Raw genomic sequence first — 576,716 nt, 5'->3', positions numbered from 1 at the left:
GCGGGGAGCGCCGGCAGGGAAGGCTCGGCGTGGGCTCTGCCCCTCGGCCGGGCGCTCCCTGCGCCCAGCACCGGCCGAGCCGGCCCGCACGGCCCGGGGCAGGGAGCGGCCTGGGGGGGCGCAGGCCGGCGGGCCCGGCTGCGGCGCCGGGCAGGGCCACAGCTGCCAGCGCCCCGCACCGAGCACCGGGGCCAGGGCTCGGGCTCCCGGGCTGTCCTTACCAGGCTCTCGGCGAACTTCATCCGCTGCTTCTTCGTCAGCAGGTCCTCGAGGTCCCCCCTCCTCAGGAAGCGTGCCGCACAAAGCAGGGCTTCGCCAGAGGCCTGGAGAGCGGCAGAGAGCCGCAGGTGGCACCAGACCCGCGTCCCTGCGCCACGGCCAGGGAAGCCTGGAGCCCGCCAGGCGCCAGGGCAGGAGGCGGCCGAGCCCCCTGGCAGGGATGCGGCAGCATCGCACAAAACCTCACCTCGGCCACCTGCAGGTTCTCATCGTGCCAGCGCAAGAAGAGAGGGAGCAGGCTCTGGTTCACGATTGTCGTGAGACACTCCTCTTCCCCTTTCGCTATCAGCTCCATCACCTTGAGGAAGAGCTGAATGGAGAGCAGCTGCACGTGGCTGTTGTCCTGGAAGGAAAGGAAAAGTCCTAAGCACCAACTGCTCCAGGCCCATTGGGGCAAAGGCCCAAAACTGCACAGAGTTTCCAGGCAGCGTCCAGTGCCCTTGGCTGGGGGCACAGAGCCCTACATTCTCAAAGTGTGGCAGGAGGGGCTCAGCCATCTTCAGGGCGGGGACGCTGCGTAGCACGACGGCTTTGTCCTGGAGCGTACTCGTGAACACAGAGAGGCTCATCTCGACCATCTCTGGGTCTGGATCAGCCAGCAGCTGCACCAGGTCTTGATACAGGCGGCGTATTCCTCGTCCCTGCGTGCAAGACCGGACTGTGCTGTGAAGCCGTGAAGGGCCGCAGCACCAACGTCTGCTTGGGGCACTGGGGCAGCTGAAGCGGGAGGCAGGAGAGCTGGGAGCAGCTGCCTCTGCTGCCAAGGACCAGCCAAGGCCAGAGGTCTGCGTTGCCCAGCCCCACGATGCTGCCAGCGGGGCTTCAGCCACTGCCCCCTTCTCACCAGCGAGGGCTCCTTGCTGAGCACCACGAGGCCTCGGAGCGCCAGGCGCTCGCTCTCCGTGCACACGTGGGGCAGGTACCTGGACAGCAGCAACAGGGCACTGGGACCGTGTTTGCTCAAGTCCAGGCACTCCAGGAGCTGAAAGGCACAGGAGGGCAGTGCCAGGGGAGCCGGCCGCCAGGAGCCCGGAGCCGCACAGGGCCGGGCCCCGGCAGCAGCAGCGGGCGCGGGCGGCGTCCCAGGCGGCCGCAGCCTCGAGAGGCCCGAGAGCCGGGAGGCAGCTCAGCCAGGCAGCGCTGGCCATCAGGCTCACCTCCACAAAGAAGGCCAGGGCAGGCAGACGCCAGCAGAGCTGCTTCTCCATGAGCAGGCTGAGCAGCTGCAAGGCCATGAAGGGACACAAGGGCCTCAAGCCACGGCACACCTCCCTGGCAGGGGAAAAAGGCACCAAGGCCCTGAGCCTCCCAGGGCGGGCAAACCTCTCCCAGGAGTGACTCACAGAGGTCTGATCTTTCCCCAGCACTCTGCCAGGGCACATGGGCCCCTTGGGAGGCGGCTGCTCCTGGGCATCCTCCTCTCCCAGCCTTTTCCAGTCTGCTCGGCCCTCCCTCGCCAACAAGGCCCTCTCGCTTACAACCCCGGCGACTGTGTGGGGCACTGCGGGCACAGGGCACAAATGCTGGCAGTGGTGACAGGAGTAGGGGATCTCACCTGGCCAGCAGACCCGCTCCATAGTGCTGGATCTCGACATTGAGCAGCTTCTCCCAGACCCGCTTGTGCTCCAGAGCCATCAGCTTCTTCCAGTCAAAGCCCAGGCGGGAGAGCAGAGCCTTCATGGTCTGCACTACAAACCTGTGTGCCAAGCAAAGGCCAGGTCACTCTGGGAGCGCTGGCCCTGGCCACGGGGGCATGGGAGGGACAGGGCGACTGGCACCTGTTGGGCTCGCTGGGAAGGCCGTGTTCCTCCTGGCACGCTCTCCAGAAGCTCTGGGTCTCAACGTCCCCTGGCATCTGCTCTGTGGTGATGACAATTTGCCGGAGCAGAGCCAGGAGGAGCTGGGGAGAATGCAGGAGAATGGCGTAGTGCCACTCGGACATGGGGACAATCCTCCAGAGCACCAGAGTTGCCTGCAAGAGACAAAGCAGCCCGAGGCAGCGCTCAGTGCCAGGGAGTCCATGAGGCAGGGCCCGAGGGGAGACGCAGGGGGAGCACCCAGCCTGCTGCCCCTAGGCCAGCTTTCAGCCCAGGCAGGGAGCTGAAGGCTGGGGAGAGCTGCTGGAGAGGCCACCTGGAGGGCGAGCAAAGGCCAGCTCTAGAAACTCACAGCCAGGGCAGAGATGGCTTCGTTGTCCCCGCTGCAGAAGAAGCCGCTGTAGGGTGGCTGCTCCTCCATGGCAGAGAGCAGCCATGGAAGCACCACCTGGGCGGCCACTTCTGACGTGCCGATGGCTCTCCACATCAGCGTGGCGGCTCTGTGGGAGCAGAGCTGTGCATCAGCACCGTGCCCCGTGCGGCCGCGTGGGGCCGGGTGACAGAGCCCCGGTGCCCTGAGGGGCAGGGAGGGAGCATGGCAGAGGCTCAGCAAACAGAGGGGCCCGAGGCTCCCGCAGCTCTCCGCCTGTCTGGCAGAGCCCGTGTGACAGGCTGGACAGGGCCAGGGGCCCTAGGGGCCGGCGAGCACCGAGCTCTCGAGGCAGTTGTGCCCGGTACCTGTCACACGTCGGGGCACAGCATAGGAGGCTCATCACCACTGGAGCAGGGTGTTCCTCCGTCAGGCTCAGAATCTCCATTTGCAGCCCGGCGTCCACGGTGACACAGGACGCCAGCCTCTGGAGAATGTCCCTGACTGTGGCTAGCACCTGGAGGAGGCGGCATGGGGAAGACTTGGAGCGCTGTCCAAGGCAGCAACTTCCCCAGCTTCCCCCAAGAAGTGCTCGCCTTCCCAGCCCACTGTGATGGCCTCAAAGGCTGAGGGGGCCCAGCAGCTGTAGCTCGAGGGGCCACGTGATCCTGGGAGGCCTTCAGCCCTGGCCCCAGGCTGCTTACCTGCTGTGGAGAAGCGCCACGCTTCTGGAAAAGCTCCAGAGAGGGTGGAGGAGTCAGGGTCAGTGTGGGCATGGCGTCACTCGCTGGCATGCCCTGAGCCTGGGTGTCGGTGGTGGCCGTGCCCTCAGTCAGGGCCACGTCAGCCTCCGCCCTGCCCTCGGCCGTGTCCTGCTCAGAGGCTGCTGCGAGCTCAGAGGACGCTGAGCCGGCAGCAGCCTGTGCCCGCAGCTGGCCGGGCCTGCAGTCGGGCTGGGCCGTGCCCTCGGTGCCGGTGCCGCCGCTCCTTCTGCGGCCCAGGCGCAGGAGCCTCCGCAGTGTCTGCAGCAGAAGGAAGGGCAGGAAGAAGAGAGGGACGTTCCATGGCCTGCTCCAACGCGGGGCTCGGCCGGGCAGTGCCAGCAGGCCCGGCCCAGGTGGGGACGGCCGCAGGTACCTGGGCTGCTCTGCGGAAGCGGCCACGGGTGGGCTCCTGCTCTTGAGTCCGGTCCTTGGCCGCATCTGGCAAAGAGCGAGTGCAGCCAGAGCTGAGGGGCCGCGGGAGAGGCTGGAGAACACAGCCCAGCCCTGCGCTCCCCTGGCAGGGACAGCCCCCCGGGTGCCCAGGGGACGGAGCACGGCCATTGCGGGGGCAGCCCTGGCCCCTGTCCCATCCCGTCCGTGGGCACGTCCAAGGGATGGGATGGGGCCAGGCCGGCTGCAAGCACCTGCCCTGCGGCCCAGCTCCACCACTCACCATCCTGCAGCGGCGGCAACTGCTCTGGCTCTGCAGGCTGCGGCGCTGGGGCAGCTGCAGGGCCATTGTTTTTCTTCCCCCGAAGCCCCTTGAACAGGCCGAGCAGTCTGCCCGCCATCTCGCTGTCTGACCTCGAGGGCACCTTCGACACAGATGCCCCGTCAAGGGTCCGAGTCAGCGAGTGCTGCAGTCCTGCCTTGCAGGTGCCTGCGACAGGGGAGCCTCAGGAAGACTGCAGGACAGCAAGTCCTGCACTCTGCTCTCGAGGGCTCCTGCCACAAGGACAGGAGACTCCTCGTGAACGATGGGGGTCACCAAGCCCCACGGCCTGGCCACGAGGGCACGGGCCGCAGGGATGGGAGATGCCTCGGAAAAGCTCCGAGTCACCGAGTCCCGAGGTCTGGCCGCGAGGCCAGCCGCAGGAGGAACGCTTCGGAAAAGCTCCGGGTCAGCAAGGAACGAGCCGGCTGTGCGGGGACTCCTCACAGCACTGCTCTTTCCCGTCCTTTCCCGTCGCATGCACCGAGCACTGTGGCGTGGCCACGGCGCCGCCAGAACCTATGTCAGCGTGTGTCACAAAGGGCTGCTCACGCACCCCATCCCACTCGGTCCCTCGGTGACCCTTCCGCACCGTGTCACAAAGGGCCCTTGGACACGCTGCCACGTGCCCGGGGCCGCCCCCTCCCCACCCAAGGTGCCCCCAGCTGGAAGGAATCCCTTGCCCCGAGTGTCTGACGCAGGCCTGGACACACCAAGCCTGGCCAAGTGCTCAGGAAAGGACTCTCCACGGTGCCCAGCCCGCACAGCCCAGCTCGGTGCCGGCCCTGGAGCAGAGCAGCTTCCAGCAAGAGGCAAACGCGTCTTGCCAAGAGTTAAAACACACCAGAGAGGGAAGATGGCATCAATGTGTGCATAAAGGCCTTTGAAATCACAGCTCTCTGAGAGGCATTTGGGGCTCTCGGCTGGACAGAGATGATCCGGTTCTGTCCTGTGCTCAGAGGGGGGAACACACCCTGCCGCTGGTGCTCAGCTTGGTCTCCGCAGGCCCAGGCAGATGCCAAAGCTTCTCTTCACAGCCTTCTCCCTTCCCACGCCCCTCTGCCAAGTGCAAGGGGCCTCAAGGACGGAAAGGAGCTCAGGGAGCCAAAGGGAGACAGCTGCACCTACCTCACTGGGGGCTCCTGGGGAAGCACTTTGCTTGAGAAGCAAGCCCCTCTCTTCCAAAGGCATTTTCCCAAATGCCCACATTTCCCAGGGAACACCAACACACACTTAAGCAACCCTGGCAAGGCTGAATTACTTCTGCTCCTTGCAGCACAGGCACTCCAGCTGCAGCTCATCCTCCTTTCCCCAAGTCTGTTTCCACGTGTCCCTTGTGGCACGCAGCCCCGGGCCCCCTATAAACGAGAGCTGCCCGCTGCCTCCTCACGGGCCTGAGCTCCTGCCCGCGCTCAGGGCACCAAAACCAGGCTGTTCCCAGGCAGGGAACGCAGCCCTGCTCCCGCAGGAGGCTCTCGTGAGCCCCTTCCCCACTGTGCACAGCCCTTCTCCTGCCCGCCCAGAACCCTCTTGGCACAGCAGAGCACAAGCTGGCCGGCTCTGGGCTCAGCACGGCCCAAACACAGGCGCAGGAGGACGCAGCGGCTGTTTTGCAGCCATGGCCCAGAGAGATGGGAAGGGTCCCCTGCCTCTGGTCTCGTTTGCTTGGGTTTCTGACCGGCTCTGAGGCAGGGGCTGCGATTCCTCGCTCGTGGGGAGAGCAGAGCCGCCGGAGCCGCACCCAGCGTGCAGGCACCGCCTGACAGCGCTGCGGCCGCTGGGACGGTCGCGCCTCCGAGTCTCGGCCACTCCTTGCTGCTGCTGCTGCTCCATTTGCTTTTAGGCACACCCAAAGCTCACAGCTAGGCCACGGTGGTGTCTGGTTCTGCCCTCTTCCTGTCCCTGTGTAGGGATGGAGCTTTCAGGAAGCTCTTTGCAAACCTTCTGGCATTGCAAGCTCCTTTGCCCTCGGTGGATCCTTGCCATGGACTCCCTCACGGCTGGCTTCACAGCACACACTCAAGTGTGCTCTTCTAAAACCCAGGGTCCTTGTCCCCTTCAGCGTGCTCAGCACGACCTTTAACTCCACAGTGCTGTGCAGCTGGAGCAGCAGGACAGGGACCTTTGCAGCCAGAGCTGCCCTTGTTCCTCTCTCTCTGTGCCCAGAACGCAGCACGGAGGAGAACGGCAGCAGGGCCCTGCATGTCTCCGGGCTCAGATTTTGCGCTGCTTCAGCACCACGGAGACGTGGGTCAAGTGAAAAACTCAAACTGTTTATTAAGGGAAAGCCAAGGGAAGGGGTGAGCTGGTGAAGAGGGGAGGTGAAGAGGGGATGGGCAGGGCCTGAGGGCTGCAGGGAAGGGGGCTGCCAACAGGGAAAGAGATGGCAGGAGCTGCTAGCGCTTCCACAGGCTCAGCCCTGAGCAGCAAGAGCTGTGCCTGGAGCTCCAGCTGGTCCATCCTGCTCCGCAGGTGCTCCCATCTTCAGTGGGCACTGGAAATCGCCAATGGACACCGGTACATCTGATCCAGCTGATGAACAAAGTTCTGCAGATCTTCTTTCGAAGGTCAGCTGAAGCAGGATGCTGGTGCAGGACGGCCTCTCTTCTTCCTTCAGGGCTTGAAGAGCTGGAAGAGAGAGGAACAGAGCCACGGTCAGAGGCCAGATGGAGGCAATGCAAGGAAAGCCTCCTGCCAGGGCCATCCCAGCCGGCTCTTGCCATGGCCAGGAGGGAGCGGGAGACAAGGCCTTGGGCCGGAAGGTGCTGGCCACGGATCGCCCAGGTGTCCCTGGCAGCTCTCCGGGCTCTGCCCCCGCCGCCGCTCGTCCGCACAGGGAGCAGAGCCCTCCGCAGCCCGGGCACGGATTGTAGCTGCGGGGCCGGGAGGTGCAGCTGCCCCCGGCTGTCCGGAGGCAGGGCTCAGTGCCGTGGTGCCCATGTGGCAGGGACTGAGGGGAGAAGCAGGTGGAGCACCCCGCCTGCTGCTCCTGAGTCTTTAAAAGTTGGAGAACTGAGGGGAAAATTTTTTCACTGGTTGTAGTTGGTGGTATTTTTTTACATCTTCTTGCCAGACTCTATTGTTGTGTTAGGTACAATGACACTGCTCTGCAACACTGTAACTCTCACGTACTGCAATTTATGTAGGACTGATTAGGTTTAAGAAAGATAACTTTTTGAAGCTTCTGCAGCCAGAAACATGTCCCGATTTCTAGTTCGTGTAAAGAAACATTGACTCAACTTTTTTTAACTTTTTGTTTCCCAAATATTTTTTAAAAAATTCAATATTTTTCTGAATAAGTTCTCATATTATATTGGTTTGGTCCTACTATTATATTGTGCATTTTAATTCAAGTTACACAAAGCCATCAGTGCAATTACATTTGGTAATATGAAAAAATGATATTAATAAGGCATTGATACTTATTTTTCTGCTGATATTGAAACAATTTAGTCAGTATGCAAAGAATATCAGACTATCAAGTTATTGCTAGATATTTTCTATGGCAAGAAAGTGCACAAGTGAGGGACGTACTCTGGAGAGCTTTCTTTGCACCGAGGGACTCTATAAATCTAAATGGCCTTGTGGACCATAAGAATTTGGCACAAGACCAGCATCTTCAATAGAACCTTTTTACTCCTAGCTATTCCTCCTATCCGACAGAGCTGGAAGATAAAGACCATATTTCCATCAAGTGATTATCAAATAATAGGTATTTTCAGAGGCCCCACAGGCTCCAGTCCTAGTGATAGAGACTGATCCTTGAGGTCCCAGTTGCTACTGGAGAACTTCTATCCTGGGTTCTTTGCTGCACTTGTTTACAAACAAATCACAAGCTTGATGATTTGTTTTAACACACATTTAAACACACATTTTAACCAGTTAAGCTTTCTTCATTTTAACAGCCATCAGGCTGCTTCAATCTAATTGCTGAAGTCTGTTTGTAGAATTATTTGCAATTCTAATCCTAGCATTGCTTGCAGCTTGGAGAAGCTGTGCGCTGATAAACTGGTTTGATCCCTGTGAAACAGAAGTTAATCCTGTGTAGAATAATGGAGTGAGAATTTTTCCTACAAATCTTACAAACTGACCTATAAAATTTCATCTTTACATAGGATAACTCCCTGAGCAGCTTCCTATTGAAATACCAACACCTTTACACATCAAGGAGATTATACCCTTGTCCTCACTGTTCTGTCTTTTGTGAGGCTCCTGTCAGCATCTGTAAAGCCAGTGCAGAGGGATTACATGGAATGGTGTTCCTGTTCTGTCTACAGGCTCGTAGTGGAACTGGGCCTTCATGAAACGAGTCCTTTGTGGAATTTAATCACATCTAATTTGGCTTGATCAATTTCTACAAGTCTTTCACAGCAGGACATTTACAGAGATATCTTGGTGGCACCTCTACTCATTTTGACTCCGAGACAAATGAACTTCAATGACTTTACTGAGCGAACTCTGTAACTTTTTTCAAAGCACACCTCTCACCACTTTGACTTCTCATTGTGCTGTAAGTTGAAAGAGTGCATAGAAACACTATGCAAGCCATAGCACCTCCTGAGTTGTTTCACAAATTGCATGGTCAGCAGCTCCAAGATCCCACTTTGTGCATAATTAACATCAGTAGAGGTTAATTACAGCTACCCATACAGCAATCAAGCAGAGGGTAAAACTGAGTGGTTTAATTATTAATAAAATTATGTTATAGAGTCAGCGTGATAATCACCATGTAATAGAGGTTATATCTTTCTAAAAACACATTCTGAAATTTCTCCTATTCTGCAAGATCTTTGCAGGGAATTTTATAAAAGCTGTTGTACAATCAGGTAGATAGGCTGTAAATACTCTAACCACTAATAGGAACACAAGCAGCTGCACAAATAATGCAACAGAAGAACAGGTCAATGATGAACCTTTATCATCTGAAAAGAAAATTCCTCTAAATTTGGTTGTGATGATGCAGGGGTTTTCACTTGACAATTACTGATCTCCAAAGTGCAGTTGCAGTGCTTTCTCTGTTAACCCCCTTCTTCCCACATTCTTCAGCCCAAGCTACAAGACTTTCAAGATTTTACTGTTTTTCACCTGTCCCAAAACTTGGCTCTAAATTTTCCAATGGAGAAAAATAGATTGAGCTGTGTTCCTTTTTAAATGCTCTTGAAACCCTCTGTACATGGAGCAGGTAAATGTTACTGTGGTAAGCCATTAGAGTATCTTCAAAATTAATTTGATACTTTATCTCTTCACAAAGAATGAAAAAAAGAACAAGTTTGAGAAAAATGAGAGGAAGGAATCTGTCTTGCAAGTCCTTGAAAGCTGATAAGACTAGATTAGCTTCCTAGTGCATGTAATTTTTACATGGTTTTAATTGTCATCTGGAATTTCCAGTCAGTCCATAAAATTAGCTGGCTCATCTAGATACAGGCATTCAAGGTGCTATGGCCCAGAGATTTATCACCAAATGGAGTAATTCTGTACTGCTGTTTAAAGATTTCTCACACTAAAAAGGTGAAGTTATTACTGTGCTGCAAGATCCTTCCTATGGCCCTTCCAATTTGCTGTTGTATCTGTCTTGTCACTAACGTCAAACGCTACATTTTGTGCATGCTACTGGATATAGAAAAAATGAGCTTGAAATTCTCAGAGAAAAAGGAGATAACCCTTCAGATGTGCTCAATCAGATAACCTACTCAAACATTTACATGTACCCCTTGAATTTTGGCTTCTGAAGCAATTGAACCAGAGAACAAAAAACTTCAGAAATAGCTTTGTGAAATACTCAAACAGATTTCTCTGCAGCATACTGAAGTGGAAGCACAAAATAGGAACATTCAGTCCATATTTACATAGGTTTTCTTAAACAGTACATAATTTACGCATCTAAAAGCAGGATATGATGGCTCCATGGCTGCTGGAGGGTGTGTGCAGTGCCCTTGTATTGACCACACATGGTAAAACTTCACAGAAATGACCACATGGGGGAAGGCTCTTAAAGAAGTGACTCATAGAAATCCTAAGGAAACACTATTGATTGATTTGGCTCAGTCCAATAGACTACTACTTTTATATATATATATATATATATAAATTTCTAGCAGGAAAATTTTTCTGAGAGTGCAGAATTTACTTTGCTGGCATGCTTCTGCTTATTTCAGTATTTTTAAAGTGATGGTTAGTGGCATATTTGAGAAATACTCCCTCCCTCACCTGGACTGATTTCTAAGCTTAGTGAATATATGTATAGAAAAAGAATTTAGCTTTTTTTCTTCCCTTTATAAAGGCCAGTAGCTGCCTTGAGTATGAATGAGCAGGTCAGATGTAGGTACTGCCAGGAGAACAGGGAGTGCTGCTGCCTCCAGCTTTATGGCTACCTGTTGCTCATGGAAAAAGGTCTGCATTTATCCTCCCATACAGTCACTATATCATAGAATTAAAAGGAATTATACTTGCATGAAAAAGCAGATTTATTCCACAGAATTCAGAATTTAAGATGTAATTAACTGAGAAAATTACCACATAGTATAGGGCGCAGAAGCAACTTACAAAACTCTTAAAATTGCTTAGAAAATTTCTAGCACAAACAAAGCATACTCCTAAGTTCCTTTTTGTGCCATCAAGATAAAGGAGGATGTGATTTACAATATTCCATTTGTTATTTTGGTTTCTGTATTTTACTTACTAGTTGTATTTAATTCAGATGACAGATCTGCTTCCCTGTCTTACTGCTTGTTATGTTCTTTCCTTGGAAAAGACTGAGAAACCTTACTTCAAAGGATAACTTTCCACTGTGAGTAATGCTTTTTGCTGCCACTTTCCAATTTAATTATCACTTACTAATAAAAAAGTAAACCAGTAAAAAGTAAAACAACAAAACAGTAAAAACCTGTACTCCAGAGAAAGTTTTTACAGCAAAAGACAAGAGAAGTAACAGAGCTATATTACATTTGCTGCCCCCCTTTAATATTGCTTCTGGCTAAGTGGAAGGAATCTGGATAACAAGGTAAACTGAGGCAACCTGAAATCTTAAAGCAAATAAGGGAACATGGGGTTAGAAGGCTGCAAATAATTTCTAATAACAATGAAGAATGAACTGAAGTGACGATTCTTTTTGCAAAGATGTGGAGATCTATGTGCATTTTTAAAATGAAGAAAAATAGTGTGTCAAATTGTCTTCAAATACACTTTAACTCTGACTTCCCATTTGTTGCCTGAGGTTTTCAAGCATGGAAAAGAACATGTTGTGGGTTTAGGCTTGGATAGTTCCAGCCCTTTCACAATTGGTCTTAAAGGCAAGGTTGGCTTAGATATCTGCTTGGCTTAGGGCCCTAATGAGTTAATTAAGCAATTCATGGTGGCTGCACTTCAGAAAAGGACAAAAGCAGGCATTAAACCTTAGCTCATTTTAAATGCTCTAAGTAAATTAAGGTCAAGTGCAGTAGTTAAAATCTTCAGTGAAGAACCACAGGGAACACAAGGTCAATGAGTTCCCTGGCTGTGCTCACATTTCCTTGAGGGTCACCCCGAGCTGTGCAGCCCAGGGCTTGGAGAGGCAGCTCCTGCCAAGGCCCTGCAGCTGGGGGTGAGCTGGCCAGGACAGCCCAAAGCCATTGCTCAGGTACATGGTGCTGCCCAGGGATGCAGGCATTTAGGTGGGGAAGAGGCAGAGCATGGAGCGTGACACTCCCCAGGGCGCTGGAGGCACGTTCACCAGAGCAGATTTATAATAAGCCAGATGGACACATGATATAGAGAACATGGCATGGAATTCATGCTCAGCTCTCATCAGTTCATAGCTTACCTAATTTTGGGGCAAGCAAACAGCTATCACTTAATTTTAGCATCTCTAGCAACTGATATTTATGAATTTCTCTCCTCCACCTCCCCATCCATGCACCTTTTATTGTTTTCTACTATGTATTTTTTATGATATTTTATTTTAAAAAGTAGTTTTCTCTTACCAAACACACAGACAGAAGGCAAGCCCTATGGGCAAAGTGGTAATAAAATTAAAATGAATCCAAATAGAACTTAATTCTCTGAAATCAGTTTTGTTCCACTGCATTTAGCAGTCTGAAATAAAAGAAAGCATGGTTTATAATTAAAAAGGAGATCTAATGGAAATTGAAAAACAACCTCAATTTCCATCAAAAGGGAGGAAATCCAGTTGCAGATATGAAAATTTGTCTTCTATTTGTATCATTAAACAGCAAATACTTAATAGGATGTATTGTGGAATGATCAAAGTTATTTGGGACACAAGTAAGGCATAAAAGTCTTACATGACTTGCCATGAAGAATATAACCTGCTTTTCTGTGCTTATCAGGATGTAGCTGTCTAAATGAGCAATACTTTAAAACACTGTGATGGACCATGGCATTTGGAAGAAAAGTGAGCCTACACAACTAAAAACTTCAGGAGTTTTACAAGAAAGAGTGTTTGGAGACCAAAAGGCATTTCTAGGATTGCAGGATGCAGCCAGGATGCAAAGCTGGAGGTCCGGAAACGCCACAGATTATAAATATGTGAACTGACAGCAAAGTCCCAGAAATGGACACGAGCTATTTTAGCACTCGTGCTGTTTGGGATTCCTCAAGAACTCCTTCTACCTGTGTTTCAGGGACTCTGCCAAAAAGCTTTTCATTCTTCTTTCTCCTAGGGGCCCCAGCCTTGGTGCATGCTCTGAATAGATGTATTGGATACAACCAACCAACAAATCTCCAGGCAATAGGATGGGGTGCAAGGGGAGCAGGGTGGCCAGAGAGAGATGAGATTTCAGGAAAGAAAAGGAGAAAGCTATACTGAAAAAAACTCTGTCAAAACATAGCATGTGTTTTCACCAGGGCTGCAGAAACACATGGATTTTCTCATGGCACAGTGACAAGATCCCATCCAGAGAGAGTGGAGCACCTCAGCGCTCAGAGAACAAATTCTGTGAGGAGGACTGAAATGGTTCATTTCAGTTTAAACTGTGCTAAACTCTCTTTTCCCATCATAATGACAATACTTGCTGCTTCACCTGTCTTAGACAAACTGGTAAGATTCCCTCCCTGCTAGAAGACTCATATGAGACATCCCATTACTGGAGGCTGGACACTGTAAAACTACCCAAATTTTGTGAACTATAATAATGACCATGACCTTGGACCCTTGAATGGATTCTACATAGCTAATCAAAAATCTTCATTTTTTTCTATGCAAATTTTTCATGGTCGTGCACCACAATTTTGTGTTTTTCTGGTTCTCTTTCCTGTTCAAAAATCCCTGTAAAGAAAACCCCCAAACAAACCAAGCAAAACAACAAACTAGGTACTTTACTCCTCTTGAGAGCAGTATTGACCTTTGGGTTTTTACCCAAAACACCATTCCTTTATGCAGTCATGATAGATGAAGAGCTATTAATCTCCAGATGGGATGCAGGACACCTTTTGCAGATGAGCCTGACTCCATGGCAGAAGAAGCCCTAAGTTTTAGATAAACTAATATATTTCAGTCACATGGTTTAAAATCTAACTCTTATGTTTTTTTACTTCTTTTTGTTGACAGCCACAGTGATCTGTTACTGACTTGGCTATGATATTTGATAGCTTCCATTCACAGGGTTCACAACAAACAAAAATTTTTTGTCTTTAACAACACGAAATGAAAATGTTTATTTCAAGTTTAAGAGCTGCTTCTCTCCCTGCCCCTCGCAAATGTCCTATATGCCCTCCAGAGTAGGAGTAAAGTGACTTATGAATGTCTAATTCCTGCAAATTATGCTTTTAGGATTCAGCAAAAGAAATCTTAGAACAAAAATCATGAAACAGCAAGACTATACAGCTCATTTCTGTGCCTTTTCACAGCCCCACAGGAGGTCACTGAGATCACACCCCACAGCTTCAGAATCATCGCCCTTCATTTGCATTTTATCTCATTTTCTTTCCTCTGTCTTGGTGCTTACCATAATTACCTTGCAATGATTTTTTTGACAACTACTGTGAATACAGGGAATATGGGCAGTACAGTGGCTTTTACAGACCTAAAATCTCAGAGGCTGCCACCATGAAATATTGTGCAAAATAAGAGAGGAAACCCTCCGGTGTGCAGCAGAGAACCTCAAGCTAGCAGGTGGTTTATCTATCAGCAATTTTTTTTGTTTTACCCCAGGGTTTCTGGATGTGCTCATTTGTCACCACTCATTATTTATAGGCATGCAGTTTGATGCACAGTACAGAATTACAGTTCAGATTTGCCTGCTGGAAAAACTTAAAGCCTGTGGTCCATGACATCTTCTTGAGGAAACAGCAGAATTAAATCGGTGAAAAGTGATGCAATGTTTTTAATAACATTTAATTGGTAATTGGATGTTCTAGGAGTAAACAACTGTTAAATAACATTGATGAAAGGTCTGTCAAAAGGAGAATACATTGTCTGATAAGCAACTGTGTGGGCAAATATTTCAATTGCTCCAGTCTAGTCAGACATGCTGTGTCTGAGTAATTCCTGAACCTGGTCTTTTAAATTGAGCTGGGCTGGCTTCCAGACAAGAGCAAATCTATCCTCTGGGTTGCACAGCTAAAGACCTCAGTGCAGAGCTGTGATCCTTGTTCCCTATGTCATTTCCCATTCTTTCAATTCCTGACATTTTATGTTACAGCACTGTTTTTGTTGCTGTTGCTTTAATCCCCCAGACATGGCTATATTTAGAAAAGCAGTGGAATAACTAAACTACTGTACAGGGCTTTGCTTCTTCATTACAGATTAGGATTTCAGTTCTCCAAAGCTTCATATGTGGGATACATCTTTGCAGGATTTCAGAGTTACTCTTTAAATGCTTGTAGGATTTAGTCACAGATAAACTTGAACTGAAATTTTCTTAGTCTGCTGGCAAGATTAAATTCTCACTATGATCTGTGCCTTTAATGGAGAAGAAAAGAGTGAAAAGTTTCCATAGATTTTTATGATGATCACTGTCACTTTATTTGAACAGTTCACACTCATGTTTACAGTTATAGCATCTTTTCAGTACTAAGACAAAACCTTCAATTTCCCCCTCAGGGTTATTAATCACTAGGAAGCACATAAACAGAACTCTCCAATCTCACTTGTTACTGGTTTTATACAGAGAAGGTCACATACAATTTTTGTTCACCTAATGATATGTGAAAGTTAAAGTAGCTGTGCTTTTACATTTGTAATTGCTGCAGAAACTCTGTTTTGAAAATCTGATGTTGTAAGACATAAACCAGTAAGAATGGAATAATACCCATATGGGTTTTTTCACCTAATCTATTATGTGAGTAAACACACACACATATATATAACATTTAAAAATACTTCATATTGCTGGTAGCATTTTTGGCATTTTTTTAATAAAAAAGTATTAGCATACTCTAAATGTAGTCATTTCAAGACACATTTCTCTTGATAAAATTACTTCAACTAGCAAGTAAAGAACAAAAATCTGGACTAAATACGTTCTTATGCTTAAGGGCATGTACCCTTCAAAACTTTTGCAGGATCCAAGTGGCTTGGGTGTGACTATTAGAAGTGACTCAGATGTTGAATGATTTGTACGTTTGGACTTCCAGGAAGAGTTAATGTACTACCCAAAGATACATGCAATTTTAATATTTCCTTTATCACAGAGATGGAACTCCTTTCATTGTATTAACATGCCAGTAAGACAGCATCCAGCTGGGATGCAAAATAATCTTTTCTTCTCTTTATTTCCAAGATTGGAATTAATCCCTGCATTAGATACTGACAGAATTTATTTTGGGGATTAAATTTGCTCAAAGCCTTTGTTCATAGGAAATGCAGCTTGTGATACAGAGATGACACTAAGCATTATCATAAGCTAATAAAAAGAGAGATAATAAGGACCAAATCAGTAGAAACAAATTTCAAAAGGTAAAATTCCCTCTGCCTGCAAATTTTCTTTTTTTCTCCCCTTTGCCCTTGCACCCTTCCTGCTCTACTTTTAGATTCCAACTAATTTCTCCACCATATTATTTTAAGTAGTAGATGAAAACCTGATAACTCCCCTTTGCTGAGGCAGAAGAACTAATTGCTTTTTGTTCACTATCTTGGCTGATGGGTGAGAAACTAAAACCCAATTCATCCAGTAATTGCTACGTTCATGAAAAACAGCATCAAAGCCTTGATGCATTTTACTTTTGTGTCTTGGGAAGGCTCATGTCTAATTCTTTTGCTGATATAGCTCATAATATAGTCCTCTGACTCTTCCATTTGCTCTTGCAATTACAAGGGTTCTTATTCCATTGTGCATATTCCTCTGAACTAAGATTAGCTTAACTGAACTTCCTTTGAAAACCTGGCTACCCATCAAATGCATCAGGCCTAATGCATTCTGCAGCCACGCAAAATCAATGAACAGCACAATTTTCTGCTTCCTGCAATGATCAATAGGATTCACATAATGGGTGGAAAATTTTTAATCATGACAGCCCAGCATCTAGCTGGCATAAATCTTCCCTGCATTATAACCTCTCCATTTCCCACCAGTGCAAATTTGCAGGTATTGAATAATATTTATGTAGCAGATTCATTATGAAAAGCAATACAATTAGAACTTCACACTTCAGTGATGATAGGTTGAGATCCCAGAGGCCCATTTCCTAGACAATGTACTGGCTTCCACGTTCCAAATGCAAAATCCTTTTTTCTCCTGCAACTACGACTTTTGCTGAAACTATACTTCCCTGGATCAAATCTGACATGGCTCAGGAAAATGTTAATTCAGGTTGACCATCTCTAAGAATAAGTACATTTGAATGAGAAAATAATCTGCCACCAAAGAAGCAGTTCCTGTCTCTGTCATAATTTGCTTTTCCTCCTCTGTCCTGGCTCAACTTAGGGAGCTGCAAAAATCACTTCCTCTGAAAAGCCATGAGGGAAAAGGAAAATCAGCTGGTACTGTCCCCACTGGCAGTGTGTCCTGAGGCACACGTGATTTTTACAGGCTACAAGTCAGCTACCACAGGTACAGAAATAAAGGGAAAGGAGCTAACTCTCCTCTTTTTTAATAACAGTCTACAAATCAATACATAACTGCAATGTTAAGGGTTCTGGAAAAATTGTCTCTAAGTCACATGCATATTTCTAATTTACTGTTTTCTCAGGAAAAGTACAAAGGAAACTTTATCAAAAACCAAAGAAAACTTAGGTGCCTAGAAAAAGTTTCTTTACTTTAAATGTCAGGACCACCCCTATGTTAGGGTATGCCAGTGCCTTTTACTGCTCTTTGAGTCTACAGATCTCAGGCTTTGCTCTGAAAAACAGAGGAGCATCTGTGGCACAAAGGCTTAAAAGGTGAAACAGCAGCTGAACTCTTCTGCAAGTCCCTCTGAGACATAACCCCCCCTTCTGCCTGGTTCTGCACCCCTGGGTCCTGCTGCCAAACCAGAGCCAGCAAATCACCTCTCACACAATATAGTTAGATAAATCTTTACAGTCATGTTCTAGGAATGGATTTCATTTTCATCATCTGCCATTATGTTATAATCACAGCCCTATACATGGTTTAGTGCCAAGCTATTTTTTTTGTCCTTGCCAGAGTGTTATAAGAATATCTTTATGACTCCTTATGCTCAGTGAGTCAGAATGATGATTCCTTTTGATCTTAGCTCAGAGCAGGTTTCACTGGGTACAAACAGAAGTGCCCGCCAAATGTGAACTGCTCAAAACTTACACTGGTAAACAATATTCAAAGAAGTCAAAACATTGTCACTGCTCAACTCTGACATTTGCTTCTGTCATAAAAATGAGAAATTGGCAGGAGACAGCACAGTTTTAGACCATTCTTATAATAATCACAAAAATACAACTGAGAAAAGCAAAGAGTATGTGATAAGCACTACATTATCACAGTATCACAACTGGAAATGGGTACATATTTGCAGAGGTTTAGAAGGAAAGATTCTCTCCTTCTCCCTAATTTTTGCAAGATTTTTTTGAAGGACAAAGTATTAACTTGCAGCTTACAGTGAAGACACATGAATATAATTACTCAATATAGACACAGGATTATAAAGTCAGTCCACCAAATATCTACAGATAGCAAAAGGCTTTTTTAATATTAATATGGAGGGAAAAAGAGAGGCAGAAACTCAGTGAATGTTTGGCAATGTGTTCTGCTGTTACTTCTAAATTCTCATGTGTAATTTGGAATGAGAAATCAAAAGCCTCAGGCCCTCTTTAAGCAGAAATTTGAATTAAAACAGTACAACCTCAAAGTGTCTCCTGTAAGTGGATGCACTTCTTGGCCAACAGTCTGTATTTGAAACTGGCACTGTTCTCTTCAGCATTGCCCTCTGTTGGGATATGGCATGGGAAGCAGAACCTGCCTGAGCCATGTCTGAACTGGGAACAGAGAAAGGCTACATGGCACAGGAGTCCACATCAAATGAAACCTGCAGTTTAAAGCAAATTTAACAACAGAGTGTTGGATTTCTGCACTCTGTATTGACTATTGTCAGTAGATATCATTTATACTGTGGCTTATATATATGGTATTTAGTCACTCTTCCATTATCTGTTTTTCTCCAAAAGCTCTTTTCTGCATGTCAGGCTAACTTTTAGCGTGAAAAATGAAATATCCACAGTACTAACCAAAAGAAATACATCTGACTGCCAATGCAAAGATTCTCCTGACCGCTCCCTGCAGACATTCAGACTAGTCTACCAGTCAGGCATTTTCTGATGTCATTAAATGACTGCCTCTTCTTGATCTTAAACTTGACAAATTAATGACTCTAGACAGGCCCAAGATGATAAAATCTACACATCTGTTGACAGTGACAAAAATTTTCTATAATATTAACTAATAAGGTACACAAGAAATGGGCAAGTTAAGCACCATTTAAATTAAAGGTGTTAAGTTCTGCCTGTTGTCAATTTTGATACATAGACATAGCTTCAAGTACTGATAGCACTTAGAAACGTCCCTTGTAACAATGTCCAATTTTAGCTTCAATCCTGTTATTATTTAGCTGACTACATTATTCATGTGTGCATGAACACTCACAAATACACACAGACATACAGTAGTTCAGTAGTAGTAGGGCTACAAACACACTAAACACAATATATGTCTGTCTTCTTCCTGTTTAATTTGATGTATAAGCTTTGCAAGGCACTAATTTCCTCTTAACATTAAGAAAAAACTAATTGCAATGTTATTTTTAAAAAGGGCAAGATTAATATGCTAAAATACATTGCTAGCATCATTTCTTCTCTCCACACTCCAAGTAATCAAAATGTTTCACCCTCCTTTATGTTCCACATTAATTGAGGCTCCATCAGAGCTGGAAAGCTACAGTGCTACAGTCTAGACAATATAAAACACCACCCAGAAATGACAGTGCCTGCTGGAAAGGCTTTCTGTTCTGCTAGTCCTTTTTGTCATTATAACTAATTATGTAGGACCAAATAAGCCTGCAATATTAGCTCAGCACTCTGGGGTTCCTAGAAATGGATGCTCCCTGTGATGCTGTGGATATTAGAAAACGCAGTTTCACAGTTTTGTTGTCAGCAGGGTCAGGTGGTCTATTAAATACTGTCAAGGAGGAGAAAGGACAGGAAAAGAAGAGCAAGTTTTGGTGATACAGCTTGGCTCTCACTGGCACTTTCTACTGCTCTTTCATTTTTATTATAGTTTATTCCTAGGTAATGGTATATGAACAGAAAGAAATTTCAGTCTACAACCAGCTAGCTCAGTGAGATATTTACAGCCAGTCTCAATATGCTGGGGACAGAGGGAAGTTTTTTCAGGGAGGAGAAAATTTCCAGTGAATGCTATTCTATAGTAACCTCAAAAAAAAATAGTAGTTAAAAAAAAGTATCTTTAGGGGAAAAAAAAAGAAAATGAAACCTTTTATATTTCTATTTTTCAGATTTCAGTGTCTTTGAATCCAAATTCAATTGTTTTTCAGGAATTCTAATATTTTTTAAAATACCAGGTTGTTTTCCAGAAACCTTATTTTCTTTATTGAAAATGTTTTTTGAAGGCAAACTCATTCTTGTCAATAACACAAAAACATATGAGACTATGCTGAGTACTGAGAAACATATAATGGCTTTCTCTTTCTTGGATGTTTTGCCTTTGATAGAAGCTAACCTGCACTTTTAGTAGTTTGCTGGAAAATAATGGGGTTTTGTGCTATTGGTATTGCCAGGAGTGCTGTGTTGTTAGTGGTGATACTGTCTATGAAATGTTAAAAACTATGTTTGTTCATATTAAGGATAAAGTTCATTAATAATCTGCAAAAAACCACATTCTCCTGATGGCACATCTAAGGTAACGGCAACTGTACTGGGTGTTAAATCCCCACATTTCCTTGATTAGAGTGTTGCCAGTTGCCTAGATTTGTTTCCCTGTAGATGAAGCTGGGCTTTCACTGGCTTCATGAACTCCTGAAAAGGCAGAAGCTATGAAACAGGTCCACAGCTACATCCAAGTTCCATTTAGTGCAAAATGCAAAGATATTTGCATCTGTAAAACCACATCTGTGTGCTGTACGACTTACTAGCAGTAGAGACTCTGGGCACCTGTGGAGAGGAAGAGATGGTTGCTGCCATGAGTGAGAAATCCTGTAAATCTGCAGAGATCATCTGAAATCATCTAACCCTGGAGACAGGGTGGGTCATACTCTGTGTGACCAGTGGTACACACTGGTTCAGGGTATTTTGAATCAAGCAGGCAAACAAACCTGCTCCACCTTGAAGAATACGTGCACCACACTTCTGACAAGAATATGGCAACCTGTCTCCATTGCTCCTTTCTCTGCAGATTTGTGGCAGAATTACCATTTATTCAATTTCAGTCTGGTTTTGTCCCTCTGGGACTTACATCCACACACATCTTCTCCCTTGTAAATCCACACGCATCTTCTCCCTTGTAAATCTGCAAGGCCACCAAGCTGTGTTCTCCTTGCTGAGCACACCCTTTCCCTGGCACCTGCCTTGGCTCCAGACAAGCCACTCATCCCTGTTTCCAGGAATGCCAGAAATGCTGAAAGGAGCCCTGTTCATGTGTCTTGCCTGACCACTGGAATAAACAAGCCGAGGCACAGCCTGGCAAGCACAGCCAGGAGATGATTGTTCAGCTCTGGTTTTTTACATTTTCATACACTAGGAAAGCATCTATAAATAGCCTTTGAGAAACATAAACGTTTTAGTATAATGGGATTCATGTTTAATATGGGCAATGACTTCCCTTCCCTTAGGATTGCAATTAAAATGTTTAGACAAAATTAAACAGCTTCTTGGGAAGATACAATGATGCAGAGCACAATATTTAAACAAGCTCCCAGTGCCTGACAGAAAATGGCTCTTTGCAATCAAGCTCCAAAAGGGGAGACAACATAGCTGTTTATTATTGCTCCATATGCTGATGAAATATGGGTACTGGAGCACCAGTATCACAGAAGCTTATAGAAAAGAGGGATTTCTAGAGAAAAATGGCATTATTTGTTCCTGAAAAACAAATTGGTAGTTGTCTGAGGCAAGTTTGGGACATGTTCTCATTATTAACTAGCATCATGTGATTAGTCAACTCCAGCTTTGGCAAGACAGATTTTCACATACAGAGCAGTTTGATAGAAGTTGCTGCCTGCCTGTTATTTGAAAAAAAAACAAAACAAAAACAAAAGAAAAAAAAAAGACAACAAAAAAAACCCAATCCCACAAGGTTTTAATCACAGCATTTTCTATCCTTGTAAGATCCTTGGCTCTGGCTGTAAAGCTCTTGTGCAGAGCTCAAGCAGGGAGAATAGATAATTGTGCAATGCTTTTATGAAGCTCCAGTTAATCCAGGAGCTAATCAGGGATTGTTTAGCTCTTGGCACAAACTGGGATAATCTCTGTGCAGCTCTCACCTGTGCCCTTTTCCAATCCTTAACAATAATTTGTTACAGCCTATCAAAATTCAGGTAATATTTTAGGAGGACAACTTGGAGTTTTTTCCTCTTTGCTACGCCTGCATTTAGGAAGGTTGGGAAAGGTTGTTACAACATGGATTTCTTCAGAACCCTTTTATTCCATGATATTATGGTGACTAAGACCAAGCATAAAGCCTCCAATTCCATCAGATATTCAAGAAAAAAATTGATCTATGTTGGACCATCTTAAAAGGGTAAGTTCAGAGCTTCCAAGTCTGATCTGGAAGTATTTGCAACAGTCACAAAAGATATCCACTATTTAACTCTTACCATTTAGTTACTTTAAGGCTTGCTATTCTGGTCACTCTAAACTACAGTTTTACTTTTCTGCTAGAAGGATTAAATCTTTTACATTTCCTTAAAATTATAGGCCTAGGTGGGTGAGAATATGTATGATTGCTGAGAACATAATCATGCTAAGGATTTAACTTTCAGAGAAATTCTGAATTTTGTCTATACTTCTGCCAAGACCTAATGAGAAGAGGAAACAGACACAGCAATGAGAAAGATCTCTGGTTAACCAGAGCTTTTTAATCTAAGCACCACATTCAAAAACCATAGTCTTTGTATTGCAAATAAAGGATTTCAGGACCTGTTGACTTCTCTTCGCATTGCCATGATGTCAAAGTCTATACTACCCTGGACATACATACTAAACACCCAAGTTAAATCTGTGATTCTATAATGCTTTTCTGTTTCCACTTCCTTTGCTAATTTTGATTTCACTCATTTCATGCTGTGTGTGCAACCTGTCATTATGTATCTGTGGTTTCTGTCATTACATATCCTTCTTTAATTAGTGCCTATGGCCATGGTGAGATACATTCCCAGTGCCAGCTTCTGTCTGACTGCCATGTGCATTGACCTTGTTGACCTCACCTACATTTCCTTTCTGGCTCTTAAATGCCAGAACCCTCATAACAGACTGGAGCCTTGGAAGTACAGAGACATCTGTTTGCACAATTTGAGCTGTCTTGGTTCTGCCCTGCCACCCAAGTTCTCAATCTGGCACATCCAACCTCTCCATGGTCTGCCACTAAATCCTCAAAAGGGCAGCACTTTGAACTGAGATATTATGGAGACACTTTCTTTTATAAGCCTTAGCTAAATTTCTTGTTTGAACTGGCCTTTAAAATACTTGCTGGAATATAGCACAACTTAATAGTTACTAAAAACCCCCCAAAACCTGCACAAAGATTTAACTACCCAAGTTCTATGGCTTTTAAGTGACTCAAGAAATCCTAGAAATATTCCTAGTACATAAAAATGAAAATTTCATTGTATCCATGTAGGTAAAAGGCAGGAAAAAATTATTAAAACTAACATGACAAGAAATCACTAACTCAAAGTACTGAAGAATCATTAAAAATTAAAACCTCCATTTTGAAATAAGGAAATGTCTGCAGAATACATTCACTTTCTCTAGTATTTTAGGCTTTGTCCACATACACAATGAATGTTTCTTCCTCAGTATTTTCCTGAAAATATTTAAAAACTTCATAGTCCAGACAAGCGTTTAAAAAATTCTGATAACAAATGCAGATTGTATCACAAATACTCTTGTAAACTCCATAATGAAACGCCTTGTATTTTCCATTAATAAATGCAATGAATTTTGAGGACAGAAACTATTAAAACTCCATATATGCTCTCACTTTCAAACAAAGTATTTAAAACATTACACAATTTCAATTATTCTCCAGTCCTCACTGAAAGAATTGTGCATGCATAATAGCCACAACCTAAACTGTGGTTTACAAAATGAAGTCACACAAGCAAAGGAAGCCTGCAGCTTGCTTGTAACACAATGCAGGTTGTCAATGGGTACCCAACTTCTGCAGTTCTGCTGAATACCCCTGAAGTTCTGCAGCCATCCAAGTTTTATGGGCTGAGATTGAGGGATTCTGAAACCAAGATGTGGGTAGGAGGAACAGAGGTAAATTTATGAGCAGAATCATTCTGAGCTGTGGCTGTAACCTGCCTGACCTGAACAGCAATATGAATTTTATTGGAATTACACAAGCACAGGAGCAGACATGCTGCCAGTCCCTTCCAGAGCGATCTCTGACACGAACACACCCTGACACATCAATCCCAGGCTGTTTGGTGAGGTACAAAGTAAATACAGCTGTCACTGGAAAGACAGCATTTTCTTGTGCTACCAGCAATTCTCTCTGGAAATTCTTCATGTAAACCTAGTGGTAAGAATCTGCTATTTACTAAACTCCAAAACATGCTATGAAAACAACAGCCTGTTTTATGATAAAAAATAAAAACCTCAAAATGCAAAACTGTGAGGAAATCTCCAGAAAGAAGAACTTTATTTTCCATTTTTTATGATGCTTTAACAAGTTCTTCAACAAGTCCTTATGAAGTGACAGTAATGATTTTGCAAAGCTATTGCAAGACAGGTTGGATATGTCCCTGTTTAATGATGTTACTCTGGAAATCATTTGAGTTATAAACGTCTATACTGTATATATAATTTCACTTATTTTAAAATGTAATGTATGTTAAATAAGACATATAAGCTAAATATGCTAAATAGTCTAACAAGGAATTTGCATGCATGTAAAATTAAATGTATTACTGCAGTGTAATTTTTAATTTTACAAGCAGTGTCTACAAAAAAGAGTGACATCTATTGACAAGTTCCATGTTACTGTAGAGACAGCATCTGTCTGGGCATCTATACTGATCTAATAAGGCACATTAGTCTTTTACAGTATACACTCTTCAACAAAAACTAGACATTTCTACTTTTAGACAGCTTGGATCCTTTATAAACACAGAACAATGTATTACTAAAATCTGAACAAAAAAAGTCACATACTGTAAAGACAATTTTTCCATACTGCAGGAAATTTTCCTATATTACTTTCAGAGGAATGGAAGATTTGGTGAAGGTCAGGTTAAGGCTATGACTGATCACAGCATTCCAAGTCAAATTTGGGGTGGGAGTCTGCTATCATTGTCTGTCCAACCAGTGCATGGATTGCATTTGACTCATCACAGCATCCACCTTGTTTTCAACAGAAACAGATGGCAGAAGGGAAGAAATGAAAAGCAGGGCACAATGAAAGTAAGGTGGTTTTCCAAAAGGAGCAAACTGTCAAAGGTATTAATATTTCCTAACTTTGCCTCTCCAAATTAGCAGCTATGTTTGGCTGCTATAGGGACAGTGTGCAAGCAGGAGCCCAGGAGAAGGTGACAGTGTGGTCCCCAAGAGCCCAGAGGTGCCACAGTCCTGTAGGAGAACGGAATGGAGGCACAAAATGCCTTGACCAAGACGTGTGCAGTGCTGTGTCAGTGCTGGCAAGGAGCTGTGTTAGAACACTTCTCACAAGCTGGGGGTTACACACCTCACTGTGCCAGGGCCAGAGCACTCAGTGTTTGGGAGACACCTCACAGGGATGTGTAATGCCACTTAATTCCTGTCAAACCTACACCTATGATGTTAAAATAACAAGGGCTTCAGAAAGGACTATTGCTAAAATAACTTTTAAGAAATGCTACAAAGTTGTTACAGAAAATACTGGACTAAGTTTTGAATGAGTCATGACAGTCTGCTGAGGAACTAAAATACATTTTGTTTTCACAACAGCACCTAGATACCATCCTGATTGTTAATCACTCAGGGCACATATTTAGATGGAGAGCAATCATAGCTACATAGGGTATATTGGTGTTTTCTGAGAAAGTAGAAATACCATTTTTTTTTTCCTTCAATCATATGTTCTTCAGGAGTGACTCTCCTTCCAATAGCTTGATTTCAACAGAAATTTTCTTTGGCATGTTGGGCTCCCCCAGCCTCCCCAGAAGGAAGGTAAGTCTACCTCTTTTTGAGTCATTAAATCTTTGTTTGAAATTTTTCTAATGGCCATGCCACAGCTAAAAATTGATTAGGTTATTTACTCCTTATTTGCAAAAATTTAGGCTGCAATTGTCCTTACCCCTAAAAACTGTTGTGCTAATCTACATCCCATAACTATATTATCTATTACCCTGAACATAGGTAAGGAACTGAAAACTATCTTCAGATGGTCAGCAAAAATATCTCTTCTTGGAGAGGAATAAAGAATTAAAGATGGTGAAACTCTGTGCCCTTGCTTCAGCAAACAGCAGCAGTGGTGGAACCAATCTATTCCTGTAGCCATGAATCATTTCAAAATTCAAACTGCTTTTGCTAGGTAAGAGCAAAGAAAGAATTCTGATTCTAGGGAAAGGTCTGAGCTGAGAGTCAGGAGTCTCTTCTGCTTCCTCCACACTTGTCCAGAGTCAAACTCTGACATAAGGTACAGTCTGAACCTGTCCCAACCTCCTTATGCAGAAGGATGAAATAACGCAGATAAAATGTAACATGGGTCATAAACACAGTCCTCTCATAAAACTTTAACAAGTTCAGAATTATACCACCAGAGGAGACTGAAGACAAAAAATTAAACTATGTAACAATGTAGGAGAGACAACAGACTATAGGAGGAAAAAGCCCCAAACCCCTGAAACTGTACTACATAAAAAAGTTTGACATATGTACATATTTTGCTTCCAGAAGTCAGAGGTGTTAAAAATCAGACAGAAGAACCCTTCCAATATCTGAATGTTATGACATTTAATTATTATTTCTTAAAGGCAGAAATTATTTCATTTTATTGTTAAAGCATTACTAGTGCTGTTTACTCAATGCATAAACATTGGTCTGCTTGCACTAGCATAGCAATCTTATGCAAAAAAGCTTTGATGTCTCAGTAATTGCACTTAATATTACATCTACTCAACTGCAAAGGCAGCCTGCCCAGAGCTTTCTTAGCTGTCTGCATTCAGAGAATATTTTGGGCCAAACTGAGTAATGCAGATTTAGAAGACTGGAATTTTAGTTCACAAAAAAAATGCTTGACGCTACAAAACGTAGTAAGTGCAATTTTCAGGCAAGTGGTGACCATGTGCTTTCTTCATGTTCTTCAGAGAAAAATGTCTGGCTTTTAAAATCAGCCTGAATTTATTATTTGGGCATTACTCTGACCACTGCATTTCCCCATCACACCTGAAGGTGATAACCTGACTGGCCCTTTCTTACAGCTGATGAACTTTAAGCAGTGCTTCACTTCTTAAGGTTTTCTCTAGCACAAATAAAAATTGGGAAGATTAATATACTTTACACAGGAGCAGGGGGATGTAGATGAGAAAGCCATCACTGAAATATGCAGGAAGAACATGCTTGCTTATTTTATTGTTTCCTGAGGGTTGTTCCTCTCCTCCCTTCCACTCCATCAGTTCATAAATTATGTTTGTGCTTCCTTACACCCATTGAATACCAAACCTCCCACCACCTTCCCTCTTATGAAGATCATGAGTTAGAGGAGCAATAATAGCCACATTCTTAGGCTACAATAGCAACATTTAGAGGTATTTGTCTTATCCCTTTTCTGACAGATCCATTACCAGTTCATTAGCCTTTAGTGGGTAGAGACACTCAGTAAACAAATGAAAGTAACTCCATTTAAGAGCTAGAGAGCTAAATTCAGCTCTCCTGCTCAGCCTGCTAATTACACGGAGTGTTGCAAGTGCACACAGAAACAGAGCCATCCTTTGCTGCGATTTTACAACATCTCATCTTAGAATTCCTGAAGGCCAAGACACACAATTAGCTTCCTTTGTCAGTGGCTACAAAGATGCGAAATGGAAAACCAGTCCAGCAGCATTTGTGCTACTCCATCTTGCTGTAGTCCAGAAAATACAGAGAATATGTATTCTAAATTCAAAAGATAATTATCTTCCCCTCTCTTCCCTTGTTGAGGTGACAGACTGCTCCAAGTACTACAAAAGCACAGTAGTTGAAAGGCCAATCTTTTCTTAATTTTAAGCCTAAAAACATTTTAAAAATACTTGCATGAAGAGTGGCACAGGAAAGCCCAGTGTTGATATGCATGACACAAGTTATTATGGAATTAAATAGCCCAGTATAAAAGCCACCATATCAGGATACAGCATTACTTGTCCTTCTCTACATGCTTTTGTCTACCCTACATTCAGGCTTTACAGAAACCAGGGACCCAATCACCTTCTAATACTTGGACAGTAACCTCCTAAAGATAATTACATTAAATTAATTTAAGTTCATCAACACAATGGGACTTGACCTTGGCTAGAATAGGGGTAAAAATGACCTTTATGTTTTCCACCTAGTGCACAAGTCAGGAGAAACACAATTTCTATAGTAGAAATCCAATGCCAAGCCCTTATTGCTAATAGTAATATACTTTTTTTTTTTTAAGTAGTTTTCTTATCAGTACTAAGTTTCTGTGCCACATTGGGGCAGTAAGCAGGATACTTCTCAAAGTTTTAACAAGGATGCAGGTTCACAGCCTGTTTCCCCCTAAGAAGGCATTGAGAGTAAGGTAGTTACAATCCAGAGCTAATCTAAACCTGACTCAAAATTAAATAAATAGTAAGAAATTGCAATCACTTTTTGAACTTAAGTGTTTTTACTTGGGGTGAAATTGGAGGCAAAAATGATGATTCAACATGAGGAACCTTTGGTTTTCACTTCTTTCAGAAGACTGAATAACATCCTTGGTGCAGATGCTGGCTGCACTTTGACAAAGTATGATGTAAATGTCAGAGAGGCACATTTTGGGAAGATATGTTATTGCAAGGTCCTGTTGTAAAGATGCTTTTAAGAAGCTGTTGTCTCTTTTCCTAATTGATCACAGGAAGTGCATCTCTTGGAGAAGCAGTGAGAGCTGGGATCAATGACAGGCTAGTTTAATGCAGCTCTTAACAACAACCTGCAGAGATTAGGAGGCTGTCAGAAAGATAACACCAGAGATTTATAGATTGTTTTCTGAAGCCATTCTCGGCTCTCATGGGTGCTCTGTTATGTTTCTCTGTGCTTGGATATGTAATATGTACTCCCACATACAGATTAGAGATCCAAGCTGTAGTTCTCATTTCTGGAGAAAACAGCCTTGCACCTTTCTGTGCTGCTCGACTCCAAGGCCCTGGGAGAGCAGGAAAACACGTGTCTGGAAGCCAAGGCAGTTAAGTAGCTGGAATGGCTCAGGGAAATCTGAGTTATAGCTGCAGTTTCTTCTGTCACTTGAGTAAGGCATAATGGGCCTCATTCAGCTCCTGTAACACCACTGAATCGATGGGGCAGCATTATCAACAAATGAGCCCCCTGGGTGCTGAGGCTGGGCTCAGGTGCTGCGGTGTTTGGGTTTGAAGGTCCAGCTCCTGAAAGACACTTGAGCCCTCAGGGAAGGGCTCCACTCCATCAGGGCAAGGAGAGTGTCTCTTTTCTCACATCCATAGCCTGGGAAGAAGTCCGACTGAAGTGCATCAAGCAGAAGGGGAAATAAAAGGTGCTTGGGTAACACAAGAAGGGAGCAGCACTATTGATTTTGATGGAATTAGGCTGCCCTGAACTAGCTGAGGATATGCTCCCCTTCCCACCGACAGAATAGAGCAATGGCTGCATTGCTCTGCCTTTCCCAGCCCCTTTGACTTCTATATAGCAGCCTTTCAGAGACCTTTATATATTTATGGGATTTGCCTATTGCAGCTTTAAAGACATGGCATGTTTTACCTAATTTGAGCAAGACAGGACTATTTGTTGTAATTATTCCTGAAGATCATTTCACTTATCAGTAGCCAGAAGAGTGGAAAGTAAAAATGAATTACTTGAACAGTCACTATTTGAACAAAGGGCACGATGGTGCAGGCAGAGGAGAAATTCTGGATGTGCAGGGAAAGGTTACTTCCTCAACAGCATATAAATCATAAAGATAAAACCAGTTAACCACTCCTTTATGGAATATTAGGAAGATTTTCCTGTGACTTTTGGTTTGTTTTATCATTGTAAATCAGGAGTAGAGAGAACTTAAAGACAGAACTATAATGTATTGGGCAGTCTCAGCCCACAGATTAATCTACACTTTTCCAGCTCCTCAGAGGACCTGCCATCATTTTCATAAATAGATGACAAGGACAAAGATGGACAAAGCTAATTAATTTTGTTTCTCATGAGCTGAGCGCAGCGCACAAGGTGATGACTTAAAACCTCAGGAGCTAAAGATATATAGCAGCTAAAGTAGGCTGACGTGATTTCTTAAAAACCTGAGGAAATGCCACCAACTTCTACATGAAATTTGGATTCTCTTTCAATTAGAGAGTGCAGGAAAATATACTTGAGCATTATTTTTCTTTTTTATAAAAATTTAAATCAGAAGTGTAAAGCTAAGTTGGGGCACCAAACCAAAGTGCATCTTTAGTGAAACTAGCACTGAAAAACAACTGGAAGAAAGAGGTCAGTAATACTCCTAACTTACAGTAAATAAGGAACTTCATTATGGACTAAATGCACAAGACAGTTGTTTCATCGTCCTGACAACTGGATTCATTTTAAGGCATGCACCTTTACAGGCAGCATTTTGACCTGTGACATTAACACTACAAAGTACTGAAGGATCTAGATCCATGAAGCTAGCTATAGCTTAAAATACAAATTGTGTGTACCATAATGCACTTTAGAGAAAATTTAGTGGTTGCTGGGAAGATGGTCATCCCTCCAGCATCCTCCAGCTCCAAGGGCTGAGCTGTTACCACCCAGTATGGAAAATCCCTTTGGTCAGCTGTCCCAGCTGTGTGTGTATCTTGTGCAGCCTCCTCAGTGGCCAGCAGGGGGGAAAGCAGGAAAGGCTTTGACTCTGCAAACCTTGCACAGCAATAACCAAAACATCCCTGTGTTACCCACTCTATTCCCTGCACAAATCCAAATCACAGCCCCATGGCAGCTACTGCAGAGAAAAGGAGCTCAGACCAAAACCAGCATGGTGCACAACCACACAAAGATGTCCAAACACAGAAATGTCTAACAGATGTTCAATACAAGTCCTTCACAGCTTGGACACTAGCTGAAAACAACTAGGAGATCAGATGCTACAATAGCAGATATAAAACTAAGAGTACAAATGCATTAGGTAACATCAAACATTGGGCAGATGCCCACTTCTTTCAGTCTGGTAAGAGGGTGGAATAGAATATGGAACACAGCAATTACAAAGAAACCCTAAACCCCCAACCAAACAAAACCAGCAAAACAAAAAACCAAAGGCAAACAAAAAAACACAACAACAACAACAACAAAAAAAAACTAAGCCTGTTTCCTGGGCATAAAGAGTTGCATTTAAAAAGATGGGAGTACTCAGTTTAGCTGAATATGAACCATTAGGTCTTTGATAAAATCCATAAGGCAGACAGATCTGGAACAGGTGGGTTTTTTTCTCTCAGCCTTATCGAAAGTAAAGACCAGGAAAGACTTCTCTAAAGCAGCTGGAGAAACGCAGTGAAGAAAGTCTATATCTGCACCATATTCATATGAATTTTGTGTGAAAGAATTCTCCAAGGCTAGATAAAAAAGGAATTGTGATTGTGAGAGCATCTGCCCAGGAAGAGGCCCTTCAGAACTGAGTTAAAGCAGCAAGAAATACTGTGTTTGAAATTTAAGTGGGGAATTTCAATATTAAATACAATTTTAGTTGAAGACTATAAGATCGTTATAAATGTTACAGAGGATGGAGAATGCATGAGATCAAATGATCAAATCATGCACAAGAAGTTCAAAGACTGCTTTTTACAGTGAATTTGAATTAACAACAATATTGAGGGGTTGTTAAGGCTCATTGTATGCAATAAAAGAAATATATAGACCTGCATAAACCGAAGGAGTTCATGTTAATTCCACATGACTTACAGAAGTAAAAAGACCAAAGAAAGATGTACTTCTAATGCATTAGTTTATTGAAACCTCTTCCCAAGTGAATACTATCAATCAGAAGCTTGATCACAGCCATCAAGCAGGTTTCCCCTGGCCTGTGAGGTCTGTCAGAGATGACTCTCCCTCCCCCAGTGTTCATAGCCCAGTGTAAGAGTACTTCTGTGAAAGTACCTCCTAAGGCTGGACCCTCCCACCAAAGCAGGCTGCAGAGGCAGGCCTATATTCCATCACAACATGAAAACAGAAAGCCACTGTTGTTTTCCTTTAAGTTTGTGTGACTCAGCTGGGCTGTTTGGAGTAAGAAGTGCTTATAAGAGGCAGCTCAAGTGCCACTGCAGAACAAGAAATATATTTGGCCATTTGATGGCAGTGTTAAATTGTGCATTGCAGCATCTTTCTTAGGTTCAGGTTTTGTTGTTAGGACCATACCCATCTCCTGCACCTCTCCTTCTAGGGCTTTGGATTCATAGCTCAAACTGCCTTTTTTAATATATAGATGTCACGAAAGAAAAAACCCTAAAGGCAAAAAACCTGTGAAGATTAGGCACAGTGTGGATTAATTTATCTGCAAGAATGTGTTAGAAATATTGCTACTTAATATTTGAAGATCTCTTGATGTTTTGGATGACTTGAAGTCCCTACTACAACATTCTGGATCATTCTATCAAATAAAAAACCAACACCAAAGTAATTTGTAGTCAGAGAAGTCCTTATAAGAAATCCCAGCAATATAAAAGGAAGCTTTTTTTCTCCACATCTCCAACATTACACATATCAACCTGTAGGGATAAGTCTAGAAAGACAAGGAAGATTTGCATTTCACTCTTGTACAGCTCCAAGATACCAACATCCAGGACTCAGGACCAGTTGCTATCTCTGAACACATCATGGCACATGAAATATCATTCATTCCCTTCTAGACAGTCTCTAACTACATTTACAGCTCTAACTCCTGTCAGCACATCATTCACTCGAGGCCATTATTAAATAGCATGTTCCAATTTTTGTTTGGTTGGTTTACATACAGCCTACAACATCTAAGAGAGAAGTTATCACATTCACTTGGATCTCACTCTGCATGAGAGCTTTTCCCAGCATGCAGGTGAATGCAGCAGGGACAAGTTTTATCCCATGCTTTTCTTCAGTCATAACTGGTCCAAGCAACAAAAATTATCCTACAAACATCCTGAAGGTTAGAGGGGACTCACTTTGTGAAACTTCCTCCAACATTCTCACTTGTCTTTAGCTAAGTGGCATTAAATCCATTGGTTCTTATCTACAGAAACCAGGAATAGCAAACATAGGCCTCTCTGACTTTTCAGTCTGGACAATGAATGCAATGAACAAGAGCCAAAGAATGCAAAGGTATCTCTGAAGCACAGAGTTTTGAATTGACTGATTTCTGTCTGGGGCTGGTTGACCTTGGCTGGCTGCCAGACCCCCCTGCAGCCTATCTCTCACTCCTCCTTCCCCAGGAACAACAGGATTAACAAAAGCTCATGAGAATAATAGTAAGTTTGGCTATTAGCTACCATCAGGGGTAAACACATTCAATTTAAAGAAAATTAGTTTCACTTATTGACAATTAAGATAGAGTTGGACAGCAGAAAAATGAAACAGAAGATATACAACACTTCCCCCCATTCCTGTCTTTCCAAGCTCCATTCCACTCCCTCATTTCTGTCTCCTCTCCCTCCCCAAGTGGTGCAGTGGTTCGGGATGAGGATAAGAACACAGCAGTACCTCTCTGCAGCCACTTGCTCTTCATTTTCTCTTGCTTTGGTTGGGCTTCTCTCTGTGGGACACAGCTCCCTGCTGTGTTACAGAGCCCTCCACAGCCTATGAGGAAAGAAAAGAAAGGGAGGAAACCTGTATTACAGATTCTTCTCAAGCCTTAGTCATCACAGTACATTTTAAAATTATTATTATTATTTTAATTTTTTTAGCATCCCCCTCTCACATTAGAGCTCAAGGCTTTTTACCCCATTTTAAACAGGTCCCAGCACCCCCTCACAACCAGATTTCTACCCCAGAAACCCACCAGAGATGCAGCATAGGCACCAGCCAGAACTGGGGCTCCAAAAACTACCGTGTGCCCAGAAACCTCTGAAATAACCCAGGCCAGGGTTAGCAGTGATTGCACTCACCTGCTGATAATTAGAGCCCTCATTAAAGGACAGCAACAAAGCACAGGTGGTGTGATTTTTTTCATTTTAAACTCTCTTTGAAGGAGGAAAAGACCTGAAAGGTCCTAGTTCAGCCTATCCCTGGCTGCACAGTGCTAATTTGTTAGTGAGGAGAAGCTGGCTTTCTAACTCAGTGTACCTCATGTTCTTTATTGTCTTAAGCAACAGTTCATTGTCCGCTAACATGAAACATGGGAAGGAGCAGTATAATAATCAGTTTTCTCATTTTGAGTTTTTGCTGAAATAAACCTCTGAATCTATCATGTTTCTGAATATCACTTGAGTATTTGTTGCTTCCTGCTGTCCACCTTAAGTGACCTACAAAATCCAGCTGGAATCTTTCTAGTTGATAAGCTGCCTTCAGTTTTAGAGCTTCCTCTTTTTCCTGGAGCATCAAATATAACCAGACAGGACACTGACCTCAAGCAGTTGTGATGAACATGGGAAGACACTGCAATCATATTAGCAGCCCTAAATTATTCAGAACACTTTCTGGTAAAATGGTGCTGCAGGACAAGGAAAGCACAGAACAATTCCCAGCAGATTAGAATTTTTTCCCTGTTGCTGTCTGTAATTATTTCTATCGGATCAGTTATTTGCTATGCAAGCTTACCTTCAAAAGCATGTTTGTTTAAAAGAGAAAGAGGAAGAAATCCTTTGTAGGGCCTGCACATGATTAAATGGCTCTAACAAAGCATAATGAATAATAATGACAAAGACCTGTCAATTGGAATTTTAAGTGTTTTGGCTCATGAATTGGAAGAGCCAATGATATCAAGATGACTGCATGTAGCAAATAAGTGGGTATTTGCCAGTGAATATTACAGATGAGTGTTCCTAGTTTGCATATTTCTGCAAATAACATTTCTCCTGTCATTTTACCGTAATCACAGTACAGGGGAAAATGGTATGGAACTATTGCCTTCATCAATATATTCTTATATTTGAGAGCAGATCTCTGAGAGCTTGTACAACCCAAGAGAATGATTGGGGTTTCTTGGCTTATCTTTTTTAAAAGGGACCTTGGTCAAAAGTAGCCAGACAGACGTACAGCGAGTCCCAGCACTGCTACAAGAAGGGTGACTCAGGGAAGGGCTAGCTGGGTTTCTTTGAGTGATGGATGGTGATTTTTGTCATGTTCTGTTCTCAAAGCTCTATGCAGGAAGGCAAATATTTGCATAAAAGTGCACAGAATAAAACACTTTTTAATTTCCCCATTGTATTATTATCAGTTATCTCATAGCCAGGATTTGATATAAGGTGTGCGTTAAGATAATGACTTCTTTAAACTACTCCATGGTAAACACTGCTTTCTGGAAACATCTTTTTGCATGAAAACTTTGTTTCCTTCCAGAAAGGAAGGAACTGGGGGGGAACTGATTTTTTTTTTAATCTCTATTTTATTTTTCTATATGCAGTTGCCTTAGGTAATACAGCCCTCCTAAATATGTGGTTTAATTTTTCTCATTTCACTGACAGAGACAGGGCAATATAGGTGAAATGAATTTGAGAAGGAGCTTTCCAAGGTGTGCTTCTACCTTTCATCACTATCACCTTCAAAATTAAACAAAATATGAAGTTATACAAATATTTAGATATTCTACTATAGCAGTCAGGAGCTGAGGAAAGGACAATAAATGTCATAAAACCTTAGTTTTCCATCCAGTTTTCCTTGACAAATCCTTTTCTTTCATACAGCCTCTGTTGAGGAAGGCCCATGGAGAGGAATGGCCAGGCATCTATCACTTTATCACTCTGACAACATTCGTTAACAATGTCACCTTTCCTTTAAACCCAGAGTTTGCTCTAAGAAATCTATTTTTTTAACAATATACTGTGTGGCCAAGGCAATTTTTAACATCTATTACTCTTGTGTATTGTGTTTGAAATTGATAGTGCTGAATGTGTTACATTTCTACTATCAGATACTCATTGTGGGAGATAGAAATGCTGTGAAGGCCACTAACATCTCATTGAAGAGGAAGAACAGAAATCTGATGGCTTTCCATTGAGGGACAGCTGCTCAAAGGGAGGTTAAGTAAGCACAATATGTTGGATACAGCTTTTTCCCCACTGGAGAAATGTGTACCAAAGCACTTCAGAGCTCTCCATCAGATCAGTGTTCTGGTGTCAGTGCTGTAAACAATTTCAATAGTATGCTGGCTGGGAGAAGTGGAGAGAAAACAGAAAAGAAAAGGAGAAAAACAAAAGGTGTGGGTGTTTTAAGGAAAGTGACAATTTTTTTTTTTTTCACAATAATGAACAAGCATACATATTCCTTTTGAATACAAATATTTAGCTCTGTATAGACAGATTTCCATCAATAACAAAGAGCAGTGAAGGAACCGAATAGGTGCCAAGATTCTGCCCTGTATTTTAATAAATTGCAGCAAATTCCCTGAACTTAAGCAATAATCCTGTACTGACTTAGTTTATTTTCTGGTGTGGAAAATCAGCCCTACTTCAGCATGTACATCAGTTGTCACAGGAGCCAAATCTATCAGACAGTCAAGGTGGATCTGCCTAGCTCTCTATCTGAAAGCGAGCTGCCCAGAGCAGCCTGAAGTCATTGCCTCCACAGCCTGGTGTCATTAACAAAGAACTAGGGCTCCTCTCTCTGTAATCAGGGCACACTTGGCTGCCTGAGGACACACTGTCCTCCTGTGACTCCCTCATCTCCTGCCCCAGCCCAAAGCCTTTGGCAGGACCCCCCTGTGCTGAACTGCTCTGCACAGAAACAGCCATCTCCCGTTCTCCCAGTCATTCCCTTTTCACAGGGAAAACCTGCAGACTGAGAACTAACCAAGTGGGAACACCCTTCACACAGCCTGATTAATGTTTCTACAGGCTTCTTAGGAGATAAGTACTATTTTATTAAATTCTCACTCTACTAATATCAGAAGATTTTCTAAGTTAAGCACTGGTCTATGCAGCTGAGTATATTTTCTACACACCTCCGAATTTTCTTCTTTTCCAAAATTTTTTTTTCAATTCTTAGGCTTTTTTAATGGGAAAATTTTTTAAGACAGAAAAAGGGAGGGAAAAAAAGACTAAACCTCCTGAAATATCACCTTAAATACCAGTTTAACTCCATATTCTACCTTTGGGTTTCAGGTCCCTCAGTATATAATGAGGTACCACTATGTTATATATCATGCAAACCTATGAGACAGGAAAAATAAAAATAGTACTCAAGTGTTGATTTTCATTTTCTCTTATCAACAGCTTTGTTCCAAGGTAAAAGTAAATGCCTTCTGAAATCTTGCTACTTGATTCTTTTTTCCATTTGTGTTTCTAAGATATAAATAAAGCAACTGAAAATAGATCTGAAATGCATACACACTCTGAGAATGAGTGGTGATGAGCATCCTGTGGTACAAAGTGAAATCTTGTTTCTTCTGAGTTGATAGGGTGTCACAGACTTCCCCTGGATCACAGAGTGCAATGGATCTTTTCTTAAGACAGCTCTGACAGCTTCATGTAACTGAACTAATTCCAAGTGATGTTGATTTAATTCATTGAGATGAGAGTCTGATAACTGCCTTCAGTCTCCTGTAGAAAACAACGTGCATTCCTGCTGCTCTACACAAATGCTAACAACAACATGTTGGAACACAAGCTCAACAAATCATTTCAGCATTTACTTTAGCCTGCCCCACTGCAGCAAAACACTTAAGCACATGCCTAAAGGTATAGACATGCTCAAGTGCCTTTCTGATTAATGATGAACTGGAGCCCAAGTGTCTAATTTCAAGGCTAACATTGTGTCTTATTGCTAGATTGGAAGAATTACTCATTCTGGAAGTATCCAGGGAGATTAACATCACATTTTACTTCCCTTTCTCCATGAATGCTGCTGGTACACAGTGCATGAGCTGAGCCCATGGGCTGGAGGAGCTCTGAAATATTGACACACAATCAGACTTGCCAGCGAGTGAGGCCCTGAGTTCTTCAACAAGCAATCAGGATGACTCCCCCCCCAAAATGAAGTTTTACAAACTGTTACTTCGTCATTTGAATTAATGAATCCCGAAAATCAGTTTTCAGGAAATGGTGGGGAGGAAATTGTTAAAGTGCTTTAACATCCTGTCAAAATGTCACCTATATGCAAGAACAGCACGTGTTCATTTTAAAAAGAGAGAAATGCAGAAAAACACATGACAATCAGATCTGAGCTGAGGAAAAAACCCAACCAAACAACCCACCCAGGGAAAAAACCAAAAACCAACCAACAAACCAAATAAAAAAACAAACCCCAAAATGACAAGGGAATAAAATGAAGGATAAGAGCATTGTCTTTACTGTAAACCCTCATTTCAGTCTCCAGACAGTGAAAACAGCAAGGTCAATGTCTCAGTTTAAAGAATGCAGCCCCCCCATTGCCAAGGTACCAGAGACAATGTCAGACTTAATTGACAGATTACTGTCTAATCAATGATTTCTCTGATTAGTGACCCACTGACAATACAACCAAATCAATGTGTTTATTCCAGGCATTGGACCTGATGCTCTAAAAGAGTGAAAACCAGGAAAAAATTACAACATTAAGTAACCTGAATCCCCTGCATACCAATTACACCTGTCATTCAGCTTGCTTATTTACAGGGTTTGAAAGGTTTAGTTGACAACAGAAGGGCTAATAAACAGAATCCAAGTCATGTTTAATTATATCGGTTTTATTATCTTAATTAATCAGTCCACTGCTCTGCACTCTAATATCATAATGTTGTCTTTTTTTATAACAGGCTACAAAAGATTTCTTTATTTCTCTTTACTTATTTTTTGGCCCACATCTATTGTGGCATTCTTTTTGTTGAATTCACACTCATAGACATTAGGCCAGTGTATTAAATCTTTGAAAACTGCTGTTTAGCTGGAGAACAAAAACACCCTGAAAGCTGAATGGAATACCAAAAAGACAAGAGAGTCTGTACTCTAATTAATTTTAGATGAAAAGAGAAAATTAGAAAAGACAATAAGGGATTTAAAGCCCAGAGGTATCTGGACAGGAACTTGGAAAAGACAGTGTAACTGTGCTACTGATGATAAAAGTCCATATACCAGTGCTTGATTACAACCAGAGATTATATGAAAAAAAAAAAAATTATGACTTAATCTATGCCAAGAGTAGATAGATAATGCAATATCCTCCTGATAGCTGAGATGAATGTGCAAGGGGGAAACTGGATAATACTGATTTCAATTTTAATTCACGTTTCAAATGCAAACTGTTTTAATTATGTCTAATTGAAATGATTTATTGCCTTAAGTAGTGAGGAAAAAGACCTGAACAGAAATTCAACTTCTTAATCTTTGTGCCACACGTTGTTCCTGTTCTCCATTTGTTTGTTGTGTTGAATGAGAAATGGGAGACATGTCTGTGTCATGCCTTTGCATTTTTAGCTTTTTGAGCTGAGTTGAATCATGATGTAAAGTGAGGATATAGTTTCCATAGGGGAGACCCAATGATGTGAAAAGGTGAACCATTTAAAGATTCACTGACAGCTTTCTTTAAAATAAACACAGCTGAAGTTCCAAAGCTAGCATAGGTACGAAGCCTGAAAATACCTCAAAAAAAAGATCAAAACATATTCTGTAAATAAAGTTTCCTTTTTTTAACTGATAAAACTTCATTTTGGAGTGGATTATTTTTCTGGCTGAAGGAAGTTCTGTTGCCACCAACCAAGGATTCTTCTTATATTTCATAATTTCATCCCTGAAGACGGGACTGATGGATCCACCATCGCAGAGCAGTGAACTGGCTACAGACCTGCCCCAGTTACCAGCGTCTTCTCATTTCTCTGGGCAAGCAAAACTCTGCATTTTTGTGACAGCCTCAATGGGCATGTAGAGTTGGATACTGTGGGTAAGGCAGCCTCTGGGTCAGTGGCTCGGGCTGGCTGAGATCATGGCTACAGCACGAAGACAGGCAAACAAAATCCCTGTTTCCCCTTGCCCTGGAGGAGTCTTTGTGCAATTGTGCAGTTGCAGAGCTTTTGGGGAATGCAGAAATTCTTCCAGAGTACTCAGCATTCTGAAGTCACAGAAGGAACCTCTGGAGGTCAACTGGGCCAACCATCAGCTCAAAGCTGGGCCTCATAAGATTACTGCTGTGAGTGGCAAATAATCACTTTACTGAACAGCTCTCTCAGCCTCTGGCTGCCCATTGCCACAGCATCAAGGCTTTGTGTCTAAGCCAAGCGGTGCTGCAGCTCCAAAAGAGCATTCCCAGTTCTCCAAAGGCAAGCACATCTGCCCTCCCCTAACATATCCTGGCTGGCTTGAGGAAGGTGACAGCCAGGCTTCCAGGGCTTGGAGGGATTTTTTCCTGGTCTTCAAAGGGAAAAGTTGGCTAAATATATTGAGAATTTAACTTTATTCTATTTGCCTCTGTGCTGTATATCTGCCTATAAAGCAAAAAATATGGATTATTTCTGTAAAAATATCCATTGACTTTAGTATTGATAAATTTGCTGATTGGAGTGTGCTTCAGGAGAGGTACTAAAAATATATTGAAACTCCATTGAAATATGTAGCTTTTCTGTGCATTTTTAATTTTCCTTAAGAGGCATAATTCCTTGTTCAATTGATTCTAAAAAAAACTAACGAGGAATTATTTTCTAGTACAATCTCTAAGACTTTTTAAAGGAACGGAGGTGAAAAAGCAGTTGTGGTAGTTTTTGTACATGGTACACAACTGACCTGAGGGAAAGCAGCCTGCCAGGAACCTCTCATGAGGACTAACTATCCATAGAAATTCCCATGTTTGAGTTGATGCTTGCAGACAAGCAAAGGCTGATGTCAAAGTTCTGAAGGCCAAATTAAGACAAAGTTTTTCTTGGTTTCTTTGAAGAGCAAAGCATTTTGGACTATCTTTCAGTTCCTGTAACTCAAGTCTCCTTGACAGCCCATTATTTGTTTAGTCATTATGTTCTCTTGATTCCTTCTGACAAAGTTATCAAACACCCCACTGGGATCACAGCCAAAAAAGCATTCACCTTTATACAAAGGGCCAAATCCTGATAAAGAACGCACAGCTGGAGTAAAAGCACTGTTTGGTCAGAAAATAGAGCTAAATGGAGATTTCTGCTGCACCTTGTCACTGCTGGTGCAAATCCAAGCTGTGGGAACTACAGGATATAGGGAGAAATAAAATATACAGCTCAGCAGTGCAGGTTTCTCCCCACACTGACACTCTGGCACAAATAGCCACAGTAGAGCTTAGATTCATTATACAGAGGTGTACTTTTATTTTCCTTTTATTGGCTCTCTATTGTCTATTCCTCCATCCATAAGGAAGGTGGTGTTTCATTTTTATCTTGTTCACAGCTGCAATGGGATTAATCCTTGTTCAACAGCAGATGCAGTATAGTCAGTCATAGCACCTTTTTTTAATGCTTTCAACTCGCTACTTTTTGATACGCTTATTGCTTTTAATTTTATTGTAATTGGTGCTGAATTTTTCACAGTTTTTTATTTTAATGATCTAGGGTATTTTTCTTTTTTGCATGTCCAGAGTGCTGAGTTCCCAGCCACCCTTCATTCTGCGCTATATTCAGAGCTGATGTATCAAAATAGATATCACCAGTGTGCATTCTCTTATCAATCTCTGAAGAACTCAGAGTGACTCCTGGAGACAAATGTGGTGACCTTTTCTATCCATCCCACAGCTAGAATTAATGATTATAAGTGCCATGCCATTCCACTGGTGTCAACAATGGGTACATGAACACATTAAGTACTACCCTAAACACAGCATAACTTGTGCAGTGAGTCCATCTTATTTTAGGCAGAAAGAATCTTCTGCAGTCTCGTCCTGCGGCCACTGGAGCTGACAGGTGCTGGCTAGCCGCTCCCGGAGTGACCGCTGGAGACCACGAATCCCACCACTCCTAGGTCCTCTGAGAGAACCCCTGAGTAGTGGCTCCATCTGTGGCATGGTGACACAGGCGAGAGCAGGACTGCGTAGCACTGAGGCGAAGGAAGGAACGAAGGAAGGAGTGGACACATGTATGGGTACCAAGGCGCTTTATTGAGCCAGGCGGGGCCAGTAACGGTGTCAGGGGAAAACCGTTAGGGAGGCACTGATAAAGGGGAGGGTGTAACGGGAGGAGACACGAGGGACCAATGAACGAAGCCCAGGGGGGGAGCCAGGGACACAACTGAGCCAATAGGAATGGCCCAGGGGAGGGAAAAGGCTCAGGGGACAAATCATATGTTAGGTAAGGGAAGATTGATGTAGAAATTTCTAGAAATGAAAGGGGGTTGGTTACAATGATGGACAGGTAACGGGTGGAAGGAACAAACCATTATGAGGGAGAACATGGGGGGAACCGAGGGTCAAACCAAATTCTTAACTTATAAAAAATAATCAACTTTCCAATAAACCCATACAGGACACACAATGCTACAATCTTCTTCTTTGCTGCAGCATACTTGTACTTAATCTTGCAGTCCAGTCATTCCATAGCCAGTCTATAACTGGTTTATTTATCTATATGCATCTATAATTGCATATATATGTACATACATGCAAACATACATCTCACAGACCAAAGAGCAACTGAACATGGTGAGTCCCTCAAGAGGCAACTGCTGAGAGTGAAGGAGGTGAGAGAAGAAAGAAAATGAATTTATTTAATTTTACTGGAACATTTGGATTCTCATTTTACAAGATCCTATAATAACATGGAAACATTTCCTATTAATCACACTAAAATTATAGTTTTGGTCAGTGCAACTTCTAAGCTTTCCAGCACTGATACAGAACTCTAAACCTGTCTCTTCCCTTTTCACAGGGTAAAATTCCTCTGCTGTGTGTTTTAAGAAATATGATTCACCTTGTAAAAGGCAACAATCTGTCAGCTCTGGGTTCAGGTACCTGCTTATCTCCACTGCTAGTGATTTTCTCCAAGTACAGGAGTGCAGGCAGATAAGGAGTGGTGTCAGTGTAGTGCAAACACACCATCATCTTCTGCTGAGACAGACAAACTAGGAACACGTGCTCTTTTAACCTGAAGCCAGCACTACATCGGCCATTAGGAAGATGGGCTTTTAAATTGCAGGATGGCTGTTGGTTACTGATTACTTTGTGAACAAGACTATTTAATGGACTCTAATTTCCTGTAACTAATTCATTCTTTGCGCTCTGGAAGTAATTTTGGAACAATGTAACAGGTGATGATAATAATTATCTCTCTCTATAAAATCTAAATCTCTAAATCAAGATATATATTTTTCTCTTTTTGTCTTTCCTGACACTTAATCCCTAAAGTGCTTTACAAAATAACGTAGCACAGTTACAGAAATAAAATAGCAGGAGATGGAGACAAATTGAAATGAAAAATAAATAATTGATGAAATGTGTGTTTTTCTTCCTGTGCACCAGAACAGACTGCCCAGGGAAGTGGTGGAGTCACCATCCCTGAAGGTATTTAAAAGATGTGTAGATGTGGCCCTTAGGGACAGGTTTAGTGGTGGGCTTGGCAGTAAACACTTGGACTCAATAATCATGGAGGTCTCTTCTAGCCCAAATAAATTCTCTGATTCCATGTTCCAAGGTGCTGTCGAATACTGCAGCTCTGTTAATGAAGTTGCCTTGTCCATGTTTAAGACAAAGGGGGTGCAGTCCAGCTCAGAGCACAAGCATTCACTGCTGTTTTGACAGCTTTTGCTTCTTTGCACATCAGGTGGGGTTCCCCATTGTAAGGAACAACAGAACCGAGATGTGGGTGTTGTAGCTAAAGGAAAATGCAGCCCACAGGGCTTTGTACAGCCAGCACACAGAGCAGCCAGGAAGGCCACCCCTCTTTACCTGCATCACTGTAAAACTGCATGTGTCGCACAGTGCAGGTCCATATACAAAGCTTTTCCTGCACCTGCAACTTGGTATTTGCATCTGATGCAGAAACCTTGCCTTGCATCCAATAAATTCCTGCTCCTTTGCAGCTGTTTGTCAGCTGAACCCTGGTGGGAATCTGTGCAGAGGTGAAATGATAAGTTCAGGCTAGTGCAAGGTTCTGGCTGCTGCTGGTAAATCTCACCTTGAGTCAAACAAAGCCATTTCTCAAGGCCCTTTCTTTGCCTTTTCACAAGTGAAGAGTTTCAGCCAAGAGTTCAGTAGTAAGTAAGAACAAGAAACCACCAAAAAAACCACCAGGGGTGAAAAAAACCCATTGGCTGTTTATGATTCCTGTTTCCAAGTCTCCTTTTCTGGCACTCTGTTGTGTTTATGTGCTGGGCAGCAAAATGCTCTGCTCTTCTCTGTGTAAAATCAGCTCTTTCATGTTTTCTAGGCCAATTCATATATCTTTATTGATTATGTCTTTGACTCTTTAATGACACTATTTGCAGAAATCAAAGTGGAACATGTGGAAATAGTAGTAATCTTTTTAAGTAAAGTAACTCCAAAGAAAAAGGTATATGCTGTTCCATTTATTTACAATTTACTTTTAATACAGCTCATTGGTATTTATTTTAACTAGAGTGATATGGCAAAAATCTAGAAAAATATGAAATATGATAACTATTATAGTCCTTATTAATATTTAATATATTAATGTGTAGCTACAGTCACAAATAAAAATATTATTCTCTCATTCTGCCCTCACAGCTTGTATTATTTCTATGAAAACTAGATTCTCATTACATTTGCTGGCTTTAATCAGTAATGTGATTTCCCTCTCTGTGCCAGGCAGTTTGTGAAAAATGAGGCATTTCCTGAAAAACTCTCAGTTATAATGTTTTAGAATCAAAACCCCTTACCTTAATTTCATAGAGAATGATTACTCAAACTTATTCCCAGAAACAGTCTGGCAAGAATCTGTCTTTTTTTGATCTTGGATGTGTATTGTCCCAACCAAAAACTGTTGGATTTGTGCAGTTCAAAGCAGAAGCAAAGGAAAAACACTTTTTTATGGATTTTGAAAGGATTTAATGCAAGGTAAGACAGTTGTTTTGTTTTGGTATTTTTCTTTTTTTTTATAAATTATTTTCCCTTTCCTACACTACTTTCCAAATCAGAAAGACTTGAAGCCAGCTAAAAGAACTTACCCTGTGAAGGAGAGGAGCCTCCACAAAGGACATTTGTCAACAGTGCCAGCAGAAGGAGGATGTGTGTGAATGGCACACAATTTTTACTGGATATGGAAGCAAATATTTCTGTGTGCAGAAACCACAAATAAAAGGAATCAGATGCAGCTTGGGTAACAGCCAAGGACTCAGCATTGTGAAGACCACAGGTTATAAACAGCTCAGACACCATTGCCACCTTCACAAATAGTACATGATATGTTCAGATGACAACATTTTCTGCAAAGCAGTACTTTCAATAACTACTCCACAGTAATTTAAGATGATCATATTACTGGATGGAATACAAACAGGTAAAATAATCACTCTGAAGATTAAACAAGTGAAGGACTGTGCAAGTTCAAGTTAGTTTTTCCTCTTCACTGGATATTGCTACTCCTGTTATGTTTGTTTCTGTCAGATGTAAAGTAGCTCACTTGAAAAACCACTGTATTTCCAAGAGAGCTCTGGATGCACCAAGTACTCTTGAAAATCTAGGCTTAATTGGGAATTTCATGCATTCAGAAATTTAGTGGTGACCAGCTCGGAGACAGTACCTTCTGCCCGTAATGAAGAGAATAACACAGATTGTATTTATAAGTGGGAAATAATGTGCATCTGCAACTTTCCCAAAGTAAAGGATCAGTATTTGCCAGCTGCTTTGTTTCAGATGTTGGATATTTCCTAGGGACAATATAAAAACTTGGTAATAGATGATCACTTTAGTGACTACTGGGAAATGAAAGCATTTTATGGCAACTGCTCTAGCTGCTGCAATACACTTTAATCTCTGACCTGAAGTACAGCTGCTACTTCAGAGCAAACAAAAGAGGCTTACAGAGGACCAAGGATCAAATTTCTTGCTGTTCTGCATCTTGTATCATCATTTACCATTGTGAAAAGAGGAATAAATCATCTGCTTTTCAGACCTGATTGTACTGTGTACCCACTTTACAAAAGGATGAAGGATGACACAGGTAGGAAGACAATAGGGAATAAGCCCACAGGGATTTATGTCTGCACTGTAAGGCACTTTGGGTTTTGAGCTCTCATGTTTTTCCCCTTGGACAGAATAATATTTAGGGAAGACATTTTATGCACATGCAAGAGAAACCAATACATTATTGAACAAACCTGTGTTGCCATGTGCTGATTGCTGTTTGCAAAAATATGCCATATACTGAGAAACTAAATAATTCAGGATGGCTATCCTGTTCCCATATACACATATCATAAACAAAATAGGAAAACTCTGTTTGCTGCCCTTGTCAGTAAAAATCAGCAAATTTTCAGTGATGTATGGAGGCAATGTTGCAGAAAACTAAGAGTTATGAACACTGAAGAAACAAAGTTTTGCAATGTATATTCTATGACAGACAGTAGATTAATAGATAAGTAATACTACTGACACTACTGGACTCTTATCCTGGATTTTTTTAAGTGCTATATGTGAATACATACCTTAAGTGTTTATGGGAGAAGAAAAATCTCTACTAGGTATACCATTTTGGGTTTTTATAACAAATATCAGAATATTTAAACTCCCAATATTTCCTATATGTTAGCTTCTAGAAACCCAGACTACCATTTCAGATGCAGCAAATTTAAGTTAAATGTTATCCCTGCACTGGTACAAACAACACAAAATATGAAACAAAACTAACAAAAATAAGACATGACAGACATGTAAGTGTCAACCCATATTTGTGCAGTCTATTGGTAGTCTGGTTTGAGGTGTAGATTGCAAGACACCAGCATTTAAATCTGTTCTACATCTCAGGGTGTTTTTGTGGTTCACAATATTTATGTTTCAATATATTCACTGCCTTTGTACTCCAAGGGAACTTCTAGTTCCTGTGAGAGGAGCCAGATTTCCAAAATGCTGCTCAGAGATCCATAACTCCTGTTGACCATGCCTTGTGTTCAGGTGCTGCAAAGAGCTCCTCCACAGGACCAGCTTTAAAGGTCAGTGCCATTGCAGGGGCAGATCACTGGCATTGCTTTTTCTCATGTCCTCCTGAATGTTTAATACAGTCATTCCTAGACTTAAAATTTCCAAGCTAATGGCAGAACTGGTTGGCCCTCATGCTCTAGGAGAAGTGGAAATTTTTAACCAGAATTTTTAACCAATTTTCATTGTGGATGAAGAGGTGATGTTTCCAGTGCTTCCAAGGGAAGAGCAGAAGCAGAGCAGGCAAAATCCATAACACCAGGAGAGATGTATGCTGATGCTATTGCATCACATTTTTCTGGAAGCTGTATTTTGGTATGGAGAATTTAAAGGCTTTTAAATTGAGATAAATATTGCTAAATATGTTAAAGAATTAAAACATATGCTTGCCATAAAAGATAAGCCTGCATAATTTTAAATGAAAGAATGTGAATCGGTCCCTGATTTTTAAAAATCTTTTCTTTGTAAAATTTTCTCTTCACTCAGATTTTAAAAATACTCAATTCTTTCTCCCTACAAATTAAGGCAATGTAGACCTTTGAGAGGTCTCATACAGCTTTCCTCCCCATAGCCAGTATTTCCATTCTGTACTGCATGGGGATTTCTAAATTGAATAAGAAGCAAACTTCAAGGGAAGATGCAAATGTAGTTAATATTGTCATTCTCAAGACACTGAGGAAGCATTCAAACTGTAGTTTGCTTAAATGAAACTATTTGGTCAGAATGTTTGAACTACATCACCTCTTCATTAGGCTCAGTGGCTAGAATATTCATGGGGAATATCTCCTTAATAATTTGCTTTAAGATAACAAGTATTCCACTTGGCAGTGCAAAACAGAAATAAAATAATCCCTGAAATAGGTGATTTTGAGGTCACCATTGTCAAACTGAAAAATGTCTGGCATATTTGTTGGGTAACAGGAATGAGGGAGAGAGGGTACAGATCTCTTGCAAGGCAGAGAAGATAATGAATAGTGAAGGATTGTGATGATTGTCACTCAAATAGTTTTCAGTAATGAGATTCAGCCTGTGTGTTCCTAGCAACAGATGCTCTCAAAGCCCCTGTCAGGAATGACCTTTAAGCACAGTATTTGTTGCAAAGAACCACAATATTAACTGCCTCTTCTCACATTCACATATCCCACATAATGCTTATGTTCTGCAGAACAATGAGATTTCAGGTTTTATTTCTTCAAATCTTCCCCTCTCCTTTCCCCCTCCAAGGACTGGAAGAAAACAAACAGGCTGGAGCATGAGAAAAGGTTTGCTGTTATGGTGGAATACAAGCACTAATATTTGTTTGTCCCATTATCTGGGAAAAAAGGTGTGCAAAACATGGGCAGCTCTGCAGCAGATGGAAAGATTTTTTTGCCATTAGCATCATTCAGCTATTTAAGCAGGAGTGAAAAGGGTTCCTCTTTAACCCTTCAAGCTGAAAATTCTTCCCTGCTGCAACAATGGGTGAAAAATATAATAAATATACTAGAAAACTTATTTTTTCTCTGCCAGACAACCTGCTAGAAAATCAAGATAATTAAAGCAGCAACAAAGAAAAGCTCTTTCATCTCATCCTTTCCCTACCCACCCACTCTCTTCCTTCTTAAAGAGAGTAATGTGTTAGAAAAATAATAAGTCACATCAAATTCAAAGCCTGGTCCTGAGTTTCTGGCCCCCACGAACACTAATACAGGATAGAACGGGGCCCAAATATTCTTAATTTTCTGATTTAATATCATTTTATATATATCTGACTTGATATTTTTGAACATAGCTATAATATAGTATAAACGATATAATTTTCTTTCCTTTTTTCATCTAAGAAAACTTCCCCATGAAGTACAACCAAATTTTAGAATTCTTTCCACCCTCTTTCCAATACTTTTTCTCCTTCCTTCATGTACCTTGAAGAGTACCAGGACCTCCTGTGGATTTGTCTGGAATTAACTGCATATATCCTATCACAGACACAATTTCTGCCCTGGATGAAGCCCTCCAGCTGGGAGTATTACCATTTCTAACTGCATTTGTTTATCCTGAGGAGTCACTGTCACATGTGTAGTTGGGCTCTATTTCCAGAGCTAGTACTCCATAAATGACACAACTATAACTGGACTAATGTGTTGTGTATCAAAATGAAAATAGCAGCACTGTCAGGGAAACAATGAAAGGACAGGTAACTGAATGAAAAGGAAACTTCCCAGCCACCTATTTTAATGTCTCTACCTGCTTTTGTCTGGGTGGGAGCCAAAAGGAAAAATAGAACAAGCTTTGATTTATTAGTTTGGGTTCTCATACAGGGGCTGTAGAAGTAACAAAAATATTTATTAATGTTTGCAAAGAGTGTAATTTAATATTGATTCTTTTTTCTCAACCTTGTTTAGATACTGGCATGTGGAGACTATGAAAATGTAAGAAATATTTATAATATTTATTACTTCAACATCCACAACTGCAGCACTCTTCTGGTGTATATAACCTACTGAATTAATTCTTTCTTCTCTTTGGTTGATAATTAGAATTTATGTTCTTGTTGTGAAACCTCACATATTCTCATTTTATCAGCAGTAACTCAGATTAATGCTACAAAACCTCGGATACTCTGTGCAAAGATCCCTGCTTGACAAATTAATCAAGAAAAGAGTTTCCTATTATTAGTGTTCTGTACTTTGAACAGGTGTTAGCTAAACTCTTTTGCTTTTTTTTTTCTTTTCCCCTCTGATTTTTGCCCTGAAGCCCTGAGCCTATAGTAGAGCCCTTCTTTGCACCTCCTGGATTCATGTTCTTGAGTTTCCCCTTTACATGTCATTAATCAGCTTATTGCTTTGTCTGAACTTTTGCGTGTTAATAAATTGAAGGGAGTTTTGTAGCTATGGGAACAGTGGAAGAAATAGAAAAGGTATTTATCAGAAGGAATCCAGGTACTCAAGCAGTTTTGTTAATCAAAGAGCCTGTTACAGAATTATGGTCATGACAGTGAGGATAACTAACCAGAATGTGATTTATCATAGACAGGATTGGATTTTCCCTCAATGTGCATTTTAAAAATTGTTTTTCATAGAAGTCTTGAAAGAAAGAAAACATAGTTTGGGGCAGTTCTATGTCCTGTGTGATAGAGGATGACCACAACTGGTTTACATTCTCTGCCTTCTATACATTATGAATCACCATAATGCTTGAATATTTTATTTTCCTTATGGTCTGGGAATTGACAGGATGTGCACATTTGCCCTTGGGTTTGTTATTTCATCCTCTTGCCTACCATTTGCATGTGTATTTTCATTTCATTGGCTCCCCTCAGTTCCTTGCACAGGAAACCAGTCTGTTTGAAGGAATGCAAAATGGTGGCCTGGCCAATTGCAGAGTGAACTGTGTCGTGATAGCAGTTTAATAATGCATGACTGAATCCCCACAAGCCATAACTCACTGCTAGCACTATTTCTTCCTTTATCATGTGTCAGTTCCCTTTCCTGTCAGGATATCAAATGGCTGCAAAGTGCAGCATGCTGTTTTCCTTATCTTTGAGCTAAATGTTCCATTATATCACATTTTAGGCTTTTAGGATTGCATAATGAAGCACACATAAAATCTAAAGTGATCCTGAGTGGTGAATCCACGATGGAATATGCTACAGTACTGGGGATGAATGTTGCACTGTGCTAGGTGGGAAGACACACAACTTAAATCATTCAGTCATTAGAATAGCAGATACCCTGCTCTTGGTTTACTATAGGATTTTAGGGAGATTTATATACATCCACAGACAGCCAGAGTTCAAGGAACTTAATTGGGCAGAAATAGAGTCTTTGCAACTCTGGGATTCACCATGAGAAAATGTTTTTTGGATTAAGCCACCGTGTGTGTGCTTGCTCTAAAAGCTTTGGGCTTAACCTTTGAATTTTGTACAGCATTAGAAGGTTAATCTCTTTCTTTTACAGTATTCCTCCTTAAATGGGAGATGCCACACTGAAGATGTAGCATATTTTAATTTTACTGTTCTTTTGGATGTCAGCATCAGATCTGAAACACTAAATTTTTTAATCAGAATGGCTCACGTGGCATTAGTGTAGCTATAAAAAAACCCTACTTTTCTTCTTTATGAAGCAACTGGAGTAAAGAATGGATTCACTAAGATGCCTCCCAGAAAGATGTATTTGAGCTGCCAGGTTCTTATGCTATTTTTTGATATTTTGTTTTTCCACTAACAATGGCATATCTGTTATATCATTATTTTAAAAATAAACAATCTAATAATAAGTGTTCCTCCACAGTATGCCACCAAACAGATGCTCGAAAGAACAGCAGCAATTCAAATAAAAACAAAACAGAAAGCCTAAAAGGTCAAATCACTTTTACATATTGTAGGTGTCAAAATTCAACTGAGCATAAATATTAAAACTTAAATGTGTCAGTTGTTAAAAAAACTTCCAGAACATGCAAAAATATCTGAGTCACCTAAACATTTCTGACTGTATTATGAACTTGAAAAAGTATACTGAAAGTTATTATTACATTTAAATTGAATTTCATCTAAGGTATACAGGTTCATTATGACAAAAAAAAATCCAACAGTGATTAAAAATAAAATTTCATTTTAAAAGCAAATTTTAAAGTATATAGTTATTTAGAAATCCCAAAGCTACAACTGTGCACCATCCAGGTACCCACCGGCACTGCAGCGATCGTGGGGCTACAGCTGCAGTTTGGGAATCATTCACTCTAATTTCCTATGGAACATTTACCTCTCCTGCCCTCTCCCCTCTGTACCCACAAATCTGCTATTGCCTTATGATCTGCCCTGAACCAATGCCTCCTCCTCTTGTGGCTGGGCTGACCCTCAGAAGGATTAATTAGCTGAGGAGCAGCTGCAGAGCAGAGCAGGGCAGTGATCTCAGTGCCTCAGGTAGGATCACCCCCTTGGATGCTGGCTTTATGATCTAGTTAATAAAATATTTAAACACCTCATTTTTATGCCCACAGGGAGCACGATTGTAGCCACAGGCATAAAGTGTTACTTGGACAGCACAAAGCAAAGCCAGATGAGTGGGTCCACATGCAGGCTGTCTTTCCCAGATGTGCTCCAGGGGCAGAGAAGGGTACTGATGCCTCAGGCTGAGCATCTGGTCAGTGCTGAAGGTGTGAACAACCCAAGGATCTGCACCCCAAACAAGACCCGTGCTGCTGGGGACACTGCACTGAGTTCTTGATTCTGTTTTTTTTTCACACACACAAAAATACCCTGATTGTTTCCCCCCATTAGTCCTAACATTGAAATCCATCTATATCACAGTAGAATTAGTCTTCATTCACCTTTTTAGGTGTTTATTTCCTGTTTGGGAGTATAACCTCTTAGTCTCAAGTTAGCAGAGGCTTGCAGCATCCTGATAAAGTGAACCTCAGAAAATACAAAGCACAGGGGCCAGTTGGGATATCACACTTGCTGGGTTTGCACTTGGAAAAACCACAGTCACAGGTTTCTGGAGAGGGGGCAAATATAAATGACAGCAGACTCTCTCAAGACACCAAGCTCATTTTCAACTTCTTTCCTGTCTGGAAGATTGCACAGCCACAGGATCACAAAGTAAACGCAGTGATCAGAGGCAGGAGCAGCTGGATCTCCCACTGCACGGAGTGGGAATTTGCTGCAGCCTCTGCTCTGAGATGTGCAAGGTGGGAGCTCAGAGCACCGAAATTGTCACTTTAATGTACACAGATATAATCACACACCTTTTACATGAGTACCATCTGAGCTAAGCCATTAGCCTTGCCTAAATTAGCCTGGCTGTTTAGAAGGTATTAAATGCACTACAAAGCCTAACATGTTTGTTATGCTCTATAATCAGAGCACCTGTTTAAAAGCCCAGTGCAGCTGTACTTCCAGCAGATTACAGGCCATTAGGCAAGTTAGCAGCACCTTATTTTTATAACCTAATCTCTCTTCCTCTTTCACATTTGAATTTTAGAACCATAAAAATGAAATTCTTCCCCCTCCACACACTTTCCCCAAGTCCTTCAGTGATTGAGATGAGGACAGTTATATTAATATTTATACAATGCTCAGATCTAACTTTCTGTTGCTATGGTAAAATATTGTCATAAAAAATTTCATTAACTTTTAATCCTATTTAACACTGCTTTCCCCTCTAGAGACTATACTGAAACTGGATACTTGTGGGACACAATTTTGATGAGAGATAGAATCACAGAATCATAGAATTGTTAGGTTGAAAAAGACCTTTAAAGTGATCAAGTCCAGCCATTGACCCAGCACTGCCAAACTCACCTCTAAACCATGGCCCAAAGGCCACATTTTTGCATTTATCCCCAAAATTAGTGACACCACATCTGCCCTGCATAGTCTCTTTCAAGGCTTTATCATCCTTTCACTGAAGAATTTTTTCGTAATATCCAACCTAAACCTCCCCTGGCACAAAATGGCAAAATCTCCCCTGCAAAAACTCTCTAGGTAAGTGCCCACAGCTGCAGGCAGAAACCAACTCTATAATGCATCAAAACTAAACACCTTTAAGTCAGTGGTTCTTTTTAAAAGTATATGTCTACACTTTAATTCTCGCTGAAAGTCTGAAGAACCAACCAAATCAGTGGTTCATCTGTGGTTCATCATTCAGACATGTGTGTGTTCATCTCTGCTGCTTTGATTAGGAGTTATGTATAATTATTTCCCAACAACTGAGCCCAAAGACAATCTCTAAATTGCCAGAAGACTCTTTCTTTGGGAAATCTGGAGATTTGGGTCAAGGTTTATGACCAATTACATCATCACTAACATTTTTAGTTTGTTTCATTATCTTCCATTCTGGTTTTGAAAGACAAAAACCCCAAACTAGAGTCAACATTTTGTTTTCTTTAAAGGCCTGAAAGTATTACAGTGGTATCTTGAAGCCTTTCTCAGGTGCAGGTGAAACCCTGCACATTTATTGCAGGGTTCATCTTTGAAACCAGACATCCAGAGAAGAAAAAATGGTATCAGAAATCACACTTTAGGTTACAGACCATGAGCATTTGGAGGCCCAAAGACCAATCCCTCTTTGGCATGTGCCAGGATGACAAGTGAATAGACTTCTCTGGTTTAGTTCAGTGATTATCTGCATGAACACCGATGTCTATTGATCTGTTGATACATGTCTATCCACCACAATAAGTTTCAGTCCTTGCTGCTGGGATTGGGTGCATTATCCTTTCCATGCAAGTGATGGAGGTTTAAATGTAGGGTTTGATAGAAAAGAGTAGTTATGAGAGTCATCAATCCTTTAACCTTGTGGCAATCTCCCCTGAAAACTAAAGAGAGAGTATACTTTCCTTCTTGACTGTGTTCAGGAAGATACAAGTAAACAAACCCCTTAATTAGCTCTGCTGCTTATTTTCAGTATTTGCAGCAATCTTTCTGAGTGTTATGCAAATTTCTGCTGAGACAGCCTACAAATAATCCAATTACAATACATTATCTATTTATTATGTCAGAACTTCGATTTATTATGTTCTGCTTGGCAACTGCTTTTTACTGTGTAAATAGAAACAAAACCAGACAAACCCAAACTCAATCACCAGGGTTTTTTCAGGCAACAGAAAGATCATTAAGTGATAGTCAAAGATAGTTATAATATAAATGCACAACACAATATTCATTAAGGTAATTATTTTTCTATGTAAGAGTGAAAACAACATCACTGATTCATTCCTGTTTCATGGAAGCCATGGGAAGCCCTGGGGTTCATGAGGAGAATTCATTTTCCCTGTCCCTGTTCCATTTGATCATTTTGGTGGCTGTGTGCTGCCTTTCCTGGGTCAGGGTATGGAAGGAGGGATGGAGGGAGCAAAGCAGAGCTTGCATGGTGCAGGATGGCTTTGGATGTTATATGACTTCATTTTTCTCTTGTTTTATAAGAGTTACTAGCACATATCACTGAATGCAGTGTAGCAGGACTGACCTTAAATCCCCCCTCAGAAAGAACATGGTATTCCTTTCCTCACTCATCACTGTCATACAATGAAATTCACTGCAATTCACCTATTCAGACAAGAAATCTCTGACAAATGGCCAATTTAGCATTTCCTGGAACACATCTAGTGGCTGTATTTTACCTGGACATGGCCTGCTCTGAGTCCCAGTACATTCCCTGCCCTGGAGAGAGGCTGCCTGGCTCTGCTCTTCCCAGGAAAGGGAGGGGTCCCCCAGGAGCTGCTGAGGAGGGGCTGGCCCAGCCCTGCTACGGGAGCATTGTCACCTTCTTCATTTCTCATCGTTGTCCCACCATGATTTGCGAGCTGAAGTGTGGGTTCACCTTCTGTGGAGCTGTTCCACCAAAGTCCCAGTGAGGGAGGGTCTGGTTTTCTAAATGTTTTGTGAGCTTGTTGTCCTTGGCAATGCTACCGTTTACATCAAGCTTGCTGTAATCCTTCTAATCTCGTGTTTCATATCTTATACACCATGAAACTAGCAATTAGAAGAGCTCAGTTTGTCATTCTTTTCCTGATGGTTGTGTTGCTCATTAAAAGGTTATCTCAGCGCTCCTCTGCCAGCCCTCTGAACCCATGTCAGGATGGAGCATGTGTAAACCATGTAATTTTATGGAAAATGGCAATAAACTGCAGTGCCAGCTTTCAGTCAGATCCCTAGCATGGGCAGTGCACACAGCATTGCCTGGATCCTGTTCCACAGCACCCATCACCTGCCCTGAGCTCATATTCCTTTTGGTTTTCTTGTCCTCTTTAGAGGTTAGGTCATTGCAGTGTTTACTGGGGAGCCTTTCCTGACTGGAAAGGTCAGCCTGGCATTACATTATGTGGCCATCATTATAATTCCTGTGTGGAGCCAAGTCACAAGAAATGTAAGTCAAAAAGTGAAATCTTGACAAGCTTAATGGTCATCTGAAGCTACTGTGATTTATTAGTTTGTCCCCTGAAATAAACGTTTGGAGTTGATTGTGCTCTTCAATAACAGAGCAAGTGACATAATCTGTCTCAAATTTACTGGAGTGGCAGCCAGAGCAGGACCTGGCTGAGCCCCTGCATACGTGCTGTCTCCTGAGTGCTGCTGCAGGAGAGCTTTGGGCCAGTGTTTCCTGGGCTCAGAAATGCCAGGCAACACCTGGTCTGCATGGCTTTCCCCGGAGGTAGTCAGCCTCAGGAAATGCTAAGGAGATTTGACACAAAGAAAAAGGAGGGGTATTTTTGCCAGTAAAGAAAAAAAAAAAGCAAACAATTTTTTTTGAAATCGTCAATCTATCAAATTCCAAAGTTATCTGTAAAGGGATCTTAATTTGGTGTTACTTTTCTTTGAATTATTTTATTTTAGCCTACAGAAGGAGTGCAGGGATTATTCCATATTGTGATCGTGATTTGCAGTTTGGGATCACATAACTAAGTGGTGTTTCTGTCCTTTGATTGGATGAGTACCTAATTAAAAGTTTTCAGGGAATACTTGTGAACACTTCATGTGTTTTGCATATTCATCAGAGTATTTGCCACTCTATATTTGCATGCATATTCATTAACTTATATTTACCTACAAATTGTTCAGAAATAATTGATCCTTGACTATTCACTTAAAGATAAAATTCATTAAATGGGATATAGATTCACTTGTTCACCAGATAGTTCCATATAGCTCTCAAAATAGATTCAGTAATGTACTGGAAACACCACTGACACGTGTATATTTCACATTTAAGTCCCAGTTGATGGGCTGATTTCAATGTGCCCTTTGCAGCATTGCTAAGCTTTCTAGTAAACTCACTTTCAGAGTTGTTTCCTAAAATTCAGCCTTCCCTGATGGCTGATTCTGGTTTTATTTCATTAATTTTTGTGTAACACAGAAAATAATTATTATTCCTTGCATTAGCCTTCTTTGACTTTTTTGTGGGTTGTTGCTGTGCTTTTACTTCGTAATTGCTTTCTTTAGTCTTTTTTGGTGAATCCCTTGCTGTGGTTCTTTCAGTATTTTTTTATGCAAACACTTTTCTTTGAAACTGTTTTTTAACTTTGGAAAACAGGATTTCATCATGGCATTTCCACATAATTGTTTTGCCTCTTTTGCACCTTAAAAGGTGTATCAAGCACCTTTTGGGTTTTTTTCCTAGCTACATCATTAATTAATGTCTGCATATATTATTCCTTTCTATCTTTCAATATCACATCTTGGATTTTCATCTTTCAGTTTCTTTCCTCTTATGGTTTGTTTGCATTCTTTGATGTTCTTCCTTTAATTATTTTCTGAAAATTTTAATCTTGGGTACTCTGTTGTGCTGTCTCTAACCTCCCAGTGTTTAGAATTTTTAATTTAGTACCACCTGTGAATTACATTGGTGCACTGAGAGGTTTATGTTTGTTATATAATGCTGTTATGAGAGGTTTGTACTTTAGGTGAGCAGTGGATTTAAGTTTTTGCTTGAAACTGTATTTCAGAGGAGCCACCGTAGCTGGGCTCTGGCAGCTGTAATATAACACCCTATCCTGACTGCAAAAATCTAGTGCTGAAGCCAGCTAGGAGTTTCAGCTTGGGAGTTTACTCTTTTGCATGGATGTAAAGAATGGGATGAGTCACTTATCCCAGGCACATTGAGGAATACAGATGAATGACTATATGGATTTTAATGGGAAGCCTCTGAGATTGGCAATTGCACCTGAACTGGTTGTTGTTCCCTTTAGCTGATCTCATTACATCTCTCAGAGGTCCCTGATTTCATCATGGGAACTGAAATGCTGAGGGAAAAGAAAGATTTTGGGCCACTCCTGAAATCAGGCTGATCTACAAATGTAGTTATTCCAGGTCTGTGGCCATAGTGGTAACATCATATTCTCAGGATAATGATTTTATGGCTGTTACTCAGAAATTGGTAACACTTGCAGGAGAATTTATTGCCATATGCATTATGTCCTCCTCTCTGGCAGAGGGCTACTGCAACAGCAGTGCAAAGAAAATTATCTCTAAACACCAGTGTCCATTGGCTCAGAGCTAATTGGATTCCTCTCTGATTGATAATGATGATAGGAACCTTGATTATCATATGGGATTTGGGTCCTGAATGAAAAGTAGAAGTTTGGAATTTGGAAATCTGTGTTTTTGCTTGATGAAGTCTGTTTTGTTTGGGAAAAGTGCTAAAGATTGGCCATTAAAGATTTTGTCATACAATACAGTGTTAGTCATGAGTAACTCAAAAGCTGAATGTCAGATAGCAGTTTTCAGGATTTTTAGTATAATTTTTTCAGTCAGTCCATTGCATTTTAAAAATCCTTAAAAAAACTGTTCTGACAGTGAAAGCAGAATGGTGAAGATTAAGATGGTTTAAGGCTTTAACTGGAAAAAGCAAAACCAGTGAAAACATGGCTCAACATACTGCTCTCCATGAGAACAGAGAAATAAAGCAACACAAATTGGTCCTCATTAAAAATTCTCACCACTGTGTTTAAGTAAATTCCATTTGATACCATATAGTTGAGAAAGCATTTTTGAGACTTGAAGATGTGAGCGAAGTTATTCTGACAGTGATGTGAAATTTCTACTCTGGCATTTCGAATTTGATTAAAGGTTTGAGCTTTTAAAGCTAAAGTGCATGCTTTATATAACACAGTAGGGGCCCTATTGTCAATTGGTCTGAGGAACTGTGAATCGACAGCTATCATCAAAATAGCACAAATCCACCAGCAAGATCTCCTGAAAGACTATAGGGTGTTATTATAGCACCTAGTGGAGTATAAAATGTTATTTATTCTGCAGGCTTTTTCCCTACAGCTGTCACTCCTTTTCTAACAAAGGCTCTGTCTGAAAGAAGAGCACACAGTTTCTCTAGGGCATGTAAGTCCTGGTTAAAGAAAGTTCTTCAGTATTTCTTGTGCAAAGTAACAGCAGAGACAAATTTATATTGTCATTGTACCTCAGTAGCTGGAACATGGTATTTTTTATTACATGTGATCCCAAGTGCTGTGGTCCTTACTTCTGTTTAATTTGGTGGTATAATAAATGTATAATTCTGTAGAAATCTGTGATTCTGAAGAACTAGCAGAACAGTAGACAAAAGTAAGGTACAGGAATACAGGAATTCAGTCCCTATGAGGGGACTGCTGTTACAGTTTTGGGTATCATTTGCTCTTTTGGTATTGATGAGGGGGCACAGGTTTCAATAAAGGAGGTATTAGGGAAGGGGAAAAAAGGTGTCTAAATGCCCCACACATCCACATGGTCTGGTAAGACAGGCTGAAGGCTGGAAAGCATAATCCAGTTCTAGCTATGGTCAGTTATTTTTCTAGCAATTCAAAAAGAGGAGTGAAGCATAGAGCAGTGTCATAAAGCAGTGTTTTCTCAGTCTATTCTTTGGCCAATACAAGAAAGCAGAAAATGGGTGAGAATTGGACCAAATTTCCTTCTGTTTCAAATGGGGCCAAAGCAAACACCCTGACACTGGGCAAACAGAGCTCACTTTTCTCAAGTGCAGTGAATGGGCACTAGGCTACCTCCCCTTTGGTGGCACCCCTGTCTCCTTTTCCTTGTCTTCTGGAGAAAGTTGATAACTGAACATGACATGACAGGCATATCTCATGCCTAGCAAACAAAATGATTCACAAAGTAATCCTTTTGTGGGTTTCTTTGTCTCTGTTTTCTAGCTCTCTTCAGCAGTCTAAATAATTAGGAAATATTTCCTGCTTTGTCAGTTCAGATTTATTTGTTCTCTGCTAGTGTCCCCCACATGGCTGGAATACAAATCATTGGCTGGAAAAAATGAGAAGTGATGAAGAAGGTGATTAATGACCTAACATTCTATTTTACCAGATAGAACAAGAGGGGTTTCACTCAGTTTGCCTCTAGATAACATTCTGTATTCATTTTGCAAACACAGTTAGAACTCAATTGTATGAAAAGTGAAAATTCATAAACCTACAGCAGTTTGTGAAATGTGAATGATTGCATACAGCCAGAAAACTCTTGAAAAGATAAACTAATTCTGTGATGAACGACGCATTTCATACTCAATTAATTATACAGTACATTTTGTTTCAAAATATTAAATGCCTAGAACAGTCTTCTGCCTGAAAGCGTCTGGGCTTTGTAATGAGACAAAAGTCTTGGGTTCAATCAGCTTTCTGTGTGAGAGTTTAGAATGACTTATGTCTGAATTAGAGAGGTTTAGGGCAGTGATTTCCTGGCAGGAAATTAATAATGAGCTAAATTAGAACATGCCTAGAGATGATTTAAACAACTTCGCTAGCATTGTCTGTGACAGGCTGTCAGGTTTTCCCCCAGTTCTAGTAAATAATCAAAATTATTAAAAAGTTGGAAGTGTACTGTGACTCTTCTCACAAAAGCAGACTCATTCATAACAATTTTCTGCCAATTTTTAATGGAAAAACAAAAGAAAAAAAAATCCAAAAGGAAACAGACTGTCATTTGTGAACACAGGATGGGAGATCTGGAGAGTGTGTTCCTGCAGTGCACAGGGTGTTGTGGTGCTGCTTTGGAGTTTGTCCAATAAGTCCAAACATCAGAGCAGATCCAAGTCCTCTCCACACTGCAAAAGGATGAGAAGACTGAAGCAGAGGGAAATAGCCAATGTCTCTGCCTCTGTCAAAAATAGTGTTGTGCTCAGTCACCTTTTACTCCCTCTAAATCAGTGCACACCTAAGAGAATTTAAAAAGAAGCAGAGCTGATGAGAGAGCTTCAAGGGTCAACATCAGGTGTTTCAGCTTGGAGGCAATGAGAGTTTTTCCTAAGCAAATTGCCAGGGTGTTCTGTTTGCCTGGTCAGATTCTGTCATGCCAAGATAAATTATTTCTGATCTTTTTCTTATTTCAAGGTAAAACAAAACCAAAATCTTTTATCTTACTGTCCAGTTCTTAAAAGTTAATATCAATTCTACAACTTCGGGGAATGAATCAAAGAGGGCATGAGTACTTAAATGATGGCCAGTGACATTAATCTCCCTGCTGTGTGCTGAGAGATCCTGTTCAATAAAAATGACAAAACAATACAAGCTCTTATTATTCAAGTGGCTCCTGAATCACAGGGCTAATGATTGACAGTCTTTTCTGAATAAAACAAACAAAAAAACAGACCAGAGAACAAACCAACCAACTGACCAAATAATAATTAAATAATTAACAATCCCTCAAACAAAATTAAAAATAACAAAACAAATCCCTAGCTTAAAACCAAAGCTCTCACTAGGAGCAATTTCACCATGGAGGCAGAAAGAAAAGGCAGATTATTCATTTGAACTTGAACATGGAACAAGAACTGTCTAGCCCTGTCTTGGAAGTTCCTAAGACACTAAAATGTCTTATTTTCTGTTCCCAAAGAGAGAACTTGAGAGAACTTTCAACTGGAAGAATTTCACAGAACATATGATCTTGAGAAGCACTGCAGCATTCTTTAGCCCTGCTGTGTCCTTGCAGGTGTTGGAGTAGAAATAACTCCTGAGGGAAAACCAGAATTGTGGCAGGAGCATGCCCAAAGGAGAAAGTCTCCATACAGCCTCTGCTTGGCAGGTTGTGCTCGCCACCCAATTATATTAGACTTAAATTTAAAGCCCCTGCTGCTTACTTTTTTGTACATGAATGGATCCCTTAGGACCTAAAAGGAAAAACTTTGGTGTCCCTGGGGAATACACAGAATAATGTAATAATAGTCACTTCACTTCAAGAAAAATAGATTGGCTGAATATATCAACACTAATACCTTGCAAAAAAAAAGTAGTTTTGCTTTCAGGATATCTGGTGAAACATTTTTCATTGAAATACCCTAACAAGCATAATTCCATTAACTTCAATGGGGCTTGATCAAAATAGATCATGACCAGTGTGGATTTTTCAATCTTGTTCATAGCAGTTTAGATTGTAGGAGCTAATTTTCCAAGCATCAGCATCTTTCAAAGGACAAGGAAGACAAATATTTATTTGGGAGAAAGTTACAGGAAGAAGACAAAAAGTATTTCAGTATTGCTACTCCTTTCTTTGTGGTTCTGACTTCTCTTTAATTCAGTGGTATAATATCTGTATAGTTCTGTAGAAATCTGTAGTTCTGAAGAACTAGCAGAACAGTAGATACAAGTAAGGGATGCAAAAACATTAAAATTCTCCTATTTGAAAATTGGGGTGGAAATTGTCATGGAGATTTGGAGATAGAACCAAAGTTTTGGACTGTTTACTTTGTTTCATTTACTGCTGTACAGTTGTATTTTAATGGGCTTGTGGAATTTAAGGAGCTACTTACAGGCACTGTACATTTATGTTAAGTGAGGTGACTTATACTGACTAGTCTGCATGATGTATAAAAATACAAATAAAATTAAGTAAATGCCACTTGTTTGTTTTCTGTCTTCTCATGTTAATGTGGAGTTGATTTGATATTCTTTCTGAAAAACATTTGCTTTATCTTAGCAGATAATTAAAAGTATATCTACTCAGTTTTCTTTTTCTGTGTGGGAGAAAACAACAATTAGAATCTTTTATAAAGTGCTTCTAATCAGGAAATTGCACAGCAGTTTTTGTGGAGATTCCAACAACAATTACAAGATCCAAAGCTCCAAAACTAATTGCTGTTATGTTCCTGCCTTTTTTTAAAGCATAAAGAGACTGCACACACATTGGAACAAAGGAATGCAGAGAGAGAGATTTTTCTACGTGAGGTGGGCCCAGTGCATTTGGATGTTATCTTTGTTTGCAGGCTGAATCCCTTGGTACTGAAAACAAACCATTGCTCAGTTTGGTTTTCAGAAACACACCAAACTTGGTGGGTTCAACAAGACAAGGTTTCAGATAACAGAGGTCTAAGAGGAGGTGAAATGTGACTATAGAAATTGCACAGTCCTCCAGAAATTACACATTACAATTTACAACAGTCCCAGTTTCCATGTACATTTGGTATGGATTTGAAAGTCATGCTAGAAACGAATTACCTCACCAGATTCTTATTTTTAAAAATCTACTATAAAAAGAAAATTTTAAGGATTTCCAGGGAACAAAAGAATGACACAGGAAGAGTACAGGAATTTTTTAAAAAAAGTAGTTTGATAAGGTAAAGCTTGAAAGAAATATGCTGGGTTCTTTTAGAGTCTTGTTTGCAGGTAGGTTTGCCTCATCTCCTTAGCTCTGTCTTTCAGTTTTGACCCAAGTGAAATTTGGAAGAGCGTGGTATTTTTCTAAATTTCTATCCACTTCTCAGTTCTCTGCTAAATAACTTCTTTTTCTGAACATTGTCTATTTAGTTGCTTTATCTTGATAAAAGGCTTTATGTTGCCTGTTTGCTCACAACATTTGTTCAGTGCTAGTTAGTGCATCTTAAGGTGTTCTCTGTACCATGCTATTTCTAAGAGCCATGCGTTATTCATCCTGTCCCAGGAGCAGAATATTGACTGGACTTTAAATTAAAAAGAAAAAATTTTAAAAATGCAAACCAAACAAAAAACCCAAACAAAAAACCCATACAGCATCCCCCCACACACAACCAGGAATCTCATCTGCCTGCTCTTACACAGCTTAATTATATAGGCAAAGTAAAGGAGGCATTTAAGTGTTGAAACTCCAATAACACTTAGATCATGATAGAAATCTTCCAATTACTAACACTGAACAGGATAAATACTAATTCAAATGAGAACAAATATTTGGTGTGGGGGGATTTTTGTTCCCATATTGACCAGGTGTATATTTTCAGTTCAAGGTGTGTGGGCATTAATCTGGTGTGCACACACCCACATCTCGGTGACCGCTCAGACACCAGTCGTGCCCCAGTCCTGCAGTTGCCATTTGCAGCTGTTTTTGTTCTCTTTCCTGAGTACTGGGATCTCTTCTACTTAGGGCAGTCGCCACATTTATTAGAAAACTGGTTTTCAATTACATTCCAAACACTGCCATAGATTGAGAACATGGATTAGCTAGACAAATGATTCAAAGCTAATTAGTTAAAAATAGATTCTCTTTTCCCAAATACTATTTTAGTCCCCTTCAGCTATTTAGCACTTTATAATGAGTAGAATTACAACAGTGGGCCACCTTTTAAATACATTTTCTCCTTAAAAATCAATAAAGACCTTTTAAAAAAATTCGATAGTCAACACCCATGACTTATACAGGTGACTAATTCAATACAATCAACATATCAAGTGATTTAATTCTACAAGCGAACACAAATTGTCGCTGTTTACCAGAGCACTTCTATTAAAAGTTCATCCATGAAAATTACAGACTGTCATTATAATTTTTATTTTTGCTTATGTAAACCTCTTGGAGAATGATTTCAGCTTCTACTAGAACAGGCCCTCTTAGAATACAAATTAACCTTGAAAACAAAATAAATCACTCCCAAAGTAAATCTTAAGCAGAGCCATAAATTTCAGTTGATACAGCAGCATGGTTACAAGACCATCAGCTGTGTAACAAGATACACAACTGGTTTGCAATGCAAGCAATGCTATATCAAGTAGGCAAGCAATGATCCATTAAATGAGCCCTCCTCTACATGATTTCAAGCCTGGGTTAGAAGCAATGCTATGACCCACACTTGATTCAATTATCCAGACTCTAAGAAAACAATACAATTAAAACAGAAAATAATGTTGGCATAATGGGGAATAAGAGGAAGGATACCTTGGAGAAGCATTTCTTAGCCTTAATTTCAGATTTTTGGGGGTGGCTTGGGGTAGTTTAGACCAGCTGGGTTGTGTGAGTGTCATCAGTGGTAGACAGAGGGGATGACAGAGACCAAGAGCAAGCAATGCTAATGTCCTGGTCCCAGCAGGGTCACTGTCTCATTTTTGTTAGGGCCTGCTGTGGAGCCAATATTTCATTCAGAGCATTGAAATCAGATGGTAGCATGCCTGAGAGAGGGAGGGCTTACATTTTTAATAGCTTGGCATAAGCAAATATTGTGGTTCCTGGTTCCAGTGAAGCTGTGGGGACAGAAATTATTGCTTTTGAAGTTTCAGTGCGTGCACTGCTGTATCTTTCACTACAGTATTGTTTTCTCCCTGCCAAGAAAATGGCTCTGAAATCTGTGAGGTAACTAAGCTTTATGTAGAGTTTGATTTTCCTATACACTCAGGTTTATTAAATGCAATGCATCAGTGTGTCCTATTATATTACATACAGAAATCCGATTATTATTGGAATAACTCAAGGTTTTTCAATTCTTTTCTTTATCCTTTGTTAATGCATGATTTAGGGTTGATGACCTTTAAGATTCTGTTAATAAAGTTATAACATACTGTGCTGAAATAAAAGGAAAATCAAAGTTTCCATGTAATTAAAGGAAGGGGTTTTTTTGTGTAAGTTTTACACAGATCACACACCTTTCCAAGAAATATGGGTTTAACGTATGCAGGAAAGACAATATTTTTTTGCCTCTTTATCATATTTATTTTTCTTCCAGAAAGTGTCTGAAGAATACCCCAGGATGGCAATCAGATTACAGTTCTTAAATTGTCATGAAGATGGATTAGATTTGTTGTACCATTCACTATTCTCATTACAATTATCATCACAAGAATGAATTCATAATATGTCATTTCCTATTCATTACAGACATTGTCACTGTAGAATGTGAAATGAGCTCTGAAATGCCTCATGCATCCTGCACAACATGACAGTACTGTAAATCAGACTGCTTTGACCTTTTCAGTGCTCAGTTATTCCTTGCACTGGTCAGCCCTGTTCTCCTTCCTTGCAATTAATACAAAAAATTGGTTGTGCTGTTGGGAACCCCTTGCCTCCTTCTGAGGTACTGAGCTTGCAACAGGTGAAGGTGGAATTAGGATGTTGGGTTGGGAGACCAAGTACTAAAGTATTTATCAAGTTATGGAATGCCAGGCTGGAAAGGCTTGAGACTCAGAAGTAAATCTCCAGGAATAACTTTGGAATATAGCAAATTCTATGTTGTGATATAATAACTGAATAAATGCTTAAGATTCTCTACTATTCTCTATTTATAAAGACTTTAGCTAAAGTCTTCATAAATAAGAAGAAATTTGGTGGTTTGCCCTGAAGGAGAGGTTTTCAGGAATTTATTGGTTCAACCTTTCTAAAATTCTCAGTTAGAACATCTAAAGCATTTTACCTTTTCTGCGCCCTTGTGATCTATATTAAATCTTGGGTCTGTTGTAGCTATTTCAATATTTTTTTATTTCAAAAGATGAAAATAAAGTATCTAAAGAATAAAAATAGAGTTGGAAGAAAGGTACTTTTGCTATTGGTGATGCTTGAAAAATTGAAGAATGAAAGAGGCTAAAAGAAAAGATATAGTTGAATGAAATTCATGTTGGTGAGAATATTGGTAGATTTTGGCCTTTTAGAGAAGTTCTCTCAGCAGATCATTTCTCATTCACTTAATCTGGATTAAGAAAAATATCAGTAGATTTGTGCAATTATAGCATGCACCAAAAGCCCTTGAGGGTGAATATGTAGAAATAGGAGTGATAAAAGGAATTTGAAAATCATTAAAAAGAATTTAATTTAAGATAGTCTTAAGGCTGAAAACATATTGGAAAATCTGGCAGATTAATTGAACATTTTGATTTTGATATTAAAATCCTACCAAATATAAACCATTGGTTTCTTCCCCCAGCCTAAAACCTTTCCCCTGCTTGACTTGGTCCTAAGGTTATAAAAGCTGTTTTAGAAGAACAGTAGTTACATCTGTACCATACCAAATGATCCACTTTTGGAAGACATTTTCTGGAGAGCTCTGCAGTTATTTTGGTTTTTTTCACAAGAAACTCCTTTTGAATCCATGAAGGGTAGATGTGCCTTGTGTTCCTATACTGACAAGTATAATGCTTGCTCATCCAATGTCTATTACTGGGTGCAAAACTTGAAAGTACTGAAGGAAATGAGAGTCTGTGAGCAGCAAAAGATGAAATTTCTGGGTTACTGAATCTTCTCTTACTTTTTGTTTCAACTGTGTTAAAAGCATTTGAAATACAGAACAAAATGTCTCCAGATCAACTTATCTAATATCAAAATATGGAAAATGTCTCATAGCTTTTTTTGATAGCTTTGAAATGAGTCCTAGCAAAGGAAATTTCAGATGCTTTCTGTCATTTTCAGGAACTATGCTGATTTTTTTTAAGATTTTTTCATTTTCAGAATTAATTCATACTGCTGCAGGCTTTATGATGCTTCTGAAATTTTCTCTATACCTTCAGCACAGGAATATTTTGCTCCTGCTTAATTTGACTTAGGACTTTTTTTTACTTTTCTCTTTGTTCTTCAGGAATTCAGGACAACTTGCTGAAATTCATCCTGGCTGCAGGAAACATATGGAAACATAAAGTGCCAACTTTCCATTTGCATTTCTAAAAACATTTTTCTGGCCATAATTTTCTTTTCCTTTGAAGAAATTTTTTTTTTCTTTTTCACTTGAAATTGCTTTTTATGTATTAATACATTAAAACTCTCACACTCAGGTTCATTCTGGCCAAGTCCTATCTGCCAAAGGAATGAATTCAAAGGGAGGATTTTAAGAGTAACACACATCCTGGCTCCTTTATAGGGAAAGTTTAATGCTTTTGAAGTGAGGAAGCTCTTAAAGCTATGCAGTGTTTGAGCACTTAATATACTTGAATATGATGTGAATTAAGTCAACCTGTCATTTTTCATACTTAGATCACATTCATTGCAGCAAGCTTGTAGCACCTGGAAAGCTGGTCTTATTCTGAAAAATAGAAAAACTATTTCCTTTCTAGTTGCCCTCCTCCTCCTGGTAATTTTAATACAAACCTCTGTTTATGTTGTAGTTTCTCCTCCTTTTATTTTGCTGAATTCTGGCCTTTTCTTTTTTTCCAGAAGCTGACTTTGAGAGGGAGGTCTGTGGAAACACAGAGTAAAAACCCCCAAATAAATAACAAACAAACCCAACTTGTTTGGAGTTTTCATTTTGTATGAGTATGGAAACAGTTAGTTTTGGTCTAGATGATGTTGCTCTAGGTTAAACAACTGATTCTTGGTAACTGATTTTGTCCAGCTGTGCAAAAGTCATTGAATTATGTGTTAGTGTTTACAATTGCCCTCACTGTTGGATGGTCTTGTTTTTCAAAGTTAGGGAGCAATAATTCTCTTCAGATGCATTTTCTCCATTTGACTGTTCATTTTATAATGAAAGTGAGAAGCTGATACAAAATATCTCCTGGGTGTACATCTCTCAATTTCTCTGTGCACAGGGCCTTGATCTTGCAGGTTATGGGCCACAGTTTCCACATTTTTTTTTATTTTTATAGTTTCTGTTTAGAGAAGACATCTTGGAAGTTCATTTCTGTTGGGAAGAGGATGGAAGTATGAAGAAGGAGCTTAGGCTGAAAACTGCAGAAGCTGTCATATCTGGATGCTTTTTCTCATCTCGTCAACACTCTCAGTAGTTTTGTCACATCATCACCAGAACTTAGAGTTAAAAGGTTCCTTTGAAGATTATTTAGTCAAACCTCCCAGAGTCACACTCTGAACATCCAAAGCCACTGAGTCTTATCCAAGTGTGTAGTGGAGGGCTGGGGAGGCCCTTCTTGAGGCCAAACACTTCTTATGATGCACTGTATTATAATCAGCTTTTTAATGTGTCATGTAACAATTTATAGATTTATTTTACAGCTGAGGATATTCTATGATTCTATGATTCTATTTTCTTATATGAATTATTCCACTGTTATTGGCATGCATGGCCCAATAATTAATTGTTCTAAAGACATCAGTTTCTCACTGACACGTCATTGTTTTCTGCCTTTGCTTCAGAACAAAGCTGTGTGCTGTAAATCATTCTCAATCTGCATATTGCTTATATCCTTAATTATAGCTATTTGGAGACCAGTATCTTTCTTGCAGAAAAAACAATCCAAACCAAAACAAAAACAAACAAAACACCCAAACAAAACAAAACAAAACAAAGAAACCCTAACAACTTTTACTTAACACATGTATACTTTGGTCTAAAGAGGAAACCACTCATATATTTTAGTTGCAGCCATCTAATTTGTAAATGTTGGTTGTAAATAAATCCTGTTAGATGGTTTTCACTTGAAATTATGCACTAAGTTCATTGTGCAGAAATTGCACACATGGGCTCACTCACTAGGCCATTGATTAAATTGCTGTTCTTAAGGCCTAATCAGGCCTTCAGTTTTTCTGGATGCAGAATATAAATCAATCCTATTGAAGTAATGAGTCTCAGAGATAAAAATGTCTTGCAGATGAATAGTTCAGTTCAGGATATTTCTGAGATCAAAATAAACACATCCTGGATTTGATCAAAGTGAGACCTTGCCTTTCCATTCCAAGAATTATATATATATAGCCTCCATTGCATAATAGTTACTGTTGCAAATTCAAATGAAACCTCTTTGGTTCTTGCGGGCCTGAAGTACAGGAGAACTCAAAAAAAGAACATAACACGTCTTTTGCTCAAGGTGGTTCTCCCTGGAGTTCCAAAAGTCCAGTTCAGGAGTTAGTCTTGGGAGAACAGCTATTGTGTTAGGTACCAAGGGGGGCGGTGCATTATTCTGGCCTATATCCTACAGTCTGTGCAAACATCTTACCTTGGTGTCCCAGTGGAAATACTGTCCTGTTTATCCTGCTTATCACTATGTGCTTAAAGCATTATCCTAAACCAAGTTGGTACTCTTTGTAATCCAATTGGCCCTGATCTTCTGTAGCCTTGAAAGGAAGGAGTGTATATTGACACTTCAGATTATTCTGTGTTCCTGTATTAAAAGTCAAAGGAAGGGATCTTTCACTTTTTGTTGAGCGATTAGATTAGCATCTTGTCCCTGGTTCCAAAGTCATGGTTCAGCAGAAGAAATTCTCTGTGCTTCTCCTACCCTGGTTAACCTTCTGTTACAGTTTTATGAGAAGGATAATTCAAAATCTTGAGCAGTAATGAATTTTCAAGGCTGTGAATCCAAATGTGGTCAATAAAAAAAGTAACTGAAAAGATTGAGCTCTACTTCAAGAAACTTGTGCCTCAGATTGGATGAGGTAAAATTGCTGATGAATGGGACAAACTATTAATTCTAGGTCAAAAATAGGGACACAATGATTGTGTCAGGCACACAAGTGTTGTTCAGCTATAAAGTGTTTGTTACCTAATTGGACATCTACTGACCTACACCTTGTTAGAGTCTGAAAAGGAATTTGGAAGAATACACTTCAGTATAGGAAAGATTGCTAAAATAGAAAAATAGTGTATTTTATAGAATGACAAGTAAAATAAAGAAAGGAAAAAAAAACCCAGGCTGGTTTCACAGCAAACCATGGAAGCCTTAGACTCCTAGATGAGAAAGGCAGAGGAATCTGAAGCATACTAAACACCTCCAAGGAAGAAATTTCACCTTGATTAGCAAAACTACCCTAAATGGTTCTATGAGTAACAAGGTGCAGACAGAGAGGTGATGGAGCCAAAGGAGACTTTTTAAGTGAGGAGTGAGGATATTCAGAAATGAAAGGCTCTGAAACATGGGTTTGTCAGAGTAATTTTCTGTGACTTTTAGGACATCCTCTCCATTCTTCCATGAATGGCTGTAGCACTGAGAGGGCGACATTCTCATCCCAAGCCACAATGAAAGGGCAGAGGATCAAACTGAGGAGGTGACAAGTCACTACCCTTACTCTGGAAGGGAATTAATTCCCAAAGAGGCAGTTTTAGCATACACAAAGATGCAGTCAGATTTTTTTCCCTTCTTAAACAGTGTTTCCTTCTTCGATGGTGACATATTTCTACCATTCCAAGACTAAAGAGATACCTAACTGTGAAAAACAAATCACAGCTGCTGTCAGAGGCTTCTCCCTCAGCTGCCTTCATATCAAGTACATCCAGCACTCCAATGCATGACTTGGCACAAACCTTTGATGTGCACTGAGCTGCAGTGGAGCAGAAAGGCTTTGTTCTGGAGAGGGGACCCAGGGCTGTGCTTCACATCCACCCTCTGGGCCATGCCACTGAGAAAGGACGGCCTCAGAACATACAGTGTACACCTACAGCTTCTATTTACACTATTTAAACAGATATTTTAGCTTTTAATGTCAGATTAACATTTAAATGTCCCTGCTGGAACTGCTAGTAAAGTGTGAAAAAGAAACCCAAAACAGAAGAAACATTCAGTAACCTGGAATGTTTAAAATGGCGAAGACTTGAAGATATCATACTTTGTCCATGTTCTCAGTAACATTTGATGCAACAAAATGCATCATTTTCAATGCCTTACTTGAAGATCTTCTCCTTTGGCTTAATGTGCTTCCCCACACATAGAGAAAATTGGGATTTTCTTTGCCTTCTCTGGGTTCTCTCAGCACTGGTTTAGGCACAGAAGAGGGCATTTTCAAGACTGTCTTGTCTGATGCAAGTATTTTTTCTTCATGCCTTCTTTTCCCCTACCCTTTGTCACTCACAACTTTTCAAGCAAGTAATACAAAAATTACAGCCAAGAATACACTTCCATGACCTGAGATTATACAGGGTCTTGGCGTGAGTGTGCACCAGCATACAAATTGAACCTGCAAACTATGTGGATGATCCATTTAGGAAACCAGGCTAAGTATCCAGCATATGCTTTTATTTTATTTATAACTTAGAAGCCTTCAGCTCAGCTGGGTGAATTATGTAAATGGTACAACAAGCTGATTTTGCTTCTGCTGGTTAATTTTCCTCAATGTTTCAGGTCAGTAAACAATTTGAGGTTTGCTTTTTTAACTTTTAGAGCATTAATATTTTTAATGCAGTTATTGTTTCCTGAGGTCTGACAGATACTTCATAGGGTCTTAACATAATGCATCTGCACTGTGCTTTCTCTCAGCTAAATTGCTGTATTACAGAAAGATGCTAATAAAAAAATTTCTTAATTCTCCTTGTCCAGTCATAAAATCAGTGTTAATTAAAATATTCAGTACAGTACTTATCAAGGTTGTCCTTGCATTATTTAAAACCATTTTCCTAGGCTTAACTTACATTAAAAAAAAAAAAAAACAACAACAAATAAACAAAAAAAAAAAAAAAAGAAAGAAAAAAAAAGTAGCCAAGTTAAGCACCAAGTAAAGTTTTGTGTGTTATTCCTAGAATATTTTTGAGACAATATCTTTGAGATTAATTTTTTCTTGCAGCCTAGCTCCATCACCCCAGGACACGCCCAGCAGGTGAGGCAGCTTTTCTCACTGCCTCCTATCCAGGACAGCAGAGATGCTGTTCCTGCCTGTGGCATACCATGTAGGGAGGTGTGTAACACGAAATAATGCAGCAAGATACAGCAGCAACAACAATTATTCCAGGGAGATCCAGATCTTCCTTCTAGATCATGTTCTGTGTGTGTGATGAGTGACTGTGTACTAACAAACTGCATTTACTCAAAGGTGAGAGGAAGTACAGTAGATACTGAGGAACACCTTCGTTTTTTTCCCCCTTGTTTTTCAAGACACTACATTTCCTTAATTTGGCTTTGCAATTAGGAAAGTGGAAATTGAGGATTGCTGTCTCTGTCAGCTGGAATATTCCAAAGTTTTGATGAAAGCCCATTTAATGCATCTTCCTGAGTTCAGGGTTGCCTGTTCATTTCTCCTCAGAGAGTCCCTACTGCTGTTCAGCAGTGTCACTGCTAAACGGCAGCAGGCTGTGCACTGGCCTGTGAACACTGAGCAAGGCAGCCTGCTTGGAACTGTGAATATGCCTCCACACTCCACAGTGGGGTAAAAAAGTCCCAGTTAACATGGAATGAGTACATTTATTCTCATGGTGGAATGAGCACATTTGTTAATGTGGTGTAATGAAGCTCTGCTCATGTCTTTAAGGTGTGCCTGCTTCACACTATGCCTGCACCAAAAAGCCTTTTTCAAAAAGTGGGGGCAGATGCTTCATTTACAGGGAGGTATATATAAAGACATTTCCATGTGAACATGAATCTATGGCCAAGTTAAATATCAAATAGATACATTTTGAGCTTGCTGAGCACTCCAGGAAGAAGATAAATGGTGATGATGTTCTTGAGGTTACAGGATTGAATTGTGGGCACACAAGCATTGACACAGACATTCCCAATGCTGTTTCAGAGTCAGCTTTGTGACAGTGTGTAGGACAACCTGAGAGTGGGAAAATACTGCATTGAGTATTTAGGATACTTTTCCTTAACTTCTCACCTCAGGCTGCAAGACAAACACACACCCTGGTGCACAAACTGCTGCCATTCCTCAGGCAAACTCTGGATGTCTGTGTGGATGATTACCTACAGAAAAGCTGTATGTCTTGGGGTTTTCTATCTTATTGTGGCTTATCTGGGTAAATCTAACACAAAAGCTGCCTTAGAGCTGGATGCTCAGCAACAGAGCGATTGTGGTATCAGTGTGACCCAGTAGACAGACAGCAATTGGAAGCAGCCAGGGGAAACACCTGTGAGCTGAAGGCCTCAATGAATCTTTGTCCCCTCACAAACTGCTTCTTGTGTCATGGTCAAAAAAAAATTATGAGAATTAGGTAAGAACAATGGATGCTGAGCGCCAGCTAACACCAAATGGAAGTGTTCTTTTAACAGGTGGCGCTCAAAAAAGCTCTGTCCAGAAGGTAAATGACCTAGTGCTCTGAATGGCCTGAAATGCTCTGTTCAAATGGTAATTTCCTGGTGCTGGTGGATAAATGTATTGCTTTTTGCCAAAAAGGTGTCTGGGACAAAAGCAGATCTGGGACCTGGCCTGTGGCAGCCTTCTTGCCAAATGCTCTTTATAATTTCCCAACTTCAAAAGCTGTGTTTGGTAGAAGATTCCTAAAGCTCAGCTGAGAGCTGTCCTGAGAGTGCTGTGATACTGAATCCAGACTGGCAGAGCAGCAAGGATACATGAATTATTAAAATCATACATCTTAATTTGAACCTGAGGAAGTAATTTTTGAACTTTATTGGAAATCTTTTCCTCCTTCCTACCCAAACCATTTTGGGATAGCCCATTACCTAACACCCCACTCAGTTTGCATTGCTGCTGGACCCCCTTTGAGACTTCTGAGGCTGCAGCAGGGACGGGGAGAGCTGCTCTGTTACCTGTTCTAATGAATGTGAAGATTATGGAATGACAGAAGAAATAAAAGTGTAGGGTTCCCTGATTTATAGTGAAGGATCTATTGCTACCAATTGTACAATCTCTTTCAGAACACGAACACTTTACTTTTAAGAATTTGTCTGAGAAATAAAACTAAAAGTTCTGTGGCAACAGTGGTAAGTTTCTACCCATAGTGTGGGTTTTCCTATATTTTTCCCTTAATAAATATCCTGTCAAATCAGATTAATGCTAATTTATTTTATTTCATTGAACCACTTACTTGACAGTTCATTAAACTTAGAATATTTTAAGAACTTTAAGGCATTTTAGAAATTCTCTAGTTTCAAAATAAATGAATTTTTAAGAATCACTGATCAGAACTGAGACTTTCAGACTGTGGATTAGAAGAGTTTTGATCAGCACTTTCTTATCAAAGGTCAACCTTCTAGAGGTTTTCAAGGAACAACATCTGTCTAAATGCCAAAGACAATTAAACCCTCTAGGCTCAAGAAGCTTTGTTAGATGTTACCAACTCATCAGTGAACTGCTGTAGAAATGGAGGCCATGATTTTGTTAATCTGCTATCAAATGGTGTCATTTATTTTTGTCATAGTTGTCTGTGTAAAAAGCTATGTCATAAAACCAAATATTCAGATTGGGCAGCGTTTTTACAGCTTTGTTTAATCTCTTTCTCATGGCCTATTGATGCATCTTAAAACGAATTGCAATGAACAGAATACCAAAGGAAATGCTAAACTAGAATCTTTTAATAACTAAATCTTTAAAACTATTGAATTAAACATGGCAACATTTCTTTCTTAGCTGAGTTAATGTTCATTCATGCAGAAAATTTTGAATGTAACATTATTTAAGCAATTTAAAAGTGAATTAGAGATTCATCCATTGTATCAGGTATCTGACTTCAGGCTAACATTTTAATCTCAATCATTGTTACAGTGTTTGCCATTCAAAAACTCTGAGAGATAACAATGAAGGTTAATTCATGCAGAACAGAGACTCAGGTCCTTGTGGATAAGTATGTTGGCTATCAGGGAACTGCAAAATATGCTAATAAATTATTGTTTACCTTAGCACGTTAGGCAAGTTACACTTGTTTGGGTAATTGTTTTTAGGTTTTGCATTTTGGATTTATTCTTTGTTTTATGTTGTTTTCATAGCTGCTCCACTGACCATAGAAGGACTAAATTTTTTTTCTCAGTTGTAAACAAACCCACAGATTTTATTAGAACTCTTTGTAAATATTCTTACAACAGTAGATTGACAAACTTTTCCAGGGGGATTTGGTTTAAAGAACAAATAGCTGTCACTCTTCAGCATTTTTCAATTTGCTAAGTTATTGTCCTTTTCTGATCTTTTCATCAGCAGACCTGATTTATTTCCAGGTTAAACATGTGTGATGTCTTCATTTAAGCTACTCTTGAATTTTAACTGGGAACAGTGAACTCATAGTCAGATTTATTAGATAATGTTCAGACATACTGAACCACACTGAGAAATACTCTTAATGGGGTTCTGACTTGGTCAAAAATATCTTGCTGCTTGGAACAGACAAACAAAAATTGTCCATGACATGATCAAAGTCTCCACAATACATTAAATATGTGAGGTGTTTGTGATTAGGATATATGTATAAAATGGAATGATAGAATATGCAGTATATAACCCTGCACTTGGAGGAAATCCCTACATCCATGGTGTGTGTTTCAACAGGTTGGAAGCAGAGGGCAAAAAACTGCTTCTGCCACAGGGAGCACTTTCCTTACTTCCTACCACTGAGGCCAGCTGCTCTTTGTAACACACAGGTTCAATCTACATTGGAAACATTCATTCTATAGCTGTGGACACTTTAAAATCAGGCAGTGTAGGTTTTTTTTTTTTTTTTTGTATCTTAGCAATGTAGCATATTTCATAGCAGGTGTTCACTTCTCCCAGGTTTGCACTTATTTTAATACCTGTTCTAAATAAAACAGTGCTTTTTTTTGATGTAGCAAGGAAATAGTGTTGGTATAAACCATACACTTAAATATCACCACATATTTGTGATGATCTTTTCCTTTCCCTTGCCTAATTTGGAAGTGAAATATTCCTTCCCTTATGGAAACACTGGTAAGCCTGTTTCTCTACTGTTTTTCTTAATTCTCAACAAAAACTGGCTCTGCTAAGAACTCAATATAATGACTGGAATTCTGCTTACTCTAATTAGATGACCATGTTAGGAAGACAATTAGTCATCCCCTTTAGTCTAACTACAGGCAAATTTCATTGTATAATTGCATACTAATGCACAGCTAGGTATTTTCACCATGTTTTGCCAGATTCTGAACTTCCACATCCTGTTTATAAAATGTGCAGGTGTAGCAATCAGGACCTTTTTGTTTCCTCATGAGGGAGAAAGAGTAAGGATTGTGTATTAATCCACAATATGGGAAACAAGCTGGATAGATAGCAGTGAAATCAGGAGATATTGCTTAGCAGGAAAACCAGTCTACAACACTGTGAACTTCTTCAATTGATCTAATTAAGTCAGGCTGTATTAAGATGTGCAGTAATAGTAAAAAAACCATGAAACCCAACATTTAATTGTGAAAGGGTTATAAATATGCAAAACCCCTTTCTTTATTTTTTTTATTAATGAAAGGATTATTAGAAACTAGTTGAACGTTAGTGGGTAGGGAATTACACAGATCAGAAGCTACAAGGATGATTGATTGGTACCAGTAATTACATGGTCTGACTAAACACTTTCAGATTCCTGGTGTTACTGTTTCTTGTATCTAAGTGATTTTATTCGAATTTCTGTGAACAAAAAAGGGAACAAAACCAAATAATAAAGAAAAAAAACCTCAAAACCCTCCCACAAAGGCTTAAGATTTAATTTTTTTTAATGTTTGACTCCAGATATAGAACACCTTTAATTACTGATTGCTCATAGTACATAGAACTGGCAGGAAGAAAGGTCACTGAAGTTTTCCTACTCTCTCTTGAGTGTTTCTCTATAATAGTCCTAATTTACAGCAGGGAATGTGAGTGGTTGTTCTTAATGTTTACTGTTCTGACCTTACTCAAAATGAGTTCTGTCTGCTTTTTACATGGCTGGAAGTAGACTTACAAATGAAGATGCTGTGTCCTTTGTTTTCAGCATTGGAGAGGGCAGACAATCTGTTCCAGGAGGTGAGAGGATCAGTGTCACCTTTGTGATTGTGAAACTTGTTCCTTCTCCCACATTGTACTGGATAGGAACATAGGAAGGGGATGTACAACCACTAAAAACAGAATAAGCTCTGTCACTCATTGAGATAGGCAGTATCAGTTCATATCCAGAACATAGGAAAGCTGCTGGGCCAAAGAGGCAGAAACCAGCAGCAGGACTGGGAACACACTTGTCAGTTACTGGCAGCTCCAGTTGTCATTTAATTATGCAGTATAAATAGAAATATTTTAGATCATGTGGTTAGACAATGGCAGCAATAAAACTCATGTGTGTTTGGAGCAGTTACTTAAAACATAAAATATATCTAATATAGAAACTGAATGGAATTTTTTCCTTTGTTAACCTAGGTATTCCAGTAAATTAATAACTTGCATGGGAGTTGGGAATCAGCACATGGACATATAATGTGGATAAACTATGCAAATTGCCAAGTCTGGCCATTGAACTCAAATGTAATTTGAACAAATAAGTCCAAATTGACTCAGAAAGTACTAAATTAAAAAAAAACCTTGGAAAAGAAGGTTTAAAATTAACTGGCTCAGGAGGAAAGGAAAGAAGAAAGGAAAGGGTGAGAGAGAGAGAGAAAGAAAGAAAAAGAAACTAGATTTACTGAATATCTGGAGAAGAAATAGGGCAATGTTGGTCAACACTATCAATTTCGTACCATAAATTACATTTCTTAGATGAACTAGTGGGGAATGCAAATAGTTTCGCGTCTTGTAGTATGTAAAAACAAGTTGTATATTAGGTACTCAGCACTGGCATTGAATTGTATTCTTTTTGAAGCTCTCCACCTCTACTCTGCTGAACAATATTTATTGCTATCATAGGCCTTTAGAAGTTAAGATGTATTTCAAAACAAAATTATTACTTGCTCTTGGATTTTGGATGGAGGTTTTTATTGTTTAAAAAAATAGATGAGTATCTGATATCAGACTTTCCAGGGTTATTGAGAAAGGCTTACTTTCCTATCAATTTGAATCTTAAGCATCTACCATGAATTTAAACTGGTTCTTAAAGAAGATTAAATTCATTTTTATTGCAAATATGGTTCTTTTCCAGCACCTTTGGGAGAAAAAAGGCAGATGAAAAAGAGAACATGATGTGAGCGAAAAGATGAGAGGCACACGAAAAATGTGAACTGCTGAATTTACTGTCAAGCTATAATGAGGTATTGCTTAACAATTAAGTTAAATTATGCAGCTGTTTCCTAGTATATTGTGCTAATGCATCTGAGATTACAATTTTCTGACTGAAGAACGATATATGGAGGAAACTGTAGCATTCCACATTCCTGCAACAATTCATTTCATGATTAAAAAAGGAAGGCAGTATTTTTGCAGCTGTCAGGAATAGGCAATAAAGGATGACAATCCAAGGGGGCCTGTTAGTCAGTGACACAATAAAATAATCCCAAACCAAAGCTGCAGAAAGAAATAAGCTACCCTTGGAAGGGTGGCAAGGACTCGCAGGCACAGCTCCTGGCTGTCTGTGGTGAAGTGGCTGCAGAGCCCAGGCTGGCAGAAACAGCTTGGAATGTTTCAAAGAGAAGTGATGCCACACAGGATACTTCAAAGACAAATGCTCAAAAACTTCAGGGAACTCTTAACTCAATGCTTTAAAGCAAAAATTGCAAATACATCAAGGGTGTGTATCAGCTTTTTTTTTTTAAAGACAAAAAAATCCAACCCAAACTTGACTAATCAGTAAATCTAAATTATCTTTACAAGTTCAAAAATAAATTTACTTGAATGAGGATTAAGTGAAAATTGAAGATTTGTAAAACTAAATAATATTGAAAATGTAAACCCAAGGAAGTACACTGGTGTTCCAAATTTTGCATGTGGGATGGGCTCATGGGGAAAAATAGCCACATAAAGCAGAAAGAAATTAGGTATGTTAATTGGAGCAGGTGGCTTAGATTTTATTACTTCATTTTTGACCAGCTTGAATTCTTGAGACTATTTAAAATTCCAGACTAACTAATTCATAGATAAATCTGTATTACTCATTGTTTAAACTTATTTATGCAAAAAATATCACAAACCCAAAAACTCTAGATGAAAACACATAATAGCATTTGAGTAGAAATGAAAGCTTTTCAGTTAATATCCATACTTCAGATCATTCTTTTATTCTGATCATCTGTTTTGCATGATTCTTTTGTTTTAGTCAGCATTTCCTTTTAAAAAAGGTTGAATTGGGGAAAAATATAATTTTATTTCACATTTTATGAGTCTGAATAACATGAAATGAGGTTGTGCCATGCTTCATGACCATGAATATTTAAACATTTTCTATAAATAAAGTTACTTATTTTTGTTTAATCTTGTGAAAAAGCACTGCCTGGAAATGATAATGAAGAAGCCTAAGAAAATACCATTTGGAATAATTCTTGCCTTTGTTTTTACCAGTTGTTCCACAAAGGCAAAGCAGATTTGGCCTTTTAATTTCCTTGAGTGACCTAATTCTCTAAGCTTCTACTTTACTCACTTTTTATGTTGAGTTACATTATTATACATGAGAAAAAAAAGTTTATGATCAAGTGAATTTCGAAGGGTTTTTTTCAGTCTTTTCCAGTATTTATTTACTTTGTGTTTATGAGGGTGAGACTGATGCCACCTTGCTGAGGCAATGCCTGAACAAGGTACCTTTAATCTGATGGAAACTTTATCCAATTGAGAAAAAATCCTCTAAAATATTCAATGTCCTTCCTTTTTGGAGCCACTGTGAACAACTGACCCCTCTCCAGAGGTTTCCCATGGTCCCTTTCTCCCTGCAAGCTAAGGAGCAACAACGTGATCGGTAGTGGATTGTAGATTTACCTTGACCACCTGAACTATGACACAGTGTAAAGCATTCCTCTTGGATGTCTCTGCTTGCTTGGTACATTTTTGAGCTGTCATTGCTTTTATGCACTTTTTCATGAGCCCACCAGCCAGCTCTGTTCTTTTGTTCATGCCACTTGTGCCTGCTGCAGAGATGGAAGAGGCTTGGGCTTTGTAAGAGCATGCACTTGGCAAAGGGGGAAGAGCTGAGGTGGAATATACTAAAATAAAGCCAAGTATTATTGCTCATAGGGTTGTATGTGGAATTGGAAAAAAAAAATCAGAATGGAAAAATATCAGCTATTACAACAGGAGCAAACCAGGGAAATGTTAAACTAGTCTGCAATTCAACTTCAGAATTGAAGTATCTTTTCTTGTCAAAATATTTTTCTCTCTTCTACTAAACAGGAAATCTGGAGCTCGTTTGGTGAGGATAGCCTAAGTATGGAAATGCCAAACTGGACAAGGAAATAACCACTGCCCTTTCTGCCACAGCTCTTATGCTTCCAGTGACAGTATTTACTTTGTGTTGCATGTTTGTTTCAGAGCAGTGTTTGGACCCTTGGCTCTAAACTCTCACACCTTTTTGCTGCTTGTCTGCTACAGAAATGTCTTTTGTCTGTGAGGGTGTCACCTCCGTGGAGCCAGGTGTTCCTAATGATGGAGTTGAATAAAATGAATTATTTACATGAGATGCACTTGCCTGTAAGAACCATATAGATGTCCCACATAGTGTCTCTTGTATAAATGTACCTTTTTATTTACACACCTGAACAGATAGAAATGGCTGTAGCAGGTTCATGATCAGGTTCCAAACGTAATGCAGTATGTGTGTTGATATAAAAAAGCATAAATAAAGGAAATTTATGTGCTAAATTCAATTCTGAGTCTTATAAATATTGCAATATTTTGCTAATTACTTATGTTGTGGCCATATAATAACAACATAAAATTTATGCTTCTCAAAATGGGAGGTCACCACAAAAGCTGTCACAGACTCCTAACTAGTGTCATAAATATTCCATTGTAATATATACAATAAGAGATCTTTCACTGCTTTTCCCCTGAAGGTATATTATTCAATTTTCAGAGTTATAGCACAGTGATAAATTACAGCTTAATGTTGTTGTGCCGCTGAGCTAGCCAAGACTTTTTATAAACAACTGTCCAAATGTTAAAAATACAGAAAGCAGTCACACTGGTGGGATATTGACTCCATTCTTTCTTGCATTACCTTGGTTGTTTCTCTTTTTTCCAACAGACCAATACAAGTTTTTATACTTATTACAATTTCTCAGAGTAGATCATCTAAGTTTCTCAAGCAGTGCTTGTGAAAATTACCTGTGCCTTAGGCTCAGTTTTACAGTGAGCACAATATTCTAGGGAAACTCACAAAACAAACTGTGCTCTGTGACACAGTGTGGTGTACAAGTGTGCCATAAACCAGGAGACAGAGCCCTGGAAACCGGTCTCATTTTAAATGAAGTAGGCAAAGCATCAACCTGAGAAACACTGATGTCAATAACCAGGATAAAAGTCAACATTAACAAGCAAACTCTAGCAGAAAGGGATGTGTAGACACTTCAGACTTTTAATATTTACCTATATGCATAAAAGTAGACCCAATTCAGCCTTTTTTTTCCTTTTTTTGAGAGACTAATTAATTTTATTAGAGAGTAAGTAAATTCAGCTGCGAATCCTAGAGAATCTAATGACTTCCAGAGATTCAGAATGAATTCAGCAATAAAAGCTAATTAGAAGGGAAATGGATGCCTAAAGTATCCCTGGTGTGCATAAAGAAAGAGTATAAAGACCATTAATTGAAATTAAAATTTAACAGTAGCCTAATGCTGCATGACATAAAATTCCATCTGTTGTGCAGAGCCACTAAACAAAGATACATGGGGAATAGTGCTGGAGTCTCAGCTCTGCAGCCAGTCAATGAACGTATTTTAATGTCAGATCACTCCACACAGTGAGGAGTCTGATGTTAAGAGGAGTCAGTTTAGGGCATGATAATTTCTGTAGCTGCTGAATTAGAGAGAAAAAACTACAAGTGATGCTGCATTAGTGAGATGTTCTATATTTTAATGAAGTAAGTGGGGGTTCTACCTGCTTTTTTTTTTTTTATCCTTACAAGCACAGAGCATGTATCCATGCATTTTAGCACATATAGGCTGTAAAATCTTTGTCCAAACCATCTATTAGAAGCAGGAATAGAGTCAGTGTCCTTTCTCACCTGAAATGTCATGGAAGTTTCTGCAGAGCACATGTAGGGGGAGTAACTGAGAACTTTGAATAGCTTCTCCTGGAATGTCCAACTTCTTGTGCTGACCACAAAATGTCTGGGAAGGTCTTTTTTGTTGTTTGTTTTTTAAAGACTGATAAACAGTGGTTGCTGTAATGACTTTCAGTGCACACATCTCTGGCAGGAATTCCCCTGAAATAGTTTTCAAAACATGGACTGATCTGTTGCTGAAAGGTGGTTACATTGTACTTGCATTTCCATACTATAATAATTCCAATAATTCCATGACTAGACACATGCAGCAACCAAAAGGAGTCTTGTTTCTTAAATGACATATAAATTATAAATCTAGAGGATTTATAATTACTGAGAAATTTCCATCACAATGATTTTACTTTCAAGCTTACGTGTTGGACTGCAAAAGCAGCCTTTCTGCAAGTGAGCCTAAGAAAGTGATTGGATGATTCTTAGCACAACATGACTGTGGACTGTGATTGTTATGTGAATATTGTGCATGCTGAATAGGCCATAATGTCAAATTAAATGCTATCTGAGATTCATAGGGTACATTTTCTGAATGCCCACATGTGCATTTATAATTCAGCACTTCCGTTCTGGGACATCTCTCAGTGCAGAGCTAACAGCTACCACAGAACACAGACAGTGAAAGAAAATAAGAGGTTGCATGGAGAGTCACCATCATCTTGTGTGGATTGAAAGGAAAAAAGGCCCTTTATACAAAATAGTTATCTAAGCAGAGATCAAAACAAAGGTTGTCTGCAGTAGAAAATTCTGTGAGTTAGCAGGAAGGGGAAGAACTACAACCAAAGATAAAACCAAATTCATATTCAGCAGTTTTAGGGGTACTTAGCTGAAGGTAATTAAACACTGGATGAAGCAGCAGCAAAATAAAAGGTGATGACCTCTTTTTTGGTCTGAGACCAACGTCCACTGCTGTTTTGGACAGTCCTTTTAATCATTTAGAATACACAAAATATAAGTGTAAACAGGTTGCTACTTCTAACTTGGATTTGCAAATTTACCCAAAAGAAGAGCAAGAAGGTTTTCAGATTAGGAAAATTACAGATTTAACTATGCATATTTCCTGAGGGAGCCAGCAGTTATTGCAGCAGTAATGACAAACAATGATATTTAAAGGCAAAGAAACAACAGGTGTATTGAGGCTTGGCCAGGTTGGCAGCCACTCTCCATGCCAGGCAAAACCAGGTAATTCAAGTGCAGGATATTCTGTGAGTTACAGAGGAGATCACCTGGCAGATGGGGCAGCCAAGGCAGGGGGTGGGATAGAATTGCCTGCCCTGCCTCTCCCTGCTCCCTCCCTCTCAGACCACTCTGTGCACTTGGCTCTTGCTGGCCCATCAGCCTGTTCCCTTCCTCTCATTGCTCCTGCCCCGTGCATTTGGGAGCTGCTAAGTACTACAATGACTTTACAGTTAATTTGTTAATTAGAAATGGTGCATCTCTTAGCTCACTCTACACACATTTTTCACTAAGCACCCCTGTAAGAACAATTCTCTGAATGAGCAGCTATTTCCAGTATTTCCTAAAGTTCTTGTCATTGCAGCCCTTAGACTTGGCATTTGCTGGAATATTTATCTAATTTTTGCTCTTTTGATATCAATGTTTGGTTCAAAGTACCTGTCACAGTGTTTGTCCTATGCCCAAAACATTAATTTGGGATGAAAGAGCTAAGTGGCTGGCTATGTATTTGCAGCAGCAAAATTAGGTATCCACACAACCTTTCCTGACTTTTCAAATTGTGTTTAGGTAGTTCAGTGCATCTATATGAAGCCTGTCAGACTGTGCTAAACCAACTGTTTTTAATTCTTCTCCCAGTAGTAATCTTCATCTGTAATTAATTGTAAGGTGCATGTATAAATAATATTGCCCATTAGTGAGATATCTGACAGCTTCCATATGCAAATGTCCCTCTCTTTCAGCCTAGGTGTAATCACAATGTACATAGTATTTATAAACATATGGCAGATAATTTTATAGAATTCATTTCAGTATTGCAGGATACTTGGGAAAAATATTGTAAAAGCCATCTGCATGCCAGATAATGAGGGGTGTGACAGGCAGGCTGCTAACTGTGAAAATCCTCATACCTGCTGCATTGTTATTGCACTTGTCCTTTCTTATCGTGCAATGACAAAATATGAAATTGTTACCCTTTCCTAGAGCTTCAGTTTTTGAACCCCAGACATTATCAACATAAAACAGACATGTAGGTAAAGCTAATAAAGTTTCTTTACCCATTTACTTTGCTTTTTAAAAGATATTGATAGATTTAGGTACTTACAAAAGTTAAAGAAAAATGAGATTCTGCTTTAAAATTTGACAGCAAGATAGTTAACATCAGTCTGTCACATTTCTCCACAAGATTAATTTGCATGATGGAAGTATTTTCTGTGCTATTATCCAGAAGCAGAACTGCAAAAAGAATACCAATTCCCATTTTTTCCCAAATATCTTGTATAAAACCACAATGTATTGAGACATAGAAAGCTTAATTGTCCAACTGCAAATAAATCCTTAAGAATGAACATGAGTAACTTTTTTTCACCTCAAAAAAGTTGTAAACATGATCTGCACATGCTTCTTGAGATGTTGTGAAATTGGTGCCTATGGTAACATCAACAAAAAATTTTGTTTATCAAATAATTTTATCTTTAAAATATTTGTTGGATACTTTTAGATATTTGTCCAATTTAAGTGTCACATATAGAATGATGTTTCCAGTTTTGACCTCATGGGTCAAACCCACCATTTTCAAATCAAGTTTTTTTACCTTTTTTGTATACATTGTCCTGGTGAGAGAGCACTATTTTCTGTGGCTGTAGAATGAAAACAAGAGATCTTTCACCAAAAAACTTCAAATATCCAAAGCACCAGGGAGAGTTATTTAACATGTTTTTCCCCCAGAAGATGAAGTCTTTATGAAAAGGCAATCAGCTAGGCTGTTCCAAAGATTTATTCCAAACAAAATCTCCCTTTCTAAATTTATTTTCTCCAGCTAAATCTACGGCTAAATTTGGTATACTCCTAAAGAAATTTAGATTTTATGCCCATGTTTTAAGGCAATTGAGAGACCCATGGTTTAATATTTTTTAATGTTCTTTCCTGAAGCAATTGTGTTTGACTGTTCTTCCAGGAATCAATTTTCAGGGATACACAGTCAACTCACTTTTATTGCAACCCATTTCAGCCATTAAGCAGCATAATTTCAGCTACCATGGAAATGCTGATTAAATCTACTGGTTTTATTTTGACATTTCAGCCGCGCCTCGACAACTAATTGCTAGTTTGGTTAGGCATCAAAGGGGCATTGAATCTTTGGAGTAAAAAATGGAGTGAGACCGTATGTTGGAAAATCATGGATGGCACTCACCTGCCCTTGGGGCTTGGTACATCAACATCCATGGTTTCTTCATCCTCTAAGCATGGTGGTGGCCAGTGAGAGCTGGAGAAACACTCTAAGTTGATGGAAGTGTTAATAACACCAGTTTTTAACCAGTTTGCCAGCAGCTTCTGTCAAATGAGGCTGAGGGGCTGCATTGTTGGTGTGGAGAGAGGGAGGAAGAAGCAACCTCCTGCCTTCCTGTGGGCACCTTGGAAAATGGCTTGTGTAGTGCCCAGTGTGGAATTGCCCAGTACCACTCGCTGAGATGAGTGCAAGGAATAAAAATAAAAGCGTGAATGTTAAAGGTGGGATGGGAGATCCCAGCTTGGCCTAAGCCGCGGCCCTCATGGGGGCTGCTGAGGGAACGCTGCTGGGCCTGCCTGAGGGGGGTCAGCACTGTGGCTGCTCTGGCCACATCCAGACTATTCCAGCTGGTTCCAGCCAGTTCCAGCCGGTTCCAACCAGTTCCAGCCAGTTCCAATCTGTTCCAGCTAGTTTCAACCAGTTGCAGCTGCCCCCAGAGCACAGCCAGCCCTCAGCCATGGTGCCCCAGGTGCACCTGTTTGCGTCCCACAGGCCTGAGGAGAGCAGAGGAGCACCTGGGCGTCCTGGTGGGGATAAATAGGGCAGGGGGCTTCTAACATGGACTCTGCCTGGGAAGGTGGAGCTGTGGCAGGAGCAGTTTTGTCCCCAGGGAGCTGTGCCCTGTGGGGAGAAGGTGATGCTGGAGCAGAGCCCTGAGGAGGAAGGAGCTGCAGGCAGGTACTGCTGGGTGCTGGCCCAGTGCCTCTGTGGCACCTGGGGAGGAGAGGAACTGGGAATGAGCTGGGGAGTAGAGCTTGGTGTAAAGGGGTGAGAAAGGTATTTTAAACTTTGTCTGTGATTCTTTTTATCCAACTTAATCTTAAATGGCAAAAGCAAAAAAAATAGTGGGTTTGCTTAGGAGTCAAAGGGATGTCTTTGCTTTGGCTCTGCCACCACCTTAAGGGGACAAATGCAACTTGGGCATCTCTCACAGGAGGAGCTGACATTCCCACCTGTGTGCAACAAATGCTTTTGAGGGTTCTTTTGTTTTCTGCCATTTCTTGTGAATTTTGAAGCAAGTTTTCTTTTATCCTTAAGAAGAAAAAATTTCTAAGTCTGTCTACTTTCTCTCCCTGGTATTGTTGTGCAACTGTTTTATGCTGCAAAAGTATTATTCCTGTTACTTGAGGGGTTTTGGGTTTTCTTTCATATGTTCCAATTTGTGACTCCATGTAAATGGGATATAAAACTAGATTAGTATTGGTTTCTCTGTTATCATAGTAGAATATCTTTAAAACTACTCAGAAAAAGTTTTGACTTGACTTTATCTTTCACTCTACTTGATGTGAGTGTGTTAGCCATTTTAAGAAAACTGAGAAAAATGCAGCTTTATCAAATATTTCATGTTTCTCTAAGTTTTCATCACTTCAGGACTGGAATATAATGAGGATAATATAATTCTGATATGTCTAACCTATTGCTTCATTGTTACTATAGTAAGGGGTGAGGAGGCTGGAAGCTTGTTTGTTCATTTTGTTTGGTTTTTTTTTTTTAATTTGCTTTAAGCAGGCCTCTTCAGAAGTTTGCTTGCTTGGTCCCAGGCAGTTGCATGTAGTTAAATTGCAGTTTATTGTTTGTTGGCTTCAGATGCTCTAGGTTGCTTTCTAAGAAATCTCTGTTGATCAGTGCTGGAGTACAAAAGTACTTGGGGTTGCATCTATTTATTTTCTTAAGTTAGTAAAATATATTGCTAGACTCTGTCCCACAGTCAGTGTTGAAGTCAAAACAGATGAGTGTCTTGAAAATACATCTATTCTGATACCTGAAGTTTTATTTCATTCCTCTGTTTATTCTTGCCTGTTACTGCAAGTGCTTGACTTCATGTTTAATGCTGGCACCACTTTGTATCCACTCTTTATTGTATTTGTATTGCCTAAGAAATTACTTTGCATTTTTGTCATGTTCCTTACTGATCTGGTCAAATAGTGAATAGTCCCTAGTTCAACCTCAGTCCCATCACAGATTGTAGAATCATTAAGGTTGGAAAATACCTGAAAGATGGAGTCCAACTGTTAACTGTGACATAAATGTTGTGTTGCTTCTCCAAGGCTCTGTAAACTAGAGAAAAATATGAAGAAATAATGTCAAAAAACCTGGCTTCTGGCCATAATTTAATTTTTCAAAGCAAATTGTAAATAATTTATATGTTTAACACAATTATATAGGCATTTTAAAGCATGGAGGTGTTACTGATGGAGTTTATTTCTTTTTACTGTGGGATTCTTTGCAAGCACTCTTGCAGGAGTTTGAGTTGTCTGGATACATGGGACAAAAGGGGTGGTCTCAGCTGAACACAGTAAGTGCAAATAAGTAAAAGCAAATATTTTGGTGGCTTTAGAAATTATCTGATGGAGAGGGCTGCTAAATTAAATCTCTTTCAGCCACACTTTGAACCCTCCTGGCATGGTGCAGTCATGTTATTTGTATCATTAAATAAACTTGAGTGCTGTGTGGTATGCTCTTGTATTTAACACCCACTCATTTTTGAAATGGAACCTGCATATTACAGTTAAGTTGAAAGGCATATAGTCTGTTCTGAAACATGCAAATAATACCCTTTAGTGCTGAGAGGAATTAAGCACATATATCAGGAGGAGAATATGTCCTAAAGTCTAATCTGTCTAGCTGTTTTCTCTACAATAAATTGCATTTTATTTCAATCAGTGTTGTTATTTTTGCCGATAGGTATTCTGAAACTTGATACTGTGAAAATTCAGGGCAACAGGAATGAAAGCTCTTCTGCAGAGTGAAATTTTGAATTTCTAGAAGCCTCACAGATTTCTAAATAACACCATGTGGTAAAACTGTTCCTTGAGCCAATACATTTATGGATTAACTAAGTACTGCTTGCTGTGTTTATACATATAAACTCCCTTCAGAAATTTAATTTACAAAACATTACAGCCTAGCAAATATAATATGAAGATCTGCTGCCTGGCATTATTTTTACTTGAGTTGTAGATATATTTTCATTTTCTTGTCCCATTTGCTGTACGAGGCCTTTGACCACTTTGGGTGGTGATTTTTCTTCTCAAAATATCCCCAGTATGTTTACATCAAGGAATAGAATTTAGATGATGGGAACCATTAGATTCAAAGCAATAACATAGCTGGTTTTGGTGTTTGTTTTTTTAAGAGTGTGATAGCAAATATAGATAGTGCTGCAGCACCACAGACCATATGTGCACAACAATTCCTTGCTGTCTATTTCTGGCTCATAAATACAACTCCAAGCTTCCTTTGATGTTAACTCTCAATGTTTGTTTCTGTTCAACTTCACCTGTCAGTTACCATATTTACCTCTGGTACGATTCCTGCTCTGGCATGAACTTTCCACAAGGCAGAGAAAACCCTCTTCTAGATGGCTTATATACTGTGAGAAAGATCCAGGTGTCAGGATTTTAAGTATTTCCTCATGTTCTGTGTCTTTGTGTTTTTCATTAATTACTTTCAATAGTCCCTAGGAAGCAACAACTTTTCTTGAAAGGTAATGGCACAACTCTACCATTTATTCCCATATTTCACTGTCTTCCACCACCCATGCCGTGTTTCAGCCCTGCATCAGAGTATCTGATTTGTAATTTAATCCTCTGAATTAGGTTTTTACACCCAGTGTGATGGGTGTAAAAAGCTTCGGCAGTACATTGGTTTATATAAAGTAAACCCAAGACATTTCCTTGTTGGTTTAAAAAGCCCCAAATGCACACACACCCATGCATACTCCCCCTAAAAATACCAGCCTCCCAAACAGAAAACTCAGAGAATGTGTTCTTTGTAAAGCATAACTCTTCTGACCCAGGCTCATCCTTTTTTGTTAGATTGGAATAATTGTAGTGTTTTAGCCAGGGCTTTACTTTGTCTCTACTAAGAGAAACATTATTTCTGAAATGACAATGACAGTGTTCTCTTAGTAAAGGAGTACTCCCTTCTTGGGCCTCCAAAGGCACATGACTGCCAAATTCAAAAGCATGCAAATCGCTGTAGTTGAGAATAAAACAGTAGGTAATGGTGAGGATGAGCAATGTTGGGTTATTGCTTTAAATTGGTTGTCAGCTATGGTTTTTCCAGTGGTTTTCTGAAGGTGGAAAACCTGACTGCCAGCCCAAATTGGAGAAGCTAGGCACATGTTCTTCTGTTAATACCAAATAATAGGTAGAAGCTTGAGTTGGTTCTATTCCTCTTTTGTGCTTGTACCGCAGTTAAGGAAAACTGGAGAGGAGTCACAGGAGAAGTGATTTCTCCTTGTGCTTTTATTGACCTTTGTCTCTAGCTCTTAGTTTGGGTATGAATGTGTATATGCAGGTTTTTAACAGAAATAATACTGGGAGGGACTTTCAGAAGTACTTTAGGAGCCTCTGTTATGCCTTGTTTATTTCTAACAGCCATTTCCTTCACCTTTTAAAAATACCAGCTTAGGGATGATGTCCATCTCACTTGTGTTGGAAGGAGGGCTGGAATGGAGGCTAGTTTTGTGGGGAGGAAATGCAATCTTTATTATTGCAACTGCAGTTTTTTTCTTATCTAGTTCACTATGGCTGCAGATGTGTTCATCACTTCTGTCTGACAAAAATCTTTTGCATACTTATAGACTATCATCACATTTCCCATATTCTGTTCTTTCAGCTAAACAGTTCCAAACTCTTCTGTCTTTTGTCATAGGTGATGAACCCTGGCTGTTTGAGTGCCCTGTTTCCCTCTCTCCAGTTAGACAATATTTCCTGGAAATCAAAGTGAGGAGCTGCATGGCATGCTCCAGCTGAAGCTTTATTGGCCCTGCCTAGAGGGAAAAGATTGCCTGATGCATCTTGACTCTCATTTCCAGCTGTCTGATGGGGGTGTTTGTCTTTTACTCAACAGTGTAACACTGTTGACTCATGTTCATCACTGATGCATAACAAACTCATATATTTTCCTGTAAAACTGCTAACTACTTGATCCATGTGCTACATTTGCATAGCTAATTATTCATGCTTAGGTACAGAACCTTGCCTTTGTCCCCACTGAATAAACATCCTTTGTTTTTCAGCTGCTTTCCTACTTGTCAAGATAATTTGAATTCCTAGTTTGTCCTCTAGCTTATTTGTAGTCCCTACAAGGTTTGTTATCTGCAGATTTAGAAACTCATTGAGATTTCACAAATCCGTCCTGAAGACAAAGGTCTTAATATTTGGTACTCATCCAAATCTTGAAATGCAGTGTAATCAGGAAATGCACTTAATCCTTAAACAATGTCTTTCTTACTGTGAAGTTTTAAGATGCCAATTCCCAAGTGATGTGAATATTAGGGGATGATGTTAGTTTAAGAAGATGAAAGAAGAATGTCTGCTCTGTTTCATAATTTACACTAAAAGATATCTCTGTGAAATAATCAGTAGCTTGGATCAGTTTCTTGAAACAGCAAGAAATTTTGAGCGCATTTTTACAAAAATTAGAGGTTCCATTTTAGGCAGACGGGTGAAAAATCTGTTAATTTGCAAAAAACCATGCAATTGATCATTTCAATTTAAGTGCAATTTTAAGATGTTTCTGTAGTTCAAAAAGTTTCAGGTTGGCTTACTATTGCTGTATAATGTATCTGTGCTACTAATGGCAAAGACTGGCCTTTGGGGATAGTTTTCAAAAAGCTATTGAGGGAAGTTTGGGGATAGTTTTGTTTTGGTTTTTTCCATGTGTTTTTGTTTAATTTTTTGTTTGGTTTGGAGATTTTTTTGTTGGTTTTGGCATTTTTTTGCACACTGTCAGCCTATATTTAAGGAAGAACCTCGGTCAGAATTTGAGCTGAATATTGAAATGTTTTCAGAGTTCAGGCCGGAATACAACTGAAAGCCTTAGAAGGGAGTCCTGTCCCTGCAGCTTGAGGCACCTCCAGCCTATTCCTGCAAAGCTTTAGTTTTCTGTGGGTTGCATTTTAACACTTAGCAGAGGTACCTGTGCCATAGGAAAAGGCTCATGCAGGATATCCTCAGCACTGTAACTGTTAAAGATGTTAAAAGATGTCTAAAGCTGTGCCATTGGCCAGAAAAATCTACAGTTCATGTACAGTGAATTAAATTTTTTTCGAAATGTCTCTAAGGTCACCATGGGGACAGTCTGCAGTGCTCCTGAGATGAGAGTTTGAAGATAGTGCACTGAGCAATTCCTCCCAGCACTGCTATGATAGGGAGGGGTTCATCATAAGATTTAGTGGAGTCAAAAGTAATTGCCATTGGCAATAATGGTTTTTAATTATTCTCAGATCCTATGAACAAGGCCATGAACTAGACTGTGCATTGCAGGAATTTTCTATCTTAGTAAATTACTTTGTGGTATTTTTGTTTTGAAAAACATTTGTGTGTGTGATGAGGGGAAGGAATTTATGTTCCAAATTATGTGTTCTGTTCCATTCTAGATTGTCAAGTGCCAGTGCCTTGTCTAGTTCAGGAAAAGCTTGGTTGTAGTTTAGAACCAGAGTGTGTATCCACACCATCTTACAGTACAACTGCTCTTGAGGAACACTGGAAGGAAGGGACCCTTGTTTATTCATCTGAATATTAATACACTGGCAGACTACATCTATTCCAAAATTGTCATGGTTCCCTGAGTCACTGCACTAACTAAACAGTCCTGGAGTGCACAGAAAATGCATCAAAGAGACTCAACACACCCCAGTCCCAAAGCACATGTTGTGTTACCTTTAAGGCAGGGTAAAATCAATACAAGGAGGAAAGTCAGACCTGCCCAGGGAGATGGAAAATCTGCAGTGAGAAACTTTGAAAAAAATTCCCTTCTATTTCCAATCATGTGAAGACCAGTATTTAAGTAATTTTTAATGTTGTGGGCTGTCAGAATGCAGTATAAGGTTGTAATGGCGGAATAAGGAAGGAGTGGGTTCATTTCAACTGCTGAAATGTGAGACAGAAGAATAATCACAGAACTTGCATGGAAAAGGCATTCTGTACCTTCTGTGCACATTGTCATTCCACCAAAAATAAAAACAGAGCAATTGGTTTTATTGGTTTCAGAGTAAAAGTTAAAATGAAATCACTGTAGCAGAAGGAAGTCCTTGCACCTCTAAGTGTGTGGTGGTAAATGTGAGTAATTAAAGAACTCAGGTTAGTCTGACGATTGATGATATACACTGTTCCACAACTGAGTTCTTGTCACAATTTAATTCCTACAGGGAAAAGTCATATATATATAGGGGGAAAAATCCCAAACTTGTCATGAATGCTGCCGTGCTTTCTTTTCCTCTTTTTGTGTATGCCTTAACAAAATGTTACTTATATTTTTTTAGAAGGGTTCTTCAAAGAGTTGTCACTTAGAATGTGTAACAGCTTTCAGCATCTATGAATATAAAGTTACAATAGTACCTGTTTCAAATTGTTAGTAATATCATTAAATGCACTGAGAGATGCTTACAAGACTTAAAACTGTGATGGTGAACAAGATAAATAATTATTAATAATAAGACTCTTTTCACCTTCATTAACAGGGAGGGTTAAAGAGAAGTTATCAGTCTCTTAACTTTTCTTGATAAAATCAGACTGGATGTCTTGGCTTAGCAGGGCAGGGAGGTGGTTTAGGGCTTTTCTAAGGAGGCCAGAGAGCGGACATGCTCTTATGGCTCTTTCTGTATCTTTAGTCTTTTAATTACTTCTGTTGTGTGTGGAAGTGGGAATTGTGAACTGCAGATGCCTTTTCAAGAGAGGAGGATGAAAATAAAAGTTAAGGGAAAGCATTAAAAGAAGATATGAAGGATGATTGGCTTTGCATGAAAAAGGGGAAATGCAGATGCTGTGGTGATGCTAATCATTTACCAGTTATGATTAATTTGTAGAGGAGTTTTCAGGTCTGGGTTCAGTATCTGAAAGCAGGAGATAAACAGTGTGAATCACACTTGGATCAAGAATGATTTAAGTTTACCTTTGTCCTAATCATAAGACATAGACTTTCACTTGGACGTGTCTGTCTCTTTATAAGTAGATGGAAGAAAATTTCTTTTACAAGTATTTACATTCTGTAATCTGGAGCAGTCTGCTGCAAACTGTAACAGTTTTTTACTGCTTGGCCCCTTTGTGAACACTTATTCAGTTACCTAAATAGGATAACCATGGCCTCGGTTGTGAATGACTGTTGGTTGCCCAAGCCATTAGCTAAGGCAAAACACCTGACAATTCAGCTTGACAAACTTAATGAGAATTCCAAGGCTGCTTAATTTATTAACCTTTAACATTAGAATGCTGTGCTCCTGCCAAGCTTCGGTGTTATGAATGTTATGTGCTGAATCTTTTGACAATACATCATGATCCTCATCATTGAGAAACCTCTGCATAGAGTAATCTGGTCAGTTCATTAAGACCAGAAAGGTTTGAACAAAATAATAATTCCATTGTTTACACTCCAAGCAATGAAGCTCAAATGAGTTTCTGGTGTAATTCCATAAACTTTAATACAGCAGCTCCATGAAGACTTTTAACCGAAGAAAAAGAAGTGCTTCTTTGTGAGGAATGCCAAAACTCCACCCTGGCAGTCCTTTTTTTTGTGTGGTTACTCTCTTGACTTAGGTGTGTATTACTGGAGTTACTGAGTAGTGTATGTTATTTTGTGTAAAAGGTGGCTTTTGAATCACTTCAGTACCAATGGGGAAAGTATGTGGCTCATCTCCTCTGAGATGTATGGAGTGATCAGTTTGTCCATGTGACTTTACCTTGGTCATTTCTGGTATGTATTCTAGAACAATATACATGATAGAGCTGTACTAAGTGTAAAGGTATCATGTGAATCCAGAGAACATGACTAAATCTGACTATCACCCTGCTGCTGGAAGTGAAATGGTGAGAGGTACTAAAGTGGGATAGCTGGAAACATCTACCCTGACCTAGAGAGCATGTGCTGCTGTGCAAGGCTGCTCAGAACAGCTGAGTTTGGTTTCTGCTCTGAGTTATTCAACATCTCCTTCTTAAAGACTGTAGAGAAGGTAAACTGCTACTAAGTTAGCTTCAGTCCGTATAATTCTGTCACTTCAGGCTTCATTTCCTACCCTGAGACACAGTTGTGATGTGAGATGCTGGGGCTGGCAGAGACCTACTTGAGGAATGTTAATTGCTTTATGAAGCTTTATTTGTAAATTTGTTTGCAAGCCATCACCTAGATCTCCTGCCAAACTGTGCAGCTGCTTGCAGTAATATCAAATTTCTGTGTTTTTTGGACACCTTGTAGCAATTAGCTACAAGGGATACAATGGGTTAGCTGACTAAGCACATAGTGGTATCCTAGGGAAGTTACCATCCTGATCAAAGTTATTGGAGTAAATATCAAGCACTAAATGAAACATGAGTGATGATGAGATTAGCCTGATTTCAAGATCTTACACCCCTTAATGCAGTATCTGGTTTGTCCACTTTTGTGAGATGCAGGATTTTCTGTATCTTGTTTAAGGGGTTGCGGAGTCTTAAAGGTTCTGTTTAATTTGGAAAAATAGTGGGACTTATTCATATGCTTCAAAGAAATATAGTTCTTTTCTTTAAGGCTGCTTCACAGAAGAGTTTTAGGGACTTTTCCATTCACTGTGTTGAAATTACATTTTTCTACAAACAGAGGTCAGTGGAGCTCTGCTGATTTGTCTGCCAGAAATCAAGTACTGAAGCCTGGTGGCCCTTGGTGGAGGGAATCTCATTTTGGTGCTTCTGCCAGTGACAGCAAGAGTCCTGGACTGTTAACTTCCACACCCATTCAGTTAAAATTGACTTTATGATTACAGAGCTGGAGCCATGGCCATAACTCCTTTCTCTCCTCTGGTAATTGCGTAAAGAGATGCAATTTAGCCCAAGATTTGGAAGCCTTTCATTTTGGAGGAATGAATGATTGTCTGTCTGTTCATGCCTTCATCAATAAGCAACCACCAAATCACTAAATTTCCAGTATAACCAAATTGCTAAACTTTTCCAATAAACTAATATGAAATCTCTCCTATTTCCCAGTGTTGAAATAGATCACAGGCAGACTGCACTTGATTTATAAATGTAGAATAAATAACATAATTTTATGCAAGAATATACAGCAGTGTATTTATGATTATATTGCTGCCTTATGTCATTACTAGCACCTCCAGAAATAACTGACTCGAGCACTTTCTTATCCATAAAGAATCAAAATTGCAGCAACTTCTCTTTAAAATACACTGACTATTGTGCTTCCAGAAATCTTCAGACTTAAGCTGAGGAAAGTGTTGTTTTCACAGCATTTACAATGAAGTTTTATTGTTCCTAGTACTTGTTACAGATTGTGAGTAATCAAAACATGCTGGATTGACTATTACTAGGTTTAAGGATTTCTTCTCTGTGCCAAGTTTTCTATAAAGCATTTGCTAAAGTGAGATATAAGCAACAGATGTGTCAAAATGGGACTTTGCTGAATATCACTGCCATAAGGCATTTCTCATCAACTCATTGCTGACACTGGTAATCCTAATTATTCTTAAATTATTTTATATGTTTGCTTGTACATGAAATGTAGAAATCACATCTTAGCCTAGTGTCTGTATGCACAGGCTTTTTTTTTTTTACTGGTTCCACCTGTTCAGGAGATGTGACGGAACTATGTCAAGCATAGAGCCAGACTATTTGGAGCTAATTATTGGCTCACAAGTATCACTTTCATGAGACAGGGCAATTGGTTTTTTTGATTTTTAAATCATCCTACTTAATCACAATGATAGGTATAATTTGGACTACTACCCAGCAAATCTGAAAATCTAGAGGTTTTTTAGCATTTTTTAATGGACTAAGCACTCTGAATAGTTAGGCTTTTAAGAAGTCTGATTACTGTGTTATAGTGCACTTCCGTGATTAATTCCAGCACAGAAATTCCCTAGCTATTTTCTTAGCACTTCAGCAAACACTTGTCACCACTGTTTTTCTCCATGTTTTACCCAATCAGTTTCTTAAAAGGCCAGAGGTAGTTTTTCTATTCTCTCCAGTTTTTATGAAATAAAGAAATCATGGTTTTATTTTTATCCTGCTTTTATTGAAAAAAAAATTATTAATACTCAAATAAGAAATAAGTTTTATTAAGAGTTCAACAAATCCCCAAAGAGAGACAGGTGTTGATGAAGTTGCTACTGGCATATGGATGTTAATATCCTCATTCTTTTTCTACAGTCATAAGAGAGACAGAGGTTCTGAATATTTGAATTACAGTCTAAATATACCTTCTCACTCCAGGTAGAAACAGCAAGATGTCTCACCTTGACTTATAGCTTGACCTTGTGAATAAAAGCATTTTTTAAAGTACTTTTGAGAAGAGTTAGAGATCTATGGAGAAAAAAAAATCTGATATTGAGAACCTGCCCTGATTCTGGTATGATTAGCTTTAAAAAACACAGTAATTAATTTTGTTCTCATACTCTTTTGAATGTACTAATTTTAGGCAAAAATAAGATGCTCAGCTAAACAGATTAAGATAGCTTTCTCAATGTGGATCACTTGAGACATTTTCCAATTCCTCTTTCGTTACTTTGTGCTGGTGTGAAGATCTCAGCTGGGTTCTCCCAGTCCTGTTAGAGTGTGTGCTCATTCAAAGATTTCGTTCTTGACAGACAGAAATTAAAATGTCCATCTCTGCAGTCCTTTTCCTCTTCCCCCCCCACAAAAATGACAGAGATGGAGTGCTAACCATAATCCAGATGAAATATGTAAGGGACCTTTTAGTGAAACAAAGGGGGGGGGGGAAAAGCTTAGAAGATGAAATTTCTGTAGACATAATGTGAGGTTTAGACCCCTTTTTCTTGCTGGGCTTCTTCCCCTGAGAAATAGTGCTGTAGTAGGCTTTGTCCAGGACAGTATGACCAGCCTCTTTGACCAAAATGTGAATATTAAAACAAAGAAGCTGACATGTTTCTTCATTGCACAAAGATGAAAATAAAAGATAAAGCCTGTTATCTGAAATTGAATCCTTTGCATGAGAAATCTTTAGGTTCATACTATGACCACAATCAAATCATGTATCAAAAGCCAGAGGTTTAATCTTCTCTGTTCTGTATAAATGAGGTTTTTCCTATTTTATTAGCATTTTCATTAAAAGCTACATGTTTTTTCCACTGCTGCAGCAGTCTAATAGTGTATGAACACTTTCATTTCTAATGAATAAAATTAAAAATTTCTGAAAAACTCTAGCCTGTTTTCCCCTACTATGCAGTGTCTGCTTCTTTTCAGCCAAGATTATCTCCCTGGGAAATTTATTTTAGGCATATTGATATGTTAAAGGTTGCCTTTTAAACACACCATATGAGGTTTTGCCAATGCAATATGCTAAATTAATGTGTATTTAGTATATAAAGTCCCTAGAACAGATTACGATAAAATGTTTCATATCAGATGTGATAAAAATGTCACCTATTGCTCACTTGTAATGGCTTTGTCATTGTAGACTACATATTTAGGTCAGATGAAATTGCAAGGAAAATAACAGCTCGAGTTGGACTCAATGATCTTTCTCAGACTATGCTGTGACTCAAATATCAGAAAGTATTGTGTTTGTTCTACACCAAATTAGACTTCTGTTCCTGACTAGGAAAGGTTTGCAATACAGGAAGAATTTGCAAAAGGAAAAAAAAAAAGAGTAAATCTATTGCATTTTGTTCTGATTTAAATTAACTCTTGTGGAGTCACTGAATGAGTCTTTACTCAGCTATTGGACACTAAACTATATGGGATTTTGGTCATGCCATCCTTTAGGCATTTGTAGAATAATATAGTTTGGAAGGGATGTCTATAGGTAATCCAATCCATTTTACACAACTTACCTGTTGGAAACTTAATGTTAGGTCATCTCTTCAACAACCTGCTTTGCTGAAAAAGAGACTCTGCACATCAGGTGGGAGCATGTCTTTATTTCATTCCTGAACTAGTCCTTCTCATTTGTAGCACTTTCAAGATTAACGCTGAGATCATGTGTTACACTAGGGTGGGCAATTAACTAATTATATAACATGTATGAGTTCTGAAGTTTTTTTAATGCTCATCTTCACCAGTGGCATCTCCAGGAGTCATAAAGGATAAATAAATTAGGGCAAATATTTGGCCTCTGGGCTTCATATTTTCCGCAAAGATGAATGTATATTTTTCTTCAATGTAAGTATTGACCTCCTCTTTGTTTTGGTCAATACTTAGTTCTTGACTCAATTAATCTCAATAGATACCCAAACAAAGATCAATATTTATTGAAATTGTGGGAATTATGTATATGTGGGGAGCAAATGGATTTCCACAAGTTTTGTTAAGAGCTTAAATGTCTAAAAAAGCCCAACACCTCTCAGTGGAATATGTAGCATCATGAGCGTTGCCAATGATATGAAAAGCACCAGGAATTTTTCCTATTCTTTCCTTTAAAAGCTACTGGATGCTTGGCCTCTTTGTGTGCTAAGAAATCCATTAGGATTCATCATAGTGTCTTGGCAAGAGAGGATAAGAGGTCTTTGGTTGCCTGCTTTGACATCTGAAATGAATGCTATCCCAGCATAATAATGATTTTTCTTGTGTTCCTTGGCCCCCAAGAGAAGCCCTTGTATCACACGAGAGCTGGAAAAGCCTCCCCTTTCCCATGCAGAAGACCTTCAGGGTACTTGGTGTGGGTGGTGTTTCTCTGCCAGGTTAATCAGAGCCCTTCTGGAAGATCTGCCTGCCTAAGATTGAGTTTTGCCCATACATGTCTCTACCCTTTTTCCCCTTCTAAAAATTGAATGCTCATTTCTATTTTCTTGTGCTTTCAGTAGAAGTGGTGGGAAAGGGAATAAATGAACTGAAATAGTGTCTGCTAATAATGGGATGCATTTATCTCCATTACTTTCGTGTGCATTAAATATGCATGGAATCAGATAAATATATTTTTAAAATGTGAATAATATTGGGGGTTGAATGTTACATTATGAAGCCCCCCTCAGGCTGAAGCCTTGGGGGTTCCTAGGTTTGCAGCCCTTTTCAGTTCAGCATTGCTAAGAATCCTTTTTTATTAGAGGAGAATTACTTGCGCTGTTTTTCAGAATTATTTTTGAGGTAGTTCTTCAGCTGCATATTGATATGTACTTTATCTTCATAGTTTTTTGACCTACCAACAGAGAGGTGGGGAGAAACAAACAAAACCTAAAAAAAACACCACCTTCCCACAAGAGAAAACAGCTGAGGTTGCAGTCATCTGAAGAAACAGGTAGTTAAAATGCATTTACAGGGACCCATCACTTGCTTGAGTTGTGAGTAATAAATAATGAATGAGAGCTGAAAACAAACTGCTGGTGGAAAAGTCCACTAAATAAATTTATTCATCAAAATATGAGCAAATGCCTCAAAAAATATTTTTCCCTCGTTAACAGGCTGAATTCATTGGTTAAATTATTGGTTGCTAAATAAATGTGTTGCTTAATGATCCACAGAGCAATTAACCTGTCACTTTGTACACTAATTTACTAAATCCTTTCCAATCTCTCTTGATATTAAGTCCTTATTGTTAATTTGAAGAGATTAGACAGTTATTTAAATGTATTTAATGTTTCCTTGCAAAATGTTTAAAATCAATCTGCTACTAAACCTCATTGATACCAGAGAAATTAATCTGATATTATGATTGAAAGAGTTAGAGCATAAGGGCCTTGCTGAATTTTTGAGATGTTACAAGCAGGAAATTCAGGGTTGGTCTCTAGTGCTAACTTTCATGGATTTATGGGATGTTGATGTTGGCAGTGGTCTTTGGATGTGGGGTGTAGTCCCCCTACTCTAAGCATATGTTGCCCAGGACTGTGTCCAGATGGATTTTGCGTGTCTCCAAGCATGAGTACCCTATTATTTGACCACAAAGCCAAGAAACTTTTTAAATGAGATTTGAAATGCTTCATTTTGGTCTCCTTTTCCTGTTGTGCTGTTATTTAGGCACACTGAGATGGCCCCAAACCTTCTCAAGGCTGATCAGTCCCATCTTTCTCAGGCTTTGCTTGTTGGTCAGATGTTTCCATCCCTTGGCCATCTTTGCAGCCCTTTGCTGGGCTCAGTCCTTGTCTCTCTTGTAGCTGGGAGCTGGTACCTGGCTGCAGGGGTGTCTGAGCACTGCCCAGGCAGGCAAGGCTCACCTCCCCAGCCTTCTGGCAGTACTCTTCAGAATACAGACCAGAGTATTGCTGGGCATCTTCTCAGCTTCTTAGATTCTAGAATTTTTTATCAAAATGAAGAATAATGGGAAAATAACTATATTTCACTTTGCTGCTTTTACTGTTTGCACGTATCTGTCTGTCTTTATTGGTTCTGTATTAGATCCCTTTTGTATGAGTCTTTGCAACCACAAGCAGCAGTGTAACAATAACTGAGAATTAGGGTTTTCCTCAGCTTTTGAACAGAGCCTGCAACATTGGATAAACATAAAAGAAGGGTTTGCTCACCCAGTGATGTACGTTATCAAACAGGGACTCCCATAATGCTTTTCAGGCAGAACCACATTTCTCTAAAGTGGGTGGTATGCTTGCTTACTGTATCTCAGCCATTAGCTACAGCTTAAGTATTATATTTAAAGAATTTTAATGAAGAAACAAGTTGATAGGAACAAACATGATGTAGCCTTGCTTTATATTTAACATGAAAGGGACTTTCTGAAAGTTCACTATACAGTGATCATGCCTGTTTGAAAAAGAACTCAGACTCAGTTTAAATGATATTCCAAATTAGAAGTAACAGCCTTCTGATGTGATAAAGATCCCTATTCTTTAAATGGAGATATTACTTCTGAAAGCTGAATGATAAGAGGTTTAAGAGAAGGTTCTGTCATTGCTGTTTACCCAAGTAACCAGTCAGGTTTTAGTGCTGCTGCTTCTAAGCCCAGTGCAACACCAGAAGGACATGTCATTTCTGACTTAACAGATGATGGCCCTGCTTTTGGAGCAAACCTCTGCATCACCCATGTTTACTGTTCCCAGGTCCACATTACAGAACATTGAGTGTGACCTGGCTTCCTTTGAGCTGAAACAAAACTGGAACATACACCCTAAGAGAGAATGCCCAATGTGTTCCAGCTCCAAAAGAGGTGGGACCAGATCAGAGGCCACCCAAAGTTCTAAGAAACTGTTAAGGAAACTTTCCTATATGAGCATCCAGGAACAACTAAGTCAGTCACACATTTAATTTATTAAATTACTTACTTTTTATTAATGCACTTTGGGGTTTTTTTTCCCTAAGGATCTGCCATGTAATAGAGATATCCAAATAAAATACAAGAACTTTGCAGTCCCATCTGAATACATGTTAAGCATGTTACCTTTCTTTAGATGGCTGATTTTTGAATTGATCTGTTTAAATTCTCTTCAGACAGCAATTAGTCATAGACTGTCAACAAGTAAAAACAAGATTCTAATTATTAATTCAGAGATATGTTGCTGTTCATAATCAGATATAGATATGATACCCAATTTTATAATTTCATGAAAACGTTCAAGCAAATTACAGTCTCTTAATAACTTGAAGGGAGTTTTATCTTTGATATTATCTCTGTCACTAGTTAATATTGACATAATATCATCTTGTAAAAATGGTTGTCTTTCTAATCAAATGTAGCACATGGTAGGGAAGGGATGTGTGTTAATGAAGAAGCAGAGCATACCGGAAAATGTTTGAACAGCACAGCTTTCAACTAGGAAAAAATAACAACTCAACAAACCAAATCCACCCACTGGAGCCATTATTAGTCTGAAGATATTTGTGGACAAGCATCTGGCCACCTACACACCAGTCATGTTTTGGCATTTATTTCTGATGCTGAATAAGTACACTGTTACAATAGATTTTTTCCCCCGAGTTACTGGTATGGCAGGTACTGAGTGTTCCCATATCCCTGTGGCTGGTAGGCAGATGGTGTGAGTACAGCAAGAGAAAGTGGGATGAAAATCCTGCTCAGAGGTGGGCTGGGATGCTGCTGCAGGCTGATGCCAGATTTGGCATCTTAAAGGACAGCTGGGATCTTTACAAAGGTTTCAAAATTCACTGTGAGTGTTTCCACCTGAGCTCCAATAACCTGGCCTTTCAGGCAGCCTTGCAGAGGAGCTGTCTGCTTGTCCTCAGCTTCTAGAGCTGGGTGAGGCTGGATGTGTCCAGCACAGCTGTACTGGACAATGCCCAGGCCTTTCATCATTACCCAACTGGTGGCAATGGCAAAGGACAGCAGTGCTGCTGTACCCAGCTGTTGATCATTGACAGATCTCTTTAGCTCTCATTAGTGCTGTATCAAAGCCATGATCATCAACATTGGCAGCATGGGTAAGAACAGAAATATGACCAAAAAAATAGTCTTGGAAAAAGCCAGTTGAATTAAATTTTCGGGCCTTATTATATCAGATAATGACTTAGATTTGTATGACCTGTGAGTGACTAAGAGAAGGTAATTACTATTCCTGGCAGGAAAAATAAAATAAGTATTCAGCAATATTTTTCAGCCCCTCACACTGAAAGACCTATTGTATGGCCACCACAAAAAATCTGAATAAATATTGTCCTATTCTGTTAAAAATGAAAGAGGGTAATATGCTGTAATACGTGGAAACAACACAGCATTGAGAGAAGGAAAGAAAGAGACAGCAGATGCTGTTTTCCAGACTAAATCTCCTCTAATGCACTCCAGGGACCTCATTTAATCAAGCATCATTCTCACACTTCATCACGTATATTATTCAGAAATGATGAAGAATTCTGGGAATAAATTAGTCATTTATTTCAGGATAAATGGTTTTTAAAATTTATTGTTATTTAAGCTATTTTGAAAAATTTAGTTTTTCCTTTATTTTTCCCAGAGGCTCCCAGCTCAGTTTAATCAGAAACTTCTATTTGCAGGGTAGATCAGGATCCTGGCTCTCTTTGAAAAAGTCATTTTTCTGGGACATACTTTCTTCTGTTACTGCATTCTTTCTCCCTCTGATTATCAGATTTTAAAATGTTTCTTTCTGTGCACTGTGGCTTAGGGGAATAGGTTTAACAATCCTATCATACAAAAGAATTTCTTTTTTTCCCTGGCTGTGTCCATTCAAGTGACTTAGCATAAAAAAGACTCTCCATCAAAATCCTTTCCTTTTTTTTCCTCGTGTCTTGTTGGCTGCTGGTTTTCCCTGCCCTTTTCCATCATCTGCTGTTTACCTCTAGCACTTCTCTTGTCAATTTTATAATGATGGTGCAGCGCAACCTGACACTGTCCAGGTAAATATATTCAACACTTTCTGGAGGAGCTTATACAAACTGATACTTCTCCAGGAAGGGTTCTGTCATATTTCATCACCCAGAGTGGTGCCTTATCTGCATGTTGGAGGGCACAACCCAGCTTCTCTAAAATATCAGAATGGCTTTCATGGCTAGATCACATATTTGTAAACAGCAGCTCTCTTGTTCAATTATTCTGGATAGAGGGATTTAAATTAGGTTAATATCATTTATGGACCCTCCCTGCTTGGTGCTGTCTGGGTGATAAATTGGACAGCCATATGATGGGCTGTGTTTATCCTGGGCAGGGTCTCTTCATTGCACTCTCTTCCCCTGGGCACTTGAGGCCTTTGGCAGCAGTTGTACAGTCAGGGAAGACAGCACATGTTCTAAGTGCTAAATGGAGATACATTTAGCTTATATGTGAAGGGGAAAGTAATTTTATTACAGAAAGAACCATCCTTGTGTACGTCTATGCATTTTGTACATATGGGCATATATATTTTTACTTTTAGATCTCAATAGTTTTCTGCTAAAATGGTCTAGCTCTTAGCAGAAATAAAGGAGCACTCTCACTAATTTCTTTGTTTTTAATCAAAATTATTGTTTTGAAAGGGAAGAATACTAACTTTTACTGGTAAGGAAATTGTTTTTTAAAATCTATGAATTTCCTGTTGGTGTAAGAAAACTCTCTTCCACAAAATTAGAAAGTATCTAGGTAGTTGTCAATCAAGACATGGAAACTTGATGGGAGTTGAGGTGATGTAATACAAGTGAATCAGGCAAGCAACAGGCATTAAACCTGGGATCTTTCTTCTGGATTGTAGCCTACTTTTTCTAGGCTTTGTCATCCAAGTGTGCAGGTGAATGTTCATCTTTGTGTGTCTGGGAGATCCCATGGGGCCATTCCAGGCTGTCAGCCCCGGTACACTCCTGGCAGAAATGGAGGATCAGGAATGAGGAATTTAGCAGTTATTTGCTGTCAGGTTTTTCCCAGCACCACTGGGGTGAGATGAGGCAACTGACTCTGACAGCAAAGGTTACAAAGGTTGGAGGAAAAGGTTCTTAATATTTTCAATGTCAGGGTAATTTCTGCATATGAATGATAAACAAGTTGTCCTGCCCCCATTACGTTCTTAGGATGCTTGTCCTCCATATAACAAGTGGATGAATTAATGGGCCAACAAGAAATTCAAGAGAGACTACTGAAAAACAACAAAAAATTAGAAAGGAAAAGCCATTATGGAAATTCTTGCAGAACTGTAGAACTATTTGTTTTCAAATGCTCAACCATTGTGTAAACCATGGTGGATTCCTGGAAGGCCCTAGAAGGGTCCAGTTCTATTTCATATAAGTTTTCTTTTTATCTTTTGATGTCTCTTTTCCCATCTTTTTACTGTCTATCCTCTTTTAGGGAAAAGGAAAATCTTAGTAAGTCATACTTCAACCAAATACAGTGTTTTTTGTTAGTTGTTTGCAAGGTTGGATGAACAGGGACTTGAAAGCAGGATGACAGACTTCACATGCCATAGTGCAATGAATCACTTTATGTTCCATTCTTTAAAAATAAAAATGCATCTTTTTTAATGGGTTTTCTCATTATTATTTCAGAGCAGCAGTCTCTGAAAAGCCCTCACTGTGAGAAACCAATGGGGGACTGCACCAGAGAGCTACAGGAAGGCTCAGTCTCACTTTGCAGTTACTCATGTGTGCTGGGCTCTGATTCATTGCAGTGAACTTCACGAGCAAGAGATTTGTGTAGGTGAAACCGTGTTTTAATGAACTAAGTGATCACATTAAAAGATCACAGTTCAAATTCTCATTAAACCTACGTTCTATAAGCTAAATGAGAAAGTATTTAACAACATGGGCTGTGATATTGTAAGAGTTCCTTCCAACTGCAGGTCTAGGATGAGAAAATATTAACACCAATTTGTGTAGGACACGATGGGATATTTAATGCCTCTGTATAGCATAGTTCTCCAGTAAGTATGTAGTATCTAAAGAAAAGCAAAATTTAGGGAGTCTGAAAGCCTTCTAGCTGCTGGATTTTCATGCCTGGAGTCCAAAACAGATGTGTGAGGTGGCTTTAAGCAATATCTTTGTGCTTCTAGGTAGAAAGGGAACCACGTGTATTCTTTTTGGACTCGAGATTCAAATTTCATTTCAAGGAATAAGCCAACTGCTTAGTCATAGTGCATGACTCTAAGGAAGTATTCTCCATTCCTCCTGGGAGACAGTGCCACTACGAAGGGCAGTTCAAGTATCATGGAGTAGGGGAAAAAAATCCAGGAGACAGTTACACTACCTACTGAACAGAGAAAGCATCAAACTGGGAGGCACAGTCTGCTCCACACACTCTGCACATCTGTGTGCATTTTAACCATGTTTGTGATAGACACCTTTTATGTTAGGAGCCCAAACCGAGCAAGCTGTATCTCAGCACAGATCGCCAGTTAGTATCCAACAATATTCCTTTCAGATAAATATTCCCATCAAAGTCAGTAGAAATGTTATGTTAGAAATGTTTCACAGAAATGCGACTTTTCTTCTTGTATATGATTTTCTTCTTCATCTTTCTCTCAACAAAGCACTGATCAGTTATTTTTCTTATTTTCTTGGGTTTGCAGCACTTTTAATTATCAAACTACTTATATTTCCAAACATTTTCCTCTCTAAAAGATGCAAATTAATAAATTAAAAGTGTAAATTCTAAATTTTGTATAATGAATGTTGCATTAAAATGAAAATGGTATTAAATAATAACACTTCAGAAGTATTTATAGCACCATTCTGGTGAATTATGTGATTTCATAAAAATAACACCTTGCTATTGTGTATAACAGCTATAAAAGGACAAGAGTAAGAAAAAACTTTAGCTTTCACGCCTGAGCAGAATTAAACTAAAGTCTTTGCTGTGTAAGGAGGAAAGTCAGACTGCATTTTGTTTTTACTGCGTTTTGCCTGATTTAATTTCCACAAAACACACAGAATGAGACAAGTCCTTTGTTCTTGCCTGTGTAAATTTTGATCTTGTGAAATTATAGCTTGCAGTTAAGATCAAGAGGGTGGGGCTGAAACACTAATTTGTCTTCCAATGAAAAACACAATGCAGCAGGGGCAGGATGGGATGCTGTTTCCACCCTTCAGCTCTGCAAGCACAGAGTAGGGGCTAGAACCACGTGCAGCCTTCCCTCACCCCAGTCTTGCTTCTTTCCTGGCCACATTATTCCCATACCATAACATAATGCTTAAGAATGACTTCATCCCTAATAAAAGAATGCTTCCTGTGAGGATAGCTCTCTCTCTCTCTGTCTGAGAACTCAGGCTCTCCAGCAGTGGGACTCCTCAGGGAAGTGGCTTTGGGGATGGAGTGGGCAAATAAAGAACTGAGAAGGGAATTTGTAAAGTCACAAATCTTCACTGGCATGAAGTAGTTGAGATCCACTGGCTTCAGGAGGTCACAAGGGACTGCAAACGTTTTCCAGGAATGAGTGCCTTAGCCCTGACCTCAGCAAGATATAAATAGTGATTTATGGCTGAAAGTTTCCATTTTCTAATATTTATTCCTGAGTCTTCTATTTGTACTTTTGAGAAGAGAGGGGAATGGGAAAGAAGAATTAAAACTGCCTGCTTAGCTAAGTCTAGGGTGAAAAGTTCACTTCATCTTTAGATATTCTGAGTTTTCCTAAGTTCAGAAGAAATAATTTTCAGAGTGAACCAATTTATTCTGTCATAGAAAGGAAAAATATTAGGTTGCTAAGGTTTTATACTCTACACCTCACCACACAAGTACAATATAGAAACTACTGGACTGATAGAAATAAAGAGCTCCTTTTATTGTAAAACACCTTTGGCTTCCCTAAAGGCTTTTCAAGTTTCCCAGAAATAGAAGACAAAAATATATTGCAACATAGAAGCAAGAAAATAGAGAGGTGATGATGGTTAGTGTTGGGTAAATATGAACTGAATGGTCAGTTTAGCAAGTCACAGCCTAGGTTCTGCCTGGGAAAGTCAAATACCAACTTAAACACACTGACAATTCCAATGCTGAGGTACAACACTTAAATTTATTAGGATTTCTGCTTCTGATTCTCACTAGGATCAGGTCACCGTTTTGCTCCACAAACTAAAGAGTTTACAAATATTTTTGAAGTGTTTCAGGAAATTGAGAATGAAGATAACACACTTTGTTATGGTCAAGGCAGGGGGGGGAGAGCATGTTGTGGCCATGAGGATATTATTTACTCAGTGTTGCTGCCAAAATCAAGGTTGAGGATATCTGATCCAGAATTTATCCACTAGAATTTATAATGGAGTATCATATATGAAAGAAAGCCACAACACATGAATCAGGAATTAAATCCCACTTAGCCTGTGAAAATATTAGTTTTATGCATTATGATTTTCGTCTTTAATTTCTGAGAATCTTGTGACCAGCAGTGAAGATAAAATTAATGCTTGGTATTTGTGAGAAAATACAAGAGGCATGTTCTCAAAGCAGTTCCCTTTCTGTGCAAAGATGCTCTTACTTATCACTGCCCACTCAAACATACCCTCACCTACTATATTTAAATTTGTGAGAGGATTTTGTGGGTATCCAGAAGTACTTTTCTGCTGTTACCAATGATGTGTCATGCTGAGTATAATTATTAAATGTAAGAATTATTAGTATGGAGTACACCTAATGTTCTTTTGCTTAACAGATGGTTTGTCAATATCTGGGACAACTTAGTAGCCCTAAAATGATTCATATCTCAGCTATCTGAACACATGGCTACCTTTCATCACTTGTGCTGAGTCTTCTAAGAGAAGGTTTAATAACCCAGTTTTGAGAAGAATTTCTGTTATTTAAATGTACATGTCACCAGCATATTTTTAACAAGGAATGGAAAACATAAATGCAAACTGTACTTGCAGTTTTCAGTGGCTAGGCTTTCCTTCTTTTAATAGAATTACTTCTAACCTTTGTGTATATTGCTTGTCACATCAGTATCATTCATCTGATGAAGAGTCACATCCTCTCATAAGTCTATGAATCCTGTCAGAATTTCCAAAATGGGAGTCCATCTGTGCCTAGAATTCTCGTGCTCATCTTTTTTTTTGCATGTTCAAAGTGAATTGTTTCCTACTTTCTTCTTCTTGCTTTCTTGCTCATCTTCTCACATTTTCTCACTTTTTTTTTTGTTTTCTCCTGCTCTTCTACCTTTTTCCCGTTCTCCCCCTCTCCTGTTCTCCTGTCCACTTTAATGGTTCATTTGTGCCCTTTGAGTAAGAAAATTTGCTATTAGCACAGACTAATAACCTAGTTTTTTTCCTTTCTTTGAAAAAACCCCCACATGCCATTTCATGGAGATCTCTAATAATATGGATATATCTAACAATCTAATTTTGGTAATCTATTTTTCTCACTTCACACATTAAAGGCCTATCCTGGTATTGGTGCAAGAATAGCAGCCCAAAAGTAAGACACTAAAAGGAAAGTAATTTGGGCTTAGCTGTAGGTATGAAAAAAGAAAAACTGTTGAGGTCTGTATGTTTCTAATAGTGATTGTTGCAGATCTGTTATTACAGTGGGTTCTAATGTTTCTCTGGAGAGATCAATTATTTACTCTACTTACCTATGTTAATGGTGTGTCAATGTAATTTATGCCATCCAAGCACCAAATTGCAGGGAAGTGTGGTAATGCACTGTAAGTTGTCTGAAATTGCCAAGTGATACCGGAGATATTATCCACATCTCAATTGTAATCCCAGTTCCCTTCTGAGGCATGAATACTCCTGGGAAACTCTAGCTTCAGCAGCCAGATGTCTCTGGCTATGATCAAGAGTAGTAAATTAGGCTTCTGCAGTCGGTGCTTTTGAAAGATAAAGGAGCAGATCCTTAGCTGTGCAAATTGTTATACATCCACTGATTTCTACAAACCTGCTGTGCATGACATCGTCCTCCTCAAGGCAAATTGTGACTGAGAGGCAAGGACTCAGGCTAGGAACTGAAAATCTGAATTTAAACACGGGATGAAAGCTTAGACTGGATGTAGCCTGTACCTATCAGACTTCTCTCTATCCAGTTTCACCCCTTGTTTGCATTTAGCACAGTTTTTATTCCAGGATCATTTAGATGATAAGTGGTTAGGAGATAATCTTATTAGAATCTTGTTTGGCTAGAAATTGTTTTTCTCAGATGGGTTGTTTATTGCTCTTGATTTTAGCAGACTGTTCTTTGTATTTTTCCTTCTTGTGGAAATGTCATATGTTGGATTTTGGCCAGGTTAGTGACAGTCAGCAATACTTGTAGTTGGTCATTCCTCATCCTGCACTATGTTTATAAAATCAGTCTGGTTCTGAGTGAACACATACATATCTTGTTAAAATGTTACAGTAAACTTAGCATTTATTGGTGATCACAGTACTGGAGGAGCAAAATAAGTTTCAATAATAACCTTTTCTTTCAGTACAAATATGTTCTTTTTAAGACTTATTCCTGGCAGTAATATTTACATATTTACACTTTTTGTAAATGTAGTGCTTAGGAACTTTTGTCAGGGAGAGAGATGTTTTTTGGCAGCTCTCCCAGACTTTGCCAAGAAAAAATTACTGCAATTATTCATGCAAGTTTTCACAATTTCTTAACATAACTTCTTTTTGATGCATCATATTACAACAATTCATGCAAATTGATCACACAATTCTAATGATTTTGCAAGGAGTTTCTATGAAAATGACATTAAAGTTCCAGGGTTTTCAAAATAAGGGAGAAAAAGAAGTAAAAAATTGCTGGCTCAAAAAAAAGACCAACCAGTACTTGACAGCCAAATTTGAGGAATTTTACCAAAATGTAAATCCATAGGCACTGGTCTTGTTCCCAGAAAACATTTTCTTTCCATTTAAAAATCAGACTTAAAGTAGTATTTCACTGAAAATCCATAACATTTAATTTAAGAATTTAAGACAAGGTCATGGATTTATATAAAAACTTTGTCTTAGTCCCATTTTTTTTTACCATTAGTTTATTAATGAACTTAACTGGTTTACATCTTAAGTGTCCTGAAGTTGAACACCAAAATTGAATTAAACTCGAAAATGAAATCTCTCTTTAATTGATTTGGCAATTTAAAATGTTCCTAATTTCCTGTAGTACAAAATACACTTAGCCAAAGTATTAACACTGAATTTTAAGTATCCAGCAGCTAGAAAACTCAGTTGTCTATGTTTTAGGCAAGATACCCAATGTGCTGCAGTATCATCAGCATGGAACCAGGCAGGTCAAGCAGCTTGAGCAATAAACAATGAGAGGCTCATTGACTCTGGAGAGGTTACAACAATCTTTTCAGGAACAATATTGAACATATTGTCTGCCACTTGACACCTCAACTCCATTACTATATTTATACTATATAAATCATTATTATAAAAATGATTGTTTATAGAACTATGTTTATATACACAAGTCTGCTCTTTACCATCAGTAAAAAGTTTCTTACATTTCTTTAGTATTTCCTTTCTCAAACATCATAATGGATAAATTATAAACTATAGCTCAGTGTCTTCATAAATTTTCATTGCCAAAAGGACAGGAGAAAATTTGGCAACACAAAACAGCTGTCTCATAATTCATAGCTCTTATTATTCACCAATTCCCAGACAAATTTTAACTAATTAGTTTTGCCTGTTTGTTTATCCTTAGCATACATGCTTGACACCCCATTTAATTGCTGCTTTTGCCCATATCTCAGCATGGTGCTTTGGGAGATTTTCTGTTCTGAAAGGACCTGCGTGCTTCATCTGCATCCCATTACAAGCACAAGTGCTAGAAAAGATGCTAAAAGCCCCTGTGTTGTGCCTGTCTCACCCTGTCAGTCTGCATATGTGCAATTCCCAAATGGGAGTTGCATTCCGATTTCCAAGGATCTAATTCTGTTGTGTGCCGTAAGATAGGTAGACAGTAATTAAAAATTTGTGATCAAAAAAAATCACTGACAACATACATTTTTAAATCCATGCAGAATAGATGGTGACATGTCCAGATGAATGAAAAGGATCACAGGTAATTTGACTTGGATGAAAGGGGCGTAAGAAAAGAAATATGATTCACCAAGACGTTGCATGAAAGGAGAAAAAGTAACTATGGCATTCAAATGAAATATCAAAATATTTGGTTCTTAATATATATTATAAGCTACTGGCATCACAGTGAAGCACAGGGTCACGCTTTCTCTTTTTGTGTTTGAGGGAGGAGGGGATTTCAGCCTGTGGGTGCCAGCACAGCCCCTGGGGACAGCCTGGCATGTGCCCAACCTGCTGCCCCCAGCCTGGTGAGCTGGCATGGCCAGAGCCAGGCACTGGCACACTCTGACCCATTTCTCACTCATGGGGACACTTCTGCAGTGCTGTCCCTCCAGCTGCTGTCCCTGGATGGGAACAGGTACAGCAGGATCAGGTTCGGCCACCTCCTCTCTCTCCCCCTTCCCCAGAGGGAAAAATCACATTTGCCTGAAATGGATTGGAGGGCCAGTCCCTTGCTGTCATGTTTCATAGAGTACATAACAAGCCTGGATCTCTTGCCAAGAAAATGAAATGAACTTACTGTGTCTGGGTGACCTTCAGGACAATGAATAACTGCTTTTTAAGCTTTACATGACATATACCTGGTATTGAAGAATAGTGCTTATTCCGTGAATTAAAGAAAAAAATTAGTCTGCTCTAATCCTTTTCATTTTGCTCCAAATTTTGGTTAGCATTTGGATCATTAGAAACACAAGTGCCTGTGTATTCCTCTGTCTTTCTCTTTCAATTTTGCCTTTCATGTTTGTTGTAAAATTGGTGAAATTACAGATTCTGAAGCAGGATTTCTGTTTGTAGCATTTGAACTAAAATGGAATGTCCACAGTTTATTATACAGCAACCATTTATTTTATAGCATGATTTTCTGGAATGTATGTTGTTTTTTTTTTAAATAAGAATGTTATATCATCACTAGTACCTTGTGTTCCCAAGAAATTGCTACAATGTTCCTGATGGTAATACTAAAATTAGATGAATCAGACCTGACAGTGAACTGCAGTAGAGGGAATACTACATTAATTTCATCTACTCCTTTGCTTGTCTTTGTAACACAAAAGAGGAAAAAAAAGCCAAGTACCTCCTCTCCCCCACAAAGGTTTCTCAAAGAGGGGTGGGGGGTGGCAGCAGAAAACAGGAGAACAATGAAACAATAAAAATTCAATACTAACAGAATCTGTCAACCTTAAAACAATTAAAAGAATCAGAGTTCGTTCAGTCATTGTCTGCCATTTGTACATCAGGAAAGAGGGAAATCAATATTTGTTTCTTGGAGAGTTCCAACCCCAGCATGTGGTATTGATATTTTCAACAGTGTAGAAAGACTTTTCACAACAAACCTTTCACTTTTCCACTATTAGAAAAGGTTTGTGAATTGGCTTGAACATTACCTGGTAACACGGCTCTTGTTTAATGTTTTCTTTTGGGGAGTTTAATGCTATTTCTATTGGCATTACTAGTAAAACTTTTTGCACTGCTATTGCTGTTTTAATACAAATGAATGCATAAATAAAAGAACCTGTACCACACAGGTGACAGCCATGAGAAAATTTGCAGCCAAAAAGCCACGGGTGACAGGAGCTGCTCTGTCCCCAACGAATGTCTGAGGCATTTGCAGGCTGCTGCAGTTTCTGGTGGGCCCTTGTTATAATTTTCTGATCTCATTGCTATCCTGCAAACCCTGGAGACACATCTGTGGAGGCATGGCCAGTCATGACTTCTAGTTGTTACTGAACCTTGACACAGCTGGGACCTCTCTACTGGCAGATTGTTTTCTCAGTTCCAGCTCTGAATGGGAGGAACTCATGCGAAAATGAAATTTATCCTGAACTGGTACTATTGAAAAATGCTATCTGTGTTTCTTTGACTCCTGTTTTCAATGTGTCACATCACCTGATTCTTTTATACAGCTTCTGCTTTATCAGTCAGCTAAGTGCTGTGAGGGGGATAATATCTCAGCCCTCAGGAGATGGGGGAGATAAAAGGCTCCTTACTGTGTTTGCAGGAGAAAAAGTAACCAACCTCTGTTAGAGCAGAGGGAATAGGAGAGGGGATGCAAGAATTCAACTCCTACCTGTTAGCACTAAACTCTTCTCTACTTTGCCAGAGTAAACTTATAAAAATTGGCACAAACTTGCATGTGGTGTTCAGGTGGGAGCTCATGTCCTCTCCAGCAGGTCTGAGCCCTGCTAATTGCTCTGTGACTCTCTCATCCTTCCCAAGAGGGCTGTAAATTGGGCTACTGGAACCCACAGCACATTTTGGGAGCTGGTGGCAAGGCAAATCTCCCTGTCCTCCTTCCACAGCTTCAACCATTCGGGTTTTAGACATTATTGGTTTATTGGGTTTGTGCCTCCTAGTGTGCTTCAGGCACACTCTTGAACATCCTCTGATTCAGGATGATTTTTTTTCCATTGCTGCAAGCTTGCAAGATCAAGTGAGAGTTATTTTACCTTTTTTCTAGAGTGCTAGGACTGTTCTAGGTTGGACCAGCAAAACATTCCTGTTTAAAAGTCCAAAGTCTGTATAGCACTTCTTGTCACCATGGTCTGTGACAGGCAACACTGGGTGAATTAGTGGAATTTAAGCATATATCTTGCATGAAAGATACTCAAATAAGCCAGAAATACGCACTCCCTTAGTCTCCTTGTTGACACCAAGTTTGACATGAGATGGTTTTCATTTCAGGGAGAAAAAGATTCACACAGAAGCAGACTTTTATTATAAGTTTTCCAAAGCAGTAATTTTTGCTTCAGCAGAAATAATTTGGTGAATACTAGAATTAAAGAAGAATTCTAACTTCCCCAATACAGAATTATTAATGAAGAAATGTTGGGTTTTTTGGAGGGGGGGGGGGGAATTTATTCCTCCTTCCTGGTCAAAGATTTAGTCTTCTGGGGGCGTTTGGCTGAAGAATGCTTGTCCTAGGATATGATTTCAAATACATCTCAAGCACAGGAACAAAACTGTAAGAATTCAGAGGATGTTAGTAACACTGAAACCAAGACTTTGCACACAGTGTTGAACAAGTGACCTGGAGAAAGTGATTAGATTTGTGTGGATTAAATCTTCAACATAATCACTTGAACTTGACATCCATCTTTAGTACCTGAAGTTCGATTTTCCTGCCAGAGAGACATAAAAATAAATCTCCTAATTGTTAGAGATGATATTGTTAACAATTTCTCCCAAGAAAGGGTGATCATGGTATGAAAAAAAACTCCCATCTGTCTGAAAAAATCATTGACATTTTGAAATTAGAATTAGGTGCCAGAAAGATGCTTCTGACCTAAATTAAACTAAAATAGTAAAAATGATGGAATGTTTTATCCCAGAAATAGAAGAGAAAGTAAAGTCACTTGAAAAATGTGGCATAGCCTTGTAGGGCTAAACATCTGAGCATCCATAGGTCACCCATGTGAAACTTAGGGGAAAAGTCTCAGCAGTCTTGGGATGTTATTTTCAGATTAATATACTATCATATTTTTGGAGTTAACCTGTAGGAGTTTGATTTGTTTTCTTTCTTTTTTTCTATTTTTCTTTTTTTTTTGAAAAACAAATGCCTTAATATCTCTGGAATCTGGCCCTCAAAACTTGAAGGATGCCAAGTCACTAAGAAAAATCCTGGCTGTTACCTTATTGAAGGTTACATCCATCTCTCAAACCCAAATGCTGAATTCCTGTTGTCATTTGCCTTGCTGGAAATATTAGTTTAATTTCCTGATACCGTCTGTCTATCGATTATCTGCAGAACTGATTACATGCACGCTCCATTCCCACCCCTGGGCTTCCCTGTAGGAATACCTGCTATGGGGGAGGGAGAAAAGAAGCACAAGTGCCTTTGTGGGAAATCCATCCGTGTTTGACAATTTCCTTCACAGATCCCCAAAGAAAAATGCCTTAGGAAGTGCTCCCTCATTGTGTCTGATCAAAATGTGTCTGCTGGCAGCCGCTCCTCAAACACTTGGTGCAAACAGGCGCGGGCTGATCGCTGGTTTTGTGCTCCTCCTGGGAGTTGGAGCCACAGGACACCTGCCACTGTCTGCTCCCTCTTCAAAGGACACAAAGCATCGCCACCTGCAGCGCCTTCAGAGGCAAAACCAGCTGGCATGAAAGCACAGCCCTATTTGCATTAATAGCTTCCCAACAACGACTGAAACATGGGCTTTAGGGAAATGGGCAGCTCTTCCAGGTCCTCCTTACTAAAATCCTGAAGGGGGAGGAAATCTTGCTCATGTAACAACAGAGATAACTCCAGTGTCTCTCAGTTTAATCCTCAGATTTCTGTTCTCAATGACTTTGACACTTCATCAGCTTTTTACCCACATCATATAACGAGCACTTTTTTATAGGCTCTGTTTGCACTCTGTGACATGCTGGCTGTGCATTGGGAAATGCTGTCCCAGCTCACAAGTCTGATGGTTATGTGCTCTGTTCCCCTCTCAGCAAAGGAAAAGTGCCTTTTGCCCAAGCTCTCAAAGCAGCAGGCTGGATGGAGCTCCCTGATGGTAAGTTCATGCCTTGATCTGATGACATTTTAAGATTGGAATCAAAACAACAGTTTGTCAGAATGAGTATTCACCTCACAAAGCCTCCAGTTTGTGACCTGGCCAAAAAGGGAGAGTAATTCATGAGTGTAACTCTGGCTTTTGCCCTTGTTGAAGTAACCAGGGTGATTGTTTGTGCCTGCAAGGTCAGAAGAGGATGAGCCTAGGGTTAATGGCAGTCAGGACCTATGGACCAACGTCACCCTGGAAACTTTGCAGGCCATCAGCATGACACACAGTGCTTTTATGCAAAATGCCCTGTTGCTGACAGGGTGCAGCAAGGGTGGCTGCTGTGCAAGGGACAGGGAGCCAGGTGCCAAGTGTGGCTCTGGCAGGTGGCAGCTGTGGCCTCTCTAGCGAGGAGCCAGGTGTGGTGGCAACCCTGGGTCAGGATCACAGACAGGCTGCTGGGGCAGTGTAGCTTAAAAGCAGCTCCTAAGGGAAAATTGGGGCCAGCTCTTGCTTCCAGCTCTCTTCACACTGACTGCCACCAGCAGAGGAGATGACCTTGGGCTTGGCAGCTTAGCAGCCCTGGCTGGCCTGTGCCACACGTGGCTGCCCTGAGCTCCAGCCTGATGCATGCACCTGTGAGCAGGGCAGACACACCCAGACTCCAGGTAACTTCATGCTAAGTGGATGGTTTAAATGTGTGGGGCTTTTTTCCTCTCTCCGGCGTTCTAGAAATGTAGCTGATTGTCTGAAGTGCAATCAGTGCACACTTGACTTTTGAGAATGATACACATAAAAGTGTTATAGAAGGCAATTCACTGAAGTCAAGTGTGCTTGAATCACATTTTAGATAATTGGCTGGATTAAATAAAAACTGTCAGTAATTACAAAAGTATGGTTTGATTTTGATTCTGCTCTGCATTTTGTCCGTTTTTAAGCTTGCTTCTTTTTGTACCTCACTGAAGTATTTTATCTTTGCTTCTTTGTTTTCTACTTAATAGTCACTGTTTCCATTCAACAAGCGTTTTTCTTCAGTTTTCAGTATGGTATTAACAAGTTCTTTCTGTCCTCATCTTACTTTCCCTTAGTAGTCTTCACTTGCCTATTACCTTGGGTTTTATTTATTCTTAATGGCCCCAATTAGAAAACAGTTACCACAGCACTTACTTAAACCCAGCTTAACCATGTGTTGAGTCACTACCTGATTTAGCATGCTTAAACTTGTTAATTTACATGAAGAATTGGGATAACAATGACTCTGTTATGTACTCCAAATTAACTTCATTTCTGTTTGCCATAATTGGTTTATTTCCAACAGTGGAAAAGTTGCCAGGTAAAATTTACACTGAGGGGGAAAGAGAAATATGAATGACAGTACGTTTACATCTAGCACATTGCATGTTAGCAACTTGATGTCACAGAACTCTCTTGGTGAAGGTAAATGCAGGGGGAGCAAAGGCAAAAGGAAAAACAAAACCCATATTTGAGATTCCCAAGGAATATACACAACATGGAGCTTGGATGCGTTTTTGTGGTATGTCCCAGTAGTGTGACAAGATTCTGAATAAGGTCCCAGCAGAGGTGTCATCATTACCTGTTTGGACATCTTACTGTTACATTTGTCTATCTCACATGCTTAAAACCCTGGGGCCTCAGTATCATCATGAAATGCCACTCAAAGTTCTTTCTAAGGCTGAGCATTGGAAATGACCAAGGATCCATTTCATGATTTTATCTTGTGACCAACTGTAGCTCAGCATCTTTACTCTTAATACTTTGGATATAAATAGATAAATATTTATATGTACACTTCTGCCTACAATTGCCCGGGGGATCTGTTACATTTTATTTGTATTCATGATCAGTGTCTCTGTTGCTGAAATAATTTTGGTAGTATGAATTTTTTTCCAGGCTTTTCAGTGGCCTCAAGAATTGTATTCACATCATTCTCACCCAGATTATATGCTTGTCAAAGCAACCTCAAGCAGAGAAAGCTAATGCTAAAACCACATGGAAATGTTAAAAGAATTTAGGACAAACAGGAGTGCTCCTCCTCCAGCAAGCTTCTTGCTTGAGGGAATATGGGTACACAACTTCCCTCATGGCTGGCTTTGGTTAGCAAATCATTTGATGCAGAGTAATTGGAAGGACTGGGTGCTACAAGAAATGCTGTGCTGAAGAAGCATTAACATGTATAATTAAAATTTAGGGCCAGCTCCTCAGTGGAAATTTAAATGAGATGAAGCTTTCCTCCTACATATTGACTTAGGCGTTTTGATTCAAAAAAATTGTTGAGCTACACTTGGGGGGTTTCTGAGTATTTCTTGGTTTTAAATGGTATTTATCAGGATCGTTCTGTCGTTTGACATTTAAGCAAATGGGAGCATAATACGCTTTCTGAAAGATGTAAATTGGAAGTATCTATGAATGGGTACTGAATACTCAGTCACTGACTAGAATTTAGGCTGCAATTAACTAAACTAACATTTATTTATTTTAGGTGCATACCTTCTAATGGAATGCTTCACACATAAGTAATTAACATTATGTCATGGGGACAAATGCAAATATATGTGATTCATTTTTTGCCACGCAGATTTTTCTATTGACAAAAAAATATGGTTTGTCTCTGCCTGTCTCTATTAGAGATTCCATTTTCTATACTCTGTTTACCGTTTGTTGCAAATTAAACCATGTCAAACTGACAAGCTACAGGTTTTTTCTAAAATTACTGGCTTGTTAGGGGTGAAAAAACTTCTTTTGGGAAAAAAATGAATGTGCTTTTTCAGCAACAAGACTTAAATTAAAGCAATTCTCTATGCTGTTGGCACAAATGAATTTGGCTCAAGTGAAAAGCAAATTAAACCTATTGTACGTACGTCTTTCATTAAAGGCAAAATATATATATTTCTGCGAGTTATTGATGGTGTTTCCACATATTTGTGTTTATTTTTCTATCCAACAGATTACAGAGTTCAGTGCCCCAAATCTGACCTGCCTTGAATCATTCATTCAAATCTCCTGGGTCAGGTATCAGCTTACAGTAAAGTGCACAGAAGCTTCTTTCATTAGCCTGAAATCCCAGGGACAGGGAAGCCACTTCCCTTCAGTTCAAGACTTGTGGTTTTGGACCCCAGTGGTATGTTAATGCTGTGTTTTCTGTATGTGCATACACAAATCTACTTTTCCAGCATTTCAACTTGAAAATGAAAATATGCAACTGCTAATGAGAGAGCCTATGTGAGCCATGGGAAGAGAGAGAGGAGGGAAACACTCATTGCCATTGCTCTTGGGACTCTTCATGCTCTAGCACTTGGCTCAGGATATTTGAATGGCTGTGCTGATAAATCTCAAAGCACTTCCTGCCACGATAATCTCACCTGAGGTGGTGATTTGTGTCTGAGGCCTTCAGCCTGACATGCTGCTGTTCTCTGCTGAGCCCCGCAGCCTCTCTCTCCCCAGACACACAGGTGAGTTCACACCTGTGCATTCAGGGCCAGCTCCATTCTGCTCCACTGGGGCTGGTGCTTCCCACTGCGCTGCTGTTAGTGCACGTTGGGGTGTTGGTCATGGAAACACCCAGGAGCAGGTAACTCTCAGGCACAATCCTGCTCCCTGGGATGTGCTGCACAGTCCCTGCCTGTTCCAAACACCAACAGCCATTTGGTTTTGTGCTGAGGGCTTTGTTTTTGTCTCAGAGGCAAATCAGTCTTTGACCAGCTGATTGCCCCTGTTGATTGTTTCCATTCAGCATTTGTGGGTTTCACACGTGTGCAGTTGTGCTGACTGCTCCTTCCAGCTGCACAAGGACAGCCAGTGTGAACCTTCTCCTATGTAAAATGCATTGTGTGGGGACTCTGGGCCCCAGTGTAACCTCACTGTCCACGATGTTATTGTCCCAATTCATTCCAATGAGAAAGATAATTGGATTCAGGCAGTTAAACCATTTTGTAGATGCTGCAAAATCTAATCATTATCAAGTATATGGAGTTGGTGTCAATTCCTTTCTTCCTTCCCAAACTAGGAAGGCCGTTTTTCTAAAATCCTCTAGCAAACGCCTATTCCATACTGGAACTTCTCAGCATTAAAAAATTGTATTGACATCTCCATAAAATATTCCTCTGAATTTTTATTCTCTCCTTTAAGCTCTCATGGCAATCTAGATGGAAACTAATGTTCAAATGGCAGAATTTCTCTGCCAGTCCAAATACAGGGTTTGTCTAAATATAACTAAACTGAAGTTTAGTGCAAAGCTACACAGGCCTATGTAGATAAGAAAAATATGAGCCTGATTATTCCTATGCAGTACTGAGAAAAAATAACTTATGGTTAAATCACATAATGTGATGTATCATGTTTATTAAACTGTAGTGTTAAATCCCGGTTTACTGTTTTCCTATTAAAACATCATTGACGGATATCTGAGAAAAAAATACCTAAAACAATGAGTCAAATTAAGGAAGTTGAATAAAATTTTTGAATATTCTTCTGAGAAGAATTTTCTAAGATTCGGAGGTAAATAACAATCATCTGATACAAGAAGTTGGTGAAACTGCATTTTGCTGTTTAGTTGGAATCTTTGATTAGCTTTATCCAGTGATTTCTAGATCTGGCTGAAATGAAGTAGCTTTTTATAGACAATATATGGAAACACTGAGGGAGAGATAAAAAAAGGCATTGACACATACTGATATCTGATTTATTGGGGTATTTAGCCATGTGCATAAGCACATGAACTGCAATGATCTGTGATAGGATTCATTTGCCTAAAGGATATAGCTTAACTGGGAATGTACAATTTGGAAAGAAGATTCCATGAACACAGATAATGAAGTAAGCTTTAAAAACTTGACAACAGCAGAGGAGAAGTAGTGAAATCCTTTCTCAGAAATGAATAGAGAAATTGCTTTTTCCTAAAATTATAAGAGCATATTTGTTTGTGCCTCACCTCTGCCTAATGCTTTCTGAGGTGCAGCACGGGGAGCCATCCTAGACCAAATCCAGACCCAGATGGATCTCTCAGAAAATCACAGCTCACCCCCTCCACTCCTCTGACTCAGTGAGCTGCTGGAAGGAGTTGTTCCAACCTGACTTGTTTTCCTTTGGGAACTGCTCCAGATTTGGAATCCAATGGCTATGTTTGGCAAAGGACACGTGCTGTGTCTCATGCCATGGTTTCTGTGACAGGGGTCAGCCACACAATCCATCTCCTTTTGCCTCTCTGTTTTGATTTATTCAGCTGTGAAAAAGTAGGTATGTGCATATGTCTGGATGTACAGGCATGTGAGCAAATGATTCATCTTGCTCACTGTGAAGGCAGGTGGGAAAAATTTGAAGAAAAAGACTGCTTTTATAAAAAATTCAATACTAATTTCATAGAAAAATCACTAAAGAGCTGATTAATGAGGAAGATCACTTAATGTTTCCTAATTAGGTTGATGGCATTTACCCAGTGCCCTTAATTCATTGTGCATTAAGGAGAAATGGGTAAGGTTTTCATTTGAAGGTTTTGTTTACTCCCAGCCCTTAATTTCAAGGTTATCATCCATGCAGTGTAATTTCCTTTTGTTTCTTTGCATTAACAGTTCAGAGTAAATAACTCGGCTGGTTAAAACCAAAGTACAAGGAAGGCTCCAGTGTTATTATGGTAAAGATCTATAAGCACAAATGTTATTAAGGAAGCAGGACAAGAGGAAAGCACCATCACATTGCAGTGTTGTTCCAAAAACAAGGGAATGAGGATGATGGCATCCAGAAGTGACCAGAATGGTTTGATGGTTATGTAATTGCTGGAACCAGATATTACAAGAAGTGAAAAAATCTGAAAGACCTCTACAGGAAATGCTCCTGGATCTGAATCCTGATTTCCCCACTGTACAGCTGCTTATGGCCTCTGTTCTAATTCCCATCCATCTACAACAAAAGATGAAATTACCACAATAGCTTTTTTCCAGACTGATTAAATGGAGCAGGAAAATAGACAGCAGAACTGGTAATACATTATAATTAGAGACTTGTTTCAATGCAATAATCTAAGGCATAATTTGTGGCATAAATCCTATTTCAGGAAAGCACTTAAGCATATATTTAAGTCTATCTTTATTGACACAATGCATTTAAACATATGCTTCAGTTGAAATGTGGGCTTAAAGTCAAATTAAATATAATGTTGAAATATATGTGCAAACTTACAATGATTTTTTTAGGAAGGTTTTCCCAAGCGAGGATATCTTTAAGAGCATTTTATTTTGTCTTGAATTAACATTGATTTCCTGCACAAGAAAGTTATCCAAGGTATTTTGTTTCCACCTTTCTGGGAAACCCTTTGGTTAGGTCAGGTGTTTTAACCCCTTGCTTGCAGTGTTACAGCATTTTATTATCCATTTTTTAAAAAGAAGTTTTAGCAAGCTGAAAATAAGAGGAAATAAACTTTGCAGAAGTTCCATATTAGTGTATTTCAGAGCAAGTAACTTACACCTCTGTGTGATTGGTAAATCCTTTGGTTCTCTTTTTCTGCTTCTATTACATCTTTGATTTCTACTTATCTTCACTGTTATTGGTCATGAGTTTTGACTATACCTCTTACTCAAAATTTGTGATTCTAGACAGGCACAGTGAGGTGTCAAGTTCGGGGGAAAAAGTGTTTGCTCTTATTTGTCAGTGTCTTCCTCTGGAAGGGTAGAAGGAAACCTAAGACATGTATGATATTCAGGAATGAGTGCCAAAGACTCTGAGAATGGCTCGTTTGTGGCCATATCCATGGAGGAAATATCCTGTCTCTAGTCTCAGAGCACCACACAAAAATGAACCTCTGCATGGCACACTGCCAGTAGCAAATCAGCAATTTTAACAAGTCCATAGCAATGAGCTCCTCATTGTGCAGGTCCTCTCCATGGCTCCTTATTGCCATGAACAGGGGATGTTACAGTGCTCTCCTCACCCCTCCTTCTCTCAGGCCTTTCTCCTGTAACTCCATTTCCTCAAGTTTTCCTTCCTGTAAAAACATTTTAGAGGACTATTGCTTAAATGAATAAAGCACCTAGTATTAAAAAACATGCCCCCAATCAGAGTTGTTTTTCTTTCAAGAGACTGATAATTTATTTTCTTTTCAAATCACATCACAGAATAAATCACATCAGAGGAAAAGTCATGAAGTATATTCTCTTAGGCCACTATAACTTACAATAATTTGTATATCATTCCCTGGAAGAAGTGATATTTCTGTGTCTTGACAAATTATTCTGTCTAATTCACTCATCTATCTCATAGATTCTCATAGATTCATCCACTCTGATTCCACTTCTGTGATTCTCTAAGTAAAAATGAGAGAGGAGAAACCTCTGAGGAGAAAAAGCCCCTGAAATTAATAGTCAATCTAGCATAAAATAAAATTAATATTATGAATATTGATCACTTTAATGTGCAGTAAATATTCTGCTTGTAAATAGACACTATTTACTGATTAGAAATGTGTGGAAATATTGCTTTTATATAGAAGAGCTAAAAAAACCCCATCGCTCTGTAACTAATAAGGTGCTTTTGATCTTATTTCTTTATATTTACGTTTGCAAGTGTAGAATCTTTTTTGCACATGTCTGACATTATTATTGGTGAATTTCTTTTTCCTTTTTTTTTTTCCTTTCTTGTTTTTTCCTTCTCTTTATTTTATTTTCCCCTTGAAGTTTTGGGAAAACTAACTAAACAGGTAAGAAACTGAACTTCTACTGGTTCCTTTCCAAACAGGTCTAGAGGAGCATGGGTTAAACATCCAAAAATGTTACTTTATAGTGTTTTTTTCAGTAATGTTTTATCCAATGGATTTCAGAGGAAAAGAATGAAAGTCTTGCATATGGTACTCCAGCATTTCCCCACTCATTTTAATTGAGCTCTTGATGACTTTTGTGATGCCTTTTGGAAAATACCTGTTCTCTAACCAAAAGCAGGGCTGTTACTGTACATGTATAAACCCTGCATGCTCACATACCTGTGTGTCTTCAAGAAATGCTTTCTTGTTCTAACTCTAGGTACAGCTTGCTTCCCTCCAGAGCAGAAATACAGGTAAAGAATTTGCGAGCATGAAACAAAATCTTATTTTTATTTATAAATAGTATTCATTCTGCTCTCTAAGAGCAAGCAGTGTGAAGGACACGTTCAGAGAACAAAACATTCCTGTTAGATACTGATCTAAAAGACCTAACAGAATGTGTTTTGTTTTGGTTTTGCAGTCATAAATAATTTAACTTGTTTTAATTATGCTCAGGAAATAATTTCAAAGTCTTTACTATGAAGATAGCACACACAGGCCTTTGTTTTTTTAAATATCAAATAGATTTAAAGTGATACTTCAAAAGTCCTCTATTCAGCAGCAATCAATGTAATGTGGACTGAATAGTTCAACTGTGCTCCTGTGAACATAAAAGCAGAAGGTTTGTAAAGCTGCCTCACAGCAGCAGCTAAACATCAAAACAATATAGAAATTTAAAAATAATTATGAAAAGTGATCGGTTCTTTATCAGATACCAAAAATACTTCAAAGGGTTTTTTTAAAAAAAAAACATTTCCATCCTTACAAACTCATGTGTCTGTGTGTATATAAGGTAAAGAACAGGAACACTGAAAATGCAACCAATGTATGTTTTATGGCTGTTAGAATTTAGCCTTGCTAAATTAGAGCAAGTTCCAGCATTGATTTCAATAGCACCTGGCTTAGGTACTATTGAATTTGAGATTTACGTCTTTCATAAAATTCAGATTTTAATAACTGTAATTCCCTGATGGCTGCAGAGTTGCTAAGGAAGTAGCATTTGACTTTATGATATGAACTGCCTGAGGATCAGCCACTGAACCTGAGGGATTCTGAGTTGGGAATGTGGGAGCTGCCTTCCTGTATGCATTTGTCCTTGTCTTGTGTCACACCACTGACCTCATCTACAGCAAGTCCCACATTTCAGGAGTAAATGGGGGTTTTTTTGCCAGCTTACCAACAAAAAAAGAACTTTCTAAATGCTAATTTTAATAATGAATGCCTTTAACCACTATTGAAATTTCAATTTCTGTTTGGGAGAAAGAGGCTTCCATGCCAAGTGCTTTGTACAGTGCTTGGCATGCATGTATGGAGAAGCTCTAATCTGCTGTCTGGGGGCTGAAGAGTTCATCTTGTCCTTGCACTTGCTCCTGTTGGACTTGTTCAAGTTTCTATAAATAATGTTGCATTCTGAATAAAAGGGAAAGAATTTGAGGGCCCTGTGGTAAGGAATCTTGCCTGACATGTAGGTGGCAGATGAAAGTTCACATCATTGCTCTAATGGGAATGAAATTGCTTATAGAGCCTGGAACAGCTCCAAGATAAATGAGGTGGTCTGTGATTAGAGCAGTTATCTGGAATGTGGAAGGCACAGATTAAGCTGTCAGTGTGAGGGGCTCCTTTCCTCCTCTGAGCAACAGCCACAGGTCTCTGATGCTCTGGGATAGCAATCAACCCCTTGCCCATGCCTCTTCATTTCAAAATGGAAAACAAAGAGGGTTTTTGCTATAACATTTTTTTTAGTTAGTATTTCCCTCCCATGTCTCATAATGATGCCACTGGGAACCTGCTCACTCAGTGTCTTTGTAATCCTTGGTCTGTCTGAAATACATGAGGACTATTTTGGGATCAGATCAGCCATCTCTAATCACACAGCTGTAGGAAAAACTTATTTCAAACCAGAGTGACACTGTAACACTCATGCTCTGCCTGAGATGCTGTATGATGAGTTTTCTTTCTGGACTGTAATCATTTGGCAGACACCTCTAACACTATAATCAGTTCAAAATGTCATGGTGTATTAGCTAAAACTTAGAGCAATCAACCCAAACCAGGGAATGGTCAGACATCAAGAAAATGGAATTAATGAGGTGGTTCTGTGCTTCAAAAAGTAATATTAGAAGTCAAACCAGCAGGCAAGTGCACTGTGGCAAGAGAGTGTTCCCAGGATCTCTCCAGAATTGTTCCCATCCTGTTTCTATTGACTCCTATCACTGAAAGGACCTATTGAGTCCTTTCACCACTTCCCAGAGTTCATGTTTGCAGTTTCAGTTTCTTATATAATCAGAAATGGTCCTAAGAGCCCAAAGTAGAGCTTGTTTGATATCCAAATGTGTCACTGGGCTATTTGGATTCAGAACAAAGCAGAATCCACAGTGTTTCTGGGTCATTTTCCTAACGCAGCTTAAAGCAGAGACTTGAAACACTTCCAAATGCATAACTAAAGTACACACACATTCTTACTGTCAGCACGTATGAAATTGTTCTTTGAAACCAGAAGGTGGCTCTACAACCAAGCTGGGCAAGCTGAAACCATAGAGATGCAGTATTCAAAAATTTTACTTGATCCTTTCAGTTCTCTTCTTCCTCAGTGGAAACACCCCAGTTCCTGTAAGTAATCTAAGTGGTTTTACAATACCTCTTTTTTCTTCTTTTTTTTTTTTTTTCATGGCAAAAACTTCCACCAAAGTCCTTTTTTTAACTAGGATAGGGCACAAAGCATAACTCTGATGGCTTTAACTGGCTTCTGCTGAAGTCAGTTGTTATCTCACTGCTGATTTCAGTGGGAGCTGCTTAAATCTAAATATAACGAGCCTGGAAGATCCTTCCCTTAGCTGCCTGGGGGTGGTGTGAATGGCAGGCTCCTGCACACATCAGTCTGTTGAGAGCTGGTTTTATTTGTAATGTTTGCTATAAAGCTATCAGTGGCTGGTCTTTGACATTACACAGCCCAGAAATGGTGCTGAAGATGACATGGCATGATTTTTTTTGTTTAGAATAGCACACTTGGCTGGTGTTGTTTTAGTATTTTGTAACATTATGAAGAATTTATGTGACAGCATATATTTTGTATCTGTCTCTGCCCTTTTAAGTTACCAGCAATTGTAGCACTGTTTGAAAAGGAGGTGTGGGGTAACTTCTCACATTCCTGACATAAAACTCTGAACAAAGCCTACATTTGGAAAAGCAAACATTTTTTCCTAGACACAGATATTAATTGTCAAGAAATTCAGCAAAGCCAATGAAGTAACTCCATTGCAAGCCTCAGGTTAAATTAAAACAAGATCTACCATATATTTTCTTGGCATTTGATTTGAAATACTACTGTAAAAAATAACAGAAAATTATAGGCATTGTGTACTTTATGGGAATTTTAACATGTGGAAAACACTTGGGTATTGTGTGCATTCTCCTGCTGTGCTAATTGTTTCAAAATTTCAAACTACCAGTTATGGGGAACTGCTGAATGCTTTTGTTTCTGTAGAGCTTGTACATGCAGGAACAAAAACCCTCAGCAATTGCTGGAGTTTACATTAATAATCAACACTGAGCTTGTTTTGTCCATGGCCCATTTTGAAATATTGAGATGTGGGCCTAGTTGAACACTGTTGCTCTAGTTTTGTGCTGCTTGAAATCCGTTTCAGTGTCACTTTGTGGAGTCATAAGGTAATGAAGTAGTGCAGCAGTAAATGAGGTCAATTCACTATTACACATGTGGAGCCTCAGACAAAAAAATAATGCTTGGATTTTATTTTTTCTCTTTTTTTCTCTATTTTTTTACCTTGTGTGCAGTGTAATTAAATGGAATTTATCCTGACATGCTTGTCCTAAAGGACGGGTAGAACTTTCAGGATATCAAAGTGCTTCCTTGTCATTTATTCATTTCATTACAAAACTGCAGCCCTTCAGGGGGTGTGCCATAATATAATAGTGCTCCTGAGTAGTAGATTTTCATTTGGCTCTTTGATTTATCTGACAGACACAGGGGAAAAACCCCCATATGTAACCAGAAAAATCCCCGTAGACAAGGCATACATGACTGCTAAAATGCACAGGTTATTTCTGCTAACAATGGCATCAACTTGTATCAGAAATATTCCCTTCTGATTTGGCTTTCTCTGGTGAAATGAGATGTTTTAGTGTTTCATTTCTGAATTTGTTTCCTGTAACTGTGTTCTCCCCAAACAAACATATCTCAGATCTCAGTATCAACTCCTTTCACAAAAGATGGGTGTGATAATTCTTCCATGAAGCTGTGCATTGCTTTTGCTTTCACAGAAGTTTTGAAAACATAGGCTCTACAAAAGTTATCATTTAATTCTAGAATAGATGGAGATTAATAGGTGCTTTCTACCCCCAAAAATGACACTGAATTTAAGCTTCTGGTACTGTTAGGCCAGTGTTTTTCTAAACCCCTGAAGGTTAAACTCCCTTTCAGTCAGTTATGCTGAGACCATGAGGTTTCTTCATCCCGTGCTTCCTCAAGTGTCACTGAGGAGCTCATATTAATGGAACTAATTATTGTGTCAGTCTCTTACTAGAGGAAAGCAGGAACTGGCTCACTTATCTTCTTTCACTAATATTTACATAGAATAATAATTCACTCATAGATAAAGAGTAATTGCTGTGCATCTCTGTCCATTAAAATGTGCATCAACAAGTCAGCCTCTTGCTTGTTGCATATCTTGGATGGTGTTGCAGGCAAACTGCCCCCTGTAAGATTCTGCTATTGACTTCTACTTAATATCACTGCATTTCATAATATAAAATCAAAATGTGGGGGTTAGATTGGGAGAATTTGTTCTCTGTTTCTCCTTTTTTTCTTTTTTAGGTTGTTTTTTTGGTTTTTTGTGGTTTTTTGTGGCTTTTTTCCTGGTGATAGAAATCACTGTTGATAAAATTAGAAAGGTAAAGGGGGGATCAGTTCCCCACTCATGTCAGAGTTTCTGTTGCACGTGTCTAGCAAATTCAGTGGATTTGGCTGTAATTTGCAATGAAATCACTTATGTCACTTGCTTTGCAAAGATAGAAAATATGGATGAATGGACATAAGCTAATCTTCAGCCAGTCAGAGAAATGCCGTGTTAGCCTCTCAAAAATTCCCTCAAATTATCACTGATTGCAATCAACACTTTCAGTCTGATTCACAGAAGACAACAACCTTACAGAACACATTATTTTCTTCCTCTCAAAGGACCAAGTTAATGTTTGGTCAAAGAGGAACACAACTTACGTAGGGTTTTAAGCCTCATGAGCTGCTAAGTAAGTTTTTAACTTGTACTGCAGGGTAAACAGTTTGTTGTTGGTTCTTTTCATCCTTAATGAAGAGAAGTGCATATGTAGAACAGAGAAAATTGCAAAAACCCCAGATATTATAGGTATTGAGCACCCTAAATTCAAAGCAATGTGGGCTATACTGCTCACTACAAAACCTGGGGCTCTGTAAAAAAAAAATACACCATTGGTATTTGTAAAGAAACTGCTAATACTCGTTTTCTTCTTGAAACACCTGCTCAGAATATCAGGTATCTTGAACTTGTATCTTGTAACTTGTTTCAAGAATAGCAATTGCTGTTTTGCCCCTCCTTTTGCAGCTTTATAGACTATTTGGAAGCACTTAGGTTCTAAAGTTGTTGTCATTACTACGAAATCATTCTGAAACTTTGCCATCTCCATGGCAACTGGCCTACTTATGTTAAGGATTTTGATACCACACTGATGTTCAATGGCATTGTTAATCCGAGATATTAATTTAATATATCAGTGCTTTACATTGGAGTTTACATGCTTAATCTTTTGGTTATAATAGTGAGAAAACTTTGATGCTGAATAATGACTTGCTAAAGCATTAGCTCACCCAGAGAACACCTACCACAGGATGAATTAGCACAGACTAAGGAACACAGAGTCTTGTGTTAACAAACAGGATGTGAAAGCACTGGCAGTACAGGTAAGTTCTTTTAAGAGAAATTAGCAGAATCTTTCCCAGTTATATAAATATGGTGAGCAGAATTTGCCCTGCTCAGGCAGACCCCACTGAAATCAGCAGCTGGGATCACTGAAGCCAGGAGTTCTGTTTTCCTAGCAAAACACTCAGAGAAAGGTTTGAGGCAGGACCAAACCTGCCATGAACACCAAACCCAGGGTGCAATCTGTAGAGCACGTCCTGGTGTGCAGAGGAGCACCTAGTGCTGGCTCTGGTGAGCAGGCAGTGCCCAAATCCTCACGGTGTGACAGAGAGAAGGGCTCAGGTGAACATGCTCCATGTTCCACACCGATCAGTTGTCGTTCTAACAATCCCCAGAGACGGGTCAGGCCTAGTGGGCTGGCACAAAGATGGATGCTGTCCTTCAGAATACACATTTCAACTCTCCACATCTCCCTTCCAAGGATAGGGAGAGCCTGGAAACTACAGCCAGCAGGGTTTTCCTGGAGCAAAACCATGATGCTCTTACACAGCACTGTGAAAAACCTCACTGATCTTGAAATTCCAAATGCTTATTTTATCCATATCTTTCTGAATGAAACTGCAAACAATGTGCAGTGTAGTGGAAATGTGAAATATTACCCTATTTGAAAGTGTATTAATCTTTTTTGAACTTTTTAGTGTATATGTTACTAATGCCAGGGTAGAGCAAAGGCTTTGTGCTGCCATAGGGGTGGAGGCGAGGAGAAAACACAGCAGTATTTACAAATAGATTCTGCAAACTCCAGTTCAAAAGAGATGACATCTCCTGTAATTGCAGATGAGTACTTTCTTATTTGTTTTCTGCCAGAAATATATTAAATTATACTCACTGCCCCTAGCTAGTCCGTAAGCCTTTTCTTCTTACTGGCCAGAGTCCCATTCCCAGCAATCCTTTAAATTTCTCATTTTTCATGCAACTACCTTGATTATCTATGCTGTTAGTGTGCTCAGTAGCTTTTTGTTGGTAGAAGGGATCCCAAGGGTATCATTCTTTTTATTACATTTCACCGCCGTGTGGAGAGAATAGTCCTTCCTCTTTGGAGGTCAGAGAGAAATGATCTATTTACTTCCTTCTAAATGGAGGATAATTCTGTTCTTGCCTGGCACTGAAACTTTTCTATCAGACACCTTCCTGGAGACAATATTATAAAAGCCAGATTTTCAGCAGATTTGAACACTTTCCACAGTTCCCCATTGAAATATTGAATTAGATCTGAAATTATTTTCTTCTGCACTCGTGTCATTTTAAGCGAGCTTTATGCCAGGGCCTTTGATGCCAAATTTCATCTCGGGGTGAATTCTTACACGTAGACTCTCAAAAGCCTCCTTTACAATAGACTTGCTGGCTGGCCCTTGGTTCCAGGGGTGCTGCTGGCAGGCTCAGTTAAAAAGCAGGCTCAATGGGTATGAGACCATAAGCACAAACTCTCTTTAAAATACAAACCTTGGAGCTCCTCTTTAATTCCTACTGCCCCAAAGCTGCATTCTGCTCCTTCCAGACCTGTGCATGAAGAGGATGAGTACACCTCTTATTGGGAAGTGTGAATGGAATCAGGAGTGGATTGGGCTGATGGAGGCACAGGCATACCTTCCTGTATGCTGCAGCTGATAAACTGAATTCCTTGCTGAGCTGGGGATTGGGAATGGATGAATACAATTGCCTAATTGAGACTTTGGTTTTTTAAATCACTTTGAAAATACTTGTGAGTCCCTCCTTTTGCCTCCTCTGAGCCTTGGTGCTTTTAAATGGTAACCAGTTTTGACTCGTTACAATCTCACTGGAATCAGTGGAGAATTTTAATTAAATACAATAAGTGTTTAAAACAGGATCCAAATGCTTAGAATTGGGAAAAGAAATTAGGCAAACTTTGTGTAGATTTCAAATGAGTTTTCATTCCAGAGGCACAAAACCTCTGGAACTGTGTGGGTGTTCTGCTGATAGGTTTATAAATGGCATCAGATGACCTTGGTGACCAACCTCAGGCAAAGAAGAGCTCATTTTGAACAGTGAACAATGAAGGCAATAACTGATCCAATCGATAGTTCCTGAGCTTCCTGTGACCTAAGGCAGATTTGAATAAACCACCTATTCAAGAAATTATCTATTAAAAAAAAAACCAACAAAACATCTGAGTTTCTTTATTAAAATTTATAGTTAATGAAAAAATCTGACTTTTCAAGGTATGCTGTTTGCTTCTTTAATTTTTTTCCTGGTATGAGAAAGCAAAATTCAAAAAGCTTTTACTTTTTCATCAACAACAGACTTTTCAAGTGTTATCTCCCCTCTCCTGTTAGATACATGTAAATAAATTCTACGGGAAAATTTTAGAAATTCAATGGCAATTTTTTAGATCTAGCAAGTAGAAACAAACTAAATAAATAATGTACCAAGAAATTGCAGCACATTTATCACAAGACTGTGAGGCAGGTTAATCTATACTATGAGAGATGGCTCTGTTGCCCAGTTCCAGTAAGGCCAAACCAGCTGGCCCTGCTTACAGGAACTGGTAAAAAGCAGGATATAAATGGTTAGGATTCATCAGGGTGATGTACGGGGGAGCTGTGCAGCAGCTCCTGGGACTGCAGCCTTATCTCTGCTGCATACGGTCTGTGCCTCAAAAATTATGCTCAATGTTAATACTGCTTCCACAGGGAATAGAAATAGAATGTTATAACTAAGTAATAGCAAAAATATTTATGAACTCATTTTCTTTCCAATGTGTCGTGTTAATAATGACCGTTTTTCTTTCATTTAATATTTAAAACCCGCAAGAAAGCATGAATAGAATTTACACCTATTAAAAATGTCTTTGAGCGGTGCCCAAAAATAGTTACCAGCACTACTACACTGGTTTTTTCCCTCTTGAGAAGCTACAAATCTGAAACCTAGCAAGGTAAGTTTTGAAATGTTTTATAGTGATTAGAAAGTCCTAAATGGAGGCGTGGTCACGGAGAGAGGGGGCCGTGTCCACATTTCATGTCAGTATCACAAAATCCTACTGTTTAAGTATAGCTGGTGATTACAATACTGGTCTTAATGTACAATCTAACCCTAAAATTAAAACTAAACGACCCAATGTTGTGAAAACTTTATGTTACAGGAAAGGCCAATATATTTTTGACTTCAGAGAGAGTGCTTTTACAGCATTTTTTTCCACAAGAAGAGTGAAAAAAAAATCTTCCTCTTAGGTGAGTCATTGTTATCTAATCTTTACAGTATGGTTTTGTCACCTTGTAGCTAGAGAAACTAAACAGGAAACTTCACTTTGCAAGCATAGTCACTTCTCAAACTTTGCATTTTCCCTATATGTAGGAACTTTCTGATATTTGACAGTAAGAAGAGAGCAGCCAACAGCTCAGACTTAGGGAGACTCAGAGAGAACTAATGGATTCTGTTACGCCATAATAATTCGTTATCAAATTACAAAAATGTCTTCTTCAATGCAATACTCAAACACAGGGACTGAAATTCTCTGAAAAAAGGAATGAGGACATGACAGTAAGACCTGGTATGAAAATGAAGGGGATAATTATAGATATTTGACACTATGGCTGAAAATATGGGACTTTTAAAATCATTTGAGCCACAGGAAGTCAGATTTAGGTATGTCAACATTAGGAAAATGCACCAAATGCGTATTGTTAGCAGAATGGAGGAAATCTCAGGATCCACAATTAAAAAGCATGGAAAAAAATCTTAATAGAAAAATGTTTAAGAATGTGTAATTTGAACTGATCCATGAAGGTTGTTATGTTAACAGCTGCTATTAAGTATAACAATGCTCAGGGCTAATTTTTGCTGTTGTTGGTACTAAATATTGACATTCATTGTGCATGTTTTTCTGAAGTGTTGAAGGGAACCAAACCCCTGTTTTCCAAGGTACTGAACCAGCATGCAGAGAATTCCCAACCCTGTGGAGACGTCAATAATTATATATATTTTAACAAAGATCCTAACCCCCAAAGCTGAGGTAATGCAGTATTTATAATTACTTGGAAGTGTTTCAGAGCTAGATTTCACCTTCTGTAGGGCTGGGTTGCACCTCTGAGTGGAGAGTTGTCAGCAGCCCTGTATGGTGAAAGGTCTTGTGGAGGTTGCAGAGCTCAGTGCTCATCAAGAGCCCACCCTGTACCTGTTTACTGGAGCATGAGACTGTGTTAGGAAAATACCTAAATGTGTCACTTCAGTGGCACTGCTTGCAAACTAAGGACCAAAATAAGGAAAACTGAGCTTCCCATGGGGAAAATAACTAGGAATATTCAGTGAGGACTACAGAAATAACACTAATTTGCAAGAACAGCCTCTGCAAAAGGACAACAGACGGCTTGGAAGGGAGATTTCTCCATCCCACATTTGATTAATAACTGCAAGGAGCACTGTGATGTTGGTTCCTACCACAACACTTGACAGAAGTTCGCTTCCCTCTTGTTTGAAGTACTGGATGGCTTCTTTCTGCTTGTGGCTTAGGAAATCTTAGGAAACTTGTAAGAGGTTGAAGCCAAAAGCAGTGACTGCAAACCTAAGAATAAATAATAATTCTGAAAGTGAGCTTCCTTCAGAAACTTGCATTTAATTCTATGACTTGTTCCATCAAATGCTGATCTCACTGCAACAGAACTTGACTTTTGCTCTGTGGCAGGATACACTGGAACTTTTTTCATATCGTCAGTAATTAGTGAAAGAGTAGATATGTTGAAATCCCAGTTATCAAACAGTTATACTTTAATTTAAACCAGAGAAATCAGCTCAATTATTTGTCTGAATCTAACAGAGACAGTTGACTTCCTATGTTGGATCTCAAACAATGCTACAACAACTGAGAGAATGCATTCATGCAAACCAAGGGAGCAGTTACTGTGGTTTAATTGTCTTCAAGAGCAGCAATTATCGTCTGAAATTCAAATGTGGTGCTTATGTTTTGGCCTTTTGGGGAAAGGCACGTTTTAGCAGTCACAAAAATAACTGTCTGCTTTTGATGCTGTGTAAAGACTAAAGATTTTTCACTGATAATGTATTCCTGATCTTTGAATGCTGGACTTCAGCCTATAATTGTTGACTGATAATTGTTTTCAATCCCAACAGGTCAAAATGCTTATGTATATTTCAAGAGTAGCTGCAGCCAAAAAAAAAAAAAACCCAACAAAAAAAAGGAAATTGCTTTTATCTTTGAATGAGTTGGTGCATTTTGCAAAGGAAGAACATTACACAGTAACTACTCATTTAAGAAGTAATTAACCTTCTTAAGCTATTTGCATTATTAATGTACTAGTTATCATAATGTCCTAATGTATCTGCATTTCCATTAATGTTTTCTTCACTAAACAAATAAAAGTGGATTGAGTAAAGAGATGACATTTGTTTAATTGTTCATCAGAATTCTCTTCCCCTAATCCAAAGCCCTGATAGTTTGCTAAATAGAAACCCTTAAATGGATACCATTTCATGATAGGTTTTGAAACTAATTATATCAAATGTCATAGTGTTATTTATTTAAAAGGCTTTTCAAGATAACTGTACAAGGGGAAAGATCTGGTTTCTTCCTTTTAAAGTGCTTAAAATATTCTATTAAGTTCTTGTAATTTGTTTAGCTCTTTAACAAATGCCCTCAATCAAGTTTAATTTTAGCATCCTATAAAATGTTTCCTGTAAATGTAGTTTTGTAAAACTGTTTACTGCTACTGCTTCTTGCCTTTATGAAAAGGTCTCCTAAACCAGGATCAGCATAATTCTATGCTTGCTCAGAAAACCTTGGCGTGGTTTGCAAATATTGGAGAGAAGATATATTGCCACAAAAAAAACCCCAAACAAACAAAAAAAACCCCAAACACATGGCCAAAGAAGTCCATGCAATTAAATAAGTTTCTCTCTAATTAAAAGACACAGGCAAATATAAAATTTCAGCTCTGTGCGAAATGCGTTTATACTTTGGTGAGGGAAGAAGCTCAGTGTCTTAGGATAATTAACCTTAACCTGGGTCTTCTACACATTATACCACACATAATGGTGAAAGCTGGATGAAATAATCTATTTTTTTTAATATTTCGAGTCCTTGCTTGCTTTGAAATCTAAGTTCTTGTTTTATTTCTCAAATCAGTTCCTGTGAGCAGCACATTTAACATCATATTTTTCAGCACTCTGAATTTGTTCATAATCTCATATGCAACTATGAAATGGAGCCAGAGGGGTTCCCAACTGTATGAAACCCAACACAGAACTGATTGGGTGTCTGTGGTTTGTTTTGGGTTTTTTTTTAATTAAGTATTCTAACATTGATGATAAGAAACAAGTCAATCTAAATGTATCTGTCAAATTGCTCCAAGTATTTTAACTGTAGTAGGTGCATGCATTAGAATATTTCATTTTTCAAGTTATTAATCTTTTGAGTTTTAGTTGCCATATTGCATAAAAATTTAATTTTTTTTTGTCATTATTCTCTATTCCTGCAAGTTTTGAGCAAATGCCACTCCCCGAAAGATTTGAACTAGAGGCTGATGCTCCAGTTGTCATGTTTGAATGTTACCCTGTGGGGAAAAAGGCAGCAGATCTCTTCAATAACCTTAGCTAGTCTTTACCTCTCAGCTTTAAACAGTTAGATATAAAAGTGTTGAAATCTTCAGCACGGGAAAGATGCTCTTTCCAACTCTGTCTCACGTGAATCTGCTTGTCAACTGATATTAGAAATATGCCAGTACTAAAACACTATTGAAAAGTACATGTTGAGCATGATGGCAGCAATTGTGGGTATCAGTTTTAAATCTCTGTGGCCATGAATGAACAAATCACTTAGGAGAGCATGTTACCTGAACTCCTGCTAATTACTGCTTAACAGGTTCTGCAAAGATTGTTGATTGCTTCCCTGTTTTCTTTCTCAAACTTCTCCAGCTGCCTTTTAGTTTCACACCTTCACCTTTTTTGGATCACGCTGGAATCAAAAGTCTGTTATGCCCTTAGGACATCTGTTCCTGTAGTAATTTTTACCTTGGCTATAACTTTGCAATTATCATCTAAAACTGCCACTAAACTATCCTGCCTAAGTTGCAAATATCAAAAAGGTATTTTAAATTATATTGCTAATTTATAGGCAAGCTTTACTGTCCAGGGTTAAAAATTTATCCTAGTAGCCTGAAAGGATAATAAGTTCCATTTGGTCAGTTAATGGTGCATCCTCTTTTGTAGGTTAGTACTGAGATAATGTAGAGAAGTAACAGCACTTTACAACTTCCCCAGCAATTTGTGAAGAAATCCTACTGCAAAGAGAAAGCAATGGCTGGGGTATTCCAAAGCCTGCTGATATCAAGGGACTAACCAAAAATCTTGCTGGGGGGTAACTCCTGTTTGTTAGAGGGCACAGAAGAACTAGGTGTTCAGCGTAACATGGAATTAAGGATCACTTCTGCCAGAGCTCTGGATCCAGCCCCAAGCTCCCTGTGATGATTTGTCAAATTCTTTGCATGGCTCTGTAATTTAGGTGTCCACAGAGAAATGCAGAGATAGGAACTAAATCCGTGTATCTGAAACCATCTTTCTGACCATGGCATAATTCTCCCAAACCACTGGATCTCAGGCTTGTTAGACTTGCACTGGAGAGAGAGCCATATGGAAAAAGACTCACAAACTTTTTTGCCTCTCATGGTTTTGCCCATCTTCCTTCAAGCCATACTGGCAATCTGTGATGGATTTGATTTTTTAAAAAATTCTTTCTCCAGTCACAACCACACCAAGTGTTTGGCCCTAAATAATTGATTTTGATTTTGGTGGCAGTTGTCATAAAAATGAAAGGCTGGAATATTGCATTAAAAAAAAGACAAGTGAAGAATTGAGAGTGGCCTGAACTTTAAATGCACACCAATATTACACAGTTCCTATGAAAACTATTCAGACCCTTCCAACAACATTGATAAATCCTGGCATCTCAGCTTAACTACACCATAAATGAAACTGCTACTTAACTCACCTTATCACACAATTTCCTCCCCCTGAAATCCAATCATTTCCAGAGCTAATTTCACAATGGCTTTAGATCAACATTTTTAATTCAGAACCTCATCTTCAGATATTCTGTCTTTCAGAATCTCTTACAACAGTAGTAGCAGGGATAATATAACTGCCGACTACCACTGCAGAATACAACCAAACTATCTGTATTTGGTTATTTCTTCCATCAGGTACAATACAAAAATCTCTGGGATCTAAGGCAGCTGTTGCTGATGGAAAAACTGAGGTAGATAATTTTTTAAGTAATTAAATAGAAGGACACCCAGTCAGAACACAACATCTTTTGGTTTTATGTTACCAAGCATGAAAAGTTGAGGACTGTTTCTAGACTGAAGCTTGCCATTATACCAGCAGTATCTAAGCTATACTAGAGAGGTCCTGAAAGTTAAACTAGAAGGGACCTGATTAAAGGTTGATCCTGATTCCTTAGGGGTGAGTGCAGTTGTCAGTAAAGAACTGTCTTATACTTTTTGTGCCCCAAAGTTTCTTCCTTTTTATGTACCTAGAGCAGAAAGAGTTGTTGGAGACACTATGTTATTTCCCACTTTTCTTCCTAATTTTGGTCTGTATTAATTCCATGTCAGAGTTGTCCACTTGCACACATCCAAATAAATTTCATCAAAGATAGTAGCAGGACTAAGAGGAAATAGAAATTCAGTTGAATCTCCAGCTGTGTACATGAAGATTCAAATGAAAAAACATTGCTTTAGGACCATTGCAAATGTTTAGTCAAATTGAGATAAAAGATATGCGTGGTATTATCTATCAATCTAATGTTATTTAATCTAATCCAATTTAGGAATAGATACAATACTAAGGAATGAAAAGGACATCTGCATTGATCCTGACTCTCTAGGAAGCATCGATTCAGAAAAGTATGTAATTTTCTGTCATCGTACTTGGGGATAAAGGTCTGAACTGTTCTCTGTAAATCACTGTAGCTATATTACTTTATGAGTTGCAATTGTTTGCTTAAAAACAGATGCTGCTCTGAGAATTCCAGAAGGTGTAATGTGAATGTAATAAATTTATTTTCTTTGTACAGGTGAACTATGCCAGTTTATCTGAAAGGCACTCTTTGTATTCTGAATTCCAGTTTCATGAGCGAGAGCATCACATCACATATTTGCTATGGGGTTTGTCCTGATGTACTGGTCAGTGACAGGGGTTTTTGGGCTTTACTTGATAATGAGGATAGAAAACTGTAAAATAACAGTCCCTTTTCTCTTTTTTTCTCCAGCAGCTCCATCTTTCTCAAGATCCCTACTTGATACATAGGAAGACTGGTATACTTAGCATGTTAATGTTCCAGGACTTTGAAACTACTATATCCCTGTTCACAGCAAACACTTTTAACCTTCTTTGCTAGCAGCTGTACCAAAGGGGAGAGGATGTAGGAAGGAAAAAGTGTTCTCCAGAGTTTGAAACACTTCAGATTAATTGTTATTAGGTTTTTTTTGGCCATCCTCAGAGGTTTTATTCAGTCCCTGAGGGAAAAAAACCTCAACCATCTCCTCCCCAAACAACCATTATTCTGGTCTATGAATAATATAATGCAATTTTAAAAAAAACACCCCAAAGACAAACCACAACACCTATCTTCTTTATATCTTCTGGACACGAGCTGCATTTGGGAATATATTTTGTACTGGAATTAAAGTTGTCATCTTTGAACTGTTTGCAGATCTTTCAGCATTGATGGATTCCTGTGTGTTTGCATATAATGCATATGAGATTACCAGATAATGCAAAGCATTTCCAATTCTAGGCTGATGTCCCCACACCCAACCTTCACCTTTCTTGTCTCTCCTTCTATGGAGAGTAAAAATGAACAGAGTGTACATAAAAGTATAAAAAAACCCCTCAGATTTCCAGGTGATTATTTGAATGGAAGGGAATATTAACTTCTAAATCTCACTTTTAAAATTAGATCATGACATGCTAAAGCAACTTCATTTGGTAGGTCTTAGTACTTGCCATGCTTTGAAGATGGCAGGGTTTGTAGTAGTGGTCATGCTTCTGTGGGAAAAAAAAGATGGCCAAAACTACCTTGTTTTTTTACAAACCAGGCAGAGTATATTTTAATAAATACTGACAATGTAAGCTACTGGTTTCCTATTTTCTTTTAGACACGAGTTTCTGATCTGTCAGTTGTTTGTGACATTCAGCAGCATCCCAGTGCCAAGAATAGCACCAATGTTTGTTTCTCAGCAATGTTTCTGTTGTTTTATTGCTCCACCATAATTTGCTTCCATATGACAAGAAATACTTTTAGGTCAGATTCAAAGCTGAGTCAGAGTGATCTTGTGCAAATTTGTATCTGATTTATAAATCAACATCTTAGGAAGTGCTGTTCAGAAAACTGTTTTGATGGACAGCATTCCATGATAAGACAGATGGAAGCACATGCATCAGAAGATGAAAAGTAAAGAACTAACTGCTCCTAACATCTTTCTTCTGAATGATCTTTTGCCCTCCACATTAGACTCTGCACATAAGCTGCTTGCAATTACAGCAAGGTTATCTGGCAATTTTGCTTCTTATAAGATAGTGATTTGTTACCACATTACCAACTTAGATCAGTCCCAATGTGCATGTTTCAAGCCCTCAAGTGTGTTGGACATGTTCCTGACATGGTGTAACACAGCTGCCCTCAGTAGCTGTGACCATCAGAACCTTTCCTTCAAACGGCATTTCAGTATCAGCAGTGTTGAAAATCACTCACCCTTGGCAGAGTGTGAGTGTTGTACTAACTGTGTAAACAGGCACAGCATAGGCTCAAACCATTCTGAACAGAGGCAAGGGCTGAATGTTGGAGCCTGAAGTGTATCAGGAGTGAGGCACTTGAGAGAGGGTGGGCAAACAAACTTTCTGCTTGTGTTTGGTTTTCACCAGCTATTGGTCACACGGGTTTTTCAACTAGAAAATATTTTCTCTGCTGAATCATGACTTTTGCCACAATGTGTTATCTTTATTTTGTTAACTTTAATTGTTATCCAAATCTGGAAAACAAATTCCACACTGAGAAGGGCTAGAAATAAATTTATATTCCTTGTATTAGAGGAATTATTTTCATCTATATTACAACACTCACCTTTCAGCCAAACCAGGCTGCCACATAAAGGAAGGAGGTCAAGAGCTTCTCATTTTTCGGCTACTTTTTTTCCTATTCTTTTTGCTTTCTTTTGCCCTGTTGCCTCATCACAAATCAATATGGAATGAGATTGGTTTGCTGGACAGCAAGTTGCTACCTGATGAAAATAAATTGAATGAATTTGGAAAGCAGAAAACAGAGTGAAATTTCTTACATGCTGAAATAATTAAACTGTGTTAACCGTGCTATTAGACCTCTTCAAAGAAAACAGTTGAAAAAGGCACCATGGCTTTCAGAATCCATTGTGATACAGAGCAGAATACATAAGAACAAATAATATAGAAAACCTTTTTTGCTTTGACTACATGAAACAAATGTTAGTGGTGGAGCAGCAGTTACTGCATTCACCTACTGCATGAAGAGAGTTGTCATATCCATGAGATAAATAAAACACCCACCCACTCAGCCTGAAACACCCACAGGCCCACTTTTGAGCAACTGGTGACATGTGCTCTGTATGCATGACTACTCTGCAGTCAGGTTTCTTGTGTGCCATAATGATGCATATTAAAGATGGATGTCATAAAAGGATTAAGGGGGTCTGTGATATGCATTGTTTTGTGCTGTATTTCCTAGCCCGAGGGATTAGTTGCTATAAACTGCTCAGGATCTCCACATTGCCAGATGAGTCAGTGAAAAGAAAACAGTAATGAGAGCATCCAATATGAAACTCAGAAACATGACTGAAGGCTGTGCTGACTTGCAAAATGAATGGTGCTGGTTTGCACTGTTAGAAACTCCTTGCTCTATGGAATCTCTTTTTTTCCTGACAATGAAGTCTGTCACTCCTAAGTAACAACAGGCTCACACTTCCATAGCAAAAAGGTACCATCACAGCACCTAGTTTAATTTCCACTCAATCACAGTCAATTTACATCTCACTAAGCCATTCTGAAAGCTTCCTTAAACATACATATTTCGTCTTATTGCAAATCTATAGTATTTGTTTAAATTATTTAACTTTGAAGACAGGAAGATTTAGAAGTGATCCTCACAGCTGATGTTCTTTAAGTTGCTTGGAGTTGGTTACTGCATAAAGCAAGCTGCTGAGCTGGATGTCAAGTCCCAATATCCCTAAAGATTAAGAGATGATAGGGGTCCCAAGTGCAAAATAAGCATTCAAATGTCATGTATTGTTCAAAGCATCAGATATTTCAAGTATGAAAAGAGATAGTTAGCTGCATCTCTAACAATAAGAGTTTCCTATCTTATGAGCTGAAGATGATTTAAACAATTTAGAAGTGATTTATAAATCACTTGGGGTGATTTAAACAGAACTCTCCACAGCTCTCCCACAGCTTTCTGAAATATATAAATAGTATTTTATCTATGCAGCCATTTGTAAAGAAAAAAAAAATTTCTTATGTTCAATAAACAGAAATTAATTTGTTCATTATTTATAAAAGTGATCCTAATTTTACAGAACAATGAAAGTAAAATCAGAAAAATATGCTGCTATTTACAATGGAATTTTTATACATCTTCTCCCTGCTAACTCATATTTGATGGGATTTTTTAGCTGTTTCACCTGTACTTTCAGAATGCACTTTGCTCGGAATGGTGAATGACTTTCTCCTAATTCAATAAGCTGCTCAACCACAGAGCACTGACAACTGCCTTTGTGAAATCCAGTATGAATTGACTTGTGAAAGTCAATTAGAATTCAGTATTTGGTTAGAGATTCTTATGCACACAACATCCAGACACCTCGCCAGTCAGATTGTCTCAACATGGATGTGTGTATAATTATTTTACCTGCAATTTGTTTATTTACCTTATCACAGAATGACATCCCTACCAACTTAGGGACAAATTAAATCCATTGCCATTCAGCACTAGAGGTAACTTATTCAGCCTTCTGCTGCCATTTTTTAGTAGCCTGCTGATTTCCTGCTTGTAAATAATTTCATTACAATGTGCCATAAACCCAAAGCAGTAGAAGTAGTCTAAACTCATCTCAGTACTTCTATTACCCTTCTCCCTAAGGAATGAAGAACTGATTCCTCCACCCCTCCCTGCAGTCCGTTGACACCGGCTACAGATGCTCCTTGTAAGATCTCATGGGCACATAATAAACCTCCCTACACAGGGAGAGGAACAGGGCAGAACCAGAGACCACCGTGGCCTAGCTGTGAGCTTTGGGTGTGCCTAAAAGCAAATGGAGCAGCAGCAGCAGCAGCAGCAGCAGCAGGGAGTGGCCGAGACTCGGAGGCGCGACCGTCCCAGCGGCCGCAGCGCTGTCAGGCGGTGCCTGCACGCTGGGTGCGGTTCCGGCGGCTCTGCTCTCCCCACGAGCGAGGAATCGCAGCCCCTGCCTCAGAGCCGGTCAGAAACCCAAGCAAACGAGACCAGAGCAGGGGACCCTTCCCATCTCTCTGGGGCATGGCTGCAAAACAGCCGCTGCGTCCTCCTGCGCCTGTGTTTGGGCTGTGCTGAGCCCAGAGCCGGCCAGCTTGTGCTCTGCTGTGCCAAGAGGGTTCTGGGCGGGCAGGAGAAGGGCTGTGCACAGTGGGGAAGGGGCTCACGAGAGCCTCCTGCGGGAGCAGGGCTGCGTTCCCTGGCTGGGAACAGCCTGGTTTTGGTGCCCTGAGCGCGGGCAGGAGCTCAGGCCCGTGAGGAGGCAGCGGGCAGCTCTCGTTTATAGGGGGCCCGGGGCTGCGTGCCACAAGGGACACGTGGAAACAGACTTGGGGAAAGGAGGATGAGCTGCAGCTGGAGTGCCTGTGCTGCAAGGAGCAGAAGTAATTCAGCCTTGCCAGGGTTGCTTAAGTGTGTGTGGGTGTTCCCTGGGAAATGTGGGCATTTGGGGAAATGCCTTTGGAAGAGAGGGGCTTGCTTCTCAAGCAAAGTGCTTCCCCAGGAGCCCCCAGTGAGGTAGGTGCAGCTGTCTCCCTTTGGCTCCCTGAGCTCCGTTCTGTCCTTGAGGCCCCTTGCACTTGGCAGAGGGGCGTTGGATAGGACAAGGATTTGAATAGCTATATTGTCTTGATGTAGAGTGTGGTTTCATACAGTCTCTCTTATGGTGAAGATGCTCTCTGTTTCCACTGTGTTGATTATTCTTGTCAAAATATTTTAATTTGCTCTGGCATTCTCCACATAAAAAAGCTTTCCTTGTGTCTTTCATTTACCTCTGCAAATGTTCATATGTATCTTCAGGTATTTCAATTTATCCCATTTCTTCTCTTTCATGTCAGAAAATGTCAGAATTAGAGATCTACACTCTAAATAATCCAAGATTTCTGTGCAACAGAAAGATGATGAAACCATGGTACAGCCCGATCTATAATACCTGTTGTGGTTACGAAAACCAGTAGGTATTTGAAAAAGCGTGCCTTCATCCAGCGATATTACAAATAGATGGACATATTCCTGGCCTGTATGTTCTTGCTTTGTTGCAGCAATATTTTTTTTTGAACTAACAAAATATTTTTTCACTTAGCTGTTTGAATGTTTAGGGAAATACAAGCATTAAAAGGCTCCCCAGGCCTCGAACATACATGAAACTGATTTTGCAATAAACTATCTTTATAAATATCTCTCCAATCCACCCAGTCTTTCTGCATCCTGAACAAGTGTTGATTTATTACTGCTTTTCAGATCAGAAATGGAAAAATCTAATATAGACAATAAACAAATCCGCATGTATGTACCATGCATGTATCTGTTTGTGTCTCTGATTTCTTTAGCCATATCATCTACAACAAGAGGTTTTAGGTGCATTTTTGATGGTCTTCAATAGTATCTAGCTCATCAGGGACCTTCATGGGGAATTTGCCTTCCTCCCCGATTTAACCTTGGTGTTTGGGAGTTGCTCGGGTGCAGTTCTGTGTCTTGCGGCAAGAAATGGCATTTAAAAGGTGTGGGTAGAGCAGAAGCTGAGCTGGTGCAAGAGAAACATTTACATCTTGAGTGAGCGTCCTGTCCTGTGTGACAAATGCAGAGACTCAAGGGTACACACAGGCTTCAAGCGCTTGGAAGTGTGCTTGGCCAGTCATCCTGCCTAGCTGAGACTGCCTTTTATGAAGCTTCTTGCTCTGTTCGTGGTCATCACCGAAGTGGGCAGGGGGCATGTCTTGGTGGAGGTGAAGATGGGTCAACTTCTCCTGAATTACTTCACAATTTTAGTGAAGAATTTAGAGAGAAATCTCTGTTAGGCACATAAACTTGTAGGAAAACAACCGAACCCAGTCCTATTTGTATGGAAATGTTGTCAATAGAACACGCTAATGAGGGTGCTTCGAACAATAATTCAAGATCTGGCAGGTGTCTGGGCAGGGCAGGATCGCAGGGGTAAGTGGCCTGAGCAGTTTCTGCTATACTGGCAGCGGGGGTAAAAAGCCCTTTTGTTGCTCTCAGACCTCAGACAAACGAACTGCAAAAAACCCCGAGATGCCAGCCCCAGGGTCCCGCTGCGGTGCCAGGTTTCCAGCAGACACATGAGGTGCGCAGCTACCAGAGCTGCCATGCGCTGGGAAAGGCTCCCGGCTGCCCTCCAGCCCCTGCCAGCGCCGGGGCAGCGACTGCCCCACTGCACAAGGACACAAATGGGCCCGGGCAAAGCAGCGAGCTGAGCCACCCCAGCTGTCCCTCCTCAGGTGATTGTAATCATCGTCACTTACCACTGCTGAGACCCGACTGGCTCTCAGGCTGGCAATGGCCCTTTTAAAGGACGCAGGTGTGGCCCCTGGGCCTGATGAAAGGAGAGCGGGGGCGGTTGCGGCTGGCGCTTCAGGACGGATGCTCTGTGGAGTCTGCAGGAGTTGGCTCTTCGAAGCTGGTAAGGGAAAACTTTGCTGAGTACCGGCTTTTGTTGCTGAGGTGGGGCTTGCTTTGCTCCTCGAGGAGGTGAAGAAGTTGTAGAAGAGTGCAGGGCTACCATTACTTGAGGGGAAATGCGCTTTGGTGCCAGGCTCAGGCCCGGGCTGTGCCCCGCGGCCGGTCCTGTGCTCTGCTGTGGGCTCAGGGGAATGGAGCTGGTGTGGAGCTGTGACTGCTGCCACCCTTGGCTGTGTTTGGAAAGCAGAAGGTAGGAACATCAGTCATCTGTTGTGTTTGACTTTATTGTTAGTTGAGATTATAGTAAATACTGAGCATGAGCTGGGGTGCAGATTGTAACTGCATGTCTTTCCAAAGATAGATATGGATACTGTTAACCTGTGCCCTGTTTATTTTTTCCAACTCGCTAATTTACTGCAGTGGTTTTATAGTGCATTTTTATTGTTGTAATGTCTACATGTAGTGAGAGAACATACATGTTGGGTTTTTTTGCTTTTGTTTTTTTCTAATAATAAAACCACTCTCTTCAGCCTGGTGAAGATGGAATCTGCTTCTGTCCTTGTATACCACTATGGGCTTCTTTACATGGCTTCTGCCTCCCTTTTCTACATAGGCTTTCTCACCTGCTACGTTCAGTAGGAAAGCAATGAACATTTGAAAGGCTAGACCTCAACATAACTGGGACCCTCAATCAATATATTCTTCCAGTTTCTTAAAATCTTTTTGTCCTGGGCACTCAGCGTGGCCTTTTCCCTTGAAGCTCTGTGGCTGTCTTGAATGCTTATGGTGTAAAAGACAATGCTTGATCTATTTTCACCTGCTGGAAGGGAGGTAGGACTGGTACTGGAGACCTGGCAGCTTGTCCAGGAAGCAAATCTTATTGAAATAATGGTAACGTGCATAAGGCATGTGAGTCAGCGTGGTGAGCTCAAATATGGAAGTACTTGCAATTTCCCTTCAGCATGTCACAATTAAAGAGTATGGTCTCTTCTTATTTCTGTCTCTTAATCCTCAATCCTTGCCACATTCCTTCAACAGCTTTTGCATTGTAATCTTCTGTATTTTCTTCCTCTCTTCTTATTTCTGTGACTTTCTCTGCAGGATGGATAACCTGTCATACACTGTCAGCTTGCTCAGTCACCCGAGTAGCGATAGTGATCGTGTAGGAATTGTAGGTGCACAGTAGGCAGACGTGTTGTGCTTCTGTGTGCCCTCTGCAGGCAGACCTGCTTCCCAAACCTTCGGTCAGACTTGGAAACAAGGCTTGTCACCAATTCTTCCGTGTGGTTAATGCATTGATGAAGCAACACTTCCATCTCAGCCCCCTTAAGCTACTGCAGAGCTGGAATTGTTGCTTTGGCAGCAGATGTGCTGGCAGGGTTCTTACAGCTCCATAAGATGTGCCTCTTCTAGGACAGATTTCTGTGGTGTTGTGCAGTAAAAACCATGCCTTAAACTGCTCCAGTGCAAGCAAGTCATGCACTCATGTAGCTATGGTCTCAGACATATATATATATATATATATATATATATATATATATGTGCCTAGTGAGTGGCCTCCTGGGGAGCAAGGACAAACGTGGAAGGACACTGCGCTAATAAAAAAAACCCTGTCTTCCCTTCACAGAGAAGGATATAAACATTTCTTGATTGGCCTAAAGGGAATAAACAAGTCTCTCGATGTCCTGATGTATCTTTTACTCGTCTCAAGTTATTTAGCAAAGTTGTAAATTTTTATTTTTTTGGGGGGGGAGGGTCGGGTCTGCACTTCAGACCTGTTCACCCAGCAGTCAGGGACCTGTGCAGCTGCTGTGGGTGGGGCAGGTGCTCAGGTCATTACCAACAGGTGCTTGGTCATTGTCGAGAGCCAGGTGAGAAGTTGGCTGGTGCCTGGCTGAGGGCTTGAGGACTGTGGTGAGAGAAGGGATCGGGAGCAGAGTGGAAAATATTAATTACACGAGTAGCTGGAAGTGGGATTTACCTGGTTTAGGTACTGCAAAACACACTTTTGTACATTTAACTATGAGGTAGGACTTCTTAGTTACAACTCTAAATGCTGCATTTACTGACATTTAATGTGGTTTCTCTGTGTTTTGCTCAGAAGTTGTCTCAAAAATATTCAAGTGCAATTATAATCTTCACATACACAAGTTAATGTATTTTTGTTAAAAACAGAAGCTGAAAGGGCCAATAGCTCTTGCTTTCAGTAATGTGCGCACTGTAAAAGAAGTGGCTCTCTCCTATTCCTAGCTTGTCTCTTCAGGCTAGAAAACATTTCTGGGAACATTTCCTTGCTGCTCCTATATCCCTATCTCCTTGGAATCTGATGCTAATACTATATTTTTCTAGAGTTAGGCTTAATACTTTCTTTAGGCTCTTTCATTTTTTTAATTTGCACCTGTCACTTTGTGGGCGGGCAAGTCTGATAAGGTTTTTTTTCTTGTAGGCCTCTCAAATTGCACTCCATTGTATTTTGCTGCAAAATCCTCAGTCACACTAACAGGATGCCTGAAATGGACACTGGTAGAGAGTAAAAAACATGCCTCATACAGATGCTATCAACTATTTTTAATTCCTGACAGTCTAGTATTGCTCTTACACAAGGACTATTCGTGTTTCTCTTTTTTTTTTTTGCAGTTCTCAGTTCTGTGGTGATTGAGAAACAGAAATACAAAGTAAGGGTATCCTGAGTAGATGGACTTTATGAGAATTAGGGGGCAATTTGACCATGCACTGATCTGTATGATTGCCCTCCTCTGTGGAAGATTGTAGTGGTGTGATTGCAATCATTTCTGCTGGTCAGTGTTTTTAGTGATAACATGGCTACCCAGGGAGCCAGCCAGGTTTTATGACTGTCTTTGGAACTGAAAGAAAAAGAGAGGAAAATGTGTCTGTGGTATTTTACTACGGCAGATCCACATGCTATTGGTGGCATGTAACAACTGGATTTCACACCTCGTTACTACTTGTGATACAGTCTTAAGTGTGCTAGCTGTGAGAGCTGCTTCTGTAGGAAGGTGATTTCTGTTACTGCTATGTTAATTCTTCTCTAAAATGAAAAAAAACCAACAGCTTCCTACTTGCCTCGAGTTGTTGACATAAGTGTTTGTGTTTGTTCTTGGATGTTTTAGATCTGTAGTCAAGATACCCAAAAGGTACAAGAACTGTATACAGGCAAGGGTGTGTTTGGATGGTGGTCTGGGACAGTGTATTCTTCTCTGTAGTTAAAACTGTCCAAGTTTAAGATTTTTAATTGACAGGCGTTTTTAACTGGAAAAATACAGTTTAGAGTTTTAGTCTTGAAATCCCCATGGTACACAATGTAAACATATAGCATATTTTATAAGCTCACTTGGGGAACTGGTTGCAATTAAATGTTGCCTCCTGAGTTGTCTCAAGTCGTGTGTCTTAAAGAAGAAGAGAAATAGGAATTTACAGGCGAGGAAACAGAACTCCAGAACTTTTCACTACACCAGGTCCTGTACTGAAGGGCTGTTGTGAAAAATACAGCCAGGACCATGAACTTAGCAGCCTGGAGAAGCTGCTGTACAGCAACAGCTTAACTTCTGTGTGTTTGAGGCAGTGCTGCTGGCAGCATTATCTCTGGAACACTTCGTGTCCCTCTGCCTTGACACAGCTTTCACAAGGGCCTGGGGAAGGAGTTTGTGTCTATGAACTGGCTGTTGGTGAGAAACAGGTTCATTTTTGTGTGGTGAGGTGATGGTGTGCACGTGTCTCCCTGGCTTAGTGCCCTTTGCGAGCTTTTTAGTTGAGCTAGAATTTGTGGAGTGTTTCAAGAAACTGCCTTTTTTTTGGGTTGGTTTTTTTTTTTTGTCCTATTAAGAGAAATGAGTTGTTGAAGTCCCTGAAATGTTCCGTTTTCATCCTTATGCAAGATAGTGAGGAATACACTCCCTTAGGTAATTATTTGCTTTATTATTGCACTGCAGTGAGATAGGATTAATGTAGGTTACAAGTAGTAACAGAATATGAAATAAGACAACAATAAGCACAAGAGCAAAAGATAAAAATAGTCTCAGGAATTAACCTAGTAGTTTGAGAATTCTATGAATATGTAAAATGCTTGCAACTATGTTTAAATCTATTTTTTTTCTGATAAAGAATGTGCTTTCAAGTATTTTGCATACAGGGTTCACCTAGGATGTAAGAACTTCAAGAATTTCAAGTGTGTAGCTTCAGGAATGAAATAATAAACTTTTGACCTAAGTTGTCAACCTGAATAAACTATTAACTGCCCCACAGCAGTTACAAATTACAGCTAATAACAGTGCAATAAAAACACATCTGCCTTTCCCCCCTCCTTAGCATTTTCTCCCTGGTCCTGTAAAATTGGTTTTTCTGCCTTGTTCCTTAGTTTGCTTTCCAAACCATTCCATGTCCTCAACAGATCTTGAGAACTGTCTCATGAGTAGATCTGAATAATCAATTTTGAATATGGGAAATTAAATGAAGAATCACACTTCATAAGCTTGGGCTTCTGGGTTGAAAGCTTTAGATAATTCAAGTAGACATTGCTGGATGTTCAACCTGGTCTGGCAGGCTCCAGTCTCTGAAAGGTGGGCAAGTGAAACCTCTGTGTTTGAACTGAAACCTTCCTGTGTTTGCACTGGAAGGCAAGTTATGGAACAGGTAGGAATTGGCTCTGGCCAGCTCGTGTCCCAGGTGCCATCTTTAATAGTTGTTTTCCTCTTATATCATTAGTAACCAGGCCAATGGGCCAGTCACCTTTAGTGTTTGGGTTTTTTTGTTGTTGGATTTTTTTTTAATTTTTAGAAATTATCTTAGTGTGTGTTTGTTTGTTTTTGCTTCTGTTAGTTTTAGTTTTGGCCAGCTGCACTGGCAGGTGGCTGTGACTGCATTGTAGTACCCCAAGCTGCTGCCAAGCTCTGCTTTGTGGGACCTTGGCCATACATAAATGCTGCTGTATATTGAAAGAAATGTTAACATGGAAAGAAAATGATCACAAATGCAAGCCAGATGCATTGTCACGTACAAGTGTTTATGTAGCAGTCAAGTATAATAGCGATTTAGCTGCATGTGAGGAGACATTTTCTACTTCTGTGATGTAAAACATTTGGGATTAAAATGATTTGAATAAATTAGGGCAAGTGCAGTCTGGGATGATGTTATATTGAAAGGCCTAGAATGTGTTCTGAAGCAGATACTGTGATGCTGACTGAATTCTAGGGGAATTTTCTTGATTAAGCGCTTCTGTGAATCTTGGTTATATCTGATAAGCAGGGAAATGGTGTCCCGAAATATAACCAAACTGTATTAACAAGAGGATTAGAATGATCTGATGTAGAAACTTTTCTCACTAAACTCTTAAAGAAGATTGTTTGTTTAATCTTATAATTTAAGCACAGTGGAAATTTGGAAGAGCTGAAATTGCCATTCATTTCTTTAAATAGCTTACTTTGGGACAGAATGCATTATCAGAGAGGCTTAATATTGAAACTACTTCTAAAAGTCTGGATTTCATAAGCAGCATGGCCAAAGTATGATTTCTAATGTCTAACTTCTTTGCCAAACACTCTGGATTGATCTGTTGGATTAGATGCATCACTAAATTCTTATCTGTATTTATATGTGCTTCCTTATTGCCAGAAGTTTGGGGTGTGGGCGAAGAGGTCTTCAGTGACTTTGCCCTGCACAGGGGTTGCTTTCCCTGTGCAGGGAAATCCTTGGTGTTAGGATTTTTCTCCCAATGATTAACTTACAAATACGCATGAGCAGTTAGCAGAAACCGAGAACTAGAAAGTTTCACAATTTAGGGCTATCTCTGTCAATATCACTGTTTCAAAGAGGTGACTTCAATCCAAGCATTGGTATGTTTCAGATTTAGTCAAACATCGAGCTCTGTTGCTGTTGCGTTTGTTTTGTAAATAAATGTCATTTTCATTGCTGTAAATGCTCAGTTGTTTGTAGCTGTTACTCCTTTCACTGTTAATTTCAGTTCATGTGTGTCCATTAGAGCTGACTGCTGCACTGAGAACTTCTCCTTGGTTTATTGAAAGGGTGCTTTACAACATCACTCGGGGTTCTCTTAGGGCATGAGGAGTCTCCCTGACCAGAGTACATGGCCAGTTTGGGAAAGAGGGTCACTGTGAAATCCAAACTGAGGGGAGCAAAATGGAGCTTGGACGAAGCTGCCCATCGAGGTCAGGTGAGGTATCTCTTAAATACTTCACTGAGTGGGGATTTGCAGCTGTAGAAACTGGATTGATGGACTGCTCAGACCCACAAACTGAGCAAGTGGGAAACACTCCGACTTAGTTTTGCCATCCTGTCCATTACAGGGAAAATTTACATTTTGTTTTAAATTCTGTTCTCTTGCTGTGGTTGATTGTATCAATCCTGGCATTTTGGGTTTAGGTCTATCCATTATTTAAATCCAGAAAGGGTAAGGCAGTTACATTCCTACTGCTTGTTTCTTTGTCTTACTCTTGTTTTCTTCCTCAAACACATCTTTATGAAATCTAGTAAAAGTAATTCTTTTATGTAATTCAAGAAAAACCCCAATGGTTTATGCCGTACATGCTCCTTCGTGCTCAAGGACCTGTGAGGTAGTATTTGTACAATGATCTAACTTCAATTTTTCTGCCTCTGTTTTCTGGGGAAGAGGGGGACAAGTTAAGAATAAATTGAGGTTCATGTTCACTTAGACATCATAATACACTTCCATACTTGAGCAAGTCAGAGCTGTTGTACTGGTGCTTAGTGTTCCAGTAGCTTGATGAATCTAAGAATATTTTAGGATTCTTCCCTTGAAATTACCTTGCTGTTGTTAGTAGCAAAAAAAAAAAACAACAAAAAAAACAACCCCAAAACCCACACAAATGTCAAAAAACACAACCCCTCCTTAGCATAAGAACTCCCCAAGTTCTTGTTGCAGAGTTGTGTTCACCCTTCTCTTGGGAGAAGCAGGAATTCTTGTTTGAGTACTGTAGGCACAGAATCTGCAATGATGCTCTTGTGCCAATATTCCCTCTTGGAGTTTGACTCCTTTGTACCATTCAAGCCCAGAAGTGAGTGTAGGGGTGGAGATGATAAAAAAAAAAATAAATGAAGCAATTGGATAGGAACAGAGGGAGAAGAGTTTTAAACTTTTTTTTGGTTTAAGATATGAGAGACTCACTGTATTGTCTGTCTGCCCTTCTTCGATCTCTTGAGGCAGTCAGTAAAGGAGGGGGAATGGTGGACTGCTAGGAGGAAGACATGGAGGAGCACCAGAGTCTGCAACAGCTTTCCCACACCTGCCTAGTGTAACTTCTAGCACATGGCCATCATCAGCTAGTAGGGTTTTTATTATTTAGTTTGAAAGTGGCCATGACAAACAACCTCTTCAGCAGAACACTGCTTCTTTGAAACCTTTATGTTAAGAGTCTTTGAAGCAAATTCTGTGTAAACATACTAGCAAACTTGTAAAAATCCCTTTCCTAGAATGTTGTGGGGTTGTTTTCTCTTTTTCTTTTTTTTTTTTTCCCTAGCTGATAACTACTGGAATCTCAAGTGAGCTGAGAAGAATATAAAGAGGCAATGTTTCAAGAGCTCCCTCTCTAGACTGAATGGGTCTCTGAGTAGTGGCAGATTGAGGTTTATTTTCTGTTCCTGGCCATGTCAAGGGTGTGAGCTGCTGCTTTCATCTTCAATAAACCCTGTGAAGAGTTACATCCGTTGGGGGAGTTGTGTTTGGTGAATGTTAGAGTGATGACAAAGACTTTGGAACTGAGCTCATAGGGTTTAAGTTGTCAAGTCTTGATAAACTTTCCTGCTTCGTCTTGTGGGGTTTTTCTTTCTTTCATGATCTTTGTTTAGTTGAGGCTTTTATCATTAAATTATGGGTTTTCAAGTTGTTCAGAATCTACCTCTCGACCACGAACATCCCAGTGATCTCAAGAGCAGTGGCTGGAGATGTAAAATGTCTTGATTTACAAATTCAAAAAATATGTTCTTTAATGTTTTCCACATTTTACTCTAAAATACAAATTTCACTGAATTAAAAAAGCCTGTTTTCACTAAGAATGAAAATAAGCATATCCCTGAACAGTGACAGATTATGAAAGGTTGTAATTAATTTTTTAGCTTGAAACAGTTAAAAATATTCCGAGGCCAGGTATCACAATTGTTGTTTGAGGCAATGGTTAACTACTTGTAGCTTTTGTCCAATTAGCTCTTGTTTGCTCCTTGGTGCCTTCAGGTGGAATGACTTGGCACTACCAGTAGATAGTTTTGACCTGCTGACAAATAATGCTGCTTAAAAATATCTCAGAAGGAAATAGCTTCTTATCCTTGTTGCAGGGCTCATGTTTTCTTGGCTGACAGGAGACAAAAGCAGCTTGGGGTGAGTGAAATCTCTGTGGTTGTGTGTTTTACAGAGAGCTCAGGAGCTCGTCCTGCACAAGTAAGGACATGGGCATCATTGGATTCTGAGGTGTTACACTGTCTTAAGTTGTTGCTGAGTTGTTGTTGTTTGTGGGTTTTTTTTTAAGAACAGCTCTCTCAAGTGAAATTTTTAATGACTTATTAATTTTAGAAGCAAGTGCATCCTGACCTCTTCCTTTCTGTCTCCTCCAGTGTTGCCCTCATACACAGACATCTGAGTGCAAAGCTGTTGGCTGCTTATTAGTAATGACTGTTTTTGCCCAGTGTTGTAAAGTCTGGAAAAACTCCCAGTTGCTCATGTGCCACTTGAGTTTGTTTTCCTTGGAAGCCTTGTTTACATTGGGGTAACCTTTGGTTTTTCCAGGGGCAGATCAATATTGGGTAGGAATGTGAGTCTTTCAATTTTTCCATGTGTACTGTAGGGGTCACACTAATTGCCATCTAAGTTAAAATAGTTTGTTTAAAGTACTTTCTTTCATCCTGACAGCTCATTAGTATATTGTGGTGGCTTGTTTTGTAAGCTGAAGAAAATGTTTCCCATAATATTCTTCCTCTGCCTGCCAGACCATATTTATTTCAAATTTATCCAGAGATACCTTCATCTTTTTATATCTGAAATGTAGTCTCATCTAGGCTTGGAATATGACTAAGATTTAAATAGATGTAGAAATTAAATCATTCAATTGTTAGGTAATGAGATAAGGAGTAATTTACCCAAATGTACAAAAAAAAAAAGTAACAGCAGTGATTTCTCTCAAAATTCCACTTATCAGGCCTAAATGCCTTGATGGGACATGTTCCTGTGTCACCTTATTGGAGCCCCAGATGTAATCACCTGGCAGAGGGTTATAAAGCCTCTATTTAATGTCTGTGACTGGGAAGGTACATGGAATGGATGTTTTGTAAGCACATATATGCTCCATCAAAGGATAAATCACATTTTTGAAGGCCTTCTTTTATATCAAATTGGATACTTCTTTTTTCTCCCAAACTCTCAGAAAGGCAAGTTCTGCATCTCCAGCATGATATTTTTGTGCTTAGATGTGAAAGGTCATTTGTCTCTTTCCTCTCAGTAAGTGAAAATGTATTCACATGTCAAATCTTTCATGTCAGGGAGAATCCAGATTGTGGATTCAAAAGCTTTTCTTGTCATGTTTCTAATTAGGTCTGTGACTCATTCTCATGAATAATATATCAAGCTGCATATTAACATCTAATCCAGCTTCATCATCAATTTACAGCAAGCCTTGGCTGCAGTAACTCCAGTAAAAAAAGTCAGAGGCTGCAATGTTTTTCCAACAGCTGTTGAAAGTTCTGTAGTGTCTCTGGGTACTAAACTTGCAAAGCAAGTGATTAGATTCATGTTGCAGTATGTGGGGGTGAATGAATTTGATTAGAATTATAAAAGTAGATTTCTAAAGAGGACTTTGAGGTTAAGGCCAAAAAAGCCCCTTTATCCTAGATAGAAATTATTTTCCTTTATGATCTGAGGAGGAGAGTATTTGTCAAAGTTCAGACCAAAGTGCTGCATATGGTTAGATTAGATTGCTTTTCTTAGTAAGAAACTGATTTGTTTTCTATCTGAGTGCAACAAAAAAGTACCAGCTAATAAATTATTACAAGGATTTTTAGCCTGAAATGAAATCACTTGTCACTTGACCTCAGTCTTGCAGAATTTTTGAAGGCTTGTCCCAGCTCCCTCATTAATATGCTGGATGGGATTGTTGTGGATGTAGCTGGTGGTTTTTGTTTGTGATCATGCTGACAGTTATTGTCAAACAGCTTCACTCCATCATGTGGTGTTCATCACCAATTAGTCATCTGACAGGTATAATTGCTCAGTGCTGTGGATCACTGTTGTAACTGTAAATTATCTTTGAAAGTGTCCTTAAAATGCCATCTTTTCCTGCTGGTGTCTGTTTTCCATCACCTAGTTCATGATAGTCTGCTGGCACTGCCGTGTGCTTCCTGCCCAGTTTATTTTATAGACACAAAGGGAGTGGCAGGAATTTATCAGTGTGGCTTTCCCTGCTGCTCAACTCCTTTCCCCAAAGAACTGGGCTTACAGGAGGAGGTTCCACGTGGTGACTGCTGTGTGTTTGTGTCAGAGCAGGGAGAGAGCAGTCTCCATGCCTGGCTTCTCAGTCCTTCCAAATGCTGTTCCACTGCCACATCTGCTGACTTTCACTCAGCAAGGGAGCCTTTGAAAAGGGTATGGCTTAGCTGGAGCTCCTGTCAGAGCACATCAGAATAATCAGCTTTGAGAGAGACAGGCACCATGTGCTCCACTCTGGATGCAATGTGTCCTCCTGCTGCATCCATGCAGCTGTGAGACAGGGATCCTGGCTGCTCCAGTGCCTCTCTGGAGGCCTGATACAGGCATCCTGGCTGTGACACAGCCCCATGAAGGAGGAGGATTTGGAGCTTGGTGTGTAGGTCAGGGCTGCTCAAGTTCTTCTGGCCAGGCTGCCAGGTTTGAGAGGAATAGCGGATTTGTCTTTACAAACAAGCTGTGGGTCTGCTGGGAGATAAAACCAGTGCTGGGAGATAAAAGAAGCAATGGGAAGGATTCCACTGATTGATATGAATGGAACAAGATATTTGCTTTTACAAATAAACTTTAGGTTTGCTGATAAATGAAATTAGACATTGCAAGGTGAAAGAAACAATGGGGAAGAAAAACCCCTAAATTCCATAAGAATTAAAAATTAAAAGGGAGGGTTATACATTAGAGGGAAATCTGAACCTCTCAAGTACCTCAGCCAATGGGGAAAGAGAGAAGGGAAATGTGGATGGGGAATTAGGATAAAAAGGAAGCTCTGTCCTCCAAAAATTTGAGAGATCCCAGGGGAATGCCCCATGGCCTGTCCCTTTATTTGAATAAAGTCAAAGGACTCCTTTGTCTCCTTTTTGGACATAAACCTCTGGTGTTTGTAGATTAATTTTCTGAACAGGTTTGATCTGAACAACTGCTCCTAGTGAGGGCTGTGCATGGCAAGGGGGGTGTTAGGCTGAGCCTGTTTTGGATGGAGCAGAGCTGCCTTCCAGATAGCACCTGGCAGTGAAAAAGCAAATGTGCAGCCAGCATGGGCTCAGTTAAAAAGCTTCAATGTCTATGACTTGACAATGGGCTGTTACCAAAAGACAAGGAACATGGTGGAGGATTTTTGGAAAACTAGGCTGCTGTGCATTTCAAAATTCAGAGAATACTCCCCATAGTAATGGGGAAGTAGTAATTGTGATGCCTGTGCCACAGGTGGTTGTATATGAGAGTGTGTATGGTATGAATGAATTAATAGTATTGCTTGGCTGTGCCTGACCAGGACTGCCACTTATAACAACTTTTAGGAGCTTTTAAACATTTTTTTTTTAATGATTACCTTAAATATTCTGAATAGTAGTGAGGATCTCAGGGCATGAGTAAATGGGATAGTCATTCTTCTGTAATTTTCTGAAAGATACCCTTAAAACTGTGCATATATTTCTAATGAAAGGTTAGGAAAAGAAAAGGAGTGCAGTCATGGACAATTCATTTGGAATCAGAGCTTCACCCATGGAACAAGGGTGAGGCTTTGAAATCACTAATGTGCTCTTGTCATAAATATCAAAAATTAAAATATGCGGGTTGCGTATGGGTTTGCCAGTCAGCATTGATGTCTGACCTCCATCACACTGTGCTTCTCCCTGTTCTGTCAATATTATTTAAAAGACTGGATTAATGATGATTTTTTAGCCTAAGAATCAGAGTGTTTTATATACCTGTCCATTACCTCAGCATCACTGGAAGGTTGCAGCTAAGAGCAAGGGCAACCATTTTAAGTTAAGGCTCAAATGTGGATAAGAACAAAATGTACTAACAAAGTTACTTCCTACGTGTGGGGGAACACAGCACAACTTTATGGCTTGTTTGCACACCTGTACAGATGTGATACACCTTGAAAATTTGCCTGTCACAAGCCCCAGGTGTTATGCCTTAGACAGTATGAGTTGAACTAATTAGCAGGCTGAAAGGTTTAGATTGTTCTAGCAATCAAAGACTTTCCCATGGATTTATGCTCCCTTCTACTTGTAGAGCTTGATGCAGTGGCTCTTTAGCAGGTATCATTCTTTGCAGTTGAAGTTTTGCATGAGCAGGAGCTGTTCCTTGAGTGTTTTTATGTACTTATAACTAAAACATTCACATTGCTAGCTTGTTGTACCTTTAAACAAACGGGTGAATCAAGTTCATGAGGCTTAGGAAGAGAAATGACACTTCCAAGGTTGCCAGTAGTTCTGCATAAACAGCTGGTGATTTTAATTGATCAACAGCAAAGAAAAAAGTGCGTCTGTGTTTGACTCCCAGGAAAGGAACAGAGTACACTGCCACATCCACAATTTAAATTAAAAACTGTGTGGCAGTTGTGTTTTCTATTTCAATGACATCTTAAACTGCATCATGTGTTATGTACTACACAGAAACTGGCAAATAAATTAGATTAATGTGGTGCTGAACATGAAGGCTAAGATCAGTTTATTTTGACACAGTGGTGATGACAAAGTACAAATAAGTACTTTCCTTTTATTTAAGTAAAACTGCTTTGAATGTACAGATTGAGAACCACATCTTGCTCTGCCTTGTTGTCATTTTGGTTCTGAAATACATTTTGTTTATTTCTGCTTGGCTCTATAGGCTGAGTTGAAGCTTTATTTTTTTAACATAACAATCTGTTTTCTTTGTACCATTGTTATGTGTGTTGGGCTCTTTTCTTCCTTATTCTGTATCTGTAAGCATTTTAGTCTCTTCACTTTGAGTGGCTGATTTAAGGAAATTGAGAGATTAGGATAGCAGACAACTGAGATGAATTGAAGTAGTTCATCTTTGTCAGAAAGTCTGTCTCTCTCAGCTGTCCCTCTTGCAAGAAAGAGGAGAAACTGGGCAGAGAGCTAAATTTCAGAGGCATACAATAATTAGGAAGAAGCAAAGTGAGACAGTGTCTTGAACAAGGCTGGAATAAAAGGGCTCCCTTTGGAATGAATTTGGTACATAGAAGCTCCTAATTCCACACGGAACTGCAGCAGACTATCAATTTACTGACTCCATTATGACAGCAGATTTTGAGAGAGAAAATTCTTAGGGATATGTCAAACTTTTTTTCAGTTTATAAGAGAAGAATGTTCTTCCCCAATTGAAATTACAAAAACTGGTTTTGGAGAAAAAATGTGCAGAGGAGAGGAAGATAAGTATTGTAGCTTGAATGTTTCTCTTTTTTAAACTGGGATTTAAAAAAAAAAAGGATTGTTTAGGCTCAATTTGAGAGTTATTAAAATTATTGAATATAAATAAACTAATGGAGGAAGCAGGAGAGTGAGGATATCATACTTGGTTTTCTCTCTCCTTATTTCATATATTACCAGGGCTAAAGAGATTTTCATCACTATTGGTGCTACCAGGTAACGTATTTCAAAGAAGTATTGAAGGATCAAAGTCACTGGTACATGCAGAGTTTCCAGCTAAGAAATTATGGGAGGATATGGATCTGATAGAGCCTGAAAAAGGCAGAATAACCTTTACCTGAAAGAGGCAGAATAGCCAGCATTGATCCCACTTCAGCAGAAGGGGAGGGAACCAAGGTCAGAACAAGGTGCATTCACTTGATGTGCTCAAAACCCGAGACTGGAAGAAATGATTGTTAACATAATAGCCAAGAGGCACTTGGTAGCTTGTTCCAGGAAAACAGAAGACCTGTAGGCATTTAAGGATGGGAGAACTTTTATCAGTGTGAGAAAACTTTGAGGCCTTCAGAGGAATTAGGTGAGGTGATGTCCTGGATCTGTACAGCCATGGTGCCTTCCAGCTTGGCTCTCCTCAGGATGGACTCCCACTGTGCCCTCTGCTGAAGCAGCCTCTGGATGGTCTCTGAGTCAGGCAGAGGTACAGTTTTGTAGGCTGGGAAGGAGGAAAGGCACAGGGGAAGATGTTTCAGACATGTGTGTAGGTCTGTCTGACAGCTGCTCTGGGAGAGAGAGGAAAGCAAGCAAGTGATGGAAGTCAGGTGCTGGAACAGGCTTGTGGTCCAGCCTCTCCTTGGATTTACAGTCACAGGTGTGAGCAGCCAGACATCCTCTGATGCAGTTCAGGAACAGACTTCCAGCTGAATGTGGTGCCTGGAGGGGATTTTTCTTTTCCTGGATGAAAGCAGTACCCTGTGGGGCATGTTTAGCTGTGCTCTTCCCAGCAGCACTGTCACTGTGACCAGCAGGACAGGTCCACACCTCCTTGGGCAGTGCACTTACACAAGGGAGCTGAAACTAGGAAATCTAACAAACTAAAATCAATTCATGATGTTTGTTAAATACAGCTGATCAGTTTTGCCAAGCTGTAGAGGCTTGAGTTTTCTTTGGTTTAGAAAAGCACTGAACACCCCATAATTTATGCAATGCAGTGGGCATTGGTAGATGCCTTGCCTGTGGTGGGGAGGGTAGTGGACAATATAGGTGATTCTCAAGGCCCTTTCCAACTCAAACTGCCCAAACTGTGATTTGAAACTTTGTTCATTATCTGTAACTCATTGCTCAGGGATGACTTAGCCACAAAGCCAAACTCAGATCATTTTATTTTGCTATTGTTGCACTGTTTCACTATGCAAGACTTGCAAGTCTGCAGCATATGGCATGGCTGTATTGTCCTATGAAGTAGGAAATAACTGTGTGTGACTTTTATTTGGATGGTGAAAGCTGGAAAAAAAAAATCCCAGGAGCTACTCTTCTCAAACTAAAAGCCAAGGTGTTTGATATGATGTCAAAGGCTGTTGAAATATGTAATTCATTCCATCTGCTGCCTTTGGTGCATGAGAGGAGCACACTGGTGCCAGCTGCACGTGCCTGGAACTGAGAGGAAAGCCTTGGCAATGGTTCTGTTTGCTCTGCTGCTTGGGAGGGTGCAAGTGAGCCACAAGTTTGCTTTTATTTCCAGCCCATGTGCCCTGGTTTGCCTGACAGGCCAAGCTTAGGGGATGTGTGCTGCATGCACTTGAGCTTAGGAGGCTTTCCCTGCATTGCCAATGTTGGAATCCTAAAAATTCATACCCATTCACCAAGTTTCTATTGCCATCTGTCTAGGAATTAGGTAGCTTTGGCTTCCTTATTCTGGGCTAAGGATAAGGAATTTATGCTGCTTTTGTTATTGATAGCTCGTTCAATCAAGCTCAGCTATTGGTTAGTTAAAAGCTGTTTTTAACAGCAAATTCTGTGGCCAAAACAAATATTTATTTTAAAAAATAGTTTTAGCAATAAAATTTGTCTAATGTTTTATTTCTGAATAAAGTACAAGGTTTTCAATCATAACCACCGAATCAAAAAACTTCAGAAGAATAATTTTTAAAAATGTAGTCATTCCCCAGCCTTTAGGGAAACGTTGGTTTGCTGTAGCTCTTTACCATGTGTTACAGTGGCCCAAGAACAGTCAAATGGAAGTGAAACTTGCAATTTTCCTTCAATATTTTATTGATATAAGTAGTAGCACTTTCCTGGGGTTTTTTTTGTAAAACTTTCAGGTTGCTGTTTAATGGAAGGATGAAAAGATTGGATATCAATAAAATGTTCCCTTTTTTCATTTATCAACCAATTATTAAGGAAATAGAAAATTAAACCCATAATAAATTATGTTGAGCCTTCTTCCCCTTTCCTGTTATTTATGCAGAGAGGTGCCTGGAAGCTGTGCTGTCTCTAACCTGTAGCCAAATGGCTTTGTAGATAATACAGTGGAAGATCATGTAGTGAGATCACAACAGAACTGTGAAAAACCCAACAGGATCAAAAACCAAAATGCCCAAATGCTTATGGGTAACAAAATGATTAAGTGTGATGAAGAACAAAGGAAAACAACTGCTGGTTTATTCTATTTTATTTTTCTTTTTTTTTTCCCCTGTAGTGGTCCTCTGCTGAGGAGAAAGAAGAATTAAGATCCTAAACAATATTTGTGCACAAATGTAAGTGTAAAAGTAGTCTCAAATCCATGTCTCAATTACAGGATTCAAACTTGGTGTATCCTTAAACAACTGTAAGAATTGAGGCCAAATCCATGATGTTACTTGAATCTAAAATGGGGAAGAGTTTAATTGAACTTCATTGGTAATTGGGAGTCTTTAATCTGAAGCCTTCAAAGGTATTTTGGGTTTTGTCATTGAGGGGATGGCCTGTAGTTGTCATCTAGTGTTGTGTCATCATGCATCCCAGTGTTGTTCAGGAGTGGCTGACATAGTTCTCTACTACCTATTGTTAATGAAATTATAATTGAGCCAAAAGCACATGTGTGTAAAATTTTAATATTCCACTACATCCTTTGCATGCTATAAACAGTCTGGATGTAGATCCCTGCAAATGTCAACTCCCTGGTGTGATACCTGTACAAAAAAGGAAATTGGTTCCTGCTCTGAAGTGGGTTGTGACTTGGAATAAAGCAATGCTACTGCACATCTAACACTGGGCAGCTGATATGGATATGCCAAGTTGTTTTCCTGATCTTCATTTGGAGGTGTGCTTGGTGTGAGAATGAATAACTTCTCATCTCTAGGTCTGCATGAGAGCCAAAAGCCCTTTTTCCCGAAAGTGGGAAGGAAAGGAAAACTGAACCACTGTTATTTATTTCACTGTTTGAATCTAGAGGCAATATTTGGGCTGCACATACTGTGTTTATAGTGTGGAATCGATTTTAATAAATTAGGAAGCTATTACAGGTGGAGAGGTGAGGTTTTGTATCAGGAAGGAAGAAGAAAGGAATATTGAAGGAACATGCAGATTGGTTTCCTCTAGATTTTTTTCCCGTTTAAACTTTATTTGTCCATTGGCACAGAGCAGAAGACACCTGAAAACACCCCTTCCAAGAACATAACTCTGGAATTATTTGATTCCTATGATTTTAAAGAGACAAATTATTTCATGAAGTAAGGAAATATAGGTTGGCCCACTGAAGACTTAAATAGACTTAGTTTGAACCCATTTGAGAAAACCCACCTTTACTACTTACCTAGATCCATATATATGTTATTCTTATATTTGGCATATATTTACCATGCTTAGTATAGCATATAGTGTTGCAATTATGTGAACTTAATTTCATATTCTAATAAAGGATGGGCTACATTTAAAAATAAAACCAACAAACCACAAGAAACCAGCTCTTTGCACCCGTAGTTTTGGGCTTTATACACTCACAATCTAACAAAATACTGTGATTCTGAAGACAAAAGGTCATCTATTGTTTCCTGTAAACAGTTAAATTTGCTTGGGTATCTTGTTGCAGCATCCTAATATCTTCCAAAAACTAAAACAACCCCACAATCTGCTTCCAGAATGGAAGCAAGTTGTGGAGCGAAGAAGGGTCTGTTTTCTGCTTGATTGGTTAATTAGTGTCAAAGTGCTTACAAATGAAAATATTTTTAAACATGGAATAATGCTTTAATTTTCTTAGCAATTAAATGAAGTGTTTTGGGCTGATTTGGCTGAGCTAAAAGAAAATTAAAGGAGTAAAAAGAACACAACAAGAAACCCCACCAACCTGTCTTGGGGAGGAAATTTCTTAGTTCAGGCCTCTCCCTAGTGGTGTGGCCAGTATGGAGCCATTGGATCTGGCTTTAGAAGAGCTGTGAGAGCCTTTCCTCAGCCTCCTGCCTTCCCTGTGATGGGCCAGACCTTCCCTGGCTGCAGGGCTGCCCAGGGTGTGTGTAAGCAAACAGTGTAAATAATTTCACAGTTGTTTGGGGCAGGGCGTTTCTTTGTCTTTTTTTACCCTTGGGAATGTATCCTTGATTTCAAATTAATACATTGAGTTATGAGCTGCAGATTTTTCTCTTCACTGTTTGGTATAATGCTTACCAAATTATTTTCAGATCTTAGAAATAATCTACGCGAAATGTCAATCTCTTCTAATATTTATCTAGCCTTACCCTTACTAGAACTATTCTTTTGTGAAATAATAGACTTGAAATAGAAATCCCAGATGTGCTATCTGAATCCATAAATTGCTCATTGTGAAGAAAATGCAATTTTTTCTCTAAAAATGATGCATTGCTGGAACATAAATGGCTTGTGCTGCTGTTATAGTTAACTTTTCTTTCAGATTTCTGAATTTCATACTGTTTATAAAGTAGGCACAGCCTCTGTAAGGCTAGACAGACAAGAATAGTGCACATCTACGACTGAAATAGGGCAGCTGTAAAGAATTCTGATGTTACATGGCTCTTGTGTTTACTTTTATTCCTTTTATTTTGAAATGGAGTGGAAAATGCTGAATGCTCCCTTTTGTGGGGTATTAGACATAGACATGATTAACATAAACTTGAGCATTGAAACTCCTTGCAGTTATCTCTTCACATATACCAAGTAAAAAATAACCAAAGTGCAGATGCTCTTTTGTTTACCTCCTACAATAAAGACTCAAAAATAGGATTGAATTGCAGTTATCTTCAATGACACATGTGAGAAAAGGTATTTGTTTTGAGCTAGACACTGAAAAGACTGGTTTTAGAAGAGTGGCAATTGTGACAATTGTAAATTGCAGAGACAATGGCTTCATCCTCTTCACAGGTAACGATGATTTATTCTCCTTTATTAAGAAATTAGATGGTTGCTGAGCTGCTCCTGGCTCTTGCAAAGGAATTACTTGTTAATGGTCAGAGAGATTGCACTGCCAGGCAAATGAGCAGGGTGAAACATTGCATGACAGCTCCCAAGATCTGAGCTCATGCCTAGCGTGTCTGTTGGTAAATGATGCAGTTTTTCACCTTTCTCTCACTGTTCAAGAGGTGTGGAATTTGGATTACTCATTATTATATGATGGTTTAAATAATTTTCATCACAGTTTCTAATTCCCACACTGCCTTGTCCCAGTGCTTTCCAGAATCATTTGTAGGGAGCTCTACATCTACTGCAGCTTCATCTACTTTATTCTTATTAAAAATATCAGTAAAACTCAAGTTGTCTTCATGTCTCTTCTGGGGGACAGTCAGATCTGGAGAGGTTGCAGTAGAGGTAGTGATGATCAGCTCTGGAGGTGTGTTAGGGTGGTGACAATTGGTGTGTGCTCCTGGAGCTCTCAGCCTGTGATGGGTCACCTCGGACAGTGAGGAGTGTTGGAGTGATGAGTGTTCCATCTCAGAGCAAAGCTGGAGGTGTGTGCTGGGCAGGGAAGGGGACTCTGAAACCTCCCCTGGATGTTAACTTTTGCTTCACAACCTGAAAGCCGTGATTTGTTCAGGGTGAGGTTTTTTTGGCCGATGGAGCACATGCTGTGAGGGAGGTCTCCATGCTGTAGCCTGGTTTTACACCACCCTTTTCACCAGTAGAGCTGAAAGCTTCATTTGTGTGAGCCCCACAATACAGTGCAGGAGTGCAGCACCTTGTAGTAACTTCTGAGATGTTAGCACCTATAACCCTTCATCCTTGGGGGCTGAATTATTACAGTGAACTTCAGATTTCAGGTGTGCTTTACCCTAAAATGCAAGATATAGTTATTTCAAAACAGGGCTTTGAGGCTTCAGGCAGAACTTCTAGTTCACTTAGGAAGGACTCAAGTATCTATGGAATAAATTCTAAAACCTCCAAGAACATAATTGAGTTATCAGGGAAATCTGGTAGTAAACACTACAGTTCTTTCTAGTAACGTTTTTTAGTAATGTAATTTTTTATCTCCTTTGTATATGAAAAGAATTGTTCGGGATAGTAGCTATATATATATAAGAAGGTAGGGGAGGAGACAAAAAATTAATTCCAGCTTTTCTTCTGTTTACCCCAGTAAATGTGGGGACTCAGTTTTGTTAATTCTTTATACTGCAGTATAATGAAAACTATTTAGCCTTTTTCTCTGATTTCTATAAGACTGTGAATCTATGGTGACAGTGTCAATTTAACAAAAATTGTTTTACTTGAACATAACCTTTTTCTTAGAATAGCTTTTGTAGGTTACCTGTTACGTACCTATTTATCTAATATAGTTATAATTTTGTGTATGTAGCTTACTTAGTATATGACAAATCAACAGATTTTCCAATGTGTTCTGACAAGGAAAGCACTCAGTATTGAAGAATTTTCTAAGAGGAGCATTTGCTGTTGGACAGTGACAAGCAAAAACCTGAAAATCACTGTTTGGACTTTATCCCTTACTGAGAGTATAATCTTTGGAACATACTGTCAAAAGTAATTAGTGGTTTTTCTAGTTTTGGTGTGTCTTCACAAGAAGTACTGGCATCTTGAGGAAGATAATCTTGATAAATGTAACTTACTGGAGGGAGGAGTAGCTAAGTAAAAGTGCAGTGGTGGGTAACACACAGGAAATCAGATTACATAATGAAATTATCCCATTTCTATGCCCTAAATTTCTGCAGCTCTGAGGCCAAACACTTTTGGCTCAGAAGAAAAAAAAATCATGTTCAAACATGTTTCTCTAAGCCTCTGCCATAATTTTTTCTAATCTATTTCTTTTGTCTTTAGTATTTAAATGCTTGACTTCATACTGCAGTGTTGGTATTTGTGTTTTGGTGGAGTGCAGGTGGCAAATTGCTAAGACACATAGAAACGCATGAGGGTTCCACGCATTCTCCTGCATGGAATCATTTAGGTTGCAAAAGACTGAGCTCAATCATTAACCTATAAGTTCCATCACTAAACTAGATCTCTTAAATACCGTAAATACACGTCTTTTAAACACCTTGGCCCATGAAAAAGCATTCTTAAGGGCTTAGGAGAGTCAGAAAGCATATTACTGTCTGCCGAGCTTTGCCTTGTATTTCAAAGGTCGTTTGGTCTCCTTTCACGTTACAAGTTTGCCCTTTTGCAATCAGAGTTAATTGTTGCACATAGTGGTGTATCTTTATCTTTTACATATGTTCTCATAATACTAAGTTAGTAATTCTGTGGAAATACTATGCAAAATCAGCTGTATGTCCCTTTGGAGTGCTGAAACAATTAAGTAGGTAGGATTAACCATGAAACCATCTTCTTTTTTGACACCATGTTTGTTTGACTCTATACTTGCTTTGTTTCTGTTCAAGTGAAATATCCGGGAGCTGTTTCAGGGCAACTTGTCATTCTTTCTATTGTTTAGTACCTGGCTTTGTGTTTCTTTTAGATTTTAGTGTATCATCCTAGTTCTTTCCTCCCCCTCTGCAGTCTTTCACAAATAATTGAAGCAAACGTGATAGGGTTTTGGCGGACCATCTGTTATGTTTGGTATCCATACCCAACAAAGACAGAGTGGTCTCATGATAAACAAGTAGACAGATTAAGGACTTCATGTTCTTAAACCTTGGAAAAAACAGCTTTTTCCTTTCTTTCCATTCCAAACGTGTTGGCTGGATAACACAATCACTTTTAACATTTCAGTAGTCGTGACAATTATGTCAGAAGTTCTGAGTAAATAAAATGTGTGATGATCAAAATCCCACAACCTCATGATATTAGATACTCATAGTTCAAGTCTTTGTGATTTAGTGACTTTGGTGGCTGAAGCGAAGCACGAGAGTTTTCACAGTAAACAACTCTTCTGCAATCAGCTTTATAGTTTTAGAAATGTTACCAGTTACATGCAAGAGCGGGTGTACTGTCCAATTACTGTCTGAAAAAATATTTTGTTATTAATGCAAGTGATTCTCCTGGGGGTTTTGCATTTCAGTCTTTTGTTATTGCTAAAGAAAGCTTTTAACACTCTAAACAAATACTGCTAAGTCTTCACTTAGTGTTAAAAAAAAAGTTTTCATTTGTCAAAAAGAAAACTTTGTGTACTTTGAAATTGCTGTGGCAAGTTTTTGGGTTTATTTTGAAAGGTTGAGTTTGCATTATTAACCTCATCTTTCTCCTCAAAATCATTACATCACCTACAGGGCAGTTGATCCCATGTCTGATGGGATGATTGCTCAGGTAAGGAAATATTAGATGCATTTCCACAGCATTTGTGGCCAAGCCAGAAATGCAGTTTTAATCCACGTTTCCCTACTTGCACTGGAAATCGGGCGCAGGGCAGGTTGTGCAGCTTTATCTCACCAGGGAGGTGGAAGATAGATTTGAAATTTTAAGTCATTTTTGTACTTTTCATCCTGAGTTTGTTTGTGCTTAACAACTTCATTTTACAGTCTGTAGATAAACGTGACATTCTCTGTAAGTCACTGCCAGAGCCCAGGGGTGACAAATGGGAAAATCCCCATGGGTTTGCACTCTAAATCTTCCAGCTCCCAGTTCTGATTACTCTGCTGCTTCTGAATGCATTTCATGTATCAAGGGAAGGGAAGTGGATGCCTGGAACTGGTGAAAATTACTGAATGTGTTGCATGTTGTATAAAACATATGTTTGATATTATGGCATAAAACACAGATTTGGCAGCCAGCCGCAGATTAGCAAAGCTTAAAAACTTTCATTTGTTAATTAAATATAAAGATCCCATGGTATTTACAATACCCTTTGTAAAAAGATGGGTTGTTAGGAATGTCACTGTAATTTAGCTATTGGAAGAGAAAGCTTTTGAGTGTGACCTGCTGAGCATGTTATCCCCTTTCACCTTACATTTGTGTTGGTGACAATGTAGTATCTACTTCTCTCCTTGTAAAATGAGCTCTATTCCCAAGGTCTGCTCTCCTTGCCATATTCTTAGTGCACACTGTTTTCTGTTCACTTGCCATGAATATTTCGCAAAGGTATTTGGAATGTGCTCATCATTGAGACCATGTGTGGCTTATACTTGGAATTTCTGATTTTTCACATGCACTCCATCTCATTTCTCCAATATTACTGCAACCCTGCCATAGATTCCCTTTGGTAAGAGCATCAGTTGTAGATGAGTTACTCTGTTGGTTTGAATAAGTCTCTAAACACCATATGAGCACTTCTTTTGCTAATCCAAGTTCTCTTAACTTTTTATATGCCCTTGGTAATTGGTCACTTCATAGCTTTTGGTAGGATCCTCAGTTTCTGTCACTTGGCATTTCCATACTTCAAAGCAATTCCTCAACTGATCCATCCATCCACCCAAACCACAATGACTCATTTCAGCACCTCCGATGATCTGCAAATGCAGAACAGACACTTTATAGGGTTGAAGCTTCTCTTGGTCTCTCTGAAAAATCTTTGGGGAGCCTTTTATTGGCTCAGCTGAGTGCTGAGTTATACATTGGTCTGGGACATGTCTTGTCCCAGTGTAGGCTGAGTTTGTCACTGAAGCAACATGTTGTTTTCTGATCCTTGTCATTGCTAAGTACCATAACAGCTCAAGTCTAAATAATTTAACAACAACAGAGCAGGTGTCATAAGGCTTGCTGCATTTTTTCAAGTCCATTTCTAGAACTGACGTGTCACCTTAAAAACATGGTGGGTTTTTCTTTCCCTTAAAACAGTGTTATATCTAAGCTGTACCCTGAGCTTGCCAATCTAATATGCTTCTCTTGTTTTTTCAGGGAATAGGTCAAACCAACACCTGCAGGAAAGTCTCTATAGATTTGTCAGAAAGTATTCAGCAATCAGTTTCACTTTGCAGTTGATTTCTTGTATTGATTGTATTATTTCAGTGTACCATGAATCTACCACTTTGTGCTCCTTTTCAGGGGACTCTCTTATTCTTAGCAGCTCCTTTTATTTTTCCCATGTCTCGTGAACTACAGTATTTCTACAACTTTTGAACACCTGCAAAATCATGCCCAGAGTTATACTGAGAAGGAAGAAGAATTTTTCTTTTGCTACTCAACAGTAAGTCAAAGGGCATTGAAGGGAAGGCTCAGACAGCATCAAAACTCACATGCAACTTATAAATTGGCTTTTGATTTTCAGGTGTGTGAAAAGGCACATTTTTTCCCCCTTTTAGTTTTGGATTATACAGACTCTTATTTTGTAGCATCTGTGATCACGGCAAGTTTTTACAGGAATTTATCTCTAATGGAGACCTGGAGAATTCTTTTCTTCCTTAGTCAAAGTTAATTAGGTTATGGCTAAAGTTGTTTGCTATTGTATGAAATGTGCCTATCATAATCTCCAGACACATGTACATAAATTAATACATAAAATTGACCTCGTTGCAAATAAAGACAACTTGCCAACCTTCCCTTTGCTTCTGCAGCCCTCCCTCAGGCAAAAGCCTGAATAAATAGATAAACCCTGCAGCATGCCCTCAAGGCTTGTAAATGTGGACTCTGCCAGCCTGATGGGGTGAGGGAGTTTGAGAGAACCTTGCCACTGGGCTCTGTGTTTAGGGCTCTTGGTGAGGCAGATCAGCCCACCTTGACTTTAGGAATAGGACAGAGAATGAGTTAATGCTTCAGGGATTCATAACTCCAGGAAGCCCCTTGAAAAAGTTGATGTTTTACACCATTAAAATGTGATGCTTCTGTAGGATTTGTAAATTTTTTTTTTTTTTTTTTTTTTTTTTTTTTTTTTTTTTTTTTTTTTTTTTTTTTTTGCTGCTAATGGTGTGGCTGTCAGAGTACCCAGCTTTTTTCAAACTTTTTTTCCACCTGAAATAGCAACTTATCACTTTGGGGGGAAAAAAGTCATCAGGCCCAAATATAGAGAGGTGATGACTACTTTGCAGAATCAACATAATTTTAAGCTTCAAGCCTGTGTGTGGCATTTATGACTGAGTTATTAGCATAAAAAGGAAACCAAACAAAACCCTTATAGTTAGTTCCCCTGGTAGGCTAGAGTACAGTGCTAAAGTAGCAAAAGGAAATGGAGCTCTTAATAGTTGTAACATGAATAAACAGGCAAGTTTTTTATTTTGGCTTGGTATCTTCTTAGAGAAAAAGTAAAAAAAATAGAGCTCAACTCTTGGAATTAATCATAGTAGCAAAAAAAAAAAAAATCACTATTCTATGCTTACCATAAATGCTTGTGGTCCACATTTTCAGTTTTAATTAGATTTTTTTCATGCTGTTGGCTTGGTATCTAGCAGAAGGCGAGGCAGGAATGTGATATGGGGGACCCTTACTGCACTGATTAAAAACTCAATTAAAATTTTTATTTGAATAAAATATCATATGGCAATATTATGGTACTTATGCTGAATGAGGAAATGAAAATTTAGTAATCACTTATTAGTGTAAATAAGTGCTTAATGAAGGGAGGGAGCAGCAACTAAAGTAAGGTGGAAGGAAAGCAGTCCTGGATTATTTGAAACATGACCTGTTGGACATATCTGCTCTGTGGTAAATAGATTCTTGTGCTTTTGAGACTAGTGGGATGTCCTGTGACAGTTGCCAGAGAAAGCTTGTTAACTGAGCACAATTCTAATGATTTATCCCAGTTATTCTAACAGTTAATACCACTTAGTATCTCTCAAATACATATACAAATATTTATTGCAATGCAGTCTGCTGATGGGGAAAAAAATTGAAATAAGTAGAATAATAACGAGACCTTAAAGGAAATTGAAATCAGGGAGTGCTTTGCATTGAAAGTGATAAGAGATTTACTGATTTCACTTATCTAGGGACAAGCTCTTTGTGGATGGTTTCTGTGCCGTTTGAGCTATTTTTGTGCATAGTGTCTTAAAGGAAATTGGATTTCACTTGATTATTTGGGACCAAATATTTGGTACAAAAGCATAAAAAATTGAGACCTTCAATGATTTCTTGAAATGGTTGACTGTGACCAAGTTGGACTGTGCAGTATTTGGAGCATATGTTTAAGACCAATATTTTTTCCTAGTCTAATACTATTAGAAAACAACTCAATTGTTTAATAAGCAGTTTCCCTTGTGCACCTTGCAGAAAGAGCAGCACTTTGAGAGCACGAGAACGTAACCACAGTAAGACAAGTGCTCCTGGGTTTTGAGAAGCAGCGCTCCTAAGGGGCATGCACAAAAAGCCATTTCTTCCAAAGGCCTAGGAGGAAAACAAGAGTTGAGTGTCCAGATGTAGAAACCATAACTCAAAGCTGAGCCTCATTTTCCAGATGAGGGAAAGAGTAAATCACTGGTAGTAGAAAGAGATAAGCCTTTAGTGCTTCCAAAGTGCACAATGCACTTTTCTCAATTGGTGTAAAATGTAATGTGAAGTGACATGTAGTACTTATTTGGCACAAAGAAATGGCAAAGTACTGTCTTGGTATTTCCAAGCAAGCTGCAAGCTGGAAGGCAGTTTATCCCTAATTAAGCAATGCAGACTTAGTCTGAAGTGCAAATTATTTTAAGGGCTGGCCATATGACTTCTGTGTGGAAGATGAATTTGGATACACCAAATGAGAGAAATATGCTAGAAACACCAGACAAGTCCTGTCACAGATTTTTGTGCCATCTACTTGTCTTGCTTGTGAGCCACAATTCAATACTGAGGGCTTTCTTCCCTAGACTTTGAGGTTTTTTTAAGTCTTGTTGGGTTTTGTTGGAGAAAATGAAACCTATCTGAGGTGAATTAATTTTGTTGCTGCCTTTAAAGTGTCTCCTGCTTTCTCTGCTGAAAGTGTCTGTAGTGTTTCATTGAAGCATGAGTTGTACACACAGATATGACATAGTTGTGTTTGTGGTATATTTTTATTCATAAATCAACAGAGTAGACTTACAATGCTCTTTACAGTACCAAGGGAATTTTTCATTATGCAAAATAGTTCTGTTTCAAAACATGGGCTGTTTCAAATGACCTTAGAAGCTTGAAATGGATTCCATGCTGCATTTCTTACCTTGTAAGTGAAAAAGCTGTTCATTGTTCTCAAAAATGGATGGCAAGATTTGGTATCATGCTATGAAAAATGATAGTGGTACACCAATTCATATATTAATGCCTTTCGTTCTTCCCTGTCAAATAAGAGAGGAAGATGGCATGAATACATGTCTTCAGGTTCAGTTTCAGAATGTAACCATTTTCAGAACAAATTCTGATTTGCGTTCATAAATAGCGTTGAATATGGTGAGCATATGCAGCTTCTCCAGCACAATATTTTGAAATGTATTCAATCTTTATTCTAATATCCTGAACTCAGTGTTCAGTAATCCAAACCATACAATGCTGGCATGGTTTTGCCCAGCTGCCTGTTTTAGAAGTTTATGTTGATTCTATTTTCTTATTTTTCTTTAGAGAGTTGTTTTAAAAATTTTCCCTGAAAGTCTTTGTTTTCATAGGCTAAAACCTCCCTCTTCATACTATGCCTCAAATATACAGGGTTCATGTTACTTTAGTTGCAATAGTTCGGCAGCATGTTGTCGTGCCCAAAGGTATTGGTAATGAGTGTGAGAAAGCAATAGGTGCAATTTGCTTTGTGCTTGCTGTTACTGAACTACTGCACCAAACTTAATCTCACAAGGCTACAGGGTAATGAGTCAGATGGACTTTTCCAGGTTTTGTAGAATGTTTTACCTACAGCATTCACAAGTGGCTCTGACAGCCAAGGAGAAAATTCATTGAAGCCATTTTAACGTGTACTCTTTCTTCCCGTTGCTGCTCTCTCCTTCCTCCCCACCAAAAAAAAAACCAAAAAAACCAAAACCAAACAAATGAAAAATCCAACAAAAACCCAAAGAAACACAACAGCAAACCAAGACCAAACGCCTCAAACAAAAAAACCAAGCCCCAGCCCAAACCCAGAAACCATCACAGCCCAAGAACCCTTGCCCCAGTTATGTGGGGAGGCGTCCTTAAGGTTTTGTTGTCTGCGAACTGAAGTGGCGATAAACAGACTGGAAGGAAGGAGAACAAACAAAGAGTTCATCTTCACAGGGAGAATGCGTCTGTGAGTCAGTAATTTAGTTTATAGTGTGGAAGAAAGAAGTGACTGAACAGTAATTAGTTTACTGTATTGTTTGTAATAATGTTATATGATTAACAGAGCATAAATGGAAGAAGATGAGTGAGGGATTTTGCATTAGCGCTGTGGATTGCCTCAGCTTTGATATAAACATGAGAGGATTAGCTCTTTATTAACATGTCTGTTGGCAAAAGATGAAATATTTCTGGTGTTGCTCTGTCTAACTTCCAATTTTACAAATAAAGCAATGAAATACTCTTTTTCCAAGGGTCAAAGTTAGCAAAGGAAGAACAGAAATCTCCTTTTCTGGCCAATGACACCTGGGCCTATGACAAGAGTGGAATCCTGCTGATGGGGTTTTTTAGGTACTGGCCAGGCTACTGCTCAGCCTAGGAGGAACAGGGTGTTTTCCTGGGAGGAGGAGTGCTGAGAGAGTACAGGGAGGGCAAAATTTTTCCAGGGAGAGTAGAGTGCTGTGGCAAAATGCACTAAGATAAGTAGATTTTAAAAAACTTACTGAGAACTAGAACTACAGTGCCCCTTCCCTTCATGAAACTCTAAAATATGTATGTGTTTTAAGCTCTTTGAAGAGGTTTAAAATTTAAATTTAAAACTGAAAACTCAGACTTTGACACTTTTAGTATTTGATTGTATTTCTTATTTTTCTTTAACGAGTCTTGTTTGTTGCTAACATTTTCTGCAGAAATTTGCCTATTGTCAGAAAGCTAAATAAAAAAAGGAATGTCCAACTGTAATGATACTGTATTTTTCATCTCACAGAGCTCAGTGTTACTGAATAGCAAGGAAACTGTTGACCTGAGATGCTCAAGTGGCTTTGTAAGCTTCTAGCTAAAGGGCCGGCTGAGAGGAGAGTCACAAAGTCATTGGGGCTGGAAGGGACCTGCCAACATCCTGCTCAAAGTAGGTCAGCTCTGAGGGTCATCTGAGCTTTGGCCAGATGGGCTTTGAAAGCTGCCCAGGATGGAGGTTGCACAACCTCTTTGGGCCTCCGCTTCTCTGCTTAATTATCTTTGTAGTGACTCTGTTCCCCTTGTACTGTCTGGGTAATTTTTTTCAATTAGTGCCTGCTGTCTCTCATTTTCCTGTTGTGCATCATGGCAGACTTTGCCATCTTGTCAGCCCCTCAGTACTGGATATTACTGGAGAGCTACTGTTAGGTCCCTCACAAAACTTTATTTATTTATATGTGTGTGCATATATATATAATATACATATATTATATGTATTTGTATATTAAAATATATAAAGGTATATAAAATATATATTTATATAAAATACATATAAATGTATATAAAAATATTTATATAATTTATATATATTTCTATATAAATATATATTGGTTTGCTGGATTTAGAAAATATATTTTCTATATAATTATATATATAAAATATATATAAAATATATATTTTATATATAAATATATAATTTTTTTGTTTTCCAAATCCAGCAAGCCAAGTTGCCTCAGTGTCTTTTCAAAGGACTTGTACACTGACTACTTTCACTTTATTACTACCATTAATTTGCTAGTTCTGGAGGGCACACTAATGGCTGCAGTAGGTACAGTCAGTCTGGCTGGAGCAAAGAAGAACAATTGTTTGCCATGAACAACTGGCTGTGCTTCTGTTGACACAGCCCAGGTTTGCTGCACTTCTCTGCATCAAATGCTTCTCAACCCCTCTCTGGTGGTGGGGTTTTATGGTAGAGTGGATGGTACCAGTGCTCTCTTCCTGGTGATATTCTATCTGCAGAAGATGGTGAAGAACAGATGTTCTTTGCCTCCAAGTGAGATCCATTCCTTCCCTGGAAGAGGAGTAGCTCTGGGATTAGTCTGAGTACTTGTGTGAGATTTCCATGATGCCCCACACCTCTTCCCTTTCCAAAGAAGGAGTAAAGAAAAGGAGTCTGTTAACCGTGAGTTTCATACTGGTCACACAGATAACAAATCTCCCAGATTTAGGAAAAATACTGAGTAGCCAACCCTGAATTTTGAGGGGAAACTTCCCTTTAGGGAAGGCAACACCATATTTTGAGGACAGGAGAGAGTAATGGTCTTGAAAGTGTGTAAGTGAATAGTCTTGTGTAAGGAAAGACAACATGCTAGTTATTTATAGTTCTAACAATAATTTGGTGGTTGTGCCTCTTCCATGCATTTCAACTGTGTGATAAGTAAGAGTTCTATTGCACCAGATGGTCTAAAGTACGTGGTACATGGTGTTAGAGGGGAAAGTCAATGCATGTACTTGCTTTTAACCTCTGACACAGGAGGTGTTGTCCCCTGGAAGGCACCAGGAAGCACCTCTCTCTCCTTCAGTGCTGTGGGAATGGTGAGTCAGCCTACTCTGCAGGGCTTGTTTGTCCTCACCCTCTTCTGGGACTTCTCAACTGGAACTTAGTTCTACAAGGTCTTTTTAGAGTCTTTAAAGCAACTTTGTGGATGGCTGCTGCCAGAGGCACTGCAGAGCTCAGTAAGATGGGTTACATTGCTGAAATCTCCTCTGTTACTACATGGGATACGACTAGTGCAGTACCCCTGCAAACACACAGAACACAGCTCACTTACTGCAGCAATGAACTGTGCTCTCATGCAGGCTGAAGAACATGTCTTCAGAGTTCTTTCACATACTGTTTGTATGGGCTTTCAAGGGTCAAGGGTAGTTTTAGCTGAATGAAAGCATTATGGCATTACACAAAAAAGTCCTTAGTCATTTAAAAGTTCATATCATGGATGATATGAACACCATTAATGGCCAAGATGTAAATATTTGTTCAGGCCCAGATCTCTTGACTTTGCAATGTTCTCACTAAAACTTCTTTTTTCTGTTAGCCATTTTTTTCCTTTAAAACTGAAGAGGTCTTTTGCTGAGCTGTCAAAGCTGTACCATTTTTTTGTTGTCTGTCAAGTGACATTTTTTTTCTGTCTTCTTTGTGTAGAAGGAAGTCCCTGCAGTGATATGTAAAAGATAGCAAAACTTTGGCCTCATATCTTTTTTATTCACTTCATAGTCTTGAAATAAATGAAGATGGAGGTGAAAACCACCAATATCCCTAGTTTAGAGAATATCCTACCTGCCATGGACAGCTAAGATGGCCTAGTGATTGCTCAACTTGCTCAGTCTAAATGTGACTCTTGGCTTAAAATACACTTTGTCCTTGGAGTCCTTTATGAACTTACTCCATGTTTTGCACTCACCTGACTGAATTTCATGAATTGTGAAACAAGACAACTCCCAGATGTTTCAGAGGGAGCTGAAGCATAAATGCTTCTTGTGAAGTTGGTGTAGATTGAGCAGGGAATGAGAACCCAAACTCCAGTGCCATAGTAGTTTAGAGGGAAAAGAAAAACCTCCCATCGGTTTAACACTTCAGATGCAGGTAATTTTAAATAGATTTTGCAGGGATGTAAGGGCTAACTCACTTCTGAAGTAAAACACATGAAGTGGAATAAACAGGATCTGTTGGATGAGGTGGAGATATGTTAATATCTGTTGTGTATGTCCTAATAAGAATGAGGTTTTTTTTCCCATTGGCTACACAGATGTTTATACTCCATGTAATTGCGTGTTATTGTCTTCTTGAGGGCTTCATAAATGCCAGATACTCTTGAAGAAGGAGAAAAAGCTGCAGAAAGTCAATGGGCCTATCCCTCCTGGAGAGGGAAGGTGGTCTCTAGTGAGAAACTTCCTGGGTCTTAGTCTGAGGGAGGTGCATCCTTAGGTAAGAAAGATGTAAATTCTGGCCCTGCCTTGGCATGCCTAACTCCACTGTGTGTGAAAATCCAGTGCTGATGATGCAGCTCTGCCCATAGCTCAAGGCATTGTGTCCCTTAAATTTGGTGCTCACTGCAGCACTCAGAGGTGCCTGGGGAAGTGCTCAGGCACCTCCCCTCACTGCTGTCCCTTGTTCTCCTTGTCCCTCCCTTGTTCTCCCTTGTGTGTGCTCTGAGCCCTCTCAGCCCCCTGTGCTGCCTCCAGTCACACCTCTTGACCTGCAGCACAAAGCCATGACCAAACTTCAGGCTTGCTTCTTACATACCTTTAATGTAATTGTTTATCTGTGCAGCTCTTGTTTAGAGACAGCAAATCTATTAAATTCCCAAGGAAGTAATGAGGGAGCTTGTGCTTAAAGGTAAAGCTGGGTGGCTATGCACAATTAGCTCAGTGCAATACTTGTCTTGTAAGATTCTGAGTAATGATGAGTCCAATTTGAAGGACTCATTTGCTACCAAATGCCTTCAGAGACAGAACTATGAGAAAATGTACGTCCCTCTGTGCCTGTTTAATGATTATTGAACCCAAACTCACTACCTCTGTTTTGAGAAAAAAACCTCCTGGTTTTAACTGCAAGATTTCTGCCTCTCCAAATCCAAGATGATGGACTATTGAATTGTAACAGGAACACTGTTCCAAGTCCTGAGCAGAAATATTTTCATGGGTCTTTTATGCTTGAATGAACGATTCAATATTTCTCTTTTTCCTAGCTGAACCAACATTTTAAAATTCTAACTGGTTTATTGCCTGAATGTGGCTACAGACCAGGTTCCTGGAAGTCATCTCTCATTCATTTGGACTCTGAGAAGGGCCACCATTGGCATGTGTCGAATAACTACTTTAGGCTTGTTGTATTTTATATATATATATGTGTGCGTGTGTGTGTCTCTTAGTAAAATCACCTTTGGAATTTTAATAAGGATATTTTTGGTTTTCTTTACATTTGTGGCACTATATAACTGAGAGGAGAAACAAAAATAAAAGCTTTGTATAAAGTTCTTGATTATATCTCTGTGAGGTGTCTATGCAGAAAAATTTATATGACAAACCAGAACAAATTTTAATGTTTTTTTCTAATGAAATAGTGTTGAAAAAAGTCTACAAAATCAAATATAAAGAGCTTATCAGTCCTGTGTCTGTTGCAAACTCTTCCTTGCTTTTCAAACAATGCACCTCCTTATAGCTATAATTAAATTTTAGTGCAAACTGTTATAGGTAAAGGCTCATTGTCATTGCTAGTGATTTATGGTGTCCAACCCTTAATGACTTTTTTATAGGTACAGTATGGCTTATTTACTGTTGCCATGATCCCTTGTGATGGATCTTTACAGATGTTTAAAATAACTTATGCCCTCAATTATAAGAATGTTACCAGTTCACATTTTTCCTTTGCTATACATCATAAGCTTTGAAATCAATTGCCAGTTTAGTTACAGTTCTAGAGAAAAGTATTTGGGAATTAGCTTGTGATGATATAACATGAAAAGAAAAGCTTTTATTTGATCAGGTAAAAATGCTAGAGAGCTCTGGTTGTGTATCTTAAAAATATGCATTGTTAGAGGTATGCTTTCAGGAGAAAGTGTTCTAATGTAGTGTAATATTAGGGACAAATGCAATTGTGTTTTGTAAGCCTTTCAAATTTTGTGGGTGAAATTGTCATTGTTATAAAACCACTCAGCAGGGAACAATTTCAGGCAGCAGGTATCTCCACTGCAGATGTATGAGTTATCTCTCTTCCTGTGTACCTTCAAACCAAATGTGAGTGTGCTGGTTTCAGCTCCTTCCTTTGTTTTTCTGTGCAAGGAAGGCAGTGCTGGCTAGGGGCTGGGAGCCTGGGGTGTCCCTCCCTGGATGCTGAGGAGGCAGGGACTGCAGAGATGCCTGCCCTGAAGCTCAGAGGCAGGCTAGGCTGTCTGTAAAAATGCTGTCATATCTGCTCTTGATGGGTCCCATCTTGAGCCAACCAGAGCAAGGAGGGGCAGTTACCTGAATCACTTACCAGGAGATGTCTGGGGCTAAAATTTGGCATTTGTCTGTCTTTCATACTTTAGTGACATGCAGAAACACATTTGGCTTCAGCTTTCAGCTGCTGCCCTGGTCCAAACTAGAGCAGTCTGGAGGTTGTTTTAGTTTGATCTACAATCAGAGTATTTCTTCTCACTCCTTCAGAAGTGTTGGCAAATAGAAAACTGTAATGTTAATAAAAATGCGTGTGTCTAGTAGACAATGGAAAAGGAGCAGGGAATGGCGATGTCCTCACGCTATTTTCAACTTCAGTGTCTGTTATAAAAGTGAGATGCATTGGGCACGTGTCTGTAGAAAAGGTGTAAGGAAATGTAAGGAAGATATATTCACCCACATATTTCTATCCTAATGTTAAAAGATGAGGAAATAGAATAATGTGAGGGAAATAGTACAGAATAGCTGTTGCATGGCTGTATAAATGCAAGCAGTCCTTCCTTTGTCTCCTTTTCCTTGTCCATTTTGATATTGGACTATCTGTAGCCCTGTAGGTTCACAGCCAGTCAGTCCTCTGTCTGTAGTGTTGATTGGGTTTTGCTAATTGGTACAAACCATCATAGTTTAGAGGTGTTTCCTGTTTTGTCCTTGTGGTGGGACCAGCACCATATCATCTGATTCAGCTTTCTGTGCTCATGCAGCAGATATCAATCTGGAGCATTTTACTTGTGTCATGGGACAGAATTTTGCAGAGTGGTTAGAATGGAGACATCTTCTCTTGCTTTTTCCCTGTCTCCTGTTTTGAGGGGGGGGAAAAAAAAGGCAAAAAAAGACTTGTTGAGTGATAGTCCACACATTTGGTAGCAAAGTTGGCACATCTCTGATTTGAAGCAAGTCCTGGTTCATGGCTCTGGATTGTCTGTTCTTTGGGTGCAATTTGAAAACCCATGTAGCTTTATGTTTCACACATGGCTTTGTCAGTAAGCAGGTGGCTTCACTTACAGCTTTGTTTGTGGATATGCAATCAGGCCCGAAGGAATGTGGGAAAGCCACAAGAGAAGATTTCTTGTCATCTGTCAAGGCTTGTCAAAGTAAAATTAGCAAGTGGAGAGAAATATGGAATTATATATTTAGCTAAAAGAATGAAATGCAAAAAAAAAAAATGTATTGATATATATAGGAGCACAAATATATAGATGCATGTATTTCTGCAAAGCACTGAGGGAAGGAAGATGTGAAGTGAAGCTTGTAACTGGCTCACAAAGCCATCAGCTAACAGGGAGGACTTTGAGGGCTGACTTTTTTCAAGATTGACTAGTGCCAAGTGATCTTTGTCCTTGAGAATATATCTATATGTTGTCTTCATGGATTCAGAATGAAAGAAAAGCTGTTTGTTTAAAATCACACAAACCGTGATAATAAAGCCTTCAGTGATGCCAGTATTGAAGTGGGAGGTTCTCTACAGGCTTCTGTCAGGGCAAATCCATTAAAATCAGGGTAGAATAAGGCAAGCAGTCTAGGTTATCACTGCTACCTTTTTATATTTAGGAGGTATGATACTCATGGGAATCTAAATTAGGAAGAATAGTAAAGAGAAAAGGAAAAATATGTAAGAAAAGGACACTACCAGGAGTACTGAGGTGTTCTTGAGCTGAATACAAGATAATGTCTTAAATGATTACAGAGATAAGGAAGCAGAATGGGACTTCGATATCCTTGCAGGTTTTTTAACTAAAAATTAATTTTCATGGAATGACGTAATGTGCCCAGATAAAACATGGAAGGTTAGCATATAACCCTGACCCAGACAATGTGTCACTTTTGCTACCCTCTGGAATTGCTGTCATGCTGTAGAGAATTGAGTGAACACTGCCAACTATTGGTAGATAAGTTGAGAGCGTTGCTCCCACAACATGTGTATTAACATACCATATGCCAGCAGCTAACGTGTTAAAGCTTAGAAAATTGCCATGTAGAGCATGAGAGAAAATAGAGTAAGAGGTGTTACCTACTGCATTATTGCTTAAGCTACATAAATCTTACAAGTCAATATTTTATTCAGTGTAATTCCACTTGATGCAATTAAAAGTAACAGGAGGAAGAAAATATTTCTATACATAGGAAGCTTCTGGTTAAGGCTGGTGGCATAGGACACCTGTACTGCAGTTTGGAAATGACAGTGCACTTTAAATGGAATAGCTGCAGGAACAGATGCTCACACATTAAGCTCTCAGCATTACACACAGCTGAAGTTTACTTTCAGGCTTGGGAAGTTTATTTTCAGGCCTGTAGGGAATCTCAATGGGCTGTGTGACAAGTGGTCACCTTGCAGGAAGCAGGATAAATTTACATTTTACTTCTATTAATTCCAGGAGACTTCTTTTTTTTTTTTCCTTTGCTTTTTCCCTTTTGAATGTGAAATGGAAGCTCATGTAATGGTTGTAGAGGATACCAGGTTGACAGCTCTGAAAACAAAACACTTCTGTTTATCAAGTGTCTTAATGTTCCTCACTTGAAAAGTGGAGAAGATCCCATCTGTGGGAATGGATTTTCCTCCACAGGTTTTTTTCTTCTCTGATTTCTGTTTATGCCTAACCAGGAATGCACTATTGATCTGCCTTTCTGTTCTGTTTTGCTATTGGAATTAGAAAATAGTCATATGAACTGATCTCATGGATGCTTCTGTGCATGTAGATGATATTCAGCTGGTTTAGTTTTCAGCCACTGTTTTCAGGCACAGTGTTAGTTCAAATTTTGTGATCTGGTCTTTGAATTGTTCTAGATGAATCTGATGGATTTCACAGTGATTTAGGACTGACATATGCAGCTTTGTTGGTAGCTATGGAAATCATAACTTTTCTCAAATAGCCAGGGCACAAAAAGAGGTCATTGACTTCCACAGTAAGTGAGAAGTGTTTGATTAGAGAGCTAAACATTTTCCTTATTCGAAGTGTTTGGAAACAAGGAGATACAGCAGTACCAAGTATGAGAATTAACCAATACAAAATATCTTGAATTACAGATATATGAAGAGAAGATCATTAGTGGAGTAAACTTCTAAGTGAACATGGGCTGTTAGCAAATGAAAATTTGCTGAAGAAATTAATGACAGTCCTGTAATGATGAATCCTATTGTACTCTGAGCACAAAACAATGCTTTCCTCTAAAATCCTGTCATATATAGGTGGAGGGATTGCAGAAGAGTTGCCTCAAGAGCTGTGTGGCTGTGTCAGGATTTTGGCCCATCTGTGTGGCTCCCCAAAGGACACTGTGGATGGCTCAGGTGTCCATGGATTCCGTGTTTATCTCTCAGGACCTTTTCCATTTGCTGCTGTAGGAATGGTGGCTGCCCCTGCAGGTGGTGTGGTTGTCCTCACCCAGATCCCGTGTCCCCTGTTGTCACAGACATGTTTTATGAAAAATCCTTTCCTTAGGATTTCTTCTCCTGAGAAGCTGAGAGGCCTCAAGAATAAAATGTAAGCAATAATTATCTGCTGCTGTGGAATGCAGCAGGTGCATCTGTGTTTGGTCTCATGTGGTTGTTGCTAATTAATGGCCAATCACAGTCCAGCTGTCCAGACTGTCTTGGTCAGTCACAAGCCTTTGTTATAATTCTTTTTCTATTCTTAGCTTCTGATGAAATACTTTCTTCCATTCTTTTAGTATAGTTTTAATATAATACATATAATAAAATAATAAATCAAGCCTTCTGAAACATGAAGTCAACATTCTTGTCTCTTCCCTCATCCTATGACCCCAGCAAACACCAGCACACCCCGTCACAACGGTGTCCTGAACTCCTGCTGGACACTGGAAAACTAAACAGATGTGATGAAACTTATGCTTTACATGTTTCCAGAATGAAGGCTTGGAGAAGATGATCTTGCTGAAATTTTGCTTGTAGCTAAAGCACTCCTGTCTTTCACAATGTGCTTGGTGTGGATTTGCACTGGACAATAAAACTTCTTTCCCTGTTTCACATTGCCAATATGGAGCTGCATGTTTGTGTTACCTGTCTTGGTACCTCTGATTTTGTCTAAAGTTACAGCAATTAATAATGAAAAAGGGAGAGGTTTCAACTACATGTACACTTGTAGCCCAGCAAAAAAGAATATGAAATTCCTGCCCTCAGGAATAAGAATATGAAATAGCAGGGAAAGTTTCAAGCAAAAGAAATATCTTTCACTGAAGAGAAAAAAAAACTTAGAACAAATCACAAATGCAAGAGACTGCTGCTGAAAGTCAAGCTGCCAAAATTTAATTTGAAAATCTGATATAACCTTATATAAGATATCAGATCTTGTATACCTTGGATATCTTATAACATCTTTACAATTTCTGATATTTTTATAATTACAAATATTAGTACCATTGGGATATGACAGAGGAGCTTGAGGCAGAGTTCAGAGACAGGAATGTGAAATAAAACCAGCCACAATTTCTTGACAGTCTTTTCCAGTGAAATGGTGTGCACTGCTTCAAACTACTGCTGTACCAATTAATGTGTTTTGTAAAACATTCTGACATACTCTGAAAATCTGGAAGTCAGGAGAGTTATAGATATCTCATATTAAAACATTTTGCAGATGTTGCTGACAAAATTAAATATTTTTTCCCATTTCTGAAACGTGTTTGTAGATGCTTTAATTAGATCATATTTTTCCCTGAGAATTTCATTTCCTTTAAGGCTTCTGTTCTATGTAGTTAGAGATATTCTGCAGGCCATTAAAATCTAGCAGTTAAGACAGATTATGAGCTTCTATTCTTAGAATGACTAGAGTAAATGTGCTCTTTGCTGTCTTCTCTTCACCTGAATGATGGCAAGTACTTATTTTTGTTCTGGGGTCATTGCTCCTCATTGGTTCCATCACCTCACCCTTGTCATTTATATGGAATCAAACAGATAAATAACAAGTGTATATTTAGTTAGGACATTAATAAAAACTTCATCTCTTATGGATGAGGAACTCATACTGCAGCTCAATTTCAGTTTCTTGTAAAGAGCTCTGTTAGGCTTTCAGCTTTTTCAGCTTCTCTTTCCTCCTTTCCTTAAAAGCAAAACCCACCAAACTGACTTGAGAGCAAATACACAAGAGTTAAGCTACTGTGATGCTGCAACCAGGCTTGCTGCAGAATTGAAGTATTCCTAAGAATTAAGATTTGGCTTTGTCAGTCCTTTCTTCCTTCCAATGTAGATTTTAGTTTTATCCTAGGTTCTCAATAGCCTTTACACACAGTAGTTTGTGCTTTTTTCTTAACACCCTGGATGTGCTAAACAGCATTTGTTCTGTAAGACCCCCTCACCTTCACTGAATGGCACCTACAGCTCAGCCCTGCTTGTGTTCTGTAAGGCCCACAAACCACTCTGAGGCACAAACCTATTTGTTGTCACATTCTGTGCCTGCATTTGAAATGTGCAGAATATTGTTTATTTCATTTCATAAGTATTTTTCCTCCCCTGAGAGTGCAGCTGTATGAATTTGCAACCACCAAAAGTAGAGTTCAGTGTTTTTGAAAAGAATATAAAAATATCAAAGGGACCAGGTGCAATTACAATACAGGTTTTCCATTACAAATTAAATTTCTTGGAGAGGAATAGGGACATTTTAACACAGGTTGCTTGTACATCTTCCTTAGAGATTTTAGCAGTGTTTTATTTCTCTGCTTAGATCAGAATTTCCTCAAAGTACCCTAAAGTGAAGTTTATAGGATAACTCAGTCCAATTGTTTTGTCTTTTGTTCAGTAGTCATTAAAGTTAATATACTTGCAGGTTTTATTTTAATGTGAGACATGTTTTTGGGTATTTTGTTAAATTAAAAGCTTGATTTGTCACTGTCTTCTAACATTTATTTTCTGCTTTAGCTTGTATTTTGTTGAAATTCAAATGAATAGCAGAGGGACTTATTTTGCGTTGTGGTGATTTTTTTCCTTCTGTGAAAGAGCTGCTATAAGAAAACACTGAGGATGTCTAAGCTGTATTGTAACCTCATGTTGATAACTAAAATTTACTTTTAAATATGGGATTTTTCTATAGTTGCAGTGTGCAGAATGATGAGAATGTTATGGTGCCTAGGAGTAGTAATATACATTATTTCCACTGAGGCTTCTTTGTTATCTTGTAGTCTGCTTTTTCCCCTTTGGGGCGGGGTCTTTCTGGAGTTCTTCTTGTTTAGCCGCAGCATTTGATTTGGAAAGGCTTGAAATCCTTCCCCAATTTCTGTTTTTAGGTCATGGATGAAGATGTTGACAGAAACCAGTATACTTAGGGAATGTCTCTGACTGGGCCTCACCCTGCACAGCAGTGGTTAAGCATTATTATTTCCTTTTGTTCCTTGGATTAACACTCAGTCCAGAAATGGCTGTTTGCTCCAGTCTAGTGGAACTTTCCTTTTTTTAATAACATTTGACATTGCAGCTGTGCTGTGTCCATGGAATCCCTTCACTCACATGCTGTTGGACACTGCCATTGAGTTTTCAGGACTTAGCAGGGTTTCCCCTCACAGAAACCATCCTGCACTTTCCTCATAAACTGTGTTTATAAATTTGCTCTGTTTATTTTATCATAGATGTTCTCTTGCTGGAGATGAAATTCCAGCTTGCCAGGCTGTCTGAATCCCTTGTAGACCTTTCCTGCTTCTGAAATGGAGTTTCTTGGGAAAAGATCAGTCCCCTAGCAGGGTGACTGTGATGACAGTTTGTATAGCAAGGGGAAAAGCACAAAATATGGAATTATGTTGAAAAAGCAATAAATCCTACTTATTTTGGAAGGGGCTGTCAGTTGTGTATTTCCTAGCTTTTCAGGTTTAAATGATGATGAACTCAAACTTTATGTGCCTCCTTCCTGGATTTTCTCCCTTGAGCTGACTTAAACCAGTCATCTCTGTTTATTTATTTTTTTTTTATTATTCTGCAGACCATTTGGAGGAAAATAGGATAGCATGGAAGTCCAGTGTGAATGTCAATCCTTTTTTGAGATTGCTCTGAAAAGAATTTATGGGAAATTCGTCATTAGAATACAGAGATCCAAAAGCATCTGTATTTGACTGTAGATTTATTTTACTGCTCCTGAAAGTTTGTCGAGTTTGTTACCCTTTTTCACATTTATTGCTCATCATTATAGGAAAGTACAAAAGGTTTTGTATTTCTGTCTCCCTTGTTAATTACAAAAAACCAAACAAACTAAGTAAACAACCTAGGGAAAACCCCAAACAAACAAAACCCAAACCAAGCCCCTCAGTGCTTCTCCTTAGAAGAAGTTCACTTGTGTCTGAACACGAGGCACAGGAAGCTTATTTAGGATTACATTCTTTTCCAGTCTGTTCACTTTTGAGCTCTCTCCCTGGGGAAGCTCAGCCTGAGGCGTTTCTGACACTGACACTGTGCTATGTGACAGAAGGGAATTCCACCCCCCCAACATTAATCCAGCGCTCAGGATACAGGAGCAGCCTGGGGTTTGCAGCCCTGCCTCATCCCTTGGTGGCTCTGGAGTTCACTTCTGCACTGGAAACTTGCAGGTGTAGGAGCATTCTAGGTCTGTGCCAAACCTCTGGAGCTGCACTTGCTGTGCAGTTTGGGCAGCCCCCAGCCTTCCTCCAGGTGCTGTGGTTCAATCTGTTAGAATCAAACGCTTCTTCCATCACTGTGCCCTTAGGAATTCTCTGGTGCAGGAGTGTTTTAACAGATCAAGTGGTGATCTGTGCTCTTGTGCTTCCATCACACAAATAATAAAATCTGTTGAAATATGCGGAAGTTGGCCAAAATTGCTTTGCGGAGGCCCTGTAACAAAAAGAGAAAAAAAAGTAAAATTTCTGTTAGAATATATAAAGTATGACAATTTTTTAAATAAGTAGTTTTTTCTTAGCTTTTACAAAACATATTTCATTATTTTTATGTGGCATTTTGGCAGAAGATGTTTAAAAGTTTCTGAGTATGATGGGCCCTTAGATACTCCTGAAAGAGGACCATGCCTACGGATGTGACCAGACTCTGTGTGCACTGGCCCTACTCAAGTGCACTGTCACAGAAGCATTCAGCTACATTTGCTTCAGTAGCACCTGTGCAACTTAGAAACAAACAAAAAGAATCACAGAACGTACTTGAGTTTTGCCCCTGTGTGAGTGAAATAAAAAAACAAACCAGTTCCTGGAAGGCTTTGCTATTCAAACTGAGCACTCAGTGGATATTGAGCATTTAATTAAGTCCTACACTTGTATCAGTTGTCTGGGTTTTGGTGTGTTCAGGCAAGATCTCACCTGCTGATGTCAGACATGTGCCCAAACAAAAAGATTTTTGTGGACTTTTCTGATCTCAGGTCTCTTGACAGAAAGGCAGACGTCAAGTTCTTTCCTGATGCACAATGGTCTAAGAGGAAAGCAGTAACGCTTGGATATTTTACTATGAACAAAGCATTTTCTCAGGAGTGCTCACAATCTCTGAGTGTTGATCCTGTTGATCTCTACTAGAGAGCCTTCAAAAACCACAGAAGTTATGTGCATCCTAAATGTTATTTTGTTTCAGGTCTTAGAGTTCAAAAAAATCTGAGCTCTTCATCACAGATAATTTCAAAAGGGCTCTTTGGTTCAAGTGCCCATTGAAGTCATTGCAAGTTGTATTGGTCTGTACAGTGGAGAAGACTTGCAGGTTAAACATTTAGATCAAGCTTAGCTGGGCTTGACATTTCTGCTATGTTGCACAGAAGCACACTGAATTTGAAAAGCAAACAGTGCTGGGGCTGCACTGAATCATGTTCTCTTGTGTTGTGTATAACATACAAACCTGGAACTCCATGGGAACCTCAGCCTGTGGTCCCCGTTCTAATTCAGACCTTTACAAATTGCACAAGTCCTTCAATTCAGGGTTTGGTTTTGTGGGTTTGGTTTGGTTTTTTTGAACGGCAGATGCAGGAAAGGAAGGCTTGCTATCTCTGGAACTATTTCTCCTCCTTTGTGTAAGCTCGTGGAGCCTTTGATTGTGGCATTTGAACATAGAATTATCAGGTAATTGTCTCAGAAATAGCTTTAGTGAAAATCATGAGGTTTTCCTTTAATAAATGGAAATTTCACTCTCTATTGACGTGGGTGAGTCAAGTAAGAGCATCCAAAGGCAGTATTAGGATAAGGATCATCTTTCATTTCTTATCTACTCCCATCTCCTAGGAATTCCATAAATCTCAAAAACCCTTTAGGATTTGGGGGCCAAATTACTCTGCCTGAAACAAGGCCTTTGAAATAACTTGGGCTGATTGTCATAGTAATTTGTGTCAATCTGCTCCTACATATTCAAGGTATAACTATTGGATAGATTAGAATCAGAGAAAGTGTAAAATGGTGAGTAATTCAGGCTGAAAAAGCATGTATGATATTTGAAATACTGCTTCTTAGGCCAGATTCCTAGGGGCTTTTCCTCCTATTGCTGATATTTGTGTCTGTTTTAATTGTATTTTTAAATATTTACAACTCATGTGGTTGAGAAAACAATGTGCCCTTCTTACAGCTGGCTATTCAAGTATTGCTGCCACTGGAATGGTGAATCTGATGGCATTGTCACCAAGGCAGCTGTCAGTAACAGGACAAAGTAATTCCTCTTTCCAGTGGTCTCCTCATGCAGTGTGAACTGGTGATGTTAAAACACATTTGTCAACAAACTGTAACATCATTTAACCTGAAGCTATGATGTTAAAACACATTTGTTAACAAACTGTAACAACATTTAACCTGAAGATAACATGCTAGCAGCACCTTTTGTTGTGAGTGAGCTGCATTATGAGATGAATCCAATTTATATTTAATCCAGCTCATATTCTTCTGAGTACACAAAGCACAGATAAGAGTAAATAAAGTGCAATTCAGTCTTTCAAATATTGCATCTTGGAAAAAAACCCTGTGATATCACTTGAAATTTCAACTTAAACTTTCTTTTAAAAATAACGGTTGAGCTGGAAATGCTCAAGGCTGGTTGAGCTGGAAATGCCCAAGGCTTCCTAATTCTCTGATTACAGAATTTTCTCTCATTTGTTTACCATGCTTTTTGGTTCTCCCTCATGTTTCTCAAAGGAAAAGGCATGTAAATACCTAAATGCAGTAATAATTTTTTCCTTGCTTTTGAAGTGACTATGGGTAATTCATTCCATTCTGTTACATCCTGAAACTTAAATGCCTTTTTTAAGGTCTGTAGAAAGCAATTATAAAGCTGGTAACTTTGAACTATTGAACTGCATGCCCCAGTGCTGTTGGCAATACTAAAAATGGGAATATTAGATTAAATTTTTTCAAGCAGAAAGTTCTAATAACTCAAGTAATAATATTCATTAAGTTCTATTTACACCATTTAAATCTGAATCCACATTGTATGTTTGTTTTACTTTTTTTTTTTTTTTCTCCTGGAAAACCATTAAAGCCTTAGCTAAACGCCTATTTCACAGTCTATGCTAATTCAGAGCTGCTGTAAATTGTGGCTGAATTATCCAAGGGGGCCCAGCGCTACAGGGTTTAATTGGAAGGGGTGGGCTGGCAGTGAGGAGGCATTGTCACATCTGGCAGTGAGGAGGCATTGTCACATCTGGCAGTGAGGAGGCATTGTCACATCTGGCAGTGAGGAGGCGTTGTCACATCTGGCAGTGACGAGGCCATGCTCTGTCACAGCACCAAAGCCAACCCAGGGCGTGGAGCCCCTGAAAGGATGGAGTGCTTGGGCTGCCTGAGGTCGTGCAGGAGGAGATGAGTGGTCCTTCAGGTACCCAGAGATGTTTGCCCTGGCTCCCCTGGAAGCTGGACAGCCCAAGGCTCAGTCAAGTTGCTCAGATGGTGCTGTGAGGAAAAATGAGAATTTATATGATGAGAGTTAAAATCAGTAGAGGAGGCTATTGAAAATGGCAGCTTGAGATTTATTTCAGTAGGTTCTGAACTTCTCAAGTTGCTTGAGTCTGTGACCAGTGTCATTTCTGCTCAGTGCAAAGTGCTCAGATCTGCCCTGGAATGAGTTAAAACCTTTCTGACTGCCAAGGCTTTGGGCATGGTGCCTGGCAGGAAACTCTCTCTGCTCAGGAACTGATAACAGCGAAGGATTTGCAAAAGAGAAGACAAAAGACTTAAGTGCTGCTTTCTTGGCATCCTTTAAGAGAAAGCAGCGGGGGAAGAAGAGCAGCACTGCAGATGTGAGCAGAGATAGGGGTATCCAGGTTAAACCTGCAGCTTCTTTACTAACACAGGCGTGCAGAAGCTGATATGTGTATTTTGTATAGCTGCAGAAAAGAGTGAGTACCAGTGGTATTGAGATGTGGTCTTATGAATTTTGCTTTCTTAATAGGTTTCTTAGAAAATGGTTCATGCTTTTGCTTGGCTGCTTAGTGCCAGTATTGTCATGGCTTAGGTTGCTCCCAGTAATGGAGATTCATGTGGGATAAAGTAAATGAAGCTGCTTTTCATTGCCATTATCATTATAAAAAGGGCTTTTCACTGATCCTGCTATCAGTGCCACAGATCAGCACACCCCTAAAAAGTGATCAAAGCAATATCCTGGAGAATGTGTCTGACCAAAGCACTCTTCTATTAACTGGTAATAAAAAAAAAATAAATGTTTGGAATTGTCATTAGTAAGACTCCTGCTTTAATAATGGTATTATAACTTATTGTGACTTTTTTTCCTTGGTCTTTTTTGAATTTCTTTTTCTCGTGGCTTTAGTGAATATAGCTGCTGTAATTACAGCAGCTACAGCCATTTCACTTGGTAGCTGTGCTTGTTCTGGTTCCAACAGTCTCTCAGATTTCTTGCCCACAAGGAGTGGCTTGAAAGATTCCTTCAGACTGCAGATATCCTTGTCTTGCTTTCATGCATCACAGGCTGTATTGTTTTAATCAGGCATGACAACACAGATAGGTGCAGTTCTCTGATTTAGGTGGTGCCATTTACAAAAAATAAAATCACATAGCCAGAGCCTGGCTAGGTTTTGGTTTTCTTTTTTTGTGCCTGATCACCCTGCCTCCAGGTGACAATGCCTCTCTTAATGAGAAAGGTTTCTGAGCTCTGCCATTTATTGTCATATTTCTATTCATCATTTAGATGTCGTGTTAAGTTTGTTTGCTTCCATTTCATAGCATACAGCACTATTTTTGTGTCCTGCCATGTACATTTCTGAGCAACTGCTGCATGGGTGGCTTTGCTACCTCCTCCTGCACTTGTAGTGCCTTGTGGTGTGCTGCATTTCTGGCTGTGTGAACTTGCTGGCCACTCGTGCTCATCAAGGGCTGACTCACATGTGCTCATCAAGGGCTGGTAAATACTTGGGGTTTTGTGCTGATGCCTGATCAGTTCTTATTTTTCATGATTTTTGCTTTGGGTTCGGCCCCACTGAGATTTCATCCTTCACTGTCATCTCCATCTGAGAGAATACCCTTTTCCTGTCAAACATGCCCAGGTTACTCACCCATTCATTGCCTCGGGGAGTCCCTGTTTTCCTTTTTAGACTTTTTTCTTTTTTCCATGGAGGTACTTTCCTTTGGGAAGCAAAGCTCTCCTGCTGCCTTCTTTTTTACCCAGGGCTGGAAAAGAAGCATCTGTCTGGCTGCAGCCTCCTCACCTGGATCTGCACTGCCAGTCACCAAGTTCCTCATTCCAAACTAGATGAATAGCAGATTTCCTGACTTACTACTCAAGCCATCACAGGATTTTGTCTGTTTGACCAGTTGCTTTTGTTCTTTAACACCGTGTATTTTCATGAAATAGACTGTTAGCAGTAACAGAAATAGAATCAAAAGAGAAGAAATCTCTGATGTTGGGATTCAAGCCTGAGATTTCTCTAAGTAGCTTTGCTAAGGAGGAGCAATCATTTATTTTTATACCTGTTCTTCAGAGACACTGCATCCTGCTGTGCATAGCTATTATGTGATAGTCACAAATAAGCCAGGGAAGAAAATTCTTGCAGCTTGTCTTATGGACAGCCTGGATATCAAACCTTATTTTTCTTTAAAAACATGAGCAGAAGGGTTGTGTGATGACGTGACAGCAAAAGTGATGAATGAAAATTGTCACAGTAGATGTAGGAGAAATGGATGTGAGACATCTTAGGAAAAATATTATGGGAAACAAAGGATGTAGAGGAGGATATGCTAAGTAAAAAGAGTGGAAGTTATAGCAAAGCAGGTGTTTGGTGTTGAGTTTATATTTCTCTCAAAAAAAAAGAGCTAGGAGCAAATGTTTGTGATTCAGCAAGTCACTCTCACCAGGCTGCTCCAAAACAGCCCTTTCTGGGGGCAAGTCAGAGCTTCCCATTCTTGCACGATGACTGGCAATGGTTTGTAAACCTCCAGTTCTAATAAATGTGCACCTTTCTGGCATAATCTGCTGTCCCCCCATCTCTGATCCCCTGCCTATTCAAAGAGAAGGGAGGTTGAATATAAATCCCATTTGGTTTTGGAAATTTGATTATATCCCCCAAATCCTAATGGGATAAAACCAGGGAACTGGCTGTTAAATGGAATGAAGGCATGACAGTGTGGCTGCACAGGAGTTATTTCTAGGGTTGATAAATTCTGAAAGGAGCAGTTGCACAACAGGAAACAATAGCTGAATAGTAGAGGAAACTTTTGTCCTAGAATCCCACAGAAGCAGCTTTTTAGATTCAGATATATTGGAGAAAAGTAGATGCCAATGTTTTGGTGTTTCCTGTGGAAATGGAGCTGGTGTCCCAATTTGCTAGAAATGCTGAGATAAGAAAAAATAAAATCTATTGCCTGCAACTTGATGTTTGACTAAGGATCTCAGAAGATGAAATAAAGGATTTCTATATGTGAATTTTCAGATGCACAAGCATTTTCATCAGTTTGCAGGATTGCTCACTTGACATACCTTTGAAGTTAATAGGTTCCATCTGTGGAATAAAGCACAGAGTACAGCATCCTCAGAGGAAAACCTCAGAGAATAGATGGAAAACAATTCATAAATCCCAAACAGGTTTCAAAAGACAACTGGCACAGATAGCAGTGCAGCTATTGCTCAGTTGCTCCAGGTTTGGTTTCTGGTGCTGTTAGCTGTCTTTCATGAGCAGCATATTAATTTTATATTTATTTTATTAATTTTCAACCAGTGGTAATACCGTAACATCTGCAAAACATACTCAGAGTTCAGGAGGGGAAGAGAGGAGAAAAACCCCAGACTCTCACCTAGAAAATAGGGAAGGGAAGCTCATATCTGAACAGAAAGTTGGAAAGGAGTTTAGGAACTGGATGAAGAAGAGCATTCAGAAGTAATGTTTCTAAAAATACTTTTATTGGGTTTACCAAATGGATAAGTTATGTTATTTTGGCTTGTGAATGTATGACACAAACCAAATTGAAATTTTAGGCAAGTGGACCATAGGTAAAGTTCTGTGCATAGTCCTGTGAAGCATTATGTTGTATTTTCATAAGCTTCCATTATATTTAGTTCAAATTTCAACTCCTATGCATAAGAGGTTTTCTACCTTGTGTATTTTCAGTGTGGCCAGCTCTTTCTGTCTCACTGCTTTTCATTCCACCATTGTGTGTGGTGATGATATGTATGATCAAATTTGCACTCGTTTGCCCTGGGAAACTGTGAAATGAATGGCAGACCTACAACAACTTTGTTTCTTTCCCCTGTTACTTTTTATAATTAAACCCTGAGATACTCTTGAGTGAAACACAAATATTTAGGACTGTTTCATCCATACATACAAATATCTTCCTCACTGACTGCAGAACCACAGTTCTACAGCAAGGAAGGAAAAATCAGTCTTCTTGACCAATAAGGGCTGCTAAGTTTTAGGATTTAAGGTGCCATGGTCCCACTATATTCAGTTCTAGTGGTCTTCTGTTTTTTATAAATTGAATTTTAGTTTCTGATGGGTTATTTCTTAAACATTTAAAGTTCCTTACCAATTCTAAGACGATTCAACTTCATTTCTACTATCAAGAACCGTTGGGAGTATAAAATAGGATATAAGAATCATTCTGCCTTGAAACTTTGTTAATATATATTCATAACCAAATGCTCCCAGGCCTTGGTCACATCTCATTAATGCTGTGGTTGCACAATAAAGTTGCACACTGCTCTAGTAAGTATCAGGGATGTCACTTAGCAAAATATTCCTGTAGCAGCTCTTCACTGTGGCTCTCATCTCCATTTCAAAAGGGCCTGGCTTTTCCCCCAGAGAGTTGGAGGGGAAATGCAGCAATGTAATCCAGTAATATATTGTGTTTTGGAACAAATACAATAGAGTACCTGATAAACTGCTTCAAGGAGCAAAAGGCTTCTAAATTTCCAAACTTCCTGTGACTTGACTGTCAACTATCCTTACTAGCAGCAACAAACTTGCATTTTGAGAAGTTGAATTTGTCCTGGCTGTGAACCTTTCAGCTGCGTGAGATGGTTCAGTTTCAAATGAATTTTTCTCTTTTTTGGGCGAGACTAGATAGGGTTTTCACTGCTTTATCTTTTTAGTGTTTATAATTTGAGTAGTGGTGTTCAGAAAAAGGATTTGTCTTGGGTGGGGTATTACCATTAGGAGAGAGAGGTAACAATAGGCTTTTGATCAATGAGCTTTATTTTTTTTTTTTTTTACTCTGCCATCCAGAGACCTAAAAGCTAACAGAATATATATGTTAAATATATGTGTAAAATGCATCAAACATGATCTTTAAGATTTGCCAGGCTACAGTATAGTAGTGAGCAAGGTATGTGGTGCTGTGGTTCATTGAGCTCTAATTATTTCCAACTGTTATTGATTGGACAAAATAAGACTGTGCTCTGGTTCTGTTAATAAATATTGGAGACTCTGGGTTCAGTTGTTAAACAAGCTCTTTAAATGATTCTTGTCAGGTTCAGATAGGTAATTAAGGGAATTGAATCATTTCCAGGCATGATGGCAAAAGAAAGCAGCATCTTGGTGAGGGGTGGATGACAGTGGGAAAATCTGACCTTTCTGAGGGATATATCAGCAGAGCTCCACTGGCTTCAGTGGTATTGAACAGGTTTTCCATCAGTTGCAGATAGAGATTTATCAGCAATCGCTAAAATCACTCAATTTGCTAAATCACTTTCTTCCTTTCTCAGATTATTTTTTTCCCTCTATATGTGTGTGGGTATAAATCACTACAGGTCAAGTGTAACTTGACTAGCATTTGACTCTCTGAGTCAAGGATATACTTCCATTTTCTCATGGTTTCGCATATTAATGAACCTATTGCCCTTTTTTTTTTTGATACTCTTTACTGAATAGCTTTAACATACTGCCATATTCTTTCTCAAACTAATGAATTAGTTCTGCAGTATTTCTGCATTGACACATGACCAAGAACTCTCTGTTGCTTCAGTCTGGAAATACTGGGACAGTTTGTTACAGATACTTTAGGGTGGTAGAAATGTAGTACAATATTAACATTAAGTAGGCATTTACAGATGAAATATCCCTGACACTCTGCTTCTTTAGCACTCTCCTCCAGAGTACCTCATACAACTCATTAATTTAGGAGCCTTATACATCTTGGAAAGAAAAAGGAAACAAAATTCCTGATTTGGAGGCCAGAATAAAATCAGCCATGCCACTGGCATGCTAGGAGAGGAGGCACAGCTGGGAGACAGCCTGAGAGGGAGCTTGTGGAGCTTCCCTTGAGGAAGCCAAGGGAATTGGGAACATGTGCAGAGTTGCAGAGCTCTGATGACAAAAATAAGGAGCTTGTGCTGCCATGGATGGACACAGGCTCTTTGGGCAGTGCAGCTGTGCCTGCTGCCCAGAGGAGAGCCAAGGGTTTACCAGGAGATGCAGGGATAGCAAGGCTGAGTTACAGCCACCTGAGAGTGCTGAGAGGTGGATCATCATCTTGGAAAGGCTTTGGAATGTCTGCGGGTTGGAGCAGTTTGCTGAGACTAAGAAAGGCAGACATGAGAGGATAGAGAGAAAACTGAGCCAGGATCTTACAGGCAAGTTCCATTCATCAATAAAATGGGAAATCCCACCAGAATACACTGAAAGTTCTTTTCACCTCAAGGGTGACCAACACTGGAACAAAATCCCCAGCAGAATCCTCTGCTCTAGCTGGACCTTACTCTAGGAACCACTGGACATCTCTCTGAACCTCAACCATTCTGTGCTGTGCAGAGGCCCAGGCAGATAAAGCTTCACCATTTAACTTCGATTTTTGCCCTTTGAATAATTACTCTAATGGTCTGCGATGTGCTCTGTCATACTTGGACTCCATACACTATTTTTTGAACAAGAGTATTTAAGTTTCATTCTAAACCCCTTGTTGAATAAAGAGGATTAATGTTTGGGGATTTAATAGTCTCCAGTTTAGCTGAATTCAGTGAATCTGTCTCTGGGCTGACAAAGCATTTGAGTGCCAACTATTCTGGGACAGACAGAGTAATGACAGCATTGAATCTTTTTCCTTTAATATTGAGGAAGTATTCAAGAATTTAAATAGACAATGCAAAATCTTAACTGAATTATTAAAATAATTTGCTGTAGATGTGCACAACAAATATCACTCTAATGAAGTTTGGAAGCAATTTTAATGGAAGAAAAATTAACTAATGCCAGCAAGCTTTTTGACATGAGAGTCATTTTATGAACAAGATGACATAAACTTCATTAGAGTGAACAGCACGGAAATGTTTTTATGCAGGGAAAAAAAACCTCCCCCATATAGCAGTTATAGTCATAAGCCAAAACTGCAGAAATTAGTAAGTTATATCACCTTATAAATTGGTTCTTCAAACTCTGCACACTAGATCCTTCAGCCACCATTGAGCTGGGGATTAACGGAGAAATTCAAATAACAGTGAGGGATCAAATAGAGAATGGAGATTTAGCACAGCTGAAAATACGGCCAGCTGTGTTGTGACTGTTATTTAAAAATTATTTTGGACAGGATTTTTTATAAACTCACCACCACAAATTTAGGATTAACCAACAAGTAATTCCTCAGTGGTCATTGTGATACATTGACAGTTCCTTTGTTGACTACAATGGGTTTAGAATGGAATATTGTTATTGCATATATTTCAGAGCAGAAACAAATATATGAAGGTGCAGACCTTTTTGACACAAGGTGGTGTTTGAAAAGCAGTTGTTTTACTTTTTATGATTAATTTTTTTGTCAATTTACTCAACTTGTTATATATTTACTTTGGTTGTCTGATGCATAATTGTGGAGTGCAGATGAGTAGGTTCCCATTGTGATGATCCAAACTCACACCCATGTTAGGCTTGCATTGGTTTAAAATTAGAGGAAAAGCTATTTTAAGTGTTTCTGTGACAGAGCTGTTTTGTTTATTTCTGCAGAATTTGAATTGCTAGTCTTGGAACCATGAGTGGTTGCTGATTGCTGACATTAAATGCTACCTTCAGGAAATGTCTTTTTTTCCTTCAAAGTGTGAGGAATATGCATAAGAAATAATAATTATATAGGTCCAAAAGTGCCTATTTTTTCCTACTACTAAGCCATGGGAGAACAGTGGCTTCATGCTCTGAACAGAAAAATCAGCACTCAAATGGGGAGGAAACTTTGCTATTAACTCATGTGTGCCAATCTTACCTGATTTTAAAGGCTTGTTCAACAAACAACATAACTAAGTTCTTTTATTATTTGTCTCATTATGTCTGTCTTAAAATAATCCAGGGCTGTGTGAACTTGCTGGATTTAAGTCTGCAGTAGCTGCACATCCCATCACAGGGACTTGGGAATTTCTGAGACAAGATTTCAAATTCAGACCATCACATCTAATTTGAAAAAATGACTTGGTTTCTGGTAAATTTGTAGGAATTTTGAGATAAGGAAATAAAGTCCTGGGCCTCCAAGGAATCTTGATTTCCTTGTTCATTGAAATCAATACTAAGAGTTACAATCTGCAGACTAAGTATATTGTGGTGTTATAAACTTAAAGGCATCTAATTTTGCTAAGTACACACCAGAACTGTAAAAATGAAGGGATAATTCACACAACTGTCAAGTGTCTCATAAAATGAGTAGTAGGGAAGATGTGTGGAAGCCAGACAAATATTACCCAGCACAAAAAACCGGGGTTGGATATGGAACCTTTTGAGGCTTGAGGAAAGCAGTGCCCGGACTCTTCCATAATTCCTCACTCCCTGTGACTTTTCTGAAATTCTGCAAAAGAAAGAAAATTTTATGGAAGTAAGCATGCATTTCCTCACACAGGAGATGCAATTTTACCTTATCTTCTGGTGAATAAATGATTTTTAATAGTTTAACTTAAAGACACTGTAACTGTGGTGGTTGGTCTTGTCAACAGTGATAGGATTGAACTGGAAGCTCCATAAAATTTCTCTGTACACTGAATTGAAGATTCAATAGTGGTAATGCAATATAGCTGTAGAGATTAAATACAAGTTTTATTATCCACAGGTGCTACAGTATCATATTTCAGAAGTGTGTGAGTTTTTGCAAAACCTCTTCTTTCCTCAGCTATTTCACTAATTATGACGATGCTGAATAAGCTTATTGCTTTTCTAGAGTTCATGGGGAAGTTAATTTCTGTTACTTGCTCTGTTTTGACTACCTGTGTTTTTATTTCCCAGCTGTTTAGTTCAGGAAATTGACTTACAGTGAGAGGCAGATTAGGGAATTTTTTTTTTCCTCATAATAGATGAATCTGCAGCTGAACAGAAATTAGGCATTTCAACTGATGTAGCTTTGGAAGTTTATGTACTGGATAACTTTGGTTGTCTGAATGTGCCAGCTGTTGACAAGAAGCAGGCAATTTTGGAGCAAGCGTGGTTTTAAATGTGTACTTTGCACTGCTTTCTTGTTTTCCTTTTGTATTGTGCTCAAAATAGTTACTCCTGTCTTAGAGGACATGTAAATAACACACCTTTGGATGAGCAAGCTGTGAAAATAAAAACATACCTAAGAGCAAGTTGAAAAGATAAATAAGAAGCATGAGGAAAATTATAACAAAATATTTTGAGCAAGAGTGTGCATGCTGGCTTGAAATGCTTTGAAATAGAATAAAGCACTGAAAGGCAATAAAAGCCTGCAACTGCTCAGAGTTGGTTCTGGAATTCATTTAACTAAGGGAATTTGAAATAAAAAGATAACGCTTAAAAATTGGAAGGGAACTTTTTAAAGCGAGTTGGTGGGTTTATTAAAGGTCAATCATGAGCCAATTAATGTAAAAAAGGTACAAGCTGTTTTTATTTTATTTGATAAAGCATCTAGCATTCTGTTTGCCTTCGGGGCACAATAGTGTGACAGGCTGCTTTGTTCACCACAAAACTTGCTTTTTCTCCCTGCTTTTACAACCTGTGATTAAAATATTTGCAGCACTAGCTTGTTTGAACAAAAGCTGTTTATAAACAGCTAGCAGTGCACTTCAGTGCTTGACTCCACCTGTGAAGAAGAAATATAAACAATAAATTTTTTTCTTAAAATCAGCATTTTGGCATTAAAAAGTCTTTGTACTAGTAGGTTCACGAGGGGATAGTTTAATTAGAAACTATAATAAAATAGCTTAGGTTAGAGTTTTGGATTTAGACTTGCATTAGACTTTTAAATTTCTGTGCTATAACATTTTTCTTTAGAAGGAAAAAAAAATCTGTTCTCTAACATCTACTGTTAATTTTTGCTGTTGTTTGCAGAACTGTGATTTTAGCACAAGATTGTGTTTCATTTACCTTTGAAAATGTAATTAGTTTTTTATTACATATTATTGTATGAAACATCAGCAAACCCAAATATCTTCTGTAATCCTTACAAGCAGTTAGGGATGGGGAGAGCAGGTAAAAGTTTGGATCAACTGCCGTTACCAAATTGCAGTCTTTCCACAATGAATTTGGTTTTACTAGTCTGGGAAGTTTCTTCATTTTTGGGAACTTAGAAATTCTCAAGGAGAGTAGATTTTCAGTAACCAATCTGACAGACTTAGGAAATGGAGAATTTATGAAAAGTAGACTTTACGTTGCGTGTTGCATTTCTTGAGATACCCATTTTTTGTGTTTGGGTGGGATCCATCTTTAAAATGAATCTCCTGAAAGTAAACATCTTAATTTACTGTGTGCAGTGCTCTTAAAATCTGTTTCTCATCTGCTTTGTTGTGGCAGAATTACTGGAGGATGGCTATGGATTTAGTTTTCTCTCTTGGTCTGTAAATAGCACCAGTGGCTATTGATGAACTAGAAAAGAAATATGTAAGGGAAGGTTGTGTACATTCATTTAATATTTGAAGGTAGGAGATAATTTATGAATGAGAGTTGTGGCTGGATAAGCACAAGGTAGCAGAGGTAGGTTCAGCCTTTAGGTTTGAATTTTTACTTGCTGCTTAGTGTGTTGAAGTGGTACATAATGCTAAAACTTGTGAAAAACATTTGGATATTTTAATGAATATAACATGTTATTTCTGGACTGCCAATGAGCTTTACATGTCTATTAGCAAGGCATCTAAAGTTCAAAATTACACTTGTTGTTTGGAAAAATAAATCAGAGCAACTATTTGAGACTGAAAAGGAGCCAATAGCCACCACAGGAATTAAAAATCTGATTGGAATGGTTCTGCAGGCAGCTTACTTAGCAACTGACAGTTTGGGTGTACAGGGTCAAAGATTAATGAAGCAGATTGTTACAGGGTAGAAAATAGCTCGCTTTTAATTGAAACTTAGCTTTCTAAATGAGACATGGAACACAAGGACAGTTTGGGTGCCCACAGTGCTTTGTGCCTGTGACACTCCTGGACTCTGGTGCATATAGGGAAGTTTTGCATATTGCCAATTTTCTGGTAGTATAAAAGCATAATTATTCCTTTCAAAATTCGCATGGCAAACAAGACAGCAGGAAATGCCAAGCTAAGTAAGAGTGGACTACTTTGTGATTAAGGCAGATTTATTCACTATTGCTTTACATACCCTGATAAACTGGAGGGTTTGGACATTTAAATTGTAGGATTGAAATAATTTACTTAGGCTTTTAATTTGTTTACCTGTCCTCTAGAAATGAGCAAGTTGAAATGCTTTGTCTAAGATCAACCCAGGCAATTTAGGGTTAAAATGCATTTTCTGCTCTTGGGGAATTCTATTGATAATTGTGGAAAAAATGTTTACAAAAAGTGTGTTTCAAAGAAAGAACAGAATTCTCTAATTCCGCGCAGATCAAATTTGATACCTGAAAATATATGTTAATCAATTAATTGGTGTAGTAAGATAGTGTAACAGTCTCCAAATGAGTTACTGTAAATTTAAAGGATTTAAATTTAAAAGAACTTCCAATATGTTCAAGATTTAAAAAGCAGATTTATGTTGTGTGATGACCATTTAATTTACCCAGGAATGTGTTGGACTTTGTAATATGGCATCTTGAGTGCATACCAAGCTAGTTCAATGCAATTATTTTCTCAATAATTGAATTATTTTTTGATTGATTTCATTGTATCTCTGGCTTGTTTTTCCTTCTATCAGAGCATGGCAACAATAGTAACATTTATTTACTTTTTCATTTTCCCCTTCTGCATATCTTATACAAGAAATGTAAAGTGCTTCTCCAAATGCCTGCTGCTGTCCTTCTGAAGTGTTTTTCACGTGACATACAATTTTTTGTGCAAGAACAAATTGCTTTTTCTCCCAGAATAAACTTGCTGCAGATATTCTCCAATCACTCAAGTTTACTTTCTTGATATTCTCAATTCCAAAACAGTAGTAAGAAGGAAACACATCAAATATACTCCTCTCTTTTCTTGCATTAAAAAAAATCTCAAAGATTAATAGGTGAAAAAAAAACTCTATACAACCACCTTCAAAGAAAACCCTGTTTTGAAAATAAGTTTTGAGCCTTTTTAAGCCTTTCTGTTGTGGCCCTGGAACAGGTGAAGAAAACTTTAGGCTTGCTATTCAATATTCAGTAGAGTGTAATCCCTCAAAGATGGTGAACCTCCCGAGTTCCTTTGTTAAGAGGTGCAGTTGGGCTTGAGCATCATAAACAATTAGAAGAAAGTATAATTCTAGATCGTTCACCTCCTTCCATGATTTCTTCCCAAGAGGAGCCCATCCAGTAGCCATTTTCCACAGGGAACTCCGAGCAGAAATGTTACCGGTCAGAAAGCAGCAGAGTCAGCCTTGTTTTGTCGCTGTGAGTTGGCTGATGGCAAAGCAGCACATTTAAATTGCTCTTGCTTTGGGTGCTCTGGGTTGAATGCAGGCTCCAGTTAAGATTTTCTACTTCTGTCTATGTGTCTGCACATCCATGTGTCATCTCTGCATCAGCTACAACATCAGCTCTACCCTCTTAAACCAAGAACTATCTGACTGTGAAGGGAGTTTGACCACTGGACTTCTTGCTTTGCCTTTGTATGCATTTGCTAAACAATCCTTTCTAAGTAGGAATGAATAAAAAAATCAAACAAAAATTCCTGATGAAGACTTTCTGCTTAATTAGGTAAATATGAAAAAAAAAAAACACAACAAAAAAACCAGACCTAAGAACAAGCTAATATAACTGAAATTGGCTACAACTTTTATTTATCTCAGTTAAATCCAACATAAAAGCTGTTAGGGTTTCCTACTTCATGGTCTGTTTGCCTCTTAATCATTCTGAAAATATCTGTGTGTTAAAAAGAGATTTATGCGTCAGCTCTGAGAAGGGATGTTCTGCAATGTTTTTATCAGCTCAGGGTGCAGCCAAAAAGGACCTGTTAGCAGCTCTGTGACTTTGGCCAACAGTGAGCCCCAGTGACCTGCTCAGCCCTGGTACTGCTGGGGACAGGAGGGTGATCTGCAGACTGAACTGGGGCTCAGAGGGAAGGATGGGCTGAGGAAGGCAAAAGGGGGGTTACATTAGAGATTTAATCAGTGTTTCAGCCATGAGCCATTCCTCAGCCTGTACCTATCATCCTTTTGGGTAATTCAGGTGCTTACTCTTGCATTTCTTTTCACTAATGCTTCAGCAGAACAGTGGTGTGAATGTGTCCTATACATGTAAACCCTATATCTGTTACAGGGGCTTTTCTTAATGAGAAAAATACCTCTAGGATCTCACAATTTCTTAAGAATCACATCATAATTTGTTATTGCAGTGTGAGAGAATGTGAATGTCTTCCAGTTCTTTGGCACTGGCTGAATTCACAGGGGAGTGTTTCAAGGAACTACATAATTGAGAATCATAAATGCAAATATGGCAAGAATTAGAAGCTGGACAGGTTAGTTACACCTGTCATGCACACAGATGAGCATTTGGCATCAATATTTGATGGAGGAACGTTTGCCAACCTTCTAAGAGCATTAGTGCCACAGCTGTTACCAAAGGAAGTAGTTATCTATTCTCTGTGCTGCTGATAATCTTTTCTTCTCTAGGGTAACACTGCTAATTAACCGTGGGTGCTGTTTCCACTGTCCACTCAATAGTATCCAATACAGTCCTGTCTTTCAGGAAAATAGGTATTTCAGCAGAATTCCTTGCTTAACAATGTTTTCTGTCTCCTGACAGAAGATTCTCCTGTGTTGGTGGGTATATTTGCACTGGTTTCATGCATTAGACAGTCAAAATAAATTTTAGTGGCAGGATGTTTCCCCTTGTATAGTAGAATAAGAACAGGATAAGGATGGAGCTGGAATGGAAACACTGAGTGTCAGTTGTAATCATTATAATGGTTTTGATTCTGTGGGGTTTTTTTTTCCTTGTAGTGTCAGTTTTCTGCACAATTCTTACTTCCAAAACATGTAGAATTACAAAAAAATACCAGTATTTCTTGTGATTTCATGAATATTTTCTGAAGAGTTTTCATTTGCTTATGAAGTGGGCTGGCACCTGAGCTGCCTGTGCACCCAAATGCACACTTTGACATAGAATTTAACTTATAGGATGCTGGTATAAGTTTACTGTTGTTCCAGTTTTGTGGTTTAGATTTTGCAGAGACAGCTTTGGAGCATTTTAGTAATTTCTGTGTTTGTTCCTATTGTTGAGAGAATTATGAGAGTCTTTATTTTTCAGGTATACAAAGAACGGGAGATGACATCAGCAATCATTTTACTCGGGGTGTAGTAAACATATCCTTCAAAGCACTAAAATTTGTAAAGAAATCTTCCCATGTCACTTCACCATAGTTGTGGAGCATTTGGTCATCTAAGGTAGGAAGCTTGTGGAACTTCTATGAGAGACTATATGTTAGGCAAATAATTTCTATATTAGACAATATGTTAGGCAAATAGAAAGATGGGAAGAGCAGTCTTGAAAACATCCTTAGATATGTAGCCATGAGTATCTCTCTTAAATTCCTGGTTAGGAGTATACTAAATGGACTGATAACTTCATATTTAACCAGAATTTTTCCATAGATAATCAGTGAAAGCTGGAGATTTGGGAGGCTTTAAAATTGTCAAATTGTGGAATTAAAATTGTGGAAAGAAGGTTTTTGTTTGTTTGAGGAATTTGAAAATGTTGGATAAACATGGACTCTGAGCTTACTCTTTAAGCAATATGAGCTAGCCCTTCTGGAATAGGAGCAGTCCTCAGCTTCCTGCTCCTCACTCTGTAGGCTCCAGGGCTTTTTATGCCTGCTGGGCTTGGGCTGTGTTGTCCTGGTGCTGCTGCACCTCCTCAGCAGGAACCCAAAACCCACCTGAGTCCTTGCATGGGAGTCAACAGATCTGTTTATTTCATTTTCTCCTGGCTCTCAAATTTTAGCATCTTTAAAAAGAGAGAACCTCTTAACTGACTGTGCTTGAGTAAAGGACAGGCAGGACTCCCAGGACTGCTCAAGCAGAGGGCAAAACAGAGGGAAACACTCAAATAATCCCTGGAATTGCCAGTTCTGCTGCAAGTAGTTAGGGACAGCTGGTAGCCTCTTCTGGTGCACTCAAATGACTTTTTTTCCTAAAAGATCACGTTGGAGGAAAGGGTAGCTGGCCCCTGGAGCTGCTTTTGAGAGCAGGCTGAGGTGAAGGGAAGCTGAGCAGAGGCTGGATCTGCTCTGTGCAGCTCAGGGGGCTGTGTGGCACCTCTGCCTGGTCCTCTGCAGCTCTGTGTCTTGCTGGCCCCAAAGCCAGGTCCTGATCTAAGCTTACCTCAGGGAAAAGCTGCAGTGCCAAGCAGCCTGCATCTCGATTAGAGTGTTGGCAGCATCTGTAGTGCTCTAGCAAGTTACATTAGTCTATATTAGAAAGTCCTTCCTTCAATATTTTGTTCCACGGGGTCGCTTTAGTGAGAAATATTCCTTCCATGTGAGCTGGCTTGTGTCTTGAACTTGTATTTTATGGCTAATGCTATAACAGACAACCACCTATCATTATTCATCTATTTTATTTAATTATTGATCCTTTCAACTTTACAAGACTTAATTAGAATTTGCTGTATTGAACGAAACAAAAAAAAAATTAAATTTGTTGAATTAGTAAATAACAGAGAATTAGAGGTAGTTTAGTGATTTAATTAACACAGCTTTATCCCAGCACACTAGTTAATGAAAGGCAAGCACTGGGCCATCTGGTACAGTTTCAGGAAATGTGGAAACAGAACTGCCTTATTTTGTACTTTCCTCTCATTTGTTATTTGCATTTTGATGAGTCCACTGGTTCTTCTCTTTCAAATGATTATTCACATCCACTGTGAGTCCCTTAAACACTACAGAAACCTTTAGGATAAAATGCCTTTTCTAATGCTGAGGTGATTTTTAGGCCCTTTTCCATTTCACAGCTCTGTTCAATATTCTGAAGTTGAATGGCACAATAACTGTGCTCTATCCACAAGGCCTGTAGCCATCACCCCCATGCCATCTAATTAAAAGATCCACATCTTTGCTCACTGGTGGTCAAACTTAATTTGCTCAGTCCAGTTATAGTTAGAAGGTGCCAGGGGACAGGCAACTGTAGAATCTTGTTTTTTCTAAAACCAGAACGTCTATCCTGAAAGTAAGAACTTCCAAGTTGCCAAAGACTTGGAATAATCTCAGTCTTTCCATGAGCTTGCATTATTCTGCATTCTGTATTCTCCTAGTTACAAAGTTCATTTTAAAAAGTGGCTTTTGTGCAATCTTTAGAGAGAAATAGATTAATGATGAAAATGAAGTTTGAAAGTTATTTTAAAATAACATAGGGTAAATATTTTGATGTTGAAACGGGTGTCTAGGGAATTGAGGTTTCTGAATTATGGATGTTTGAAATTTTCACTTAAGTAATTCAGAATGTCAGTAAAAATGTGCTTGCACTGTCTGCCAAGAATTAATCAGTGATATTTGAATTAAAGCAAAAAAGAAAAAAAAATCCCAAATAAAAATCCAACCAAAATAAAAGCAAACAAACAGAACAGTAGTGTTTCTCTTCCTGCTTTTTACTGAAAAATTGAAAACATATGTTCTCCTCAAGGACTCACTTCTCCCAGTAAGTATTTCTTAAAAACCATGACTGTGTTATCTACTTTATCTGCTGATAAAGGTCATGCTTTATCCTTTGTCAGCATTAGAATGTGAGTAGAAATGAAAGATAATAACAGAATTAATATTTAGTTTTGGTGCTTTGTAATAATTTGTTTTGGCCATCAAGATCTTCTCATTTGTATCAATATACTCATTTTATCAATATATTCTTGAGAGTATTCAAATGCCCAGGCATTTTCTTGAATACCTGAGCAGAGGAAGAATTAGGATGAATGTTCTGAAGTAGATAACTTCAATTACTGTGTGAGTCTGTTCAGAAAGACTTGATTCTAAGTAGTCAATGATTGTGTCACCACTTTGGCTTGGGAATCGGAATACAACCTTGAAATTGTGGCTGGCAGTAATTACAGCATTGTTGTCTGACCTGTGGGAGACCTTTGGCTCTGCTGCTCACTTGGCGATGTTCACACAAAAATGGGATCATGTAGGTTGGGAAAGACCTTTATGATCCTCGAGTTCAGCCGCTAAGGTGGCACTGCCGAGTCCACCACTAAACCATGCTTGGGTGCCACGTCTACACATCATTTAGATATCTCCAGGCATGGTGGCTCAGTTGCTTCCTCCTCATCAGATTTGCACTCCAGACCCTTCATCAGCTCTGTTGCTCTTCTCTGGACTCACTCCAGCACCTCAGTGTCTTTGTGAAGGGCCCAGAGCTGAGTACAGCACTCAAGATGCAGCCTTAAGTACTCAATGATTCCCTTGTCCAGATTATTGACAAAGATATTAAACATTGGGGCAGAAGATATGACAGCTGTTTTGTCCAACACGATTAGGTTTTCACACTAAAATATGAATTAATAATACAGGTCTTGCTGAAAAAGAAAAAAGGGAGTTGCCTTTGGTTGGGTTTATTCCAATTAATTCAAAAGTGATGACTAGACATGGGAGTGGAAGCTTAATAGTAGAAAGATTGTTGAAGAACTCACAGGTGCCATTGGCCTGATGGGAGGGTTATATCTCTCTTCTCACAAATTTATTACAGATTTGGAAAAGACAGAAGTCAGGAAAGAACTTGAAGGATGGGACTGTCCACTGTGAAAAGACAATTGAATGTCATTTAGCAGGAGCTTGTTAGAGTCAGTCAGATTTCCAGCTTGTGATCAAGAACACATTATTTCCTAACTTAAACACTGGTGTTTTTTTTCACTATAAAATTCAGATTGGGAAGTGGCTTTATTAAAGCCTAAATATAGCTTTAAAACCATTGCCTACTTGGTGGGAGTGAAACAGAAGTTATTTGCCTTTTGAATCAGTTCTAATTATATTTTCCCTTGAAAACCTTTGCCATTGAGTTGATTCTGCAATTAAACAGTGCAGCTGAAAAAATGCCTGTTTTCTACTCCAGAAATCATTAACTAAAAAAAGTTTCATTTTTATTTTTTTTTTTTAAAAACTGCTAATCATGTTGACATTGTTTGCCACAGGCTGTGTCTTTCTTGCATGTTGCATAACGTTGCTTCAAACATCAGAGTGGATGAGATCTGCAGGAACAGCTTTTCATCCAGAAACACTGCCTGTTGCAGTTCAGTTCTTCTTTGTCTTGATTCCATCTTTTCTTTTATAGCACTTATAGTCCTGTCCTGAATAGCTGTTGGTGTTTGGGGCTCATCAGATATTCCCTGGACTGAATGTTTGAGTTTAACTTGGTACACATGCGCTCTTTACATCCTGTAAAGATGTAGGGTGAGCTGAAGCACAGTGAGAGGTGGCAGCTGGCAGACTCACTTCTGACCTGGACTTAAATGCAAATAAGCTCAAATTAGGAAAACTATTCCATGAGTCTGTCTTGTGCATCTGATCTCAGTGAGATGTATCAAGTAGAGAACTTGAATCTTAAAAAATGCATGTCATGTCAGAATTGAGTCCTCAGCACCGAGTGTCTTTCTGCAGCTCTGCTCCTCCTGTGCCTGCCTGTGCAGACACAGCCACTGCCAGCAGAACAGGGTAAGGAGATGGCACTTGTCTCAGCAGAGGTTGTTAGAGTCACTCTGAATAGTTTTGCATAAAAGCACAGTCTGCTGCAGAGCAGGCTCGAGCTGCTGTGGCCTTCACTCTCACTAATCTCCTGTGTGGGCTTTGCTCTGGAGTTCCTCTCCCCTCACTGAGGACAAAGTAACACTCCACGGAACTATAAAATGTGCATAGTCTCTTACCCATGAATGGCACGATCTTTGGGATCAGTGCTTTCAGTTCTTCCCAGAAGCCACATCATTTTCCTTGATAATCACTGTTTAACTGCTATGCTTCCCTACACAAATTTAATTTCAATTTTTCCCCCACAGTTGTAGTAATTTTAAATGTGTGACTGTAATTAGCTAAAATACTAACTGTGAATTGAGTTTGACACCATTCTTTCAGCACCATTTTAATGAAGAATTAAATATTCTTCATCCTTTCTGAAGTCTAAGTTTAGTGCTGTAGCTAACCATCAATCAAAGGTTCGTGTCTGCTTTCCATTACCTTTCCAGTCATTTTCTGTTAGGCTTCTTTCACCATTTCAGTATCCAGGAGCCTGGCAGCTAGACACTAACTGATGCAGCTCACATCTGTTGTGTCTGGCTTCTTCCTCCTCCTACTCCCAAGGTGATAATTGCATCACCTTTGTCATGGTTTATTTTGTTGCCCTTTTTTATTATTATTTTTATGTATTTGTTCTATTAAAGAAAATGAATCATTGGAAAGACTTTTCTTTAGTAGATGAACACTTTACCTGTGCTGTGGCCAAGAAAAAAATGGAATAGCAGGGAGCCTTAGAGTCTCTAGGTCCTGTATGCAGTCAGTCAGTAGAGGGGGACAACCTGCAGTTTAATTTAGAGCACCAGTAGCTTATTCTATGCACAAACAGCACTTCAGCAGTCAGCCTAAACTATGAGGAGAAAATAAGTGTGCTGTAATTCATGTATCTTGTATCAGCTTTTCAGGAGTGTCTCATTCTGATATTGATGTGGCTTAGGCAGCTGTGGTGACCACATGGTCAGACAATGTGAGGATCCTCCTTTTCCAGTTGAAAAAACCCAGAATTTTCCATAATTTCTGTCTTCTAGTGGGGTATTTTAATTTCCTTATTAGTAATTTTCTTTTGTATTCACAACAGAGGTGTAATCTGACAGGTGGAATCTGTAAATTGATACACTTGTCTCTGATATCTGATATAATTTTTTTGTGCATCTCTATTTCTAACCATAGGGATAAAGGTGTGCTCTGATTGTGATGAATAATATCACAAAAAAGAGCACTATTTTATTCACATTAAGAGCTTCAGCAGGTGCAGTGCATTGCTCCCTGTTAGGGTTATTTGGTTTGCAGTGCTGTTGGAATGACGGGGATTATCAGCTAAGAGGCAGAAGTAAATTCTACAATGTTAGAATTTTGTTATATTTTAAAATAATATTCTTTAGAAAGTCTATGAGGAGAAGCAGCAGAACTTGGGAGACTTATGAGGTTTGATAATTGTGTATAGTTTTGATGAAGAGGGAGGTATTACTAGAAACCATTTTATTGTAATATCTGTGTATGACAAACCAGACACAAGTGGTGTAGGAAGTACTTCCTATGCAGGTGTGAGTCCAGTTGGAAAGCTTTGCTTTTTATGTTTTATTTTTTTAAACAAAACAAAACAAACAAAACACTGAAAACTGAAGGGGGTTTTGTGTGCTAAAGCTGTGCTGCTCTCCAATGGTAATGGATTATCTTCACCTATGGTTTTTGATTTTGTGGGTGTTTGAAAAGGGGAAAAAAGTGAAAAAAAAAATTGTAAGCATGAAGTAGAAGTCATTTTTGTTTGCTAAGGTAGAGTGTTTTAATCTCAGTGTTGGATTTCTTTCTATTAATCTTGCATGGTCATGGTACTATAACTTTACCCTGGCATTTGCTGACATAGAGAGTTTTCTGTTTCAGAATACACTCAGTTTCCCTTTTCTCAGTTTTATGTGTCCTCTGAGATTGGATCTGACTATGCTCAGGGAAATTAAAGTAGATTTGGGAAGGTACCTGTGACCTATGTTTGATTATTAAGTATTAAAAATGGAACAAAAAAATTGGAAAATTCTGTTTTATTTGCAGCAGTTTTTTCCTACATCCTGCATAGCTGAAGCTTCAATCATTAGGTCTGTCTGCATGGAAATATATTCTAAAGGAAATATGTGCCTCACCCAATATCCTACCACATTTTTTCCACATTTACTGTGGGTTTTTTTTAGTTTATAAATATTTGCACATGCATATATCAGAGTGCAGACTAAGAATTTTGGGATTATTGTGGTTAGCAATAATTAGCTTTTTTATTTGTAGCAATTTTTCATCTATATGTTTGGTTTGCAGAAATGTATTTTTTTAAAAAGTTAATAGAAATATTCAGAGATTTCCTTTTTATTTCTAGCCATGTTTATCTAAGCAATTTTCATTGGCTGGATGGGGATTTTTTTTGGCTTTTTTTTAGTTCATTTTTTTGTTGTTGTTTGTTGGTTTTGAGATTGTTTTGTGCTGAAGAATTTCTGTAGCTCAATCTCATGGAAATTCTTAACAACATTGAGCATAATGGATATTAATTGGTGCAGTAATTGGCTTTGCCTTTTTCTTTGACAATATTACTTCTATCTAAGAATGATTTCATTCCTTGTTAATGAAAAAGACATTTATATTTATCTCTCTTCGAGGAAACAACTTCTTGGCCAAACACTACTGTGTGCTACAGGCCTACTCCCATGTCCTCAAAGATGTTTTTTTATGAGATGGTGAGGATTAAATGGATCCAGAGAAACTCTGGAAGGGAAATTGTGCACCCACCTAAGGGATGGGTGTTGGTGCTTGATACTAATAACTGGTATCTCTAACTTTGCTAAGTCAGGCCTACACTCAGAGCATCCTCCAGGCTCTGATGTCCTGACCAATTTCAAGACATGTTGATACTTTAGTAAGGAATAATTGAAATATATTTCAGCCTCTTTATATTTTTTCTCCATCTTCCTTGTGACTGCACCTCCTGGCAAAGCTTGCTCCAGGGAGTAATTAATACACTTCATATCTTTTCATGTCTTGCCCAGACAGTCCCTCCTTCTGTGTGGGCTTTCCACAGTGATTCTTTGTGCTCTCCTACTGGAGCAGGCACTTCAATTTTAGCAGGAAAAAAAAGCAAGTGCAGTTTTCCATATGTTTCAAAGGAAATGTTGTGACAAGTTAGCCATTTTTAAGAAATATGTCAATACTTGAGGATCTTCACTTTAAATATTCAGTGAGTGGGGGGTTGTTTGTATTTGAACTTGGTTTTACTGTTTTGCAAAAATGGAAGACCTAGTCCTGTTTTTCCCAAACCTTAGACTTTATAACTATTTTCCATGACTGATTTTACCATCTTTGTTAACATCTTGGATCTTGTAAACAAAATCTCTTTTGCAGTTGTAAAGAATTGAGTGTACATTCAACTTGAAGTAAATGTCCACAGCAGTTTCTAGTGTTGTCATGTATGCTTAGAGAACAATCCTTCAGGTGTTTATTCAATAATTGCAGGTTCTTATCTTATGTATTTTTCTTATGGTGGTGCTGGGGTTTTTGGATTATTTTCATAATGGAGCTTTGAAGGAGTTCTGAAAGCAAAACACAACTGCTTGAGCCAAACTATTTACTAAAGAATTGTGTATATTTATCCAGTTAGTGTTTACTTTGAGTTGGGAAATTAGATGGGGAAGGTGAACAGGAGATGTTAGCAAATCCTGTACTCTTACAGTTTTCTTTGTATGTTACCTGTAAATTGTGGAGGTATTATTCAGGAGGATGGTTGGGGTTTTTTTTTTTTGGAGCTATCTTTATTACTTTTTCAGTTACTCTGTTTGAAGTGTTATTTGTCAAAATCTTCTGGTAGACAGAAATCCTTAAGATTTTGAAGAGTTCCTCTGAGGCTTATTTGCCAAAGTTGAAGAGAGTTTAATTTCTTGCTTGTGTAACCATCCTGATAAAAATATAAATTTTCATTTAGAGTCATAAAATAGCTTTAGACAAGGGAAGCCAAAAACTGAAGTGCTGTAACCTGAAATGTAAAAATAATTTCACATATAGTCTCAAGAAGTTTCATTATTTGCTTCATGGTTTTTCTTCAGTGTTATATGGTCCTGCATAGAGATATGGCAAAACCCTTTCTGTTTGATGAACTTCTCAGCTGAATGTCCTTCAATATTTCAGAATTCTAACCACCTTTACTGGAGAAATAGGTAAGGCAAAGATGTTTTTATTTTCCAATCATTTCCTTACAAGTCTGGATGTTTTTCTGGAGCGAGTCTCTCTGCTGGTTTTTTTAATATCTGCTCATTCCCAAAGTCATCCAGTTTCAAGGAGATTAATATAATTACTCATTCTTGATCTGTTGCAAGTGCCTGCTTCTCATACTGCCTTGTGTTGATCAAAGACTGAGTCTTTGAAGGTTATTTCTTCTCTTTCATTTCATGGATACTCCAGTGCAAACTGGTTTTCTTTAATTGGAGAAGGTGGTGAGGCTATGGTTTCTGAAAAATGCTTTTTTACAGCTGGCAGTGTTTGAGGCTGACTCAATGCAGAACTGACCCTCTCCTAAAGAGCTGCAGGATTTGCTCCCTGCTTTGACAATAATGGTGTTGCCAGGTCAGAACATTTGATGGCTGCAGCAGAAATGGGGATCTGAAGGATCTAATGCTTTAGAGAGGCAGCTCCCTAAGCAGAGCTGTTGTCAAGCCTGGTGCATAATTTCTGCAGTGACACAAAGGTTTTTTTCCCTTGCAGTACAATTCTGGACTATTTACATGATGAGAAGTATTTATTATCCAAAATTGTTTATTGTAGCTATGCAATTAAGTCACTATGGCTCATGAATTGGTTCTTGCTGATTTTAATACAAGGATTTTCAAGATGGGGTTACCTGCTGTTTTATTCTCCATTGACAGGCCTAAATTAACCTCCAAAATCAGATTTCTGCTGGCTACAACCACAACTGCAAATTTATAGGGCAGTTTCAGTAAATATTTTGTAGTATTTGCTGAGAATCCACAGTTTCAGCAGGCATTTCTGCTAGTAATTAATTTCCTAAAACATGCCAAAAGCAAACACAGAAGGGATGCAAAATTGAAGTGAAAGCAAATGTGCTTTAAAATTCAAATAAATATTCATAGATAAGATTTTGCAGCATTGGTTCAATTCAGTGGCAGTTCATTGGGGGCTGTTGTCTTCTCCTGCCTTAGCTGCTGGAAGCATCATTTGTGTTTATAATGGTTAATAACAACCAGTGCTGTTTCACCTCTGTTTAAGGTGAAGCAGACTTCTGATCCAGCTTTGACTGAGCCAAAATATTTCCCTGGTCTTCAGTAATCACCTACAGCAGTCAGAGAACATAAAAACACATCTGAGAATCACTACAAAAACAGTAAAATAATTTGCTAATGTAAAATAATTTCTGCCAGCAGAGAGACTTGAACTAGGACAACTTTGATCTTAGAATAAATTAGGTCTCAAATTGCTTAGATCTTTTGCAGATAGTACGAGAGCAAAGAATATGCACCTTCATCTTGGTTTTCATTACCTTTTTAAATTTTTTGAGGTATATTGAAACTGATTCTTTCCTTTCTGTTATCCCATATTGCAGGTAGCATTTCAGTAAAGGGCTCTTTCATCTGTCACTGAGCCCACATACATCACAGTTTATCCTTCACTGATTCATTCTGCAGTTGTGTTCTTGAAAATAATTTAAATTTAGGACAATTACTTACTGTATTTGAGATTTTACAGGTACTTGGGGTTTTAAAGGTTAAAAAAAACACTATAGAAATTGCAATTCTGCTTGGTAAACAAAGCTTTGTGTGTTAAATTACTCAGTCTAGTGAACCTTTGGTAGCTGATTTCTAGGAAGAGATTCTGTATAAATTCTTTCCCTGGCTTCCATTCTCTTTCTATTGTCTCTTGTGCTGAGTGATTTGTTTTGATGATTATAGATACTTTGTATTGCTTAGACTACAGCTTTATTTTACATGCAAATATTATCTGATTCTGTGTCTTCATTAAACTTTAATAAGGCTTTACGAACATAGTGCATAAAAGACAATATTGAATCAACAAAGCCTGTATAATGATGATTGAAATACAAAATTCAGGAAGAGTGATGGTGAAAGTAGCTCAAGTACTAGCAAGCATGCAGAGCCTTTTACTTTAGTTTTAAGTTCTAATAGTTACAAAGTATGAAGTAAGAGTCTGGAAGAAAAAAAAAGTGAAGATGAGAATGCTACTTTTTCTGTCAGTGGCATACTTGAAAGTAAATGCTAATGATATTCACTTAGAGGTAGTGCATGTCATTTCTTTTAGTGTTTTTAAGATGATAAAATAATCATAAAAAGATACTCAGCTTGTGGGTTATGGCATGCGACGAAAAACGTGAGTATGAAATGCCATGCTGTTGGAAAAAGGCAGACATAGTGATTAATCTTGAATAAGCCCTGGCAAGTGTAATGGGAGCAGACCCTACAGAGCTTACTGGGAAGTGCAGGGAAAACTGGTGGATTTCTACTGTGTTGGTGTCTCAGTTTGAAAAGACAGGTGTCTGCTAAGGAAGGCAGGAGTCCCTCCCTCCAAATTTTTATAATTTTGAAATTAAAGGGGCTCTCAGCCCAAGATATGGGAATAGGAATAACAGTTCTTTATTAGGAAAAAAAAAAAAAGATAAAAATAAAATGCAGTAATGCAGAACAACACTGACAGAGCCAGAATAGCACCTGACACCCTGAGGGTCAGAGTGGTGGCAACAGTCCCATTCCATGGTGGCTCAGTCCTCCTGCAGTGACAGGTGTGGTTGTGCTGGAGCAGTGATCCTGTAGAAAGGTGGAATTTTCCTCTGAAGGTCCAGTAGTGGTGTAGCTGGGCCTGATCTTCCTCTGGGAATCCAGTGGAAAAGGCTGCTGTGGTGTTCCAAAGCACAGATTCTATCCAGGCAGGAATGCTTGGCTCCTCCTTCTGGGCAGAGCATCTCCCAGTGGATGATGGAATTTTATCAGCCATGCAGTGACACTCACTGGCCATGAGCAGAAGAGATCTCCTGGAGGGAGGATGGCTTGTGGAAGAGATAAAGAGAACTGCCCAATGAACAGAAGGTGACCGCCCCACCTCTGACAGATGGCACTAGAATACACACGCCCAGCCACGTCTTGCAACCTAAGGCAGTTGGTTAAGATGTGTTTTCCTGGTAGTCAGGTAGGGCATGAGTGGGACCACTGAATGACCAAACTGTAAGAAGGACTCTGGAATTAGAAAGCCATTACAGAGAGGTTCAGGTAATTCCTTTTGTTGCTGTCTGAGGACATCAGAGGTGTTTGTGCACCTGAGCCACGCTTCCTAGTAAACAAGGTGGAGGTCAGATGGACTCAAGGGGCTTGTGTAAATACACAACAAGGATATTCACCAAAACAAACAGATGTATTAGCTGTCAGTAACTCCCCAGGTCAGGTGGCACATTAACCTGAGAGAAATTCCAGTGGGAAATGGCAGAGTGGCTGCCAAGGCTTCCACCTGACTGCTGCAAACAGCCAGGGGCTGGCAGGGAGCACTGCAATTCCCTGTCACTCGCACAGCAGGGACTCTGTGGGGAATTGAACTTGGTTTCTGAAGCTGGGAGAAAGACAGGGACTGTCATAAGATGATTTTTAGTGGAGGAGGTCACGTTATTGTTTAAGCCAAACCCTAAACAAAGCTCCCAAGCCTGTGAATAGGCTGGGGCAGCTGGTGGGAATCTCTTGCTGGGTTGAATGCCCACACAGTGGGTCAAGGGAGTCACATCAGGGTGGACAAGCCTTTATTTTGTCCAGCCACAAATCCTTCATATTTGTAATTGTGTGTCCTCTTTCCTCTTCCTTTGGTGGCTTGGGGAGATTTTTTTGTTTGTTTTTAAATTTTTGGCAAGGAGACAAGAAGATTAAGCAAGACCACAAAGTCAAATAAAACTGTGTGAACACATTTTATTTCCTATTTGAAAGTCAAAGTTGTGTATGAAATGTTAACACTCTAGTGGTACTGTCCTGCTGATGGAACAGAATCCAAATATTAGGCACCTGCCTGCATACAATGAAAACACTACCAAAAAAATTACCTCAGGGATGGCTGACTGCTGAAATTTCCCTCTGCCCAAGCAATTCCAGTCAATAGAATCAGCTCTGAGAATTGACTGACTACCTGCATGTTTGTATAAAATAAACACTCCACAGAGCAGGCAAATCGGGGAAGAGGTCAAAGCATGAGTGGTGTGCAGTCAAAACCAGTAAGGAGAGATGAAAAAACTCAAGCTGTGCTGTGAAATTATCCTTTTTTCAGATGTTTTCTCTTCTTGAAAAAAACCCAGACTTGTTGATATGCAGTATCTGAGTCCATTTGTTTGGGGTTTTTTCATACTGAAATGGCATTCAGCCCCCTTTGAGGGTGTTAAAAACTGCTGTGCCTGGGATGTGTCTAAGGCTTGGAGTGCATGGTTGTTCTATGGAACTGAAGACTTTTAAATTTCTACAAATCTGCACTCAGTTTTCCCATGTTGACTCTAATGTACGCACAAAGGTACATCATTTCCTGCACCTGAAGATAAACATACAAATGGTTGGAAAAATGCATCCCACTCCAATACAACTTTGGTAGTTTAAACCTATTATAACTTTGATGAAATTCAATAATTCTTTTTTGACCTTCTTTTGCTCAAGGCTCTGTTCCTCTGTACTCCAACCCATCAGTTTCACATGGGTACTACTGCCTTTCTGATTATTTTTTTTCTGTTAACATTCCATTTTCACTGAGAGTACTGTCCTTTTTCTCCTGTAGCAAGCTACAAAGATAGACTGTCTATAAGCCCTTGCCTGATTTGCACTGTAAGTTGTTTCCATCAAATCCTTTCATGGTAACAGAGAGAACAGTTTTGTATTTAACGCTGTGAGGGGCTTTTTCAGGCCAGCAGCTGGTCTTGGCACCGTGTTGTTGATAAATATAATCTACTTGAATGTGTCATTTCCCAGGAGATGTCCAAAGGAGCTGCTGCAGGGAGCAGTGGCACCCATCGGAGCCTGGCTTTGCATGGTGGAATGCAGTCTGCAGAGTAAACAGGGCATCCATTACAGTGCTTGTAATCACCTCCTCCTCTTTTGGGACTTCACAGTTTTATTATGTCTTCATTACACAGCAAGACACATCTCAGCTCTGACCTTCATCTGCAGAGTGAGTGAGAAATAGGGTTTCAATAGACAAGAGCAATTTTTCACTTGCAAAAACTGCCTTTTGATGGCAATAGCTAAAGGCTTGGGATGAAATTTCTCTGTCCATTCATGCTGCATGGTGAAAAGACACTTGGGCTATCCTTGCCTGGAAAGACAAAATACTCTGATTATCTTGTGCTGTATCCACCTGCAATGTGTGTTCCTTGTAAAAAACACCTGCCATCAATGCAAGAGCACCAAACTGCTCATGCAGAGGTGATTAAGCACTCAGATATTAGTGAGAACACATGTATGTCAAATACTATTTGCAATAAAACAAGAAGATTAGAAGCTTATAGTTTGATCAGTTATGTCACTCTTGCTTTATATAAATATGAAAAAACTGAGCAATACTAAAAAAAATTGGCTATTTGTTTTCATGCCTTCATTTGGATAAAGGAGACATGATACTGATCAAAAGCTCTGGGAACATTACTTCTGCAGCCATTGGTTAGGTTTTAGCTTGTTTTATGCATTTGATAGTCATTTACTTTTTTAAAAATGACTCAAACTCTTCCCACCTTAGCTGTATCCCTGACCAAGTTTTATATATTGCAGAGATATATCTTATGAACCATTCTTGACCTCTCATCTTTAGAAGTTTGATTTATCAGGAAAACTGACAGTATCTCAGAAGTAGTCTCAAAAGTATCTGTATGTCAGGGGAATTATTGAGTTAAAAAATCTACAGTGTATTTTAGGAGGTTTCTGAGCTATCCAAATCTTGGAATGTATAATATATATGGAGAGAGAGGGAGGCAGATTTTTTTGTGGCTCTTCCATTAGGTGTGTGACTGTATCACTTTTCTCTTTTGTTTTAGATAAGGAAATTATTTGACTCATTCCTCAATCCTTCTGAGATACACTGGTTTAGCAAAATCTGTATTCCCACAGAAATAATTGAAGTCTGTATCAACTGAACAACTGAAGAAACTCTAATTTTTGTATTTGCTAATTTGTAACAATAAACTTGATTGGGATCCCATGCAGTACACTTGATTTCTTGTCAAATGTCAGACTGTTGGTGGAACATGTTTGTGTTGGAGCTGTAAATGAGCTGTAAAACTCTGCCATTTGTTGTGGCACTTATGTCAGAGTGTAGCCCCCACTTTCACTACATCTGAGAATCCTAAGTGCTGATTATCTCTCCACAACTTGCTGGCTTGCTGAACCATTTATCTTATTCCTGGTGAAGAAAAAGGATGGAATTTTAAATAATGGCAAAGATTCATCTGCCTGAAGGAATAAAAAGAAAAAATGTTCTGAGTGAGGGGTATGTCTGAGAAGAGGTGAACGAGCCTCACATAAGGCTTGATTAAACTGAGGCTGGCATGATCATGTTCATAGGTTGTTCTTATCTGTACTCCTAAGGAGGAAATTCTGTAATAGGCTTTATATACCATATTTTAAGGGGTTAAATGTGGAGCACAGCCTGTCTGGAAGAAGGTGAGCAACAAAGGTGTATGAACACCAGGGAGGGCCCTGGGAGCAGCAGTGCAGCTCCATATCCTAAGGCAAGGAGCCTGTGGGTGCAGTCTCACCATGAGAAGCTGCCTGACAAATCAGGGCTGGGTGAGCAACTCTGACAGAGCCCATGGGTTTGGAAATGGGGGATCCAGTGTTGGAATAAACATGGAGAAGCCTTGTGTCAGCCAGCTCAGCTTTGTCCTGTTGTGGATTCTCTTGTAATGCAGCCATGGTGGTAAAGCCTTGTAGTGGTGGTATCTCAGATCTAGTTTTACCTCTGTGTAAAATACCTGCATTTATCTCTGTGTGACATAGATTAGTCCAGTATCTTAAATGTGTAAGTTTTCCAGTTTTCTGCAGCCTGTCAGAAGTAAGAATAATTTCAAAGGGACACATATTGAGCTGTTCTTTATAATATCAGCTCTCTGCACACAGAGATTAACCAAGTGTCAGGACTGATTTAAGATTGTTCTGATGAGTGAGGAGGTGGAAATATGTAGGGAAAAAGATGGTTTCTCCATTGTTTTCAAATAACTAAGAAATTGGTAAAATCCTATAGGAATGTTTTAAGATTAAATATCTAATCCTGTACCTAACATTTAATTTAGTCATTGCATATGATGAATAAAATGCCAGAGTCAAAATGCAAAATGCTTATTCTCTCAGAACCAGAGTCTGAACAGATGTGCCTCTGTATTGAGACAAGGTTTGAATAGATCTTGGAAGAAATCATGTGAAATTTTTCTCATTGAAGACAATGACAGAATTGCCATTGACTGCAGACTTGAGCTTGACTGCAGCAGCCTGATTCAGTAAAGGATTTAAATGCATATAATCATAGAAAAAGTGATCTGATGAATCATGACCTTATCTGTGAAAATTTGCCTAATGAAACTGTGTGAAATTAACTTTACTCACAAAGCACACCTGTTCTGCTGGGAAGATGGCTATAAATATCTTTGTGCCACCTGCCCCAGCTATGAGAGCTTCTATAAATCATATCATTCCCTCTGACAACTGCTACCACCTTGAGGGCACCTTTTTCTTTCTGTGCTCTTTCTGAAAATGTGTATTTGCATAAATACAAAATTGTATGCCAATAAAATTTCCACCAGATTTCTTTTTCACCCCCAAAACTGAAAACAGTTGAACTTACTTGTAGTTTTGCCTCCCCTGTTACAGTTCCATGTTTAGGCACACTCTGAAGTAGGATGTGGTCACTTGGGAATTCTGCTCTCCTAAAACACCATCACTTGTGCACACAGTCCCATGAAGGAGTTGTTCCAGTTTGTGATGAGATGGAAAGAAATTAACTGACTGGAAACCCAAGAGTTATCAGGGCTCTGATAACTCTGATAACTTCTGTATCAGTCTGGCTTTCCCATGTACTCTCTTCTGTTCCTTCTCTATTTGTGAGAAATTGCTCTTTCTTATGTGAAAGGCTGAATTTAAAACCAGACCCCTGGGAAAGCCTTGGTGTAGAGCTTCCAGTGTCTAAACCCAGTACCCTGAGCATCAGTGCAGGAGCAGAACTGCCCTTCCTCCTCTGCAAGCAGAGTGTGAGCCAGCAGTGTTACACTGCTGAGAGAAGGGTAAATACCTTATTAGGCTGTATAAACAGTGCAGGAAAGGCATGAAGTGATCCTATGTAAAAATACAATGATTTTCCTTCAAGAAGGATTTAGATTTATTGAGGAAGAACAACCCAGAACGTGGTGACTGAAAGAACTGCAGTTTGGATTATCTTGAGAAGAAAATCATGGGGAGGCAGTGTAGTTGTTCTCAGTTATGGGAAAGGCTGTTGTAAAGGGGAAGAAAATTTGGGGCTTTTTCTGTGTTTCAGGCTCATAAGACAAGCTGTGAATGGAAAAAAAGAAAGTGTCTTGAAGGAAAAAGGTGTCTTGCTTAAAGGACTGAGGAAATATCAGCTAAGAAGGACAAGGGAGGAGCAGGTGGCTCCTCTTGATTTTGATCTCAATGTCCAGGGCACTTTGAGGGTAATGGCAGTGATTACTTTGTATGTGTAATGTGTGTAAAAAACATCCTGTTGGTTCTGTAGAACATGAGCTATGTAAGGTGGTACATTGATGTACATATAAAATACAGGTTTGAACAACACAGAAGTGTTCATTGCAATACACTTGTTTCAATATACCCTTAATCATAATATGGTTGTTCTTTATTCTCCCTATATTAAAAATACACATTTCTACCAACAATTAAAACCAGGAATAAGATGTCAGATTTTACTTCACCCACAATTAATGTGCAATGACTTATACTGATCTCATTTTTTTGTTGTTTTATAAGACAGTGGAAACTGCTATTGTTCTCTTTTTAAAATTTTGTGATACTGTGTTTTTGTTTCATTTTGTGTATTTCCTAACACTTGGACTGTACTGACAGAGATTCAGTTGTAGAAAATGTTTGCTTTGGGGACAGTGTACAACAGTCTATCTCTGAGCAAAAGGAGAATTCCTTTAGTGTAAAGTTGTTAGTTAAGCATAATTTTATTTAATAACATTTCACGTGGAAGGAGTAAATGAGGCATTTAAATCAAAAGTAACAGTGATTGCTCTGTGCTGCTGTTCTTTCCACAGACCTAAGAAGCCCTGGTTGGACTACAAACCATGTATTAATCCTTCCCAGACTGAGTTCAAAACTCCCTTTGAAAATTTGAAAGGGAAGGACCCACAAATTTCAGAATGACTAATATCTTGCTTAAGGGAAGAATTCTTTAATGAGGTAGAAAAAGACTGTACTGTCTCCCAGGTAGTGTGCCCATTAATTTATTTGCAAGATGCTGATCCATGGAGAGGATTAATTTAGGCCTAATTGGCAACCACAGCTTAAACCAATTTGCTCACCCTGGTTGACCAATGTTCTCCAGGGAGCTGGGTCTGGAGGACACTGTTACCCTCCTGAGTGGGATATGAGGTTTTTTGTACCAAGGCTGAGGAAGGTGGAGTGCTAAGAGTGTGGAGGGTTTTATTCCATACTGAAAGTGCAGGCTGCATTCTGTGAGTAGAAGATGCTGTTCAATGTTGTTTATTGTTACTAAGGAAAATTAAATGCTCCTCTCTCTCTGATTTTTCCTTTGTGTCTGGGACAGGCCAAGTGGCACTGTAAAGCACCTTTCCTATTATAATCAAAGTTTTGGGTAGTGGTGCTCCAATATTCACTTGAAAAATCCACAACAGCCACTCTTTGTCCATCTCAGTATTTTTCTTGCAGCAACCCTTCCAAAATGATATCTTGACTTACAGGCTGTCACTTGTGTTTGCCTTCTGGAGCTAAACCTGCTAATGTTCACAACGTGCTTAGCTGAACTTGGGACCTGTGCTCTCCCTGGTTACACATCAAAGAGAATCTTTTTAAAAGGTTTTGCTGGTACAGTGGCACAGAGGCACTGAGGTACAGAGCTGACAGCTCCTCTTGTTTGGCTGCCGAGTCTGAGGGCTCTGCTGCGGATCCTGGGCTTGCCCGGGTGTGGTGTTGCCGCTACATCTGCCAAACTCTGAAAAACTTGATCAGCAACTCTCTCAAGATGAGGCACATAATACAGAAAAGCACTGAAATGCAGATAGAAATGGAAAAGAAGCTCAGAAGGGACAGACCAATGATGCATTTTTACACTGTCTCTTGTGTAAGCAAAGAAAAAGACCCAATAATGGCTCAGAACCATTGCTTAACCTTTTTATCACACAAAATGGCCCTCAAAAATAATAGAGGTAAAAGAATTTTGCTACTTTCACACTTGCACATGGCTTCCAGTGGATGGGAGCTAAGACCATATCCCTGTGCTGTAGCAGTAAACAACATGGAACCATAGGATCAGAACAGGGCCCTTAATTTTTAGTTCTGAGCTGGATTTGAAGATCCAGCCCTGTAAATCAATATTGCAATACAGTGGTTTTCTAACTAAAAATGCAGTATCTAAGAGAGAAATGTAAAGTTTTCCTTCTTTCTGGTGAGGCTGAAATACTTGAAAATGGAATGTCATCCACTAGGCTGCCAAAACTTTAAAACAGGGTATTGATTGGCAGAACCCCCCTGAAACACACTCGTATGTTCTATCACAACTTGAAGAGTCTGCAGTAGAAAGAATTTTCTCTGTGCTCTTACCCCAAAGGTAGGAAGCTCTTTCTACCCTGTTGGTGGGCTGCTCAAGGAAAATGCCATCATCAATTAGTGACTCCATGTGTACATGATGCTTTTAGTAAGCAAGCAAGAGGTGCCACAAGAACCTGCATCTCTCCAGCAGCTCCTTCAGCTCACATCCCTGCATCCACAAACCCAGCAGTGTGTTCAAATCACTTCATTTTCCTTTATTTTCTCAGGGATGCCTCACTTCACACCATTATAGATCTCAGTTTATTTCTCTATAAACTCTCATCACTCTTTTTAGCATCTGTGGCACTCTCCCACTGTGGTTGTCATTGTTACAAATTGTTTGTCATTTTCCCCCCATCCCTGGCTGTGCAGGGCTGGCCTCTCCCAGTTACCCTGAGCAAAGGAGGGGCTGGGGACAGGGAAATCAGTCCCTGTGCCCTGAGGAAGGATGAGGAAGGCAGCTGGAACTCCATGGGGAGGCCTGTTGCTGAATGAGTGAACTGGATAGGATTCCTACTAAATGGCTGAATGCTAATTAATTAGTTTATCTCCAGTGCTGTTAATGTGATTGATTTCTTAAGAGTGAGGTTTTTCCCCCCCGTAATTCCCTCTCCAGTTTGGTCTTTCTACTGTTCATTTTTCTTCAGCTTATCCCAAAACAGCTTGGAAAGGCATATTTCAGTGTTTAGTTGTTATCCTATTGCATTGGCTTGAGAGGTAATGTCCTTTTACATTACCACCACTGAAACTGTCTAAACAGGCCCTTTCTTTGATACCTCTGTCAATGATGATACCTGAAAAGTCAGGGGGAAGGCAGCTTACAGTAAAATAGAAAGGGTAAGAAAGATGAGGAAGTATTTTTCTGTGTTGTATTTCAAATCTCTTCCCATGGCCTCAGTAGAATCTGGACTCCAGTTCTCCAGAAGCTGAAGGAGAGCTTTGTTTTGATCTTGGTGGGCTCTTTGTTGGCATCTAGAGTTAAGGACCTTCCTTTACTTTGTTCTATACTCTGTTTCTAGCTGTTTAGCTAGCTGCGTATGAAGAAACCTTCAAGATTTGTAATATTTTGGCAACTCATCTTAGACCTCACAATGCTTGATAATTTTTAGAAAGTTTCATGTCCTGGAGTCAGAATATAATGCAAGAATTTCAGTTGTAAATTAAAAAAAAAAAATTCCTTGGAACACTCAAAGGAGCATGCATATGTGAACAGATTAAAAAAGCCCAAAACACTAAACAAATAGGAAAAAAAATAATCCTGAAGTCAATCTTCCCTCCTTTGCAGAAGCAGACTCAGGATAGTGAAAGTTTATCTTTCATTCTGGAAAACGATGCAAATTGCCTGGCCATGCAATTATTAATAAAATACACAGAGTGTTTCTGTGTACACTCTCTAGGCTATTTCTTTTCCTGATGTACGGACAGCCATCCTTCTCCAGCTTGGAACCATTTCTGCTTCTCTGCAGTGATAAATACATTTGCATAAAGCACTTTAGTCTGGGTGAAGTCATCTCTGCACTTGGTGCTAAAATATGCCCAAAAGCTTTGAGAGGAGGAAGTTGCATGCATTTTACACGTACAATGCAAGCTCCAGATTTTTAACTTTCTCATATCTTTCCTTTAATGTCTCTGTCATCTTTGTCACAGAACTTGCCTGATTTTCTCTTGACCAAGTTGGGATTTTATGCTGATCAAAACATTGTCACAGCATTTCCCAGTTCCTACTACTAAAGACTTTTTAGCTTCAACACAACAGTAGTAGATCTTTGAAAGTTTGTCTAAGTCATTGGTTTGTAAGCAAAGGTGATCTTCTATACCTCTGAGATTCAATTTGAATTTCATAAAGATACCTATTGCTTAATTATATTTATTTGCTTAGATTATAAATAATTAAAGAGTGCCTGTCCAAGTCTCCTGGTGCCTCAACACATCAATAACAATTCCATCCTCACAGTGCTGAATTAATTATTCTAACAGGAACTCTCTCAGACTACCTTGAGTGGAGACTTTTCAATTTCATCATTACTTTGAGAAACAAACCCATAGCTTTCTGCATAAATCTTATCACACAGCACCTTCTGTGCCCTGCTGCTTTTTGCCTGCTCCTCTAAAACTGACAAGATACTCTTTTACAGTTCACTCCTTACGCTGTGTTTTGTTTTGCTCTAAGCTCGCTAGGACTTTGGGAATAATTTTCTCACAAAGCTTCCAATTCTCTAAAACCTCATCTGTCTAAAGATAAATTTTAATGTTTTCTTCAGGTTTCAAATTATTGAGTAGTCAGCATTGTATTTGATGCTTTAAGTGAAAATTCATTACTTATTGTTTGAAAAAAGTTTATATTTTTATGGTCTTAATTTTGAATGTAAGCCAATCAAAGAAAAATGTAAAGCTAATTGAAATATTTAAATTATTAGATAGGAGTTAATTGATAAAGTCTTTACTTGAAAAATGCTTCCAATATAATTTCTTTTTCCTCTGAATCAGGACAAAGCAGTGAAAAAGCAGCTTCATTGTCTTACTTTCATACATTGTTTGTTTCATTATGAAAAGCCATTAAGGAATGTTATCAGAGTTCTGTGTGTGTGTAACCTTGCTGATTAATGGTAATGTAGTGATAGGTAACTCTGAGAATATGTAACATTGCCCAGAGGGTTTATGGGAATAATTAAATTTGTTGTTCCATTCACCTGCTTGTTTTTGTGCGGAGCACTTGCCAGAGGAACAAGGAGGGGTTTTAGGTTATCTTTTATGTTTTTGTTGGTATTTCAGGACAGATTATTATAAGAGTCAGTAGTTTTGCTTTGTGTTTGAATTCTGTACAGGTGATAACATCCATTCTGCATTTCACTTCTTCCAATTACTAAAAAAACACACCCCAAACCCAGCCAAACTGAGAATGAAATGAAACAAGTAAACCCCAAAAAACCGAGAAATCCAGAGGAAGCCAAAGCAGAAAGGGCTTTTGTATGATTGGGAGCATCAGCTCCTGCTCATCCTTGGAGCCTCTCTATTGCTGGGGGCTGTCATGTGCCTGTGTGTGTAATTAAATTTCTTTTACTGATTGTTGTCTGATGTGATTGACACTTGAGATTTTGTTAAAAAGTTTACACCACTTGGCCAGCTTACTGTTTCACACACCCCTCCAGGGACCAAGGCAGAAATGTAATGCTGTGACAAGTGGGGTGATGCTGGTGCTTTGCATTCCTGAGTGCTGGGACTGAGACAAGAGCCCTGGTGGGTTCCTTGTTTTTCCTGCTAGACTCTTCCATGGATCCCTTCCTGAAATACATCCCACTGCTACTGGTTCTGCTCCCCTGCCAAACAGAGCTTTGCAGGTTTTAAGCATCTCTTTCAGTGCATATGAGGAAAATATTCAGGTGTTCTGTGCTAACATGTAAATGCATAAAACTGTTTTGCTTTTCTCTGTTTTGCTTAAACCATAAGAATTTAACACTAATATTCCTCTCGGGAATTTGCTGACATTAAATGTCTTGCAAGGGTATTTTACGTTGTGTCAAATATAATTCACTTATATTTTCTAAATTAAGCCTTTCTGAAAGCTTATCTAACTCTCATATTTTATTTCTAATTTCCTTCTTTAGGATAAAGTCTACTGCATGTATACCCAACAGACTAATGTACCTGAAGTTTTGTTTCTTTTTAAGTTAATATGTATTCACAAATCAAAATAATAGCACACATTCCCAAAAAATATTCATCTTGTTCCTCCCCTGTTTCTTCCTTTTTCATTGTAATATGCAAGCAGTATTTCTTTAGAAATAAGCTAAATAAAAAGTAGAATATTAAATGCATGAAGATTAGGTACCAAGAATTCAACAATAGTAATCATATAATAAATGGTATCCTCATAATATCTGCTGTTGGTTTTGAACAAAATGAATCATGCAGCATAATTCTTATGGAAGCCTTTAATTATGGATGTGCTTTTTGTACTTCAAAACTGAAATGTTCTGTGACTGTAGGGGGAAAAATGAGGCTGAAGCTTTTATGAATCTTAAAAGTTCAGGACGAAAATAAAAATTAAAGTGGTATCTTAAAGTGAGAATGCAAACTTTGGGTTATTATCTCTTACAGGGCTACTAAACTCCTCCCCCTGTCAGAGTACACCAAGAATTCAAAACTTTGACAATTATAGGCTCTATATGATCATTAATGTCATATGAATAAATAAAGCCTAATTAATTCAACTCTAATGAGAGGACGTAGTTCAGGCTGTGTTCATCACTGAGGGCTGAATTCCCTCACAGTTCTGTCAGAGTCATTCTTCATTGTTGTTAAACAAATTACTTTGCAAACTCTGTAGTGAGTCTTAAACAGCACAGTATTGCAGGATTTAGTGAAATTCATTACAAAATAGTATATATAATCAATAATAAAAACTTGATAAGGTTTTTTTTGCTCTCTGGCACTTATTGTTGTAGCACATGTTAAAGATAACTTCACTAGCAAATAGGAATAGAATTTGTATGTGTATTTGATACACTTGGAATTAGCCAAAATAACAGGATAGAAAAGGGATTAAGAAGATCTCTGTTAGAAAGGCAAGTGCATATTTATGGAAGGAAGACTAAATTGAGCCTTGCTCACATCCAGGACGATGTTTAAATAATCCTGAAATACTTAAATCACTTCAAAGCATTTTTTATCTTCTATTAAGTTCCTTTTCAGGAACCTCCTGAGTTCCCCTTGGTTTTTCTCTTCACTTCTACCATAATGCACATCATTCATCAGCTTGTCTGTGAAGTTTTTGAATTTTTTACCATATATTCTGTGTTTCCTGACAGCTCATCTCTGCCGTTTTTGTGGAAAGAAGAAATCTGGAGATCAGATTATCGAGTTTAGTAGAGGGAGCCTGCTCCAAATCTAAACTTAAGAGAGACAAAGTTTAGGAGAAATGTTCATGTGCACATAGAACATGAGCTTTGCAGGCACTTTTAACACCATATATATTTGGGCAAGTATGGAAAAAGTTACCTATTGTTTTTCCTGTATTTTTGTAAACCCCTCAGTGGCTTTGTGGATGGGTTAGTACACAGTGCAAGCAGAGAGGGCTGAGATAATCCTGCCACCTCCAGAGCAAAACTCCCTCTCACTCAGGTTCTCAAGAGCTAATCAGGCATGATTCAACCTGCGGGGTTCAGGTTTTTCCATGAACGTGCTCCTGCATCCATCATCTCCTGGGGAGGGATCCTTGCTCCAGCACATCTGTAGTAGGAATTGGATTAAGAAAAGTCATTTTTTTAGTGCCATGCTGCAATTCTGGCTATAGAAGATGCAGTTTCAAGTTTTTGAATGTTTTCAGGAGCATTTAAATACATGATAACCAGATTCATTTAATTGGAAATAACCAGCTTTCCATCTTTGTATTTGTTTTATGTTTTTAAACTGTCAAGGGTTACAGAGAAAGCACTGCCCTGGATATATTTTTCACAGCCTGTGCACGTCACAAAGACAAAATTCGCGTTTAGTCAGTGCTATAAACTGTTGGCTAATCTTTCCTGTCCTAGTATCAGGAGTTATACTTATGGAAATTAGCATGTTGTAAAAGTTGCATCAGTCATTTATGGTTCAGAGCTTAATTTGATCAGAATAAGTACTTTTGAATCAAATAACCCCCCAAAAAAGGAAAACCAGCAGTTAAACCCAGACTAAAACTACTTATAAGAAGGTATGAAATAAAATTTTTTAATATACCTAAATAATGGTATGCTCTTCAGGTAAATTAATTAAAATATGTCTCTGAGAATTAGACTGAGGTATGTGAAGAGGAAAAAAATATAACTCATGAAGTTCATTTTGGAGGAGACATTAATAAAAACCGGATGACATGCAGCAAAGGAAATTAGCTGCTGGTGCACAGGGGCATGAATAATGCTGGAGGATGTATCATATAACTTAATCAAATAGGCTGTAACAGGAAGATGCAACTGTGGTTTCCTTAATGACCAATGGGTGATGTAATCAAATGCTTAAATGCACATTGTCAGGTTCTGCTGGGCTCCTCTCACAGCAGAGCTGGGCTATCACTTACCCAGGAGCTGAGGCTGGTAACACATCCTCTCTCAAGCCAGCGGAAGGAGTGAGGAGCAGACAGGTTTCTGTGATGTTTTTGTGACAGGAAATAAGCTCCCTTTATTGTTCTCTAATGTAAGTATCACATTCCCTGAAGATGTGTGTACTTGTGCTGCCTTTGGCAGGGCACAAATATTGCCATGCTCGGGCTTGAGGCAGAGTCAAGGCTGCTGCAGCTGGGACCCAACAGAGCTGCAAGAAACTTCCAGGTGTTTCTGGCCTCTGCCAGCAGCTGCAGGCTCTGGCTGTGCAGCTCCACTGGTGCTGGAAATACACGGATTAACTAATTTGAGGCAGTGTGGGAATGCCTGAACACACACAAGTCTGAGTGAAGCCAGTTCTCCTTCAGCGGAGTGTTCTAAATAGCACTGCTGATGTTGGGCTTGTACAACTTTAGTTTCTGTTTCTCCCAGTGTTGTGCACTGTGCCAGTGTGTGTTTTCATTGGAGCAAACCCAGGTGTTAGGGCTAATAGAGTAGTGACCTTTGCAGCAGCAGGTTCAGATGCCAGTTGAGTAAGGTGTGCTAGCAGGGCTGGTGATACAGTGCAGGGACACAGGGGCTGGATGCCCTGCCCAGGCTGACTCAGAAGGCAGCAGAATCTTCTCTGTGCTCAAAAATCTTGGTCTTGCTGTCTTCATTACACAGTGTAGGTAGAAGACTTGTTTCACCAAATCAGAGTGGTTTAGCAGCAGTTTCATGGCAGGGATATAAGCACTGAGTATAAGAACCAAACAGAGTCAAAATTAAGACTGAGCTCGCTGATAATCCTGGGCTTTGCATTTTAATGCATATTGCTGGTTGAGAGCTAGATTGTGTTTTTATGACAGGGCAGATTAGGAAATAATTTGCATGTGAATCTCTCCAAGTCTGTGCGGTTTCCCTGGTAACAAATGTGGAACCAAGTTCCAAAATCTGCTTGTTGCTATTAAAGTGTGCGTGTACACAGGGAGGGAGGTGTTCTTATAAAATAAGTTTTTATTAAAGAAAAAAGTAAAACTGCAAAGTTTAGCAAGATTGTTGATTTACATCAGATGGGGGATTGAGAAAATGAAATGATTCTTTGCTCACCAGCACTTAACTCACGCAAAAATCTCATATCTCATGAAACAACACAAAGATATTTTAAAATCAAGAGTTTTTCTTTCTGGCTATTGCAAACAAAACTTGTTTTTATTTATTATTTTGAGGGAAGCTGCCTATAATTGGCATTTCCATCAGTAGTTTACTTTCAAGCTTCTTCAGAAGCTGTCTGTGAAGGCTTGGAGTGTCACCCATCAGGGCTTCCCAGCTCCCCTCTGTGCCTCCCCTGGAGGGATCCTCACCTTGGTTCATATTAGCTCAAGGGAGGTCTCATGGGTTGTGACAGGAATTTCTCCCAGAAATTGGGTAGTTTGGACCAGAAACTGCCTATCTGTCATGTCTTGCTTTTAAAGTGGTAGTTAGGGAGGGGTTTGAGTTGAAGCTTTAACGAGGTGACTCCTGTATGCAGCAGCAAGAGAACTTAAAATGTATTGGGGGAGGGAGAGAGTGACAACTGTGTTATGTTGGCTGAAAGGTGACTGGAGAAAAAAACTGGTGGCTGATCCATTGAGAAAGACTAGTTATCCTCTATCTTTGCACCCTGGAACCAAAAGACAAAAAGAAATCTCAAAAAACCCTCCCACCCCAGAGACAAACCCAGACAAAAATAAATCCACAACAAAAACCCACCCTCATCCTAAATAAACCCCAAGCTTGCAACCCAGATAACTTTTCATGTCTGGGCCAGTGTCTGTGGCATTATTGTACCAGACAGTTTTGGCATAAAATATTTTGCTGTTAAACCGTCCCCAATGCTCTCTGCACATTGAGTATCTGATGTTTTTCCTCAATTATTTCCTTAAATATCAATGGCTTTGATGCTGAGTTTTTCAGTGACTTTTCAGTAAAAGTTCTAATGGTCAATCTGCCTAGATAACTTGAGAAATATAGATGAAGTCATGTAAGCAACTTGGTAGAAAGTATTTTTCCTCCTCCCTTGTCTCTACTTGCTTTGTTTGCTGGTTTGGTCTTTAACTATTTGCAGTTTGCAGGTTATTTTAACTAGACTTAAAGGTTGAACACGAAGTACATTGAAGCTTTAGTTGCTCTCAAATTTATGCAATGTGTGTATGCGGGGAAATTCTAAATAAAGAAAAAGGAGATTTCCCCTCAGTAGGAAAGAATACCTCTTGTTCAGAAGTGTAATTTTTGAAAATGTTAAAATCATAAAATAAGTTCTTTAATAAATAAAAGTAATTATTGTTCATCTTCTCTCTTAGAGTCAAGCTAATCTACTTCTGCTGCTGATAGAGTTTTATTTCATTTTATCAGACTAAAGTGATTTTTCATGTCATGCTGGGGTTTATTCCTTTAATGAGCCATACAATAATCAGGAATAAAAAGAAAAAAAATTGTTTGAATACAGAGGACCTGAGTTACTGGAATTTCATCAGCATGAGCAAGCTTTATCTTCTTTTTAATGTTGTATCAGTGAAAGCTGTGGCACAATTAAGCAGGGCCTTATTGTGTGTCAAGTTTTGTGGTAGAAATTCCCAGCTACTGTGGGAGATGAGTTGTGGACTCAGAAATTTAACTCCAAGTCAAGCACATCTTTATTCAAAACTCATTTTCCTTTCTTTCCTGATTTTACAAGTTTGTGGATGTACTAAATGGCTAACATGAAAATATGTGGGGAGGGGGTTCTGTCTCTGGTAGGAGGGACATCATGCAAATGACAAGAGTTTGCATCATTTTGAAGGGCACAGTGAAACTTTCCTTTCTCTAGATTGTAATTACATTTCTACTTCCCTGCCAGCATATGCTGATTGCCTTCTGCAGCTTCCTTGGGGCCTTGTCAATCCATTGATTAAAGAAACATTCTTTAAGTGGATTTGTACTTCATTTGAATATTTGATACCATTTGATTAGGGCTGAATGCTGATATGACCCTCAGTAAATACCTATTTCTAACTCTTTTAATTTTTGTTATGATGGATCTTGTGACATCAATAATTTCTCTTGAGTTCTGGACTTTCAAATGGTTACCCAAGAGATTCAGTTGCCACTCATGAATGAGAACTTTTGACTCCTGTGGTTGCAGAAAAAAACCTGAGAGTGTTGCCAGTGCAAATAAGAGGTCTGGGTCCAGAAGCTAAAAGACAATGAATGAAAGCTGATAATTTCTTAAAAATAACATTGAAATAATAAATGTTATGCTACTTGCTCCTCCATCTTGCTGGATCTAGCTCAACAAAGTTTCTGTTTTCAGTGGTATTTTTGACAACATGTGTAGTCATCCAGCTTATTTTTCATGTCCTTGTGTTTGAGGCAGTTCCTCCAGGATTACCTCACCTCTCAGGCTGAAAGAAAGAACCAGATTTACTCAAAGGGGTCCAGTAACCTCTCAGCCCCCAGCAAGGGCAGGGGGATAATGCCTGTTCTTTAGAGGTTTTGCTGAATCGTGACTAAAGTTCTTAGGATCAAATTCATGCAGAGAAACATTAAGTGGAAATCTTATTTGCAGGCACTGAGTAATACATCCTCCTGAGAGTGACCTTTGGTAACTTCAGATGCTTTTCAGTAAAACTGCTCTGTGACTGCTGAGTATTCGCTTTGCAATGGACAAAATAAAAAATTTACTGATAGTGTAGCAAAATAAAAATGCATGGATGGTGAATATAATATGTGTTCTCTTATATTCCTGTTTAGAAAAAAAGTAGTGTCTGCTAAATTAATGGAATTTCAAGATTGGTTTTGCTGCTGCTACAAAAAGATGCATTTATGCTATTTTTAAAAACCCTTATGATATTTTCAAAATTATTTTAAAATTTACTTTAATTATTCCAGTGAATACTTATTAGTCAATTATTGTTAGTGTTTGTAACAGTTAGGGGAAATATTCATTAGCTTAACTATTCTCAAGTGTGTTCATAATTAGAACACACTATCAATTTATGCTTATTTTGAAGAAAATTGTGAAAGCTCTTTTTCCCAAGTTTCTTAAATACGTACATCTTCCTTACTCAGACACATTTTGTTCTAGTAACTCAACTTTTTAATTAAAAACTCTCCACAGGTGATAGTGGAGAAAGTTTTTTAGATTAAAGATGTCTTGAACATGTAGGTTTATACAGATCAAAGGGACAACTTCCCCGTGCAGCATATGCTACAACATTATGAGAACTTTTTTTAAGAACTGTTTTCCATAAACAAATATAACGCGTACATGCTCACACGAATAAAAGGTGGCAGTGACTTATGGTGTACTCCATAAATTTGAGATTATTCACAATCATTCCTACCCGTAGTCAGAACAGTTTTATTCATTGCCTTTATAACCTGAACTTCAGCTGATGTGGACCCTGACTTTTGAGTACGATTGAGCATGTAACAGAAATCCAGGCTGAAAATTCCCAAACAATGTGCCAAGACCTCCTGAATTAATACTGGATTTGTATGATTTAGGCATATTTTCAGGAAAGAGTTAGGAAGGTACAACAAAGGACAAAGTTCTCAAATGTGTATAAGATTTGTAGGAGGGTATGGACAAGCAGCAAGGAGTGTTTACTAAAAGGATTTGAATTTGTTAGGCTGAAATACATTTGAAGTTCACCAGGAAATAACAGCTAAATATCACAGTAACATAATGATTTTAAAACAGGGAAGCTTTCTTATGGGAACAAAGTTTATAATATGGTAATTTTTGCATACCTGGCCCTTAGCAAAATAGCAACAACAAGCTGAGACTATAGAAACCATAAGTGAGAATGTAAATGTAAAGTAATGTAAATACATTAATTTATACTAGGAATTGCTCTAGATATGCATGCAAAATAATCTTTCAAAGCAACCATATTTCCATATAATTTCTATATATAAAGCCTAGATCATCAGCTATGAATTAAAAAAAAACCAAAAAACAAAAGTGCATGGATATAAAAATGATTTGCACATAGCAGAGTAAGGGAAAGTTTTAGTACAGAACTGGTTTGCATTTTGGAAGGATCTTTTGTCTTAATAACACTAGAGAGTCAGAACTTTGGCTTTATTTATAATTTGATTTAAAAAATGAGATCCTGTTCATGACAGCATACGATTTCAGGTGAAAAAATATACCTAGATTTTTTTTCCCCCTAAATCATGTGCATTTCTAAATAAAAGCACAAAATATTAATAGTTACTGAGGCAGAAATCCCCCCTTTGTCTACAGCAATTCCTCAGGGCACAGCAGTCTTCCATGCACAAACCAAATGCTGAAAATGAGTGAGGAGTGTCAGAAAGTTAATATCATACAGGAATGGCAAGCCCTTAATTGCAAATGTGTTTTTTAAGGTGGGTGTTGCTGAGAGAAATCACTTGTGTTGTTTTTGTTGGCTCCCACTGCAAACCTCCTGTGTTAAATACACTGAGGTGTTGTGTTTGTGGTCATCTCCCTACTGAAATGCAAAGTGCTATCAAACAACCTAAAATGATAACACTTTAGAAAACGTTTTGACTCCCAATATGTAGAGTTTGAAAAATCTTAAATAAAATCCAGATAGATTCCTAAATGGCAAATCTTCCTGAAGCAGAAATAGAAAAGTTATAGGTACAAAATGTTCTTGGACATATGAAAATATGTCCTATTTCCCCCCACTATTTGTTGCAGGATGCTTTTCAGGCAAAAGTTTCTGTTGAGGATGTGGTCTAAATGATTTTGCTGTCCTACCTTTCAATAATTGTGCCTGTTGACTTCATTTTTTGTGAATTTACTTTGATAGTGCAGCCACAAGAAGTACAAACTTTAAACCCTCTGTGGTAATTTTTGGGAAACATTTTCTTATTTTGTGACTGTGCTTCAAAATCGGAAAAATAATTGATGACTCTCATTACAAAATAAGCTTTAATAATGAAAGTAAGAACATAAGGGCCCAGATACCATCATTTGGTTTAATTGTGCGTGCTAATTAAATTATCTCCTTGTCTGTGGGCATTTGCAAGTGTGGATAACAGGGTAGTGATGGGAAAATGGGGAGAAGCCTGCACTTGTGTTTGTAGTAAAACATTCATATAGTGAAAAGGCTGTTCCTTTGGCCTGACAGTTCTGCATCTGAAAGTATGATGTTTAATACACTTTACAGATCAAATAGGGGAGGTATGTAATCATACATATTTACATTTTGTGTGTAAATACCTGAAACACCTTAATTTTTTTAGTTATTTGTACTCCTGCCAGAGTTAGAGCACTGACCAGTGATAAGTAAAGGTGAACATAGATTGTGTTTTTCAGTGTCCCTTTTAATATAAAAGGTCAATAGTAAATGTTTTAATTCTTTTTTCCTTCTTAAAAAAGACATAGTATGAGTGCCATCAAAATGAGTTGTTTGTTCTGTTTCTGATGATGCAAACATCACTGGATTTAAAAAAAAATAAATTACTACAAGTAAGTCATTGGAATCTAATATTCTGATTTCTGTGTCCCCAGACAAGGGATAAGAAGTTGAGTTGCACAAAAGCAAAAGGTGTTTTTGTTTGTGACTAAGGTTAGTCTGAAAAGCCAACAGGTCTGCACAGGTAGGTCTGTGCCTAAAGTGTGTTTCACTGGGAGAGCTTTCTGTATTGAATTAGTATTTGTAACTAATAGGTCTACAGATAAGAAAAACACATTCAGCTGCTCTTTTAGGTAAGTAGGTGCAAAACCTGTGGCAGATGTTTGCCCTTGTTGTCAAGGATTCCTTTTGACCACAGATGTTATTTCACATCTCTTATTGTCATTCTCTCATTGGAGTATTTAGTGTTATATATAATACTATAATTACTGTCTTATGTTTTGCATATTATATACTCAGTGACATGTTTATTTTGCTTTGAATCAACTATTCACTTTGTTCAATTTCAAAGAGCCTGGGCAAACTTTGTAAGTGCTGTAGCTATCCTTGAAGATTTGTGGTGCTGCTTCAGCTTATCCTTGCAAAGAACGGCGCCTTCCCAGAAGGATTATGTATGCTGCCCCTCTAAAGAGCAGTTTAGGAACAAAGAGCTCTTCCAAGAGTTGCTGTTGGGTTTGTATGCAGAGTAAGATCAGAGGGTGTCACTGAAGAAGGCCTGGGTTGGTATATGTCCATTTAAATCAGTACTGATAATTCTTTGGGCTGTTTATCAAAACAACAACCCAACAAGTTCTTCCCTATGGATTGTGTATGTCTAATCACTAATCACCATGTTTGTGGTAAACAGTTGGGCCTTAACAGGTTTGCCCAGCTCCTTTTCCAGGTTTTAATCTTTCTTAATGGGTGCTTCTCTGTTGGGTTAACAAGATACTTAATACGCTGCTTGTTTGATTTATTGCATATTGGTGATTTGGTAATAATGTGTGGATGTAAGTTGAGTTGTGGAGGGTGGACCCTGGTTACTCATTCTAGCATTAATTCTCCTACTGAAATATAGGTTAGCCTGTTAATAGTGAGGGAGTCACAGAGTTCTTATATTTTTAGAGTATGGAGCTTTAATGCATTCTTTGTTGATGGCTGCTTGAAGGGCCCACAGTGATCTTAGGAAGTAAACATTTATCTGCTTGTAGAGATTGTATTCTTTTTAAAAGGAGCTGTACCCCCTTTAAATTGCCCTTCATTTGCTTCATTAGGGTTGGTGAGTTTTCCTCACGAGCAGATGACTGACACAGGCTGCTTTTGCTTGCACAGGTCACCCTGTACTACCAGTGTGTGTTTGGGAGTGGCTGCCATTCTCCCTCCTCTGGCTGAATTGGAATAACAAGCTTTCAGAGAGCTTGGATTTAAGCACATTGGCATGAGCATTTTGACCAAGATTTCAAAAATCTGAAATGTGGGGGAGGATGTCAGAATGATGTGTCTTGTGTGGTGTTCTGCAGCCTGTCTCCTGATGTCCCTGCTGGGCTGTGGTGTGGTCACAGCAGCTGGGTAGCTCAACAGAGCAGATCCCAGGCCTTTGTGATGTTTGGGTTTTTTTCCTGCAATGATGAACATGGCATTCAAGTAGCTCAGCTGAAGTGACTAAAGAAACAGTCTCTTGATGCAATTTTTCATGCTTTGCGCTTGGCTAAACCTGTTGGATGGCAGCCCACAGATCTGAGCAGCTCATGGAAAGCATCAGAAACTCAGACATTTGAGTACAGTCCATCTGCAGCTCTTTGAGCTACATTTCACACCATGGTGAGGTTCAGGCTGTGAGCAATGAAATGCAGCATGCACGGTGCTGCTGGAGCAGCCTGGCATACGTTTGGGCTCTAAACTCTCTCTGTGTTTACTGACACGGGTCACTTCTAGGCTGCAGCTCATGTGTAAACAGTTTTTAGGAGAGCAGCTTGTCCAAAGCAGTCTCAGGAATGCTTTTGGGGGCATTTTTGGATGAAAGCTGTGGGAAGGACTCCTCGACAGAACTTTTATTGATGGGCCCACACAGGCAATAATCTATGCAAGTGATATATGCATGTGATTTATCACTGAAAGTTTTAGAGAATTTAATTGAATTACTCTGTTTCAGCTATTTAATTTTGGATCATGGAACTTGCACACTTTGCTTTCCTACCAGCTGATTCCAAATCCATTTTCAGCACTTAATGGGTCCTGGCACAGAACTGTGTTACAGAAATTGCTGTCATTCTTCTCAGCACCACCATCAGCTGTGGGGTTAGATTTTCTGTTTTGTCTAAAAGCAAGAAGAGGCCTGTCTCCCACTTTTCAAATTGTCTGATTTTGTTATCTGCTGAGTGGATGACATCTTTCTTCATTATCCGCTTGCTTTTTGACTGAATTTTATTTTCCAAATACCAGCTGATAGAGGTTCCTGTCAAAGTGCCCATTAGTTTCAGCAATTTTCTTGGCTGGTAAAGGGTGTGACTGCATCTGGCTTGTTGTAAGCACACCAGCACACATCTGCCTTGAGTTGCATTTGCTTGATCTCTGGGCACAAACAATGCCCAACAGCTGTACCCTAGGGAGCACGCTGCTCCCAACACCCTTTTTTGAACAATAAAAAAAAAAAAAATTCCCAGGCACATTTTTAGGAAATGGACAAAACTTATTTGAGCTCATATATTCTCTGGAACCGGTACCTCCCTGTCACTATTTATCATTGTTGTTTATTTAGTGTCAGATATAATTCTCATGCATGGCAAAGTGTATTAACTGGCTGCTTCACGTGTAAATATTTTGGGAACTGCCACCTCCATTCGTGAGATCATACAGTCTTGTCCTGTATTTTAAGATGGAACAGTTTGGAATATTTAAATTATGGGTCAAAACCAGAATAAATGAAGAAGCCAAGTAGTCAGTCTGTCTTCCTAATGAGCCTTCGTTACAACGGGAGCTGAGCTGCCAATTACTGGCCACTTCTTCTGGCTACTCATTAACTGTGTTTCAGTATGCACCTCCTATGATTTGGCCCGTGGCCAGATCAAATTCAAATTTTCCCCGTGTCCAGAATAATGCTGTCACTGTTTTGATAGGCAAGGAAGCTGCAAGTTTCATAAATCCACAGCAAACACTAATTTGGGTATGACAAAAGTGCATCTGCTCTTCCCACTGCCAAGAGATTGCAGAAGTGACTGTAATTATCAGTGGTAGGTGACTTTCACTTTATTTAGCTTGAATTATGACACTGAATAAAATATTTACTAGATAGCCACCATTGTGCTACCCCTCAGAGCAGTTTTAGAGAAGTAACACGTGCACGTGCTGTAGCCCTATACTACTTCTCTTATTTGCTTTCAAGAGTTCATTGAAGTCTATGAAAATGGTTTGTTTATGTGCTTTGAAATGCAGAGGAAAACATACTGGTATGTCCTTTAGATTGTGATTTTTTTTAGGGATTTTTTTTTTGAAAACTGTTATTATCACTGCACCAGCAGAACTTGATGATATAGACCTGATTTCAGTTTGATCAAAACTCATTTTGGAGTCTGCTATTGCATTTGAGTAGTCTCTATGAAGTTGTTTCACATTTGTCATTGCCTTCACCTGAAGCACACTGTTCCTTAGAAGATTAACTCATGTGAATTCGCATTTCAGACTATGCAAATGTCAGTTAGAATCCAAAATGATTTTTCAGAATTTTTTCCTCAATTCCAGCGTAATTCATTTTGAAAAAGGTGTTGTGACATTACCAAATAGGAAATCCTACATAAGCAAAACAAATACATAGGCTTTCCTAATATTTATCCACTGTAGATGTGTAACAACTAGGGTGTTATTTTGCTTTGTTTGTTGTATTTTATTTTTAGCAATATTACCTTTTTTGTGGGTAAATGCAGTGTTTTGAGTTCACAGGGTGCATGTTAGACTTACTTGTGGTATCAGTAAGCTTCAGTAAGTGAATTGGTGCCATATTCCATTTTGTTTTATGGAATCCAGCAGAAAGATGTCTCTGTTGTACTGTTAGTGGTTCCTTGGAGAATGCCAGAATTTTATATTCAATGACTGGATCAAGAGCTCACCTCTTACTGGAGATCCTCCATCCAACTCCTCATTTAAGTGGTGTCTTTATATGAACTGCTTACATGGGCAGTCCTGGCTCCAGGGTACAGAACACACTGGGGTTTAGTCAAGTCTTCCGTAGTGTTAAGGTAATGAGTTGCTAGATTACTTATTTGTATGTTAAAATATATATATATGTGTGTGTGTGTGTGAGGGAACTTTTTAATTGAGGTGAGAAAATCTTTAGAGAAACACTTTGAAGAACGTTTTTAATTTTTCCAGTGAAATAAGCATTCTCTTGGAAGCTCACAAGTTGAGGGACTGCTGGGGGGAGATGGATTTTTCCTTTCTTTTCTCTGATGAGATGTGATAACCTTTCACTTATGTCTGTTTGACAAAAACTTCTATTAATATTTTTGGATTGAAGTTTTGAGTCAGCAACTTTTACAAAGCCAAAGAGATTCTCTTTATGAGAAACGATGCTGTCATCAGTTGCATCCCTCCTAGCCCTCACTTTATTCACATGTGATTTGCAGTTATGCTAAGCCTGTGTTCTGCCAGCTACCACTCTGACTTATCTAAAATAAGGCAAGACATTTGTGCAAGGAATAAAAAGATCATAAGGCATTCTGTCAGTTTTATTGGTTTCTCCCATGAGTTGCGCTGCTCTCCAGACCTCAAAAGCCCTTATTTATCCCAGAAACCTTGGAATTTACAGACTGACTTTGCTAAAGCACTGCTGAACTTTAGAATCCTCATAAGAATGCTGGAAATCTTCAGAAAAGCCTTCTATGATATCAGCAAATATCTCCCATGAGAAGCCTTCTAGCACACTGAAAAGTGTTGAGCAGAGATAAACGAGTATGTGATTCTCATTTAGAATTCTTCCTTGAAAAACAGAGAGTCTATGAAGCTTTTTTATTTGTCCTGCTGTGACACATTATTCTTACTTTTTAAGCTCCTGTCAGACAGAATGTTTGGCTTTTAAAGTTTATTTTTAATATTTTAATGATTGATCCAGTCATTAATGGCTTTAAACTAGAAGATGCTAGATTTTCTATAAGGAAAACGTGTTTTTATTATGAAACACCGGGACAGGTTGCCCAGAGAAGATGTGGCTGCCCCATTCCTAGAAGAGTTTTAGCAGGCTGCTGGAGCTCTGGGCATTCTGTTCTCGTGGAAGGTGTCCCTGCCCATGGCAGAGGGGTTGGTGGAAAATCTCTTCCAAGCCGTTTGAGCACGCGATCTCTGACTCTGCTCTGTTTGCTGTAGTAAATCTTTGTTGTTTGAAAAAAGTGGAAGGGGCTGACATATCTTTCTTCCATCTTCTGGAGATTTTCAGCAATACTCAGTCCAAAGCTATCTCTACTTTTGGCATTTATGTTAGAATAGCCTTTCCAGACATATTGGTGGCTTTAAATGTGGCAGAGCCACGTTCACAAGGTGATGGCAGAGGGCTCCACTGGCTTTTCCATTTTGCAGCCACTATGCCATGATCATAAATTGAAAAGGAGACTAAATAAAGAGAAGAGTTTTAAACTGAGTAATTACTGTTCTCCATGTATTTTAAATACTTCCCTGCTGATATTTAAAAATGTAGTGCTTAGGGGAATATGGCCTAGTGGTGGCTTTGGCAGTGTTAAGTTATTGGTTGGACTTGATGCTCTTCAAGGTCCTTTCCAACCTAAATGATTCTGTGTTTTTATATTCCAGTCTTCTGGTCTTCTCAGCACTTTCTCTTCCCATGTCCTGATTCAGTGCAGCCTTAAATTCAGCAGTTAATGATGGTCTGCTGGACTTTGGGGCTTATTTGCTGTTTTGTTTTGGGCACTGCTGCTGTGCTAGAGCAGAAAATGCTCCATGGCAAACAAAGGCAGCTGCTAAGACCACTTTCAAGAAGGTTTGAAGGATATGATGGAAGCAAGGATGACAGGCTGATTTTGTCTTGTCTCAAGTCATAAAGGAAGCTGTGAAAGGCAAATGTATGAAGTGAGAGGTAAAAAATGTTTTATATTTAATTAAGCTTTTAATCTGTAATTATTTCTGTGCCTATGAATGACAGCATTGTTGTCAATAACTATATAAGTGGACTTGAAATTTGCCCTAATTTACCCCATTGATGTTTTAAATAAGATCAATGTTTAAATGAAATTGAAAAATACTAAAAGCATTCCCTTTTATCAGAGTTTCTCATATTGTTTTGGTCCATAACCTTCCATAATAATTTTAATTCTAAAATCTCCACTTCATATGTTACTCTTTCATGTTTGAAGTTGTGTTTCATTACGTTTTTTTCTTTTTTCCAATTCACCCCCAGTCATGGCTCAAAACACTTCTGGCTCACTTGAAGGAGTTGAGCAGAGAGACAAGTGGAAAGAAGAGCAGGGAAAATTAACTGAACCTGAGAAACTCTGCAAAGAAGGAATTAGTAAGTAATTTAACCATCAGGGGCCACTGCAGAGCACAGTTCAAGCAGAAACTTCTAGTCTTCTAAGAGAAAAAGCACTTTTGAGCATCTCATATAAGATGTGTATAAAACTGGGGTAGTTTTCAAGTCACTTTTAAATAAAATGTGATAAATATCATATTTCCCTGAGTATGATAAGGAGAGCACAGCAGTGCATAGAATACTGTAATAAAAACAGCATTTCAGAAAGGAAGCAGAATGTGAACTTGGCTTCTAAGTACCTAACCCACTGTACTGAGAAGAGTTCAACCTGAATTCAGGCAGCACTTTAGAGAAAATTACTTCACTGTATGATTTTATTTTGGTCCACCTACTGCTGTTTTCCTTAAATGAATACATTGAACAAGGAGGTAATTGGAAGCTAAGGAAATGGTAGGTGAGGAACCCTTAATTTACAAAATTGTTTTCTGAGAGTTTTGTCATTAATTATATTGCTAGAATGCAAAGGCTTCAAAATCATACTTTCTGGATGATAAATTCCTTTGTTTATTTTATTGAAGCAATACTTGTGCTTTCTACATATTGTAAAACTTAAATGACTGTGAATATTGGTTCCTCAGCTTTATTCTCCATGTTTGTAAGGCAAAAATTTCAAAACTTTTTAGCTTTCTTTCATTTGAACACCACGTTTCTAAATGTTCATTCAGTTTCTGCATAGTTGCAAGTTACAGTATCCTCATTTGTTTGCCAATTGTACAAACTATTAATAATTTCCCTAATGAACTGGAGACAGTGTGAACAGCTCCTACTTGAAAGGGCTTGGCTGGTGCAGTGAAAGCTTTCTTCCTTCTACAGCAAAGGTGTATTATAAGAGAATTAGTTAATCAAGTTTGAAAGCTTGATGACTTTTTAGGTGGCTCACATAGTACTACAAAGCACAGAAAAAGAGCTAGGCAAACAAAAAACTTGGTAGATAGAGAATAAAGATGAAACAGTGGATGGATGGAGAGGGAAAGAGTTGTATTATTTAGCATGGGATGAAAAAATCCCACGCCTATTGCTGACCCAGGCTGGAAATCCTGCGGTACAGATGCTCTTGAACACATCTCTGTTGTCTCTGGCCCTGTGGAAATTTGCCAAGAATAAGCAATGGTTGTTTGCTCTGAGGTGCATGAACCAGGAGCTTTGATGAGCTGGTGCAGAATGCAATGGGGTTTTCTTGGAATTCATGGAAAACTGAGATAAATTAGCCTGCAGTTTGCTATGCCAGTGTACTCATCAAGAGGGTGCAATTTAAATATGTTTGATTTCTAATTCTAAGTGATCCTCTGTTTTCTCCTAAACTCTAAAAAGAATCAGTTTGGAGCTCCAAAAGGGATTTCTTCTTGGTCAATACTGTGTGTGCTTTTACAGTGTGGAATTTCCCTCACTCTTATTTAGCTTGAGATCCTGTTATTGGTTTTGGGGTCCTTTTGTGAGCTAACCAGCAGCTGCAATTTGAGATTTGTTACATATGTATATATATTTGTTATGTATATTTGTTATGAAATGAATGTTTTGTGTGCTTGTATGAGTGCCATGGCCATGCATGAAGTGGGGGATAGGTATTACTTTTATAACTATTACTTTGCTGTGATATCCACAAGTATTTGTGAGGGCTCGGCATGGGAGTAGGTTCTGTCACTAGATATTGTAGGTTTGGAAACTCTTTGTAATAGCTCATCTTGCTACTTATAGAAGGAAATACAGCAGCTGTTGAGTTCCTGTAAAAAGATAAAAATGAGTTAAAAAATTAAGACAAAAAGTCTTTGATACAAGAGAGGTATAAATGCTCAGAATGATTATCATAGGAAGAACTGTAGCACTGTTTTCAGGGTGAGTCACCATGCAAGATGAATGCTTTGGAAAGCATTGTTGCTTTTTAATAGAACTTTTTTCACATCTCCTCTGTTACACAACTACTGATGATGCTCATTTTCCTTTCATGTTAGTTCAAAGCAGGAGTGGTGCACCTTCAGATTTCACAGTGGAAATGGAGGTTATTATTTGATTGTAGTAACTATTTTACAGCCATGTTGTTTTCCTGTTTTACCTAATGTATGAATACAAATATTGTCAAAAATTTGATGAAGAGTGTGTTTTATGAGGAAATTTCAGTTACCAAATAAGAACAATGAGTTTTAAGGAGAATTCTTCAAAAATTCTTTAGAGTGATTTGTCACACAGTGTTTTATGTTCAGAGAATTTTCATGCCTGGACAACTGTCCCCACACAAACTGGTGTGCATTTTTAGCTCAGATTCACTTATTTTTTACATATGCTAACAAACTGTGTAGATATAAACTGTTAAAGAAACTGCCAGGGTAGGAAAAAAAAAAATTGATTTCTTAATTATGGGCACAGAGAGCAGCTTGGCCTTTGTTGATCCATTGCACCAATGTGAGACTTGTCTTTTTAGGAGACTTAGGGGTTCCCAGAAGCAACTCTTCCTTTGCCCTTCTCTTTGTGATCAAGCAAAATTTGACTCTTTCTGATCTCCTCTTCATTAAGTTGCATCAAGTTCCAGGTTGCTGAATAGGAAAGTGTCACCTCTTTTTGCTCTTTGCCTGTATGTATTTCTATTTTGGAGAGCACAGTCTGTTTTCCCAGTGAATTGCTAAGGAATGTTTAAAATCTGGAGTATTTTCTTAATTTTTAAAGGTGGGAAATGTATGGGGGGGAAGAGGAAGGACTCTTTGCTATTTCTTATCTCTGTAATTAGCAGTCTGTAGTTAATACAAGCTGGGTTTGTTCATGCATATGCATTTCTTCTTCTGTTATGTGGGACTGCTGCCTCATATACCAACAAAAATACTATTAGCTACTATTTTAGATGCTTTTAATTGAATAAATAAGAAATGTGGAGACCCCTAAGACAGCATTTTGTAATCCTGAATTTTAGAAGCTTGCTTTTAAAACCAAGATTGTAGCATATAAATATCACATGTGATCTCAATAGTTGATAATTTCTCTGTAACCTGTTAAACCTTATGTAGATTTTCTGCTAATTGTCCTCGAGGAATTCCAGATATAGATACTTTATATTTCATGACAACATTAATAGAATTTTACAAGACATCTAAAGTAATTAGAGGTGCATCTGGCCTTTACTTGATCAAATTTAAAACTATTACTTTAAACTCCCAAATACACTAGGAGTTCTGCTAGCAGACTCATAATAGATTAATATTCATCTTCTTTTTATCCCAATGCACAAGTAGAATCAAGTTTCAAATTAAGTCAATGTGCAGAATTGCTTGTTCATGTCAATGTTTATGAATCTCTAAACATTTGTTCAAAAATTAATGTGTGAATTTCCCAGCATGAAGAGACAAATTTACATTTGTCTGGTACATTTTTAAACTTTTTTAAATGAGATAAAATTTTATTTTTCGTTGCTTCCTGTTACAATACTTGAGATGAAAGTGTGCTGTAGGCAAATTTTAGTCAGATGCTAGGAGTGGAAAGAGATGGTGAGAGTATCCATCCAGGTATGGTCTCTCTGATAAGCTCAGTTTTGTGAAAGTCAAACCTCAAGAACCCTGAGCCTTTCATGTCTTCTACACAAAAGTGATTTACTTTGTGAATTGAGACTTGTAAAGTTTCCCCAACCCTAAAATAAGTTTTGCCCAATAAATCATTGCTTTTCAATAGTTTCTGACACTCCCCAGCTCGATCTCTAACACTTCACAAGGTTGTAGAAATGAACTTCCATCCCCACCCCCAGATCTCTCTTGATAAAGAATTCTGATATTCTTAGAGTGTGACACGAATTGGAGATGCTCATTTCAGATACCATCCTGATCTGTGACTTTGATCTAGATTTTAGTCTTGATTCAGCTCCTGAAATTTAACTGAGATGTTAAGGACATCTTAGTTTGCACAAATTATAATTATCTGTTTGTTTATGTATGTACTCATAAGAGTGGGGCATGATTTTAGTTATTAAAATGCTGTACACACCTTTCCACAGTTGAAGTTTCTCAGATGAGTTTCCTGCTGCAGAGGGATCTGTGCTGGGTCTTCCAGCAGTATTAGACCCAGGAGTTTACATAAATAACTTTTATTGGTTTTTTTTGTTTTATACCCAGGGGATATTGCAGGAATTTGCACCAGCACTGCCCTAGATACTGCCTTCCCATCTTCCCATTCAGAAATTTTTATATTTGATTCTTTCCTATTGTTTATTATATTTCCTTTAAAATAGCTTCTGTGGCTAAAACCCAATTGTGCTGTTTGAAGGAAGTTTCCCCTCACGTCTGAAGTTTCCACCTTTGCACAGCTGTGTAATACCAGCTTTACCATGAGCTGATGAATTGCAATATTACCCCAGGAGAAGCATTAGCATTCTTTGAAAATAACCTGGATGTTATCCTTTGCCATGCCAGGAGCTGTGTGTGTGTCAGAAGTGATTGGTAACCATTACTTCTGGAGAAGAGTAGAACCATTGACATGCCCAGCTACTCCAAACGCTCCAGTTTCCCTTTCTGAAAGGTGCTGCATGAGGGGAGTTAGGCAATCTGTGTTTTGGGGAGGGGGCAGCACTCTGTGGGCTATTTTATTATGGTTCAGCAGCATATTGAGGTGTAGTCTGCCTTGCTGACTTGTCCTGCATGGCCTCAATCATGGCAGGTCATTGATTCTTTGTGTGACACTTTCTGTCAATTAAAAAAAAACAAAAAAACCACCAAAACATTGAGTATTGGCTCCTTTTAAAAGCATCAAATCACCCTTCTAAGATATTTCATTGACATTTTTGACATTCAGAAACTCAAACACTGACTTTTTCTATTGGAAAAAAAACCAAACCCACAACTTACTGTGCAATTAAGTTATTTCAAATAATGCAAGAAAAACCCTTGGTTTATGAACCAACAAAAATCTGCAGCTATAGAAGTTTGTCTGAATTGGTAATTCTGCTCATTTTTCAAATAAGATGTCAAAATTGGGCATTGTTGAACATAAATTGCATTTATGTTTTTGCTTTATCTAGTTATGCTAAAAGTGTCAGAGAACTTGAAATTTTCTAAGCTTCGATATTGTTTCACAAAATGTAGCAAGCTGATAACTAATCTGTTTTATTGTTCATTCTGGGTTAATCAAAAATGTAATTATGACTTTTAATTAGAACAGAAAAAGTGTCTGCTACTAGCTCATAAAAATTGCTTTTTTCTGCCTCGTCACCACAGGTTATGGAAGACAAAGAAAGCTTTCAGAGCAATAACAAGGAGACCATCTAGCCTCAAATTACTCAAAATTGGACTTAATATTTTAAAGTACGTCTAAATATATTGGATGGTGAAAGCTGTGAATTTATATTCTAATTTAATTTTAAAGCATGAAATTCAGCAGTACCTAGAAAAACACATTTTCCCCCATCATCTTTTCAAGCTGTTTCATGGTTCTGTTCTAAGTTCCATGTTAATTCCATGGAGACAAGTCAACAAGCAGGCTTAAGCACATCTTAAAACACCAAGCTTAGCAGCAAAGGACCCTAGAAGTGCAAAATTTTACTCATTATACCCTGGGTTTGGGTAGATGGGTATGATCAATAAATATCTACACACATAGATGTAAAATAAGTACAGAGGAAGCTATAGGAATTCTAAGAAACAAAATTCACACTTGGTTTTATTATATCTGTTATAAAATAGCACACGAGGCAAAAAGAAGGAATTTAAACCAGAAGTGGGTGATTATAATAATTTGACAATAAAAACCAAACAGTACAGGGAGAAATCTGTGGTTGTCACAGTGCAAAAAAAGCCTGGGATTATTTGGAAGAAAAATCCTGGCAGTGTGTTTTTTACTATTAGGAAAGGAACAATTGCTGTTCCTCTAATTATTTCTTTTTTGCATCTTGGGAGTACTTCTGTGAATATAACATGCTTTTCATTCATGCAGTACTTAAAGAAAATGTTGAACAAACCTGCGCATTAAGTGTTGGGAGCCGTAGTTTTCATTGAGATCTATTGAAGAGTTCTGTAGGAGCTGAATTAGGATCTCTCCAGGCCACTACTGATGGCTTTTACTAAGCCTGAAGGCATCAGCAGAAACAATTTTTCCATATTGTGTAAGCAGAATGACCCTGGTGATTTTACGGTAGCCAGCCCTGCATTGCTTATTGTGATTGCAAATATGGAGCTAGAAACAAAGGGATAAGAGATTTTTTTGTTGTTGTTGGATGCCCAAAGCAAAATACTGTATCATTCTTTCTCCTGCAACTAATACTTTGAGTAAGATGAAAAAATAAATAGAGGACATTGAATTGAATTTCTAAAGTGCCATTTAGCTTTGGTCTGAGTTTTATTAAACCTGAAAAAGTCAGAATATGCAAAATGACCACCTAATCACCAAAAGAAATAAAACCTGATTAATTCATTAGTGTTCATTACAAAAGAGGATGTTTCCAGTAAGGTCCTTATAATGTGATTTCAAGAATGAATTTTTACAGCTTTGCTCAGTGACCTGGAAATATCACAGAATTAATATTGTAATTGTGCAGATGATTTGAGAGAAAAATAACGAAGGGAATGGTTTGATTTAGAGCTCTTAATAATCTGGGCATAAGTAAACAATATGTAGCTCAGCATGGCCATGCAGGTACAGAGATTTTAGACCAGAATACAAAGTACTGGGAGAGGGATACCAGAAAGAGGGGACCCCCCCAACTTTTTGAGCTAAAAGATGCTATAACCCCAAAAATCCTCTTATAAACTTCATACTTAATTTCCTGTATTCAGGAATACTCCCCCTAATTTCATATATTCAAGGTTTTTAATTTGCAAGGTTATATGATTCCAGAATTTGGAATGCACTGTCCAAATTTATCTATAATGTATTTCTGCCTTTATGTTCAATTACTTTTGCTTTTGGTGTATCAGAGTACTTCTGTAGGTAAGCTTTTCTCTCCTTGGGTGAAATGCAGTTCCTGGTGGATTTAAAATGTACCAGTATGGCATTACTTAGAACCCAAAGAGTACCTGCCTCACTTTCAGAGATGACTCAAAAATAACTTTTGAAAAAGCAGAGCCATTGATAGAAGTTATGCCAAGGTGTTAAATGTAGGTAACTTCAAGAAAGGGTTGATTCAGATTTTATCCTCAATGTGTAAGTCATGTCTGTGCTCCCTGTATCTTGATACCTGGTCTAATTATTTCTGTAAGTGTTTAAAAAATCCGTTATAACGCTAATTAGCACGTTATTCCTTAATTAGCCATTAGCTAGTCAAATATTTGTCTCTGTCTCAAAGTGGGGATTCCACTGGGGACTAACCAAATTTCATACTTTATGAATAGACTTCTAGCTTGCCCTCTGAGGAGATGATTGTGAAACAGTCATGGATTTCAGACTGGAAATCTGAAAATGTCTAAGTGCTGCATGGCTTCTGAGGATCTACCATTCCCAATTCATAGAAAAGGAAGAAAATTATGTGAGTTCTCTGAAAAAAAATGTTTTTCAAGGCCTTTGAACATGCAGACCACCCAGGTGCTTGAGTGCAGAGTGCATCTGACAGGCAGACCTATATGCCATGCCTAGTGTTTAATTTCAGTTGTATTTAGTGTGTTTGATAAAAAGGAGAATTATAGCACTGAGATTTTGTCTCTTTGAGAAGCTGTTTTTTATTTGTGCTGGTGTATTCTTGAAGGAGGAGCATGCCCAGTAACATGGCTGCAATTATTGCCTGGAGTAGCGAGTGACTTTAAGGCACTGGGTTGTGTCGTGGTGGTTGTCCCTATTTTATCACCCCTGGTCTGATTAGAAAGCTGCTCTGTTACAAGTGAAACATCCCCAAAGAGCTCTTGGAAGCTGTGGCCAGTGATCAGAGGGTGCCTTAGCCATATTCATCCAGGGCTGGATGGCCAAACTCTCCCACAGCTAAGCTGGAAGCTAGAGGGAGGTACAGGTGACAGGTATAGTAATTCATTACTGTAAGCTGGCTGGAGCTGTAAATGTTTAGTTGCTTTTTGTGTCATCTCCACTGGGAATTATCTTTTAAAAGCTCCCAGATTGTGGAATGGGTGCCCTTCTGCAGTGCAAGTTTAAACTTAGGCATGGGAGAAAGATAAACCCCAGTTTCACTCGTGCCTTGTCCCGAAGGAAGCGCTTGCAGCTAGGTGAAACGAATTTGCCTGCAGTGTTTAGTGTCAGGTTTCCCAGATGAAGAGGAGATCAAAGCTGAGAGATTAGGACATGCTGGTTAGAGGGGAAAATTGCAGTTTAGCTGTGCTGCTATTTTTGAAACTTGTCATATTTGCCTTCTGTCAGGTGAGCTGAACTCTGATGTGTTGTGAAACATGTATGCGTTAGAGCTCTGTGGATGGATGTGGCAGCATAATGCCTCAGAAGAAATGGAACAGCCTCATTTCCTACTGAGTCCTGATTAAAATGAGAAATCCAAGGATTTTTCAAATGTATCCATGATAGTCTCATGGGAGAAATGCTACAGACAGGAAACAGTGTTCTCTTTATCTTTCTTTAAAATAATGATAACAATACAACTCCAGCAGTTCTGTCACAAATACCGCAAGGACCACATTGGCTTTCTAGAAACGCTGCTTTTTATTTTCCTTCCCTGCCTTCCTGTGCCTTCTTTCTTTCTCTCAGTGGGTCTCCACTCCATGTGTGCCTTCACCAACTTGTTTTTACTAGTATTAGACCACACAGCAACTCTAACACTCATACCGTATCTTACCTTTTATCTTCTCCCCTTTATTTCTAAAATACTTCCAAAATGTGTCTCCAAACCTTTTTCTTGCTATCATTCTTTATTCTTCAGAAATGTGTACAAGGAGATTTTATGGAAAAAAAATGTCCATAGATACTGTAAATATTTTAGAATATTAGGTGTTGACTGATTTATTTAACACTGGTGTTTGTATACACAGCAGTTAAGGTTTTCTTGTTTTGCTACAACTAGAAATTGGCCTCTCAAAAGCAATAAAACTTGAAGGTGTGTGGCCATTATCAATATCCCATTGCACAAGTTATTTTGTAAAACAAAGGGGTAGTCCTGGCCTGAAGATTTTACAAAATCAGCTATGTTTTTTTATGCAGGAGCTGATTGTATGTGTAAATTTAAGATTCAATTTCAAGCTTAGTTCTTACTGTATGACTGGATATGAATTTTGTACTGTGTTATTTATTCACCCTCTCCAAACAGCCCTTAAATGTATCAATAGAAACAAGAGAGATGCAAACATTAAATAAATATTGGTAAATGACCAATCCTGCGTACATCTGTCATCAACTACCTTTTGTTTTTAACTATGTCTGAATGTGCCTTTTTCTTCTTGAATTGAAGAAAATGCATATTCCTTAAAATGGTAAGAATGGTGGATTTGTGTGATCAGGTTTTGGTGTTTTCACTTAAAACCTTGAGAGAAGAAAACAGGAGCATTTCTGAAAATGGGAATAAGCTTTGTTTGAGATGCATCAAACATTACATGACTCTTAACTTTGATTTCATTAGAGTTGAATCTGATATAAACTTTGAGGTAAGAACCATAATGTCTGCAATGATAGCTAATAAGCACAGAAATATTATCTATATTGTGGAACCAGATCTATGCTTCTTTGTTTTCTTTTCATATTTTTATCTACCTGTAACAAAAGCTGGTGTGTGATTCACAAAAAGTTCTCGTTATTAAAGCCAGAGGTATCTTGCTGCTTGGAAATCTAGCATGTATTTGCCTGAAGTAAAATATGAGCCCTATTCATTCAATATCACCATGTAGACCTGAAATTGTTAGCAGAAGACTTATTTAGCATTGATATATTATTCTTATCCAGTCCCAAGTAACAAAAATGACCTGTAGAAAAAGGAGCTCCTGGGAAACTATTTCATTCTGTAAATTAGTTTAAATTAGCATCATTCTGCAGCTCCCAGAGTTAAAGGATCAGATGCAGAATATATCTCACAATGCAACCAATAAACCCTTGTTTTTGGAGTTCATGTGCCTGAAAGCTTAGGTTCAAAATGAAGAAAAAACAATAAAAGTTATTTATGTATACTCTTGAGGTCTAATTAGGCTTAGTATTTCACATGTACGTGTATATTTACAAGCCAGATATTGTAATGTTTATGGAAATTGACACTTAACTTTGAATTGCTTCTATTTGCATATGCAAATTATTGAAGCAATTCAGTGTGAATGGATTTTAGAGACCTGTCAACAGTTGTTTATGGGAAAGGCAAGGAAACCTGGAAACAAATCCTTGCGAATTAACAGCTTTGTTTGGCTGCGAGCATTGGAAGTGTTCGTGACCTGGGCAGGTTTCAGGGTCCCACCGTGTGGCAGCTGCAAATGCAGGCCAAGAAGGAGATTTAATTGTGCCCCATGAAGCACTCAGAGGGACAGCAGGCCCCTGTAAACGCAGCCATTTCCACTGCATGGGTGTTCCTGCTAAAAGCCCTGTGCTGGCGGTGCTGGTGCAGCACACAGAGCTCATGAGCACCAAGCAGAGGTGTCCTGGTGGCAAGAAGAAAAGGAGGAGGCAGAGTTTAGAGGGGCACAAGGTATGGCAGCAAGAATTTAAATGTTCCTTGGCTCTTAATATGAAAGTGAGCACGTTTCAGCCAGCCAGTTGCTTATGTTTGCTCCTGTGCAAGCCACCTCCCATGCACATTTTTCATCAACTGCAATTCTGTAATATAAATCAGCATTGGAGAGAGCTGCTGTGGATACTGCTCAGTCTCTGCTCTCTTTCTTGGAGAAGTTAATGAGAATAAGCTGTTCTAATTTGTGTCAGTATACTCCACTGTTATTGTTCTCTTTGTAACAAAAGAAGAACAAAAGGCATAGAAGTCAGGAGTGATGAAGTGCATAAATTTGAGGGATGCTACAAAGAGATCATTTCATAACAGAGCCATCAAAATCTTCTAATTGAGATTGTTATAAATATATCAAGATCAGATACTGAAGACAAAACAGTGCATATTTTCTTGTCAGTGTCTCAGGTGTGTGCCAAACAGGATTTCGAGAGGAAGAGCAGAGAAACATTAGCACAGCACTTTGTTCCCTTCAGAGGTGCTGCAGTGGGTTGTGAAATCTGCTCTGGAGGGACAGGACTCTCCATGCAGTGAGGAACTGGGGCTAGCACATCTTTGCATGCCTGCACCTGCACTTGTGTGTGGGGGTCCTGTTACTCTTTCCTACAGGGACGCTCTGTGAAGCAGCTTTCTGTATTGCTAACTGTAGTTGTCAAGGTTATGAGCAATGAGCCCACAGTTCTATGGAACTCCCATGGCTTTGTTGTGCATGATGAAGTGGGCTTGGTGAGCCTCTTCACACTTGATACTATTTTTTAGGACGCAGAACTTCAGCACGAGCCCTTTTCTGACATGTGGAAAAGCAAGTGGGGGAAAAAATGGGAATTTGCACACCATATTTTATGTTTCTCACACATCCTCGCCAGGGTCAGAAAGTATTTGGCACCTTATAGTTGAAGGAAATTACTTTTTTTTCCCCCCCGTGTTTCACTCTGTCATTGTGTAAGGTCAGCTGTGCTAATATTGTCATCAGCCAATGGTACCTGGAGTGTGAACAGGGCAATGGCAACTGGGAAACCAAAGCCCAGCACTAATAGCCAGGATGCTGCTCCACTGAGTAGCCTTGCCTTTGGAAATGAGAAGACTGTACAGCTGCAGGCTGGGGTGGTCAGTGTTACAGAGAGCTCAGCACAAATACAGAAGGTGTGCAAGTGTGTGGTACATTACTTTTATTTATAATGAAGACTCCTGAAGTTAAATGAAACACTAAGCAACTGTATTGTCTGAGTTAATATAAATCTGAATCCTGAGAGCTCCATAAATCTTAAAGATGAATTCTTTTATCCACTGCTCTGGAAACTTGGATGTTTTTTGATTTTCTTTATTGGAATTGGCTTTTGTTTTATATCTGTCACCAGACACACACCTAAATGAGTAAGCATGACAGAGGAATGCACACAGAACCAAAGACATGGACTTGTTTTTGTATACATGTTTGCTTCTGTGTGTGTAGCTTCACTTAAATATGTGAATGTTCAGGGTAAAATGTACAATCAGCACTCAAGATTTAGTCAAACTGGTAGCTATGAGAGAAGCCCCTTACCCGAGTGTAGCACTAGTGATAAGTTTTGGTATTGGCAAAAGGAAAATTTTGTTCTTCAGTAAATATATCTGTATTCATTAACATGTATCTGTGTTCATGAAACTATATCTGTGTTGATGAAAATATGCTGGGTGGTTTTGGGGAATGGGAACTGATCAGAGGTTCAAGTTCATCATTGGTGGTAGAGCAGTTCAGGAGGGACAAGTGGTGGCCCAGCTGCTGGTGAGATGAGAAGAATATCCAATGCTTTAGGACCTTGTATTTGAATGAAATAAGACTGACATTTATGGATGCTCAGTATGTTGCACAGAATGTGCTAGGAAGCTGTTCAGACATCTACAATGTCTGTGTGAAGGCACGATGTGTGCTGCTCTCAGGTAAATCTCCTTTGAGATCTTACATCCATTAAAGCCAAGTGCAGCCTTTCCCCACATTACCAGATCTGCTGGGGAGCATTTTATTCATTTTATTGCCATGACAGTTTATAGGTCCTGTTTGAACTCTTTTTTTTTTTTTTTTTTTAACACCAGTTTTGTCCAAATTATCTCCTTTTTTATTTTTCCCTGAGGTGAGGAGGAGGATGTACAGGGTCCAATAAAACAGGTTGTGTTGGATGTGCCACAGTAACTGGAGATAGTTAACTGCTCAGGAAAGAGAGACCATTTATCCTCCTTATTCTCCCCTTGCAACCTGAGAGCTGCTATGAGTTCATTAAGTCCTGCCCTTTCTCAGCTTCTCCTTCCCCATGGGCACCTGGAACATGATGGGGGAATCTTTACAGAGTTCATGGGCTCTCCTTCAGCCCATTCTCCCACCTCTACCTCTGCTAAGTGGGTTGGAGTTTGTTGCAAGATGGGAAATAATGTAAAAATCGAGTCTTCTACTGTGTGTAGAATTTATTTTTTTCTGGATTTGTCCATGTCCCTTAGGGTTATAGGGTACCTCTTCTCTTATTTGCCTGCTCTGGATGTTGTCCCCACGAGCCAGCTTGCCCTGTCTAAACTGGGACCTTTTTACAGCGTGGAGGTGAAAATATCACTTCTCATGTGGAAAGCAGTTGCAAGGCTGAGTTCAGGCAGTTGAACACAGGCAGTGTTGGAGAGCATGAATGGGGCTTTAAGGTGTGAATTTGACTTGGCAGCTTCTTCATTCCTCCAGATGCTCTTTCCCCTCTCCAGGAGGTGCTGTGGAATTTGAAATAGAACTCTTGCCTTGAAAGCTGCATAGAGCGAAGTGGGGGGGGGAAAAAAAATCATTAAGGCTATGTAGTAGGAGGAGCAATCTAGTATTTCTTTCATTTTGATTTTTTGCTTCCCTGAATAAGGAATATTGAAGGACTGAATTCATCCTGTTATGTTGATCTGCATGAAAAGAAATGTAAATGAGATCCAGATGTGTTTTCTTCTCTAACAGTTTCATTCACTATGCTTTAGATATGGGAAAATGAAATGTATTCTGTAATAGGTTGGAGGAGAATAGACCAAAATTATAATTTTATAATATTCCCTGGGAATTCATAGAGGCCTAACGAATTAACTAGGAAACTCTGATGTCTAATGAACTCTGCATGGGGAAATATTTAATTTTGCACTGACTGCCATAAGGCAACTGCACGGTGGGTTATTTAATCATCAGCTGTAGAAATAAAACAGCAGTACAAAATAGACCTGTCCCCAGCATTGTAGAGAAAGGTTCAACCCAGCCCCCCCTTCAGTCCTTGTTGGAGGGGTTGTAAGGTCCTCTTTTCTAGAGCCAGAACTTTTTGGAAACACCTGCCTGGGAACTCTGCACATAAGAGCACACCTTGAGGTAGCACAGAGGGGAAAATGGTAACACCTCTAAAGATGCAGCCTTGCTCTGTTTGAAGCCATTCACTGTAGCTCTGAAGTTATTTTGAATAACATAGTGATGCAGTTAATTGTGCTAAAAGAGCACTGTGAATTGTTGTTTGTTCAGTGTACTGTAAATATAATTTGCAGTCAGTATAAACCAAGGTCATGGCCTGTCCTGCAGTGGTAGAGAAATATATAAATAAAAGGCTGTGTCTTGGGCAGTGAAATCAATTCTGCTGTGAAGTGGCTTGGAGAAATGCAGGGTTTGATTGTGACAATCCTCGAAGTAAATGGTTTAATGCACCCCAACAGCTCTTTCATCTATGGCAGTTTTTTCCTGGCTGCCAGTCTGCTCCAGAAACCTGTAACAGAGATCTCCTCCTGCCCGGGAACAAAAGCCAAGGAGCAGCTAGGCCCTTCTTACAGCCAGAAAATCACCTCTTCATAAGGGCAGGAATCTTCTGGATACTTTATGATAAAAGAGGATATCAAAATACAACCTGTCATCTTTTGATCTTCCAGGCTTCATCAACCATAAATGCTGGGTTTCATCTCCTCATATTTCCCTTTTGTCCCAGTGCTTTTCCTAAGAGTTTAGTTGTTTGAGCAACTTTCTTTGACTAGTCTGAACTAAGAAACCAGACTTAAACCCTATTTTTTTTTTTCCTGACATAGACTCAGTCTTGCAAAATTTCTGTTCTGCTTAATAAAATTGATTCAATCTTGATTAAATGGACCAAGGAAAATTTAATACAATCATAGAATATCCTGAGTGGGAAGGGACCCACAAGGACTTTAAGTCCAATTCCTGGCCCTGCACAGGACAAACTCAGGGCCAATTCTGTAGCCTCAAACTCTGCAACTTCCTGGAAGATGGAGACGTGAAACCAGGTTCATTCTCCTTCTTCCTAGAGGGTGAGCTTATGTTTGTCTCCTGTCTTGCAGGTGACTTCACAAGTCACTGGGCTCACTGAACAACCAGAAGGGTTTGGCTTTAGTTCATTTTTTTAAAAAATCTTCTTCCCCAAACTCTATCTCTCCTGAGACAAATTGAAAAAAAAAAGAAGTATTGCAGAGTAGGAGGAAATAATGGTGGAATGTTAATGTATTTTGAAAAACAGGATTATTTTCAGGTAGCTTGTCCATTAATACATCATGTCAAGCAATAAATGCTGTACACCATAGAGTTGCACTCTCATTTGGAGCACTCTTGCAGTACATTGGATTTTTGGTAATGTGTTTATTCACTCTATCCTCATTATAGAAATAATCAACAAAATAGATCTGTGCTCTTTCAAATCCCTGCAGAAGTCAGTCATCTCTCCAAACATATGGTCTGTTTACCTTCCCAAAAGCAAAATGTCTTCATAATATCAAAACCCAAAGACCCTTCTCTGTTCCAGTGCAGCAGACCTGGAAATTCATGGAGGTTTTGCTGTGCATTTTGATCCCCGACTGGTGCTTGGGAGCAGAAGGCCAGAGCTCTAAGCAGGATGCATGGGGCTGTCGAGCCACCATGCTACAGTGCTTCTGACATTATTGCATAATGAGAGAAAAAATAACTGACCTTGTAGGGACTTGCACCAGGAACCCTTGGCTAATTGCCAGCCAGAAGAGCATTTTAGGAGCAAGTGTGCCATGCTTAGCACAAGTGAACAAGGCTGGTTGTTCCTCCCACTGTTACAGAGTCATCAGTGACTTGCTCTCCAGAGATTTGTGGTTTTACTGTGTGCGCTTCTGTCCTTGGCTTAAATATTCTGTACCTATGCTGGGAAAACAGATGCTGAAGTGCTTGGAAACGATCCTCTTTCTCCACCCAAACCTCTGTTTTATCAATGTTACTTATCACAGAAGCATGTGTTGCTGTCAGCATCCTTTGAGATTTCAGATGCAGTGGCAGCAGTCGTAGACCACGGGAGGAAAAGGGGTTATGTGTCACAACTTTGCTCAGCAAATCCCCCATTGTAGTTAGAGCCATAACAAAGGGAGTGAAACAACATTTGTAAGAAATGCCGGGAGATCATAATGAGGGAAAATGTGTTTAGATTGCAGACAAAAGCCTGTTCTCTGGTGCCCACGTTTATCCTGACTTAGAAAGCTTTCAGAATGATGCTTCTCAGAAATCTCTGCAATATTATCAGAACCTTGATAACATTCTGTTTTATCAGGTCTGTGGTAATTAAAGTGATGTTCTTTCTGTTTTTCCCTCTTTTTATATTCCTCACCACCATATTTTCAGAAATAGCTCTATTAGATGTGACTGCTTCTTTGTTTACATGAGAGAGAAAGAGTGGTCCTAGAAAATCTGTATTATATGTGGTTAACAACAAGGTTTTCATCTCTCAACCAGCTATTTGTTTTTTGTTTAGCAAGTTCTTTGAATCTAAATAATGTGGGCTGCACGTAAAATTGCACATATCTGCAGTGCCCAAATAATCAGTCATTTAGAGATTTTAACATTAGAAATTCACTAAATAAGGCTGTTATGCTTCAATATTTTGTATAAGGCAATGATAAATGAAAGCAATGAGCACTGCTGTTATTTGAAAATAAGTTCAGTACTTATTACAATCTTGCAGAGTTTGTAAAGTTACTGTGTTATTAACCTTCCAATACAGATTGCTTTTCTAAAAATATCCTTCTTTTCTGCATGAAGGCCTGTTCTCTTTTTTTTCTTTTGGCTAAGTTAACCTCAAAATATAATGCAGATCCTAATAAACTTCTTAAAAGTGTAATTTCTCGCAGTTTTCATATTTTTTTTCCATAATGCTACTAAAAAGCAACTAAAATTGTCAAGTGTTTATTTTAATTTTTTGTGCATCCCACATGTGCACATACCCCATGAAACTCTACCCACGGCAGTGACAATCAACCTGACAACATAATCAGTCAAATTTTACCCAGGGACTGTTTCTTAGGTAACCAAACAGGGTTGCAGAAATGAATGGTAGAGTGCAGAAATAAACCCCAGGTTGCTGTGTGGCATTTCCATTGTTTCCCGGTGAAGCCTGGGAATGTTGTGTTGGTGCAGTGCAGACAGTTCAGATTGGGAGTGTGCAGCTGCTGGTGGGAGTGAGGTTCACCCTGGTGCCAGCAGGAAGCCTGATGTGAGCCCTGAAAATAGGACTCCATCAGCTGGGATGTAGGTGATGTGTGAGCTCTGATGTGCCCAGGCTTTGTAGTAGAGCTGATTTGGCTGTTGAGGAGCTACAGAAGGAAAACACCCCTTCTGAAGGCTTGTTTTTGCTTGCTGGTTTTATTACTCCTTTGTACCCACAATCTAAAATGCTTTCCTAAACTCCTAAAGTTCTGGAATGACCTGCCCAGGAAGGTGGTGGAGTCACCATCCGTGGATGTGTTTAAACAAAGACTGGATGTGGCACTCAGTGCCGTGGTTTAGTCGAGGTGTCAGGGAACAAGTTGGACTTGATGATCTTGAAGGTCTCTTCCAACCTTGTGATTCTGTGCCTTCCTTTGTATTTTATATATTTTATTCTTATTTATTCCTAAATGTGCCTTCCTTTTTATTTGATATATTTCATTCCTATTTATTTCCTAAATGTGGTTTTTTTTTTGCTTTGTAAGAGGTTGTTGCTGAAGTGACAAACTTTCCTCAGGTAAGAGAGCTGGAGCTCTACGTTCTTGTGCTCAGGGTGGAAGATGAGTTGATACCTTCGTGCTGAAGTCAGCATGAGTGGAAAAGTCATCAGTGCTGTCTTCCATTGCTGCAGTTAGTTAAAGTAGGTTAATTCTTTTGTAACTGGCTTTATAAAGTAGATGGTGTCTTTTGTCATTTGAGGTTTTTAACTTGATGGTATTGCTTCGCTGTTGCATATTGCCTACAAAAAAAACCCAAACAAACAAATAAAACCACAACAAAACAATTAAAAACCCCCAACAAAAACGACAAAAAACTCCACACACACCCCAAACTAAACCCACCCCAAACTAAACCCACAAACAAACCCAAAAACAGCAACAACAAAAAAACCCCAAAACATCAACCCAAAAATATTAAAAAAACCCCAAAACAAAATAATAAGAAGAAACACGTTTAAAAAGGTTGTGTTTGCCAAGATAATGTTGTGGGGATCAGAGCAGTATAGCTTAAATGTTGCTGCTGGCCACAAGTGAGACTGCTTTTTTGCTAAATTATAGCCAAGCAAGCAGCTCTGTATATTAAACCACTTAGTTATTGGCCTAAAGGTATAAACACAAATTAATAACTGGTGAGGAACATTAGTAACTGTTCCAATGGACAGGGGCATTTTTGTCCATGCAGACCTACCAGGGAAGTGGGCCGGGTGGCCATTTACCGTGGAGGTTCAGTAAAATTGACTGTCTGGAGCTGGAGGGTGAGGTGGTGTGCTTGGAGAGCAAAACTGACAGTGTCAGGGTACTGAAGAACAGGGCTCTTGGATGGTTGTAGGGCTGGGAAATGGGCAGAGAGGGTAAATGGATTAAAGTCTTGGAGGCAGCAGCTTGGTTTGCCCTCCTCTTCCTGCCTGGCTTGGGGTATACTCTTAATTCCTGTGCTGGACAGGGGCCCTGGCTGACTGCAGGAGAAGGTGGGCTTGGAGTAATGTGACAGACACCTCCTTTCTCCTTAGCTGTCGGCCAAAAAATAGGAGCCCCCTTCAAAAAGTTTTGCCATAGCCATGCTGCTGTATGAGGAAAAAAAAAAAGTTCATGCAGACATGTGCACATGAGAAATCACTCTGGAGTTAAATATCCAGCTATTGCTGAGATTTTATAGCTTCATTTCTTTCTGTTTATTTTCATGGCAAAAGCCTCTCACTTTTATTTTTCTCTCGCTATATATCCGTTGCTGACTGTAGGAATTGTGCTGCTTTTTATGCAGCCAAAACTGTTTTTATTTTTGGGGTGTTATTCTCCCCCAGCTGGCCTTCCTGACCTATCTTTTTATTTTCCTTTTTCATGGTTATATTTGCAAATAAGTTAAGTTTGCCCTACTCTGTGCTGGGAGCATTCAGCTTGACTGATATCCAAATTGGAGCACTCACAGCAAAAATATAAAGGTGCTATAAACATTTTAAATTGCTTTTGAGTCTGAAAAGTGTTTTGAAATTATTCCACTGCCTCAAACCTTTTATGCGTGCTTTATTCTGAACCTTCTTAGATAGGGCATTGGACTGTAACATACAGATTTCCATAAGGCTTTTTCTGTGACATTATAAATTCTTTAGGTAGTTTTAGTTTTGAAATAGTAATGAAAATCATACAGAAAACGAATATATTTTTAAAAATTAGCTCAAAGAGTTTTAGAGCAAGGAAAAAGGATAGCTTCTACTATTTTATCTATATAATATCCTGACAGGAGAGAAACATTTTGGTCCAGAAACACTGCAAATTCATTCCCTGAAAGAAATCCACTGATATTAATGAAAGAGGTCACCCTTCTGTTTCTGAATCCCAGAGGATTCAGTATTGACACTTAACTTTTATTCTCTAAGAATTTTTTTCTTTCATTAATAGAGTGCCAGACATTATGTGAAGGCACAAAGAATATTGCTGCTTGTTTGATTTTAATTAATTTGTTATCAGTCAGGCACATAAATCCTCTAAACATAGCTTGTCATAACTTCCTGAGGATTAGAGCATTGCTGTGTTACCTCCAGAAGCTCTTGTGGACCAGCTGGCCAAAAAAAATTCTGACTTTGAAGCATAAACACTCTTGCAGGACAATCAGGAGACCCAACAACGGTAATGAGGAATAAAGAAGGAAAAAGAGAACAATGGAATGTGTGCTTGCAATTCCTCATCACAGAGAACTCAGTGAATCTGCAGTTTACCACTTCTTGTGCTGTGGATAAGATTGACAGCAGAAGAGCTTTGTGCAAGGGGGAGACTCTTTCTGGAGTGTGTGCAAGAAAGAGACAAAATCAGAATTTAGAATGAAACGCATTTGGGACATTTTTGTCAGATTATTTACTTTCTCACTGGCAGAGAAATAAGCAGGATAAATACCATGTAGGGGCTAATTAAGCTGTGTTCTCCTGGAGAAGGCAGTTTCATACCATGTACCAGGTGGTCAGGACAGTTATAAACTTGAAAGAGCAGAACAAAATGTTAGGCAGAGAAAAGAGCTGAAAATGTTTTCATGTTTATGCATCAAGTCCAGGGATCTGTACTGGGATGTACTGTGCCATTTTAGACTGATTTGGTTCTTGCATGTTTTGTTGCTATGGTGTGTACCTTAGCTTAAATAGACTCTGTAACTGTTCTCATGTGAAAAGAATGTGTGCTCCTCATTTTGGATCTTGGTTTCTAACCTTTTTAGTTTTATTCTCTAGTTTCTGATAATTAAGGTGGAGACTTGAGATAAGAAGGAGAGGAAGTGATGAGAGCACTGGAAAAACTTCACTGTTACATGAGGAGCAGGATCCTGGCAAAAATATGTGGCTATAGCAAAACCCCACCTTACCTCATTAGACATGCCATGTATTTTAAATATGTACATGTTTTTTTTCAGTGCCCCTAGAAATACTTTATAGTAGGAGACCATCTCCAAGGAGTCTTGGAGAAAGGTCTTGGTTTATTCATAGCTAGTCCTGAAGCACTATAAAGGGAAAACCTTACAGAATTGGCAAAAGCGTGAGATAGGAAAACATGAGAATGAGAAAAATATTTATTTAATTTGGAACAAAAGAACAAATATTATACCAAATAAATACTATACCCATATATTGGCATCTCAGAAATGCTCAAAGCAGCTCCTGAGTGAGAAAATGTGGTTGGTTGAGTGGTGCTGTTTGTCACTGGGATGAAAAAAGCCTTGACCTGCTTACTGAGAGAATGCATTTATAATTCAGACCAGAAGCTGGATGCAGATTTGGAGAACTGTTGCTCTTTCTGTCATTCTAAAGCTAAAGCAAGTTTCTGCCTGATACAAGTGCACAAGTAAAAGGCAATGCTATGAAAAAAAAAAGCTATGAAAGCAAGTGTTTGTCTCAAAGTTATAGACCAATATTTCCTTTCTTGTGGTACTTTATAAAATTTAATAAAATAATGACTGGTCTAACAGAAGCCCATAAAAAGCCTGAATTCAAATTACATGGAATTGCAAGGGGAATGAGCCTACCATGCTCTGTTCGTGATTTTCTGCTGTAGCTGATAGAGGTTGAAGTGCTGCCTTCACTTGAAAATTCTGTATTATCATAGTGCAAATGTACAAGTTCCAAGTAAATCAGGGCAGATTTCCCATAGCTCCCATTCAAAACAAAAATAAAATATGTTGTGCAATTCTTTGACATAAAAATCAAACGTAATGCTTCAGAAAAATTATAAGGCAAAAGTGTTCTATGTCAAAATGAAGCAGTTAATTTGGGAAGAAACAGCACTTAAAAAATATAGCCCTCCTTTTTGTTGTCCTAATTGGATGGTTTTATAATGACAGATGAAAGCCACTGTGAAAGTAACACACAAATGGTGTTTTATAACCTGCTTAGTGTTTCAGCAAAAGATTTTCTTTGTGTCAACCAATGAATCATAGAGTGCTGCACGTAGCAAGCAGCAATAACTTCTTTTTAAGATGCGTTGACATTCTCGTTGTTATTACTTTTAAATTAATATGGGGTGCTAGAAGACATTTCAGGTGTTGCTGAACTTTACTGCTTGTGCTAATTGTTTATGTTCTCTTTATGAATTGAACACGGCTTGTTAGAAGGAAAGGCTGTGAGAGATGAATGGTGAATGAACGTACAACACAACAACGCATTTGCATAAAAGCAGGTCATAATAACTGGAGATATGTGGGAAAAATCTGTCATTTGTATTGGTCTTTTAATGCTTAATAATAATGTGAAAAATTGGCCTGATCTGAAATGAAATATTCTTTGCTTTGATCTTTTTCTAAGATTACTGTGGCTAAGTGTGGTCTTAAAACACTACTTCAGAACAACAGAAAATTTCCATTAAAAAATTTAAATATTTTGAGTTCCCTTATCTCATTGGGTTTTTTTGGTTTTTTTTTTTTTTTTTCCACACTAAAAGCTGTGCCAAGCTTAAGCTGTGTCCTTGGAGTGTGAGACATCTTGTATTTTTTAAGCAAATAATTATTCTTAAAGATTTTCATCCAGCTAATAATGCATGTGACCAGAAGAGACCATTTGCATTCAAACTTCTCATGGTAGGAGTTACATTTCTGGTTAAGTTCTGGACTACAGAGCAAGGAAATTTAGACCTTGGGTTTTGTGAAATTATGTCCCACACATGTCCTATCCCATGAATTCAGAGGAATGAGGAATTAATTCTTTTTTTTGACAGAATATATGGATTAGAAAAAAAGTTCATTGCTGTATCAGGGTGCTCTGAAGCTGACTGAAATTGAGATTGGGGTAGGTTACTGTGAGGTATCACACACGAGTCCCTCTCTGTCTGTTGGTGACCTTGGCTTTGCCCTCTTCCTTTGTCTCTAAGAACAAGAAACTGTGGAAGAATTTCAGTCCCACGCTGTATCAGGGTGGTGTAAAATACTCAACTCTTGTCTGGCTAGCAAGTGGAAGGGTGAGGTTTTCTCAGGGTTTTATTTGCTACCAAAGTGCCACCCTGAAGCCAAGGATGGGGCAGGCACATACCACTTAAACCTGCAGCTTTCACACACATTCCTTACAGCTGTTTTAGACATATCCTGCATTGATCCTGGCAGGCATCACCAGTTTTAAGCCTGCTTTCCACCAATCTAGCATAAGAAAGTGTCTGGAAGGCATCCAAAAATCTGAACATTTGTTTCCATGGAAGGCTTGTAATCCAGATGCTTTTGACTCTGAATTTAATGGCATATTTGTATTTGAAAAAAATCAATGAAGTTTATGAACTGAAAAGAGAGGTCCAATGCAACCAGTTTTGTCACTTTTAAGAACACCTTGTGTAATTCTTTGTGACACAGACATCAGGCTATAGAAACCAAGTTACATCTTCCTGTGAAACAAGATCTGGCCTCATAAACCTCATAACCAAGGCAGCTGAAGGAGGGGTACAATGAGAGAGAAGAGAGGAGACCAGTGAGAAACAACCTACTACTCATCAGCCTAGAAGGGCAATAAGATCTGATGGGTTTCTGCAGTAAAACCACCCTAATCCTCCTAGTGGATTTTCCATACAATAGAAACCAAAAGGGCACATCAGTCATACAGCAAGAGGGACACCTGGGGGAAATGTCCTGCTCCCAGACCTTAACCAGCTTACTGCTTCAGATAAAATAGCCATCATGCAAGGTTCATAAAGATAAAACTTTTCACTCTTTGAGGGCCACTCCAAGGTCTGTGCAGCATTTAAGTGATACTATTATGAGGCCATAAACGGGGCACTAGTTGTAAATTATTTCTTATTGCTGTTATTACCTTTGAGATGCTATAATACATAATGATCTATCATCCACATTTGTAAAATGCTTGTACTGGAATAGGCAGAGCTTCATTCCTTTTTTGGAATACTCCTGCTGACTTCTGTCATGTCTGCAGTTATAACCACAATTCAATTTGGTTTTCACTCCACTTTCTGCACTTGGGAAGATTATCTGCAACCTAGGACCATAAGGTGGGAAGGATATAGTAGGAAATGCGTGGAGTTGCTTCCTTTTCTCCTACAGCTATTTTGGCTATTTTTACTATTCTAAAAAGCACACCTTGGTCAGTGGCACCAGCTGAGTGCCTTTGCAGCACCTTTGTGCTGGAGCACACAGCCAGCTGAGCATATCCCTTGGAAATATTTAGAAAGCTCAGATTGGGTGGCTGCTCAAGCTCAATGCAAGCTGATGGCTTATTCCATTCTGAAAAGCAAAGTGTCTGGGACGTGTCTGGAAAGGTTCCTCTCCCAAAGGCAGTGAGAGGGCTCATCCTGTCCCTTCCCTGGAAGTGGCAGGGCAGGACTCTGCACAGACACACCTTTCTAGTTCTTTGACCTGAGTCTAGAATTTCTTTTGATTGATTTTTTCCTTGGCTCTCCAACCATTCCTGTGCTACAGTATTGTGTATGATCTGTTGTATATAGTGTGATAATGTAGCCATGTACATGGCCATGTACATATATGCTGTACTTATATCAAAGGTACATGCAGAATATTTTTTGTCCTTCAAAGGGGGAGTTTCGTATAGTATTAATCATTCTGAGCAAGTCCTGTGGTTACTTGAATCCTATTTTAGTCTGAAATTCAAAACTCAAAATACCTGCTAGACTTATTAATGTGATATTGCACAAAATCTATTTTTTCATTTTAAATTGGAAACATGAAAACTTACGTAAGGATTGTTCTTTTGTTGAACTAAAGTTTAACTTTGTAGAACTGAGAGCAGTGTGATATATTTAAGATTGTAACTGCTGTCCTCAAAACTTCCAAAAGAATGGCCTATTTTTACATGTAGTTCCATGTAAAATAAAAATATCTAATATTTATCCTGCTGAAATAAGTGAACTTTTTTCAGTGTATTTTATGAAAGCATATGTTTTCTATTTTGTTCAGATGGTTGAAAAATGGGATTGTATCTCTGTGTCCATCAATGGTAAATTATGCACAATTTTTTTTTTGGATATGGGACTGTAAATACTAAAGATAAGGGTGAATCACAGTGCTCAATTAGAAATGTTGCCTTCTTTCCTAAATACAATCAGTTAAAGTCTCTGTCTCCACCAAGCAGCCTTGACTTCAAAGACAATGTAGGCGTAGTCTTTGTGTATGTGTTTAATTGCTTGTTCTATTTATAAATTCTGTTTAAGGACCCTCATGATATTTATAAAGAATTTCTAGCAACTGGTAAATGCCCTGTAACAGCCAATTAATGATTAACAATGTATGGACTTTACCTGAACTTCCTGACCATAAAATTTCATTTACTCTCTGCAACATTACTGTATCTGTGCCTTGCAAAAACAGTTTCTCTCAGGAAAGGAGGATGAAGAGCAAAAGCATCTCCAGACTCTGCAGCTGTTTTCCCTCTTGGAGTCTGGGATGCCTGGAAAAAAGTGGATGGGCTTTCAGGCACACCCCACTCTTATGAAAGAATAGCATTAAGCTTTGTAGCTAATGGTAGTTGAGGACAAATTGCATGTGAGTTTAAGTGGATGTGGTAGAGAGAAAAAAAAAAGTGCTGCTAACTGAATAATTAAAGGAAGGAAAGTGAAGTTACAGGGAAAGCAATTGTTTGTACAGGAGAGAAAGCAGATAAGTTATCTCCTCAGGAACATTGAAGGGATTGAACCAAAACAGGTGAGATTATAAATGTCCATAAGAATAATATCACTCCTGAGTCCGTGATTTTGGTTTCCAACAGATGCAGAAAAATTCTTGTGTATCTGACAGCTTGTCTACTCTTCAGCTGCATTTGCTGATCTAAGGGAAGATATTCCCTTCCCCTGCAGACTCTGGCTCAATCCTGTCCTGAGGCTGTGATGGCTGCAGGAACGTTATCAATAAGATTAGACACATCCTCTGCCCAGCGGGGAAGTTGGCAGGTTCTTCTCGTGCCTCTCCTGAGACACTGACCACGTGTAGCTCAAATTCATGCCATATTAGCCTTAATGCTTCCTGTTTCCCTGCTGAAGCCTTGCAAATCCCAGGTGAATGTGACATTGAAAATGCCACATTCAAAATTCCCTATTTGAATGTGGTGTCCACGGTCAGTGTGATGCCAAGGGGAGGGTGTGTTCCCCAGGACTGGGCACAGACAGACTGACCTACTGGCAGGCTCTCCTGCTGGCCTGTTTATTAGCCATTAAAAAAGCCATACCAGAAATCCCCAACACATTGATCTTGCTGCACCTTTTCCTCCTAGGGAAGAGCTTAGACCCTTTTAGAGGTACTTTTCCATCTTATTCCATTTTGCGTATAAAATTGAAAATGTATGTTTTTCAATCAGTCCTTCACAACATGCCGTTAATTGTTTGAAGTAAAGTAGCATTTTCTTTTGTAGAGTGAGGAAGGCAAATGTCACTTCGCCCCAGGATGCTTGTGCTAAGTGCAAGATGTAGTGCAGAAATGTGATCTGTGCTGCCAGGAGCTCAGTGAAGTGTTATATTTTCAAAAACTGTATCTTGCTGGTGTAGACATTATGTGAATATCATTGCATATGTGTGAGACTAGACAGATAAGAGATAAGGCTGTCCTAGCTCTACCCATGTCTTAGCTTAAAAATAAAATTACTGTATTGATCTGCTCTCGCAGGAAAAATGTACATCGTTTTTGAAGTATTCCTAGTGAATATGCTCTAAATCTCATTTTTCTGTTCTTTCTGTCTGCCCTTAGGCAGAGACAGAAATCAATGGTTTTCATCATTCCAACGTTGTATAATTTCATAATTCATGATGTATGATTTATTCAAATACAAATAGAACTTTTGTTTATCAACTTGAATGCAAACAAAACTAATAATTTCAGTTGCTTTTATCTTCATTGTAAACTGGTCGAGCCAAACACAGGAAGACACTTAGAAATACTGCAGGTGTTCTGAGTCTTTTGAATTCTCTGGTGGGTATACCAAATTATGGAGTCACTGTCCTGGCCTGTACAGGCCTGTTGTACCAGTCCCTCTTGCCAAAAATATTTACTGAGCATTCAGTTCAAACCTTTTTATTCCTCTGGTTCTAAATAGCCTCATGTTTCAATCCTGCTCAGTGCCCTGCAGAGACTACTACATGATTTATAACTAATATTTTTAATGTAATCTCACCTAATGCTGATGTCCATGTTCTGGGCTGTCTTCAGCTAGTATGTCAGTAGTTCTCACTGTGTAATTAATTCTCACTACCTCTCGAGGAAGGGGCAACTGAGGTAAAGAGTAGGGAGAGCCCAAGCAAGAAGGTGTCACCAAAACACTCTGGGTGTTGGTGGCGTTAGGTCAGCACAAGAGACAGGAAGGCTTTTCATCTCCAGTTCTTAGGGGGGTTGTTTTTCAGGACACAGTTTCTGAGTGAGTGAATTTCAGTACATTTTTGCATCTCAGAATACCTAAGGCACTTGAACCCTGAACATGTTAAAATTGGTCTTGCCATGGACCTTGTGACTGAGGTGTTTGTGTTTGGTGCCATGGAGCAACCTCAATGTGAGCAATGTGGTGCTGGAGCTGCCTGGTTTGGGGGTCTGCTCACCTCACCTCTGAAATGCAGGGCACTCTGCCATCTAGCAGAATATTTCAGGGTCATTTTGTCTGTTATTTAGCTGGAAATATGAAAGGTCTCATCTCTCCACTTCATTTGTGAGTGGAGTAAAAGCATATTTGGATGTCCCTACTCTTCACTCTTCTAGGACCTCCTTGTAGAATCTGTTGTGCTTTCAAGCATCAGCAATATCTTGCTGTGCATCACATACACATGCTTCAGACTTCTGGGAGTATAATCGATAAAGCAATTTTTACCCAATAATTACAATATCTATTACTGGTTTAGTGTGTAAAATTAAACATCTGTTGTAGACCCTGATAAGCAATTGTCTTTACTAATATAATCACAGTTTAACTTTTTTCTTTTATATATGGTATTTTGCTTTGTTAATTCTGGTAGTTCTTCTCCAATTCTTATTTTGTTTGTGTCCAGAGTAATTTTAGGTAATTGCTATCATAATGTTAATTGAAAAGACTGAGATGGCTGTTTAACACTGTCAAAGGTGAGGCAACCTACATTCCTCAAATGAGAAACAAGATTGATGCTATTACTTTATGTATAACATTATTAAAGAGGAAAAAAAACACTTGCATTTTATTTGCCATGTGTTGCTATTGCTGCTCCTAGCACTGCATTCTGCTCCTGTGGGGATGGCTGTGGCACATGATTGTGTGAGAGAGGAGGCTGCAGCAGCCCAGAGCTGTCGGAACTCCAGTGGATGGAAGGTGTTCAGGATGCCCCATGAGCAGTCAGCATTCCTGCTCAGTTGCTGCTCATCCCTGGAGCTGTGCAGTACCTGCTTTGTGGCCTGGCTGCCTCAGGAGCCCCGTGGCATTCCAAAGGCATGGAGCCAGGCATCAAGGAGCTCCTTGGGAATTTCCATTCTCATGGAAATTCGCATCCAAGAATGCCAGGCACAGGCAAGGCAGGGAGTGGGGAGGGGACAGGGAGAGAGCAGAGTGCCTTTGTTTGCCAGCTCTGTCTCTCCCCAGCTCAGTCCTGCTCAGCTCTGCCCATCTCAGCACGTTTGCAATCCCACTGGATGCTGCAGCTCCTGTCGCAGCATCAGCTTTTGGAAATGCCACAGTGCTCCAGGTCACTGAATGAGGCATAAAAAAAGTGATGCTGCCTTGTGTAATGCAGTTTGTGAATGGCAGCAGCCTCCTCCAGGTTTAAAAATTTAACAAATCACTCAGTAAAATTAAATCCATTTATGAGTGAAAATAACATTGTATCTAATGCAAACATTGTACTCATTTTTTCCACAAACAGAGTAGAAATATTTCATTACTGTGGGTAGAGAAAATATATTTTCTCCACTTGTGTTCAAATGAAAACACAAGAAGATACAGCATGACTTCATTCCTTGTTTTATTCTCCCTTTAATCAGCTTAAAATCAATTACATGATGTCTTTCAGTATTTTACAACCACTGTTGCTACTGAAATGAGCAAGAGTTGTGATTGTGTACATGGTACCAAGGCCATGACAAGAACCGTAGATAAAGGCTGATTTTATGACTTACCTGCAACACCCAAATTATAGCATCAGACCATTGGGGTGTAGTAATACCTTTAGTTCTAAAAGCATGCCAGATTAGGGGTAAAATTTGTAGCCAGTGCAACTCCACTAAATACTTCACAGGTTTTTGTGTGTGAGCTTGGCTACATGGCGCATGCAGCAGTGGAACAGCAGATGCACTAATGGCTGTCATCATGCTGCTTTTGTTCATTGCAACTTTTTTTTACCTCTCCTTTCATACTTGGTACAAAGATAGTATGAAAAACTCAAAAACTCAAAACTCAAAATAACTGCTAGGTATTCCTAGAAGGTTGTTCCTTCTGCAACAACCTACCTTCTGTAACAGGACATTGAAGTCTGAATAGAAACTACTTGTGTATATACTCAGTTTGAAATCTGTGTCTTTGGTTGTTTTGGGGTTTTTTTTTTCTAATTTTCCATCTTTCTCACTATAAATATTAAAAAAGGAGAAATTGTGTAGTAATAGGTTTTACTTTATCTGTTCTTAGTTTCAGGATGTAGAAAGGTGTACTAAGGAATGTGTAAAGTTCTGGAACACACTGAAAGGAAGATCTGTTTTTTGTTTGACAGTGCTATGCCAAAGTAGGATATCTGAAGGGCATTTTTAATAGCACAGACTAGAATTAGTATTTCTATAGCCCTTTTTTCCATACCTGTAACCAATATATTGCTTGTTATATATGCTGTAGGCTTCATGTGTGTATGTTTATAGAAATGTACATATATTGCATAGTTAACAGCAGATCCAGAGAGATTTAAAAAGATGTTTGAAGGGAACAAAACCAAATTCTTGACACTTCTGGAGAAGGGAGTGGGTTGAGTGGGCAGTCAGTTGGTAGAAGGTTAGGAGAGAGGATAAATAATGAGGTTTTGTGGTGATCAGGGTGTTGGATGGCTCGGGAAGAGGGCCAGGCAGCGAGCACAGCAGTAGCAAACAGGGCTCAGGTGAGGCTGAGGAGCTCTTGGTTGTTTGGAGGTGGGTGGCTCTGTCTCTCTGTTGGTGCAGCCTCACCACATGCCCCAGCTTCTCCCAGGGCCCCTCACCACTGGTGTTTGTCATGTTTTGAGGGTGCAGGAGAGAGCTGCCCATTCATAGGTACAGCCCCTGCACTGTAAAGTCAGTCCAAGTCCTCATTCGATTAAGAGGAGGAATGGTGGCATTCAGAGGGTGCATTAATGCACAGAAACTGAAACCAGAGCTCTTGAATGACTGTAAAATCTGAGTCTGGGCTTCAGAAGATTTGGTTTCAGCACGTGTGTCTTCACGTGCTGCCTTAGGCAGTTTATCTCAGTGCTTGGCATCCTGTCTCCTGCTTTTGTCAAATGGAAACAACACGTCTTTTCATGTTTGCATCTCATCCTTTGCTTTGTCATAATAGTCTTGGGGACTTTCTCATCCTGTGCTGAGGAGTAATCCCTGCAGCATAATGTGATTGTCATCTTTGTGTTCAGATGGTGATAATTGTTGTGGTACTTTGGTAATAATTTCTGTCTCTGCAGTTTTGTTGTTTTGTATGACTCCTGCAACCTGACCATCCTCATAAAACATCATAAATTTTATAACAGGATTAGCTCTGTAAGGCAAATGAGTAATGAATTTTTGGAAATATAAACAAATGAAATGTTGTGACTCTCCCAACTGTAATATTAGCAACTTTTTTTGGGTCTATTTAATTTTTTTTTCTTCTCTTGACTAGTTCAGTGGACATTTGTTCTTTAGTGCTGCTTTCTAAAGAACATAAGAGTTTTTAATGCTAAATTAAAATTGCTTAGTAGAAAGAATGCCATGTTTATTTTCCCTTGGAAGATACTTCAGTCATTTGGCTTGCCAGTATTCCTAGGAGTGTATAGAAAATATTTAACTGTTTTAATCACTATGTTTCATTTAGCAAATCATAATACAAGCTCTATTTAAAGAAAAATACTTACTATAAATATTGTAACTGTAAGCATAAATTTGAAATACTACATTATAAATATAATACAGTCGGTCTGTAAAAATAAAAGTGAATTCACTGTAGCATTTTTTCCACATGTAGGCCATGACTCCCCTTGGGAGTGCCATTGGCCTGTGTCCAGTTTTGGACTGCCCAGTACAAGCAGGGCTTTGATATCAGTGAGTGAGCCCAGCTGAGGGTATCAGTGCAGTCAGGGATCTGAAAATGCCATGCTTGAGGAGAGCCTTGGTCAGCTTCAGGAGCATAAGGGAGGACACACTTCTGTTTTCAGCTCCCTAACAGGGCACTCCAGAGAACACAGACACAGGCTCTTCCCAGAAGTGCTCAGTGGTAGGGGAAAAATGCAATGGAGATAAGAAATTCTGATTCAATTTTGAAAAAATATTGTCAGTATGAGGGGGACCAGGTACTGGAAGATGCTTTTCACAGAGGGGGTGGGGGTGAGTTGAACTCTTGAGGGTTCAATTGCCTGGATGCGTCCCAGAGCAGCCTCATCTAAGTGGCCCTGCTTGGAACATGAGGTTGGACTAAATGACTTCTGCAGACCCTTCCAGTCTCTGTGGTTCTGTGATAGATAGATGAAATTTGCTGAGTTCAATGATGTAATAAACCGGCAATTTTAGAAAACTTGATTGAAGCCAGAATAAAAGAATAACCCCAGCTGGGAAGGGGTGTGTTATGTACATTGTTTTAAGTAGGTCATAGAATCAGAGTTAATTATAAATCAAAGGAGAGTTTATCCATAGATTCCAACATTTACTGAAAAGAGCAGCAGAAACATCTGGGATTCTCCCTGGGATTCCGAGCATCATGCCTTTCCCATCACATGTAGAAAGAATGATGCATATCTGGGCATTTAAAACCTGCATTTAAGGATGCAGTTTGGAAAACCTCTGTCAAAGATTGCTGTTCATTTATTAAATGAGTTTCCTGGCACTCCCATCTTTCTTCTGTAAAAAGCTGTTTCCTGAATGTAAAATGCTGTCTTTGATGTAATGTGATGGTTTAGTTCTGTTGACTGAAAAATATCAGACCTCCCTGTGCATTCTTCAGAATTTCATAGCCATTAAATGTTCAAAATATTCTTTTATCAACCACCCATGTAATGGCATTAGTTATCTGTATAGTGATAGATGGATGTGCAAGCCCATATTGTAAGTATTCTTGTGAAATTTCATTTTGAGAAAAGTATTTGTAGAATGCTCAACATAAGAGTACCATTATTTAAAAAAAAAAGATAAATGCACAAAAGCAGCAATCTTTGATATCAGTAAAACTGCATCCCAAATGTGCTTTGCAATAGCCCAATTTTAAGTCTTTCAATATTTTTGCATTTCATTTCAAATATAAAATATACACTGGAAACTAAACAGATTTTATAGCCCAATTCCATTATTTAAATCACTCTGGGCTCTGATGCTGAAAGCTACAATTCTGTCTGGAATCAAATTGTAAGGATGAGTTATAATTCCCTAATGGAAACACTGACTAATCTCAGAGTATATAGATGCTAATGGTGCCATGCAATGCATTAGCAAACATGTTACTGATAAATAGGAATGAAATAGGATTGGTCAGTCTCAAGGATCATCTCAGCAAAGATCTCAATTATAAAGTGTTGCAGAAGGAGCTAATTAGGTTTTTCTCTCACAAAAGGCTCTGAGCCATGCACAAGGGAAGAGGAAAAGGACTGTGAGCCTTTTGCTTTTGAAGAAGCAGCCAAACAAGGTCTCTGCATCAAAGTTCAGAAATCCCTGTGATGCCAATGGCATGGGAGGAATCCTCAGCCTCTGAAATTGCCAGTGTTTTGTTGGCCGAAGGCAGCGTTTATCTCACACCTCTGAATCTCAGCCAGGCAGCAGAGCCTGGGGGCGTTTGCTGGTCCCCCTGGCTGCTTCAGGTGGCAGCCACAGAATGGCACAGAGACATTTCTGTCCTCACCTCTGCTCTCCTCCTCCAGGCAGGAGCAAACCCTCCTCCTGTGCTCTCTCCAAAGGCAGACCTCCCTACCTGGATTGTCTTGCAGGCGAAAATGCAAATAATCATTGCGGCTCTCTCTGAGAAAGGCAATTATAATGACAGCTCCCTTGCTACCTACACATACAAAAGGCATAAGCGTGGCTGCTGATGCACAGCAAAACAAGGATGGAGCTGGAAAAAAATTCCTCCTCACATCACATGTCTCTTCATAGGACACACAACATTTTGGGCAAAGCACAGTGCCTTGCCGTGGGTATAGACTGATTATGCTTAACTTTCCACCTAAATTCCACACTTTAATTTTTTTTTTTTAATTATGGAATATGAGCACATTTTATTCTTACTTGAGTGGCTTTTGGGAAATAATATGCTAAGAAGTGAGATGTTATTACAATTTTAAATTGTAACTTCATGTATCAGATTTTTAATTATTTCTGGTTTGAACATTGTTAATTTTAGAAAAAAAAACAAAGGCCAGTATTTATTGCAGATTGGAAAAAGAACTCTTGGAAAGAAATATAAAGAATAGAACTTTATATAGGGACTTTCCTATATAAAGGAAATAACTATAAGGAAAAAGAAAAGAGTTTTAAACCAGGATATTTATATAAAGTCAGAGAAATAGATGAGTGCTTTGTACAGCAGAGTTGGATTGCCACCCCAGGTCTTGCCCTTGGATGAGAGGGCCTTGCCCTTGCCCTTCAGAGCTGTATCCCACCCCAGGTCTTGCCCTTGGATGAGCTGTATTCCATGAGGCTGTGCAGGCAGCCTTGGAGCAGCCAGCTGTAGGGAATGCTCCCAAGAGCTAAGTTGTTTTGTAGTCCCAGCGTGCTCTGGCATTGCTAAAACCTGTTAAACACAGAATTACATCATTTCACTAAGGTGCTACATGATCCTGGCTGATTAGCATTTGAGAGATACTTCTTTCATTTTCAGATTGACTTTGATACCTGTGTCCTGAGAAACAAGAGCTCTCCTTTTTTCTTGTCAGTGTCAGTCCCTTGGTTTTACAAACCCAGCATTTTCCCCTTGTATTTTCCAAATTCCTTAACCTTTTTTTAAAGTTTGTAGTCAAGGGAGAGTTTTGGAAGAGAGTGAAAGTTCTTGTTGAGATCAGATTCCTTTTGAAATCACATACTTACAGCAAAACTAACCCAGAAGTGACTTGGTGAAGTTAATGCCAAGCAGATTCACCGTTCTTGTTACAATTATGTGTGTGGCATGTCTTAACTGACATCTGTGGGAAGTTTTGGTGTCCTCCCGTGTACAAAACAGTTTCACCTCTAGCAAAAGAATTTCTATTTGATTGATAAATAGAATATCTATTTAATCTTGAAGATTAAACCCAGTGCCTGAAAATCCTGTTTTAGGTATCTTCTTGTACCAGCGTTGAATCCTGGAAAGGGTTGCTGTGAGCATCCAAATTTCCAGTTGTTCTTCCAGCATGGAGTTGGAAGATTAATATGAACAGGAGAGAGAATTGAGTTTTTAAAATTTAGTTCTTTCTTCTGATTCTTTGTATGTAAGAGCATTGCATAAATCCTTATCTCAAAATCTGATTGCTGGCTTCCTGCAAGCCAATACATAATTAATATACACCTATGTTAGGTATAAATAGTGCCAAAGATCCTCGTGGAGCTTTGATCTTGCTAACCCCCCCATTCCAATGGTTTTACTTCTCTCTGCTTGGGATGGATGCTATTAAAATAAATCACCATAATTTGTGGCTTTGTTTTTCTATATAGAAGTAATCTGCTCTGTTTGGAAGTTCAGGTGAGGCTGAACTACCATTGAGCCTGTTTCAATCTTCTTTAAAGTGTGTTGTACTGGAATGGAGAAGGAAAATGGGAGAGGAATATTTGGGATATGCTGTCCCCAGAACCCAGTGATAGGTAAAACCATAAAGGCACTTTGAAGCTTTGAGAAAAAGACTTGCAAGGTTGTCAGTCCATGCAGGGGAATTGCAGGTTCTGGCCCTCCAAAGCCACCCCTGATCTTGGTTCAGCCTACAGTTTGGCTTGTATTTCCTTGCTTTCTTTATCCTTACTCCTTTTTCTGCACTTTGTGTTTTCCAGCAATAGGAGTGTAAATCTGCAGTAATATAGAAGTCTTGTAACAGTGAGAGTTCTAGTTTTGACTTTCCTTGACTTTCCTGAGCACTGCTTAGTTGAGAAGAAGAAAAAAGATGAATTTCACTCCTCAAATGCTAAAGATATTTAAAATAGGAAGAAAAAAAAATAAATCAGGGCTGGCAAAAAGGACCTATACCTATTTAGCTGCATCAGTTGTGATGAGCAGATATATGAAGAACATTAAAGACAAAGAAATTTAGGCTATGTGAGCAAATTATAAATTTGAGGAGTTTTTCAAATTGGCATTGGTAAGGCTTTAAAAGGCAGTTCTGGATTCCTCAGGGAGTTCACAGATCAAGAAAGGCATGTTGAGAAGATTGCTAGTTTTTCAGGTGAAATGTTAGTACGAGTCTGAAGAGCAGAGTGTTTGGTAGCAGGTAAGAGGCAGCCGTGGTGGTAATGAGGGCTGACTGCAGTAGGATCAATCTGGGCTGTTCCAAAAGATAAAAGGCAAAGATGAGAAAGAGGAGAATCAATGTGAGGCACGGGGAGGCAGCAAAATCTGAGCCCTTTCTCATGCCTGCCTCAGCAGCGTGAGAGCAGGAGCAGAATTGGAGCTCGGGCTGTGACGGTGCCATGATGTCAATAACTGAGGGGACAGCTTGTCAGAGGTGATAGGACAAACTCTATCATTTACAGAGGGAGGGAGGGCTGGGAAAGATGGATGTGAAAAGTGTCTGACAGGGTGAAAAGAGAAAGCTGGTGAAGCTGAATTGAAATCGGTGATGAGCAAAAGGAAATAATTGAAGAGTGAAAGAGATTTGGAGCAAAAGAGTAATGGTACCCTGAATGGATGGAAATTTTGGAAGAAATTTTTAAAAGGGATGTAAAAGTGAGGTCAGAATACCTGACCTTCCAGGGTGACTGTAGAAAATGAAGGCTCTTAGTAAGACTGAAAGTTCAGAGTTCTGCAATGGGTGAGAGGTGCCAGAAGCCATCAAATGGCATGGAAGAATGGAGAGGAACCAAGAGGAAAGGCTGGGGGCTGAGGGGGCCTAAAGCTGGACTCCAAGCTGGACCCAAGGGCCCTGCAGTGGTGGGAGGCAGAGAGCTGGGATCACAGGTCAGGAGGGGAAAGGCAACTGTGGCTTTGCAGGTTGTGTGCTTGGACCAGACAGCGACTGCAACTTGAATAAGGCTCTAGAGATCTATGAAAAAAAAAAAAAAATCCCTAGGGTGTATTTATAGACCAGAAATGGAGCACAATTGGTGTTAATTAGACCTGCTGAAGACAGTAGTCTTTCTCTGAGCTGTGTTATGTGTTTTCAAATTATTTCCATAGAAGTTCCTTTCTTCCCTGTGATACTGGTTTTGCATTGTATTCCTGACTCCTGGCACGCAATCATTATCCCAGATAGACAGAAATTAGTTTTAAAATGTGAGTTGCTCTATGCATAGAATATCTTCAGCTAATAAACGCTGTCTTAAATTTCTTCCGTTTTATTTCTTTCTTCAGTTCATTTTAAGTGTCACTTCTTCAATACATCTTGACATTTAATATGAAGCATTTCATCTACTAGAAATACATCCGAGTTTTCAGCTCAAGAGTCCAATTAAGAAAATGTTCCCATGTGCATGCATTTTCCTTTATCGAACTTCAAGTTCCCTGCAATGTCAGGTACTATGCAAGTTTCAAATCAAGGCTTTTGCAAAAAGAAAGTACTTCTAATCTAAAATATCACCTTGCCTCCTCACTTTGCTTCCCCACCTTCAAACAAATGAGATGCAACAAGCTGTCTTTCAGTTACTGTATTGTTCAACTTTTGCTTAGGACCTTTTTTTTGCAGTTGTTTGCATATGCATCACAAACGTATGTGTGTTGATAAAAGTGTTGATATCCTTCTGCTTTAATGTTCAAGAACTTAAATAGGGTCATGGCAATTAAAAATGTAATACTGCTTAATGTATTTGTAAAAAAATATTCTCCTTTGTTGTTTGTTTTTTTACTGTTTGAAGTTGATACTTAAATGACAGGTGCTGAGCAGTAATGAACAATGATCAGGCTTTCTCCTCAGGATGCTGTAATACAAATTAAGCCAGAAAGAATTCTGTGTTGTGCAAACACACTGTTGGTTTCTCTGAAGCTGTTCAGGCCATTTCTCAGGAGGTGGTGGGTCTCATTTGTAGGGATGTGCTTTTCATGTCATTTTATGGAGCATTTCACTGTCTGGAATATCGTGCTTTAAACTGAAAAGCGTGTGTGTGAGTGACTTTTTGTGGATGGATGACGACAAGAAGTTTTCAGCAGAGAGGAATCTTTGTGTGCAGAGGCAGAAGCCTGCAGCCTCGTTGACACGCTCCTGTGGCCAGTGTGAGCAGGAGACAGTTTATGGAAGGATGGCTTTGTGCTTGGGAAGGGAGAAAAGTGAAAGGTTGGTGATTAGTTCATGTGCAGTACAAGGTTTTTATGAAGCTTTGATTTTGAAAAGCATTCTTCGAAGCTTAGTTTTCTTCTCCACCTTGTTTCATTGGGTGCATATTTTCTGCAGAAACCTGCATCTCCAACAATCCCACAAGTGGAAACAGTGCATCTATAGTACATAAAGTCTGGGATTAGGAGTCTTCATCCTCAGGTAATTTAAGGATCCTAATACTAGGATTTAGGATGTAGCAGTTAGAAGAGGGCATGAGCAGAAGACCAGAGAGGCCAGCTCTGGTGCCCTTCTTTAGAAATAAAGACTGTATTTACTGTAAATGTTTCAACTATATTTAGTTGAATTCAGAAGTTCAATTTTAAATCCATATTGACTGCTGTTCATAAAGGTAAGATGTCTCAAGCCCAGAGCTGGTTGAGTCTCTGGGCGTGTGGTAGGGCCAGGGATAACAGAGCTGTTGTCTGGCTCTTCATTTCCCTGAAGAGCTGCAGCTTACTGATGTATATGGATTTTTAGGAGGGGTGACCCTCTGAGGCTTTAGCACACTGCTGTGGTTCTGGGCTTTGCACTGCTCAGTCCTGTGATGCCAGGCTGGAGCTCTCTTACAGACAAGCAGATAAATGACATGAGCAAGCCCCCATTTGGTCAGGGGCAGCCTTGCAGTCAACTCTTGTGGGCACTGCAGTCATCTTTAACCAATTATAATTTTCCTCACATATTTAACTGCATTTTGCCCATGTAATTTCTTAAGTAGTTTTTCACCAGTTTTATTAAAGGTGGAAAGTTAAATGTCATATACTAAATGTCTATAAAATAAAACCATTGAACTTATGTGGAAGGTTTAAAATTACTTTATTGAACTTCTGCTAGTCCCTATCTATTTCGTTATACATTGATATGGAATTCACCATACTCACCTATTTATATCTTTCACTGTAGACTTAGTGATTTCTACCTCAAAAACCAGAGTATTCAGTATGTTATAAATCTGTGGTAATATAGTAAAAAGAAATCAAAACCAATTTATATCCAGTAGAAGTTTTCATGCGTACTTATCCAGATCACAGCTTGGTGACCAGCCATTTACATCTGTGTGTGTTCTTTCTATTAATTAAAATAATAATCCTTTCTAACACTGCATCATTCAGGTGTAGAAATTGGAGACAGTACCAAGCAAGCCTACATTTCCAAGGAGAGGCCATGGTGATTTTATAATATCTTGGGCATTCTGAAGCCTTTCTAGTGGTTGCCAGCTGCTCAGGGCTTTCAGCAATTTGGCTTAAGGCAGACAACTTCATGGCACCAAAAGTTCAGTCTGAAATTGCAGTGATGGAGATAACAGAACAGTGCAGAGACCACTTCAGCTATTCAGACCCAGACAGGAATGAGTGCCAAATGAATCGGAATGGAATTTGATTTTTCTTATTACTCTGTGAGTGATAATGGAGCTGAATAACAAGCAGATTTCTTCTGTGGGCCAGCTCCATTTAGTGTACCTGTTCTGGGGGTGTTTTCACATTCAGCAGCCCCTCAGGTGCCAGCCTGTAATTGCAAGGACACTCTGATGCTCCTCTGCACCTCGCTGCCATCAGGGTCCGTGCTTTCCTCCCTGCTGGGCTGCTTCATGGAAAGCTTCTGCTCAGGAATGGTGTTAACAGTTGTTCCAGACAGAATGATTAATCTGTCTTGCAGGATCCCTGCTTGTAGCACTCTCCCTGTTTTATTTTTCAGTAAGGAAAACGTCTGATCTGACACATTGGCTGCTTCATACGTCTGTGCTCAGTTGCTTCCCCACTGGTTCCTGCCTGCATTTGGTGTTCCGTGAAGGTCTTGGGAAGCTCAGGGGCTCTGCTCTCTCAGCCAAGCTGGAGCATTTCCATCCACCTCCAGTATCTTGAATTTTCATTAGAGTGAGAGACCACTTCAGTTTCTGATTTTCTGTTTGCTTACAAGTCTGGCTGCTCAGGCTGCAGACAGACATGTCTTTTACTGCCATTTGTATAGAGCTGTGAGAATAGTGTATTGGAAGGGAGGGAAAGGAAAGTGAAATAAGTGTAAGTGAAGTGTATTGCACATTTGGGAACCTTAGCTGATGCCTGTGAAAACAGAAAACAAGGAAGCAGGTGAACTTGTCTTCCTGAGACCAAGCCATCTCTCCTCCCTGGAAAGGAATCAGAGAGAGGAGGTGGGATTTCTCAGGAAGGTGGCTAGGTGAGGGCTTAGCGCAAGCAGAAAAACCACCTTGATTTTTTTTCAGTAAGCCTACAGAGATCTTTTAAAACGCTGTGAATAAGGCTGCAGAAATGTTGTCATGTTTGAGGTTTTCCGTTGCCTCTACGTGTTGAAACTGCGTCAAACATTTTTTTCCTCTAGTTTCACTCAGCTATTTATTTTGCAAATTTGCAGTTGTACCGAACTAGTCCTCTTAATGGAAGTTGGGAATTTCACAGCATTGTGGGTAACGTGTACCCTGAACATCCTGTGTTACTGGTGCTAGGTGAGATGCAAGTCAAGGAGAACTTCTTAACATCAGGTGCCACAATGTTTGTGTTGGCACCAACAAAGTGTTGCCAGGTTTGTGCCCTGTCAAACATCCTGATGCATTGTTTGCACATTAAAAAATATGGGAACACTGAGACAAGATTTCTGGTGTTTTCTCTAGCGTGCAACACAAAATGGCTGACAGTATGTAGCCATTGTTAGTGTACAATGTAACTCCTTAAATGTCTAAATGGAAAAAAAATACCCCCCAAACCAGATGAAAAAGATCTATAAGAAAAAAATGCATGCACAATCCTAACTTGACAACAATTGAGGGGTTGATAGTGTCTTGATTCTAATCCCTGCAGCTGTTCCTTTCTCTTCAGCAATACATTGAGTAGTGGGTATCAATTGACAAAATAAATGATGCTGACTTGTGATTAATTTGAATCAGATTTGCATTTGAAAGACACCAAAATCTTCTGGAAAAACTGGATGAAAGACTCAAGATCTTAATAGGCTTAAACTTACAAATTTACTTTCTTCTATTTAAAGTACTGGAATTTGACACTATAAAAAGCCATCAATAAACTCCCATTGTATGTAAGAAGAGAGATAGAAATATTCAATAGTACTGCATAAATTTCTTTTCCTGTGGGTTTCTAAGTACCTACCCTTTTCATTCTTTATAATTGACTTTCAGTGAGTTATCCAAACTAAAGAATTGTCTTCAATTTCTTGAGATTTCTGCTGTTGGTTTCTGTGGCTGAGGACTGTAGCACATAATTTATGATTCCAGTTTTAAAATAATCAAAGAAAACTCTCTGTTTTCATTTTTGTCTCTTTAAAATTTTGTATTGGTTTTAATAGTTCCAATCCATCTCTAAGCTTGTAGAAATTGTTTCCAAAGCAAACTGGTTTGCCTCGAAGCTTCTCTCAGTTCTTTTCACTTCAATTCAAACAATTTATTTACCTTGACCTAATGTACCTGTCATTTCTGCAAGGTTCTGCTCTTGATGCTTCAAAGAATGGACCCTGTAGTAAATCTGTAAGAAAATAATTGGGTTTGGAGTTTCATTTTTTGCTAAATACGTAAAGTTGAAATATATTTCTGCCTAGGCATTGCATTTTCACTAGCACAATGCAATGCAGTGATTTCTCTCTGGCTGGTGCATACTGGCCTGCACATAAATTTAATTCACATTGTGATGTTGGGGCTTGTAGTCTGAAAGCTGTGCTTTCTGTCGTCACAGATATATTGTATTAAAAAGAAGAGGCCAAATTATGTCCTCATTCACATTTAGGAGATGTGCGAGACGTCAGATGACTTGGAGTATGTAACTTGTGAAAGAACTGGCGCTTAATGGAAGACAAAATATAAATTAAAAATTGCTTTTCCGTTCTTAATACAGCTACCAGACATAGAGGAAATTGTGTTTCAAAAGATATCTCTGGTAGAGCCACCTACCATTAATGTTCAAGGATTCCCCCCTCCCAAAGAAGATTAAAAAAAAAATGTAACACCCTGCAATAATCAGGTTGGTGTGTCCCCTGTCCTGCCAAGCTTTTCCCAGTAAGTGGAGCAGAAGAATGACCCTGCAGGGCACTCAGGGCTGCAGACAGGGAACCAAACCACAGAGTAAGGCAGAGATTGGATTGTCCCTCTTGGAAGGACTTCACAGTCATGTGTGTTGGGCTGTAAGAGCAGCTCCATCAACAGCCATAAGGGACAAGAGATTGATAATGAAATGGTGAAAGGGATTGCAAAAGGGTGCAGACATTTAACATCACTGTCATTATGAGTGGAAATTATTGCTATTACCTTCTGAGCAGTGACTTAAGGGGTATTTTCCATCCAAAAGCTCCAATCTCAAAGCGTTTACAATATAAAACATCTTATGTGAAAAATATAGGTAAAGAACCACTTTGCTATTGCCTGTAATATTTGAAAATCCTAATATACTGAATTCAAAACAGGCTGTTTGAATGTAAACCGTCTAATTAATCCATATTTCTCATGTAGAGCATTGTATAGGATTTTTTTTTCAGGCAAAAATGTTCAAGCGCTGGATACATACCTTTATGTTATTTTGTACTTTCTTTATGTTGTGTGGTTTGAAATCCACATGAGTCTTGCAGGTTTTGGTTTTTTTTGTTTTGTTTTCTGTGCAAAGTGTATAGCTAAGAGACAAATATGGGTGTTCCTATGGTTAAGGAAAACAGGCTGTTTTTGCTAAGTACAGGTCTGCTGTTGGAAATAACTAGAAGGAAGCTATGTGCCCTCAGTGTTATCCTCTTTTCTATTGCTGTTGTGAAGTCGCATCAAAGAGTGACCTTTATACTTTTATCTGATGTGCGTTTGGGAAAAAGCCATTTCATGCTGCTGCAAAGTAGGGAAGCTCCTGATCCTGAGAGATGCACAAAGGGAAATGCTTGAGCTTCCTCTTGAGCCCCATGCATCCCCCACTGCTTTCCAGTGGCTGTTGTTGCCACTCAAAAACAAAGCGCCGCAGTACAGGGGCTCAGCTTTTGATGCGCTCACTTTTGAGCGCTTTCCATGAATGTGCTCAATAAATGGCCAGGCTGGAGCAAACACCTCACAGAGCTCCAGCAGGGCTCCAGAGAAACTTTCACCAATAGGAGTGAAAGCGCTGTTGGAGACAATCTCTCAGTGGAAAATGTCATTACTGAACAGCAAACCCAAGTGTGAGGGTAGCGTTCAGAGCTGGGCCCACACGTGGCTGTTCCCATCCTCTGCTGTTTGCCAGGAGAATTTAGACTGGCTCAAGGAGATTGGCTAAAAAACCCCCTTATGTTCAGGGCTGTGCCACGGCATTCTGAGTCACTGCAAGGCAGCAGGCTCTGTGCTATCTGACTCTGCTCATGATAGGTGTTGCAAGGCCTACACACATTTTATCTCATCTCTGGGATGTGAAGAGACACAGACCTTTTATTGGCCATCTGGCAGGGAGAATAATTTCCTTCCTTCGTGTCTGCATAAATTGGGGTTTATTTTAGTTTTGTCTCTGAAGTTACGAGCATGGTAATGCCTTTCCTTTATTTTTTTGTCTGATTCTGAATGAAAGTCCATCTTCTTGTCTTCAGAAGGTGCTTTAAAATTTTAACTTAAATTCTGCCATTCCATCCTTTGAAGTCTTTATGCTCTTGAGAAGCTCAGACCTTTCTTGTTTAGCCTTTTTCCATCTGGTAGATTTTTATAATTCACTGAAGATTTTTATAGCTGTTTGATGAATTTAGTGCATTCTCCAACTTATGTGGCAGAACACATTCCTCAGAATGTACCTTTTGAAGTGTTCCATATGATCCAGTTTAGCATCTCTGTCTTCCTTTACTCACATCTTTTCCTTTAAGCTAGCCATGGATTTTATTATCCACACACATTTATAAAGGTCTTTTTCTCCAGCTTTGCACTCTTTTTCCTTTCTATGGAAGTTCTGAGATGGGCTAAAATGAGAGTTCCTTGTTGAATTAACGTTTTTCACGTATAGTTTAGCCAAAATTATTGTTATGTCAGTTAAAACCTCATGTAGGAAATGTCTTTTTAGAGTAAAACATGATCAAAAGGCCGTGCTGCAGGCAAGGAGCTGCTCCTGTAGTTCCTGCCCTGGACTTATTTGTAGATTTAGAAGATGATGAAAATGGCAACTATCTAACTGAACAGCAGGCAGTTTCCTTTCTGTTTGGGTATAGGCTTGCTGAACAATGAGAACCACCTCTGAAACACACAGTAATGGCAGTTTCCCTCCATCCTTGAAGCAATAAAGCTTTTAATAAAGTGAAACAAGCATCTACGGATGGTAATCTTTTTCTTGCCATTAAAGTATTTAGGGCCTTGTATTAATAACTTTCCATTTCTCATGCTATTTCATGCACTGACACCCAGGTGCACTCTATTTCCTTCCCTCAAAGCTGTCTCAAAGGTGTAGTCATAGCTGTCATTTCAGATATAAATTTTCTCTGTAGAGAGACACGGAACTTTTCTGCCTTGCTTCAAAATTTCCCAGCAGGGAGAGGCTTTCTTGTAGCAGCCATGAGCTGTTATTCAACAGCAAGGGGATTTCTGAGTGTGGCACCCTGCTGAATAAAGGTGTTTCTGTGCTCAGCACACTTGTCATCAATCATTTTCACAATCTACAGATTATTTTTTTTTTTTATACCCTGCTTCTTCTTGCTACTTGAGCAAAGCAGTCTTTAGCAGAAGGAAAATGACTGGATCCTGCGCTTTGTGCCTTGCCAGAAACTTTGACTATACTGTGACTAACAAGAATAAAACCAAACAGAAAGTTACAAAATCTACCCTCACAATGCCCAGCAATTCCTGAGGATATAAGTGAGCCACACCTGAGGATATAAATTACTTTATTCTTTTCTCCTAGCTCTTTTTCAACAGTAATTTGACAGCTATATCCCCTGATTAAGGTAGGATAGTTACTAAAGTTATGAACTATATCATAGACTATGAAATAAAATGAAAAGCATTGCTCAGGCACCACAGTCTAGAGAAAATGAACCACATGCAGTTCTCTGTATTGGCAGAACACAGATACAGAAATGTTGCATCTAAAGGCCACTGAAGGGGTGATTGGAGTGACCCTGAAGTTTGAGACTCTTTCAGTTTCATCTAATTCTCTATGTTAGTGATACACTCAGCTTCTGCACACTTTTAACTGTCCATTTTTGTTCTTTTTTTAATATACTACATAACTCATTCTACCCAAATCAACTGCACTTTTTTCCTCTGAGTAGCAGAACATATTTAGCTCCATTTTCAGGAGTCTATCATTTAAATCTTAACAGTTATATTTATTTCCTCCAGCCATCAATGGCATATTGGAGGATGACATTCTGCCCTGTATGCAGCTGATAGTTTCAAAGACAATTATGTTGTTTCTAATGCTTAAAATATTTTCAATTCTTTCAACTTTTTATTGACCTGTGCTGCTAGATCAGATGCAGATCCCTACCTTGCTGCTTTCAACTAAAAAAAAAAAAAACCCTGCATGCCTTTCATTATGTTTTTCTTGTTTAAATGCCCAGTCTGTTTTCAGATGAACCACCCTATTAGGGTATTTTTTATTTTTGTGATTTGCTTTTATATCAGCCTTAAGAAAACTGGAGATATTTTCAGTACCGAAGAAGCTCTTCCTTCAGCTCCTTTCCTTGGATGTGGGACTCACTTGCTGTGCTGTAAAACAAGCAGGTAGAGTCCTGTCAGTCTGCAGGCAAATGAGACACAGCAATGACTCCCAGATGATCAGGCAGTTGTCCCACACACTGCAGACTTTACTGTTAATTTGGCTATTAAACAATTTGTTGGTGTTATCTGCCCTAACTTGAGAGGAATATCAAATCAATATGTTCTCTTCTGTTAAATACATGTTCACTGAAAACAGCCCAGTTTAATATGACACATTTCTGCTACTTAGATCTTGTATTTTTAGAGTATTATTGAATGGATTAATTTCAGCTAATTACTTAAATATGCTGTTGAAATGTTATAAAGTCTGTTTATTCCTGCACCCATCAACAGAACCAGTGAGTAACTTCAATTTACTAGCTAAGAGTTGTACAGGAAAGATTAATATAAAGTTATTTGTTTATTCCTCTTAATATGAAAGCAGGAAGCAATGTCAAATATGAACAGGTGGTATTTTCTAGTAAACACATAGAAATAATTTCTCATTTATTTCAGAAAGAATTTTCCTGCACAGAGACAAAAAGTGAATATTTCAGGGCTTGGCCATAGTGTGGCTGTGGCAGCCTATAACTTACAGAAACAGCAGGGTTTCTATATGACATCTCTTTCAAGCATATCTGTGTCTAATATCTGTATTTCTATATGATAAACATTCCTCAAAAAGGAAGTAACTGAGAATATAATTTCAGAATTTATAAGCCTAATTAAAACCACAAATCCCAGAAGAGGACGTAGTTGCTCAAGTCTCTGACTTTCCCTTGGAAATGAGTTGCAATGGGTTTCTTTTTATTACTACCATATCAGAAACATCATTCAAAAAAATAGAAAAGCCCAACACCCCCAGCTCAGGTTAAGAATTTCATAATGCTACAAGTAGGTTTGCTGACCCAGAAGAAGAGATTTTTGGCTTGCTACAATTAATTTTGCCACAAGAATTAGGAGTTAGATTCAAAGATTTTTCCTTCTGGAAGACAGAAATGTGAATATAATTTTTTGTGTTTGTATTTTCATTTGGAAGTAATTTACATGTTTTTAAGCCTGTCATGGGCCCAGCATCCTTGGTGACCGCACTGTTAATGTATGCAGCTCAGTGGTGCATTTTCTCCTACTTTACAACAGGATCTTTTTTGCTCTCATGCCAGTACCAGGAGCTCTGTGCAGTTGTTTGGTTAGCTTCAAAAATCTGGTGAGACTGCATTCCTGCTGTTTGAAAAAGTTCTTGGATCTTCCTTCCTTTATAATAAAATCTGCCCATCCTATAAGTAATGACCATCTGAGGTAACTCACACGTGCACTTGACAGGAACTGTCAAGTACTACCCCTGTTTCTGTGCCTTGGCTTCTGCAGATTTAAGCTCTTTTCTTAAAAAGTGTTATCAGTCACCAAAATCTTTTGTTATACTTTGCTTTGGAGACTGACTGCTAGCTGTTACACCATCAGACAGACTAAATTTTAGAACCCTTGAAGTAATAGATTAACTTAGTACATACTATTTCTTTTTAAATGAGAGAAAAAAATAGAAGCACAAGTATCTGATTGCTGTCAACTTTATTTGTTCAAAATTATCTACCTATAAAGAGAATTTCCTTGATTGCCAATCTGGAAAAAAACATAATGTAGCTCAGTTGGGTGAAATCTAATAACAAAGTAGTCCTGCTTAGAGGAGTTCTTGTGTTATGACAGCTGGGAAAAAGAGAAAACCAACCACTGATGAAGAAAATGAATTTATTGATTACTCAGTAGGGCAACAGGGAGAATATGTTTAAAATCAGATGACAGCAAGCAGTACAGGCTGCTAAACCAGACATGTTTTTATATCGCTCATTCAAAGGCCTAGAGAGATGCACTCAATGTTTATTCTCCTGATTTTATTTCTATCTGGAAGCATTCTCCAAATCAATTATTGATGGAGTTTTTTTTCACTTTTTCATATCTTCTTATAAACTGCCAGTATTATCTTAATTATAAACAGCTTGCTTTTAACACTCAGTAAAAAGAGACACAATGTATGCACAACTATCATTGGAAGGAGAAACAGAGGCAAGATTTCTACACTGGACCCCTCTGTGCTCTACTTTATAAACCCATAAAATGAAATAGGTTCTTCCTGCTCAAGGAGAGCTTGAAGTCTAATGCTAATAGCAGTAAGATTGTCTTCCCTTTGGACATATTGTGTATATGTTGTTTTGTTTTGCTTTTTTTTCCAGTGAGAAGGGCCAGCTCTCCTGAAGTCTGTAACTCCTTTGGAAATAGGTTGATAAATAATTTATTTGGAACATTTCTTCTGTATTGCTTTTTTATTTCCTTGTATTGTGAAAAACTGTAGCTGTGTAAGACAATTTGAAAGCATTTGGATTGGCTGTTAAGTCCAGCTACTTGCCATTTGAGGGGCTGGGATGTAGAAGCTGAGTATTCATGTTTTGACTCCAGGAAAGACTATAGACCAATTTTATTTTTTTGTTTGATTATTCATAAAGAGGACATTTTTTGTGCCAGAAGACCAACATTTTTCCCTATTTCTACCAGATGTTAGTTTTGTTCCTCTTGCCTTGATAAGCTGCAGGAAAATAATTTTTGAAGAACTGGTGGTTAAAGGGTATAAAGTATTTTAATAATCTGAGGAGGTAGTTTGATAGTGTACTGGTGCAAAGTTGCATAGCTTGTCCCATAGACCTCAGCATATTTCAAAGGCAACAAATACATTAACTGATGCAATAAATGAATCTGCTTCTAGAGGCATGGAGAGCACAGCATGTTGCTGTTAAGGATATTCATTCTGTTGTTCTATCTTTGGCAATTATTTTAAGAACAGACAGTTTCTTTAGTACTAGAATTAATACACTTGGACTCCAAGAGATAAAATATCTTACTGGAATTCTCATGCTCAGTGCTGGCTTCCATGGATCATTTGTCCTTTTGTGTCTTTGAAGTAGTATGTTAATTATGGTAGCAAAAGAATATAGAGGCTTAAAATTGACTAACCTAGAGATGTAACATGCAGAAATTATATCTCCTCTGTAATAACTTACTTTTGAATAAAATTCATCATAGTGGGTGTTACAAGATGCCTTCAAATCTTGTATTTGAGAGATGATAATTGCTTGTGGCACAGGTGAAAAAAATGAAAAAGAAAGAAATCGTCTTCCAGAGCTAAATTGGTGAGCTGGAAACAGATAAGAGGAGAGAAATGAAAGCGCAAAGTTATTGAATGAGTAGCTAAACTTTAAAAAAAATTAAACTAAAAGAAGCTCTGCATATCTAAAGCATAAGAATATTTATGAAAGCAAAATGCTGCCCTAGGCCAGTGGCCAAGCATGGTGCAGAAGCAGACAGACCAGAGAGGTGATGGCTTCAAATGGTTTCTTCAGGAAGAGGAGAAAAGTGAAGTTCCTAATCGCTCTGTATGCTTAAAATGAAATTTGGCTTATGGAGCAGATGGAAGCCATGTCTGTAAAATACAAAAAGGAGAAAGTGTGGAGAGTCTGGAGTAGAAACAATTATCCCACTGGGAGAAAGATAAGTGCGTGCATAGTCATTAGATGTCACTTCCATAGAGAACTCTCATCTGTTACCTCTGGGTAGAACAAGCATCCAAGTAGACAGCTGGTAAGATTTATTTCGCTTCCTATTTCAACAAATAGGGGAGAAAGTTACATTTTCTTTGTCTGAAGTATTGCATTAGGTTCTTAACATTTGTTTTCTTTGTTGGTTTTGATGCATGCTTCAAACTGCAAGAGGCTGTGAATGCTCGTGTTTGAGATCCAGCTTATCAAAACCATCAGTCAGAGTTGTTTCTCAAGAGGATTAGTTAAACAGGCCTCTGTCATCTTACTCCTAAGACTACACAGTAGGGCATAAAAAGTTTTCCATGCAAGCTTCTCATTGCATTTCACTTCCATTGAGCATTAAGTGGCATCCCCTGCTTGCAGCTTGGAGGAGGCTGTGTGCTGGAAATGGCTGTTTGACGCTGGGTGTTGAAGGGGTACCTTTAGGTTGTAAAAGTGCTTTGTTCCAAATAAGATGTGCATAATTCATTTTGTAATTCAGGTGATTGGCTTTAAGTACTGGTACTTATCAGTGTTCATTTTATTAAACAATTGAGTTACATATGCAAACTTGTCATACTGTTAATTCAGTATTGGTTTTGCACTTCCTGCAGACAAATCTCTTCTGTACTAACACCAGCATACCCTTTGGGTATCTTCTGCTCATCTCCCGTCATTAAAATTAAAACAACAAACTCCTTTTCAAAAGGTATTACCTTTTGGCAATGTGGTAAAGAAGAGGTTAATTATTTAGGTTGGGTGAGATACTGTGATTGACAGGTGAGGTGAGCTTCCTAAAGGGACACCTGAATCCACCTGAAACAGGCTGCTTGGCTGAAACTGCAGGCTGGAATTAAAAACTCCAGAACAAAACACGCTTTTCCTCTCAACAGTAATGAACCCTGAGCCATGCAGTGTCCCAGGGGTGTGATTATCTCAGAAAAACTGTTTCCCCAGTTAGGTCTTGTTGCATAAATAATCATCTCTTTGATGCAAAGGATAACTCTGGGAATGACGTAAGTTAAACATGTTCTCCAGCAGTCTGACTTGCAAGGGAATAAACAATTTTTTGCTGTTCAGTGTTCTTAAACCACTTCCTCTGGTTTCTAGGAAGCTTTAAGCATTCTATCCATACAAAAATAATCTAAATTTCATGAATAGAAAATCAGGTCTCTTTCATAGTTTTATTGTTTCTTATGATTTTTTTTTTCTTTTTTCCCCCTAAATCCATGCAGTCAAAACATGAGTTATTACTGCCAACACATAGCTCCAAAGCTTTACATCAGTTTTCATTTTACTGGAAGAAAGTATTGTCCTGAATGTGTTAGAGCCAAGCATGTCAACAACATCAGTTCTATCAGTCTGGTTCAGAAATAAGGTATGTTCCTTGGGTAGAAATCACCTTGGTATAGGGAGAGGATATGGAAGGTGAGTCCATCCATCATGACAGTGTTCCAAGGAGCCATTGAGCAGCAGTCTGTGGCTGCATGTCCCTGTTAGGCACTGACCAGCTGCCTTGGTCACTCAGAATTCTGCTACTGCCGCAGTGTACAAGCTGCAAAATGCAAAGGGCCCCACTTGTTTCAAGCTGTTTTATGTTTTATGCTCAATTTTGTTGTTTCCAAACCAGCTGGTTTAAGGCAGGATTGAGGCCTTGCTGATTGCAGTGCTCTCTTTGCTGTGGTGGAGACTATCCCTTACTGAAATCCAAGAGCTGACTAAGCCTCTTGCTGCCCTACCTCACAGAGATAAATTTCAGCTGTTAGGAACATGGAGAGAAATTGCTCCAGTAGGTCAGTTTTAGGCCTAGGGATCAGAAGTTGATGGTGGTGAGAAGAAATTTAGAAGTAAAAAGATGTAGCCTTTAAATAATCTGTGCTTTGTAATTTTATAAATTAATATTAATCCTTAAATTAATTGCTGAGATGTTTGAGCTCATAATGAAATCATGTCCCTGCTATTATTGAGTGTCTCATCACCTCTCTGACTCCCTTAGTTGCAATCCTTGTTTACAGTTTCAAGTGTCTCTGTTCTGGGTTTCCAGGGCAGTTTAAATCCCAAATGAAAACTTGCCACAAATGTCACAGCATCTCATTGTCTCTGAGCTGTAGAGGTGTTGGTGCAAAAGTGGAAGGCACCATGGGCTGCCTTCCCAACTGTACTTACATCCAGGAGCATTTCCACAGGAGCTGCCCTCTGGTCTTCAGGACAATTCTGTGCCATAACACACAGTGGCTAACATGAATTATGCATGGAGAAGCCAGCCTTTGCTATTTCTCACTTTCTGTATTTTCTAAATGCCCTTTCTTCTTAGACCCCCATAACTGAGATACTCTGTCTATAATTTATTAGTAAAATCAAAGCTGGTGCATCCCAGTAACACAAATAGCACTTAAAAAGACCTTGAAATAAGCTATTCACAGAAATGTAAATCAGCAGCTTATTCTTAAGAAAATAAGGCATTTTGGGGAGAAAACTCAAAGGCTTCAAGATAAATGGTTGACAGTGACAGCTTTCTCAGTGTGTATTTTATCCAGTGAAAGTCTTGTGAACAATGTACTGATATGAGGAGAGTTAAAATATGGCATAAATTTTAATTTAATATCTATCCTTGTGGAATTACTGAGACCCATTCACATTTGTGATGCTGCAGCATTCATAGTTTTGCAGCTCACAGAAAACACTACTAGTAGTATAATGTTACTGGGTATTTCACTGTTGGACTCAATCATCTTAAAGGTCTTTTCCAACCAAAGTTGTTCTGTGATTGTTTGTTTTTCAAGTAATAGCATAAATAAGCTGTTTGTGGTATCCCTGTTGACTTAAAAATAATATTTAAACTTGATTATGAATGGGGGGGGAATGTTTTTGGAAAGAAAAGTTGTGGCCTAATTTGAATTGAAAAATTAAAATAAAAACAAAGTCTTACACTGCTGTCTATGTTGTGTAGGCAAACCTGTTCTAACTAGCAGGTGGTAAGGGTCAGAGAGTGACCCTTCTCAAGGCTGAAAATAAAAGGGAGGATTAGAAACAGCCCAAAGGACCAGGAAGTCTCTAAACCCATGAAGTAAATCAACAGGAGGGTAGAAAATCACCCAGGCTGAATAATGATGACAGGCATGCTGAGATTTTGCAGAACATGGGAAGTTCTAGTTTAAGGAAGAGCTGAGTGGTTGTGGTAGGACAGCTGGAGTTCCAGTGTCCCCAGGGACCGTGGAAGGAGTTTGGATGGATGGTGGTGCTTTGGAGAAGTCCAGTTCAACAGCAATGACCAAGAGACACTGGAAGGAGTCTTGGAAAGCTCTGCCTGGTGCAGAGGTGGGAGTAGCAGAGAGTAGGGATGTGAGTGTTTGCAGAAAGTCACGAGAGTGTTCAGCAGTGGCGGGGGAGGCAGATGGGGAGGCTGGAAGAGCAGATGGTGGCGGTGAGAGAGAGCAGAGAGAGTTCCAAGTCTGAAACTGCAGCCTTACACAACACATCATCGGATGTTCTGGCTTCTTCCTTTTTTTTCTTCATGCTCAAGAAATGAAAAATTCGACTCCTCCACTCCCCTAGGAAGGAAAGCATCCCCTACACTGGAAGGATGCAGTGTGCAAAGTGCTGGGGCTGTGTTCAGCTGGTTGGGAATCACGTGTGGACTTCCCACACACTGCTTGGGAATGAGCTGGAAGAGAGAACTCCAATCAGGAGAGCTGTGATCAGGTGTACAAAATAGAAAGGACATTTCCAATACTGTCTCCAAAACGCCCCAAAAAAAAGTGACCAAATCCAGGCCTGGAAGTCTAAAGAGGGTAGGAAGCCTTTCTACATATGAACCTATATATTTTCAGTCCCAGAGTTCTTTATACATTGGAAAAGTACTTTTCATTCAGCTTTAGAAATCAGCAGTGGTATTTCAAAGACTTACTAAAAGATCTTAGAGTGATAATGCTCTTTACCCTAAATTCCTCCTTCTCATGACTTAAAGTAGATGTGATGTATTTTGGGGGAAATACTTGACATCCAGTCTAGGCCAGACCAATAGCCCACCGTGTGTGCAAAGTGCTCTCCTCTCCTTATGAGATTCCAGCAAAACTCATGGTTTCTGTTGCTTCTCCCACAATGCCCTGAGTCCCACATGCCTCATTGCAGTGGCTAAAAAATACGTGCATAATTCCTTCATGTTTTTGGAATAATTCAGAAGTGTGTTTAAAGGATCATCAGTAATACCAGTAAATAGCAATAGGCTTACAGCCTTTCTTGGAGGAGTTACATTTTTCAGCATAAGTTCACTGAAAATTCCAGCATCAGTTTCTACTTTATAGGACAGATATATTCTGACTATAAAATTTTCTGGTAATCCACCTTTTAACCTTTGAGAAATAGGATTTAAGCTACTCAGTCTTCTTTTACCAATGTCACCAATATTTGCCAAAGGGTGTAGGACATCCATTACAGAAGATGAAAGATACTGTCATGTATTTGAAGTCATTATTTTTATCTTTGTCCAATAAAAATACACCTGCTTCTAAGCAAGCTGAATTTGTAAAAATGAGAGAGGGTCTATTGTGTTCTTCATAAAGATATTGTAACCAAGCACAGTCTGCTTTTGGAGAAAACATCTCTTCCTCCCAAATGAGTCATTTGATTTCAAACTATCTGTCTTTAAATATTTGCATCAAGGATCATATGCACAATATTAGTACAAGAGGAGTCCCTGTTTTGGCAAATACCCCAGCTCTTTATTTCAGGGAGCTGTTCTGCACGTGTGCATCTTTTTGCAGCCTTTTGCCTACAGTTGTCTCTGTGGTGCCTCCTTAGAATTCTCTGTTCTGCAGTCTGTGTCAGCCTCCACAGTCTGTACAGACCTTGTTTATTACAAGGAGTTGCTATTGGTGCTCACAGGGATGGTGTTTTCCTGGTGCCAGTGGCAGAGTTACTATTTCAGGTGTGTGCAGCCTAATCTGTAAAACAATGCAGTTGCTAAAATTAAAACCTTTGACGTGGAAGGCGCTGGGGTATGAAGTGAAAGGGTTTGGAAAAGGGAGTAAAATCAACAACAAGTGAGGGAAGTCATTCTGACAGCAAGGCATTTCATATGTCAGCAAACCAGAAGGAGAGGAAGGTGTAGCTGTCAGAAGCCAAGGGACCAGCAGGGTACCACATTTGGTGTGTGAGATGACAGGGTTTAGCACTAGGGGTGGTGAGAAAAACGGTTGGACTTGGAGATACTGAGCAGGAAGAATTGTCTGAATTTGCTAACAGCTTGTGTGTTATGACAGAAATAAACTGTTGTAATCTTCTTTTTTTTTTTTCCCTCTACTATTGGAGTGGGCACATGTACATTTCATATGGTGTTTGCTGTCAATTTGATCTTCTCAGCTAGCACCTTAGGATGTAAGCAATGATTTCTTCCCCATTTCAAATCCTCATAGCTTAAATATCCTGCTTTCATTCTTCCCTTATAGAGAAGGGTGAAAGAAAGCAAGCTAAACCTCAGTTCTTTGTTTCAGATTCTTCATGGGAGTGTGTGGAAAGCTATAGAAAGGGGGAGGCAATGGAAGGTAATCATTTATGGGGAAGAAATGAGACAATGTGAGCACACCTAGATATCTTTCTGGTGAGCAGGCAACCTGACAAACAGATGCATCACACAAACTGTACAAACATTAATAATGCAGCTCTTTGTACTTATAAATTAGTCTGTGGGCTGGGGATGTTTGGTTTTGTTTTGTTTTTTGGGTGTTTTGTTTTTTTGTTTGGAGGTTTTTTGTGTGTGTTTGGTTTTTTCCTGTTCTTTTAGGAAGAATAAACAAAATCTCAGATTTTTAGATGAATTTCTTTCTCTTAGTTTGATTTGCCTCTTAGAAGTCTATTTGACTGAATTGTTTAGGAGACTTGTTCAGAAATGACTAATTCTTTCAAAAGAGCTGTTTATCTCATCCTTATGAGGTACAATTACTCAAGTGTATGACAGGGGTTTCTATCAGAAGGTGCCTAACAAAAACCACTTTCCAAAAACGTCAAGGAAAGATTATGAGTGTCAATTTTCATTTCTTGAAAAGCTAAAGGAGGAGGGGGGGGTTATTCTCTTCTTGAGAAAAACCTGCAACAACCCTCCTTTGTAAGAAAAGTCATGAGGTAATTTGTAAGTGACCAGTGATTTAGGCAGGCTGTAAGGCAGTTACCAAATATTATCACATGCTTCTTCTGCACAGTTGAAGATGTGGTTCCTGCAGATGCCTTTAGTAATGTCTTAACTCCGTTTCTTATATGTTTGGCACTATTTTTAGAAGCATGGCTATTAGAATTTGCACCATTCTAGCAATTTGATTTGTTGTAGCAATGCCAATAGCAGGGAAATAATATCTCCTTATATCTGGATAATCACTTGACCATTGGTGGGTGCTGCTCTCCGTGTGAGGCTGTTGTAGATGAAAATTGCCATGAACACTCCAGCAGTTCTTTGGCAAATCCTCATTGGTGCTTATCTGTGGTAGTGGGGAATTAGGATAAATTGACATACTTGAAGAATAATTAGTTGTCTAGCTGAAGCAGTGGCATTAAAAAAAATCTTAAACCAGTTCCATCTCTGTTGTTACAGGCTGTCATAATAATCCATAACGTTTTTCAACATATGCCACTTGAATTTGACCTCGCATAAATATTAGAGCAATTAAAATTTTACACACACAAAAAAATATTGAGTCTGCATTTATACTAAGTACATTTAATAGAGGAGAAAATTAGGTTTCATTTGATGTCTGATAGTGAAATATTTATCAGAGCATACAACAGTCTTTAAAGATAGACAAATAAGCTTCCAGTTGTCAAAAATGGGGAGAAAATGACAGAAAGCCTAATTTTCCATCTAGTCTAAGTGCAATATACTTAGAGGTTTTAAAATTTTATTTTCTTTGCTTATGATTAAGGTGACTTCTGTATAAGTTTGCATTGTTTTCAGGGAAGGAAAATTTAAGGTTAAGGTAATAGTTGTTCATGTGTAAGAATTACATCTGGAGAACCCAGTTTCATTACTGCAGGAAATAATCACTCTCTGAAGTTACACAAACTTCTTTAAGCCCTGTTCTTTCAGCTCCAGGGCCACATGATACTTAGCACCACCTATAGTGACAAAATTAGGAAAAAATCAGCTTTCCAGCCTTAATTAGCCCAAAGATGAGGAGTGTTCCCTGCTGCTTGGAAAGTTAGGGTTTCACTGTGCCCCTAAGGACTCTGAGAACAGGCTCCTCCTCTCAAACTTCTCTCCTTGCCTGCTGTGACCTGGTTGATGTCTGGCACAACAAGGCACAGTGTCACAACAATAGCATATGCTAGAAAATATCTACAATGTACTGTACAAAGTCAGGCATTTTGTGCTTGCTCATTTGGTTCCTCTTTTAACAGCATATGCCATTTAGAAAAATCAAGGGCTGTGAAATTCAGGGTCCCTGCTTGGACAAGTTTAATTCACTGTTTCGGAGAACTATAATCTGGTAGAAGCTGACTTTTTTCCTAAGAATATCCTGTGGGTGGCAGAGATCAGAAATTAATTTTTCTAACACATTCTCAAGGCAACAGACTTGGTACTTGGATTATCTCTGTTCCCAAACCCACGGAGTTTCATGCCATGAGTGCTGTCATCTGCACAAGGAGGATGTCCTGCCCTTGGCAGCTGTCCCGTGCCTGTCACCCCTGAGCCTCTCTCCCAGCTGTGGCAAGGCCTCTTCCCTGTCCCCATTGCTGGGACTCTTGTGGCAGGAGCCCCAAGCCCTGACACCGGTGGCCTCTTGGGGACTGACTGCTGGGCAGTGAGGGCCAGCCAGTCCCTCCTGCTGCCTCCCCTGTCCCCTCAGCTGTCCCTGAGATCCTCCTCTAGGGCAAGGGGCAGTGTGCATGCACAGGGGTCCACAGCCCCCAAATCCTGCTCCAGTCACACCGACAGCTTCCTCAGCAGGATCAGCCAGAGAGGGGTTTGAGCAGGTCCCATGGAACCCCTGGTTTTAGTGTGGCTGTTTGAAAATTAGCCCATCAGTTTACACACCTGATGGAGGCTTTCTGGTGTTTGTTTTAAATCAGTAAGCTGATTCCAGCTTTTTAAGGAAGGAGAATTAGTGAAATAAGTGAAAAGGCAGGATTTAGGCAGAAGGTTATGTCTTGGGAGACCTTAGACATGTCACTTGGGAGAAGGCACTGAATTGCAGCTCTGAAAACTTTCATTCAGCCATTGCCTGACAGGGAAGTGTCAGGGCTTTTACACGTAGTGGATATTGGTACAGCTTCTCAGACTTGGAAATTTAATATATTTGTAGTGTATATATCTGCTTGAGCCTACATCTTCCCTTGCCTGTATACCTTGGCAAACAATCTTTGTATTAAGCTGTCAGGTCTTGAGAGATTTGAACTGATGACTTTCAAAGCCATGATAGAATGGCCTTGGGTGTACAGCTGGGGACAAAGCTGGAACCACAGATCCCCAGCTTCTGCCTTTGCTTTTCACATGAAACACTCACAGAATGACATTGAATAAAAAAACAAGATCCTCCCAGACACGAGACTAAACCTTGAATTACAGATTTGTGTTTGCCCTTATGCCCCCTTTCAGTGGTCAAAATGTTTTCTCTACAATGAAGTCCCTTCACTGGGGTGATGGAAATCAGTGCCTTCTTTTTCCCAGCTGCAGGTTATGATCTCTGAGTTCAGTTAGTTGCTTGTGTAGAAAACCTGTACTTGCAGAAGAGGGGAGGGTTTGGCTCCCAGGCATCATTTTCTGAGGGGAGCATAATCAATCACCTCATTCTTGAAAACAGGAGTGGAGCAGCAGCTGTGAGTAACCACTTCCTCCAGGTGTTCAGTTTCTCCCAAAAAGTCCATCAGACTCCCTGGAGCAGCCATGGCATTAGCCACTGTCCAGCCAAGGAAAGTGCTGGGTTTCAATTTGTCTCTCCACAGGGAGCTCCCTGCCAGCAGTGCTGATCTGAAATGCCAGCAGTCCCATATTCTGGCATACCCCAGTGTCCCAGGATGCTCTTTGGGGTTAGGCTTGACCAGAACTGGGATGACACAGATGGGCCACAAAGGAAATTACTCAGTTGTTGAGCAGTGCAGCTTCCTCTGTGCTTCCACCCATCATTTCTCCCATCTGCAGCATGGAATTATCTGTCTTCTCATGGTGTTTATCTAGACTGTTCATATTAGACTGTAAGTTTTTCAGGATCAGGGTTTTATTTTATATATATATTTGTATATACAGCTTCTATAGAGAGCCTCTGGGTGTTTCTGTATTATGTGTGAAAGTAAATACAAGAGAGCAAAAAGCTTAGTCTTCCCAGTCTTGTGAATATTTGTAAATTATGAAATAGCAAAATAACCATAGAGTTATTCATTTGTTATGTATTCAACAAGGTCAAAAGTGGTCTGCAGCCTTGTGCTTTTCCATATTAAGTAGGTTACACAAGAACTACTGTGCAAAATAGAGATGTTTTTGCTAATTCCCTTATAAGGTAGCTCTGTAGACAAAAAAAAAAAAAAAAGTACCTTCCAGTTTGAAGTTTCCAGTTTGAGAGGTGTCTTTATGATCCTTGATTTTGTAGTAATAAAACCCGAGAGCTGCTTTCCATCCTTTCATTTACATGTTTTTATCACGCTCAGTGTGACTCTTATAAACTGGACCATAGCCACAGTTAGAACTCCTGTGGGGAGGATAAGTGCCCATTTTCCTAATGATAATAATGTCTTTTCTGGCTTCCAGAAAATTCATCTCCCAGCAACTACACCATTTCCTATTAGCTGGGTAACAGCTTCTGCTTTTTCAGCTGAATTTGTAAGGTTTCTGGAAAAATGGGAAGACCCAAACTAATTCAGTAGTGCTCAAAAGCTCATGTTCTCTATGGCTTCTTAGCTGCATCTTCCTCATAAACACATCCATGAAGTAAATAGCAAATTATGAGGCGTCAGCATTTGATTTCTTTCAGCATTGAGCAGTGTTTGAGATGTGGCTTGGGAAGTGTGAGGGGTTTGGAAATAGTATGAAGACGTGTTGCATCTGTTCTCTGAATGGAGCAGAACACAGCCCTGAAGTGTCAGGGAGGGAAGCATATCTGCCTCTGAGCTCTGGAAGGCACCCAGAGACAGGTCTGAAAGAGCTACACTCTTTTCCTGGAGGCTATAACATCTCCTGGTTGAAGAGGCTTCTAAATATTCCGAAAGTCATGTAAAGAGAGCAGCTTGTTAAAAGGCAGAATAAGATCAGTCATAGTCCAGGAAGAGCCAGGAGGTTGTGATAGAAGGCATTGCACAGGACTAATACAAGGGTTTTTATAGTTACTGGGGTGCCATGAGGTATGCAATTGCAATCTAACATTCAATCTGATGCTTCAAACAAGAAAAAAAAGAAGTGGTATTGTGCTTTGGGAAGGTCACAATAAGTCGAATGTTATCTCTGAAAGAGCAGAGTCTCAGATATTGGATAAAATAAGGTATCCTAATTCATGCCAGTCCACAGGCACTGAGAACTGCCCAGAAAATACTGAGCAAACTACAAGCAGATAGCTTTGATTCCAGACTGTGGCTTGCCAGCTGCTCTTGTTTTGTATGTAAGGTGAAATATATAGAACTTGCTTTAGGCACAGCTATCACATTTTTCTTTTTCCTTAAGGTGCTCTCACATCTGCTTTTACTCTTTTAAATCTTCTGGCATGCAGAGGGTGGTGAGTGAGCCAAACTGTGTGTCTGGTCTGGTCTTAGCATCAGACTCCCCACCCCATGTTATGGCTGGATTCTACCAAATGCAACCCAGAAGAAATGTATTATGCAGTCAAGGTTACATCTCTCCAGTAACATTACAGCAATAGTCAGCCCAAACATCTCAAAAAAACCCAAGGAATCCAGTTAAGGTATAGCACTTCAACATATAATGAACTTACAGATGAAAAAGTAATGGAAGTATGGCATACTCTTAACAGAGTACTTTTGATGAAAGTATATTTTTTACCATTTCCACCAGAAACAAGAAATGTGGGTGATTACTTTGTTCTATGAAATTTCATTTCTGTGATAAGTTGACAAATTTGTTTAAGATACACTAATAATTATTGATTCTTTCACATACTGTATTTTTCCAGGGCCACAAGCTCCCTTCATTGCAATGTGTTTTCATTGCAAATTCAGCAATTCCTACTCACAAGTTTTTGTTTTGTTTTTTTCTTTTTTTTTTTTTTTTAAATTTAAATTGAGTGTGTTGGCTGTTTTAATTTTTTTTTATGTTCATCAATATATAGATGAGTCTGAATATGCTCAGGTGATCAGGTGAAAAGTATTCTTTTGTTTCTCTGTGTATATGAAGAATAGAATGAGTGCAATCTGGCTTAACTGGCCTTTTTGCTGTGTCTGTGAAACAAATGTGTGCATTGCCAAATACTCTGCTGTGGGTGCAATCTCTTATTTAAAAGCCAGTACAAAAAGGTGCAGAAAAAAGTAGTCTAAAGCCACAGAAATACCTCAGCCAAGTGATTCCATATCTGTTGGCTCAGCTGTCATTTGAGAGGAGTGCACATGGACTTGACAGGGAAGGAGAATAGTTGGGATTCCTCCTGTATGGGTTGCCATCAAAATGAAAGTTCAGCACCACGTCGTTCCAAGCCAGTTTCATCTTCTCCACTGTAATGGCTGAGTGTGGCCTGTTTTCCAAAACCTGCTGGACAGATGAGAGCCAGCAGACATCAGGCTGGCTTCTCTTTGTGCCATTCCCAAGGAGTTTTAGCTGTGCTCGTTAAAATTCCCAGTGTCCCTCAGATGTCTGGTGTGGCGTGACAAGGTGTGTTAGTGGAGAGAGCTCCATGAAAGGCTTCTAACAGGGAGCACCGTGGATCCTGCTGCTGCTTGCTGTGCTCTGAGAGGTGATTGTCCTGTTTCTTGGTCATATTGTCTGCTATTCCATGGTTTATTTCTAATGGAAGCCACTTTTCCTTTCCCAATCAGCCAGGGACCAAACCTCGCCCTCCTCACACATTTATGTGGATATAGAGTTGCCATACAGACAGGTAGCATTTAGTGGACAGCCTTGAGTACGTCAAACACTGAATCTTTATCTATATATTTTTGTAGATATAATACTGAAGATTTGTATATATATATATACCACTAAGGCTTTATATATATATATATATATATATATATATATATAATATCAACATTTCCTTTTTAATTTCTGTATTAAGTAAAAAATGGGGCTTGATTTTTTTAACTTCCAAATTCATAGGGTTATAAACCAATTAAGCTTTCCTAATATTCTTATCAGAGGCATGTGCATTAATCTATTAATCTCTTTTAATTTTTAAGTGATGCTGACCCTAGCAAGTGTAAAAATGATGACTATAAATACTATGAAGCTGTTAAAATTCATCAGTACTTCAGTTTTCACTAAAAACTACACACACTTCTGTCTGCATTTGTATATTGAATGTTCAAAGAGCCAATTCAAAATTTTATCCTGATAAATATTTTCAAGGGACAGAAACACGTTGGGAAAATAACAAACATATGTTAGCACTTATAATAACCAGTTCAGCAGTGTTTTCTTGTGTGTGTTTTGGGGCCTATGTAGGCTATTGCAATGTTAATTTTAGAAACTCTAGCCCAGCAACAGACACTTAGGAACAGAATGATGTACTGCAAGCAGCAAGGATTTTAACTGCAGACTATAGCTTTATTTTCTTATTTATAGCTCCCTTCACTTGGTTGTGTTTTATGAAACATGTGTCTCTGAGAGTGTGCTGGCTCCATGGTTTCCTGGCCAGTGGACTCATCTTCAGATTACATCCAGCTGGTTATCTTCAGCTACTGAGTTTATAAACAGAAAAATCATAAACCATCGGCTTTAAATTTTAAATGCCATGCAAATGTTATTAGAAATAATTATAATTTTATTTAACTTCTAGCTGTGTTGGCTTTGGCTTTACTTCTTAATAAAATGTACAGTTGTTTTAGGAGTAAGCTCAATGTCAACACAAAGAAACACAAACATTTAAGTTGTTATCTTACAGAGGCATGACACAACTAAAGATTTAATGTCACTACAGGTTTTAATAGGCAAAATCTGATAGCATTAATTATTTGCTGAGGTTGGAGATTAGATGGACAGATTCACAACAGGTATTGGTTGTTGCAGTTCTACTGGTTTGCCAAAATGTGAACCAAAGCTCTGTTTTTCATAGTATTTGACTCAATAACAGCATTGTATAGGGACAGGCTCAGCTCCGGGTACAGTTTTTTCTCTACTCTGTTGTTTCACAAACCAAACTATTCTTAATTAAAAAAGAAAAATTTTGTATTAACAAAAGAAAACAAAAAACCTCCGTACAACCAATATATTTTTGCAGAAAATTGTTTTAGTTATGGAATCAAATAAAAATGGGAGATTCTTCCACTCAATCCTTAATTTTCCAAAGTCTGAAAAAAACCCCAACAAACCTTTGACATTTTAAAAAGAAAATACTGATTTTAGAGATATGATATTCTGATGTTAAAAACCGTATTTTGCCTAATGGTTATCTGTAGCAAAACAAAACATCAACAACATAATGCCTGAAATAAATGAGGCCATTATTATTAACTACCACTTGTTTTGATTGAACTTATAATTTCTATTTAGAATAATTTCATTAAATTCTTCTGAGATTACTTTTTTTTTTCCCCATTTGGTTGGAGTCAAAAGTGCCCTAGTAAGACAAAAACGTTTGCAGAAGATGAAAATAATTACTTATACACCCCTATTTTCTCTATTGACTTCAAGATCAAAGACCCATCGGAAAGCCAAACCCACAGGAGAAATTATGGGCATACGTGGGATTCAAACTCCAATGTACATCAACCCCAGGATGCAGTGTTTAGTGCAAAATGAGATTAAGGGATTGAAAACTATTTCTAGGAGGCTTTTTTCTTTCTGTATTGATTCTTTAGGCAGAAACTCTTTCCATTTACATTCTTTTTTATTTAGACTAATAATAGAGCTAAGAGTGAGGAGATATGTCTTTCCTTTCTACTCTGCTTTATATAAAACCTCTTTCACCTTCCTGCTTAATTTCCTTCCCAGTGTCCTTAACTCTTTATTACTTTTAATGCCATTATTATGAATCACTCTTTTCATGTTCAGTGTGCTCAGTCATTTTAATACAGATATAATTGTATGGTGCAAAATGTAAATCCCCATAATATGCCAGAAGACAAATGTGTCAAAGTCCCTTTGTCATACTGACAGGTTATAAAACCGGACTGGCTCATTTTAATCATGTTTAAATTTTAATGACATAAGCAAAACTCAGACTAAAATCGCTATCTCTTTGTTATTATTTGAGATCACTGCCACGAACGAGAAACGTTTTATCACTTATTCATTGATTGTATCATTCCGAGCAATCTCCATCCTAACATCTGTTCTGGAGATCGTGTTCTAAATCCTGAAAGACTTCTCAGAGGAGATAGCCCTGTTTGGTGGCTGGTTGCCATCCTTTCTTACAGCACCTCTGTCTTCTCATCTTCATTTCTCAGGCGAATTCCTGTCCCTAAATGTGCCCATTATGTCCAAGTCCAGTGAAATGCTTCATTTCTGGGTTGGTCTTTCTTACCTGTCTGGCTTGGGAGTCGAGTCTTGCCTTTCAGGACTTGCAGCCACTGGATAATGAGTTTATGAGCTAATTAGGCTGATCAGGGCATCTGTACTGGGGCAGGGAAAGACATAAAATAAAGAAAACAAGCAAGCAAACAAAACAACAACAACAGAAAATAGGAAAGGTGCTGAACCTATAGACCAATAAGCTAAAAGACAAGGGTTTAACGGGGGGGGGAGTTTTCTAGTGTTTGGGGCATGTGGAGTGTGTTGCACATGTGTCTGTCTGATCCTTGCAAGCAGCTCTGCTGAGCATGGCCCCCATTTTCAGGCATTGTTTTATCTGTGTACTCTGTTCAGTAGAAAAACATTTTATGCAAATGCTGCTTCTCCTTCCTTTGAGTTTTCCTTGTAGCTGGGCTTAGCAGCTCAAGCAGTACACACCTCCAAACCCCAGTAATCCTAAAACTATCCCAATAGGCAGACCATGTTCTGTAATTGTAAATTCTTGTAAGCCCTTTCCACATCCTGCATTTGGGATTTCCCATCAGGACAGTTAATTAACTCCAAGTCTCCTGGAGGTGTTCCTTACACCTGGTGCTGTCTGCCTCGAGGAGCAGAGATGTTCTCTGTCGACCTCACAAGCACTGTGTAGCCAGTGCAGGATTTCTGCCTACAGAAAACTCTGCAGTACAAAGCTGACAACAGGGGAGAAAATTATGGGTTTAACTTTGAGCCCAGGTAAGAAGATTGAGATCTCTGGCTTAATTAAATAAGAAAGGGATTGTAGTAGCTTTTCATGGCTGTCTTTATCTTTTGACCTCATGGCAGGACCCTAGAGGCCAGGCTTGTACCCTGACCTTTGTCATATTCTCATTTTTCTGAGTCACCACTGCATTAATATCACCAGCCAGTCAAATAATCAGGGAGGCTCAAATGAAAAAGGAGAATAACTCTCCAAGGTTGTGTGCAGACATTACCATTAAACAGCTTCAACATTTTCATCAAAGGTTTTTTCCTTTATTAAGGAGTGCTTTGTAATCAAAATGTCCTTCCTGAAATCAGAGGTTGTTTTCTAGAACAAGAAGTAATGGTCTCAGATAAAATAAGGACTAAAGAAATATATGTCAAACTGTCTGTTGCATCAGAGAAAGTGACTGTCATCACTTTTTTGAAAGGTGTGGTTGACAGGAAATAGGAAGAAAAATAGATACTTTTGCCTTTCTTCTTTAGTAACTATTTTGTTTTGACAGATAGATGCACCTGACTATTTGCTGATCATTGGAAGATGCAGTAAAATTCATGTCTTGCTCATTTTTTCTTCAGAGGGAGGATTCTACCCTCACATAGATTTTATAAATCACAAATCACTAATTGAAATCCTCAAAGACAAGTTGGAATAAAATTGCCAAGAGAAAAAACAAGTTTAACATGTTAATGGAAGGATAAATCTTCTAAACAATATGAAGATACGTAATATTTTTGAATGAAATTAGGTGGAAAGCAAGCAACAAAAAAGACAATTTTATGCTCTGCTTATAAGCATCACTGGCCTAGTGACCAAAAATAGGTCACTATTTTACTTTGGTTTTGGATGAATTAAAACTATAAGACTGTGAGTGTCTTCTGCAACAGTAAACTGTTCCTGAAGGAGAATGTCACTCCTTAGAGCTTTTTATTTCTAAATCAGAACTCAATTCTGCCATGAAATGGCAGCTTGGTCTTTGCCCCAAATTGGAAGTTTATAAATTTGTCTCTTGCTTTGTGAGGGAACTACAATTTAATGTGGAGGGAGGTGGGGAAAAGAACGGATGAGCTGTCATTTTCAGCATATCTAAAGGGGGCTGAAATCTCTGTGAGATGTGTTTATGCAGCATATGCCTATCACATCTACTCACTGTGATGCTTACTTATCAAGACAGTGAGTCAGATTTACCACTAGGAAAACATCTTTGCACATCTCTGCATGAAGTGACAGCACATTTGACACATTAAAAAGGTATTCTTAAAACATAGATGGTTTTAATTAGCTTCTAAGATGTGTTGTTAATGTGTGAGATTCACAATCTACTTGCATTTGCAAGATTTGAATCTGCAAAATGGAAGGAAACTGCAGGAGAAAAGCCAGCTGCATTAAGATTCCATGCTGTTGCAGTTCAGTGATTTCTTAGAAGTTTAGAGTTTAAGCATAGGTGGGTGCAAGAGAGAACCATATCTCTGGGAGAGTGTAGCACTCAGGAGCCTTTGAGAAAAGTAAAGTCACAGCTCTCATGGGAGTTACCTCTTGCTGCAGCTCATAAGGTATAGAGGTAATGGCTTTGCCTTCCTGCTCATCCTGCATGTCCAGGTCAGGCTGGTGCTGTCCCTCTTTGAGAAGAGACATCACAGATCTCCTACCTTGGAGGTGGAGCCAAGCAAATAGAAGAGAATAAAACAATGTTCATCAGTGGGTGCAGTGCAATACATCCTGGTGTTGAGTCTTGATATTGAGTCACCTTCTGTCATTTATGCAAATGAAATCCATCCTGGCCAAAGATGTAAATCTGGTTGCAGATCATTTGTATAAAATTTGCAAATGTTTGAACCTTTGCTTTATTAGAATTGGAAGTTGTCTTTGCTGCTGCATGGTGCACAGTATTTTCTGCAAGGTTAGCAAAGCTGTGAGAACAAGTACTGAGCCCTGCTACGTGAGGACTTGTTGGGGAGATTGTGAGGTTAAGGGCACGCACGTGAAAAATATTGTTTTGTAGGAAAGTCAATCTGTCAGAGCCTTTGAAAATTAGTAGTTTGGGTTTGATTAGGATTTTAGATAATGAGCACATGGATCTCCTGAGTTGAGATTTTATAACTTGAGTTAACGATTTTATAAATATCTGTGGGTTACAGTACACATTTCCCTCAGTTTGTTATGGATTACTGTTTCTATATCCAAAGCCAGGAACTGTAAATATTAAATGCAGTACGTAGCATTACTGTATCCTTGGGTTGTAAACTGGAATCAACTTCACTGCAGCAGAGAGTAGAGTTGAAAAATATGGATCAATGCTCTGTTTTCAATCAGACATGTTTTCAAAAATGTATTTGATCTTGACAAATGTAGGCAGTGTGAATCACTCTTATGTGTGTAAATGTATACATGTGTGTATATTTTTACCATTTGTCCCTTTCTTCCTTCTTCCCAAGGCATATTCTCTGCCAATTTTAAGAGCTCCAAAAACATAGCTTGACACAGAATTGCTTGCGGCACACAACAAAGACAAACTGTATTGATCCAGTAAAATCCAAGATCGATGATGTAAATTTCTGACTGGCGCTTGTCAGCAACACATCCCTTTACATGTTTGACAACAAACACATTTTCAGGGGTACTCTGGGAATATACAGTAATGAATTATGATAGCCAACCACTCACTTCCTTGCAGATTTTGTAATTTTGTTGCACATTTCATTGTAATCCCAGCAATTTTTAAAGCAACACATTTCTCAAAATTAGCAAGTTGAGATGCTGGTGCCAGAGACTATGTTAATGTGCTGTAGTAGAATGCCAGTCAGAGAACATTAGGCTGACAGCAGTGCCAACCAAAAAAAGCCCCTCAAAACCACATCCCAAGACCCAGCCTACCATTTTTGCTTTCAGACCATGGCTTTAAAACAGGTTTGAAGAGCATTCTTTGTATCCACTGAGCCAAAGGCTATTTTTTCCAGTTGGGAAGTGTCAGAGGGATCGGTGTGGGTTTGCACCCCACATTGCATGCTGGAATTTGCAAGCCAGCAGCTTCCCACAGCAGCTGCTACTCTAGAAATACTTTCTCTACTCAACTAATTTAATTGGTCTCTGTTTTATTAATTTTTAATACAAATCTAATGTGATTCTCTGTAAGGTACTGTATCTACCATTATACTAATTTTTTACAAAATAATTGTTTCTGAAATACTGCAATGACTGGAGAATCTTCATGTTGAGTAACAAAGACAAAGAACACATATGGCACGTCACCTTCTGTGTTCTGGATTGAAAGCTTATTTCAGGAGCTTGTACCATAACTGTTTTCCTCTCTAGCTGTTCTAGACAATTTGTACGGACAGATGCATTTTCCCCTTACAGAATGGGGCAAATGACCGTAGAAAAACTATGTACAATTACCAGGAGGGAGAAGGTGAATTGAAATTAGTCCCTGCTTTTCTTTACTGTAGCATGATTGTCAAATATGGCACATTTCTTATATAATAGTTGGATGTGAACATATGTATTTTTTTTTTTTAGTTGGTGGTGGGTTTGGGGTTGATTTGGTTTTTGTGTTTGGGTTTTCTTTGGTTTTGCTGTTTGTTTGGTTTTTTTATCTATCTGCAGCCCTTTGTCTGTACACTGTTCATCAGTAGGCAGCAATGACCTATTCATTATACTCATACAGGTGACTCCATAACAACTCTATTTTTTCTGAGTGCCTGAAATGCATCCCACTGGAAATCCAGAGTTTTCTATCCATGCCAAAAGCCTGAGATCATGTTCCCTGCTGTTCTCTTTGCAGACAGATTTTGTACATGTTAGTGGGTATGGGGGTATGTACAACCTGAACTCTCAGTGCAATCTCAGGAGAAGAGCTTTATTACAAATTTGCCACTAGCTGTGTTTATTTATCAGTATATGTTTATACATTTTTCTTCAGAAGAATGGAAAAATCCAATTTATTTATGCTCTGAAATTGCTCCCTCTCCCTTTTCATCTTGAAAATAACAGAAAACTATTTGAAAATGTTTTAATGATGATATTATAGAGAAGATTCAATAATGATGGAAGGATTAAGCTGACATTATTAGTTTCCCATAGTTGTTCAGAACCAAAGTATTTTCTTTTCCCTGGGTTTTTCTAAGAAATCAGTATTTAAATGAAATTTTCATTTAAAGAAATGTTGTTTACATCACTAAAACAAAATTAAGTTCATGCAACAGTCATAGAGCATTTACATATTTCTACTTTTAATTCCTATCTAGATATGCATTCATTAGATATAAATTCATATTTTGCTAGTTTGTTTAATTTAATTGACTAGAACAAATAGAAACAAAATGTGTGTTTACTGTCTCAAAACTCAAAAAAGCAGTAGGAATTATTATTTCTACAAGGACTCTCATCTATAGCTGGACCAGCCTGAGCCCTCTGCTGCTGGGCTGCCAAGAAAAAAAAAGTGTGTTAGCACCCAGTTCTCTTAAATGATATTTCACTTTATACTGAGGATAAGAAAGACAATTTTTTAAAAATTTATTTATTACAAGAAACCTTGTCTGTGTGGTATCTATGATTTGATTATGAAAGGTGATCAGATCCTGCCTTGTTTAATTTGATTTCTTCCTATTTGAGCAATCAATTCCTGTCATGTGGGATGGCACCTGAGACACACCACCTGTGAGGCCTTTCCTTGGAAGTTACTGGCATTTGCTTTCCTTCTTTAAATCCCCATGGGAAGAGCCATCATGCCAATGTTCATGGAAAATGAGTGCAAGTACCTTTAGAAACTTGCTTTCAGAATTTCAGTTTAATTCCTCTGGCATACTGTTCTAGCTCATAACAAGATCAGGGTAATTTTCTTTAGTTTGCAAGACTGCTTTGTGATTTTGAGGCTTACAGAGGATGAAAAATGTCTATAAAAATAGGAGTTATATATGTTTTGAGTGTTCTATGTATCCAAAAGAGCAAGGATTAGTTTCACTTGGCTGTTTGCTGACTGGGAATGCCATAACAGCCTCTCTGGGAAGCGTTTCTAGACAAGCATTCATGTTCCAGTGTGTTATGATCTGTTTAGTTTGTCCTGCAATGTACAGTAGGAGAATCACTCTTTGTGATTTCTCCAAGTGTCTGTCCAGTTCCTTTGAGGAGAGCAAGGTTTGAAAGTCTTTCTAATCAAGCTGTTATTTTCATAATAGGGTGCAAGAAGCCTTTTGGAGGAGAGGCAATTATATAAACTCAATATGAGCTTTCTGTCCCTGCTCATGGAAGTTTTGGGGTTGTTTTGATTAGAGAACCTAATTCTAGCAATCTAAGTTCTGCATGTGTTACAATACTTGGAAATTAGTTTTGTTTTTTTGTTGTTTTTTTTTTAATGAGTGGAAAGGGTGCATAAGTATCATGTTGTGCTGTTCTAGGGTAATTTTTAATTAATGGTGAAACATCTGCTGTAAATTTGAATACTGTCCCTCTTACTATAACACTGCCTTTAAGTTTTGAATCTTTAGAAAGTTTCCACTTGTTTGGTTTTTTTTTTGTTATTTTTTTAAAGAAACAGATATATTCTTTCTTTGAATTAGCATCTGAGGGAATGAGTAACTTTGTGCTGTGGATGTATAGAGTTTTTATTTTGTGAGCACAGAATGTTAGATGCCATTTGGACACTTGCTTGTACTCTCTGGGAGAAAGGTGTATATATATCTAGACATTATTAATGACAGCTGGCCAAATATAAATTGCAGCTTGAGGCTCTCCTGGCATGCCAGGTGTTTGCATGGCATTAGGAAGTAAAAGCTTTCTGTACAGCATTTCTTTCACTGGCTGCGTGTCTCATGGTGCTACAAGAACTGCCACAGCCCATAGTAATGCACATGAAAATGGTGCCCTTGTGCCTTTGTGAATGACTGTCCAGTTTGGACATGTAATTTCCAGAGCTTCCTAGTGACTGGGTAGCCTCCAAATGTTCAGCTGTTCTAGCAGGTGCCAAACAAATTGAATGTTTGTGGTTTCTAGCAAGGGCAACGCCGCTTAAAAAATATGAAGCCACTCAACTTGCATTTCTGTTCACGTCCTGTAAGAAGAAACTATTTCTCTACAAGTGCTTAAAACCTAGTAATTTTTGTTCTGGGGGAAGGTTGTGTATCAATGCTGCATGGGAAAGAAATACATCAGGAAGAATTTTCTTTACAGGCTTTCAAACAAAGGCAAGAATTTGATTTACCCTGGTAGCTCAGTGCTCAAAAGCTAAAGCCCAATTCCCCAGTCCATGGTTTCATCAGAAGGCCCCAGTGTTTTCCCACATTCTCACTCTGAGATGCTGAAGCTATTGTTATCTCATACACTTTGCCTATAGCCCAAGCCATCAGACCTTTCTCAGCCCTTGTCGATCCATCAGTGGAGAAGCCACATGAAAAAGGACAAAGGAGAGAGAAAGGCACTTGGAAACGTAGTTTCTAACTTCATTACATTTGTTGACTGATGGGAGTGGGGAGGGAAGAAGTATCATGCTGTCTTTGTCCAGATCTCTGTGTGCTTTGTTCATTTATGAAGATGTCCTGTGTGAAGGAAAAATCTTCCTTGAGGACTCTCAGAACAGAGATACTAATCTTCTTTTCTCATTATTCTTGTAAGAGATAATAATTTTCTTCCTCCCTCAGGGTGGAGCTGGGAAAAATCAGAGCTTCTGTGTTTTGACAGTGTTGTATCAAGCAGTCTTTTATTGATAAGAATTCAGTAAAAATCCTTCTGTCTTTTTAGCAGCAACATCTCAGGTACATTTAATACCAACATCTACTCTCTGCCTATAGTCTAATAGTTATCTTCAGGTCTACTGGAGCTCTTACTGGGACTGTTAGCAAATGGGAAAAGTTTTGTTTGACTCAAAGTTTCACACAGACTTTGAAAATGTTTCAGTTGTTCATTATTCCTGACAAAAAAACTTTTTTCCAGGTAGTTCACTTTTGTTTCTACAAGTATGTGTGATGGTTGCAACAAAGAACATGAGGTATTCAGTGTAAATTTATCTACTTACAGAGATTGAAATAAAAAATGGTGTTTACCAGTACTTGTATTCCATCAGGAAGCAATTAAAAAAATTGGTGAAACAGAGTGGAAAAGAAAAGCAACAGGGAGGTAAATCTTTATGTGCAGATGATGCAAGTAAGCACACATTCAAGTGTAGGTGCAAATCTTCATGAAGGATTAAGGAAACTGGAGATAACTGTTAACAGGGCATTAATTAGAATTTAATCTCAGCTCTACAAAGCCAACAAAGGACTGTTGTTTACCTGTGACAGAATAGCACACCCTCCAATACCTACCTGTAACCCCATAACTAATTCAAACAAGACTTCTAAGTTTTGATTGACAGCACAACCTTGAAATAAGCCTGTGACAGATGACTTGAAAAATAACAGCCTGCAAGTCGTCCTCTGAAACGTTCACTTTTTTATACCTGCTGATGTCTTTGCTATTCAAAACCTATAAAAGTTATGGATGTTTTAATGTTATTTAAACACACTAGTCTTAATCTGCTGTCATTGCAAAAAAAAAAAAAATGAACTCATTAGCAAGAGATAAAACCTTTTTACAACCCTACTATTTAATTTTATCCTCAACAATACCTTTCCAATATGTCATGTGCTGATACAAGCAAGAGGTGTGGGAACATTCCTCCTGGGACTAAAGTGCTCTAGACAGAATATTGGTCATCTTCGAGAGTAATAAAGACAAAGGAAGACAATATCTAATCAAGGATTTACTTGGAAATTCTAATAGATTTCTAACTTAATTAAAAACCTTTTAATGAGCTCTTTGTTTTTGATGAGCACTAAATATAGATATCCATAGTAGTATGGCCTTAACAGCACTGCAGACCAGCTTTCTTATCCCTCCAGTGCATTGGAAAGGGTTAAAAACATTGCAGCAGCAGAGAGGTTGATTCAGAGAGAAACTGTAGTGATTTTATGTGGAAATCACACCATTACCCATTGAAACTGCTTTAGCATATTTGCCCTAATTTTATAATATACAGATTGAGGGTAGGACCTGTTTTCTGCAATGTAGCAGGTGAGGGTTTGCCTCGTTGGTTCCTCTGAGCTGTGTTACCTCCCTGACCAGCACAGTCCTAGGATCAGCAGGTGCCAGTTTAAGAAAATAAGACTTCAGAGCAACCCAGAGACATTGGCAGAGCTGCATTGACCAGGCTTTAATGGAGTTGCAGCCATCATCAGCAGGGTAGGAGAAGGCAAACAGACTTAAGCATCCTGCAAGTACTCCAGGTCCAATAAAAATCCTTGTGGACTCAGCAGGAATCTGACAACACAACCTTGAAAGGTTGCAGGATGATTGTAAGCAAAAGTCTGCAAAAGGAAAAAAGGAAGGAAAGAAAATTTAGAATGATGAAAATTTCAAATACGACATACAAAACTCTAATTAATTGCTGACTTTCAGTACTACATTTAGTTAAGTAATCCTAAAATCAAGTAAAAATTGTTTCATGGCTTTCATAATTTATTTGTATTTATTTAATTAAGGGTACTGCATGTGGCATATTAGATTTCTGAGTTTTTATTTCCCCCCGTATTTACTTAAAAGTTTGTTCAATTGGAGCATAACTGTTTTGATTCCAATTGGGAAAAATATACATAGAAACACATATAAAAATGAAAGAAGTATAATTATAGAAAATTTATGTTATGGTATTTATTTCTTTTCCATTACTTAAAATTATGTTGCACATTCATAATTTTTTACTACATTTTCAATGTTTATCATTTAGCAAGTAAGTGTAGTCATGTAAGATATAAATCTTTATATACAGATAGGTCTGGTTACCAGTAAGTTGTCAGACATCCAAAGGCAATGGTCAGGTCTAATGAACAGAGTGATGTTTTCCCAAAATACTTGCTCTGTTTCTTAAAATCATAACAAGAAAGATTTTTTTTTTTCCCCACAAGCAAATGCTATCTTAAAATTGTAACTTTAGCATAAAGCAGCAAGGTTGGCAGTGAAAGCAAAATAAAACTCTCTCTCTTAACTGCCTGGCTAACTCATTCTGTTCATATGGAGATTTTCTTCTCATTGTTGGAATAACAGGAATCCGAATAAAGGATCTAAGTAATCTTAGCTCATCTGGATTGGAGCAAATTGTTTCGATTTTAGACATATTTTTTTAATTGAAATAGATTGCATTACATATTATTAAATTGGTAGATACAAGGAATTTATCATTCTTAAACCTCTTGAACCTGTAGATAGAAAAGTAATTCATAAAAGAGAGAATAAGAAAATAAGGAAAAGGAAACTATTTACCTCATAATGTACCTAATAAAGCCAATTTTATACCAAAAATAAAATTGTGATTGTCCAGAACAGGTAATAGATGAATGTTTTTATTAATTTTATGCCAATAATGCAATAAAACCCATACTTCTCTAAGAAATACCTTAACATAATTGAAATAATAAGAAAGAAATTTAAAGGAGTTTTAATGTTGGAGGATGGAGTTTAAAAAACCAGCCTTTGGTAAATTCAGGAAATTATAAGTAATATATGATTTTCCATTTGAAGGATCTTATTGTCTGTTCTTAAGCAGCAAGAAGGGATGAGAAAAGAATGAATTTGGCTATTTATTTTATTTATTTTATTTGCAGCAAGTAGAAGGCGGGTGCGGGAGTGCCAGGGCACGGGTGAGCAGCCACGGGCAGGGGTCAGCTCGGGGCCGAGGGCAGGACAGCGGGCACCGCTCCCAACTGCGGGAACACTGGGAAGGACAAACTGGGGAATTAGGGTGCAATCCTGGCACTGTGCTCCTGGGAGAACAATGGAGCAAGGATGGAGCAGTGGGGAGGCCATGGAGGCTGTGGGCACTCGGAGCTGGAAGGGTCGGGGAGCAGACGGGGTGCCTGAGGAGAGCTGCGCAGGTGAGGCCTGGGCGCCATGGCGGCCTGAGGGGCCTGAGGGGCCCTGTGGGCGGGAAACGCGGCGAGCGGAAAAGTTCAAAAACCAGCTGATATTCCAGCCTGATCCTCCCTGTCAGGAGAAAAAGTTTGTGAAGTGCAGCCCTTGAGGTATTTCTCATATGATTTCTGAGATTTTTTTTTGTTTTAATTGCTTCTAAACTGGGTCTGCTTAATTCAGCTGTAATTTTCAAGCGAAGGCTTTCTCTGTGGGTAGTGAAGCCTGGGTATTAGTCACCTTGAAAGGTTTTAAGCAAAGCCTTCAAACTTTTGTAGCATGGGGATTTTGTTGCTGCTCTAATGGCACATGTGAAAGCCATGGGAGTAATTTTTGAAAAGGCTGTGGAGCTTCAAGGGCTGAGGGATGTCTATGCAAATGTGCACCAAGGAGAAGGGTAGATAGTCCATATGGGAAATATCCATGGATGGGAACAGGAAAGTCTTGTGCAGAAGCAGGTCTGTGAGACCTTTCCAAAAGTGCTATGGTAAGAGATAGCTTAGGAGATGCAAATAAACCTTTGCCTTCAGGCTTGCCAACACATACCATACATTAAACATCTTGAATTGCATTTTTCCCCACCTTTTTTTCTTAGACACAGTGTTTAGAGAAAAAATAAAGCAGTAGGATTTGGGTATCTCTGGCCCTTGATGAGCAGGAGCCATGGAGGCTGCTGACAGCAACAAACTGAGCTTATAAAGTCTTTCAAGAAAGAATATTTATTGCAAGGGCAGACAAATGCATGGCTCCTAAGTACTCTTACTGCATCTCCTGTCACATTTCTTGGGGTAAAGAGCAGTACGTGGACACTTAAATATAAGTGGGCTTATAACATTGCAGGAGGTATGTGACTTTTCTGTGTATATTCAAACTCATCTGCTGTGTCCTTCAGGGTTTTTTTTCTTGTTTGATGCCCTTTGATAGGCTGGCTTGACTTAAGTGAGGGGCTGAGCAAGATTTCCTTCAGGGGCTTCTACGCACGTACATTATTCTGTGGTCACTCAGGTTTCAAAACCTGCAGTGGGAGACCTCCTTTATTGAATTTCTAGCTGGGTTGGGAGAGGCTGGTACAGCAGGGAACAACTTTCACTGGCATGAGGAAGGTGTGAACAAGTTAGAGAAGTATTCTGTGTGGTTGTCAAGATCAGAAGATAAGGTTGCTGTGGGCAGTGTGTGTCCCTCTGGAAGAGAGTGAGGTATCTCTGAAATTGCTGGAGAAAATGTCTAAATCAGAATGGCTGACTCATAGGCAATGAAGAAACACATCAGATTTAAAGCATTGCTCATTATTTAAATAAAATGATCTACAGTACAACTGATGCAGCAAAGATAAATACATTTGAGTTTATGGAGCACTGAGGTCTCACATCTGTCAAAGAACAAGAAAAATTACCACTATAAAAAAAGAAAAAAAAAGATGATAATTATGTAATCATGTTGAAAGAATATCTATACTCATGTTCTATCTACAAGAACAAAATTGTTTTTACAAGCCTCAGCTGCGTGGTCCTAACTAGCTCCGAGGTTTCTTGCTGTTCTAATCTAGTATGCTTTTAGATTATTTTAATATTTCATTTGCCTTTCATGAAACTCTCTCTGCTCTGGAGTGTCTGTTTCAAAATAGTGAATCCCAAACTCTCATTCCTCTATTTTTGGCCTGAGAGAAAAATCTCCTCAGGAAATGTATAATCTGTTCTTCACTTAGTGCAAGGATGGAAAAGTTATTTACCAGATTGACCACTAATTTTTACCAACTGTCAGCAAAATTTACTTTTGAAAGCTATTTTAAATGTTACTGCATATTTTATAAAGCTATATTTTTATCATGATTATTATTGATTTAATTTTACAAAAGGCATGTATACCAATGAGCACTTGAGCACTACTTTGGTGTTCACATAATTTTTTAAAATGTTCTTAAAATTCGTCTGCTTTAATGTTGATAGCAACCCTATTAAATCAGTCCCCCTAAATCATTGATGATGATTGTTTCTTCTTACCAGACTGTTAATATGTTCCACTTAGAATATGTACAGCCCATGGCAAGTGTCCCCTTGTAAGGTCACTCTCATCTCTGATATTTTTACCTGAAATTTTGAGGCACAGTTAACTAGGACAAAAATTTTATCTCATCAGTGAAAGACTCAAAGAACAGGATTTAGAAGTAGTTACACATATAAATTAATCCTTTGTGTTCCTGAGTGGTAATGCCCACTAAATTGTAGATTCCAGTGTGAAAGAATATTAAAATATATGGTTTGAAATAGCAGTGAATCTACTGTTGTTTCTACCTGATGCATGGAAAGTCCTGAATCCCATTATGTCAACTTAGGGTATCTACAAATTTTAAGGAAATGAAAATTCACTTAAAATTGTAAATAAGAAGAAAAGCAATTTCCAATATTTCCAGTCTTTTGTGTCTGCTGTGATTTGTGGTAAAAGAGCCTGTAGTGTCCTGAGCTGTCTTGCAACATGCTAAACTTTGTTGACATATTTGCTACATATTCCCAGGTTAGTGGCAGCTAAGTTTTTATAACCCAGCACAGAAAAATCAGGATAATGGGTTCCAAACCTAACAGCTTTGTTAAGAAACACCCTGTGTCCCCTGTTAGTAAAAATATGTGCTGTGGCTCATTATGGTAGCAAGAAAACAGAATGCCTAGAAAATGAATAATTTTTTTTATTTCATTGCCTTCATGTGTCAGAAAGAACAGAAAAACTATTTATGTAAGGCTAACAGGTACTATAATCTTCTTTTGTGATATTTTTAAAGTAATTTAAGCAGCAGTCATTTGTAGTTTATAGAACAATGCAATCAAATAAGATTTTATAATATACTTCCTGAAAACCAGTGAGGATTTTTATTCTTTTTGATAAGGAAATTGTGCGTTTCAAGAGAAATGTTGCATTGTCACCCATAAAATATCTGAGGATTATTTCAACACCATTTCCTGCTGCAAACATGGTATCTGGTTGAAAAGAGAAAGAAGGCAGGGTGCACAAAGTTGGGTCCATACCCTGCTATTATTTCTGTGCTTTTGCAAGTAGTTCTGTGTTAGTGCAGTAGTCTAGGACGTCTTATTTTGTACTTTTCCCTCTCAACTATGTGGTGGCCCTTAGTTATCCTCAAATGTCACTAGGCTCACAAACATCCATAAAGAGTTAAAGGAGGAATAGCTCACAAGGTGAGGTCTGTGATGGTTGCTGTTGTTGATGAGAACTCCACTAAAACAAAGCGGCAGAAAATTTGGAATCAAAGCAGTCTGAGGAGATGACAGGACAGACACATGGTGGGGTTTTCTCCCTCAAATGGTGAGTAATGACTGTACTAGAGAAAAATGTGAGTTTGATCTGTGGTATCATTACAGTTTGCAGCCCAGCCACAGAGAAAAGCAATCGTTTCCCTGAGGAACTTTGATGTTGTTTTTTAGTTTAAATGAAATGCTCATGATTGTGTGGATGATTGAAGGTTGATTGCCCCAAGCAATAATTTATTTATTAGAGATCCAGCCAATCCTAATTTGTATATCTTCATGTCTGATAAAGGCTAGTCTTAAACCACTCTGTCATTATTGCTCTTCCTCTGGTATAGGAGATAATTCTGACAATAACCATCTTGTGCTCAAGGGCATTATGAAATTTATTCTCTTAAGACATATTTTGGAACTCACATCTGTGAAATTAGATTAGATATATATCTCTCTGTGGCATCTGGACTAGTTATGCCTTCCCAAAACCATTTTCATGAATTAGGAATCGATTCCATAAGGTATCTGATGCACAAAGAAAAAAAAAAGCTAATTATTACCCTATTAATATACATATAGATATAATTTTATGTTTGTTTTTCCTAATTGAAAAAAAAAAGTTTAGTGAAATTTTAATGTCTAAGTGAAGTGGTGACACATCTGACTTTTATTAGGTGGGTAATGAAATCCTCTACCAAGTAAGAGAGTAAGCAACCCTAATATTTTACATGTAAACATATCCCACCAACTTTGGACCCCCATTAAATCAATCAATTAAGACTATTAAAGATTAGTCTTCCTTCTTCCTTGATTTTCATGCAGTTGTTTTTTCCTTGGAAAGTTACAGTAATTCTACTTACATCCTTTGTCAAAAAGATAAATAAATAATCAGGCCTGTTGGTGAAAGCATCAGAAGAGCAAGCAGCTATTGTACTGGTGGTAGTATTATAGTTCAGCCAGGAGTAGAACTCATTTTCAATATGAGGAATGAATTTAACAGGAAAGTTGATTTCAGGTTTTGAAAGCTTCAGTAGTCAGAAAAGCCATCCAGATACTCTTCAGGTTCACCATGTTGCTAGTTCACCAAAAATGTAGAAATCTTTGTTTATTGTGCTATTATTAACTGAAGTTTAAGGACTAGAAAGGCCCAGTGGAAAAAAAAAAGGTGTATAATTATCTTTCTGGAAGGCTGCTTTAATTAAATTCTCCCAACTGAGACCTGGCCCCATTTTTTGAGTGAAGCATGGACTATAATCAGTCGCATTAACATTCAATTTACTTCCCTGCAGATGACCATGAAAGTGAGTGCATCTCAGTGAAGCTGTGCTTCAGGTAGGACAGTTCTTTCTGAAGCCAGTGGAGCCATCAGTTCTCCTCTTTCCCTGTGAGCCCTGTTTAGATGTCAGCTGACACAGCAAAGAAGAGGAAAGAATATTGTGCCTTGTAGATGTTTTACAATGCCCACTGTGGTGCATACATACAATTACACTTGTAGGCTCTTTTAGTAGCTTACCTGAAATGCCCCTGTACCCAAATATAAAGAACACCTCCAGTGAATCTTGCTTAATGGCACTTACACTTTTCAGTCATATTTTTACCCATTTAAAGAAACCCTATTGAGAAAAAGGGGACTTGAGTCACTCTGAACCTTCACCAACTCAAGATTTGTGTGAGCAGCAAAGCATTTGCTCTGAGGACTCAAGAACTGACCATCATCCTTTCTACTGCAAGGCCTGATAATTTTAACAGGGCTTCCAGTTTTATTCTTCCCTGTTTTCACATACACCTAAAATGTTTAAGGTAGAAAGGAAGATCAAGAAACTGAAAACACATGCACCTCTGTGTGCCCTTCAATTTCTTATTTTTTTTTTTTATTAACAGGACGTCATTAAAGTGCAAAAATAATTTTGCATGGTTTTGGTGATATTGCCATCAGGTGTTTTTACAGCTTCTGGGCTCTCAGGTGAATGTTCCAGGCTAGCTCCAAAAGGAGTGTTTTTCAGTACTTGGTCTGAAGGTATTCCAAACATTGTAAATATCATTCTGAGATAAAGGTTGCTAATCCTCAGGCACCTGTGATTTGGAAAAATGCATTCTTCCCAACTTTGTTGTGAGAGATTGCATATAAAAAATTGTCAAAACAGATAAGAAAATGCTCTCAAGAATAAGAAACTGTCCCCTGCCATGATGAAGTTTTACAGGCTACAGCCCAGCTCATCAAGAATTGGAAGTTAAATTCCTAGTACTTCAGATGATGGCTCAGAAATGAGCCCAAGCAAATTGCTTCATCTTTGTGGTTCATTGTCCTGTTGGCAAATTTAAAATAATTACAATTATTCTCAATCCTTAACTTGAAAGAGTCTAAAATAAGATAGAAAACTCTACAGTTGTCCTGTGTGGAGAGATGTTTTTGCAAACAATTCACTCTGAATCAGTTTCTATACTGAATTTTCAGACTAAATTAGTGATCATTTTAGTGTTTGAGTAATTCAGGCCCTGGAAATAACTGTGTTGGGGGACATGCCATCTTGTAAGTGTAGAGGAATTGCAAGTGCAAATCTTGTAAATGCAAAGAATTATTGGGACCCCAGGAAAGAAATGGAAAGTTGAGCTAATGTTTACTCTTTTTTACCTACCAGGATATGACCTTAGTTCCAAATCAATGATGTAAAATAAACTCCTCCGAAACAGTTAGCCCTGAGCAGCTATTGGTACAGTAAGAGCATTTTTGCCCTTAATGATGCTTATCTAGGAGAAATTAATAGATTTTACCATTCACCAAAGTTAAGTTGGTAGGTTTAAAACCATATTTTAAAATCCTGTGGAAGTCAGAATTTCAGGGAAACAAGGAATCATTCCTGGGCAGTTTGGTTGTCCCCAGAGTTATGCAGTGCATGAGCTGCTCTCAGCCTCCACTGTGAGCCTAACCCAGCCTGGCCATGGCAGTCATGATTCAGTGTCCCAGCTCCTGCATCCGTGTTGTGCTTGTGCTGAGGGGGATTTAGATCCCCTCTGCCTAATTGAGATCAGAGCCCGGATTTGCCTAAAGAGGGAATCTTTAATACAATGGCTGTTAAAGCATGGTTCTTGTTCTACCATCAATCTTTATCCATTTTGAAGGACACCTTATGGATATAAATTATGAGGTCTGTCATGGGAAGGTTCATAGATAAATGGGTTCAGTCACTGGATTATTACTTCCTACAGGACTGGCTGCTGAGTAACAGTAAATTGTGGGAACTTAGGAAGTTTATTAAAGCCAGATCAGCTCAGCTGCTTCACTTCTGAACTGACAGCAGCATATGCAAAACCCAAGGTTATTGTGTCACATGGCAGGTTCAACAATGTCATTTTGACAATTACAATATACTTGCAGATTGACAGTGTGACAAAATACAGCACTAGTATAAAACTGACAGGCTTTGGAACTTCAAATTTTTTTCAGGTGTTATGTAGCTGCATGAAAATACATTAAGAAAACCTAAATCAACACCTCCAAATTAAATAAATAAGTCTTTTACCTTGATATCATCCAATGTCTGTGAAGTGAGAGACCCCAGCTTTGACGCCTCCATCTTTTGTGTAATCTCTTGCCTTAAATTCCCAAGCTGCGAAGAGCGTACAAAACCAATTCTGTATTTTTATTGTCTGAAATGCTTGGTAAATCAGCTTTGAGACATACAACCTGAGAAACAAGCTAGATCTCAGTAATTGTTACATAGTGATCTCTGCTAGTGACCATTATGTTTGATTCTCAGCTCCATTCCAAACACAGCTGTATTGTCTCCTAATTGTGAGTCAGGTGCTTGTGTGTGAATCTGCTGTTAGATGGGTAATAGTGGAGAATGATGAAAGAAACCAGACCCTTAATGCATGACTTTTTCCTTACTCACACAAAGAGCTTGATATAGTTTCCTTGGATACTATCCAGCATATAGCTGATAGTGTTTTTATTTTCAGACTTTTTTTTTCCTTTTCTTTCACAGAAGTGGGTGATATATCCCATTATTTGTTGAGAAAAATCTTGTGTGTGTTTCCTGGATTTGTAGTATCTACTATCAAGAAAGATTGAGGTGCAAATTAAGTCTCACAAGGATGAAATACCATCATATCTGTAATTATTACAGCATCTCACAAAAGGGTCAAAGATTTGCTTTGCCCTGAATATGGTTGGGCTGAGGTAACCTGGATCATAATGTCAAGGACAAAAGTGAATTCTTTAGGGAACCAGTTCCATCATTATGTGTTTATCTAAGAATTTAGCTGAAAGAATATTTTTTGCTTTTGTTCTTCAGAAGCTTGGGCAAATCATCACCTACTAGATAGTCAACAAATATAGGCTGCATGAAGGCAACATTCTGATCAAACATATCAGATACTTGGAAAGGAAATCAAAAAAAATATTTTATGTTACTGTTGCTTATGTATTTGTGTAGTTGATATTTGATCTATTGTAGTGGTTTGGAACCAAATCCTGTTGGTGGAAAACTGCAGAATTTCTGAAAAAAATATAAAAATGCATTTTTGTAGTCAATTAAATCAGAAACACAGCCTTTTTTTCCATTCCTGCAGATATCTTCAATCAGATTTATTCTTTTTCTTTAAAATTGGAAACATACTGAATATCTCTGTAAAAAATGCATGAGCACATGCACAGGATCGCGCAGATAAGACATGGAGATGTTCCTTCTCTCCATTTGAAATTCCTTTTAAAAATTGCAGCAGAATTAGGTAAATAAGCAGGTACTGTTACTACTTTCCCCACATCACCTTTTCTTATTTCTTCTTATTCAGTTGTTTCAGGAAATATTGCTTCATCTGTAATGGCTTACCATAAACATTATTATTGCATTATAATCTAAAGGGATACTTTATTTTTCAGACTCCAATTGTTTCTTTTCACAGATCTCTCCTACAAGACTTGTGGATTTCTCTCACTTTCTCTTTTTTCTCCTAGACGTGGTGAGACATTTTGTCCCTGAAATGTGTCCTAATTCCATAAAAGCAGGAAAATAAATGTTCATGGCGAGCCCACAACATAATCCATGTTTTCAAAATTACATTGAGTCGCCCACCTCAGTGACTCAGCCAGTGGGTAGCAGCAGAGTCATTTTGAGTGGCTGTTTTCCAGATCAGCAATTGCTTACCACGTTTCACTGTGGGCTGACTTTCTTTGTGTGAAAGGTATATTTTAGAATCCAGAGAAAAGAAGAGGAACATTAGCCTTAGTCCTGAAGAACCAGAAGTGCTGTTGCATTCATATAGTTAGGCCCTGAATGGTGGCACAGGTGTAACAAACTTTGTTTCTTCCCTTGCAAAATCCACCTGTTTGATAGGTGGAAGACCTAGAAATGAAAACAAGCATCCTTGTGCATGTATACTTTGATGATCAACCTAAAGCAATGTGGAAATGGTAAAAAAAGTCAGAAACTCATTGAGTCTTATTCAGTTGTATGTTTTGGGTAATAATATTCGTATGTCCAAATATGTGTTGTATTTTTTATCATTTATTTTGGCTGGCAGAAACTGTCCTTTTAAGAAGAGAATGGGATGCCTGGTAGCAGAGTTTGCAGAGGGCTTGTATTAGCACATGGAAGACTTATGTAAGTTTTTCCTGGCCTCTAAAAGTATAAAAACCCACAAAGTTCTTTTTCATGCACCCGTCTTCACAGGAACTGGTCTATTTTAAGGTGTATCAATATAGCATGGAATAATCTCCCTGGAGCTGTAGAAGGTGCTCTACTTTGAAGCCATTAACCAATAGCCAGGAAGCAAGAACACCTCTGGTGTGACTAATGACAGGTTTCTAATTGTTTATAATAGAGGATGTATTTATGTAGGAATTACTTTAAATGCAGCACCGTGTCCTGTGGCCTCCCCAGGATGCTGCTCGAAGACTTTAGTAATTCTTACATAACAATAATTTCTTTTTGACAAAATCTTTTTGGTGAGGGATATTTTCCCAGCAGGGAAGGCGGTTGCCTGCGGCATTTTCACCAGGGCTGAATTTTAGGCAGGCCACAATTTGACTGTAAGATTGCAGCTACACATACATATGGATGCAATTATCATCTCTGGGACGATGAGATCTCTCATATGTGGGTACAGTTATATAGCTACATAATAAAGTAGTCTTAATTATAGCTGTTCACATGTACAGAAGGACAAGTGTTAACTCCAGACTGACCTTTTAATAAAAATACCTTCCACTTTCATTCCAGTATTGAATTCACCTCTACTAGAGCTAAATTCCACAGAAAATTACCTGTGATGAACTTTGACTTAGGGGCATGGTTGAGTTTGTGGAGCTAAAGGATTTTGCATGGAACATTTCATTCTGTGATTCTCAGATGCCTAAATTTCCTGAAAAAACAGGAGTCCTGGGGTACTTTCCACAGTGGTAATGGGAATGTTGTTTTCTTGAAGTTGCAAGGCACTGAGAGACTTTTTTCAGCTTCAATAGTGAGGAGAAATGGAGAGGAACAGCTTCAAATATTCACTTCCAGGGTATATCTATCATATAGATATACCCTGGAAGTGAATCTGAAAGCATGGAGAGAAATTTCAAGATCTCTTTAGGTGTACTTTAACCAGCATAGATCTGCTGTTACTTGTGTGTATGATTAAAATACTTGTCCTTTTGTGGACATCATATGCCACAGGGAATGACTCTTTCCATATGTAGTCTCTTCTTTTAACTGAGTGTTGAAATCTTGGAGTTGCAAGCACGAGCTTCTAGGATGACTATAATGACTTTGTAATGCATCCCTCTCTGAACAACTTCAATATGATCTCATTTTTCACTTATTTTTTACTGCTGTTTTGACAGGTTACTATTAAGACTGCCTGACACACCTGATGAGAAGATGATGATTCACTTGCTAATTATTTTGCAAAATATTAATCATTTGTACTGAAATTTTATATTCACAATTTCTATTTGAGGACATTTCTTTTGTATTTATTTTCCCCTCCCATTGAAATGATCTATCAATTTCTGACAATGACAGAGAAAAGGCCTTAACTTATGATGTGATGAAAATATGGTAGTTTTTTGCTTGGGAAGGACACTCAACCTGTGTTGTGAGCTGGACTTTTGCCTTGTTCAGTTTCTTCTCTTTGGAACATAACAGTTGTGCTAATTTTTGCTTAATGCAAAGTTAACATTTACAGAATGGCCAGAGATTTACCTAGTGCCCACAGATATCAGTGGAAATGCTTACATCAAGCAGGGCATACACAGAGGTCATGTATCATTCTTACTTTTAAAAGACATTAATAATATCTTTGATGAAGCAATATGTGCATTTGCAGATATTACTTTAAGCTGACTATTTTCAAACCAAAAAAATCCCACAATATTAGAGAAGCTTTGGATTTATTTTAGTTTGAAAGCAATGTGTGAATTCAGTAATGTTAATTAAAGAATAAGTATTAGCAGATTTTAGCATTCCTAACATGCTTTGAGGATTGATTAATAAGGGTAATGCTTAGATGGCACAATGGAATCATTTTCAACATCATTACCTTGTCCCTTGAAGAAGTCAAGCTTGAACCCTTGGGATTTGGCATCACTCTGTAAAACAACATTACCAAACCCATCTGACTTTCTGAAGGACAAAACTTTTATAATAATCAAGGCATTTGAATGTATTAAATTGGGAAGTGAAGCAAAGTAGAAGGAGTGACTTGAGGAGATCAGGCTTAGAAGAACAGTTTGAAGGAGTAAACGAAATGTTCTTCAGCCTAGAAAAATTGTATAAAGCTAAAGTTATGCCTAGGTATACGATGGGAAGATGGACATGCCAGCACTGGAGTATCCAGTAAATCAGGTGGTAGGAGTAGTCACTATAGCTGTTGATGAAGTTACTTATCTGATCTTTACATGAGCTAAGGAGTAATAAAATAGGAGTGTCACATGTATGCTATAACTAATAACAAATGTAAAATATACAAGAGAACATAAAAATAGACATTCAGAGGGAGTTGCAAGGTAACTAAGAGACAGTCTGTCTGGTTGATGCCATAAAATCGTTACATGTACGTCCCACAGGCACCCTATTAGATGCAGTGCAAGAACAAAATGAGAGCAGGAATTTCCAGTTGTCTCCTCATGACACAAACCCAAACAAGCTTGTATTTTCTGTAAAATAAGCTTGGCAAAATTTCATATGGGAACTTTATACAGGAATATTCCCTGAGATCTGACCCCTGGGAGGGTTTAGCCTTAAAAAAAAAGCATCTTCAAATTGGATGGGGTGAAATCCGAGATTGATCTGAGCTCCTCTATGACCTTTCAGGACTGAGGAGCTTCTGCTCACAGCTCAGGAGCAGGATGATGTGCACATAGGTACTGCTAATACTGAACATTTAGGGTGAGGCCTGGCTCCCTCCACAGCCAGCCCTGCATGGTTTACAGCTTTTGGACTTGACCCCTAAGTGTTGTGTTTGATTTTGGGTGGGTCTTTAATATGTTTTAATCTCAACATGGAACAATTGGAACTTTTAGATGTCTAACTCAGTTTTAGCCGTGTCAGTTTGCTTGTTCCTGAAGGCATTAGGTATAAAACACAATCCTGTGTCATGACTTCATTTGACAGATGTTCTTGCAATCATAGTACCCTCAAATCAGTGAAATAGCTGCAAGAGAAGCACAGGGCTGCCTCAGCTCGGGCAGATCAAAAGCATATGGACTCTCTGTGGGAAGCACATAACTGTTTATTATCAACAGGTCTTTGGCAGCCCTGCTGATACTACCCTTTTCCTGGCTGCAGTTGAGGAGAACAAGGAGTGGCCAGGCCACTGCTGAAGCAAGGGCTGTTGTTTTCCAAGTGCAGGTGGTTGGTGTTGATAGATAGGATTATGAGCCCCAGCAGAAAATGGATCAAGGGACTGCTGGGGATGTACCTAATTGCTGTAAAGACTGAAAGAGCCTTGCCCAAAAGAGCAATTGTAGAAATTTAGTGGCTCTTGTAATTTAGGTGCTCATGAAGAGCAGTGCTGAGTAGGAAATAAACCTTTGATTTAGGAGGGGTAACTTTTGTCAGACTGGAAAATAGATAAATCTGTTTCATTTGGGGGCTTATGCCTAAGATGGGAAATGAGGTCTTTAAAAGTTCTGTTTTTTTTTTTTTTCTCTTCTTTCTCCTTTCCTTTCTTAATGTTTTCTAAGCTAAGATCAGCTTTCTAAGGTCAGGCTTCACTAGCTTATGGGGCAGATTTTATTTTTTTAAGGCTTTGAAGTGAATCCTTTCAACCTGGATAGACTCATCTCACATCTGCTGAATATGCTTCGTTCTTCTGCTTTATTCTTATGTGGCTTTTCTCAAGAGAGTAATTCAACAGATGCAATAGAAACCAAGAAGGGAATGTTTTAGCACTGGTAGGAAGCAGGAGTTTGTAAAGTAAGTTGTCTGGTGTGTAAAGAATTCCAGGAAATAGGATTCCCAAGCTGATATCATAAATAAACATTTATATAAATATTACATAAATGAGGAAAATAGAGTTACTATAACAGGATTCTAGTTTCAATTTCTCAGGAAAGCTATGTTAAAGAAGCAGCTTGAATTCTTTCTTACTTACCCAAACCCTGTCCTTCCCATTTAAATGGTTGGTGAAATGACTGCAAGCCTATGCTGACACTTGAGCTGTATTAAAGCTGATCTGCCTGTATATCATAGAGTTCTCTTGGTTTAGATAATCACAGCAGGTCTGTTACATCTCCTATTGTAGAAACTGCATCTGGGACTTGGCCAGGTAATCCTAAAAATCACCCATCCCCAACAATTAAAAAATGTGGCACAGCAAAGACAAAAGGGAGTAAATAAATAGCCCTTGAGGCGTCACCCTGCAGTCTGTAACTGGGCAGTCTGGAGAGCAGGAAGGCTGACAAACAGCCTGGCGTCCTTCTGGAGCTATTTTAATGTCTCTGATTTATAGATCTGTTATTTTGTTTAGAGGATGGGAAAGAACAGCAGAGTAAACATGATGGAGAGGGCATCCACTTAAGGCTAAGGTCAATTACTCAAGGGAATAAATGTGCGTAATTGCACACCTGATAACTAACAGCATAAATAGACTGCTGATTTATATCATGAGTCTTTAACTGCAACCCTTTTATACAAACAATTATAATAATAGGAGGTTGATTATTTGCATTTGTTCCAACTACTTGTGATGATCATCTTTGCAGAGATACAGGAGAAAAATAGACTACTGTTCTCTTTGGCAGATATCCTTTCTCATTAGATGGTAACTGGCATTGTGGATAAACCTTTTATAGGTTAGGGCAGACAAACACTTTAATTATGCTCGGTAAGGTTTTAATTCCCAGATGCCTAGATGAGAAAATCTTCTGGCATCTCAAGTCGTTGAATTAAAAGCATCTATCTGTCTTGCTAGTTCAATGACTTTTCATTAGCAATGATGTTTTGCTGCTCCTCTCTATTCTTAGCATAACTACAGTAATTAAGAGGCAATTTTAAAAATTCTGTGTTGGAACTTGCCTTGATACGGAGTTTGCTGAGCTTGGGAAGCTGATGTCTGTCAGGAGAACTGGAAGCCCAGGACCACGTTCCAGGCCAAAATCATCACTACTGCATGGCATCAACAGCCCCAGGCAGCACAAGTCCAACTCTGGAGATAAAGCTTAGACAGGGTTATCCTCTTCCTACGTGTTTTATTTGCTGTATGGATTTTGAGGGCATGAGGACATGGCAAGGGGGTGTTGGCAGGGAACAGAGACTCTATGAAACCAAAGCAGATTTCAAACCTCAGCATTTTCCATCTTCCAGAGAAGATACATTTTTATTTCCTCTACACACTCATTTCAATATCTCTGGGCTGCCCAAGTCTAAATCCATATCCAAATCTGAAAACTCCAATGCATTTGAATAATCTTACATATAATCTCCACAAAAAATAGTAAGATGTGACTTAACACTGTAGATAATCAGACTTTATTTCTAGTTAAACTTAGTTTAAATTAATTTTCTATTTCTTTATTATTCCTTGCAAATAAATATATGCATACATTTCCCTGCTCTCTAATTTTCCTGTTATGCCACTGATTAGTCTGCCTGAATTTTTTGTATTGTTTCCCAGTCCTCTTTTCTGATTTTCATTGATGTGAGCTGTAATTATGAGTTGTATGCATAGAGTCTCAGCCTTGATCTTCCTCTTCTTCTCCCTATCTGGAGAACTTTAGTAGTTGTTAGCTAAGCCCATACTACAATAGCAAAACCTAGTTAAGCTTCATTATATGGTTCAACTTTATCAAAAGTTGATCAAGTTCACAACTTCTGTGACCTCAGTAAACTCACAGTGTCCATACTTTTCAATGAACTGTATACTATAAACAATTTCTGTATTCAGTATTTACTTCAGCAATTATATTCCTCTGAATTCTGCAAAAATACCTAATACCAAAAAAGTCTAATTTGAGGGTACTCTTCCAAATGTAGAAAAATCGTTCGTGGATGTGGAAGTATTTTAAGAGTTCAGACCAAAAGTATATTTTTAATTAGCAAACCTTGCCTAATGTACTTGCCCTCAGCAATCCCAGAGATGGTATTCCCACAAAGGCAAGTGATTAATACCATGGAAATGGACAGCAAGGAATTGCCAAGTTCATCCTTCTCCATTAAGTAGCTGCCACACGTTCAGCTCTCTTCTTTTTAGCCAATGTCCCCACTTTATGGAGCTGATGACCAGCAGGGCACAGGGATGTAATTTTTCCTTTGTGCTCCCTTTACTTCCTATCTTCCTGAAACACTGTAAATTACCATGAAACTACTTCTTGGTCATTGGAGAGGGGAAATAACCTGCCTTTCCAAACAGGATCAGTGCTGTTAAGAGAGTTATTTTCTGACCTTTTAAAGTGTGTCTCCAGTCTGATATTTAAAGGCCTGCTCAAGCAATCTTATTTATGCTTGATCTATAAAACAAATTAGTGGTTTGAAGGTGTATAGCTTTGTGAATTACTAAATTACTAGTAGTAAAACATGGGCTTGGACCAGAATTTTTCAAAGGGTTCTAATTTACTATTAACCATTGTATATTTATAAAATTTCACCATGTGTTTTTCTGTGTGAGCAAATTGGAGAAATAGATGGTTAACTAATACCATTTTAACCTACTATTAACCACAGTACAAAATCATGCCTGTGAAAGTGTAAATAAACTGAGTCCTGTTTATACAGCTTGAAAATCAAAAGGGTTTTACACCCCATCACTAAACATATGTTTTACATCTTCAGCAGATATATATTCTAATACAAGCAAGAGGTCATAATTTCTGAAGAGTCTGTGGATGTAATTTCAATAGCAGATTAGCACATTAATATCTGTTAAAAGGCTATCCCTTGCTTCAGCAGATTGTGCTCAGTTGTAAAGATAAAATATGTTTTCACAGGTCTCTTTTAACTCAATTTGGTATGAACTGTATCAACCTGTGCATTGCCCATGATACCTTACTTTCCTAGGTGTGAGAGCATCATTCATTAAGGCATTGGATAATGTCTAACGATGAGGGATTGAGGGCAGCTCCAGAACAGTGCTAGCCAGAGGGTGAGCATAAACAGCTTTATTACAGGCTTGGAAATAGCTGTTAATGACCACCCACCCCCTAAGGAAAGGGAATTACTTGCATACTTTGTACATACTTTGTACATTTTTTCTATGCAATCCCTTAATGCAAGAGTAAAAGATCTTGCTGTTTCTCAGTTTCGGCAGCACTGATAAATGAAACTTTACATCCATTCTTGTCTCACAGGCACAGCTGATGTGTGGCTTTGGCAAAGCCAGACATATTTCTCACTCACCCAGCTCATCCCTCATGAAGAATCCCTCATGTGCTGGGAGCACAGCTCAGAGCCCACGACTGCAGGATGGAGAGAGGTCACAGAGTTGAAGTGCAGTAATGCAAACTAACAGGCTGCTACATTTGCCTCCTAAAATTCCTACCCAGAACCACGGGGAGGCAAGGAAGGGCTGCAGCTTGCAGCCTGTGAAGGGGAAAGTGTTAAGCAAACACTCACTGAAGATGGAAAACACCTGTCTCTTTCCTTCCTTCTGAGGGGCTCTCCTGGGACATGACAGTCAGCCTCGCTCAGTCGAGTGATTCCTCAGACCATGCTCACCCTGCTGAAGAAGTATTTTCAAAAAATGTAAGGAACTTGTTGCTCAGTCTCCAGAGAGCAAAATCAAGGGAAGGATCTCTTCTATGTAGTTCACTGACACACTAGATTTGGTTTCAGAGAGGCTAAACACTGACAAAGAAGAATGAGAGAGAGAGAGAGAGAACAGGGACTGTTTTACCTGTGTTTTATATCCAAGCACCATAATTTATTGTTAAAATAATTGTGAATGACTAGGATATGGACCACAAAGTGTTGCTTGCTATTCTTGTATATCATCTTAGAGTAAGCAGTTGAATTCTGCAATCAAAAGACTGATTGTAATCAGAGCCAGTATTGAATTGAAGAATCTCATCAGATGTCTACTTGTGTCACTATTTTTTTTCCTCTCATCTTTGTCTTTTTTTTTTCACTTGTCATTTGAAGAAGGGTTTGCCCTTCTTCAAAAGTCAGTGGAATCAGTTTATTTCATCTTAGTCAGAATCATGCCATTAATCTCAGGGATTCTGATTTTAGAAGCATTTCTCTCTTTTTCCAACATCTCCATAGTCTTTTATATTATGAATTATTTGGATAGAAATTCTCAGGCTGACTATGCACACAATATTTGAGGTAATATTATCAATTATTATTTCTTTCTTGAAACCACTAGGCAATGAATAAAAATGTGCCACTTTCCGCTTTGAAATGAGAAGGTTTCTCAGTACAGAAAAAATAGCTTGAAAGAGTTGTGCTTAAAGGTGTTTCAAGGGCCTTAAAAGGGCCTTACTTCTAAATCAGCATTCTTGGTGGGATGAATAAAAATAGTTGGACATTTGTCTTAGAATAGCTATAATTCAGTTATAGCTTCACAGCTGTTATTTCATGTCATTCTAGACTGCCTGGAGTATCTCACTCAGAATTAATAATGCATACAATATTATCAGCACAGAAGAATGGATTTAGAACAAAAAACATGAGTTGAAATTCAGTTTTTCTCAAAAAAAAAAGATTTTGTTTTCTCTGGGAAGGAAAAAATTAATCAGATCTATTTTCAAGGTAGATTTGTCCATTACTTGTCTCATATCAGCACAGCACTTTTGTTTTTCCCTTAGTACATTAGTAAGCCAGATTACAGAAATGTAGATGTACAGTGAAGGTCTGAGAATAATTTTGCCCTTAGCTCAACGCTGCTGACCCCTTCTTCAAATGGAGCCCACTGTTAAAATCTCTTATTTATGCAGTTAATACAGTTCAACATTATTATGTGATGCTGTTGACCTGAGTGCAGCCAGCGGCTGTAACCAGGCTTAGAGAACTTGTATAAATATGCAGTGAGTAATGGCAAGCATGCCTTAAGCCTTTCCCTTCACAAATTCTATGAATTTTCAATGTGCTAAGTGTAGTACAATTTATTTGTTCACAGAGCAGGGCAAAGCTTTGGAATCTAAAGCTGTTGATATCCTTTGTTTGAAATAAGAAAGCGCAGTCAAAACAAACAACTGGCACTTTAACAGGAATGCACAGAGGAGCAGTCACATCCACTCAGAGTCACCAGGGCTTTTCCTCCTCACACACTATTAGCTCACCCTCACCTCAGAGAGGGGTTTGCTACTCCCAGCATGGAAATGCAGTCCTGCCTCCAGCAGCACACTCTGCCTTTCACACTCCGGAGCTCTTTTGCTGTGTTGGGTTGTGTGGAGAGAGGTGCTCACCTCTCTGCCTCATTTCTTCATAAGTTACAATGCTTTCCTCTTCTGTAGAATAATATTAATTTCTGGAATTAAAGATTTTTAGGAATATTCTTCCTATCTTTTCATCACTATCCCCCCCCCCCCCCCCCCCCCCCCCCCTTATTTCCACAATGTGGAGTATACCTTGAAAACTCAGCATAATTTTAGGGTATTGTCTCTCATGAGGGGAGCTATTCTTAGAAATCTTCTCATCTTTAAAAAGGCTTTCAGGAAGAACTCAGACTAGATGGAGCCAGGATTCCAGAGCAAGAACTAATAATCCTGAATTTCTCATTAAACTCTGTGTTTGCTTGATGAAGTTACGACCTTTGTTTCCTGAAGAAAGCAGTTTGGTTTTGTATTAGTAGCAGCTGAGAACTGCACAAAGTCAGGGTTTTCAGTCTGAAATCTCTGTGTAATTATATCAGCGTTTTCCTGAAAATATAATCTTGCCCATCTATGGCTGTTCATTCATTTTTCTCTGCTCATTGTTAATGGAAGCAAGAAAAAGATAAGATAGATGACTTCTTAGTAAGGCCAGGACCACATGTCCTATGGCAAAACCTTTCCTCAGCAGGGACCAAAACTGATGTACACCCAGCAGAAAAGCAGACACATGGAGGGACATTTTGAGGAACACCAAGAACAGAAGGAAGAGAGGAGTAGCAAGTCTCTGACAATTGCAGAAATTATTACTGACAAGAGATTAAAATACTTTAGAGAGAAATCTGGCTATGATTCACAGAAGGTAGGGGAGAGGTGAAAAAAAGAAAGCCAGAGATCAGGGAGAAGCCTTTGCTAAAGCTCACCTAAGTTCTGCCAGTATCTGCATATTTGTTTGTGCTCATTTACCTTTACTTCCCATCACTTACAATCCACGAGGTGGTGTTCTGGAGATAAAAGGCAATGCTGCTTCACATCTGCTGGGGACCTGTCTTTTAAACAGTAAAGTGATTCAGTAATATTTTTAAAAAGGAAGATAATGAGTAACTTTTATGTTTATTTCTTTTTATTTTTCTTTATATTTCTTGTTTATTTTCTTTATACTTCTTGTTTATTTTTTAACTTTCTAGTTTATTTCTATAAATTTCTCACCTTTACACTACTTTCCTTTTCTTTGTTCTTCATGCTCATTTGAGTGCCCCAGCAAGGAATAGAGAGTAACTTGTGACTGTCTTTGTATTGATGATTTCACTTTAACTCAGGCAATAAATAGGGTATTTTACAGACTGTAAATCACATGTTAAAATCTGTAGATGAGAGCTGTGACCAGCAAGGGTGTGATTGCAGTTCTCATTTAAATATTCTGTCTGAGAGATGTCTGGAACCACTGCTGCTAAAAAGCAACACCTCCAGGAACAAAACGAAATGGGTTGGTAGGCACATGCCCAGCTAACTTCAGCATCATAAAAGGAATAATTATAAATCGTTATTCACTCAATAGCAGCAAAGTTAAGCTTGCTATAAAAGCTTTCATCTATTTGAATGTGTAGTTTATAATGGATTCCGTGCTGAAGGGAGCCTGAGAGATACCCCAGGAAGCAGAGCAATAGCTTACAAAACAACCATGAAATCAATCTGTAACCTAGGGGGAGTTGAGGTCTTTTTTAACCAATATAATTGCACGTTACAATAATACACACTATTCTAGAACAAGGCATAAATTCAATTCACCTAATTTTAAATACTGTTTTTACAATTCTCCTATGCTATTTTCTAATTATTTCAGGTGAGACTAATAAAAAAAAAAGAGGAATTCCTGGAAAAAAGGTAAATAATTCAGTCTCGCCTAGCATGAATAACTAAGCTGCAAATGACTGTAAACTGAGAATAAAAAAAATCTGGGAAAAATATTTCTTTGTACTTGAAGTCAGGCAATAGGAACATAGTGTATAATTCTGTGCTGCTGTTATGCAGGCTGTACCTGACATCAGAAATAGGATTTACTGCGGTTGAATAGAGGGGAAATCCTGAGGTATTGTCTTCTCAATGATGGTCCCATCTGATCAAAAAAGACAAAGTGGGATAGTGTAACCAGAACACAATTCCCTCCAAGATTTCCTAGTCTGGAGCCCTTAGGCAGCAGGTTAAAATTGGGAATTTAAGGCTGTGAAAAGTCAAAAGGATGAGAATTGCTTACAGGACCTAAGGCTCAGACCCACCTGAGCCATTTAAATGTTGTCTGCAGAGTACACGCCAGGGAACTGTTCCTACTCTCCCCCTTGGTAAAAATCCACTTTAAAATGTTTCAGTCTGGGGTGGAGACCCTCCTTTTGCCAGTGCTAAGGAAAGCAGGAAAATTGCTCAGAAGAACTATGTGACTCCTTTATTTCTCTACCTATTCCTCATCATCTTTCAAACTCTCTGAAATATCTTTTTCAGGCTTTTTCTCAATCTGAAAAAAAAATTTCCTTGTGAAAATTTGGAGCCTTGCATGTTGCTGGGCTTTTCTTAAGTTTCAAATAACTTCTATCTCAAAGAAATTTTTATTAATAATACACTAGGAAATCCACACAAAACAAGCAAAGAATTGATTGGAAAAATAGACATTTCTGTTTTCATCCATTTCTCAGTAAACACTGAGTGCCTCTTGGCCCATGTTTAAATTTCTGTTTGGAGGGAACAGACAGGAAAGCAGGGCATGGTAGGTGTTTGTAGATACATCTGACCTACTCATTTGTCCCAAGAGTGACTCTGTCACCTGTCTCACAGGGTTTCTCCACACCCTTGACAGCTGATGGCCTCAGTCTGTGATCAGGTCACACCCACGTCTGTCTTTTCCATTTTCCCCCATCACAGGTCTAAACCACACCTTTTATCCTCTCCTATTTGCACCCCAGGATTTTTCTCTCTCTTTTTCCTAAGCCATCTCCCTCTGCTCCAGAGGTCCCTTCAAGCAGTGCCATTGCCATTCAGATGGCTTTCTTTGGTGCTCCTGAGCTTATCCTCACTAGTTCCATGTAGCTCACCACCTTTGGACTGCTCCACCTTCTTCTGTGGCATGGGACATCTCCTCTTCCTCTTAGCTTTGTTCCCCTGCAGCCACTCCATCAGCTGTGTTTGCCTGGCCTGGGGCTCAGGAAATTGTCTTCATATCCTTTCTGGCCCAGACAGTCTCATCAGTTCTCAGTGAAAGCATTTTCTAGAGTAGTTCAAAATTCATAGTAAATAAATAAGGGATAATGAACAAGGGTAAATCCCATATCATTAAACAATTATATGATCCACTAAAGCAATAAGAAATATCATCACTATTAAGGAATTACTGTGATAAGGCAACCGAGTAAGTATTTATTTAATATTTGCTCTTTGTCAGTGATTGGTTATCCTGGCTTATGAGGTTTTCTGCTTTGGGAAGGACCAGGCGGAAACAAATAGTTTTCATACTGATGGAATTAAGAAAAATAGAGATTTATCTAAGAAACATTCAATTATTTCAGACAGTAGTTAGTAAGGGATTAACTTCTGAACAATTAAATCAAAATAAAAATAAAGAAACTAAAATAACCAAATTTATCACAAATGACCAAAAGAATATCTCACACAGAATCATGAGAATCACTGAAAGTCTGAAATTTTTATCAAGAAATAAACCTTTAGGCAAAGATTGGGCACTTTTTAGAACAATTTTGGTTTTCATTAGCCTAAATCTGCATGACCTGTTCATCTGTTTGCGTCCTAGAAAATATCCTGTTAGTATGCACAGATGCAGTGTTAGCACAGTAAATGATAGTGCCTCTTTGAACTTCAGAATTCTTGGTACAAGTCAATGCAAATCATCAAATTCTCCAGAATCCTATCTGGCAAGTCTGTCATCTGTCTGGAACATGCTCCCAGGAAATATACTGCATAAGGCACCAAAGAATTGGGTTAAAATCATAAAGAATTTCCTCCAAGGTAGCCAGGAAGGCTTTGAAAGCAAGGAATTACTTGATTTGATAAGGTATGACTGCTGAAACAGCTTAGAGAGACTATAAAAGAACCTAAGAGGTCTCAAAGCAACAGCAGTACCTTTGACTGCCTTACGAAATCTTGGAGTAGAGCTGGTCTGTCTGCATCTTCAGGCTCAGTTGCTGTAAACATCTGTTCCAGTGGGTGACACCATTCTGTTCTAATTTGCCTTGTCCAGGGAAGATTGGGGTGGTGACTGCATTTTGAGTATCCCTAACCCATCTATACAGGTCTGGGTAATGAAAAAGGTGAAATTACTTTTCTTACAAAATTAAACCAGTATTTTTCAGCAGAAGTGTTTGCAGAGATGTTTCAGCTATCCAAAAGTAAATTCACTTCCCCTTCAAGTTCTGTATAAATAGCCAGGCAAATAAAAGGCAGTTTCTCAATCAGTAGATCTCAAATAAAATTATTCTGAAGTGTTCATCCTATTCCAAAGCTTCCTATATATTTTGAAACTCCTACATACAGATGGCATTCAAAATTTATTGTAAAACTACTCCTATTATCTACACCTAAAATTCAGGCATACATCCAAAATTCCTTGTCTCATGTTAAGCTGTTATAAATTATCATTATTCCATTTTTGTGAATGAGAATAGTTAGCCCTTATGGCTAAGAATTTGTCCATAATACATTAAATTTTGTGTACTACACAGGTAAGAAGTAGGTGTTTTTTGTTTAGAATGCATTGGAAATATTCTGAAAATACATAGTTGCAGAAAGTGTTGAAAGGGTGCTCCAAGGCTGATGGAAACTTCTAGCATGTTTTGCAGGTCTATTTACAGCACACATTTATAGTGTCACTAAGAACTGCTAAACAGAAGACAGACACTAAACCAGAAATGTTTTCATGGAAATTCCTAGTAATTCAAATGAGAGGAAACACACACATCTTTAACCTGTTTGTTTAATAAATATGTCTTGTCATAAACCCCAGACCATTTAGACTGTTTGTGAGACCAAGCAGCCAAGGGCATTACAGCAAAGTCACCCTCCACTAACATTTGCCTGGAGATTTTATAAATGCTATGGCAAACAACCTAAGCTCAATGCCAGTATCACCCAGGCTACTGGAGCAGCTCCCCAGGGCTACTTGCCCTCTAGGAGTGCTTGCTTACTTCCCTTCTGCCAAACTCAAAGATAAAAAGATATTTCTTCTCTCTCCTTAAGAGCATGAACAGTTTTGTCAAGAGCCATTTCCTATTGCAGGTGTTTTTTTGCCAGGGCCAGGGGCCTGTTCCCCTTCATGTATCTGAAGAATCCTGGCATTGTCTCCTCAGTGGTGGCTAATTCATCTTCTGGGCTTGCCATCACCCACCAGCCGAGGTAAGGAGCCTGAGGCCTGCTTTGCAAAAGTGAAATGAGCCTCAATACCATGCAGGAGGAAAAATATCTCAGGAAAAAATGCAGATCTTGGTAAAACTTGATCATAGAAGTACAGAATCACTTTGTTTGGAAAAGACCCTTAAGATCATTGAGTCTCACTCTTTGCCCAGCACCCCCGAGTCCACCACTAAACCTGTCCCTAAGTGCCACATCCACATCTTTTTAATTCCTCCAGGCACAGTGACTCCAGTGCTGCCCTGGGAAGCCTGTTTCAGTGACAACCCCTTCAGCTAAGCAATTTTTCCTAATACCCAATGTAAACCTCCCTTGGCACAGCTTTAGACCTTTTCCTCTCATCCCTTCACTTGGTACTCGATGTTGGTTATTTTTCCTGTTAAAATTACAATAAATGGGGAGGTGGGAAAAGTTTCCATTAGCACTTCTTTCATAGGACTGAAATGCTGCAGCATGCATAGCTATGAGTATGAAGGATGAGATCCTAAAGGACTAAGGGCAGGAGGATTTGTATTATCTTCAAAACAGGCAATATAAAACCAGAACTGAAAGTTAAAAGTTTAAAATTCATCCATCAACACTGTAAGGTCCATTTTTTTTAGATGAAACTCCACCACTAGCATTCCTCCCACCCACAATTCTGTGACAGTGTTGGAACTGAAAAGTCCCAGGTGGTAAATATGATCCTGTATATTGGAACTGAGAAAGAGCTTTTCTACCAAGCTTGAAGTGGCAGGTTAAAGAATTCCCTTTTCCAAACACAAATAGGAAATTCCAGAGGAACACTGTGGACAGTTTTATTACCCATCTGCTTTACAATAATGTACCCACTAGCAACCTGATTACTCCACACAAAGACAAGATAAATGATAATACTGTATGGGTTCAGAAAATAGGACAGATTTTGATTTTACCTGTGCACTCCAGCATAACTCCATTGATACTCTGAGCTTATCTGTTATTGTACTGGTAATTCTTAATCTTGAATTTGAACAAAGAAATATATTCCACTGTAAGGGGAAAGTGGGGTCATAGTGGGGTTGAAGAGAAAAGAGCACACAGTGCATGCAGTTCACAAAATAATCCCTCATGTGCTTCACACATTAAAGAAGGACTTGCTAGGTTACAGAGGAGCAAATCCACTTCTGAGGGTAAAGTAAACATTTGTCTCCTAATTAAGAGTTTCTGCTATTAAGCATTTCACATATTTGGAAAGCAGAAATGCTTTAGGTGGAATTTGCGCAGGCAGGCACTGGTGCAGCTCAGTGTGCAGACCACGGTGGGGCAGCTGTGCCCCTGCAGCCTGTGCAGGGCCACAGTGGAGCAGGTGGATGCCCATATTTTAGTTCTTTATTTAATAAATTTTATTTAGTTATATGAAATCCCAGCTACCTCTCTGTGCAGGTATCTGTTGCGCATCCCACCATGCTAATTTGTGATACAAGAGTAAATAATAATGAACTTAAGAGTACTTAAGCTTCCAAAAGATGTTCCTGGAAAGATATTCCATGAGATAAAACTACAAGCATTTTATTTTCTCCAAATTTCCAATCTACTAACCTGGGATACAATTTGAGCTTCCTTCTGTTTTACCATTCTGGGAATGAAAAAGGATGGTCTGCAGTTATTATAGGCAACTTTATATCATATTAATATGCTTCAGGGCTATATGAGGATCTCAAAATGATATCCTAAAGAAAACAGAAGAGTAATGAGGATGAAGGACTAAACCATGACAGTGCAGCACAGAAGACTGAGAGATGATTTTCAAAAGCAATGCCAGTTCATATAGAGACAATATAAGTATGGAACTATTGAGGTTTCTATTCTGCATTACTTAAGCATGTGTTCCAATATTTTGAAGCATGTGACTCTCTTTTATCCAAAAAACAAATACAAACCCACACATAGACATAGTCTCAGGTCTTTCATCAGACTGAGGTCCCACTCCACAATTTGGGCTATATCCTAAGGACTAAAAAATTTCCTTTGGCCATTCCTAGAGTGCTTACCATGCCATTTCTGAATTGGCACAACTTTCCAAACTGTGTGCCCTCTTGTTGTGCAGGGTAGTTTAAGAGGGAATATAAGGCCAGCAGACATGATTTAATTTAGGTCTGGAGGACGGATCCAGATTTAATTGATGCCTTATATTTAAAAGCCTTATAATCTGCTGGATAAAATTTTGTAGGTCCTCATCTGCCTTCAGAGTTAGATTTTGTAGCATACCATTTAGAACTACAGCCGAGTGATTTATTCATGGGAGGAAACTATCAAATATTAACTAATTTCAAAGAGGCAAAAAAACCCCTTTGTCTAAGTAAGGCAAGCATTTGGAGCAGCAGACCTGATGAGTGAACACTTAACTACATGCTCCTTAATCTTGGTTAAGTAGTGCACCATATTTGTGTCATGGAAAAAAATCTGACGTACTCTAGCACACCACCAGTGATTTTTGTGCTTTATGAACTGTACCATAGGTAATATGTACAATCTGAAATGTTTGTGAAGCCTTAAGATTTAGGCTACCCAGATCTAGTGGTACTAAAAGTGAAATGTGGTCAGGGTGGGACTATTCCTTTTGCCTTCAGACAGTAAGAATTCAGTCAGATACGGTCTGCTTGAAATAAAAGAAAAACTACTGAGGCATAATAAGTAGACTCACATTTTTTTCCTTTTTTCTTCATTCTTCCAATATTCCATACATATTTTAAGGTGCTTGTCACTTCCAACATCATAGAAAGTTATTATGCAGGTACTTGATCTGCCCCCAAAAGGAATTCAGCATTTCAAGAAAGCCATTAAATTATGCACCGTGTTAGCCTGTGACCATCTATTCTTATCTCTACCACAGTTGCTTCCTATCTTCTTTCTGCTCCCATTTCTGCTTTCTTCCCCCCACTGCTTAGTTTTGTCCTAGTTGAAATTCAATAGCAAGACCTTTGGGAGAAGGATCAGGGCCTGCATTGATATAGTTCTGTGATCTGTGAGCCAGGGAAAATAAGTTTGAATAAGAATGATACTATTGATAATTCTGTACACCTGTATCCTCTTCTTGTTTAATGCTTCACTTAATGATTGGAAGTGGAAAAATTATTTTCTCTCTACAACTATTCAGAACATGAAGAAGAAAAACATGTTTGATCTTATGATTTCTAAGTTCATCCAGCAGGTTTTCAAATGGAAGATACTTGTATCCTGAAAGACACAACAGATTCAAAAAAGAAACTGCTTATTTTACTTCTAATCATTTTTGCTCATCCTAATTTTATTGTGAGACTTATATATAGGCTTGGTAGGTCTCTTTCTAAAAATACTCACAACTCAGAAACTCCACTTTGGACCCAAAATGTATTTTGTTAAATATTTTGTTGATCCTGTCATTTCACTAGTTGTCAACCAGCTATTTCCCCCCTAAGAAAGAAAAAATTCCTGAAAGTTGGACTGGTGTGGGTATTAATGCATTTCAGAAGAAATGTGGTGGTGTTCCCAAAGGTGTATCTTACAGTGTATTTAAACCAGTTCCTCTTCGGTCTGCGGGCAATAGGAAGGCAGATATATGGAATGGGAACTTTTCAACTGGTCTAAATATTTTAAAGTGGAAGTAAGTGTACTTGTGTGATTCCCAGGAACTTTGGGTTTTTGATTAGCTAGAAATTCATCAGGAATGGAGTCTCTGAACTTGGATGCTTCTGTTCTCCATGATCAACTGGGAAATGTGGAGAGACTGCAGAGGTGTTTTCACTTTGGTGAGAATGTGTGGGAGATGTATGCAGGCATCTTTGTAATTTCTTTGGCAAGGATATGTCCAAGTTACATTAGGGGAGCATTTTGGAGCTTATTTAGGGCCTTTGAAAATTAGGAGACTTATTATTTTCAAATGATCCCACTCTGCCATAATGCAACACTTTTCTCTTAGATGGTGTTTTTGATTCAACTTTTGTCTTCTTTCCAGAAAAAATAAAGCTCCTGTGTACTTCAAACTGTAAACTCCCCTACAATGTGTAACTGTGTGTCCCTTGTCATGCAGGAGCTCTTTATCCATTGTTTAGTCTGATAATCTGGTCTATGATAATGAGGTGTTTGCTTATCAGTGCCCAATACTCTGTGGTCAGGCAGACATGTTGGCCAACAGCTTCTCTCCATGGACATCGTGTGGGTGCTCCCTGCAGAACTCTCTGTTTGGGCCAGTCAATAATAACCTGATACTGGGAGGGACTGAGAGCCCTCAGGTGTGGGTGTGGTGCCTTTCACAGGATCAGACCCTAGAGCAGGAAATTATCTTTGGAGCCCTTTCATTTTAAAATAGAGCTGTATTTCTCTAATGTTTTAAGATTCTGCCAGGAATTGTACTATACATTCATGGTCTTTAGATTAAAAAATCTGGTTTCTATTAGTGAGTATACAAACTTCAACTTCATTGAACAGAATATATTGGTGGGAAGGGGAATGCAGGTTATACAGTAAATGTATGCCTGTGGGACTGTGAAGAGTGAATTGTTAAAAGGCTCCAACATGTAGTGGATGCATAAATATCTTACAAAAGCCTGAGATGCAAAGTTAATGCTGACAGCGTATAGTGCAGGAAGGTAACAGTACCTTTATTGTAGACATCTGCAGCTGAAGGATCCTCTTGGGATCATCATTTGCTTGCCCAGGGAATTTGTTGGTATGTTGGATGTCAGCATCCACAAGTTTTATGGGCTGGAACAGAAGGGTGTTTCCTGATCTGAGTTTTATAGGCAAAGTCTTTGGTTAGTGATGTAGTATTTGATATTTGGTTGGACAGGGTAGGGAAGCATTTTGTCAGGTCATAGCTGGAGACTGGATTTTTCCATGTGTGCTGAGTACTCTGGTGTAGAATACCTCTTACATTGCATAAAGTGTTAAATGTTAGCTTGAAATCATCTCTACTACTCTCAGATTTCAGGAAATATTCTTAAGCAGTTGTTAAATTGCAGAGAAATTCCAATACTATTGCATTCTATATCAAATATCAATGAAAGCAGCATCATTAATGACACACTAATGAATACCACATGAATTAATAATAATCGGCTACTTTTGAAGTCTCCCTGGCTTCCAGCTGTCTCTTAAATCACTTCAAATAATTAATTGCTTAATGTTTTTCACCTTTGACAGACAGAAATAAATTGCAGGTTAAAAATACCTGTGTTGGCAGTGGGCAGAGCAAAGTGGAATGGCTGTTTGCTGCTAATCGAGAGGGACAGTGCATTTTGCCCTGCTGAGCCTGCCTTGCCCAGGTGGTGGATTAAAGGAGGCTGATATTGCTCATTTCAGTCAAAAATTAATTCAGGGCCACAGAGGTTTTGTAGCTGTTTCTCCTCCACAGAGCTGAATCAGTACCTCTGAAGCGTCCAGTCCTTTCTCTGCAGCACTGCTTCAGGACCATCAGTGGCCATGACTTTGCCCTTTAGCTTGTTTGTGTCAGTATGTGTCAGGAGTCTTTTTTAGGGTCATTTCTCTGTTGAGAACTGCCCTGACATCACCTCAGTCAATACATGGCCAAGCAATTGCAAGAAATTCCGGTCCCACCTACCTGGGACAAAAAAGAATGATGGCCTCGTGCAAATGCAAACACCTGAATATAATATTGTTTTCTTCTGGAAGCTGTCTGGCCCTGGGGAATTTAATATTTTTATTCTTTTTATTTATAGATACTAAGGAGCTCAGTTGCTTGGAGACCTGCATCTTTCTACCTGTGCTCAAAGCAGGTAAGGTCAATTATTCAAATAAAGTTGTAGTGACCAGAGGATGCATGGAAGCACCTTAATTTTCTATCAGTTTGAAAATGGGGAAGTCAGTCACTATTCTTTCTTCTGAAATTACTTAAAGTTGCAAAATGTGCAGTCTTGGCATTTCAAAAAGTATGGGAAAATGCCTGAGATATGTTGTGGCAGGAATTCTTTCCTGTTGTGTATTCTGCTTTATTCCACGAGTGACAAACACATTACAGTGCTGGATGGAAGACTATTGCATTTGTAAATGTTTGAGCTGCTGATATCAGTGTATATTGTACTGCCTGGGCACTGTATAAGCTTAACTTATTATTTTTTAGTAATTTTTTAAAAAACTGTATTTTATGGTTTTATGATAGAGAATACGAGAGGGAGAAAAGCCATGGGTGCTCTGTGATTCAAAGAGAAGGAAAGCCCAAATGCCTGTTTTTTTCAGCCTCTGATAAGTGCAGCTCACAGCATTCAACTGCTAATGCAGAATTTAATCCTGGTTCTGCATCTTCCCTTTCTCAACCTGTTAAATGTGATACAGAATAGCAACTCCTACTTTACTCCAAATGCATTTTAAATGCACATTTTCAAGTGCTAAAGTTACTGGATGAGTTCTTCGCATAAAAGGCCAGTACCCTATGTACATGAAAAAAATGGAGGGCACCAGGAATTTGTTGTGATAGAGAGTGCAAGCTGGTAGACTTTCAGACATTTAAAATGCTGGGAAAGATACTACAGTTTAAAAAAAAAATAAAGTTTTCTTCTGCATACTTTTGTGCCAGTAATCACCACAAATTCCTTGCAGAAAATTCCTCAGGCAAAACTGTTCCTCCCAGGTATAATTATGCCAGACAGAAGGAGCTGCAGGGGCCGGTTCCCAGCCTGCAGGGCCTGTGCTCTCCTGAGGTCAGGCCCCTGGCAGGAGCAGCTCCAGCTCAGCACTGCCAGGCTGCCTCTGCCTGGGGGATTTGGGAGAGTGTGTGAGCCCAGCTTTTGGGGGCAGACAAACAAGGTCAGGAGTTAATGGCAGAGAAACCACAGGTGAGGAAAGGCAGTGGTGGAGGAGCAAAGGGGCTGTGACACAAGTGACAGTGCCTGGAACCACCCCTGCCCAGCTCCTCAGCCCCCTCCCAATGCCACGGTACCAGGTCAGGTGCTGGCACAGGGACCCCGAGTAGGAAGCAGAGCCCCCACAAAATCCTGCAGAGTGATGGTGAGGAAAGATTTGACAGGGAGGGAAAGTGACAGAGAAGAAAGATGTGTTCTAGTAAAAGCTTATGAAACAGAAACAGGGGAGGAAAAAAGCAAGGGGCGGGTGGGGGGGAAGGGAGGGCAAGCAAACTAACAGCATAAGGCATAAACTCAGAATTTTTTACCACTGGTATTACAATATAAAAAATCCACTGGGAAAGGAGGGCAAGCACTGGGTTGAGACAAGAGGCAAGATTTCTCTATGCCTGAAAGCATATTGTTGAGATGAATTTTCTTTATGCATCCATACCCTTTACCTAAGTGCAGTAAGAATAGTTTGAGGCTTGTTGGCTATGAAATGTATTTATGATTTTCTGCTGCCAAATAAATGCTCAATTTTGTTCAAAAATTGTTTGCTTTATTTACCCAGGGCAGGTACTTATAGTGCTAAAGCTAAATGTCACTCTGATCTGCTAGAAGTATTTTGTTCTGGGTAATAGCCCAGTGCCTTTAAATTCAGTTTGTTATGCTTTATTTAAACATAACGGGCAATATAGCTGTATTTCACAGTGAATAAGTGTATTAATTATGAGACAAATCACACTAGATATTGTTTGCTGCTCAGTTTCCTTTGAAATTCAATGAATAATAATTTACTTTAAAACAGGGGACATTTTTAATGCATCCAACAATGATGAAGTAGATTAATTACAGGTAATATATTTTTATTGAAATCTGAATGACTACACTCGTCGCTGGGTCTTAGAAGCATGCTATACTCATTTGAATTATATAATATATATCAACTAATTATAGATTTCTTCCATTCCTACTAAAGAAAAACAAGTTAGTCGGAATTTCATCCCACCCAATTTTCCTGAATTGTCAGAGGTAAAGCTTCTCTTGACCTAAATGCAACCTGTGTTCATTCTTCATTTTATGGCAGGAGCAATTTTTTTACCCTAAAACTTCTACAAAACAGAATGTACAGGGCTAGAAACTCCACACTACTGTAAAAGGCAGCTGCCAGCTCTGACCCTGATGTGAGATCTCGCTTCTTGATTGCTTGGGTGTCATCTGCAGACACAAAGGCTCTACCATGATGCTCCACACCCATCACCAGGAAAAAAATAATCCGGGGCTGTTGTTATAAGTTTCAAATTTTCTTTGTGTAAACCTCAATGTTCACTTCAACTTTAGCTGTTTAAGCACTTATACCTGCCACTAAATTCCTTTGCTGGAATATTAATGGAAAGGGAGCACAAGGGGTAAAATCAGTCTAAATTAATTTCAAAATTCAAATAAAGGTTCGTGCTTAGGTTGTTTTTCTCCAGGACTCACCATTTCTAATTAGGATGCAATATGACATGTCCTGTTTTCACATTTCATACGTTGCATATTTCAAGTAGAAAACCTAGACTCTAGAGATGATGACTGGCAACTCGAGAGAAAGAAAAACATAAACAACTTGGAGGAAAAAAAATGAATATAATAAAACTACTCTTGAAAATATTCCAAGGATAAGGCAGTTCAGAAATATGTTCAAAATATGGAGTGTGAGCATTAGGTTTCCATAATACAGATGGAATCAATGCATGCAGAATATTGATTACAGATTAAGCTCGCCTTATCAATAAAGACCAACTTTTGCAATCGTCTTCTGAGGGATCCATCATGCGGTTCTATCAATACTGAAAAAATCTTTCCATTGTTAGGAAGGTTGCCTTTTTCACTAACAGAGCCTGAAAACAGTTTCTCATCAACTGAGTTCCTTAAAAAAAAACAGCTACTATGTTTTTTTTCTACTTCTTCATCTATAACACTATTCCTTCATTTAGAAATTAATATCAGATTCTTAAGCACTATTAAAAAAAAAGAAAATAATATATACTAAAATTTTAAATAATGTTATAGAGATGCTAAAATTTAAAGGGCATAATGAACTCTGTAATAAAAGATATAATGTATCAAAACAAAAATACTTTTAAGGAGACCAAAACAAGTATCTTTCTATTAAGACTATGCAGTGCACATTCCAAAACACATATCTGTAATTGGAATAAAAATAGTGAAACTAATATGATATTCAGACCTTATTATGTTCCAATAATTAGCTGTTAATCTAACACACATTAAAAAAAATAATATTTCCATTTGGCAACAAATGGCTTCCAGCAGAAGGAGCATCAAACAATGGCTTAGTGGTTATTTAAAATGAGCCTTGAACTATTTTGGTCTTAGATGGGGCATAAGAGTTAGAGCAATGGGCAGGTGTTCCAGGTGGATGGAAGAGGCAGTCATGGCACAAAATGGCACAGAGCTAGGAAGGATCACACACTCCCTGTCTCAGCTGTGGCCACTTAGAGGTTTCCTGTGAAGGTGTTGTACAGATGTCCAGGAATGAGCTGTGCTGAGTTGTACCTGAAGGCTGGATTCAGCTCAAAAGCTCATTTGACACATAATCGAAGCCCCCAGATGGAAAACCTGAACAAATAAAAACCCTCCATCTTTTCCCTTAGACATGAAGCAACAGATCAACTTTCTTTCAATAGTTAAAGATCAAACTAAGGTTGTGTCTCAAACAGGCATGAAAATTGTATCATTCAAATAACATGTGATCTGCAATTACAGCTCTCAAAGTGATAGTCTTTACTCCTGTAATCTGCAAGTGTAGGAATTGTCTGTGTTTGATTTTTACCAAATCCAACAGCACCATAGGGCTTGATCATTAGCACTTAATTTAAGGAGACATCACGAGCTTCAGTAATGGTAAGTGTGTTATCAAGGGTAACTGCTCATTTCATTAGCTTGTTTTCAAACTTGTACAATTCTTATTCACTAGGATGCTGCTTTTGTCAAGCTAGTTTATTGATAGCTTAATAAATTAAAAGAGGCATTTCATTCTTTTCCCTGGAGAGAAAGGAAAAACAAAAGGATGGAAAACAATTAAGAATGGAGAAATGAATAACAAGCTGCAATTAGTTGTGCAATAGTGAAGTATTACAGAGATTTCACTTTGCACTAGAAGGATCAGTTCTTGAAAAATGTCCTGGAGAAGAAGATCCTTTAAGAAAGCAAACATGCATTATTGAGCTGCATGGACTAGGAAATCACAAGAGATTTCTCTCTCTGCCATTCAGTTTAAAAGATCTTTGAATCCTGATTTGTTTATCTCAGTGGCAACTAAGAAGTGTTTTAGTTATTATCAGAAAGGGTTTCTACTAAGTCCAGAACTCTTTCTAGAAACCTTTCTTTATTTGAGAATCGCTTTCCCTTTCAGACTTCCCTGGCTTTAAAAAAATATTCAACTTTAAATCTCATCTGGTAATGGAATATGCTATTAACATGACAAAAGCAAACTTCATTTGTTATAAAATCATGCTTCACTGCAATTATTTAGAAATGCAATATGCCTATAAATGCATTTAAATTATGGTAAGCAAAACAGCACTTTATGAGGAGTTGGGTAGTGTTGGGTTTGGGGTGATTTTTCTTTTTAATGGACTGTACCACCCACTAAAAGATTTCTGGTTTCTTGGATGATTCATTAATGCTTCCTTCATTTTCCAATTTCTATGGGACCATCTGGCCCATCTTTGTAGAAAGGCTGTAAATATATTTTACAGTCTTTCTCAATTTAAAAGTAGTTGCCCAGCTGCTTCACAGAAACTGTCAGCAATTGGTAAACTCCTCAGAATTGCCAGCCTTCATTAGTAATCCAATCAGGATGTAGTTTAAAATACTGCAAATCAGATTATGCTCCATTGGACAGGAATTGGAGTGACATGATGTGCTGGGTTATCTTATTTTGCATCTGTGATTGCCTTTAATCCAGGAGATGCATCCATTTCTTTTGGGGGAAGGCACTTAGGCTGGAGCTGGCTGTCCCTATGTATGGATGTGGTCCTGTGTGTTCCCACAAAAAGACCTGCTCAGGTTTTCTCATTCTCCTTGAGCTGAAGTCACAGTCAGACACTCGTAGCATGAGTTGTATGCAGCATTGGCTGAGCTCCTGAGCTCCTGTGTTACGTGATTCAGGTTAACTAGAACTGTACATTTGGGTTTCCTGATTTCTGTGAATTTTAGTTTAGTCTCTCTCACTATTAGCTGCTGTACTATAAAATCCACATTTCTTTAACAGCTGGCAGTGCTTGCTGGTAACAAGGTAAGATTGTGGAGGTAAGGCAATGAGGCTGGCACTGGGCTGCATGAATCAGTTACTTCAGTACATCATTGCTGTCATTGGGAGAGTCTCTGGTACAATATGCAGGTGGGAATATTTATCAGAACAGTCTAATTAATATAAATTTCCACACATGGAGAATCTTGTGTTGCAAAACACAAACTGCACAAGGACTTGGATGGATACAGAACTCCATATTTATTTATAAGGCACCTGTACTACTCAAACAAATATGTGCATAGAAAAACTGCCACTTTGCACTGTAAAGTACATTTTGGACTATACCTTCTGTAGTATTAGATTTTCTGATGGGATAACTAATGTAGGTCAGTGAGGGAGTAAAGTTTACCTCATTTAGCCAGCTGGTGTTTCCTAGGACATTTCACTATGTTACATTCAAAAGTAATTCTGAACTTTGTGCTTTAGATACATATTCTGAGTTACTAATTGCTGTAATAAAAGAAAACAGGGCACCCACTACCTGCTGCTCAGCTCTAGAAATTTTATCACTTGTTAAAGGCTGAAAAGTCTGTTCATTGTTATCAGTTGGATGCAGAGTTGCCTGATAGAGCTTTTATCAGTCGTGCTTTATACGCCTCTAATTAGATGAGCCTTCAGGAACAGCCTTGAAAATATGAAGAGGACATGAAAACTGTATGTAAGAAATTCTATGAGACATTCGTATACTACTTCCAGTTGAACAGAAGGTTTCCAAGGTGTGAGATATAAAGGGACATACTGACAGAATAATGTAGTGTCAGAGAAGTTTGTATAGTCATTATTTCCAAGAGAAATTTAGAAATAGGTAATAGTGTGGAGATAAATTCTGACAGGTCTATCCAGAGTAGATAAAAGAAGATAAATTTCTAGACAGTCATGTCTTTGGGATCTATTTAGTTAACAGTACAGTGGGAGAACATTTAGGTGAGAGGAGTAGAAGAGACAGAAATTCTATTGGGGATTGAAGTCCTTAAAAGCAAGCTTCACTAGTTTTGTTAAATATGTAGTTGAAAAGTAATAAAAAATACTGAAACTATGTGTCTTAGTGCTGTGAAAAGTTTAAAGTTAATGAGTAGCTTCTACTCTTTGAAAATACTGTGATGATATACCTACTCTCTGACACGCAAGAAAATAATCTTACAGGTCATTGTGTACTGCATTCATGTCCTCCAACTAATATTTTTGGTTAGCTTTAGGGAGAAAATTAGGGAGTGCTAGAAGTGACAAGCATCCATTTTCACATGTTTGGTAGGGGTAATTTTTGTTAATTAAATCCATTGTTTATGGAGTCGTTGGCACTCAGCAGAAAGTTTCAAGATAACCACTTTTTTCAAAGGCAGTTGCGTGGAATTACTTGAGTGTGTATGGTTACTTTATTAAATTCAGAGAGCTGTGCTGACTCTGATTCTCATGTATCTTTTCATTTTTGTCTACTGTCAATGTGATCTGTGAAGAGTTTGGCTTTTCAACTAAATCCCCCAGTTCAGTTCATTCCAGGCATAGTTTGAAGACTCATCCTAGTGGATAATTGCACATTTCATGGCATTTTTATGAGCCTTTGCTTCATAGCTTGTGGATGTCTGTATTTCCTAAGCTTTATAGCCCATGAAATAAAGGGGTTGTGTTGCAGTACACTCAACAGCTTATACAGAGAACCTGAATGCTAATTTTTAGGAACCAAGAATTTAGACAAGTGACATAATTTTCCTCTTGCAGTGGGGAGATGGGAATGACTCTACTTTCAGCAACTGAATGAAGCTAGGCTAGTAAAAAGCCTTTGCAAATTTTGTTTGTTCCTAAATACAGTATGGTTCCCAGTGGAATTTCCCCTGATCTCCAAGTAGTTAGGAAGGAATTCTGTATATCTTTTTTTGTTGACTGTGAGACTGCCAGGCACAGGCTATTCAAGCAAAATAAACAGTAATGTACAACACTTTTTCCACAACTGAAAAACTAATATGTGAAGTAGTGATTGTATCAATACACACTCAGCTATCAGAAAAGTAAGCAAAAGGGAAATGAAAAATGGTACATGTAGGGAAGAATAAGAAAAGGAGAAAAAATGTCATCCAGCTGCCATCTCTAAAATATGATCCAAGGAGCAGCTCCAGTCAATCTGCAAGTGTGAGAAAACAACTCCCATGTTCATGTGAAACTGCTATCATTCTGTCCTTGCTGTGTTTAAATATTAGGCTTACTTTTGTTTAACTATTCAGTAAAGAGCAGTTATGAAATTTCTTTCCTACTGGATTTGGTGACTGATCCTTTATTTAGAGCTTCATAAAATATCCACCAAGATCTACCAGTGATTTGGCTTTTTTGACTGGTAATACTGATGATTTTATTAAAATTAGGGCAAAAGGGAATTGAATACTTATATCCAGAAATCTGTACTTGAAACCCCTCATTTTGTATGCTGTTAAATGGTACCACTATGGATAAGCAATGGTTGCATTAGGTACACAGGATATATTCCGTAGCTGTGGCTTAGACTTCCTTTGTGATTTTACTGCCATAAATGATTGCACAGCATAACAGGGTAATTCACAGAGACTTTGTAATTTCTTCCATTTTTCTCTCTGTGTCTATTCCTCTTGTCTCTTCTCTCTTTTTCTCCTTTACACTATCAGTAAGAAAATGAAATGAAAAGATCAATGTTGTGATAACTTGCACTTCCACATTTCAGCTGCCACCACATTTTACTCGTGGATAAGGCTTTATTTAGGCCTAAGAGTTCTCTGTACTATTTAGGAGCAAAATAAATGGGAGCAAAACATACATACATATATTTACATATATTTATAGATTTATGTGTAATTAATATTGCAGTTAATTTTCAGCAAGGATTTCATGGGTATATAAAAATCCAAGGACTTTTATCTGAAAAAAATAAAGGGAAAGCTGATAAAATATGAAAAATATAATTCCCAAAAAGAATTCTGGAGGAAGATATGAGCTCTCTATCTTGACCATTAGTTTGGTTTGGTATTTTCACCCCCTTTGATTATGGGTCATTTACTAAGAGGTTCTAATCTCACATGATTCCCAGTGATTAAAAAAATGTATCAAAGAAAAAAAAAGGGACCTGTTCTGGAACAGTTACAACTGCAAAGGTCTCAGGACCATTTATGAGAAATAAAAGCAGTTCTCCAGTGACTGCAACTGTCAGTGGACACAACAGTGACTTTGATCCTGATGTATCAATAGGAAAAACAAAGTAGCTTTAGAATTTTGGACTGGGGCTTATAATTTTGATTGAAATAATAAATTAAAAACCAGCATCATCATAGTTTTTCTCCAACCTAGCCCTTGATTTGCTTCTGAATGGTGTGCTCTGTATTTACAAATAGCATTTATGAGCCTCTTTTACAGACCTCTTCTTTTCATTCTGGTCTGTATTTTTAAAACAAAAATACAGTAGAATTGAATATAGAAAATAAACATGAAAAACATATAAGTAAGCTAAACATCTAAAGTTAATTTAGTATTCAAGGTTTGGTTTGGACCTGTGACACTATGAAGAAAAAGTCTGCATCTATGCCATATGCAACAGGACATGAATTGATTTTTGTGTTTTCCATTTTACATAGTGGACATTGATTTGCATTCCTAATCAGGCCATTAATAATGGAGTGAAAGGAAGGGTAATAGTCATCCGGTATATCTGTGGCAAGTAGGAATATTAGTCATTAACTACTATGCCTGTAGTCACTTAGTTCAAAGCTGTGACTAGGTGCCCTTTTACTCTGTACAAACTGTAGGACAAAGAGAGATTGCTGTAGGAGAGAGGCTGTAGAGACAAAAGAAATTGCTGAGAAGTTTTAACTGGTCTAAACAAAAACATTTACTTCAGATATTATTACATATTTGTGGCCAAAGATAGATGAGGATCAATAAGCTGTAATTTAAAGGCGACATTTATATTTAGAAGGTTCTTCACTGGGGGAAGAAGAGATGCCTTAAACATGATGTAAATTCAGTGAAGAAGTGCATTGCAATTTTATTGTCATGAGTAAGCAAGCGAGACAGCAGATGTGAGTTACAAAAGCAGAAAATATCTGGGCAGAACCTCTATCTACTCAATGTTCTTTAATATAAATAGTAATAGTGGCACTGCCAGCTGGAGGGCAGGATGAATTCACCTGAATGATATTTTGAGCTTCGGGATTCTAGGGAGTTTCAGGGAAAGTGGATGAGCAGATGGAAAAAAATCAAAACTTTTATGGTATGAAATTGTGTGAAAAGGTGTGTTGTATGATTACCATTGCAGCTGCAGAAAGCACAGCTGCTAATGGTGAAAGAGTAGATATCATAAAACTTAACACATTCAGATTAATTAACAAACCATGCATATGCTACTAATCTTCCTGTTATAATTTTTCAGGATACAAAGATAAACCTAAGAGACACTGAAATGTAATAAATGCTGTAAATAGTACTTCTATAAATGCAGAATAATGGATTTTCACACCTACTTGTTTCACGTAAATACTAAATAGATTAAATGTTACATAAATGAAATCACAGATCTCCCCTAATATAATTATTAACATGTATAGACCCCTAAACTCCATTGGTTTATCCAAGAACTTTGTTCTTTCCTGTTTTTATCTGTGTTGGACAATGACTGAAACTGGCTTGCTTACAATGCTAAAACTCCCATCAGTTTCTTGCATGGTTTTTCTCAATTTTTTTTTTTTTAATGGTTCCTTAATTAGTGCTGTCTTGGTGGTCCTTTAACTAGTACTGACATTCCATGCTGGACACACCACTTCATCTCTTCTGGAAATCTCTGACAGGGTGCACTGGGAAAACAGTAACTCTCTTCTTCCATTGTGAACAGTGCTGCCTTGTACTTCCCAACCCCCTCAGTCCCTTCCTTTCCAGGTGGTTCAAAAGTTCCCTTTTATGTACTTTCATAATTATTTCAAATCACAGCATTGCTGCTTTCAATCAATGCTGATGGATGCCTCTGTATCCTGTGAGTTTCACAGTGACACGAGAACACTTAGGTTTGTTTCGTCCATCATCTTCCTCCAGTCGTTGCACACTTCCCGTCAGCAAGTACGGAAGATCATACAATAAGATGCTTTCATAAAATAATAACCACAGGATAAAGCACAGTCTGGGCTTTATCTGCCTATTGAACTAGTTACCTATCTGTTTAAATGTCAGAAACAATTCCAGACATTAGCCACCATGTCTGTAATATACAATGATATGCTGCCACAAAGGCAGCAATTTTCTAGCACTCATAGACTTCCTCAGGACCCTCACGATGAGATGAACAGAAGCAGACAATAAATTCCACTTCTTGCATAGGCTCTCCCTGTCACTACAGGAGGTTAATCTTTGCTTAAGGTCCGACCAAGTTAGTACCATTTTGCTGTTGAAGCAAAAATAAAATACATAGTTAGACAGTTGCCATGTTCCCACCTCCTAGCTCTTCACAAAGAGAAAAGAATTTTAGACAGATTTGTCAGCTAGCCGAGCTTTCTGTTCATTCCTCCTAGGCCTTTTCACAGTTTGGACAACTTCAGAGTAATTCAATGTCAAGGATGTTGCTTCTTCTGGAAACTTCACATCTGCCATTTTCATAGTGCAGGGAGCTGTCTCCTGCCAGCTGCAGTACATTAATTTTGAAGGCATCAAAAAAGGCCACCATAATTGATTGTTTAAACAGCAGCACCTCTTTTCCACACCTGCAAAGTGCAGACCTTCCTTGTCCTGTCACATCTGACAGCCGCCCTCACCCTCCCCAAGTGTCTCACCTACTCACCAGCACTTTAAAATCCCTTTTAAGAGGAATTATTTATGAGAGTTTTACCTTAAATATGCTTTGCAACAAAACAAAATGCTACATTAGTAACTAAGCTGGTAGGCATTACCCCGAAGTGTTCATTTCTCCAGGGCTAACATTTATGCTAAGTTTCTTCTCAGGTCTTAACTCTAAGCTTGACAAGATTGGTCCAAAAATATTGTGGAATATCCTATGTCAGCTTAATATTTTATTATTTTCTGGACAGCTACTGGTGAAGGTGCAAAGCTAGGGCAGGAGGGGTAATCTGTGTGGCTGGGGACTAGTTTAACTCCAGGGGAAGTAGAGAGGGCAAAGTTTGGTATCTTCCTGGATACCAAACCACCCCCTCCTGCTGACCAAGGAAATTGAGAAATGGTTTTCTTCCCTGTTTTCTCATGAGCTCAACAATCCTTCCTTGTCTTCAGTCCTAGAATGTGACAAGAATGTCACCAGTTGTGACAAGAAAGGCAAAGATCCCTTTCTTTCACTGCATCCACTCCTAATTCCCCTTTTCAGGGAACACACTGTGTCTCCAGTCTTCCTTAGTTCTTCTCTCCTAAGATCTTTGTTTTTATTTCTCATCAGTAATTCCTCTCCATGGATCTCTTGTCAATTAAGCACAGAGAGTAAACCCATTTTTGTACAGGATTACTGGTGTAATTTGAGTAATGTTTGCCTCTACTATTAGTTTGATGCAATTTACTGAGATGTGATCTGCATATATCCAAAAACAAACAACCAAAAAAAACCTCCTGACTTTGGCATTTCTTTGATACTCTTTCATCTTTGAGGATATTGGTGAAGATCATGTAATTAGAGCATGTATGTGAATATGAAACATATGTTATTTACACTGTAAAAAATTTCAATTAAATAATTTTATTTTTGCTTCTACATTTTAAAACATTGCATGTTATACTGGCATATTTGCTTGGGAAAATAACTCACTCTTGAGGTAAGTGTCCAGGCATAAATCAGTTTGACATATTCTGTCTCCATGGTTAGGAAAGGCATTGAAAAGAAGGTAATATAATTTTGAAGTTAAAGAATAATGTGGGCCCCAGCAACTGAGACAATAATGAGTCAAAATTGCTATTCATTGTGCAAACTTGAATATGAAAGAAGCCATATCTGGGAAAAGAATCTGAGGAAAAAAAGAGATAAAATCCAGCACTAGTTCTTATTTGCTCTTTGAAGTCTGATTTTGCCCACAGAAAATGCATAAAAGAAATTTGGAATGCATTTTTCTGATGATCAGGCTTTTCAGCTGTTGACAATTCCTGGTATTTGCCTGTTAATACACTGTGTCAAGTGTATATTTAAATATAGGTAATTGGAGATCAGGAAGATTCCTTTTAATCTTTCTTAGCTTCATTGCCAAGCACAGTGTTGAAATGACATGCATATCGCTGTTGAAATCAGTAGGGCAGAAAGGATCAGAGTAAGGAGACACCATTCTTCATATCCCAGGATGTTCTGCTTCATAGCAAAAAGAGTCTTAGAGGAGTAGATTTGCCTAAGAATTAACATTTCTATAGAAAAACCAGCAAGACTTCAGTTTAAGCAACATTTAACAGGAACTTTTTAGCCGTGTGGTAGAGGAGCTGATGTCTGATATTGAATATTTCCACAGCTCCATAAGCAGGGCAGGAAGAACAAACTGAATAAGTTTCTTTCATTTTCAGGTCACCATGCTTTCATGGTAAGATCACCTTCTCTCATTCTGAGTCCAATGCCCTCTGACCATGTTCTTTTAGATATTTTCCATGAGGAGGGTTAAATGTATAATGCAAAATAGACTTATTGCTTCCTTTTTCAGTTTTCATACCCTTACACTGAGCTACTTCCCAACATTGGTCCCACTACCTTGGGAAGAGAGTATTTGCATTTCTTTGATTAACTCTGGGACAAAGTTACAGAGGCAGTTGGTTCTCTCAGCTGATGTAGCTGTTTATCAATAATAAAGACTGCCCTTATTGTTGAGCAGAGTTCAGCTTCCATTGTTCTGGCTGTGCTCCATCACCCTGATGTTCTTACCTAAAATTGATGAGGGCATTGCCCTTGCCCATCACCTGAGAATCACCTTCAGCTGCAGGGGTGTGCTGATTCAGCACACTCTTTCTCAGAAAATTTCTCAGCATGTTGGGTATTGAATTTCTTCACTTTCAGGAAACAGATTTCCATCTGCTTCTAGCTGTGGTCTCTACTAACAGGTCATGAATACCTGTTACAGTGGTTTAGTTGAGTCAGAAATAAGTCAGTTCTCACTGTGAGTGGATGAAGCAAATAGAGAACCAGATCTGGGATTGAAGTTAATACAGTTAGATTGTCTCTGTTCTTGGATCTCTGTTAAACACCATTTAGCACAATGCTATGGCTGAAATATTTGTGTTGTTCCTTAATCAAAAATCACAATGGGATCATCAAGTTTAAAATTAAAAACAGTAAAGCATTTTTATCCTATAAATTCTGGCTGGATTAAGAGTTTGCAGCAGTGCGAAGCAGTTGGGGCAAACTTTTTACTTCAGGAGTTACCGCTGTTTGCCCAATGTTCCAAAACAGTTTTCTGCAAATTCATAGCCAGGAGAAAAGGCAGTGGCAAGTATCAGGTGATCCAAGAGCTGCTGTACACGTGTCCAGGGTGTTGTAGGACACATCAGCTGCATGAGCTGTGTACTTCGTTGGGATCATGTACAGGCCAGGGATTGTGTTTGCCTTGAGCCTCTCTTTAATCTCCAGGATGGAGGCAGGAGGTTCAGGATCCGTGCTTTTGTCTGGTTTAATGGCTAGGTGTCATGGAATATGCTGGCTGCTGTTACCAAGGAAACTTGTCATGCAGACTTTAGAAACTGTCTGGGAAAGAATTAATGAGCAGTTAACTTGGTTTCAGATCTAGCTGAAACCAAAATTGTTTGTGTGAAAAATGAGGGTTCATCCACACCAAAGACCTTTGCTGAAAGCTTGATTAGGGTTCTTTTATGTGGCTATCTGATTATTTTGAAATCTCTCTCAAAAAAATAAAATGTTTTATTTATATTTTTCTAACACATTGAGCCTAACAAATGTTCAAATGAAAATATTTTGATTTCAGGAAGACTGTAAAAGAAAAGGCTGAAAGCACCCTATCTTGTCTTTTACTATATTTTCCTTACAACAGGAGCAGTTATAGCTGAACAATTTTTGGCTGATATTAGCCTAACCAACCCTTAAAAATCTGGGTTCCTCCACTTTTTTAATTCCTTCTTTCAGTGCTAAGTCTTTCATAACATCTAGGTTAAACCTCCATTGCTGTATTTTATGCACATCACTTTCATCTTATTTCCCAGTGAATATAGGAGGCAATTTATTACCAGCTTTGTCTGAGTAACCTTTTATGAGTGTGATTATATATGTGTCTTCATTTTTATTTTCAAGACTGAACAAACCAATTTTCCAAATTTCCTTTCATTCAATGCAAACCTCTCCTCACAGACAAAAAATGCTGTAAGCAAAGACCTGCTAACAAAGAAAACATTCCTCTGCCTCACTGGATTCTTGGAGGAAGCTTTGCTAAGAGCTGAGGCAATCTTCCAGATGCCTTACTGTGAAAAAAAAAAGCCAAACATCCAGTCTACCAGGGTGCATTGCAAACAAAATGAAAATTTGAGAAAATTCTGTAACAGAGGGATTTAATGGAGAGCACTTTTCAAACATCCTGAAGAAAAGTAATTTATAATAGAAGCAAATGTATTATTACTGATTCTTGCATCTATATTCACTGCATTATTTTTTTCACATATTTTTAAAGCAAATTACTTTCATTCTAATTGTTATCTGCTTAAGGTTGGAATCTTATTTTTATAACTTATGTGTGCACATGGAGGGTATAGTGGGCACATCCCTTCACGATTACAGCTCAATTATAAATAGTGTCTTTGTTCTTGAACAAGTGAGACTGAAGAAAGTATTACTAGAAATTAAATCATGTAACCAGGTGTATTTGCACTTGAGATACACTGCTAATTTTTTACAGAATAAAAGATGGCCTACTTTTTCTAGTGTTAGTATTAAAAATAATCTTTAGAAGTTGCCATTAAAATTATTTTGCCAACTTCTTTGAAGGAAGGAGTTTATAGCACATTAAGGAAACCCCAGGAGAAGCCATTTATTTAATTCCAGCAATATGTGAAACAGTGACAGGTTTGCAAGCCAGAACTTTGTTTTCTCAAGTAGTTTCTGGAGCATACATCATGTTGAATGCACGGGTTCAAGACTCTTGCCATGCAGTTCATAGCTGGGGTTGCCAAAAGCCATCAGTCTAATCAGGAAATAAGATCTGTAAGTAGATGATAGATGCAGGTCCATAGAGATTCTCCATGTGTCTTTCCTTGTTCCCAAAACCTAAGGGAATGTGTTAATTACTACTGAGAACTAATCTTTAACCATCATAGAACTTCAGGTGTAGGAGCACCTTTTCTTTACTCAGTCCATGTAATGAAGAAAAAAAATTGTTCAGCTGTCACCAAGGAAACCTCGTCAGGAGAAGAAGCCTTTTAATTTGTGCCAACTTTGACCATCCTAGTTCCAGAGAGGCAAATGGCATTTCCTCTGTTTGTCATGCCCAGTTTCACTGTCTTCACCCAAAAGGAGTCTGCTCTGCTCCTCAAGGATGCACAAGTGCATGTGAGTGTCAACCTGGTCCTCAAATAGAGGGAACAGAGCCTAGATCTGCAGTACAGCAGGAATGCAGTCCTTTTCTTGAATTCTCCCTACTCTTTGTTGTACCTTAAGGCTTACTAGGAGAAAATTGAGCAAGGCTCTTGGAAGTCTTTGAAGTTCTTTGGAATGTTCTGGTATATGCTTGAGCTGTATTGGCACTCAAGGACAGTTTTAATAATCTAAACAAAATTACATTTTTTAGTTACCATATTAAAAGGAGAAGGGGATCATTTTCTGAAAAATAGAAGCAAGAGAGTTTTGGAAAACAACTTTAAACTCAAGAAACCTTTCCTTCTGTTTGACACAGCTTATGTGACTTGAGTTTGTTACTCATGTTCTTGAATGTCTGCAATGCCCAGGGATTTTTGGTTCACTTGCTTCTTCTTGAACTGACACACATCACCTGCTTAAAGCAGCTATTTTAAAGCAGACAAACTCTGTAACATTTAAAAACAATAAGAATTTATTCTCAGGGTGAGGAAGTAGGCAAAAAATGCCATTTCTTTACTCAGTCACAAGAGACCCTCACCCTTTCCAACTGATAAGACAGAGAGCATATTGTTGTTCTCAGGAATTTAATTTTAACTAAATTCCTTTTCAATATAATAGCAAGAAAAATGAAAAAGGGTTTAAAATGAAAGTGAGAAACATAATTTTTACATGTCAGTGTCACTGTGCATTATTGGCTATTAAGTATCATTTTAATTTTGATTGGTCAGTGAAGCTGTGAGACTAAAAGAAATGAAATTATCTGTCTGTATTCCAGTAGTGACATCCTTTTACTTTATACTTGTATGCACTGAGACAGAATGCCAGCTCATGCTGTGTAAATATTTATGTCATTTAGTAGTCTAATCTATAAATTAGAGTGAATCTATCTTTTCACTGCTTTATTATAGTCCATTTCTGTGTACTGTTCTGTACTGTGGACATACTCCATTGGTCATTTTTTAAATGAATTTAGATGAAAATAATGGAAAAATTATTAATGGTTCACTGTCTATGATCAAAATGTGCAACCAGCTGTCCTCATACCCTGCTGCTTGTACTTGACACATCCACCTGACCCATTCAGGAGAAAAAGCAGTGAGGCTTTCTCACCAAATCCAGGTCACTTCTGACAGGATCCTCTGCGCTCTGCCTGCAGTTTGGGTGCCGCTTTTAAGCATGTTAGTCTGGTAGAGCTCTATGACAGCATTCATTGCTGCTTAAATGTTCTCAGTTAAATGAGGTTTTATCCATTTTGTGAGCTGCTGTTATTTCTTACTCTTGGGTAATTTTTTTCACATTGTTCATTTTTCCCCTGCCTATGAAGAAAGGATGAGGTGGTATCATTAGTGTTCATACACACGTACTTACTGTTTTGTGCAGAGCCCTCTTTTATAATTTCTTCTAGGAACCATAATAATGTAAGTATCTGTGCAGTAGAGTGAAATATTTCAGGTGAATATGGAAGTGAAATAGAAAGAGAAAGAATTATGAAATGCTCTCCCACACGAAAGGGTCCATACCTCTGTAGAGTCCAGAGAGTACACATGATGATCTCTGAACAGAACAACAGTCTTTGCCTCTGAACTTGAGAGGAGCCTTTCCTCACTTTTGGGAGCTGAACAGTGATTTCTGCCATAGGGTTCTGAGACAAATACATGCATACCGTTAACATGATACGGCTAACTTACATCTTTAGTGCAACTTTATTAGTGCATTCTACTTTACTGCTCAATAAATTTAAGCAAAACTAATCTGTCTAGAGCCTACAGTGCAATAATTATATAATTATTTGCATTCCTCATTTGTATTCATTGTTAACAACCCCCTGTCCTTGTAAGTATCAGATGATGCTAATGATGTAACTAGTTAGGTATATAATTGTGCATATCTTACTTACTAGAGACAGCACCTTAGCCTCATAGTATAATATTTGTCATTGTCTTCCTTATGAATTCTTAAATCATTATGAAAATACTAGCCCAGAATGGTTTATCCATAGTTATTATGATTATATATCTATTTGTGTGCTTCTTTTGCTCATATCTAATTTAGAAACACAAATTTTAAGTAAAGAAGGAATGAAAAAAGGTGGCCTTTCAATGCCTCCAAAGCATAGAACTCTTCCCAAAAATCAACAAACTAAACAAAAAAGGTAGTAAAAGCATTTTCACATTTTCTCCTTTTTGTAAGTACCAAGAAAAGCAAATTCAAAAGTTGTATTCAGTTGCTTATATCTGCACCTGCAGTGTGCATTATGGAGGACCGTAATGACTTTTATAAGCGTTATTTAAAAGCTGAAAGCATTAAAAAGTCTTGAAAAATCAACAGTAATCTGACAATCAGTCACTCTGTCTCTTGACATGTGATTGAAGGGATTATTTTCTTTTAACTTAAAAAACAGTTTCTGTATTCACTTTCCATACATAAAGTAAACCATTTAAAAATTTTACTATCAAGAATGACTACTAGCAGGAAGATACAAAAATCTAGAAGGGGAAAAATTCACACATGCAAAAAAAAGGCCAGAAAATTAGAAAAATGTAGAACATGCTGGTGTCAGAGAGATCTGAGTCTCATTCCTTTTTACAAATACTTATCCTTGAGCAGATTTTGACAATAGGAAAAAAAGAAGCAGGGCAGCTTTCTGGCTACAATAACCTTAAACTTCATGCAGAGGCAGAAGGAAAACAAAGGAATCAAGTGCCTAAGTGACCCCTGAAAAAGTCAGTCTTAGAAACCAAGTTAACATTGCATGGCACCAGAAGTCATGGCAGCAAAATTTCATATCTGTTTTTTTCCTAGCAATTCCATGAAACACTAGCCAAGCACTCCACAGTCCAGTTGGTGTGCCCAGTGCTGTAGAAGAGCCTGCACTTAGGTGTTTTTCCCACCCTTGTGCTTATCTTGTACCAAGGCATCGTTGTCAAAGCCAGCAAAACGATAAGGCTCTTAGTGGAAGATACTTGCTCCAGAAGACAGAGAAAGGAAAAGAACAAAGCCAAATTAGGCTTCAGAGGTTTATTCTGTCAGTGGTCTGTGACACTGTATGAGTTTAATAAGAGCTTAACTGAATCCTTCTCAGAGAAAAGGAATTCTGTTGAAAGCCCAGGATTTTAAGAGGTTATCAAGGGACACAGATTTAGTTGATGAAATGTCATGTCATGAACCTTGCTCATTGTTAACAGCATGAAACAAAGAACATGCTGTAGGACCAAGCAAAGAAGTCTTCTTGTTACTGATTTTATTTGGACTGAATGGCATTGTAGCTATCAATTGCAGAGAGCTGATCCCTTCTAAATTAAACCTGTCATTTGGTGGTGTGTGCTGTTCATAGGATACTGTTCACAAAGAAGAACGTTGGGAAAAGAATTATGCTCCCAGTAGCCAGGTTATCTTTACACTAATATTCTTAACAGTAATGATATCCATTGGACTGAGAGTCATTTATTGGCCTAAAACCCAGAGATTATCAGTACTTCTGCAGCAAGAGAGCTCCTTTGCCAGACAGGCATGCAGATACAGGAGAGGCATAATAACAGTGTGATGAAAATCTTGAAGTAAGACAATGCAATGAGGAAGTTAAGAACAGTTTGTCTTAGTTCTGTCATCCATCAATACTTTGTAACCCAAAGGACATGGTTTAATCAGGGGGTCTGAAATGTAAATGAAGCAAATTCTGACAGCCTTTGATCAAAGGCAGAGAAGGATGGAAAGCTTCTCAGATAAGTCTCTGAGGGAGCAGTCAGAGTTATTCAAATAAACAGAACAAAAGTAAAGTATAATTACATTCCAAATTTTGCTAAATTTAGCTTTGACAAAAGAATCAAGAGGTAGCTTTAAGCCAGTGTAATTAACTGGTTAAGAAGGTAGGGTTAATACATTTTGGTGGCAGACTGTGCCCACTGCAAACCTGTCTGATAAAGGTGCAGACAGCAGAGATGACACCATCAAAGCAACTTTGAACCCTTTGATGGGCGCTGAGAGACACAGCTGCTAAATGGGTATTCAGTCACTTACTGATTGGTAATTCTGGAGAAATCAGGTTAATACTTCCAGCTCTAATAACTCCAAATTAGAGATGGCTGACTTAGGATTCATTAAAAAAGCAGTATTCTGGAGTCAGACTTTAGAGCACTTTGGTTACTGTGGAGAGGGAGAAAAGGCCCTTTGGGGTGTAAGTCCTATTGCCATTTTCTTTTCAGCAACAGACACCAATTCATTATTATCATGAAATGTCACACTAAATACATGTCAGGATCTTACAGAGGGTACCTCACAAAATTTTCTGTTTCTTATGTTTGAAAAAAGAAAGTAAGCACAAGACCTTATTTTATGTCACATTTCTCCATCTCACATCCCCGGTGGGGAAGCCAAGCTGAATTATATATAATTTTTAATCAATATTTGCCATGACAGGGATTTACAGTCTTGCAGGCAAAGACTAATGGGTACATATATGATTTTCATGACTTTAAATTTCAGTATTTTTCAGTAAAGCTACATTTTCATTAAGATTTATATGAATTTAGATATTTGATCTAAATCTGGGATAGGACATATATTTCTGTTGTTTTTATAAGAATAGTTTATTGCATGGTATATTGATAGCTACTTTTAAGTTTAAACACAAGTGCTTATCCTTTGTACCCATTGTTCAAGTGTGATATCATTCCTAGGAATGTTCATGAACTAAACATGTTCATATACTCTTTGATGGCAATCTTCCTTATCAGCCTTAAACATGTAGAATCTAGTCTACAATTCAAAGAATGAATATTTTTTTACTACCCTACTGCTGCATTCCCAGTGGGATTGTTCTATTCCATGAGGGTTTTCAGGTACCCATAGGAAATTGTTTAATCAGCTGCACTCATAAACCACCCCTGGATGTTGAACAAATCCCTCCCTTAGCACAGTGCACAAGGCAATCACGAGCACATCCTTAGCACAGGTCTTGATCTTTTGGGGTGTTGTTTTGGTTTTGGGTTTTGGTTTTGTTTTGATTTTTGTTTGTTTGTTTTTTGTTTGGTTGCTTCTTTTTTTTTTCCCTTAGAAACAGTACTCTTACGTCTTTGAAAATGCATTAAATGCCAAATTATTCTGATAGCACTTTGGAGACTATATGGTGGCTCATGTAGCTAATTAGAAAACATTTCTTTCCAGATAAAAGAGGTATGGAAGATACATTATTAACATTTCTCAAATATTCATTAATGAGTCTTCCAGTGTGGACTTAATAATAAATGGGCATTTACTAAGGAAATTTCCCTTCTGTTTTTTGAAGAAATGCTCTCAAGAGAATGTGTAGCAACACTGAGATTCACTGTTCAGTAGACAACTGAGCTAACAGCTACTCACATTATTTTCTTTGTGCTGGAAAAAGCTTTTATATAATTTCTCAGTATCAGAACAGAAGACATTTGAAAAGTGAGAGTATCTGTGAAGGAATCCAAGTAGTATACTATTAACATTAGTAAAGGCCATTGATCTGAAGACAAATCAAAAGAACTGTTCCTGAGTTCTGAATTTTGTGTCCATTACTGAGGGCAGTGGAAAGACCCCCAATGATTTCAGTAATTATTTGATTTTGACTTTATGTCCCCTTAGAGGATTTGAACAACTCAGAGTTGTAAAAGAGTATAGACATAAAACATATGTACTTGCACAATATAATTTTATTTACTTTGACAATTATTTAAGCTGGACCAATATTTTCGGTTTGGAATACTTCCCACTGAAGACAAAGAAAGCCACAGGAATTTTTCTACCTAAGAATCTAAATGCACATGTAGAACTTGTCCTGCAAACAGTAAAATTGTTCAACTGAGCTAAAAGTATCTGGTTTTGCAGGTTTATAAATTTGTGCAAGGTCAAGTACAACATTTTAGTCATAAAAAAAATAAGTCCTGAACATATTTCTAAATCCTGCATTAAAGAAGAATTTTAAAGAAGGGGGGAAAAATAAAGGGAGCTAGTATGATGTGATTTAAACTATCGGGCTCAGAATCTTCGGATTACCTTTCTTTTAGTCTGTACCATGATTTTTCCATGTCATCTGATACATAAACTACATGTATTTTCCGTTTTGAATGTTACTCTCCATTAACTGGAGTGTACCCCATCCCTGATTCTATATTTGTCTGGTGGAAAGCACATCATCAACAGGCGAGGAGAACTCACACTTGGGAATATTGCATGTGTATTTCACATGGCTATCTAAACTCCCCAACTCCTCATCTCTGTGTTTTTCCCCATGGTTTATAAATTCAGTAATCCTTCTGTAAATAGTTTTGCCAACTACTAATACACTGGAGTTTTGTTTAGACATTCTACTGTGTGCCCTCTCTTTAGAGAATATCTTCATAATTCCTTCAGGCTTCAACTAAAATCAGTATTTTTTTAAAAGACTTTTTGTAGAACAGAGTTTAAAAATTAAAAATAATTAGATTGTGAGTTTTAAAATAATTATCCATCTTGATTATAGAAAAAAGTAAAAGGCATACTCAAGAATTTGCATGGCAATTTTGGATCCAAGTGTTTTAAGGCGAAGGAGCTCCATGGTGGCGTGGACTTTTCTGAACAGAAATGGGCAAAGCAAACTGATGAAAATTGGGGTTTAGGTTATGGAATAATTGGTAGGACACATCAAGAATATGTCTGTCCTCAGGAGCAGACTGACTGTCCAGGCTGTGTGCAGCTTTACCTCTCAAGGACAAGGGCTCAGAGACCCATGTTTCAGAGGGATAAAGATGCAGCCAGGCACGACATTCCTTCCTGTGAAAGAGAAAATCTTTTGGAGAAAATGAGAGTCCGCCTTGAAAGAGATAAGCCTCTATCAACTGTATGAATGCTCAAGGGCAGCTGAGTAACCTGCCTTGCCTGGTTTCCAGAAACATGCACAAGCAGTGTGGAGCAGAGACTCCACCTACAGCTTTATAGCCCTTTGCCTTTGAAGAAACTGGTATATATGTTAGGATCATTTATCACCACTTCCTACAGGCAATATATTGTTTGACTGCAGTTTTATCTTAATTTACAATACATTGGCTTTAGATTGTTAAGTACTAGACATCAGAGCTAAAAATATAAAGAAGAAAAATAAGCTAAGATTAAATAGCTGGGATTTATTCCCTGATTTTATGTCACAGAGAGTTTAGAGCAATAAACAGGAGTGAATTAAAAATAATAATAAAAAAATCTCTACTATAAAACATATTTTACTATTTAAGAACATCTTTTTGGTTGGCTCATAAAACTAAAATGGTCAAGAACTATACAATATTTAATTAGTGGGAATGGAGGATGTAACTGATTCTTTTTGGCTCTTACTTTCATTGAACTTCATATTCAATTACATTATGAGAATATCAAACCCCATTCCAAAAAACCGTTGGTGGAGGGGAGGTGATGCAGATACATTCTATAGGGCCACAAAACAAAAGTAAGATTATTATTAGCAACCTTAAATTCCCTATATAGGGTATCATATCTGCAGTGGAAAAATGTCAGGGTGGCACCCCAAAAAGAGTTGATAATAATCTCCATTATGATATCAGGATCACAGAAGTTTTAGATCATGAAAAATTTGAGTGTGGAAATTATTTTTTTCCGTTCATAGTCTCAGAATGTGTTTAAATTTTTAATTGAGTGCAATTTCCAGCTGTCATCCCCAGCATTCCTCCATTCTCAGCTGTTGTCTCATAAATGGCTAGAGAATGCTCTTTCACTATTTAGCACTAATTAATTTTGTTAATTAAATGTCACCCTGCTTTTTTCCTTATTAGAGTTTTTGTACCAAAATGGTTCCCAGGACATTGCTGCTAAAATCACTAAAGATTAAAAAGAAAGGATGGAAATTGAATGTGCAAGCACTAGAGAATTCATTAAACGCATTGTAAGACTTGCAAATGCCTCTTGACAAGCGGGATGGGAAGTGTAAGACACTTCCCTCCAAGGGTGAGTTAATAGGCCAGGCATTTCTGTCAAACCTTCTGTATATTGGTGAGCAAGAGTATCACAAACTGGTACATTCAAGAACTAATGTCAACATGTAATCCTGTTCTGATATTTCTCATTATAGCAATTACAGTGTCAGGGAATTTCCCTGTATTAATTATATAAAGCCAGTAGATAAACGTCTTGTTATTGCTCATTTCCTTTTTGAATCTAAAGTAACAAGTGCATGTGGGAAGAAAATGAGAAAGGCAGATTGTCTTCCTCCAATTTATTGGTGGCTAATCCATCAACTAAAAAAAAAAGGAAAGAGGAAAAAAAAGTCTTGGATTGCTTTCTGGGGTATGCATGAGTATATGTGGGAGCTGGCAAGGGGTTGAATAAAATGAATGCTGCTTTTTCAACCCCTCTAGACTATGGTAGGGCATGATGCATCTGTTAATATGTTCTTTTTTAGTGTTGAAGGGTTTTGCTGGTTTTGCTGGGATGGTATCAAAGTAGAGGCCAGTTGTATCGAGGAACATGTAAAACTGCCAGTGAGGAATGTAGTCCAGGATATTATCGGGTGAAACACGCAATCTTCATTGATTTCCTGACACTGCCATTAATAACAAAGCCAGGGTTTCCCATGAGTTCCTGAAGTTTTTATTCAGCACATTCAGCTTGTTCTAATCGTCATTCATTCTTCTCCGAGGGCTTTTTGGGGAGCAGGGAGAGAGAGAAAGGGCTTATGCACCTGGTTGTGTTTCAATGGACAGGTTCTGCTCACCCTTTCTCAGCTGCACGTGCGCGTCAATGGAAAGTGCTGAGTGCTGCCACCTGGGAGAAAACTCTGCTGGATTTCATGTCAAGGTTCAGCTGATACCAGAATGAATTAATACCCGTATTTCTGTCAGCTTTTGGGAAAATTGGGTGGGGGCATCAGTGAAGGATATTTTGCTCAGTCCCCTTTGGTTATGTGTGTGCTTGAAATGCACAAGGATGGCCCAGAAGGAGTTATCACATGTACAGATAAATTACACCAAGTCTACTTCTCTAAATGCCACATTCAGCCTAATTATTCCCAGACAGCATCTGGATATCTTTAGAAAAGATTACATATGCAATTGGAGTTTGTGAAGTTTAGTTCTCAAAAACACTGTTACTCAATGTAAGCCTCTATTTCTCTATGGACTCTTCCCCTACACACCCCCAACAGAACATAATCATGTGAGGGGAAAAATAATCTGTTTTACACATACATGTAGTAGAGAGCCCCCTTGCACTCTTCATTGCAAGACAGGGTTAGATTTATATTTGCTGCTTGAACTTTCCAACATTTCAGTTTGCATGCCCAGACACAGGGTCATGTGGTCCTGTTGTATTAGTTTATTAGTGTATTATTTAATGTATTTTCTATTACCTCTCTTACCTGTTTCAATATGAGTAAAAAATTCACAGTTGCTGTTTAGGGGATATAAACACTGTATTACCAAAGGATCAACAGGAGAGTTTTCTAATTCCAATGAGAAACTGAGACAAATAGACAGGACAGCATGCCTTGAGTAAAGTGCTAATATAAAATAAATGTTTTAGTGTAAATATATATGTTGATATTAGGTAAAAAGGCACAACTTTGGGACTGTAATAGATTTGTGAATAGAATTCTTTTGTCTGTTGGTGCATATTCAGTTCTTTAACTATTAGCTATTGGGGATCTGCTGTTCTTGAAGATGCTTTTGTTGCCCACGTGCTCATTTACATGGGACTGTTCCAAAATGTTCTTCACAGTTTCATGAAGCACAAGTGCAGGGCCACCACTGCTAACTGGGTATGTGCTGCCCATGCTGACACAGCATGGAATGCATTTGCTTTGCAGGTTCTTACAGAACCCTTAGAGAGCTGAAACTGCTGTCTCTCAATGTCCAAACTCAGCAAGGTCCACCCCTACCTTTCCTCATATGTCCTATAAAATCCTCTCTTGGCAATGATCTCTTATTTTGGTAAAGTCTTAAGAAACACAGGCAGCTTGTAACCAAAAATACATTGAGCTGATCTATTTTCTAAACATTTCAAAGTAATGAATGCATTCCAAGAATTTTGGCCAGATTATCCACAAACAAACAAACAAACTAGAAAGACAAACTTTTTTTTCCAAACTAGTTCTTTATACTTCAGTTAGCTCTAGAAATGTGACAACATTATAAGAGTGATCAGAACAGTAAAAATAATTGAGAGGAGCAACTTCAAGAAGAGGGAAACAGTGCCTGACATTAAAAAGAAAAATGAAAAAGAAAGGGAAGAATTATAGAACAGATTTTTAAAAGTAGTAAGGACAATGTATATTGGCATCCCTAAAAGAAATGAGATTAAAAATACCTAACTAAATCATTATACATCTGGCTAATGTATAAGTATTACCAGATCTCAGTCATGCATAATATCAGGAAAAAAGCTAATTTATTTTTCAAACTCTAAACTCATAACTGGCTTAGAGTTACAGCATTATTGGAAAATTGTTTAGAAATAAACTAAAGAAAGGGGACTATTGAGATAATCTTCCTGCACTGCTAAAGCTGTACAATCAATACTGTAATAATAATAATAGTAATAACACCCTTTATCCTTGATATTGACATGTTAGGAGTATTGAACACGATTGTGTCCCAAAAGCCCACATGCAACACTAATCTGTGATCCCAGGTGTTTGAGGTGAGCTGTTTCTAGACACAGGAGGAAATTAGGCTGCCTGTGTGGCTGGACAAGAGGAGCATTATGACCTGCTCTTGGTAACAGGCTGTCATCAATTACCTCTCTCCTGCAGGGGTCACCGGGGTCTGGGGAAGCCAAAACCAGCGCTGTAGCAAGTGAGATCTGAACCTCGATCCTGTCCTGGGAGTGCCTCGTGCCAAGGTAAATACAGTTATTTGTGTGACTGCTCCCTGTTAGGTCCTGCCTGTGGCCTGCCAGGCACAGAGGCAGCATCTCTGGTGCTGTGTTTGCTATTAACTGAGCTTCAGCAAGTTTAGCTCAATTGCAGTCATGTCCCAGCTTAAGTGCCAGGGAGCCTTCCGTGATTTACAGCATAATGCCAGCCTGAAGAGGGCTGCAATGGGAGATTAACTTGTAGCAACAGCATACTGATTGAGACAGAGCACAAAAATAAGAGTGGAAGTAAGCAAGATTGAAGATTAAAGTCTAAACACCACTAGATACTTTTAGAGATTACCTGAGACTGGCCAAAGAGAAGAAATGTGAAACAGACTATAAAAAAACTCAGAGGTTGTAGGAAAGGAAGGGAGAACTTATTACACACATGGTGGTCACGTCTGAAAATGTAATCCTTGTGTCTGAGGAGATACGAGGAAAGAAAGCAAAGATGAACTCCTTGGGTTGTGACATTTCTCTACAGCCGAAATTTGGGGGATTTGAGGAATCTCATAAATTGGACAGGGCAGTGAAAAAATAATTTAACAGCTTATGTAAATACCAACATTTTAAAATTAAAACTGGGGCTTGGATATAAAATTCCCGTGTCTGAATATGAGCTGTGCTGTGAAGAAAGGTTAGTGAATCTAAAAGGACAATGAAAGAAAAAGAAAAATGTGAGATTCAATGAGAAGAGAAAAATCTTCACAGGTTGGCTTATATTTGCAAGAAATAGATAACGTGGATGTACCAGGAAATTTAGTTATTCAGTCTCTGTCCATGTTCTTGTTAGCACTAAAAGAGCATTTTAGCTCTGCAAGCCCAAAGATTTGTGGTGGTGCTGCTGCAGAGGAGCTAGATCACAATACACTCAGGCCTGTGTGTAGTACAGGGGTAAAAATATCTGCTGCCAGCTACATGTGGGACTGAGGCTTCGAGTGTTTCGCTCCACACATGAACACCTCAGGCACAGAGAGATTTTCAGCCGTTGAAAACCAGTCTCCTCTTTAAAAGCAGGCACAGAGAGCTTTTTAGCCACTGAAAACTGTTCTTTAAAAACCTTAGTAATAACAGGAGTTGGAGCAATTCCTTGTGGGAGCTGTTGCATTGACTTCTGTTTCACTTGTGCATGTGGAGATTATTGCTGTTTTCTGGTGTGGTGGTTTTGGTGTGGGTAACACAATCTAAAAAGTCAAAAGAATTTAAGAATTTATGCTAGCTGATAACATGATTTGCAATCTGAACTTGATTTATTTTCTAAGAAATTAAAAGATGGTGAAACAAAAGAGAATGTAAGAAGAAATTATTTGCTATCAGAGATTGTTCTATTTCAAGGAAATTAAAAGACTTGCTAAAACAACCCCCAGAATTTAACAAGAAATTAAAATATGGTAGAATTAATTCCCTTCAGGCCTTTCACAATTCTGAGCTACAGGTACTTTGTCTGAGTAGCTTTGGTTGACCTTCAAAGTCAGGGTTGCTGGACACAAGGCCCTTTCACTGACTTACATGCAATGTTTATCATTGAAAGGCACACTAAACTAATATTGTGGAAATAGTTTACTGGTTTAGATTGTCTCCTATTTAAATCTGCAAGTTTCTTGTGATACTGGTGAGATTTTTGTACCATCTGGTTTCTCAGAGATAAGGTCCCCTTTTCTCTACAGCTAACAATCCTCTCACCATACCTGTCATTGTATGGCATAACTGTCTGGGAATGCAGTTATAAAAAAAAAATTCCATTGAATTAGTATATTTTTTCCTTATTATTTTATGCTATTGTGCTGAACTAGTAATGCATTATTTTTCATCCATACATTTAATGTTTCTTCTATTTTATTTATTTTGGCATATGTCATCTGTTGCTTCTGCAAATATATGTATGAATATAAGATCATTGGTAAAATCTGTGTACATTAAGTGAGTCATATGCAGTAATTTTGGCATTGAAGCCTGTACTTAGACTTAATAAATAAATATATATATGTGTATATATATATATATATTTGTTGAGAAACAAGCACAGACAGTGTTACTCATGCTGAAAGCTATGTCGTTTTTTTTTAAATAAAAGTCATTTAATGATGTGTGTCTCTAAGACCCAGAGAGAGTGGTACAGTGCAGTTCTGTAGGGGAAGCAGGTAAACTGTGCAATGAGGATAAAAAATAAACTAATGAAAAATGAGACAGTTGAGCTGTGCCATGTTTTGTAGGACTTGCAATCCGTCATCCTTGGCTTTACATATTCAGAACAGTTTGCTTAACATTTTTTCAGGAGGGAAGGAAAACTAAGATGTTGACATAGTTGCTGAAATATTCACGTAAAGATACAAGAGTAGGGACTAAAGCAGTTACAGGCAGCAGGCTGTTTTTATGTTCTCGTGTTCACTCACAGAATTAAGGCCTTCACTTAGTCTGTATTTCCTGTACTCATGTAGTCTATATTTTTTTCACCCATAAGTGAACATTTATCTATGCAAATATTAATTCCATCATTTTCTTCTTCCTCCTTGTGATTGTCAGTAATTTTTTTTCAACTATACTGTTAGATCCTATTACTTTCAGTGAAATAATCTTATTGTGTGACGAAATTTAATTATTTATTGCCCTATCAGACTGCAATTATTATCTGTTTTAATATCTGGCAACTGAAAACCAAGGAGAAGCTCAGATAGACTGTGAGTTAAATATTTTGAAATCATGCATTTCAATAGAATGAAACTGTGGAACCCCATCCAGAGTATGCCAAAAGGGCCCAAATTGTGCTTTCTTGTGGGAAATATAAAATATCTGTATTAATGAAAGCAGGAGGCAAAGATTTAGACATTCAGACTACATGTAGGAACATTTACCTTTTTTTGCAAGAAGAAAGCATACAATAGCTATTGATGGCTGAAACACATGTGCTTTCCCAAAATACCTCATAAATACACAAAAAACTCTTCATCATTAGCAGAATAATGATGAATACTGACATTGTCATTGTTATATTTTACAATCGATGAGTGGTTTAGAAACTCTTAGGAACTGAATGGAAAGCAAAATGCAAGTTCTCATTTCCTATTGAACTACTTTTGCATCAACAAAGATAAAGTTCACAACAGCCATATGGTTTTCCAGCATTTTGTTTTCTCAGTTCTCTGCCAACTTCATTCATCAAAGAAATGTCAAATATACAAACCAAAAGCCACAAAATCTTTGACCTAAGGAAGCTGTAAGCCAATTTCAGAAAATAATTTAGACCATAAAATTTTGCAGATTTTTGTCCAAGTCCTTTTTTTAGCAGCTGTGTATGAAAACATTATAGTTTTTCATTGAGCCGTGCTTCTTGTTAGCTGTACTACAACACTGTCATACAAGTCAGAATAAGCTACAAATTCAAAGCACAAGAGCAAAGATAATTAACAGTGAACAGTATCCTTTCTGGATAATAAAGAAAATAATAGCTGACAGACTACACAAAAATCTGAGAAAGAAAAATCCATAAATCAAGGATGTTAATTGTTATTTCTACTACTTGTTAAGATGAAAGATGACACTTTGTAGGCATTTTCTCAGCGTGATCTCTCATAAACAGATGTCCAATGCCTTGGGTAAACCTGTACAAACTGAGAAGTATCTACTGACTGCATCATTAGTCTTCTTCTGATTTCAAGCCAGGAATGCTGGAGAACAAATTAGTCAACTGATCCTTGCCAAAGTCAAGTTTTATTAAGGAAAAGCATTTGTTGCAGGGTAGAAAGGAATGCTGTGTTTATGCTGAAATTTATATAACAAAGTCCCAGTGAAAAGATAAATTTTTTAATTTCACATTTGAGTAATTAATTGCAAACTTTACATCCTTCTTCCTTTGTCCAGTTTATAATGTACATTCATCATTCCTCTAAAGCATGCACTCTTAATTCGTTCAAAAATATGAACATGCTTGAGGATACAACACTTGACATTCAAGTAAAATACCACGTTTTCCCAGCATCATTATTCACATGTTCTCTATTCAGCACTGCTTCCTTGCCTTTTCCACACCTAATAGAAGAAGTGAAGTGAATCACCAGGTCACCCATATGTGGGTTGTCAGCTCTAATAAGCCTGGAGGTAGCAGCAAGCAACAAAACCACTTCTGATTTTGCAAGGCACTATTACCTGGAAAGACAATGATGCAGATCCTGACGGTTTTTCTCTTAAAAGTATGTGTACATTTAGTATGTTTTTCTGTATGCTTTATTTTCACTGAAGCTAATTATTTGTAAGATTTGAACTGTGACATTTAAATATCAGAAAGAAAAAAAAATAGGGATATACCCATCTGAGAAGTGGGGAATGATAGAATGAAATCAAGAAAATAATAATTTATATTTATACCAGGAAATAGTTTTTGGTAGTGAGTGATTAGCTCATGGAAAATTACTGCAAAAGCCTTAATGGAAAATGGGCATTTGTATCTCTTATCTGTATATTTCTAATAAATATATTATCTTGAAAATTACATTCAAGAAATGGATTAGATAAACTTAGCATTTCTTACTATCTTTGCTATCTATATATTTGTGCTTTCTTTGTGTGAAAGCAAAGAATAATGAATTGTCAGAAATTAATTATCAAGGAAGTAAGTGGCCTTAAGAGAAAAATTTACAGTTATATTGAAAACAGATTTAAAGTAAAGCTGGTTATTGTTTTATTGTCAGTGCTTAGCTCTTTGTGTAAGACGAGACAACAAAAATAATTAGAGACTGAAAAAACACTTTTTTACAGAAACCCCTGAGAATTTCTCTCAGAAAAAAAATACCTTATTGCGAATGGGGCAAAGGTGCAAGTGAGCAAATCTTTGGTAGAATTGCAGCACCTTTTTACCACTGCTACAGAAATTAAACTAAATAGGAGCTGAGGGTACCTACAGAGATCTGACCTTAATGGCTCTAATAGGCACTGCCTATTAGAGTGCAGCCTGAATAAAATCAGAGCAGAGCTAGGAATGCAGCCCTTTAATGATGGCTGTCCTCATGATGGACAAAGATTGAGGGAAGTTTCCTGCTCCTACTGAGCGCAGTAGGAGTTTGGCCAAGGGCTTCAGGCACAGCAGGGCTGTGCTGTAAGGGAGAGGGAGCACTCACTCTGCACAGGCAGCTCAGAGCCTCTTCACTCACCCCCTGTACTCCCTCCCCAGAGCCTGCTCCTCAGGAGCTGCTCCAGCATCTCCTCCTGCTCCAAAATTCCTGTATTTTCCCTGCTGAACACATTGCTTTGCACTGGAGGTACAGTAAGCAAGCTCAGTGCACACAACAATAATATAGTAAATATTATACTGAACTATGAAGTCTATTGATCTTGCCTGTGTTAGTGTTTCAGAGGTATTCTGGTTTCTCCAAAAGCAGTTCCTTCCTAAACTTATCAGCACAAATACTAACGGTGCACGTTTCAGCTGCAGGTTTGATTAGCAATTTCCCTTGCTTTCCCTAGTAGACAGCAGAGTAGCTGTCAGCATTTGTCTCCAAAAGTATGATAGTTAAAAATAACATTAAAAAATTAATTGGAAAAACACTAATGCTTATTAACAGAAAATAAAAGTACAGGTTGTTTCCATCTCTTTAACCTATTTCACACTGCACAGTAACAAATTAATATTAGTTGTATAACAAGAACAAATATCTTTGTGGAACTATTTGGAAAATTCAGTATGATTTTGAAATTGCTATATTTAAGTTCAAGGAGATACAAGTAAAATATGAGAAAACCATAGCAGTATGTCATCTCAAATGTTTTAACAGTTACATTTAAAAATGCATATTTTTTCTAGTCTTCATCACATCTGGTCGTTAATTGGAATGCATCCATCAAATATTGCAGGTGATGTGATAAATCATAAAGAGAGATATACAGAGCTACCATGACATTAGGATGTCTTTGATTAATATTGTCAAGGTGAAGCACCACTGGAAGCTTTTATCTACCACCAGTCCCTTTTTTTTTTCTCTTGTGCTATAAAAACCAACTCATCTTAAGTTATGTTTTCCTCCAAAACCAAGTAATAAATATAGACAATTTGAACCTAAGCTTATCTGAATTTCTGAATACAATTTGTCTACAGAGGCTGTAACTATATGCATTATGGCTCTATAGGTTCTAAAATGCAATAACCAGATATACTATAAGTATAACCTAGCATAAAATGTGTTAAAATTTGCCATCAGAGGAAATGTTTCAAAGGATCTTAATGTTAAGATCCTGAATGAAGAATCTGAATGTTTACTAAATACAAAAACCTACAGATTGTGAAACAGAGATTAAGATATAAAAATGTTCACATACAAAGCATTTCTTTAGTATTTTAGTTATTACTGTTATTATTATCTGCAAGACTTGGATGCTTCCTGCTTCTCTCTCAATTATGTTTTTCATAGTGTTAGAAAATAATTATTTCAAATTAAGCTGCATATTGCTGAATGAACAGGAGTTGAATCAACAGCACATTTAGATAGAGGTATAAATTTAGTAATTCCAAATTTTATATTATTCTAACTCCAGTTCCCAATCAGAACTATGCTTGAGGGTCTCTTCTGAAAATATTATCCTCCCAAGAGTAATGGGAGTCTGATGCCAAAAAACCTGCACACAGTAATGCAAAGGAGAGCTTGAATGTTTAATTTCATAAACAAGTTCTCGCTGTACATGAAAGTACCTGGTTACCATGGCTCTGGGCAGCACAACAAACCTCTCAGCACAGCACTGTGCTGGAAATGACTTGCAGTGACTTTATTAAATATTTAGACAGAATAACTTAGAAAAACTTAACAGAGGCCCCACAACCCTCATTTTCCAGGGATTTCCATGTGCTGTGTGTAAGCACTGGTGGCTTGTGTGTGACCAGGTGTTCAGCCACAGGACCCAAGAGATAAATCTCCTGGTCTCTCCAGTGAATCGTGCTCTGCTGGGGCATTTCTGTCTGTTGGGATGAGTGTGCTGAGTCTGACAAATTCAACTCCAAGCTCAGTCTGGCCATCCCCTTTCTGGGGAGGGGTTTAATTGCAATTCTCAGCATTAAATTGTTTGGATGCAAGGAAGATGGCTCATACTCCTTTCTCTGTCTCTTTCTCACTCAGTTGTATATTCTGGATAAGACTTTTGGAGGTTTTTTAAAAATAATATTAAAAATGTTAATATTATCAGAAAAAGGACATTGACTATAGGTCAGTGATACAGATATTTGCTTCAGCTGGTGAAAGTTGAGGTTAAATCCTTAGATTTATGGCCATGTTCCTGTTAAGCAGTTTTATTATTCACCTTTTTTCATGAACCATATGTAAGACATAGCTAATTATACCAGGAGTGTCCACCATATGTTAAGAACAGTTTAAATTTGAAAAGCAATATAGAAGCTCCAGGTTTTGTGTATTTTCATGGTACAGGAGGGGAAAGTTGAAGAAAAAGTGCAGAAAAATAATTTTAAAACCCCAGGAAAACAGAAGACATTAGGTAGAAGAACCTGAAAGTTATGAGTGTGCAAATCTTGTAAACTCGCCCACGTTCCTCCTTATTGCTTACAAAGCTGGGAGGAACATATGACAGCTGCTTAGAGGCAGGGTGGAAAATGATGAGTCGGGGAGAAAAGAAAAAGAAGTAGTAAAAGACATCTTATTCTCAAAGTACCTACTGAAATGCGGAGGAGTCTGTCATCTGGCACCCATCAGGATGTAAACCCTAGAACAGACACAAATAAATCCCAGAGGGAAGTTATCAATACTTCAAAGACACCAAGTTCACAGCTAGCTAGCAGTAGGCAGACCTCAAAAGTTTATTACAGAAATATGAAATATACTTCCCATGAATGAACAGTCCCAAGATTTAACTCTTTTTCTGCTCTTTCTTAGAGTGGTTATTTTTTTCTTAGTATTTGATGAAAACCTTGTGCTAATAAGCTTTAACCTATGTGATACCATGAAACATTCATTATTTCCTATTTGCCACTCATACCATGTACTTTTGTGCTTGCTTCCCAGTTGGACAAATAAAATATTCAGAAAAAAAAATCCTATCACTACACCAAATGCTTATAAACTTAGTTTTTCTGTGAAAGCTTAACTCTTCATGAGAGCTATACAGGTATTAATATAGGGAGCAGCAATTCTTCATCCATTTTTGCAAACAGAATCTCAATAGTCCAGATGTTCATGAATAGTAAATAAAAAGCAGCAAAAACATGAATGAATGGAGCAGCTGCTCAGAATGCTGAAGAATGTTTGCAAACATCATTTTGAAGTATGCAATCAGTACTGGTTCAGAGGGAAAACTTGGATAACCAACAAAAAGTTTGAATAAGCAACTGAACATGTCAACAGTATTATCTGTTCTATCCAAACTTTGAGACTATTCAGCTGTAGTCTATCCAAACTTTGAAACTATTCAGCTGAAACACAACTTTCCTGTACTTTTATGATAATTTCTGCTCCCATATGGATCAAAACTAGAGCAAGAAAAATGCTACCATGTTTGTGTTGATGTGTCTGTGTGAGGGTGCAGGGCTCCTCAGCCACATGCACTTATTAGCATGACGGCCTTACTTTGTGATGCTTTAGGTGAGCAGGTCCTAAACCTCTAATTAATGAACCATCAGCTGTCAGAAATCGGGCACAACTGGTGGGCAAAAGGTCAGGGTATTCCACCTACTCCTCTGAAATTCTTAAAAATAAGGAGTTTACAGATTGGTGAGTGGAAAGGAATGAAATTTGCTCTATTAATGTCCCTGATGAAGGCTGGCCATAGAGGCTGCTCTTGTGGCTGCTCCAGGAGCACATTTTTCTGCCTGGATGAGGCCAGGACCAGTTGTGTGTGCCCACAGGTGCTGCTGGGATTGTGCTCATCTTGAAACCCCAGAGCAGATTCTTCTCCTGTGCCTGTCTGTCCCCAGCAGTGAGATTGCAAGGACAATCTGGAAACACGAGCTATACTTTCTGTCTTTCCAAATTTGCTATTCTTTTCATTTTAGTGCGAGTTCAAGCTGACAAAAAACAACTGCTCCAGCCCAATTCAGTGGAATTTTTCAACTTTCCCTCTCCAAACCCATTGCTGCTGAATGAAGCATGTGGTAAGTTCCATTTTCAAAATCCTAAAAGTTGAGCCTTTGCAGATAGTTTCATGTTGCAGGAGTCATGTTAACACCTGGAGCTGTCTGATGTTGGGTACATTCTTGTTTGCCAGATGCAACTTTGTGTGCCTGGAAAGCTTACAGGAATAAGCAGGAAAGCAGAGAGCAGCTAAAGGACAGTGAAAGTGGCAAGGAGACCAGTGAGAAAAATAAGGCACAGGCATTTAGCTGGCCTCAGAGGTGACAGAAAAAATAAAATCCCTCTTAAAGACTGAATTTGTTGCAATCCAGAAAGTCAATCTAAGATGCTGAGTGAAAAACAGACTATCAAGGATGGGCCTTGCAAACCACATCAGGGCAAAGAATTTTTTTCAACACGGGCTTTTATCTTCATTTACCTCACCCCATTTTTTTCTGTTTCTGTGTTATAATTTGTGCTCTGATAAAACACTGATGTAGAATTTAAAGCCCTGTTGGGTTCTTGCTGTGCTTACTGTAAAGAAAAGATACAGCAAGATGCACTCAAAATCTCTGAATAGCCATCTGGTCAGTGCTGTCTGGCCTATTTATCCATCAAAATTTACTCACTGCTGGTTCAAAGCTGAACACCTGCAAACCACAGCAGATAATGAATTTCCTCTCTTTGCTTACTTTACATCCCATCTGCAGGATTGTGCTCTTCTGCTGTAGGAACAACTGATATTAACAAACTGATGGTTCAGAATGAAGTAGATTTTGGAAGGAAGAGTAACAAAATTAGCAAAAAAATACTGGATGATTGATATTATTTTTCATGAATAATTTCTGAAATGTACATTTTTACAACAATTATTTGTTTAAAATATTGGCCGCAACATTAATGCAAGAAAACAAAAAATGCTTCTTTGTCTACACACACAAGCTGGTTTCAACAATCAAGTATCAGAAATTGAAGATTGGAGCTGTAGAGAAGATCAACTCAACTGTTTTGACTGCACACAGGCAGTATATAGCAGAATTTTTTATCTCCTAACAGCAACCAGTTTTTTGGTCTTTGTTCAAATCCTGTTGCTGACTCAGATTTCCTATTTAATGTGCCTTGTCCAAAGTGCAATGAAGCCAGTGCAGAGGTCCCATTAAGCTTTAATAAGCCCCAGTTTAGGCCTGTAGCAGAATGGACATAGTTAAAGGCATAAAGGCGTAGCAAAATTAGAGCTTCACTGGGCTACCAGTGTCTAACAGGCCAAGTAACTGCCAGGATAAGTGTATGGGTTTGTGTCAGTAATTTTCTGGTTCCATCAATTTAAATTCATGTTGTCAGGCTAAAATCAACTCCCATTGAACCTAAAGCAAAACCCATACTGATGCAGCCTGGAGTTCATCCTCATGGTTTTTATGTTTTATGGAAATCCCTTGAGCTCAGAATATCAAGGACATTATTCTATGTTGGCATACAAATATGATCACACTTGCTGTCATTTTTTATTAGTTTTAAGATATATGGTCCTATTCCTGTTTTGACTAAGTATGCTCTAAAATTTCCAGTAATCTGTGGAAAAGTAGCTGACTTGCATGCCAAGTCAGCTTATTTTTTTCATTAGCCTTTGCTCCCCTTCTAAATTTTCTCTGGCAAAATATAAATATACAAAATGTTCATTTTGGCTCAATGTCATCAGTAGCTCTTAGTGTAAGGTATTCCAGCTGATGCCTCATTTGTTTGTGGTGATCTCACATCATCTGTGTCATTCATCTTCTCTTTCAAATTTGGCTGACCACCTTTGGCTCTCCACCTTTCATCAGGAGGGAGGAATAACAAAAAAAGGACTTGCAAACTGTTTTGAAAGCATTTCCTAACATTACTGTAACGAAATGAATCGGAAGGGGAGGTGCTATGCTCACAAAAGTAGCAGCATCCAGGAGACAGGTGGAAATTTCTCTGGCATCTGGACTTTGAGCTGCTGATAGAATAATTTGAGATATCCTGTAAGGCAAGATACTTTTGCCTTCAGAGGCTGCAGAGAAGGGCAGGGTTTGCCTCTGCAGTGTCAGGGAGAGAAAGGATGGGACCAGATCAAAACCCCAGCACTAGGAATCAAGGTACATAGGTTTCATTCCAGAATATTCAGTTAGGTTAGTCTCAGAATTCCAGGTGGAGGTGAAATACTGAGAAGCATTGTCTTTGATGATTCTACTTTAAATCTCTATGAGGACAGGAAGCTTTGCTAATGATTATAAAGGCTTATTTGGATATACTCACACAGATAATGCAGCAGAAGTTGGTTATTAAGTAATGTAAGACTCATAAAAGGGTAACATCTGCAAAACCTGGGTGATGATATAGATCTGATTATGCATATTTGGAGGGTGTGGTGTACATAACCCAAGATTTTAATTTTTAGTGAATACACCTTAGGCATGTTTATAAACAGTTAACACAGAAGGATAAACACAGAGCTTCACTTTAAACAGCTTACACTTTTCCAGCTATTCCCTTTGATTTCCTGTTTTGTACATCTAATGCTTGGCCACTACAGCTTAATTAGAAAATGCTGAGTATTATATCGATGAATGGTCAGAAAACTTGTAATTTTTTATCCTTCTCCCTCATTTGAAATCCCACATGGTGTATTTTTAAATGGAAATGAATTATTATGGTATGACTAGTCATAAAGCAATTTTTCCCAGGGAACCATGTCATGAAAGGGCATATGCACAGAGCTAAGTGTCTAAAATGAGATCTTTATAGCCAGCTGAGACACTGAGAACAATGGACTGAGAGTGGTCACTAATGACATTGTTAATGATAGATACCATTACCTTAGAACAGATGTCAAAGTGAAATAGCATTATAGCCTTCAAGATGGACTGCCTTGTCCTTCTCAGTAAATCTATTAAGGTGGCTTGTAAGAACAAAACAGGGAGGTGTTTATTTTCTCTCCCTTTCCTGAAATGCAAAGTATTCTGTGCATTTGTAACATTTAACTGCAAAAAGCTCAAGTAAAAAAAAAAAAAAAAACAAAACCAAACAAAAACTTAATGAGCAAAATATGCATGTGGGGAAGTAAATATAAAATATATATAACATATAGTGAGAAAATAATATATATTTAAAAAATAATAATTCTGATTAGACCAACCTTGAATTAATCTATACTAAGATCAAAGATAAAAATGGTGTCACCATGAGTTAGGAAGAACAGGAACTTTGGATTGCTGTAGCTGTACCTAAAGACTGCAGAGAAATCTGCATGGTGGTAGGTTTAGGGCTTAATTTTAAAACTGCATTTCTAATCTAGGAGATTAGAATTCTTGTGTCTGCTTGCCTACAAATCTCTGTGAGTGTGATTGCAAGGGTGTAGGCAGAAATGCAACAGTGAAGACCTCAGTAAGGTAAGGATATGCGACAGTGCAGGAGTAAAAAGATTAAAACAGAACAAGTTCCCTGTGATTCTCATTTTATTTCATTAAATTTTTTTTAGACATGTGAATATGTAAGGTAAACTTCATTTTAAAGTTGTAAATTGCATAAATGGAGCCAATTAAGCATACAAAGGCCAAAAAAACCCATGTTGAAATGTATCTGAGAAAACTAACAGAAAAAAAGCCATTTTGTTTTTTATTTTTTATTTTTACTTTTTGATTTTGTATTTTATTTACTTTCCATTCAGTAACAGATCCATAAACATGGATATCAAATTCAACACATTATTACAATATGAATTGTACTTTTAAAGTACAATAAATACAGAGTGTATGAAGTCACTTCAGATTACTTATTTGGAGCTTCAGATTGAGTATTGTTTGCAAATACTTGTCATACAAGCTATATGGAAAGTTTATTTTCTAGAGTGTTACTTCTCTGTGTCTGTAGGTTTTCTCTACTACAATATCAACTCCTATATGTGTTTATATTTCTGATTTGATAATGAAAAAAAGAATAGACATAGTCTTTTGGCTAGAATTGTAGCTTAAATTATCATATCTGACAGCTAAATTGAGATATCCATCAAGCATACAAATGAATACCCAAAATATTCATGCATTATTCACGAGTTTTATCTGGATGATGTGCAGGGCCCCAGGATTATCATCTGCTATTGTGGCTCCATGAAGTGCTTTGCAAGGTACTAAGTGTGGTACCTACATTAGAAGGGTGGCTCAGGCAAAGGTGGATGCTTTTATGCTCTCAGAATTGTTCAGTCAAATTAAATCTGCAGTTTTAATGGGCTTTGAAGCATGTCCTAGAACAGGGGTCACTTTGACTTTGCAGAGGGAGGAATAGCAGAGGAGAGAAAATGTGGAACATAAAAACTTGGTCCAAAGTTCAGTGAGCGCCACAGGATTGTTTCCATTTCCATTGATTTCAGAGTGCTCTGGATCAACCTCAGTGCATTGGTCTCAGATGAAACATACTCACAAATGCATTTCCTCACACAGACAGGAAATTTTGGTCCAAATTTTGCAGCATTCCTGCCATACAAATCAAGGGAACTTGTTATTCCTCTTGGTTATTTCATATCCTGAGTAATAAACAGGGAAACTGCCTCACTTCACATTTTGCTTCATGTACTGGTTCGTTATCTTTGAAGCAGAATTTTTATCATTTTGCTGCTGCACTGATCCTTGCCAAAAGAATCAGCAGAGGAGAGGTAAATGGAAATCCCTGTCTTTGCACTCCAAAGTGCCTGTTCTGCAATAGCACTGGGGCCAGCTGGGGGAATATGAAAAATTTACACAGACACACCCTTCTTAGTGTGAGCTTCCAAGACCCCAAATCTGCTTTCAAGATAGGCAGCAGTGCTTGGAGCTTGGAAGGGGGATTGGAAGGGGGATTGACAGCCTTTGCAGTGTCAAGGAGAGAGGAGCTGTTCTGCAAAGTGACAGCAAGCCTGAGCAGGCTGAGGATGAGCCTAATGAGCAAATGGAGGCAGAATACAGTGATTTCCACGAGGCCCAGTGGGGTCTGTTTATTTGAGTCAGGATCTTTAATGAGCAGCTTGCTGCAGCTATGGTTATTGTCAGCACCTGTATCTGTCGCTGCTTATTGGGATTTCAGTTCAAACTGCTCCTGGAAATAGCATTTGCCTTTACAGTCAGGGTTTGAAATTACTATTACATGTTGCAACCTCGTACCATCTTTTCAGATCCTCAGCAAGAATCAGGGGTTGTAGTGACAGAGGACTTTTATGAGCTCGAACATCCTTGTGGCCACCAGAAACACAACAAATCATAGAACAGGTGTCAGGCCAGCAGTCTCTGTTATATATTTCCTCAAATTAAAAGAAAAAAACCAACCAAACAAAAAATCCACACATTTAATGAAGAGCCTCTGTGCTAGAGAGCAACAAAATTTAAAGTATTTCTGTTTTGGGGACTCTAAATGTGCGAACCAGCTGAATACTTACCTTCTTCTATAGACAGGAATGTGAACATAACAAAAGCAAGGGGATTTTTTGAGTTTTCATCGATTTGAAAGAGATGTTCAGAGATAACAGCCATGTGGGTTATTCACATGTGCAAGTAAGAAAAAGAGACTTTCAAAAAAAGAGCCTCCACATCAGGAGTTCCCTCGGTAATTCTTTTCCTAATACTTCATTCTCTCAGTACTTTTTCTCCCATTCCAACACTGAATGTCTCCTCTCTTCCAAAACCAGCTGTGCCTCACACATTCTCTGCTGCTGATTCTGGGAAGGTTGTCTGAGCATGTGAGCTGTGTAAGGGTGGGTGTTCTCTCAGAGCTATTTCATAAAGCAGGGTTTTAAAGAAACTTGAGGATATCAGAGATGGAGGATACTGTGCATGAGAAAACATGGCAATGAAATATTTTATCTTTTATTACAGTCCCTGGAAGAAACATTGTTTAATTTCTGTCTCTCTGTAAATTGTTGGTATAAAAGTGGGAGGAGGCCTAATTTTAGCTCACAAATTCCTAGGAAGGATTAAAAAAATAAATCTGATTTGCCTGGCTAAAAATGCAAGTACAGTGGCAATAAGCTGATCCAGGTTCTGAAACAATGGTTCTGAATCAGTTTTATGTCTACTGTATTTTATAACTCCCCTTTGAAAAAGATGAATTTCCTTTCTTGGCTGTTGGAAAAGAAAACAAATGGCTGACATTTGATCTGTTGGAGTACACGACCACATTTTACTAGTCTTGTAAAACAGACTGTCCTAATCATGAGTGGAACTGTTAATTTCATCTCACTCTGAGGTATGGAAGCTTGTAAACTCCTTTGCTAATGCTGATAAACCCTGCTCCTTCCAGGAAAGGATTGTTCCATGCCGCATCCTCTGCAAGAGCGGCTCTCATTGCCGAATTGTTTATGGACCAAACTGTCTCCCCCTGATTTATTTCACAGGAAGACCACTTTATCTAAGCAATTACACTGTTGAAAATTATAACAGCCCTTCTGAGCTGTTTTGAACAGGCAGGGATTCAACAGATTTGCCTTCCTACAGAACTGCAACCAAGTTATAAATCAAATTCTCTTCTCCAAATATTCATAGATGCATGCATGCTTTTATCTGTCTCTGCTGAAGAAAGACTAAAAGAAGGTGTTGCCCTCAAGTCTCTGATATTTCTTGAGTTCTTAAAAAATAATTGGAAAGTCCAAGGTCAACAACCTTATTTCCTTTTTTTCTTGTTATCCTCTTTTCTTAAATGCAATGAGAAGAAATATTTTAACAAAGGAAACCCACTCTTCTGACACTGAAGAGAAATAGAGGTATTTCCCTGAGACTCTGACCTGGAACTCCAAGAGCTTGCCTACAAAGGGAGGTTGTTTGTGGTTGAAGTTAAATAATTCCTTTTGGCCAGTCATTTCTTTGGTTGTTTCTGCTCATAACCATGCTATGTCAGCTTAATGTTCCAGATGGACGTGTTCTAAAAGCATCACATTGAATGCCTGTCTCTGAGAGATTTATGAGAGACCAAAAGAGGCCCACAAGTACAAACAGGTGTGAGTGAACTTAGATGAAATGCTGGGTTTGTCCTGATTCAGTTTTATCTCCAATACTATATCATCAGTCTTTTAAGTCTGAGAACTTAATGTGCCCTGAAATCTTTCATATATTGGAATGTATCGGTTCCAGCTCTTCGTTGTAGGTAAAATATGCTTTTCTTACTCCTATCAAAATAGTGCGATGAGCTTATTGTTTCCAAAGATATCTTTTCTTCCTCTTCACATCTGGCAAAACAATCTATATCTTTTATCTGAAACCATATTGTTGTAAAATGAGATAAAGCAGAAGAAAGAAGAATCCTCTGATCTGTGGTGGTCTTCAGATATTGAACAAAGCCAACTATTTTCTCCAATTGAATAAAAGCCCTTTTTTCGTTTTTTTTGGGGGGATTTTTTTCCCTTCACTTGGCAATTTAGGTGCTCAGACTCAAAAAGCTTTAGGTTCAATAGAAGTGTCAGTAAGAAGCTATCAGAATTTGGTGGATATTGACATTTTTCGGTCAAGCTATGGATGAAAACAGAAAAGATAAAACTGACACCGTAAAACAAGGAGTAGAATCCTGTTCACGTTGCAGTCAATAATAGAGTTACTAAGATTTCACCCGAGGGGTTTGTAAAAGCATGTGGATGACCTGGGAGCCCTTATAATGGGGTTTTATGGTGCAAAGACACACAAACGCTTTTTGAAGTTTCTGACTGTGACCCAAATTGAGGTATTAGCTGGAATGGTATATTGTGATTTTCTCTTCTTGATGTCTACACTGGAACAAGGAAACAATTCAAACAACCCGCAACAACAGGGTTTGAAATCTCTGACATTATTCAGATGAGGGAGGTGGGACAATGAACGAGTGTAAAAGGTTGTGTGCTTCTTTATGAACAGTTCTTGCTTGTGACATGCTCTTCTGAAATTTTGGGAAATTCACTCTCTTCACTGAATGACTGCAAATTGTCTAATAGGTGTTGTGTTTTCAGTCCTTCCTTACGATCCAGGCTTCCCTGCTATACTGCACCCTCAAACAGCACAGAAATTTTAAGTGCAATGTGTTTACAGCATTTTCTTCCTTTGTGTTACAGTAATTGAGAAACTAAATGATAAATGGTCACTGGTTGTTTTTTTCCATATACATTAATAAAATCAATACCACATTCATACAGAATACTCAGGAAACAGTTGAAATAAAAAATATATATATTCATAGCAGGGTTCTATCACTGAAGTTTTTCTGTCTCTCTGAAATAGCCACTTATTTATGTGTATGGCCAAAATTCATCTGTATTGCAGTAAACAAGGCTGAATTGGTGATTCATCCAGTTCCCTTTGTGAAGCTTCAGTTCTTTAGAATTTTATGTAGCCTGACCAAAGCACGGGGAGATTTAGTCAGTTAATTAACTTGAAGAAATGAAATAACAAACAGCATATATAATGTTCATGAAAAATAAAGATACCAGGAATGTGCAATATACACGTCTTACAGATTTAAGCATATGATTTGATTTTATTTCTGTTTTTAGTAATTCCTCAATAATAATGGTAATAACACTCAGTTTATTTAGGATAAGAGATTTTGGGGAAAGTTTTCTTTGAGCACAATGAGTAAGTTTACAATGCCTTTTTTTTTTCCACTTAAAAGAGAAGAAATTGTGTCTGTCTAATATGTTTGATTTTTTAAAGTTCAGACAGTCCATCCTATGGATTTAGGCTCTGATTTCCAAAGTGAAAATAATTCTAAGTGCTCTAAGTATTATTTGTGGCTTTCTTTTGTATTGTGTTGAAAATAATAGCCTTCAAGATCACTGCCTTTCTTTCCTCTTGCAATTTTGAGCTTGGCTATGAGATAGGCCATTGGATACAATGATGCCTTCATATTGTCTTATGCCTTTTCTTTTAAACCCCACATTTTCTGGTTTCACCAACTTTGAAATTTCTTTTTCTCAATACTGATTGAATTTTTTCCCAGTTTCTTTCTACTGTGCGCCGGATGCAGTGTAGGGAGTGCTGAATATTGTGTGCTGCTCAGCTCAGTGCAGGGCCTGTGCCTATCTCTGTTTAACAATTAACTGCTGTAGTGACTTTCACCATCTTCAGCTAAAACAAATGCTCAACAGAAAGAAAAAGAGATAATCATTCTTTAGCCAGACACACTGGGAACAATTAAAGGCAATGTTTTCCCCTTGCAGAAATTTGCAAATCCAAATTTCAATGCACTAATTGTGTCCATAGGCTCCAGATCATCTTCAAATCCCTGGGTAGGAGCAGCTCTCTCAGGGGTGTGGGTTTTGTGTAGCAGAACCCTGAGGTGAGCCCAGTGCAGCTGTGAAAGAGGTGCTGAGCCCATCCTGAGTTGGCTTGGGTTGTACTTGGGTGTTGGATAGATCAGGATGTGGAGCAGTGTACAAGCATCTCACCTGTGAGAGGCCGAGCACAATTCAAGACACATGAAGGACAACTTTAAGCTGTAAGAATGTAATGTAAAGGAGATAGTGCTCCTTTAATCCCACAAGTAAAAATATATTTTGCAAAGAGGAAAGCTTAATAAAATAATTTGAATTTTAAGGCTGACAGTAAGCAAGCTTTAAATGTGCCAACATGGTAAACAGTATCTCTTCCCTGCCTCTTATCATGGGAGGTGGTGTCAATGTCTGCCCTGCCTGAGAGCTTCACACACCCATCCCTGAGGCACACCATGCTTTCAGTGATCTAATGCACAGACACCAATATTTTCTGCTTGTAAATAATAACACCAATATTTGCTGCTTGTAAATTATAGCAGCAAACTGAGTATCTTAAGCTTTGGCTACAGGACACATAAGATTGTGAGGTCATATAATGGATCATAGGCACCAAATTGACCTGATCATTCATTTTGAATTCATTCGAATTGTGCATATTTCTGCTCAGGCAAATTGTTGTTAAGGACAGCTCTTTTTCTCTTTATCCTGTCTGTTTTGCAAAGTCATACTTTTATTGTATGTTTATTTAAGTGTCATATTTAAGTGTCAGTAGTTTGTATGTGCACTGTCAGCTTGCTACAGGTTCTGCAGTGGTGTAAACGTTCTCTTGATGTGTCCTGTGCATGTAGGATGTGCAGGAACCAGTCAGAAGATCACTAAAATTAAAGGTGAAATTGATCTTTCAGTGTAATTGTGCCACACCAAATACAAGGAAGCACAAATTAAATGAGCATGCTTTTTTTTTTTTTTTCCCCCAGATCCAAGTAATTTTTTCTTATAAGGGAAGAGAATATGTTATTAGAGTATCTGCAGTGGCTACAAATCTAAAGTAGTGGCAGGACACAAGCAATCACAGGGTGCCAGTAGTAGGTGTTGGGGCTGCTTACCTACTTGATATCCTTTGGACATCCCCATAACTGAAAGAGTGAGATAAACACGCTGTGCAAATTATGTCTAGGGCCACATCTGCTGGAGAGAGGAGCAGGTGTTATTCCCACATTGTTGTGCATTGAAGAACTTGGTGTGTTTTCATGAAAAAAAAAAAAAGCAGTTTGTAACTGAGCCCTCCCAGGAAAATATAAAGGGGTGTTGAACAGAAGGATTATTCAGTATGGAAGAGATCTGTAGTGGTCACCTTGCCCAGCCTCCTTCTCAAAGCTTTTGATTTGCCTGCTGCTGCTCAGCCATGGTGATCTGGCCTCACCTCAGTTACCACCCATTTCATTGACCTGAGAATTTGGGGAGCAGAATTAAATGCTTTCTTCCTATGTTTAAGTTTCTTGTTTCCTACAAAGAAGTCTGACAGGGCAGCCCTCTTTTCTCTGTTCACATCTCCACCCTCCATCCCACTCCTGTGTGAGTGGCAGGCAGAATCTGGCTCTCAGTGAGTTGAATGCAAAATTGGATTGGGAGCAGTAGCAAATCCCACCATCCCACTGCAGCTATGAGCTTTTAGTAAATAAATGGGAAACATTTCACATAATTAAATACCATCTTAGGAAACTGGGAAAAAAATGCCCTAATTTAGAAAAGTGTTCAGAATTGCATATAAAACATGCTGCTTAAATGTATTTTATAGTGAATTTGCAGCAGAAGCACATATCTGAATACATTCATGAAAGATCACACTCAGCATACAATCTTTCAATCTGTCAGGTTTTTTGGTGGGGCATGCTGTTGCTAACACTGCTTTAATAGCTTTGCCACATCCAAACTTTACCTGACTACCCCCTGCCCCCAAAAACTCCCATTTAACCAGGGTTCTCGTTTTATAAATCACATTTTGTAATAGAAGTCAGTTTTGTGTGCCCCAAGTGGGTAAGCATTTCCATCCTTATATCAAGAATTAAGCATCTCCTGAGAAGGAAGAGAGGTCAAGTGCTGTAATAAACCAGATTCCATCAAGAATGTGAAAAAAATGCTGCTCTGACCAAAGCTAAATGGAAGTATATCTGGATTGGGATGTGATATGAAAGAGCAATGAATAAGCTGAAGCTATTTCTAGAGTTTATGCCCACTGTGGCTGATTCCATCTCATTCTTTCTGACACTGTTATTTACCCTGAATTACAGTGAAAGCTCTTTATACATACATGATGTATTCAAAAGGCCAGGCCCACAGCCAGTTCCAAGCACCTTAATTTCACAACACATATCTTTGCCTTTTGACTGCGTACCTTAAAAACATATTGAACTCTTGGAAATGAAATCTGTCTGGGGAGTGAGCATGAGCTAAGTACATGCAGGCAGGTACTGAATAAGAAAATAGTTTCACTGGACTTGTGGCCCAGAAAGAAAAGTGACTCTGGGAAATCTATCAGCATATCCCTGTAGCTGAGTAGGTTACTTTGCCACATTCATTACATTGGAAAATCTCTTGATTTCAGTGGAAATGCTATTTTTCACTGAAAATTTCTACTTGGTAGCATACCACAATATTATTTCCATTTAATCTATTAAATTACCAAAGAAATAAAATACAAGTTTTAGTATTTAGCAGAAACAGAAGTCTGTATTTATTAGCTTGCTGTAGTACTTATTTTGGGCAATAAATCCAGTAGTTTTATTTTTTAATAAAAAAAAACAAACCTAAAAACTCCCTGTCCCTTTCCTGCTCCTTGCACATTCTGAATATTCAACTAACTGACAGAGATGAAATAAAATTTTTATATTTATTATGAACAGGACACATATTGCTTGAAGTAAAACATAGTTTTTAATCAAATGAAAAATAATACATTATTTAAAATATATTTTATCCCTTTGTTTTAATTTCTGATGGAATAATGTTGAATATCACCCCTAAAGTCTAATCTGAAAAAGTATTACTTCATATGCAAGCTGCAACAGATGTGGCTGAGGGAAACAGAGGCTTATATCAATAAAGTTCTTGGTAGTTGGTAAAAGATGACATATGGAATACTCTGGGGCATATCAGTCATAAATAATGATGAGAATTTTCTTCAGTTTCTGAAGAATTACTTGAAAATCTTTAATTCCTACTGTTTATTTTTAGGGCCATGTCTGAAAAAAATAGTTTTGGGCAAATGATGATTACTCCTATGTTTTTTGTTTTCTGTAATACTGTATTTTTCTGTATTGGCTGAAGATTCATGTGGTTTTTTACAAACTAATACTATAAAGAATATTATCTGTACCTACAAGCTTTGTCTTTACTATGTCATACAGCTACAGCTACAAAATAAAGACAAATCAGGACATTACTATAATTGCCATCCACCTTACATTTTCAAAAGCACTGGAGGTCATTGCTGGGTGTTACTCTATGGGACATGTTGTCCTCTCAAAATAGTGCTGATCAGCAGGCCAAGAGCTTTTGAAAGTACCCACCAGCTTTCTGCTCTGTGTAGTGCTCTGCCTGCCTGCATTATTAAGTGGAAATAATTATTTTGAAATTTCCATTTTTAGAAGACATCCTTTCTTGCCTATTACTCAGCTAAACCACCTCATATATCTGTGCAAAAGAGAAAAATGGGCAGCAGTCTGGATAATTCCCTGTGCTGTGTGTTGAGTTCCCTGAATCAGGTCAGCTGGAGCGTCAATGCTTATATTCTGTGGCTGATTATGGATATCAGTTTCTCAAAATGCTTCATCACTGCTGAAATTAACATTTTATGGTCAAAAATATTCTCATTTCTTTTCATGTCTTTCAGCCAACACAGTTTCATCACTATTACTGCTTGCTTTTTATGCAAAAAATATTGAATCTTAGGTTTCAGTTTTTACTTTTTTCTTCCTGAACATACTAGATGAAACTTCTCAAGAATAATACTTTAGCCTTAAAGATGAATCAGCTTACATTGTTAGTAGAAAGAATGCCAGGACAGAAGCAGCTTGATTTTCATAATATTTCAATTGTAGTGGATAAGGAGATTTTTCAGCTCTTTTGGGTTTGGACAATTTGAAAAAAGGAAACAAGTACTACAGTAGTTGTAAAAGGTATATTTAGGGATTTCTGGACAGACCTAAACCGGAAATGTAAAATTCCATATCGTGACTATTCAGCTGTTCTCTGCAGGTGTGTTTTTATTTCCATAAGTTAAAGGTTATCACCTGCTTAAGCATATATATGTTATTAATTCTAGGTGTGAATAACCATATAATAAATCCAAATTATATGGTTTGAGAAAATTACCAACTCTGAGGGTTTTTCTCAAAAACATAATTAAAAAAAAGTTAAGTATCATGATTTATTGCGTTGAATTGTTTCTCTCTGAACACAGGTTTTGTTTGTACTCCCCCACCTTGCTTGGGCAACTCAAGACTGGTGTATGCCAGCAAATGCACAGTCTTTACTCCAGGCCTGGGGGGACCCTTGCAAGTCATCCTGTCTCTAGGCACAGGTGGAAAGCCAAGGTCAGTGCTCCACAGCCTGGCTTGCCCATGGCAGCCTCACCAGTATCCACAAGGACATCTTTTTTTTGGTTCTTTGAAATATTTCTAGAGTAAACATATGAAAAATAAGACTAAAACTTTGTTTTCATAATTAAATAAGCAGTTCTCTGAGAGGAAAATGGAAACATTCTTCAGGAGACTTGTGGTGTTCAGTCTTCTAGAAAGCTTCAGGAACTGCATCTGTAGAAAGTTTTTTTTCCTGTTTACCTTATTTTTGGGCAAAGATAACTCTCTTGCCTTGCCTACAGCCACTCTCATATTGCTTCTAAGATTGATGAGTCAGCCTCATGTGCATATATTAATTCACAGATCTTAAGTCACCTCATAAAAGATAAGTGTCATTCCAGTAAAGGGACAATGTCAGAAAGTGACTTATTAAAAGATCATAAATGTGAAGTCATAATGATGGGTTCAGGAGTTTTTAAATCTGTGTTTTACATGTAGTGTAAAATGATATGGATTTGATATGTGATGGAGACACCTGACATAAATACAGAGGTCTCACTATGGCCTGGCCTTCACAAAACTGCCATTGAGAGGGAAAATATTAATCATGGTGGAGAGGGTTTTTCATAGTCTTAGCTCCAAGTTGCTCATGTGGATTATACTCTCTTAAATACTGAGGAAAGTACTGAAACACAAAATACGATGCTGTGTGTAGGTTTTGGAGCTGTATGGGTGTTCTCAGTACAGATTTATGAGGTGTGTAAGGGCTTGGGGAGAAAGGCAGCAGGTGTAGGTCAGAATTGCTCTCAGCCTGTACATCTGTGAAGGGTCAGCACTGGGAGTTCTCCCCACTCACTGTTCAGTCCTTAGGGATTTGTGGTCCCAGAGACACACTTGTGAGGGGGAGTCTCCTCAAGGCTGGCTCTCCTTTTGTACCTCCAGAGCTCAAGGACAGGGAGGGAGAAAGAGCCACAGCAGCTGAGAGGGTACATGGGGTGGGGAACCAGCAGGGCCATAGCAGTGACTCTGTGTGAGCATCCATGGAGTGGCAGAGATGAAGATGGGGAAGAAGGCAATGTGCCATAGCTCCATGGAGTGGCACAAACAAGGAGAGAGAATGTGTGTGTGTGCACACCTCATACACCAAAGAATCTCCCTGTGTAATTTGCTGCAACATGATTTAGATGTTTGTCCTTGGACTGGTTCCTGTCGTTATTAACTGGAAGTGCTTCTCAGAATTTTGCACAGGCTTCCTTTAATATCCAAGTGATGTAATGAAGATGTAAAGTAAGTCTCAAATGCAGGTTTTGTGGCACTTAAAAATTTCTGAAATCCCTTTTTAGTGTTGTAAAACTAATCTCCCCATTGTGAACTCATGCAGGCATGATCTCACCTTTGGCTTAAAAATCATTGCATCTCGCCAAAGACTGTTGCTATTCCTCACCTTCTGAATATAATTTGATCTTCTCATGCAGCTCTAACAATAAGATTTTTTGATGGGCTGGAGAAAATTGCAGAAAATGACAAGTTGGCACAAGGGAATGTAAAATGACTGGTAATTTTGCAGAAAAAAATAAGAGCACGTGACCTCTGAGGCTGTAGGCCAGCAAATGTCTTTGCCTAAAGTCTATAAGCAAAACTGAGACTTTCTAAAACATTTTTTATTTCCCTTCCTAGTGTTAATCTTCCAAAGTGCATTCTCATTTTTGCCTTTGCTAATAATTTTATCCTTATTAAAGGATACCATTGTCATCAGAGATTTTCATGTGGCAGACTTGCTTCCAACTATTTGTTGAAGGGATACAAAAATGCCTTCTAGACCTCTCCCTTGTTTGACTAATGCTTCCCTGCACAGTTGAGAGCCCAGGAGCTCCCCCAGATGCCAGCTCCATTACCATATCCCCAGTTAGTCTCAGCCTAACTCAGCAGCATCATTACATGGCTCTGCAGTCTACAATTCAGATACAAGTCCTTAGCCCTTGGCATGTCACTGTTAGTAAGATCATCTCTTTCAAGGTAAAAAATAAAGCTCTAAAGAGGCACTGTAAATTTTTTAGGACATTATTTGTATCACAAAGGAATCGCTGTCACTTAGCAACTGCTGCTCACAATTGTATTTTATGATCACAGAGCTTTAGCTATAAACTCCTGCTCCAAAAGTATCTTGGTTTTGGGTATAAAAGCCACATCATTGCAGTGACAGAGACTGCTTAGCTCACCATGCCAGCACTGGACAGAGGGTGTAAGGCTGTGATAAACTGAATAATACATCTGAGTCTGGAAGGAAAATGTATTGTAATGGAGCTATATGTACTATTTATAAATATGTGATGGACTACTGTGGTCACTACAATCCATGTTCCAAGTAAAGGTAAAAGACAGTGCAGAACCAGACAAAAATCCTTCTGCTCTTTCCCAGGAAGCCTCTCTTGTTTATCAACAGATATTTCCCAGTGAAGGGCATAATTTGTTCTGATTATACTGATCCTATTGATTGTATTTAAACCAACTGATTTGGATATATCAGTTTTATAAAATATCAGTTCAAAAAGTATAAGTCAATTCAAAATTTCCCTCTGCAGTCTGGAGCCCAGGATGGAATTTATAATGTTCCAACTTCCAGCCTGCTGGACTATTAGCATTAATTGCTTCCTGAGAATGCTACAAACCAAGCATATTAAGATTTCTTTTCTCCTTAGTACAACCCTAACACTATCATTATGGAAAGTTGATATAAATCTTGTTGTTCTACAGTCAGAATTGTAAAACACTTGAATTTGAATAAATGTATTGCAAGCAATGTTCAGATTTCTAGACACCTTTAATATTCCATGCACATAAAAATAATTTTCCCCTTTCTTTTTCCATATATAAAGCCTAAAACCAATATGTAAGATAAAAATTGTCATATAACTCTTCCACACCGATGTTAACTTTACAGAATTGTGAGGATGTGCTTAAAGTTTCATCTAAAGTTGTTACATAAACCAGAATCAAAACATCACCTAAGTAAAATATCTTTCCTATTACATTGTACAGATTTGGCTGAGAAGGTAGGGAGAAAATGTCATTGTTTTGTGCAAAATAAAAGAAATGGCTGTTGTAGAGCTGATGCATTTTATATAGATCAGTTTCTGTTTGGTTTTTCTTCCCTTAAATATCCATGTTTCCATCCACATGGGATATGAGTGGAACTTGGTGTCCCAAAACTGACATTCCCTTTGGTGAGGAAATAGCTTTTTTTCCATCTAAACTCTCAGCAAGAAATGACTGAAAGCTCAGTCATTCAAATGCACCATGCAGGTTCTGAAGTTCAATGCTGATGATAACAAAGGTAGTTAGTAGTACTACTGTAATCATTATAATGTCAGATTTTTACAAATTCACTTGTGACTTTAATAAACTTGAAGGTATTCCAGGCACTTTTATGTGCATGTGTGTCTTAAGAATAAAGCTGCTGATTATTTGATTCTTGTTTTACTAAATGAAAATCTGGTCTAATTAAAGAAATTTCTAAGAACTTCTGCTTTCCTTTAAGAAAAACCTGGGGTTTTTCCCTAGAATCTACACTTAGCATTTCCATACCCAAACTCTGAAATTTCAGAGTTGCTATGTTGTTTTTTCCATTCAGTGTGCTATAATCCCCATCATGTTTAGGAGACAGTGAAAACGTTAGTAACCATGACTGAGAGATGTTGATTTGCAAGTTTGGCAGGAGTTTTAGTTGTGTGCTGTTGTATATCTGTATATATGCTCTAGATGGTCCAGTTAGGGAAATTAATGTATTGATAATTAAGTTTATAGAAGCAAATGTGGGAGGAACCATCCTGGGCAGACAGAGCAGTAGCAGGTAATACTTAATGCAGTCACTTCCCAAACCTATCTCAATTGATTGTGTCTTCAATTCCCTGCAATGTCCAATACAGCTGCTATTGAACACTGCAGGGGGCAATCCAAACAGAAATATTTCAGCTTCTCATTAGGAAGGGATGGATCCTCAGCAGGCATCTGCTTTCTCATGATCTGCACTCTCAGGGTTTACATCCCAAACCTGGTGATTATATCTGATTTATAGCATTGTTGAGTGCTGAGGAGACAGAGGCAGCTGGGTGTTTCACAAAAGTAGTCCCTTGCCGTGTTTTAGAAGCTCTTTCAAAATTTTATTAACTCTCCTAAAATTAAAACAAATCTACTGGAGCAGGTCTCTGGAGGTGTCTTAATTCAGCCCTCTGAATTGTGAGAACCCCATTTTGTGGTGTTACATTTGTTGGATAGGGTAAGGGTACAGATTGGTCAGTCTATGTACTCTCAATTTATCCTATCAATCTAAATTTCCTACTGATTGGACTGAAGTAGACTTGCCTGAGTGCTCTGTTGCAGTGAGAATAGATATTTCTAATAATCTGCAACATTTTGTTTCCAGCTGAAGCTCCAATTGTCACATATTCCCCGTGGAGTATGTTTGCATTTTCCAAACATTTGTATAGTATCAAATTTATTTTGTATTCTGAGATTTTTCCTATATCATTATTTATTGCTAACAGGTTAGGAACAAAATCTTCTATTTCCATATAAAAAAGGAAACAGCAGTTTTTGAGAAGTGAAGTATTGTGTGGGGAGAAGAGGAGCCTTTGATTTGATTTTTTTAGCATTGTTAGATAACCATCTGTAAATAAACTAAGTCAAACTTGAGAACATGGATTGAGAACAGGGTGCTCTTAATCCAATTGTAAAAAGGCTTTAGCTAATAATACTTTGACATTATTTTAACAAGGGAATTTAGAGTGAGTTCCTTCTAGCTTTGGGACTGATTGAAATAGTTTCCCCTGAAGCATAAAGCAGGTCTCAAGCCACTTTAGAAGTACAGAGTTCTGAATTCTGAACATAAAATACTCTTTATCAAAACAAAAGTCAGTGGCAAATCCATGGTACTTTTTCAGCTTCAACTTCTTCTACAGTTGTATTAAGTTTTTTGCCTTGCAAGGAGTTTTTTTTCTGTTAAAAAAAAAGAGACATAATAATATCACAAACATCTGCTCTGATTCAGCTGAGTGAGGCACAAAACTTCTTAAGTCAGTCATTGATTATCAATTGCAATGTTACTTCTATCAAAATAGCAATAATTTTTATTTAGTAGTTTCTTTGCATAAGCACACAAAACAGCAACTTGGTAGGCCCTAAACCACCCTCCCTCCAGAACTCTTTGAGGAAAACTAGGGCAAATTTTGGTCTTTCATACTTGCATTAATCAAGGTCCACAGTTCCTGAAAAGAACAGACCAATCTATATCATAATCAAAAGCTTTGATTTCTATTACTTTAGCATTTTATCACTCTGCTGTAATAAACAGATATATGCTAAAGGGTACCCACCATTTCAGAAATGTGTTGCTTGCATATAAAATATCAAGGAAGAGTCTGTCAAAGTGCTAGTTAATAAAACTTCTGAAATTCTAGGTGATTGCTACAAATGCAGTTTGAGAGTATGATGGGTTACAAAGTGGGAACAATCAGGGCTGTCTAATGGGCTAACCCTTACTGCAGAATGAGACCTTTGAAAGGGAATTGCTCTCATGAAAGAGTTGTCCTTGCTTTTAGTTAATTCCTGATTTACTACAGAGTGATGTGGCTCACAGCAAGCAGCCGGCTCTACAGGAAAGGAGGAGATGCTCAGCTCTGGGGCTGCACACCTTCAGTGAGAGGCAGGGCCAGACCTGACACTGCACACAGCTCTGGTGTCTTGTGGGGATTCAACATGGGAAGAGGAGTTGGCTTCTTAATTCCATCACCTGCATGGCAGAAATGCCCTGTGGCACCCAGATTTGCAAAAAAGGTGGGAGTGAATCAGGTCAGACACAATTACTGGAAAAGAAGAGCTTATCATATCCAGCCTCAGTGAGCTGGGCCTGCCATCCTGAGCTGACTTCTTCTCTGGAATCATTTTTCCTATGGCTTCCTTTGGTTTGTGGTTTTTTCCTCTTTGTTGTTTCAGCAAGTGTTCCCAATTCCCACACCTGTGCACAGCGTCAGCCCTAGTCGTTTCCAATCTGTGTCCCTCTCTCCTAACTTTTGAAGCACAGCCATTTCAACTTCCTAATCGATTTTATTCTCCCACTTCATGGAACTATTTGGACTTTTTCCATCTCAGATCACATACTGAATTGCTGGGATCACTGATCACTAACCAAGGAATGGAGCAGCATCTTCTAACCTACTTAAAATTGAGCTTGTAAAGAAGAGACAAAAATAATTTACAAAAAAAAAAAACCATCCAGAAGGATAATAAAAAATGTAAATAATAACATAAATGTAAAAAAAAAATTGAAATTGTAAATAAAATGTGATAATCCAAGAAAAAGGGGTAATAATCCCTGCTCTGTGCATTGATGCAGCCAGGCTAGTCAGAATCAGGTTGCTCCACCAGACACAGTTGAGTATTAGGTGAGGCAGCAATATATTTATCACACAGTACATAATAAATCCATTGACACAATGGGCTTGGAGGAGGAATGTATTGGGTTGCTCACAGGAAAAGAGGGAGTTTCAGTCACCCCTTTCACCTCAGAGATGCAGCTGGAGAACATGATCAGGTGAAAACCATTCCAGTAACTGGGCTCCAGCCTACCAGCAGAAAGCTTTTTACACTCCTGCATACAGGATAAGGGACAACATTTTCAAAAACTGGGAAATCTTTCACACAGCCTTGAAAAAAAACAAGTTACCGTGGCAATATCAGTTAGCCATTGCAGAGCTTATCCCAAGCAATATTCATTCAGGACAGGAGAGAGCTAAGTCTATTAGGAGACTGTTAGTGATTTATTTGCTTTTTTTACACAGTCATGTAGTGGGGAAAGGCAACTAATCTTGTTGGACTCCATTAAGAAAGTCTCTTCAGGCTTCAGACAGCCTCACATCCCCATATGGCCTTCTCAAGCAACATGACTGGAAATTTCTTGTTATGTCCCAGGCCTATTTGCATAAGCATGGAAGCAGACTTGCATTAATAATCACTGTATTAAGGGCCTAAAAAATCCTGATCACATCATTAGACATAGTCCCTGGACATTTTTTGTACATCATAAATATCTCCTCATCACCTCCTTTATTTCTGTCACATCCACGATAGTTTTAATAACAGTTTTATAGTACAGCTGAAGTCAGATTGAGGAGACATTTCTTTTAATTGATTCTATTTTTTTTTTTTTTAAAGAAGGAAGAGTTTTAAAAATATCTAATAGTATCTGACTTACAGAAATATTACTCTTAAACCTTCAGAGTTTAAGATACATAAAGGAAACTTGGAAGATCATAGGCAGGATTTGCATAGGAGAGGTAGGAAAATCTGGATTCATTTTGCCATCTCTTTAAGGGGATCTAGAATAGTATTTCTGCACTTCTCACAAGCCAGGATTACAGTTGAAGATGTTCTGTATATCCAAAAAATTTGCACCGCCAAATTAGTCGGTAGAAGTAATTGAGTTGCAGGCCAGGTGTGCCCCCTGTATAAGGGGGAGGTTTGTCTTGTGAGAATTAGGGGATTTCTGACCTTGCTTTTGTTTTCCCAGCCCAGAGAAGGTTTAAAGGTTTCCCAGCCAGGTTTAAACTGTGAAAACAGACTGGGAGATTTTCAAGGAGAGGATGGCTGCAAGCCAACAAGTACATTTTCCCTCATGAAAGGTAACAGTGGGGCTCTCTTGCTGGCTGAGCTGCTCTGAGAGGAAGGGGAGTTCACTTGAAGGCAAGAGCTGATTTCTGACACCCTCTCCTGACACTGTGTCAGACACCTATGAGGCCCTGTGAGACCCCTCATTGGGGGCATGAAGCTGGGTCATTCTGCTCTGCTACAGAGGTGGGGTCCCAGCCAGGCTGGGGGACCCTATTGACCTTCCCTAATCATAAAAAGCTGAAAAAGACTGTTACCAATTAGATGCCAGTAAGAAATTAACATTCACTAATAGTTATGGTACACTGGATTAAAAATTACATCAGTTCTCTTTGTAGCTTTCTGTCAGACCCCACTTTTTATTGCAGCAACTTCTCAGTGAAATCCAGACATCCCAACAGTACTTGGGATCCAGCAGTGCATAAGCAGCTTCACAGGACCTCACTTCCCCTTAAAGTCTGCATGAACAAAAAAAAAAAAGGGTTTGGCAGCATTCAAGCAATACATTCATGAAATCCTTTGAAATGGGAATTCCAGCATAATTCAGCATGATTGTAAATGCTGTAAAATGTGTAAGCCTAAATGGCAAAGGGAATTGTATACTGTAGTTAGTGATAAATGTTCCATGCAATATACTGGGTCTAGCTGCCCCACTTACCCAATGCTCAGTGGAATTAAGTAGTTAAATTTATGTGCATAGTACTGAAATTGTAATGCTGAGTGTCAACCTCAGACCTGTTTTTCTCCTAAAGCATAATAAAAAATATCAGTGGAAAAACTGTCCCAAGCCTTAGTCTGGTAAAAGGACTGCAAGTCAAGCAGAAAATGTAAAACATTTCTGGTTTTCTTGACCAACCTGTCACAGCCCAATCTGTTGTGACAATACAGGAGGCACAGCCTGAAAGCACCTTGGGAAAGGGGTCAGGGCTTAGGCTCCTCTCTTTTTGACAGAGGTGAAAGTCTCAGCGCACAGTGCCTGCCTGCCCATGCTAACAAGGTGGCCTTTTAGCAAGCCATCAAAGGCAGAGGTGGGACAAGGTGGGTTTTCTGTCCCCTGGGAGGTTCCAAGTTGGCCACTGTCCTTTGCGGTCTGGCAGCTCTCTTGATTTCCCATGAAAGCTCTGAAAGTTCTTGTTTGTCCTTAGTGTGGAAAGGACAGTACTAACTGCAACAATCAGCTCTTGCAGTTTGTATTTCTGAAGCCATGGAGTACCCTGGTGGGTACAACCCCTGGTGGAAAGGAGAGAGTGAAGAAGGCTGTGTCACTGCCTATTCTGCAGGCAGGGCAGTGGGAATTGGCCTCACCTGTCCAGCCAAGCCCAGGGATTTGCTGCACCTGAGTGGGCCTTGGGAGAGAGGAGGGACCGAGCTAACGAGCTGCACCTGCCTGTGGTTAATGGTGGGGCCATCTCAGCTGTTCCCAATCTGTGCTGATGAGGCAGCCTGGGCTGGAACCTTCTAGTTCCACACTGCTCCAGCTCTGCCCTCTCTTAGAGAGGTGCTGGCTCAGGGAGAAGGAGTTACACACAAAGCTGGAGCTACCCAGCCACCCTTTGTGGAGCTATGTGCCCCAGGCAGAGGCTGTGAGGGTGAGTCACTGCTTATGGAATTACCTGTCTTTTCCTGTAATGTATATTAGATCAAGGGACTCTGACGCTCCTGAGTCAGGGACTTAAGGAGATGAAAGATTGGAAAACGTAAGGATGACGTGAGTTGTTCTGGCTGTTTCAGGGTTTCTGGAACATGAGGTGTTGAGAAGGTAGAATTGCTGATTATGTAAGATAGGCATGTAAGCTATCGTCTTTGAGAGGGTTTGTCTTAAGATGTACCCAATTTCTCTGCCTCTGTGTTTGAATAGTGAATTTTCTGACTGTACCTGAAGAAGTCTAGTTCTCTGCAAAGCCTGACCAAGTAAATATGTGCATCATGTATCTTAAAGCACATCTGGGGTGCTAATAACTGTCAGTGTATGCAGGGCCAGAGGTGCCTTGTGAAACTTATTTGCTACCACCCATTGCCCTAAGTTTGCTCCTGTACCTGAGGAACTTGCCTGAGCTTCAAGTTAATGCCTAACAAATCTAGATCAGTAGGAACAGACCTTGGTTATCTTGGGAACAGAATTGTAAAAAATGTCACTTGTATACTGATGGCTGTAAGACTTCATACAAAATACGGGGACAGGGAGATACTTGCATTGCTTAAGTGACGGTTTCTCTAATAGAGCAGAATCTCCTGAGTGGGTTTGGGTGGGCCCTGGGGATGCCTGTAGCCTCTGGCAAGGAGCCTGAGAGATGCCAACATCAAAATGGAGAACATGTTTCCCTCTCCCTGCTGACTCCCTTCCTTCAGTTTTCTTAGAAACAGTGTCTTCTTAGATCTGCTATTGCTGCATTCTGCACTTTGCTTTTACTTCTGCAGCTGGGTCATAGGGATCTCCTTTTTTCTTTGTTTTCTTTCCTTTTTTTGGTTAAAAAACCCCTCTCATAGTGTCTTTAAGTTACAGACAAATGTTTTTGTTTCTCTTTGACTAGAGCAGTCCCAGGTTGCCTTTATTTTGCATCCTTAGCTTATACGTGTGATGCAGAGTGTTTGACTTTGTATTCTATTTCATCCTGAAATGAAGTTTATGTTGAAGTGCTTGAAAAGCACAAACCACTTACTTTCTGTTTGACAACCTATGAGGACTTAGTTCAAAATGTGTATTATGATCTACTGGTTCAAGTAGGCCCTGAATTTCTGTGGCAGTACATGAAATTCTCTTTCTACGATCTCAGGAGATAAATAGGTTTGAAATGTAAGAAGTATTGGTGTTTAAATGTGGGGTTCCCCCCTCCCAGATTTGGAGAAGTTGTTGAAACTTTAAGTCCACTGAAAAGATTCCCTAATACTTCAAACTGAGGATATTTATTTTTGGATTTTGAATGCTTGATTAAAACAGAAACACTTTGTTTTGATTTTACATGGTCTTTATCTCCAGCCTGTGGGAAAAAAATTAATTGTATGTTTGTGTTAACTCATTCAATGTAAAGGTTATTGCAAGGATTTGAATTCCTGAATTTAAATGTGAGGTTTCTGGTGGTTTGTGACCAAACTGAGAACGGGGGCATTTTGAATTTAAAAAAAATGTTTTGTGGTGCTAGAGGCCATATACTTAAACTTCGAGATAGTGTGAAAATTTATGTGATAGTGAATGTGCCGTAATCAACAAGAAAAAACTTAATAGCTTGAAAAAAGAGGGGGCAGCTGTAACTGTAGCAATACTGGGGGTAGGAACAGAGGAGTCTGTTGTGTATAGGAGCAGACTGATGGATTCTGAGCAGAAGAGCAAAGTGCCTCCTGAAAGGTGAGTTTTTCTCATTCCTTTTCACTTACTCCTACTTTTTTGGGTTTTTCTTGCCGAGTTTCTGCAGGGAGGCTTCAGAGTAGCTGTGCATACTTGAAAAGATTAGAACCTACCAGACCAGGTGCTGGCTGCAGTCTCCCAGCTGTAGCTTTTGTCCTGCATTTTCCTGCACCACCTCCCCACAGCCTTTATTCGAGCCTCTTGCCTAGGGGAGGTCCTTATGCAGCAAAGCTTCTGGGATCCTTTGGCAAATCCACCAGTCTGGCGCAGTTACTTAGTTCAAGTCAACCCTCTGGGGTTATCCTGGTGCTCTGGGGTTGTAGAAATTAACCAACTTCAAACAGGAAGTGCAGCCTCTCCTTCAAAATGAAAATATTTTAGTGAATAAACTTCTTTTGCATTTCACATGTGATATTATTTCTGAATGCTAGGAATGTGGGTGGTAGTTTTACAGCAACTATCTCAAGGAAAGTAAATATATGAGTTAAAGACCATATGCCATTGAATCTTTCTGCCCTAGCCCCTCAATATTTTGGAGATGGATACCTAACAATCTGTTCTGGTTTGATCACAATAATTTTCCAAAGCATGAATATGGGTTTGTTTTTTTTGGGTTTTGTCTTTAATGTAAATTCTAGGTGACAGGAATACCTGCATACTGCATTAGGTAACAGCATTAGATGCAGCAGAAATAAGTTAGCAAGCATGTAATATCCTAAGGCATATAGATTTGTATGTTCTCCTTCAGACTGGATGATTGTGTTGCACTCTCTAAAGACACTTTGGATCAGTAAGAATGTCTCCTTAGGGAATCATAGTGATAACTACTTTTGACAAGTAGTAATAACAGAAGTTTGGTCCAAGCATGCAATGAAAGACTCATGCTGAAGCCAGGGTTACTGCTAGTGGACTGCAGGGGCACTGTAATTGCACATTGCTTGTTTTAGTGATGGCATGTCTGCCTCCACTCCGTCTGTACTTGTGAAATCAGAATTGCCTGCTCCATCGTATCAAGCAAAAAGCCTAATATTGATTTGAAGGGATCGATGGTGAGAAGCATTGTTTTAACTTACTAGTAGGCAAGATCAATTCCTTCCACAGGAAACCACTGTATTTTATGCTGCAGTCCCAAATACAGGGGAAAATCCTGAATTCTGTGTGACTTTATTGATTAACATCACTCTTGGCTAATCAGACACAACTTACCAGTCCTTTCATAGCTCAGTTAGGTGACAAGCTCCCCAGGTATGTGTATCATGATACTTCTGAGGGAACATTTGCAGTGATCATGACTCTTCCTTCATTCTTCCTCACTGTTGTTACTTTACTGAGCCATCAAAGGCTGTCATTATTACACATTGACACAGTGCTGCAGAATGGTTGATAAATCTATATTCAAGTTGTGTTTAAAATCAATATTATAGCAGTTACCATGCCAAATCAATATTTGCCCAGTTGCCAGCTCCCACTGCTTGATGCACTGCAATAATTCCTCTTGTCCCATGGAACATGGGGACCTAATCCAACAGTCACTGAAGACAGATTGTCATTGACCCCAGGCTTTGGATCAACCCATGCCTGCCTTTATTTACTCATGTTTGCCATAGGGTTGTGCAAGAGCTCACTGAGAACAGAAATCCTGTTCACTTGATTTCTCCAACTGATCCAAACCATCATAGTATGATCTCTGCTATTACCAACAGGCACCAAGGTGTTACCTTGCCACTGCTGGATTGTGGAGCTGCTTTGGTTCTGTTGTACAGACAGTGCCTGCTTAATGCAGATAAAAAGTGTTTGCTCAAAAATAATCCACAAGTTTTGATGATGCAGCAGTTCAGAAACAACACATTTGAGACAGATCAAGTAAGACTAATTATCAAAATAGACTTGTGTAATCATCTATGCTTCCATGTTTTAATTGAACAGTGGGATATTTCTTTCGGAAAAGTGTGTTAATTGGGGTCTGCTCATGGGAAGGAGTGACTAATTGAACTGGCATGAGCCTGATAGCAGCTTTTTTCATTAAAATGTTAACTTTTAAAATCAGTGTTACATTGCAAATATTGTCTTTCTTTCAGTTGGACTAGTCTATCTGGCACATGCCAGCTCAATTAGCAGCTTGCTTTCATGAGCAGACCCCAATTAACACAGACTTCTCTTAAAGAAGTATTCCACAATTTAAATTAGCACATTTGCATTAGAAGTAATTATACTGGTTTTGGTTGTTAGTTGTTCCTAATTTTTGTGATGATTAAATATGCTTTAATGGAAAATGACATTTGTTGATTAATTACTGAAGTTGTAATGGATGTTTTTAGAAAATATTCAAATATGGAAGAGAGAAACTAAGCAAAGACCAAAATATATCAATGGATATCAGAGGTGGAATTTGTCATTGCTTATATGTAATTTCAACATAAATGACACCCTCTCTAGTTATAACTACACTGAATTTAACTTACTATTTAATGAATTGTTTCTGTAGATTTGGTCTGAGTCTGTGTGACCTTAGAATGCTGGACCATGTGAGGTAGCAACCAATTGGGACACTTTAGCTCTAAGACACATGAGCCCATTATGTTTTCTGAGTGGAAATATCTGCAAAAGCATCAGAGAGGTGTGATGATGGAAGGCTAATGCAGAACTTCATATTCAGAGCAAGAACAGGAGAGCAGTGACCTGGAACCAACAAAAGCCTCTAAGCTCAGTGCTCTTGCTCTTGAAGGAGACTGTTCTCAGGGGACTGCAGAAAGGGCCTTCAAGCTCTCTGTTAAAACTTAAATAGATGCTTAATCTGTAGTGTGGACTCTGTGCTGTCATTGGTTTACTTCATGTCACATCTGAAATAATTCTTAAAATATTTGATTGATCTATGTGAGCAGTATGATCCTCCGTATAACAGAGCTTCTTTTTTTTTTCCTTTAGACTTAGATATTTTTCAGGTGAAAATGGCTGTGTTACCATAAGTTACATAAACTGTATGAAAGGTATTTTACAGTTTGCATTTAAGCTTGGAAAGGATCATTAATTTTAAACCAGTACCTGTATGATGAGATTCATTAAATCTTTTTACATCTATGTAACTTTGCTTTAAGGCAGAACTTGTGGTTAGCTAGAACATTCCTACCTGAAAGGCATCCAGTCTTCAAGGTATATTATCTACCATTTTGCTTAAGAGTGTGCTGTGATGATTAATTGCTCTCATTGATAGGAAATGGTCATCTTGTCCACCTGGACTTTGTACAGCTTGAGGTTTTGGCATCTAAACCTTACTAATTTTTTTTTTTTTTAATGCACATCCTCTCCCGAGCTATAACAAAAACAACAACAAAAATCCCAACCTACAGACAAAACCACCAAAATCAATAACAAAAAACCCAATAAAACCAAAATACACAAACCACCCAGAACCCCCCAACAACTTTGCTTTTTATTATTGGGGTTTTCTTTCCCTTTTGAAGAGGTGATACTCTCAATGTTTTACAAATGTAGTCAGTATTATCCTGGTGTTCCTCTGCTCAGCTAACAAGGATTCTAAAGCAGACAGAAGGTAAACATTGTCCTTCTGAGAGCTCCTTCTGCTGTAGTTTGACGTCTTCAGCTACTGAAGTGTTCTTACACCAAGTGTATTTATGCAGTGTAACCATAGTCCTGTACAAATCAATCCTTTCCTAAAAACACCATTCCCCAGGGTTCCCATATATCTGATATTTGGTTAGGGGTTTTTGTTGTTCTTATTATCTATGCTGTTATAATTGGCATACGTAAACCATAAGATTTGCAAAAAATAAAAAAAAAGGTGGAAGATTTGGTGGGAGCAAACACAATCTGGTTGTGCTTAAAAGCAGGTTTTCTTTTTCTTAACTCTCCTCTATGTAATGGATGTGAAAAACAAGAGAATGCTTTTTCCAGGTGAAGTGTCTGCTTGGAACAGGCATCTATGCCATGTATTACAACATCTGACAGGAAGCCTCGCTCCAGAAATAATGCAATTCTCTGGAGGCTTGTCCAGCAAATGTATCATCCAAGGTCACTGTGATTGCACCTGCATGGAGCTGCCTGGCACTGAGCCTTTGGAAGGAGGCTGAAGGTTCACAGGAGAGATGGGGTGTTTGTAAAAAGCAGGATAACACCTTGCTTGGAACAACAGAAAAAAAAGACTAGCACAGGGTAAATGTACATAACATCAGTGGAGAAATTAAAAGCCACATAAAAAGTTCCTTCCCAAAGAATTATCAACCTGATCCTTGAAATAGAGAGAAATTGCTCTCTGCTGTTATTTCAGAGAGAGTCATGAAACTGGAATAGGCTATTTAAGGGGATAAATCCCTTTTAGAGCAGGTTGTCTGAAGAATCTGTGGATGCCCCATCCTTGCTGGTACTTGAGGACAGGTTGGATGGGGCTTTAAGCAACCCAGTGTAGTGGAAGGTGATGAAAAGTCAAGTAGAGAGAGCTTACAGAGCCACAGGCACATCTGAGTAAAATTATTTTCCATGAAATGGTAGTAGGGATATCATGAATACTGTGCCAAAAGTGTGTTAGGTCCTTTGGAGCCAGCATACAAACCACAAAGCCCATGCTTACAGGCTCTGTGGGGTTGAGCCCAGGTGAGCATTTAAAATGAAGTAACCTCTTTAGGTAAAGGGGAGAAGCAGGAATTATGCGTGGTAGGGAGGCCCATTTTGAAGAGTGCTTTTTCTTTTGAGTAAGTACCCAGGCATTTCTGTGGCTGTAGGCTCACCTGCTGTTCAGGACAGACTTGCTCCTGTGTTTACTCAGCCAGCAGCTGAGTGTGCTCGGGGGGTAGTGTTAGAGAGCTCATTTTTGTGCCATCAAGGGTAAGAACAGAGTACACACAGAAAAAGAGGAAAAATGATAGTTAAAAACAGTGTTCCTGAAGGAAGTGGCTGTGTGTGTTGTCAAGGGGAGGTTCCTGCTCTCAGCCAAGTGATAAAGTGTGCCACTGCAGGGGATGTGGTGCTGATCACAGAGCTCTGTGCTCCTGGGACACAGTGGCAGAAGTTTTGTGTAGTGTTACCCCATTTTCTTAAATTCCCTGGCTGCATTTCCCATGTGTGCTTTTTGCTGCCTATTAACAGCAGATACAATCTTGCACTTTGAGAAATGGCAAAATTAAAACTTCCACCCTGCCTTCTGCTTCTCTAGGAACAATTCCTGGGTTTTTCAAGAACAATTATTATTCTATTTTTTAAGATATAGCTTATTCTACTGAAAAATAAGCATACTATCATCCTAAGCAAAACAAAAAGATTTAAACTGAGTTGGAAATATGAGAATTTTATATATGATCATATGTATTGGCAAGAAACTCTATTGTTACAGTGCTGAAGGTGAGTTCCTGACTGAAAAAAGCCAGGCATGATCTACTACTCTGTAGCAGACTTTAACAAGGACACAGCTTGGATGATTGATGAGATCTTTTCCTGCCTGTATAGTCTGGGATTCTATGAAAGTAATTCCTTTGTTCAATTAGATGATAAACTAAGAAATAAATGTGAATTCCGTCTTTTAAAGACCATAAGCAGAGAAGTAAGAACAGTTATGGCATTAGCAAAGACCTGAATTATGTTTTGCTCTGGTATTAAATATTTTAATCTCTCAGCTAAATTGGTTGATTAAGATTCATTTCATATCAGAGTCAGTCAAAAGTTTTACTGAAGAAGAAAATGTAAAACTGAAAAATGGAAGCTTTGTGCTTATAAAGACTTCCTGTGGAGGGCAAAGAATGTTGCAACATGTCTTTTTCCAACTCTATAAAAACTCTGCTGCTGTTTGGACATATCTAAACTTAAAAGAAAGCTGGAGGTGGCAAAGAGTCCTTCCAAAAAGCCCATTTTTTTTGTTTTATTTTGGTCTGATTAATAGGTACTGTTAGAATCTTAGGTAGTCTTAAGGCACCTGGTGAGCAGCAAAAAGGGGAAATGTCTAACCATGGTCCTGAGAGACAAGGCCTAGTAACCTCCTGTGATCTTGTTCAAAGGACGTTTCCATATGTTTGTTTTCCAGTTTCAGTTGCATCTCCTCCCAGAACGTGACTGCAATCCCCCAAAGTCACAATGGTGTAAGAAATTTACCCTGAGGAGGGAGCAATATTTTGTCCTAATGATGTCAACAGCTGCCATCTAACATTTAACCATGTAATAAGGGCAAAAATAGGCTCCTTTGACATCCACAGGCAAGAAGTGCTGCGTGTCCATCAGGCAATCCATTAGCTAGCCAGAATGCTCACAGCTGGAAGCCTTTGTGAGATGGCATTTGATATCATCATTGTTAGCCTTCACATAATGCAATATTTATTACAGTAAGGGAAGAAGGGAGTATTTTTAGCTGCATCTTGAGTAACTTATCTCCATGGCAACCCTTTACTTGCCTGCCCTGTTGCTGCTATATAGAATGTTGTCACATTAATAATAAATGGAACACATCTAACACATTTGGCTGCCGATTGGCTTCCAGCCACATATTTCTCTTGTTCTAGTTGAAGGGTTTGCAAAGCTTAGGGGTCCATAAGCAAATTTCATTCATTTTGTTTCTTGGAGGAAATTGCCTTGGATTATGTTAAAGCACTCAGGAGGTTTCATCAATGTATGCATTGTGTTTGTTGGGTTGGATTTTTTTTGTTTGCTTTTGTTTCTAGTTCCACTTTGAAATGCCAAGGAAATCCGTGAATAAATACAATTAGAAAAGCTAGAAACCCAGCAGCTGTGGAGTAATTTTATTTGACTTACATTTGTATGGATAAGAAAATGACATTTTTAAAAATTGCTTATGAGGAACCCCTGTGACATGTTTTTGAAGAACAATGCCTCCGTTTCATGGAAACTTAAAGCGAGCGGGTCTCCAAGTGAGATTCTAGAATTTCTGATCACTTTCCTGTGCATACAAAAAAAGCAGCTGAAGGCACTCAGCCCTGATTTTGTTGTCTAAATATATCAATGGCAAATTTGGCAAATGCTTCTTAGAATGGTGAAGAAATAGATGAAAGAACGTTAGATTTGGGTTGATATCCTCCATGTGTTTTTTCAAGAGATTATAGCACTAGTGTGCAATACAGTGCAGCTGGCTTTGAAGTTTGTATGTTAAGGCTTAAATACTCCCTGCTTGGCCTGAGGATCCATTTGGAGCCTATTTAAAAGGTACTACACAAATATTCATATCTGGGTGACTTAGCCCCTTTTCGTTTCTCCCTCTTCTTCCCTGTCAACTCTTATTTTCCAAATCTGCGAAAAAGAGCAGTAAAAATCTCTAAACTGTTACGGTTTTATTATATGAGAGTTGATCTTTCTGCAGTCTATTTAACATATCTAATGAGGCATGTGTGTACACAGAAGTCATTCCCATAGGAATCTTTATGAAACACCTCTTACATTTTGGTTGATATTAATAATATGTTGCCAGTGATACCCAATGGGTCAAGGAGCTTGTACTATTGCTGCATCTTCCAAATAGCCTCGTTTTCAACTCCAAGGCTAAAAAAAAAAAACCAAACAAACCTGTTCTTGCACCAGCTTGTTTAGCTTTTCAAAACAAATGTACCGCCTTAAGTTCATAAAATGGTATTTTAAAAAAGAGAGAACATAATTTAACAATTCTTATATGAGACTTTCAATCACATGCATGATGTTGTTTCACCCAGAATTATAAATAGGAGAAAATAATAGTTCATGTGAGTTTTTGACTGCTACTCAGGAACTGTAAGTTTTTGAAAGCCTGATTCAAAACATTCAGTAGCATTCCCTGGGAACACTGTACTGACCTCTGAGCCTTGAGTTAATCTCTACTTCATGAGACCAAACTTTGTGAAGGGCTTTTTACTCAGAAGGCATTTTGGTTTTTCAGGGCTTTCTGGGGTTTTATTACTGTAAAATGTTGACAACTGGCAGCATTTCCCTCATTATTTGTTTCTAGACAGCCATAGTTTCCTCAAGGAAAGTAGCTGCTAGCACTTTCTTATAATGACATTAAACAGCCCTGAAACTCAAACTCAGTAAATAATCTTGCATTGCTGCTCTTTTTGTGTGTTCAGTCCTGCTTTTAAGAAGTAATAGGTAATACAGGCTGAGTTGTATTGAGCTGGTGGCTTCCTGGCAGTGCTGCCTGCCAAGGTGAGAGAGACACTTTGTGCCTGTACAGGACCCACTGCTGCTCAGTTGTGTGGGGGCCCTGTTTAACATAGAGCTCCACTCCTGGAGTGTCTTACATTCCTGCATGTTTACCTTGACCTGGAACTCACTTGACATCTGTTGGAAGGCCAAGAATTGCATGGACATGGGCGAGGATGGTCTCCTTCCTGCTGCAGCAGGTCACTTTACAGGCTAGGTGTGCTTCTGGACTCCAAATGAGAGACTTTGGGCCAGGCACTGTAGTGGGTGAGAGGCAAGAATCTTGCAGGATGTTCATCTGTCCTGAGCAGCTGGAATCCAGACTTCTGGGTTGCTACATTTAGCATAGCAGAATTAAATTTTCCTTAATTAATGAAATGTCTAAGTGCAATGGAGGTGAAACTTACATATATAATTGCTATCAAGGTGATTACACTTTAATTCATGGCTCATCTCTGCTTTAGACAAATCTACAGTAAAAGAAAAAGAGCTTCTTTAATTAATCTATAAGTGATTGATTTCAAGAAAAGAAAAAAGTACAACCACTGCTGTGCTTAAGGTTTGTATTTGTGATACTTATTGGAAAGCACAAGAATTTTAAGGAAAGCAGCCTTTTGCTGAGGACTCATTTTGTTAAGAGATTTACACCTGACTTCAGTGAAGTGGGAAAACAGACTAACCTCAGTGAGCAATTTTGGGTGCAGGCTGCATTTCCATCTCGCTGCTACCTCTTTCTCTGTGGGCCTGCACAGGCACACATTCTTGATATGTGGTTCAAAACTGATTGCAGTGACTGGCTGTGTTGTGGAGTTCACTGTTTGCCTACACTGAATGTAGGAAAAAAATATGTATCTTATTTTGACTGTTTTATGGAATATTTTGTATTCAACTCTACCCTTTCTGCGAATTCTAGATGTTGAAAGAGCTTGGAGTGTAGCTGTTGCTTTCAACTCTGATGCTACGTACTGCCCTTATTTTACTTGCTGCTTCTTTGCTTTTGTTCTTTCCTTTCCAAAATGTGACAGCTAAAAATGCTGACTGAAAGACAGAACTCCAACCTAAGCACAGGGGCTATAAAACTGAAATTACTTGGTCCTTTGTGTTCAGCAAGTCCTTTCTTGTCTGTGTAATACTGCAGGTCTGGAGAAATTATGTCAGAGATTGTCCCCGTGGCATGTGCACTTGATGCATTCCTAGAGGAGAGAACACAATCCTAGACCAAGCAAACCCCTGGTGACCACCCTGGGGTTTCCAGGCTTTGATTCTCCCTTACTGGCTCTGGTCAGAATGAGCAATATCTTTATTTCAACATGATATCACTAAATATGTTTTTCTACTGGCTCAAGGGCACAATTTATACTCTTTTTAATTTTACTTTTGGAGCTAATTTTGATCAGAAATCTAATGAACTACTTTAGCTCGTTAGGAAGGAAGGGACAGCTCTGCTTCAGAAATAGTCATTAATTTGAAAAGCTGGGGAGGGTTCCAAGCCTGCTTTTGGGATCTCCTCTTTTCCTGTAGTGTGTTCCAGAGAAGAAACTTCGTCCTAGTAGAAGCAGACAGTAAAAAACTGAGCCAATACCAGAGACACATGCATTCTTTGTGGTGAGATACACATCCTTCAGCTTTCCACAATGGGATTTATCTTCCACCTGCTCCCTTACTGTACACCTGTCCCAAACTGGCACTGCTTTTGGCTTCAGTACAGTTGATTCTCAGTTTTGAAGCCAGATTTGTTCTTACAGTTATTTCTCTGGCACGTAATAAAAACTGTTTCCTGTGCTCAGCAAAATGCAGCTAAATAAGGAGTCCAGGTGTGCTGTGTTTTTCAGCCTTTCTATGGTGTAATGCTAATCTTTACTCCACATAAAAAGCTATAACAGACTGTATAGTAATCCTGTGGCTACCTGCCCCTGGTAAGGAACAGGAGATAGTCCAGGCCTCTGGACACAGTTTTCACAATGGATTTGGTTGAAGCCTGTGGCCCAGGTGTCAGTGTAATTGGAATAATGATCCATGAGGGGCACCCAGAGGGTTCAGCCAGCTGTCAGACCAATGTTTCTGCTGGAGTGCATGGCAGCCTGTCACTAGGTCATAGGTGGGGGTCCAGCCTGACCCATGTGGGAGTTCAGAACAATATTTTAGGTTTTTTCCCTATTTGTTTTTATTAGAGGTCCTCTCCCTCCCCCACCCACACCCCTGAAATAAAAACACCAACCACCTCACATCCAAGCTTTGCAGCTCCTAATACAGAAAGGGGTGCTTTTTCCCCCAGGTTATGTCAGTGTATTTGGACTAAACTGATCATTCCAGTACTTCATCTTTCTCCCTCTGCAAATATTTTGATATGTCTGTGTATACATTTGTGTATATTACACTTCATAAAAATATGTGTGTAGTGATTATGAATTAACTCCTGGTAAAGTCTTTTTTCAACGGAGTTGCAAATCCACATAAATATGGATTCTGAGTATTTTATTGCATCCTAGTATGTACTCATACATCTAGACCTTTTAAAATTAGAATGCCTGATACATGAACAATAGCTTTAAACACAAACATGAGAGGTACAAATGTGTGCCCTTGACAGATGAAAAGAGGTGCATCTGGAATGTCTTAATACAGACAATGGGTTGTGTCCTTATGCAAGTGTAATTCTGTACTAAGCTGCTGGTTTAGGACATGAGCTAGGAAGAGCACTTAGCTATGAGTAACTGTAAGGATGTGGTTACAGCTTTTGTGGGACTAATCACATTACTAAAATGGTACTTTTGCTTTTTCTGTCATTGTCATATTCTGTTTGACTGGGAGTTTACATCCTCTGTAAGCCAAGGATAGTTACACAGACATTGAAGGAGTGAATGGTGTTTTCCTGCAGTGATTTAGACAGACAGTGAGGAAACAATGTTGTTAAGTCAGACTTCGATCTTAATTCATTCCAAGTGTTTGTTTCCTCAGTTGTTGCAAGATTTTTAATTTTTGTTTGTCTGTAGAATATAGAGACAAACAGGTTACCAGATGCCTTGAGTCATCTTTAGCTACTCTAAAGAACACAGAAATAAAATAGGTTTGTACTTACCTGAATGAATACTGCCTCATTTGAACACCTGCTAGAACCGGTGAACTTCTTGCTAATTACCCTTTGCTTTGTCTTGAATATGTGACTAAGAGGAAAACCAAGAACCAGCTCAGACTTTTATTTCTTGCTTTCCGAAAGGCTCATGAGGCTGTGGTCCTTCATGCTTCAATATGATTTTAAAAATCTGAATATTTCCTAGTGCTTGCTATTAAGTCTGATTTGCAAGAGAAGAGCCTTTCAAACAGATTCTTCTCCTGAACTTATTTCCTGATTTTGATCTTGAATTAGGAGCATTTAGCTTACTCATTTTGTCTGCTATATCCTGTATGCTTGCTTGAAGTTGTTCAAACTACTTGGATATATCCAGAACAAAGAATTCATTGCAGGTGGAAATGTTCCCAGTGTCATTCATGTCTCTTCTGCAAGAAATGGGAGTGGAGGAGCACCTCAATAGAATCTCGTCTCTATTATCTTAGAAACATTTCATAATGAGGTTTCCTGTGGAGCAGTGGGTGTGTGCACTCTTGTCCTGTCTTTTCTTAATCTAATCAGAATTTAGGTGTCTTGCTCTTGGATCAATAGTTTCATGCTTAGACATCACAAAAAGCTTGGTGAGCTCAGTTTTCTCTGTGGGCACATCTGCTATTGCAAATCTGACCTTCCCTCTTCAGAGCCCCACATTGGTCAGCATCTGGACTCCTGAAGGGCCTGGAGCATGCTGCTTGGGAAGATGGTGTCATCTGAGGTTCTGGTTAATCAATCCCTTGGGGTGAATCAAAGTGAAATGGCAATGAATGACTGGTGTATACATGAGGCAATTTTGTTTTAAAACAATTCAATTGCAGTGGAGAGGAGGTAGGGTCACTGAGTTGCTCTGTTGGGGTGGGAGTCCATGAAACAAAGAATTTGTCAGGTTACATACATTCAACTTATCATGGCAATGCCTAAATCCCTCCTCAGAAGATAACTGATTTCTAATTCGCTATCATATGTCTTATGGAAAAATTGTATTGCTGAAATTGATAAATTATTAATTACTCAAGCCTCCTGATAAGAGCTATAAATTCTCAATGTGTGAATGTGTTTGTCTGGTAGAGACATAGAGAAAAGTCAGCCAATTCTGTAACTGACTTTATCTAATCTTAGCTTGACCTGGTGTAGATCAGTGAGGTCTGTATGAGGTCTCCCACCCTTCACAGCAGTAGTGAATGAATCTGTTCCGTGGAAATCTTTACTGAACTTTCCACTGTCTGTGGTTTTATATGTCTGGTATGACCCCCTGTGACATCAGAGGGCACAAATTGCATCATTGAGGATGCAGCAGAACAGAAGCAATTAAAAGAACAAACATGGACTAATTGGACAACTTAATTCACATTCTTTAAAAGCTACAAATGAAACAACTATGATGCACAGAGAACCTTTAAGTATAAACATTCATAGGCTATTTCCATGGTTACTTTCCTGTCACATAGATGCTGGAAAAGTAAATCCCTACCTAGACAGCATGCAGGAAGAGGTGTTTAATTCCTGCTTCTGCTTCATTCTTGCTGAGAACAGCTTTGTTATGGTTGCTCATTTATTGAATTCCACCGTATCTGCTTCTTATGAATGGGAGTTTTGTGTGGGCTCAGCAGAAGATAACAGCCCCATGTCTGATACTCTTGGCCACACGCACACTCTCAACACCAATCATGTCTTTTGTCACGTTCCATTCTCATGTTACAACCCTCGGGATGTTGAGTGTGGTTACAGATTTCTCCAACACACTTGAGAGGCTGTGAAAGGGAAATACAGCTATGGCTCATTGGATAAGTACTCCAAGAAAGACCTTTGGCTGGTTTTCAGATGACACTGTGTAATTACAATCCCATCAGTAAAAGGAGGTCAGATCTATCTTTGTGCCATGTTTTATAATGATGGAAAGACTTTGGAACACCATTCACATGGATTCAACACCCAGTTACTGGTTATTCATTCTGCATTGTTCCATAGCAAATCACAGCCTGATTGTTTGTACCACACTATCTGTTAACAGTGGAATTTACACCTCTGTTAGCATTTCGTTCAAGCCTTAAATATGTTAGAGAAGCAGAAAGTAAATTCTTTCATTTCTGAATGCACACATCGAGCATTTTCTCTGTTTTTACCTAAAGATGCAAGAGGTACTTGTGTGGTTGTTAGTATTTACTTGAGTTTTATTGCAACTGACACCTTATGGCAAAGTGTTTCAAAAGTCTTTACTGCTCTTGGAGGATGTAGCTTGGCAAAACTTATAAATGGCTCATCTCATCAAATAGACCAAGTTTCTTAAAAAGCTTAACTTTCAAGGCATCTTATTTCTGACATTCCAAATGCAGCCAAAATATATCAAAAATGTCGGTATTCTGTTTCCATGTGAATGTATTGTTAGTGTAGTTACAACACTCCAGTTTTCTTGAAATATAAACTTGCATAAACTTTCCAGAAAATTCAGTGTAAAGAACTCCAAATGGTAGCAGTATTTTATTTCTTATGTGGGCTGTTTTATCATATTATTCTGGAAGTAGTTCCATGGGTGGTGGGGTAGGAGGATGTTTGAAAAAGAGCTGAGACTTTTCACTAATCTATTTATAGTATTCATTAATTGATTTTATTCTTGTGGTTACCCTCCCATTAAAACCCATTTGAAGCTAGAGTGCTCTTGTCTATTAAGGTACTCACTAAGGGTTTTAAATTACTTTGATAGTTTAAGAGAAAAATTACACTTATTTCTTAGTGTGCCTTACTGTTGTGAAATGTAGCACTTTTTGCTCAGTCTGTAATAGTCTTCCTAGAATTGCTGAAATTCTGAAGTGATTCTGAAGAGGACAAGGTGGTTCAAATCAAAATTAGTTCAGTCTCAAGCAGCTTTTGGCACCCTAAAGAGACAACCCATGCTTATTTTTTGTCCTGTTCAGCATGCAAGTTCATTATTGCTTTAAAAATAAAACTGGAAAAAGGCATTCAGGTGGAGATGAACGAGGAGTATAAATTGTACAAACCCAGGGATGGATAGTGTTAGACATGTCTGTGCTGTCCTTGTTAAAGCACATGGAAAAACAGAGGTGGCAGGTTGTGGTGCTTGCCCTGTTCTCTCAAACTGCTGTGGCCCTGCTGCTGAATTGCAGCTCTCACAGCTCTGCTTGCTGGTGGTTAGCCCAGCCCAGAAGATGGGCTTTCATCTCTCAGACTGGTGACTCCAGTTTACAGCATTTTATCCCAGTGTTGCACACAATTTACCTTCTGTTCTGCTGCTTAAAACTGCTCACAAGAAAATCCGTATTCTACTTTGCAGCTGAGTTTCAGTTGGAAAAGTATCTTCCATGTCCTGTAATGAAATACCTTTTTATAAAGATGTCAAGGGAGAGAAGCAGTTATGAGCACTTTTCATGATGGCATAAATTCACACATTATTCATGCTTCATTGGCCTTATTCTGCCAGATCAGCATAAAGCCATCTGGAAGAATATGTACCTTTAGCAGACCGATAATACTCGACAACGAGGTAATAACACCAGTGACATTTGCGGAGCCTGACACACTTGGGCCTCTCTGAGTTGACATTAATAGAAATGAGACATCTCTTTCTTAGGCACTAGTGGTTCAATGACCTTTTTCTTATTTCTCAGACTTCTGCTATTTTTGCATGCTCTTTGTGGCCATTGTAAGGAAATAGGAAAATGCTTCCTTTTCCTGCTCTTCTGATTACTTAAGTCTTCCCTGTTTAAATGGCTGTCAAAAAGGGCTTCTTCATAGACTTTTCTTGTGGGCACCCTAAACAATTTGGGCTATGGAGAGTTGAGTTCTCATTAGAGCTGACTGAAGAAGTCTCAGTGGCATCTGGAAGCAGCAGGGTTGTCATGACTATTTATCCCTGCCTTGCAAAATGGAGTATAGGACATTGCACTGCTCATGGAAGTCAGCAGAATTGGCCTTAGACTTCACTGCAAACTCTCCCCTTAATAGAGGAGTACTCCAACCCAAAGGCTATTTATATTTCATTTCTCACTATAAAGGAAGGTAGAAGATTGACAGCAGTGCACTGTGATTCTGTAGTAATTGATCTTTTTCAAAGCACTTTGGCTTTCTCTGAAGAACTGTCATGTGGTTCTGTACCTCGTTATTGCTATAGGTACATTTTACTGTTGTTTTCAGAAAGTGGCCGTCAAGATATCGTGGGTTGTAACCACAGAATTGCCTTTATTCTGCATTTATTCTGATACTAGATGTAATATTAATGGAAGTACCCTTCTGGCAGGGTAAGCCACGTTATCAGTAAATGTGTAATTGACTTCTGTACGGAGTCTGAGGGAACAAAGGGAGCTTGGAGATCAAGAGCCCTGTGCCTGGCTGCCAGAGCAGTGTGATTGTTCTGGCCGCAGCCTGTGATCCCTGCTTATGCAGAGCAGTGCTGGGAGTTATCACTCGAGGGCTGCTGCTGGTGATTGTGGTTTGATCAGCCAAAGTGGTAAATGACAGCGCGATTGTATCTCGTGCTGTTCATCAGCCTACCTGCGTATCTACTGAAAGAGGAGCAAGGAGAGCTGCTCTAGTACTCGGTGTTAAAGATGTGCATAAGCATGAACCTGAAGGGAATAGGCAAAAAAACAAGGGAATGTTGAAATTTTATTACCTTGCAACCAGTGTTAGGTCAAAGTGCTGAGGAAGGACTGGGAAATCAAGATAAAAAAATGTTTGAAGTTTTGTGTTTAGTAATTTTTATTTATTGAGGGAAAAATGTTTCGTGCTGTGAGGAAAAATGCTTTGTTTCTTTTTAAACTGTATTTGTAAATCAGATCATGAGAGCTTTGTATGAATATAAGGAATTCAAAAGGGTGTTTTTGACACTGTAAATATGAAGCTCTCAATTGTTCAGGTATTTTAAAGATTTAAAGTACTCAGACCTCTTAACATTAAATCCGTGTTATGATCTCTCATATTACAAATCAAAAGACAGAAGGGGAAAATACAACTTTTACATAATGCTATTCATCATGACAAATGTTCTGTATCAAAGAACATAACATCCTGGCAAGGCTTCAAGATTACCCAGAGGAGAGGTAATGGACAGACTGTTGAGCCAAAGTAATTTTAGAAACAATTCCACACCTTATTTATCCCTTGTATGGAGTAGAAAGGCTGTAAAACCCTCTAGCACAGTCACTTTGTGCATTTGTTTAACCTACTGACCTTAACTCTCACCTGCCTGGCAGCCTCATGTTTCTGAGCATGGATTTCTGTGCAACTCAAAACATCGTGGTTTCAAGTCCTTCTATGAAAGATGATTCCTTCCCAGCTCTTGAGGCCAAACTCATTTCAGATACCTTCTCTGGGCAGCCTCGTAGCATCAGAAGAAAAAGCTCTCCTTTCATATTAATGTACTTTTAAACAAATTTGAAATTATGCTGCATCTAAACTTCTGGCTCAAAATTGAGCAAATGAAAACTATTTGTTTTCATGAGCCTCAAATTTAATCCTCAGTAAGTGGGGACTTTTTTGTTTGGTTGGGGTTTTTTATTGAGCTTTCAGAGATTAAATCAATTTATTCAGTATTATTAGCACTAGATGATGCAACTTATCTGTCATAATACTGAAAACTAGAAGTCTTGTTTATGCGAGTCAGGGTAGAATAGAAATTACATAGAATCATCTATGTAATTCATCAAAATTAGATATATTTACTTGTTGGTAACAGAATTTGGCATTATACTGAGGGCTGCAGAAGAAGTCCTCATGCTCTTACATTACTGTCTGTCCACACAACAGTATTTAAATGAACTAGTGCTGTATGGTTTAAAAGATGTCGAAAATACATCCTAAATACATTAAATTAAGTCTTTGTTCAAGCACGTAGTCAGGACGTGCAAATCTAACCAGAAAGGAGGGAATTGTTTTTTAAACAAACAAAAAAGCCATAGCCAAACCCAAAAGCATCCCACCCCTGTTAACCCTTAGTTTGGATGCCTGAGGATAAGAGCTGAGTTTTGGGGTGGACATTTGTACTTTACTGTGTGGGAGGACAATATATTTTAGGTTTCCTTGCAGCACAGTCCCTACCTGCTGTTGTATTAAAAGCAAGTCTTGATTTAAACTGGGATGTGCTTTAAAAGGGCATAGAGGGCAAAGGGAAGATTTGTGTTGGCATCTTTTGTCACATGCTGCCCATCGATTTGCCTTGGTTTATTCAAGTTAAACATCTTCTGTTCTAACAAAAGCCAGCTTTAGAAAACGAAATTCAGTCACCTCTGCCTTGCTTAATTTTTGAAAATCCCATTCCTGACACTCAGATCTCAACCAATTAATAATAAACTTAATATCTTCCAGGGAACCACTGTAAATGTTGAGGTCATTCTTGATATTTAAACTCTGGGAGAAGACAGGCTTTCTATTTGCATTTCAGATTGCATCCTGTCATGGGTATTTTTTAAAGTTCACCTTATTACTAAAACTGTAACTTTTCTTTTTTTCTTGTGAAGTATAAAGCCTCTTGAGCTTATTTGTATTTCACTGCAAACTGCAGTTCTCTCAGTTCATGGAGCTCAAAAGGGGCCCTGTGAGGCCTCATCCTGGTCCAGCTGGCACTGATTTAAGGCAGTGACATAATGATATTGTCTCAAGTGTTGCTTTGGGATGTTGGGCCTGCTTGAACATGAGCCTCTTAGGGTGCAAGACCACGTGACTAAAATCCAGGAAATGGGTCACCTACCCATTCTTGTGGGCTAAGTATGCAGTTCCTGTAAAAGTTCAGGAAACAATAACAGTTGACCATAGTCTGTTATTGTTGTGATGAAAATAGTGAGGCTGTCCTTTTTTCAGAATGTTTTAATGAAAGATGAATCTATTAAAGGAAACATCATACTGAGAGGAACGTCTGACATAGATGGGATCTTAAGTGGATGGGGAAGGTCCTGGTTCATCTCTGGGAGTTCCAAGACTGCCTTCCTGGTTTGCATGATAACCCTGAACCCTTAAAATGTGCCAAACTTCAAATGATTTTGCCCAAGTCAGGGCAACAAACTTATTTAAACCTGCAATACCCAAGATGTTCCTTGTGCCTTTAGCACAGAAATGCCTTTTCTCTACTTTTCAGCTGCTGAGATAAACAGTGTTCTCTGGGAAAAGGATGGATTGTAATTTCAACACACAATCAGCATAGAGAAACTTGGTAAACAGAAAACATTGCTGGTGGCAGTCAAGAGAGGAGGCAAGAGGAAAGCCTCATTAATCTGATTGTTATGGCACACAGTGATAATGGTCTTGTACAGGAGATAATGATTTACCCAGTGTCTCTGGAACACGATAGGTTATATAGGTCTGTGGGCTTTTCTTTTAATTGAAAGAACACCTGTCATTAATGGCCAGTGAAATAATTGAATAAATCTTTGTGCTGCAGAGAGAAAAAAAGTTAGAAATATTGACATAATGCAATTTCATCCTATAGTGAACCGTAATTACTAATGTTGAATGTATGACCTTGGCAATACAAAGTTTGCAGAGAACTTTATCTTTCTGTGCTTTTGAAACTACCAATGATGTAACACAATGGTGGCATTTAATGGCTGGAGTTTGATTCATTTTAACACAGAGCTTACAGTCCTGGAATAACTTAATAAAATGGTGTGATTTGAGTAAGAGTGAGTCAATACCAGTCATCCTCCAGTTGTACACCTGAGCTCATTTAGTGAAGAAGTGTGCAGTCCAGTTCCCTGTGCTTGATCCTGTCTCCAGCCTGCTCTTTCCCATTCAGAGCAGGGATTGTGGTGGCTGTGGCAGTGGGGCTCAGGGTCTGCCCGAGGGGAAAGGAGCTGGCGAGGTCCTTTGTGCCCTGCTCTGCCTGCAGGGCTGGGGCACCTTGCTCTGCCTGTGCTTTCTGCCTGCAGGCTTCAAGTAGAAATAGGAACCAAAATGTGCTCAGCAGGGGTGTCTGAGAGATGAGCTGACGCAGCAGTGGAAGAAAGACCTCCTGTCACTGCTGAGGTTTGATCTGACTCTTTCCTGTAGCAGACTGCAGACAGCATCCTCCCAGTCACTGCACTGGCCAGGGCTTGAGGGAAGAGGAACATGACTGGCTTCAGCAACCCAATCCCATGTCCATTTATTTTTCTCTACAATGTCTTGCAGAGCCCTGCAGCTGTCACATTTGCCACTCCTCTCATGCTACTGAAGGCGATCCTCTCAGCCTTTTGAAACAGCAGCAAATTAAAGCTCTTTTTGAAGCCTTCAGACAAGCTAATATATATTTTATATGTTCTGTATATATACATGCACTAGCATATCCTTCAAAGTTGAAAAGAGACCACTTGAATTAAAGAGAAATGAATATCTTTGCAGATCAAAAGAAAAAATTAAACTTTTGTTTCTGGTTTTAAGAGAGAATTTTTAAAGTAATATCCAAACCTTTAGGGTCTTTAAAGTATTTTCAAAATTGCTGGCAGCTTACCTCTGAAGTTCAGCTCTATGAATTGATATAAAATTCACTACTGCTCCTTATCATTCCATCTGTTTGAAGATGCTGCAATTGTATGAAACAATTGTTAGAATCTACAACATCTGATCAACGTTTTGCTCATGGATCACACAATCATTGAAATCTGCAAGTTCCAGTGCATGTATTTCTCAAACTGCTGTGAAGTGAATCATATGCCTGTGGTTATAAAGGTTTGTTTGTAACCACATTATGGGGTGATGTAAGTCATGGCACAGAGGAGCTATCTCATGTTTATGAGGGTAGGCACATGGAAAATGATGCACAGGGTCAGGGTAAAGACACTCGATAGGGACTTTGAAAGAAAATCCCCTTATCTATAACCCTCTCTCCCTGTTGGTTGAACAGGTTTTAATTGGCACTTCCACTGGGCAACAGTTTATTCTGCTGAGTTGCTTGGTAAAATTTGCTATTTTTATTGAGATCATTAATAATAGTATCTGCAAGAAACTCACGAAATTCTATTCCAGCATCTCCATGCAAAGGAGACTAGAAAAACAGTATTGGCTCAAAAAAACCAGGTCCCTCAGCTTTGGGAAGAGAAAATGCATACAACTAAGGAATTACTGGAAAAAGAACTCCATTAAAGAGTGAAAATAAAATAAGCACTAGTAGTCTTGAATGAAAATGTGGAGGAAAATCTGCTTTTCATTTAAGATACTGGCTTGATGGAGATTCTCTAGAAGTGACCATGGGAAAATGAGATCAGAATCATGAGCTCTTTTTACATTTCTGACTTAAAGTTCATTTATGACCAAAGCACTCTCAGGAAGTTTTGATTATTGTACTCCCAGTTAGCACCTTTCTGATCACTGAATGGGTGCTGAGGGGTAAATTTATGTTCTAAGTATATTGAGAAACAAATTGAACATGTTGGAGTAATGAAAAATAAAAGGGGGATGTAAGCATCTCCTAATTGCTGGTGACAGAGTCTGAGTCTAACACTAAAGCTCAGTGTTTGCTGTTGAATTATTACCTATGGAAAATGTGAGGAGATACAGATGAACTTTCTCATGCTAATATAGGAATCCAGAAGAAAGAATCAGATTCCATCCCCCTCCTTTTTAGCAAAAAAGAAACAATGAGAAAATCCATAGTCTGGCCATAAAAATAAAACATATTGCAAGGTGATAGTGTAAGCCTATGAGGATGTATAAGAAAAAAAAAAACAACATTTATAACCATGTCTGACTGAGAGAATGAAAGAAAAGACTGGATTCCTTGCAGTCAGCCTGACGTAAAGCTGAGAAATTTAACACCCTGGATGTTATGGAACAAATTTAGGGTTTTTTTGGGATAACATCCTAACACTCCAGTGGTTGGAAATATTCTTTCACTTGTAAGGGGTTTCCCTGCTATTACTTAAAAACAAAGAAACAAGCCATAAAACTTGTATCTTCTCTAAACTCAAGTACTGTTTTTTCTTGTTAATTATGTGGTGTGATATTAGTACCTGAAATTTTAATTAAAACTTGTAGTTAACATAAAAAAGATCAATACTTTACAGTAAAGAAATGTGTTCTTTTCATACTCTTTCAGTATGGCAGAGTTTGATCTATATCTTGGTGTTCTCAATTTTCTTTTTTGCATCTTGTGCTAAAAGATGCTAATCAATGGGATCTTGCATGTGTTCAGATCAAAGACTATTCCTCCACCTTTTAAAATCCCGTTTATGTGCTACATGCTATATTTTTAGGTTCAGCGGGAAGGGTTTCAGTGCCATTTGTATGCCAACGAAGCCTTATTATGGGATGTAAGTGGGTAGTTGAGCCGGTGTGAGCACTGAGCAGGTACCAGTGCGGGATGCTGGGGATCACTTGGGTGGCTGCTGGCGGAGTCCAGCAGGAGGCAGCATTGAGCTGCCTTCCTCTGGTGGCTCGGGGGGAACTGGTGCTGCTGAGCACAGGCTGGCACTGGCGTTAGAGCAGGAGCCAGTCACTCGTGCGTCTGCACTGCCTCTGCCCTGCCCCTACCGGCGGTGGCCTTAGTAGGACACTTATTTGCTGCTGCGTGGAATGGCCAGGGGATTGAACTGCATGTGCAAGAATCGTTTTGAGTACTTGGTGTTCGTAAAAATAAAGGTGGGAGAGAATGAACGAAGCCGCAGCTTAACTCAAGGTTAACGATATGTGGCGGAGAATCTATGAGAAATTCAGTTCTCCTGTACTGAAGCTGACAGACAAATCTGTGTGCTCTCATTAGAATGTTCTTATTAAGCAAGAAATAATTAAAATTATACCCATATTGTTGAAAGCTCCTTCCAGATGTCACAAGAAATTTTAATAAAGGTTTTTAAAAAATTTGGACATAGTCCTGTACCTCCAAAGTATAGGTGTTCAGTAATACCACACTGGTTTTTTTTCCCCAGCTTTTTGCTTCTATGCAATAATGTAAATAGTGAGAATGCACCTGCCCCTGCTATGCATTCCTCAGAACCTCACAAACACACTGTCTGCTTAGTGTGACTTTGAAGTGGATGCAGTATCAGTAGGTTGCTTAGTTAATAAATAAATAATTTTGGGATAATGCTAACTTGGAATAAAAAACAAATACTGCTGATGGAGGTAGCAAAACTGAAAACAAATTCTAGCAAAAATGCATTTGGGTGAGAATTGCAGACAGTGGTACTTAAGATCCATGTCCAAGTGATCTACACGCCCTCTGTTCCACTGGCTGACTGAAATTCTGATTAAGCCTAGCTAGAAAGCATTGACAAGTTTTAGAAACAGCCTGGGAAGGAATGAGGAGAGCAGAAAGAGTTCTTTGAACTCAGCAGAGGCCTGAATGAGGTTAAAATTCTCAATATTATCCCAGCTGGCTAATAACAGCAAAAGGTTAGAGTAATATAGTAATTACTCAAACTTAGAACTGCTTTTTCTCATTGGAAAATAACACCAGCTTTAAGTCATGAATAAAACATGTTGGCCCAAATCTATTACCTTAAGCAACTTCAATAGAACAAGGGACATAATGTATATTTACTTGCTTGAGGAAAAGCTACTCATCACTGAAAGAATCCTCACTGCCTAATTAGGATGCCTAATATATTTCAATGCTTGATGTATTTCCTCTTGCATATGCTTAAATGGGTCAAACCTTGAATCTGGTTAAAAATATAAAAGTACAATGAAGCACTTTATTTGAGCTTCTTATTCTAATCTATGGCAATGTAGGAGAACAAGCAATACATCCAGACACTTTTATTTTCTTAATTAAATGAAATAATATAAGGCAGCATCTCTAGACATTTTTCTGAAAGTTTTTAATTTTATGTTCTCTTCTGCCAATAAGCTTAAAAATCAAACTGCCTTTCCAATAAAATGATAAATTGAATTTAACCTTTGCTTTGATTATACTGGTATCTGTTGATATCACTGATGACTGGAATTTCTACCTAATGTCTGTTCAGCAGTTTTAGCAAATTAACATGATTGGAGTTTCACTGTCAGCAATTAAAAAAATCTGCTTGCTGCACATTCATTCTTGATTTTGTAAGTGAAATGTAGTTACTTGCCCTGCATTCGAATAAGTACATTTTTACACTCAGATACACACTGAGTGTGTATAAAATGGAGATGTCATTAGGTTGAATCAATGCAAATATTAGAATAAAGATTGATTCCATTGAACATTACACATGAATTAACATGGTGCATCTAATCCTAATCTGTAGTTAGTAAACAAAAATTCAAGCATCTGCTTTATCTGAGTCTTCACTTCTCAAGTATTAATGAGTGGCTGACTCTGCCACTGTGTGTCTTACTGAAAAACAGGAAAGTCAAATATTTGGTGGTGATGTGTAAGATGCCACATGGTATCTCTGGCCATGGTGGGGTCAGAGATGGACCCCAAATTCCTGCCTGAAGCAATGCCCACAATGTGTACAGGAACTGCAGTGTTCCCAACAATGCACTACCTATATGTAAAAAAAAAAAAAGATGATTATGTATGTGCCCTATTGGGGCTGTTTCTCATCTGGAACTAGCACATTCAAATTAAGGTACTCTGTTCATTATAATTCACCCATACTAATATTAGGATAACACATTAATGGGCAGTTACAAGTATGCTGTAAAGAACTTTTAGACAAAGTGTTAATCTTGATGGGATTAAGAAAAAGCATTAAAATTAATGAAATGATTGCATCTCAATCTGCATATGCAAATTAGGATAAATCATATGCCCTACAATAGTATAAGCGAAAGATTATGATAATAAATTGCGTTATCTGAATTAATGACTGGCTAGCCCCACTTGATAAGGTCATGGTAAGTCCCAGTGCACTTATTACTAAAATTTATCATTCAAGCATGTGTATGCATTTAATTATTACAGCCTATTTAACAAGCACATAAACTTTGAGAGCAGTGGAAAGTTTTCCTGTCTGTAAAAGAGAACTTTTCCTTGTTCAGAACACATCAAATCCCAAGAATGGAAGATATGTAGAATATTCTAATTTGACTTAAGGATTAATAAATAATTCAGTTTAGTCCTTGCTTCTCACTACTTTATAGGGTTAAAGATTTATGGCTTAGAGGGAACATGTTAAAGCTAGAACAGCCATAATGAGAGAAGTCACTAAGATTGCTTTATCCTTCTATCTGTGTGTGTTGATTTCCCAGCAGCCCAGTCTACAGACCATTATTCCAGGCAAAAAATTATTTTCTAGCTGTGTACTGTAAGAGTCTTTGAGTAATATTACATTATAACTAATATCAATATTTAGTAACTTTTACCTTGAGTTATCAGAAGGTTCTTAATAAGGTTCTCAGACTGCTTTCTTGTATGAGTTGGACAGTAAAAGACTTCTTTGCCTCAGTGGAATGTAATTTCAAGCTCCCTCTGGTTTGTATGACAATTCCCTACTGTCTATAGACATCCTCACAGATGATAAGTAGCTAATTTCTCATACATGAGCACTTCACCAGTATTTACTGAAGATACATCTGTTAAGAGTAGAAATATGTATATGAGACTGTAGAGGGGTTCACTAGCAGCTGAGACTGTCAGGGCAGATCGGTCACTAAAAAGCTGCACCCAAAAGAGCTCAAAAACTTGTGTACTCTGTCAGCTATCTGAGCTTGTCAAGCAGTTGTGGAGCACATCCCCTTTAGTAGCTACTGACTAGATGGAGGCCAGTGCCATCATTTCTCTGAGCCTTTCAGGTTGTGGTGAATATAGAAGAGAGCTTATCCACTGCCTGGGGAGGTGTAAAAAGAACTGTAAAAAATTGGCAGGCCATGTTGGATACACTGGGTGTTCCCATCTCTTCACATTCACAGAAATGCTGTGAATTAACTCTGAGCTCTGGGGAGCAGTGGCTGTGCTGGCCACAAGCTGAATCAAGAACCTCATTATGTCCAGAGGATCAGAAAAATTCTGGCACCTTTAGCAAGGCAGAAATGTTTTGAGGCTTTAGTACATAAATTCTGCAGAAGCACAATAGCCACTCAACAGTGTGATGCTTTGGTTCAGAACTATCAAATTAACTCCAGTAAGAACACTCTCTAATGAATTAATCATAGTAATGCACATTTTACTCCCAGAACAAAACATAGATGATCCAATTAACCAATTTCTACTAAGGCCTACGATTACTTTATTAGGGCTCTAAAAAATGGTTTCTGCAAAGCAGTGTTTATTCCCAGATTGCTGCAGTTATCAGACAGTGCTAAGACCTGCAATTGAGGCCTCTGCTGTCCCTTATCTCATTAAGTGTGACATAAACACCTTTGATGAAATGAAATGGTAAAGTGCAGCAAATGGAGTAAACACTTTCTCTGCTGAGCAGTGCCCTGCTACATGCTTAAGATCTGATTTCCTGGCCTCTATTGACAGATGATAACATGTTTTGTACCTGTGCCAGACAAAAATAGCCATTTAGAGCTTCTAAATAATTAAATATTGATTAATCAACCTAGAAACATATAGAACTTTTTTCCCCAAAGCTTTTGTTCATTTTTAAGGTCTTATTATTTCTGCAAGAGAAAGCAGGGGAATCTTCCATACACCTTCTGCAGCCATCAGGTGCTTAAAAAATTGCAGGTTTGTGCTGCTGTGAGAAAAATGGCATGGCTGCCACACTGCCATAGGACAAACATGCCTGACTCCACTTTGCTGTGCTTGTTCTGCATGGGATCAATCGAGAGAAGGACCCAAATTTTCTAAGTCACAAAAGCCATTAGTAAGGGACTGAAACCCTGTATTGAGTGTTAGACAACATGTCTGTAAGGATGGAAATGTGTGGTGGCTCATCTGACTCATGTCTCTTGGCACAACTGGGTTGAAAAAACCAGCAGTTGATGGGTTTGGGGCAAAGTTCAGGAAACAAGTCATCCCGCCTGAAAGATTTTTAGCGTTTGTTTTTTGCTTTGTTTTGTGGCTTTTTTTTGCCTTTAATGTAACAAGTGTGTGACACATGCATGTGAAAAATAAAACATTTGGGGTATAATACAAACTCCAATGAACGTGATAATGATTGTAAATTATTATTATTATTATCATGTGATCTGAGCTATTTCATTCTCCACATCTTGGGGAGGATTTCAGTAATGCTGAGCTAGTTTATTTTTCTTTAACCTGCAAACTGGGATTACCCTATAGGTGGTAAATAATACACATGTATTGGTTGATGAGATTTCTTATGTATCACCAATTACCAAAATGACTTTTACAGTAGGTGAGTGGGTCTTAACAATATTATTGTTGTTATTATTATTGCAATCAGTGAATGCAGGTAGGAGTTTTCATAAGGCATCTGCAAGAATTTAGAAGCACTGGTTTATCCAAATGATGATAAAAGCTTTGATAGATGCCTCCTTACTTCCATATGACACAGAAGATATTTGGAGCATAGTCCATGTGTTTTCTGCCTGAAGTAATGCTCCAAAGCATGCTTCTCTCTGGTGTTAAATGCAAGCTCTTGCCTCTGTGGCATTAAAGCGTCGCTCAAAGGCTCTGTATCTTTATGGTGGCTGGGTTTTGGTTGCAAGGTGCCTGCTGTAATCTGTGCTACATGCAGAAGAAAAAACCCAAAGCCCTGCGTTTATGTTTGCAGTAAAACACAGCTTAACTTGGAAGCTCGCAAGCAGAATGTGACTGGCTCATTGTATGTGGCAGCAGCTCCGAGTGCCATGTGGTGTGGCAGACCTCCTTCCCCTGCCGGCACAAACAAGCCCCATTACAGTTCTGCTGGAATGTGGCAAATCCCTCAGCGAAGTGAAACCCGAGCCTGGCTGTGCTGCTAGCAAAAACCAGGCAATTTTTGTTGACAGGGTTCGTAGCTAACACTTCTGCAGGGCAAAAGCAAAACAAGTTTTCTGTGATACTGTGCACAGAGACAGTCTTTTGTTAGCTGCAAATGCCAGCTGAAAGTGGCTTTCCCTTAAAACCACAGGACATCCTGCCTTGGGTTTGAGAGAATAATGGAAAATATGCTGGATATAAAGCAGCTCTGATAGTGAAATGCTGGATATAAAGCAGCTCTGATAGTGAAATGGTACTTAAGATGCCTGTTTGTGGGTGACTAGCTGTTGCAGGGTAAGGCTAGATCAAGATTTTGAATTTTTCTGCCATCATTGGTAATCAAGGAAAAGAAGCAAAGTAAGAGGAGGATTATCTGTCATGGACCTCAAACATATATAGGATCCTCTGTTATGCTGTTTTTTGTCTATTGTAATTCAAGATACCTGTATTGCCTAAAAAGCTGTCTAAGATGTCTGAACACAGGACCAGTAGCAGATTTCCCATATCAGAATAAGTCTTGATAAATCAGGCTTCAGGGGAGATTCCAATTAGATGCAAGAGGAAAACTTTTCACAGGATTCAGCCATTGGAATAATCTTCCCAGGAAAGTGGTACATTCCACAACATTGGATACTTTCAAGATGCTGGAGAGGATGCTGAGCCATCTTGTCTAGACTGTGCTTTTGACAAGAAAGGTTGGACCAGATGATCCTCCAGGTCTCTTCCAACCTGGTATTCTGTGAAATTTAATGATAAATATGTAACTGCCTGAAAGTCTGTGTTCAGCCTTGTTGTTTGTTGGCTGCCTAGTCAAAACTCAAAAGTCACAAGTAATTGCCAAATTCTTTTTTAAAAAGTGATCATTAATTCCAGTAATAAGCCATATGAAGTATTGTTATGAAGGGTGAGAAAGGGATTGAATGGCAAAGTTATTTGAATGAGCTAAGATGCTAATGACCAGTAACAGCTGACAAGGACATCAGCAGTAAGATAGAAATAAACTGAGATTTGCTCTTATGTGGGTGAAATAGCAAATATATCAAAAGCTGCTTTTTTGCCAGTTTTGTCACTCTTGAAGCAACGTATTGACGCATTTTGCTTGGAGGGTCATCTGTTTTAGAATTATGATTGATTATGTAGGAAGTTAGGAAGGCTTGTGTCCAAAAGCTAGTTGGTTTTTTCCTTAGATTATAATGTGTTATCTGATTTTTATTTTAAAAAATCTGCCTCAATTAGACCATCACAGTAACAAGAAAAAACATACCCTAAATCATAAAAAATGATTCTCTCTATAGCATGGGTGACTGAATGACCTGGAACCTGAACTAAAGATGTCTGTGTTTTGTCCAGTAGCTTTGCTCTCCAATGTACCTATCGACCTTACCCATTTGTGATTGTAAATCAAGTTCTCTCCATACATCTGAGTTCTTTCATAGTATCTGCTGCACCAAAGCCTTACTACTCAGAGCTGTTTTCTTTGGGTTAGGCTCGGGTTTTTCATCTCTGTTGCTGACAGCCCTATTTAGCATCGACAGTGACTCAATTTCTGATTTACTTTCCCCCCTCATAGTTAATTTCATTTATGTTCCTAATTATTCTCACTTCTCTGACAACAACTGGAGTTGTTTGGTGATATTCAAGCTGAAGTTTCCTTGGAAAGTGAGGCAATGCAGCAATTAGAGGTTTATAGCATTGCGTGAAGAGTTTGCTACTTAAAGCTATGATTAAGCAAAATTTTCTCCTGCTCCCTTGAATGATAAACATCACCCTATTTTCTCTGGCTGCCATATCTTCTTTCTGCACCCTTTTACTCATCCTTTGAGGGCAGTGGAAAAAAAAGATGCTGAGCAAGCTTGCTGTCATCCAACTCTGCTTCCTGGTACCATAAGGGAGCTTCTAGGACCTATGAGAAATAACAATTTTTGCCTACACCTCTGAAAACTGGGAGGGATGTTTGATGAACCGGGATAATGTGAGGGGAAGGTAAGAATGAGAAAGTGAAACTGCTTAAATCTCAACCTGATTTGAATTTTGATCAGTACAAGGGTAGTTGAATTGTCTTTGTATTGAGGTGTACTTTAGTTTTTAATATCTTACATTTGACTTTTGATCATTCTTTGACTTAAATAAACTTTATGGGAGAGAGTTAATGAGAAAGACTGAGGAGGGGAAAGAAGTATCGAGCTTTATCTAAGGACTGAAATACTTGAAATGACTTTTGTCATACATTCTTCATTCTAAGTGTAGGGAGAAAGTCTTTTAGCTCTTGAGCACATTACAGTTTATGTTCTTAATTTGCAATCACTGAAACTTGGGGTGGAGGGGTGGAACAATCAAATTTCTGTGCCAGATGAGAAACCCTTCAAAATCAAGCAAATCCACAATGTAAGAAAACTCAATATGTTCATGAGCTATTCACTAAACACTGGAGCTGTATTATGGCCAGTAGTGAGAAGAGACCAATTCTTGAAAAGTAGTTGCTGGCAAACTTTTTCCTTCTTTATTCTACCATGGGGAAAAAAAAAAATCAAACAAAAACAACAAGCTGCCTTGTGTGATGAAAAAGAGAGCTAGATGAAGGTGCATAACCTCTTTTTCCAACACTATTCTGGGGTTTTTGACTGGGAAGTTGTCCTGAGTATGTATCTAGGCTGGAATTTAGAAGGGCAGGCTCTACTACTGATGTTGAGCTCAGTGAAAGGGTTTTCATTAATAGAAATGCAGGCACAGTGAGCATGGCCACTATGGGATAAATGTTGAGGTATTAATATTTTTCTTAGTGATCACAGGTACTTGCTAGAACAGAAAATGTACTGCTTTAAATAGAACAAAAAAAGGAATACCTGCATCCTTGTCTGACAGCTCTTTATACCATTCTTTGCCACAGCATGAATTATTTGTGCTAAACTAAGGAATATGCAATTTTATTTGGTTGTAAAAATGAAATATACAGCTTTGATCTGTTACCTGGATATAGATTCCCTTATAATATATTAAAATACTTGGTGCTCTTTCTATTTTAAAGTATTTTAGATACAAAACCCAATAATTGCATTATAACTATTGCAAAAAGAAAATTAATTCAAGATTAATAGAGAGATCCAAAGAAAAACGGAATAACATAGATGTATTTAAAAATAATTGTGTATTGATCTTTTTTCAGCCTCTGATTTAAATACACCATCTTGCCACCAAAAAGCTTCAGCAGAATTGTGTGTGTGTTTAGTTTGGTTATTTATAAGTAATAATTTTACAACAAATATTGAGAATGAGGTTATTTCAGGAAGGAAATTTAGAAAACAAGTAAGGCTTTTGTCCTAAGACTGAGATTCTTATAAACACAACATATGAAGGGTAGTGGGGAGGAAACATAAAGAAATATCCAACTGCTGATGGTTTTAAGTTTTGGGGAGAAGGAAAAACATCTTCAGACTATTCTTAGAGGCATTTCCAGCTTACCCAGAATGAGATTTTGTGAAATTTTTGCTGTGCCTGGCTTGGGCTCAGTAGTTACCTATTGGTAACTCAAAGCAGTGAGAAATGACCCACAAGGGATACAAAGAGCCTTGTTCTTCTCTCAGCATTGGTTCACACCCTTGTGAGGGTGAAAAAAATTGCAAAAAAATCGTGCACATAGTAAAGATGAATTGTGAAGAAGAAGAAATCTAAAAATAAATAAATAAAGAAGAAATAAAAGAAGAATCTGCAGCATCATAAAAGTACCCAGGGAGTTAGGGAGGTCTCACAGAATCACACAGTCTGCAGCTTTACTACTCTGCTTTTGGGGCTTTCGTTTTTTAGTTTGGAGGGGTTTTTTTGCCACAGAAGCAGAATTTGCAACAGTGAAGACTTTCACAGAATACACTGTCCTAAAGGATTATAATGCACTTCTAAAGAGAATATACATTGGGAAGTTTTTACTCTTACAAACACAGTCAAGTCATAGACATGTCTTGAATCAATACTGAGGGCCAAGTCTCCACACTCTTAATTTTGTATCAATGTGAGAATATTGATCCCTGGAAAAGTTGGAAAACTTTCCATAGCAGCTGGATACCTATATGTAATCTTTTAACTTTTCTTCTGAATTGTATTTTTTCAAATCTAGAATGTAAAATTTGTCTTGGAAAAATATTCTTGTGCCCATTCCATCCGATGCTTTGTGTCTGCATGAAACAGTGAAAAAGGCATTATGTCTGAAAGATCAAGTGGATCTGCTCCCCAACGTGGCTAGAAAATGCAGTATGGTTTTCAGTGAGCATAGATCTATTAAATAGCTCTTTCTCAAAAGACATCTTTTGACATACCTCTTTTTTTTTTGTCCTATGTCATGATGCCATGGCTGCTCCCCTTGAGGCCAAAAATCCATGGAGTCAGTCTAGAGATAGTTAAGCCCCTTTGTTTCTAAAATTGAAATGGCCTTATGTTTAAGCATAAGCTAGTAGTTTGGTGGTCCATTTTCTATATTACACTTGCTTTCAATAACACCTCTTCAAATTCTAATAAGTCGGTAAAATTCCAATGTGACTTCAATTTAATATAAAAACATTAATCATGCAACCAAGCAGCTACTTTTGTATTTACTTTTCGAAAACAAATATACAGAACATTATTATGCTTTTGTTATTCAATTCAGGCTTACTTGTAGCTAAAGAATGCTTATACAGCTGGGGATTTTGTCTGGGTTTGGGTGAAGGGGAAGATTCTGGTAACACTTCTAACCAGTTGCCCAGAATCAGCTTAATTTTCTTCAGCTTCATTTTCCATCTGCTTGGTTTTCACTTCTCTTGACATCCTAGCAGGCTTTTCATATTTACAGTCCAACCAAACAACTGAGTGTATTCAAATTTTTCTACATAGCAGACATAAAGTGAAATTATTTTCATCCTTCAGCAATTCCAGTCTTTCAATAGTGTCATAGCAATAGAAATGGGGCACTTGCACTTCACTATTCAGTAAAGGCTAACTAAGTGTGCTTGAAGTACTCTAAGGTTGAGTGACCTCCAATGACTTGTGTGTATAGATTATCAAACATCATAGCTGAGCTAACAGACCGTGAACACTGTCCGTTTCCTTTCAGGCTAAATAGTGCAGATAATCATAATTATTCTGGGTGCCAGGGTCACAAGAGCTGCTCATCACTTTTCTGGCTTACTGGAGAATCTTTTAAAGTACTAAATGATACATCATCCCTGTCAGTGTGGTATAAAGGAATTAAGTTAAGCAAGTTGTAGAAGAGATTTTTGACAGCATATATCTGATATGTCTCTGTCCTTTCATTCATATCTCCTCCATTTTTTTAATGCAGATTACCAGTCTGTCACTCAGATGCTTTATTTTGTAGTGAGACAGTTTTCATCTCTAGTAGAATTTTCTCCATTAATCTAAATGGACAGTTTAAGAAGCAGTTAATTAATGCATAAGCTCTGTTCACCATAGGCAATCAACACTGCATCATTTTTCAGCTTATGGAATAAACCAGGTGCAACATTTTTTACATCAGATTCTAGTTTCTAAAAGTATTATGTAGCAGCTTTTGTTAGGAGAATTCCTTACCTGAAACCTCTTTCAAACTAGTTTAGAGTAGCAAGGAGGAACGGATATAATTTGTGATAACAAAAATTGGGCTGATATTTTTCTGGTGGGTCAGAATTATTTGGAATACACTGGGAAAATAATGCCTTTAAAACTTGTATTTGTTGCTTCTAAAGTTCTATTACCGTGATACTAAGATTATTCAAAAGAATGTATGAATAATGTTATGTATGTATGCATATGTGGGTATATGTACACATAAGGCTCTGTGTAAGTATATGAAGAAATGAACATTTTAAGACCTTCCTAATGTTAATAAAGAAAGTTTAGAATGGAATCCTTAATTAAATGTACTACAGCAATGGTTGGGAAAAGAGGGATGGTTATAAAACAAAAGAATGAAGAATGAAGTCTATAGCAGCAGTGAAATGTTACATTTGTGCCAAATGAACATTGGAAAGCACGGGTGAAATCACAAACTGACTGACCAATTCTTTTCATGTGCATATTTTCTGCCTCCTGAGTTGTGGCATGAATACAATGGAATCAAGGTATGCAAAACTGAGCAACAATCTCCTTGGTAAATGCAAAATAAACATTTAAATCAACATTTAGGTGAATGTACATGTACTAAATTTGTAGAACTAAGAACATTGACTTCGTAGGAAATAAAAATATAAAAGGAATAATCATGGGTCCAAAGGGGTAAGTAGAGCAGAGGATAATAGTTCTGTGTACTGAAATCATTAGGTATTTTACTTGTACATCTGGATAACACAATCCTTGACAAACTGACTGCAAAAGATTATTGTTCTTCTGAATGAACACAAGTATTTTAGGTCTACAGTTCTTGTTCTAAGAACATAGCAAGCCACCAATTTGGCTGGTGCAGTGCTCAAATGCTCTGATGGCATGAAGTGTACCCTGAACAAACTGTGAGCTCTATTTGAAAATAAAGTTTATAATTAAAACTGGCACTTGTGGGCCTCCAGCTGGTGAATGCTGTTTTGCTGACGTGAGGCTCCTGACACCCACAGTATGGTGGCTCATTGTCAGCCCTTCTGCCAGGCCCTCGCTATTCCAACGCCTCAGATGTTGCCATCTCCACAAAATGGTGCCCGGCAGCAGGAGGCTTGCAAAGGCTTTATTTCCCTGTTTGTGCAGAAAAGGCTTTTGCATGCTCTGAGACTAAGCTGTTTGTTTTATTAGGCAGTCAACCTGACTTTGAGCTCTGTGCAGAATTCAGTCAGTCTCCTGTAGCAGCAGGGCTGGTTGCTTTTCTAGAAGGACCTGCAGGTCACTGCAGGGGGAAGCAATTAGGCAGCAGAGTAATGATGCTGCATCAGAGCTGTCCATGAGCAACGTGCTGTCAGTGGCAGTGGGCTGGGTTCTCTTGTATGATCTGACTTGCTGATGGCTCTGCATTGTCATAACCAGATTATTTTGTCCTGATGCATGTAATGCTGTAAATGGGAGAGAATTCGGTTCTCTGTGTCTTCAGCTACTGGTGGACACATTAAGAACTTTTTGCTATGAGAGTCTAAAAACAAGACAAAGCTTCCCAAGCAATATGAAATTCCATTTGTGCTCAGTCTTAAAGAAAATGATTTTTTTAAATCTGTATGTGCTTTTGCCAGTTTCAGGTGACTTTATGTTGTTTATGTTGTAACTTCAGTTTTACTTAAGCAAGATTTCAGAACAAACTTCAGGGTTCTATTTCAAACACTATTAATAATAGCATTAAGCTTGTTTGTTCAGTGTGTGGCAGTGGTACAGCCCCTCCTTGTTCCCATTAAATTAGCAGGAAATAAGACAGTTTTAGCATCACAATTCTCATCTCAAGTTGTTATTGATCAGCTATAAACACAAAGGGTGCTCTTGCTCATTACAAAACAACTTTGCACTAATCTTTACTAGCTTATATCGACAAACATTAAGTAAAAATATGAAATGGCAAGCTTTGGATCATTATAATGTTGCTGTTTAAATAGTGTGTCTGCACCCTTGGTGAACTCTTCTGGATGTGGAGGTTTTCACCTTTATAAAGTTGTCCTTCAATCAAATAGCAACAAAATTACCCCCTCATACACAGTAACATTTTGACAATACAAGTAAAAAAAAAAAAAGTTGTGCTAAAGACCACTTATTGCATCCTCTTTTATTGCGTTCAGTGGTGCCCTGATACAAATGTGGAGGATGAGACAATTACAGGAGCTTGAAGGCTCACAGTGTAAATAAATCTGTGTAGTGATTAGCTGGGTTCTCAGAGCAATGAAGCTAATATTTTTAAACAAAATTATTTATAAGAAGCAAACACGCATCATTTCTGATGCATCATCTGTTCAAAATATTGTCTTAAACTGGTGCGGAGGGGGAAGAAAAACTAATTTGAGGGATCCAAATATTTAGACAGAAAACTATGAAATGTGTCTGCCAGCTGGAAGCAGGACACATGCCAGACCATGGTCAGACCACTGGGTACCCATGCAGGTTTAATGAAGTTTGCCATCCCCCTCAAGGTGCCACTTAGCTCTCCACTTGCAAACACATAAGGGCTTAGCAATACATCATGCTATCATTGTTAGAGCATTTAGACAATGAAAGGAAAGAGCAATGTTAGGCAAACTTTTTGTTATATCGAGTTAACAGAGTCAGATTAAAAATTATTATGCAGATATAAGAGAGAAGGTGGAGAATTTGAGAGTAGAAGTGTCCTAAATATGTTCCTGTCAAGTGAAGGCCCAAGGGGGAAAAAAAATCACAATTTCCTGACTTTTTCTTCCAGCTATTCAAATGACAGTATTGGTCTCTGCTCTGTAGTGCAGAGTTAAATTGTGGGACTAAAGTGGAGGATATGCAGTAAAAATTAATAAAACCCCTCCAGTGAAATGGGGAGATATGAAGGCCTGGAGAGAAGATAAGCTAAGCTTGTTTTTTGAAACTCTTCATGTGTTTATTATTTACTGCTGCCATCATGCCTGTTGATGCTTTAAGGATATTGATGAGGATTCTTAGGGCCTCTGGACAATCCTGCAGCCTGGCACTGTAGGGGAAGATTTTTTTTCCTTGAGGAAGCAGTAGAAGCACTTGAGTTTCACTGATTAGATACATGGGCTAACTTGATTTGACAAATGGAATCAGATCAGTGTGATGTCTTCCTAGCACTTTGCTTCTGGTAGGCAGCACCTTCTTCATCAAAATAAGCCATGGGTTTGGAAGAAAATTACTTCTTTGAAACTCTCTTGAAGTTCAGACACTTTTTACAGGAGTCCTTCACTGGAGAAAAGTCCTCTGTCTTTAAATTTGTCCTGTTCCTCTCTCTTCCTTTCTTTGTATCAAACTGTATTACAGACAGAATACTTTGGAAAAAGTGAAACATTTTCCAGAACAAGGAAAAGAAAATCAGCATACTTTTATCCTTATTAAAATTTTTAAAAAATCTTGTTCTTCTACTTCTCTGGGATGAATAATCTTAATAATGTTGACATAAGCCTTTTATATTTGAAATGAAAATTAGTGTCTCTATTAGAGTCCAAACTGCTATATTCATTAGAAGTTTTGCATGTCAAAAAAAAACTTTCTCTCTGGGTTGTTACTTGTTTTCCATAACTATAAACAAAGGCATAAGCCTCTCTGTCTTTCACTTTTTTTTTTTGGACAACTTGCCCTGGTGACTATAATCATTAATTAGACACCTATAAAAGGCACTTAAATTGTTTTTAAAAAGTTGCACTTCGTTGGCTTCAATTAAGCTTACATAAGCTTGTACACATGGGGACTTTCAAAAGAAAAGTGAATTTGTCAATGTGGCAATTTTTCTTCAAATTCCCGCTGCACTCATCAAAATGACATTGATTTGCTCAGATTAGCAGCTGATACCTGACACTTCTTTATTTGAGCTACTTGACTCAAACTAGCAATTGTTTTCTCATAGCCAGGGATCTGCATCTCAACAAGTACAAGCTCCTTTCCAAACCAGGCAATCCTTCAACTATTGCTCTGGCCAGCAGCAGGAAAGTTTCTTTCCCATAAGCTGATTCAGGAGAGAGCAATGCCTGCTGGACACTGCACATCATTCCTGTGTCTTAAATCTGTCTTGCACTCTTTTAGTGCAGCTTTTTGCTCCATATTCCAAGTATCATTGCATGCTTGAAATCAATATAGCTGGATTTCATTCTTTCTTGAAATAGAGGGAAGCAGTAACAGAAATCTCATATGTAAACCTTCTCCTTGCAGAGAAGAAAACTCAGTGAAAGAGTTTCCAGCCTGAAGATCCTATGCTGCCTCCCTTTGATGTCATGCCAAAAAGCTGATTTTGAAATTATACATAGGAGACTTTTGCTAGGAAATGGCCACTTGCAGCCATGCACAGCAGAGTTGTAATAGAGGCTGATCTAAAAGAAATGGAAGTGTAGAGCAGGCTAAACAAGCCTTTCTGTTCTTTTGCTAACCAGGCCTGAAAATCTTCTGTGAAATGCATCTCTGAAGTACCTATTCTATAACTCAGGATGTAGAAATAATTCCCTTTGATTACTCTCTGCAAAATGAGAGCACTGGAAAATGTGGGAAGAAGTCATCTGGGGCACAGAGGGAATTTGCTGGCATGGCTTGGTTTGCTTAAAGGAGGATGGCTTGGTGGGAGTACAAAGCATAAATAATGCAGGTGAGTAACTGCTTTCACTTGAACTGAATGAGAACTCAGAGTGGTAAAGTATTCTTGAAACTTATGAGTTTTCTAGAAGCCCACAACCTTTCAAAATACTTGAACCTTTTGAATAACCTTTCAAAAAACCCTTTCTCTTGCACAAACAACCAAAGGTGCTACAAGCTGATTCTTGTTTCAGCTAAAGAGGCTTCATCTTATTCAGTTGCTGGTGTGGCATAGCATTAGAAGCAATCTTCTCTTGGCATCTCATCAGCATCTAATTTCAGTTGTCTGTCTGCTCTCCTTCCACCCGGCTCTGCGTGACAGCGCTTTATGCTGGGGGAGTTTAGGTTATCAGGATAGATTAGGGAGCTTCTGCAGCACAAATCCAAGGCAATTGCAGGGGTTTACATGGGGCTAGTTCAAAGTTTGCCATGTGCTGTGTTTATTTCGACATGAAACTTGCAGGAAGGACACAACTGGTGCCCCAGAGGCGCATTTTCCAATCAAAGCAGATGAATTTAAAATTGACTATCAAATCCTTCTAGCAAACTTGCATCGTTCTTTGCTAATTTCCTTCTAGTGGCCCCTTGAGAAATGCAGACAGTCTCAATGCTGCGTATTAAACTTTAATTACTGATTTCTGTTACGAGGTCGAGATAAAACTTGGCCAGAGATAGCTGCATCATAGCTTAGAAGCTCCTTGTGCTGAAAAACACCCATAAAATAAATGAAAAATGAGTCAGCAACCTCTCACCAATCTCTGTCAGTGCATGCTGCACCTTCAGCTCCACTGTAGGATGCCAGCTGGTCTTCTATTAACAGTAAATTGTAGGCTTTTATTTATTTATAAGTGTCATTAATCTGGTAGGTTGAATGCAGTTGGCTCGCCAGAAAAGAGCATACGGGGCTTAGCATTATCTGGGCAGACACAATTGGTGGTTTATGAAAAATATCACAATGAATAACCCACAAAAGCCATGCTGTTACATGGGGTTTGAAGCATTTTGCTTATTACATGGCACAAAGTACAAGTCCAAAATCAACATTGCTTGACTGACTTTTCATGAGCAAATATCGAATGCTTTCAGGCAAACTGCCTAAAACCCCACATGCCTGACATGGAATCACTTTTAATTCTATGCAAAATTAACACACAGGACTTTAGAATTGTTGATAACCTTGCTGAATTAAATGAGACTAGATATTTCTCCTGAGATGGCTGTATATCTTCCAGAATGGAGTAGGTATATGTGGGCTTGCAGAAGTAGGTAACATGAGAGAGTTTAATATGGGGGGGAAGTGGCAACATGTATACCAGTGTTTTAGGAAATTTGTACTGGAATTCTGTAAGTGTTCTGACAGGGCACAGACAAGAGGTTTGCACTTGTATAGAATTAGGATGGTACAGTATTTTCTGTCTTCTTCTGGCATTTTGTTTCTCTATCTTCCTTTTGCTGCTTGTGTTATCCATCTGATCTGGATTTGTCTAACTGTGCTATTCCCTCCTTGGCTGTTCTGCCTTTCTCCCAGACCTGCCTGGACTGTCATCATGTTGTGTTTGAATACTGCACAGTATCTTTTGACACTCAGAAAGTGCTTTGGGATAATGAAGTCCTAGTTCTCAGCGTGGCAGTTTTTCCACATGCCCAATTAGCATCGTTTTTCTTCTCTTTCTGCTGCCATGTCACTTCGACTGCTTATCTAAATAAATGGGATTTCAGAGGAAAATCCTCTTTTTAGAGGGGAACTCTTGACAGTCTGGCACTTACTTTGTAATGCCAGGAAATGAAAGGGAAATAACTACAATTTGTGGGGCTGCTTTGGGCTGGCAAAGGGTCTGCTTGGCTGCAGAAACCATCTGTATGTTGAAGATGGGTATCATACCCTGTGCTTGGCTGCTGTGGGAAAACACAAGGGAAGATGCAGGACCAGTGTGGTGCCCATGTTCTCTGTTTTAAGACCTTTTTAAGACTCATTTTATTAGTTATCAGGGCCTGTGTGTTTGCAGGAGTGTTAAAGCAAACATATTGTTCTAGGAGTCAGAGTGGAGAGTCATCTGTTTGCTTAGACATTTTCAAAGTCACCATGTGAGACTGGCAGAGTTCATTAGATCACAGTGCAGTGGGTGTCATAAGTAGCAACAAGAAATAAAGATCTCATATCTCCTACAAGCAGATGCAAACAGCTGAAAGTATGAACACAGATTTTATTATTACATTTAAAATATAAAGCAGCCAGTTCATTTTCATGGCCCAGTCCATAAGCCACCATTCCTCTTACCCCCCTGCTTTGAAGTTCCTTTATTTTAACTTTCAGTGTTGCCTTCTGTTTAATGGGATATTGGATTGTGGGTGGTTGGGGTCTGGTTTTGTGTTGATGTTCTTTTTTAGACAAGGCTTGAGTTCATTTCTAAATTGCAATTTATTTAGGCTATTTAACAAATTGCTTCATATTTGTAGTATCTATGTTTTTGGGTCCTATGGGTACTGGTATTAAACATAGAAAAAAGTTTAGAACTTTAATTAAAAGTAGATGTGAGTGCATAGTTTTTAAAAATGACAAAATACTGCTAAAACAAATGTGGATTTTATACATGCAGCTAGTAAGTTTTCAATTTGCTAAATATGTCATATGTTTGCTTTTAATTGTATAACCCCAAATATCGCACTTGTCTTCATTAAAATTTATTAGTTCACTCATGCAAAGAAATTCTTCTAAGTGTCTCCAGTAAATATTCACTCATATGGACTATGAAAACAATTATCTCCTTAAAGCCAGTGCTGTCATCGTTCATTATATACTAAGCAGGCAAAGTGAATTTCAATATATTTGCTGGTCTGCCTCTCGGGGGTTGGTTTTTTTTTGTACTTTTAAGTCAATTCAAGTTTACTCAATTATACCATACCAGAAAAACAAGTTACCAAAATGTGTGAAGAGCTGTACAATGGGGTGGTTTTTATTTATGTGCTGGGATGGAGGAAAGAAGCAATTCAAACCAGCAAAACACTTGTCAAGGTTGGACAGCAGACTGTCAATAAGTGAATTGTAGCCCACTGGGAAGAGGGAGCTTGGGTTGTTGTCCTGTTCAGGGGACAATGACAGGAGCCAAACACCTCTGGGAGCTGTTGCAGCCAGCATGAGGCTGTTTCACACAGCCATGCTGCCCAGCATCTGGCTGGCTCAGTCTCATTCTTCCTTCCCCTGCCTGAATGTTCACAACATTCAAACAAAGACCCTGACTAAGGTCTAAAGTTCAGAGCAGATTGAAGCACATGCCCAGGCTGATGTTTGTGTGTCTTACTGCAAGGTATGGTCTAGTTTATTAAAAAAAACAGTCCTAATGTGCTGTTTCCTCCAGTTCTGATGAATTTATGCTTTTTACTACAGCCAATTGCCTTCTGATCAGATTGTTTTGGTATTTTTCTCTGAGTTTAGACCCATTTCAAATAAGCACCTGAGATTTTCTTGATCCACTGAACAGTGAAAGATGTACTTCAAAAGCACTGCCAGTAGTACAGATTGCTTTTAAAACACACAATTTTTTTCAAACATTTTTAATGGGGTTCTAACATCTAGAGGTCATGTTGTTATACTTATGCTAAAAGTAAAAAATGAAGATGCAATGTTAAGTACATTTCATAAATAGATTCACATTTTATTTGTTTATTCTAAAACATCTATGTTTTTAAATTAAATTACTTGCATTTTCAGGTTCTGGAGACTTGGACAATTTATTATCTGTGCATTCTTATTGTGGTCAAGAGTGACTTTACTGCTTCTTGGCAGATTAAAGAAGATATTTCTTTTGAGAGGTTATTTTATGTGAGTCAGACTCTTTGAAACTCCTGATGGTCTATTTTGAAATTTTCTTTGTCTTTTTTTCCCTAATAAGATAAATGGGCATGATTTGCGGTGGTTTGGTTAATGGTATGGCATTTTATTCAACTGTAGTGGTAGTCAACAATTTCTCACATTTTCATAAAATGTATCTTAAATGGAACCTCAGGTATTCCTGCTAACCACAATTGTATTCCACCCTGGAGGAAGGCATGCTGTGATTTAAAAACCAGATGCATCTCACTGAACCTCTTTTATTTGTAGTATTTGCATCTTGCAACCTAACTTGGCAATCTGTTTATCAAAGGTAGGATTCGGTGCTTACATTATCCGTGTCTCATTTATAGTCAGAGCCAAAAAGGGAAGACTCATTGTAACTCCAATTTGCCATTATGGATTTGAGAAGGGATTAAAAATAGGGAAAATACAGGGCAATAGTGAGAGGTTGTACCACTACTTGCAGGAGCAGTGAGCCATAACAGATCTCTTAGGTTCTCCTTGCTCATCTGTTTTGTGCTGACACCTCCAGTGGACAAACCCATTTGGAGAGTGTGTAAGAAACAGTTTGTGACTGAAACAGTTCCACTGCCTTTTTTTTATTTTTTCATTTAAAATTTATGAAGTAATCCTGGGTAACACAATGTAACCATGATATTATAAGACCATGTGATGCTAAAACAACAAAAATAATCTTGTGGCTGGATTTAAAGAGATTAAAGTAAAACCAGCTTTTTTTCTAACAGTGTTGTGTTAGATACTCACTGAATGTTCCCATTTATTAGAAAATCTGGCTACATCTATGTAGCAGGAGATACTACACATAATTCTTGTTGGTATATTTGCCTATTCAAGGAACACCAAAGAAGAACACATCTCTTCTTTTGAGGGATCTCTTATGAGGAAAAAAAAGTTTTCATGAGGCAGGACAAGCCCAACCAACATTTGCTCAATGAGTCTTGCACTATGCCCTGAAGTTGATGAGACTATTAACATTAATTATTCATGTGCTGACAAAAGCTGCTGCAGGAGACACAGAATGAAGACTAATAAGCTGAAATAGAGAAAACTGGATGCCTAGGAGAGCCTGGAGAATGGAATATCTTTCAATATTTTTCCTCATTAGTTTGGCCTTTTTCCCACAGGGACGGCAATACAAGACTTGGACACCAGAACTTTTCCTTAAGTGTGCCTGCAAATTCCGAGCCGCATTCCATCAGTGAGCAGTACTCTGCCCATGAGCCTTGACCCTTTTGTCAGCTCAAATATGCCTGCTGATAGAGGATGTCTTGGAGTTTGACAGATGGACCTCATCTGCCTAGGGCTTGGTGCAACACGGGGAAGAACTCAATTTTTAATTTTGTGCTTGGAAAAAAACAAGCCATAAAAGGTAGTAAATATACCAGTGGAAGTCAGTGACTTCCCACTGGGCTTCTGATTCCATCTTCTCACAAAGATGCTCTGACAAGAAGGAATTTAATAAGAGGCCCCCTCTGTAAACAGAAATGCTATTTCATTTGAAGCTCAGTGAATGTTGGGGCAGGTAGAGCAATAGACAGGATGCTCAGAGGGAGTGGTTTTTTAATGAGCTTTCTCTCCCCAGGGACCATATAGAATTCTGATATTTGTATTTCTAAGTTTTAGAGCTGTGAAACCAAAATACACCTTTATCTGTAGCTATGCTGGATGTTTATGGCTACCGGCTATCAAAAGGTTACATAAAATATTTGTATCAGCTTTTTTATTTTTAGCTATGCAGTTTTGCAGAAATTTTTGGAGTCTCTGTTCATGATAGTATTCCTAAGATTGTGAACTCTTGCATCATTCCACTTTACTTGACAGTTTTCCTAACAAAAAAGAACACAACATCAAGAGTTTTTAAACAACCAAGCAAAAAAAAAAAAAACAACTTCACATTTTTTGCAATTTTTTTTCTTGCATAGTGCTGAAAAGACTCAGAAACCAGAACTCCTCATTCAGCAAGCTGATTGGTGCTCTGCATTTATAAAGATTTCAGGAAGTGAACTTAAACACCAACAGTGGTGTCAGAAAACTGTCCCTTGGTTCTTAGGTATGCAGAAAGTCCACAATCCTGATAGCACTTGTATGTGTTCAGTTAGTCACATTATTCAACCAGTCATCTACAAGAAAAAAAGCCCTGTGTCTATTTATTAGAACAAAAAGTTGCTATAGCATGGAGTCATCCAAGGGTGATCCACGAATATACATCCGTTAGTTTTAGATCTGCACACTTGTGTCATGGAACAGTTATTTTTAAAGCAGTGTCTCTTGAGGAAATGTGTTTAAAAGTCTGTTTGATGTCATTCAAATGCAAGCATAAATCGCAGGTGCAGCTCGGGCCGGTGCCCGTGCCTGGGAGTCTCTGTTCAGCACCACGAACAGCGCCCAGAGCCGCAGCCAGGGCCAAAGCTGTCCCTTCCTTCGTGGGCTGTGCCCGAAAGGGCGGGCACGAAGGGAATTCTGCTCTCTTAAAAGGGTGGGTGTGCATGTTCAGCAGCCACACAGATTCTTGCTGCTTCAGCCAAAAACTTGCTGAAATAATTACTGCATAGGGACAAGACTTTATTTTTATATTAGGCATATCACAACCTCGTATATGTAATTTTTGCTCAAAAGAAATGAGAAGCCTGGCTGACCTATGTTCCCAAACTGTGCTAGTTAATTATTAAGATGTGTTGAAACACGAACTATTGAGTTGGTCTTACAGAAATACAATTTTCTTATGCTGTACAGCTAAGCAATATTGTTAAAGCCAGACATTCATAATGCTGAGACTTGCTTAAAAATAGTGATTTTAAAGAAACTCCCTTGTGACACACTTTTCTAATTATTCTTTTAGATTTTTTCAAGTTATTTTTTCAAAGTTCTCTCTGCAACTAAATGTCCACTTTTTAGAAAAAGAAACCTAGGGCTTATACAATTGTAGGAACCTTAGGACAGAAACTTCCAGACATTATGACTCTCAAAATTTTAATAGTTGGTAGCAAAATGATTAGAAGAAAGTCAGTGGTTGAAAAAGTCATAAGTGCAGAAGTCTAAGTACAAGACTTATTACAACAGCACTACTCAGTAGGGGAAAAAAATTATTTAATGCTGCTCATTGCCATAGATAAGAACAGAGTAAATCTCACTTGTTTGTCTTTAGTTAACTACAGTAAAATTGTTAGTATCTTACTCTCTGTCCACTTGGTCAATGGGAAGCTTTCATTTGCTTGGTAGAAAGCTGAAAGTTGAGCTAAAAAGTACAATTTCATTGACACAGTTCTCCTAGCGAAGGAGAAAATCCTTTCCCTTCCCCTGTGGAAGAAAAAACCTTGAAGAAAAGAGAAGGCACCCAAAAGCTCTTCTTTTGGAGGGGAGAGAGGGTAGTGTGAGACTAGTGAATACCTGAGCTCTGAGTTACTTCAAAGAGGCAACCATTGCCTGTTGCATGCCAGAGGTTTGTTATAGTTTTCTGGTTGACTGGCTATTAGTTGTTTCAGCAAGCTGAATCTCATAAAGCATTAAGCTTTATAGCATTAATTTTTAAAAAATTATTTGTTTTTATTTGAGTGAAAATTCAAGTTTCTTTCACAGAAATTTTTGGTCAGGCAAAAATTTGAAAGAAGTAGGTGAAAATTTGAATTTTAGCATGGCAATTTTCTACCTCTTTTTGTTGTTGATATCCTCAATTTCCATGTCTCCAACTGGAGGTAGACCAGAGTAGACAGAGCTTAGAAGTTGTTCTGCTAAAAAGATGATGCACCAAGGATGAAGTTCTGTGAGAACCTTTGTAAACTAGAGATAAGCTAATAAAGAGATAAACTAATAAAGATAAACTAACAGAGATAAACTAATTCAAAGAATCATAAGTGCTAATTCAGAGAATCTTGCAGTACAGAGAAAGCTTCTTCCTTGTCAGAAGGATATTGCTGTAGTGAAAACTGTCTATTGCCATGGAAAGTGTGAGGTTTAGCTACACCTTCCCAGCGTAATAAAGGAGGGTTCCAACTCTCCAGGGCAATGTATTTGTACAAAATAGCAGTAAGTTTTCGTTGGGCTAAGAATATGGTGTATTCATATTTGGAGGCTACTATAAACTACTTCACAGTTTTTTTCCTTTTGTAAAACTTCACTGCAAATCCTGTCAGAAATAACGCTTAGCTCTTTTCTTTATATTGTGCAATGATGCTTTTGTGACTCTCTCCTAGCTAGTTTGAGAAATAAAAGTGGATTTGCCAGACCTGAAAGATTTCAATTAACTCAAGTGAATGCCAGAGCTCAGAGATAAAGTGTCCTGATTTGCTTCTTGCCCATCAGTCTAGGTATGTCCTAACAAAGATTTTTCAGGAAAGAAAGCAAATAAAAGATTAGAGGAGAGAGAGTGGGATCGAGTTATGAACACAAAATGAGTGTATGGATTAACATTTTCAGAGGAAAAAACACAAAGAGAGGGAATAGGAAAACAATTTTGACTGTTGGGGTTTTTTTCTCCTTGCTCTTTAACGTTCAGAGATAGCAAATCCGCTCTGTCTTTACCCAGGCAGTGACATGTCGCAGTAAAATTTAAAATTTAGTGGCAAATATTCTTTCATCTTTGTGGAAGTACATAGGCTTTACTTGGAGAGTCATTCTAATCTTCAGTTTCTTCTATTTTGTGAAAGATTTATGATTTAGAGATTTGAATATAAATAATTTTAATCTTTTAAATTAAGCACCTTTGTTGCAACAGAAGGGAAATACTGTGTTTATTAATATTGTGTGATGGAAACCAAAACAGATTGTGTCGTAGGTTTACAAAAAGAGGTGATCAGAAACCTCTGGAGATGGTTTAGTACAACCTAGTGTTCAAGGAAGGTCAGCTGGGGCAGATTGCTCAGGATTGTATCTGGGTGTTGGACATTCTCAAGGACGGAGACTCCACAGCTCCTGGGGTAAACATGCACCATTGTTTGACCACCCTCACAGTCAAGAAGTGTTTTTTCCTTATAGTTTCAATGCCATGTCTTGTATTTTTATGTGTCCATTACTTCTCTTTCTGATATTGGATAGCTCTGAGAAGGGTCTGACTTCATCATCTTTGCTCTCCTGGGTATTTATAGACATGAGTGAGATCTTCCCTGAGCCCTCTCTTCTCCAGGATGATCAGTCCAGCAGTGTCAGCCACCCCTTTTGTGCCAGGTGCTCTGATCCCTTCACCTTTGTGTCCTTTTATTTGGCTCCCTGCAGCACACGCTCCTGTCTGCCTCACAGTGGGAAGCCCAGAGCTGGACACAGCACTCAGATGTGTCTCACCAAGGCAGAGTAGAGGGGAAGGATCCCCCCCTTGATCTGCTGGCAATGCTCTTCCTAATTCAGCCTTGAATGGTCTCAACCTTCAATGCCACAAAGGTGCATCACTGGCTCTGCTCGGCTTGCTGACCACCAGGATCTCCAGGTCTTTTCTGCAAAGCTGCTTTCTAGACAGTTGGGGTCAAGCCTGTAGTGCTGCTTGGGGTTATTCCTTCCCAGATGTGGGGCTTTGCATTTTCCTTTGAACTCCGTTATATTCCTTCCTGCTCATTTCTTTAATCTGTTGAGGTCTCTTTGAATGGCACCTCAGTCATCCACTGCATCAGTTGCTCCTCAGAGTACATTTCTGAACATTTGCTAAGGGTATTTGCTGTCCTATCATCCACAGCACCAGTGGAGATGTTAATTTGGCCTCACTATCAGTCTCTGGAGCACAACACCAGGGACCAGCCTCCAGATGGAATTGGTACTACTGGTTACTACTCTTTGGACTTGTTCTTTTGGTGGTTTCCATGTCACTGTCCCTGTACCCAGTAGTTGAATCTTCACCCTCAGTTAAAGCAATGTTAGTTCTGAGAAATAGCAATCTTCTGAATATCAATAAAGCTTTTAGCCCACTCCTCCAAGGATACCTGAGGAGAAGCATTTAACTTCATTGAATATATGATCCTTGAAATGTCCAGAAGAACTTCAGTCTGAAAGATTTAAGCAATGTCTGCTATTTCTGAATCAGGTACACCCTCAAAGTGAAAGGATAGTACTGTAACCTATTTGCTAATGTGCAAGTTATAGGCAACTTTGTTAGTGCAGGAAGGTTCAGCAGAGCTTTTGGAGATTAATCCAAATGCAAATGACCTCAGAATCATGAAACATTTCCTCTCAAGTCGTGGCTGTAAATGATAACTTCTCTGGAATGTTTTCATTTCGGGAGGTAATATGTTGTATCTCTGTGAGAATGTTTCTGCTAAGGAGGATATCAAAAGAAGAACCAGAGCAAATCACTAGCCAGAGAGAAATACTATGAGGCCATGAACAAGGACTTAATAAATGAGATTGTGCTCATTCAGGGCTACAACTCAATCCACAGAAGCCAATGGGAGCTGTTGCCTTTGATGATCAGGTAGCTTTATTGCAGATCTAATGAGCTTCCCCCTGCAATGCAATTTGAAAAACACTGTTCTGCCCTGCTGCCTTTGGTAAAGAGTCTCAGAGCTCTACATGTTAATCAAAACTCCCAGCACACTGAGGTGCATTATCCAGGAAATGGTATATGAGACTAAGACTGACAATGTTTTTGCTTTACACCAAAAAGGAACAACAGCACAATTGTTAGAGCAGTTACACCACAGCAGCCACTGGGCAGGAGGCCACCCTTCCCACATAGATCTGGTCAGACCAGAAGACCAAAATAGTAAGAAGCAAGAGGGCAAGGTAGAGAAGGATTAGTTTGTTCATGGAAATTCAGAGAGTGCCATAGTAACCGAGTTGACTTATGATCCTTTTCCTGTGCTTTAACATGCCAAAAAGTCACAGAGATTAAAACAAATATGTATTTGTGATTTCAAACCCACTAGAAGAAAATGGTAAAGTTGCAGGTAGTATTTTTAACTTACATTTTTATTATCGCACTTTTATATAAGTTGTAGTCTTGCAGTGTTACCCAGAAACGGTTGTGTAACTGTGGTGCATTTCAGTGGATCACAAAGGGCTGGAATATTGTCAACAGACAAGTTTAAAATCATACTTTCACACTTAAACATCAAACCTTTGCTTATTTAAAAACTTATGTAATTTAAAAAAAGGGGAAAAAAAGAAGAAATAGGGAAAAAAAGAAGAAAAGAAAACCACAATTTGACTCCTTGGTTATGTGTAAAATATGAAGAATACCTGCAGGCTTCCCAGGGTATCAAGATGTGGAGCTCATAAGCACATAACAGTGTAATTGACAGATGGAAAGGGGCACTGGAGTGATATTTACATTATCTTTTATCATTGCTCTCCCACTTAAAGCTTGCATTGGAAAAAGTCTGTACAGTCAATTGTATTCACACTGTAGAAAAGAAGTAATTTTTAAAAAGACTTTTTGATTTAATAGGTTTCACTTTGAAAGAGAGCAGAAAAAGTGTTGTGATTTTAAGTGAAATTTCTCCACACATGTTTTAATACTCTGAGTTTCACTGAGAAATAAACAAGGGATGCTACATTCTATAGCCCTTTGAATTTGGTACAAGGACTCTTCCTTCTTGGCTCTTTCATTTCCAGTAATTAAACCATCTGGTTGATGAGGGAAATTAATTCAAGACCACATTAATTCCTACTTCGAAATTTCTTTGTGGAAAACACTTCAGGAGAAAATGATGTTTGCTGGATGATCAGATGTAAAATTAAGAGAATGTGTTGTTGATCGTCCTATAGTGCTGCTTACGAAATTAATCATGGATGGTTAGAAAGTCTTGTGATAAATCTGGTGTCAACATTGAGATAGCAAAGAAAAGAGTAGAAAGATCATTAAATTCTCACAGATTTGTTTAGGTTGGTACATAGAATGAGAACAAGTGTTCAATTTATTGAAAAATTCAGGCCAAGCTTTTACAAGATATGGAGGAAGTAGAACAGTTTGTACAGCTTGCAATTGTATGTCTGTGCTCTTCACTATAGAATGCTGGGCTATTATGGTGTGAGACTGACAGCAAAAGTTTGGAACACAAATTTAAGTGCTATTCAAGCTACTTTTGAAGTTGTTGTTACTGTTTCTAAACAACATTGGAAGGATGGGGGTTTATTATGTTGCTGAGCAAAATCCCCAAGTCGTCACTCAATGTTCCTCCACTCCAACACTAAAAGAGTCTGAGGCTGGGTAAACAGAAATTAGAGCTGCCTGTGTGCTGTTATGGATCCTGGAATAGCCTCTCCTGGCCACAGAAGAGTCAGAGTTGTTGGATCAAGCCCAGGCTATGAAGGGTGTGCACAGTTTGAATATCTCAAAGTTCTCATAAGCACTGCTGAGGCTCTGGACCCATAACACATTGTTTAGCATCTCTGCTCCAGTTGCACATGGGAGTTTTTCTTTCATTGGAAGCCCAGCCAGCCCCTAGCAGAAATTTTGGGCAAAAAATATTGCAGAACAAAATATGAGAGTAACTATTTTGGGCATAGCATTTTGTCTAAAATGTAGAGCATGAAGTAGTGCAGTAATAGTAATATAGTGAGAGCAGTGTTTTTGTAGTTAAGTGGAAATGATCTTTCAAAGGGCACTTAATCTCGGTTTTTCTAGGAAAGTAAACAGAATAAAAGCAGTGGCTATTTTCACAACTACAGTGGGTTGCAAAATATAAGTGTGATGTAAGTGCAGACAGCAATATTTCTTCTGTTTTCAGATTACCATTCTCGTTTCTCACAGTGAGAGGCCTCACTCTCTTCATGGAGCTCCTCCACACCAAAGCATACCTTGCTATCTTTTTTGAAAAAAGACTTCTGCTCCTCCTTGCCAGCATTTTGCTAGCTGGACAGAGGCACCCATTACTAAAGGAGTCAGTGCATTTCTAGCCTCTCAGGGACAGCACTTTACTGGGTCAATTACTTGAGATATGAGGAGCAGGCAGCAATGATGTGTCTATCCTTCCCTGATTCAACAGATCTGGGCTGCTCTTCAAACTCTGACATGCCTGTTAATCTTGTAGTGACAGTGATGCTGCTGTCTGTGTGCACTGTCACCACAGAACTGTCGCTGCAGTAGGTGTTAATAAGCAAAGTGGCTGTTTAATGAAACACTGATTTCTGGACAGTAAGTAATGTGTTTAGGGCCCTGGGCTGTGCTTTAGAAGACAAAGGAGGGCTATTAGGCTCAGTTTGTGCCTTGCCCTCCCGGGTGAGCAGGTAATGATGTGTGCCAGACACTGGTGCTCCCATTTGTTTTCCCTTCCATTTCTTTTCAGAATGCACCAGAAATCTGGAAATACTCACATTCTGTTTTCTCAGAAGAGGAAAGCATTTGACCAAAGATCAAGATATTAGTTCAGGTATTCCAATTGTCTAGGATTGTGAGTTAGTTTCATTCTAAATTTCTGGAGAAAAAGGCTTGATTCTCCACAGCCCTCTTCACCACATGGCCCTTCATTCAAAGTTCTGCTAGTTCAGAGTAGCAAATAGTTAAGCACATAATTTTGCTCTTCATGTTGCATAGAGCTTAGATGAGATTTTAATAATCACACCTGCAGAAGTGTTCTGGCACAAAGTTGAGTATCAAAAACTATATTATTGTGCTTAACCTGTGCTTTTCTGATCATTTCACCCCCATTCAACTGCTTGAAGAGAGGTTAATCCTTGAGACAGCAAGCCACAATCCTGACTGGTGGTGTCCATTTAGCAGTATTCTAGAGATAATTAAAATCATATGTACAAAAACAGAGTGGCACTACCATGAGCCAAAACTCCTATTTTCAGAAATGTTTAAGCCTTAATGAAGGGTTCACAGAATCCATTTTGGCATATTGCCTTAGAGTTAGCCCTTTGCTATCTGTGTGGGATTCAGGATGCAAAAAATTATTTGCTTCAGGGTTACTTTACGGCTGCAGTGTGCAATTTTTAGAGTGAAGGTGTTTTATAAAAAAATAGAATAAAAGTGTTTATTCTGTAAAAAAATGTTTATTCTATTAGATCTCATAGGTATGGGAGGAAGCCAGTCAACTTTTCTAACTTAACATGCACAGGGTATGAAGAATCAGCAATGGTTTTTAAACCACAGATGAAAACTGCAAATTGAATCAAAAAACTTTTCATGTAAATTGTTGTTTTTCCTGAGCAAGTTGTGTATTACACCCAGTGGTGCCAGGATGAGTTCCAAGTGTGCAGCACAATGCATGCCCTCCTACACCCATAGTACTCCCTCATCCCACTCAACTAATTAACAGCAATTAGATAATTACGGTTCATAAAAGTCTTTGAAAGATGAAGATCTTGCTGCTTGGGACTCATTAGCCCTTTTTAACACATTTATTATGCTTTTTATTTCTGACCACAAAGGGGAAAAACTTTAAAATATTCTATTATTTGCCATATTCTGCTCATGAAGCAAAGCCTGCAAAAGCAGCCTTTCTCCCAGATGTCCAATATTAGCTGTGTTTTGACTGAAAATGACAAATAATGATAGAGAAAGGAAGCTTCCATAAAACACCTTGCTTTTGATCACAAAATTTTTACTAGCGTTCCAAAGCAAATGTCATGTTATTTTTATATTGCTGGTAAAAATCTAGCCACTTGTTCTCTGTAATAAAAAATGGTAGGCTTTAATTATGTATGCAGCATAGAGCACACAAGACTGAAGAGCTAGAGTAGATTTTTCATGCAAGGCAACCAGAGCTCGAATAATTTGTGGAACTGACCCTTTTTGTTGTAGTTTGAATCTTGGAGGTTTTTGTTTGGTCATTTGAGTTTGTTGTGTTTTAGTTGTTTGTTTTGTTTTTGGGTTTGTTTTTTAGATTTAAAAATCACTTTTTGCCAAAGAACTTCCCTTCACTTTTGTTCCTGAAAGATGCTCAGTTTTTCCTCTTGTCCATTTTACTCAGTGACACACAGGAGTTTTTACATCACTAAATGTTAGGCACTAAATAAGGAAGTTAATTTATTTACAGTCCTGATAATGATGAAAGAGAGGATCCTCCAGAAGGCAAACCAAAGCAACATTGTTTTCCTTTTTTGGAATAACAAGTTATGTAGAATTCCATGTATTACATGTGGATGAAAGCATTAATTAAAGAGTGGTGCAGCTCTCAGCACACTTTATGACCTTATTATGTCCTTTAGGTCAGAAGCCTGTTATGAGTAATGCTGTGGCCACTATTTTCCCAGCCTAATAAAGGGCTGGTTTATGTGGAAGGAAATACTTGTTGACTGTTTGAAGCAGCCTTCTTATCCCAGCCCTTGAATTTCAGAGGTACACTAAGAGGCCAATTGGGACCTAGGATTTGAGCCTTGCTTTTGATATTTTTACTAAATCTGCTTTCCTGTGTCTACACCTTTATCACAGTCAGTGGGGTAGAACTAAACCACCTGGGGATTAAGTGATTTTCTGTTGCCTATTCCTGCACTGCAGGCTGAGTCAGTTGTTTGTCTTTTGACACAATGGGATTTACAAACCACTCCAGCAGCTTTCTGTAGAGCAGAGATATAACAAATGAACACAATTAAAACAATGGTATATTAAGTGGTACAAAAAGTGAAGTTAATAAGTATCTCCCTGCTTTATGCAGAGCTCTTATTTACTATTTTATGGCAGTATTAGAAGGAAAGTTGCATTATGGTTATACAATCCTTGAGTCAGGAGTGGCAGTTGTCACACTTTTTGATGAGTGTACTTTGATAATGGCTGGCTTTATTTAATGAGAATGCTGTCAATACAGCTCCAGCCCCAGCTGTCACTGCTGCCAGGCAGGAGTTGGGGAGGTGTAAGGATCTAATGATGGGCTGGTGCTAAGGGAGAGATTAGATTAACAAAAATCAATGCAATGGTTCTGTTGGTAATTTTGATTATTATGCTCTGCACTGCTTGGACTGAAAGGCTGATTTTGATTGATTCATTAGACTATTGCATGATGAAACATAAATCACTTTACAGTATGTGTCAGCAAACTAAATAGTTGGGGGGAGATTTGGTCATGTGATTTTTGCATCCATGAGGTATAGTCACCTAAGAAGTGAATCCTGTGATTTTATTTTTATTTTTTTTCCCCCAACCAAGAACAGCTATAAATCCTATTATTCTTTGTGGGTCCCATTCAATTCAGGATATTCTATGACTCTATGATAATTCCTCGTGTCAGGGAAAAAATGTTTATATTTCAGGTTTGATAGCTGGTGCTAAGATAAATCAAACTTGGTTAGGAGGATGAAGAAGACAAAGAATTCTTTTGGTTTTGCAGACATGTACTTACAAGTGACACTATGCTGCAGAAACAGCATGAGTAATAATGGAAGGAAAACAAAAATAGTACCCAAAAGGATAACCAAGGTGGATTGTCTCAATGCCTTAGTGCATGTTTATTTACCTGGCTGCACATACAGAGAAGACAGAAGCAGATCCACATTATTTTGATAAGTTTTATCAGGATAGGAAAATGTGTTTGCCAAGAGACAAATAATTTCTGGTGGTGACATTATAAGGGAATTAGTTGTATTTAATTAAGTAGACAGCTCTTTTCTCTAAATTTCAAACTTTTTGAAGCAAAAATACTCTAGTATCATGAAGTATAATGTACTCTAGTCACCTTCCTGTAGAAAGGGAGGTGGGAAATGTATTGGTGACCTTAGGCCTTTCTTCTTTGTTCCCTTTGAAAACAAAGGGAATGTGGTGGAGGGAGATTCCAGTCTGTGGCAATTTCCTCATTTCCAGCTGCTGGAAAGGCCAAGTGCTTCTGCTGTTCTCCACATTGTCATTCACCAACATGCCTAGTTTGGTGGGAGTAGTGATCCCATGTACCTGCACATTTAAAGGCAACAAAGTTTGTTTTTTTTTGTTTAGAATCAAAAGTAGCAGAGTTTTCCCAGCCCCTGAGAATTTAAGACTTTTCTTCACAATTAAGCACCAAAAACTTGTAAGCTGCCTTCAAAAATTGTAAGGTACTTGCTCGAAGGTGGTTCACAGAATCTTATCTAAAGAAGAGGACTTAGTTAAAGCCTTGTTACACACACAGCAAAATGGTCTGTAAGTTTTAAGGTTCTGCTTAGGCACATGCTGTAGATTCCTTCCTCCCTTACTCAGCCTCACCTGAGGTGAGAAATCTACTTTATCTGTCTCTTTTAACCCTCCTCTTTGACCCTGCTTAATCCAGGCTCTTTACAAATCAAGATTCATAAGCATGACTACTTCAGGGTTTCTTTCCTTGACCCTCTGAAAACTAATGAAGGATGTTTTAAGATCTGTTTTTTCCTTTGTTGGCCAGGAGAGTACCATGTTATGAGCCATGATATTTCAGTTCTGATGGTATTTCAAAGCTTTGCTGAGGGCCATGCATCAGTTGTTTAAAAACATATGTCTTGTAACTCACCCCTCTGAAGTAGGAGCAGGGGAATTCCCTGACTTGTGAGTGCTCAGGCAAGTTATCACCCCCCATTTGTCAGTAGTGCAAACAGGAGCAGCTTGCACAGCTACAATTGTGCTCATAGTCCTGCAGGGTTTAGTGATGGTGGATACAAACTGGGAATCGTTCCTGAATGTCTTGGCTTGTTTTCAGGAAGGTCTTTGCAGAGTTCTGGAGACCACAATGGGATCAGAGTGGCTCTTTTATAAAGCAGGCCTATTTGAGGCAGACATGGTAAATGTAGTCATTGCTGAAATGCTGGGAGAGCTCTGATATTTCTGCTCTTGTAATGGCTGGTGTTCATGAGGTGGTGGTGCTGTCTCTCCCTTGTCACACAAGTATGGAAGCACATTAAAAGAGAATCATCTTCATGCTCTTTCATGCAGGTAGTGTCTTGTGTTGAGGCCCACCTGGCTGTTTTTAATGAGAACTAGATGCAAATATGTTTACTTATTTTTCCAGCTTTTTCTGTTTCAAAGTGCAGGGCAACAAAAAATTCTTTGCAGGTCTCTGACTATGAGTCTTAGCTCAATTTTGCACTTCTATGGTTTAAGAAATCCCCTTATGCCCTTATGTCTCTGAATAGTAACTTGCTCTGTTCTGAGATCTGTCCAGTCATTGGTTCCTAAACCATTTAAAATGTGTTCTACTGATACAGCACAGTGCTAATCTTTTAATCAGAATATCATGGTATGCTCTGTCAAGGGACTTAGAGAAGCCTATAATACATCTACCTAGTGAAATTCTTCAAATGAACATAATCTAAAACAAAAGAGTCTATCAAGGTTATGTTCAAACAGTGATGCTGTGTGTTTAAATGAAGATACTTACACTGTAGCTGAACTTTTTGATGAATTTGTTTTATTAACGTAGCTTTCAGGGAGGGGAAGCAAGTGAACAGAAAACACATGGCCTTATTTCTTTCCATCTGGGCATGGGAAGTTGCTGGAATGTTTCATTTTCACTTTTATAAAAAAATGCTAATCTCAACAAAGTGTCTTTGGCTTATCAGGAAGAAAGATTTGAATAAGATCAAAACAATATTTTTGAAAGAGATAATATCATAAAAATTCACATTTCTCTGCTTCATTTGGCTTCAAGACTAAATAACTGAAGTGGAACTACATTCTAAATTATAACCATGAAACTGTCTAGCTCTTTTCTGTACTAAAGACTATTTATATGACCCTTGTGCTCTGAAAGATAAAACAGTCTCCTTTACATGTGAGATGATAATTAAAAGGAAGGAAGCCAATATCTAGACCTCTTGGCTCTGTGTTCAGCAGCCAGCTCAGCATTCCCAGCAGAGGTGTACAAAGCATTACTTCTGACAAATGAAGCAAAGGCAGCTCCTGAAGATTATCTGCCTGATGGTAAAAACACATCCATGTGCTCTATAGCACAGCATAAGGATGGCAGGTACAAGACAAAACAGAGGCAATTCATTAAGAGGTTGATTAATCATAAATATGTAGTAATATGGCACCTTTGTTCCAGTTCTGTTTATTTTTCATGTAGAATAAGGACATAATATAGTTGAAACAGAAAGCTTGCAATAGGTTTAATTCTTCCTCTAGGTTTTAGAACTCATCACCTTAAGTAGCAGCATTTGTTGCCTGAATGACATCATCTTGAGGACAGTATTTGCTCTGAGTTCATGAAATGATGGAGTAGTTTGGGTTGGAAGGACATTAAAGATCACCTAGTGATCTGCCATGGGCAGGGATACATTCCACTCCACCAGGTTACTCAAATCCCCATCCAGCCTGGCCTTGAACACCTCTGGGAATGAGGGATCCACAGCTTCCCTGGAAGTAAACAAATGTATTTGCAGAGGACATTGTCTTTGTCATGGCTGCACTGTAGGAGCTGCTGTATTCTTTAGGCTGTGTTCAGGTCTCTTCATGGCCAGTACTCCTCTAGCTTTTTTTGTAACAGCTCACAACTACCATAATGTCAGCCAAGGTGAGCTGAGGGATTTTGTGCCCTGGCAGTTCATCTGAAACACAGAGCAAGTTCACATCACAGTGTATTTGGAAATCCTAATTCCTTGGGCTCTGCCTTGAGGACTGTGTCTACATCTTATTCTGTTGCTGTCACCTGCCCTGAGCATGGATTTTCAGGGTGGTTTGAGTGCTCCAGTTTGCAGTAAAAATGTGCAGTTAATGTTTTCTTTGAGTATCTGTGAACAGATTCTTAGCATAGGGCTGATTAACTTGATTAACAGCAGTTTGGTTAACTGAGATAAGGAAAAGTGAAAGTACACAACCAGAATTTGTGTGATTTGGTACCAGGACTCCTAGATGGGAAAAAATCTGTGTCTGTTCCTGTTCAAAGGAGAAAGCTTTAGCTTAGTCATGTACTAAGAGTGTGGTTTAAGGGGGAGGGCACAGAGGTATGGGGGCTGCTAGTGAAATTCACCCCTCATCATCAGTCAGGACATGTGGCTGAGCTCCTGGGACTCTCCAAGGGATTTAGGTTGAGGTTAGAGCTCTCAGAATGGTAAATCCAAGATGCCTGAAGGGAACAGGACTCAGGATGCATGCCAAAGCAGAAGTTGGCCAGCTGTGAGAGCTGTCCCTGAGCAGTCCTTAGCCATGGAGATCAGCGTGTCCCAAGCCACACATTGCAGCTTGGGGCAAGGGCTGGTGGGGCTGGCTCTGGGGTTGGTGGCAGAGGGACCTGTCCTTGCCAGAACTCTCTTAATCCCAGCAGAACCAGGCTCATTCCCTCTCATGCTGCACAGGCAGTGAGCACAGCTGCCAGCACAGAGCCTGGCTCTGGGCAGCAGGGATGGGGAAAGAATGAGATGTAAATGAGCACCACAGTGCCTGCACATTGGCTTTAATGCTGCAGGAGCGCTCCTGCCAGTTAAAAAACATTAAAGACACCATTGATCCCAGTGAGTTCCCCCCAATACCTACTTATTTCAGACTTTTCAGTGCAGGCTAAGGACATAAGGAGAATTGAAGGAGGTGTGTGTGGGGAGAAGAGGCACTGAAAATGCAATTCATTTTCTTAAGAACTATATTAAGGTCTGAATTTGTGATAACAAGAAGTGTATTGAGGTCAGAGGTGTTAGGTGTTTTACAGTTTTCCCAAAGCAAAAAAAAAAAAAAAAAATATAGTGGCATTGTGCTATCAGAGCAGAATTTTGGTTTCTGACTATCAAACTGTATTCTTAAAAAGCAATAACTCTTGCTTAACATAATTCCTATTGTCTGTTGTGTAATTCCTATTGTCTGTTGTGTAATTCCTATCGTCTATGGTGTAATCAGCACCCGATAGCTTGTGAAAATACTAAATGAGATTTAATATGAGGAATAAAATGAATGCATTGCAAGTGTATTGAAATATTTCCCTTAATTGATGAGAATGACAGAGGCCTGTGTACTTATAAAGAAAGCCCAAGTAAAGGATGACTGTGTTGTAATCATGTCTAAGATGGCTGTAAATGAATTTGAGGAAGTTTTGCTGTTGTGAAGGTGGTTTAGAAGTTATTCTCAGGCCTCTCTGTCAACATATGTGCGTGCTCTATTGCTCTCAGTCTCAATCAGAACAAAGGCTGACAGCACAGAGGAGCTTCTGACTGCAGAAGCTGTAAGGGTCAGTGCTTGGGAAGAAGGTAGAATGTGGAATCATTGCAATAAAAGTTGAGGGCTTTAGCAAAGTTCACTCAAGACCTTAAAACTCATGGCTTTTGACTATTACATGGTGTTGTGCAAGGTAAAACATCTTGTAAAGTATCTCCACCTTTCTGTAACTGCCTTTGTGCTCTACCTCTCTGGAACTCTAAACCACTTCTTTCCATAATGATCATGCAGGGAACTATGTAAAACTCTAGAGTTACAGTGAAGTAGGGAGACTTACATTCCAGAAGAAAAATAGCAGACTTGATTAACAAAAGACAATGGATCCTGTTTCCTTTTCTGTAAGGGTTCAAGCCATCTTTGAAACAAATGTAAAGCTTAATCATAGAGGATCAATATAATTTATTGAGCATCATATAAAAAATGCTCATACCTTTGGGTTTATGTTGTGATGTATTCAGAGGAAGTGTTCCCTCAAAAAAGCTCTAGAAATGGACATAGAGGTGAGAAGAATTTATTGAATTATTCAGTCAAGAGCAGCAGTATATACAGGTACATAATTCTAAGATCTAGTTTCTGTCTAATTCCTCTTCCTCAAGTAGAGAAAAAGCATCCCTTGTATAGTAATGAATCACTTGGACATGAGTGTTTCCTATTTATGGAAGTTTCACATAAAATGAAAGCACTCTATGCTGCACTCCTTTGCACAGCCCTCATCACTTTTACTGGATCTTGAATAAAAGATTTTACAGAAAAGTCTTACATTTCAAAAATATTATAAAATAATTGCTTAAAACCTGCAATTGAGACTGTGGAAAAAGGAAGAGTTGGGTTTTAGGATGTATAGAGATTCCAAAAAGGGACATTTATCCTGAATAGGGCTGCATCTGCAGCTACACTGTAGCTTACAATATTATGTGCCCATTCATGGGACTCTATATCCTCTACTGGGAATATGTACTCTGGTGCAAAACCAGTCTTAGGGCTATTTTACAAAGACTGTTCCTCTTGGTTGCAAAAATCTTTTAGTGGTGTGGGTTTTTTTCAATTGCTGAAATCTTAGCATCTCTTTACTCTTCTTGCTGTGGGGTATGAAACAAACAAAGTAAAAAAAAAGACTAGGAAAGGAGGAGTTGAGGGCAAATATAAACATGAGGAGAAGCCACTGCACTGTTTTTTGTATTCACATCTTGTCAAGTATCCACCAATTTCCAGAATCAGTGATGAGAAATTTGCCTCAATTTGCAGGGATTTCATTCCAAAAAGAAGCTGGGAAGTTTAAGTTGGAAAGATTGTAGGTTAGCAAATGTATCCCTTCTGTGATGCTGAGTGAGATTTACCCATGAGCCTCACTATTAAAATTAGTAGAAATAAAATACTGTTTCCATTTGCAACCCTGTAGAATGAATACACATTTATTGAAACAGTCTGGGGTGGGGGGAGCTAAATAACCTCATAAAAAATGAAGTGAAACCATATCTGAAAATTCAGTTGCACGGCAGAGAGAATTGATTCACAGCTCTTAATTTAATCAAATGAGAGGAGTATAGTAAGCACATATACTAAAAATGACATCCAGAGTTAAGCCAGTTAAGAAGGCATCAGAATAATCAATGTAGCCAAAATCAGTAAGAGATAAATCAATTCACAGCCATGTGAATTAATCTCTACAACTTTGCAAGTGCCAGTGTGTTTAGAATTGTTGAATCAAAGGTTTCATTTGAGGATAACACACCTTCTGCATTTACATAAAGTCGCATGCATTTTTACTTTACAAATGTTGAGGGATTGTCATTCCTAGGCTTCAAATTTGTCTAAACAAAAACCACAAAATGGAGTGAGAAGAAGAACACTCTTAACCTCCTTTGGCAAAGGATCAATAATGTCTTTCATTTCAGGCAACTAAAGGATTCTACTAAAATTGTGGCTACTTTAACTTACCAAGGCTCAGGTAGAAAGAAACTCAGTTACATCTCTGTTTTGCAGAACATCCCAGCATTCCTGTCTGGAAGAGCATGCTCAGTGTAATTACTCTGGGTATGAAGTCACTTAGGCTAAATACTGAGTAAATTGCCAAGATTTTTCCAGTATTTTCTAAACTACAAGCTTATAATGAACATCTCAAATTGGAATGTTGTGTCCTTATAGCCTGCAAGTTAACCAGTTGCTTTCTGGAGTCTATATTTATGCAAAAAATATATGTCAAAAAACATTTCACTCCCGTAGCTGTAGCTGGCCATGTTCCTGACCTGCTGCAAGAAAATCCCTAAAATCCAGAATTTATCAACAGTAAAATAGTTTCATATTTTTATGACTGATGAATGAAGACACCTTAGCTGCTTGCTAAGTGGAAAAATCTTGTAAAAGATCAGTGAAAAATAGCTGAAAAGCTTTTCTTTTTCAGAGAGAAATTCACATCACATAAATACAAACAGATTTTTTTCTAGAAATCGTTGGGAGACATAGAAACAACAACCTGAAAAAATCAGGCTTTGAGGCTGCCTTGGTTGCTAGAAATGAATAATGGGGCTTATATATGTGTCCCAAGGATGATGGACATGAAACTAAACAACCTGCATGAAAAGCAAATAAGTGGCCCTGGAATTTGGTATCCAAGTTGTGCATAAATCATTGTTACATTTGAGTTAAAGAGGTCTCAAATTGGACCTTCCACAAATGAATTTGCTACCTTGTCATTCTGAGCAAGTTTTTGAAGGTGTTTGATCCACACCTTTCAGTGCTTTTAGCCTAATTTCCTACATTAAAAAAAAGATTTTTAAAAGCGATTCTCTTGCGTAAAAATGGCCACAGATATCACAACTTGGAAGGTAGACAAGAAACAGCCACTAATGTAAAAAGGCTGCAATGCTGTGGCTTCCCAGTGCTTTGTATATCTCCCTGGCAAAGCCAGTGTGTTTGCCATTATTTTAACTATTTGAATCATCTGAGCTCATTTCTATTTTGGATACACTTGAATGCCCTAAAGACAATATTTCCAAAGAGCAAACTGGGTTGTTTAATATCTGTGCTGGAATACAGGTGCAGTGTGTAGCAGGTGAGTGCAGTCTCTCCTAGCAGTGATAATCAAGTGATGCAGGACATTGCCACTGTGTTACAGATGTACTGCATGGTAAATTGTACAAATATGTCAATAGTTTGATTCTTTAAACTTAACCCCTTTTAAATGTGAAAAGCACTTAATAAGCTGAAGCTACAGCAAATTGAAAAAATTGAAAAATACTGAAAATTGATGTTTAATGAAGATGGTGGGGGTGTAACTGATTGAATTCTCTGTATCTCTGCTGCTGTGCTGGGCAGTCATTCCTATCTTTCTCCTTCATGCAGAATACTTCTATTTCTAGCTTTTTCCAGCTTTATGAGTTTGAGCAGCAGGAATTCAAGCTTTCAAATACCAGAAGTTAGAGCTTGTTTTTCAGCATACTGATGAACTTACTTTGAGGAATGAGGTTATTGGATGTAAGCAAATAAATGTCAGAAAAATCAATTACCTTTTGTTGGTCAACTCTTAGCCATCATTTAGATGTGCTTGATCAACACAGAAAGGGAAACATTGTTAATGTTAATTTGGACAGGTCAGAGCATCTTTCTGTGCATTTCACAATATTAATGAAACTAGAAAAGAGCTACATTATGTTCTGCAGCATGTCCATGTCAGACAAATGAGTAAAGCTCACTATTATGTTTGTCATCAGGTAATGTAAACTAGGGATATTTTGATTGATTTCTTTTAGAGTTGTGAGCTCATTATTGTTTTAAGGACAAATGTGCTCTGTAACGAACCATTATAAATAGAAGGCTGTTTTCCATAGGCACAGGATCCCTGTTGTATGAGCAATGCCATGGACACAGCCAGCTGGGTGGGTTTTGTATTGGCTCACCCTCCAGTCTGGGTCTGGCAGGTGCAACATAATACAAATATGGTTAAGTGGCTTTCAGATCCAACTGAGGCCCAGAAGCAGGCTGCTTGTTTTCCCAACCAAGCCTGGCAGTGCACAGAGCCTGCTCAGGTGGGTCTGGGCAGCATTCCCAGAACCAGGAGTGAGGGGAGCAGAGTGGGAAGATGGAGAGTCAGCCCCTCAGCAGAGCTTGGCCAAGTTCAACAGGGCTCATTGGCTTCAGGTTGGTGCCAGCCTTCCTGGATGTGCACCAGGATGTGCTCTCATGCCTCTGCAAATAAACTCTCCCAGAGCAGTGAGCAAAGGAGAGGCTTCTGAGCTGGCTGGAGCCCAGCTCAGTAGTACACCAATTACCTGCCATCACTCAGTGTCCTATCCCTTGGATAGTGCAGCTGACTCTACTTGCAAGTAAACACAGGAGCCACAAGACAGTAGCTCTGGCATTCCTTCTGGAAAGGTATGAAATGTTAATGATATACAGGAGAGATATCCAGGCCTAAGAGAGGCAGTGCTAAAAATTCCTGGTACTGAGGAGGTTTGTGATGACAGTGAAGCTTTGCAATGCATCCTCTGTGTGTGCTGTGAAGCCTCCATAAGAGGACCCAAAGTTACAACTGACTTGTTACTTAACTTTACTGAGGCAGAAGAGTGACAATATTTTAAGAGCACTGGTTGAAAATAATAATATAAACAAAGCCCTGGCAACCTTCTCTAACTGGCCATGCTTTGATGAAGAGGTTGAAATAGGTGTTTTCTTAAGGGTCCCTTTATTTTAATAATTTTTTAGCCAAGACACAAATGCTGTTAGCAATGCCTCATTTTGTATGCAACACTTATTCTATGGATTCCATACCCAGCATATTCTATGGATTGTGTGCACCAACTGTTGTGTCTCAGAATAGGTGACTGCTAGTTAGTGCAGCAGATGTTGCTAGTACTGGGTTTTTATCAAATTCTGTCTTTTAGTCAGGCAGGTTGGTGTTTAGTTCACACAAAGTGTATGTAACCAGCGTACAGAACCCTTCTGATTGTCACCCTTAGTAAACCCTACTCTGTAACTCTGATTCAGGCTCATAGATAGCATGTGGAAACCCAGGTAGCTAATGTGGTGACTTACTTTGACAAGAGACAAAGCTTGTCTGTTGGGAAGTGATGAGGATGTTTTAAGTGGTCCCTAGGAGAAAAAGTAAAATACGGATTGGTCACAAGTTCTCCATGACAGCTGACAGGCAAAAGTAGTGTGCCAGGGTAGAAGTGATGTATTTTGAACAGTGATGACATGTTGAGTTAGAACATAAGGCAAATAGAATAACAACAGATTGATTGAGAGGGTGAGTGGAAATGTGAAATTCACAAGAGAAGATGAGTGTTGTAAAGTGGCCTTGATCGCATGCCCGATATGTTTGATTGCCATCTCTGCAGGCCTTGTGCCATTATCTTCAGGTAGAAAAAAACATGCATAAAAATTACTCAGCTCTCACATGTAGCAGTCATGTAATACTGCAACAGCAACACAAGCAAGTAAAGAACCAAAGTGTTTGAAAATGTGAAACTTCCCATAAGAAGTGTAGTGGGGCAGTGAAGGGAAAGATTCCCTCATCAGAGATTGAAAAGGAAATTAATCCAACATCAAGGATTTGCTGTTTGCTTGTAAGCAATCCCATCTGGGTCAAAGCAAGGCAACACATTAGTCTTTTATGCTGCTATGAAGCAAAGCTTCCCACTGGAGCGGATTTTCTCTCTGTATTTAACAGTCTGCATGAAATCAGTTGTGTGAGCCGGGCTGCAGTTCAAGTGAATAATGATCATCATGATGGGGTAGAAGGCTTGTAACCATTCAGGATTAGGCTGACACTGATAATCTGGTGTGAATATTGTCAGAATGCTGGGCATTTCCCAAGCACCCATCTGTTTTTTAGGTTAAAAAATTCCTGATCTGTACATTTCCAGGCTTGACTTACTCTCCAAACATTTATTCTGCTTTATGTGCAAGGTCAAGTCAAAACCTTGATGAGCCATGAAAGGCTAGCCTTGATGACACCTTTAATTTAAATGAAAGCATTTAAGTATGATCCTTTTGGATACAAAATCTTGTGGACTGCACAGCACATGAGCAATGTCAGCAGTTATTTACACAACACGCGTGGGTAAAAATTGAGCAGTGGTAGTTTATCGGAGAGATAGATCCATTTGGGAAGTTACTACACTGTTTAATGAAACGTTTCTATTGAAATGTCTCCTGCTGTTTATTTTTCCTTCCTCTCTCTTAATAGTGCTCCTTTAGTATGGTCCTCCAGTGATATTTGTTAGGCTATTTCCCCAATGTTTTGCAGTCTCTTTGCTGTTACTTTTTGACAGACCCTGTCATGAGCTGTCACTGCAGAATGCAGTTCTCAGCAGCATGAAATTACCAGCAGGCTTTGCAAGCAGTCAATGAGGTCAGGCTTATGTGTCCAAATAGAGCCTTTTTAAAAAGCCAGCTGGGAGGCAAGAGTGGCCTGTGGCTCTGCAGCCCATCTGCCTCCTCTCAGGCACCTTGCATAGTGTTGGGGGTTCCAGGTCTTGCATCCATAGATGAGCTCTTCATAAAGCAGAAACCAGCCCAAGCCACGAAGGATGGAATTGAGTTCAAGCCATAGAAATAGTCAAGCTACCTGGAGAAATTGTCTATCTTGTTTACATGCTGAAAGCTGAGGCAACAGACAACTGCCCTTTGCACTTAACAAGTCCTAGGATGGAATCCAGAGAGCCAGTTTGGTGTCCTGTCTTTACAGGGAATACCAGGGTCAAGATCTCCATGTCTGTGCATATCTGTATCTAGATAAACACGTGTATCTGTCTGTTTGTCCATCTCTACACACACTCAAGGATGTTGTGCAATGTCCTTTAGTTTTCAGGGCAAGGAATCCCTGTTGCAATGACCTGGCTCTGGGTCAGGTTCCAAACAATCCAGCAGAGAGACTGATGTGGACTCTGGAAAGCGTTTAATGCCTAACAAGTGCTTAGCACAGAGCTTCGTATTAATCATGTTGCAGCAAAATCTGCCATGTGCTGTAGTGTACAGGCTAGATCTCATGAAAAATTAATCTGCAGACATTCTTGAGCTCTGCAGAAAAAAATAACCCAAATCCGTGTTTCTCCTGAGAAAATTATCTAGTTTGAGAATTTTTAAAAACATTTCCCACTGCTGTTACCTAATACCATGGTGACTGTGAAACAAATGAAGAGTAGCTATGAAGAAAAGTAAGCACGAGTATCTAAAATAAAATTTTCTTTGGGAAATATAGATACTGTGCAGAGCAACTGGGGCAAAAGTACCCACTATGCTGCCCTACAAATTTGTTTCCCATGTGTATAAGATACAAATATGTTATGCTGGGTACTGTGAGCACCAGAATGACTTATTTATCCCATTTTGCATAGTAACTCTAATTATGTTTTACTGAAAACACGAATTTACTATAAACTGAAGTATATTTCTTATTACTGTTTTGCTGTTTTCATAAGTCCACAGCATAAATAGAGTGAAATGTTTGTTAGGAGATATTGAATACTGTAAAAATGTCTTGGCTCTCCTTTTGAAAACTCTCAATTAACAAGCATTCTAATTAAGAAAAAGAAAAAAAATGCAGTTGAAATTGAGACTCTCCATAAATTGTAATTTTTGCTTTTCAAATAATATGCACAGTTCTGTAATATAGCAGAACAATGTAAATGAAGCTCCAAAAAGACAGTGTACAAGAAGGGGATTCTAACACTCATGTAGAAAATTATGAACTTGTAGTAAAAATAAGAAACTGACCAAGTAACTATATGTGGGCTCTATACGAGAATAGCTCTATGCAATTAATTGAAAAAGAATCTGTGGTATTTTCCCTGTTTCATGACATTTAAATTTTTATTAATTCAGTGTGCTGACCAAGCTTGCTGATGTCCAGTATAAACTGGTATCAAATTCAGCATAGAGAGACTAGATATAAATTGGCCAAAGCAATAAGTGAATTCAGACCATTTTGTATGAAATAACATATTTTAAGAGAGAAGATTTGTAAGCTTTCGTGGAATCTTTGAGCAGTACACACTGACCTAGATCAAAATGCTGGGATTTTACCAGTTGAGAGTGTGAAGAGGAGTTGTTCTCAATTTTTTTAAATTATTTTGTAACTTGAAAATTACAGAGGCCCAAAAATGTTCTTAGGCTCTCTCCATCCAAGATTTCCTGCAAGAGACAATTGAGAAAGGCAATCTCCACAAGGGGAGACCTGTATGCTTTTTGAATTCAATAAGAAGCCTAGAACTCAGTGTACCTCCTTAACGTACTATTCATCACTTTGTGTTTATTTTAGGACCCATTTCCCTGGGCCTTTTCCTTGTAGGTGCTCCTATTTCAGTAAAAAACATTATGTTAGAGAAGTTCTATGGCTTGAACCCCCTCAGTTAATAAGGTGCCTTCACTAACACCTGCCTGTAACTCAGGTGTGTTGTCATTCAGGTATTAACAGGACAGCAAAAATTAACTTCTGCTGCCAAAGGGGCGATTTCCCCAGAGTACACAAAATGAGTAATTACATTAATGAAGAACTTTCTAACCCTCTCTTCATTAAAGAAGAGAGGGTTAGAAAGTTAAAACCAATTTTTCCATGCCAAAGAAAAAGCTTTTGGAGAAGTTTGGGTGTGTCCCAGTGCATGTCAGAATAGATTATTTTATAAACTGAAATTTTTATAGTTGAAGAGAGCTGTTTCTGACTATGTCTAGTCTGAATCAGTATTTCCTCCAGCTGTTCACTCACTATGCTCCCTTCTCTCCATGTGCAATTTAACTTACATTGAGCTAAGGCATCTCTCCCTTCATAGCTAATAACATGCCCCTTTTTTTTCAGTTCATTGGAACCCATGGCTGTGGCTGTGCTCAGATTGGTTTTAGTTCTTTTATTTTTATGTATACATCTGTATGGCTGTATATGTAAGTTTTGCACCATTTACTAAGCAGTGATGTAGCTCAGTAGGAGGAACATTAGTAAAATGAACTCACTGTTGTTTTGGGAGCAGGAATGTTGCCTCTGCATCTTCAGAAGGCATTTTAGGGTCCACAACTACATGAAAATAAAGAAATTCTATGATCACAGAAGAAGGCAGTGAAAGGAGAGGGAGGAAACAAGATTGCCTACATTAAGGTAGGAAAAAAAAAAAGGCAAGAGAATATAGTTGTTTTGTAACAAGTATAGATGCAAACACCCAGATCAGCTAAGGGTGAGGAGGAACAGAGGGGTTGATAGGAGGTTAAGAGAGCTGGGAGCAAGAGAGCAGATTTAAGGAGTCAGCAGGCAGGAAAATGAGACACTTCTGAACTGGAGGTGGAAGCAAAGAAAGTGAAGAGGAAGTGTTAAAGCTGCAGTTAAAGAAGGCGACAAAACTCTGAGTGAGGATGAAAAGCAGTCGTGCAAGGAGTTGGAGCGAGGATGAAATACTGCAAGAATTGGACAGAAAGGATTTTAGAGGAGAAGGAAGAGAAGGTGATGAAGTGGGACTAAGAACAGTGCATTAAATTATTCCCCTTGCTCTTCTTTTCATGGGACTCAGGGAAACACTGTGCCCACCCAGCTCTAGTGGTGCATTGGTTCTGGAATGGGTGAGACCAGATGGGTGCCTCACCTAATGACACTGTTTATCTTTTCTTCAAGTCAGGTATAATTTAGTCTTTCTTTAATGTATTTCTGTTCTGGAAACAGAAACACATGGTTACAGACTAAAGATGTCATGCCAGAAAAAGAGAGGCTCCTCTCTTCACCCTATCAAAATATTGCAACAAGATGTGGGAAAATTCTGTTGATTTATAGCTTGAGAATCCACAGCCTGTTTGTGCTGCAGAGGATTTAAACTTGGCAGGGTTTTTGCATGTGTGGATTATTATGTATCCTGTGAAACCCTCATTGCTTCCACAATAAAGAAGGCCAAGTAGAAGAGGTGGAGGAAGGGGGTTATGGATATTAATGAATTTAGGATGGGCTTCAGGGAAGTGGTGGGGAGCTACGTAAGATCTCAATGTCAGGAGTGAACAGCAAAAGGAAAGGATGATGATAGAAGACACAGAATGATATTTCAGAAACATAATGGATCCTGGTAAAAAATGGCACAGCACAGAAATTTGAAGATATGTGTAGTTGTTTTAGGGGTGGAAAATGAAAGCACCACAAGATGGTAATAAGCAATTACTGGGAATTTAATTCCATTCTGTGTTTCTTCTACATTTTAAAATGATAAAACACACAAGGCAAATCAGTGGAGGGGAAAGTCAATTACAGTAGCAAATCAATTAGGGTGAAGAGTCAAACCAATCAAAACTGCAAGGTAACTAATGAAGGACAATTAGCAACAATAAATCGATTCAGCATTGCTCAGATTCAAAAAGGAAGGGGAGACATAAGTGACATCAGGCTTAAGAGTATAAAGGATGCTCTATTCAGAGGGGAAGCACACTGTGGGCCTGACTCTTCATATTCGGTAGCTTTTAAGTGCCAAATTCAGAATGTACCAGGAGGAGGGAAAATTACTTTATGAGCTTCTATATTTTTCTAGTGATACTTGCTGTCAGTGTCATAGGGAGAGTCTAGTGCCCTGTGTAATTTGTCTCTTACCAATTTGATGGCTAATTCAAAATCCACTCAGTATTCCCTGTTGGCACCTGCAGGCGTTATTTATACCCCAGCCTCTTGGAACCAGCTGTATTAAACTGTTAAAGTCTAGATTTTCTCAATGGAAGAAGTTGCCTTACTTCTGAAGGTGGAGAACATGTGAGATACAGAGCACATTAGCAAGGCTGCCCTGTGCCTGAAATTATACATTGCAAACACCCTCCAGGAAGGAAAGTGTTTGTGTGCCATTGTCAGTCTTAAGTCATCTAATTGTTGATTGACTAATCCCTGAATACAAGGAAAGAATGGCTTAGTTTAAAGCTGCCTGTGTTGACTCTTATTTAAACATTTTTATGTTACAGAGCCTCCTTAATTTCTATGAAGGACCAATGATTTTTTTGTAGCAGCCAAAAAACCCAGTAAAGTTTTGGCCAAAAAAACCAATAATCTTTGTTGTGAAAAAGCAGATATTAGTAATACAAAGTGTGCTACTGTTGGTGTTGGCATCTTTTATAGATTTCTCTTCAATCTTGGGTAATACTTGACAATCTTCCTTATACCAAAGCACTCTTCATTCTAAATTGTCCCCACAGAGAACAGCACTGCTTGATATATTCAGAATTAGATTGGCTAGATGAGCTTAATTCAAGAAAGTACTGAATTTGCCTGTGGTTCATCTATAATGCACTAAAAGGAAAATTCCCCAGCTAGACAAGTAAATTATTAACTCATAAGTCTATGTGTTGTAATTTGTGTATAGTAATAACTTATCTTTAAGTAGGATTGAGGTATGTGGAGAATGTGAACAGAGTCAGAAATAAAATGGTTATTTTCAAACTCAGGGATGAGGTGTGAAACTGGGCTTAACTTGAGAGGTCAGACTTTTGCCTACCTGAAGGTCACTGTGCCAGTCACAAAGTCACTCAGACTGTTACAAGTGGCCCAGCAGCTGCTAGGGAACAAATTTTGAGGTTATTGGTCAGGTTAAGATAAATCCAGGTGCATTTCTCCCAGCAGATCCAGTCAAGAACAAAGACAAGGTGATGAATGATATAAAAGAAACCTTTTCTCATGTCTAATTTAGTTTCCAGAGATACCAACAACTGTATTCTTGCTTACAACATTTTGAATTCTGACATAAATTTGTTTCATTAGTTGATCTGTCCATATGACTGGTGGGGAAACACTCAGCAGCTTTTTAAAAGGAGCTGGTTATTCTTATCCTTAATCCAATTTACTTCTCAGAAGCCCTAAACTTTTTTGACTGAAGAGTACCTATTTTATCCCTAAGCCCCAAAACAAATCAAGTAAAGCTTTAATCAATAATTATACTCTATATTTAGGTTATAAATCTGTACATAACGTACTGCAAGCATGTCCAGCTAGCTACTGGGCTGAAATAATCTTGATAACTCTGGTCTTTGCAGTTCTTTGTCACGCTTATTGTTTTGGCCTCTCAGAAATGCTTTGCTCATGTGAAGTGGATGCTATTTATTTGGAGTGTTTTCCCTGTCTAAAACAGCCAACAAGCCCCTTTTATAGCACAGGAGTCGTGGTGTGTTGCTGCTGAGGTTCTTTTCCCTCATGGCCCTGCTGAACAGAGTCTGCTGTGGTGGATCAAGACTCTTCTTGATTTTCCTGTCTGCTTAGCTAATTAAAATAACAAATCTTCACAGCTGTCTGCTTTGGATTCATCCTTATCGCCATAAACTAATTAAAATAATGCAACCGGTTGCAACTCATTAAATATCAACTATGCTTTTCGTATCATTATAAGCCTTCAAAAATCCACAAAATGAAACAAAAAACTTGGTTCCTCTGCTCCTTCTTCCTTACCTATTTGTAACTATTTTCTTAAGATGCCTACGTATTAATTTACATTTTCATCTGTGCCTTTTTTTTTTTTTTATATGTGTTCTTGGAATTGTATTTTTGTAGCCTCCCACTCCATATTTTTTCCTGTCACTCTTAAGTTTTCTCAAGAGGGAACTCAATATCCTTGGGGTTTCTATTCAGCCTAGCTAGGTACCCTACAGAATAAATGCTTGTTCAGAACTTTCAAGTCAACTTAGTGGAGTAGGGAAATTGCAATAGGAAATATAATTTAAGAAAGCATTTAAGTGCTGGCTTAATTTGGTTTCCCACTGGTACCTTTATTCATGTGTTTTAATATGATACTGTTTCAGTACTGTGGTTTGCATGTAAAATTACTTCTGGAATGAAAGTGATGCAATTTTCTTACTGTAGAGGGAGAGGATAGCTCCAAAATGGAAATAATAAACTTATTTTTATCGGATTTTTTAAAAAATCCAAACTAATATAGGTATCTCCTGAAAGCTATGGGGATTCTAATGGAACTGATGAGGCAGGCATCTCTGTGCTTCGATGCTCTGTTTATAAAACAGTAGGATTTTGCTACTACTCTCCATTAAAAAAACAAAAAAAATTAAAAATTTTGTGGGGGTTTTTCCTACACTGTAACTCTAGCATTCTTCTTAGACAATCATGTTTCTACACACATTTGAAGCAAGTTTAATCATTTATTTACTGCAAGACCTTCACTTTTAATTAGGTCTTTCCTGTCTTTTTTTTCTTTCTATTTCCCCAAGAGAAATTTTCCTTACACTGTTCTGGGCTAAACTTTACTTTTGTTTTGGCAGACCTACTTTTAAAAGGCTTCCTTACCTCTTCAACAGCTGACAGACATTTTTCCAGTACAAACAATTTAATACCTTCCTGTTTTCATGGTCCTACTTTTTCCTATTCACTGTCTGGTCAAACCTAAACAGTGGACACCAAACCTAAATGAAAATCTAGTTTTGGTTTGTTCCTCCCTGGTGTCTGTCTTTGGATCTGAAATTGCTTTAAAAACCCAAGGAAGAAGATTTATCACAACTCTGCCTAGTAAAAGCAGTAAGAAGAGAACATTTTGGTTACCTCTGCAGCATCCCTTGCTGTATCTGCCAGCAGGTAACCATTGTAATACAGGGTTATTCCATAATGTTTTAAAACATAATGTTATTCCATAATGTTTCAAAACTCTCCCTCAAGGAAGGCACTGTAACCTGCACCCCAGTTGTCCCTCTCTGAACCAAGCTCTGTGGCTTGTGGCTGCAGCTCCTGCTCTGTTGCACTTGCAAATGGCCCCTTGTGCAGCTGCCACTTGTCCTGCAGCACAAACACCTGCATGTGTCTTCCCTTAAGGCAGTTTTCCAGGGGGGCTGGCATGGGGGTTCCTCTTTGCAGGTATAATTAGCTGCATATTCCTTGTTACCTAAACATCTGGCTATTTTGATACCCCTTGTGTAGGTAAGGAATTAGAATCCAACTCTTTCAGCCAGACCGTGTTCAAAGTACAAGACAAAATTAGGTATTCTGCCTTTTCCCATTCTAGTATTAAATGTGAAATGAAAGAGCTGGAGTGAGTCATAAAGGATAAGGAATGTCTTCTAAAGGAGCAGCTCCCAAACTTTGTTGCTTTGTCTGTCTCCTTGAAACTTGTCTCTCATTTCCTTTCACTTTTATGCCTTTATCAGACTTGTGCTTCCATGCTCTCTACTAAAATAAGTGCTGGAGAAAGCCTAAACTGTTCAATTTATAACATCCTTATTAAACATTGCAGGTACAAGACAATATATCAAAGGGAATCTCAATGAAGCAAGCATTATTATTAATGCTTTCCAAGTTGCTTTAAATTATAAGAAACAATCAAAATGCTATAAATGACCTGCTCTCTTGCACTATGCTGCTGAGCTGCAACAGTGATTTGCCTTTTCAAGTTATTTAATTTGGTTTGAGCTTCCTGCCCATTCTTCAGTGTGGTATTGGTGAGCAGACACCAAAGTTCACCTTGCTCACTCTTGACAAAATTCAAATGAAGAGAAAAGCTATGATTTAAAGTAGCACCTGGGGAAATCAAAGGCTGGCACTGGCAGGAAGCGTGCGCTTGCTCCACAGTTGCTTTTTGTCATTTGAGATATTGGTAAGCTTCAGTTAAAAGTCTGGTTTACTTATTTTCAGTGGTGAATAAGGCAGAGAAAGCTGCTCTTGCAGAGAAATGTGGAGTGTAAGGGTTCAGTCAGACACCAGACTAAATTCATTCCTTCATCACAGAAAGTTGCTAAGCTACGCTTTGTTGGATTTGAACTTGAGTTCATCATCACCTACAGTTCTATCAAAAGCTTTTTCCTTCTCTTGTGAAGCCAGGTGGCAAAATGTCTTTGTGAAAATTGGACCCCTGATCAAACTCTGATTTTTCACTGTCATTATAGTATCAATTAAATTCAGTGCCCAAATATTCATATGTACATATCTCATACCTCACAATCAGTAGTTATGTAGGGATGAACTTTAAATTTCTTTTTAAGGAGGGATGTAGTATTTGGCTTTTTTTCCCCTGTTTCCTTTGTGATTTATAAATTACACTGCTATTAACACGTCACAAATATTAAAAAGGGTAGATTTTAGTTTGGTTTTCTTATGCATTCTCAGTTCATTGAGATGTGCAAGCAAGTTAATTGACTGGTCTCCATGGCCACAAGTCATTCCCAAAGCAATCTGCACCTTCAGATCCAAAATCACCATGAAAAGCCTTACCTTAGAAAAAGATGAAGCAGAGCTGCCAAGGGACAAGTCAACACCTTTCCACATGGGAGCTTGGAGAAGATTGTGATCACTTCCCACTTCACTGAGCAGAACTGGAAACAAAAGTGAGCATGTCTCTTGTGCTCTAATTACATTTTCCACCTTTTCACCCTGATCTGGGATGACTTTCAGCTTGATGGGGAATCTGGGGCAACTAGCAGATTCTGCAGGACGCTGCAGAGAGGAAGTGAATTTAGCACTGGCACTGCCCTTTGAGTTCCCTGTGTTCCCTGAGCACTGCTCATGTTTCTTTACAGGAGAACCCACCCTCCTTCTCCATTCACCAGCTACTCCAGGAACAAAATTAAGTTTGCTTTTCCCCCCATCATTGTACATTTTGACATGCCTTTGAAAATCAGAAAGGGCACAAGGGGCAGAGGATCAGTGATGTCAGTATTTGTTCATCATTGTTATGGGTGTTCCTGTGTTTCACATGCCCCACCTGGCTCCATTTGAGAAGCTGCTTATTGATAACTCCTCCATGAATGGTTTAAGTAACAACATAACAAATCATGTAAGGAGCACCAAATGTGTCTTAGGGACTCATGTCCTTTCATGCAGTTTTTCAAATTTGTGGGTTTTGGCAGTTACAGCCAATATCAAGCTTGCATTGTGGAGTTTTTTTCAGAGATTTTTAATAATGTGAACAAGAGTTTAGTTTTTCTTTTTGTTTCAGTTTGCTCATCACAGACATTTCTCTCAATTTTTTTTTTTTTAAGACCTTTACTCTGTATTAAGGTGTTCCTGAAGCAGGAAATGTTTTTTAGATAACAGCCCATGACAAATGACGCCCCAAAGCACAAAGACAATTTGTTTTCTTCACCACTGGAAGTAAATCCAGATGACAGACAGTTGGGAACATGCATTCTTACACTCTTCTGTATCTTACTTGTACCAAGAAGCTACAGACAGACCAGATCTCTTCAGCCTTCTCATGAAGGCTGTAATTTGTGCAGTCACCTTTTTCATCAACAACCCTTTGTGTTTTCTTTGTGTTTTTCCATTGAAAGTACTGCCATCAGCTGAAAATTACAATATAAATGTGAAATAACTTTAATCCAGACCAAATATAAATTAATTCAATAATTTTTATACAAAACTTGGAGATGAAAAATATATTTTAAATTAAGTGTGTAAATTCTCTAACTCTAGACTTATCATCACTTTTGGATGAAAGTTGCTAAAGTCAACTGTATTTTTGCTTGATCCAGTAGTTTAGTATCTGTATCACTCTTAAATATGTATTTTATTTTACTGCAAACAGCTCTGCTGTCATTTACCCTCTAAAAGATTTGTGCTGGGGGGAAAGTGTATAGGGATAAGAAAATACTAATGTCAGTGAGCTTATTCTTTATAATTTTTGTGTTTAATGCTGTAAGAACTTGCTAGTTTATGTAAGTTGGTATTTGTGAACTGTGATAAGTGGCCACTTTTAGAGAGAGACAATTATGTCATTGAAGTATTTTAACTCTGCACAATTCAGTGACTAGGTTTCTTTGGGAAGCTGGGGACATTCAGGCACTGAGAGCTACAGGCACTCTGATTTCAAAGGTTCTGTATCTGACAGTCCCAGAGCTCTTCCTGGGACCATGGCTTGTGTGTCCCATCTGTTATAACAACTGCTGGGATTGGCAGGGCTTCAGATCAACATGTGATTTCTCAAACTTCTCAGTGTTGTTTAAGACTTGATAGGAGCAGGACTAACCCCTGCAATGCCTTTTGCCACCCTGGATTTCAGTATGGAGGTACTTAAAATGCTTTATAACTTACTTCAGTAGAGAGATTGACAGTATATTGTATTTTTTAATAAACAGATATATATCTTACAACAGGGAAGGAGTTTATCTCTAAGCCTTACTGACCTACTCCAAAATTACTGCTTCTGGGAACCACATCAGTGGCTTTGCACTCCCATGGCCTATAGGCATATGCTAGGAAAAGTTTGGAGGATTTTTTCCATCAAATTTTATTTTTTCATAGTTTTTCTTCAGTCTTCTTCACAAGCAAGCACTGTGTGAGCTGGAGGTAAGGGGTATATCCCTTGTCAGATCGTGCTGCAGCAGAAGAAGGAAAAGGGATGAGATGGGTTTGAGGAAGGGGTTTTAGCAAGTCAGTGTCATTAGGAACCCAGGGTGCCTAAGGGAGAAGCAAATCCCTCAGTTCCCATGCTGTGCATGTGAAGACAGCCACAGCTGAGGGGCAGTCCCACAGGAACAGAGGCAGTTCCTCTCCCTGGAGCTGTGTGAACATGCTGTTGACACAAGGGAGGTGACAGAAAGGGGACAGGGAGGGATGTGTTGTGTCACATCCTGGGGTTCCTGGGAAAATGAGGCTCCAGCACCGCCTTCTCCCATTCCCTTGGAAGCTCCTTCTGACAGATGCCAGGCCCAGAGTCTTCTCTGTATGTCCCCAAAGGGTGAATCAATAGGCTGCTGAGACATAATTACTTACCTACTGTTCCTAAATTGGTAACAAATAAAGCAATTGTTCATTTCCACCTGATGTAAGAAAAAAAGGGAACAGAAACCTTGTTGGCTGATGCTAGTAAGTCGTATTATCATGCACAATTATGATCCATAATTGTAGAAACTTTTGATACAAACCACTTTTTTCTCAACTCCAAAGCCTGAGTATACAATGCTTTGTACACAGCCATGGAATATAGCTGCTTGCTAAGGTTGTTTCTTTTTTTCTGCTTCATTTATATAGATATATGTATTTACCTGTCATTGCAAATATATTCTTGGTTTTCTTTCATAACTCCAGTGATATATTTGATGCATAGGAGCATTTTCAGTATGAAAAACTTACAGACAGCTCTAATCCTACTCTGCTAAAGCACAGAATTTCACAGGAAGCTGTCAGTGGACATGAAGTGATTTGAGCCAGTCAGATTCTACCCTGGCACCACATGTTTCTTTAATTGTGGGGTTATCACAAAACTAAGTTGCAGCAGACCTATGATAAGCATTAAGTCCTTACCTTCACATACCGGGGGGGAAAAAGGCAAAAACTTGGCAGCTGTGCCACAGAAACTTGATGTTGCCAGAGCCCTTGAGTGAAATGATCCCACCTCCCTTTTCTTCAAGAGAGAGAACTAAAAGATCAGATGCCTCCAATTAATAAAATGGAATCTTGTAGAGGCAGCTGGCCCATCTGTCTCCACAGAGTCTCGGTAGACCAAAAAAAAACCTGAACAATATGTTTAAAGAGGATGTTTATATAGAGAAAAATCAGATGCTTTGCAGATGAAATAAATTTTAACAAGGACCATGTTCTTTCCTCATTCTGTCATGGCTGGACATCTCCTTGCTTGTAGCCCTGTTTTCTGGCCAAACAACTTTGAAAACTTTGAATCACTCTGAGCACCTTTTACCATGGGCAAAGGTAGGCAATGTAGTGGCTAAAAACACTGAAGAAACAGATAATATAAACTGATCTATCTAACAGATAACTAAAAGGTGGGCCTTGATTTCCTTACCACCTCTGATATCTTTATTGTCATGCAGTTGTCACGCTAAAAATTATCAAAGCCTGTGGCTCCCTTCAAGGAACTAGTCATCAGGATCAATAAATTACCATTTTTCAACTGTGTTTTTTTTTTCTATAGGACTTCATAATTGTTCACATCAATGCTTTTCTGTCTTGAACTGCAATCCATCCCTGTCTCAACAATCTAATCTCTGCTTGAAGTTTTACCTCTTCCTGGCTGACCTTTTAATGGCTTTTGTGTGCATACTTTACACCAGCTGGTTCCTGGGAAGTTTGAGCCCAGGTTATGCAACTTGTGGGTTGCTTGACAGGTAGCTGAGCCCCTGCAGGGAAGGTTACAGCTTCCTGCATGCTAAGAAAGTGTCTCCCTCTTGCTTCTCAGGAATGTTTGGGCATGTTTTTGGCTTCCCTCAGTGCAATCCCATTTTTCGAGTCACTTGGCTCATCCTTGCCTGTGTGTTCCCACTGTGTTCATGTGTTGCTCTCAGGATAGACAGTCTCTCCTCCCCCTGGAAGACACTGCCTGACCCAGAGCATCTGAGGTGAACAGGCAGATTCCTCCCCATTGCCTGGCTGCACCTTTTTATACCTGAAGGCAGAACATGCAGCACATGCCACAAACTCCAAACAAATGAATCAAATAGTTCTGCAGCCTGTCAGAGGCAATAAGATTTTTGAGTGAGCTGTCTGCCTCTGGATCTCCAAGTTAGATACATGGTTTGGCTCCTTGATGCTGTGCTGCCAGGCTCCCCAGTAGCCATCCAGTGGGAGGCTGTGTTACACTTACATAGAAAACCGCTTCAGCATCAGGGGGTTTCTCCTGGCTGTGGAGATCTTTGAGCAAACCAGTAGGGAGCAGACACCCTGTTGGCAATTCTGATTCACAGGCTGCATGGCAGCAGGAAGAGAAACGCTGGAATCTCTGCTGGCAAAAATAAGATGTAGTAACTTAAAAAAAGGTATCTCAGTAACCCTGCCCAGAAGAGAATATATTTGACTTGCTAGTGTCAATAGCAGGTATATTGGAAAACAAGATTTTGTGTCTCAGTGAAAAATCACAGGTAGGGACATTGGCAAAGAAAATATTAAGCCTTGACTGGCAAAAATGCTGAGTGTTGTCTGTTGTTAGCTGTAAGAAGATACAGACAAAGATGTGGGAGCCAAGCAGGGGGTTGTTAACAGGCAGGTTTGGGGCTGGCCCAGAAGCCCCTACTGGGAATGCATTCCATAGATGGCCAGGCATCTGATGATTTTCCAAAGGACTGTTTGAGGAATAGGGCCAAGGTTGTCAAAGCTCAGCAAAGGAATTTCTGGGCTTGAAGGTTTAGCTTTAGCAAAATACATGAAGGGGCAATAGATAGCACAGCTACCTGGCCTTTAAGGTACATTGTTTATAGGAGGTTAAAATAGAGAAATAATTTTAAAACCCACATTAATCTAGAGGCTCATCTTTTAGCTAAGTTTTACAAGAACTCATCTCAAGGAAGGAGGCTTCTGCAAGCTTGCTCCTTGTCTTTTTCAGCAGAGAGCAACAAGAATAAACAACTATAGGCAATAAGAATAAGCAACAATAGAACTACATGTTCTACATCTAGTCAGGGAAATATTAGTGATGTTGTTAATAACTAAGCTAGTTCATTTGATTCTACCTTCTTTTGTTTTTCTGGGCTGGAAAGTCAACTTTCCACTGCCTTTGCTTTCTAAAAATGCATTTCCTGTGGCACTGTTGTTAGATGGCTTTGATTCATGTGTGTTGAAATGTTTTGGAGAGAAGTCTAAGTGTTTAAAAATGTGCTTTCCCTGCCTCCAGGTTTTTTTTGTATTTGGCTTTGTTTTTAGTTGTAAAGGCTTTTGATAACAGAGCTGGCTCAATACTTTCATATAAAAATGCTGTTTTGTTGAGCCCCAAATATTTCATTTGTAATGTCCATGGTAAAAGCACTGCCAAGCCTGGAGCAGGGTGCCAGGTGAAGAGTGCTTGGGTTTCTGGAGGTTTGTCTTAAGGGGTATGGCTGCAGGGAGCTGCCAGGGCTTCAGACTTTGGTCAGTCTTCTGCTGCTGGAGCCTGAGAGCCATCGTTTCCTGTTGCTCCTCAGCAAAATTGTCATCTTCTCTCTGGTCATGAAAGCTGACAGGAACATCAATATCACTAAGTGGTTGCAGGGCCTGGGGAATTTAGCACATGTTAGTTTTTGGCCTGAATTGGACTGTAACCTAGAAGAGTGAAACAAAATCAGCCATGAATGGAAACCCTGCTTTCCAGCCAGTCCTTTTGTAGCCTTCACCTGGTGCTAATGAAGAACAGAAAATCAGTCTCTTCTGCTGGAGGCATTTACACCCTCTTCAGTTTGATATTCTGTAATGCTAGTTTGAATTCTATCACCATTAATGCATTGAAGACTTAATGCAAAAACTTATTCTTGTTTGTGACTGATATCCCTCACAAAAAAGGAAAAAACCCAAAAACCAACCAAACAAACAAAAAACAAAACAAAACAAAAACCACAGAAAAATTATGACCATACAATTCCATTCAGTCATGTCAATGTACAGAGATCAATATGGGAAAATTACCTATTTCCTCCACTTTAGCTGAGTAGAGACTTTCAGGCTTTCCACACTTCCAGGTTTTAAGTATCTGAACTTTAACATCCAGCTCAGCAATCATTGTACAAACCAGCAGAGGTATCACTGTAATACTGGTCCTTTGCACTTGGTATGGTGAACATTACCAATGCTGCCTTTTCCAAGCCAAGTAAGATAGGATTCCTTCCCCATGGAAAAGGAAAAATGTATAGTCTTGTTTCAGTGCTGAGGAGCTTATGTTCCTTCTGTCCCAAACAGGCACAAGTTTGTTATCTTGCATTTATATTCTTAATTTGCCCATAATTGCTTCCAGGCATCACATCTGAGGCCAGCCTTCATTAATATGTTAATTGTGCAGTCCCTCCCAGTGGATTTTTCCAAAGCTAAGAGTAAACAGAAAGGTTTACTCCCCTCACCTTCCCTCAAGCCCTCTAAACAGAAAAATATTTTTATGAGATACTTGACTAGGCTCAGATCACCATGATAATGGAGCACATTTATTTCCTGGTTTTGGGCCTGCCCAAAATAGATGCTCAGATTTCCTCTGTTGGAACGGATCAGAGGCTCATAAGGTCAGAACAAAACGGCAATTTTTATTGAGGTGCAGTTTGGAGCCACTGTACACATTTCCTCCATCCTATTCCACGTGGATATGCTAAATGGGTATAAAAAAAAAGCTGACATTATCAAAGTACTACAGGGAATTACCCACACACTTGCTGTTAATTAATGTGAGATGTGCAGAGAATTTGCCCACACTGCTTTGAAAATCTCAGCTAAAACATTTTAATGGTGAGTATTTTTGGGGAATGAAACATAGAAGAAGCCCTGTGAGCCAGACTCCTTAACTGTTTATTACCTCTCTCTGCTCTTGAGCTGGATTTATAGAAATGTCATTTATAGAAAAGTCTTAGAGTTCATTTTTGAGTTGTCCTGAAGACAGCCCTCATACCTTTCCAACCAGGAAGCATGATGAACATGAATTAAAATTATTTTAGTAAATAATTTAAAACATTTGTTGGAATTAGGATTCTTACAGCAACCTCTCTTTCTCTGTTAAGATTGATGATAAACTGTGCAAAAGTTGAACAGCAATGGGTGCAAAAATAATTCACTGCCTATTCCTTATTTGTTTCTTCCTTTTATCCTGCCACAAATGGGGGCACCTTGTGAAATCCCTGTAGGTTGGCTGGCTGAGTAGGGGTGTTAATTGTCAGCTATAATTGATGTGCTAAAGGCTTCCTGAGAAAATTTGTGCTTCTGTATCCATTGATGTCCTTCTTTCCTTTGCTATCAAGTCACTTCTGGTTTCCCCTGCTGCCAAGTGTTCCCTATTCCACCCAGTCTGCAACTGCCCTCCTCACCTGCCCAGTGCATCCTGCTGTGGCCAAAGCCTCAGGGAGCTCCTGACATGTCCTGCATTATTCATTTCCTACTTTCTGAGGCAGAAACTAAACCATGACAAGACAATTTAGGCTAGTTTAGGACCCATTCCAGTAAAGCCTGCAGTGCACATATAAGCAGAAAAAAAAATGTATGCATATACTTGCAAAAGGTACAGAAGGCTGATATTTTGCTTATTTTCTTCCATTTAAATACAGCTTCAAATGTTTCCATCCCCAGGCCTTAGATATTCACATACATGTTGGTCATCCTTGCAAGGACATGGATTCAAGATGGTCACAACAGGCATATGAGAAAATTATTTTGGGAGCTGGAAAACCAACAAAACAGATGCCTACCTCTGCTCCTTCCCTAAGCTCTTGCAAGCTCACTCAGTCCATCAGATTCTTTATTGCAAGTCATGATTCATTCCACAGCTGAAATTGTGACTCGGGTACCTCATCTTTTCTTCTCTGAAACGTGCTGACTTGTGCTCTCTGTCAGTCCAGCATTTTGGATCCATGTGCTTTCCATCCTGCCCATGATGAGTGTCTGCTCCTTTTCCATAATGGCATGTGCATTCAGTGTGACTGTGCTCCCTGCCTTTGCACTTTAGGCACTGTCAATGAGATGCAAAGCCTTTATTTTTCATCTAAATATTTCTCCTACCTCTGCTTCTCTGGATCTGCCATGTATCTGTATTATCTCCTTTCCAGTCCATGTGCCCCTTTGCAGAGTACTGATAGAAATTGATTTTTGTTCTGTGAGTAAATTGTACTTGGATGAAAGGAATTGCTCCTACAGGATGTATGAAGGATTTTTGTGGAAAGCACCCAAGGACCATTGAGAGGTGTTTTTCATCGCTCTTAAGGCTTTCCTGTAGGTTTGCTGAAGATAAGCCAGATGAGAAGGTGCAGTGGACTCCAATAATAGGGGCCAAGGGGCTTTACATCAGTGTGTTACTTCTCTAAGCTGGCATGGCACTTACTTCAGGTGTGCTCAGTCTGCAGCTAAATCCTTGTTTGAGGGAGTGTTTAATTCCCAGTCTTCTCCCCATCCCCATGTATCCTCCATAAATCACCTCCAGGGATCATGAGTGAGTCTTTCATCAAAGCTTTATGGAACAGATGTATTTCTGTTTCAGTCCACCCTTTCCATAGGGTAACAACTTTGATTTTTGTAGAGGGGCAATGAGTGTAACTGTTCGGATTTTTTTGATCGCATATGATGCGGAGTGCATTTCACGGTAAAGTTAATTTCACTATGCTTTTCCTGTTTACATTTCCAAGCTTACTGAGTCACACATTAGTAGTATCCATTGTAGCAAATAGGACCCAAGTTACCCAGGGGATGTCAGACATTGTCTGTGAAGCCTGTCAGGTCAGGTCTTTCCCATCAGGATCCAGGTAATTCTCAGCTTTCCCATACAAAGGGATGGGGAAAGGATGGCCATATAATTGGCCCCATTTAGCAATTTGTGTTCCTGCAATCAGTGAAAACCTCTCCTTCTGTGGTTTCCAGTATTGCCCATCTAGGTTTTGTTCAGAAGTTCACCTCCAAAACAGCTGTAAAAGTAGAGAGATGACAAACAGGTGGCAGGTTTGAGAAGGAGGTTCTGCTGCAGCTAGTGCTGCACTGCCCTACTTTGGGGCTAAATCCCATGGCTGAGGTGGCCTTTGCCCCACAGTGCTCTGGTCATGGCAATAAGGGCTTCAAAGAAATCTGAACGCCTTAATTTCTATTCAGTGCATTAATCTTTTTCACTTTTAAAGAAAACGATTTAAAGCAATCTGGAAGGCATGTAAAAAGTATTTTAAATTGGTGATATTTATAGCTGTTTCATTTTTTTTCAAGTCCCCATTCTTAACAGGCAGTAACAGCAATTCAGTAGCAATCCAGTTCCTGCCAGTAACCTTCTCCTAGGAAAAAGGATTTCAGTAAGCTTTATCACTCAGCATAGCCAACAGAAATATTTGATACTAAGAGCAGTGGAACCAGAAATCCACTTCAGATGTCCTTCAAACAGCTAGATGAGCAATTCAAGGGGATGTGGAATAGGAAACTCAGAAAATGGAGCTTGACTTTGATACTTACTTGGTGTGATAGAGTAATTTACTCTCCATATAGATCTTACTGTATAAGAAAAAGGAAGAAAGAGGAAGCAGTAATGTGTCACCTTATCTAAATAAGGTACCTGTCATTCCTGAAATTCTGTTTAAACTATGATGGATGCTCTTATTCAACAAGAGAGATTTTTCCCCACAGTGAAAGACGATCCTTTCAAACAGAAAAGGACTATGATGAGACCAATTTTCCTTCTTATGGATGAGGCTGAAACAATGCAAAAATAGCTGCAGAGCAGGTGCCCTGGGATTCCTCTCTGACCACTTGCAATGTGTACAGTCATAGAAAAGGCAGTGATCTGAACAGAAAAACAGCTGGGCTAATTGTCTTGCTAGAAACATCTGTAATCTTTGAAGTGGTAGCATACTCTCCTAGGTGATGTGTTTATTTACTAAGAAAGTTTTGTTTTCTATTCAGTTAATTTTGATTGACTGATCTGTCATTCCAGAGTTTAAATCTTTTTGCTATTTTTCCATGGTTCTAATGTCAATGCTAATTTAACTAAAGACATTAGCTAGAAATAAATCTGTGCTGTTTACTCTTTTTTCTTTTGTTTTCCCAGAATAAATGTCCTTTGTTTTTTTCCTCGTAGCTTCTATTTGAACACTATTTTTAAGCAGTTAATCCGGGCACTGCATTGACCTATTCCTTACTAATCTAGAGGACAACTCTTTGAAATGTATGGTGAGCCTCTTCAGCAGTGAAATCATGTACTACACTGTACATATCATAAAGCAAACTCAGTGATCTCTCTCCTAGACTAATATAAATAGGTATAGTAATGGAAAAGTGATTTGTGCTGTAGCAGTGTCAATTAAAACCTACTTCAGCACAATAAACAGTGTGACTGGAGCCCCTGGATATAAACAGTGAAACCTGTGAAGGCTCCCTGGTACAGTGCATGCATGGATGCTGGGGGGAGCACAAATGAGCACTGCCTGCCTGGATCACAAATTGCCATTTTTTGTGTTGATTGTAGCCTCAGCTGGGAAGCCGGGGACTAAGCCAGCCACTGTAAAGCTGCAAAATAACTTAAAATCCATAACTCATTAGAAGAACTAAGTCACTGAAGCCTGGAAGGGTGGCCCAGGCATTCTACAAGCTGATCAACGTGTCAGCATTCTTGAAAATATAATCTTTGCAAGAGCTGTGGGGTTCCCTTCTTTGCTGCTTGGGAGCCTTTGTGCTGCACCCATCCTTCTGAGTGTTCATTTTGGGCAATGGAGATTTAGGAGACAGCTATACATCCATGCACAGAAGAATCTTTGATGGTCTTTGTGTGTTCTTTAGTCCAAAGCAGTCGAGTACCGTACTGGCAGTGATGGTGTTACTTACAGGAAACCAAGTGAGCAAGGGCTTAGACAGCTCTTTCTTACAGCCCACCCACTGGAACCACAGGCTTCATATTAAAATGAATGAGTTGCATTTATAGAAAGTTTATTGAAAGGCCTTCCTAAATTGCTTTACTGTGCTTCATATACGCTGTTGCTCTCAGGAGCCAATTATGTTCTAGGGACACAGCAGGGCTTTGCAGGCCTGCCTAGAAGTCCCAAACCCTGCTCTGACTGAAAATCCTGCAGAAGCAAGTTCATTTACACCTCTTTGATGTGCTGTTTTATTGTTTACATGGTGTTTTCATCAGTGTGCTGCTCATTAAGCATGGGAGAACCTGACAGACGGGACCTGGAACACTTGCCATCAAATTTAGCCCAAGTCTATCTGACATCTCAGCAGGGGAAGTGGAGAGCTGTGATTCTGAAAAAGGCGTTTTGCAGTCTCTAATCTTGAGTATACAGCACTGAGAAGAGCTGTTCTGCATAATGTAATTCATGCCATCAGGAACTGTACATTTTAAAACACAGATCTGTACTTCTTGAACCCCATTCTCTCAAGTAATTTTCTTTGCTCACTGACATTTTAAGTGTTCTGTGTTTGGTGGCACTAGATTATGACATTTTGATGTTCAGTTAGAAATCCAAAATAGCAATTAGGGAATTACAAATTGCAGAAATCTTGCCATATAGCTATTAATTATATTCCTTATTGTCTTAACTAGTAAATGATTATACAAAAATGTCTCTTAGATATAACATGCAAAACCTTGTTATAATTAGGGTATTCCTGAGATGTCAGTCCCTACTCGATAGAACTGGCTTATCTCTAGAGCCTGCTGAAGCTGACAGTATTTCCAGGTGAAGAACAGTGCTCAGGAAGAATAGAAGTCTGTGTATGTGTGATTATAACCTGGAGACTTAGATTTTGACTTGAGCTCTGGGAGATGTTGAAATTCTTGCCTGATCTAGGGCATGATGTGTCATCCTGGATTGCTGCAAGTCAAGCAAGCCTTATTGGTATTACCTTTTGTGAAGAGATTTATGGGAGTGAAAATATTTTAACTTTGATGGTGTAGGATATTTCAGCAAAAGCTTTCCAAACGTGTCATGGAGTGGTGCCTCGGGAGTACTGCTTGCTTTGCTGCCTCACTACAGCAGAAATAGTGCTTTGCATCTATAGGCAAATTAAATCTCTCCTTTTAGTCCTATTTACTACACTGACTTTGTTCCAGTGCTGTCCTGCACCCTGCTTGTCCTGATGCTACTATTTTGTTTAACAATGCTGCAAAAGTGTAAAGGTCCTAAGTAATTCTGGAGCAAAGGTGAAGTCCCTGGGAGAGCAGCTTCATGACAAACACATCCAGAAAATTAGGTCTTGTTTGCAGGTGGAAAAGCAAGGCTATAGTAGAGAAGGCTTAGAAAATTACTGGGAAACACAGCCAGCTTTGGACTTCCAACCAAGCTTAGTGGTTGTGCCAGGCCCCATAGACAGCCCTGGTTTAGATTAGGTTAATTACAGAATAAAAATCCCTGCAATGCACATTGTACAGATATTGAGTCACATCAGTTTCATTCTGTGGGTCTCCTAATAGGTAGTTTGAGGTCCTGCCTGGTCTGTTGTCCTGACCCCACCAGGGACTGGAACACTGGCTTGGCTTTCCCCCTTAGGAATCCTGCTGCTGTGCTCCACAGGGAAAGCTGCTTTGTTAACTGCAGCCACTGCTACAGTGCAATCTGCACCTGCTATAGAACAATTAGTAGAAATACAAATAAACATACAGAAAATTCTGTCCATTGCACACCCAGATCACCTGTGTTTAAGTGCAGCTCTGAACTTCCTCAAGCTCTCCCAAGTGTAGCATGATAGACACACAAAGAACTGTACTGAAATAGAAAAAAAATAGTGTTTGCCTATAAAATAAGATCTTCTAAGCACCTTTTCAGCAAGATTAACTGGGAAATAGAAAAAGAAACAGCTTCAGAGGTATGTTTTCAGTCATCTCTAAATGCCCTTTTCTCTCTCTAATTTAATTCCAGACAGTACACACATTTTAAATGAATACTTAGCTCAAAACTGAAAAGATGTTAAAAAATGAGATGAATACATTGTGTTCTAAAGAACTGGAGACAGAGGTCATTCAGATTGTTTTAAAAAGGTCTCTATCTCTTAGTGATGATGACAATACTGGCAGTGAAATAATGGAAGCTGGGAGACAAAAGCTCTGAAATAAAGCTCCTACATGAGCCATGCTTTTCCCAGGGGTCAGTTATCAAGGATACTAGGAATGTTTTCTGACTGGTGCTGGGGTATAGAATGGGTATTTAAGTTTAATAAACTGTTGGAGATAGGATGTGGTGGAGCACTGGCAGACTCTGTGTGTAACCAGGTCTGGAGACCTGGGCCAGGTGCAACACCAGGAGATTTTGCTCCTGTCCCATCTGTTGATGTACATTTTCATGTCACATAGTAAAAATGCCTAAAAGCTTAAGGAGAAAACATTTCAATTTTGTGTTTCAGCTTTCGCTGACAATCTGTGGCAGAAATGACTCTTAAATTACTTTAAGAAACTATTCTCATGTGTGATTTTGGAGTAATCTACGTGAATCAAGAAGCTCTGGTGATAATTTCAGATGTAGGATTTGGTTGACATTCCTTAAGAATTAGTTGCCTATAGAAACTGAAATTATATTAAACATTTCAAGAGGTTACATCAGGAGTCTTAAAGGAAAGTGTAACACTGAAGGAGTGGAGGGAACCATTCAGAAGACCCAAATTTACTCTAAAGGATTGCTGTCCTGTGATACTTTTGAGCAAATGAATAGGTTTTGGCTAAGTTCAAGTCAAGTCATTGGGATTCTTTTCTCTCTTTTAAACACTAATTAAATGTTAACCTCGTCAATATTAAAAAAAAAAAATTAAAAATGAGGAGGAAATGGGAGAGAAGGAGCAGAAAGACCAGACTTCAAAACAATAAGTAGCTTTTTGAAAGACAGGAGGAAAGGTCCTTGCAAAGAAAGAAAAGGGAACTATAAGTCTTTTAAAACTAGGAAGCTGTTAAAAAATAAAATTAATCCTGTACTGTGTAGCCAAACCATTATCACCTACTGAGGAAGATTTAATAGAAATGTGAAAATAAGTTTTAAAATTTTGGATACCCATTGTTAAAAGTCTCTAGAATATAGGTGCGTTAAGAAAGATCCAAAACAACCCAGCTTTATTTGTATACACACTGTATAGGTAAATCCCAAATATGAAGAATAAGGAAGAATAATTTTCAGCATGTTTATTGCCCTTTACTTGAGAATGAACTCTTGTTCAGCCATAGTTATTTTTGTAGAAAGCTGTGACCATAAGAACTGCCATTCAGCAGTGGGCAGCTTCAGCTAAATCCCAGAAGGATGCACACCCCATACCTACCTCATCCTGATCACTTTTGCTACAGTTCAGTGAAAATCCTGGTACAGGAGTGTTATCTCTCTTCGAGAGTGTTGCTCATCATTAGCTATGGCAACACTCAAAAATCTGCTCAAAGCATAAATCCAAGTACATAAATTTTACCTCTAAATTGACTAAGGCTGTCAACCTGAAGTAAATTACTCATTTATGGTCAAGAACAGAGGTCACTCAGGCAATCAAAAGGTTAGTTACTAAAACCAGGAGCAGTATGGAGTGTTTAGATGTTTTATTTATATAAAAATATAAATATTTCTATTACTCTTTGTATTCTGAGGAGGTAAGAGTCAGCCTCCATTCTGCTTTGAGGAAAATCTGGTTTTATTAGTGCTGTCCTGCACAAAGGTATTTTTATTTCTCTGGCTGGAAGGTGTAGTGCCTTCTTCACTCATCACAGTCTAAATGTGGAGCTATTAGTGAGAGATTGAGCCTTTCACACAACAAGGAGGATAACAACCCCTAAAAGGAAAATATGTGGGAATGGGGAGTTCTGTCTCCCTTTACAACAGCACTACTCCATAGCAACTGGTTTGAACTAGACTGTGCAAGGGAGGTTGCAGACTTCCTAAAAGGCCAGTAATTCTCTCTTCCTCATGGGAGGAAAAAAAAATCAGCCCCCTGACAATACACACATGTATCAAAAGCTGTCAGGCTTTTCAAGTTCCTCCTGCATTGCTCCATTCCCTTGGTATTTTCCGATGTACTTGCTTTTCAACCCTCTGTTTTGTATTGGACCTTGGAAGTTCAGAATATTTCTCACCTTTTTTTTTCCACTTTTGAGAAATAAAAACCTATCTCCTAACTTTTTACAGGGATGTCTTTGATTAACAATCATGTCAATAAACCATCTGTGGTAATGAAGCTGTTTCACCCCTTTTTCTGCAATTGGAGATAGATTGTCACAGGGTTGTAAGGCTACTGTACAAAGATACACTAGCCTTACAACCTTTTGTAAGGAATTTAAAGACATTTCAAGACTGCTGTGTTTGCCTCAGTAGCTTCATAGTTGAGCAAAACACCCAATTATTGAGTTCAAAACTCTAAACTTGCAATTAAACAACTTTTCACATCTGATAGTTTTGGTTCCGAGGGTGATGCTCTCATTTATAATCAAGTTGCGGAGACATTTCGTCATTGTTTTTAAGTGAAAATCACCAAGTTTTTTAACAAATTTTGACCGCTATTTTCCATAGGCTAAAACACTGTGGATGCCATGAACTTAAGATAAACTAAAAATCATGTTCTCTTGCTAATATTTTACGTTCTTAACAAGCAAATTATGATATTGTCTGACAGTCTCTTAACTGGCACATCATATCTTGCAAAGAGAGGGTTTTATTTCTGAAATTAAATGTTCAATAACTATTCTCTAATAAAGTTGCAATAGAGGTTGGAACTGGTAATTTGAAACCAAAATTCACCTCATTTTGTAGTGTATAAAACCAAACCTGCATTCTTTTGGGGCTCTTCAAGCTGAAGTTTCTTCAACTGTGTTTTAAAGTACAATATCACACAGTAGTCATAATCTTTGTTCTCAGTACTTACTCCATACAGTACTTACATATCAGAAAAAATAATTATTTTTATAAGATATGTTAACTCCTCGGGGACCTGGCTCTTACCCTTTTTGTTATTCTCATGGATGGTGCACATGTTCTTCTTGCTCACTATCTGCTGTGTGCTACAGTCTGTTGGATTTTTTTTAAATGTGTGACTGCACAGCCAAGGAGGAAGCCAACTGTAAGCCTGGTTCTGGCTGCCGCACTGGGTTGTGCAGATCTTCTGCAGGGAGTGCTCAGTTGCTTTCAGCAAAGGAAAAACTCAGCCAGGAGAGGCTTTTCCAGACTAGGAGTTGGAGTAGGAGAGAAAGGAGCACATCTGCAACGAATCCAAAGGTTTGGAAACTGTTAGGAACAGGGAGCAGAAATATCACAGCAGGCTTCAGAGCCAATGGAAGAAAGTCCTTTTCACTGCACAGAGCAGGCATAAATCCTTTTCTCTATAAAAAGTTCTACTTCTCCTGTAGAGAAGTACTTCTCCAAGACTGTAGGTCTTGGCAAAACTGAGTTGCTGCTTGAGCTATAGGAAGTTTCCAAAGACAGGACATTGCTTAGGTCTTCATCTGTTTCTATTGATCTTGCCTCAAATTTAGTCTGGTTTAATTATGCAGCTTTCTCCTTAATTTTTTCCCTCCTAACCCAGACTAATGTTACATTCTGTTGTTTCATTTTCAAAACTGTCAATCTGCTCCAGTTTCATTCTGTCTTTTTCACATTTTAATAGCCTTCTATAAGTTTAAGCTGTCTGGGGCTCTTTTTCAGTTAGGAGTCTGTGATCCCCTTTGCCATCTGGCCTTGGAGAGTAATTCCACAAATTATTTCAAACAACATGTTTGCCTCAGCATAACAAAATCTATTAAATCTTCTTGTTCTTGGTTTTTCATATGAAGCAGATAATTTCCAAGAGATGTATTAGTTTTAGGAGTGTAACATTCTATAAATTTCTGTAACTGATAACTTAGTCTTCATCTGATAACTGAATTGGTGTTCCTCACTTAGCTTTTAAAATAGAGATTGCTCAAAGTCAGTACCACTAACTTGTAAGATTAAAATAAACTGGTATCTTTTTTTCTCATCTTTCATTTCAGCAGCTCAGTTTCCCTATTGCTTATATATATATAAATACAAAATTCTTGCTTGAACTTTATTCAGTGACTTGCTGCATTCATGGATATTTCTTGGAATTCTCCATTGGCTTTTCCTTCTAATTTGCTGTTTCTTTCCCAGTTCTTGTATGAGCTGCAGTTCAAGAGCTCAGTTAATGGGAATCATGAGTTTGATTCACTCATTTTGATGGCTCTGTGGTGTAACTGGTAGATTAACCAAGAATGAGAAGTTCTTAGAGTGGGAATAGGTTCAGATTTCCTCTAGTTTGCTAAAGACAGTCTCTCCTATTGATGTCACTGTTGTCAGAGATGAGGTAATCCACTTCTTCTCAGCAGTTCTATTTCTTCCCTAACAATGTGCTAGTGAGCACAATAAAGTTACACACTTGTGGCCATGTTTCCATTTGAAAGATAAACCAACTCCTCCCAAAACTCTTCATGGGCAGAGTATCAGTCTTTGCCACGTTGTACCTCCACTTTTTAAAAGGGTCCTGGGTGACATAATCCCAGCACTGTTACACCTCTTTGTGTTGGGCCAGGTTATCTCACTCAAAATGTTCTTCAATGCTGTTGTTTGGGCAGCCAGGTTTAGGGATTAAGTTCAATAATACCTTGTTACATGGAGGCTGTAAAAATGTAGAACCAAAATCTTTTATGATCTGCTCTGAGGGTGGATTATAAAAATGGAAAAGTAAAAGGGAAAGAAAAATTTAAAAAGGACAATGGCTCAAAAAGCTTTCAGAGTGCCTGATTACCATATTGCAAAGAAGAGTGAGTGTAATGCTGGCAGACTATTGGCCTTCCACCTAGTATTTACAAGCATGATTTTGTATGCATTGTGGGACCAAAAGACATCTGTCACGATGCACTTTAACTCTTTGACCACTTGGAACTTTTAAAAACCTCCTTTAATTTTGATACTTATTTAAGTTTGTGCCCTCTGTAGATCTTAAACTTTTTTCTTTGAAAATCCAATACAGTACACATTGCTCTTTTCTGCTCTTTGCTCTTTCTGAGTGCACAGTTCTCTGCTTAGTAAGAAAAGGGACTGGAAAGGGATTTAAGTTCCTTATTTGCAGCCTCATAACTTTGTTTGCTTTTGGATTATGATAGCACATCCAGCTCAATGATGTTGTATGTTGTAAGTGTTGCATTCCTGATAAAAATTCAAAAAGCTTCTCAGGCACTATTCATACATGTAAATATTTAAGTGAAAAGCAAAATGGTTTTATTGTATTTTATTACTACAAAATAGTGCTGAAACATTTTCTGCCTATCCTTATACAAGCATAAGGCCAAAATCTCCAGGGAGGGAATTCTTTTCTAGCTTTTTTCTTCAAACTTGAGCTGTTTACCAAATGTGTAAGTGCTTCTTGGAATTCCACAGCCAAGTGTGCAGTTGGCAGTTATGTTTCTTGGGCTCCAACTACCATTTATGTGATTGCACAGGAGAACAGGAGGCAGCAAAATCTGTTGCCCTACTGGGTCCATCTGGGAATTAAAATGTCTTTAGATTTCTAGGCTATGACAGGCATAGGTTGGATATAGAATAGGTGCTGAAAGGAAGGAGAATTAAATTGCACTGGTATGTAAGGAAGGGTGTATACATATGGGAATACAGCAATGATCTTCAATTCAAGGACTATTTATTGAAAAATTTACTCTGTCTGCAGAAGATTTCCAGCTAAACATAAGGAAAAAGTTTAAAAGAAAAGTAAGCCTTTATTCCGTAAAATTTCAGACACAATTTCTCTTGTCCAAGTTTATTTTTTATTGCCAGCTACAAAGGGATCTTTTAAACAATATTCAATTGAATTTTAAAATATCAGGTGTTCACCTATTCTCATACAAAAAAAAAAAAAATTTATTCTTGTTAAAATAATCAAAAAATTTGAGTAAAGCACAGATTGATGCATGGCTCCCATGAGTTAGCACTCAAATCTTCGTCTCACTCTATTAGGGAACCTTCTACCAGGCTTGGACATTTCAGAGCAAGGTCATATGTATACAAAAACTTTGAACACTCAATTATTAATATACAGCACAGATTTGTGGCCTGAATCAGACAGGTTGTCCAGTTGGGCATTAAATATGATCACACTTTAGGTGCCATCATCAGTGAGTCCCTGCTGGCCACAGTCTTCCACCCAGTGGCAAGGGCTAGTAGAACCTGTGGGGTCTTGGAAGGGGCTAATTCTTCTCCTGCAGCTTTTGTCCTCTCCCTCTCTGCTTTTTCTCTTTGGATTTTGGTATCTTGCAATATGAATCCTCAATTCACGAATTTTTTTATGATTTCTTCATTTTGAGCTTTCTGTAACTGGTATCAAACCAGTGGCGTCACCTCCTTGTTCTCACTTCCTTCTTTGCTGGCTTACTGGCAATGCATGTATTCTTTCTCACAGGCTAAGGTGAGAATTGAAAACTGCTGTTTATCATTAATTTCTTTCAGCAAAGCCTGGCCTTGGAGTCACATGTGAGCCAGCATAATTTACTGTAGCACCAGGACTGCCAGCCACAGAGATGTCCTTTCTCCTCCAGCACTGAAGTGCAGGCAGTGCTCCATACAGCACAGCCAAGTGTCTGGAATGACTCTTTTAAATTCTGCCTATGGATTGCTTTAGAAACAGCATTTCATTTGGCAAAATACCAAAATATTCTATGGAAATAATTTAGGGTACTTTAAAAAGTGAGTTTCTGAAGTTGAATTATAAGCATGTATTTACTTTAAAAGCTTATTTTCAAGTGGTTACAGAGTCTAAAACAGTCTGCTAAAACAGAAAGAGTTGAGAAATTATGTAAGGTGGTTACAGTTTGAGCAAAAAGTAGAAAGCCTGACACAGCAAACTAGAGAGCCACCTTGCTTCTTCCCAGCACAGTTTATGATAGCTGCACCTCTTCTGTTGTTGTTCTGGATGATTTAGTAGAGCTTTTCCTTATTTCCCCCTTCCTGCCACCTTATGTTTTAATAATGCCTCCTTAATCCTTTGAGAGTATTTTGCTTTCTTTTTTTATTTCTTGTTTCCCCCCCTCCCCCCATTTCTCACACAAACCTATGCTATGTCTTTCACACCTGCATTTCTCTGCTTTCTTGGGTCTCTTTCTGCATCTCACTGAATCCCCTGCACATCACTGTTTTTTTTTTTCTTTATCTCTCAAAAATGTGCAACAACCTGAGATTTTGGTTTTCTCTTTCATTCCCCTGATCAGCTCCCTGTGGAGTTTAGGTTTTCATCTCCACCCTGTCCTGTTCTGCTGGGTTTTTTCCATCTCACTCCTCTTATGTTTCTGTGTCCCATGAGACTGTGTCACTGTGTTGGAAGATTTCAATCAGTTCAGTATTGTTTCCTTTGACCTGTGTAGGATGATGGCCTCTACACTGCAGTTTTCTTTTCCTTTTTTTCTCCCTTTCAAGCATCCCTAGGCACCCCCAGCAATACTGCTGATCATTACAGAAGCCACTTCTCCTGAGTAACGTGGTGTTACCTCCTACTTCTCTCTTGCTGACACGCAGACAAACAGAATAATGGGGATTTGTGCACTCTTTGTGGCTCCTGCTTGGATAGTGCACCCTCAAGCAAGCAATCACAGCAGGTCTGTGGCCATAACAGTTTTTGAAGCTCAAAGTAAGGGGTGTCCGGCTGCAGTGACTTAAAATGAGCACCAGAACTTCTCCAATGGCTAGAACTCCACAGGCCATGAAAAAAATATTCTGGAGAAAAGACAAAGCAGATTTACACTTTGTCTTTCCAGTTACATATAGTCTCTGTATCAGAAGTTTCTTTTTGTTCAGCTCAAGATAAAACAATAAACTTTAGGTGTCTTGAGTTGGTGCTTATTCCTGGCACATCTGGGAGTATCAATACTCACTGTGAAGTCATGAAAAAATATCATGAGGTTTTGTTGATCTCAGCATCTTTCTTAAGCATCAGTAGAAGTTAGTGCTCCACACATATATTTCAATGCAGACTCTTCCTAGGTCTTTGGGAAATGTAAGAATTGTTTTATCCACTGTATCAAATCACTTAATCCATAACTTTAGCAAATGCAGAAATTAGTATGTTCATGTTTTAATACCTATCTGTCATTCTGGCTTGAGTTCCTCTGCAGATTTCAAATGTTTTAGTGGAGATTCCCCCAAAGAATGCAAGTGTTGAGAGCAGAACATCAAATTTATTCATGCCAGATCAAGGTCAAAGCTGAAGTTTGGTGAGCCAAGCTTCACTTGGCCCCTTTGTAGCCCCAGCTGTCTGCTCTGGGACCGGGGGAGTGTACAGGTATCCCTGGGAGTGTTGCTAATCCCTTACTATTCCCCCATAAATGTAGTCTTACAGAATGGGTGATTGCTCGCTGCCTTCTCCTCGATTAGTGACTCTGTAAACGGGGTGCTAACGTAGTTGTGAGGACTATTGACTGTGCAAGTAATTAGCTGCTTCCAAAGTAGAAAAGAAGGCAGCTAATAGGTTTTTAGGCAGTTTCTCTCAGTGAAACATTCTTCCTTTATTGTCTTTTGTGTAAAGGACAGGCATCTTTCCGTTCAGGTTAAAACTCTTGAGACTGCTGGGCAGTGGGGTGTGTATGTCACAATTTAACAGCTGGTGAAGTGGCAGGCAAAAGTTAAAGAACAAAGTGTTGTTTGACGGTGTGACTTTTTTTAGGTGTGGGTGGATTTTCGTTGTTTAGGGTTTGTTTTTTTTTAACATGGGTCATTTCACACTTTGTGTTGCAGTGAAGCTGAAAAATAGTCAAATTATTGCAGATTATCTCAGCTGTTCCATACAGCCAAAAATGAGTGGTTTGGTGTGGCAAACAGCAAGAGCCTTTCAAACCTTATCTCTTATTCAGGTGGCAGAGTGAAGCTGTGTCCTAACCCATGGAAAAGCTAAGACCAGCAGTGCATTTTGACCCTCCAGGGTGAGGAGAGCCTGGATAAGGCTCTCACACGTGGAAATGTCATCCCACTGGCATTTTCTTAACTGCAATTTTAAAAGCCAGGAAATGTGCCTGAAATACTTTTAGTCCCAATTTGTGATCCTTGCCAGTCCTTTTTATGTGGGAGCTGTAGTTAATGGCTGTTTGAGAGCAGACCTGGTGTGGGGCTGCTCATGGGTCTCCTCTCCATGGGATGAAACCCTGCTATGAGCCCTTATGCAAAAATGAACCTAACCTGAACTCATTTTCACTTTTGAACTCACACTCAATATGTGTGTCAGCATTCACACATATTCAGAGACACAAATCTGGAGTGTTAGCTAGGAGGGCCTTTCAAATTAGTGCCAATGCAGTGGAGTATAGAATTTTCCCAATTCCGTGTTACAGATCATTTTAGCCGTGCAGTAGTCTATTAAAAATATAACTCATCCAGCTTATCTATTCTAAAAGCTTCTCCACTGCAGCCAGCCACCACGGTTGGTTAAATAGGTGCTTGTCACACCAGTTTAATGAATTTAATGTGAAAGCCATTTCTTCTTTTGGCTGTGAGAAGGCTGGCTCAGGTTCTGTTCCGCTGAAGGAATGGAATGGTAGGATCTATGTCATATAATTTTATAAGTGTAATACTCATCAGTACAGCAGCTGATATCAAAAGCAGAAGAAAGTGGGTAAGAAATAAGATCACAGGCCAAATTGCTAATACATCTAATTCCTTATGGAAAGATACCACTTTAATTGAAAGATATGACAATAAAAATATCAAATTTATTTAAAATAGGGTGTAACTCATGTGTTCAATCCTTCATGCTCTGTTCTTTGCTTGAATAGAGTAACACAGGTTGATTACTGACTCAGTTTTCTGGAGAATTTTGGTATTTAACATCCATTGTAAGCTCTTAAGAATGTTTTATCCTTAGTAAGGTAAGAAGGAAGCATTGTCTTAGCTTTTAAGGAAAAAAAAACCTGCAATCAAAACCCGAATTAAAAGGAAACAACCTTTTCTCTCCCTTCTCCTCCACTTTGTATTGTCACTGATAATTAGGTTGTGCCATGGAAGAGGCATATGTACAGGACCACTTTGCAGTGCACCTCTAAATCAGTAAGATAGTTCCAGTTACCTAATTAACTACATGCAACTTTGTGTGTAGTCATTGTAGCACTCTTATTTCTAAAATTCACATTTGCTTTTATGTGATCTCATATACAATTTAATTTCCCATACCAAAAAGAAAAATAATAAATGCCAGGATATTACTTAGAGTTTCCAGTGTTAATAATTAAAAGGAAATTGCAGTGAGATTAAAAAAAAAATCCTGTGTTCTACGAACTACATCTCCTTACAAAGAAAAGTCAATCAGAAAATGTTCTAAAGTATATGATGCATAATCAATATAATTAACAACAAGGCATGAGACTGCTCCCTTCAGTCTCACAAGGGTGTGTAAGTAAAATTAAAATATCTTGGTCAGCTTTGGAAGGCTTGTGGTTTTTTCAGCAAAATCTTACATTCTAAATGACTTGTATCAAGTGATTATTTAAAGAAGATTCCATCAGCTATTCAGGGACCAAAAATTGTGAAGTAGTAGTTAAAACTAATTCCATGTTTTATCACTCCAAGCACATGCTGGCTGTTATAGGTGATGAACGTTGTGTATCTGATTTCTAGAATCAGATATTTGTTGTCAGAGCCCTTCTTTTGGACAGTCTCCAGGATCAGCTGGAGAATGTATCTGGTCTAATAGTTTCTAACAAGATATTTCTGCTATTCCTTCAAGCCCCTTCTACTAGTACTGTGAAGTAGGATTTTTGCCAATAAATTGGTTCTTGTTATTCTTATCCAGTGAATAAAGACCCTGGGATCAAAAGAGCTCTACCATATCATTGAATCCATTCTTTAGTATTTTTTTCTTTTTTGATCTAAGCTGTTGAAAGCCTTATATGTATGTCTGTAAATTGCTTGGGACAATTTATCCTTGTGAGGACATCCATTTTATTGGAGATTTTTGCTACCTGGAGTTAGTTAGGGACTCTAAACATGAAGGAATAGCCATCACCAATTTGATGGCTCCAAGGCTAAGTATGCTGCTTTACTCCTCAGTGAACAGATTAGAGGAAAGATTGCCAAGTGTCTGTTGTCCTCTGCCAGATTTTCCATGTGTAGAAATATGTGACAAAACTTCCTCAAATTTCAGGTGTCAGGCTTTTATAGCAAAGCCACAACTTCCAGAGCTAAGTTTTTAGTCTTTAGGAAGCAAACAAAAGGTTAAATAGCTGAAGTTATAAGTAATGATGAGCTAAAGGCAGAGGTTAGTCAAGGCAGAAAAGTTCAATGAAAATGGGATATACAAAATGAAAAAGCCAATTTACTCTGTGAGAAATTAATTTTAACTTAGATTTCCCTCAGAAAAATAGATGTAGTAATAAGAAGTGAGTCTTAGGTCGTAGGTCATCTCTGCTTTTATTTGGAAACCCAAGGGTAACTGTGCTGGGAATCCCTCAGGAGTAAGGCCGTATCTGTGTCCCCTGGTCTCTTTCCAGACTCTCTCCCAATGTGCATTGTAGTTGTGATGCTCAGTTTTAAGACAGGTCGAAAGTAAGACCTGCAATAGAAGTGCTGTTGCAAACACCTATAGATTATTATAAATCACAGAAACTGATCATGTGGATAAAGAGAAGAATGACCGAAATCAAGAGTCTAAGCAAAACCTGACAATTCTGATCAGTATTCTTTTGAAAACTTTTGTCCCTGGTGCTCCAGATATGTGAATACTCCTTTTAGGGTGGGACTGTCCAAGAATTTCCACCATAGCAAGCTTAGAATTTAGGCCTACTGTCTTCATTGCACAAACTGTAAAATGTTCCTGTTAGGTATCGGGTGTGTAGTGATTGTAATTGTGACTTATTAATGATGATTGTCTTATCCTCCATCTGGTTCCAGCACTGACTTACTGAATCACTTAGTGCAAATAATTCACTCTTCACCCAGGCCTAGAGATTATAGAGTAAGGTAAAAAGCACCTAATAAGTAGCACGTTGTTGTATTAGAGGAAAGATCTGTGTTGTTCTTTTAATTGTTTGGTTTGATGCATGAAGTACTTCAGAGTAAAGTCTCTTTTGCACAGTGTGGCAAAGAAGAAATAAAACAAAGTCAGCCAATAGTCCTTCTTAGAATGTCCTTTCTCCTCTTCCTGGGATTAACCCTCTGAACCAAATCACCTGCAAAACATGAGTCAGAGTGTGAAACCATTAAAAAAATAACCCAGTGCAGGTGCACAAGCATGTAAGAGTAGAGATCATAATCAGTCAAGAGGCAGACAGATCTGACATTTGCTGAGAGCATCCCTATATTTTATTGAGTTGTCATGCCTTGTTGCATACTTAATGAGGATAAGCCCCTTATATGCTGATTTTGCATTATAAATGTTGTTTTGCTGGGACTGTCAGCTGCAAATAGCTTGTGGCAATACATCTTCCATGCAGCAAATAAACACATACACCATTATAGCATACCCATGTTATTGCCACGACTGTAAACAACTAATAAAAGGAATGTATTTACTGTGCCTTACAGTCATTCACTCCAGTCATATTTTTTCCACTTTCAAGCCTATTGACTTTATGGAACGTTTGGCATCATTTCATCTTAGCATCATTGTCTTATTGTGTCATCATTTAAACAAAAGCCCTGCTGTATACCTGCACATGGAGTCAGCCCCACAGGTCAGGATATATCTATGACCAGCAGGTGTATTTGGCAGAATTTCAAAGGCTCTGGAAGTATTTTGCATGCTAGGAATAGTCACTAACCTCGAGATAGCTGCCACTGAGATCAGCTTAGTTGGGCTAATAATGCCAGGGTGCTGGGCTTGATCCTTGTATGGGCCATTCAGTTAAGAGCTGGACTCAGTGATCATTGTGGGTCCCTTCCAACTCAGAATATTCTGTGATTCTGTGACATTTAGGACACTGATGTCGTCAAGTTGCTCCTGGTAGCACCTGGGCATGGGGGAAATCAGCATTTTGCTCTGCAAAACCAAACAGCATGGCTGGATCAGCATGGAAATCTGCCTCCCTCTTTTGAGCTTGGTTACACCAAAGATGGTTTTGGTGTGCTTTTATCGGTATTTTACTAGTTTTGAGGATAGCAAACCACATAATTATAGAAAGGTTTTGTCTCATGAAGGTTATTGAACTGTTAGCACCAGAGAAAATCAAATCATGCTTTTTTTCAAGAAAATTCTTAGGAATTCAGCTGAGCTATATCTTTCCCTTTAGAGGTGATTTGCAAAAACTAAATCCAGACAGGACCTCCTGTATCAAAACCCCAGCCACTGTAAGTTTGCTGGCATATCCTCTTTCAAAACCATACTTTGGTGATGCTCCTTTATCGTTAATTTCTAATGGAAGATTCTTCGTGGTCTGTTTTAACAATTTGTTCTCCAACTACCATTATATTTCAAGATTCAATAATTCCTCTTGCTCCCTTGGTTTTAGCATCTTCATTTTATTCTGAGAGACCAACTGTAGCATTCTGAGTTTTCTGCTTGGCTAAAAAGACAAATTCTTTTCAACTGTTCTCAGCAAACTCTTTTAATCTGTTCTCATGAAATAGCCTCTTCATTCTGTCTTTGCCATGGAAACTCTTCTGTTTTTCCCCCAGTTTGCATTTATTTATTCTAGGGTGACAGAGAGTATTTTATCCAGTATGGTAATACTCTTTTATGTCCATCAAAAACATCTTGACAAAGTAATTTCAGGAGTGAATTCGCTTGGGTTTTAAGGGTCATTGTGTTTGTGTACAATCTGCTATCTTTTCTTCCCTTTGTTCTATAATTTCTAATTGATGGACCCACATCTTATAGAAGATAAATTTCTGACTGCTCAAATGCTGAGCTTCATTTTCCCTCCTTGTTCTGGAGTACTGCAAGCTTTTTCACCCATTGGGTGATCCCTTCCTCTGCCTTAATCTGTTTTTTCTCCAATTTCTCACATTAAATCTTTGAACCTCTGATTTTCATTCCCATGCATTTTATTTGATGCAGCACATGAAATACTGTCCGCTCAGGTTGTAATGGACATGCCTCCACTTCTGAATCTTCATTGACTTAGCAGCCATCCTCACCTTCTCCCTCTTAATTACTGTCCAATAAGAAAGAACCGATGTACCACAAATTCATCTTTTAACTAGCTGCCACTGCACCCCTTGGGACAAGTTAAATGTGCTGACAATAAACTGTCCTAGCCTTTTCAGTTTGATGTTGGAGTTGCAGGTAAATTGCATTGTTCCTACTGTCTTTCAGGAGTGGTATAAACTGCAAGTTGGGTGAAACCTGATGAAGCTGAATTTGCATTGTGTTTTTTCTTTACGCATCACTTGCAACACCATTTCATAATGCAGAAGTGTTACCTGCTGCTGAGGAATTTTAACTGCATCTTTTAACTAAGCTAGTGGCAAATTGAAAACTAATAAGTTGTATTTTGCATATCAAATACTGCTCTGGGGACAAGCTAACCTAGACACCTACTTGATTGCAACTTCTTGCTCAGTAAAAAAAAAAACAATAAAGAAAATCATGACAGCTCATTACATGAAAGAACAAATTCATCACCCAGAGCAGAATAAATGCTATGTTATTACACAGTAATTGTGAAGGCATTTTAACACTTTTGTTCATGAAAATATAAAATGTTTTTCAATGTTATCTGTGATAAATGTTATTCTAAAGGCAGCAAAATGAGGTAGTATGCTTTAGCATTCAATACCTACAAACTGAAGCTATCGATGTAGTCAGTTGAGCACAGAGGAAAAACCAGGCAGGTTCTTTTACTGTAAAGGAAAAAAATAATATTCATAGATTTCTGTGAGTCTGTCCTCGCTGTGTGTCTTGGAAATGGTGTCTCTTTGCCCTCTGTTTCAAAAACCAATATTGGCAATGGTACTGGGTATGGTGATGAGCAGTGTCTGGTTTTTGGGACAGATATGCTTTAGAGCATCTTCCCATTTCTGTGTTTCAGAAATTTTGTTTTAAAGTTCCTTTAACACTGTACTTGAACCCTGTCATTGGTGAAATATGACCAACTTGTACTCCATCCCAGGAAAGGAGGACAAATAGAGAGAGTTATAAACTTCAGTTTATATAAATAGAGAGAGATAAACTTCAGTATTTGAAATTATTACGTTATATTTTACATATGATTATCTTGAAAACTAATCCATTTCATTGTAATTTAAGTAGCGTTTATATAAATTAGGCACATATGACACTTCTAATTAGGTATACTTTAATGGTTAAATCATCAGTTTTTAAAATGATAATTGGGCTGGTTGTAAAATTTCAAGGTCTATGATTTTAGAATTGAATTGCTCTTTGACTTATGTAAAAGAATAGATTGTTCAGTGAGTGCCTCACAGGAGAGAAGCAGTCTAGGATATTATGATTTGAATTAGTTTTTCAAAGGAATTTAGAGTAGGCAATCTGTCCTCTGATCTTTCTTTGCACACTAAAAGTATGAGTCAGTTATGCTAAGATAGCTTAAATTGAGACTATAGTGATTTAATTAACAGCTGGAATTGTAGAATTCCACGTGTGAGGAACGTGATGCATTAATGGCTTCCCATACAGATGCTCTAATGAATCCAAGGTATTTTCCAAAGGAAGCTTTTTTTTACATATAGAGCTGCCTATTGCAGATGCAGAATGGCCTTTCTGAATTCAGAACAAGAATTTGGCAACTTCAAGAAAATTGCATCACCTACAATATTTTTAGTCAATACATAGCCTTGTTCCAAATGCCCCATGATTGGTTCCTGTCACTGGGGAGGGCAGCAGGCAAACACAGGACACGTCTATGTCCCAGCAGCACTTTAGAGTGAAGACCTCTGGGTCAAGTATTGTGACTTCCCTCTCCACACAAGCCCCAGCAGCAGCTTTGGGTTCAGCTCCATTGTCTGAGTCTCTTGGGGACAGAGGCAAAAGCAGAGCAGGGAGTTCCATTGCCAGTATAACCTTGGGGAAGCACAGAGGGCAGCAGACAAACTTGTGTGAATGTGCTGTGGCTGGTGCTCCATGGCGGAAGGTCCTGATACAGAAACATTTAGCTCTCTGGAATATAGAAATGCAGTCTGCAATGAGGTAGAAAAAATGTTTGTCACAGCTTGGTAATACAGCAAACAGGGACAGTTTGTAAATCATTTCTGCCAGTGCAAATGGGAGTTCTGTGGGAGTCTGTCCTTCCTGATTTCAGCAGGGTGAAATGGCCTGGCCAGGTGTTAGGGCTGTGTGCTTTGAGTCATGGAAAAGCAAAGGTTGTTAAGCCAGTGCCTAATGGCAGAGAAGCAGTTCAGGATATAATGATCCAGACTGATTTTTCAGAGGAATTTAGAACAGGAAGATCTGTCCTCTGATCTTTCTTTGCACATCAAAAGTGAGTCACTTGTACTGGGGACGTGAGGCTGCCTTCTAAAGAGTGATTGGTTGGGCAAATCTCAGTCTGGAAAAGAAACAACTGGGGAAGTGAAGGAAGTTTGTAGAGTGGTGAGCCATTTGGAGAAGCAGGATAGCATTCCCACTTCCAATACAAAATTGGAGCCCCTCAGTGATCCTGCAGCTGTGCTCAGACCAGATGAAGACTATTCTTCCTGTTAAAAGCATCTGAGTTTAGGAAGCCACAAAAAGATACCAGGAGTGCCAGACAGTTCACGGGAAAATAAACCCATAGAGAATTACTCAATACATAGAAACTGTACCTCACTAAAATAGCCCCTGAACAGGAAATGTTTGGATGCTGGAGGAAAGGTGATGGCTTGTGCTTTTCCCTGTGCATTTGGTATCCACTTTTGGATACTGTCAGAATTGCCTGTGCTAGTTGGACCTTTGATCTGGAACTGTTTCACATGTTTGGGGGGTTTTCTACATTTTAGAGTAGGCTTTGCTCACAATTTCCAAACTTGGCTACTTCTCTGATGATCAGTCAAGCCAATTAAAAGATACCAATGTCTTCAGTGGGGAAGCAAAATACAAACCGTTATTGTAGATTACGTGAAACAAATATCTATTTCTTTCTTCTTTCTCTATCGTTCAAACTTTGAACGTGGTTTTAATTAATGTGATTTTAATTGCCAACCCAGGAAAAACTTCTCACAGCCTCAATTAGAAGTCAGCTGGACCTCCCAACAAAGGTTCAGCAAAAGACTCAGCTTGAAAAATACAGCTCAGGAAATCTAACCCCAAGCTGTGACAGAAGCTTTGAACCCTGAGTCCTCTTCCTTGATCATCCAGGTGGTTGTCCCAGTCTCTTGGCCTAGCACTGCTTTTGTAAATCTGCCAACACTGGTATATATGATGGTCTTTAAAAAATTCTATGCAAAAATGGGTTGTTTGATAATGCTCAATTAGGCATTCCCATTCCAATTGTCAGTTGTATTTGCCTACCGTGGATGGACCTCTCAGATTAATTTAATCTGTGTTTACTGTCTTTTCTTTCAGAGTTGTTTCTGACAGTGTAAATATGTTGATTTCTTTGTATGCTGCTGATGTCTCTCAGGATTCACCAAATAATTAATACCAACATCTGTTTAGTATGCAAATACTAAGACTGTGCTGTCCTCAGATTGCCATTTGGATGGAGAAAAATTAGGCGACAGTTTGTCTCCAATCAGATGCCCTGCTCTGGCTTGTTTTGACAGGTTTTTTCTGCTTGGTACTGTAAAAAGGAAGTGGCAGAGGCCTTGGTGCAATCAAGTACTAGCTCTGAGGCTTAAAGGCTGGACAGTGTCCTGTAGCTTCTTTTTTAGGGAAGGTAAAGTTGTTTTAGATTATTTTGAAATAGGTTATGTTGATTTTTTTTTTTTTTTGCTTATAATGTACAACAGAGTGACTTTACATATTGCAGCCATCAGACACTCCCAGTTATGAATACTTCATGTGCAACACCATCACATATAGAAGTGTGTGTGGTCTGCATAATAAATACCTGCTCAAAGTACACTGAACAATTTTTTTTTAAATTTACAATTACAGTTACGGTCCAGAATTGCTGAAGGTTACACTTCAGCAGTCACATAAGGGAGAAGACTGGCACCAGTATTTTAAAAATAGGACATAACTATTCCAGTGCTGTGGCAAGCCTTGACTTTTTAATATCTACCACTGTGACACCTGGGTGATTTATGTGCAGGTTCTGTTGCTACCAGCTCATTCCCAAGGATTGGAAGTGCTGCAGCAAACGTAAATAACGACGTGGAACGATCACCCTGATACTGAGAAGTTACACATTGTGAAAAACACTGTGTTATCACTTGGGAAGATTTGTTGTCATACAACTAGTACCATACTATCTTCATCTTAGACTTGCAGAATCTTTGCCAAAGCATCCAGAAGTTCTCATGTATCTATGAAACTTAACCTACATTTGCCTTATTAATGGATGAGGCTTTGTTTGTTTCTTACTGGTGTGAAAGACACCGATGAAACTGTCTGCAACATTTGCTGAAAGTGCAAGATTCTGCACCACTCAGTGGTTTCTTGTGTTTTGTTTGGAGCTCTTAGAATGAAAAAATGCAACGTGTCAAAGGGACTGTCAAAATGCTGTCATGTTGGCTTCAAAACAAATATTAACTCCAAAGTCAGTGTGGCTCTTATTGCAAGAATCATGTAGCCTTGTTCAAGAACTCAGTTCAGTTCGATTGAAAAATTTGAGCCATTAGCTTTTTCTAATAATGTTATAATGTAAGACTTGGAACATGCTAAAAAAACTCCACCAAAATACAAAAACTCCATCTATCTTGCATAATCAGGGCTTTTTGTTAGAAATAGTTAGCTATGCTTTGAAAGGGTAGTTTCCATTGAGAAATTCATATTCAATGTAGCAGTGATGGAGACAAATCAATAGTAATGAGGGAGCCTGGAAAATTGCCTTATATTTTTGCACTTTGGGTGCATGGTTCCTCTGAAACATAAAGAAAATATTCTAAAGAAAAATTAGAAGCCCTTTTTAAATGTGCTCCTAATAACCAGTTACAGTTAAAACTGTGGGTCTTTTCAGAAATATCTGGGAACAATTTGCATCTTTAAGCACTGGAGTAGGAATTTAGAAAAATCTATTAAAAATCCAGTCTTTCTGAAGGCCTTATTTTTTTATTTTCAGTTTATATGAGAAATTAATAACTGACTCAACTGTAATGGAGTAGGCTTGAGATTAAAAAGAGCTAGAATTTTTTGAATTGATAATAAGGCCAGATCATCAAATTGTTTGAGATCAAATCCCAGGCTTGAGTAGTGCTGCAGTCGTAACTGCTTGAGCTGTGCTGTTCCATTAAGGACAGTAATAGATTTAGGAGCAATTTGGGGAAGTCTGTTGTCAGTGGTTGATAGAGATTGTTTAATGTCACTTGGGTCTGCAGAAAAACCTCTGTGGGAGACTGAAGACTCATCCTTAGCTAAGGCTTGTAGGAAGAATAAAAGAGGAGGATGAGAACCTGAGAGCTAGATTTTCAGTCTTTGAGTTGCTCTGTTCCAGGAAAGAGCATCATCTTAGATGATGCTAAGGCATGAGGTTAAAAAAAACATTGTTATTAGTATACATTAGGAAAATAACATTTGGTATGTGTTAATAGATTAAAGTTAATCATGTTATTATTATATGGTTAGTCTCAATGATAAAATAAATTTAACAGCATTTACTTAATCCATTTAGTTATATTTGGCCTGTCCAGCTAGTGAGCTCCCTGGGAGAATATGACTAAATTTCTGGTTATAATACTAAATTTGAATGCATCATTATTTCTGCTAAAAATAATGATGATATTTTATAATTTTCCTACCATACTAAGTACTGTATGTTATCTCCTGAGATGATGAAGGTAAAAGTACTTTTCCATGCCATATCCTCACATAGGAAGAGTAGGAAACAATATCCAGAATATTCTGTAATTGCAAAAACGTATGTTGTTGGAGTATTTTATTAACAGTTACTATAAACAATGATTTGGTACTAAATATTTCTTTGAATAAGGTACTCAGGTGGGAAGAAATCAGGGAAGTAATAAGGCATAGCACAGCAGTTTTGCTCATATTCGTGAACCTCCATGGCTGAAACCACTCATCAGGTTTTATATATGAGACCAAACCTTTCTGCTGTCTTGTAAAAGCAGATCTGTTCAATATCTGCTGGACTGTTCTTTCCAGTTCTTCATCCCTTGCTTCCCTCCAGGAATGTTTTAGTGAATTTGCTGTTTCCTATTTTTTAAAAATTCCAGGCACCTTGATTTTTTTTTCTACTTAATTACTTGAAAACAGTGTCTAGTCAAAACAGCTGAAAATACACTTTATTTATAATCAGAAGAAAAACATAGAGAAGGCAGCTTGTGTCTGTTGTGTCCCTAAAACACAAGAAAGCTGCTTCATTTCTGGGGAAGCTTCTACAGGAGGGAGTCATCTCATCCATTGCAGCGAAGGGATATTGTTCTATCCCATGGATGTGGCATTCACTATTGAAAGTAGCAGAAGTTAGGGATGGAGAGCTGTAGATACACTCTTGGTGCAGACCATGGAATCATTAAGGTTGGAAAATCCCTCCAAGACCATGCAGTCCAACTGTTAACCCAGTCCCACCACCACGTTCACCACTATGTCTTCATACTCCGCATCCACACGTTCTTTCAACACTTCCAAGGATGGTGATTCCACCACTTCCCTGGGCAGACTGTTCCAATGATTGGAAATCCTTTCTGTGAAGAAATTTTTCCTAATATCTAATCTAAAACTCCCCCAGTGCACCTTGAGGCCATCAAGCACATCAGTTTGTTCTCCCTGGTATTGGAAAGTGACTGCTGCACACATCAGCATTTGATTAAGAGATTGCCCCAAGTAGATCATTCTTATGTACCAAACTATCTACCCATAGAAGTAAAAGTTTCCTAATAATCTTTCGGTATTTTAGCATCAGCTAATTTTCTGCTGAGGAGAGCAGAATGTGATTAAAGCAACAGAAAGCATTTTATGGTGTGACAGGTGGTCATGAAATTATATTAGCATTTAAATGACAAAAATGAAACCTTTCCTTTCCTGGTCGGAGAATGTCAGAAAGTGAAGCATCAGGATTCATCCTCTCCTCCTATTTCCCATGGGTTATATTTTACTTTAAAACCAGCTGTTAATTCTGTCTCACAAATTATGAAGGATCTAAAAGAGAGTGTCGTGGCTCGCTGTAGATACTACTAGAAAACATTTTCCATCTGTGTGACATATTTTAAAAAAGTCCTCGGCCACTCAGAGAGCCAGCTCTGGGAACTTAATCGGATGTTTTTCTTCTCTTGTTAACTAAGAATCAGCTCTAGGGAGTATTGAGATCACCATGGTATTTATTTTAAGTGAGTGATAGAATGATTCCTGAGCTGCTCTTCCAGAAAATGAAGCAAACCCATGCTTTAGAGGTCACCTCTAATTAGAGATCAAAAAACAACTGCAGATAACTTCATCAAAAATATAAATAACTAATCAGTACGAGTCCAGTGGCTTTGTCTTATAATTAGTCCCGTACAAAGGCTCCTTGAAGTCAAATGGCAGTTGGGTCTCCTGCCTCAAACTTCACAAACGAACCAATAGTTTCAAGCTGATGCTCCCTTTGAACTGCTCTCCCAGGATAAATTACTGATGGCCTAAATGTTACATTTACATTTATTATTCTCGATTACCAAGAACATGTGAAGCTGCAAAAGATTAAAGCAGCAATTACTGAAGTTAGAACATTGGAAATGAAGTTCAAACACCAGAAATTAATGTTTAGGAAAACAGAAAAGACAATCACCTGAGGCCAATTTTAACTAAATAAAATCAGTGGCATCTACATCTAAAAGGACGTTTACAGGTGATCATTTCTGTGCTCATGAATTTTTGAGTGAACCAGTGGCAGCTTGGGCAGTTGGGTTTGGATGCAGTGTGGATAATGCCTTGGTGGTCAGCCTCAGAAAGTTGACCAGGAGTCCTGGGCCTTGGCATTCTCAGATTTCAAGGGAGGTAACATCATCAAAGGGAATAAACTTGTTCTAGTAGTTGTTCTTTAGGAAAGGTTTCATAAGGGTTATTGAAGTTGTTGATTTGACTTTCTTTTTTTTTAATCTTGGTTATCTTACTGGTTTGCTTTTTTGTTTTCTCTGTTTCATAAATAGCTGGTTTGTTCATTTCTTAGATTTTTTGTCCTTGAGGGGAAAAACTCAGTTCACCGAGTCCCTGTCAGTTTAATTGGGTTTTCTCAGTTTTGGGAAGGAGAGGATGAAAATGGGAGTTGTTCAGAGAAAGAGCAGGGAATTGTTTGGAGCAAATTTGGGTCTCTTTACTGAGCTGTTCCTGTGTCATCTTGTCTGCAGCTCCACAGAGAAGAAATTCATGCAGGCTCTATGTACGGACTGCAACACATTGGGGCAGGGACTGCACCCAGCCTGCCCAGCAGGGAAATGCACGGTGGTGCAAGTGCAAACCTGCACTCAGCCTTCCCCAAACATCCTGAGGCTCTGGCAATCTTGGCAGAAAAGGTACTTGTGCCTTTGCAGAGAATGGCTGCACAGGGGGAGCAGAACAGTGGCCATGCCTTGGGCTCATGAACAGAAAATGGGCTCGTGCAGTGCCTGTGTGTGGCTGTTGTCTGCTCCATCCCCACACTGATTGGGGCTCATACAGTGGCCACTAATAGGGTTGTTTTTCAACCACCTCTCTTCACCTTTAAAATGATGAAATTAAGCTCCCCTAGTTATTAAGAGCTAAAAGTAATGATTTGCTCGCACTCTGCATTGTAGTAGCAGGCACAGCAGAATATTGATCTGCACTGTGTGTCATATTATATTTACAATAGGGCCTGATCGATGGGCTATTCTGAGCCCACGGCTCTGGCGTGTATGAAATTGGGATATTTGATTGTAAGACTAATGTACACGGATAAATCACAACCATGTAGTCCAGGGTGCTGCACACGAGCTGGAGGAAGCAATGAAAAGGTCAGCTTTGTATCTCTTCCAGTTTTTAAATGGGTTTGAATTTTTTTTATTATTTTTTTATGTCTAGTAAGCAGAAACACCAGTGCAACCAGCACTGTATAAAAGCAGGGTAAGAGACAGACAAAAGCAGGATTAGAAAGTGATGAAAGCAATGGAATGACCTTTCTCAGGTTATCAGAAAGGTCAGCTACAACTTTGAGGATAGACCACCATCCTTATCCAGGGTATCAGTCTATTTCATTATTTGATCACCCAGTGATGTAAGTGGAAAGTCTTGGGGTTTGCTAAGATATATCAAGAGAATAATTTTGAGAATATTAGTGGAGTTAAAGTGATGCTGTGCTAAGATAGTGAGAAGAAAGTTTGCACTATAATTTTTATTAAGTATTTCCTCTTTAAGGGAATAAAGTGCTATCATCCCAGCTTTTGTGCCACCATAACAGCTGCTTGAGAAACTCAGTCTCCAAAGGACTGTCAATAAAGGCCAGAAACAAGAATTTAACAAAGAGAATATATATTATATATTGGGGGTCATGATTGCAGCTATCATGCTGTATAGATGTGGATGCTCCCCAAAAGAGATAACAGAGTGATTGAGGAGAGTATTTCAGTTGTTCTCCACTCCAGTTCTAATAGGTAGGAAAAGTGATTGAGGCTAACAGTGATACACTGAAAAATAAGTCTTTTGGGGACGCTTTTAAAAATTGATTTTGAAAGTAAATCCCAATGTGTGTATAAATATGTCTGTTTCTGGCTTGTCTGTCTTCTATTAGTTTTGTTCATATGAGTTTCAGTCAGTCTGGTTTATTGTTATGTTGAACAAATAATAATAGTATTAAGGTGTCAATTTGTGTTCATAAATTTGCTGGAACTTTTGAGACATATCTTAATTTTCTGAATAGCCAAAGCCATATTTTGTGACTGTCTAGATGTAAATGTATTTTCTTATTAAAAACCTCCACCTATTCCTACAGTACTCACTTAAATTTGCAACAGATACAGTGATCTTGAGTGAATTCCTGCTGACCATCCAAACTGTGACAAACCTGATCCAAAAGGGTTTTCCTGTTTAGAGGATAACTGCCAAATGTATGCACAACTCCAGATGTTTGGGTGGGAGAAGTGGGGTTTGAAGGTCCTTGAGTTTTGTTCAGTACAAATGTGGTGTGAAAGCTGCATCTAACCTGTGCCCAGGGCAAATGTACAGGTTCTGATCTAGGCTGCTTGGAGCTGACAACTAAATTCCAATTTCTTGTGGACTATCAAAGTCTAAAGAAAAGTAAGAAGAATTTTTAGGTGCCTCTGTTTTGGTTCAGGCATACAGTTCAAGGTTAACATCCTAAGAATAAAAGTGCACAACACAACTCAAATTCGAAAGGAGCTGAGAGACAGGAACGGTGGTGTTTAAAAGATTATTTAAGCTATTGCCCTGTAACTGTGGATGCTGTTGGGAAACAAGCTCTGAGTAGCATGTTTTTCTGTGTGGCTAATGAGCCTTTTTCTGAAATAGGCATGTAAAGCTTCAGAAACAATGTAGCTGTAGGAACTCAGTGTTGCTAAAAAAATGTGCATAAATGAAACAGTTTCGTTTAGAAGAGGAAGTGTGAATCATGTCAGAAGAAAATGTAGAAATGAGGAGAAGTTGTGGATGTTTGCATTTTTAAATGTTCTCTTTCCTAAATCACCCAAAGTCCTCTCTCAGACATTAGCAAAAGCTTGTATATACAAAAGTGCTATCATATAAACTACCAAGTGCAGGTAATATAAACTGCAAACTACCTGGCTCCAGAATTAAATAAATACACGTTTCTGTTCACATTGATCAGTGTTTATTTTGTTATTTGGTGTTTTTGCAGAACATTTGTATCATTATACATAAGTTATACAAGAAGACAGGCTAAACTCTGCTTGATTTAAGGAATTGATTCAATTAAAGTTAGTAGGACTGCTTCAGCAAATAAATGTAGGCAGTGTTTGACACAGAAAGTCTTTGCAAACAATTCTAAATTATATGGGGTGGTACTTCAGCTGGTATAAATCACTATTTCCATTAGCACTATCTGCAACAGATTTATATTGATTTATGCTTAGAGGTTCTGGCTCTGCATCTATGGTTAGTTCAGTGAAATAAGGATTCTTTCCTGTGTTTCTTTTTCTTTTCTAAGAAATGTATCAGAATTTAGACAAATCCATGGAACCTGCAGTATTCTAAGATATTTTATTTCCATGCAAATATAAAGAGATTAGTAATTTCAGGACTTAAATCACAGATATATAAATTTATATGTGTACATATATCTGTGGATATACATGCATTGAAATTTACCATTTCACAATTAAAAAGAGGTCAGGGACCTGCTTCTAAAGGACTAACCAAAGATTTTAACTGAAATAATTAGATTTGTAACCATCTTCTTTCATTAATGAAACAGAATTAAATAACCCTGCATAAAAGAGATACTGAATTACTGAAACTGCAGAATATTCTGAGTGTGGAATATCTTGTAGAATGAGAATTACAAGAATTACAGCAGTGTGCATGTGGCTGTGTGTGCTTTCTCCTACCTCACTGTGCCTCAGTTTGAGATGCTCTGAAGTGCTTGGCATCAAACACAATGCTGTTTGCATGAGGTGCAGGAACTCTTCCCATAAAGCACCGTGAATTTTCCAGAGCATTGATATTATCCAGAGTTTGGCATAAGCACAGTCCCAACAGTCTGAGGAGCTCTGAGTGTAAAGTCTTGCCAGTACTCTGATGTGCACAGCTTCCCACAGTTCTCTGGAGCAAAAAAAAAAAAAAAAATCCACACACTCTACCAAATCTTTGGTGCCACTTAGTCCTCTTTATAGCCTTTTAAAAGGTCTGTCAGATCTAAGGCTTCAGTTCTGGTTTGGGTTTTCTAACTGGTGTTATAATCTGCATCTTGTGCCTATTTTGTTCTCTGGAGATCAGAAGAGTTGATTGTAAAGTGCTTGGAGGGTACACATGTCAACTTTTCCACTTGTACACATGATACTGAACTGGCCTCTGAATTCAGGTGCTTTGATGCAGGAAAGGTCAAAAGCCAAATAAAACCAATTTAGATTTGACAGCTTCCAAGAATCGCTTTCTGAAATAGAAAGTAATTTATGTTTTTTCCCTCTTTGATTAAATCTTTCCCTGTATGGCATGTATTTTGCTTTATCTTTTTAAGTGAAAATATTGTTCATGGCAGAAGAGGAGCCCTTAATTTTATTTAGGTTAAACACGCCTCTGGAAAAGGGCAGATCTGAAGAAGCAGGCTCTGGGGAAGAGAAGGTACTCACCTGTAACAGACAAAAACAGATTAGGCTCTTTAGTACATTATTACTTTCCCCTCACTGAAGGGCGATTGTGTAGGAAGAGATGTTTGAAGACACTACAGCTCTTCCAGACAGTGAAGATGAGGGTCATATTTCTGATGAAAATAGAAGAGTTGGGGCATCATTCTTGCACAATGCTTATAAGGTTGGAGAGTGTTTGAGCTAGCAGATATAACTCAGTGTGCTGAGTGTGAGTTTTTGGGGGCCTGGAGGGCTGGGCAGAGGGCAGGTTGACAAACAGGGCAGCAGCTCTTTGATTGGGCTGCTCTGTGCTCAGATAAAGCAGGAGAGCCCAGCAGCACCGGTCAAAACAGAACAATAGAACAGCAAACTCAAAACAAGCCCCAGGCAAGGGCTGACCTGGAGCTGAGGAGCCCGCATCACAAATCCCTCAGAAATTGTTTTAGTTTAATTTTATTAATATCAAGTTTCCAGCCTTTGAGGCTACAGGTGAAATGTGTGTGAAAAGCCTTGCTAATTCTGCAGACAAAAATCCCCATGCTGTGTAATTAACGCTGTAGCATTTGCCAGCTAAACAGACCAGTTAAGGACACAGAGAAAAAATAACTTACAAGTCCTTGTCTACATCCTGGCACATGTCTAGAACTATTTGAAGGTTAGAAGGAAAACTCCCAAGAAATCTCATTAGGCTAATGCTGCTGCTTCTCAGCAAACCTATGCTCCTAATCCTGGCACTATTTTTCCCAATCTGAGTTTTTGTAGAGTGGCAGACAAGACTTTATCAACCTTCAGGGCAGCAGTGGACAAAGGAAAGGGACTGGCAAACTTAACTGTGAGCAGGAAGCTCTGAAAAGAGAAAATTGAGGAAGTTTCTATTTGGAAGGGGGGAGAGGACTGTCAGTTCATTTGATAGGTCTTAGCTTCACCCTAAATACACACTGCACCTTTCTCACTAGAAGATCTTACAGCCCTGTGCTGCAGCTTCTCGTTTGATGGCAAAAAATCTGCCCTCCCATGCAGTGGTGGTCTGATATGTGCCAGGATCTGTTCTCTCTGAAATGAGCAGCAGTGTCCATCCCTCTTGGGGGGGTGCAGGGGAAGGATCCAGAGTGAGGAGAACACCAGTGGCACAGCCCTGTGCTTTGCTGCAGGAGGATGTAATCAAGCCCCTCACGGGGAAAGTTCTGAGGAAGTGCTTTTGTGAACTGTGCTATTTTTTGGGAAGCATGTCCAAAAAGGGCAAGTGTATCTGAGCAGCCTCCCTGCAGGTATCAGTATCCACATTTGCTGATAAATGTTTCATGAGAGGCAGTAGCATGCACTTTCATTTTCAGGGCATTTGCTCAGCTCCTTTAACATAACTGGCAATAATGTTCCACATCAAGTGATGCTGCTTTACTTAGGTGGAGCTGCTACATTCAAAATGAATTTGTAGGATCCCTGTTGTCAAGCAAACAGGATATTCTACTGCTGTAATACTAAAACTCAAGTGTGATCTGACTGTACAGAACAAGCAGTATGTCCTGTTGACTGTTTTGTCTTGGACTTGATGCTAAAACACTGCAAAATGTTTCTTCAGGCCCAGGTGACTAATATGAGTTGAGAGACCATAAACTGCACACAGGAACAGACTTAAAAACTCAACTAGAACACAGATATTTGTTTGTACATTTTATGGATTCAGGGAATGTTTTCTTTCTGCTAGAAAGGGCTGGACTTGACAGCCTCTAACAGAAACACATCAAATAACCTCTCTAATTGCTCTAATTACTTCTGTGATCTTAAAAAAAAATAGACTGAAGGCAAGTAACTACACCATACCCTGCATAGAAAATGTAACATTTTTTCAGGTTACTGCTGAAAATGTAATCAGAAGTAATTGTTTGAGCTGTGATAGGCAAAGTGATGTGTTCAGGTAAAGGAAATGCCTCTTACTATGGAGTTAATTTATGAATATACTGGATATAACTGTAGGTAACATGTATTAGCTTTGAGTTAACTTGTAGGGGCACCCTGCCATTGCCCCTGAAAAGAGAGAATGGGAAGGGAAATGTTTCCTGTAAACCAACCATGAGGGTTTTGACAATGCAGTATTTCTTTCTAGCTTTAGTTAAAGTCAATACCATGCAGAAGCAGACCTGCTTTAGTGAGCCTTTTGCCTGGGATATTTGGTAGGTTAATGAGGAACAGGTTCAAACCTTTGGTCCATCTCAGAGAAAAGATTAATTTAGACCTCTGACCTGTCACTGAGTGGGCTTTTGCTGAACTGTTGTTACTTTGGGAAAAAGTTCCTCTGTCCACAAGCACAGTAAAACAAATGAAGGTTCTCCTGGTTCAGATTCCATTATTTGTTGCCAGTATGACATAATTTGCCATAATGATGGTATCGCTGTACTACAAATACAGATATCTATAGACAAAAGCATCAAAATAACTCCCACAGTGCCATTTTGGGCATAAAGTCACAAGCACATGTATACATTGTTAATGTTAATTTAGTGGTCTAGAAGGAAGTCAAATATCAGGACAGTAAATAATAATTCACAGTCCAGATTTCCATGCATTTTATTAGTGGAATATTACTACAAACCAGACATTTACTTCTAGAGCAAAAATATCTCTCTTGTGACTTCTTCCCTCACTCCCCCAACAGTTTTTATCACAGATACAGTGATTTCTGTTCATATGAGGAAGAAAACCATATGCTTTGGGAGCAGTGATCTTTTTGACCTCTTTGTGGGACTTCCTGAAGCAACATGGTCCAGGACAGTCACTCATGTGTAGTTCAGCATCAAGAAATCCTGTGTGCTGAGAAACACCAGCATCAATGCATGGTGCTGTGCAGCTTGCACCATGTTTATGTGCTAGGCTGGCGTGGAGGGAGAGAGGGAACAGTATTTTGGCACTATTTCATTATTTTTTAAAAACCTCTTCCTAATGCCAGAGCAAACTCAGGCATGGATATAAATATCACTTTAAGGAATGGGATGTTTGCAAGTAGAAACACATTTGGTCTTCACTAGGAATTTGAATGTCAGATGCCAGTGGATATGTGTAGTCCTGCTGAAGGAGTCTGATATTGAGATATTTTTAGCCCTTTTTTAGCCCACTGGTAATCAGGGACATAGAAGATGCTGGAAGATTTTCTGCTCGTACCACACTGAGACATTTTCTGTCTACTTATTGATTAGCTCAATTTATTTCACTTGTCTCCTGAGCATTGAATGTTTTCCAGAATCTAAAGAGTATTTTCAGAATATCTAAAATTTGTCAAAATATCAATGATATGATGGTATATCTTTTACCTAATGAGGCTTTAAATCACTTTTTCCTTAGCCTGAGATACCACCTAAAAACAGTATTCAGTTTCACACAACAAAAACCTGATAAAAATTTGCAGCAAGTGGTTTTAGTGCTTGAATTTTTTGCAGCAGCAGAAAACTAGGTTTAGTGGACCAAGGAAAAAGACTATTTCAGACTGATGAAAATAATTTTTCTGTTGAAGTCAAGTCTCTCATTTCCATGGGAGGTTGCACCTGCTGCCTCCAAATACAAAACTGGGCCCAGGACCTCTGAAAATCTCTTAGTGCTCAGCAATTATTGAGATCAAACTCCAGGAAACAAGTTCATCTCTTGAAGTGAAAGTTCCACGTGTTCTTTCTCAAATGTACAATAGGCCTGCTGGTGGTGTTTAGTCTGAAAGATCACCCTAAGGTGGAGCTCCCTCCAAATAATGCAGTTTTGATACCTTCATCAGTGATGGTTATCCTCAAAAAACAAAGAAAAGGTTACACCATCCCAAAGCTCCCAAATTGATCAGAAAGAACTCAACCCTCTTGGCAGCCTTCCTTGGTAGATTGCTGTTTTACAGGACTTGTAATGTATGTTTGAATGAAGTCAGGATGTCCCTTTTGCCAAACTGAACTTGTAGACAGGATCTCCAGCTGGAGAGAAGTGACCTCTGGTGACAGGGCTGCAGGACAGGTGTGCTCTCATTGCCTGTGCTGAAGTGACTGAGCATTTCTTTGAGCACTATCATTATCTTGCATGGTGATGGCCATGCCAGCTTCTGCAGCTCGTTAAGAACAGGAAAAGGCAGGATTCACCAGATGCCTGCAGAGCCAGTCAGCAGATGGGATACTTTCTCCCTAGCCCACGTGTGTATTAGGGGAATTTTTCTTGGGTAAAAAATAGTCAAAAGATGCCAATTATGCATGATTTGAACATGAACAGATATGTTCCTCCAGCAGCAGAAATTGGTTGTGGCACAAATATTCTTCTAAATATGCAAAAGTCTTTAACTTTAAAGTAAAGTGTTTAAAATAACAGGAAATATTGCGTTCATCAGTCCATATTTCCTTTCAGAAACCAAAGGCAGCCAGGGCTTACCCACAAATGAATGAAAGGCACCTGAGTCTAAGACTTTTCAGTCCTGAAATGTGTGTCACTGGAAGTCATTTCTTCAAAGGTTTCTCTTTATAACAGAAAGGACCTCACAACTGCAGAGATTTCTTCTCCCTTTGGGAGTGGACAAAGTGATGTGAGGTGCTGTGAAATAACCTCCCCCTCGTTCCCATACAACAAAGAGGTTTTTGGAGTCTTTTATACAATCTGACACATCCCAGAGTCTAGGCTTGCTCTAATTCAAACCCTACCTGGTCCTTAATATGTAACCCTGGTCACAATTATTATTCTTTAACATTATCTTTCACTGGACTCGTGGCAGATCTGATTCTGCACCACTGTAAGCAGGACTAAACTTCCAGTCATGTCTTATTAAAAACAGACATAATGTTAGTTTATATAAAAGTGCATTTGTTTGTGAAGGATGAATACATTTTGTTTATTTGTATTTACTGTGCTCAGTTGCATAGCAGAAGATTTTTTTTCTTTTTAGCTGGTTATTTGTAGTCTAACTGTTTAACTTCACTATGAACTAATAACCATTTTGTTTTATTTAGGAAATAATTAGAGATTTCCTGGTTAGCTTTTGACAGACAAGTCTGATTCCGCTCTAGTTACCAGGCTGAGATAGGGCTAGCATTGAGAGTTCATTGGTATGCAATTTAAGCTGTGATTATTATGGTGTCAATAGTGATGAATCTTCCTGGATAAAATAAGTGTTGTATTACATAATACAAAGACAGGTGGATAACAGATTAGTACATCCACTCCCCTTTCCCTGGAGCCATGGAAGGAGATTCCAGGCTATTAATCAGAAAGGCCTTTGGCAGGGTGTGTGCTTGGAAACTGGGAGATGTATGGCAAATTGAAGCATTTCAAGACTGAATACAGATGTTTATTTCATATCTTGTCCCTGCACTAAATCCTTTTTCTATACACTTCAGCATTGCCAGGCAAATTCTTTAAGGTTTTTGAGATCCAGGATGGGTAAGTGCAGTACTGGTTGCTTGCCTTTGGCTCTGATTTTTATACAGAAATTTGAATTCAGCAATGGCACAGTTTGAGAGATGTGAAAGCACCACTGCACATTCAGATAACACAAAATAACCGTGTTCTGTCTTGATGTGTGTTAGATGTAATATGCAAAGGCTGGGGATGAATGGTTTAAAGATTTTATATTGTTTTATTTATTTTTTTAATCAAGGCTTAAAAATGGATTAAACCGTGTGAGAGCAAATTGGTGCTGAAGGAGAGCATGGGTCAATAATTAGAGCAGAGGCCTGGGATTCAGGAGGATTCTCTGCTTGCCCTTCATTCCTTTTCCTTTGATTTGAATTAATCATGTGGGGCTGGACATGGGATTTCTGAGAAACACTTAAGAAAGTTAGACTCCAGCTTGAATTTTGTCCTCTCTCTTCTATCTTTCTGTGGTGTTACCTTTTGTATGTAGACTATTTTAATACTTCCCTGCCTCAAAATAATACAGGTCTTTCAAATCCTGTATTTCTGTGGTGCACACAAGCCTTTGAGGTCTTCAGCTTTGAATGACAATATCATTATAAAACAGTGTACCAAGATCTTAGAAAAATAATTAGGGCTGAAATATTTCATCACCTCTCTTCAATTTCATTTAATTTCTTCAAGTAAGGTTCCCTATTTGGTACCAATTTTTATTGACTCTGTCTTTTTCAGGGAAATTGTCATCATGTTTTACCATTTTAAGTATTTTAACCATGAACATTTATGTAACATAGAATATGTGATCTTATTTGTACATTGTATGTGTTATGGTGTTTATTCAGGGCATGTCTCTGGGCTTGTGGTTAGGTTTATCCCATTTCAAGTATTCAGGATGTTAGGGAGAAAAAAGAGATCATCTAAGGACTCAAGTTTGGTATGCCAGGGACTCAAGTTTGGCATCTTCTTAGTTATCCTCCTGCTAATTAAAGAAATTAAAGACTTGTAGAGAGTGAGTAACTCTTCCTGCTGTTTAAAACAAGCAATCTGCAGTGCATGGCAGTGACTCCTGATGATTAGGGATTCATCTGTGGTAGCAGACAGCTCACTTTATAACTACCTGCCTATGCCTCTTGCTTTTTAAACAGCCCTCCCACAGATCCACCTTTTAGCAGCTCTTGGAAAACACCACAAGAGCTGCTGCTCCTCTTATCTTACTCAGGGCTTTGTTACTCTTATCATACCCAGATGGTGTTTGTGATGGCAGTGGCATCCAAACCCATGGAACCACCCCAGTCTGCCATCCTGGGTGAAAGGCATTGTGCAGCAACTGAATACAGCTGCTCCACAAATTAAACACTTTTTTGTCCAGGAAGTTGAAAAAGGGGCATTAGAAAGTGTCTGGAAAATTTGAGTAATTTCTGTCCCTAATGAAAGCAGAAATAGAGGTAATGCTTCCAGCTATTTTATACTCTTTGTTTCCATTCGCTATCAGGACTGGCAAACAGAAGCAAGCAATAACTAAAAATTAGCAGATCAAAAGTCATTTCAGCTATTAGTCACTATAAAATATTTTCAGTTTAGTTTTGGAAAAACATCACCATCAGCTTCTACTTGATTTGGCTGCTCGATCTCCTCCTCATGGCTGAGCTGAGTTCTGTTTTCCAGGAGCTGGAGGAACAACTCAGTTCTGTATCTTCTGCAGCGTTGCCACAGCAGTCAAACACTATCAGGCAATTATTCTGGAATATTTGCTTTGACGTAAGTTCAGTACAATAAAGTAGTACAAGGTTAAAGACATCATAGGTGTAATGGACTTGTCAAACCCTATAAGGAATTTGTATAATTCTGTGCCTCACCCATCTCATGAGGATGTAAAAAGCTGCCAGTTCTACAGCAGGGACTGAGTGGGCTGGAGGCTGCTCTTATTAAAATTCTTTTTGTACCTTTAGCTGTTTTGGTTTTTTTTCTATTTTGTCTGGCTTTGACCACTCAGTGAAGGCTAAATTGAAATGATGTCGCATGTTTTGGCTTGGGCACCAAATTCTGATTCTGTTACATTCTGAATTTTCAGAAACTGTACACTCAGAATTGGGATTAAATGTCAAAAGCTTCCACTTTTAGTTTAACAGAAATCCTGGGGTGTTTTATTATAGTAACAACACAGTGTTCTCCAGATCCTGTGGCTGAAGCAAAGCTGAGGGAAACCACTCACTCACATGAGTGATCCTTGCAGCTGTGTCTCAAGCCAAAGTCCTGCTGAGTCAAAAAGTCAATAGCATCACTTTCTTCACAGAATCTAGATAGAGGAAGAATATCAGTCAAAACTGATGCTATTGGAAGTGGCTGAAATTGCCCCATGAAACAAAGGGACATGCAAGTCACTGGGGCAGGGAGGAGTTCAGTGGTATGTGTTGTTTTTTAATGAGGATTGAAATGAAGTTACATAACCAGCTACAAAGGCTGGTTCCCAAACCAGATAGGTATTGAAGTGGAGCAGATAGAGAGCAGCTGTAGGCATTTTCAGTGATCTAACTTTCAAAAAGCTGGAATTAAACATCAATTGCTACGGCAAGAAACACAGCGATGATCCACTACTGCTGGGAAAATTTCACTGCATCATCTTTCTGCCTGACATGATGGCTAGAGGGGGTTTTCAAGGTGAATGTGTGGGGCTCCCCTCCCCTACTCTCAGTGATTCCAAGCTGGATCTGTAGCTGAATGCCTTTGCTCTTCTAGCTTTCATTTGAGGAAGAAAAAGGTGCTTTATTGTTGCAGGTTACATTTTTTAAAGTAAAACTATTAACATACCCTAGATGTCCACTTACATCTCACATGGCTGACATCCAGAGGTGCTTAAAAGACTTACACAGGCTTCAAAGCTGAAGATGCCCCTGATGTAGACATAAAGTCTACATTTCTCCATTTTGCTCTGTAAAGCAGCCCATTTAAATTAGAACAGATAGTCCTTAATGCAGTGGCACTATAGATGCTGGCAGCTGAAACAAGGAAGCTGCCCATGGCATGAGGTTAAGTTCCATTTTGCTGCCATTGAGTAATTCCTTCAGGCAGGCATAGACTGGAATGAGGCAAGTGCAGTGGCAGGGCCAGGCCAGGACCACACTGGGCAAAAGGAGCCCAAGTCTCAGGGGTGTCAGTCAAAGCCCTGTCCCCATTGCTTCATTTCGGGGAGTGCAATCAGATGTAAAAGAGCAAATTGTATCCCATGTTTCTGAGCTGTCAGTAATTGCAACTTGCTACCTCAGCAAGCTGAGAAGCACTTCTTTCCAAAAGTATTTTTTCCTGAGTTTTAGGTTATTTAGTGATCTCCACAAACAGAGCAATGCTTTTCTCTGCCTGATTCCCAAGATGCCAGCTGTGCTTAGAGCTGTTTCTTGTAATGTTGGAGGAGGGAAAAGGTAAATCAATGTAACTACTGAATTTTGATACAGGATTCAGTTATTACTTATTTGCAGCAGTAACCACTGCTAAAGGGCATTCTTTCATTTGGGCACCTGTTTTTATTCAGAGCTATGAAGTCTGGAATCAGAGTCCAGTCATCTTTGGTAATGCTTTCTGAGCCATGCTGGAAGTCATCCTCATGCTCAGAATGTCACCAAGCTGTGTCCTGCCCTATTGCAGCTGCTGCTGGAAGCCCCTCCCTGTTGGATCTGCCTGTGTGGTGATTGCCTAACACGACTATGTCTGAGTGCTTTGTTTTGTTTTTTTTTTTTTTAGTTTTTACTAGCTCCTGTCTCGAGGATCAATGCCATCCAGATTGCTGAGACAGTATGGGAAGGGGAGGGGAGCAGTAACAATCCCAGCAGGCTGTAAGCTCTGTGGGGTGATGATGTGTGGTTAAAGGCAGTCATCTCTTTGCCGGATCACAGATCTCTTGCTGCTATTCAGCTGAAACCAAGCCATGGGAACCACAGTCTGAGGCACCCTGTGAGACATTTTTATGTGCATCAGCCTAGAAGTTTTCCCTTGGATGTTAAGGCTTTAGCAGTTTCTCTTACAGCCAGAAGGAATTTTGACTTTTATTATACAAATTGCCATGGATTCTTTGTACCAATGAATAGTTGCATGTGCATTTCCAGAAGACTGTTGCAATTGCATTGTAAATGCAAATGTCTCCCTGATATATCCTGTACATTTTCAAAAGTGGAGAGACAAAAATACAGCCCCGGAGGATTCTGTCCTCTTTCTCGCTTACGGATGTACATTTTTCTTTGGGTATGTTAAAGAAAGTCTCTAACCCTTCCAGCTGGCTTTGGCTCATTGCTTTCTTGCTGCCTGTCTTACTGTAAATGTTCTTCTGCTCACTTCTTCCTGGCACACACACTTTCTCTTAGGCTGAGTTTTAATTCTTAATCATATGTCTTGTACCTTAATTATAGTAGGGGAAATCGTGTCTCCAGATCGACACACAGAAGGAACCTTCCATACACCAGTGATCTTTTCTTACATGTTTGGCTCAGCTGTCCCCACAGCATCCCAAAATCTCAGCTCCATGCTGATACACATCCATGTCTGCATTGGGAAGGCAGTGACAAAACTGGCAGGTAGTGAGCAAAGAGGAGACAGAAAGCTTGTGAAGAAGAGAGCAAAGCCTGCCTGTTTTATTCTCTTGCAGAGTCTTCATTTTGACAAAATAAGAACAGGTTCTAGTTAATTACCATATATGCCTGTGCATTTGTGCACATATCAATATACGTGCACACACAAATGCATATGTACCTTCATATATATTAATATGTGTGTGCCTGTATCTGTGTGTGAATGTCTGAGAGCCCTTCCATAGAGGTTACATTGTATTTCTTCCCATCCATACCTTTCTAAACTCTCATATTCCCCCTGAAAAACTGCAGATAATAGCTAAGGGGACCTGTAGTTAGAAACAGCTCCTGTAGAGAAATAGCTGCATTATATAACATGGTGTAATATAAAGATCTGTAAAACAGTGGTCTGTGAGCTTTGTGTTGAAGCTGTGAAAGAAGGCTCTAGTTGACATCTAGAAATCTTGAATCAGCCTATTTTTGGGGGGGTGAGAGGTGAATCTCTGCCTGCTTTCCTTCTGGGCTGTGTACTTGTTTCTTTTTTAATTCCATCTATGCTTATGTTTTAAGCAGCTCTGCCTGTCAATGCTTTAAATCAATACCATTACAGCTCTATTTGAAGGTAAACTATTTCAAGAGGCTGCTCTACCCTGCAATTATATCATGTGCTAAGTGAGTGAAACTTTCAGAGGTATTGAAGGCTTCTGGGTTTGTGTTTTTCTTTTCCATTTCACCAGATGACATGCACTGATAATGGCCTTAACATGATGGGAAATTAATTGAGAGAGCATTTCTACACCGCCATAATTTTATCATCCATCCTATTGCTGCTATTAGCAGGAATCCATAACCCCGTGGGTGCTTTGAGACAATCTCTTCCAGCAGAACCCAAGGTGTAGAGGTTACAGGGTTTAGCTCCTTCCATCAGCTGGGTGTCAAGTCGCTGTCGGAAAGAAATTACTGCTGTATTTATTTTTTTTTTATTATTTTAGCTTCCAGCCCTGTGCTGTGGGGCAGGAGATGGTTTGTAGTGAGGCACTGGGGAGAGCAGAGTGCTGGTGGCCCCTGAAGGCCTCTCTCAGCGAGGCACTTAGCGAATCACCGTGCATTATCGCGGGTGCGCACAGCCGCACTTCTCATCTCATGTCTGCTCCAAAGTGGCAGCAGGGAACCCGACCTTCTGGCTCATTGTGGTGGAGCAGGATGGTGGCAGGACACTCATGTTCCACTGGATTTGTTTATTAAATTGTGCTTGCTGAATTTCCCCGTGCTGACTACTACAAAGCAGGTTTTCTTAAATCCCCAGCAGCCAACCAGCCTTCCTGAGTTCGTAACACTGCCGATGTAAAATAATTCAATCTTCTTCAAAGCCTGTTGTTTCTTCTTTTGCATTCTTAAACAACTTTAATAAGTCTTTAGCTGACTTATAAAGCATACTACAACTCAGAAGAATGGGTTTGGAAGTGGTTGATGTAGAGCTTTTCTGCTTATCTTGTGACTTTCACAGGTATTTTGCTTATTATCTGAATAAAGTGCCTCTTTTCCCATTCTCCTCCTCCACGCTAGGCCAGTAAATTGGGGTAAAATAGTTCTGTTCTCTTTTCCTCTGCCACCTGTAGCAATACCTCTATGAAGCAGATTATAGCTGTGACTGTGGCATGCTCCTCAGCAGCCATGCATGCTGGAACCTAAATTTATGCTCACTGAAACACTATATTAAGATAATGTGTGCTTAGACAAAAGATAAACTGTTGTGAAAATTCCCCATGTTTCACTTGAACCTTACTGCTTCTAAGTGCATCCTGAAGAGCCTCAGATGTGGGATTCTCTTTCCTTTTTCTGTTACTTCTAGCCTTGCTCTACTTTGCCATTAACTGGGAAAAGAAAGAGAGGTGAGTTAATTGCAAAAAATAAGATTTTTATTATCTGAAATGCACCTTTTTCATTTTTAATTATTATTGTTATTCCCCTTAAAAATCATTCCTGACCCTTCAATCCTAATAGGCATTTTTGATGCATCAGGTGGGATTATTGCTGATCCCTGGCTGCACAGATCTCATGATAATTAAGTAGTAATCACACTTAATTTTTCCTGTGCAGCCAGTTGATGTGACTGAGTGCACGGAGGATGCAAATTACTTGTGGGAAAGTGAGATTCTACCAGGTCTTGCCTTCAAGGTGGAATCACAGCTTAAATACAACCCTAAAATGACACTTCCTCCTCACTTGTTCCTTCTGTGTGACGTTTTCTCTTTAGAAAATTTTTCCCTCTGTTCAGATTCCCTGTGGGATTCCTTTTGAGTGCTGCTGTAGCGGCAGAAGTCAGTGTGAGGGGAATTCAGGAGCCCAAAATGAGCAGAGCTTGCTTTGCTCCCTCACTGTGTAGAAGGAGAGCTCAGGGTGCTCTGTTTCCAAGCACCTGGGTTAAAATAGTGTCCTTTAAAGTCTCTCCCCAAGCAACCCCACCACGAGGCTGAGCTGTGGCTACATGTACAGCAGAGTAGTCCCGTGCCAGAGTCATTACTGAAGGTGGCCAAAATTCAAACTACAATTACTGGGCTGGCACAAATGTCAGTGAAGAACTGAGAGCCTAGCACGACCTAAAAACATAATCCTCTGGACCACATTTTGCAGTAATGCTTCTATCAAAGGGAAAATACTGTTGAAAAATGTTGGAGTGCATCTTCTACAAGCAAAACAGCATCAAAGAGAACCAGGGATGAATCATCCTTACTGTTATTTTCTCTATAATGTTACCAGATCTTCTGGGACTTTGATGATTTTTTTAAAAGGAGACTTTAGGAAATTTTTTCTTATGTCACCTCTGCCATAGGCTAAATGTGGCACATAAGAAGAGCAACATCTTCTTTACTAAAACAGAAAAAACTCCCAAGCAAACACCATCTTGCCTTTTGTAAGCACTGGAAATTAAGGCTTGCAGGAGCAGAGGGAAGAGGGAACTTTCCTGTGGTTTGCTTACAGAAATGTAGTGTGACCATTATAAAGGTTTAGTTCAGAGAGCTCCTGGCCCATTGTGCCTGCCAAAGGAGCTGCAATTACTCAAACTTCTGCTTTTCAGAGGGGCAAGGACTTCTGGGCTGTTACTGAATTCAGGTCTTTTCACCTCCTGAGTAAAGTTACCTGGTAAAACACTTGTGGGATGCACAGGGGACTGAAACTTTCCAGGACATGAACCTTGGCAAGATGTCAGAGTGGTGGTGCTCTCTTCATTACTTCAGCAGTACCTTTCCACCAAGGTATCTTTGACAGGAAGGAGAACTTGTGTTTTGTTTTAGGCACTAAAAAAATGCCTAAATTCTCACATTCTTTCTTTGCATCATATTTATTAGATTTTTAATTTGTTACTTTGGAAATTGTTTGTTGCTCTGTCAACTGTTTGTTGCAAGATTTCCCTTAGGGGGAAACAGAGATTCATATCCATGATCACATATCACAGTATGAATAAGGCTTGCCACACTCCAGTTGACAAGTAGGAAATATTAGTCAATAATGCTGGAATATAATTGGCTTTATCTTCTCATGTTGTCATTAGATACAGCTTCCTTCTTAGGGGGCCTGACCTGAGAAATAAGGACATATTTCAAATTCCAGCAGGATTAACTCACTGCATTAAGGAGCTTCAATAGAGTTCAAATGCTGCTATTAACTTAAAACTTTTTTTTTCTCCCAGAATAATCAGTGGATTCAGTTGTGATGGTTATTTTTGTTGCTGTTTGTCTTAGGACATTTAAATGTTTACAATTTTGATTGGTATAGCTGTTTACAAATAATATCCCTCAAGTTTTATGCCAAACAACATCTGAACTGCAAGAGATAGTTACTGTAGCTCTTAAAATAATAAAAAAAAAAGTAAAATAAAAAATAAATGCCCTTTTAGTCCTCCTTTCATAGCAGAAGCTATTATTGCCTTTGTTGTTGCTGCATTAAACATATGTTTGAAAATGATCTTCTAACTTTCATTGCTGTTGGGTTAGGAACACAAAGAGCATGCCCCTGTCCTGATTAGCTACTCTTGTACAGCAGCACACAAAAAAAAAGCAGCAATGGTAATTTCTCAGCTCATTAGGTACATATTCATCTTAATAGAGCATCAAAGTTAAAAACTGTAATGCCTTCCTCTCATTTAATACTCCAGAGAACATTCACAGTAACCACATGAAAGCAAAAAGGATTTGAACATTGGAGCTGCAAAAGTAGGTGTCTTCGTTCCCTCCAGGCAGATAGAGAAGAGAGAGAGAACTGCTTTTTATCCTTATCCCTGCCTGACTTGCCTTGCTGTGCTAGCCACTGGTCACTGGGGCTCTGTGAATAACAGCTTTGACCTCTGCTGCTTTTTCTGGGAGGTCAAATTTTAAATCCACAGTCTGCAAATGTTTGGCATCAGCTGAAGAGCACAGTGCACTGAAATAACTTTCAGAGGTTTTACTTTACTTTTTTTTTTATGATTATGTGGTTCCTGATAGAGAGACCCTTCATCATAATTAAAAACTTGCTGTGCCTTGAAAAAATTCAGGCAAAAAGCCCCCACCCTTAAAATGTTACCTTTACATAAAGTAGTTGTGCCAGCTTAAGCTCCAAGCCTTAAAAAGGCACCGTTTCCTGTGGTTTAGGAAATAACAGCGCTCAATTCACACTATTTACTGAAACAACAGCATTTCCAGAAACTACTTCTAAAAGTGTTTCAGAGCTGGTGCCCAGCAGGAGTTGCTGGGGCGCGTTTCCAGATGAGCGCTGAGCCGCGCGTCAATGCCGCGCTTCCCGGCGCGTGTGTGCCGGGGGACGCTCTCCTGGCTCCCCGCCCGGGGTGCACCAGCATGTGCAACTACATTTGCTCCTGGCTGTAAAAGGGTTCTGCAGCATTGCTGCCTTGACAGGCTGCCGTTCTACCTCTGACAGAGGCACAGAAGGGAGTGTAATTTCTATTCCATGAGCCGTTCTGTAGGATGCAGGGTATTGAAACGTTTCAGCACGGAGCCCCTGTCTCCCAAATCCCAAATTCTCAAGAGATTTTGTTAGCCTCTCCCAGCCACAAAACGATGGGCTAGGTAAAAATAACTGCTGGTAGCATGAGTGTTCATTCAGGATGGCAAACAAGTTTTTCTTCCAGATTGGAGAAGTTCTCATTTTTTTTTCAGTTCTACCACCCACATTAAGAAAGAAGCAGCTTTTCTCCTTCCTCCCATACCTCTAAAAGGAAACATTCAATATAGGCTATATTCCATTTGTGTATTTTGTTGAAAAGGTAATTTTATACATATAATTCCTACAATGTGTTTATGATAATTTATTAATGTAGCAGAATTAAAAATAGAGAAATTGATTGCATAATTCAGTTGGTTTTTTTTTATATTGGTAGAATAGAAGATTGAATTAAATGAACAGACTTTGGAAAGATGTTTTGAGATAGATGAAAAACTAGCAGTGACAAGAAATACTGGGAAGCTCCTTAAGAAATAGAATGAAAGAAAACGGTGAATCCATCCCTTTAAAAGGCATGAATTAACTGGACAAAGCAGAAGAAGCAGGCAGAAAGTGTAAGTTCCTCATCTGATTAAACTGATTAAGGCTCTCTGATTTCAGTGAAGTTGTGTGGGTTTATGTCAGCTGGGAGGATTTATCCTTAAAGGGAGCCAGAGATGAGTGATAATCTTAAAGAGCATCCCTTAGACAATATGAATGAGAAGGTAAAGCAGGCTCTGTATCCATGCCTGTGGATAGGAAATGCCACTTTGGGGGTGGTGAGAAGTGAGACATGAGCTGATGAAAGGGAAGGAGGCTCTCTTTGAGAGTGGGTATGAGGAACTCTCTGCTCCTATACAGAGTTTGGACCTGAGTGGAATAAATCCTGTTTTTGTAGTCTTGCTGTCTTAATTTTCTCACCAGTATTTGGCTATGGAGGCCTTTGAATGATGAATATTTTGAGAACCAGGCTCTTGGCTCTAAGTCACTGAAGGACAAGGGAGGACTGCTGTGTTCAGATGGTGGAGCTCCATTCTGTGAACAACAGCAGCAGCAGCACACGTACAATCATGTAGCACATGTCCAGTGTTTTTCTTTCCATTTGGCAGCTCAGTTTAGTGTTGATTTTAAATTTTTTCTATATTGCTCGTGCATTAAATATTTTATTAGGAAAATTGCAAAATAACCTATTGATTGTTCCATCAATGTGTGTTAGAGAAATCCAGCGATGTGGCAGCTACATTCTGGCTTTGCTCATCATGGACATTACTTGTGCAATAATTCCCTTGTTATATATAACAAATACTGCAAATACTGCAACATTTAAAGCTTCTGTGCTGGCTCTCAGACAAAAAAGATTGGTCTGTGTCAAAACAGTTGGCATTTGAGCAGCATTTGGATTGATCACTGCGATCAGGATGCTTTAACTTTCATGAAGCAGTTTTTCAAGATGCACTGGAATACATTCTGCTGGATTCATCCCTGTAATGGAAGAGGTAAACACACCTACATATTGGTTTGTTTTGGCCCCAAAATGATAAAAATTTAAACTAGTGGTAACACAAGTTGTTCTGCTCGAGTCATTAGTGCTGTACTGATTTTAACACTAATAAGGAATTAATCTGTATACTTGATGAATTTTCGAGTCTGATTAAAAGACTTTAGCTTCAGGTTCATGGACCTCCTGTTTGTAATAGCTTGGTTTCTGGCAGTGGATGTGTGTGGGTTTGAGACATGGGGAAGGCCAACAGCACAGTGGTGAGAAAATCTACCCAGATATGGGACATTTGCAGGCTTGGGCCTTTCTTTTAAGATTCTTTTGAGGAATACAGAAATTGAAAGACTCATTTCCTATCTGAAACCTAAGCACAGGTTCCTCTATGAAACATAATTGGGGAGATGAGATGTTCTAGTCCTCCTTTATAATAAATAGGGGATATTTCATAATTCACACTGCAAAATACATATTCTCCTGAAAAAGGGAGTCTATAAACAAGCAGCCACCTGCTCTGTGTGACCTTGTAGAGGCTCTGTTCTTTCCCATCTGCTACCCTGTCTGGGTACTTGGTACAGCCTTTTCCTTCCTTTCTCTGTGCATTTTTTTTTTTTAATTGAGCTGTGATTTAGCAAGAATAACATTTAAATTTTCTCCAGCAATTTCTTTGGACATACACAGCACACTGATGTCCCTGCCCCAAAACTTACAAACTCTCTGCAAGGTTGCACTACTTCTTCTTCCTGAATGGCTGAACAAGTGGCTAAATGGAGAAAGGCCCTTCAGAGGAGATAAAAATCTATCTCTGGACATGTTATAATGAATCTGATGGTGAATCTCCCATGTTTTTTCAATGAAAGGAGACCACAGTTTGGGTGAAGTGGTAGCTGGTATAATGACTGATGTCTGTCTGCATCTCTACCAGTATAAACGTACTCCCTTCCTTCTAAGTGAAATGCTTATTATTTTCACAAATCAGTGCATTTTTGTGTTTCATTAATGTTTCTCAAGTATTCTAAAGACAACGTGATGACAAGCCACTGACAAAAAAAAACAGAATTGCACAAATTAAAATAGGCTGATTTGTAGTGGAGAGAAGGAGAAGCAGAAAACCATTCGTACCCTTCAGCTGGGAAAGCAGTAAAATCCTGACAGGAAAAATGCCCATGCTGGTAGCGCAGGGAGACCTGCTAGCTGAGCCCCCAGCACCAGAGGCTTGGCAGGCCAGGCTGCAGTGCTAAGTACATGTCATTCCTGCTAGAAGGTGTCATTTTTGTGGCTAGTGTTCCTTTTTGTGGAGGCTGTTTTTGGCCAGTGTTTGTGCTCGGTGGCAGAAATCATCCAAGCGAGAACGCGACAACCGACAGTGACTGCTGCTTCCAGGGGAGCCCTGCTCTCATGAGGTCTTTATATTTTAGCAGAAACAAAGCTAAAGGGCACAGATAATCCTGTCAGGATGGCAATAGAAAAACAGGGAACAGGACAGAGCCCTCAGAAAAAGGCCTATTATTTTTCAATAGGCATTTGTGGTAAGATATTAAAGTCAGTAAACCCGTGAGGTGGGGAACTTCCATCCATGCAAGTGAGACAATAGACTTCTAGCTCTGGGGGGTTTTGGGGATGCATGGTCCTTTGGTTTTGGTGGTTTTTGGGGGGTTTTTTTGTTGGTTCTTTTATTCATTTGCTGGGGTTTTTCCATGAGTTTGGGGTTTTTGTTGTTGTGGGGGTTTTTATTCCCAAGAAGTCAAAAGGTGTAAGAAAACGTAGCTCATTTTAATTGCTGGCTACAGAGTTTAAATGTGACTTCTGCTTCCACTTGGTTGTTTGACTAAGCAGTTCTGAATCCCTAAGGGTAAATGGTCCTTGCTCCAAGGACCCTTCTCTGAAGCAACATAAATCAATTATTTCTATATTTCTGGAAATTACTGTACACATTATCAGATGCCCAAAGGACTTTACTTCAGATTCGTATTTGATTCACATAAACTTAAAACGTTCCGTAAGCATTTGCAGAATTTTCTTTTCTATTTTTATGTTGCTACAGTACAAATCATAAGGGTCTTCAGTTTGCCATGAGGAAAAAAAAGTGGGTTTTGAGACTGTATTTAATCTGAGTCAGCACTAATTGTGTTGTCTGAATCAATACAGTCTGGAGAGATTATTGTGAGAAAGGGAAGGACACTGCATTTAATGAAACAGGAGCTGCTCCCCTGGCTTTGTAAATCTGGCTAAGATGCCATTATGGAGAAGCAAATATTTAGGCTTGGAGTGTGAATACTTACAAGCTGCTGCCTGCAAAAGACAGTGGGATCAGCCTCTGTTCTGAGAGATTTATCTGATTTTCTTATCTCCTTCACAAAGCAAAGTTTATCAGATAGAGAGCAGCATGGAACTGGGGAGGGATGAGTGAGCAGACTGCAGCTTGGTAAGCCCAAGATGATGTCCTCTCTGCCTTCCTTTTCTCTTTAGGCCTGACTTGTTAAAACCTTTGTGAATTAATTGAGAGCCTGCTTTTGTGGCTTATGAAAATAAGGAAGCTGTGAAAGAGAAGGTCTGATGGCCAGCTGGAAAATGCTTGCCACCTACAATTTTTGTGGAAGGGGAAGAGGTGACACAGAAGGGGAATGATTGGGGGTTTGAACTAGCTGTTATTTCAGGTGCCTTCCAACCCAGGCCTTTCTGCGGTTCTGTAAATTATGTATCACCAAGAAATCTTCCTTCTTTCTAGTAAGAAATGTTTCTGCTCCATGGGCTGTAAGAATAGATATATCCCAGCTGACTCCTAAAGCACTTCTCCAACTGAATATTTTCCTGTCATTATCTTCTTTATATAATAACTATATGCTCCTTAATTCAATTTACAATTAAAAAGTGAAAACACTTCTTTTTTAAAAAACATTTCACCTAGTTTTGTTAAGGCCTTGTTCTTTGTTTAGCTTTAATTTCATCATACTTCTTTTCTAATTAAAATCCAGTTTATTTCCACTAAGTTGTTTGAAACACAAGATCACTTTTCTTATTCACTAGACTAAATTGTATCTCAAAAACAGAGTACCCTGACATTTTTGCCTAATAGGATTTATTATACTTTTTTTTATAATCATTGTCACTAGGAATTGTGTACCATTATTTTAACAAATTTTCCAGTCAGAGAGACTGAAAAGCTTATGGTTCTTACCAGTCAGAAGTGGATCCTACTCTGAGCCACTATCTTTACTTAGACACAGAAAATCCTTCATACTGCTTTCTTTTATTTCAGTTCAAACAATTTATTGGGTAACTTGATTAAACACATTACAGCCACTATACTGGTCTCTTACCTAGTGTGTGATGCCCAGCCACCCTCTCCATGCAGCCATGCACAGCACATCTGTGCTTTGGCTTTGCTTAAAACAAAAAAAATTCACATTTTGGTCATTTTCTTTCTCCCGATGAAACTTTGAATGCAGCCTGCATGTGTATTACAGATTTATGAGCTCACTGTTCCCCAGAGTTTCCACAGCTGAAATGAGAGTCTAGGCACCCTATTACTGTCTAAAAAGACACTTATTTGTGCAGGTCAAATTGATTTGAAGTGTCCACTTCTCATTTCCAAAGTTTTATTTCTGAAGGGATAGTTCAGGTTATTTTTGTGTGCTGTGTTAATTTCACATGGATTCTCTGTTGAATAGAAAACTTTGGGGGTGTTGCTGGAAACCTGCTCAGCTCTGGGAACAGCAGATAGGAAGTCAGCAGAGAATCCTCATCTCCTTTTCCCAGCAAGGGTTGCTGCTTACAAACAGAAGCCTGTGTGTAATTAGATGGTGAAACCTTTCTGAAAACCTTGTTGCAAGCGGGGTTTTTTCATAGGACCTCAGCAGGTGTTGTTAGTGATTAGTATCTTTATATATAATCCTTAACAATTTCCATATACTGTTGTAGAAGCTGTGTGTTGGAGGCTGGTGAATAATCCATGTTATTGAGGATACATCTGCACTGCAATTACACAGTTCTTCCCAACACTGCAAACATTGGAGCTGGAGACACACGTGGAGCCTGGCTCCACTTTGACAGTGAACAGTGCAGCATTAGCCTGCTAATTGTCATGCTTGAGACAGGTTTCCAAAGCATTCAATGTGCAGCTGACTTCCTCCTTTTGAGGATCTAATACTGTGTCTTTGTAAATTATAGCTTTAGAACGACGGATGGGTTTGAGATTCTCACTTCTGCCAAGGAACCACTTTAGAAAAGTTGCTTGGATGCAAAAAAAGTCAGAATTTCTGAACTCTAAATAACCAAGGAGAAGGCTTATTAAAGTTGTTCTTGCTTTAGCTCTCCATATCTTGAGTTAACCCTAAGGATTTAAAGTGTGAAATCTATCAATAAGAGATGTTTCAAAGTCATGCTCTTACTGCCTTGATTTTTGGCTGAAAGCAAGAAGTGACCCAATTAAACTTTGAACTGTTTTAATTAAGTGGGTGGATATGAGAGTGGCGACCACATTTCTTTTGGCTCTTGAAACACATCCACCAGAATGCTGATAACAAAAAAAAGGAGAAGCCTTAGAGATGAGCAACATGGGGAAAAAAAAAAAAAAAAAAACAAAAAACAAAACAAAAACAAACAAAAAAAAACCCCCAAAAAAACAAAAACAAAAACAAAAAAAAACCAAAAAAAAAGCCACCCAAAAAAAACCCCCAAAAAAACCTAAAAACAAAACAAATAAACCCAAACTGGAAGAACAGCAGGAAAAAAGATAAAGTTTTAAAAAGCCAAATATATATCACCTAGAGAGTGAGAATTTTGGTTCAAATTCAACAAAGCACTTAAACATTTACTTAAGTGCTGCTCTGAATAAGAATGCTTTCCTGAGTAGGAAAGGAAAGGAGTTGGCAGCAGTCTATGTACCTACCATCCTGTCCCTGATGTGGGGAGATCATCACTCTGGGAGATATAAATATTAAAAAGATACATTTCATCAGAGCAGAATATGGTTTTTGCTATTTCAAGTGAAATATTTCTTGGGACTTTCTAAGCTAACAAAATATGATAGTAGCAAACATTTCCTTGGGAATGATTCCTACCTGGCAGGGAAATGAATTCATTGACCCCAGAGATTTCTTGTGTTGTTTGCTCTATTGGCACACTTAAAAAATAGAATTGGGAAAGCCAACTGGCATTTGCAGTGTTAACTTCCCATTAATGATCTTTGGAGGCTGCTGGGTGAAAACCCTCCCTCTTCCCTTCCACTTTCCTATTACCCTTAATATATTATTATCCAATTTAGCTTCTCTGCCAAGGGAATCTTTTGCTCTCTGATCTCTGCAGTAAGAGGAATGAAAAAGCACAAGTAAGCTGACTAAGTCTAAAGGAGCAAACTACACCAGGTTCATGCATAATGTAGCCATCACATCTTCTGTTCTTTTAATATTACTGAGTTCATATGATAGTCAGTGCTCACACTCAGAAGAGATAGAGACATATCTATTCCTTACTTATGGATATTATTTCTACCTTAATGATTTCTCTTTCCATCAACAGATAAAAATTTGGGAGACAGAGAATTCTTCTTCTCTTGAGCCCTTTTGATTATAAAACATTTTTTTTGTAATTACCCATAAATTATGAGTGTTTAGTTTTCTTAGAAAATATATTTTAACATAGCTCTCACATACTGTATTATAATACCCTGTAATACTTCAGCTTCCAGATGCAAATGTAAGCTAAGTAGCATTCTAGATTAACAATTAAAAAAGACAACTGAAAATAAATTTAAGTACAAAGCCAATCCACTTCAATGGCATAAAAAATTGATCTTATGTAACTTTAAAATGTATGTCTGCTGCCCTAAGTCCCAAGGCAGTGGAGTATTGGTAAGTATGAAGTAGGCTTATTTCAGCCATGAGGGAACGGCTCATACAAACTTCCTAGAGCATTTACTGATATAAATAATATGAAATGTTTGCTGAGATACCATTCTAAGTGTTTCCTTCAGATACATGCATTATAAACAATTAATAGTGGAGAATCTGCAAGAAGATTCACTCTGCTGCTTTAAAATGGAAGAGGCTATCAAGGAAGTGTGCAGCCTTTTACATTCATTTATGTGGGTGTGTGCTTAAATATATGTGTATAAAATACACACATAAAAAAACCCAAAAAATGCAGCTGAGAGCAATAAAGGGTAAAAATGCTTCCGTTCCTTACTCTTGTTATAGTCCATGTTCAGAAGAACACAGCTACTCTTAGTTTGCCATTGCCAAGTTGCATGTACCAGACTGGGATTTTGTTTTAATCAGCATCATTTAAAAGGAAACAAATCACCATGTACGAGCTATTTCAGTTTGATGAGAAACCCAGGATGACAGAAGGGGAAGGAAGTGTTACAAAAGAATTTACTTCTGAGTGACAATTAAGTTTAGTTGCTCAGATTAGCAAAAAGCATCCTAGTCATCATCTGATGCACTGCAGAGCAAGAAGACTGAAAACATTAAACAGCAATTTGCTTTTATGGAAAAATCAGCTGGAAGTGGCTGCAGCCTTGTTTTTCAATATCCAAATGGAATTGTACAGATAATAAGACGGTGTGCAAAGACTGGAAAAAACATGGAGGCTTCTTCTTCAGGCACTGGTGGGTTGGTGTGAGGGAGGAAGAATCTACAAAATGAAATTTTGAAAAGATGATACTTAATGCATAACTCTTGACCAGTAACTCTTTGTTCAGAAAAGTGTGAATTAGTGCTTTTTCTTCCATCCAGCTTTGCTAGAAATCCCTAATTTGATGTATTGAAATTGACACAGAAATTATAAGGAAGCTTAGGATGGGGCGAAATCCTCCCACATGGTACAATATGCTCCAGGCTCAGCAGCGACTCTCTCGGGAGCCAGAAAAAAGTCTTCAGAGCGCTTGTCTGTGTGAGAGGATTTGTTCCAAAGGGGATTCTTTGCTTTTGTACCAAGCTGGCATTGGGAAATGTAGCAGCCAGCTTCCCCACAGTGCCAGATAGCGCTTGGCAGCCTGTGGAAACACGAGTGGGAGCTGTGCAGTGCAGCTGCGCTGCCAGCGAGGAGCCACAGATGCTTCTTTCCACGTCCTGGGGATTGTCACTCTGAAAACTCCCTGAGAGATCGATCACAGGCACTTGGTCTTTGAAGGCTTTTGAGAACAGGTCAGACAAATGTGCCACAGATGGCCCTTTGGAGATGGGATGGGATTAGATGACCTCTCAAATTTTTTTTCACCCTGTTGTCTGCAGCTCTGCAATCTATCTTTTGAGGAATCGCTGGTGCCAATTTCAGATCCTAAATAGCCTAGGATGAATGAATCTTCTTGATGAAATGCTATTCCTCAGTCCTGCTCCATATCTCCCAGCTTTTTTTATGAACACGGTGTATTACCAGCTTGGCAGGCAAAGCACAGGGACCAGAGAGAGCAGCTGGTGAAGACAGCTCTGGTGTGGGTGCAACTGCTTTAGGGGAGGAGATACAGGGCAGGAGAGTGGATTTGGGCTGAAACACTACAAAGTGAGGGGATTAGCTGTTCCCTGCTCACTAACTGCAGTGCACTTTCTGAGCACACAAAGAGGATTGGGAGATGGATGAAAGGTGGACACAATTTGGGAGACTCTTTTCTCATATCCACTCAGCACAACAGTTATCTTGATCAGAGGAAAATGATCAATCACCTGTGATATCACACAATCCCATTATAATGACAGCTAATACAGCAATTTTATGAACTTTCTCTATCGTCTCTCTTGGCAGATCACAAAATGTTCTCAAAGGAAAAGCCTTTCCTTTGCTGCCAGGGAGGGTTTAGGCCTGGGATAGGCATAAATGCAGGTGCACATTTGGACCACATTGCTCATGCACTGCCTCTCCCCAGCTGGCAGGGCAATCCAGGGTCCCAGCAGGGCCCAGGTGCAGGGATAAGAGCTGGATAAGCTGGCCACATGTACTTGGTGGGAGTGCTGGTAAGTGAAGAGGGACAGAATTGAGCTCTGCAACCACATTCCCAAAGAAAGGTGACATGTAGTCATCTAGGCTGAGAGTCCAGCAAGGAGTGGAGGCACCAATCAGAAGCAGCAAAAAACCATCCAAGAAGTTGAGGTTTGACTATGATGTAGCCAAACTTAGTCTGAGAAATGGGGCATCTGTGAGAGGAGTGAAAGCTGCTCGGAGATTTGCCAGTTATGCGGCTGTGACAAGCTGCTTGTTGTGAATTCAGATGCCTTTGTAGCCAGCATCTGGCTCACACTGAGCATGTATTTTCAAGCATTTGAAAAACAGAAATAATTTCCTGTTGTGTCAATAATGCTTTCTGAATATTACTCAATTCTAAATTGGGTGAGGTATAGTTCTTCATCAGCTGTCCTGAGGCATCAACTAGGCACTCAACCCATCTCACTGAATAATCTCATTAGTGTTTTCTTTTCCTTCTGGTTCCCTAGCATGTCCCAAAAGTTAGGATGAACACCCACCTTATGCATCTGAATCAGATACCAAAAGCATGTGTCTTATTTCTCACTGCAGCAAACAGAAAGAGAGCACCCATTCCAGCAGAACTCACAAGAGGGACCTGGATGTGGCAGGCTCCCCAGGATGACTCTCCCATCCCCTGTTGAAATCACTGATTGGCAGGTAGAGTGAATTATGGATAGGGTTTAGGGATAGCTGTGGCACTCTGATTGGTAAACTGCTGCTAGGATGGAAGATGCTTTAAAGAAGCAGCAGTCTGAAAACTTGCCTAGAGAAGAGCAGGAGAATGCAAACAGCTCAAGTAAAGTTAATGGGCATAAATAAAAGCCTTTAAAGTACAGTGTGCATGCCTTTGTTTGGGGCAAAGTACTCTTAGGTTAATGTAGTTTGAAGGCTGCCTTACTCCCAGATGAGAAGCCTGTACATGGTGGTTTAACAGGCTTCAATATATGCTCATTAACTTTACACTCTTAGCTGGCTCTTCATAAATTTCTGATGTATTGACTCTTTTGGGAGTTCTCTTGGGTTTATTTTAGCTCTTTGTTGTAGTTTTACCAGAAAACAACAATCTCTGTGATTTCTCAGGGAAAAAAGGAACCCTCAACCCCATTCCAAAAAAAGCCAAACAACAAACCCAAAACCCCAACCAGCTCACAATAGAAACATATTTTAAAAGGCAGAAAACTTAGCAATGGTAACAGAGACAGTTGTTCACTGGGGACACAATGTACCTGTCACAGGAATTGCTGAATGCACCAAAAGCGCGAGGCAGGGTCAGTTCTTAGAATGTGATTTGTATGAAAATGTGTTGTGTAGTTTAAAGGTCCAGTTTTGACAATCTTTATTATTACTTTATGGGCTTTCAAATAAAACGTTGTACTAAGTATTGTGCTAGTAATATTTATGAAATGTTATTATAGAATGTGATAAAAGTTTATAGAAAGTCATAACTGTAACCATAAAGCACCATCTCATCCCAAATACCACCAATGGGGAGGAAGTGGGCCTGCATCAGATGAGTCAAGTGACTTCAGGGGGCTGGTGACAGCAGGGGCATAGCCGTGCAGGGCACCTGAGCACATGGGTCTGGGGAAATAAACCCCTGCCTTTTATCGGGACCCATCAGGAAGCTCCTTCTCCTTGCCGTGTCCCCGAGGCTTGCAGAACAGCGCTGCCGGAGCTGCAGAGAGATGGGGATGCAGCGCCTGCCCTGCAGCCGGTCGGTAATTATTAACTGCTAATGGCGAGAAAAACCATTATGGTACACAATAGGCTTTCCTTTCACACCACTAATTGTGTGATGAACTTACTTTGGCAGTAAATTGTCACATCTGCTGGGGAGAGAGATTACACTTAGGGAAATACAATAAATACAGTTGCGGCTTCTTTATCCCTGCATGATTGAGGAATTAGAAAAAAAAGAAAAAGAAAAAAAGGAAAGACAACTTGGCAGATAGAACGTATTATTTGCTAGACAAGGCTTTTGGGGGAGGTAATAATTTTATAAGGGAATTGATATAGTAGGAAAACAGGTGAGCTTTCACAAGACCTTCTCAATTTGTTCTTTCCGCTCGGATTGCACTTCAAGGAGAAGCAGCACCAAAGGCCCTGGCTGAAGTATATTTTTGGTGTCAGTGCTAGCGGGAGATTCCCTCTGCCCAGGCACTTCCATTTGCTCCTACTTCAGTAGCTTGATCCCCCTTTGCCCTGTTCCCTCAGCTGTGACAAGGCAGCTGTCTGGATCTGGAAATTAATATCCCAGCAGAGCTGGGAGTGGCATCGGGGATGGCCTTAGCCGATGGTCACTTCTTCCTGCTGGCCACGGTGCTTGGGGTGGGTTCATTGTCACCAGGGTCACAGAACTAATCCTGATCAAATGGTACTTGGGCAAAAAAATCAGCAAATAAAGAGTCTCGGTGTTGGGAATAAAAAATGGGTAGCAGGAAATAGAGAAATTCATAGTGGTTTGGGGTTTTTCCCAGCGAGAGAAGTAACTTTGGGACACTGAGGGACATTAGAGGCTGGGGGGAAAATATGTCCCCAAAGCAGTATCACTGTGAACTCTGTGACTTTTAGTTCCTATTTCTAGCCTCTAAGTTAGTAATTATTAAACAACTTTGGGCTTTTTCATCTGCTGGATCCTGAAATGTTCTAGAATTTAACACCTCTATTCCTTTTATTAGTGAAACAATATTAAGAAAGCAGAGCAATTCTCACTGAGTGCATTGCAATGTGATTTCTATTGGTTTTCAGTCTTAAGTCAGTCATGAGTTCTCAGGTCTTTTAAATAGTAGTTTTCATTATTATCTATTTCTACATACTAGTTTAAATGTCAGTGTCCTAGCAAATGTTCTGTAGATTTTTTTGAGGCTCCAGAAATTGTTCTCTGCTTTTCTTCACTTCCAGAAACTATTCTGTACTTATTCATTATTTACATCACAAGATGGATGACACATTAACAGACCAAGATCTGTTAGAAGGTAGCAGAAAAAATTGTGTTCCATGAGCACTAGGATAAAAGGGAAAGCAAGAAGGAGAAAATTTTGCAGACATATATTTATTATTTCATTTTTCTACAGTAATCTGTACACAGGAATTGGGTATTTATATCTTTATTTGGCTAAGGAAAAAAGATAATGTTACAATAGCACTTGTTGCATTTTTGGAGATTCAGTTACATGATAAAGATGTATCATGTCATAAAGAAAAGACAAAACACATATAGATGATACTTCTATCTTTTTTAATAACTATGAAAGGGAAGACTGGTTCTGATCTGTATTGCCACGTTCAAGCCAGGCCTTATAATCCTCAGCCCACCAGAATTTCAGTTAGTGGAAATGGAAATATTGGCCAAGAGATGGGCAACAGTATTATCAAAACATTGTTCCTAATAGTCCTGAAGAGTATTTCTAAACCTACCAGTGCAGCAGCAGTATTTCCAGGTGTGCCTACTGTTAAATGCATGTCTCTGTTCCTCAGAGCAATTTGCTTTTCCTGATGCTCAGTGTGCTGCTCTGTATAATATGTGCAGGCAGATTGTCAAAAAGTCACAGCGATCTTTAGGGTGCCTTAGCAATAATCTCAAATTGCTTGAGAGGAATGACAAATCTTTTATTTAAATGTCCTCTAGCAAGAGTCCTACTTTCAAACATATGTCTGTGTCCTGTCAGTCCCTCCTCTGAATGCCAGCTGCCTTTTCCTATATCAGGTCCATAACACTGGGTTTGCCTTGCCCAAAGTCATATTTACACAATGCTCCTGTCAGTTTGATTGAGACAAATGCAGAAAGTGACAGATGGGTTAATGGTCCTACCACGGTGTCATCACATCACTTCAGGAAATGGCATCAACATGCAATCATGGTGTGATGTGCTATTACACTTCATTTGTCTTTAGAACAATTCTGGAGGCAACAGCAAATCAGTGAGTGTCCCTTGCTTCACAATCAGCCATAAAACTGCACACCCTGCTCCTCTGAGCTGCTGAGATTGTGCCATGCCTTAGTTCCTGCAATAGATTCTTGAGTCTTAACACTGTCTCTTGAGATGGACAAAAGTCAGAGCTTCATTTTTTTCAGGAAATTTTACTTTTATTTTAGTTCAGAAGAAAAAAAAAAAAAAAAAGGCAAAAACCACAACAACAACAGAAGTCCATCCTAAGTTCCAGACCAATTTTGTGCAAGAACCAGAAGCTTCATTGCAATTACCATTGCAGGTGTGGAGTGGAATTAATATTTTTGTAATTTTTTGTGCTCCCAGTATTGATGGGTGCAGTGACCATTTAAAGTAAGTCCTTTGAGGAACAGCTGAGGGAGCTGGGGGTATTTAGAGAAAAAGAGGCTGAGGGGGAACCTTATCACTCTCTACAACTCCCTGAAAGGTTCTTGTAGGCTGAAAGGATGTTGAGGCCAGGTGGGGGTGAGGTTCCTCTGCCAGGCAACCAGTGACAGGAAGAGAGGAATGCTTTCAGTTTTGCCAGGGGAGATTCAGGCTGGACATCAGGAAGAATTTCTTCTTGGAAAGGGTTTTTGAGCCTCAAAATGGGCTGCCCAGATTGGTGCTGGACACTCTCCCTGGAGGAGTTCAGAAAGCAGCTGGATGCAGCACTCAGTGGTCTGGTCTGGTTGAGAAGGTGGTGTTGGGACACAGGCTGGACTCAGTGATCCTGGAGGTCTTTTCCAGCCCAAATGATTGTGTGATCCTGCTCTGCCCTCTCTGCTGTTTGCAGTAGTTCCCCCTCACCCTGCCAGGCTCTGCACTTCCCTGCCTCATGTCCACTTTGGAGATGCACTGGGAAGGTTTAGATTCCTTGTGCTGTCTGCAGTAGGAGAGTGTCTATTCATTGCCAGCTCCCAGCGTGAGCCCAGTAGCCTCAGTGCTGACACACAAAGTTTTGTAGCTCAGTTTTTATCTGCCTGCATTCACTCCACTTCCCTCCCATGGAAGCACTCCACAATAGGATGCTTTGGTATTGCATAACTTGTGTGAATAGCCAGGTATTTCTGTGAAAATGCATTGTGAAATGAGTTGTATGGAATTGTATAGGACATATAATCTGACATTCTCTGGAGGAAACAATTATTTGCTCAGTAATGTCTATTGCATTCAGCTCCTCAGTCTATGGTACATTCTTGTAAGGGCACAAGGGTGTGTTTCTTTGTAAAATAATTGTGTTTTAGTTTAGAATATCCTCTTTCACTAAACAAAGAACCTACATAAGCTGTGCAAAAGCAATCTCATCATTGTCATAAGAGAAGTGGACTTTTTCCATTTAATTTATTTTGAGAAAATGCATTTCCTGCTTATTTTTAAGATTGTTATTTTTAAGATGTGGATGTCCACATAAATTAGATTTCTCCCTGTCTGAATCACAGATACAGCTTCAAATTGGGATACCATAAATTGCATGAGTTACTTCTGTAGAAGAGTATCTGTGACATTCCATTTTTTAATTTTTTTTTTTTAATTCTTTGCTTCAGGTCTTCTGTGGATTGATGTGCAACAAATATTTGCTTTTGTTTTATAAGACCATATTTAACCCTATTTTTTTCCTCTAACAACAGGTGTCAGCAAAATGACAAGATTTAAATGGGACCCAGTAATAGTTTTGTAGTGCCCTCATAAGTTTAGTTATCTGGTCTCATTTAAAAAAAAAATCCTCAGAATATTAGAAGGTGTTCAATAAAAGGGTTCTTAGTTGTGGCCTCTTTGTCAATAGCCTTGAACTTTCCCTTAACATTAGCTTTGGTCACTGACTCTGTGTAATCACCTCCTATTTAGCAGGGGGCTCATCTCTGTCTAATGTGACCTCACTGATGGGCCAGGTCAGGCAATAAATAAAAGTAAATTGGAACTGGACTGTGGCCTTCTATCAAATTTCACAGTTGTGTTTAGACTTTTAAGGATAAGGTGTACTACATGTAATCAAAAGGAGTTGAAAGCAGCAGAAGAATGGTTACTGTCCAGGTGCACCTTAGGAGTTCCCAGGCTAACCACTCATTTAAACAGGATTCTTGGGATCTTACTGAAGGGAGACAAGAGCAGTTGTGCTGCTGGAGGCTCTTACAAAGGAGCTTGTAAAACTTTGTTCCCTCTCAGCAATGTGTAAAGGGTTAAACACTTCTGCAGCCCAAATGTCGTGCTTGTTTTCTCAGCCTAAGTAACAGAAGTGTACAAACATGACACAAGAAAATGTCTGTGAGTGTCTTTACATGTTTGGGGATTTTATTTTTCTAAACTGTAAAGTCTCCATTAAGCAACATCTATTTCCAAGTCAAAAACAGTCCTTAGAGAACTTTGACACATACTCATGTATGTAACATCTTCTGTGTGGAACTGAGTAAGGGTTGGATTTTCTCCTTTCTCCCTTCTTTTAATTCAGTTTTGTTATCCAAAATGGGTCCTAATTAAGTCTGGTTGTGAGTAATCTTTTGCACCCTTGCTCCTGCTTCTGTAGCATTCAGGTAAGCTTTATTCAGCTTGTGACTTCTCTTCTGTCAAAAGTGGAAAGAAGGTAAAATCAGATATAAAAATATTTCCCCCTCAATAAAGTAATGGCAATTTACCAGGGTCTGCATGGAGCTTTCCTTTGGCAGGGTCAGATAGACATCTTAAGAGTCTGACAGATGGTCTCTGACTAACTGAGACAAAAAGAAATAAAAATCAATATTTATGTTAAGTAAATGGTGGTTGGCGAGTAGACGGGAAAATATGCAAAGTTTAAAGTAATTGACCTATATAACATACAAATGGGGGGGAAAAAAGAAAAACTATGAAAACTTTTTCAAGATCTCAAAATAGGAGCATGGAGTTGTTCGCTGCAGGCCGTACCCAGATACTCTTTCTTCTTATCCATCTCACATTTCTTGATGAACCGCCCTACTGCTGTTTTGAATTTGTCAAATTCAAACCATGTGGGAGCCCCTACTTTGCACAGAGCTGAGCTGAGCCTCACATTATGCAGTGCCTGTCACATAACAATACCTCTTTGAAATACTTTTTTTACATGAGATCAGCTCAAGTACCTTCAACAAAGAAATGTACCTTTGCAATGTTCCTCTCTCCTTAAGAATTTTCACATAGGCTAACCTCGTCCAAATATGTATATATAATTATGTGTATTTTGCACGCACCTTTTTGATCTGCATATTCTTATCCAGAACTGCCCTACAGTTAAGACCCCTGATTTATAAAGATTGGTTCTGTTAAAATGTTACTTGTTTGTTTTACCATTTGGAAGACTGTTCATTGCTACTTGTTAAATGCAAGAAGAGATAAAGTGGGTTTTTATACATTTGTCATAAACATCTCTAGCACAGGGATCAGGAGATCCAAGGAAGAATGATGCAAGGTTAAAAGAGCAAAATTTATATTGCAGATGTTTCAGTTCATGTATATAAGTGTTAATGCTGGAGAAAGCTAAACAATAGCTTTGCTGGAAGACTCAGCTCCCTTCTGATTATTATGGACACATGCCTTGAACAGAAGTATAACAAACTATTTAAATCAAACAATTCAAAACCAAAGATGGAAAATGGTTTGTTACTGAAACTTCACTGGATGTGACCTTCGGCTAAGAGTGCTCAAAGTGTGCACACCACCAGATCTGAAAATAAATGATGGACAGAAAATTGGCAGGATGCTCCCTGAGGTCTAAATGGTGTAATGTCATGTTGTTTGTAACTGCATGGGCATTTGTCTCTGCAATCCTGCATGAAGGACACACACTGTGCAAACCCTTGTTAATGTGTAACATTGCTTTTCAGTGCTGATGGTGAGAGTTGAGTCTGATGTTTTCCCTTGTCTTCCTGGAATTCGTTGTGAGAAGCTGTCTGATACTTTATGAATTGCACAGTAGGGTCTGCCGTGAGATATTCAAGTACCTGATTATAGCATATGCCTGTACTTGACAGCTTCATTGACAAATTTGTTAAAACTCTTTTCTCTTTGTGCCCCCTCCAGGGTATTATGAACTGCATGTGCCAGGGGAGGTCACCCAGGAAGGCCTGTGTGCTCCAGAGGAGCACCTCGTTTGCCATCTCATTCATACCTCTCAAGATTTTTAAGATGAATTATTTATCAAAGAAGCGTCTGTCACAAGTTCAGACAGCACATGTCTTCTTTAATTATTCCTGACTTTTTTCCTCCAGTGAAGCACATGGTGAGTTTCTTGAGAAGAGAGTAAAGGTTCTTTGTCTTCAGGATACCACAGAACAGACTAAAGAAAAATGTCTCTCTATTTGCTTGTGTGCCAGCAGTGACTAAAGACTACAATGTCCTGATCCACAGATCCCTGCTCAGATATTCAGCTCCCTACAGATGGGAGACTCCAGCCAGCACCAGCGGGAGCTGAAATGTGCTGGGCTGACAGTTCTGGATGCTGAAGGTCTTTTTGTCATGTAATCTGCATTTTAATAGACTAGACAAGACACCATCCAGTATCATCACAGTCTTGGTAATGAGGGGGGAGATATATTGAGAGGACACAAGAATTAATTACCCCAGCACTGAGATCAGGCACGTTTGAGAGGGAAGAGCTCTAGTGGGAAGGCTTCATGTGCACCTCCATCTGTGGACTGAACTTGCTGCTTCAGAAATCAGCCCAAGTTTTTCCTGTTCTTTTCATTTTTCTAGAAAAGAATTCATGCTTCAGGTGCCTCTCTGCAGGGGAGTCAGTCAGCCTGTATTTACAAAGCAACTGCATGCAGAAAGACCAGAACACAATATCTTCTTTTTAAATCAAATTTATATAATTTATGACTTGCTATGAACATTTGCATAAGAACTATCTTGTTTGCAGAGACATTTCTGTTAGGACCTTAGCATGTGTAAAACTCAAATAAACACACATCTGAAGAAGCCCTGGCATCCAAAGGCTCCTTTGTGAGACCAACACCATGGAACAAGCTCTTCTAACAGGTAAGGATTTCAACCTCTGCATAGGGGAAGGTATTTCATATGTTCTGGTTCCCCAAAGCCTGTCACTGAGCAAGGCTGGTGATGTGGCCAAGTTGGATTCCTGCTCTGGTCCAGCAGGAGCTGCCATGACTCGTTAGGCAGAGCACACTGATGAGAAGGTTTTCCCATTAGCTCAGGAGCAAATGTTCATTTCAGCCAATGTTTTGTGAAAGACAATTGGTAAAATACCAACAATTCCTCCATATGGGCTTTAATTTACCAGAGTAAACCATGCATTTTTCATTTAGGTCTAAAATGTGACTTTAGGTTTTCATGTAAGCTTATTCCTGTTCAGGAAATTGGAGCTATATAAATGCTTGATGTAAAAAGAAAAGCGAGCTAAGAGATAAAGTTGGAAAGGAATGAGATTAAGGGTAAGGGAAGGAAAACAGCTAAATTAAGAGGGAATTATTTCCCCCTTCTCCATTTCTGAAATGAGCAATGAGGGTTTTGCCTACCAAGTTCATTTTTGGAGCTGAGTAACCCACACAGTATCCACCTGCCCCAGTAGCTTTATGCCATGGTCAAGACTCTAAATTAGCCTCAGGTGGGCTGGGTGGGCCCAGGAAGTAGCAGGCAGGCTTGATTTCTTGCCTGTGGAAGAAAAAGCATTGAATTAGAGCAAACAGGAGTTCCTTTTTCACCACCTGCCAACAGGTAAGAAACTTTGTCTTTTGTGAAATGATACAGCTAAAACAAGTTACACCGATATTTCTAGTTTAGGGGGGAGTGTGTCTCTCTCTCCCTGCTGGTGTTAGCTGAGGTCCTGCTCTGCTCACTCTCATTTCTTTGGAGAGTCACACAATAAACCAAAGGGAAAAGGGGCTAGTGGGTGTCTGTGTGCTGCCTGTATGGTGGGCTTCTGGAGGAGATGGTCCTTGTGGTGTAAAGGGTGAGCTCTGCAGGTACAGGAGCCCTGTCAGAGGGGTTTGCTCTGGTCTGCTCTTCAGGGTTCTTCGTGATGTGCTCTTGTGAGCATGGTGTGTGTAGTGGTCTCAGGCAGCAGGCTGGGGTTTGGTCATTCCTGTGGTGCCTGTCTGGGAGGTGTTAGTCACAGGGGCTCCTTGAGCTACAGCTGAGGATGTCTCATTTTCTGGGTGCTATGAAAAGAAGTGTCTTTCCGTACTCTTAGTTTATCATGTTTGCTGGCTGTTGGCTCATTTTGCTTCCTCAAGTGGTCATAAAAATAAAAAAAAATTAGTTTGGGGAACAGAGTTTTGGTCCCAACAAACATCTGCCCTGGTGAATCCACCCCACCGTTACCATCTATGAGATAAACCTAATCTTTAGCTGCTGGGTAGGCTGGAAACCAGTTTAACTTGCAGCTGAGGGATGAGGTATTGATAAGGAGACTGTCCCAACCATCAAAGCTGCCACTGAGGCTCTCATTGCTTGTGCTGCAGAGCAGGAGTGCTGGCTGCCCAGGATGAGGGGATTCTCAGCCATCCCTTGGGAAGTTATCCACTCCTGCTGGTGACCAGGAGCCTCAGTGATGGGCTCTGGCTCCCTTTCCTCCTCTTGGCTTGGCACCAAGTATCCAGCAACCTGATGGGTTTTTTCTGTTCTCTTTGGCAAACTTTATACTTTCATTTCTAACTATAAACTTAACTATAAAGCTTAAGATTTTTTTTTTCCCTTTAGAGGTTTACTCTATATTTCTCCTCTCTTAATGATAGAAATAGATTTTTTTTCTTTGAATTCTTCCTCCTGTTGTTTCTCTCCTTGCAACTAAGACCCTTTTAATCTGTAGCTCTTCTTCCATATAGGTTGTCTCTATGTCAAACCATACACATTTTTCTCTCAGCCTACTTCAGTATTTTCTTTGTCACCTCTGTGATAGCCTTATTTACTGCCTTCTGTTTCAGGGCACTGTCATTATTTCTTTTTTTTGATAAGGTAGTGAAAATTTGGAAACTATCAACACAGAATTGTTTGAATGTGGTTTCAGAAGTCTTCCCCTTGATCTGTGTGACTGAAAAAGGAAACCTTCAGTTCTTTAAAGACTTTTTTTTCCAAAGTGCTGGTGGAAAAATTGTGGGGTCCTCTGCTTCTACTGAAACTAGCTGCAATGTGAGATGGGGGAAAGAATCCACCTGAGTTATCCATTTTAATAGCAAATATCTGAACTTTCTTTTTCCCAAGGGTTTTGTGCCATTTCTGCACATCTCTGTTCTGCTTTTTTTATGATCTTGTGGTGTTTCATGTGCTGCTTTTTTTTTCTTTTTCATATTTTATTTCCATGCATAGAGTGTCTAAATTTGATATAAATTGCACTGGAAAAGAACTCTGTTATCTATATCAATAGAGCTCTGCAACAAACCTTTCCTGCCAAACCATATTTACTGTACATACTGTATTTTTAAACAGCAAAATACTTATTTTGAGTAGAAAAAACAAACTCATTTTCTTAATTAACTTTTTTATGGAGGGCTTAATGCATGTTCATTATAGAAATTGCAGCTCTCCTCTGAAAAATTGACTGTAAAAAAAGTTCTTTGTGGGGTTCCATATTTATTGTGCCTTGGTGATTTTCATATAAAATACATGCAGGTTGGGACTGAAAAGATGCTTTTGTTTTTCTACCTGGCAGCCTTGTGCATTCAACTGGGGCTCTGGCTCAAGCTGGGTTTTTTGCCTCCCCATGCATCAGCACCAGCAGGACAAATTACAGCTTCTGTTTACACCTGCCTTTTCAGTGTGCTTGTGCAGGTGTGACAAAATACAGCCTAGCAAACCTTGTTGTGTGAGGGGACTCAAATCTGCTTTGCCTGCTGTTGTCTTGGCCCTGTAAAACTAACAGGACTTGGGAAGGGAGAAAATAATTTTTCTTTCTGGCATGGCCACAAGTACGTTTACACTTGAGGAACACGTCTGCTAGACAGACAAACAAATAGTTGACATCTTCACAGAGTCATATCCTGAAAAAGAACTGTGCTGCTAGCCAGGAAAATAAATCCTTTTGCATTAGGCAGCTGGGAGTGTTCTTAGCAGCTTCTATAGGTACCTGTGTCTGGGAGGCTGTAGGATGGAGTTTTTCCCTAATTCCCCAACAAAAGGAAGTTCTTTAAGTTGTTTAATTTAAAGTTGCTTTACAGCCCAGGGTTGATGGATGGCTTCTATTTAGTGAATATTCTGTGGATAGGCATGATCAGAACCCAGGTTCCTGCAGTGCTGCAGGGGAAGGAAATCCCTTACCTAAAAATTCTGGTGGGTTCCAGTGTGAGATGTTTGGTCATTGAGGCAAGCAACTCCGAGGCACCCAGGGCAGAGGATTCGCTCCCTGGAGAACAATTCATCCTCTAGCATCTTTGAAGGTTTTGCTGAGTGGCCTTTTGGACACAGTTGGCTACTTTGTGGATTAAAATTGATCCAATTGGAGATGGGTCACAATCAGTTTGTCCCAGGGTATAAATTCACATGTGTGTTTACTAAAGCCTTGGTAGACCAAGTAAAGCTTTGGTTCCTGAGCTAGCACCAAGACACTGCTTCTTTGCAACCACCAAGATCTTCAGTTGTGTCACTCTGAAGCTGCTGCTTGCAGACAACTCTTCCTAAAGCAGAGCATTCAGAGGCTGGACCAGGCTCTGTAATGCTCAAGTGTCTGGAGATTTTTTTGGTGCCATTTTGAACTCTGTTATCTGCAAAGTTAAATGGACAGAGGAGAAATCCATTTGTCACTGTTCATCTATTAAGAAATCTTGATGGTTATAAGAGCAGTTACATCTTCCTCCCCCATCCACTCCCTTGAAAATATCCAGCAGGATGAGGGAGAAAGGAATTCCTTGAGTTCTTTCTAAACAAGATTTGCAAGATTTTCTTTCTGATGACAGTGTAGTTACACATAAATGGAAGAGGTGATCATTTTGTTGACCAGTTCCCACATGATTGCTCTCTTTGAAATTGTTGTAGAGTCCCAATATGTGGCCACAACTATTTTTTATCTGTTATGATTTTTTTCTCCCACTTGCTTTTTCCTGCATGTTCTTCTTATAATATTCATCCTACCTCCTGAGGTTGCAACTTTATTTTTTATGTTGTGACAAGACAGACCCTTATAGTCCGATTCATCACAACATAATTTTCAGTGAAAAGGCTCTGCATATTGTTTTAATCAAAGAGATTGCATTTTATTCTTTTGAACTGTAAAACTGTAAGTAGAAGGACCAGCATAAAAACCCTGAGAATTAATTAGTTGCAAATGGGCTTCTTGGCACATGAGGAAAGGTTTTCATTAATATGCTGTTAATATAAGAAAAATATGATTAGAATTCAGTGGGGGGGAAAAAAATCCCAAACTTGTATAGTTGATTTGAACTGTATTGGGCATCAATAGCAGTTCCACACTTCTGTGGAAGATGCTTACCTGGAATTTAAAATATGTGCCCCTAAACATTTGGCTCCTAATTATTTTCTGCAGTGACTTCTGAAGCAAATTGTCATGTAGCCCAGGGTGAATGGGTTTGCTCCTCAGTTTTGTACCCAAACAGCAGTACTGGGTGGGTATCCACTGAAGCGTTTAAGTATCTCTCTATGTCCAGGTCCTCCAGCTCTCCCAGTTACCAGAAATAATGGCAAAAAATAAGAAAGAAGAGACAGAAACCAGAGGAAGAGTTCTCCACATGGGGACCATCCCTGCATGCAGCAGTGAGCTGAGGGCCCATGCCAGGGCTGTTTGTTTAAGAGCAGTGATACATGTCCTTTAAGCAGGCGTCAAATTTGGAAATCCCTGGATTTTACACCGTTTCATGGGTAGCACATTCCTCAGAGCCCTGTGGATTTATTATCCTTGTTGCCCCTTTCTTTCCTTGAAACAGGGGGAAGGGAAAGACAAGCTCTTTGCCTTTGTTCTCACCCTCCAAGTTTTGCAAAGGCCCTGAGCCTTGTTTCTGTAGATGTGTTTGTGAGGGCAAGACCTCTATCATGACTTAATGTTGGCAATGAGACAATATTATCAGAAGCCTTTTTGGGGCTGTTAACTGAGACTGTGTGTTCTGCCATCCAGGGAGTAGATTAATTCCCAGGCAGTGGTCTTGTTTCCTTCTTTCATGGTGTGAAAGTACTGTTTTGGTGGGTTAATTATCTGTATGTAGCAAGGAACAAAGGTCAGGGATGTGTGCTGATATTCTGAATGAAAGAGCATTTTCTAAGTAATTGCTGAGAGAAGTCAGGAGTTAAGAAAACAAGCTGGACTTCAGGCTCATACAGACCGTAATCACTCCTCTTCTGCCTTCTGAGATGCTGCTTGTGTAAAGGTCATTAAAAAAAAGCTTGTGTTAATAAACATCTCCTTGATGCCAGGAGACATGAAAATACCATGAAGAACATTGTCTCTCCATTCCTGCTGTTCAAGCTGTAGTTGTTTGTTGTGGCTATGAGCGAGCAGATCTCAGGAAATTAATGAGCTGCTGCCTTTTTAAGCATGGTAGAATTTAATGGAAATGTGTTCTTAATTTCTGGGACCCCATTTTTTGCTTCCTCTCTTATACTTGCTGAGGAAGTATTTGTTAACTTGCTATTCATGCATCATAGAGGGAGAGGGAGATGTCTGGTGAGGGATGCAGGTCTGATGTCTCCATGTTTATAATGGGAATTGTTTTCCACACTGGTATCCTGCTGCAATGTGTTTGCTACTTAGAAACAAGCATGCAACATTTCCTTTTGGCTTGCTTTTCACATTGCTGTGCACAAGCCTGCATGTCAGAGTACATGGATTGGAATCTTCAGAGAATTGGCCTGTTCATTACCAATTAAAACCAGAAATTACAGAGGTTTTGCTCTGGTTTAAGGTGGCATCTCTGAGAAGTGACTTTGAAAACACTGTCTTAAGCAGCTCAATCTTTTGATGAAAACTTGAAGACTGAAAGAGCTATGTTAATTAGTGGAGCAGCAAATCAATAAACGTATCACGGTTGCTTCATCCACTGTCCAAATAAATGAGTTCAGTATTTTACATCTGCATTTCCCTTCTTTACCCTTCACCCCACTGAGATAAAGAATTTAAGATCTTCACTGCACTTGCAGCTGTATGAAGGACGAATTAGAAACTGCTACTTTCTGTGAATACAACAGACTGATGTATTGGAGAATTTCTTTCCGAAAATGACTTTCATTGGAACAGCCTGATAAAGTAATCTATTTTAGATCCATCTTTGCAAATAGGTCCTGTTGAAAAGGCTGACTGCTAAGACTGTTTGGCTCTCTGAATGAGTCTTGCTTTTGAAAAGTGTTTAAAGATTTAAGCTTAGCCCTAGACATCAATTTCCAAAAGCTTTTGGACTTCAAACTATGAGCTTGACTAGCCTCTAGAATAACATGAAAGGCAGCAAAATGTCTAGAACATCTACTGAAAAAGCCTCTAATATCTCAAAGTGCCCAATTTATCTCTGGATTTAATGTTAAAACTGATGTAATTTTTAAATGGGGAAAAAGTTCTTCTAAAATATAATCATAAGCTGCTCTAAAACACTGTTCTGAACCGACTGGGACAGATATAGTTTCTTACATACCTATTTTGCAGTAAGATATGCTGCTTGAGGGGGATGATTTACTGTTTCTGTCAAAAGGAGCTGCAGTTCCTGTTGCAAAATTGTTAGAGGCTGAGTCTAAGGGGATTAGCAGATTTTAAGTCTAAGCTTTTTAGTGTGTCATTTGGTTAATTTATGGTACCTCTTCTAGTTGCTGTGGAAATGGTCTGCTTTCTAATATGGTACCACAGATAGTTTTACAGAGAATTTTAATTGCCTTACAGTTAGCATTTTTAACTCTTCTCTAACCCCCTTCTTCCCTCATTCCTTTCCAGAAGTGAGGACTCCTGTTTGACTCCAATTTATCTATTTTATCCTTACTACTCCTGCACTGTAGCACACCCATGATTTAGATGTGGGGATGGGAATAAGCAGGTTTGTCAGAGTGATGGCAAATGTCTTCCTTAAATGTTTCCAGTTCCATAATGATAAAGAGGCCATAGAGGACTTGCCAAGATGTGGCTGCATCAAAACAGTCCTCACGTTTCTATGCCATTTTAATTTGCATTAAAAGGCAAAGAAACAAGTTTCTCATCATTTATCATCACAACTCTTCAGTCACATATGTTCTGCCATGATGATTGTTTAATCTAAGATGTGATTTAAGTGTTTTTGCAGCTTCTGGATATGCCTTTTGAGTTAGTTGTTTCATAACCTGGCACGAGACTCTGGGGGATATCAGAATCCTGACCTGCCTTCCTTTCCCTATAGTTTCTCCAAATAACCTCTTCGGGTGCTCAGTACTTGCCATGGAACATTCTGGATTTATTTTTTTTTCCAATAGTTTTCTGATGGTGTCTATTCTGTTGTCAGCTCTGTATTGGTCACTGTAAAGAAAATAGAGCCCTTCTGGACAAGGCTGTTGCCTTTTATTGCCCTTTTGTCCCTCCCAGTCCTCTGGGCTATTGTTCATTTCTGGATAGGTGGTATTTTGAGGTGTTAATTAATGTTTTACATGCTTGTCAAATGGTTCTCAGGCCCATCCTACCTAGTCCCTTCCTGGGATTATAAATGAGGATGTTTTGAATCCCAGTTTTCCTTGGGAAGTTCTAGTTAGAAGACCAAGCTGGCATCAAATTACTCCTGTGTCTCCTTATCACAGAAGGTTATTGGTGAAATTAATTTCCTTCTCCTAGTCTCCAATTAAAATACAGTTTATCATGCTGTACTTTATTGTGACTCACATGAAAAGACTTTAATGGATTATTTTTCAGCAGGTGGAAATGCTATTTGTAAGGCTTTGGGTGATTTCATGTGGCACTGCTTATACATATGGGAGGGGAAAGAAAATTCTTGATCAGTTGATGGATTATTTCTAAATTGGCTTTGTCCTTAATGTTACACTTGCTAATAATGATTTATAATGCTTGACCATTTTCTCCTCCATTAGAAACAGATTTTTTAAATTGCTGCATTTGAATGTTCTGTTCCAAAAAATATTGGGTTTGAGATTTTTTTCAGCACTTTTATTGTCTTGTTCTGTTCTACACATGGACACAATGTGAAGGATCGTGTCTGTGTTCTACACATAGACACATCTGAAGGATCACCTTGAGACCTGCAGTGTCACTGGTGGCCATGACTGTATTTGTACAACCTGAGGAAAGCTCACTGCAATTATTAGCTATCAGGGAGTATTACTCTGGTACTAGTAACTATTTCAGAAATAATAAAGTTTCAAAGGATAATAGGGGCTGCTTTCTATTGGGATTTTTAATCTGCTAAAGCAACTGTCAAGTGTGCCCTTCATAACCTGAAAGTTTGAATCCATTCTCTCAAGAAACATAGCAAAATAACTCCTTTTTTATGAGGATATTCTCAAGGGTTATAGGTGTCAAATACCTAACTTTTAATATTAGGGGAATAACTCAAGTTTTGAACTATTTTAATGCTAGTTGGACAGATGTGCCTGATAATCCCAAATCAATTTTGGTCAGATTAGAATAATTCGACAGGTTTAGCTGTTGATGGCGGGGGTGGGACCATTTTGCTTCAGTTGTTCTGCCCAGCTATTCTAATTAATCTCCACTTAATTTAAAGAAATTACTTACTGTATCCGATAATGAGTTAATTTGTAATTCAATTAGCAGCGCCATTTGCGAGCCTTTAATGTGAGCAGAAACACCTGCTGAACTGCTGAGCCTGAGTGACACCTGGGAGAGGGTGAGATGCATCTCCCTCCCCTGGCATGCCAGGGAGGGCACGGCCAGGTCACACCGCTGCCCACAAAGATGGACTGGCACCACCTGCCTCAAATACAGGAAATTTGTACTCCTTGTAAGGAGCTGTCGAGTGGTGTGGCCAGGAAGGGCTTCTTTCCTGCAATGCCCTGTGTTTGGGTCCTGGTGTAAATTGACAGAACTACAAGCTTTAGGACACGCCATTCCTTGTGGGTTGTTTTGACCCAGCTGTTGGCAAGGAAGTGCTCTCACTCAGCTGCAATGCTAAAATATCATATTGCTTTTCCACACCCCAGGTTCTGTGGAGATTTCTGGTAGCCATTTAGCAAAGACAATAGGTCAAAGTTTAATTTTTTTAAATTTTTCTATTTTTTTGTCTGTAGTGCCACTGAAAGTGGAAGGATGCAGCACAGAGTTTGGATTGTTAACAGTGCTCTGAAGGCTTGGGGGTTTGGGAAAAAGTTAAATAGGTGAATTTATTGGCTGAATAGATATTTTGAGCTGTAATCTTGGCTAGGCTGCATTGCTAATACTTTTTATCTTAAACAGAAAGGAGAGGTTTGGTTTTGAGATGTTTACAATGGGAATACTGACAAACACAATTTTAAAACAACACCCCCCCCCAAAAAAAAAAAGAACCCACTCCCAAACAACCCAACCAACTAAAAACCCCACCAAATAGTCTGCAGATCAGTCACTTTCTAAAACTGTTTTACTTCTGATGGCTCTAATTAGTTAAAAAATGGAAGCGTTCCTTAGCTTTGGGAAGCTGTAATGCAGCAAGGAAGGTGGCTATAAAATCATCTGCTCAAAATGCTTATGCAAAGTACCCAGCCCTTGTTAAATAGAAATTTTTGGGGTGGTTATGATAATGTGATCTAAAGTGCAGATAATGACACAACCAGAGTAGAAAAAGAAAAAGCAGGTCTGCAGAAAAGTGGCACAACGGGAAGGATGACAGAGGGTGGCATAACACTTAGTTCACTGGGAAGGGAAAGGACAGAGGAGGAAAAAGAGATCAAGTGTCTGTACTTCCTACTAGACTGTGACTCAGGGTGGGATTTGAGCCAAGTGACCAGATTTAATGCTTCTAATCACTTTTTTATTCTGCGGTTCTTTTTTTCCCCTCCATGACTAGCACCATTTAAGAAAAGACTTAACAGGCCAATGTTCATCTTAATTATGCTCTTTCAGGTTTGTGCACACTCACAATGCCAACTATTCAAGGCAATCCAAATTTTTCCTGCCTTTGGCAGAGGGAATTAGATGCCTGCTCCTAACACTTATATCCTATGTGCTGTATGTCACAGCCCCATTGAAGTAAGAGTGGAAATGTTCAAATGAGGTTATAGCTTTTGAATATTTTAGATGTTTAGAATCACAAATAGAGGAAGGTAAAGCAGAGTTCGGCTGCCAGTTGAAGACTACTAATAGGGATCCCTTATATTTGAGAGTTGCTGGTTCTTGGCATGGTGGGTGCACAACTGTAGTGAGTTCTAAACATGCACACCTGTGGTATCTGCATTCAGAATTACACCAGGTGCCTCTTACAAAATTATTTTTGAATGAGCATCAATGCCAAGTGACAGCCACTGTTTATTTGTTTGGTTTTAGAGTGTTCTAGGGACTTGGAGGTTTTTGTTGTAATGTGGTTTCTGGGAATTGATGCTGCTGTAAGGCCAGTACATGGCTCCTGTTATTTCTTAGTCTACATCACTGGAAGACCCTTCCTCTGTGGTGTGCTTTGAGAGCTCTTTATTTGTGGCATTTATGAACAGTAAATATAAAAATTCTGAAATTTTACCACTAAAATTTACATGAATTAATTAAATAACTGGGCAATGTAGTTAAAATCACACAGTCGTTTTTTCTTTTTTTTTTTTTTTTGGTCACTTACTTTTATGACTTACTGTTATTTCCATATTCCTGAAGTATAGGTTCCTAAATTGGAATGCAATATTTAGAAATACATTTCCCTTGGTGAGCAACTCAAGGTGACATTAGCCCCACTAATTTAATGTCAGCCAAGAGCTCCTCTTGAACAACTTAACTCTGATCCTTAAACACTCTCTAACTCATTTCACAGTTCCAGCCAGGGTACTTTTTTTCCATATGGTTGTGTAAAACATATTCTCAGATTATTGCCAGTTTATCAGGGCACTGTACTGTCACCAGTTTACCTACTCACTTTTTCATGTTAGTGCTGAAATAATCTTTGTGCCCTCAGCACTTTCACAAGTGTTTTTTCAGCTGTACGTGCCTCGTTATTGAACTGCATCGAACCTGATCCCTTCAGCACCCCACTCACTCAAATCTGGTTTGCTGGTTGTGCCTGTATCTGCTAGAAGCTATACAACTGTTAAGTCTTTAAATTTAGAAAGGAATTGTGTAGTTCATTAATGTGTCCATTATAAAGATCTTTAATTATGTTGTGAACATCTGAGTTGAGATAATCCCATGGTAAAAGGCTAGCTTGTATCATTATTTTTGCCCTTACTGGTCAGGTCTTTGGCCTTCTGCACTTGAAAAGCAGAGGGAGATTTTTTCCAACTCAAATGTACTTGTTATCAAATACTTTGATAATCCCATACTAACTTTGAAGTTATTTTGTCTTGTGTTTATGTCAGACAATTACTTCCACAGGATCGTGGGATAATTCAGGTTCAAAGGGACCCCTACTCCAACCTCCTCCAAGCAGTGTTAGATGTGAAACAAGGCTGCTCAGGGCATTAACCAGGCAGACCTTGAAAACTTTCAAGTGTGGAAACTGCACAGCCTGTCTGGGTCCCCCTTCTCTGTCTTCATGGTGAAAAGGCTTCTATTATCCCTTTCACCTTCACAGTTTTTACAAATATCTGCAGCACTTGAAGTTAAAGGAATTTTTCATCATTTTGATTAAGCTGGCCTCAGTTGTTAGTTTAAAAATGTTAGAAAGTGTTGGACAACATACAGTTATTAAATCAATGCAAATCTGAACAGGAAAGGTTTTGTACAAACTTTCTGCTTTGACACAGAAGAGAGTTTTGTTGCAAAAATATTTTCCATTCTAAACTAAAGAGCTGTGATGTTTTCCAGACAAACAAAATGTTTTAATATATTGTTCTGTAACAAGATAGCATTCTGTATTTTCAGAAGACATCTGAGAGGCTGAAGGTTGCTGCTGCTGATGGCAGTTGTCACTATGCAGTGTAGATGCTCAAAGTCTGGTTATCACAGAAAGCACGCTGGGTTAGACAGCATCAGTTTGTGCTTCAGTTGGCAGAAAAGCTGTGCTGTCCCTGGGGAGCCTGATCCAAGGCAGAAGGAAAGCTTTTCCCAAGCTGAGCTCTTTCTGTAGAGGAAATGACATCTGCTTGCATTGTTTTATACCTGTTTTGAGAGTCGCTGCTGAATGCCGTCTGCACTGGCGTCCAAGGCAGCCAACCCAACCTCACAAGCACTGCAATTTCCCTGTAATCCCTCCCATGTGAATTGAGGCACACTCTGAGTGAATTACTGGGAAGAAGGATGGGAATTGTGTCGTTCTAGTGGAAGCACTTTAGGAGCAGATACCGAGTGTGGGGAATGACTCCTGCACTGATCATAACACAGTGTTCTAAAGTGCTGTCCCTTTGTCTCCCAGAGCAGACTTAAGGGAGTGCTTTGGTTTATTAAATGTCATTTATCCCTCAGCTCTTTAAGTTCTTCTCTATCTTCTCTTCCTTCTAGTGCTGAGGGAAACACAAATCCAGGCTGGACAATACTTGGTAGGTCATATACTCAGCAGAAGTCCAGCAATGTCACTAAGAGACAGGGAGCCAAATTTCAAATAGCAGATAACTGCTCATAATGATGGACTTCAAACTATTCAAGCTTCAAATTGCAATTACTATTTATAGCAACTTTAAAATACCAGTGTCCACATTTAAAACACCAGCCCAGCTGTAGGGCAGATGTGAGATATTTCACTGTGGGTCTTTGTTAGGATATGTGAAGTTGTAAGGATGGCTGAAATGGATCCCTAGGTTTGCTGGCTTGAACACTTTAAAAGTTTTAGTGTAAAGCCCAGAGTGTTTGTTTTAAAATGTGATATTCCCAGTGCTCTTGCTGCACTAGGTGGGGTGAAGTGTCCATCCAGCGTGTGTCTTATTTCAAACTGTGAGCATTTGAGGCTACTTAAGGAAAGAGCTTTAAAAAAGGTGTGAAGCAAAGGATGATATTTTTTCCTAGTACACCTGCAATTTAAAGACTCCCTGGGGCAGTATGCATTAGCAAGTGTTCTGGAAGGTGTCAAGATGGCACACTGATATGACTAGGCTCATTTTGATCACTAGTTAGATAAATACAGTGTTAAAATTGAACTAGTGTTTGTCATCTCTTCTACCCTAATAATTTCTTTCAAAATTTATCTGATAAATCTCATTCAATCTAGGAAATTCAGCCTGATAGTTAAACTGTAAAAATCTCAAGAATGAGAATGTTCAGCTAAGTGGCACACATAACCTAAACCCAGTCCTTTGCCAATAGTACACATTAATTATTATTTAAGTATTCAAACATGGTCTTAGTTTGAATTAGCTGCAAAAAAATGCAACTTGTCTCTGGAAGGCTCATCCAGTTGTTCTTTTTTATTGTTTCCATCACTATAGGGCACAGTTAAGGGTGTTTGGATGGCCTCAACTGTAATTATGCTATTGCAAGCAATTTATGAAATGTTTACATGCATATAATACATTGTATATTAACTTCATTAACCCTAATGTGCTTTGGATCAGGTCCAACATTGATGTGTTGCTGAATTTGTAAAATGCTTTGGGATACTTCAGATAAAAGGCACTGTGATGAAGTGGGAGTTAGTAATTACCATAAGCAGGAGGAAGTGGTTATATTTGACTCTAGCTATTGACCCATAACTCTTGGAAAGAAATTGAGAACGAAATGATAGAGGCTGCAGAGTAGCATCCCACCAGAAAATCTATGCAGTTTTCTAGTGTCTAATCTAACTACCCAGTTCTGAAGGCAGAGGGTGAGGTATTTTTGTCTGGTTACAGTTAAACAAAGTGCCGAGTGTTTCTTTTTGTTCTAGAGACAATCCCATTCCACAGGCTCCTCCTTCCTCTCAGCTGTTGTGAACCATTCCTCCCCCTACTGTCTTGGCACCACACCTTGGCACATGATGCACAGTCTTTGTGATCAATCACCTTCTGGTGATCTGGTATTGGCCTTTACTTTGTGAAACTGCTCAGCTGAGTGTTGGCAAGGCTGCAGACTGACATGGTCAGGTACCCAGATTCCAGAGCAGGAATCTGCCAGGCTCCACATCTCATGAAATCTGGGCATCATCCATCTGGCCACCAACAGTGAAACTTGGTTAGCAAGAGACAAGGAGAATTTATCTGAGAATTTACAGCAAAATGTGGCTCACTGAAGCCAGGTTAGGAGGAATGCAGTGGTTTTGCCAAGTGTGTGCTTGTTACAACTGTGTCTCATCCCAGTTTCCTACCAGGGAAAGCAGAGGGGCAGGGACTGAGCTCTTCTCTGTAGTGACCAGTGACAGGACCAAGGGAATGGCCTGGAGGTGACCAGTGACAGGGCCTGAGGGAATGGCCTGGAGGTGACCAGTGACAGGGCCTGAGGGAATGGCCTGGAGGTGACCAGTGACAGGGCCTGAGGGAATGGCCTGGAGGTGACCAGTTACAGGACCTGAGGGAATGGCCTGGAGGTGACCAGTGACAGGACCTGAGGGAATGGCCTGGAGGTGACCAGTGACAGGGCCTGAGGGAATGGCCTGGAGGTGACCAGTGACAGGACCTGAGGGAATGGCCTGGAGGTGACCAGTGACAGGGCGTGAGGGAATGGCCTGGAGGTGACCAGTGACAGGGCCTGAGGGAATGGCCTGGAGGTGACCAGTGACAGGGCGTGAGGGAATGGCCTGGAGGTGACCAGTGACAGGACCAAGGGAATGGCCTGGAGGTGACCAGTTACAGGACCTGAGGGAATGGCCTGGAGGTGACCAGTGACAGGACCTGAGGGAATGGCCTGGAGGTGACCAGTGACAGGGCCTGAGGGAATGGCCTGGAGGTGACCAGTGACAGGGCGTGAGGGAATGGCCTGGAGGTGACCAGTGACAGGGCCTGAGGGAATGGCCTGGAGGTGACCAGTGACAGGGCGTGAGGGAATGGCCTGGAGGTGACCAGTGACAGGGCCTGAGGGAATGGCCTGGAGGTGACCAGTGACAGGACCAAGGGAATGGCCTGGAGGTGACCAGTGACAGAGCCTGAGGGAATGGCCTGGAGGTGACAGTGACAGGACCTGAGGGAATGGCCTGGAGGTGACCAGTGACAGGACCCAAGGCTATGTCCAGGAGTTGTGTCAGGATGGTTAAGCCTGGATATTAGGAAGAGGTTCTTCACCCAGAGGATGGTTGGGCACTGGAACAAGTTCCCCAGGGAAGTGCTCAGGGTCCCAACCTTGCCAGAGCTCACAGAGCATTTGAACATTCTTGGGCAAGTGGTGGATTTTTGGAGCTGTTCTGTGCAGAACAAGGAGCTGGGCTTTGATCCTAGTTGAGTCCCTTCCAACCCAGGATATTCTGTGATGCCAGCATAAGGAGGGTAAGCACATTGCTTCTGAGAAGGAGGGAAGAGAAAACTTGCCTTTCTAGTTTGTACAGTCAGCAACTACCAAGTACATCTTGTCCTTTTCTTGAGATTTATGTTTGAGGGTTTAAAGTAATTTTTTTTTTTTTTTTTTGCTTTTTGAATGGAAGATTGTTCAAGTCCTGTATGTTTATATATAAAGTTCTAGTGGAGGTGATCCTGATGCTAACTATTAATCACTGAATGTCACAATAGCATAGCCAGGAGCTCTCTGGACAGTAGGAGAAACATGGAAACACAGAGACTTACATGAAAAAGATAACTTTAAAATAATCATTGAATCTTCTATTGACAATGGATAATGGTGAAAGAAACATGGGGAAGAGGGCAGGACCTCCAAAGGTTTGAGGGTTGTGCTGCAATTTCAAGTGTAAAGCAAAACATGCTACTGAAATCTGTCTATCTCTGCAAATTCTGGTCCTGGGGAGAGGTTTAGTTTTCATCCCTCTTGAAAGAATCACACTGTCTGTGGCTCAGGAGCATGAATTCATCTGTCCTGCTGAGGGGTGTCCCTCTCTCTGCCAAGTGGTGGTAGGTATCCTGTAGATTGTAGTTCAGCTGTAGTGCTGTGCAGGGGCCTGAAGGCACCACAGACAAAAGGGCTGAACTTCCTCTCCATTTTCTGGTATTTCATGGCTTTCCCATTGTATCAGAAATATTATTTATTGTATTTCTCATCTTACTTGGTAAATATTTGTCATGGTGAGTAATCCACATGTACATCATAGGAAAGGTCACAGCAAATGTATGATTTGACAACAGAGTTATAAACCATCTCTTTCTTCTGGTGCCAGTTTTTGTGTACAAAAGCTACTTCTCACTGCTGCAGAGAGCACAGTGCAAGTCCCAGAAATGCAAATATTCTTAGTTAGAAGATGGATGTCAGAACCATCCCCATCATTTACAGGGCAGCTTTGTTTCTGGACAGAAAATGTCCTTGATGTATTTAAAAACACAATAAAAAAACTCCTCACAGCAAGGAGTTCAAACCCTCCTTTCCCAATGAGAAAGAAGTTAACTGTGCTGCATGGCACTAGATATAATCTGCTTACAAAGAGGGCATATTTTTGCCAGTAAAGCAATTTATTTAGAAAAACAGACATATCAATCTAAGGTAATTACAAATTGCTCTAGGAAAATTAAAGTAAGTACCTCAGAGGCACTTGTTGTGTAAGGAATTTTCAAATAGAAACATAGTGGGTGGAAAAATACAATATGTATTGTTTCTGTCCACAGTGTAGATTAGTTGCTGCATTAATATACACTAATGTACATTTATGCACTCCTGCTAATCATATCCAGAGCATTCTGAAGTAAATAGACTCGTTGGGTTCCAGCTAGTCCTGTTGTACAAAGCACAGCACTAATCAAGCAAGTTTTCTGTGCAATTAGGGAATAGAAATCACTGGGGACATCATGTATTATGATCTGTCTGCTCTATTTTTAAGATCCTGAAATGCAAACAGATAATAAATTGTGTTAGTGGTAAATTTTTATCATTCTGTCTTGAAATTGGTGTTAGGCACCCAAATGGCACATATTGTCTGAAATCACTGCCTTCTTTCATCCCTTCCTCCTCTCACTCCCTATGCATGACATGTTGTTAAGCACCTAACTCTCTTTCCTTGCCAGAAAGGCAAGAATGGGGCTACTGTTAGGTCCTGAGCTGTCCTAGAGGCAGATGCTTTTCTCTGCCTTGCAGCACAGGGAAGGGAGGGACAGAGGGGAGAAATCAGAGGGAGTGAGGGAAGCAAGTGCTCGGATCTGTGCAGAACACACTGAAATGCCCCTTCTGACAGGGAGTGTCTCTGAGTCTGGGGGAGGGAGGGAGGGTGGCCTCGGGCGGGGCATCAGGAAACAAGAATTTGCTGGTTTTGTTTGAGTAATTACCATCAGGAGATCTCTGTCAGTCTGAGTCTTTTTATTATTCCTTTTGTAGCTTTTTCAGGTTTTCTTTATCCTAACATATCCCGTTTCCCATAAAATAATGTAAAAGTCTATCAAGTGAAAGGTAGTTTTCAAGTACTAAACCACCAGTAGTTTTTAATCCAAATGTTGGTATGAGGATGCAAAATACACAGAGTGAACTGTTCCATCCCTCTAGGTAGGGTGGGAATGTCTAAATAGGAATAGTTTTGAAGACTGCATACATCCCACTTGTTTTTACAGGTTGAAAAATAACCCGAAAATACTTGAAGGCATTTTATTTTCTCTGAATTAATGGTTTATCTCCAAGTGATACAAGCTGAGCACATGTGAGTTCTTTCTGGGGGGTGGAGGATTGGTGTCAGTGTGCCATAAATAGAGCTCTCAAATAGCCAGGCCTAGGAGCTCTGAATAAGGGACAGTTGTTAGAGGGTGCAGAAGTGGATGTGGACAGCAGGAATTTATCCCCAGTTTGCTCAGAGAGAAAAGCCTCCTTGCACATGTGTATTGAGCAGTGCATCCCAGGGGTGCCTGCTGTCAGGTAATCTATTGATTGCAGATGAATTGCTGCAGGAGGGAGAAGCTCTCAGTCAAAATATGGTTCTCTTGCAGCAGCTGGAGCTGACCAAATTTATTAACTGTCAAAAAAGTAGTTGGCATGTTTGATCATCCCCTTCCACTCTTTCCTCAGATTCCTCAATCCATGGGTATTTAGATTTTTTTTTTCAGGGTGTTTGAATAAAGCGGGTTTGTTTTTTGCAGGCTTTCAGTAGCGGATAAATCAATAGTTGTAGTCCTGAGGGGCAAGGGGGTGACACTGCCAGCCAGCCATGGGATTTAAGCCACAGCCTGTGGAAATCATCTGTTGAGAAAGGTGAAACACATTCAGGCCGCAGAGAAAGGGAAAATTGAGCAAAGAAACTAAACTGAGCAAAGTTAGTGGAAACAAAAAGAAGTAAGGGCTGCAGATGTTGGGCAGACAGAGCAAGACAAACCATGCTGTCTGTTCAGCGTTTCTTTACATATTTCTCATGTCTGCTGATCTTTGGAATTTTATGGGAGGTTTGCATTCATTTTCTTACAAGGTTATTTTCAAAATGAAAATCCTGGGATTTATTAAAGTGAAAGGAAATAAATTTATTACATTTCAATATTGCAGTGGTTTTGCTATTGAGGTGCTGTAATTTATAACTGGTAGCTTTTCTTGGCATTTCTCCATTGTATGATCTTAACTAAATGGAAAATTCAAATTGCAAATATTAATCTGAATTAAAGATGCTTCAAAAAGAGAAAAGACTTCCACTTTCCACCTACAGACATTATAGGAGGAATATCTTGTTTTAGAACGAGAAAAATTTAAAAAACCACAAAACCAAAGCAACAAAATAAAGCAAAAGCAAACATACCAAAGCCAACTGAACCCCCAAATATTAAACCCACACCCTCCAGAGGGTTTCAGGAAGAGGTACCCCAAAACCCTGGCTCAGTGAAATGCTGCAGCACTGCTTGGTTTCCAGGAGTGGTGCCTCTTTCAGCATCAATAACTGAGCACTTAGAGCACTGATCAGGCAGCTCGCTCGTTGGAGACAAGATTAACTTCAGCTGATCATATCTGTAGCAGCTTCTGTCTCCTTCAGAGCTTTGTTCTCTCCCTCAAACAGAAAACAAAAAGAATGTGTTTTTATTCCCCTGTGGAAAATGGATTTGGGCTTCTCTGGAAACGTTACCCTGCTGTTTGTATAGGACCTGCTTGCAGATGGGGCAATCAACAGTGCCTTTGTGTTTGCTGTTCATCTGTGTCAGGTCATGCGCTTTTCTCTTAATTAAAAAAGGGGGTGAGGAGTTCTTAATAACTCAATTTAAAAAAAATCTATGTGGAGCGGTGTGGCCGGTGGAAACACGCCCAGGCTAGAATGCCCAGCCCGCCTCCAGCCGAAGGGGGCGCTTCCCCAACACGAAGCCGGGTACTGCGCCTGAGGAACTAAACTGCCCTCAGGACGCTGGCCGCTGAAACTCCAAGCCGCAGGAAGAAGAGGCGTCTCTCCGTCTCTTTAGTATGATCGGGTTTATTGGGTCCCGAGGGACCAAACACTCCCAATGCATCCAGGGGATGGGAGCAGAAAGCTGACCCCGAAGTGAGGAAAACCTCGGATTATAAAGGAAGTGGGAGGGGAGGGGGGTAACAAATCAGGAGAGGGAAGGGAAGGATACATTGGGGATTGACATAACAATAGGACCAATCATGTACAACCAGGGGAGGGGCCCCGGTCCCTGAGCCAATCCCCCGACACCCTGGCCAGAAGCTTCTGGAAAAAGAGGCAGGGGTGCCGAGTGACAGGCAGGCAGCCGGGGGTGGGGAACAAAAATTATTCATGTTGAAACCATAGAAACTGGGGAGGGGTTTGGGGATTGACAGTTAACTGGGATTGGGGCAGGACCTTTTAACGTGAACAATGGGGGTGAACAGAACAAACGCAAAACGAACCACAACATTTATGAAACAACACCATTCAGTGGTGCTTTGTTGTACAATTCAGTATGCCCCTATAAGACTCAATGCCAAAGCAAAAAACAGGATGAAAAAATCCTTTCAGTCCAGAAGCACAGCTGGGCTGCAGCTCTGGTGCCTTGCAGAGAATCAGAGCTCTCTGGAATACCCACTTGAATGGTCACATAGTCCCAAATACATGCCTTGGATGTGGGCCTCAACCTCCATTGGATGGGATGAGCTTGGTAATTTTGGGTGAGAACATGGTGCCATCTGAGTGCTTGTCTGAACAGCATCTGCTCTGTCAAGGAGATCATGTAGAATTTGACTGCATTTCGGTGACTCCAGTGTTTCAGTACTCTGTCACAACAACATCAGGGCATGTCCAGGTCCTCTAGGTCTTATTTTTGTTAATAGAATAACTTCTCTTCACCTTTAATCTTCTTCCCACATCCTCTTCTTCCAGTTACCAGGTGAAAAGCCAAGGCTAATGAAGCATCCTTTTCCATGCTGGGCTCTCACTGGTGTCTGTAGGTTGTGGTTTTAATGGGCAGAGTGACAGAGAATAGAGCCCAGGAGCAGGGTTCAGTGCACGAGTTTGCTCCAGGATCACTATCAGTGTACTGCTAGTTAAAAAAAAAAAAAATCTAAAAAAAGGGGATTTTTTTTGAGTAGCTGATGGCAACTTACTTTTGCCAAAAACATGTCTGTTCAGGCAATGAAGTCAGATGAAGGAAAGGGAAGTTTATAGGTGCCATGGCTAAGTAGGCATATTCCTTTCCACCTGAATCCAAGCAATGTGGATCCCCATGTTCAAAACCGTGAAATATAATTGTGGCTAATGCACACACAACAACTTGGATGCAGAAGGACAGCAATTTTTAAGTTTTGAGATGCTTGAAGTTGTGACTTTTGTCCCCGTAGTTGCTGAAGTTGTCTGTCTTACTTCTTGGATCCTCCCTGTATGGCATTTCTGAACAAGCATCAGAGGATTTGCAAGGCAATGCAAAATGACATTGGAGATACCAGCCCCAAACAAAGACAGGTGAATGTATGATAGATACCAAAAGGTCAAATTCTGCACTGACATTTACCAAGACGTCTCTATAGGTCTTGATATTTTTTTCTATTATCCCCATGCTTACATTTTATATTCATGTTGTCTAGATTCTGCAGTTCTCACCTCCAAGCACACCTCTTATTTTAACCATCTCTTTCCACCTGTTCTCCTCTGTGTGGGCCCATATCTTAAAATAATTGCTATGTACCTCACTATATATATGAAGATTTTTTACTTGTTTTATTTCAAGGCAATCCATAGAAGCAGAAGTAAGTAGTCTCATAAGTCTCACATTGTGGCCCTTTGTGGCTACCATGAAGTGAAAGGAAGTTCTGCCCCATTTTCTAATGGTAGCTAGATAAAACCAAGCTATTAACTGCAAAATAACCAGAAAACCAAGCTTATCCTTAAATGAAGAATTTCTGAAGGCCAGGGAATAGTTGGTCTGAATCCTGAACTTTGCTCTTTGGATTTGTGAATGCATCAGTGACTTCAATTTCTCATTGCTGCCTGCAGATCATGGGCTATGGGTCTTTGAGGGTCCCCAAGTCCACTGTGGTCTCATACTGGCTGTAATTTAAAAGGTGGTGTTTGAAGAACTTAAAGATGACAAAGTTAGGGTCTAATTTGTTTGGAATTGCTAAAGTTCTTTGTGCCCCCTCAGTTCAACATCCTTGTTCATGCTCTAAAATACACTGTTTCAAGTACTTGATAATTTATATCAATGTGCTGCTTCTCTTTCTTTCTGAATTTGAGTATCTGCCATGGGTTGTAGAAGGATCTTGCAAAATAGAAGGGATTTTTAAAACTGTGCTGTTTAAGGTTGTGGAGGGGCACTCACCTTGTCAAAGCTTCCTCAGTGATGGGCAATTGCTTAACAGGGTCTTTTGTACAGGCAGTGTGTCGGAAGCATTACTGTCACCTCGTGTATCTCCCCTTAAGTTAAATCAGAAGGACATATCTGACCACTAAAATGTCGTACCTAAAAAATGGTGTGAACTGCTTGTGAAGTTCCATGTGAAACAACTTCAGTTAAAGGTATTTCTGAGCTTTCTTTTTTCCATTGTAAACCCTAAGCCCTTACCCTCAACCAGAACATGATTGTAAATTAAATGTATTCATCGATGCTTCAGGACAAGACAATGCAAAACGGGACAATGAAGTCAGAATAATCCTGTGGTAATTGCACCACTCATAGCCAAGAAACTCAAATTTTCTTTTTTTCCTTTTCTACTCTTTTGTACCTTAGTTGTTTCATCAGCAAAAATCTGGGTCACACGGGGTGGGTGTTCATGGGGTTTTTTAAAACATTCCAGAGTTAGCAGAGCCACAGAAACGTGAAGCATTCTTCTTACATTAATATTGTTAATCATAAAATGATGTGTGATTAAGTGCAAATTAAGTAGTAAAACAAAACAGCTGAGTGAATAAAAAGATCATTAAACTGAACATAAGGTGATATTGGGAGCATAAAACTGCTGAGAAACAAGTTTATATCAGAGTAACAAATAGGTTCTCTAATCTGAGATCTGTATCTCTCAGCCTGTACTCAAAAAGCACTTCCTCTCTTTTAAGGGAAACGGGTCTTTAAGTACTCAGAATGCAGGAGCAAGTTTCCCTTCTTGTCAGTCTGCATGAGCAGAACATGATTGGGAAAGAGATTACAAAGAAATAAAAGGATATTTGAAGTGTCAGTGATGACAAAGTGTGATCCAATTCTGCTGCTGCTCTTTTTAAGTGGAGTGGTAAAACTGCATTTTTATGTAAAGTGACTTTCCCCTTTTGGTTCATCTCCCTTTTTAAAGTGCATATGGAGAATAACTCGTTCCACTGCTGTTGCCTCCTTTCACGGGTGAGTTTTGATCAGAACTAAGCTTTTGATGTCAGGTAACGTTTACTCTGTTTCATTGGAAACAGTTACGTGATCTCTGTCAAAGAGCAAGTGCTTTGCTCATCCTCCATCTGCAGCCTTCCTGTTGGAATTAGCCCTGGGCGCTCACCAGTCACATCTCTGAACTGCTGCATCCCAACACGCTTTTTGTTTCACCTGTGAATTGTGCAAGTGCAAACCTTTGTGTACGCAGAGCAGCTCTGTAGTTTTGTCTGCTACTTCAGTGGATTCTTTGTGCCATTCCCATGTTGCCTTTGTGATGCAGCTCGTGTGTTTGCTGCTAGATGAGAGAGTCAACTTTTCTCTAATTTTAGTTTTCCATGACTCCACATCATTCTTAAATAAGACTTTATTTGGCGTGACACTGCATTTATTGTAAAAGGAAGAATAAGACAGGTAACACTTTTTAAAATTAGAAATAACCAAGCATAATATAGAAAAGAAAAAAGCCGCAAGTTTGCTTAGGTACTTCAGTGAAACCAGCAGTAGACTTTCCTACTGATAACATATCAAATGTAAAAGTTGTGTACCTGCATTTTAGAGGAAAAACTGTATTTTAGATTTTAGGTCACTAAAGAATATCATTGCCAAGGATTAGATTTGCAACTGAAAGGTACTATTAGTCTTGGTGAGGGAAACAGAATTACAAACCTCTGTGCATAGCTGCAAAGCAGATGCTACAGCACACTTCTGATCTAACCACTCAGCCAACATCCACATTGGAAATGGAAATAGTTTTCAGGAGAGGAATGAGGTTCATCCATTCTCTTTGTATAAATACAGTTGTCTTTTCTTGTCTCCCTCATTGTCCTCATCCTATGAACTTATATGTATGAGGGACAGATTTTTTCCTGTGTATAGAGAAGCAAGGCTTATTGCTGGCTTCTCTAACTTGGAAGCTTCTGTCTGTAACAATTTTACCAACAATGGGGATGTTTATTGAGTGGAAACCCACTAGAGGTTGGGCATTTCAATTAGAGAACATCACTCCTTGCCAGAGCCTACCATAGCAGATGTCTCACTTTCTAATACAGTACTGAATTCTTCCTGACATTTAAATTTTTGTCATGGCAATGCTCTTCTGCAGATATGGAGGCAAACTAAATTAATCTGCTGTGTTTTAAGGGGAGGAGAAAGAGTTTGAGTCTTTGTGCATGTGTGTGTGAAGAATATGGCATGACAAATAGCAAAACTCTTGATGGCTTTGTTACAGTTGTTGTTTGTTTTTAAGTAGTAGAAAAGTATTCTGAAGACATATGGAAATGCAAATCAATCTAAGAAATGAGAACTATCTGATGGGCTGTGTGATGAAAAGCAGGTGTACTGTGTGGGAGGGCAATGGAATAGCCTCCAGGACTTTATTTGTGAGAAGGTCCTTTATCTTCCTCCAGCAGAAGTGTGGCAAAACTGCCTTTTCCAAAGTGGATCAAAGAACACTACCAGTACGTTCTTCTCATCTCCCATTTATCCATCCATGTCTGTCATACAACCCATTTATTTTAGGCTCCAAGCAAAGTGGAGAAATTAAATTTTCTGCCAACTTGATTTCAATGCCATCTTCCTTTGTTTCAGTTTAATTGGTGCACAGTGTGATGCTCTTAAATAAGCTGTTACCTAACACAGTGGAAGTGATGGAGAGGCAAGGGGATACCTGACAGTGACAGTACAGCTGCTCCCTTATAGGGGTACTGTGGCTTTTCAGATGTGACTTGGGGTCTTCAGCTTCTCTTCAGTAAATCACTGATGGTCCCAAGACCAAATAAATTCAGTGAATGTAGGCACAGAAACATAATAGTGCTTCGTACAAAATTTACCCTAGGCATCAGAAGGAAAAACTTGCCCTGTATTACTTAGGTGCCTGTGCACCTTTAAGGTTATTTCTCATGTCATGGGCATGCTGACATGCA

General features: G+C 39.1%; 4 long non-coding RNA genes across 4 annotated transcripts; all 4 read left to right on the top strand.

The window, feature by feature from the left end:
* Positions 1 to 25,512: 25,512 nt before the first annotated feature.
* On the top strand, positions 25,513 to 80,774 carry LOC139593542 (uncharacterized). Its single transcript, XR_011680337.1, has 3 exons — positions 25,513 to 25,711; positions 78,160 to 78,268; positions 80,334 to 80,774. It is a non-coding gene; the product is annotated as an uncharacterized lncRNA (long non-coding RNA).
* Positions 80,775 to 126,503: 45,729 nt separating this feature from the next.
* LOC139593541 (uncharacterized) lies at positions 126,504 to 143,992 on the top strand. Its single transcript, XR_011680336.1, has 4 exons — positions 126,504 to 126,846; positions 133,306 to 133,393; positions 139,000 to 139,075; positions 139,441 to 143,992. It is a non-coding gene; the product is annotated as an uncharacterized lncRNA (long non-coding RNA).
* Positions 143,993 to 165,016: 21,024 nt separating this feature from the next.
* Positions 165,017 to 372,534, top strand: LOC139593409 (uncharacterized). Its single transcript, XR_011680288.1, has 4 exons — positions 165,017 to 165,099; positions 213,454 to 213,564; positions 345,776 to 345,832; positions 372,467 to 372,534. It is a non-coding gene; the product is annotated as an uncharacterized lncRNA (long non-coding RNA).
* Positions 372,535 to 376,639: 4,105 nt separating this feature from the next.
* LOC139593408 (uncharacterized) lies at positions 376,640 to 552,034 on the top strand. Its single transcript, XR_011680287.1, has 3 exons — positions 376,640 to 376,757; positions 381,551 to 381,649; positions 551,107 to 552,034. It is a non-coding gene; the product is annotated as an uncharacterized lncRNA (long non-coding RNA).
* The last annotated feature ends 24,682 nt before the right edge of the window (positions 552,035 to 576,716 follow it).

Source organism: Agelaius tricolor, unplaced genomic scaffold (genome assembly GCF_023055355.1).
Source record: "Agelaius tricolor isolate 1412-34295 unplaced genomic scaffold, bAgeTri1.0.p SCAF_10, whole genome shotgun sequence".
Lineage (NCBI taxonomy): Eukaryota > Metazoa > Chordata > Aves > Passeriformes > Icteridae > Agelaius > Agelaius tricolor.
This window is presented reverse-complemented; position numbering and strand designations above follow the sequence as displayed.